The sequence below is a fragment of the Acanthopagrus latus genome, chromosome 17 (genome assembly GCF_904848185.1).
Source record: "Acanthopagrus latus isolate v.2019 chromosome 17, fAcaLat1.1, whole genome shotgun sequence".
NCBI classification, from domain to species: domain Eukaryota; kingdom Metazoa; phylum Chordata; class Actinopteri; order Spariformes; family Sparidae; genus Acanthopagrus; species Acanthopagrus latus.
In genome coordinates, this window is record NC_051055.1 from 27,873,708 (window position 1) to 28,422,559 (window position 548,852).

The 548,852-nt window shown below is 42.0% G+C and overlaps 18 protein-coding genes, 6 long non-coding RNA genes and 1 other non-coding gene across 54 annotated transcripts; 8 read left to right on the forward strand and 17 right to left on the reverse strand.

Moving 5' to 3' along the window:
* Nucleotides 1–13,688: 13,688 nt before the first annotated feature.
* On the forward strand, nucleotides 13,689–15,961 carry LOC119006501. Its single transcript, XR_005070820.1, has 3 exons — nucleotides 13,689–13,921; nucleotides 14,750–14,816; nucleotides 15,657–15,961. It is a non-coding gene; the product is annotated as an uncharacterized LOC119006501 (long non-coding RNA).
* Nucleotides 15,962–57,500: 41,539 nt separating this feature from the next.
* Nucleotides 57,501–82,788, reverse strand: etv1 (ETS variant transcription factor 1). 7 transcript variants are annotated; one of them, XM_037073229.1, is made up of 14 exons: nucleotides 82,654–82,788; nucleotides 80,840–81,522; nucleotides 80,490–80,592; nucleotides 79,914–80,004; nucleotides 79,499–79,546; nucleotides 74,591–74,644; nucleotides 68,374–68,503; nucleotides 67,026–67,214; nucleotides 65,358–65,605; nucleotides 62,233–62,304; nucleotides 62,070–62,138; nucleotides 61,799–61,968; nucleotides 60,173–60,274; nucleotides 57,501–58,750 (listed from the first exon to the last, which is right to left on the reverse strand). In XM_037073229.1, the coding sequence occupies exons 2-14, from the start codon at nucleotides 80,989–80,991 to the stop codon at nucleotides 58,529–58,531; spliced, it is 1,650 nt and encodes a 549-aa protein (XP_036929124.1). In that variant the 5' UTR covers nucleotides 80,992–81,522; nucleotides 82,654–82,788; the 3' UTR covers nucleotides 57,501–58,528. The 7 variants fall into 7 exon arrangements, with proteins under 7 accessions (XP_036929124.1, XP_036929127.1, XP_036929125.1 ...); XM_037073230.1 differs by having other exon boundaries at nucleotides 58,529–58,750; nucleotides 62,233–62,301; XM_037073232.1 differs by lacking the exon at nucleotides 74,591–74,644.
* LOC119005526 lies at nucleotides 82,751–86,061 on the forward strand. Its single transcript, XR_005070531.1, has 2 exons — nucleotides 82,751–82,884; nucleotides 83,677–86,061. It is a non-coding gene; the product is annotated as an uncharacterized LOC119005526 (long non-coding RNA).
* dgkb (diacylglycerol kinase, beta) lies at nucleotides 84,588–179,651 on the reverse strand. 10 transcript variants are annotated; one of them, XM_037073220.1, is made up of 30 exons: nucleotides 174,681–174,819; nucleotides 173,972–174,111; nucleotides 173,742–173,831; nucleotides 172,313–172,595; nucleotides 166,078–166,123; nucleotides 161,634–161,766; nucleotides 157,745–157,884; nucleotides 151,123–151,199; nucleotides 149,627–149,647; nucleotides 148,868–149,015; nucleotides 146,502–146,639; nucleotides 142,076–142,125; nucleotides 139,766–139,840; nucleotides 139,521–139,640; nucleotides 137,687–137,804; nucleotides 136,169–136,257; nucleotides 135,723–135,839; nucleotides 135,348–135,446; nucleotides 134,316–134,417; nucleotides 130,690–130,763; nucleotides 129,214–129,288; nucleotides 125,296–125,381; nucleotides 124,513–124,602; nucleotides 123,164–123,324; nucleotides 115,337–115,401; nucleotides 99,248–99,338; nucleotides 97,912–98,107; nucleotides 91,176–91,296; nucleotides 90,832–90,892; nucleotides 84,588–86,617 (listed from the first exon to the last, which is right to left on the reverse strand). In XM_037073220.1, exons 7-30 carry the CDS (start codon nucleotides 157,812–157,814, stop codon nucleotides 86,510–86,512), a joined length of 2,352 nt encoding a protein of 783 aa, XP_036929115.1. In that variant the 5' UTR covers nucleotides 157,815–157,884; nucleotides 161,634–161,766; nucleotides 166,078–166,123; nucleotides 172,313–172,595; nucleotides 173,742–173,831; nucleotides 173,972–174,111; nucleotides 174,681–174,819; the 3' UTR covers nucleotides 84,588–86,509. The 10 variants fall into 10 exon arrangements, 9 of the variants coding, with proteins under 9 accessions (XP_036929115.1, XP_036929117.1, XP_036929116.1 ...); XM_037073222.1 differs by lacking the exons at nucleotides 173,742–173,831; nucleotides 173,972–174,111; nucleotides 174,681–174,819 and adding an exon at nucleotides 179,533–179,651; XM_037073221.1 differs by lacking the exons at nucleotides 172,313–172,595; nucleotides 173,742–173,831; nucleotides 173,972–174,111; nucleotides 174,681–174,819 and adding an exon at nucleotides 171,520–171,682.
* Nucleotides 179,652–179,785: 134 nt separating this feature from the next.
* Nucleotides 179,786–229,104, reverse strand: agmo (alkylglycerol monooxygenase). Its single transcript, XM_037073236.1, has 13 exons — nucleotides 228,715–229,104; nucleotides 221,735–221,865; nucleotides 220,877–221,028; nucleotides 208,928–209,031; nucleotides 207,636–207,731; nucleotides 205,484–205,550; nucleotides 205,205–205,270; nucleotides 204,552–204,631; nucleotides 203,980–204,114; nucleotides 200,355–200,471; nucleotides 197,094–197,176; nucleotides 196,155–196,260; nucleotides 179,786–180,283 (listed from the first exon to the last, which is right to left on the reverse strand). Exons 1-13 carry the CDS (start codon nucleotides 228,832–228,834, stop codon nucleotides 180,203–180,205), a joined length of 1,338 nt encoding a protein of 445 aa, XP_036929131.1. The 5' UTR covers nucleotides 228,835–229,104; the 3' UTR covers nucleotides 179,786–180,202.
* On the forward strand, nucleotides 200,894–203,971 carry LOC119005525. Its single transcript, XR_005070530.1, has 3 exons — nucleotides 200,894–201,832; nucleotides 202,932–203,028; nucleotides 203,134–203,971. It is a non-coding gene; the product is annotated as an uncharacterized LOC119005525 (long non-coding RNA).
* Nucleotides 229,105–231,924: 2,820 nt separating the features above from the next.
* meox2a (mesenchyme homeobox 2a) lies at nucleotides 231,925–252,501 on the reverse strand. Its single transcript, XM_037074090.1, has 4 exons — nucleotides 252,339–252,501; nucleotides 241,901–251,552; nucleotides 237,077–237,249; nucleotides 231,925–232,897 (listed from the first exon to the last, which is right to left on the reverse strand). Exons 2-4 carry the CDS (start codon nucleotides 242,454–242,456, stop codon nucleotides 232,679–232,681), a joined length of 948 nt encoding a protein of 315 aa, XP_036929985.1. The 5' UTR covers nucleotides 242,457–251,552; nucleotides 252,339–252,501; the 3' UTR covers nucleotides 231,925–232,678.
* On the reverse strand, nucleotides 235,837–235,908 carry trnaw-cca. Its single transcript has one exon. It is a non-coding gene; the product is annotated as a tRNA-Trp (tRNA).
* A 24,023-nt stretch (nucleotides 252,502–276,524) lies between the features above and the next one.
* crppa (CDP-L-ribitol pyrophosphorylase A) lies at nucleotides 276,525–323,281 on the reverse strand. The gene is made up of 10 exons (XM_037075956.1): nucleotides 322,880–323,281; nucleotides 320,307–320,592; nucleotides 315,725–315,874; nucleotides 310,864–310,968; nucleotides 309,417–309,462; nucleotides 307,489–307,586; nucleotides 301,345–301,422; nucleotides 301,069–301,161; nucleotides 296,531–296,662; nucleotides 276,525–277,255 (listed from the first exon to the last, which is right to left on the reverse strand). The coding sequence occupies exons 1-10, from the start codon at nucleotides 323,128–323,130 to the stop codon at nucleotides 277,151–277,153; spliced, it is 1,344 nt and encodes a 447-aa protein (XP_036931851.1). The 5' UTR covers nucleotides 323,131–323,281; the 3' UTR covers nucleotides 276,525–277,150.
* Nucleotides 323,282–324,463: 1,182 nt separating this feature from the next.
* On the reverse strand, nucleotides 324,464–328,235 carry sostdc1a (sclerostin domain containing 1a). The gene is made up of 2 exons (XM_037075961.1): nucleotides 327,877–328,235; nucleotides 324,464–325,518 (listed from the first exon to the last, which is right to left on the reverse strand). The coding sequence occupies exons 1-2, from the start codon at nucleotides 328,082–328,084 to the stop codon at nucleotides 325,073–325,075; spliced, it is 654 nt and encodes a 217-aa protein (XP_036931856.1). The 5' UTR covers nucleotides 328,085–328,235; the 3' UTR covers nucleotides 324,464–325,072.
* Nucleotides 328,067–335,843, forward strand: LOC119006833. Its single transcript, XR_005070899.1, has 7 exons — nucleotides 328,067–328,201; nucleotides 331,249–331,759; nucleotides 333,272–333,492; nucleotides 333,660–333,741; nucleotides 334,318–334,467; nucleotides 334,547–334,636; nucleotides 334,752–335,843. It is a non-coding gene; the product is annotated as an uncharacterized LOC119006833 (long non-coding RNA).
* A 391-nt stretch (nucleotides 335,844–336,234) lies between these two features.
* Nucleotides 336,235–342,913, reverse strand: ankmy2a (ankyrin repeat and MYND domain containing 2a). The gene is made up of 10 exons (XM_037075958.1): nucleotides 342,576–342,913; nucleotides 342,011–342,075; nucleotides 340,586–340,724; nucleotides 340,378–340,476; nucleotides 339,796–339,956; nucleotides 338,602–338,816; nucleotides 338,352–338,487; nucleotides 338,001–338,129; nucleotides 337,646–337,775; nucleotides 336,235–336,981 (listed from the first exon to the last, which is right to left on the reverse strand). Exons 1-10 carry the CDS (start codon nucleotides 342,640–342,642, stop codon nucleotides 336,848–336,850), a joined length of 1,275 nt encoding a protein of 424 aa, XP_036931853.1. The 5' UTR covers nucleotides 342,643–342,913; the 3' UTR covers nucleotides 336,235–336,847.
* Nucleotides 342,914–344,029: 1,116 nt separating this feature from the next.
* Nucleotides 344,030–345,831, forward strand: pkdc (protein kinase-like domain containing). 2 transcript variants are annotated; one of them, XM_037075962.1, is made up of 3 exons: nucleotides 344,030–344,130; nucleotides 344,613–344,996; nucleotides 345,167–345,831. In XM_037075962.1, the coding sequence occupies exons 2-3, from the start codon at nucleotides 344,626–344,628 to the stop codon at nucleotides 345,756–345,758; spliced, it is 963 nt and encodes a 320-aa protein (XP_036931857.1). In that variant the 5' UTR covers nucleotides 344,030–344,130; nucleotides 344,613–344,625; the 3' UTR covers nucleotides 345,759–345,831. The 2 variants fall into 2 exon arrangements, with proteins under 2 accessions (XP_036931857.1, XP_036931858.1); XM_037075963.1 differs by having other exon boundaries at nucleotides 344,120–344,210; nucleotides 344,608–344,996.
* Nucleotides 345,832–350,719: 4,888 nt separating this feature from the next.
* On the forward strand, nucleotides 350,720–358,770 carry herpud2 (HERPUD family member 2). Of its 2 annotated transcripts, none has more exons than XM_037075959.1 (9): nucleotides 350,720–350,867; nucleotides 352,258–352,637; nucleotides 353,228–353,305; nucleotides 354,189–354,296; nucleotides 355,272–355,432; nucleotides 356,008–356,133; nucleotides 356,246–356,590; nucleotides 356,733–356,844; nucleotides 357,914–358,770. In XM_037075959.1, exons 2-9 carry the CDS (start codon nucleotides 352,491–352,493, stop codon nucleotides 358,091–358,093), a joined length of 1,257 nt encoding a protein of 418 aa, XP_036931854.1. In that variant the 5' UTR covers nucleotides 350,720–350,867; nucleotides 352,258–352,490; the 3' UTR covers nucleotides 358,094–358,770. The 2 variants fall into 2 exon arrangements, with proteins under 2 accessions (XP_036931854.1, XP_036931855.1); XM_037075960.1 differs by having other exon boundaries at nucleotides 354,192–354,296.
* A 7,164-nt stretch (nucleotides 358,771–365,934) lies between these two features.
* On the reverse strand, nucleotides 365,935–380,810 carry tbx20 (T-box transcription factor 20). Of its 6 annotated transcripts, none has more exons than XM_037075732.1 (8): nucleotides 380,357–380,810; nucleotides 379,136–379,373; nucleotides 377,817–377,981; nucleotides 376,328–376,436; nucleotides 374,139–374,297; nucleotides 373,227–373,303; nucleotides 370,218–370,330; nucleotides 365,935–369,775 (listed from the first exon to the last, which is right to left on the reverse strand). In XM_037075732.1, exons 1-8 carry the CDS (start codon nucleotides 380,484–380,486, stop codon nucleotides 369,447–369,449), a joined length of 1,320 nt encoding a protein of 439 aa, XP_036931627.1. In that variant the 5' UTR covers nucleotides 380,487–380,810; the 3' UTR covers nucleotides 365,935–369,446. The 6 variants fall into 6 exon arrangements, with proteins under 6 accessions (XP_036931627.1, XP_036931623.1, XP_036931625.1 ...); XM_037075728.1 differs by having other exon boundaries at nucleotides 365,935–369,805; nucleotides 370,218–370,333; XM_037075730.1 differs by having other exon boundaries at nucleotides 374,139–374,306.
* A 16,984-nt stretch (nucleotides 380,811–397,794) lies between these two features.
* On the reverse strand, nucleotides 397,795–400,115 carry LOC119006410. Of its 2 annotated transcripts, none has more exons than XR_005070776.1 (3): nucleotides 400,002–400,115; nucleotides 398,330–398,436; nucleotides 397,795–397,961 (listed from the first exon to the last, which is right to left on the reverse strand). It is a non-coding gene; the product is annotated as an uncharacterized LOC119006410 (long non-coding RNA). The 2 variants fall into 2 exon arrangements; XR_005070777.1 differs by having other exon boundaries at nucleotides 397,795–397,964.
* Nucleotides 400,116–440,686: 40,571 nt separating this feature from the next.
* Nucleotides 440,687–444,360, reverse strand: LOC119005800. Its single transcript, XR_005070588.1, has 2 exons — nucleotides 442,743–444,360; nucleotides 440,687–440,983 (listed from the first exon to the last, which is right to left on the reverse strand). It is a non-coding gene; the product is annotated as an uncharacterized LOC119005800 (long non-coding RNA).
* Nucleotides 444,361–445,887: 1,527 nt separating this feature from the next.
* dpy19l1l (dpy-19-like 1, like (H. sapiens)) lies at nucleotides 445,888–471,596 on the forward strand. The gene is made up of 22 exons (XM_037073761.1): nucleotides 445,888–446,272; nucleotides 446,724–446,748; nucleotides 446,846–446,933; nucleotides 450,801–450,938; nucleotides 451,653–451,773; nucleotides 455,426–455,519; nucleotides 455,782–455,839; nucleotides 456,769–456,860; nucleotides 457,547–457,646; nucleotides 459,801–459,878; nucleotides 462,465–462,551; nucleotides 462,810–462,869; nucleotides 463,492–463,572; nucleotides 463,791–463,892; nucleotides 464,753–464,824; nucleotides 465,858–465,925; nucleotides 466,800–466,824; nucleotides 467,619–467,738; nucleotides 467,859–468,033; nucleotides 468,414–468,513; nucleotides 469,281–469,406; nucleotides 469,589–471,596. The coding sequence occupies exons 1-22, from the start codon at nucleotides 446,050–446,052 to the stop codon at nucleotides 469,758–469,760; spliced, it is 2,205 nt and encodes a 734-aa protein (XP_036929656.1). The 5' UTR covers nucleotides 445,888–446,049; the 3' UTR covers nucleotides 469,761–471,596.
* A 531-nt stretch (nucleotides 471,597–472,127) lies between these two features.
* LOC119005799 (fucolectin-7-like) lies at nucleotides 472,128–480,021 on the reverse strand. The gene is made up of 6 exons (XM_037073766.1): nucleotides 479,873–480,021; nucleotides 477,089–477,153; nucleotides 476,303–476,588; nucleotides 475,530–475,684; nucleotides 474,926–475,205; nucleotides 472,128–473,967 (listed from the first exon to the last, which is right to left on the reverse strand). The coding sequence occupies exons 2-6, from the start codon at nucleotides 477,147–477,149 to the stop codon at nucleotides 473,817–473,819; spliced, it is 933 nt and encodes a 310-aa protein (XP_036929661.1). The 5' UTR covers nucleotides 477,150–477,153; nucleotides 479,873–480,021; the 3' UTR covers nucleotides 472,128–473,816.
* A 1,339-nt stretch (nucleotides 480,022–481,360) lies between these two features.
* LOC119005797 (fucolectin-1-like) lies at nucleotides 481,361–485,811 on the reverse strand. Its single transcript, XM_037073764.1, has 6 exons — nucleotides 485,652–485,811; nucleotides 485,064–485,128; nucleotides 484,315–484,600; nucleotides 483,752–483,906; nucleotides 483,147–483,426; nucleotides 481,361–481,811 (listed from the first exon to the last, which is right to left on the reverse strand). Exons 2-6 carry the CDS (start codon nucleotides 485,125–485,127, stop codon nucleotides 481,661–481,663), a joined length of 936 nt encoding a protein of 311 aa, XP_036929659.1. The 5' UTR covers nucleotide 485,128; nucleotides 485,652–485,811; the 3' UTR covers nucleotides 481,361–481,660.
* Nucleotides 485,812–488,471: 2,660 nt separating this feature from the next.
* On the reverse strand, nucleotides 488,472–492,415 carry LOC119005798 (fucolectin-1-like). Its single transcript, XM_037073765.1, has 6 exons — nucleotides 492,332–492,415; nucleotides 492,150–492,217; nucleotides 490,539–490,821; nucleotides 489,914–490,068; nucleotides 488,853–489,132; nucleotides 488,472–488,710 (listed from the first exon to the last, which is right to left on the reverse strand). The coding sequence occupies exons 2-6, from the start codon at nucleotides 492,211–492,213 to the stop codon at nucleotides 488,560–488,562; spliced, it is 933 nt and encodes a 310-aa protein (XP_036929660.1). The 5' UTR covers nucleotides 492,214–492,217; nucleotides 492,332–492,415; the 3' UTR covers nucleotides 488,472–488,559.
* Nucleotides 492,416–494,383: 1,968 nt separating this feature from the next.
* Nucleotides 494,384–497,137, reverse strand: LOC119005795. Its single transcript, XM_037073762.1, has 6 exons — nucleotides 497,010–497,137; nucleotides 496,844–496,911; nucleotides 496,208–496,502; nucleotides 495,806–495,960; nucleotides 495,441–495,720; nucleotides 494,384–495,298 (listed from the first exon to the last, which is right to left on the reverse strand). Exons 1-6 carry the CDS (start codon nucleotides 497,120–497,122, stop codon nucleotides 495,148–495,150), a joined length of 1,062 nt encoding a protein of 353 aa, XP_036929657.1. The 5' UTR covers nucleotides 497,123–497,137; the 3' UTR covers nucleotides 494,384–495,147.
* Nucleotides 497,138–500,086: 2,949 nt separating this feature from the next.
* On the reverse strand, nucleotides 500,087–502,686 carry LOC119005796. The gene is made up of 6 exons (XM_037073763.1): nucleotides 502,553–502,686; nucleotides 502,394–502,461; nucleotides 501,883–502,177; nucleotides 501,520–501,674; nucleotides 501,022–501,301; nucleotides 500,087–500,823 (listed from the first exon to the last, which is right to left on the reverse strand). Exons 1-6 carry the CDS (start codon nucleotides 502,663–502,665, stop codon nucleotides 500,673–500,675), a joined length of 1,062 nt encoding a protein of 353 aa, XP_036929658.1. The 5' UTR covers nucleotides 502,666–502,686; the 3' UTR covers nucleotides 500,087–500,672.
* A 1,391-nt stretch (nucleotides 502,687–504,077) lies between these two features.
* smarcc1a (SWI/SNF related, matrix associated, actin dependent regulator of chromatin, subfamily c, member 1a) lies at nucleotides 504,078–526,619 on the forward strand. 2 transcript variants are annotated; one of them, XM_037073753.1, is made up of 28 exons: nucleotides 504,078–504,337; nucleotides 506,265–506,384; nucleotides 506,480–506,565; nucleotides 506,855–506,936; nucleotides 507,190–507,282; nucleotides 507,393–507,462; nucleotides 507,754–507,823; nucleotides 507,964–508,039; nucleotides 508,373–508,498; nucleotides 509,628–509,722; nucleotides 510,449–510,579; nucleotides 512,554–512,604; nucleotides 512,725–512,762; nucleotides 513,967–514,088; nucleotides 514,279–514,350; nucleotides 514,493–514,606; nucleotides 515,460–515,613; nucleotides 515,819–515,929; nucleotides 516,112–516,171; nucleotides 516,516–516,774; nucleotides 517,443–517,604; nucleotides 518,888–518,943; nucleotides 519,623–519,779; nucleotides 520,178–520,356; nucleotides 520,636–520,770; nucleotides 523,782–524,112; nucleotides 524,258–524,383; nucleotides 525,249–525,387. In XM_037073753.1, exons 1-28 carry the CDS (start codon nucleotides 504,152–504,154, stop codon nucleotides 525,338–525,340), a joined length of 3,354 nt encoding a protein of 1,117 aa, XP_036929648.1. In that variant the 5' UTR covers nucleotides 504,078–504,151; the 3' UTR covers nucleotides 525,341–525,387. The 2 variants fall into 2 exon arrangements, with proteins under 2 accessions (XP_036929648.1, XP_036929647.1); XM_037073752.1 differs by having other exon boundaries at nucleotides 504,079–504,337; nucleotides 509,604–509,722; nucleotides 525,249–526,619.
* A 6,904-nt stretch (nucleotides 526,620–533,523) lies between these two features.
* On the reverse strand, nucleotides 533,524–540,676 carry LOC119005793 (homeodomain-interacting protein kinase 1-like). Of its 6 annotated transcripts, none has more exons than XM_037073757.1 (16): nucleotides 540,524–540,676; nucleotides 539,692–539,952; nucleotides 539,419–539,610; nucleotides 538,385–538,566; nucleotides 538,161–538,284; nucleotides 537,701–537,817; nucleotides 537,527–537,595; nucleotides 537,210–537,397; nucleotides 536,839–537,117; nucleotides 535,941–536,132; nucleotides 535,724–535,858; nucleotides 535,484–535,642; nucleotides 535,245–535,403; nucleotides 535,005–535,163; nucleotides 534,758–534,923; nucleotides 533,524–534,627 (listed from the first exon to the last, which is right to left on the reverse strand). In XM_037073757.1, exons 1-15 carry the CDS (start codon nucleotides 540,524–540,526, stop codon nucleotides 534,827–534,829), a joined length of 2,316 nt encoding a protein of 771 aa, XP_036929652.1. In that variant the 5' UTR covers nucleotides 540,527–540,676; the 3' UTR covers nucleotides 533,524–534,627; nucleotides 534,758–534,826. The 6 variants fall into 6 exon arrangements, with proteins under 6 accessions (XP_036929652.1, XP_036929651.1, XP_036929655.1 ...); XM_037073756.1 differs by having other exon boundaries at nucleotides 535,941–536,129; nucleotides 536,839–537,138; XM_037073760.1 differs by having other exon boundaries at nucleotides 535,484–535,548; nucleotides 535,789–535,858; nucleotides 536,839–537,138.
* Nucleotides 540,677–548,852: the final 8,176 nt, after the last annotated feature.

Here is a 548,852-nt window from a genome sequence, read left to right on the forward strand (position 1 = left end):
TTTTTTTTTTTTCTTTTTGCGGCTTTCTGTGCGCAGGCATGCCTCTTATCTACTTCACAGTCTCTGCGATGCCTCGAGGTACCCGTCGCACCTCAGACGATGGAGAGGGCTTCACTTTGTCTTGTCAACAACAGGGTGTCAGAACTCGTGACCCAGATTACTCCATTATCTCCAAGAAGGCCTAAAAGCCAACGTCTGAGTCCATCAGGAATCTTATCAGCTGTCCCCCCTGCTGCTGCACCAGAGGCCGGGCTGCCATGTGGACTGGAACAATCAGGTTGCAGGTTTTCTATGAGAACCAGACCCCCAACTCCTACATGGTGCAAAAGCTTCAGGACTGGGGGAGGGGAAAAAGGGGGTGGGGGTGTGTAAGGGTGGGCTGGGTTACGTCCCCTGGCCCTCAGAGTCATAAATCAAAATAAATTAAAGTCAGGCTCCCCCAGCACATCTGGTGCTCTCAGTAACAGGACTCTTCTGAACCAGGACTAACTTGAACCGGCTTGTTAATCCATTACTTAGTTTGTGTGTAAAGTCATTCCTGAGCTCTGAGCAGCTTTCAGACCAGTGATTTACTAAACCGGGTCGATCCATCAGAACTTGTTTTAGCTGCAAACCTTTTGTCAAGACTCTCCTGACGTGATAATCAGTGCAAAAGATAAAAAAGCGATATTCAATCCGGTCGTAGTTTCACACTTATTTTAATATATTAGGTGACATTTCTGCTTTAAAATATCGAGACCTTTGTTGAGATGTTTAGTGACATTATCACAAAATGTTCACAACAATGTTCGAATCCAGAGAAATCTTTAAAAATGTGCTCAAAGTAAAGGTGCATTTCATGAAACTTCTAACTTTTGGGAAAACATCAGTGAGCGAGGAAGTGAGTCACCGAACGTGACTAAACCGAAGGTGAATGAGATGTTAAAACGTTTCCACATACGTGAGCGTTTCTGTGTGAGTCATGAAGATGGCGGAGGCGGTTGGTTCACAACAAAGACAACAACTCCCATGAGCCCACGCTGCTCATGTCTTTGGTTTTGTTTAGACTGAGGAAAGTTCAGCTGCAGGACTTACATACTGAGCTTTTATCCAACATCATCAGTCCAATGCTAAGAACAATTATGCAGTAAGGTTCTTGTACTTAACTTGATTCTGTCACTTTGTTCTTCCGCTCCTTTGCACATTTCACTCCACTACTTTTATCTGATAACTTGATTTATTTGTAGGATTAAATGCTACATCAGAGCCACATTAGCGCTTCTTTAAAGTTGTTTATTTTATTGGCACCGGGATAAGAAACATGCTGAATATTGGATCTGATAATTGGTCAACTAGATTTTAATCAAGTCTTTTTTACAACACTGCTGAAAAGCTTAATCTGTATGTAATGGAGATTTAATCTAATTCCGTGAAGCTAAAATGTAATTAGCACCTACAAGTTACCTAAATTATCCATCTCTCATTCATCTATGGTCTCAATCAGTCATTCTCTGAGCGCTCTGACTCAATATATCTCCAGTTCTGAGAAATGTGTTACGTCTGCTGATTGTATGCCGAAAGAAATCAGAGCGCATGTATATTATGTTCCCCCAATAAAACCTTATATCCTTCAGAGAGCCTGGCCTGGAACAGTTTACAGCACCTGATGGTTATCAGGTTAAAGTACAGAGAGAGAGAGAGAGAGAGAGCTCCCTGCAGCACCTCCACCTCCACCTCTTCTCCCACTCTCTCCATCCCATATGGCAGTAAACTCACTGTACACAGCACGCACTGTCACTGAGCCAGCGCTAAGCCTCTTATCACCTTTTCTCCCACAGTCTCTTTTGTTCCTGCGCCTTTTTACTCCCGGTTAAACCTCGCATGTCAGATTCTCCACTGAATAATCTCCCCCGCTTGGAGCCAATACAGCGTTAACACGTGAAAGGCCTGGGAGAACGAGAGAGAAATACTGTCAGACATGTGTTTTTACATTCATGTAATTCATTATCATTAATTGATCTGTCAGATAATTGGAGTATATTTTTTGCAGTAAAGCGTTTAAATTCCTGATTGTACTTCCGCTGTGACCACTGTGTGAAGTCTGCGGCTCCGTCAGCTGAAGGGTCGTCCTTGTAAATTCATCTGATCTCTTTAGAAAAAGACAGACGAGCCAGTTTAAAGCAGAGTAATCTTCTATCCTTGCATGTAATTAGTGCTGTCCTTCACACAACGTGACCCACATGCATCTGTCACTGCCGTAATGAATTCATTTTCACAGTGTGTGTGTGTTCGTTCACTCCGTGGAGCCCAGGAATACAACACTTTGTGACCAAAATACTCCTCTGGTGACAAATGGTTAAAAAGGCGCTTGTTGTTTGCAGATAAATGTCAGTAACGCAGCCGCAGGGTCGAGTATCAACAACCTGCTCTGCTCCACATTTGGAACTGGCTCCCACATAATCTCAAAATCTGGGAATTCACCAAGAGATGCTTTTTGTTTCTGTATATAAACTCCAGAGTTTGCACGTTTGGACCTGCTGTCGCCATCATCACAGATACAAACGTATCAACACATTTTCTGCAGGAATGACATCAGATACAGTGAATTTATCTTTCTAAACCAAGGATCACTTGATTTTAACTAAATCTTCCCCATGCATGATGTCTGACCTCGCGTATCCTGCGTCGTTGTTGGCAGACTAACAAAACAAAGGAGACTTCACAGTTTCTTGAGAAACAAACACACATGGAATGAGAGTTTTACACGTTCACATTTGGACCTGCTGTCGCCATCATCACCGGATACAGATGTATCACTGGAATTAAGGCTAAAAACTGTAGCTTAGCTTCAGGAATGATGAAAAATCTCTTTCTTAGGCCTTGGATTACATGCTTTTATCAACATCTTCACGTATGCATGATGTCTGACCTCGCGTATCCTGCGTCGTTTGAGGCGTCAGGACAGCGATCTGTGCAGCGTTGTAGGCAGACTAACAAAACAAAGGAGACTTTACAGTTTCCTGGTAAATAAACTCGCATGGAACGAAACCTTTCTCGTAAACTCGTCTGTCCTCCTGCTGCGTTCTCTTCCTCTTATACTCCTGCTGTTATTACATACACTCGCCGTCTATACAGACTTTCACGGTAAAGTTCCCAGACATCCAACAGCTGCAGGTAAAGGGGTTTTTTCTCCTAAAAACCTGCTGAGCTAACCGTTAAATATACCTGTATCACACTGTCTGTGGTTCAGATAGTTTCACATTACATTATAGGGTTAGTGTTTCCTGCAGCGCTGTTGTATCGATTGTGTTTTATTGCTCAGGTATTCATTTTATTGTGTTCAGCTCTTGTAACGTACACTGACTTTTCTGTGAGAGAAAGTCTTTGTGAAGACAGATCGAACCGGTTTCTGACCTGTGAGCGTTTACAGACGTTTCCTCCGAGATTAAAACCTTTGTTCACTCTTACAAACAGGTTACTCAAGTAGACTTTTTTTTCCCGCTTGTTTCTGCATTTAAATTTTCCCACAAACATATTTAGAAAACAGATTTTTTCTTTACTGTGACACAAAAGCACCAGCAGCCATCAGATTAACACCGTAGCTAATTAAAGCCGGATCATCAACATTCAGAACCCAGATTTGACTTCCAATAAAGAAATTAACATTCCTTCTCCAACATGAAGGAGAAAAGGACAATCAAAAAAGATCTAATTCAACACTGATGTGGGTTGTCTCTTTAAATATATTCTGAGAAACCTCAAACCACCCCAAAAAAAAAAGAGGTTTCAAAATCCCTTTGAGCCGTCCTCGCGCTGCAGAAACGAGCGCAGACTGATAAAGTCTCTGCAGTGCAAGCTGAAACCCGACACAAGAGTCCCAAAGTCAGATCTGAGCTCGGAGACTGGAGCCTCATTAGCAATCTATCTTTGTGGCAAAGAAAAAAAAAAAAAGTAACACAAAGTAGCTTTGTCTCAGAGGAGCGTTTGATATGCTGCAGCGGGGCCCCTGAGCTCAGAGACACGGCGACGACTGAAAGCAGAGACTTCAAAAGTCACCAGTGTCCACCTCCACCTGCCTCTGAGACCGCCGGGAGGACAGATGACGCCTTGTTCAGCGTGAGGAGCCATCGGTTCGTTTCAGTGGTGCCCGCAAATCACCATTACTCTGAGCATCTGAGGCCACTACACGCTTTATTTGGAAAAGTTTTATGTAATGACTGGCACGAGACCAAGTTCCGAAGGTTTTTTATCTGCTTGTCAAACACGCTACAGGAACTTCAGTCTGGGGATTTCAGGGGAAGTTTTTCTTTCTTCCAGCTGTGGCTACAGCACATGTCATGCATGTTGACTTTAAAACCAAACTTGAATGGAAGGAAAAGTGAATGACGCAGAAAGAGGAAGTGGAGAGAAGGGGGGAAAGAAGCGATAAAGATAGATTACAGATATGTGTTGCTGTACTGTTGCTAATTAGCAGAACGTTCAACATTTGTTTGTTGCCTTACACTTAAGATACTGCAAGTGTGTTTGTCAGGATATCCCACAAACCCTGCGAGAGAATCACCTGATTGGTGAATTGCGAAAATAGTCTGGTGTCGTGTCCACCAGCTGAAGAAACAATGAAACAGTCAGAGCCTTAAAGGAAGGACCACAGATGAGTTCAAAATTTATTTATAATTAATGTTGCAACTTTATAGATGTTTAGGGACATTTTTCTATAACTCTTTCATCATAAAGTGCTTGATCAGGGTGAGGAAAACCTCATCGTTTGTCTTTAAATACCTGGTTTGGTCGCCACTTAAACGGCTGGAAATGTACCAACAGATTTGAACTTCAGATTAAGTCCTGTGTGTGATTACGTTTTGACTTGCTCTAATGTATGTCATCTAATTTCTGTAAACTGAACTAACGTAATTATCTCTTGCTAAACTGAACCTAAACAGTCCTAAAGTCGTGATATGAAAGCGCACGCAAACAGCAACACACAGCTGAGCTTGTGCAGCCTCCTCAGACGGGGGTGTGTGCTAACGCTTTAGCTTAGCAACAGATACGAAGTCTGTTGTATAAATAACAGGTTATAAACAACATCTGTTCAAATAAACTTGTGATCTCAGGGCTGCCAGTGACTTGGATAGGAGTCCCAGTCAATCTGCTTCAGCTGTCCATACTTTATATTTTTATCTATTTGTAAAAGAACTGCTACCTGTGTTTTTTTCCTTGTTTTGTGTGAAGCAATGACAATAAAAAAAAATCTATTTTATTCTGTTTAACTGTATGCTGCAAATCTCTTTTGCTGTCAAGCCCCAGAAATATTTTCTGGACTACAACATCTCACATGACGCTCCCTCGGCACGTACGTGAGCAGTTTATAAATGAAATGTTCTTTTTTTTTTTAGGTGAATTGTTCCTTTAATCTATGATCCATTTAGATTTAAATTATATTGCACATTGTACCTTTACTGTAAGGCTGCGTTGACTGAGTAGGAGACGAATGCTTGGATTCAATCACTGCCATGTTGTCTCAGATTCAGCAAAGGAAAAAAAAAAAAATCTAAGCTGTCCGACACATTTCAGACTTTCTGTGAGTCAAAAGAAAAAGAAACACGTTCTGCAGCAGCGATCTGAACTTTGTGACTCTCACACAGAGATAAGAACAAACATTGCACCAATCAGAGCAGCATGTGACTTTGTTTCTTGACAACTCGGCTAATGTTCTACAAGTTCAGCAGCTTTTAGCACAATAGCCCCCCCCCCCCCGACAGGGAACGGCCCGTGACGCGTCTGGCACAGCGAGGACCTGTTTAACCACAGCAGGTGTATCCTCGTCCTGCAGGAAGTCTTCGCTGCAGGCCCCTCGAACAAACACGTGGGCAGCAGCAGTTCTGGGAAGGGAAAACCTTGTGATGTACGATCCTTCAACAGCTATTGTCAACATCTGCATTTCAGCGATTCTTTTTCGCGCCCCCCCTCCCTCCAACCCTCCACTGAGTGATGCTGCCTGGAGGATTTCACACAACATGTAGTGGCATGACACAGAATGTGACATTTTTAGGGCTTTCTCTGTATTCCCAGCGCGCTTTAAACCCCAATCTGGGAATGCTGACAGAATATCTCCACTGTTTTGATTCCTTTTGTCCCGTTGCATGTAGGCGTTTTTTTTTTTTTCTGTGAGTGGTGGAGCTGATAAGGCCTCTGCTATTTTCGGAGTCAGGATTTATTTGACATCTACATTTGGGAGCGAAAAGCAACCCCAGAGGACGACTTGTGGACAGACATGAAAAAAAAAACCCTGAAATATGATGAGATGAACTTAATGGAAGCCCAGGAGGAAGTCGCCGGCAGCACAGAGGAGAGGAAAGAGGTTATAAAACACGGAGATAAAAAGGTAATCGAGGCTGTAAATGACTCCAGGATGTCAACATATCACTTCCTGATGGCTGCGGTGAAACGAGGGCACGAGGACGACAAACAACAAGCATCATGTGTGCTCACAGCCTCGAATGTTTGCAGATCTCGACAGTGATGGGAAGAGACGGACAGTGACTGCAGTCAGTGTTTCCATTTCAGGAGGCTTTTGATTCTTCTGCTCACGACACACGTTAGTTTAATAGCAGGCATCTTTCAACATGACTTAAGTCTTATGTCAATATTTTTTGGTACACAGCCCAAAGAAGAGCACACAGGCTGTTGTTATTACACCGCAAGGGACCATTCCTCATCTTCTTCACAACACAGAAGTGCATTTCACCTCCAATAAATTCAGTTCTGCTGCTTTTAGCTAAAGCTGCTTTAATGTGTGGCTTCTAGGAGCACAAGCCATCAAAACCTGACAGCCTGACAGACTCACAACCGACACACATGACCACAGTGTACAGTTGTCATAGCTCGTGTGTTAGCACAACAGCAGGCACAGAGCAGCATTAGCAGTTGTGTGCAGTCGAGCTTTTGCTCCCTCATATTCACTCTCTGTTTCGGTCTGTTCAGAGACCCTGAAGGACCATATTGACCCGAATACAGGACGACCCTGATTGTAAGACGACACGTCTTTTCAAGACTAATCTTCAGAAAAATACTCTGATAACCAAAATTGACTTTGAGGACCGCGGTAAGCTATTCTCTTACTGTTAGCGCTCTTCAGACGGTCTTTTTGGACCTGCCATCTTGAGTTTACGTTTCACGCAGGTGGAGTCTCATCATCACATCGATGATCTCACGTTAAAATCCTCTCCAACAGCAGCAGCATCTCAAAACACAAGAACGACACTTACAGCACAGCAAGCCAGCTCAGCCGGTTTTGATACGATACGTAACTGACTCATGTGATATGATTTAGTTTGGTAAAGTTGGAAATATATTCACAGATTTGAACTTCCCCCGATCAATAACTCATGAGAGAAACATTGTTAAAACACAAACGGCGACTCTTTGCTACCATAGTAAGGTAGATAATGAGCTACAACCATATTTTCATCAAAACAAGCGCTCCTCCGGGCTGGACAGGTAACACTGGTCTCTATGGCAGAGACCGTCTACACAGTGCAACACCGAAAAGAGATACTACAAAAAATATTCAACAACTTCACTATTATTCAGTGTATTGTTACCAAAATCACTCCACACATCAGTGGTCTCCTGATGGTTGTTCTACAACTGTCTGTTTGGAAAAAAATGTCCTTTTCTTGGAAGAAATATTCAATAACTTCACAAAAATTCAGTGTAGCATCACCAAAATCACCTAACCCTAACCCTACTTCAAAAAAACTGTTTTCTAATGTAACATTAATTTGATATTGGCATTAAAAGTGAAGGCCAAATGGTCTTGCCCCTAAAATGACGAAATTCCAACCCTGATAGAAAGAAAAGGAAAGGATACAAAAATCCTGATTCCAGGAGCTCCATATTTTCCACTTTGCTCAGCAGCGAGTCGTTAATGTTGTCCGGATCACGCTGGGCAGGAAGTGTGCTGTTCGTTTATCAGAGCTTTCCTTTTTGCATAAAAACAGCTGGAAACACGGTTTATGAGGAGGAAGCAGAAACTGAAATAATGAGCTGAAAGAGGCGAGAAAAAAATTCAGAGCCGGGTCGTAACTCAGATTTAATTCCATGTTAATATCAGAGACGGTGTGTTTTTAAACGGATGTTTTAGGTGCTTTTCCCTGCAGATGAATGTCACCAGTGCCTCCTTTATTATCCAGGTCAACATATAGTAGCTTAACAAGTTATTCTCACATTTCTTGCACGACTCTTTTAAAGTTATTGCTTGTAAAGTGAGAAGCGTTGCAGCAGCATCTCTGCCCGGTGGCTTCGGTTGCTGCACATGCCTTCATGGATGCTGCCGTTCTATTTTCTGCAGCGAGCGTGTTGAGAGTATGTGGGTTTGTTTAGCTGCCATGCAGTTGCCCTCAGCTGTCCCATCACTCAGCAGGGGAGAGGAGCATACCCCAGTTCCTCCCTCTTTTTTTTTTTTTTTCTCTCCTCTACCCCCAATTTTCTCTTTCACTGGCAGTCGCTCTCAGAGACAAACGCAGGCGAGACAAGGCAACTAGGTCAACCTCCAGCTATTAAACTACTGTGTCCCTGTTGAGACAGCGGGACAAATGGGTCCTGCTTCAACTCAGACACAAACAAAAGGCCTTCACATCCATCGGAGACCTCAGCCCCACTTGCATCCTAATGAGGCGAGAGTGGAGGGAAGTCCGCCTGCTGACCAGGAAACACGATTGCATGAAAGAGAATCCCAGTTGTGATGAGGATGGGAAGACATTTTAATCACCGCCGTCTCTGTTTTTGTGCGTAGGTGCTCTCGGTCAGCCTGTTGGCAGACACGTTCACAGCACACATCAGCGTCGGATCAAATGAAGTTTCCAAGAATTTGCATTTCATAATAGGGATGTCCCTCCTCTCCTGCCGCTGATTGATCGCGAGTGGTCTCCCTAAATGAAAGCCTGAATTATTCAAGCCGCTCGGACAGTATTCATTTCCTGTTCAATCAGAGCGTTTGATGGGTATTTAAGGAAACCACTGAATATCTCAGGGAAGACTAATGGGAAACTATCTTCGAGAAGTATCCCACTAAAAATAGACAGCTATCTTTAAGAGCAGAGGGCGACGAAAGACTTCAACAGTTTCTTTATATATTCCAAGTTTTTGTTCTTGGCTAAAAGGCAAAGAGATCGTCACACTAGCAATTCAGCGAGGATGTAATCTCAACGCTAAAAAAAGCTCGCAACCACCAAGCTAACATGCCGATATATATTGAGTATAATGTTTACAGTGTTCACCATCTCAAACCCTTTCACACTGAGCAGAGACCACATCTGGCCTCAGGCTGCAGTGGGGAAGAGTTCAGCAGTGATGGAAACACCAGAGTGGACACGCTAATTCACACCCCATTTTTTTTTTGACACTGAAGTTCCAGATGAAGGCGTGTAAATACTTCTGCATCCGTCTGAGTTCTCGACGGTCAAACTGGAGAGCGAGTTTGAAAGAGAGACCGAGGTGAAGACATGACACGGTGACAACCGTGACGCTGACACGCTGATTCCAAATGTTCCCTGTTTTCTGCCGAGTTCGTGACGGACAGAGAGGCAAACTCGTTCAACCAAGTGCATTTACTCAAGTACTGTACTGAACTATTCAGTTATTTCCATGTTTTGCTGTTGTATTCTTCTACTCTACATCCTGCATCAGAGAGAAAAATGTGCATTTTCACAATTCATTTGATTTCATCTGCAATAAATCAAAAATAACCAAATTTCAGATAATCAGCAAAATGCCGGATGTCATATCTGATAATGGACCAACCCACAGTATATCCAGTATATACTGTACATGTAAACATATTGTGTTTAAAATGTATTTTTATTTTTTCTTGTGTTACTACTTCAGTATAAAATTACTTTTCACGCAAGTGCTATTTACATGCGTGACTTCCACCTCACCAAAGTTATATTTTAACATTATAACATTACATTTACTGAAGTATACAATGTTTACAATGCTGACTTTTATTAAGTCTAACTACAGTAGCTCTTCTACTGCTGCTAATATCTGGATCTGACGGTCATGTCGTTAGATTTGAAGGTATTTGGTGGTGGAGTACTGGAAAAATGTAAATTGTGACACGATTGCATCAGAGGAAAGGTTAAGGTATCAAATTTATCAGTGTGTGCACCACATTTAATTCATTCACTACGTTTAGAAAGAAAAAATCCCAGAGGATCACCAACCATCCAGTCAGATTCATCCCCAGTGGACCAGAGAGAAAAGCTTCAATCCATGAAAGCCAAACCTCCGTCTTTCTGCTGACGTGCCTGGAACACCCTCTCTGCAAACAAACCTCCATTACTCACTCAATAGTCTCCCGTGATGTCACTGAGCAAACAACACAAAAGCCAGCGGGTTAATAATAAAGCACTTCCTGCACTGCAGCGCCGTGTTGATGCTCTCCGTGGCAGGTGCCGTGAGCTCGCTGCTGCAGGGAGGACAAAAGTGTAACTCTAAACCCAAAATTACAGGCTGTGAAGTGAAGCAACAACGAGCATCGGCGCTCTGTTTGTGTTGCCGGGCGGTCGCACGGGTTCGTCAGAAAGAGGGAAATGCATTACGTGTGTTCATGGGTTCTCATTTCAGGGCTGCGGCCGCAAGTGAAAATGATGAAGCTCAAACACACGGAAGTAAACAGAGAGGTCAGTGATCTGCCTCTGCTCAGATACACTCAGACTATTAGAGTCTTTATCTCTGTTTCCACTTTCAGGTTGATTCAGACATGATGTCGACTGAAATCTCATGTTTCAATCCATTTTTCTTAATCTTCATTTCTCTTTTTTAAAATCTTTAAAATCTTAAATCCTTTTCGTTTAATATCATGTATGAGAAAAGAAGAAAAAACAAGAAACAAACAGACATTTCTTGAATTAAAATCACACAATTTGCTCCGTTTCAGCGTCACACTACCAAGGCTGTGCGGATCCAAACCAACATCTTGCAGCAGTGATAATTCGCAGAGCCACCTGAGGTCTCTGTCAGGGTGACCACAGGTCGTTTTGACTCCAGTGTTGACCACGTCTCTGATGTCACGAACTGGAACTGGTCACATGGAGGTTCTGAGTCATCGGTTTTGGATCTTTATTGACAGAACTGTACATTAAAGGGAAGTTGCGGTATTTTTAACGACTAATAAGTGCAACCAGAATATCTTTAAGTCTAATGTGGTGAATTTAGGAGTCATTTCCAGATCAGAGTTAGTGATTGTTGTGGGGAGTTTAAATCTGTTAGTAATGTGTTTTATGAAGTTAAAATGACTGTTTCTGTAAATGGAGTTTGGTGGATTTGGGCGACACAGCCACTGTTTAGGCCAAAGCAAAAAGGATTTATCTCCCAGAACAGTCACAGGAATTAAATGTTCCAACAATTAACAGATGAGTCACTGGTTTGCAGACGACCACACTTTTATTCTGCTGATCGGGTTGGAATGTCATGCGAACAAAAAGCTTTATCTTTATCTGATCCTTCCCTCAATGTTGTCTGACATTAACAGTAACAATCTGAGCCTGTCTGCGGCTAAAACAAACACGTTTTTTATTCTATCTGTAAGTACTTTAACAGTCAAAGTCTGTTCTTCCTTGACACAAATTTAGCAAACATTTGACCACGTTTATGGTCCTCATCGATCTGCTCAACCAGTTCCAATACTTTTTTTTTTTTAACTTTTGCGTCAGTTTAGCACCACAGCACCAATTTAAATTCCACTGTAAGTGACAGGAAATGTGGAGAGGAAGAGAGAGAGGCTGATGGCAACAAAGGTATCTTGTCAAAATAAAAGCCAGGATGTTTAGATTGGGTGACACAGATTGCATCTTATCGCCCCCGAGGCCGCAGTAATGTCCCAGATTACACTTGTTTATTGTGGCTGACACCGCTCTTCAGAGAACTGTCATTATCTACGTTACAGTGGACTCGTTTAGTGGAAAAGCACAAAGCCTCTAGGTAGCTCCACTGTACTTCTTTATCTCTTCGTTCTTTGGAGGACATCTCAGTACTGTTTGACCTGTTTTGAGTCTTGAACAGGATCCGGTGCACCTGATTTTAGAAGTGACTTTGTGACCAAAATAACGAGGCCTGAGGATGAACTGCTCCACGCTGTTAATGATCCCTCGGTGGTTTGTGTCCCCGCTGAAAAAGAAAAGATGTCTGCCTGCTCAGCAAACCTCCCTCTGAATGATTAACCTGAGAAACAAAACTTATCGCGACACATCGACCAGATCACAGAAGCAACAGAAACAACAGAGTTAGTTAATGTGTTGGGAATGAAACTGCTGTCACCTCTAAATATACTTTTAAACACCGCTATTGTCACACCTGCCAAAAACGGTCATTGTGCGTCATTACACCTGACCGTGCAACAACATAATGACAGCAATTTGTGTCTCTTTCTATAAATGGTGGTGCTGCAAGGGTCAGTGTAGGAAAACGGCTCAGCTGCTATTTTCTCCCCACACTCACTTTGTGAATTTGCAAATTCGTACAAAAATAAATAAATAAATCCAGATAAGTCTTCCAGGGGGTTTATAAAAATATCTAACCCAAAACTGCAAGAACCTCTAATCCTCCCGCTGGGGTAGTTAGAAACATGGCGACAGATGTTCCTGGGCTCACGAGACGCTGTTGAAAAAGCTCATAATTAACTTTATTGGTTATGTTAATTATGTTAAAACAATAACAATGATGAAGACAAATGTGAAATAAAAACCACAGACATTGGTGCGTTTTTATGTAACGTGTTACACAAGCTGCCGTTAGTTCATGCAGCTTTGCAGATAGCGCTGTGGACCGGGAGCTTGGAGCACCGGGGAAATGTTGGGGTTGTTATCGCTGCTTGCAAACGAGCTTTGGAGCTTCAGGAGGAGGAAACTTTGAGGCCCCGGGATGAGAAGGAGGCAGCAGGGAATACTGGCAGGGAGCGGTGAGGGAGCGAGCACCAGAACTGGAGTCGTGCAACAGTCAGCGCACGACTCTGGAGACCTGAGCTGTGCCATCAAACTATCGTCTGTAGAGGAACAAAGTTATATAACGAGACAGGATTCATGCTAACACCAACATGCTAACACTCCCACAAAGACATCGTATGAACATGTTTAGTCCTCTGTGTTGCAGGTCATAATAATCTTATTATTGTACACTGAATGATGCAAATGTTTAAGAGAAACTACAGATAAAGCTGTTCTGAGTCTCATTACTTTTGCAGATTCTTGTCCATAAACTGTGGACCAATTAAAAATGTGACCCGATGAATGCACCAGATGAAAAGTTCAGAAATTAAGTTATCAACAAGGGACCAAAGTGTTCCTTTAATCTTCTTTCTTCTGAAGCTTCAGACCTCTGTGAAGATTATGTAACTGGGTGTGTGTGTAATCTGGCTCTGTGTGTGTGTGTGTGTGTGTGTGTGTGTGTGTGTGTGGGTCAATCCAAATCATGTGAGTGTCACAGCACAACGTTCACACTGTAACTCACAGAGCTAAACACGTCCGCTTTGATCTAAAAGAGGCAAATCCTGAATGTAACATGATTTGTTTTGTGCCCTTAAAAAAAACACACACACACTCTCAGTCCTGGTCCTCTTAGTTCATGTACTTTATCACCATGGAAACACGCTAACCTAAACTGCAGGTCTCGTCTTCCATCTTTGACGGCGCTAACCTTCCCCACAGAGTAACTTTCTCCTCCTCCCTGTGTGACTCAGAGGCTGATGAACTTATCAGTGATCGGTCAAACGTGAGGACTTCCCGTGACCTCCTGAGTAATTGGTTTAAACCGTAAATCCGAAAGCGGTGGCGTGCTCATCTGTAACGACATCCCCCACATTCACTGCTCGACGTGGAGACAGAGAGAAGAGGGGAGTGTGGAGCGTAACACACCGAGGCTGGCACGGAGCAGTTTAAATCAGGTGAGACTCTCGCTGAGAAAACTGTGACCTTTATACCATCAAGTCTTTTTTATCCCCTTTCTTTGCTGAAAAGTGTCAGAATATTCTCACTGTGTGTGACTGAAGATGAGTTATGAATGAGAGAGTTACCGACACTGATCGGTAACTTTTAACCTCCCGCTGATTCTCTCAGGCTCATTTATTAGCAGCTAATCTTACCTACTGTCCTGTAATGACAGGATACTTTGATCAGAACAGTCAAACCTACATGTCAACACTAATACTTTCATATAATTTGTTCCTCTTGATAAACATCATGCTGCAAAAATATCAGAGTTGATGTTTTATTGTTTTAACTTTCAGCTAACAGATGACGATTATAGCCATCAGTTTGAGCGTATAAAGAAAATATCTGGCTGTTTTGATGCTAAATGTGTCGCTTCTGTCTGCCATTTGGTGCTGGACTGGTAAACAATACAATTTTAGCATTTTTTAAAAAATTATATGGCTGGAAATGAGAGTTACGAGCCATTAAAACTAAAATAAATGCGGTGAAAGATGCTAAAACTGGCAGCTGTGGCTCAGGGGTAGAGCCTTGCATGGCAGCTACCGCCATCAGTGTGTCAGTGTATGTATGAATTACTGTAAGTCGATTTTATCCACTGTTAATATGAAAATATTGATTTGGATCAGCAGCTTTAACAGGATACTTCTGGTTGTTCAAACAAAGAAAGCCTCCTGCAGTTTGTTTGTTTCTGTGTATCCGACCAATCCTTTAAAACACCGAAGTCCCACATAAACACAAACTAACAGATTAAATCGGAGGTAAAATTGTTGTTTTTGTTAAAGGAGTCTGGTGGATTTGGACGGTGGTGATACAGTGAAGTAGCTTCAGGTTCCTGCTGGGAAGAAAAAGGTAAAGCAGTGAAAATATATTTAAACTTTTCATTTGGAACATGTCTTCTTTAAAATGTCCAAACCAGAGAAATCTACAAGTGACAGTGAGTTTCATTTGGTTTCCAGTCATCAAGTGAGGAAGGAAGACGCTAGTGAGACTAAACTTAACTCGAGTTAAACTTTAAAACATTACCTCATCCGTGAACACTGAACATGAGTCATGTCAGAGAGGTTTTCATCAGTAATTCGGCAATGAAAAAACTCCCATGATCCTGTGCTTACGTACTGTGAGTTTAACATTTGGCACTCTGGTAGTTATTCACATTTAAAAAAACATCCGAATAGGGTTTTTTGTCCAACTTTGGTGCAGTTGTTGGTTCAAAAACAACACTTTTGGAGACGGAAATATTAAAAAGCCTCTCGTGGTGTGGCCCAATCAATAAAAGGACAATCATTAAAACATGTTTCAACCACCAGGTCGTCTGCAACAGGGCTCCAAACAAGCAACACCATCATCTATATAGTGGAGGCCTTCACATGACCCAGATAATGAAATACCAGTTTTTCATGCTACAAAATAACTGGAGTAATCGGCAATTTGTTTATGCTCGGCTGGGAGATCCACTCGTGTTCAAATCCTTAAATATCCAGGTGTATATTCTGATTTATTTCGGCTACAAGAAGACAGTTTTCTGCTCTTTAATCCACCAGAGAAAGACAAAACTCCCATTATGTGCTGTGAGACTCTTGGACGTTCAACGCCACGCTTATCTTAACGGATGAATTATTAACATTTAGTCACTCGTGCGCAGCAGCATAAAAATCAATCAGTAACAAAAAAATGTGTTTCTCCAAACAGACGAGCACTGCTGCCGTGTGAATCAGTGACAGCGAACACACCTTCTCACCGCTGTGTGTTTACGCCAGGCCCCGGATCAGTTTAATCTGCACTTTAACCACAACTGGGACACTCATGATACCACCCACACTGACAGTGTAAGCACACGGCCAGCGGTCAAACTGTTTGGCATGAATAATGGATCATGGAGCAGGTATGCAAATGCAGATGTGTGTGTTTTCCCAGTTTAGACCCTTTAAACCTGCGAATTCCAAAAAAATGCAGCATTTCAACAGCCAAATATAATCGTTTACCGTTTAATATTACGTCAGAGTAATCATTGGTTTCCTGCCAGTTGCGGCTGGAGAAGCAGAACAACTTGTCCCAACCGATATTTAACGTCATTTAGCTGGTGGTTATTTCTCCACCCGGCCTGCGGCTCTAAAACTGTATTCCAATCGCGTGTGTGAGACTCCAGGCGTGTTTCTACATGTCAGGGAATTTGTTGTTTCTTTTTTTTTTCTACCAATTCTTAAAGACTTAGTGGTTGTGACTGCTGACGTCAGCGCTGTTAACTGCTGTCTGGGCTGGATGGAGGTCTCGTTCTGATCTTAACGACTTTGAAATTAAACTCCGTCTTGATCAGAAACAGCACGACTTCATTTTACGAGCGCAGCGAACGTGTTAAAAACTTAAACTCACAGTCTGGGAACGCGTCATCCTCAGGCACACGTGAAACACATCACGCTGATTGTGAGGGAACGGCCCCCATCAATGATTGTAATGAATATATGCAGACTCAGTGTATATATGTGTTTATGTTATATGTCTTTCTTCTGATTCCCTGCAGAGTTTTCAATCCCTCGCAGTTTCCATATCAGCAGGGGCCACAAACCCCCGACCATTAACTTCATGCATAATTTATCTCTGCGTTAAAGGGACCCAATTATAACGTGTGTGTGTGTGTGTGTGTGTGTGTGTGTGTGTGTGTGTGTGTGTGTTTCACGTCGGGGCTGCAGGACTCGCATTAAACTGCAGTTTTTTTTTTCCACCAAAAGGATACAAATAGAGGCCTTTGAGAGGAATACACTCGGGGATCAGAGATGGCAAAGTCAACAGAGCCACAGTGTGTGTGGGAATTTATAATCCGCCAATTACAGCCCATGCATACATTCAGCTCCCCGGTTGTTTAATACATGAGTGTCTGCAGGGAATTCTCATAATGTGGGAAAAATGAGAAGAGCACGATAAGGAGAGCTAGAGTGTGTGTGTGTGTGTGTGTGTGTGTGTGTGTGTGTGTGTGTGTGTGTGGGGGAGGTAAGTGAAGAGTAGTAGCTGAGCCTCCTGATCCACAGGGGGTTAACAGCACTGTGCGCTGGGGGGATGTTGATAGTCGAGACATTTGTTTTGGTGAGTGCCGGAGAGAGAAGCCGCTCCCTCCAACGCTTCACTGAGTCTCAGCGCTCTCGTCCTCGGAGCAAACGTGTGGAGGGAAGAAGAAGAAGAAGAAGAAGAAGAAGAAGACGAAGAAGAAGAAGAAGACGAAGAAGAAGAAGAAGAAGAAGAAGAAGAAGCTGGTTGGCTAATTTATGTAGAATCAGCCTGGTGGGACTGAGGGTAAATTGCGTCATCAAATGGCAAAAAGTAATCGTCTGGAACTTTTCTGGTTCCCCTGGCTGCATCTGAGGAATAACAACCAGGATGGTTTACTTTAAAGGAACAGTGCAGCCCAAAATAAACTCTTATCTGCAGTGCTTTTTATCCATCTAGATTGCTTTGGTGTGAGTCACTGATTTTTGGTGATATCAGCTGAGGATATGTCGGCCTTCTCTCTGAGATAATGGAATCGAGATGGCACAAACACATTCGGCAGCAGTGTCTTTCTCAGAAATCCTGACCTGTTTACTGCAGATAACCCACAGACGTTCCTGTGAGCAGCGTAGGATCTGTTCTCTTTCTTCCGAACTGCACCCACCAGAAGATTTATTTGTTTTTTACAGCGTGACACGGGGCTGTGTGGCAATCCTGTGCCAGTTGAAACAGCGGTCGTGCGCTTCCTCAGAAATTAGCGCTTAAAGCATCAGCAAGAAGCAACATGCACGTGAAAGGTGGGAGCGCTGCAGGGTCAGTGTGGGGGTGTGACGGGGTCAGAGGTCAGCAGGCATGTCAGCGGCAGCAGGGGAAACAATGGGACGGTTAGCTAACGAGTGCCGTCCAGTGGCATCCTCCCCCAACATGTAGTGTCCAGAAAGTATGTTCACAACACAGTCAATTATCTACACAAACATATTCAAGAGTTAAGTACAGTACAGGCCGACTCTATCACTGTGTGTCTAGCCGAGGAGGACGTCATTATTGTTTACTTCCCACACTGTCTTAATATTTACTTTCCCACATCTCTGCTACATTTTAGAAAGAAGTATTGCACTTTTTAGTCTGCTACATTTATCAGACAGCCACAGTCACAACCTACCTTCTTTTATTCTACATGGAAAAACACAATAAGTATAAAAGATACAAATAAACACTGTTAAAGATTACAGATTAGGGTCTAGTTTGTGTCCTTTATCACATGTTTTAGATGTGTTTTTCTTGCTTTAAAGATATTTATGGGCTTTTTAGCCTTTAATGGAGAAAACAGCTGTGCTTAAACAGGAGAGAGAGGACAGGATAGGGGCAGCAAATGGCAACTTAGCCTGGAATTGATATCAGTTCCTCCAAAGAGACATTTCACCTCTAAACTTAGTTTGTTGTTGCTCACGTAGTTTCATTTTGATATCTGCTGCAGGCTTAAAGAGGCAAAAACATTGAATAATTTACAAAAATCTAAAGTTTGTGTCGCAGATGTTTGTTTTTCATTTACTCAGCACCATTAAATCATCTCACAGTGCTCCTCTCAACCAGCAGCAACAGTGTTACCCTGCTTACATCCTGTTGCATCAGTATGAACATTAATGTAATATAGAATGATGTATCGGTCCCAGTAGAGGCTTTTTTCTGCAGAGCGAGTGGATTTTACCAGCTTCCTGCCTCGTGCGCGCTGGATGATGTTTTCACACACTGACCACATCAGACTTAGTGAAGAAGAAGAAGAATACAGGACTGAGCTCATGGAGACGTGCTGGACTCTCCGCTGATAGTTTGGCTTCGTGGCAGCAGGGTGTGAACGGAGTTGTCAGTGCTGCGAGTGGATTGATTGGTTTGTTGAAGCTTGTGTCAACAAGCTGCTGCCTTTGCCGAGGCGTCCCTGGAGCGAAAACAATGAATCTTACCACCTACACGAGTGCCCCTGACCTCTGACCTTCCTGTGAGGAGAAGTTTCCCCTCGCACAAGCTCAACTCGTGCTCCCCAGCTTGTACTTCTGTTTTACAAGTCGTGCAAAAACACCTTTCTGATGCCAATATGTCTGTGTTTGCACGGTGTGAGTGTCATCATGATTTGTTCTGTTATGATACGAAAGTGCCGAGTAGCCAACGGTTAATTACTATTTATCCGCTTTGTGAGTCTCAGTCAAAATAGTATTTTCAAGCAGTGCAATCATCTGAAGAGTTGTTAAATGTTAATGACAACACCTGTACGATGATTATCATAATGACGGGTTAGAGGAAATCGTGAAAAGATGAATGTAATGAATGATATTCTGTGACTGTGGTCGTCATTATTTCACTATGCTGGATGGTATTTTGTAGATAGGATGTATTTAGAGAAGGATGACTGTAATATGTTGTACACATGGTACCACTGGTGGTTCTGTTGTCATGTGACAGATTAATTAACTGTATGAAGGAGAAACAGGAAGCAGTCACAGACACGATCCTGATGAAGGTACTGGAAGATGGATGGTGAAGCGGGGCGCCTCTTTGTTTGAGGCTTTCAAACCTGAACCAAAAGGTAATTTTCTGTCACTGTATGAAAGACAATAAAGTTTCTTGAATCTTGAATAAAACCTGGTGATGTGTTTTAAAGTAATAATCTCGTAGATTTGAATTTCCATAATCGTCTCTTCGAGAAACAGAACGGCGATCGAGCCCACGGCCCTCTGATGAAAAGCCTGAAAGTCTCTGTCTGTGGCGACACTACCGAGAAAAAAATCACAAGCATGGCAGAGTTATTGACATAGTTTCCATCAGCCAGCAGTGTTTGGATCGCCGCTGACTCACACACACACACACACACACACACACACACACACACACACACACACACACACACACACACACACACACACACACACAGAGTGTGGCGAGTAAACGTTACCATGGCTGAACAAACAAAGAAGAGATTGACGATGTTATGGAGGTGTGGTCCAGGTGACAACTGACCCACGTCACACCGGTGACACTGTTCTGGTCTCTGGGAGGAGCTGATGTTAGCGTTTATTAGCTCAGGTGCTGCCAAAGAGAACAACGTTTGATCTTTAAGATCGTTATTTACATTCGTTTAGATGTTTACAGAGACGTATACGTAGCAGTTATCAAGGGAAGAGGCTGAGAGAACTCTTAAAGCTGCAACATGTAAGAGCTGGCCATTTCTCACAGTCATACTCCAGACACGTAGGAGGCTGAATATCACCATAGTAACCGCTAACTGCACGGCTAACTGAGCCAATTAGCTAACAGCAGCTACAAGCAGATTGTAGTCCAGACAGGCGCTAGCTGGTTGGCAAACTAATTTAAGTAGATTTGACGTCAAAACTCTTATTTCTTCACATTCTTTGGATGATTTCAGTTGTTTCACTAATTTTCTTTTAACTAAATTTCCTACATAATTCTCCTTTAACCTGAGCGTGGCATCGATGCATCCACTATGACTGTGAAAAAGGGTCATTACAGCATTTTCTCCTTTTATAAAATCAAGGCTGTAAGTAAAGAAAGAGTCTGAAACGGACAGATTTACAGGCCCTGGAGGAAAATGTGTGATATGTAAATAAAACTGACCTGACCTCACTTCACTCAGTGTTCCCACTGAGGTGCAATATTTGGTGTTGGGGGAAACCAAATGGAGACACAGTTAGCAACCAGATTTAACTTTTTTTATACTCCAGAACTAATGATGATATACTCAAGTTGTGTATGAAAAGTAATAATGGATGAATTCATGGCGGGTGTATCATGAATTCCTGTTCTCACCATTAAAAACACATAAATAAATCAATTTGCACCAATCATTAATTGTATAAACAGTGTTTATTATGAAGGTGTTTACATGTGACGACCCGTCTGAATAAAAACAATATCTACAGATACAGTTCTGCTTCTAGAGAAGTCGAGCAAACACACGATCTGAAATACAGTTTTATATAAACTTGAATCCAGCTGGTCGAATCTCTATCAATTAATTAAGTAACAGTGAATTAACGTTCCTTTACTGGTGATCTATTAACTGTGAACTCGTCATATGTGATGCATTAGTGAAGCATTACTGAAGTCTATCATTTGCACACTTATTACATGTGTTTTTCATATACTTACATAATAAGCAGGCTTGAAAACTTTCAATATTCCTGTTGTTTTTTCAGCCTTTACACAAAAAGGCCTCAGTTGTGGACTAACAGAAGTAGTTAAATATGGCAGCAGTAAGAGGAACACACATTTACTGATGCTGCAGCAGCACAAACAGGAGAAAATAGCAGCTGTAACATTAATAAGATCAGTAGACAACTTGTTCTTGTCGTATTTGCAGCAGGAGTTTTATTCGTAGCAGCAGCTGCACCTAAAATCTAAAGAGTGTCACCCTGTTTATTTCGTGTATCACAGTGAAATGTCACTGCAACCAGTCGGACACAAACCAACATGCTGTTATTTGCTGCCATCTGGTGTGCGAGTGTGACGAGCTGCTGCTGTTCAGAGTTCAGACTCACCGAGAGCAGCAGGACGAGTCTGAACAGGGTTTTATCGCTGCACCCTGGTGAGTAATAACAGACGAATCAATATGACACTAATATCTGCTCATTTTACTGCTAATGCTGGTTTTACACACACACACACACACACACACACACACACACACACACACACACACACACACACACACACACACACACACACACACACACACACACACACACATCCATCTTATTGTCATGTGATCAACAATGCAGCTGGTTGGTGCTTCATTTCAGTCAAGACACTGTGGTGTTAATGAGGGCTCCAGGGACAGTGAGGCACACACACACACACACACACACACACACACACACACACACAGTTATATTTGCACAAGCAGATAGTGTACAAGTGTGTTTTTTTCTACAAGTGTGGTCACAGTAGATATAAAGACACCAGTGCCCTGTATGCAGTACTGTACATTTACTCCCAGTTATCAGATACTTTTCCCTCTTCTAATATTATTAAAACTGTGACGTTAGGATTAACTCTGTATGTGTTTTATTCTGAATAACACAAATTACAGATGAGGTTTGACAGACTGAACATAAAAATGCAGAAACATTAAAATGAAATAAACTATAAAACAACAAATAAAATCCCAGATTCAGACCTTAAAATCAGATTTTGTCCTTTACACATGAAAACTTTAAAACTCAATCTTTTGTAGGACACATTAAAAATCATAAAGCCATTATATTAAGAGGATTGTCTTTAGATAAAAGGGGGCGTTAAATAGCCAGGAAGCTCCAATTGAGACAAAGGATAAGATAAAAAATCAATGAAATAATCAATTTCACATCTTTCATGACATTCAGTGAATAAAAGGACTGTTCGTCTTAATCGTCTCCTCATCAAACCCTCCAGAGGGAGCTGTTGTAGCTCTGATGAGCACACTCAGCTCCTCGCTGTCCGTCAGTCAACTCCTCAACTTCTACTTTATCTTTTACAAAGTTTACCATCTGTTCATTCTGTCATGTGAACTGACTTCTTGTTTGAAGGAGCTCTGACAAATCTCCTTGCACTAAATTAAAAAGCTCTCACAGAGAAGAGACATTTGAAGGAGATACAGGGATTATTTTTGCTCGGTCAACTGGTTTGGAAATGCATAATTTTTTCAAGCAAGCAAGAAACACCTTGTAGTAATTCTTATTTTTTTAAAAGTATACCTGAAGGGCTGCTCCTGAAACCAGATACCTACATTGCTGAAGACAAGTATAGTGAAAAACGACCTTATATTATTATTATTATAATTATTATATTGGATTTTCCTTCCTCAGTTGGTCCATAAAGAAGACCAAACAACAAACAAACAAAAAAAAAAGACCAAACAATCGTCTTTATCTGCACTAAATTGTGCTCACTCATCCATACCAGACACCTAAACATGCCTCATTTTTAAAATCAGGTTCCACACATTATTCCTTCGAGAAATGTCTAAAAAAAAAACTTTATCTCCCAATGTTAAAGAAAGTGAGAACAAATTCCTGGATTCCGATCAGCACCAAAAGTTACCTGGGTTTATTCTGGGCCAAGATTCAACTGCCATCCAAATTTTGTGGTAATCTGTTCAGTAGTTTTTGTGTAATCTGGGTCACAAACCAACAAACGGACACAGGTGACAACAAAAGCTTCCTCGGTGGAGGTAAAAATCAATTAATAATGCTCAAACATACTTTGACACAAGCAAACCTTCTTAAACTGGAATTAATTTAGCTTTTGTAGTAATAAAACCATCCAAAAACACCAAAACTTTTATAAATAAAATGAAGTTATTCCAGTGAATCAAGAATCATAAAACACGTGGAGCTAGCTGCCTTTAGCTAAGTGTGTCCTACATTATAAAATCAGTGTTTGTTGTACAGCTGATACTCCACCACAGCTTCATGTATATAACCATCAACTGTTCTGTATTTATCAGTGGACTAATCAATTATTTCAGTGTATGATGGGAACACAACACATCAAAAGATCCACCAGAAAACAAACTGTAACTTCATCTTTATTAGCGGCTCGTTTCACAACTGTACATTGTCTTCAGGACTAATTAAAGCCTTCAATCACACCTTCTAAAAACTCGTTTGTCTATAAGCTCCCTGTGATCACACCATCGTTCTTCTGCCTTCTTTTTAACCGTTCATCATTCAGTCCTCGGTGCGTAAAGTAACCCGTGTTGTGCCGCGCTCACCCACCACCACCAGCAGCAACACTTGAGAGCAGCGCCTACGCGGCAGCAGCGCTCACCGCCGCTTTGTCTGCAGAAGCACGCCAGGTCGCCTCAGCCTGTGATTAATTAGCATCGAGTTCGTAACCCCCCTGAATTAGCAGCAGAGCACTCGGGCTAATGAGCTGACTGTGAACCTGGAGGTTACAGTAACCAGCGCAACTCATCTGTCAAGACCCGACGACTGGTGGACTCACACGGGCCTCGGATCAGCTGGACAATGTGTGTGTGTGTGTGTGTGTGTGTGTGTGTGATGTCAGCAAGTCCTGACTGAACTACCTGTACGTGTCTGATCGCCTCATTAACTGGTTCGTTATCAGGCTGAGGTGTCCAAACAAGGCGACGCAGTGAAACCTATGGAAGTGAGTTTACTGGCTTCAGTGTTCGAGAGCTTATTAGTACATTGACATAGATGTTACTGGATCGTAAAACATGAAATGTGCTGTTCGAGTGGATTAATGATTATCTAATGGTTTAGTTCACAGAATGTTGTTCTCTTTTTGTGATCTTGGCTAAGATCATTCTTGATTATGGGACCAGGAAAACATCCTTATCACAGTAGCTTGAGGATGACATTCATTTTTTTCACCAACAGTTGTTTTTAAAGTCAATTTTAAACCATCAAGTTCTTAAAGTTCTCAGAATCATTCACAATTCAATGACAGCTGAGAAAACTCCTCCTGCTGATGAAGACTTTTGATGGCATTTATAAATTGTATTTTATGCTCAGGAAAATGTTTCTCAAGGTTTGCGTGTGTCCAAAAGTCGAGGCCGCACAGCCAGTTAAGAGCAGCAGCTCTCTTTCTGCTGGTGAAATTACAAAAAACAACATGTGGCAGGTAAACATCCACGAATCCACAGTGTTTAAAACCTGCTGCCAGTCGTTTGTTGTTGGTATCAGATTAAAGACGGCCACCATGTTGGATGCAGGTGTTCACAAATGTTCAGCAGGTGAGGGTTTATTAAGTGGACAGCACCGCTTCGCTGGTCATTAACAGATTTACACGCAAACCTTTTCTACACCCTCAGTGTGAAGAGCACAGTCCTCCCACAATGCACCACGCCCGGCTAACACAACAACAACAACAACGGGCCTTCTGGTCGACTGCCTCCGCGCTCTCAGTGAGGTCTGACCCACTTGGCCTGCGTCGGCCTCGCGGGTCCGGTCCAGAGCCGCCAGCTGCTGTTGCCGCGGGTGATGATGAAGATGTTGGCACGGGGCATCGACTCAGGTGCCGTCTCCAAGGGAACCAGCGGGACTGTGACAATCTGATCATCACCGCGGCGACTGACACCTGACTGCACCCCCAACCTGGAGCGGCTAACACCGTCAGCTGTCCCCAACAGGCCCCAGTGACGGAGACGCAGGAGGCTCGCGGACGACACGATGACCCGGTGTGACACATTCGGAGGACGGAGCTGAAACCAATAGAGAGATAACTGATGATCAATATTTAACATCAGATGAAAATTGTTTTTTTTTTCCTTCTTCTTCAACTGTTGGATGAAGATGTGTCACAAAGTTTTTTCCAGGTCAGAACAGAAAATATATTTGCTGTTTAGCTCTCGGGTAGCTCAATCAAGCTAATTAGACTGCAATCAAGGCTTTATCATTATTTAACATTTTGCCTCTTTGATGTTGATGTTTTGGGTTCATCGCTCTGAGCACGACACACACACACACACACACACACACACACACACACACACACACACACACTCCGTCTAAGCTGTGAGTGTTGAGGTGACGTTGCCTCACAGGATCTGCTCCACACAACTCGTGTAAACACAATAAACTTTTTATTTGTTATTAATCCACCTATTTTTTTTTTTTAACAGATAACTGATTTTGTATCGTGATCATAGAAGGTTACAGAAACGCTTCTCTGTGTGAAGAAGAGCGCCGTCCAAAGTGAAATGAATCAGGAAGTCAAAAGTTCAACTGTGTGGTCACCTCACCTCTCGCTCTCCGTTTGTAAGCGTGCCCACTTTGATTTGTCATTGGCTTCTGTGATAACTGGGCTAATTTTAATTGGACGTGGCGCCCATCAGGGCCGCTGCTCATTGGTTTGCCGGCCAGTCGGAGCTCCCCTCCCTTTGACCCCCTTTACTTCCTGTCCCCCAGGACACCATTAGGCGCTGCCAGGTCCGAGCCTGTTCGTTAAAGCTTGTCACGCTGCGCCGCTGCCACACATAACAACAGCCGAGCGAGGGAGAAAATGATTCAAAGCTCCCTCCTTAAAAACTGTAATGCTATATTTATAAGCCAGTATTTATAAACACATTTGCATATATCAAGATGAAAAAGTTGTTTGAATTGGGGGCAATTTGCATTTGGTGAAACATATGGCAGAGCCACGGAAGCCATGGGCCATGCCTTCATTACCCGATCTTCGTTTCATCAGCCCCTTGCTCCCCTGCTGAGCCTCCCCACGGCGGAGCCTTCTGTCCCCGAGGTTTCAGTGACAGGGGACAATATGTCCCCAAGGTGAGGAGCAGGGGGAAAGCCGCACGCACACCGCTCCTCCAATGATTATTTAATCAGACTCTTCACTCTGGATCTGAAAGAGGAGAGAGGTACAAAGTGGCGCTTATTACCCATTTGTTCAACGCAGGGAAAGGAGAGCAGAGAGAGAGAGAGAGAGAGAGGAGAGGAGAGAGGGTTAGAAATGGCAGATCAGTTAACACAGCTGACGAGAGGGATGATACACAGGAGAGGAAAAAAAAAGAAAAAAGAAAAGGAGGTGTGGAGAAAAAAAAGGTTGGACACAAAGGGACAGAGAAGAGAGGATGAGAGATCTGAGGACAGACAATGAAAAGATCCAGTGATGGAACAAATGACTGAATGAAAAGAGTTGCTGTCAGAGTCAGAGAGGAAATATTACATGGATAGAAAACACCTTTTTTGTAGGAACACAGGAAGGTAAATGATAATATTTCAACTTCTTGTCTCAGAAAAACCTCCCAGATATCAAATGAATCACTTGGAACTTGGTTGTGCTTTTAAATATCTTAATTTTCCTTCTTTATACTTTTTTACGTCATTACAGTTCAGAGGGAAACACACTTTTTACACTTTAACAGCTTGTTAATTCACGTAAATAAATCTGTGCAAAAGACATAATCAGCTTTATTAATAACATGGATTTTTAAAGATTAACAGAAAATGAACAGCCATGGCTCTGACAGTGAATCTACTCTTGGCGTTTCAGAAAAGAAGCTTTGAGCCCGAAACAAGTCGACCGACTACGTGATGAACCCTGATCATGAAACATTTGATTCAAAAGAAGAAAAAAAAAGCAAAAACACTGCGTACATTATTATTTAATCAAACTACAGTGAACTTGAGCTGGTTATGAAACATCCTCTGTTCGAGCTACACAAGCAAACGTGACCATCAGCCTGAAGATCTGCCTTTTTCTAACCTTGCAGTCGGAGGAAAGAAGCTCAAAGTTGATTTTGTTTCACCTTCTTCACCTTTTGTCCACAGGGGGCGCCAGAACCAACAACAACAACAATGAAAGTTCCTTGTAGCAGCTTATGAAAACATAATTTTACATAAAAACATTATAATCTTTTTTTAGATTTACATTAACTGTCAAACAAAGTGCTGTATTCACATAAAAACATCAGTAATATATAAACATCTCGCTCTCATAGTTCTGAATAATAAATATTTATCATATTAAGTATTTCTAGTTCTTTACTTCATTATTCTACATTTCTACTTGAGTTAAAATATTAAATGCAGGACTTTTACTTCATTTTTTAAACACAGTGTCACACACAGAGTCAAACAAAAGGTGTGTAGACGTCTGCCGTGGATGTTTGGGGAAATTAACCCTCCCCACTTCCCCTCAAACTGTAAACCAAATACGGAGCAACAAAAGAGCGGAAAGGAGAATAAAAGCCGGGCAGAGTGGATGTGTGTTGAGGTTTGGTTGGGTGGAGGTCGTGCAGGTGAGGGTTCAGCCCGTCTCTCTCTCTCTCTCTCTCTGGCTGCAGCTTGGCGTGTCGCTCACACCAGCTCCACATTTGCATGTGCAAAAAAGCCCAGTGTTGAAGTGCCGCGGCGTCTCCTCCCGCCGCCAGCGTGTGTGGTCGACCAGTGAGCGATTTGTTTAAGTGCTTATGAAAGCGCCTCATCCTCAGGACTGATATGTTGTTTCGACGTGTAACGCGGGGCTTTTTCCAGCCTCCTGGGTTATTTCCAGGAGAGATCTCTGTGCAGGGAGGGGTCAGAAAATGGCACGCAGGTCACAGTTGTCTGTCACGGTTTCTGCCCTCAATGTTTGTCTTTCTATTTCCATACCCTGATTCCATTTGGATGGAGCTGAATTTAGAGCCAGGTGGTTGGTTTTGAAGGTCATTTTTGGGAGTACCTGTCCACAAACGATCACCTGAGAGACTAAAATTAGGCGAAGGCTTAAAGACCCGCTCTGTGGCCGTCTGTCTTTCGTCCGTTTCGCGACATGAATCATTCGATTACACGGTGTTTGAGAGAGGAGCTTATGTGTCATCAAATTAAGAGTAGGTGTTTATGAAAATGTATTTTTACCCCGCAGCTTTTACAAGTCTGTTTTTTTAACCCTGGGGTGATTAAATGTGGACAAAATAAGAGCAGATGGAAAGTCTGCGGTGCTGTTTGTCCACACTGACATGGCTTTCTTTAATATTATCACATCGGAGAGCACACTGGTGTGGCTGGTGACCTTTAGCACGTGCTTTTAGGTAAAATATAATGTCCATACTTCAGGTTTCCTCATGTGTTACGTAGCTCACAGAACACTGAAACAACTCTCTTAAATGACACCACTCGGCACGTTTCTTCAAATTGATTTGAGCAACATATTATTTAACTCTCAAAGGTTTGTCTTTTTAGTCAATGTTTAGATCAGTTTGGCAGCCTTGACCTTATTCCCCTGGTAACACCTGAAGTGTTGATTAATAACTGGAGCGATCGTTTCAGTCCCATCAGGTTCTTACGACAGTTTACAGAACAGTGGACAGTTTCACTAGAGCTACCAGCACATCAGCGTCAAGTATACTTGGTATAAATCTCTTTATTCTCTTACCCTCAGGTCGCCACTTCAACAGTTAAACCATCACATTTATCTGTTGTTCACTGATTAAACCCGTTTCATAAAAGCAGTCCATCCCTGAAGTGTTCATCTTCATGAAAAGGAGCAGAGATTTATTATTTTCAGGGAAACCTTCACCACCAGTGTCCCACCTCAAGACCCAGAGAAACATTTCAGGCAGAATGGCAGTATGGCTGTGTGATGAAAAAATAGTTGTAAATACTCATTTCCATCTCATAAAAGGCACTTTTTTAGAATCCACTGAAGACGTACTTGGATCCAGTAGCCTTTACTGGCCTTGAACATCAAATAAATCACAAGAACACAAAAACATGTTCCAAAAAATAATAGACATCTTCTGCCGTTACCGCGGCCCACGCTGCCATAAATAAAACCCATGAAATCAACTTTATAAACTCAAAAAACCCATCAATCGTATCAAATGTGTCTCAGAGATCACTCCGTGGAGACGGCTGTCACCTGGCAGCGGTGTAATGGCGCCTGGTCGTCTGTAATCGGGCATCTCCCTGAAGAAACGGCGGCATTTGATCTCAGCCGGGGCCGAGACAAAAAAACACTCGTCGGCTGTGTAAACAGATGATTCAAAATACTGGTTTAATTAATCTCCCTTTATGATAATGATTTCATGGGCCAATAAATAGTCATTTTTTGCTTTGTTTTTTTTCCCCTCAGTGTAACCCCAATATTATTTCATGCCGTTTAGCTGCAGCTCAAACGGTGGTGGTGGTGGTGGTGGTGGTGGGGCAAACAGGAAGAGCGCGTCATTAACGGCGTGCGTCGACACGCGGCGACTGGGGGAAAAGTATCCAGTGTGTTAATAAGTAATGACTGCCCGACATCACAGGAACCGTACACTACAACAAAAACAAGTAAAGCACAAGCTTTGATAATGACTGTTAATAATTCAATGTGTGTAATTATCGCTTTACAGGAAAGCACAATGGCGGCGGCTCGCTGTGGGGATGGCGGCGTGGCAATTAAAAAATAAAAATGAGAGAGATCGAGGTCAGCGGATCGAGGGAGGGAGTCGACAAACGCTGACCTCACAGGTGTTGGAACATGAAGGAGGAAAAAAAAAAACTAACTTTGGAGCATCCTTGCAAAAAAATATAAATACTGCTTCATTAAAGGGAAACCCACAACCTGGTGTGTGTGTGTGTGTGTGTGTGTGTGTGTGTGTGTGTGTGTGCGTGTGCGTGTGTGTGTGGTGTATCTGCGACCTGCTACTTCCTCGAATTTGCTTCCCCATTGTCCCCGAGACCTTGATTCGCACTAGCCAAATGCAGAGGTTGCACATTTGCAACTCAAAACTAGCCAGATCAATGGTAAATGTAATCACTCTGTTTGTCATCCCCAGATTTGAATTTCACAATGAGTGTGTGGAGAAGAGGAGGGAGGGAGGGAGGAGGGAGGAGGGAGAGAGAGGAGGGGGTAAAAAGGAAACATGTCTGACTTCTCTCAAAATCAATGTCTTTCAACAGCCCTCCGCTCCTCTTTGACTGGAAAGGGCATTCACACACATTTGGCGGCCATTGTCGGCAGCAAAATGACTAATCATAACATCATTGATGTGCTTAAAAAAAAAAAAAAAAAAAAAAAAAAAAAAAAGACGACTACAGACGACAGAACCATTGACAACCTTTGCTCCCATCCAGAGAGAAAGAGTTAATTTGATCATGATGACACCAGTCTCTTTCAAGCCCCTTTTCAGGCCAGAAGCAGCTGGGGCTGGAAGAGCAAGAGATGGGATGAATCCTCCGCGGTGAGGGGGGAGGAGGTGGGGGAGAAAGGAAAAAAAAAAAAAAAAAAAATGACAAGAAGAGTCGTTATTATGTCTCCATTTTGGGACTGAGAGGGGTTTCTGAATTGCCCTGGATTGCGATCCCGCGCTCGTTCATTCCTATATAGGCTCTCGGTGCGGCAAATGGGCCTTGGGCCAGTGCGAGGCGCTGGAGCTGGAACAAGAATAAGATCACAATTGCATTTAAAGCCCAGAGAGGGAAAGAAGAGGAGGAGAGACAGAAAGAGGGAGCCTATGAGCTCTAATTGCCAGATGGTGAATATTTTCGCTCCCTTTCAACGGCGCATTAATTGCAGGGCTGCCCGGGGGTTGAGACGTACTGATCAGTGTGGCAGAGGATCCTGACCCTGATTATCCCCCCTCAGACTCCCCCCACTGGAGAGACAGTGAGCAGTAAGGGAGGGAGAGTCGGGGGGGGAGAGAGGAGGGGAGGTGAGGGGCTTTGCAACAGTTTACTCACCCAATCATTTGCCTATCAAGCCACCTGGGCCTCGACACTTTTAGGGTCTCAAGTTGGAATGCAGACGATGGTGATGGGTTTTTTTTTTCTTTTTTTTTTTGGTAGGGGGGTGAAGCATGAGGGATGTGATGAGGATAGGTAGGGTGGCGAAGGGAGGGGAGGTTGGACCACCCCCTGTCCTCCTCTTCTCTCCTCCCCGTCACCCACCTTTCCCCCCTCCACCTCCTCCTCCTCCTCCTCCTCCTCAACTCCCAGCCCCTCAGCTCCTCGTTTACATATCTCCAAAAGATGTAATTGAATTAAATAAAGCTTTCCTTCGGGGCAGCTGCCACAGCTGCTGTTTGTGGCATGTCAAAAGGCCCGCCACTTTAAGAGCACTTACATATGCTCCAAATTAGCAGGTCAGATAGGCGGACGCACGATGACAGGGCCGAGGCTGCCAGCGCGACAAGGGGCCCACAGCTGTGAGCAATTCACTGGCAGAGTGGAGGCTCTTTCAGACCCCCTGATTATGAAGGGCAGCGGTGCACGTGCTCATACACACACATATACACGCTGCTAAACAGGCGTGGAGCTGCACGCACATACACACACACACACATGCGCGTGTGCACCGACTCACACAGGGGTCACTGCGGTGTTTCTGAGAGGATGATAGACGCCGATCAGCCACGACATTAACACCACCGACAGGTGAGGAGAATGATGCTGATCATCTCTGTAGGGTGTCGTGATCTGCACGGTCTTAGATTTATACTTGAATTTAGATCATTTCCAATGTCGCACTTGCGTTTGAATGATAAAAAGAGCATCAAAAAGTAAAAAATCAACTTAAAGTTGAGGGTTTAATCCGGAGCAGCCATCGACTGAAAGAGAAAATCTAACTTTTTTGGGTAAGATGAGATTACGTATCATTCCGTCAGACTGGCAGTGTGTCGCTGCTGGATGTTGTTCATAAAGCTCATACAAATCTCACCACAGACTTGGACTCGCGTACGTCCCGCGCTGCAGTTCTCCTACATGACCAGCAGGACAGTCACTGACATCGAGTCTAAACTTTTGCTGAGCGTTAAGATCATTTCCACATCAAAGAACCCTAAACCTGGTTTTCTCCTTCAGGATGTTTCATGAATCAGGCCTCTGGCATCCATGTGTAATATTACCTTAACACAAACCACCCACCCAAACATCTCTGCAGATGAACTACACCACCTGTGAGCAGAACAATGCGTCCTGGTGCACTGTGAAAATGGTTCAGGAGCAGTTTGGAGAACATAAGAAGGTTCAAGGGGTTGGGGGGGCTTTGTTTTCTTATTATTTAGATGTCTTAGATCATAGGTAGTTGTGGTGTACAGGCGCCTGTCAGGGGGAAAGAAAACACGATGATGGCTGAGTTCCATTTAGCTGCTTCAGTGTCAGGGTTCAGTACACGCTGCTTCAGACTGCTCCCCGTCACACACACCCCCAAAAAAAGTTTGAAGCTTCTGGCTTTACTCGCTGAAGTTCAACAATCACAGATTTTTCAAATTGCTTCATAATTTACAGACATGTTTTCTGGGAAAAGGCCACTGAATGAAATGAAAAGTGAGGCTGAGCCGTAGAGAACATCCATGAAACAGAGACGTCTTTATTGTTACTAATAAAGTGTTTTGATCTAAATCATGACAAGTAAAATGTGAGTTTTCTGGATTAGTTTTCAAGTGTTTCCTTTCACAGTGATTGTTGCAGGACTGGTCCAGTTTGTCGTACACAGGGTGAAACTGCACGAGTCCACAAAGTTGAATGAAGTCGAGGTATTTTATATTCAACAGTCTGAATTCTGTGACCCTGCACACACTCGTTATCTTCCCCAGCGATGCCGTCATCTTTGGCTCCACACTTTCTGCCTGAAATACACATTCTTGGTTATAAACTGAGCCTCGAGTCCCCGACTAACAGCTGTGAATGAGACGTTTAACCTCGTCGTCAGCGTTTCATTTCAAACCCAATGTCTTAAAGCCGAACTGTAAATCAGACCGCCGCAAAAATAATAAAACAAAAACAGAAAATATTTGTTCCGTAGCGTTTCTGTTCATTGAGGGCGAGTACGAGACGAGCGGAGGCCTCTTAAAGAATGTCGTCAACACTTTACTTCACTTATGTCTCCGGCGAGACACGCCTGTCATATCGTAATCAACCGTTGTGAACAATCATCTAATGACTTGTCACTCAAGGTCTGCTGGGCAATTATGTTGCATTTGCATGGCAGCGAATGGTGTTTATGACAAATAATCCCTGTCCTAATTGCTTGTCTGTTTTCCTTAAGACGTGTGCTGCTGATAGGATGTGATTAGCTGGAGACTGAAAGCAAAGTTGACACTGATCATACAGGTTATGTTTAGCAGCAGAGGGCGGCCCTTTGTGATTGTCTCTTAGCAATGTTTGGCTTCACGTCGTATCATTTCACAGGAGCTTTCAGAGTCCTTCAAATATTTTAAAGTCCAGATCCAGATTGTATTAATCTGTCCTCTGCAGGACAGTAGAAACCATCCTGCAGCACCGTGGCTCATCTCACCTGATGTCAGCTAGTGAAGTTGGTTCAAACATACAAATAAATAAATCAACAGTGCAGCATTTAAAAGAGAATTGTATGGAAGACCTGGGAGGACTTGTGTGTAATTATTGTTCCGTAATAATAAAACTTGGAAGTTGGAAAAAAAAGATTCAGTGATCGCTGAGAAGGTTTTTAGTTCAAGTTCAAATTAAAAAACAAAACAAGATTTTCTCATTATTTTAAAAAAGAAAAAAAAAAACATGTTTTAACATAAGTTAGTAACTCACGATAATGACAAAATAGTTAGAGCCTGATTTTGATTCACTGAAAAATGTTTTGAGTAACAAGGCAAACAGACGAAACAGAGACTGTTCAGAAGTCAGTGATTTCTTGTTTTTGAGGTTTCACAAAATCCAGATCGAATAAACTTAGTTAATTTCAGCAACAAACAAATGTACATTTTTTGTTTATGCCACTAATCTTTTAGTTTTATTACTACACACAAAATCCGGCAAAAAATTTATTTTCCTTCAAACCATGATATGACATGAAACACAGTTTTCGCGATAACTGCTTTTACTTCTACCGTCTGGTATAATGGTCGAATAAACAGCTTGATTGTGTAGAAAAAAAAAGGTTTACAACCACATTTTATGAAGTCAAGAAACACACGAGTCACTGAATAAAGTTTGTTGCATGAATCTGTGTGCTCCAGTTTTATTCCTGAATGGGTTCCCTGGTACTTGAACGCCTCGCTCGCTCTGAGAGCACCGGATATGTGAAGAGGTTGAGACTCCGTCCTTCATCACAGCCCCCCAAGAACGACCATTTAAAAAAAAAGGGGGGGGGGGGAATGGACGAAATCCAGGAAGTGGTCTGCTGATTTAATTTGTACGGTCCAATTTTAACATTTGGACGGTACAAATGCACGAGTTCTACATACTGAGAAGGACCGGTCCACTTCACTGCCTTCATAATCTATGCTTGTGCACAAAGAGTTTCCGCTGGAGAGGTGGGTTTCTCATTCAGGTCCTTTCTGTGTCAATTCCAACACATTATTTGACTTCAGACTCCAGCAGGAACACCGCACGTCAAACACACTCTGGAATAAATAAATCCCGCGTGACTGTTCGTCTGCGGACACCTTTCGCACCGGGCGCTCCCGAGTTTTCGGATTCGAGGTGCTTTATTGTGTCACGTTGTCCTGTGGCGGCCAGAAAGGCTGTGACTCAGCTGTTTGCACGCAACATTGGAGAATAATGGATGTGAAGGCAACCACCAAAACACGGCCTTTAAAAAATGCATGAGCGCCCCCCACCCCTCAAAAAAAAAAAAAAAAAAAAACCTCCCTCTCCCTCCACAGAATAGAGCTATCACTGGTGCCTGTTATCTCCCTGAACCCCCAGGTAGAAAATGGTAATGATACCACTTAACATCGCTGCACATATGGAGGGAAAATGGAAATGCCAACAGCACCTCAACTATAAAGCAAATCAAATTGAAATATTAATCCGCTGATTAATATAACATTATGAGAGCCCATTCTCTTTGTTGTTTAACAACAAAGGGTTGCAAAATAAGCAACTGCCTAAGAGGTAAGGGGTTTAAAAGAGTCCCACAGAGGTGCTAAAGCCCCTTTCAAACATCATTACTCTGCATAATGTATTCCCTTCCACAGTGCTGAGATTTGATATTGATGTTTACTCATTTATTTTTTAATTAACGTTCGTTGTTAATGAATTCTTTGATGAGAGGCATTTTGTAAATCATTATCCTTGGAAGAGGGAAAAAAAGGGGATGCATCGCTCTTGCCCCTTTATACTCGTGACAGAAGAGAAAATGTTAGGTGTAAGGGGAAAAAAAGTTGCGCGCGAGAAGTGGGGTCATTGTTTAAAGTTTGTTTTTTGATGCGTTGATTTTTTTCTTCTCCTTCCTCCTCCTCCTCCTCCTCCTCCCCGCGCTACCCTCGCCTCCCTTGTTGCTGTTTTTCTGATTGCGTCTTGTATCTACAGGGATGAGCGCGCCGAGCTGACAGGGAGGCTTCTGTGTGTGCGAGAGGGAGCCGGTGTGGATACTTAGCTAATTACGGGAATATAACTCAGGGCTTTCAGAGGAGTCGCTCCAGTGGGGAGGAGGGGAGCGCCGATATCTGCGGAGCCCTTGGTGGAACTCTGTCCTTCCCCTCTTAAATATTGATCGCTGGGGGATCTCTTGGAGGACGCGGAGTGGGCTCAGAGGCTGGGAAAGTTTGTTGGACCGACCGAGTTTTACTCTCTCTCTCACACACACGGAGATACTTTCTCAATCACACAAAGTCCTCCGGAGTGATCTGCTGTCCCTCGTCCGTCTGCAGGGTGAACGACATCCAGTCCTACTGTCAGAACGTCTCCTTCCTTTGTTTACATGCATTTAATGTTGAAGTGATTTGAATCTGTTCATTTTTTGTAAAAAGGAAATATTAAACTATATTAAAGTCCTGTCACAGTTTGTTTTACCTGCCTGTCAAAAACTTCATTATATTGCCCTTTTTGACGTGATTATTATATTTTTGACATCATTCATGGCCTACATGAAGCCATTTTAAATACACAGGTATAAATAATTTTCATTTTTACAGACTGAGTGCCCAAAGCTAGCTTACTAAGCTAACTAAGACGGCTAACGTTACAGCTCAGCTTATAAACGTCTTCCACCAGTACTTTGGTACTTTGGTAGGAAGAAAACAGGTCCTACATGAACCTGTGGACTTTTTCAATCGGGTCACATCTTCTGTTTTTTTTTTCCTAATGTTGTAATTATTTATTTATTTTTGGAGTTGCCATCTTGTTCCATTATGTTCTCGTGAAGGCAGACATCTTTACAGGAGATATTTCCCAAACTTTATAATTAAAAATACCATTTAACATGGAACCCTGTGGAGTTTTTGTGCACTTAAAGCCATTTTCCCATCAGTGCAATGTGAAAATGTGGTGCAGCAACACAGAGAATCTGTTAACTGTGCACGCTGGGTCTGGAGTGATTCATCAGCGATGGTCCATCTTTATCCACGTCCAGCCTCTTTGTGGAAACATTAATAACCACACTTCACGATCACATTTGGTCATTTTGGTTTCCTGAATGAGGCCCGGTAAGTTCCCCCTAGACTCCAAAATGGAGTGTGTATCAGCGACATGACCATCTTCACTGTGTCCTGGCTGTTGGGAGATGATCTCAAGACATAAATTGCTCTTGACTTGGTTGTTGAGGTATACCAAGTATCCAGGTATTGGATGTTTTGAGACCAAACTGATCAGATTTTTTTCCCGCATTTTGAGCTGGACATCAGGTGAAACGAAGGATTTCATTAGCGAACATATTTGCGCTGACATCGAGATCCATCCAAATATTTTTTACGAAACACAAAATCAGTTTTTATCCTTGTCTTGAGGAACAGATATCTTTTCTTTAACCGTGCACATGTTCATACTTGTCACCAAAGAATCACACGGCGATCAGCAACTGGTGGCACCGAAACATAACGACGTGCCAGAGAAACAAAAAAAAAAAAAAAAAAAAAGCTGGTTTTCCAACATGAATAAAATATCTTTGCAAATGTTTAATGCGGAGGAAGATGCATTCCACGTGTTTGCTGGAGCTCGAGGACACACACACAGTGTGTTTTGGTGAGAAACACCAACTGTTTGTTTACAAGAAAACTCCATAGGGTTCCTTTAGAGCTCAGAGAGGAGAGAGAGGTCAGCAGGGAAATGCATCATTTAATAATCATTCCCCAATATTGAGAACAAGACGCAGGGATATGTTGCGGCGCAGTGCTCGGGGACCGCCGGTCTGTGATACTGTAGGCTACTCTCAGTGTGAGGTTTGGACCAGTTGGCCACGGATGAATCTCGAGCCCCCAACCCATCTGGAGCCATCTTGGAGATGAAGCGAAAACCTGGAGCTTGTCCATCTCTTGGCAGGGCCGGTCTCGTCTCTACACATACGAGGCTGATCGTCTCTAATCCCACCAAAGAATTAATTGCTTAATTGGATCAATTAGACGTCCCAATAGGTCTCGACGACGTGCGGTAGGTGCATCAAATAATTATGAATCAATATTTTTTTTTAAAAAAGGACCGTGTGTTTGTTGGATCCAGGTTTCTCGAGTGCGCCTCCGTCACGCGATATTAAAAAACAATCCGAGACTAGTTTCCCATCTTACTTAATATCCATGCGCTCGTGTCACAATCTCATTTCAATCATGCAAGCACTTTTTCAAGTTTTTTTTTTTTTTGCGCGTCACTCGCCGACATTATGCAGTGCTTGTTTTTGAGACAGAAGAACTATTTTCATGACTTATGGCATTTGCAGTATCTCAAAGATCGCACTGCTGTTTTTCTTCCTTCAAGCCAGTTTTAAATGGAGCCAAACTGCACAGCTTTAAAGGCACATTCATCAAAAAGCGAGTGCGAGTGCGCTGCAGATGCTGCCACTTTTTCTTAAAAAAAAAAAAAAAGAAGAAGAAAAAAAAAAAAGATTGCAAGTAGAATTATGGCTTTTCATCAGCCGATAAATTTCACTTGTGATTAATTGCAACACTCACTTTTGGGATCACTTCTGCACAAAAGAGCATTTCTGCTTTGTAAAATTCATATAAAAGAAATGCAAATCAATGGTGTTCTTGGCACCAAACATATGCTGCCACAATGCCAACAAGCCTGCCCCTGACAACCCCAGCTGGGGGCTTGTAAGACTTGCTCTTGGCAAAAGACGTTTTTTCCACCCGCTTTGCAAATGATCACCAATTAATACGAACAGCATCCAATTCTAATTTTGCACCTGGTAAGATTGTGAGCATCTTGTAAAGCTCTTCTAAGCTATGGATCCAAATTACTGGATGTTTTCTCCCCTCCCGTTTTGGGATCACGGCGGAACAAAAAGCCATGGCAAAAGTCCACAACCCACCGAGACCAACATCGGTGGGAGAGCCGTGAAAAACGACAGATTAGCGAGAAAGGTGTCGCGATTCAAAAGAAAGAGGGTTTCAGAGGCAAGAAATGCAAAAACAATATGATCGTAATACAGAAATAAATCTGTAAATATGCCACAGAGACAAAAAAACCCCCAAAAACTCCAGCTTCTCATAAAAATACCTGAAAGTATATTTTGTTTTCTTCGATCCACACAAGTTTCTCTTTAATCGTCTGAAAAGAAGACCCGGTTTTCACGTTCCCTTCGCTCTCAAACTTTCAGAGGTGCAGAAGAAAGAAATTAAGGATGTGTTTATCGCTTTGTAACACAGCAGCATCCATCCATGTGATGAATTCTACATATTTCCCAAAGAAAATGAAACTACAACAATTCAGCGGCGTTTCACGTCACTAATTGCTCATCAGAGTTCTGAGCGTCTCTCCCTCTCTCACTCGGAAAATTGATACTCGCCATACGACTTATGATGGATAGGAAGCTTTAATGAGCTCTTACAAGCAATTAAGTAATCAGGGAACCCTGCTGCTCGGCGCTGGAGCTAGCAAGAGCAGTGACAAACGGAGGCCCATCAGTACCGTAATCAGCACAGGACACAGTCACCGCTGCTCACCACTCCCTAACCAAGGGCAGCAATGGGCAGAGCAGCAGGCTCCCATCTCGTGTTATTGTTTTGTCTGCAAATAGTCTCTGAACTTTGTGACTCTGAGACGTGCTCCAGTTGGAGCCTCAGCAGCGACTACGCCTTCTGCTGAGGAGTTACACAGTCGCCTTTTGTTTGCATGTGACTTTGAAAAGCGACGCCTGAGATATAAAAGGAAAACTAAAAGTAGAAGTCAAGCCCAAACATGGCTCAGGTGAGTGACGTGCACCTCTCAGGTCTGAAGTGTCAAACTGAGCTCCGACTGACCGACACGCCTTTAAACTGGAGGAGCAGTAACGGGCAACAACTCACAGGTGTGGAGGATCGTCAGGCTCGGACAGACACACCTGCTCGTGGGAATGAATGGAGGAAGGAATTAAAAAGATCTATTTAGTGATAAAAACACACATTTGTGAGGTGAAACGCTGGGTTCCCTTTAAAATCTCAGAGGTTTTAGTGACTTTTGACTTCGAGCTGTTCATAATCTGAAGTATATCAGTGAAGAAGGAAATAAAAGTCCTTCGAAAAAATAAATACAAAGTGAGGAAATCAAATCAAATTCAACTGACATTTCCATTTTTTCCAGTATTTTTCACCTCAATGAATCATTCCGTAACATCCCGAACTACTTCTGTACACTTCTCATTTATTTCTTTGTTTGTGCGGTATTGTAACATTATTAAAACTTTTACAGATCAACCCTCTCAAATATACACATAAAAACATATTTCTTATTTTTTTCCTATCTCTGCTTTTAGCCTCTTTATGCTCATTGTTCTGGTTCCCTCAATACAAAACAGACTGTGGGCAGGCTGCTGTGCATTAATATTTTCATTATTGATTTCTTAATCCGTGGCCTGCATACGTTTTGAGACACTTCTTCTGCTACATGTGGTGGGTTGCAAGGTAGCTCCAAAAACACGGTTGACAGCTGCTGCTCTTTACTAGCTGTCCTTGACTGTAGCAAGCTACCGTTAGCTCATAGCTCAGTTTGCTGTGGCACCAGTTGCCCTGGAGTTTGTCCGGGACCTCTGATCATAGGAGGAGTCACCACGGACATCGAAGCTCAACTTAGCTGGATCTGACCGCCTGACAGGAGTTTGAACGACATCTCCAAAATGGAGGTCAGTTTGAAGGCAGGGGATACGGTACAGAGGCGATTTACAAAACTAAGACTTCAGGAACAAGAAGATGGAGGGGAGAGAAAGTGTACAGTTGAATATATTCGGTGTAATAAGGAAAGAAGAGTTTTGAGAGGGTTGATATACGACGTTTGTTTTGGGAATCGCTGGTAATTTGGATGTGTTGGTTCGTGTACGACTTTGACGTGCAAGAACACAACATGTTGTGATTCTGCGCCTCAGAAGTGGTGAATTATTAAACGGTTGCGACAGACGAAGCTTGTTTCGATCTCTTTCATCAGGTTTATTTTAAAACCGTTGCGTACGTCCATCGGTTGCAGTTTGAGCTTCTGTTGTTTTTTTTGTTTTTTTTTTTTCCTACGTGGTAAACAATTCATGTTGTGACGAGGAAAATGAAACCTGACTGCGGGATTCGGCGTTCTCAGCTTCCCCGCTCACCTGGGGCGCCTGAGCTGGTGAGCTCCGCGTTCTCGGCGCCACGTTCTCACCCACCCGAAGCATGTTGGGCGCCCCAGGGCGGCGTGACACGTCTCCCACACTCCCCGACTCCTCTGAATAATTCTGCCCCGACCATACAGGCTCACATTTTTTTTTCCTTGTGTGTTGGGGGGCCTGAGACAAACGCGTTTCACATTGAAAATCAAATATGTTGCTTATTAATAGGACGACTTTGGCGAACGCTACCTGGAGAAATGCCGGAGGGGGGAGCTAGCAGAGAGGGACGCCTACAGTGTGGTGCGCCTTCCCCTCTCTCTTCTGTGCAAAGGGGAAAAACAGCTGAGGGTGCAGATTTCTCATCGCTAAACTGGCACAGTCGACGTAGGTGCACACAAACACACGAGCGTGCACACACACTTTATGGAAATCGAGAGAGCCAGGGTGTGTTAGGCAGCCATGCATGAAAAGCACAGAGCTTCGTGTGTTTATTGAATGTGTGGGAAGCCGGAGAAAATGAAGGGGGAAAAAAAAAAGAAATGAAGAGGACAAAAAGGACTTTTGTTGTTTTCATGGCAACAACGCACACAAACACACACACACACACAAACACGTCATGTCAGTCAGAGCGAGGGCCTGATGTTTGGTGTCATTAATACAGTGCCAGTTATTTTCATTAGCTGCCATCTGGTGCATTATACTCAAACATGGCCTCCTCGGCTGTACAGTTAGCTCGCGTCGTGAGGCTGACTGACAAAAAAAAAAAAAAAAAAAAAGGGCTGCCGACGTCTGCATGTCTCTCTCGGGCTGAGCGTGGAGCGAGCTGCGCCGCCGCGCCGCTAACTTGGCGTCATTTCCTCGGATTCCGTACAGATTGCACCAGCTAATTATGATCTAATAACTGGCAGACTGTCTGTTTCAATATTATTACAGGAAGAGTAGGTTAAATGAATAGCTCATCATCTGCCCCCTGTATCAGTCATGTTGTTTTAATGATCATAATTCCACCATTAAATCTTAATAATATGTCAAGATCATAAGGGAGACATGTCAATTTGGGGCTTCAATGAGAATTAAGCCAAGGATCGCTGAAGTTGAGCCTGTTTTTTTTTCTTTCTTTTTTCTTTTTTCTTTCCTGGGAAGGCTTGATCTCGTTAGCCGTGTCCTCACACACACACACACACACACACACACACACACACACAGCAGAACAGACACAGAGCTGCTTCTGACTCAATCTGATATTCAAGAAATTAATTTCTGTTTCCTGATTGATGTGTTGATGTTTAACAGGAAAGAAGCTGCTGTTAATGTTTTCTAGCTTTGGTATTCTGCACATTATGTTTAATATCTGAACATGTTCTGTCTCATTTAGTCACAATCTCATTTTTTTCCTTTTAAGATGACTTGAAAGACAATCCAATCTTCAGAGCAAATGTTGGCTATGAACATTTCTGCAAACCAGGGATATGTCATATGTGAATTGTTGACATTTTAAGTTTCTATAGGTGACAACTATACAATTAATACCAATTGTATGCAGTGATAATGCTGCGCTTGTGGTCTGGTTAGGTTTAGACAAGAAGACTAACTTATCTGTGAGAAAAAGATCATTTTTGGTTCTGAAACGAACGTGATATTACATATTGATACGATGCAGAAAAGTACAAGGCCAACATTTAAATTAGTGACTCGACTGCCTTGAAATAAGCGGTTGATAAAATATTTGCACCTCCAGTTTCATGTAGCAGCTCTTCTGGAGCTTATTATTATTATTATTATTATTATTATTATTATTATATTTCGCCCAGTTGACATGAAAGTGTAAATGTTTAAATTCTTTTTGTGTAATTTTAATCTAAAATACGTAAAACATTTCTGCATTAAAGTATCTGAAAACAACGAGATTATAGTCTATGTTTAGTTGATTTGTGTTCTGACATTGTCCCAAATGTTTCCAATGAAACAAACCGAAAGAAATCCACAATTTTGTTAAAGATGATGCGTTTCATTTTGTCGTCTGTCGCTGTAACGTCCAGGAGAGAAGTCAGAGAGAGAGAAGGGAAGTTGGTGGATGAGACTAAACCATTAAACATTAACATTAATACAATTTTAACACATTATCTGCCTGAGCTCATCAGATAGATTTTTAGCAGCAAGGTGCATTAGACCTTCATCGTATTGTCTTGGTTGTGTTTAGGAAAAGATTATTGTGCTGGGTTACAGTAACTGTTTCCTATGTGCATACGGCACGTACGTAAAAATAAGTTCTGTTGAGAATATGTCGTGTACTCAAACAGTCGATGAAAAAAGATTTGTTTTTGGCTGGTTTATCGCATCATGTTGGTTTAGAAAAGTTTCACAGCCTTGATCGTTGACACAGACAGAAGCTCAACTCAAGCTACATTTGGTAGATTTCGTAATTTAGAAAGTCTTTTCCAAAGTCCTTATAATAAACAAGGAAACTTCTTTTGTGTTTAAAATGACACTTTTGAAATGAATTCCAACAGGATCCCTTTGCAAGTTTTGGAATAACAAAGGCCACATCTGAAGAACAAATCTTGTCAAGTCACTCCTAAAATGGCGGCGCGTTTGATGCTGCGGGTTCATTTCTTGGAAGACTCTTTGGATCCTCAGTTGAGTCTCAATTACAGCACATTAAACTTTGAAAGGCCTCCAAGGACCCGGAGAACAGGCACTTTTTTGGACGGACTTCTAGAGTCTCCACGAACAAAAAAATTCAGCGCTTTGAGCTACGAACCTGTATTCTAATGACACTTCCCTCAAGGCTTCTTGTTTGTGAGGTAGAGACAGTGACTGCACACAGCTCCCAGCTAAGAATAGCTGCAGGAGAAGGGGAGAAGGCAGCAAAGTGAGGAAAGTGAGGCAACACGAAAGGCAGAGAGAGGGGGAGAGCAGAGGGGGAGAAACAAGAGGAAGTGGGCGACGGAGGAGAAAGGAAAAAAAAAAAAAGAGGGGAGTGCGACTGAGACAATGGCTCTGTCAAGGAGTCAAACGAAGTAAACATCATCAGCGCGATCCGGCGGTGACTCGGTTTGGCTCGGGACTAAACACGACACCGAGACAATCAATCTAAATCAATCAAGTGTGTGAGGGGGTGGCGTGAGTGTGTGTGTGTGTGTGTATGAGTGTGTGTGTGGACAGGCGTGGGTGGCATCGTGGCGGTGACGGGGTGTACCCTGTCCCGAGGTCACTGCCCTCGTCAGAGAGAATGGAAATAGATGTGTATATCTCTGTGTGTGTGTGTGTGTGTGTGTGAATGAGTCTATTGAAGGAAACATGCTGCAGAGTTAATAAGAGAGCATTGTGTGTGTGTGTGTGTGTGTGTGTGTGTGCAGTGTATTGAACAGAGGAAGCTCACACAGGAAGTTCTCTCTACATTGTTACAGATCGTCAGTTCATTCTTGGTGTCGTGTGTCTGCATCCAGTCCAGCATCCGTATGAATTACATCCATCGCGGGATCATCGGGCGCCTCGTGATTTATGTGCGATGCCAACGTCCAGTGCCAACGCAGGAAGTTGTGTGTCCTTTATGTCGAAACGGTTCTGGAGGTCACGGGTGGTGGCGTGTTGTGCGTCTGACTCATGCCAGAGACCTGAGTGTGCATCTTTTTCTGTTTTATTTGCCTAAACGTAACTGTGCAACACAGCGGATTTACACGAGTATAGTAGAACGGGTTTTTATAAGTTTGTCAGATGTAACGTAACGTTTGGTGCTAACTACAAGCAAAACTTACCTCTTGACGCTAACATGCATCCTCCAGTATTTTTGCAAAATGGCCGTTAACATTTAAACATGCTGCTACACACAAGTCAGAACAGTAACAGCACACCAAGCTAACGAACCGATGTAAAATACGTACGGGATAATGCCCGATGAGAAGTTCATAATCAGGAGTTAATGGACGACGTGGACATTATGGCAGAAGCTTCTGCCACTGTTTTAATGTGACGCTCAAACAAGTGGTGGTAAGACGCCTAAAAGGACACGTGTGGATACTATCGGCCCTTCAGTGGCATCAAAACCACATGTTTCTTTAAGGAGGGCTGCAAACATTTCCAGTCGTTTCTGTGGCAACTAAACCTGACTGTTTTTCATGGCGAGTCAGTGGTCGTGTTGACCAGAACAGGTATTTTACACCAAACTGGGATGTTCCTCTAACTCTAACCAACTTGAGGCAGAACATTGTGAAAAGAGAGATAAATAAATTCAGCCTAAACAAACGTAAAGTTACGTTTCTGTTGGTGACTGGGTTTTGTGAAAGTCGAGACCTGTTTACGGCTTTAAGGCACTACAGGTTGTATTAACGACCTCAGGTAGAACTTGGTGGATCTTCTGCATCTGGGATTCTTTGTCTTCCCTGTCGTACTCTCCTGAACCGTCTGTCTGTCTGTAGCCTTGTTTCTAGGAGCGACTGAGCCTCCCTGCTGCTGCATTGGACACCTAAAATAGAGAGCTGGTAAAAATAACAATGTCTCTTCACATGCTCTAATGCCCGTTGATCAATAGTAATTACCTACCTGTGGACCTGGCTAGCGGAGCTCCTTAGGCCCCTGGGGGTTTCGCTACAGACGGCTCACTATCCAGTCGCAGGTAACTCCATAGGACAGACCTTTTAATTGCTTTGTTCACTGCGAGTAATTGAGGGTTGGAGCGCGTTTGCCACGAGGAGTGTGACTTCACTTGGCCTCCTTTTAATTATTCCCGTAACACGAGCCTTCTGCCTTTAATTTTCACTTTGCCGCGCGGCGTCGCGAGGTGCGATTACAACTGGAAGATGTAGGTTTGTTACTGTATACGGCGCGCCGAGCCAGATGCACCACAAACTCAGCCATATGGACAGACAGAGACGTGTTTTGCGAGTGTTTATTCCTCCGTGTGGAAGAAAACACGTGTGCCAGACATTCGGCGCATCTTTTTAGCACAGCAACTGTCCGCGGCGCCGCGCTCTGATTTCATCTCGTCGCTCGCCAGGCCCCCCGAACCAGATACATAGAGCTGTATCAATATAGTTTAATTAGCATACTGATTAATCAACTGGTTAATTAGACAAATTTCCTATAGGCTGATTACGCCTCCCGGACCTCTTGGTGTGAAGACATATAGAGTGCATGAGTAATGTAATTATTCTGACTGCCAGACGAGGCAAGGTGAGGTTTTTTTTTTTCCTTTTTTTTTGTATAATACAAATGTAAAGATGCATCAAAACAACATTAAATACGTATAAATATATAAGGTTGTCTTCAGTAGGAACAGATACACAGAGTTCCTGTTTGGTTCATGGAAATAAACAACACAGTGCTACAAGTCTGCTGATATACACACTAAATATCATCCTGAATTCGTGGTGGTTGAACAAGAATCTGTCCTTTGCTCAACATTTTCTGCCACATCACAACATTTTCCTGCAGAGGTTTCTTGCTTCATGCAGTATCTTTGTGCTGCAGCTCACAGGAGGATTAAACATGAGCCCATCAGCCGCGATGTGATGCAGTCAATGTTTCTGCAGACGACAGATCCATCACAGTCGGTTCGTGTCGTCGGCTGCTCACGTGGGGAGAGTTTGAGAATCTGACAGGATTTCCGTCCGTGTTTGTGGCAATAAAAACGAGTGATTTTAGGGAGACCTCGTAACATTTCCTGCTGTTTTGTAGTAACCACGATCCTTTCCTAACCCTAACCAAGAAGTGTTGGTGCCTAAACCTAACCGGAGTGAAGCTCAGCATCATGTCAACAAAGAAACAGAAAATTCAACCTTAACAAATGTAACTTTTACTTACTTACTTGTCACGTTAATTCTGATGATTTGGTTGTAAACATCCCATCAGACATGTTTTAATTCATCTCTTCGTTTCCACAAAACCTTAATCATCTGTTTATTACTGTTGGACACAAGATGTCTCCCTCTTCACTGACACATCCATCATCAGTGTTTCCGTCCTCACGTCTTTGAATATCTTTAACAAACTATCACAAACTGCCTGAAGGAAACATGTTGCTGTTTTACATAATCATTGACTTGAGGTGGCCGGAGTGTTTCTCTTGTTTTGATATTTCCCTTGAGTTGTTTTTATGTATTCCTCCCTGCACTCGCTGGTAGAAGAGATCTTCTGTCTCTGGGACCTTCCTGACAAAATAAAGGATTGAAAAAAACAAACAAAATCATATTTTTTACCTCTAAATGGAACCAAAATTTAAAGAATGAACATCAAGCTGTATGAAGAAGACTTGGAAGATTTGGAGATTGAGACCATAAACTCGTTAGAAATCTGTTTACTGAGGTAATAAATCAAGTGAGAAGTAGAGTTGTTTTCTCATAAGCTTACATACAACCTGATAATCGTTCTGCAACCAGCGGAAATGTCAGCCCTCTCTTCACTCTTCAGCCTTGGAAGTTTTCGATTGCACTTTTGGCATCGATGCACGATGTCGTCATGAGATAGAACTCATGGCGTGCAGATACGTAGAGAATTTAAATCATTTATTGGGATATCGTGTTTCTTTATGTTCACACACATCATGCAACAAACTTTAATGAAGCGCAAAAATGGAAGTAGGACAAAGCTGGAAACTGGGTAAGCTACGAGGAGGACATTTTTAAAACGTTGTGGCAAAATGCAATATTTTGTGCTCATTTCCCAAACTGTTTGTTTTGACATCAGCCTTATAAAACCTCTCCAACCCTCTCCAGACATCGTTGATCTTCCACTTCTCCTCTTCTTCTACTGCTACTCTAAGCTGGAGATGTCTGCAGTAGGACGGTCAGCAAGGAGAAGACTTCCCTCTCATCTCTACATGGTCGCAGGAAATATAATGTTTCATTTGGACCAGTGAAAGGACCAACACTCGACTCAAAGCGCAGCCCTCCAGGTATTATCCTGATCCATAACCTGTAAAGCTGCCTCAGTATTCAGCCACTTGATCTCGTCCCCGCGCTCTCGGCCTCTGCTCGTCCTGTAACCCAGCGCCCGCTGCAGCGACGCGGAGCGGGGTGCTGCCTCGAGGTGCGATGGGTGCCGGCGCTGGCACCGCCGGGCCCGGGCGGCCGTGCAACAGTATCTGCAGGCTGCCATCCTTCTGTTCGCAGAGCATCTGAAGAAAGCAAACTGCACTGTTGCTCACACTCCCCGATCCCGTTGTTGTCATTGGCCGGCAGCCACCAATAGTGAGCCAACTGAGTTAACAGACACTTCCGCTCGGCACATAAGGAACCATCTGTTTTAAAAAACCAGAAAGAAATAAATAAAGGGCCCGCTCGCTCTGCTGCTTCCTCTCTCCCTCACTTCTACAGTACGCAGAGCCGAGCCTTCATCCTGCACCGCGCTCTTCATCGTTTTCAATCTACAGTCGGCCGCCAAAATCACCGCTGCGCCTTTACTGACTCTCTTCTGGCCTCTCAAATTGTGCCGGCGACGAAACAATTTCTTATTTGATTATTGTTCCTTATTATTATTCCATATTTTTTTCCCCCTCTAAATGACTAAAATTGTCAATTTGTTTTTTTTTCTTCTTCTTCTTCTTCTTCTTCTTCGCCCTCACCGCCGGCTCATCATCAGACGTGCCGTCGCAGCAGTTATCGCGCAAAACTCATTTGTAATTTATTGGACATTAGCAGGGTCAGAATTATATTGAAGCCTGATGTTTGTAACATCTTGAAAATCACGGTTGTGTGCCTCGTCTTGGCTGCTCGCTGCTCCTCAGACGTGCCAGCTTGTAGCTAAATAAATATTGGCTGAGGGGCATTTGAAAAAACATATTGTCCTGGCTCGGCGCTCGCTCCCCCTGCCCTCTGTTGCCAAAACAAGACGACGGGGGTCCAGAGCAGAATCTCTTCTCACATGAGCGGTTTGGTAATGGTCAGCTCGCTGCCTCGGCCCGGCTCGTGCAGCCTTTGTGTCCGTCTGCGCTCGCAGGTCCTCGAGTGTAATGTATTTACTCGGCTCTTCACCGTGCGGCTTTGCGGAGAGGGGATCCTGGAAGCGTGCCCACTTTGCGCTATCACACTACGCCTTTGTTTCTCCTGCAGGTTTTTTTTTTTTTTTTACGAGAAGAAGGGTGTGTTTGTTCTGTGTGTTTTGCAGGTTTTTTTTGTGATAACCAGAGATATCTTTGTCACTTCTATTTATGACGTGTGTTTTTAGATAGGGGGCCTTAAATACGAGCGCTCACCGCAGCGGGCGTTTGTTTTTCAGCTGTTTTTAGCGACTGAACTTCGTCTGCATGTTGACGATTGTTTGCTTATTTTAGTTTTGTATGACTTAACTGCACTTCAGGGCCAAGACGTGATGCTTATATGCAATGACGTGCTGAAAATAAGCAGTTGTGACATTATATTTATATTTGACCTTGTTACGTTTAGATTTATACATTTGATGAAGTCCAAAATCTCATAAATCTTCCCTTTTTACATTTCATCTTTACTACTTTCACCAGCTTTCCTCACATTACTCTTCACTTCTCATCGTGTGAAGGGAAAGAAAAGATGAGAAAGAACTTCTCGAAGAAATAAATCAGCCTCCCGCTCCACCAGTAATCAACAAAGAGTCAAAATACAGAAAAACTGGGGGAAAAAAAGAAGACGGGACGGCACCAGGGTTCGAATAACTTCGAGGAAAAAACACGAGTAAAAACGTGAATGTCTGCTTTCAGTTTAATCGTCGAAACACCCCGTGAACTTCCTCTCCTGGAAGAAAATTAAGGTGTATCGTAACAAGTGCATTATTTAGTAGATTTGACACGGCTGCCACATATTTGCAGAGGAAGAATTAATACGCCCGTGGAAACGAAAGCAAGAAGAAGAAGAAGAAGAAGAAATCCAGTGAAAATAATTAATTATCAGAGCCTATTTCTAGTCGTCTTCTTAAGCCTATTTAAAGGGCATTAGGTATTATGAATGTGAGGTGGTCTAAATTTACCCCCTGTGAGATCCGTCTTCATCGTGACTACATTAGTATACTTTTCCAGGCTCTGCAGGCTCCTCGCTCGCTATTTAAATCACATTGCATGACTCTGAAATCCAGAGACTCGTCCGCTTTCCCCCCCCCCTCCTTTTTTTTTTCCTCCTTCCTTTTCCCTTCGCTCGTCGTCATTTCACACACAGGCTAATCTGTTCGTCAGGTTTACGGCAGCTGCAATCAGATTTACACACCTGAAACACACACACAGGGAAAAAAAAGAAAAAAAAAGATAAACCCGACAGAAGTATTTGCTAAACGGGGCGGTGAAAACGGCGTAAGTGACTCCGAGGAATGAATTATGTATACGCTAAAGAGAACTCATTTGGGAATTAAGGAGGATAAGTAGCAGTCCATTTTGTGCCTGTTAGGGACCCTCTCGGTGCTACAGCGGCTGCATTAGGGAGAGCTAATGGGCCCAGGGAGGGGGCGAGGAGTGCAGGGTGGAGAGAGGTGGAGGGGGTGGAGAGGTTGGAGAGAGAGGGGGGGGGGAGGTAGTTGGGCCCCTTCGCCGCCCAAGGTCTCCGGGCCCCGGTTGACAGATGGTCGGCCACCTCACTGGGTGGCTGTGGCTACAAGGTCTGTCGTGAGGCTGATCCGCGGCGTTGACAGCGCCGCAAAGATCAAACGACATTGTGGAAGGTGAGGAGACGGGTGGCGTGCCAGGCCGGAGCGGGAGACACGGGGGTGAGGGCTCCAACGATTTCGGGGAGTTTTTTTTTTGGGGAGGAAGTTGCCAGAACTGATATTTTTAGACTTAAGTCACTGATAGAAGAGATCCTCCTCCGACTGTTCAGTCGCTGGAAAATCCCCCAAGAGACGACAGAATGTCGGAGGTGTCTGTCTCTGTTTGTTGCTGGTTGGTAAAATGAAATTACAGTATAAAAATAAAGAATGAATCATCGTCTCACACAACATCACTCTATTCTGACTGATCTCTCTTTTCTCTTGTCTGTATTTACACGTCAGGTATTCAAACAATCCAAAAGTAACGCAAAGCAATCCAAGATACATCACCTTCATACTGTGACACCTGGATTACGATAACTGACTGCATTTCAGTAAAAGTGAAAGATATCGTGCTAGATTATAACTTTGTGAAGAGTGAAGTCACCCGTACAAACATACAGTCAATCTGAAATTCAACGTACGTAAGAAGAAAAACTACTTGAGAATATAAAAGTACAAGTAGAAGTCAAAGATGCCGAACAGATTGTTAAATATTTAAAAAAAAAAAAAAAAAAATCTTTTATCTGATTGCTGATAAAATAAAGACGAGCTGCTTCGACTCTGATTCAGAACGTGATCTGCAAAGTAACTAGCAACTACTGAGGCCAAGTAAAGTATCTGGAAGTCATATGTGAGTAAAAGTATTTGATGTTGAATGTACCAAAGTATCAAAAGTACAAGTTAAAGTAAATCAAACATATTTCAACATGTATTAATAAACTGTATATGATGGTTTGATCAGTTATCAGATCTGATATTCAGCATTTTTCTCTGCTGGAAAGTGAATTTAAACATGAAATAACATCGCTGTGTTTTTGTACCTTTGCTGTTAAAAGTCTCCACAAACATCCAGATTTTACTGAAACTAGGTGAAAGTCTTTTATATGAAACGTCTGGTACTTAATCATGTTTATCACTGTGTGTAACTAGTATAAATCCGGTTTGTTCAACCTCCTCTACGACTTTATGTCCTTTGTAAGATTTTATTTAATTCCTGATTTAAAGACGGTCGTCCATGTCAGAGATTCTCCTCCACTGAGGACCTGTTGTGGGTCAAAAAGCAGCTGAAGTGAACAGATTTGTGGCTTTTATGAGCTTTTTAGTGTCTCCTGATGTAAATACATCTTCAGAAAACATTTTTTAAATATTTGCTAATGTAAGCTGTTTGGGATTTATGTGCAGTGATAACATCCTTTTAAAAACATTGTCTTGGTGTTGCATCAGATACAAACAAAGCACGACGGGTGTGTTTCAAATCCTAAAAGTTGTATTACATGAGATCAGGGCTGCAAATAACGATTCATTTCATTGTGGATTCATCTACGGATCATTTTACTCCAATAATAAATAAGTTGTCTTGTCTATAAAATGTGTGAAAGCCGAAGATGACGTCCTCAAATGTCTTGATTTTTTTTTCCTACAACCCCAAAGATATTCAGTTTACTGTCATGTTGGAGGAAAGAAACGAGAAAATATTCACATTTATGAAGTTTTAATTGTGAAAGAATTAATCAAACTTAATAATCGATTATCAAAATAGTTGGTGATTAATTTTGTAGTTGATGGATCGATTGATCGTTGCAGCGAGATGCACATACACGGCATCTAAACAAGTGTTGTTGGCTGTTAGTAAAATGCTCAGAAACTCAAATTACTGCTTATAAATGTGAATTTAACAAAGTCAAAGAATGAGATATTAACTGTAACTGAACACCATCAGCTGCCAGCGTCCAGTTTCCCATCAGGGTGAAGTCGACACTCACGTTTGAAACAGTTTATTACGATCACAGCTTCCATGAGACGCTGATGAAACCTGATGAAAGCTGTCTGCACAAACATCGCTGCTTTTATAAAGTCACAGAAATACTTCACCTACAAGAATATGGAACAAAATCAGCTGCCTGAGGTGAGAGACAGGTGAGTTAGCAGCCGTTCTGTCCTCGTACCTGCAGTTTCATTTATTTAAGTTCACTGAATGTGTGTAAATGTGGCAGAACCAGCCGGATGTGTTGGTATAACTCCGCTCAGTGAAACACTCGTCTCTGCTCCTCCAGACGGCCTCACACAACAACATCTCATCGCTCGTCTAACGTCCCAACATTGTGACAAGCCGAAGACGTGAAAGTGTTTTCGCGAGTGTCTGTGAAACTAAAGACTTGATAAATCCCCATTCAGAAACGAGCGCAGGCATCAATTCCCCACCACCAAGTGCCCCGTGGGCACGAGAGCCCGGGCCCGTCGGGCGATTAGCCCCGTCTTACATTCCCGGTGATCGGATTAGACGATTCCCACAGTCTAGTCTGAAACTACTCCCGACCCGCAGCTCCGGAGAGCATCTCAATATCCAATTTCACAGCTTTCTAAACCTGGATCACGGAGGCTATTTATTACTGTCACAGGCTTTTGTGTTGGGGTGGGGGTGGGGGTGGTGTTTTTGGGGGGGGGCTTTTGTGTTTCATCTGCTCCGGAGCAGGAAGATGATCAACAAGAGAGCAAGAAGTGTAATGAGTGAGGAACCAGTGGCGTCGCCTGAAACCGCCTGAAAAGAAACACGGCAGACCGGTTAAATTAGAGCGCGGCGACGCTTCTCTCAGCAGTCAGCAGCTTCTCCGAGACCTTTGATCCGGACCGAGACACAATTATGACCCGGGTGTGTCCTACAGCGCCGCGTGGTGTGTTCTGTAATTGACAAGAAAGAAATGAAAAACAACAACAACAACAAAAACAAAAACCCACGTTGACTTGTGTCTGGATTTGGGAACTTCTGAAGAAAATGGGGATGTTCTGGGAAGTTTTTTTGATTATAGCTCAGAATTGTGCTCAGGAGTACAGTAAAATAGAGTCCACTGAGTGATTTTGGACAGATGCAGGCTTTGTGCCGGTCGGCTGGTCAAAATAGAGCCTCCTGGATAATAAAACCATTTATAAGGCAGTCTTCAACTGGACCAGGAGCTGTAATAGGGGCCTCCATTATAGAGGCTTTATAATTTCCCTGCTTTTTCCTTTTAGAGCCTCTGTTGTTCCTCTGAATTACCCCTGAATGATTTATGCCCACTGGTCTGGCCACTGATAGACCCTGGCAACACAGATAGAAACACACTTAGGGCTTTTTGGTGTGTAAACACACTGTATTAAAAGCCAACTTGTTTCAAACAGCCAAACACATTTGCCACGGCGGGGGCCGCTCGGTGTCATTTCGCTCGTCAAACACCGCAGTGTCACAGCCAATCAGGGGACTCCACGGGCAACACAAGCCATTTAACCTGAGCAAACACCGAGTGTCACAAAGCCCGAGGATGACTTAAGAGCCTGAGCAAACACAGGCGAGAGCCATCGGGCACGAATCAAGGCGGCCCGGCTGAGGACAAGTCACTCTCGTAATGGGTTTGTGATGACTCAAGATCGAGCGGCCATCTGTTTGTTACAGTGGGGGAGGACCACAATTCACAGTTCAGATACACAGAATATTAGCCGGCGGTGCAGCAGAGGAGGGGAGCATTTGGCCGGTGGCGCAGGAAGTAAAGCATATGTCCATAAATGGAGAATATGCTGATAGCTGAGGCCCTGATCCCCTGAGCTGGGGCCAGATAACAGGATTTGCATGGTGATTTTCAGCCTCAGTGACATCAACATCTTCAAAAAAAGGTGTAAGACGAGTAATCCTGCGAGTGACCCGGAAACGCTGCCCAACAAACAGGTGTAAAAAGAAAAAAAACCAAAAAAAACCTCACCGCTGACATGAGAAAAATGCTCACCACATATTTAAAGCGCCCGAGGCGTTTGCATGGGATTTCAATGATGAGAGTTTGAATAAGCCGCAGCCATTTGTGTCCGGTCTGTAACCGTGAAGTTCATTTGAACAGCAAAAGTCAAACCACATGCAGCCTCGGAGGCCAGAACTGGTTCGTCTGGCACGCGGCCGCGAAACTGTGAAGTCCCACCAACGAACACCCCAAACCCCCCCGACTGACACCTGAGCAGCTCCGGAGAGCAGAGAGGACGAGTGGAAGGAAGAGTAAAAGTACTCAGTGTGCAGCCAGAAGTCTTCCATCTTCATAGTATCAGATTATTATTACTGATGCGTTCACATGTCGGGAGAATATTAAAGCCGCCTGCTGTGGAGCTCATTGACTCGGTTTACTCGCTGCTGGGCGGCTTCATTTACTGTCACACTGTATTTTTATACGCTTGTTAAAAGATTTTCTCAAGTCTTAATCTGCAAAGTAACAAACAACGCAGCTGTTAAATAAATGTAGTGGAGTTAAAGTGTGAATTAGGAAGTCACTTCAGGGGTTTCTGTGTCGCGTCTTCCTTCAGACTGGTGGAGGGGAAAAAGGTCCAAAATACACATTTTGGGTTTTATTTCAGTTCTGATTTGTGTTTTTGGAAAATATATCTTCAAATTAGTCAGTTTTAATTGGATTTCTGAGAATGTGTCAATGTAAATAATCAACTGGAGATGTTTCACGGTGTTATGTATTTGTTACATTCATAATTTTTTGTAAAAACATATGAAATTGAGGAAACGAATTGTTTTTTCTCACTTTTTTCTTTTAAATCGCGTCTCCACTTCAGCAGCACAACATGCATCAAACTTTAAAATGTTGACACTGTCTCTCCTCTAAAGGTTTGTACTGAGGGATTAGTTCACACATCATCCACAACCTGATTTAACAAACATTTCATTCCTTAAATCTTGATGATAATTGATTATTTTTGTATGTCTGCTGACATTAAATTCATATTTGTTGATTGGTGGAAAGAGATATCTTGAATTCCATATTTAATTAAACAAGAATTGTGAACCTGGTGCAGAGATGTTTTCTATTTAAACATGTCAAAAAGCTTGTAATACAAAAAAATATTCTCTTTGTATAAGAAATTAACTGGAGAAGGTTCAGTTACTTTCCATCACTTCCTGAGAGTCTGTAAAATGTTCTGTTTACTTTAATTCCTCGTGTTATTCAGCTCGTTCCAAAAAACCTCCATCCAGACCACATCCTGATCACAAACCCGCTGTTTCACAAGCTTAAATCGACTGAAATCTAAATGCAATTTGGTGTAAAAAACCTTGAGATCAAATCCTTGAAATCACCTAAATTAGTCCCTCAAACATTCAGAGGAGGAAAAAAACAAAACAAAACAGAAGCTCCATTCTCTCAAATGTTTCTCAGATTAGATGTGATTTAAACAAATTAAATACATAAAAAAAAAAGAAAAAAAAAAGACTTCCTTGCGCTGATACAATCTGATTATGTCGTCTCTTACGGTCGGCAGCTTCAGAGGAACATTATGTGTGTACGGTGCTCTTTCACCGGTGAACAGGCAGGTTATTAATACAGATTATTGCCATTTCGGAGGGAAAACCCAAATGAGAAGCGTCGTTCATCACGGCTGCTTTCAGGGGTTTCGCACACGTCGGATTAGATGTTGTTAAATAACCTCGGGGAAGCAATCAGGTGTTTAAAGTTAAGGGCAATTCCCCACTACAGACGATCAATAAAAAAATCTGAGCGAGGGGACTGTAATGGGGTCGGCTTTGTAACCTGCTCTGACAAATTAAGGCAAGTGGTGTTTTTTCATTACTTACACATCCGTTTTCATTTTTCCCATCAGTGGAACCAATTAAACAATGCCCCTTTAAATTAGTCATTGATTTTTTAGCACTAGTGACACTTTACAGAAGGAAATAATAACTTTACGGGAGTGTGTTCCTGTTTTTTTTTGTTTTGTTTTTTTTCATTACTGCCAGTCTTGTTAAGGACAGAAGTAATTCACCTACATGGAGAAAAAAAAAAAAAAGTGGCGTCTTAAATTAGCCATTGATTTTTTCCTCAGGTGTCACTTTGGTTAAATGCTTTGTGGTTGGGAGATTTTCTCTCTCCAACCTGGAAATTGACAACAGCCCATAATCTATTAGTCTTCACACACACACACAGACACAGACACACACACACACACACACACACAGACAGTATAATGCTTCTTTTTCACCTCTAGCATGTAAATTTATGACCTAAAACTCTTTTTTCGTCCAAGAAATTAGTGATGAATGTCAGAAATGCATTTTTATATCATATGCAGACAACAGACGACACCGCCAAGAGAAGAGAGACTGCAGCTCATAACAACAAAATGTTTTTTTTTTTTTATCTCATGATTAATCATTTAAAACATCTGGAAAGTGTTGATAACTTTTGTTTTTCAGAACTATTTTATTATTACAGAATTGTTGCTATTGCCGATTTCCATCCCACACACACGTGAACCTCGACAAACAAAACTCAGACTGACCAGATTCTTTTTTTAATGCTCAAATCGAACAAAAACAAAACAAAAACAAAACGTCAAAAATAATAAAAAACAGAGAGAGAGAGAGAGAGAGAGAGAGAGAGAGAGAGAGAGAGAGAGAGAGAGAAATCCAGGACAGCAGGCCATATCTGACGCACTTCGTTTTCTTTTTTTTTCTCTTGAGACTAGAAAATACACGAACAGTTTGAAGCAGCAACAGAAATGAGCCTGATTATACAATGGAACACTATTCGTTTGTCATAACATGGATTTTTTTTTTTTTTTTTAAATGTTCATCACATTATAAAACTCTAAATATTTCTTATACCTTTTCTTCAGTTTTTTTTCTTTTTTTGTCCAAAAACCCAAAAAAAATGGCAAAGCAACGACTCTTAAAAAGCAAAAAAATATACACCTCATGTTCACCTGGAACAGAACAGAAAGGGGAAAACAAAAATCAGGGAAATATTCAACTTAATGTTTGATTTTTTTGTGTTTTTTTTAAAGCTTTTTATTGTTTAAGCCAATAAAATCACTTCTATTTTTTTATCAGTATTATTATTATTATCATTATTATGTTGATTGATTGGTTGCTGTGTCCACTGAAACTGTACATGAACTGAACACCTGAATGACAAGAATGAACGCCTGCTGCTTTCAGAATACAAAGAAAAGAAACTGCTGTTTTACAGTGGATGAGTTATTTTACAGCGGCCTGCAGCTTTATTGATTATCCTAAAAACACAACCGGCCGTTCACATGTGATGCAGAGAGAAGAGTATCCGTCGAGTGCGTCCCCGCGGAGTGCCAGAGTCTCGTCGAGCACTGAGAGGACGATTCCAGTTTATGTCGTTACAGCAAAAAAAACAAACAAACAAAAACAAAACACACCTACACGATGAGATCTACAGTTTGATTGGACGAGGGCGCGGAGATCGCTGACAGACAGGAGGTGCTGTGCATCAAACTGGTGGTGAGGCGGTTTCTCACCGACGGGAGCTAAACGTCTTCTGCCATCGCGTTGCTTCTTCAAGTCTATAATCGTGTCACTTCACCGTTAAAGTATCGTCACAATACCAGTCGCCATTATTCACTTAAGTGAGCATGAAGGTACAAGTACTGGCTGTTCGAGGACAAACTCAAAAAAAAAAAAAAGGACAAAAGTGATCATCCTTCCAATTTTTGCAGGAAAGTCTAAAGATTCAGTTCGTGTGTGACGGCATGAATTAGCCGTTGAGTCCTGTCTCGCCGAGTGGGGGGAGGGGAGAGGAGAGGGCGCCACATGCTCCAAATCATAACGAAAAACAAGAATGATCTCCACATTAATGTACAAACATAAAACAGCGGTTTTAAAAAGCCAACCACATGGCGAGCCCCTGGCAGGTCAACGCCGCGCCGTTCCTGTCCATAAAGTGCACTCTCCATCCTGCTGTGGACGTCAGAAAGAGCGAAAAAGGAGGATGTGTTTATGTGAGAGAGACGGAGAGAGAGAGGAAGAGAGGGGAAGCTCCGCTGCATGTGTGTGTGTGTGTGTGTGTATGTGTGTGTGTGTGTGTTCAGTCTTATCCCCGGAGCGACTGTGAATTAGAGGACACGACAGTCTCAGGTGTATCGATGGAGGAGGCGGGGGAGGAGTGGAGGTGTGTGTCTGTGTGTGTGAGAGTGTGTGTGTGTGTGTGAGTGTGTGTGTGGTTGTGGGGCTGACGTTAATAAACATAGCCCTCGCTGTAGGGGTGCGGCTGGCAGTACGGCCCCTCCTGTACGTAGGTCATGTTTTCGTCAAAGTGCGACAGCGGCACCGTGTCCTCCTCGTTGATCTGCCGCTCCATGTCCGTCTTCAGCACCGGCCGCTGGTTGTCGGGGAACGCCATGGAGAACAAGGCCTCGGGGTCGCACACAAACTTGTAGACGTATCTCTCGCCGGCCACCTGTGATGGAGGCGAGACAGGACGAGGTGGAGAGAGGAGGGGAAAGTAAACGGGTCAGACATTTTGGTGGAGACGATTTCTTACGCAGGGAGGCACAGAGCTGTGTGAGTCCATGAAGATTAAAACACACAAACTATAATCATCATATATATTTACACAAACATTTACAAGGAGAACATGTGAGATTACAGTAATACTTCTACAGTCGCTCATCTTGACCTATCAGTGGTTGAAAAGCTTGAATATCTGTAGATCCAACTGTCATCACAAGACAACTTCTTATTTCTTAAGGTCATTTTTCCAAACAAATCTCAATTGCAATCTTTTTGAATATGGACAACTTCAAGCTACATAAACAGCTTAAATTCGAGTTTTAAAAACCAGACACAATCATGGCTCCCCAGATGTAAGAAAATGTGTCAAAGGAAAAAAAAACATATTTTGAGCACTAGGTCTTCATCATGTTGGCCTCATCTATATAGTGTCAACGGCCAATCAGCTGTGATCACATGACCCAGATAATGACATGCCAGGTGAATCAGATAGCAGTAATTAAAACCGATGAAATGACACAAAACAGAATAACGACTGCAAAACACTGTAAAAAAAGGAGGGAGTTAAACATCCTCTGATCTGAAACACACACCTGTAAAAAGGTGAGGCAGCACAAACAAACAGTTGTGAGAGGAGTTTTTAAGTGTGTTGGGTTTCTAGAGAAAGATTTTTTTCTTCTTTTTTTGAGAAACGTTATTCAAGTTCACTAACTTTCCCTCCTGAACACTGTAATTCTTCAGCTCCACACACGGAGTTTAACCACACTGCATTCTAACTCTGAGCAGCTGTTCTGTGTGTAAAGACAGATTTTTTAAAAAAAAGGATGAATACACGGACAATCATGTTTTGATGTTGTGTTGTCGGTGTACACTCTTCACTTCACAATGCATCTGACAAAGGAAACTGAGGAGCTGGGAAGAAATTAAATTGTAGATGGAGGCCAAACAGCTTCAGCAGCTTCTCAGACACAAATGTTCCTTTTGTTGCCTGACTGAAGTATTGAATCATTTCCAAGTGGTATAAAACAGCTAAATGTGCTGATTTGTTGTACAGTAACTGTAAAATAACTATAAAAAACGTAGGATCAAGAGGGGCCTCAGAAAACATGATGTTCACTGCCGTTATCTTCGTCAGGTTCACCATGTTTGAGCCGCTCCGCCTCTTTATATAATCTGTCTCGGGAAGCCCCTCCTCTAACACAGCTGCTGTCAATCAAGCTTTGATCGTGCAAATGAGCTCCAAACTTTTCACCTTACAATGTTGAATTGTTATTCCTCATATGTGAATGTAAGTAAAGACGCATTTGAGCAAAGATTTGGATCTCATTTAACGCCGTACATGTTCTTTATTTTCTGTTTCCATTTTTACCTTTTGCATGATTCCCTTCTCGTAGTAGTAGCGCAACGATCGGCTGAGCTTGTCGTAATTCATCGCCGGTCGATTCTTCTGTATCCCCCATCGACGCGCAACCTTAGCACGACACACACAAACAACACAAAGGCAGTCAGTAAACACACACGGAGAGCAGGATGCCAAAACACAAACACACACACACACACACGCTCGACCTGATTTCCTGACAAGACGGTGGCGGCAGCTGAAATGTTAAACAAACTTATTAATCCATATTTTCCTAATAACCGTAATTAGAGTGCGTCCAGCCTGAGCAGACCTGACCAGGGATGTGTTCATTAGGAGCTTGTCACACACCCAGCGGAGGAGGCAGCAGATGTTACAGCACCTGTCTACCAGACCACCCACCACCCGGCCTCGCGGTCCAAACCCACAGCGCTCTGCTCAGCTTCTCCTCTGCTGAGTTTTAGTCTACTTCTCATTTTCCCTCTCTTTTGTTTCATCCATCCATTTTTCCGGGAAACCTCCCCCCCCCAAAAAAAAAACCCCCCCACAATCTCTGTGACCTTCTTTTTTACTTTCTCTGTAACGTGCTACACCTGCCCAGTGAGAAGGCAGAAAGCCGCGAGCTAACGTGCGTCCGCGGCGTCCCAAAGAGAGCTCGTTTGGTCACCTGATGGCATGAATGGGCCCCCCTGTTAGCTGCAGCTGGCCCGAGCCTCCACACACCGTCGGGCAGCGTGGAGCTCTGCCAGACACCCCTCTATCTCCTCCCCCCTGCACCCCCACCCCCTGCATCCTCCTCCATCCCCCAACAGTGAGCAACAGTGACTGAGCCCCACTGTGTGTGATGTGGGCGCACACACAGACGCAGCCTCTGTTTCCATTTCAAAAGGCCCAACCTTCAACATGGGTTATATTTTTAGGAGTATGTCTTGTGAAATATTTAGTGGGGGGCGGACGGCCTAAAGGGTCAACTGGATGGATGTGGCTGAGGACAGAATAAATAAAAAACTATTCAACAAACCTGGCCTCACTGTCTGATCAGAGAATATTATTTCTTTTTCCACTTTAAATTTTGACCTTTGACATCTTCTAACTGTTGCAGCCATTTAATTTTTGCTCACGACCTCCTTAAAATATGTCCTCCAGGTACAGATATGATTGTTACACACTGCTGCCATTATTTTCATTTTCTATTAATCCTGTTGATTATTTTAAACTAGACTGATTTTTCACCCCAAAAATGTGAAAACTGTGAAAAACATCTGTCATTATTTCCCAGAGTTCCTCGAGTTAACACCCTCAAATCTGTTGTTTCATTAAATCAACAGCTCAGCGAGATTTTCAGTTTTCACACGTATGAAACTAAGAAGAGCAGGAAAAAAAAACAACTGACATTTGAGAAACTGGAATCTGTAACGTTTTGGCATTTATCCTCAAAACTGTAGAAGAATTATTGATTAATCAACTAATAATTTAGGCAGCACAGCGAAGAATTCAAGGATTTAGACACATTCATAAGTGAATTGTGGCATGAAATACAATGTGTTCTTGAAGCTGTGCTAAAAAAAAAGACCTAGAAATAAGAAATGTAAAGGAGAATCGTTTTATGAATCTGAAGCTCTGTCTCCCTCTCACCTCCTCGGGCTCGATGAGTTTGAACTCCATGCCGCGGCCGGTCCAGGCGATGAAGTGGGAGTTGGACGGGTCGTCCAGCAGAGCCACCAGGAACTGCCAGAGCTGCAGCGAGCCTCTGCGCTGGTACGACGGGCCCTCGCGGTACAGGCCTGACTCCTGCTTGATGTCACCTGCGGGACACGTTAATGCATGGTGTTTCAACATGACTGCACATGGCACACGGAGCAGGTTTCAAGGTGATGCTTTAACAGGATTCATCGGGAAGACTCACCTTCAACCTTCTCTGGCACCACGCAGGTGTCATCGTAGAAATGCCTCACCACTTTGTCAAACATACAACCTGCCAGAAAATAAAAAAAAAGGAGAATTGTTGGAATATTGAGTGAAAATTCAAAGTGCACCATCACAACATTCACACGAATCATCGCTGGTACCTTCAGTCCTGTTGGTGTGAGCCAGATAGCCGTCTTGCCGTAAGTAGACAGAATGGCAGCTAGGCACTTCTGCTGAAAGCCAGGCAAGAATGGGAGAGTGGGTGTTAAAGGGCCCGAAGGCAGCATTAAAGAACACTATCTCAGTTATCTGAGAGCAGTCAAAGCCTGTTCACTCAATGCACCACTGGCTCTGATTAAAGAATATGCCCTCCGGTGTCGGCATCGCGATGGCTCCCAGCCACAGGCGAGCTCACTACATCACGCTGCTAACACAGGCTGCGAGCGTCTTCACTCAGAGGAAGATTTACTACCAAATGAAAACACGTCTCCCGCGTGAAAACACGAGCTGACATGATGTAAGTTTCGTCACAATGTGACGGGCTCAAGATGAAGCGGTTCAGATCACAACTACACGGACCTGAAGGTGTTCAGTTTGGAGACTTTTTACTCAATCAAGCCGGGAAAAAAAGGCGATGACACAATTATCCACCAAGATTTAGCATCGTTTAAATAAAAATGTGATGGCAGTTGTTTGGTTGTTTATGTTTCATAGTGAATCGGATCAATGAAGCAGACTGGCTTTTAATAAAACCTGAAGGCTGGAATGGAAATTACATTTAGTTTAGCCGATGTTGAAGGCACATTTTACTCATCTCCACTTTAGAAACTAACATTATACTTTCTGCTTCATTACATCTACTTGATCGCTTCAGTTACTTTGTAGAATGTTCAGAAAAAATATAAATCAATTAATAATTTATGGATCAACCTTCTGGACAGCAGATGAAATAACTGAAATTAGCCTCACTGTTTCCAGCTGCAGCATTAGTGACATTAAATAATCAATAATTATAATCCAGTGATATTGAGCACCGTTACTGTTGCTTGAGGTTTTGAAAGCAGCATTTTTACTTCGACAGAATATTCCTACACTGTAGTACTGCTCCTTCTTCTTCAGTGAGGGATTGGAGCTCTTTCAGACACTATTAGAAGTTTTCAGGGGCTTTAAAATTAAATAAGGAAAATATTGATGTGGCCTTTAAATTATCGATGAGGGTTCACTTTGTGTTGTGTCGTCCTGCAGAAGAAAAGTCTCGTCTGGGTTTTCATTTTAAACCCACTCTGGTTTCTGAAGTCGTATTTACTTCCTCTAATTCAAAATGTTTTGTACCTATTATGCGATTAAAGTCATTTAACTACAAATGTTTGATCACATTAATTCTCTGAAAATGACTTTCACTCGTGCACAGAAGCCTGTATTCATCGGTTTGTTTTCACAACACTGCTCACATTGACTCGTCCATTTACGGCGTATGTCAGAACCTCCCACGACACAGACATCACGGCCGCGGCTTGTGATCAAAAGAACAAGCCAAACAGGTTGCAAAGTGAATGTTCAATAAACAGACTGAGGCCCTTCATTTAGGCCCATAAACATTTCTCTGAACTTCATCAAAGTAATGGCTTTGTAGAGGAAATTGCTGCTAATGAAATTACTCGCTCCCCTCCCATCCTTTCCAACAGGCCTGCTCCGGTCAACATGCTCCTCTGTGACCGATAATAAATTCACTCGGATGCTCCGTCTTGGATGTACAGTAGTGGACACAACGCTGATAAGACTGTACACCAAAAATACTCCTTTTTTTATTTTATTCATAAGGTTTACACTGCAATCTGACCTTTATACTGTGTATTACTGACTGTACGTGACAATAAGAAACAGCTTTAGTCAATGAAACAGATAACAAAGCTTAGCTATTTAAAAATGAGTTGATAACAATGTTGATAAATTATTGTTAGTTGCTGATTTTATATCATAAATTAAATATCATTTGGTTTTAAGTGTTTGTCTTTTCATTTGGCCAACTGTGTCCATTTCACAAGGCAAACATGTAAGGGGCAGCATAGCACCGGAGTCACAGGTTAGCTTGTTAGCTCGGTTAGCCATGCAGCTAGCGGTCTGGACTGGGAGCTCGGAGCACAAGTGGAGTGTTAGAGTTTACACTGCAAGCACTGGAGCTTTGGACTGTCTGGAGGTGGAGGTTTCCAGGCCGGGGAAAAGGGGACCAAGCAGGGACTGAACACAGCCTCCAGGACCAACAGAGGCCAGTCCAACGACGGGAACACGGCGATATAAAATGACTAAAAGAAAACAGGAGGGAGAGTGAAGTTCACCTCTGGAGGCCTGAGCTACGTTATCGGACCCTCTGGAGGTTCAGAACTGTATCACGAGACAGGGAGGACCTGAGCTAGCTGATTAGCATGCTAACTTCAGTATGCATCTCTGCAACACAGCAGAAGTTTTTCACATCAGAACTGATATTTCCTACCATTCTGTTGATAGTTTCAGATTTTTTTTTTTTTATATTTTAAAACAGACATTTCTACAAATTGCACCTTAGACCATGAAATGATCGCAGCACTTGTCTTGAGACACACGCTAATAAGCCACAACCTGGCAGCTAATTTGTCAAGACATTAAATGTATCAGCACTGAATCCAGCGTTGTTCATGAGTATTTTTCTGACACTTAAACACATCGATGGTACAGTGAACACAGTTTACTGGCTGCTGTGAGGAAAAAGACAGTCTAATGTAACAGAGACCTGAAGGAGGCCCACAGTGTTTTCCTAGAACTCATTGCCTTGGGAAGAGGCTGCTTTTTCTCCCTGACTGGTCACACAGACTCTCCTCCGGCTCGGCCTCTCCTGGGTCCTCTCTGTCCGCCTTGTGAATGAACACAGCAGTCCGGCGTATGTTCATTCATGTCCTGATGTAGCCTCGGGCTCTGCAGAGGCCGCGGGCTGATGATTAGGTCCCTTTACTCTCCAACTAAAGGGAGCGGACAAGCGTGGGAGGGCGGATTTTGGATTGTGACCAGGCATCCACCCCCCTCTTTTCTATTAGAGCTCCACAGGAAATGGCGACTGGCGCAGACACCCGGCCCAACCAGATCCCCTGCCCTAATAATGGGCAAACTTAATAAACGCCGCCCCCTCCTCACATGTCTTCTCCCATTCCTGAAATGATAACGCTCTGGCTGCTGTCGCTTCATGACTCTTACTTACCAGAGCAGATCAAAGTAACACACAAACACCCATGCAAACGTCGCTGTCGTGTCTCACCTGAGTCGTAGGTGAAGTCTCGCGGCTCCTGTTTGATCATCATGGAGGCAGGGTACGCGTGGGGTAGCGGCGCCCCCATCATGGCCGGGTGCTCGAACAGAGGGTCGGGATACTCCTGCTTGAAGCCTTGAGGAGGGAACGGGATGTTGGGCTCTGACATCTGTCTGTGGTAGATGGGCCGTCCGTCCCGAGCCATAGTCGGCGGGGAGGGGAACGAGTGGCATGGCTCAGAGAGCTGACGTCGAAATCTGCGGAGGATCAGAAAAAAATCAGAGGATTCGTTAACAGACGGACAAAAAGAGACAGGAACTTAATCTTGTTTGCCGAAGAGAAGCCAAGTTAGGACAACGGAATACAAATGACGTGACACTATTTAAGTTATTTAGTTAATCTGATGCATATAAGTCATTAGAATATGTTACTGAATAGTGTAACCTTTCATAAAGGATGAATGAAGACTACGTCAGGTCGCTGAAAAAAGGACTTGACACTGATTTTCTTGATTTTCTGATTAATCTTTTTGTCTAGAAAATATCAGATGCTCATCACAACATCTTCAAATCGCTTTCTTTGTTCATGACAAAGACAAAATTCACTTTTTGATTCACATTAGACAAGAAAAGGTTGAAAATACTCACAAATGAAAAGCTCGAAGTAGAGATTATTTCACATTTGTTCTTGAAATGTCTTAAATGATGAACTGATCATCCAAAAGCTTACATAATTTCCCCAAACACAAGGAAACAAAAGACATTTGAAATATTTGTCTTGTAAGATTAAAAATCAAATCTGTTTGATTGACAGCACACTGAGGCTACAAACCTTCTATCCACCTCTACCGGGAGAATATAATTATGATCTAAGAGGCCAGTTGGCAGTTTATTGATTTTAACACGCTCACAAACCTGATCTGACGAAAGAAAATACACATTTTGCTTGTGAGGCTGAGAAACGCAGCTCTTATCTAGTCGATCTGAGCAATGTAAAGAAGAAAACTACTGCAGCTTTCTGACACTCTGAGACTTTGGACACCAACCTGCCGGTCACGAGATGATTAACAGGTGAAGAAAAGCAGAAAATGCTTTGGATTCTCCACAAAAATAAAAGGCCTGGTTATATTTTTAAACTTTTCTCTTGTGTTGTGAATTACTGGATGATTTTGCCTCCTCCAGCTTCTAAAAATACAAGAGCAGGAAAAAACTGAAAGAAATCCCCTTCTTCATTTCATCTCGTAATAATTACTTCTACAACGGAGGTAATCAGTGATGATGGGACTTTATTTTAAGGGGTTGTTTATTATGTTGAGCTACATCTCAGATTTGTGCTCTCAGCTTGTTCGATCTGGAGCTGCAGCTTATCATTATTTTCACCATCGATCAATAGGTAAAGAAATATTTACATTTAAAAAGCTGGAATCTGAAAATTTTGACCATTTATTCTTAAAAAAAAAATGAGTCAAACTGAATGAATAGTTGGAGATTCATGTGCTAGTTGACAGCTGATGGATTGATCATTGTAGCTCTCGTTGGATCCTCCTCCTGTAACTAAAACTCTGATCTACATCTGCTGCTGTGACCTCATTATAATCAGTTTTTTTGAGTACAACCGCCAGCTAAAAGCCCCACATGTAAATGTGATGTAAATGTAAAAGGCTGCGGGCGTCTCTACCTGTGGTCCATTGAGTAGGCGTTGTCAGGGAGCGGCTGTGAGGACGGTATGTGGGCGTAGGTCCTGTCTGGTTTGGGCGTCGGGGCCGCCGTGGGTGAGGCATGATGGAGGGGGGACACGGGGGTGCTACAAGGGGGCGTCACTGGGCTGGAGGGCTTCATTCCTGCAGGCTGCTTCTGCTCATAGGCACTGCGGTAAACAGAAGGAACAGGTTAAAAGTGGCTCCAGCAGGTTTGATTCCTGAATGTATAAGCTTTCATGATGATTTAGCATGTTTGAGGTTAAATCTCACTGGTTAAGACTTTATTTATACACGTCTGCATCAGATTCTGTTGTTGATTTGCTTTAAGTGTGTTGTTGTCAAATGACACCCAACACATCGGTACATCCAGAACACACGTTGTTAAAATGACCCAGATTCTGCTTAAATACAGAACATTTTATTCATGCAGGGAATGAGATATTCGAGATATTAAAATACATAGTTTCTATAATTGTTATTTTACTTTGAGTAACTTTACTTTCAAACATAAAACAGATTTAAACGTATTTCTACAACATTGTATTCAGATGAATGTTCAACTTTAGATTGTTAAATGTATACTTTTTCAAAGGGAGTTTGGTATGAGTGACCTAAATTCTCTGTATTATTAAAATTATCTTTTGTTTGTCACGTATTCGTCCTTCCACATCATATATCTTTTAAATCATATATTGGCTCAGACACATGCTGACTTGTTTCGATGGATATATTAAGGACCGTCACACCATCTCTTGGCGTACACTGTGGAGATTTTGATGCAAAGTAAAGTCCTGCCAAATGTTTTTCTTTTTTTGTCCTCTATATGCGTCTGAGCAGAAGCCACCAGGTGAGGGAAATGAATCACACATATGATTCACCACTTATGAAACAGAGTTTCAAGACGACTCTCTGCTCACAAGGTCATTATACTCTATACGCCTGCAAGCAGAACTAATGTTGTGTATTACAAATCGAATCACTTCGAAGAATATGCAAAACGGCGCCTTCGATTTACAGTCCCTTAGTTTCTGGTACATCTTATTTGAAATGTTTAAGTGTTTTTTTATTTCTATAAAAAAAAAAAATCTATATTATGTCGGGCTGAAAAATTGAAATAAAGATTTACAGCAATTGATTATTCATAAAAAAAGCACCTGATGTTCATCATGTAACATCACTGATATAAACTGATGATTGGTCAAAGTGTAAAACATAAAAAAATACTTGTATACTCTTTCTATCAATTCACAGTGGCTGCACTTCACAGGGACACTTCAGGTCCTGCGGAAGTTTTAAGTGTTGACTCGGTGTCGTCGCGGCGCCCACCTGATGTTGTACGGGCACTTCTCTCCATACTGGAGCTTGAAGGGCCGCTCCTGACTACAGTTGGAGCTCAGCTCTGAACACGGGCTGTGCAGCTCCCTCTTGATCTTCAGCTGCAGTCCGTGGAAAGCCACTGCACCCAGAGAGGAAGACAGAAAGACGGAGAGAAAGATCATTTAGAAACAGAACGACTGTCAAAGAGCGACTCGTCAGGTATCAAGCAGTATTTACACCATCTGCACTGAAATCCACTCAATAAACTTTGGTTTTTTTTTGGAGCCCGACTCAATTTTTGGGGCTGGTGTGGTCATTAAGATTAAAATCAAAATTCTGTATGCATTGTGATGCCTCAAATGTGGTGATCAAAACCTTTTACATAATGGAGACCAGATAATGTAAAAGGTTTCACAGGTTTCATACAAGGTTTCTTACAATTCATCAATACACCTCATTGTCTTAAACGACATCAGTACAATGAAAAAGTTAGAACTTCACTGTGAGTTTAAGAATCATAAATCACCCTGGGAATATTTTTCCAGCATTATGTTCTGTAAAGACTAAATAGTTCTTATTTTGTAAAGCCCTGATACTGATAAATATATATCTATATATGTTTGGCCAATATCCATCCTCTGTCCTCAGTTAACGTCACGTCCAACAAATCACTTAACAGAAACAACCACATTAATTAATTTGGGGAGGAAATGCTGCTGGTTCTAATTGTTCTTTCTGTGTACTTCTCCGTACTAAACAAAAAGGACAAAACTGTCTAATTCTTCCTCTTCGTCAAACAAATTGCTTGTCCCCAAACTGGAAGACAACCAAACATACAGATACCAAGTACGAGACTTGTACAAACGTGTTCCAGCCCATCGCTGATTAAGAGAATTCACGACGGATACATTAAAGTTAGAAGACAAAACATTCATCCTCCGACAGTTTTGACATCTCAGGCCATCGCTTACACGAACAACTCGCTTCGAATCAAATCTCATTTGTTCGGCCTTTTTTCCTGACAGGGACCCTGTTAGTGAAATATGACAATCATAAAGGCGTGTGTGTGCGGCGAGCTCCTGTAAATGCTCTATCTGCTTTCAGCTGGCTGTCAATACGTTCCAGACGACAACAACAAGGCTCATTGATCTGAAGGGGAGGGGGGCCCCCAGCGCTCTCTACCTATGGCCCCGCAGTGAGCCTGGTGCATCTGAGAGGCTGTTAAGTGCCTGATCAGTCCTGATTAACATCCCATCATCTCAAGTCATGATCAACGCTAATCCAATTGGCTGCGCCTCTGACGAAAACCCAGTCAGTCAGAATGAAGTCAGGCTCAGGTTGCCTCGCTGATCGCCGTCTTCACCGCGGCTGCACACAAAGCAGCGACGAGGTCGTCCCACAGCGCTCTATCAAACACGATGAGAGCGGGCCGGTCGGGGCTGAAGGGGATGATTTTTGACATTTCAGGCTGAGAGACGGCCTTTTAGAAACAGAGAGCGACCAGAAATTATGAATGGAGGCAGACGATTCCATCAACTCCTGGTCCCACTGAAGTACAAACATTTAAACATCTGATGACCCAGAAGATTTAAACGTGAGGTTTCTGGGAATATTTTTCTTTCCTGCACGGAGCTGAGAGAGGAGGATGTTTTTGGGGAGTTTTTCTCACGGCTGACTGACAGCTGCCGTATGAGCAGGGGTCGATCTGCCAACACCCCATCTGACGCACAGCAGAGCCCCTGGGGGACGGGCCACACGGGCCCGGCATGACAAAGCTCAGGGGTTGTTCGCAGCCCTCGCTGGGGGCCTGACCTTTCCGGGTCATCGATCCGAGGTCAAAGAGACACTTCCTGAGGGGAGACCTTTGACGACGCTGGCATGGCAGAACCTCGTTAAAGGCTTACGGAGTCAAAACAAATACCTCAGTTTTGCTTGTCGAGATCACAATCAGTGTCACTTTAATTACCCGTTACAACAAATACACATGTAGCTCTTATTTCAAGTTAACTCCCCACGTCTTACTACATTTCTTTTCTCTATCTTACACTGAAACAACATCAGGTTTATACACTAGGTCAATTCATGCTGAAATGTTTGCGCCATGGCGATAAAAACAACAAAAAAAAAGAAATGCTTTGTTTAACCGTAAGAGTCACAGCAGCCATTAACAGCGGCTTCACGTGGGCTCCAGTGCAGAGGCCTTAAATTAGAAATGGAAATGTCACAATAGATTTCGTCAGTGGGGTGCCAAGGTACACAAATCAATAGCGGGGGCACTGCCTCTGACTAAAACAGAGACTTCCTTTTTTAGTCCAGAATGTCATGCCCATCACCGCTTGATTGCTCTCATTATCTACATATTGATTAACTGAGATGGTAGGGTGTTTAAAAGAAGAAGCAGTTAGAACAATTACTGGGTCTATTTTGAATGCAAATGTTGGTTTTTTTTTGTTTTTTTTTTTTCTTCCAGGGGCCATTAAGTGAAATATTGTGCAATTTTCTTTGGTGTTTGGTGAACAGAATCAACAGAAATCTGTTTAAAGTCACGTTTATGTTTGAACACGTAATTCTTCTCTGTTGCACACGTGAGGAAAGATTCAGTGAACTTGCCACTAATCATTTAATTTTAGCCTCCATTTTTTTTCTGGCAGTCCTTTTCGTTACATTATCAAAGAACGCTTGGCTCCGAACGTTGTGTATTCTCAGGTACAAATTGTGTGTTTTGGCAGAACCGGAGCCTTCGTTTGGCAGATATTTCTCCCGTCCATTCATAAAAAAAAAACAAAACTACAGGGTCTTTTGGCAACAGCGGAAAAAACCTTCCATTCCATTTTCACCTACTGTAGGTGCTCGCCTTCGCTGTTAAATGACGGAGGCTCAGATCTGCTGGTAACGTGTGGCCTCATTTTACACCTCCTCTACTGCTCCGTTTCCTGCTAAGTTATGCTAATGGTAAGCATCTGTGTTGGAGTTTGAGACAAAGAAAAATTCTCCTTCTCCTCCTTCAGCCTGAGGACACTTTCGCTTCGAGGCCGCTCTCATGCTGCTTCCGTGCTGCATGGATGGAGAGTGCGAAGTCGACATTGAGGGAAAAACCGCCATAGTGTTCTCGAGAGGTGATAAATCCGAGGCCATAAAGATATAAAATAACACACACACACAGTCTTTTCCTTTCTTTTCATCCCTCTTCTTCTATCTCGTGTGTTTTTTTTTCACCTTTTCTTTTCTAATTCTATGTCACAAAAGAACCGAATATCAAAAAATATAAAAATGTATAAATACAGTTCATGCTGCTGTTAATTTCACTGAAGTAAACGCAGAACTGAAAGTGTTAAAAATCAATTTACATCAGATAAAGAAGAAAGAGAAAAAATATATTAAATGTATTAAAGCTTTATTCAGGTCAACATTTTCTATATTTAACTGAATATAGTTTCCTAAAAATAAGAATCTGTAGTTAATTAAACTCACTTCAGAATATTTTACAAAAAAAAGTGCCACTGTTGCAACACTAGTTGTGTCTTCTGCTAGTGCTACAAACAGTTAGGCTAACAACTATACAACTCTTTAACATTAACGATGCTACTATCAAAGATATGTTTCAGCTATTGTAATTAAACCTAGTTGCCTTCAGACCGGGTGCAAATTGAATTTAATACAAACTTTACGACCTACCAGTTACACTTATTATAGAGTGAAAGAGCTGGTTTTATTTTCTAACTTCCCTAAGGTCAACACTTAGGATAAATTGTAATTGTAAACATACTAACTTCACAAAAAGAGGTCATTAAATTTGTTTAAAGGATAAACCTGCTGTTAATCCACAACAATATCTAATCCAGTCTGACAACACAGACTGTAAATCTTTGAAAAAGTGGTCACAAATGTGTAATTTGAATCTTAAATAAGGCGACAAAATGTCCTGTAACACCTCTGCACTGTAGTTTCTAGACAGATTAACAGAGAGTTGTGAACAATGGGTCTGTGGGAGCTGTTTTCAGCTGTGGATTTGGGACTGACTCAAACATAAACCACAGCCTCTGTTCATCCTGACAAAAGGACACTAAAGAGTGATGGAACAGAGCTCTGTGATTTATCAGCCTGTGGATTTGCGGTTGGTTTTGGTGTCTTCCTGGTATTTTATGATAAAAAAGGAGAAAATCTAGACAAGTTTGACCCTTAAAGTTAAAAACCGAAGCTGCTTTGTTGCCGTAATGAGACTCACTACTTGTAGTCACCTCCGGTGTTCCTCGCTGCCCTTCTCTGCTCACTCACAACTTCTATCTACATCTCTTTCCACCTCCGTCTCTCTGTCTCACCCGTCCGTCCCCTCCATCTCTCGGCTCGGTGAAACCCATATGGGAGAGCTGCCGGCTGGGATGCCTGCTCGAGCGCCCAACCACGGTGCCCTCACCCTCCCGCCATCTGTTAGTGCCTCTCCAGTCTGCTGCAGGTTTGCCAACAGGACAATTCAGATGGTCAGCAGTCTCCTGCCACCGTGGCCACCCACCCTGGCTACCTCTGAAGGACAACGGGACAGTCTCGGTGACCTCTGGTTCGCTACTGTACACCACGCCGCTCCCTCCATGTTGGATTTTTAGGGTGAGCTAATTCACACCCAGTGGTCGGGGTTTTTAGTTCACTGTTGATACGAAATCAAGCCGGATGAATGGAAAGAATTTGAGAAGGGCGGGGGGAATATTTCAAGGACATACAGGAGGACAAGATAGTTTTTTTCTTTACACCCTCACAACTGAGGTTGACTTAATCTAAGCTTGTCTTTACTCAGTCTGTGGAGCAGGAGTTACAAAAAAATGGCTCAAATAAACTCAAACAGTAAAAGTTGCGAAATCAGAGCAGAACTATTAGATTTAAAGGCACACACAAGGTGAAGATTGTTTTTGGGTTCTCCTCAGCCCTTAGCACCTCTGATTTGGTGTTTCAAGGTGTTTGAAAAAATAGACCCCCCTCTGGTTTTTAATCTAGGAAGCCAACAGGAACCAGATCGAAGATCTCAGGCTGTCGTCTGGCTCACATGAGGTTAAAAGGTCTGTGATCTAGTTTAACGCCAGAACTAATCTCTGCTCAGTCTAACCCACATATTTTATTTGACTGCGAAAATCTTAGAGTCTGCTATAAAACTGAGAGGCTGTTGATGCAGATATGATCTTTTTTCTTTGTTCTAGTTACAGATCCTCACTTCAGCATTTTTTTTTTTTTTTTGTGTCCAAGTTAGTTTCCAGGTTAAAGGGCACCGAGGACGTAGGGAAGACTTGTTTTGTGTCTTTTCTCACAGTTTCATGGGCGTTTTGGCTCATCGGAAAGACATGTGCTCGCAACCGGGTCCCACTGAGCTCCACTCACTCCGTTTCTGTCCCCACCTTGGCACCACTTCCTCCAGAAGTGGACGGTGCCAAGTCTCCAGTCAGTGTGTGCAAACCGCCGCGCACGACCAGGTACGACTAACTACCTCGTCCTTATTACTGCGAGGATCAAAATCAGAGCTGGTCAAGAAATACAATATTTAAAGTGACTATTCTTAGAGACTGTTTTTTTTTGTCTTGCAGGAAAAAGAAAACTGAAGGCAAACAAGCCTTCATGAAGAGGATAAATGTAGTATTTTCTAATATTACACCACCGGATTTAGAAAATCTAACCACACTGGATGGTTTGAGGAAAAAAGGTCATCTAGGAGCATTTTATAAAGATTTTATTTAACAAAAAAAAAGAAAAATCAAAATAGCCATCAGTTGACTGCAGTTTGGCCTTCCTGGATATAAAAATATCACTTCAACCCCGTAAAAAAAAACAAAAAAAAAATCCACCACAATATTTTGATGTTTATGCAAATAAATCACACTGCAATAATAATATGTCAGTGGTGGTGCGAGGTGCGTGAGCAACACAAGGGGCGAGACAGATAGAGAGACATACAGAGAGAGAGAGAGAGCGCGAGAGAGAGAGACCCCCCCACCCATGATGCACCTGTCTGCAGACCCGCAAGACTGCCGCAGCTCTCCAGAGAGCACTTGTGCGAGCAAAGGTGAGGCGACTGAGAGACACGGAAAAACACACACCGCCTCGTGCCCTCTCCCCGAGTACAAACCAGACGAGAGGAGGGGGAAAAAGAAAAACACCACAGATGTTGACACACACACACACACAAACACACATACATGCACAAACACACGAGAGAGAGAAATAAACGACGTGGTCTCTTACTCACAGTTTTCAGTCTGGAAGTCTGGAACGAACTGCTCGTCATTGTCGGGAACTTGAGCTAAAGACACGAGCGGAGAGAGAGGAAGAAGAAGAAGAAAGGGAATGATTGTTTCTGATGTTGATGGACAACGCAGCATTGATCATCACAGCGCTCTACAGTCCAATACCCTCCTCTGGCAAACAGAATCTCCTGGGATATTAGGTCGGCCTATCCCGGCATTGTTTGCCTCCGCTGTCTGTGAAAGAACGCAGCTGCGAAACAATATGTTTTACAGGAAACCAGGGCACGAGGTAGTTTGTGTTTATCTGATGAAAATGTGGAAACTAGGATTTGTCTGTTTTAACATCCTCAGAGTCATGACAAAGAATATCCACCATATTTAGTCATTTTATCTGTTGATGAATCCCAGATTTAAAAAGAAAAACGTGTTCAAAAAATGACAATTAAGGTTATATTTCTATAAAAAAAAAAACATTCAGAGATTTTATGTGACAAAAACTATTTCGCCACGAGGTCCATTTAGCAGCATATCTGGAGCTTTCAACCACATTACACAAACTTTTTCAGGAGATGGAATCATAATTGTTCAAAATGCCGTTTTTATGACCATTGCAAGGATTCATCGCCAGTGTTCACTTAAATCCACATAAATCAAATAATTTTATCTTGATTAATGCAACGATCTTCCTGATTGTGTCTAAAACATGTTGACTTCTGTTCAAATTCTGATTTCAGTGTTTGTGTTAATGATATCTGAATTCTACGGGCTGATAACAGGCCAACAGGAAATGCGACAAAATAATGTACAAAAATAACCTTGAGAGGATTTTGAGCAAAACATTTTCCACAATCTCTAAAAAAGAAGTCGTACAATGAACCGTGTTTTCCCGCCAACACGAGCCTGCGAGGGAGAGAATATTTTGCTTGAGGTGACCGTCTACCTCCTAATTCCACTTCCTGAGGTCGCCTTGTCCATTGACTGCTCCACAGCGTCGCCTCTCGCTAGCCTGCCAGCAGCCAAACACCCATTGTTAACAGTATCTAATTGGCTTCTTCCCTACTGGTGAATCCACCTGTACCTACCGAGTCAGGTCTGTTCCAAAAACCTTCCAACGCTTCACCTGCGCCTCAGAAAAAAAACGCCCCTGCACTCGGGCTTAATGCTAAAATAATGAAGCCTGCTCCGCTCCGGCTCCAATTAAAACACGTACATATTTATATCACACATATTTACACTCGGTGACAGTTCGCCACGTCCCTCAAGTTTCAACTCTCTCTGGCCAAAAAAAAAAAAAAAAAGGAGATTTAAATGTGTCATTAGCACGTCTATTTATACACACAATGGGGTGGATCCTCATTATCACAGCATCAGTAACGTGTCTCGACATGTCTGGAGATCTCGAACAAAAATCACTGATTTTCCATTTTTGCCACTCTTGATATAATCAGGGATGGTGTGTGTGTGTGTGTGTGTGTGTGTGTGTGTGTGTTTTCTCTCTCCAGCCAGAGGTGTGAATTGAGGGGAGAGTAAACAATCAACAGATCATGAGGAGAAATTGCTGCATATTCTCCAACAATGTCAGGCAGGTGAAGAGGACAGCAAACAAAGGGCTCGAGATGAGTTGACTCCAGGTTCTGCTGTCATCAACTCTCTATTGTGTGCAGCTCTTTTAAATGTTTGTCGGCCCGGTTGAAGCGCTGGAAAACAACTTGTGCTACTCTGCTGAAGGCTTTCTTAAAGGGCCATTAGATTAAATTATAGAATAATATATTAAACTAGTGAGAGGGAGAAGTCCTCACGGGGTAAATTATACTTCTAATCGTCTAAGATTTCAGGACTTTTATCTGATTTTTTTCAACAACACAACAAGGAAAAACACTGAAACAAAGGCTGCGAAGAAAACAGCTCTCATCTTGTGATTACAGCACAAACAAAACTTCAGAGAGCCTAACTTGGAGAGGGACAAAAGAGACGATGAGAAATGGAAAAAAAAAAAAGGAAAAGCAGCAGAGTCTCTGTGTCCGAAAAAAAAAAAAAAAAGGAAGTACAGGATGGATGAGTCACCGGCCTCAGTCTGTGAATGAGCCAGCTGATCCCTGCAACAAACTCCTGGGGAGAACGGCAGAGCTGGAAATCTGCCGCCATTCACAAAACAAAAAAAACAAAAAAAAGAAAAGAGAGAGAGAGAGGGAGAGGGAGGGAGGGAGAGGGACAGAAGGAGGAAGACAAAAAAAGGAGTGAGGATGAAAAATGGAGACGTTGTAAAAGAGGCCTGAGCAGGAGAAGACTGTCCGAGGTGTTTCCTGAACCTGCGACAGCTCCGAGTGCGACTTTTAAACAAATTCAACATCCTGCGTGCAGCGATGTCAAACAGACAAACTACAAGACTCTATACGAACAAAAACCCAACGTAGTCTTATACCGAGAAATCTACCATGTGACTTTTTATTTCCTGGCGGGACAGAGAAGACCTGAGTGGAGGTGGAGGTGGAGGTGGAGGGCAGTCGTGGTTTCTAGGTGTCAAACACACGCCTGTCAGCTGACGAACGCCCTCTCAACCATCTCGTTCTCGGGGAGTCGGAAATTCGGTTGCTCTCCCATAATTCCTCCTCTCGTTCCAATTACCTGAACTAATAAATCTTAAGAGAACGGGGAGGTATTCCTTTTCATCTTAATGGACAGGAAGTCATTCATTAAATCTACAAATCTTGAAGCATACCATCATCACGTTGATCCACGACAGGCAGAACTGTAATCTTTAACAGTAATACCTCTTTATCAGCCGCCGCCGTCTCTTTCCTCACTTTGGATACTGAAATATTAAAATCGTGTCTTATTCTTTTTTTTTTTACGCGCCCTGCGGTGAAGCACCGCGCCGACCTCATAATCTAACTGCTGCTCAGAGTTGGCTCGACTACTCCAATATCTGTTTCAAAGCATACTTTACTTTTTTTTTTTTTTTTTTTTTTAAAAAGAAAAAAAGCTCTGGATTTGAACGACGAGCGTTTTCAAATGTGCTGAAGAAGAAAACTGATGGAGCAGATAAATGACGGAGAGTCTTCTTCACCTGTGTGACGGCTGCGAGAGATAAAATTTCTCCAGACACTTTTTCCAGAGGACGTGAAACAATTCAATCCTTGTTCTTACAAAAAAAAAAACTATGTGAGTTGATTCAATCATACGGCACACTGGAGGATTCTACTTTATAACTGGAGTTACGGCTTTACAAACTCACTAATACATTGAGATTGATATCTTTTGGGGGGCAGGTTTGCATGTTACCGTTCTAAATTGTAATTATTAAACATTTTAACTGACTCGTTCTGCGTGAATAAAACAACATACTGCACGTATGTTACGTTTTGCCTTTACGCTGCAGATCTTCACGTCTTCTCATAATTTCTAATCATCCTATTTTAATTGAAGGGACTAAAAATAACCCCGAAAGTAATTTCACACATTAAAACATACATTTTTTCAGAAGTGTTACATTTTGTCACTATTTTGTAGCAATTAACACAAAATTTTACCACTGAATAAATTGTTTTTTTCCTACTCTTATAAATTAATTTTCATGTATCCACACGGTGTAGAGAAGGGGAAGATGTAGTCGAGCATCACTAACGTTACAGAACATTTGAAATTCTTAATTTCCACACCAGTGTTTTGGCCCTTTTGCAGAGAAAATAACAGCAATTTTGTTTCTTTTCTAAATAAATACAAAAAGTGGTTTAAATCGCTCTTTCAAAGCAGTCATGTACAACTTCACACTCTGTCTGGATTTCAGCTTTTACACAGACGGATCAAATCATAAAACTTCTTCCATGAACTCTTAAAAAAAAAAATGTTTTGACCTGAAGCTGAAATATTAACTCCCAGCTTACATGCAAATATTCAGAAGCACGTTTTGCTTCTCAGTGAGATGCAAATACGACAAAGTCAAGCAACAAAAAGAAGCCGAGTGGACCAACATGCACATGCACAGAAGAACAACACGGAACAAAGTCAGGAAGAAGAAAAACAAGATAAAGAACAATATTCACCACTGACCAAAACTTCGGTGCTGCAGACACGATGGAAAGAGGACACTCGCGCTTAAATCCTGAAGCATCACGTCTCAGTTAGACCACAATGAGCACGTCTTGCCATCAGAGACAAAAATATATTTTAAGAAAAATGTAGAGATTGATGAATATATAATTAAAAAAAACAAACAAAAAAAAAACAGTCGATGTGAGAGGCTGATTCTGCTGGTTTAGAAGTCTGCGATTAAGAAAAAAAAAATTATAGATCCATTCTCTCTTTTTTCTTTCTTTCTTTTCTTTTTTTTTGCTGCCAAGAAATGAAATTGAAGAAGACAAGGTGATGGTACAGCTGGAGAAGATAGAGAGGTGTGCTGAGAGGAGGCAGAGAGAGGCAGAGAGAGGGAGAGAGAGAGAGAGAGGAGAGAGAGAGAGAGAGAGAGAGAGAGAGAGAGAGAGAGAGAGAGAGAGAGAGAGAGAGAGAGAGAGAGAGAGAGAGAGAGAGAGGCTACAGCAGAGCTCTGGTATAGAGGTGGAGGTGGTGGCGGCGGCGGCTGGCGTGCAGCGCGTTAGCTCCTGCCAAAAGCAGAAGAGACAGTGAGCGTCGGAGAGCCTTCTCCTGGTAATTTGTGATGACACTCTCTGGGTAGAGCCTCCTCGGTCTCCCTCAAGACCCCTCGCTCACAGTCTCTAATGTATGCATGACACACAAGGTGCCTCTTCCACACAGGCTTTTAATTGGACTGCGACGCTAGGCAAGTAACTCCAGGCAGCTCTTTTTCTCCCCCCCCCCACCTCCTCCTCTCCTCTCCTCTCCTCTTACAACCTATCCATTTTTACCCATCGCTCTCCTCCTTTTTTTTTTTGCTCAAGATTTGAAACACTCACCTTCTGCCAGCCAAGTCTCCTGCAGCTGACTGAGGTCCTGGAAGAGCTCTGGAGGAGGAGGTGGAGGTGGTGAGGAGGGGAGAGAACCAAAGCAGAGAACAAGGTTTGAAGGCAGTTTTTTTTAAAAAAAAGAAAAAAAGAAAGAAACAGAGTCAAAGCTCAGGAGAAGTATCAGAAACAACTGACTTCATTACGGAGGGCTGATATGCTGGCGGAGGCTCGGTGGGCACGTGTGCAGCTAATAACAAGTCAATTTGTGTCTCTGACCGCTGACAGAGGCTTGTGAGAACCATCACAGGCCGCTGTGTTGTAATTGAGATTCTGTACTTAGCAGCACAGGTGGCCACAAACCAATTGAATTTTGCTAAATGTTTAGGAGCCGTGAAATTAACTTCTCCCGCTGCCCTCTGCCTACCTTCAGTGTCCAGAGCCAGGTCAGACTTAATGAATTTTCTCTTTCTGTCATGTGCCGGCCTCTGGCAGCTCGTTGTCTTCTCCTGCGGCTTCTGCAAAATAACACACACAAAAAAAAGAGGACACAAATCAATTCCTTTTTTTCGCCGGAGTCAAGTGATTGTGTTGTTGGCTGCAGCACACGTGCAACTGAAAGAGCCTCAATGAGCCACTCATGGATGCCTCTGACACTTGTAAAAGCCTGAACCCGGTGCAGAGGGACCCCTGTGCTCCACTCATCAAGATAGAATGAAAATGTAGTAGCACGGTGCAGGACCAAGCATGTAGGTGTGTTCAGGAGTGGGCACCTTGTGTAGCTGCTTATCTTTGATGATTAAATGCAACTTAAATGGTCCCTGAGGGGGAGAATGAGTGTTTGGCAGCAGCAGCAGCAGCAGCAGCAGCAGCAGAGAGAAAGGCAGAGAGGAGATCAGAGCAAATAAAAAAAAGAAGTATCAGAGAGAAGAAGAGACAATAAAAAGATGTTATAGATGATGTGGAAGATGTGAGTCTGTGATCTGATTTTGGCTTCACTCACTTTGGAGTTACAATAAGGCACCTGCTGGTCGTGAAATCCATCCATTCTGCGCCGCTGTGGCTTTAAAAGATGAGCGATCTGCAGAGTCTCCTGTCCGGTCACCCTTCAGATACAGAAAAAAGGAGGAAAGAAGGAAGGACGTGAATCTCTCATACAGATCAGGAACCTTCTCCTGCGATATTACAGACAAACACATCCGGCGACGCTGCAAAAGTTAAGTTGCCAAATCTGCAAACGTCGTGCGTAAAGACGCGGAGCGCGCAGCGAAATGTTTTTTTTTTTTTCTTTCTCCCACCACTGTTGCAGAATTAAACTTGTGACGGAGGGTGTGTATGAAAGCGTGCAGTTACCTAGCGACCTCGCTTTTATTCATCCGCTTGCAGAGTGCCACGGAGCGGCTCGCAGGATCTCCACAGTCCCGGCTGCTCGCCTGCGCTTCTCCCCCCTGCTCGCTGCGTTGCTTTCTAGCGAGGCTTGGCATCGCCTCCCCGGGGCCTCCCATGGAAACAAGCCGCGCTCCCGCTCTCCTATTGGTTGTCAATGTCTTTCACCGGATCAGATTGCTGGCAGTCAATCACGCTGCACGGCTGCAGGCGGTGAAGCAACCGGAGAAGGAGTCGATGCGCTCTGGCGTTTAAAGTTTGGATTTATGTTTATTAGCAGAAATCTTGTGCGTAATTTGGAGCTTTTTGGAGTTCAGACTTGCAAAAAACACACACATGCAAACTGCACCCGCACACACACACACACACACACACACACACACACACACACACACACACACACACACACACACACACACACACACACACACACACAGTCACTCCTCTCCCGGTCAAGTTTGTGTCCATGGTAACTGTGTTTTGAAGAGCCTCCAGAGGGACTCGCTGCTGCGCCAGCTCTCCCCTCTCTCCTGTAAGGGATACATTGTTGGGAGTGCCGAGGACCCGCAGAAGGCGCTGACCTGGAAGTGAAGCACAGGTCACCGGGCAGAACTGAGGACAGCTTCCAAAAAAACCCACACCAAACACTGCTGTGAAAAGAAAAACACATGACAGATTGAGTTAAAAGAGAAGCATCTCAGCCTGAAGCTGTTTTTCCTGCAGCTTCCTTTAGCAGTCATTTGCTTGAACACTGTTGGAAGCTTAAAAAACACAAATTCAGTTGGTTATCAGTATTGAATATAATCTATAATACATGTATATTAAAATACAAATATAAATTGAACAACATGTGAACACAAGACTAGGAGTTTAGCTATGTTAGCTATGAGACAGTAGAGCTAGATCAGTAATGTTAGCTAGCTAGTCAGCTAAGCTAACAGATACAAGCTAGACAGCATTCTCTTTCCTTAAACAAGCTTAAAACAACAATCAGGAAGATGTTATATTTCTTATAATGTATGAATCAACATACTTTACAAATATAGTATATAATACATTTATATTAAAACAAAAAATTCAATTAAACAACATATGAACACAAGGCTAGGAGTTTAGCCATGTTCGCTATGAGACAGTAGGGCTAGTTCACTCATGTTAACTAGCTAGTCAGCTAAGCTAACACAGACACTAGCTAGACAGCATTCTCTCTACACTCGTTCCTTAAACAAGCTTAAAAAACAGTCAGGAAGAATTTATATTTCTTATAATGTATGAATCAACATACTATACAAATATAGACTATAATACAATTATGTTAAAACAAAAAATTCAGTTAAACAACATATGAACACAAGGCTAGGAGTTTAGCCATGTTAGCTATGAGACAGTAAATCTAGTTCACTAATATTAGCTTGCTAGTCAGCTAATGTATAATGTATAATGAATGCATAAATCAACATACTGTACAAATATAGTCTAAATAATTTATACTAAAATAACCAATCTCTCTCTCTCTCTCTCTCTCTCTCTCTCTCTCTATATATATATATATATATATATATATATATATATATGTGAATACAAGGCTAGCAGTTACGTTAGCACAGGGATGGCAAAGCTAGTCTACTAATGTTACTGGCTAATAGTAACTTTACTCTGCTAGTCAGCTAAGCTGATGCAGATACTAGCTAGACAGCATTTTTTGACATTGATTCCTTATTTCAGCTGCAGACTTCATATTGTTAGTTGTTACACTTATACATGTTATAAACTTTACTTACCTCATACTGCGTCATCCCACTGTTGTTGAAGTTACACAGGAATATCCTTTGGCTAAATATATGACTGTTGATTCTTTACGCAGTTATTAACATAAACACTAAGAAGCCTGTGGTTAAGTCAGCTAAATGTTATATTTCATTTTATTTATTTTGGATTAACTTAATTTATAATTCATTTATATCAAAATAAAATAGCAGTGGAACAACGTGTGAACACGGCCTGTGGTTTGGGTAAGTAAGCAGGCTAACGTTTATGTGGAAACGTTAGCTGGCTACTCAGTTAAGCTACCGTAATGTATCTAGACAGCTATGTCTGCTTAAAACTGTTTGCCAGCAGTCTTCAAGTTAGTTTCTTTCTTTAAATTTATTACACTTATTATTACTAAATGTATACTTTACTTACATAATACTGTCATTAAGGTTACACAGGCCTTTGTCTTCAGGCTACATGTATGATTTACTGCATGTCTTTCCTTCTCGGAGGGGTGATACCATCTCTGTTGCTCTTCTGGAGGTTTATTTATTTATTTATTTATGTATGGTCAAAGTGTTAATCTGATTAACTATCTTTGTCTGCATTGAGGATGTCAAATCAGGAGTGACACTTTTTTATTGTATATATTTCTTTGAAAATGTGTCATGTTGAGTTACATGAATAAATTTGACCTGATTTGTCTATTAATATCTTTATTTCTTACTTTGTATTATTTTACTTAACCCATCAAGTTTCAGCACCAGCAGAAACCTTCAAGAAAAGTCAAAAGCCATCAGACAAAATAAGACATGTGGCAGGAATTTCTGATAAACACTGTGAAAAGTCTGCATGTAATCATACAGACTTGTATAGTCAGCTTTAGGAGAGGGACACAAAAATAAAATAACAAAACAAATACATTTAAACATTTCAAATGAAAAACTTTATTTTATGTTCTGTAATCTAACTGAACGCAATTACGTAAACGTAACTGGCTGTGAAATAAATGTGAATAGATTGTAAAATCATGTTTTGTTTGTTTTTTACAGTACATCAATCAATATAAAGATTTCCCCGATACAGGACAGATCTCAGATAAACCCCCTGAAAAAGGAACCTTTACCTTCGCATTAAACACTTGACTGAAGGACGGACATATCGGGAGGCAGCAGTGGTCACGCTGATGCCATCTTGGATCCAGGCAGGGTTCCATTACCAGGCAGGTGAAGTGGATGTGAAGTGAAGTACCATGTCACTCCTGCTGAACCCCCCCGAGGAAGAAGGAACGCGGTTCAAGTGTAGGCGTCCACCCATCTGACACCGAGACACGCAGTAAACCAAGTGCCACTCAGGACAAACAGGACCGACTTTCTTTCTTTCTCACCAGAATCCCTGAAGAGTCGACTGTGCAGAAGTCCGACAGTGTTTTCCATGAAAGTCGAACTGAAACTGATGGAAGTCTTTGTTAAGAAATCTATGATAATGTCTGTTTTGTACATATTTATTGAAAACTGTGATTAGGATCTTGTAATTCCTTGTAAGGCGCCTCTTCAGTGTTGAGGTCAACAGGCCATCGATCATTAGGAATGAATAATTTGATTGGTGCAGAAGAAAACTGATCATTATCACTTCACATCCACCAGCTGATGGGGGCGGTGGTGTTGTCAGCTGTTGCGTAGTCCTAATTTATAACGGATAATTAACATTCTGGTCATTTTCCATGAATAAGATGGGTGACTACGTGACGTAGAGTATAAAAGTTACACTTCTTCTCTTTGACTAAGTAAGATCCCTAATCTGTCGACTACAGCAGCTCTTGTTTTCTAACTCTTGGATAAAACAGGATGACTGAATATACACAAAAAGCTGCAGTATTATTATAGTTTTTATATTTCTTCACCATGTTTTGTGTGTCGGGGGGGTCAATGGTCAAATGCACACAGAACACCAGAACAACACATCAAACAACAAAAGCTTTTTTTTTTATTATTATTTCCATCATCACTTTTTTTTTTTTTCCGAGTCAACACTTGGCAGGCAATAATTTGTTTTAGGCGGAACGACACGGTGTGAGTTCTAGAGTGAAGCAGTAAGCGGAAAAATAAATAATACTGTGTACAAAAATACAACCTTCACTGTACAAACGCTGCAGAGTACAAAGCAAAGAGATGGAGACAGAGCAGACCTCGGTCTCCTCTGGAGGTATGGCACTTTTAAATTTTTTTTTTTTTTAATTTTAAAAGACTGTTTAAAGACTTTTTAAAGACTTTAAGAGCCTGTAATTCTTCCTTGGAACAAAAAACAAACCAAAAAAACAAAAGCAGAAGCGCAGTTCTGTTAAAAACAACACATTCAGGTGTGTGTCGCACCGGTGGGTCCGTAACAAACCCCCTGAAATCTGAAGTCATGTTTGTGTTTATCTTTAGTGAGACGCGATAAGACAAATACAGAATAATGTCTTTTATTTGTATAAGCTAATAATAATAATAATAAGTTAAAGGTGCACTACAGTTTTTTTTCCCCAGACGGTGTCTGCACACGTGAGTGGTTGTAAAATGCCTCTGAGAACTGTAATCACTGGATGGCATTGATTTTCAGTATTGATTCTTTAAATCAAGCCGGTACAATATATATGTCAATAGTCATTTTGTATTTAGACTTTAATTGGTTAATGTACGCTCGTATGCGCGGCGGACTGTAAACACTCAACAGTAGACATCAGGGCAAAAAATCAATGACTCGGAGGAGCTGCACGGTCATCGTACCAACAAACACGTTACGCTCTTTTTTTTTGTTTTTTTTTGTTTTGTTGCCCTTTACACTTCAGAGTTACCTGAGAACCTGAAAAAAAAACACAGGATCCCACACAAACGCAGCCATTTTTTCATAGATAAAGTAACGATATGCTTTAAAACCGTGCGAAAAAAAGTTGCAGTTGTCAAAAAACCCAAAAACGATCAATTTTCCACAATGTGTCAAAACAGATCTGAGGCCACTCATGCAAACAAGAAAGTGTGCACGCGGTTGGTAAAACTGTCCGGACGTCTCTCTCGTGCGACGTGAAACAAAGAGTGTCATGCATTTTTCATGAAGACCGTTAAATCATTCCTTCATCTTTTTTTTTTTTTTCCTCCGACGGAGCAGCAACACGGCAGATCAAAACATGACAAGGATGACTTTGCAGGAACCGTTTTATAAAAAAAAGAAAGCAAGCAAAAAAGCTTATTTCTCTGTCTTCTTCTTTTTTTTTTTTTTTTACGCCACTTGAAGCCATTCATGAGTCAAGCGCTGAGCAAAGACACTTCACTTCTTACTAAACACTTTGGGGGGAGGAAAAAAGATCAGCCGCTGACTCCAGATATGTCAGCTTCAACAGCAGCAACCTCGCTCAGTGTCCATCATGCATCAGGGGTATGCAAATGCAAAAAAAAAAACCTGTTTAAAAAACATCAATAGCAGCAAAATATGAATAAATAAATAAATAAATACATCATATCACCAAAAAAAAAAACACATTCATCTGTGGGTTTTTTTGTCCACATGGCACGGATCACAACAGCAGAAATAAAAACAGGCTTTTTAGAAAAATCAAGCTTCCCGAAATAGCTTCAGTATTTTTGGAGCTGGACTAAAAACTACACGCCGTCGGTCAAAGCGTCGGCTCTACGCACGCCTCCTTCCCGATTAATTGAGCGGCTTCTTCTCGGTGACGTCTCCACATGCTGCAGGCGATGCTCACTGAACCTACAGATCGCTACCGTACGCTGGGCTATCAAACAGGCGTCAAAAGACCCTCTTCGCTAATGGGGGCCGAGAGATGATCCACTTGTGACCGCCGCAACTCTTTCGGGAGCTCGTGATGACTCCCGAGGTCTGGACGGATCAGTCTTTGCTCTCGGTGCGCGTTCGTCGGATGAAGGACGAGAAGAAGCTGCGGCCCTGCTGCGGTCCCATCAACATGGGCGCCTGGTTCTTGTGGACGATCTCGATCTGGTGTTAGGAAAAGAAGCAGAGATCAGATTTAGCCTGGTGTTGCATCACAAAGACACATGTTAGAAAAGCCTGTTGAGGGTCCATAAAGCAAAACTCTCGCCAAAATGCAACCTAAGCTTTTTTTTGTGAATGTATATGAGTCAAACCGTTGTGTAAAAGCATAATTACGACCAAAGAGGCACTTTTAAGATTTAGATGTAGTATCACCAGGGTCTCTACACATGGACAACTCATGTTAGCAGTAGCTTGTTCCTCTCGCCGCCGTCCTGCCAGTGGAGAAGTGTCGATCTCTGAATGTGACATAACCTGGAGGACAGTTAAGGTGGAACTTATGTCTTCCAGCAACAACTATCCACGCGATGTCTCACGTGACTTTCCCATTTTTTGATTTTAGTATTATTTCTCATATGAGGCTCCTTCTTCAGCTTCAAGGTCAATATTGTTTTTTGCTAACGACAAAACAACAAATTATCTGAGCATTTATATGGAACTAAGCTTGAGGAGCGTTCCGCCTTAACTGTCCTCCAGGTTACGTCACATTCAGAGATCGCTATTTCTCCACTGCCAGGACGGCGGCGAGCTGAACAAGCTACTGCTAACGTGAGTTGTTCAAAAACTTTCTTTTTAGTAAACTCTGTGTACACAAACAATGTTGTCAGTGCTGGTGTTCATGTGTAGAGACCCTGGTGATGCTACCAGCAAAGTTTCATGTTGTGTCGAGACTTCTTACTGTTTTAAAAATAGAGCTTGTGATGCTGTCGTAAAAGTGCCCGTAGCACTCCCATTGAAAATGAGTTTGACCTGAAAATGAAAATCTGGTAAATCTTATAAGTGCCTCTTTTGTCATAATTATGCTTTAGAAGGTTTGACTCATTTACATTGACAAAAAAACCCTAGGTTGCATTTTGAAAAACCCTAGGTTGCATTTTGGCGCGAGTTTTCCTTTAATGTGGCAAAACATTAACAATCCTCAGCGTTCACATCTCTGATAATGAATGTTAACGTGCACTCTGGTGCATTATGGGAAAGAATCAGATTTATGGGGGAGTATTATCTGACAATATCCTGTTTCCCCCCAACAAGGATGCCATTTTCTGGTTGAAGGTTGAAATTGCAGATCAATGGGACAACAAATATCAACCATCAAGGGGCTGTCGTATTAACATCACACTTCATTATACTGAACGCAGTAATGGGGAGAGGAAATGTTACCATCTGCATTAAAGGGACCACGTTCACTTCAAAAGGAGCGCTGCCATTTATTGTACTTGCACTCTGACTCGGCAGCAATTAACCAGCTTTTGTCGGCTTTCTGCCATCATCGTTAAACGTGACTGAATGTTTCTGATGTACGTTACAAAATACTCCAAAATAATAACATTTATAAGGGAAGATCTGAGAGAATACATGAAATAAATGTGGTGAGTAATTGAACTCTGTTTTTAAAAGATGCAGCATTTTTTTTTAAAGTATTTATAAGCATCAACAGCTCCAGTTACAGAGCGACGCGCCTCTTAAATAATTATGAACAATTAGATCAAATTAATTACAGGACAAAAATCCTCCAACGTAAGAAAACTGAGGATTAACTTCTAAGTAACACTTTTAAAAAAGTGACATTTTACCAGAATCTCTTCAGAAAAAACAGTAAAATCTTCAGTTTGCACCATTTAATTCAGACCTCGTTATCAAAGAAACTGTGACGCGTGTCATATGTCGCATCAAAATGCAAATGGTTTGATGGTGTCGAATATGTTATGCACGCAGAGGAACTGAGATGCATTTGCATAGCTGTTGTTGTTAATAATTAGTGGGTTAACATCCCAACAACTGTGATGTTTTTATAAGCATTTAACAGGTCAACTCATTCAAATTCAGCTCCAACATACAGTTACCAATAACACGCCGTGGAAATCATTGCAGCACAATCGTGTTTTATCAGATCCTAACTTTGCTCCGTCGAGTTGTGCCGGCAGACACGAGAGCTCTTTCCGGGGCTACTCGTTTGGTCACGCGCCGGGCTTTTTAGCGATCCATATGTAAATCTCAGCAGCTCCCCATCTGCAGTGGTGTTGTAATTAAAGCTAAACACAAGCGTAATCAACGCAAACTGAAGAGTTTCATTATCAGAAATGAGGAACTTGGACGGAGGGCGACACTCGTCAGAGTGCATGTCTGAGACGTAAGACGGCAAGCAAATTAGAAGAAGTATGACTTGCAACATTAAGTATTTGTTATCATGAATTACAGCAAAAGAAAACACAAAACAAGGATCTGTAGGAGACAGAAACTCAACTAGATGCCATCTGTCTTTTAATTTGAAACCAGTGCTTTAAGACATCAAAAATCCCTTATTGTGCAATTGAATATATGTTGTCTTGTTGTTTTTTTCCTTTGTTTTTTAATTCTTAAGATCCATCTGCCCAGGAACTGCAGACAAAAGTAAGTGACTGGGGTAAAATCTGGAAATAACATATTGAAAGTTTTACAGTTATTGTGCTTTGTCCCAGAAAAACAAGTAAAATCAGGTGAGATCAAGTTTGAAATCCATCACAAAAGGGTTTGTTGGAACGCTGATCAGGAACAGCTGGAGAGAATTCACAAAGCTCAAAGGTCTTACTGATAATATAGATTTTTTTAAATAATACACTTAAAGAGTTTGTACAATGGAGGAGAACAATAGTATCTCTTTTCTTGAAAGACATTATTATGACTCTGAAATAATCATTTTAAAATGTTTGTCAGGTCAGAAACGATTGTTTTGTTTTTGTCTGGAAGAATTATGATGGTTGTTTCCGGCTCCTGACAACTTGGTCTGTCAGGAAATAGTAGAAACCATCGCTGTCACGTAGCATCTGTGTTTCATCAGCTAACATTAGGGTGGTCGGGAATACTGAGCGCATACTGTCGAGTTCAGCCATTGTTACGTTATAATGTTAGCAACTTAGCTAAGGCACAGACCGGCAACCGCTTCAGGGCTCAGATGATTCAAGCAGCAGCAGTGTTGTGATGAGAAGTTAATTCCTAATACAAGACATTTGTAATAACAACATCAGAGTGTGTAATACGGTCGGACAACATCTCTGTTATTCTGACTTTAAGTCTAAAGGACCCAAAACCCCCAGAGAGGAGCAGCAGAGGCCCGGGAGAACAGAATCGGTGTGTTTACCCACAAAGCTACAGCTCATAAACAGAGCAGTTTATGAGCCAGATCTGCTGTGTGAGTCACTAAAGTCACAATTAATCACTTCTGGACAAATTAAACATGAAAATCAAGTTCTGACCGAGGACAGTTTTTTTTTATTTTTATCATATTCCTATTTTTTGATCTCTGCATAAAATCAAAAGTACAATGTTATCTATTTTTCGGCATCGGATTCATTTTGATTTTGGATTCTCGACTGAATATCAAAAGCACGGATGATGCACAGGTTCAAAATGGGGAAACTTTGCTGCAATTTCACTTAATTCCAAAGGAAACGCTGCAGTCAGACGACCTGCTCAAAGAAACTGGCTCAATATTCCTCCAACTGGAAGTCAGTAGAGAGCCATCAAGATGATTCGCTCCGTCACGTTGAAGACACTTTTAAGGAAACAACTTCTGAATTTGGAAGCCGCCGTCCCATTTGTGAGCCAGCAGAGCTAACAGGCAGCTAACGCTCAGTTAGCAAACTCTTTATTGTCTCTCTTAAATAACAAAAGTTGTCAGCCGTCGTCGAGTTGTCACCTCGCCGCGGTGATGTGCAGTAGATGTACACTCGGATCAGTACATTGACACGTCGCTCTTATATGTGCAACAGATCGCACGTCGGATGACACCCAACTTGAGCGATGGGTGTCACCAAAGGTGCTACAGAATGTTCAACCGGAGAGGCTGAGCGAAAACATCTTCTCGCTCCGGTGTGAATTTACTCTTTAAGCTCCTGTTAATCATCGGCTCCAATTTAAACGATTCCCTGACGCATATTGTCTCCGTCTTCAAACTCACCGTCTCATCAACAGTTAAGACACATCGTTCCAATAATGTCATTCTGCTGCAGCTCATGCACTATATGCAACGTTACCTCTGTATAAATAAGTATTTGATTTGGGTTTTTTTACCCTAACATATGCCACCACTTAAATATTTTGATTGATGGTCGCCAGTCTGCGTGAACCACCTGCATGCGTTACAGAATGAGGCGACGCAGTGGACACATTTAATGACTTACTGTGCAGGGCGTCTGCATCCACGGTTCCCCATCAATCTGCATCGGGAGGGATTTACTGGTTCTGTCAGTGGAAAGGACACGGGACAATTACACTTTGTGAAAACGTTTGTTACGGCAAATTTAAATCCTAAAAGGTTGCAACAGGAGACCCAGTGTTCGACTCACAGGAAGTGAAAACCATTTCATATCTGAATACTTTGTTTCTGTCACACAATTTAGCCTCAAACAGACAAAACATTGTTGATTTTTGACTTGATAATCGAAGCTAACAGAATCTTGCGAAGGTGCCAACAAACAAACGACGATAGTGACTTAATTGGTCGACTCGAACGCTGAACGCTGACCTGATGGTCACGGAGGAACACTGCGCCAGGCGTCTTCCAGCGCTCTTCAGCCCGGTGTAGATCTGACCCATCTCCATGGCTCCTTCCAGCCCCACCACCTCCAGGAGCTGGTCAGACAAGTCTGAAACACACAGAAACACACAGAAACATCTTCAACACATGCAGCTTAATCAACCAGAGCTGCTGCAAATTGAAAATTCTCTTCTCTTTCTTACTGTTAAGATGGAAAAGCAGAACTACTTCAGTCTGTTTTAAGCTGCAAATAATGTTCAGTAAATGTTTAATAAATACAATGTTTATGGTTATTGTTGCCCTTAAATGTTGCTGGTGTTATCATGAAACCAAGATCCTTTCACAGGGAGTGAGAGGAATAATAAGAGATGAAGGGAAAGCTGAGGAAGGGAAGAAGAGAGAGGAAGAAAGTCATGAAAAGCACATGACGTGATGCTCCTGACTTCACAGACAGAAAAAAAAGAAAAGAGGCAACAAGAACAACAAGCTACAAACAGAACAGCTATTAATTAGATTGCACCGGCAATGCAAAGCAATCTTGAGATAATATAATTATTAATTTCTCTTCTGTTTTGCAGTTATGAGCATTGATTTTGCCCCTGCTGGAAGCCCAGTGTCACGCAGGGCCCATCTGTTTTCAGCGGCCCGCTCTGCCTCCGACTCTCCACCGACTCGTCCCTCCACAAATTAAGAAGCTGCTGCCTCGCTGCTGGGAGCAACGCAGACACTAATTGAAACTAAGACCCATTTTTAGGCACTCGGTGCGTGCGAGCGCGTTAGCTCGCTGTCACCGCCGCTGCTCCGTCGCTGTCGTGTTTATCCGAGTTTCCTGAAGGAGTGTCGCAGGTAATGTTGCTGCTGTCGTGAGGTGTTGTTGTTGCTGCCGAGCTGCGGTGTCCAGCTGTCACCATGGTGATGGACATGCGTCTGGCCCGATCTCTGTGCCGGACTGTGAGTGCAGTGCTTTCCAGGGTCGGCGTGGAAGAGCGTGTGTACACACCCAGCAGGTTGACCTCCTGACACCGGGCTTTAAAGCGGCTCCCCCCGGCTGTGACTTCTCACGCTAATGCAAAAGTCTCACACAGGCCCGCGCTGACACGTATGATGAACAGCGTCACCACGGCGATAGGGATTCCTTGTTGCCCAGGGCTACAAAGATCCAGTTTACCCAAGAGTGCCTACCGCCTGAACAACGATAGAGCCTCTCTGTCAAATATAACAAGGTCAGTACTCTGTACAGCCATTGGATGTTTAATAAGAACACAACTCAATATATTTGACCTGCATAACCGTTCACTTCTAGATGACCTGGGGGATTTTTTTTTTACCAAACCTCAGAATTCAGACTCAGAATTCATGAGAAGTGAAGACAGGGCTCATGCAAACACACTTTCTACAGTTGTTATGGCTTGCAGAGATGATTCAAAACACTTTGATTTCTGAGACACACAGAAGAGAAGAAGTTGTCCCTGGGAACTGTTGGGAAAAGGGCAGACACTTTCAAAACATACCTGGCAGGTGACTGGATGAACCACTTGTCCATCACAAGCTAACTTCAATTAGATCAACAAACCAGCGGAGCCAGTCAGAAGAGTGATAACATCTTTACCATCAAGAAAAGTCTTCTGATGCTGTAACAGCCTCAGTGCTGAACTCTTAAGGAGCCACTAATGCCAGCAGTTGCCTTTTCTAGCTGGTTGTTACACCTAAACTACACCTGTAGCTGCCAGTCACTCCTTCACTGGAGCTGACTGGTCCAAAAAACTGGTTCAGACACAAGTCTGCATGATCTCTGTGTGAAATGTTTGACACTTAGCACAATACATCTTTATGCTTTCTGGCTATAATTTCCCCACAATGGTCCAAGAGTCACAAAACTGTCATCTGAGCAACCTGAGATCCCGATGATTCAGTCCTCTAGGTCAACAGCCAGTATCACCGGGCTTCCAGATATTTGTACTGACACATAACGCACATCCAGGCCAACATTTCCTTTTCCTTGTGAGGTTTCTCCTGCAAAACAATCTCAGTGGAACTTGTTTTATGTGTGGGGCGGCGAGCCATGGCATTAAACTGGCCTAATCCTGCTAAAGAAAAGCTAACAGCTGCTAGCTCGGTTAAGTTTGTACCATTAGCAGCCAGGTTAGCGTTAGAGTGACGTGCCGACTTGTTGTTGTTGGAGTCTACAGTCAGAGTCAGACTGACCTGGAACTGACAGTTATCAGCGTGATGTCACGGTGATTCAATCTTCAGAGATGATTGAGAGGTCGGATTTTATCGTGTATGATCCATTGTTTTTCTCATGAATTACCGACTATTATTTCTTAACACCATCTACCTGGAACAATAATCAGAAGTGGACTGTGCCAAATATAGAAGAACCCATCATGTTTACTTCCCAGAGATAAACTGGGAGGACAAATGAAGTCACCGAGCTGTTGACGCAAGACGGAGGTTGAATTATTAACAGACATGATGAGCAGCCTGTGGCCAAATATAAACTGAGACCAACCCTCACCCAACCTCCACTCGACACCATGCGCCTCGCTCGGGTGATGAAGGCAATATTTGACTGGTATAAACACACAACACACACGGAGAGGCACTAAAGGTGACAACGCGGAGCGGATAAGACAGTCGTGTGAATGAATGTCCATATGGGAGATTCACAAAAGCAGTTTTCCCCGTCAGAGCGCGGGATGAGAGACGACGTCCTTGTCGCTGTCAGACGACGACCTGTCGAGGCCGCCGGCTGCACACTGACACATGTGGAGCAACAGGGTGAGAGCGGAGGAATAAAAGAGAGACAGTGAGGGAGGCCGATCAGCTGAAAGTAAAACTAAAGAGGGATGGCGGGAGGAGGAGGAGGAGGGTGCGAGGAGGCTGATCCTCCAATGAAAGCTTCATGGGGCTTGTCACGGGGCATCAGTCCCAAACGTCAAACCCTTCCACCCACGCATGGACGCCATCCCCACCACCCTCCTCCTCCTCCTCCCTCCCTCCTCCTCCTCCTCCTCCCTCCCCTAGAAAAACCTCAGTCCCATTTTAAATAATTCACTCCGCAGCCATTCCCTTCCACCTGAGGGGCTTGTCTCCTGGCGTCACCAGCGGGACGATTTAACAGCTCCCGAAAGGTCAGAGTTTTTTTATCCCGTAGCCGCCCTCCACCTACCCGTCCACAAACACACACACACACACACACACACACACAAAATAATCCCTGCCAACAGTTTGATCTGTGCGTTGTGCTCGGCGGTGCTCCCTCTGGGTTAATGCACTCCTGTGTTTACCTCTAAATACGCAGTCCTCTTGATCTGACAAGTTAGGGCTGCTCACCTTGAGGGCACCTTCCACAAGGGCAATCCATTCACGCACACACACACACACACACACACACACACACAGGTGCACGCCCACATACACACATCGATAAACATGCACAAAATGGGGCGCAAACACGCAGAGACGTAGCGGCGCACACTCCCCACTCAAACTAAGTGCCTTCCCGGGATGGCCCTTCTTTTTTTTTTTTTTTTTTGTCCAACCTCAAACACCAAACTGATTGATTTTTATTCAGGGATTAATGGAGTGTTCATCGCGGCGAGGTTGGGCTTTGAATTGATCAGCTATTCACCGTCTGCCCTCTGCAGCACACCGCACCGCCGTCTGACAGTCACATCGTCACATTAGCGAAGTTTTTCGCATGCCAGATACACAAAAGAACTTGTTAGAAGATTGTTTTGTTCGAGCTGATTAGTTCAGGACTGAGCTGTTTCCTCTTCCTCCGACTCCCTTGCTGCCCTTGCTGTAATTTACAATCATTTAATTTTGTTTTCTCAGGTTCTCACTTTAAAAAAAAAAAAAAAATCACAAGTAGCGTGAATGCTGCGACTGTAACGTTGGGACTAATTTGCCATGTTTTTAACAAGCTTTAACATCAGTGTTCTCCGAGGGTGCGACTGAACTGCTGCTGAAACAAACAAAATTGGAATCACATCATGGTAAAAAAAAAACAAAAAACCAGAAGCTCCATCGACAGCTTCACAGAGATCTGTCTTCTCCACCAGTCATGTTTTGACCCGATGAAGTCTCAGAAGGGATCACCGGCAGCCACGTCTGGAGATCCTCACCGACTCGCCATGTTTCAAGCCCGACACTGATTGTAACATCCACTTCATCCCCGAGTACAAACGCACCTTCTCACCGAGAAACCTACAAACATACTGTGCATCACCTGAGCGGGCAGGAGTCAGACATGATGGGGAATGAAACACAAAGGAAACAAACAAATCCAGGATTCGTGGTGATGGCGAGGAAAAAAACATATCTGCGTTAACGTTTTCAGACATATATATATTTTTCATTCTCTTGTAATTCAGAGAGTCTTATTCAATGGTGCTGATTATAGTTTTGCATTCAAAATTAAAAAAGTAAACATTTCTAACATGTCAACTTTCCACGAGCACTACAAAAACAGCCATGTTGGAGCTTAATTACAATTTCTTCTATGAAATATCTCAGACTAAAGAGAATTTAGTTAATCAGTAGTGAAATATGTTGAACCCTTTAATCAATCTCAACTTTACAGCGGTATTGACGGCACTGTCCACATACTGTATAACAAGATCAATACTCTACAGGTACATTATTATCTCTGCAAAGGCTGCAACTAACAATTATTTACTGGATTTATTACCTCCGCCAAGGAGCTTATGTTTTTGCCCGTGTCTGTTTGAGGGCTGGTTCATTGGTTCGACAGCAGGATGATACAAAAACCACTGAACTGATATCCACCAAACTTGGATGGAGGACGGATCTCCACCCAGAACAGACAGTGCTGACTCTTGGTGCAGAATCGGATGAATAGATGGATCCAGGTCATTTTTTTTGTTTCCACACAACATTGTTGTTAATTTCTCAGGGAATAATCTTGATCTTGATGAAAACAAAACAGCCAAATTTAGGTGGCTGTTGTCTAAGATCAAGGATAATTTGATGTTGGTCCTGCTAAAAATTTGGATCTTGCAGGTTTAAAATATGTTTCATTTGATATTGGACAAGGCTTTATTGAATTAAAGGGGACTGCCGGAGCTTGATGGAGGTGTGCATTCAACTCAGTGCCATTCTAGTTGATGAGCTGTTTGATCTACATAATCTCAGAAAATGGGTAAAAAATAAAACAAAAACTGAACAATATTCAGTTTATTGTCATAGAGGAGAGAAGAAAATAGAAAATATTCACACTTAAAAAATCAGAGGATGTGAACCTATTTTTTACCCAGTTAAACAATGATTAAAACAGTGATTAATTTTTGCACCTCTAATGTCAGTGAGGCAAAACTTAGAGGAGCAAAATGCTAACAAGCTCACATTTTACCATGTTCAGTTCAGTCAGCATGCTAACATTTGTAATTAAAAAGAAATACAGTGTAAAGTTGAAGCTTCTGGGAAAAAAAAAAACATTAGATTTGTTAGTGATCTGCTGGAAGAGCTGGAGAAAGAAATAAAGTTGAAGAAAACCTTGAATATATATAAATTCATGGTAATATATCCAATGTCATAATCCAGAACCTTTACTATCAGTTTAACGTTTGCCCACTGTGGTTTTATCACGTTTACATTTTGGATTTAAACACTTCTTGCACCGCGACTTTCTCTTTTCTCGTCCTGATGAGTCCTTCAAACAGACTCACACCGCTTCACCACAGAGCAGCTGACTCATTCTGCTCCGTTCATTCATATATTCTCATTGACGGGCTTCCTTTTGACGTAAATGGATTCAGGGGTATGCCCAACACCCCCCTCAGTCCGCTCCCATTAACTGAGCCTGTCCACCGGAGCCTACACAGACCATTAATACACAAGTGACAGTTCCAAACACTGACATGATTGTACCTCCTTTTTTGCAAACAAAACCTGCTGGCTATGATTCACCTTGTCATCGGTGAAATATTCATGCGCTCGGGAAAAGTTTGGTCCCAAGTTTAGTCTTTGATCTATCTGATAGGAGCAAGGACACGGACTGTCTGTGTGTGTTCGGGCGCCAACTGGTATTTTCTTTTTAAAGCTGTCGATGACTCACCATTTTTTTAACTGTATGTCACATATTAAAAAACACATCTTCAAAGGTTCTGTGCTCAAAATAAGACTCTTGACGTGCTGATGTTCGGCGTGTAAGCATGCTAACATTTGCAAATTAGCAGTAAACATAAAGTGTGAATGAGGATCATCAGGCCGTCTGGTGGATTGTGAGATATTCCACCAGATAAGAAAAACTATGACCTGTCGGTGGCGCCGGATAAAAAGTCCTGGGATCACCAAAGTCACAAGGATTCAACCTCTGGGGACCCTGAATGTCTGCACAACATTTGAAGCAATCGATACGGTAGATTCTGAGATATTTTACAGGATAAGTAAGTTTGACCCACTGGTGGTGCCAGATAAAAATCCCTGGCATCACCAATAGTCACAAGGATTCATCCTCTGAGCACCATGAATGTCAGGACAGAATCTCATGGGAATCAATGAGACAGGGAGATACTGAAGTGTGTATGGAATTGGTGGACTGACCACCACTGCCATTACACCCACAACACATCTTGCAATGGTAAATCTCATGATGACATATTGGTGTTTTCCAGTCAGATATGTGCTTTAGTGGTTTAGCTCACTGCAGACGACCATTAAATAATCACAAACTTATGATTTCAGGTGTCAACGTTACCTTGAACGGCAAACGTGAGCTCTTTGGGGTCGAGCACCGGCGTCCTCTTGTCTTGGCTCTTTTTGCCTCCCTTGCGGTTGCCCCTCCTCTTCTTGCTCTCGCCCCAAAGGTTGGAGCCGCCGTGCATGCTGGGAATGTTGAGGATGGCGATGCCTTCCAGGGAGATGCTGCTGAGGTCCAGAGTAACACCATCGCACTTTTGGAAAAGAGAGATGAAAATGAGTTGCCTACCTTCATGAGTTGAACTTAGAGGTTTCAGTTGAGCAAAACCGCAATCAACAAAGAAACCTTTGCAGTGGACATTTGAAAAAGAAGTAGTTTTATATTTAAATGTTCCTCAGAGATGTTTCTCAATGTAAGACTTAGTGTTGCCCCCATTAAAATGGCTGTTCCCTCAGGTAACTCTCTGTCGTCGGCTGTGTCAAACAGCCAATCAAACGTCACGATTCAGTCAGGATTCAAAATGACCAAATCCAAGATGTGATGTTTGTTTCATCCCTGGAAGGAGGATGGAGTCGGTTTCAAGACTAAATAAACACTATATTGTATATAAATTTGGATGCACAGCATTTGGTAAGCAGCACCAATTTGAACGCTAATAGTCGTCGAGTAGTAAGAAGATCTGAGCTTGTAAAATGTTTAGAAATCAAAGCAGAAACAGTCGAGACAGGTGAGCAACAATGACCATCTTTCCCTGAACCTCTTTTTTTTTTTCTGAACCTCTCAGCCTAAACATTTTCTCTTTGTCTCCCTGAGTTTGTTTCTAGAATCACCTTCTGTTAAGCCAACAGCTTCATGTATATACACATCATATAATAATGGCTTTCTTAACCAGTGCGGCTCTTCATACCTGCTCCCCTCCACCACTTCTGCTACCTAACCAGCACTAATTAATAAAGACCTCTGCACTGCGTGGATAGCTCTAAGCAAGGGGGGAAGATAACCTGTATAGACGGCATCTTCATTATCACTCAATATCACACACAGCAGGGTCACGTAGGGCTAATTACCTGTGTGTTGAACTGAGGTTCAGTGAGAAGCTGGTGGGAAGGTGCACAGATAGCCTTCACACATCAACACTTTGTCTGCTTCAATCTGAAACTAGTACACATTTGTGCTATTTATGGAACGAGGGCTGACCAGAATATTTTCAGGAGGCAACATTAAGTCTTTCCTCAGTATTTGTTCACTTGGTTTAATCAAATACTTGTAATAATACAGACACCGTACAACAGATTGGGATTCGCATTAAAGTATTCACTATAAGAGTGAATGCAGTGACTCGCTGTGTTTTTCTATAGGGCTCAAAACAAAGACGATATGTGGTTTGATTTACCTCAACCTCCAGAAAGTCGTGGAGCTTCTTACATGTGGCCGAAAAGGTCTCCGAAGTGCCGAACTCAAAGTACCACAGCTTATTCTTTGTTCTGAAAGAAACAAGACAGAACGGAAACTGCAAAGGGACCGAAAAAAAAAGAGGAAACATGGGAGTGTTTCTTCTCACGTCAAAATCTTGAAGCCTGTGAGCTCATAGCATCTCTTCTTCTTCTTGTCTCCTCTGTCTACAGTCACGTCTATGCTGAGCTCATGAAAAAGAAAAAGCTGCCGCTCTGTAAAGGTGAGCTTGTGTTTGATTCGTGCACTGGAGAGGAAAAAAAAAAAAAAAAAAAGGGGAATCTTTCTAAACTCCACAGGAAATATACCTCTTGTGTTTACCGCTGACCAAAATCACACTGTCATTAATCTCCAGAGAACGCATAATGTGGCTCATTAATCACGTATCGAAGCACAATGATGGATCTAAAGCCAGTTAAGGAGGCATCTGAGGGGGCACATGGGGTGGTCAGAGGGTTCCCGTGCCCAACATTAAGGCCCAGTGAGGGGCGTGAGAGGGTAATCTACCTGCCCCAGCAATTAACAGAGGACTGGGGTGCTGCTCCCCGGGCTTCCTACAGCACACACTCCCATTGTTGAGGCTGATGATCAATGACCTCGCAGGGGTGAGTCACCATCTGTCCACACACTGCTATGCTATTTTAAATTCGCTCATGATTACACGCATGCAGACCAACAGGACTTCCAACGGGGAGAAAACTGTTTTACAGTCGTGAGCGTTGACTGCAGATCTCACACAAACCTTCTCACGCTGCTCAACAGAGGTAAACTTTGCAATGTTACGCTAACGTTAGCAGAGATGAGCTTTTCTGTCAGACCTCATCAGAATAACAACCATACAGGTTGGAGCAGCCTTTTACCACACATATTTACATTTCTTGTTAAGTGGCGACCTCTAGTGGCCACAGTGATTATAACGGCAGCAAAGGAGGAAATCAGACAAAGTAGAATAAAATGAATAAAGAAATAAGCACAGGACTTTTACCCAAGAGAGACTGCTGTTCTTGTCCGATGTAAAATCAAAAGTCAGCGTTGGAAACAGAGTTATTTACGTAATGCTAAGTATGTTTATAACTGTAGTTAAGTAAGTAACATGGTTATTTTAACCCAAACACCAATTCTTGCCATCCCAACCAGACAGCGAGCATCAACGAAGGTCTGATACGACGGTCGCCGATGAGCTTTACCGATCTTGTTACTTTAGTAATGGCAATACTCCCATTCGTTCATTTAGGTATGAGGATGCGGATCTCTCTAGAAGAAACACCCGATCTGCAAAGTCCAAACAGTCAACACGAAACGCTGTAGTGCATCATTGAGTCCAAATCAGTTTCAATCAGACATCACCCTATGGGGGCCAATCACATACACAAGCAATCAGACCGGCTGATCAGCAGTATTGCTGTTCAAGCTATTTACATTAAATTCATAAAACAACACTATAAATATAGCATCAGCAGGAGACAACTTTAATCTCACGATGGAGGTTTTTCATGTTTTGTTATAGGTGCTAACTGACACGACAGGTCAGCAAAACTTTCATAAAAAATACATGATACATGTAATTGCTTCGAGTTTCTGTATAATGTTTCTTGGGTGTCTCCAACAACAGCATGTTGCCAAGAGACTGCAACACCAGGGGAGGAGAAACATTCTGCAAACATTTAGTGGAGAGTGAAGAAGACTTAACTCCCAAGCTGAGAGCTGATACTCTGTCTAAGCCAGCAGGTAGGCTAGCCTCAGAGCTACGCTAACAGGGCAGCGATGGACAGCACCCTCGAACAGTGATAAAATAAAAGCAGAGAAATTAGCAGAATAGTTAATTAAAATACAAAAATCAAAGCGGCACGAAGTGTCGACAGCGGCTGCAAATCATCAAAAGTGCATCATGGGAAGCAGTGTCTGGGCCTTAAAGCAGCGTCAGATCACAATAGCCTTTTCATCTTTCCAAGAAACAACAGACAACAACGCACAATTCATCACGAGGCTTCAAGGACAGAAGAGAAAAAACAAAAACCTACAACAGTGCTGACATGCAGAACTGAACACGGTAAAAAATGACTTTCTCTTAGCTGGAATCAAAGCGCTACAAGAGGGACGTATTAGTATAAGAAGAGTAACAATCACTGAATTATTGATTTCCTCATTAGGACTTTTGTCAGGACCATTTAGCCACTTTATAAATGAGCTTTCATTAGGGTACTTGCAAGGTAGCCCAACTCACAGTTGATTTATAATGTGCAACATGGTCAATAGAAGAGGGATGGGAGCAGAGGGAGGAGGGGGGGAAGAGGCGGGAGGACGACGGGGCCACGCTGAGAGGCTTTCCACAACAACACATCCCACATTCTCATCGTCACCATCATCCGTCTGTATGCTCTGTCGTCTCAACACATGAACACAGGCGTAGGCAATTTTGCAAATAAACAAATGAAGGCGGCTGATTTGAAAAGCACATTCAAAGCTCGCGGTTGGTGAGTGATGGAGACGCTGGAGCCAGATACAGTTCAGGTAATGTTTTGGACTCTGTTGTTGCTTTGTCGAGGCTGGATTTGATGCTTTTTTGGTCTGTTTGGCAACCTTGATTATCTGAAGTTGAAAAGCAAGTTTTAAAAATGACACAAGTACATGAAAAGACAATGGAAAGAACTCAGGTCCTTTGGGTCGGTGGGTCGAGGCCAACCAGCGACCAAAGGTGTTAGTGTTTGACAAGTTTGGAATGATGCTCAGCAATCAACTTTCTTATAAATTGGACCTTCAACTCGAGAGAAAATGTTAAATTGCATCTGATGCAAAATTGGGTGATTGTGGGTAAAGTCAAACTGTCAAAACTCTACAAATATTTTTTTTTTTAATTGCATTGATTTGTAAAGCATCTTAAAGAGGAAGTGCACCAATTTCACACATTGTAGCCTCATGAAAGTTTTCACCACTGCAACATCACCCACTGGTTTATGGTCTGCTGTTCTGAAGAAACCAAAAGCGAATTCTGGTTTATCGTCTATTTCACTTTAGATGGGACCATTATTTAAAAAAAATGAACATCATGCTGCGTTCAAGAAAACCTGAAACTAGCAAAACTGTGGTCATTTTTCTCATACGCTTACATACATTCAGACCTCTTTTCGCAACCAGTGGACTGCAGACCTTTAAAATTTAACTCTGTTGCCTGGTATCATCTCTGCTTGATGCTAGCAGCTCGGAGCAACATTAGGTGCTAGCATAACACACTGACAAGAAGAAGAAGAGGGAGAATACTTCATTAATAATAAAGATAATTTTGGTTTTTGCTGCGTAACGAGCCTTAAAAACTTGTAAAGAGAATCCAGCTGCTCTTGCACTAGGATACATAAATTTGCCACGGTGGATGTTACTGAAGTGGTCAGTCATGGTTACTTAAGATGTTGCTGCCACTCCTTTCCTTTCATAAAGGGTGGTGCAGTGTATCCTGTCCTGAAGGAGATAAGACAGGAAGCAGCATTTAGCATTTGGAGACTCCTAACAGATCTCATCATGGCTGCCAATCACATATTAGGAAGCTTCCTCGGCAGCCACAGTGGATTCAGTGATCCAAGCTGCCAACTTCACATTAAAAAGCTGTGTTAACCCGCTGACTCTCATTTCATCTTACAGCGCGGCTGCATCTTCTACAAAGTCACATCTTAAACACAGACCTCTGGAGCCTCTTAGTTTTTACAGAAGAGCAGGATCGAGATTCACTCGGTTCGGCTGGGAATGAAGACAACTAAGCGCCCCGTAAGAACAGATACTGTAAGAGATAACGTCTGACCATCCTGTCGATTCCCACCACTTAACCTAACAAGCGCACCATGGCAACAAATCACCTCATGTCCCCGTTCATTAGGTAATTAGGAGCATCTCATTGGCTGGATCGGATTGTCATTCGTTATCTGCCGACCGATGCTAAACAGCGGACTCCTCTGACAGACTGACTGTGAGGAGCGTCTTCAACAGTGGCCAGCTTGTCCCAGGATTAATAGGGAGTCGGTTTGAGTAAGATGATACTCTCAAGGTAGATTAGGAGGACTTGACTTTATGGTAAGTGCAATAAAAGTGAACATAAAGTGCCCATTTCCTTAAACTGTTGGCTGACTTTAAGCTCCTGCATCCTTCCAGAGCATCTTCGAGGCTCATTCATTATATTTCCTGTGGGAGCAAGTTGTGATTTCAGGGGGAAAAAAAACAAAGAAGAGCGACAAACTGTATGTAGCAGGTTTGTAATTCTCCGAGTAGCCGCAAAGCCTCTGCTGTGATTGTACCTGCAGTGCGTCGATGCAAAGTGTACAGCAATGATTACTTTAGCGGTGTGCATGTGAGATCGGCTGTAGTAGTCACAGCTGGCATACCAAAAGAAAAACAGCGGCTCGTGTTTCCAGAGCCGCTGAGGTGTCGTCGATTTGCACAAACAAATCACGAAGCAAAGCTGAACGAAGAGGACGTACACAAACCGTGCGGCCGCGAGGGCGAAAAGACAACAACACGAGGCACTTTAGACAAACATCTGACACCAAGAGAAATAATGTATAAACCACACTGAGCAGAGCAAAAGGCAGACGAATGAAGCTCAAACGGCCTGAATCTGAACAACACGCTCACGTTCATCAACCCCTCCTCTGGTTGGTCACCGTATTAAAGGGTGTCAGAGGCGATAAGCTTCATGTAGCGTTGCTGTCCGGAGGCCACAGCACCTTTAGATGCACTTTCTACCGGCCACACTGAACGAGAGGCACACAGCCATTGATTTTTGTTCCCCTCTGACACTTAATCTAACCCGCGATGATCTACGACCTTATTTTCACACTAATTTCTTCTTGATCAGAGGTGATAAATATTGCATTGACATAACCAACTCTTTGTGCATTGCATCAATGCACTGTTTTGTTTAACATGACGCCGCCCGGAGCGCTCCGACTCCGACTGGCAGCTTGAGAAACGACCTGAGTCGCATCGTCTTGCCTTCAGAGACGCAGTGAGCGCTTTGAAAAATGTATTTCTTTCTGTTGCGCTGCACTGATTCATAGGTGAAGTTTGTTTTTGTTTTGTTTTTTTAGCCAGCACTACTGATGCTAGTATAAAATATCCAACATCTTGAAAACAAACACACAAACTGAACTGCTGATGTGATCTAATGCTGAACTGACAAGCTTCACACCTCAAATACCTTCATTTTAATTCTAATTTTGCAAGTGGAAAGTGTTAGAGGCAGAAATAAAGTCCCTGGCTGATTTAAGCTCAACCAGCTGAGCCAGACAACCACAGTTTTTTATTGTTTATAATGTTGACTGACTACTGTAAAACCAGCTGGTCACCTCCAGGGTTGAAAAATGAAGCAAACATGGAACTGCAACAAAACTGCAGTTCCCTGAACGGCCACTTGAGGCCGCCTCCAAAAGCGAGTCAATCCCATTATGCCATGTTTAAAGCCTGGTTCAAGGCTTTTTTTCCCAGTTTATAATAACTGTAAGGAGAGTGAATTTCAACTAATTATAAAATTAAATTATATTAAGGCTCAAAGTTATGGATAATCAAAAGCGTGTCATTCAGCTCTCAACCATGTTTTGTTGTCATTTGGAGAATTAAATAACATTGCTTGCTGTGCAGTTCATTGTGCTAACAGATCAGAAAGAACAGATGAAGGCCGGCCGACAGCTGCTGACCTGTGGGCAGAACCTGGAGGTTCTGGAGGAATAAACACCCAGTCGCCGGATTCTGCTCTGATTCTGGAGCCTTTTAACGTCAGGAGAAGATCTCATCACATTTCAGAGACAGGTGGTTTTATCTTCACTCTCGCTGCTTAACCTGTTTGCAGCAATGAGCCACGGAGGAGCCAAAATCCACTACAATTAACTGTTAATCCCTTTTATTTGACTGCTAAATGAAGGGGACATGGTTTTTTAGTTAATTTATGTACAAAGCGTTGAGTTTAGTCACAGGCCTGCGGTTTTCTGGCTGTTTGGGGAGAAACCCATCAAGCTCCTGCAAGTAACTCGAATAGACACAAATGATACAGAATGAGCCATTAACAGAGGGCTAACACAGTGAACTTGTTCGACTTAGCCGGCTTTGTAGCAGTTCACCTCATCCTGCTCACGTCAGCTCCACCCACGCTCCACCTCTTTGTCCACTGTTGGATTAGCCGAGAGTTAGGCGGAGTCAGTCACTGCCTAACAGGGCGACAGCTGGAGACTCTCACATAAGGATTCACAAACGTCTCTTCAGAAACTTATGAATGACGTCACAGTGGCTCAAATCAATGTAGTCCCACTGTGTCACTGCAGCTGGAGACATGATCTCTTTCCCCTCTGCTTCACTATCATGCCAGAAAAATATCCTAAATGTCTATATTTATTGACAGTCGACATGAAATGAATCTCAGAGTAAGCCTTCGTTAGATATAGCTTAAGTTTCCATCCATATCCACTCATAGTCGGGGCCACTCTGCAGTCACTAGTCGACACAAAGATTCAAGATGCAAAACGAGGATGAGGCGACATGCTGTGTGCAGTAATTAAAAGTGTAAAGCACAGGCATAAATTATCTCTCACCACATCGATCATAAATGAGCCGCAAACACGTATTCAGACATCCTGCAAAACACAAACACTGCGGCAAACGTTTCTAGTGCTCCTGTTTTTACATTCCAACTCAGATACTGCAGTTTAATCACCTTGTGTGTTCACTGCAGGCGCGCTGTGTTGGATTACCTTCCACTGACTGAGACGTGTGTTGTGAAAGTGTCGCTCATTAACAGCTACAATAAGTCCTGTAGAAATGAAACGCGTGGCCTTGTTTGTGACACTGTTCCTCATAGAACCATTCATCGGACATAAATGCAACAAAGCAATTCTCTTAATCAACTATTTCGTATTGGTGATGAAACTTCAGGTGTTTATCATCTAAGGTCTGACACCTCAGGTGACACGTCAACAGGTGCAAGTTTGATTTCAGTCTTCAGTGCAATCGAGTCAATCATCATTCTCAGTTCGCTTTTTGAGAGCTTCTTAAAATGAACCCAGTGGTTTTCAGTTATGAATGTTAAGGCTGGTATAACCGAGATTAATCCAAAAAAGAAAGACTCAAGCACGAATCAAGGAGCAGAAAACTAAACTAAGCATAAGCTAGAAATGCAGACAGCAAACACAAGGAGAAAACCGTTGAACTGATATTTAAATTCACTGTTAATGTCTATTTCTTTCAGGTAAACGATGTTAACACGTTTACACTGTTAGCTGACAAGCTGAGGACGTTTGTGTCATTGGTTGTGTTGAAGGAGGATCAATCAAACCTGAGCAATCCTGACATCAACCTTTTTAAGCTGTTTAATGTGATTCAGCTAATTAGCTTTTAGGATAATCCATGACTCAACTGCAGTGGATGATTGTTATTTAAAGTTAATCCACGACTTTTCTGCTGTGGTTGTTTGTTCGGTGCAACGCAAGAGAGTTACGTTTCTCTAAGAGTCTCCTCTGACTGTCCAGCTGTTAAACTCAATGTCTGAGAAGCTCTGAGTCGGTAAAAACGTTGACGGACTGATTTAAAATGACTTCAGTCAGTTTCTAACACCAGATTAAGCCTCTTGGCTAAAACACAGGTTGACGTATATCTTCTTTGTGGAGGTCGTTGGGGCAAAAAACAGCCTGAAAGGAAGAGCTGCAAACACAATCAGGACTAGATTAAATACTTCCAGCTCCACTGAACATCTTTTTTTAATGTACAGAACAGCTCTTAAATGTGCCGCCCCAACTGAAACCAAACTAATGGCTTTAAGGAGCAACTTTCCCAACTGATGTAGCTTTTAAAATGTAAAAATATCAAGAAACCAAACAAAAAATGGCTCCATCCAGCTTAATACAAGTCTACAGAAGCCCCAAGATCACTCAGTAATTTGAAAACAAGACAATATTTACACCCACACCCACTTCAGAAAAACTACAACCTAAAAAAGGGCATCTGAAGCATTTACGTTTTTTTTTTTTCATCCCAGTTTAGCAGAATGCTGCAGCAGTTTTGCTGTGAGGCTCCACAAATATTTTGCGGATTACAAAACTTCTCCATCAACATGTGGATGAATGGATAATAACTGAATCTTCATTGTTTGGGAGGTACTGGTCCTTTAAGTCTTCTAGTTAAAAAATGTGATTGGCTGCATGCAAACAATTTCCAGTATACAGTCAGCGAGTTAATACATGAGACCAATTAAACAAAATGCAGAAAAGTCACAATGATCAGGAAAAATAATATAAATCTTCAGTTTGTTAGTCACCAATGCAAACTTGTAAATTAATGACATCATTTTGTCACTTGAGTTATGTGTTTGTGTTCTGTGTGTGTGTGTGTGTGTGTGTGTGTGTGTGTGTGTGTGTGTGTGTGTGAGTGTGCTCCCACTGAGCTGGGGACAGGGCCACAGGTGAGATCCCTCTAAATTACACACAAGTGGTCATTAATTATAGATGACACTTTGGTCACATAAACGATTTCATCCTCAAATGAGGTCCGAGGGCGGCCGCTGCTGAGGTCCACCGCGTGTGTGTGTGTGTAAATGAGTGTGTGTGCATGTGTAAATTAGAGCACCATCACCTGTGGCCCTATTCCCAGCTCAGCGGGGACACACACGCATGCACACATGTCCATGCGTACACACACATCAGCGCGGGTGTGTTGATGGGCGCGTGTGTTTGGTGAATCCGGCGGCCCCATCCAGCACATCGCGGCGCTTTGATGAACATACTCATTATGCTAAAGAGTGCGCCATGCCCGGGCTTCCCTGCGCCTTCAGGAAAGGTTAACTCGGGATGGTTACACAGCACAGCGAGAGCCTGTGGGCGCACGGGGGCAGAGCGGCTCTGGAGGAGCGCGCTGACGGTGTTAGATGTCTCAGGACCAAAAATAGATCTGGGTATGCAGAGCAAATATCATGGGAACATCAAGGCGCCATCAACTGGTGCCACGGGATAAACAAACATGGCAGGTGAAGCCACCGCGGCTTTCACGCTGCAGCTCAAAGGTCCCGAATCAGATGTTTTCTCCTCACAGATCTCATGTTGTCTGACTGCGCAAAAAAACAAAACTGCGTGGAGGTCAAAGTTTTCATGCCACAAAACTGGATTCTGAGAGTGAAAATAGTGTAAATGTTACTGATGCTTTATTTCGGCTGCACTTTAAATTAGCTTTCTTTGATTAGCGACAGGAGCCTGAAATGTGTTCATGTCTTTACAGTTATTGTTTAAAATAACTTAACGACGCGCAGAAACGTTCTTAACACAGAAAAATAAGCGAATCCAGGCAGACGGCAGAGTCTCTGTGGATACAAAACACCACAACACACTTCTAGTGCGTCACACGTGATGACTAAGAGGTTTTATTTTCATATAATAGACTGTAATTGTTAATCTTGATAAATGAAGGAATTAGATGAATGAAGTAAGCCAGAAGATTTGCAAGTGAACAAGTGAATCTGAAAACTACAGAGTGACCCGTCTTTTCATAACCTTACCATCTTTATTTGCTTAATCGCAGCCATAACTTAATCACAGCTTGATTCCCTATAACCACAGTCACATCGTAACTATTTCTTCTCTAAATATGTTCTGGTTTATTGGCAGTGGAGAGGAACCAGGAGAATGAGGAACATTTGACGTTCATCTTTCCACATGTGCAGATATTACAGAGAGCAAGAAGGAACGTCAGGCATCAGATATTAAAGAACAGTATCTGAGAGCTTCCAGGGGATTTTGAGGTCTAATCCATTATTGATGTTCCTGTCTAGCTGTAGCATTGTTTAAACACATTATGCTGCTGTAGCGCCACCTAGCGGACGAAAGGCATCAAATTATGGAGGATTGTCGCAGATTAAATGCACAGTATGTGATTTTTTGGCTGCTTGTGGTCTCTGATTTACTGTAGAACAAACACAAGACGTAGTTTGACGATGTGAAGTGGGATTACCAGAGATTTCGTCTTCCTTGCTGAACAAAAATCACCCTGACGTCACTCAGTGAGAAGTGTTTGTGGAGGACATGATGTATTAAAGTGTATTCATGTTACATTAAGTCAGGTTTGCTCCGTCCTCGCTCTCTGAGGTATCACCTGATGTTCTCCCAGAAGGCATAGCAACAGAAACACACAGTTACCTTTGTACAAACTGACAGATTTCTTTGCGTCATTGTCGGCAACATTTGGGATCAATACAACTCAACGGGACATATAACAGAGGTCTAACATGGACATTTTTTTATATGCCCACTTCACCCAAGATTAAACAAAATAAAATATGATTGTAAAAAGCAAATAACTTTCAATCTTGAACCAGGAAAAACATCTTGGTTCAGGAGGTGAAGGTATACGGTGATGCTCTCTGATCGAGACCAGCACACAAAAACATCCCTAAAAAAACAAAACAAAACTGAATTTTCCACTGAATTTTAAGAAAAATACATCAAAGATCCTGCTGAATAACAAACAGACCCGAAGAAGTGGGAAATAAAGTAAAACAGCTGACTTGATTGTTTTGGAGAATCGTGTCACTGCTTTGCTAGAGAAATTGAAATGCAAATAAAGAAATGACATCTTTATATAGTTATCATAACCTGAAACATTTCTCAAAAACACTTAGAGATCAGCAGAAATGTTTAGTGTCGTCTGAGCTACAGTCAGGTCCATCGAACTGAGAGGAAATAAAAGATAAACACTATGTGAGAGTGAAAGTGAAACCACACAGCACAAAGTTCCTCGCCTCCACCTCTCTTTTCTAGTTTCTTCCACAACCCATCCTTTCCCCTCAGAGTCAGAGATTAGCGTGTAATTACATGGGAGATCAGCAAAAAAAAAAAAAAAAAAAAACGAGGGGGAAAAAGGGGAGTAGTATATTTTAACAAGGCGGCCGAGGAGGAGTGGCGATGGGGGAGGAGGTGGCGCAGCCCTCGTCACGGGCCGACTGATTGTCTGCTTTTAATCCTCAACCTCATTATCACCTCCAGGTCCGGCAGTGGCAGTAAATGAATCTATCTGCCGAGTGTCAAATCTTCACACCTTCACCCTGGTAATCACCCCAAGGTGCAAATACAGAAGACGGATAGAAGCGGAGAGACGAGGACGGGAGGGAGAGCGAACGTATGACCCCTGCAAATCACCGACAACATCCAGTCATTTCATAATTAGGCAGAGCGTCGCGCTGTTGTTCTGTTGGTAATTAAAGCTAATTAAATAGTCACATTCTTTAAGGTCAACGCGCTGACAGAACGTATAGATTTGGGACATATGGGAAGTGAAGGGCCATTACTGCCGTCACATTAAAAAACCTCATGATTCAACATCTGACATTTTTCTTTCTCTTTGTCTGTGTTGTGCTGAAGCTTCACGTGTTTGTTCCTTCATTTATTTTGACTTTCAAAACCTCCGAGAGCAAAAGCAAGGTCAAAAAATATATAATAAGCAGCAGAAATATATGGAATTAAGCAGGTTTTAATCCACATTTCAGAAGATGTATGCAATTTGTTTGCATAATGATCACTATCAGACAGAGACTGTCTGATTGTTTTTATTTTTCAGTCTATAATAAAATAACTGTACTTTCATTTACTTTTAAATTAAACTGTAGTCTGAAAAATTATTATTTATCCAGAAATTAACTCATTTCTGAAAAAAAATATTTTGAAATCTAAACTTTTTGTGCCCCAAATCGACCGTTGATTTATTTAATATTTTGTTAACGATCCATTGTTAACTCACTTACATCATAACATGTTCGACAAAACTGAAACACATCGACAATAATGCCTCCTGCATCACCTGGACAACAACGTCTACAATGAAACCGCAAATAATTACTAAAAAAATACAAACTACTAATACGGCTTGATTATAATCTGAGACAAAAGCACGTGTCATTCCAGAAAATAAATCACCCAGATGCTAAAAAAATAGTGACATAAAAAACAAAAACAAAACAAATAAGAAGAATAATACTAGAAAATAATACTAAAGGGAACGAACAACAAAGTAAAAGTAAATTACCTCTTAACGAAATCTTATTTTTGGATTAATCCACTGAGCTTCTTTCATCATAAACAATCTGATACATATAAAGAAAAAAATCTGTCTAAGGTTTTTCACATCAGTCCAATTATTCACTAAATCTTCTTTAACTGCCACTCAGGACAGCAGACAGAATCCACGGTATGTAACTGTACCACATATTAACTGCAGGCAGCTCAGATTTGGTCTTTTTTAAAAATAATATACATTTACTCACAAGTTTCCCCCCTCGAGGCTTTTACCTCTGTTCTTCTCTGCTGAGATGCCGCCTTAAAAAAGTTTTAATTACAGCACAAGACCAAAAACTATGTGTGAAAGACGCTGAGAGTTGAATTTACGTAATATTGTCTTCACACTACTTTAGAAAATAAACCTCATTCTGTCTTGGAAACATGTAACAATGACATGCTTGCATTTTCACGTTGACAGATTTATGATAAGATAAATAAAGTACAGGAGTAACTCGTTATATAAGACGTCAGGAAACAGAAGAAGTGAAAGTAGTGTAACTGTCTCTTTAAAAACAAACTAATATTTCTGTTTGATATCAAACGCGAAGATAAAAAACATTTTGAATATCCGATTACCACACAATCGATTCTTTAACATGACTGAAGGATTTTCTTCTTGTGAATTTAATGGAAAAGAATCTTTTTTATGCTTCTCTGTTATTTGATTTGTATATTTGCAGGTTTTCTGTAAACATGTATGTGCACAGTGGTCTCATCATAATCATTATCACCAATTCAATTATAGTTTTCAAGGCTTCTCATGACACTAAGAGCTTGAATACTGTGCGAAACTTCACGTCTGTTGAACAGAAAGCATCTCGTACGGTCATTTATAGAAGTGAGCGTCCCCGAGCTTGAAGCTTGTTAGCGGTTTCTCATTATTTCTTTCATTCATTCCAGACAAAAACAGACTTATTGCAGACTGGATGAGAGTGAAATAAAGTCTTTTCCCCGAGACGTACGACACGTCGCTCCCATTGTCGCTCAAGTTCCTGAGAAAAGAGCTTCCAGCGGCAGGAAAATGACTCCCGTGATGAGTCGCAATATACTTCCAATGGACACGAGCCCTTTGGACAAATCCAACAAAATCTGTGCTACCTTGAAAAACTATAATCATGCATTATTGAATCGGCAAAGGATAGTGTGTAATAGAGAGATCCTAAACCCATTCCCCCTCCTGAATTATTAATTGAATTCAAATAACAGACAGAATAATTTTCTTAAAATATCTCAATCATTTTTCACAAAGGCCTTTAAAGAAGGAGTAAAAAAACAACAGAGATGCGGTCGGAGCGTCCTGGAGGAGCGTCGGTCCGGAGCGTGACACCGGCGACCAACGTCACGACATGTCACAGACGTAATAACACGGTGAGAACAACCAAATGCCTCCTTTTTGTTTTTCCTTCTTGTTGGCATTTCACCAACATGGCGGCTCATCTCCCTCGTAAACCGTCGGTGACCATTACCCAACAGGCCTGCGTTCGTATGAAAACCGCTTCCACTTCCTGGAAGCGCGTTCGAGCAGCGAGCAGCAGAAGGATAGCTGGCTAAATGTTGTACTAAGGCCGGGGTAAAATATGATAATGAGTACAAATGGGATTATTAGGAGGCTGCGTGTCATCAGTCTGACTGATCCATGATGTCAAACTAGCCAAGCAAATTCAATTAGGCCTGCAATTACTCCCTGGCGCTAGTGGAGACGTATTGGAGACGTTAAATATTGATGGAAACATAGATGCCACATTTGTTCGTCTTGCGAAAAGGTGAACGCATCTCCTCGAGGTAATCACGCACGCTAAATATGAAGCCGGTTCCATCCGTCACGCCGAGCGCCACGGCGGAAACAGCTGTCCGCCGTCAGGACGGGGAAACACAGAAGCTTCTGCAAATACACTGCAGGTCTGTGATTTAACTTCTCAGCAGTTTCTTTAAAAAAAAAATAGGAGATTCATTCCCGTCATTGTTGGTTTAAAAATGTAAAGAGGGGATATTAAAGCGACAGTACCATCCAAAATCAAAAATACATATTTCTTGTACTTCCTCAGATAATATCAGGCTCTCAAAGTAACATAATGACTGATGCTAAGATACAGCAGCTCAGTCGTCTCTGTTCCTCAGCATCAGCTTCAGTCTGAACGAGGCTTCTTGAAGTTTTCTCCTCCTGCTCTGCACTCGGGTTAAGTTATGCGTCAATAACTCCTGTGACTGTGGTCTCTTGTTTTCACAATCGCCTGAAAATAATGGGACACCTCCATGTAGTGTGTGCGTTATTACAGGTCTTGTGTGAATTGTGTTATTATTATCAGGCTCAGGTAAAACAAGTACTGAACGGTCTTTTCCTCAGATGCTACAGTGCGGAGTGTGTTGAATGTTGACCTGCGATTAATCAACAGATTCACAGTGACTGTCGGATAACTTCACTAGTTTGGAACTGTGTCATTTTACGTCTGCTTACTATGTTGACAGCACAGTTCCAGCTTGTAATTGGTCGTGGATGACGTGTAACATTTACAGGATTCCTCCACTGACCACTAGAGGGAGCTCCACCGTTTGAGAATATCGGGGTCTTGGTTGTTTTGTTGTTGTGACTTGCTGAGTTTTGGAGGTTTCAGCAGATGAAGATGTCTGCCTTCACTCAAATATAATGGGACTAGATGCCACTTGAGCCAAAAAATCTCTCTTTTCAGAAATCATTTTTGTGAGCAGTTTCAAGTAGGAACTATTTTCTTTCTGTGTGCAGAAGGAAACATCTGCTCATAGACGAGAGGCTGAGAAGGACACCATTAATGTTTACATCCTGCACTGGAACACACACAAATCTCTCGTCCAGTGTTGAGTTTTTAAAATGGATTTTTTTGTCCCTCTGACCACAAGAACATCTAGTTCCATTATATCAGAGAGAAAGCTGACGTCTCTACAGCTGATATCTCCAAAAATGCTAAACTCACACCCCAATGATCGAAATGGATAAACAGCAGATAAGAGGAAAGTATGTTTTATGATTTTGGGGTGAAATGTCCCTTTACTGTTAAAAGATCCTGAAGATTACTCTGAAAAAGTCGTCTTCATCTGGACCAAAACCAGAACAGACACTCTGCTTTAAAATCAACCGTGTGTCTGTGTTGTAAAAACTCAACATGTTCGACTTGAACCGTTAAAATCTGCATGTTTTATCACAAACTTGTGTTGTCGAGGTGTCGGAGCAGGTGATTAGACACTGCAGGTAGATAACTGATAATAATTTGGCCCCCGTGAAGTCAATTTGTCATTTTGTTTCTCATTGGCATAATATCTGCAAAAGACACATGTAGAATAATGAGTACAGATGGGACGCTGGATGTTATCTTTGCTACGCCCATTGAAAAGCACACATGAGCAGTTTCAGAGGGGACTGAATAGATTTACAGAATTTATTTTATTTTATTTCAAAACTCATCCAAAGATACCTTTAAAGCAGGATTGTTTTAGCTGGATGTTGTAAACTAATATGAAAATCTAAATTGTCGGAACATTATTTGTTGTTACTAAAGAGTAATGCACATGTTTGCAACTACAAGGTCCTCATAAAAATTGCTGATACCAAAATAAATGAGATGTAAGCGTTCAGTAAAGATCTCAGCGGGTAAAATAATTTGCGTGAAAATCCCGTTATAATGATTCAGTCGCAGCCCGACACCTCTGGAAAACCACAGCACAACATGTGAACACTTCTTCTATCAGGATTAATGTTAATAAAGTGTAGCAGAGACACATTTAGAGACTCCAGATGTTCTGGTTTTAGCACATTTTGGCTCCAGCTGTGCTACAGTTGTAGATTTCTAAATTTTGCAGCCAGTAAAACTTTTTGCATCTGAGTACAAACGTCTTTGGCCTTAAATCTGTGGAGTCTCAGCTTTTCTGTGGCGTTTAAATGAAATCCTATGATCAGTAGTTCCCGTTAGTGGGCCGGCGGGAGACAAACTTACCTGCTGTTAAACTTCTCGGGATGTTTCTCCCTCATGACATGGAACCGATGTGCAATGGAGGCGTCCTGAAAGACAGAATGGAGTTGTTTAACTCAGGTGATACAAACAGTGTTGAGAGTTTTTATTTAGTCATGTCAATATTAGTTTGTAGAACAGAGAGCAAAGTGATTCTTGTCTCTTCAAACCTCTGAATGTCTTCTTCCTCTTTTTCGGCACGAAGAGGAATAAATAAAACTTCAGCGCTCCTGTTTTTAGTTTACAAATATGACGATACGCGACCGAACCGAACTGTTACTTTAAAATATTGCCTCTACATCCGAGACAACTTCATCCTCATCGAAATAACTTTCCCAACTTCTCGATCGGTGCCGTAACACCTCGCTCGTCCCTCGTGTGCGCAACCGCAAAAGAAGAAAGGAAGAAGCTGTGCGAGTGGAGGTGGAGGTGGAGGTGGAGGAGGAGGTGGAGGTGGAGGTGGCGGCGGGGTTTGAGCCGGGGATGGAGAAGGTATTGACAGAAGCTCTGATGAACAGCACGCTGCCTCCACACAGGCTAATTAATTAAACACACATTGTGAGTAATCACAGCTCCCAGCTAACGTACAGAATGCTCCCGACACCCCGGCAACCAAGTTGTTTTCTCTCCTCCTCCTCCTCCTCCACCTCTCTCTCTCTCTTTATCTATATGTCACTCTCGACCTTCCTCTCACCCTCTCTCACCCTCCCCCCTCTCTCCCACCCGTGGCTCCCCCTGTGGCCTGGGGCAATAAGTGGAGGCTCACTGGAGCTCGTGGTGTCAAGGCGATACAGTTCATGTTACATATGTTAGCGTGGTGTGACTGATAGAGACGCTTCACTGGTATATTAACACCATCTCATCTCAGTAAAGTAGGACTGTTATCTGTATCAAAGCGCCAACTTACAGTATTAACAGTATATAAAGTGAATAAAACTTTTTGCGTGGTAGCGCCTCCAAATTGCGTCACGTTTTTGTTCTTTAAAATGTCTTTTTTACTGTCACCATGAGTGTTGTGGGTTGAGAGCAGCGGACTTTAAAGACGATCGTGACCCACAGCGGCTTTCAAGCATCCCGACCGACCGACCGACTGGACCCAGCGAGGAAACGAGTTGTAATAAGAGTCGTGTTAATCCAGCTCAGTTTAAAGCTGCTCCTGGTTATTGTCCTGTCGTTTGTAAAGGAAACGGACAAAATGTGATTCACGCTGGTCAAACAATTTGAAATCAGGCACTGTTGTTCCCACAGAAACCACCAGAACCGGAGAGCTGGACTCTGTGTTTGAAACATCGATGCTCGAGGTTCACACGACTACATTATCGTCACCGTATTGTTGCTGCTGCTTACATATATGTATATTTGTATAATAATAACTGTACATATGTTTCTGTAATTTGTGTAGCATGAACTCACAAATAAATTGTTTTGTAGCTTGGTTGGTTATTCGCTCTAAACAGCCAGATTGTGTCGGGGCGTTTGGGTTTAAGTCGACCTCTGACTGAACTCAGCACTCACCAGAGACTCTGGTTCTCCTTCTTATTTCCCCCTCTCCTCTGTGTAACGCCACGTTGACGAAGTAAAGTACATTTCACACATATGTATCTAAATGACGTGAACATTTCCAGGTCACATGTGACATTGTTTTGTTTTCACGCGGTTTTAGCGTTTTAGCGGGATTTGTATTCAATTTAAAAAATGATACCTTCAACAAACGGCCGGTGTTCATCAGCCTGTCTGTATGTGATAACTTCTGAAAGAGGCATTTAATAAACACAAATAACTTAACTTACAAATAAATGAACTTGCTGAATGAGTATGAGGTCAGCTGTGTCGCACAGTCTGCAGTGGACCTGGAGAACAGATTTTAAAGTCTCTGGCGACGAGCTGCACGGGGACGAACAGCGCTGAGATTTCCTTTAATTTACACTTCTAAGTCCGTGTCAGCAGAAAAATGCTGGCAAGGCCTTTGTGGAAAAAAAAAAACAGAGCAAACTCCTGACAAACTTGTCTTGGCTCAGGAAAACATCTCAAGAAAAGAGTGGGGAGAAAAGTTGCTGTAAACTTTCTGAGGCTTGTTCCTCTCTCCCCCCTCCTCTTTTCCACTGAAGCAATCTGTTTTGACCCGCTCCCGTTTTGAGTGGCACTATTGAAACAGCTCGTACAGGGAGGACCCCCTGCTAGCTCTCTGTACAGAAATTTAGGAGAAGCCAAAAGAGAGAGAAAAAAAAAAAAAAAAAAAATCAATGGAGCCTCTCTTGATGTCTCTTCAAGACGCTGTAAGCACAAGACCAAAAGAATTCTTCAAGATCCCCGCAGACTCACCTCACGCTTCCAACGCGAGCCAGAAAGGTGCGATGATGGATATATCTGAGAGAGTGTAACTTGATTTTCTTACAAACAGGACAATAGCTGCAAACAAGAGAGCAAAAGCGAGGAAAGGTTGTCTCCCCTTTGGTTTGGGCTCTATTATCTGAGATTTGTACAAGTGGAGCTGCGGCTTTTGCAACAGTAAACAGCGATTTCAAGCAACCAGGAGCGGATAAAGGCCTTTTTGTCACCCTGCAGTCCGCTTCAAGGTGCGTCGGTGCAGCGGCCTAACACCGACCGTGTAACAGAAACCAGCGCCGCAAAGACGGAAATATGTGGAAATATTGACATTTTAGGGACATTTGTTCAATAGGGATTCAGTCAAAACAAGGCAGATATGTAAAAATACAGATGAAATCATTAAATTAATAAGTCTTCATCCACATATAAATCAATAACCTTGACTTATTTTCTTTGTTTTTCATTACATCGTGCTTGGATTCATTCATTTGAACAAGTGCGCTTCAAACTTTTTGGTTTATAACCTTCTTAAAATTGAGCTTGTGTGCGGACAAAAAAAAATATTCTTTTAACTCCTCAGATTGTCTCATTTAAAGGATTTCTAGCAGCCCTTTGCACGTATTTTAATTAATTTATACATTTGAGAAAGTCATAAAAAATATGTTTCTCATTTTTTACCAATTCAAATATTTTGTGACTAGATGATATTTGCATATTTATCTTAGGATCTCTTTGGGTTCCTTGATTTTTTAAAGCAATAACACAAAATGATTAAGATCATCATGTTAAGATTTAAAGTGAACTATACAATATTTTGTCTTGAATAACCACAATTTTCTCCCAAATTCTCCTCTATGTGGTGATCAAACATCCCAATGACTGTCACAAATCTTTGTCCAATCATGCAGCTGATTCAACGGCTGAGAATGAACTCTGAACGCGGTTGAAATGTCCTCAAACTGCTCCACAAAATATGAATTAAACAACAAGAATATCTACTGAATGAACCTTGTGGTGAGGCTGTTTACTCAGTTGCTACACTATATTTCTAAAAACACATCAAAAACGTATCTCTCATCTGGAGCCTGATCTGAGACCCACGAAACCAGAATAAAACGCCACAAGACGGACGCCATCAACACGTTTCGGACACGTTCACATCTGGCGGCGGTGGGACGTCGTCAGCTCACTCACTCTCTTTCTCTCCCCCTAGCTGCCCTCAAATAATTACCAATGTAAAAATCTGGCACCCAAATTAATACAGGACATGTGTAATGTCCTCTCATAGCTCAAAGTTTAGTCCAATTATGAGTGGGCCCCAGCGGTTTGATGTGCCTTTCACCACGGGGGAGAGTAATGGCTGTGACAGGAGCGCCGGGGTCATTAGGGCGACTGACTGCATTATGGTAGTGGAGCGCGCTCAGTGATTAGTTCTGTCTCTCACCCCTGGCCCTGATTGAGATCATTACACTTCACGTCACTTCCACATCCTCCCAAAGGGATGGCGTCATTAATTCTCAACCCAACTGGGCCGTGGCAGAAGGTTTAGGTCGGAGAAATTTACCAAAAAAAAAAAAAAAAAAGATCTTTTTCGAGAAGAATCACCTGGAAAATGAAGTTGTGCCGAGAGTATTTCGGTCCGTCCTGTACGAGCGGCTGACAGTCGGACAGATCTGAATCTAAAAGGACTTCAGACAACGTTGGCGAGGTGACGCTCGGGCCTCCACGGCGGCTGCTACTGCTGATCTTTTTATTTCGAACAATGTCATTACAGAAACAATCTGCTCTTCATCTGCATAATCTCTAAAGGTAATTATTAGCTTGACTTGTCGCACAATCTTCATTGTAATTTCTATTTTTTTACGGAAAGCAAAACCGATGCAAAAATGTGTCACAAAATATTATATCACACTCAAATCCATAGAGAGCTCAAAGTCGTCTTAATCCCCCACAAACAACTTCATTTGTCATCATCACGCCTGCTGGGTGCTAATCCCACCACCACACACAGAAGGAGTTATAATGACTTTATGAGCCGGCCAGGACGAAGATGTTGTCTTTTCATGCTCTCACTGCAACAAGGAATCAACTAGTTTCACTTGAGCGTGATCATCTCTCGGGTGCTTTCGCTTCAGCTAACAGCCTGAATTGAAGAGTTTTATAAAGATAGATGTGATGTGTGAGAAGCTGCAGCACTTGTTGGGAATCTTTGCCCTCCTGAGTGACTGAAATGAAAAGTATCTCTGAAATAAAAGCATTTTCCGACATGGAGAGAATCAATCACACCAGATCTCGACCCACCTTTTACAAAACTCTGCAACCAGACACGGATGGAGATGTAAAGATTCGTGCTCCTGTTCTGGCTTTTCACCCTGATTGCATCTTTTCTAAAACTTCAAGTATCCGTGTTTGTTTTGTTTTTCTAACAAGCTTTACTGATGGTTTTTCTGATTTTCTAGTTGCCCCAAAGTCCCAATTAAATGATCCCCTCAGAGTTTTTATTGTAAACAAACAAATGCATGTTTACTTTCTCACCAGATTAACTGTGTGTGGAGCCTTGAGCTGTAATAAATGCGGCAAACACATTTCGCTCCTCATAACACTTTTGCAAAGCTGATTTTTTTAAAAGGATGATTCTGCACCTGCAGAGTTTATATTCATGAAAACAATAAACAGAATGTGTTCATTCGCTAATTTCCTTTTGATATGTAGCGATTGGAAACAATACAAATACAAACGTATCTACAAATCTGTAGACGATGGCCAGTATTTAGAGGTGGCTCCAAAAACACACGGGGGGGCAGCTTCTCACCAGAATAATCGACTCTCTAACTGCTGCTCATCGCTAGCAATCCTTGGCTGTAGCTAGCTACCGCTAATTAGCTCATGGCTCAGTTAGCCGTGAAGCCTCAGATCACAGGAGGATTCAGGAGGATCTGGCCGCCTGACAGTAAAAACATCTGGACACTGGCCTGGTACTGAAACACTGAGGTCACAGGTGATACAGGACAGAGGTGATTTACAGCAGCTCTGAGCAAGACTACGACTACAGGGACCAGAAAACACAGCAGGTGGAGATCAGGGAGGCGTTCAGAGCTGGAATATTTTCACATCTTACTTTGTGAACTAAGGATTTCTTTCAACTCTGGGAAAAGAAATGATTTTTATCTTGTTTGTGTTGAGTTTGAATGGAGTGTGTTTCATGATGAGGTGTCTACAGGTGTCAGGCTATTATCCTGCCGATGTTTTGTCGCCTGAACCTGGAATTACACTTCTGTTCGAACCATGTATTTAAAAAAACAAAGCTTTAAAAAACCTGAGCATGAAGGGACCTTGTCAGTCACACAATCTATAAATGGATTCCTGACTGGGCCGACCAAACACAGGCGTCGGGGAGGAGGAGGGCCACAGACTTTGCACAAGGAGGTGCAAAATGACCACAGCAGACACAAAATGACCAGACGATTATGCAATATGTCCTCAAAGAGACACAAAACGAGAGAAAGACGCAGAATAACCATGAAGTCTGTGTGTTGTGCTCCTAGCTGGTGGTGCAGGGCAGCAAACACAACATATATTATGGACTAAACATCCACCCAAATATTAAAATACCTTCAAAATGTCTCCTCAAATATACTGATACCAAGTAAAACAAACAACTGCTGTGTTACAACAATCAATTTCCCCCCCAGCCGACTCTGTGTCCGGTGATTCATGATCCATCCATGACACCATCAACACATGTAGGAAACACGCTCCTCTCTAACAACAACCCCGACTGGGGAACACAAAATCAGCCCGAGCAGACGGATCACACACTCGTTGGGCCTTCACACGGTTCCTCTGCAGCCGCTGCAGCCTCGACATCCAGCAACATCCACTGAAACTCCATTAAGAAGAGTTACAATCTGCCTGTGCGTAGGAATATGGACGTTGTACGGTCGAGGAGATGTAGTGCCGAAAAGAAAGACTGTTTACTACATCTTTACTACATCTACATCCACTGCAGGTATCACACTGACTAGTACCTCATACGAGCCCACATCAAAATACCTGAACTATTCCTTTAATGCATGACTATTACATCTACTGTTTTTTTTTTTCCTGGCTGAGCTGAGACATTATTGCTTTATTTATCTTTCCTCAATGCAGCAAATGAGGTGAAAACTTGTCATATATTCAGAGATGAGAGACTATTTAAAAATAAAAATAGTTTTTTTCTGAAAGCATCGCACTTTATATGCTGAAGAGAAATGCAGGCCTTTATTACACTTGGGTTTAATGCTGGATTTATAATTAAACATCCGTATTTCTTAAATTAGCTTTCAAGCGCCGACTCCTTTCCACTGTTCAATAAACTTTCTCTATCGTAAGTCATTTTTGCACGTTCTCAAACTGCTATTTAAGTAAAGTTGACTTGACGGTGTTGTCCAGGAGAAGCTCTGACCCACACACAGCTACACAACAACTCCACTGAATCCACATTAAAAACATGGTTTGTTAAAAAAATAAGAAAAGATGAAGACACATGTGTTTACGTGTCTTTTTGACATTTACACTGGGAAATGAATGCGGATGAAACATCGGGATGAATGTTCAGAGATTTATTCCACAGTGGAACCACTCCGCCCCCCCACCACCGTACACAATACACATCACCATATGTTGAGCACTGCAGACAGATTACAGCCACTGTTCTCCTCTATCACAATGTTAACAAGACCTGTCCTCTAATATCCTCTAACATCGTCATTAGGGGGCCCGGGCTGGAGGTGTTATTCAACTAACATTTGTGAGGCCATGCATCACTTACGTCCCCGCCGCAGTCCGTACGAACCTCACAACACCGAGTGGCTCCCTCCTCTACCACCTGCAAATGTCAATTACCATATTTCCCCCCTGACATTTATCAGTAATGGCTAACATGAGCTACGTGAAATAAGTGTCATTATGTTGGAGATGGACGGGAGGAGGGAGGGGGGGCGCTGACACACGACGAGGCTTGTTTATAAATCAGAGACGGTTCAGGTTTAAGCACATCTCAATAAAGGCCTCGCACCGACGTGGTTCACAACAAATAAATTGACTGATTACTGCGGCCGCCGTGTATTGTTTTTGGTTTTTTTTTTTATTTTTCAACCTTTAATAACAGAACCAAGAATTACACACAGGAGGGATGTTTTTAACAGTTCCTCTGTGGCTCCCGCCTCTGTTGTGTTTGGGTTTGCGTTTGGGTTTTTAAGCTGTTTACTGGCACCTTTTCTGTTCTGTGACTGAGACTCTTTGTCACCACCAGCAAATTTAACTTCGGTGTGGAAGAGATTTGTAAAGGTGCCATTCGAGCTGCATCGCTCTCGTCACTCACCGTTCCACGTGACGCCAGCCCGCGTTTAAACAAAGACGCTCGGCCCGTTTTAACATTTTTTTTTGCATTTCTCCGAACCACGAAAATGCATTCAAAACACCAGCCGACGTCCGACTCACCACTCCGATGGAGAAGTAGTTGTTGACGATGCTGTAAGGCACCGGGTCGCCTCGCTCATCCTTATCTGTGGGCGTGACATCGATCTTCCAGCGATCCAGCATCAGCTCAGAACTGTTCTCGATGTCCCGCATTATCTTCAGGAGGCTCTCGCCCTCGTAACCTCGGGAAGAGAAAGAAAACAAACATGAGATGCGTTGAAGTGGGTGTAGAACAGATTCTGATTCTTGAACGATGATCAACATGTGAGAGAAAACTGCCTCTGACTTCTGGGTTTATTGATTCACTGCTTGTTAAATATCAGATTGATTATTTACTTCTACTGATGCACAACCGACGACTGATACACGCTCTGCGTTTTGCTCTGATCACAGAAGAATCTGTCCCGTCACTTCTCAGGTGCGACTCTGTTTCACAGGAGAGTTTAATGATGCGACCAACATATTTGTACATTTTCTACCCCGACGAGACAAAATGATAACGTGAAATATTAGTAATATCTGACAATAGTGGGTTTAAAAAACTGATCTGTTAAAATGTGCAACATATATTTTCAGTTTTGGTCTCAAACCTCTCGAAGTGATTCAACTATAAGTCAATCAACAGAAACAATTATGTACAGCCAATACATACAACAACAAATAACACTTATGCAAGAATTCCAAACATTTTCTGTTTGCAGCGTCTCGTAAGTGAGAAGGTTTGCAGCTTTTTCTCTTTTTCACATGATCTATAACTGAACATCTTCAGGTTTGTGTCAGAAAAAGTCGCCATGGATGGTGAGAAACTGTGAAAAATCACTATTTCCTGACATTTTATGGATATGAATTTCATTGATTTAACCCTGCTGATCATAGCTAGAACACTTTTTCTTTTTTGCAACAAAAAGCTGAAGTTTCTGTCTTCTGCATCATCATGTTATCTGTTTGTGGCGACGTCATCGCGTTGGTGTAATTCGAAAAAGTGAGATGGATCCGTGAAGTGACACCAGAGGAGCAGAGGTCACATCCAGAATCATATTTAGACTTTTATCAGTTATTCTGGTTAATTGACTTCAATAACACTTTATCTCAGATTGTACAGATTTAAGACAGATAAAGAATCTGAAGACTTTCATCACAATAAGCAGAAATGCCAGAGTACATGTAGTAACTGACAGCCCAGTCATCGATAATGAAGCTAATTGTTAAGCAGTCTATTATTATTATTACTCCTTGAGCTTTCTTAATTCGTATAATCATGCTGATTACACTGGGTTATATCACAGTGTACTTATACATTTAACCATGAATGTGACGAGGTGAAGCGAGGCCATGCGTTTCCCTGCAATGTGTCTGTTTTCTGTCAGTACCTCCTCCCCATCGCAGACACCGTGCCAGGTCGTTGCCCGTGCCAAGAGGAAGTATGCACACGGGGGGGTTCCGGTCCAGGTTGGCCTTATCTGGAGCAGCGGGGACAAATATCACAACATGGCGCAAAACAAGGAAACAAAACTCACCGCAGAAAGAAAAACTTGCAAAGAAAAAGCATCAAATCCATTTTGCAGCCCTGCTTGTAAAACTACAAGTCAATATGACTGCTGAGTTGTGCAGTCTATTTCAAGAGACACATTTTGCCTGACAGTTATTACCTCTCTTTGTTTTGATTGATAAAAAATTGAGGCAATTTTTGAGAGCCAGAACAAGTAACACGTCTCGGAGAGCAAATAGAGGAGGCCAGGTGATTCTTTTTTTTTTTTTTTTTTTTCCTTTAAATGATGACCAGTATGTTGTTTTTCCAACTCACTCACGTAATCATCCCATTTTACCACCCCTGAATACGCAGACTCGGATATAATTAAAGTGTTTACAGTGTATACAAACCATAAAATACACCCTTCACCATCTCAGGCAGAACAACAAGAGTGGTGCCGCCTCGAAAACTAATAAAAAACAAATGCAATTCTGCCAGAAAAAATGAAATAAAGTATTTAAGTTTTACTCTGTTCTACGCGGTCCGACATGAACGAGTGAATAAAGCGGAGCAGCAGGAGGTTTCAGAGTGTGGAATAATTGATTCTACGGAGGGTGAACGGGGACAAACTTCCCTGATAATGTCAGATATTACATTAAAAAATGTACAGCGTGCTGTGTACCTATGAAGTCCAGGATCCAGCCCACGGTGCCGTCGCCTCCGCAGGCCAGAACTCTGAAATCAGGAACGTCTCTGAAGAAGTTGAGCCTGTAGGGAACAAACACAGTCGGCTCTGCTCGTCAGAACTCACATTCACTTTGTATTTTATTGTTTATTAGATATTTGAGGGCAGTTTATCTGCACACAAATACTTTACGCTTGCTTTAAACGCTCTGCTGAACAACTTAATGTTCAGTTCTTTATTGTGAGGTTGAAACTTGCTCATTCTACACTGCTGGAAACTAACCGAGGTGCGTTTTGAGGTACTTGTACTTCACTTGAGTATTACCGTTTTCTGTTTTTTTAATACTTGTACTGCATTTAAGAGGGAAATATTCTACTTTACATTTCAATTTGAAGATTTAACTTTCAAAAACATTTGCTAATCTTATAAAAGTCCATGCAATGAACTGGTTTATAAATTTTTTGTTTAAATTTAAGTTATACAAAGCTTAGAGAGTTAACTAAATTAAATAACAGAGCTGAGAGCATTAATTGATTAGTCATTTATTCGCTATTTTGATAATCAATTAATCGCTTTGTGACTGATTTCAGCTTCCTGAATGTGAATATTTACTGGTTTCTTTCCTCCAGTCAGACAATGTTGCTCTTATAAGATCTGATAATTGATAATCGATCAGTTTGAGTAATTTTTCTTAATGTCAAAATTCTCAACTTGAGCTCATTAAATATGAATATTTTCTGATTTCCTTACTCTTTTTGGACTTCCCTTGAATATACAAGACATCTGCGGACATCTCTGGGAAAAGCTGTGACAGTTTTCACAGTTTTCTGACATTTTTAAAAGACGATTAATCAAGAAAATAATCTACAGATTAATCAACAATGAGAATGTTGAAGAGTTCCTGACTCCCTTTAATGTCTCATGTCTCTTTTGAAAAATGATTTTAAAACCAGAGCTTGTTTGCTCTTCAGAGAGATGAAGGGTAGCTGAGACATGTGCTGTGATCATGAGCAGCATATTTTTGAGCTCCCCCGCCTCTAATCCCACAAAATAACACATGTCGCATTGACAATTACTCATTCAGCGAGCTAGCCTGCCTGTTGGAGGGCTAATTGGATCATGACAGGCAATGTTCAGTCCAACTTCTTCCGTTCCTTCACAATAACAAAGCCCTAACTGAATGAGCCAGCCTCCGAGCCTCGTATGGCGGGTAAATGATTCGCTCAATTACTCTCCAACTGGGACCGCAAACCTTATTAGACGCAAAACAGACGGCCGCAAACATGAAAGGCAACTTTGGGGATATTTAAATACCAAGAAACAAACACTTCATTTGCCGTAATTGCATTAGCGAGGCAGCTAATTGACAGCAGTGCGCGCTGCTACCTCGGCCTGCAGTGTCCGATGGTGACCGCTCACCCCGCTAATGTGTGCGGCGGTGCGCACACTTGACAAAATATTAACAAGGTTACGGCGGGGCAAGGTCATCTGGGAAGATGTCAGCTGTGGGGAGGAGCTCTGGGTTCAGCAGAGGGGACATTTAAACTACTAGTCAATCCACAGAAACATGAATCTACTACTAATACAAACTACAAAAACTAATACTTGTGCAAGAATTCATTTTCTGTTTGCAGCTTCTCAAAACTGAGGAGGTGTCCAGCTTTTTCTCTTCATCACGATCATTAACTGAACATCTTCAGGTTTGTGTCGGATAAAAGTCACCATGGACGGTGAGGAACTGTGAAAATCACTATTTTTTCTGACATTTTCTGGACATGAATTCATTTTGTTGAAGGTAGAGTTTCACTGATTTAACCCTGCCGATCATAGCTGGATGACTTTTTCATTTTGAAGCAAAAAGCTAAGTTTCTGTCTTCCGTTTGTGGCGACGTCATCGCATTAGTGCGATTCAAAAAAGTGTGATGGAGCAGTGAATTGGTTGTGGCGGGGCAAGGTCATCTGGGAAGATGTCAGCTGTGGGGAGGAGGAGCTCTGGGATGCAGGTGATGCTGGAGGCCACGTGCAGGAACATCAATAAAAAAAAAAAAAAGAACAGCGGACACAAGGTCAGATCCCCAAAAAACTTCTGGAGCTGCGTCTGCACAATCTGTGAGGTGTCCTCTACTCGGGTAGCCCAAACCTGCGTGTGCCGCTGTGTATTTATTTTTTATAAGCCCCCAAAGATTCTGTTTTCAGGTCTAATCAAAGCCAAACAAGGTGGCAGCACGGCGGCGAGGCATTCCTGTATGTTTCAACGGCAAAGTGAAGGAGCCTCGTGCATGTAAATGATCCAGTCATCGTCTTAATCACAGGTGTGAACCATAGGAAACCCTCCGGCGGGCGCACCTGCAGCCCGCGGTGAGCCCCTCGTCTGTATGCGTGATCACATGTGGTATGGCGACAGCGTCACCTCTTCTCCATCCGCCAGTCATCTGTGTCGCCGGCTCGCCGCTCACATATGCATACGGAGCCGCCGCTCGTCTGAGGCTACAGCATGATGCCGTCGTCTCCAGGATTCGTTATGTGTGAACTCACCTCATTTGTGTCTGAGCTGCGTGAGGGAAGTGACTGAAGGCTCTAATACTAAAGAGCCGTCCTGCATGTGATGGCGGCTATTATAGGAGAACAACAACAGCCTGTTTGTAAACAGAAGATCATTAGACAAGACTGTACCTGCCTGTCTGTCTATCTGTCTGTCTGTCTGTCTGTCTGTCTGCCTGTCTGTCTGTCTGTCTGTCTGTCTGTCTGTCTGTCTGTCTCTCTATCTGTCTGCCTGCCTGTCTGTCTACCTGTCTGTCTGTCTGTCTGTCTGTCTGCCTGTCTGTCTGTCTGTCTGTCTGTCTGTCTGTCTGTCTGCCCGCCTGTCTGTCTGTCTGCCTGTCTGTCTGTCTGCCTGCCTGTCTGCCTGTCTGTCTGCCTGCCTGTCTCTCTGCCTGCCTGCCTGCCTGCCTGCCTGCCTGCCTGTCTGTCTGTCTGTCTGTCTGTCTGTCTGTCTGCCTGCCTGCCTGCCTGCCTGCCTGTCTGTCTGTCTGCCTGTCTTTCTTTTGATTTTAACAACAATCAACATCATAATTAAGAATCAAAATGTCTAAAAAGGCTGTAAAGTGGAACTTGATGTGGGTCAGATCACGTATTCAAACGAAATATCCAGTTTTAAAGATTCATTTATCATTTCTAAACAAAACATTTCTCATTCTGCTGCATAAAAATGTTACAATTATGTAAAAAGTATTTATTTGCAGTGGATTTCTTCACTGTCTTGTTCATTTGATATTATTTGAATAGAAAAATAGTTTGAAAATTATGTGAAAAATTATAAAAATTAATATACAGTTTTGATCCCTTTATGCACGTTTCAGTTATTTGCAGTGAGCAGTAATGTTTTATATTAAGGTCTGAGTTAATAAGTGCATATTTAAGGGGTCACTGATTTGTAATGCTCTTAAAAAAGACTTATAAGGTTTTTTTTTACATAATAATATCTATGTAAGTATTTATAACTATCACCAACGTCCTACTGAGCTTATAAATATCTTATAATCTAATAATAAAGTGTTTAATGTGCTGTTATAATGATTTACATAGTCATATTAATGTTAATTAACATCCTTTAAGGATTTTCAACAGGCTCATATCTTAACTAACGCTTGTTAAAAAGAGTTAATATTCATTTGACTTTACATCTGCTGTATTGGTAAATTTGGGAGATGCTCAGTTCATTTGTCTCTTTCAGACTGCTGAAGCCTGCTTACATCACCGATACCACAACTTTAAAACGCGTTTCACACAGACTGACTGCTGAAGTGTTTGTCCACCATCACTTGAAATGGAATCACAGTATAAATACCAAGATGATACCAATCTGGGCGCCCGACTATCGTTTTATGACAACAGTGAACACGATGACCAACTCACCCCGGCATGGGTCCGTTCTTGGCCAGGTTGTAAACTTGTCTCGGGTTCAGAAGATACTGGAACTTTCTGTAAATCCTGCAGGAGTGAAAACAAAGAGAGGAAACATCAGAAACATCGAGACAACAAACAGAACATTTGACTCAAGTATCACAGATCAACGTTGATGAATTAAACTGTTGGCATTTTACGTTTCTGCAAACCGCGGTTATGTTAGGATGTGTCGAGCTGAGGCGAGGAGCAACGAACTTTACTGCTGTTCATGAGTAGATCTCTCTGTTATCTGTCCTTGTTTGACATCTTAACACAAATATCTGAACTTCCTCTTCCTTACATTTTCAAAACAGCCTTGTTACTTTAGTTTGAATGAATTTAAGGGGAATTATGGATTAATTTAAATCTGTGTCACTGCATGCTGCTAATGCACGGCAGATGAAGCGAGACGAAACAACAATAAAAGACGTAACAAGATACATTTCAGGCTTCTTTGCACAGGAAATGTCCTCCAGAGGGACACTTTTCACTCCTATACTTTGAGTACATTTCAAAGTCTGTACTTTCTTGCTTATACCTGATTTCAGAAGTTCACTAAGTATTTCTACTTTTACCGAAGCCTTTTTTTTACACAAGTACCTGTACTGTGCTGTCGAACCAGAGACGAATGTCACATCCTCACAAATGTTGAAGTGCTGAGTCAAGATTTCAACACTTGGACGTGACCACTGAATATATCAAATGAGATGTCAGCACAATTTCAACTTGTTTTTGTGTCTCCATGATCGTTTTCTAACCCTAGCCAACGTTTTTTTTTTTTGTGTCTCCACCTACCCAGAGCCTGAGCACAGCTTTCTCACAACATAAAATTTAAATCTGAAAATAAAGAAACTTGAAGAAAATGGAAACGTAAAGAAATTGTAAAGTTAAAACCGTCTTTGCAGAAACACTTCTGAGGCCTTAAAAGGTGAACTGAGCGTCGACGTCCAATCAGAGCGTGACGAGGCAGCGGACTGGGCAGCGGGGTGGGACATACCCAAAGTCCCCTTGAGGAGAAAACCATTAGAAAGACTAATTCATTTTAATTCCAATTTCATTATATCAACTGGCTGAAGTCATATTTTGATCTCATAATTTAAACAAATGAGGGGCTGGCGTAATAAGGAGTGAATGAATATGTTTCAGTAATAACCCAATTAGCCCTGGGTTAAAGAAAGGGGGACCAGCCAGGGACGTGACAGCCGCGGGGGGGAGAGGGTGTCGGTGTGTGAGCAGGAGGGGTGGCGGTGTGATGTGACGGGCGAAGGTGGCGGCGGCGGCGGCGGCTGGAGTTTTAAGGTGAACGTTGCCGTGTTTTTATTTGACTAAGTAAGCCCAAAGCTCTCGGCAGCCAGAGGCCACGCCGCTGCCTTCCCCCCTCTGCGGCTGGAGGAGCGGCGGCTTCAGAGGCCTCTTGTAGCATGTTGAGACAGATTGTGTACTTACCTCTCTCCCTGCTTCCCTCCACTCTTCGGATTGACAAACACGAGCAGAGGATGAGTGCCCTCTATTGTTGTGATCTGAATGGGAGATGTCAAAACAAACCGTCGGTGTTTGGAGACCGCAGGATGCTTCACAGGAATTCACTTTCAAGCCCATATCCCTCAGACACTTTCTGGACTGGATATACAGCAACTTCCAAGTCGTGCCCGTCATCATCTGGTTCATTTTTATAGTTTCGCTGCAGATGTGCACAAGTGGCACAAGCTTCCCTGCGGAGAAGTGCCGGGCGCTCGCCAGCGCTTTACCTGAGTCCAAATCTAATCTTGTGTTAATTATAATATCTAATTATAAAGGAGAGCAGTGATGAAGTCACAAAAAAATCTTCTTTTAAGGCAAAATAAATCACGTAAATGTTCCCTTTTAAGTTCATTTTTTTGGAGCCAGATGATGTACTGTGGTACGTTCACCGGCGAGGCTGCAGATTGGAAACAGATCTCATCAAACGACCAGAACCAGCACCGTGTTCGTCCCTACTCAAGTCAAAAACATGTAATCTAATCTGAATACTTTTAAGATCACACTGCTGCACCTTTGACTGGAAAACATGACTCAGCTATAACATCTCAAAACACATTTATCAGCTGGTGATTAATGGCACAAATATATGTGTTTTACAACACGTTGGATTTGTTTCTTCTGTGTGTGTCTTCAGATTTCAACTTGTTTTTGACATAAACTCAGTTTTTTGATAGAGCCTCTTGTTTTTGCAACATCCTCTGGAATAAACGGCTATTTTTGTCTCTGATAACTCTGGATTTCTTTTCCTCCTGCTGCCCGATACTCTCCGACAACTGAGATTTTCTTGAGTCATCTTAAATTTGGATGTTTTTTATAGAATATCTTGGCAAAAAAGAAAAATCTAGGATGTGTTACGCTATCATTCAAAAGAAGTCACTGCACATTTGCTCTGATATGAAGGGTTTTCTGTGTTCTGGTGCAGGCCCGGGTCCAAACAGCCATGAACACACAGTACAGCACAGTAAAACAAACCATCTATCTCTTCGCCGATCAATACCCTCAACCTGATAACTCATGACTCACAATTCAGTCGTAACAGTTATTTGTCACCACTTCCTAATTGGCAGGGCAGTTTGTTTTCGTGTGTGACGTGGGGGAGGATTTTTCTCTGAGCGGTGGTGAAACTGTGGCCAGAGCGACAGAACCTGCGGTGCCGGCGGCCGAAACGCGCCACACAAACAAGCTCTGATCCGGCGGGCCTCAGTTTGAGTCGGTTAGCCTGCGACGACTCGCCCCGTGCTCTCCCTGACACAGATGAAGCGCTTAACTCCCCCTGTCTGCTAACCCAGCAGGCCGAGGGTGAATTAATGAGCTCCCTGTCCAGTCCGGAGTGATCCATTACTTCCTGTAATTATAAATAATAATCTTGATTATTATGCTGGCGAGGGGCAGAGATGGATGTGCCTGGGATATGATTCATCATATTTCTCTCCCAGCCTCGCACAGACGAGCAGTCGCCACAGACAGCGGCAGGTTTCCATCGCCGGCGTGCTGGCTGACAGATATTAGAGAGGACCGGGCTCTGCTGTATGATACTGATTACCAGCAGGGCCCGGGGAGCCCGGTCATACGTCCCGAGACCGACTGCAGAGGCTCATTTACAAACAATGTGAACGGGGCTGATATGTGGATATTCTCCTGAGATAACTGCTGTGGCTGCTGGTTTACAGACACAGTGACTGGACATGTAGAGGACATCAGCTCTGTTTCTGTTGTTAATCACTCTCAACGTGATCTGTTTTCTGTTCAGCATCATTTAACACGTCACCGCCTCAGATCTGACAGGCAGATACAGTATTCTACTCCAAGTATGAAGCAAAAATCTGTTTTTTTTTTTTTTTTAACGACAGCACTGTAAAACAAACTCCTGGGTGAGTCAGTACATCATTTAAAGGTGCATTATGTAGTTTTAGTGAAGATGTTTTAATGAAAAGCAAATGATCTTCATTCGTCTTTCTACAGCGAAACACATTCTCTATGTTCCCATGACTGAATAAACAAACTGACCTTAAACGACAACACAGTTTCATACTGTTTTACTTTGTTTACATGTGGCGGACCCTGCCACCTTTCTATCTTCAAACAGTGTTCTGTGAGCAGCTCGTTTCTTCAGTTATGGAAATGATAAATATTACTGATTTCGTATTATTACCTCTTTAATATTGTAACTATTCAAATTCTGAGTTTGTATTCCTTCTCCAAAACTACAAAGTGCACTTTTAGAAAATATTTTAAAACCCCGCCTAAAAACAGTAAAGTAGAACTTCGATAAAAATATACAAAAAGTACCAAAAGAACTTGCTGCAGAATTGTACATTTCAGAACAATATCATATTATTAGATTATAAATATGATTATTAGCCTGGCTGATTATCAGGATCAATATTCAGCATGTTTCCTGTTCTTGATATTTGTGGTTTTTTTTGCCTTTGATTGCCAACAAAATAAAGTAGTTAAAAAATATCAAACTCTGTCTCTGATGCAGCTTCCTCCCTCAATGTCCCGCCCACAACACCGTCTGATTGGTTACATGACAAGTATTAGCCAATGAACACCAAATAATATGAATCTGCAAAGTAAGTAGTAACTAAAGTTATCAAATAAAAGTGTTAAATAAGAAAAAGTACTAGTAACTAGTAACTACTAGTAAAGTAGTATTTTTTTTTTTACATCGAATGTAAATTAGTTCCAAAACTCTGTCGTCGGTTCGCTTCATTCACAGTAATCATCATAAAATACATCAGTCGACCCCTAATTAAAAATATTGACGCCTTAATGTGTTAATCACTTAATTACTGCTGGTGGCTGAATTTCCCCTGAGATCGATAAAGTCTCAACCTGTAATAATACATCTTTATTTATCTTTTATTTTAAATCATTATCAGGGCTATTATGTAAAAGTAGGGGAGGATAAAAGTTTAAATATTTGCTTCTAAAAAGTAAAACTGCCTCAGTTTCCACCGCTGGTTGTGTTTTATATGTTTTGTACCAAAAGATACAAAAAGTTTTTGGAACTGTTGGAAGTAAATCATCAAGAAAGTTTGACTGGCGGCATCGTGAAGGACAAACACGCCTGTCAAAGAACAACAAGTGTCTAAAATCATGATGTAAAGATCCCGACAGACTCAGACCTTCATGTTAAATAGTTTAAATCCTTCTTGTTTTATCAGAAAAATCTGTTTTATCACTTTGCTCAAAGCCTTTGTCACTTTCACCTCACCGTTACCTCGCTGCTCTGCGGCCCGTTTGATTGGTTTGTTTGCTTGTTTCAGCGTGTTAAAACACTTTAAAACACCAAAGTAACACAACAACACAAACAGCCCTCGAGGATCACACTGCCGCCATCACAGACTGATTACAAAACTGTTCGTACCTTGTAGCTGCTTAGAACACAAAAGATATTTTCAAAAATGACCCTTTAATCACTTTCGCTTTGGATTTCACAACATGAGTGTTTTAATACAAACATCTGGTGACACATCGAGTCACATCGATACAACGAGTTACTGATAACGGCGAGATGAAAGGGGATTGACCTGTATTCGACTCACCTGCAGTCCCTGGCCGTCCACCGTGACCGAGTTGGCTCTCTGCATCTTCCCTCGGCCCGACTGGCTCGACCGCGAGTCTTTCCTCAGCGTCGACTGCCTTTCCTGGGGTCAAAGGTCAAACAGAGAGATCGTTGGAGGATCCAGAAAATGAGGTTTCAGGCCAAAATAAGGAGATTTCAGCCATCAGGAAAATGTGACTTCATCTCTCACAAAGTGATTCATCAGACAAATTTAACTAAAAGTCAGTGTACTATGATATATTCACAGATTTTTTTGAAGACACACAAAACTTCATATAATTGTTGTGAGAGTCTTGACTTTGGCTTTTTTTTAAAAAAAAATCCTTCATATCGACAAAAACTAACAAATAAATACATTATTTAGTGTCTTTCCAACCAAATGAATGAATGAAAACAAAACAATTCTGTTTTATTGGGCCATAATTTCCCCAGTCAATCCAGAAAGTTATCTGGAAATTATTATTTAATCTGGTGCTGAGTACTTTCATTAATGTACTCAATTATCAATGAACAAATCATTGTCAAATCATTTCAGAGGAATTTACCTGTTTTGCTTGAATAAAAAAAAATACATATTTCTGAGCCGCTATAACCCAGTGAAGACATTACCTACGAGTGAATGTGCCAAAACATGGCATCTAAGGGAGCTACAGAGCAAAAAACTGGCTGTGACAGAGGTTTTCATGCTGCCTTTTCGTCTGTTGTTAACAAAAAAAAACAGAATTAACCTTTACGATACCAGACAACCTTTATTACGGAAGTCAAGATGAGAGTCAACAAGACAGCGGGTAATCTATGTTTTAGAGATACTTAATGAGCAATTTTTAGGTGCAGTCTTTTCCCCCCTGAAATGGACTTTTTCCCATTCTGGAAATAATTTGCCACAGAAAAACAAAGATTTGCCATTTCAGAGCTCGCTGGGAGAACACAGGCTGATGATTACATCCTCAGATAACACAGCGTCGAGCTCGCTCAGCCACGTGGGCCGGGCTGACCCGGCGAGCAGTCTTACCAGGATGATGGGGCAGATTGAGTTGGGCGGCAGGATGTGATCCTTCAGGGGTCCGCAGTCACACTCGGGTTTCACATGGGAGGCGCACTTGTTATGGAGCTGGAGGAGGAGGAGGTGGCGGTCGTTATTAACAGCTGCGTTTGTATCACAAACAGTTGCATGTTGCAAGTGCACATTTTATTTGCATCACATGTGTCGCTGGTTTTACTCTCTATTAACTTGCAACCACAAACAAGTGTTTTCTGGGTGTAAATTGGTGGAATGACTTGCGAGGTATCAGAGGTGCTAGAACGAAAAAAAAAAAAAACCCTAAAATACAAGAAGCAGTGGGGATATAATGAGGAGGTGGCTGCCTCTCCTCGGGTGGCGGCTTACCGTGATTTGACACCACACACAGTGGAGCCCAGTCAGGCCCTGGTAACACTTAACGGTTTTGTGACACTTGTCACACTTGGTGGGGCAGTTCCCTTCCACCCAGAAATGATGCATTACCTGCGGAGAGACGGAGAGGCGGCGTACAAGGGGGGAGAAAGACGTGATGAAAGAAACGTGGTGCAGAAAAAACAAGATGTATACAAAGGCACAAGTGACACGACAATTAAAGAAAGGGAAAGAAAACAAGAGGAGGAAAAGAAACAGACAGAAGCAAAACAAATGATGCCGTCTGTGTCTTTAAACCACCTCATTCTGGTAATTAGCAATGCTTAGTAGCAGATTGAGTTGTTTTAATTCCATTAGAAGAAGAGAAGCCCTCATCCTAAGCTCCGCGGAGCATCGCTGATCCAGGCGTGCCGCCTGGTAAACACTCCAATTGGACGCACCTCTGTGTTTTTCTTGGACTTGACATAGGTTTTGATGCAGGACGGCGGAGCGCGGGCCACGCAGCGCTCGTGGACGGTGTACTTGCAGACTGGGAGGGGGGAGAAAGAAAAACACAATTTAGGACTTTCAACAAGGAAAAGATTGAACACAGAGGGGAAGAAAAAAACAAGACTTTAACGCAGTTGTGAGTGAGACACACGAGGGTTTGAGTTACGCGTCTGTGAACGCTGTATGGAAGGTGTCTGGTGCCAATACGAGGGTGAGAGTCTGGTGCAAAACATCCATCAGGGAGAAACACAAGCTATTTTTATAGAAAAAAACCATAGAATACAGGTTTTTTTAGGCTGCTGTGGAGCCACTTGGTTCCAATCTTTCTCATTATTTTCCGTTTTCAACATCAGGGATCAGACGTGCTGACAGTTTCCTTTGCTGGCGGAGTGAAAAGAAAAACTGAGCTATTTCTGGAATATTGATTGTGCAAAATAAATCAGAATTGAAACAATTTCCATTATTCAGTATTGATATGTTCTTAAACTAAAACACTGTTGTAAAAAGTACCCAAATGTCTTACTTTCACTTGGTTGAAGGGAAAAGTCACACATACAAACAGAACTTTAAGTCTTGAAATGTTGTGTATTTAATACTTAACTAACAAAAGTACAAGTTAAAGTAAATAACTAAAATAACTACATGTATGTATATATACTGTATACTATGGGTCGACTGATTACAGCCTGGTTTATTGGATCCAACATTCATTTAAGTACATTTTTCTTTAAAACAAAATCTGATAGGTGATAAATAAATTAATTAAAAAATGCAGTTGTTTGGCTCTAATGCAGCAAGTAACAAGTTACTGAAGTTATCCAGAGTAAAAGTATAAAGGAGCTCAATATGGGAGTACAAGTACCATCAAAGCTGTACTTCTACTATACTTGTGTAAATGTACTTCATTCTGTCACTGGTATCAATATACGCTCGTGCCTCCTTATCGTGATGAGCTGCTGGCAGATGAAGCTTCACAATGTTCAGCTTCACTGGGAAAAAATACAAATATAAAAATATGGAAATCTCATCGTCATTTTGGAAGATGTTCATTTAAAGTGGCTGCATCTATCCAACTTGGTTAAACTGATATTATCCTGCCTCCCTTCTCACGACACACTCTTCTGTTCTGTTCTGTTCTGTTAATTTGATCTTGTGCTGCCAAAAATATCCATAAACTTGATTCTGAATATTTGAAATGATTTCAACACTCATCGTTCGCAGTATCGACCCACAGGAACCTGCTGCGTTCTGTCCTCTCCAACAAAAATCAGTATTGTATGAAATGTATAGATTATAATGCTGTGACAACACTAATTTGATCAGAGAGATTACAGATTACAGATTACAGATTAGGCCCCTAACATCAGCGCTGGAGCACGTGGACATGCAGCGCTGGCCTCTCTGGTGCATCGTCTCTCTGCACAGATCGATTCACGTGTCGAAGCCTTGATGGTAAGTGAATTACTCACATGAGCAGCAGAGTCCCTGCTTCCCCAGTCCGATCAGCATGTTGAGACACAGGTTGCAGTAGGCCGGCTTGTTGAAGTGCTTCAGCCTCCACACGTGCTGCCCGTCATCTTTGACATTCTGCGGCGAGAGGAACGAACAAACCAAACGACGATCAACTTATCTTATATTCTGATCCACCGGCTGATCATTTCTCCGGTTTCCTTTGTCGTTTAGTTTAATTGGTTCATATTTCAACCAAAGCATTTTCATTTTTTTTGTTTGTACTTCACTTCAGAAGTTAATATTCATTCATAAAAAAAATAAATAAATAAAAAAAATGACACTTGGTGGAGATTACTGCCGAAGTTGGTCAAACAGTTCCATCTAGTGGAGAAACGAGGAACTGACGGCGCTCTCATTGGTTCACACAGCAGATGCAGGTGTACACATGTGAGAGGAAGCACTCAGGAAACCACCGCAGAGTGTGTGAGCTGGTAAAGGTTTGATTATGAATCACAGTCTCTAATCTACAGATTACCTACAGCAGCATATCTCAGAGTCGTCTCAGCGTCTACATTTGAATATTTGGGGGTTTTTTTGGCACCAATTTGCAGCTCAAATGTTAAACACTAGATGTAAAGAACTCGCGTGTGATCAGCATAAATCATCAGATAAGTAATAATGTCTGAGGAGAGGCTGTAAGTTAATTTACACATTGATTCAGGGTGCAAGAGAAGACTTTTATTATTTCATCGGAGCTGTTTGGACTAATGGACCAGAAACATTTTCGACTCGTTAAAAATATCAGTTCTGGACTAATGACATGTGGCAAGTTATTAAAAGTTGTCTTATTAAAAGAAAATTCATCTGTTTCCCTTCTGACGTCAGTCCAGATGTTTCAGGGAATCGAACTTCAGCTCAGTAACTGTCACACACACTATGATGAACATCAGCTCAGTTGTCAGAGTAAAATGTGAGAACGTATCACGTCTGTATTTCTACAATGTGTCATATCACATATTCATTAAACGTTAATGACAAGACTTTTATATCGGGAGGTAAAGGGGATGGTGGTGGGGTGACAGGCGAGAAGGGACTCCAGATCGAGGCTGTTTCAACATTTGTAAGAGTGAAACCACTGGATACCTTTAATGCGATGGTGAGACATCTCTGGCCGTGTTTGTGGCGACCAAAACAGGTATTTTTGAGCCAAAACGTGATCTTTTCTGAACTCTAACCAAGAAGTTTTTGTAAATTAATCGAACCAGATCATAAGCAAAGAGAAAAGAACCTAAACAAATGTTGCAGCACACGGAAATGTTTTAACACAGCCATGATTTGCAGAAAAATGCACATTACCGACATATATTCTCACAAAGGGGTGGTCCAAAATGAATATTCTTTAGAAGAATAACTCCTTTATGAGTTTTGACACTATCTGGCAATACTTTAGAGGAAACCTGGAGGCTATCATTATCTTTTATCTTGTGGGAACACTCTTTATAGAGACAACAAAAGACTCAGAAGGTGTGTTACTCCAAAAAATACACATTTACTGTGAAGTTTGTTGGCTCTTAATTTGCTTTCCTGCAGAGTGGTGTTCATCAGAAGACCTTCAGCCTCTTGGTATCGAGTATGAACATGTAGTAAATGGTGTCAAACAGTCCAGGTTCAGTTGAGTTTAGTTAGTTACATCAGTGAAGTGCATTTTGGGTCTTTTATTGCATTTTGGGAACAGTGTTTTTCAGTGTTTTTGGAATAATCGGCTTCCAGGACAATGAGACATTATTTCTCGGAGCGTTAGCAAGCGACAAGCATCACTGGAAAACACAAGCGACGTCTGTGTGGACTCACCGTCTCCAGGCCCAGCAGGACCAGCAGCGGGATGGTGGTCATGCCTCCTTGGATCCACTCCTCCAGCGAAACTGTGCCGTCGTGATCGTAGTCGATCTCCCGCATCATATCCTGGAGGATCTACATCACAGAGGAAAGAGGTCAGTCAGGATCTAATGAAGGTTAACAAATCAGGGCCATCAGTTCACAGGCCACAAGTGTTTTTTTAATGTATACTGTTTTATGTTATGTTGTCTTTTCCTCACTGGTTTCAGCTCGGTCACGTCCCACTCCAGGTACTCGGCTACGTGCATCATCTGGGAGATAATGTGCTCCAGCTCCTGCGGTGAGAGCGCAGACAGTCATTACAGGCACAGAAACACTGTATTTACCTTTTCTGCACATTGCAGCCTTACAAGTGGATGTCACTAAGCGTCTGTGGTGTGAATAGACTGATAAACAGCGTCTAATAGCAGGGTTGGGAATGTCATTCTCCCGCACAGAGGAGTTTGCAGAGAGGGAAAACAAAAGGCAGCGTGGGAAGAGCTGCGAGGGTTGATGCTTTAATTACAGTGGTTGGTTTTTTTGTGTGTGTGTGTGTGTGTTTTTTTGTGAGGCATTATTATCCGCTGCGACACAGAATCACTACGATGCACTCTGGACTTCTTTTAATATGTTGCGTATCAGTGAGAGCGGGAATCTGGAGTTACGAGCTGATGTTTTATTCTCTATAAATTCTGCGGAACAATGTGGGTCGGACTAAATTAACATCTCTTTTCTCTCCTCTGCTCTCCGTCCTCTCTTCATTCGCTCCCTCTCCTCCCTCTCCCGCTCCATAATGGGATACTAATAATGGGATACGTTACAAAAAAAAAAAAAAACCCACCGCCCACCACACCCGCGCCCTCTTAACCCTCTAATTCCACCCACTAACTCCCTCCTACGCACTTTCTATACATACACACATAAAGACTGGTGCTCTTTCATTGATAAATAAACACACACAACTCTCCTCGCTCGTTAATTCTTATTTTCTGTCCCCCACCCATTTAAATACTCGACTCAAGGATAAAAAGACAGATCGATATTTCATCTGTAATCTTATGATCTGAAAACTAACTGCTAAATAAATGTAGTGGAGTAAACGATGTCTGATCATGAAGGTTAGTTTAATGTGAGTACACAAACACAGAGCTGGAATGTGCGGTTTGTTAATCATTTAGTCTACAGAAAAATAATCGGTGACTTTGGTGACCAATCAGTAATTTAAAGGGCAACTCCGCCGATTTGACACATTGAAAGTGTGTTTACAGGTCTCAGGACGAACATGGAAGAGAACGTTTATATGTGAAAGAAGTATCATCAAGCCTTCTGTGGCTCCAGGCGAAGCTGCATGGTCTCCAAGTGATGTCATGCAGTCGCTAAACTGCATTGTGGGTAATGTAGGAGCAAGGTTTTTAAAAAGGAAGCAGAATATGTGGGATAAAAAGGCGATTATGCGATTATTAATCCAACAGTGTTAAAGGACTGCAAAAAAAAAAAACCCAAAAAAAACAAAACAAAAAAAACAACAACTGGTGCCTACATTACCCACAATGCAATCGATATTACTGCAGGTCATGTATCAGATCACATTCAGCTTCCTCTGGAGCCACAAAAGGCTTCATACTACCTTTATGTAAAGTAAATTATTAATTATAATTATTACCTCAACTGAGGAGGATGTTTTCTGTGTCCATTTGTTTGTGTGCTGGTCGGTTTGTCAGCAGGATTACACACACTTACTTTAACATTACAATACATGTTTCAACATTTTTGGAATAATATATAATTCCTGAAGAAAAATAACTGCAGTACTACTTGTTTCTTTGAGTAATGTGTCTTTATCATGCAGGTTTGTTTGTTTTTATGTTTTTTTTATCAGTTGCAAGTACACAAATATAGTCTGCGGTCAACTAGTTGATTGAGTTTTGATGATCAATCAGTTTAATCATTTAAATAATATTTATATTTTACTGACAGATGTGATAATGAGCTGATGACATCACTTTGGGCTTTAGCAAACTGTCACATGCGTTTTTCAAAAGGATTAATTGATTTGCCAAGAATATAATCCTCAGTTTGATCAATAACGAGTATGGTTGTCAGTCAGCACCGACACAGTGAGACACAAACTGCAGTTCTGATGTGTGATGATACCTGGAACCTGTTCTGTCTTTTAAAGTCATCATGGAGTGGAAGATTTCAGAAACAGGACTGAGAACATCCTGGTACTGAACACTGGTACATTCACTGTCTTGATAGAATGTGTTGCTTGTTTGCTTTTACGTAAAAATGTATGTTGTTTGTTTTTAGTTTGTTCTTTGTTCCTTGTCCCCATGTTTTTTATGTCTGTAGTAAAAAAGTATATTGAATCTTGATGGTAATATCCCTGTTAAGATAAAAAAAAAAATAAACAAATACAAATAAACAGCTCAACACCAACGTGTTAGGAGACGTCATCGGTTTTAATTTGTCACTTCTGCACGATGAACATGAGGTGAAAGTTGATCTTTTCGGGGTGGAGAGATATTTACCGAGCTGTCCAACGACCCGTTTCCATCCGTGTCATAGAGGCGAAACATAACTGTGGAGACAAAAACAAAATGTCAAGCCCCTGCACTCTGCAGCCTCTAATCCAACCTTTGAAGTGAACATTAAAAGCCGTTATTGGCAGTCGTCACTCGCTGCTCTATGCAACAGATCTTCCCCCTCTCAGTCGGTGTCACTGCACGAGGATACAAAGCGAAACCCTGAATCCCAGCAGTGGTAAACATCTGAATGCAGCAACTTTAAGTGTCCCCCAATTACCACTCAAGATTGTCACCATGGAAACAGACGGCTCCCACATCCCGGCTGTGATTGGCTCTTCCTGTTGCATCGCGTTGATGCGTAAACACCCGCGAGTCTGAGCGTAACAGAATCGTGACATCATCAACAACAACAACAACAACACCACAACGCGACCTGGCTGCAGATCATTTCCATATTAATGGCTGTACTTAAAGGTGCTCCGAGCCACCGCTGCACCCACTCCGCCTCCGCCTGCGCGTGGTCGAGGTGCAGTAGGAGGGTGGGGTGCTGACATCATGAGGACTTGACGTCAGACGGCGGTCCGTCAGGCCACTAACGAGGAGCTAATTGCCCGTTTCCTGAGGGGGTGTGACCTTTTGGGGGGTGTGGAGGGAGGGGGAGGTGACGCTGGAGTCTGGTGCTGGGTGCTGGGTGGAGGCTGATGGTGTTACAAGGAGGTGATTGTGGTCACCAAGAGAGGCCTCCAAACGGTAATAAAGTGCAAAAGATGATGAGAAGTGTTGTTAAATTCTGTCTGCAGTACAAATGTGTCGAACGGAGGAAAGTTCTCCGTGACTGGAGGGAAAATAAGCTTCCAGAAACGTTTCTGTGAGGAAGATATTTACAGTTTCCATCACAGAGACACCACAATAAAGTAATAAGTGAAGTTATACTGAATCAAACTGAAATGGTTCAATCATTCTGATTCTGTTAAATTAGTCCAATGTTGCAGTTTTAGGATTAAAGCTCTAACATAATCAAGAGAGCAGTACCATCTGATCAGAAGTTGTTTTTAGGACGAGATATTCTGTGTTAGAGTTCATTTTCAGCCAGTTGCCCAAAATAAGATGTTGGCATTTTACGTTTCAGCAAACAGCTGATGTGTTAAATCTGTAATTTTTTCCATGTATCATCACATTACGTTCAGATTAAATGTATATGTGCTGACCTTCTCATCAACAGGTGGAGGTGGTGGTGTGTCACTGAGGCTGCCAAGCAAGAGACAAAAGTTCATTTTTCATTTTTTTTTTTGACCATTTGGACGTTTTTCAGCCATGAAGGATCATATTCACAGCTGGAGGCCACAGAGCAGCCCCACCAGAGAGCTTATTCAGAACACATTTATAAACTTAATCACACTGAGATGGCTTAAGACTGACACGTCTCTGTCTTGGGTGACTTCAATTCATCTTAAATCATATCTTAACGTCATTTAGGAATAAAAATACACAAAATAATTTTGTGTCTCTATTCCATTTTCTGTTTTAACCTACAACAGGGATATTTTAAAAGTGCTTAGTCATGCTGTTGTCTGTGTGATTATATATTTAAAACCTCTCTTATTTTGTTATCATACTTCTGTATCATTAACAATATCATTACTGTATTCTGTGTGATTCATTTTGTTTTATTTTATTCTGAACTCAGGTCTCACTTGTATATGAAATACTGATCTCAATGTGACTTCCTGATTAAATAAAGTTTTATTATGAGAGTTAACATTAAAAAAAAACATCTGACAATTTAGGGGGAATTCTACGACATTGTGGTGTTTTAAGCTGCACTGAAGTCCGAGCAGTTCTCATCCGAACCAGCAGAGGGAGCCATCCGACCCTGAAATAACAGCAGTCAGGATCACGGCGCTGGAGCGAGATCGCTCAGTAAGGCGTCATCCACAGTTAAATCCACGATGTGCCCGCACAGAGGCAGCATCAGTTGAATTATTTAGTCATCTCTGTGCTTAATGAGCGCTTCTCTGCTCAATAATTCAGCACATGGATGAGAATTACAGCAACACAGCAAAAAAAAAAAAAGAAAGAAAGAAAGAATCTCATGTCCAATTAAGCAACGCAGCCTGTGAATAAATGATGTGATAAACGCTGTTCGGGGACGCCGGGAAGACGTGTCAATAAACTTGAGATCTCGATGCATCAAACATCCCGTTTGGAGGAGCTTTACGGGAGCAGCGCCGACCATTTCCAAACAAAGACACGGAGACTGAATCTCACTTGATAGTCAGTCAAATCTATAAACTCCATTATTATCACCAGAGGGGGGTAAGAACAACACAACAAGAGGGACACGGTTTGATTGAACGGGCTTATTAACTGCCGAATACACCAGGAAAAAACCTTCAAACTGTCTTGTTTTTAAAAAAGTTAAATGCTGAGGGGAAAATAAAAGACACGAAAAGACACCGAGAGAAGAAAATACGGAGCAGAACCAGAGATCCACTGCACCGTCTTCGGTGTCACCGTATAGAAAACTCAACATCTGGACCATAAATACTCGGTTCTGTGCTTCGGGCTGATGTCACGTCAGCCTCACAGCCAAGACTTTTATTTGGATGATCATTTCTTTCAGCCTGAAGAGACGAAGAGACTGAAGTAATCTCTCCGGTCGAGATAAACCACAGTTCTTCAGTGCAAATAGACGATAAAATGAATAAACGGCGACTCATTGATTTTTCGATCAGTCAATGTCCTTTTCATTCTGTTGGCTTTTCAAATGGTTCCTCTATGACAGGAGATATAACTCAGATTTATTGAACTTCAGACTTTGACAAAAGGTGCTGAGAAACCTGGTGGTTCCATCAGACGGCTCATTGTTCTGTCTTTTCTTCTCGGGGTGGATCTCGAGGATAATGATCGGGTAAGATTTGGATCGGACTCAAACGTAGACATCCCCTAACTATCGTTTCTTCTCACTGTGTGTGGACTCGGTTCAGCAGCTCTCGGTTTCTTTCATTGCCAGACTTTTATGTCAGTGATTTGCACAGTAAACATTACAGAAGGTGAAACCATATCTGTCTGCTTTGTCAGGGAATTTACTACTTTGAATTCACTGTCGCTGCCCTGAATAAGAACAACTCTGTTTACATAAAGAGGCAACAAGTCCTCATACGTAACTCGTCAGATATGGCAGCTTGGTCAGCAGCCTTAACCCCCAAACTGAAGCCTCATATACACTCCAATTACATACGAAACTAGACACATCCATTTCAAACAATATCACCTGCATACTTGCATGAGCATCCTTCACATCATCATCATGGATGTGAAGCAATACGACCACTAGAGGGCGCCACTCAGAGTCAAATCACTTCCCCAGGGACCTCAACGTTTCTGTCACCGACATCTAACTCTCATTTCATTTCTCGTCCAGTCTCCTCCCAGATGCTCTGTAGCAGGTAGGTTGTAGATTCTGCCATTTTTAAACCGTCTTCCTCTTCACTGCTGCACTGCCCTCTAAGAGTCGGACATACTGTTCGCTCCGCCTGTGTCCGTAAGCTTTCAGAAGATATTCAGAAAGACGGATAAAATGAGCAGAAGGCTCCGTCCACATCAGTATGCATCTCTGACTCCGAGCATGAATGAGCTTTAAGAAGCTCCACCAACCCCTCCAGCATCAGTTCTGAACAGACAAGTTAGACTTTCAAAATAAATCTTGCAGACAAACAGCAACCATATGTGACATTTCATGACGTTTGGACAGTTATCATCATCATCATCAAATCAAAATGACACGGAAGAAGTTTGCCTTGGTTGAGGTCCACTGTCCTAAATAAACCTAAATGTTTTCTGTCTATTCAGTTAGTGAAGCCATTTTCAACATCCAAGTCAAATGAGCTCTTTAAGTAGAAAGAAAAGCAGCTTGTGAAAGAAAACAACCCTCCCTCAGAGGAATAAATGCGTTCAGAACGCAGCTCCAGTCTGCATATTTGACTTTTTTTCCTAAAACAGGGAGAGACCAGGAGGCAGCTCTTAGATCACATTAGATTCGATTACCTCGACAGCTGAAGGCTACAGTTGTTATTTAAAGCCTCAGAGATCAGGCTACTTTCTGTGGCATGACGTCGCATTTTTTCCACAAAGCGGCAGAGCAAAGATCTGTGGCATTAGCTTTGTCCTCTCTCACCCTTTAACTTTCTCCCCGGGCTTCAGTCAGACGTGACTTCCCACCCACCGAGGTTAAACTCCGGCGATGACATTAAATCTGCCTCCCGGTTTCCTGCTTCTGTACTCTGTCCTTTTATTTGTGTATTCTTGTATCAGGACTTCATCCGCTCTCTACACACCAACCCTTTCAGATGCTTGTTGTCTCAACAGAGGAAACCGTAAAAAAAAAAAAAAAAAAAAAAAAAGTTGTGTGATTCGGAGCGACACTCACACTCGAGCTTGTCCTCGGGACGGCCGCCCTCCAGCAGCGACAGGTAACACACGATGTCCTTCAGCTGCACCGCGTCCAGAGGCTGGGGCAGCGCCGGCGTCTTCAGAGGGGTGGAGTTGCCTTTGATCAGCTTCAGCCCTGCGGGGAGACGGAGAAGGAAAGGTCAAAACATCCTCCACAGTGCCTCTAATGTTAGCCACACAGCCGGCCGGGCTGGGAGGCCTGACATTAGTCATACAGTCGTATCGATCAGTGGTGGGTGGCGTGCACTTCACCACGAGGCAAACAAACAGTTTAAGCCGTAGCAAACACTTTGTTTTCAGAGGCTGTGTTCTTGCTCCGGGTGTGAGTATTTCCTTGACTCTTGGATGCATCGCGGTGTGGACGTGGAGTGACAGGAGCATAATTGGGAGCTGGCAGCCTCCACAGCATTTGTATCCTAACTTGGAGGATTGTTGATCGTTCTCTTGCACCGAGTCGTGGGCGAACACTCGGCTCACGTTACTTTTATTTGTCGAGAGACGAAGCGGAGATCAACAGCGACCCAATATTTTGAGATATTTTGGATTTCATGAAGTTATTGGCAAGCGAGAGCTGGACAGGACACATGCTGCGTGTGAAATCTGCCACAAAACAAAGAAATGCTTTGGTATTATGAGAAATTTGAGGAACAACATTATCTTGGTCTTCACCCTGGATTACACTTCATTTACAGTTCCACAAATCTCACGTTAAGTAATTGGTAATTACCAGCTAATGACTCTAAAACAGGTTTTTAGATTTGTAATTCCTCTGGCACAGGAGCCTCCTGCTGAATCTACAGATTTATGGATGAACTCGTTCGCTTTTTACTGTAAATGTACTTCATTACTGCTCAATCCTCAAGTGGACTCTTTCAATTTCCAGCCTCTGAACGCTGCCTCGAACTGGGGAACATTTTGTTTTACCCGATGATAAATCTTTTGATTCTGCTGTTCAGTGACAGGACGATCTCTGCTGAAGAGAACACAGGCCAAAAAAAAAAGCTTCCATTTCATTATTTCCACCAAACCAACTCTGGTTTTCTGGAAATTACCATCTTTCATGTTCACACGCTACGTGCTCAGCTGTAGCTCATTAAGCCTGCAGCAGATATTAACATAATGAGCAAAACTACACATCATTCTTGTGTTGGCAAGAAACCCTAGTCCTTAAGACGAGCTGGAAGTATTGATACAGTCACTGTTTGATGATATTGCCATTCAACTGAGTGTTATAAATCCCCTGCACACATGTAATAACACACATATAAAGATTCAAATAGATTATAGAAACTACTGGACCAGGACTGGCTTCCGAATTATTTGTGTTGATGTCACATATCACAATAATGAGAGGTATGATAATCTTGTGTTCGGGTCTCGCTAATGTTCTAATTTTCCAAACCATCTGCTCTCCATGTTGAGACGCGAGTGCTGATTATACGAGGCTGCCAGTCAGATCGAAGCCTTCAACACTCACGTGAGAGACGTGTGAGTTCGCTCAGAAAGCTTCTACGTTTGTTTCTCCATTCGAGTTTTTCTTTCAACTCACCAGAGGTTTCCCTCCAGCCGGCGGGCACCTTATTTAGTAATGTGGTCATTTCTTTTACTCCACTTAAAGCAGACGATACCAATTACCTCACTTAAAACTTCATGAATCCACTATTCCTCGTCCTGTCTCGTGTTAAATGTAACCAGACACATTTCAGACATTTTAACAGCAAACAGTGAAATCGAGCTAATTGTCTTATTGATGCTTCTCGTGTCTCACACAGTTAGGACAAGCTGTCAGACATCTGATGGGTCACTGTCAGAGTGTCAAAGTGGACAAAGACACAAAACACCAAATTACAGGTTGGATACCTGCGTTAAATTACATGGATATAAAGCCTCAACTATTCACCTGACACATCAGGCAGTCCAGGACTAACAGCGGTCTGACGTGTTCTGTGATCCATTTTTATATCACTAACTCATTACCGCAACTAGAATGAGATATTAGTATGAAAGCTGTAAACAAATAAAAGCTTTGCCAAAACAATTGGCAGCCTCGACACTACAATTTACATTGTGGGCCACCGGGCTGGACTTGGCAGGGAACCTGTTACCATCTGAAGGCACCGAACAGAAAAAGAAACAGCTCTGCTTTTACACAACAAGGGAAAGAAAAGCTGTGAAACTTTCTGGATGCTGCAGAGTAAAATCACTGCAGAGATTCATGTAAGTAACACGAGACGAATTAGCTGCAACTGAAGCAGCGGCGGTTTCTGAATATCAGCAACACCAACACGCTGTTTATATCTCGAGGGGGTTTTGTTGAGGTTAAGATTTCCTTTCTACACTCACCAGAGACTCTGGGCTTGTCAGAAGATGAGGGACTGGGTTTGGGTCCCTTGTTGCTAAACGACATGAAGAGGTGCTGACAGAACTCCTCGGGGAGTTCGCTCTCCAGGAACGTCTGCATGAAAACCTTGAAGCCCTCAAAGTCGATCTCCTAAAAACCAGGACAGAAAAAAAAAGAAAGGGGGTTGTCAGAGCCGAGCCGCGGCCTTCAAGGAAACACGGACGAGTTTCAATCTGAAGAGAGGATGTTGGCGTGTTTCACATTTGTCCGGGATCACTTGCAGTATTCATGTTACAGATTTCTGCACTCAGGAAGAGACGCTTGAAGTTGTTGTGCAGGCGAGGTCGGGGAAAATCTTTTATAGAGCAGCGTTAATGCAGTATTCAGTGTTTGTGCTTTGGTCTTTCTCTGCTTTTAGCTTTCAAACATTCAGGCTCACAGCTTCATCCATTTTTTCATTAAGCGTTTGTTTGTGTCTCAACCGAATGATATAAATGATCTCGTACATTTTACTCATTAACTCGGTTGTTGCCAGTTCAAGCAAAAAGACATTCTAGGGTGAGTAATATTTCCCTGGAAATGGTTTGCGTGATGCCCTCTAGAAAGCACCTTTAATTTCCTTTCTTTTATTGCTCCGCCGCTGCTGCTGGAGAGAGAGTTTAGTCATTTAGCGAGAAATCGTGTGAGCGCTCGGCAAAACACACAAACAATAAATACGAGAGAGGGAGAGAGAGAGAGAGAGAGAGAGAGGATGAGATTACCTGGGCGAGGATCTCCTGCTTCTGAAGCCGCCGCAGCAATGAAGGAAGAAGGAAAGAAAGCAGCATGATTAAGGATGTATCGTGCAGTTATTACATTAAGAAACCTGCTTAATTTCAGTTTAACTCAGGCATTACCACAAAGACTTCCAGAGCGTCTAGTGCTGTTTATTAAAGGGACAGTTCCACTCAAAATATATGCCAAGAAGATATAAAATGTCTCTTCCCAGGAATCAGAAATTGAGAGCTGGTTACTGAATAGATCATCCACAGAACTTATTGTGAGCAGTTTCATGTAGGAACCATTTTTCTTTTCATGTCACTGTGAAGAAGGAAGCGTGGACGAGAGGCTGGCTAACTATTACTCCTTTCACAATTATCTGTGTATTTTTATTTGTGATCTCCTGACTTCTACTTTTCTGTGAGGAGAAAAACCAACAGTAGGCAAACTCACTTCCTGCCAATGTGAAGAGCTGATTGCCTATTCTAAGCGGGTTTACCAGAGTTTTAAGAAAAAAAAGCTGTGTATACAGACTCATTTTTGGAGTAAAAGTGGTATACACAAACTAAACCAGCTGAGATGGCTAAAGTTGTAGCTAATGTTAATTGTGGGCGTAGATTTTTAAAAAGAAAGAAAATAATCCCATCATGAAACTGCTCACAACAAGGGCAGTAAAATAATCTTGAGTAACCGGGTCATGATTTCTAGAAAGAGACACCTACTGTTGAGTTTTTCAGAAGGTTTTTCTTTTTTCAGAGCAACAAAAGCAAATGCCATCGAGTTCAGTTAAATTCAAGAAGAGGTGGACATTTGATGTCTCAAAAACACTAAAACTCACGCAAAAACACTGTCTAGTCTAGCAGGTAAGAGGAGAACAATCCCCTAATCTGCATGCACAACAGATCTGTAATGAGTACTGGTAATTAAGACTGACTTATTCATTGGAAACTCTCGCCAAAATGTTCTCCCTTCACTTTTACCTCACCCAGTTTCTATCATGTGTGTTTGTGTGTCTTTGTGCACCTGTGAGTTAGTGTGGCGAAGACTAGTGCAGGAAGTGAAACAAGTAATTACTCTCCAGACCCCATTAAAACTCCCACGCAGCTGTCAAAGCTAAATACCAAAAAAATTCCAGCCCTTGAAAGTCTGTTATCGCGGTGATATAACTGGATAAATGTTTCAGCGGCAAACAAACTCTTTCAGCTACTTTTCACGCGACGATGGCAGCTCGTGTGTCGAAATACTCTTTGATTAACGTGAACAAAGCAGAATGCGGCAGCTCGGAGACGCGTGCAGAGGAAACGTTCTGCAAGGAATTATCATTACATAATGAGAAAAAAAAACGAGTGCCGAAATAAAGGAACAAGGACACACGGTGATGAGCAAACACAAGACATATTCATTGTTCAGTTTTTGTCTGTATGCATGTAGACGTGTCGCATACGGGGGCCAGCTGGATTATAAACTATAAACTCTGCTATATATAAACTGTACATACCTCCTCTGGGTTGTATTTAGCCAGGACACCATCTCCGTGGAACTCCTGCAACACATCCTTCAGCTTCTTGGTGGAGTCTGAGGAAACAACGCGGAGGTACGGTATACATTTAATACTAAACACTCATTTATATCACAGGTTTGATTTACAGGCACACTCGGCAAAGACAGCATGTGTGGGGATTAAACAGTCTGAGCGACGAATGTGTCTTGTTCAACGCAGATTATTTCTCAAGGTGATGGAAACAAGTCTGGACTGAGCGGTCAAACAAGCAGCAGTCGTGTTTACGGATCTGAATTCTTTGGACTTATTTGTCAGCGCCGCTAAGAGCTGAAGAGGCGTTCAGTACGATGATCGATCAGATCATAAATTTGGCGTTTGGATGCAGCATTGTGAGGTCTGCAGGGAGACGCACCCCCATTTGTGAGTCAGAGCTGTGATAAAGTATAGCCTACGCTACCACGGCCATGTCAGCATCCGAGGTGAACGCTTAAAATCTGCCGTACTGTAATTAATCTTGCAAACTTTTTGTCATTTTACTGATATTCTGAACTTATGGAGGCTTGTAAGTGTAGCTACATACTACACCTGCTAGCAGCACATGTTAGTTAATGGGTAAACTTGTGGCAAACACTTGAATGAAAAAAATCAAATCACTTATATATTTTTAAGAAGTTTGCATTGCTTTTGTTCGAGGAGAAGATTAGCATCAAGCTAATGGCAGCTAACAGAGTGCATGGTTAGCCTAGCTTGACGACTGAGAGCGCTGACTCTGTCCTAAGTGGAATGAAAAACACCGATCGACAACTCTAAAGGACAAAAATTTTAAGTACTGCATCTCAGACCAGAAAAGTAAAAACACAATTTTGTGGTTTTAGGCGAGTTACATGTAGGATTTACTTTTCGGAGCAGCCGTGATTTCCAGCAGACTTGTTGCCTCGCTCAGGTTGCCAGGTTTGGTACCAATGTGCTTGTACAAAGACCAAAACCACCAACTAAATTTAGCAATACAGCTACAGCTGTAGAGAAGTAATGTTAGCCTCCTGCCCAGAGGGACAGACTGTTGTTAGAGTAACAGCAACCAGAGCTAGGCTAGCATTTTCCTTCTACTTCTAGTATTTATGCGAACCATCGCTAACTCCATCCTGACAGTGCAGTATTTAGCCTGACTGTATGTGCTTTCACTTTTTTCTGTAACATAATATGGAAATGCTTAAAAAGAAGAGACAGAGGACAGACACGGAGGGAACATTACCTCCTCGGCGAAGTTAATAGCATCACCACACAATGGTGCATTTTATTCACCTGTTTTAAGAAACCTGGGGACTAAGTTACGGCCAAAAATAAACTCGATCTGAATGAGATCTGGTGTGATAGTCACGGCATGCTGCAGAGCCTTTATGAGCCCCACTGCTAAATCAATTTGCTGCGCCACAGATACCACGTTGTAATGTTACAGAAGTTAATTAGAGGAACCATTTTCTCACAGGCTCTGGAGGGCCCGGCTCATCTCTGAGCACGAGCCGGTCTCTGCTCATCACAAATTACATTAAGATGGCTGTTAAAGTTAGCACTCCATATTAGCTCTCTCTTACCTCATACGCAGGTTTTTATTAGCACACGTGGCTCCTTGGGTCCTCAATTTAATGAAATTATGCCTGCCTCTCCAGCAGTTCTGAGAAAGTTTGGACTAAAAAGTCTAAGCTGCCATTATCTGAGCGGAGCAGCCAGAGAGCCTGAAGGTAAAGCTGCTGTTCAAGAACCTGCGCAGCGTGTCACTGATTGATAGTCAGCAGGAGTATTAAGGTTTCAGCCCTGCAGGTAAGACGGGAAAGTTTAGCTGCAGTCAAACATATTAAAACTATGATATAAATGTTACAGTACGTGTCAGCCTGAGGAACACTGATTTTAACTTTTTAGAAATATCCCAAAAACATCAGACGTTACTGCCTCCGTCTTGTTCTGTCTGTAGTTCCAAGACCTTGAAGACCAAGCCATCTTCATTCATTAAGACTAACTTATGTTACCTTTACGAATGAACGTTCATTTTAAACAATGTAACCATCACTGCGTGGATGTAAAGCTATAAAACCACCAGAGGGCGCCACTCAGAGTCACATCAGAGTCGGTCTCCTCAAAAAATTCCACAATTTCTAAAATGTCTCAAGTGAACTATTGGCTAAACTACTACACTTCCCTCCAGATGACAACAGGTTTCACTGCTCTGTTGTTCCGTATCCGTAACCTTTCAGAAAATGCACCAAAATGAAGATGAAACAAATTTCCAATGTGTCTCTAACATTGAGCATCGACGAGCCTTCTGGGAAAAAAGCTATACAGTGTGATCAGCTCAGGTCGGCTTATTACGAACCATATTGACGTTTGTTGTTAGGCAGCGACGTCTAGCAGCCGTAGTAAATATGACAGAAGTAGAGGAGGAAGTCAGGCGAAGTAGTATAAAAATAGATAATAAAAGCAACATAGGGAGGATGGAGGAGACAAACGAGCACATGACTTTCATTGTCATTCCCGCGAATTACATAGTAAAGATGTAGCATGGGGAGCATTTGCTAATTGGGAAGATTCAGCATTTGCTCGACGTCTCGCCAACGAAACTTCTTTTTGTCGGGCAAGACGTACGTGTGCTATCAGGGGGGAGATCGCAGTTTGTGTCCAGTGTGATGGTGAGTTATTTCAGCTTATTAATGTAGTTACGATCATATAGATAAAGTAAATGTTTTCCTAAACCTAACCACACCATGAAAGGTACACCACAACAGTCACATTGTTTTGGGGATGGTGATGTAATAAATGTGGTTTCGTATGTTGATTTGGAATCATTTTCACCCAACCTATTGAGACATTTACGTACGAGGATGTTTTGAAGTAGACATCAGCTAAAACATAAAGTCAACATCCTGTAGATCCTGCAGAGCAAACAGCTTTTAGTGCTGAATAACGGCTGATACTCGGCTTCTTCTCCGATGTGCAGTTGAGCTTCCATTAACAGCTTTTTGTTGGTTGTGACATTTTGTCGCCTCCCGCACTAATGGCTTTGGATCTTTGATTTTCCTCTGGATGCATTTTACCAGCAGTGACTAGAAATAAATGCCACGTCGGGCCGAGAGTGTGTCATCATTATTGACCATCTTCATTAGAAACGCCGTCTCCACAAAAACCATTACGGAGGGGAGTGATTACGTATCCACTGATTGCTTGTCACATTTAACAGGCACTGTGAATTGCAATATATTTCCCTCTGACGATGATTTAACCATCGTTTGGCACACACAAACCTGAGGACGAGACTCATTTTACGTGTTTTTTCTATACGTAAACACAATGAAGATCTTCTTCACCTTGAAATGTAAAAGAATTTTCCTCCCTGCTACGTTCTGCGCATCCACAATTACATCATATGAAGACAAACTCTAATTGTTGGTGAGTCAGATCCTCGGTGCCTGACTGGGCACACAGCTATTAAAATGTTATGAGAGTGTGCATGGCTCACTTTAATGAGAAGAAAGGGAGTAATACAGTAGTAGGGGGAGATGAAGGGAGAGATGAGGAGGGAAGGTGATGCCCATTGTTGCGGCTCAGAGAATGGGATATTTTATAACCTGTAGCTGCTCGGTGCACAAAGACTCACCCTGAGCTCGTTGAAACATGATTATCCAAATCTGTCTAGCGTGCACACACGCCTGCACGCAGACGTGAACACACACCGCGACTCTTTACGAGACTCTCTCCCGCTTCTTTGCTTTTATTCATTACGCTCTCTGCCTCCTATTCCCACTCAATCCTCATTTCAAGCTGCATTGTTGAGCCTCGAGCCTCTTTAAAAACATTTTTCTTCGTTGAATTCAACAAACACCTCGGCCACCAAAAATATGTGAAACTAGAACCAGAACCCGACTCGCTCGCATGGAGAGCAGGAGAGTTCTTTTAGAGGAGGGAATGATGTCAGCGAGCACGGAGCAATTAAAGGGAGAAATGTCATAACCAAGTGAAACGCTGGTACAAGGGATCCTGGGTGAAAAGCATTAATTATTAAGATTCATACTCGCTGCTGTGAATGGCAAATAATAACCCTTCCACTGGTTGAATTCCTAAAAGATCTCGTGTTTGACACTTAAAATGGCTCTAAAAATATATCCGACACGCACAGTTGATACGAGAAGCACTTAGGAGTTGGACACATCCCGAGTCTATTTCTTGTCCGTAGTTAATTCCATTGTTTGTCTTCCTACAAACGATTTACTGTGACTTTCAAAGTCAGTCCAAAACCATGCGTGGGTGGTGCACAACATTTGCAAGTTAGCCTGCCAGGTATCGTCATATTTTCCATCCCTGGTACCATTTCAAATGATGAAATGTGTCAACATCTTAGAGCGTAACATAAACTCCAGGCATCCAGAGCACAGTCTGGTGAGCAGGGAGCCATTTGTTGTGTTTCGAATGAATCATTCAGAGCTAAAACGGCACCACGCAGATTAAATGCTCGGGCAGCTCGGGCTTCCTGCATCAGCAAGACGAACGGTCGGCAATCACAATGTCAGAATTTTATCATCAAAGCGAGGGTTGTTTGAGATTAACCGCGGTGATTTGAGTCGTGCGGCGGCTTCGCAGCAGACAGAGATGCTCTCTTGTTATTGTTAACTCGATGGTTCGATGCTATCAGAGATCATTTGTCTCGGTGCGCAGGGACTTGAATGTGTGAGGAGGATTACTGAAGATGTGAAAGCAGAAATCCAGCCCTTGACAACTTTCCAAAAACTCGATTTGATGAAGCGAGAAGATGTCCTCGAGTCGAAACACGTAATGCTTTTGGGAACTTACGGAGACTTCACACGAACAAGGAAATGAGGAGAGGAGAATATATTGTTTTGCTTTCCAACCCATCTTATTCAGAGGAGTGTCGTCTCAGTGCATTCTTTGATGGTACTTGTACAAAAAGTGTTTAACCTGTTAGCTTAGCACAAGACAGCTAATCTTCACTGAAAGATGCACCCTCCAACACCTACAGAATTAACTTATTTCCATGTTCTAGCTCGTTAGCAGTCAAGCTAGCCACCAAAATATGTCCAGTGTTATGATGAAGATAGAACTCTCAATACTAATTAAAACATTTCTGCACTTACTAAACTGAATATGGCTACTTAGTAGTTAGTTACCTTTGACGCTGTTATGCTAGCAATCACCTGCCTGCAGTCTTTGCTAACGATGCCCTGAAACTACTCTACATCAATACTGAACACATAAAGACGTCTTTGCAGTTGTAATTTAGTTTAAGCTAATACGTATATCCAAGGATTTGAAGATATCCCCAGAGGAACCGGCAGCTGCTGCTCACTGTACTCTTTGCAAACTATCTTTGGCTGTAGCTAGCTGCTGTTAGCCAAATAGCTAATACCATGGAGCTAATGGCCCTATTAGTTGACTAGAGTCTGCCTGGACCACGACCTCAGATCATGGAGTCAATCAACTGGGCTCAACAGCATCAAAATGAACAAGCACGGGACAATCTGTTTCCAAACATGGCGATGGTAAAAAACTCCCAAATCCAAATGTTTTAGATTTTTTTATCTGCCCAACTTGATGTAATAATGTAAGCCCTAAGAATAACTATGCCAAAAATGTGTGACTGTCAGTTATGAACTTATCAGCTCTACATGTGCAAGATTTGTTATGTTAGTGGATGTAATGCAAAAAACACATTACATCACAACATCTTACTTTTTCACTCAAGATTTGCTTGTTCGAATGTCCCAACTTTGATTCACCAAACCATCTTGCGGCACAAACATGTCAATTCCTTGTTTCAGCCTGATGAATGCCGTTCGTAAGACGTGATTGTCACCAATAACAAATGCACTTAAATTAAGATTTCATTTAGAAAACTGTCACCCAAGAGAAGAATGTATTTTAACTTTTACACTTGGAGCCTGAAGTCCTGCTGTCAAAAACTGACAGAAACTTTACTCTAGTATTGCATTTTAAATTCTTGCTAAGTGATTGTATTTTTTAAAAAATCAAGGAAACCAATAATAGTCTAATAATTTGAAGGTGTTCAGAGTTTTTAGCGTGGACAGCTTACGTTTAATAATCTCTGTCAGGAGTCTCCACACAGTTAGAAGTCAGAAATAAAGAATAAAACTGTGGGTTTGTCTTTACAAGTGACTCCTCTCGCTTTACACATAATCATTTAATTCACTGATATTACAAAAATGTAACTAATAATGTAGATATCCAGTCACAAACCAGAAGAAGCATTAAATATGCTAATGCTATCTAAGCTGTCGCTGGCGTAGTTTATTAGAGGGGGGAAAGAGGACCAATTTTAAGTTGAAGACATCACTGAAATTTAGATTTGCTATTATGAGATGCAACGGTATAAATTTATAAATTAAATTAAAGGTTACACAATGTTCACAGCACATCACCTGTTGACTTGGAGCCTAATCAGCTCCAACAGCTGCCCGACTGTCATGTCAGCTGGGAAATGATTGTTCTCGAGAAAAAAAAACATAACAGGAACAAATTGGAACAGACACACAAACACCTTCAAAAAGTACCTTTCATCACAGTCAGACACAGACACACAGCAGCTTCTTCTACTCACACTGAGTGTATTCTTGCAGCAGGGCGAATTCAGCTGGGGTCAGCGTGACCCATTTGTCTTGGCTGCTCATTGTGGTGAGTCCTGGTCCCTCCGTCCACCGAGCATTCCCTGGGCAGCAACACACAGCGGGGCGTCACACGCTGGGAAAAAAAACCAACAACACCACACATCAGATCACCTGCAACGCTAACAGCCACGGACGCCTCTTTTCACTAAACAGCAGCAAAAATGTCCAAATATGCGGGTAGCTTGGAAACAGAGCTGCAGAGGATCAAATGATTGTTTCTGCATTATAACATGTAGAAATACAGTAGATATATCAAAACATACAGAAATGTCAAACTGGCGTTTTGTCTTCGTTGCTGTAAAAATGATGTTCTGAATGTGTCATGTTTCATGTTCTCCTGCCCGCTCCTCTTTCTGCAGCTGTCATCTCAAGCCCGACAGCCAAAATGTCCCTTTTGTCTCATGATTGCCATGTTTTTCAGCCTTGTCGCAAGGACTTGACATTTCAGGCATTGACATTCATGTTTGCCAGCCGGTGTTGGATGAAGCCAGAGTACATAATCCACCGCTAATCGAAACTGATGGAGACCTTTATATAGATAGAAGCAAATGTTAATGCCAGGGTTGGTACGCTATTCTAGAGAAGAAATTTGTTGGGAAAATTAAAGGCTCCGTCAAAACCCTGAAATTCAGTCATTTCATTTGGCCTGTACGAAATAACTGGGACGGGCTACGTACGTGCAGTCTTTGGGTGTGACCGGACGCTTCCACAAGGCTATGCAGATTAATTAGTGAAGCTATTAGCAAGCTAGCAGCACAACAGTGGCAGGGAAAGTTCAGCCAAAGTTTTCCAATAGTAATATGCTAGCTCGACAGCAGTGAGGTAGTTGGATACGGCAGCAATTCCAACAATCTGCTGTGCGCTGAGTAAACTGTCGATTAGCAGCTAACTCAGTAGCACAAAGCACACAGTCCCCGAGCCAAAGCAACAGACTCCCCCGGCTAATGTTAGCACAAAGCACACACCTACTGCTACATAGTAACTGCCCTGCTGGCTAGCCTTTTCACAATTAGCTACATTAGTGACAGCTATTTTGCTGCTGTAATTATGTGATTATACGATTTAACTGAGTTGATCATTATGTGTTAACTGGAATAAATAAAGCCAAGAGATGTGTTGAACGTAGTGAACCAGCAGCTGACACGTCTCTGCAGGATGGTCGGTGTCTGAAAGACAGTGGACTTTATTTAAACTATTTCCTTTGCATTAAATTTACTGACTTCTGACTTCTAAATGTATTTTGTATCTATATTTTGATGTTCAGATGTCTATTTAACATTATTATTTGTAAACAAAATACATTATTTTAAGTGTTGCTTTGATTTCTTTTGTTAAAATAAAGTCACAGATTGTCACAATGTGAATTAAACAGGATTAGTGAGCTGGTTCTCCCCAGAAAAACGGCCATATAGGTTTAAAATGAAAGCAGCCTGGTACGACATACACTATATTTACATGTGGTGTGAGGCTGCGACATCTAGCGGCTGTAGTAATTATTATAACTGAAAAATTGGATTGGGAGGAGGTCTGGGATGGACAGTGCCGTTTTGTGTCCAGTATGAAACCAGAAGTCAGAGGTGAGAACTATTAATTTACTCAGCTAGTCACGTACACGTAGCGTACATGACTTAACATACTGACTGACTGAGGTCATTAGGTACCTTTAAAATGGAAGTGACAGAATTGACACAGTGATTTTAAAGTGAAACTCTCACCAAAATGCAACCTAGGGTCTTTTTGTGAATGTACCCAAGTCAAATGTTCGTTTAAAAGCATATTCACCATGTAAACGCCAATTTTAAGATTTACCGTGTTTTCGTTTTTCGTTATTTTCACAGCTAGCTGAGCAAGCAACTGCTAACGTGAGTTGTTCAAAAACGTTCTTTTCAGTAAACTCTCTGTACACAAACAGTGTTCTCAATGCTGGAGACCCTGGTGATGCTACAAGCAAAGTTTAACGATGTGTCGAGCCTTCTTAGTGTTTTAAAAATAGAGACTGACTGATAATCAACCTCTTCAGTTCAGTCTAGGTTTGAGGATGCGTTGGGATTCGTGCGACTCTTTATTCGCCAACATAAGGCCACATTAGAAATGTCTCTGCATCGTCTTGAAAAGCGGAGATGTCACCCGTCACATTTGCTCACCTGGAAAATCCAGATTATTAGATATTTGTGAATGATGTGTTTCATAGTTGTCTACTCACACCTACTGCCTGCTCAGCCGTGGGCTTTGGAGTGAGGCATCATGAAATGTTTGCAACAAGTGGAAGAGAAGTGGAAGGGTCTTTGTGTGAGACCTCATTTGGGCTTTAAAAGCATTCAAAGCTGCGTCGGTGCTGCTTTTTTACGTGACCTTGCATCAGCCCGACTGGTTGCTATGATCACAAACACGATGGAGTTCAAGCTCAAACAAGCCTTTGTGGGCTGGTGCTGATATTTTTTTTGAACCGAGTCCAATATCTAGTGTTTCATTGGAGGTGAATTAGGAGCCATGAGTGATTAAGAGATGTTACCAGAGGCAGAATACAGAAAAAAATGATTAAAATGAATCATCCAAGCGTGAAGAAAGAGAAAGAAATTAAATACATTTCAGGTTTAATATGTTTGTGTTACGTAACTGTGGTGAAGGAGGAACGTCCATCACATCAGAAGGTGGATTAACATGCCTCGCTGATATTTTCCATCTGATAAAAGCCGGCTGAAATTTTTTATTGTCAACTCGATTTATCAGTTCAGCACAAATACGTGTGACTGTTCGAGCCACAATCAGCGCTCTGCTGTTTGCTTTCCCTCCTTGTTTGCTTCGAAACGATTGTGCGTGTAATTGTATGTTTGTGTAGGTGTCACTCAGGCATCTCTCGGCGTGTGTGTGTGTGTGTGTGTGTCACGTTGGCCTACAATTATTGGGAAAATTGAACCCTCGGATCAACAAGTGTTCGTGTGCATTCATGTGGAGGACGATCGTATGTGTTCCTGTGCATGTGTGTGTTTAAATAAAATCCATTGATGTGCCTTTAAGTGAGATATAAATGTGTCTGATATTGTTTGGACTCTGTGTGTGTGTGTGTGTGTGTGTGTGTGTGTGTGTGTGTGTGTGTGTGTGTGCATCCATGGGTGAAGACATGCTCATATCCCTCCATCCTCCCCCTCTGCAGGACAAGGCACAGAAACAAGATGTAAATGACTCCAAGAAAGCGTTGTTACTATCAGACACACAAAGAAGGGAAACACAACAGTCTGCACAATGTGCAGCCACCAGTGTTTCTGTGTTCGCACGCTGGGCTGCGTGGGAATCAACCTCCCTCGCATAAACTTTGATCTGCCGCTGGAGCTGAGACCAGGAAAAAAAAAAAAAAAAGCTCAGCAACGTCTTGTTTAATGTTTCGCACCGACAGCAGAATCTTGTTATTTATCTTAAATCTCCAGTGAGTGTAATTCCACCACAGTGCTACTATCTGTAATATACTGACGTGTGCAGTGTGTGCCTGCTGTGCACTGCACTGCAATCATCCTCTCGCTCTCCCCGCTGTTGCCTAACTGCAGCGCATTCTTACAAAACCCCCCTCAGCCGGTGTTCCTCTGAACAACCACAATCCATTCAGTTGTTATCAGATCAGCCTCGATTGTCCCCCCTGGTGATGCAGAAAGGACATTCAGCGGTGGTGACAGACGATCTGTAGCTGAAGACACCACGATGCAATGACACACAAGATACAGAAGGTAGGTAGGTAGGTAGGTAGGTAGGTAGGTAGGTAGGTAGGTAGCGGACAACACTGCGACACACAGCACCGTGAATGAGATGTGATATCAACACGCCGCTCACCTGCTGCAGAGCTGGAGTCAAACACTAGGAGAGGAGGAGGAACGAGGGAGGAGTCCCTCCGGCCAGATGTTTCCAGACGAAGCTCCTCAGTCACATTCCCGCCGTCTTCTTCTCCTCTCGAGTCCTCTGTCCACTGCGAGGCAAAGAGTGGGTGTTGTGTAATTAGATGGAGTGCGAGAGTGTGTGTCTGTGGATGAAAGAGAGGGGAAGCAGCAGCAGCAGTTCTCTCAGCTGCATGTCAGTCAGTGTACGAGTGTGTGGATGGTGTTTGTTTTTCTCTGGCGGTGTCTGGTCGGAGCAGCATCGCTGGGGATGTAGAGTGGAGAGAGAGAGAGGGGGAAAGAGAGAGAGAGAGAGAGGGGGAGAGAGAGAGAGGAGAGAGGGGGAGAACACCAGCGCTGCTCTGCCTGCAATGATCAGTTTCCATACTCCCGCTCGCTCACGTCACATCCCTGCGTCCCTCCCCTCAGTCGCTCTGGTCCTCACCTTCCCCTCCCTCCCCTGAAAACACCCCGAGGTGTTATGCTCTCCTGCTTTTCTCTACGTCTTTCTCGTCTCTCTCTCTTTCTCCCTCCACTCTCTTCTCTCCTCTCCTCTCCCCTCCACCTTCCTTCAAGCCATCTCCACTCTGGTCACCGTGGCACGCATCAGCCAAACCACATTAGCATTCAACACGACAGGCGGTAAGTGTGCAGCAACCTGTGGGATATCTTTCTCCAAAGGGCTGAGAGGAGAGAAGGCGGGGAAAAAAAAAAGAGGAAAATGAAGACACTTTGGGAGGAGAGAGAGGAGAGGAGGTTGAAGCTCAGAGAGAGAAGGAAATGTGAGAAATGGGGACTAATAGAGAGAGGGAGGATAAAAAATACGGACAGAAGGAACTGGAAAATGTTTAGGTAACTCAAACATGTGGGGAACGAATCAAGAACTAATGAATCGTTAAGGAGTAATCCCTGATTAAATGTGATGTAAGGATGAGATACTGAAGAACAGACTGGGAGATACTATAGTAATGAATCATTAGGTAATGATTAGATCATAAATATCTGACCTGACTTGAGTAGTTACTAAGTAGATTAATTAATTACTGATCACTTAAATATTAGTTACGCTAATCATTATCACATCATGATCTACTACAGTTCTTGAATCACAGCTTCTCATTAATTCTCAAGTAGTTCCTGATTAATTCCTGAAACACTCCTTCTTCCAGTTTTTTATATAGTTTTCTGGTGACACAAGCACCTTTTAGATAGAAAAGGCAGCACATTTGCAGCAAGGTGAAGGCTTCAGTGTGCCGCGTTTGTCTTTCTAAAACGGAGATGTAATATTCCTTCTTTTCCAAAAAAGCTGGCACTTGGCCGCCACTGGGGTAGACGTAAACTTGTGACGTGATGTGAAGCACGAAGTTGGGCGTGAACAGTGAAGCAGGTCGAATTTGTCTTCAAAATAAGAGCTTTACATTGCACCCCATTGGAGTTCTTTGCGGAGGGCTTTTAATTTGAAAGTAGCGACGGTTAGTAGCTTGCTGCTACAACAACAAGTGGACAACGAAGACAGCTACAGAGACCGAGGAGACGCTGCATCTCCTGGATCTCAGCGGCTGTCCAGTTGCTCATCTTGACGTCCACGGATGAAGTGATGGACTGACTGCTGTGATCAGCTGTTTCCTGGTTTTAAAACTCCCCGGCTGTGGGTCGCACAACAGTGCAGGTCATCGACACCTCCGCCCATCTCACGCAGTTGCCGGCACATCGACGGCTCAGATTTACATAGAAATGGAGATGGAAAAAAAGTTTAAAAGGCATCAAATTGGTGGACCATTTATCGCCTTCTTTCTAAATCCGCGGACCTAGCCGCAAAAAGGACGGCCAGATTGGCGGCTTGCTACCCTGTATGAAAACAGCTACAGATACACAGGCTAACACAAGGAGAGTGCGCCCTCAATAATATAATAACCAAACAACGGATACATTAAAACTTTACGCTTCAACTTTATGTTTTAATCCTCAGTTTTAAGGAGAGGTTTGGGGATAAAGAACACTTGGTTATGTTTAGGAAAATAACAGATTTAGATTTTCTTTGGGAATATTAAATAAAGCATCGGAAATATGATTAGTGTTTAAAATCATGGTAACAGTTAACAAAAACATGTAGGTTACTCGCAGGTCAATCTCGAGTCTCACACACTCCCCCAACCTCACACCCTCTCATTCTACCCTGGTACATAAAAGGCACATTACTTTCTGCATCGGACATAAATTCTGAGGTGAGGAATTGTCCAATATGGTCGTAAGTCCTCAGGATGCCGGGGGAGAGGAGGTGTCATGACTAGTGTTTTTTTTCAAAATATATGTTCCCCTCTGTGGGAACTACATTAGCTTGACAGGAAAAACACATTTTTTTTCCCTCCTTCCTTTATATTTATATTTATTCTTTACTTTATATGTCAAAGTAGTCACAACACAATGAATCTCAAAGGGATTAAATAACCTTTTATTTTGCATAATTAGGTTTTTTGGAATAAAAGCAGCAAAAATGTGTTTCATCCTTCATTAATATTCCAAATAGCATCATTGACATTTCAGGCGTTTGGCCGACACTCTCATCCAGAGAGATGCATGATTAGCTCACGTGTCGAGATGAGCTCACTTTCTTAGGTGGCCTCGCTGGAGGCGATCGATAGTAATGAAGTCAGAGGTTAGAGCCCCAGCATCAACACATGAGCTGCAGGAAATCTTTACAGTTAGTACAGAACGATCACGCAGATGAAGACAGAGCACGGAAAACAAAGGAGAATATGAGAAGCTAACAGCGTTTAGAAAATTCGTCCGTCGTGTTTGTTACAGGTGAACACTCGGTTTCTCCTCACAGATCACATTAGCATTAAATAGATCAATACAGCAGAAAGCTGATCAATAGAAACAGTGAATATTTATAGCTGAGCGGTGTAAACTTATATGACCCCATATGTACCTTAACATGACCTATAGATATGAACACAGGCTGCAGGTGCTGAGTCCTGTGGACATATCTGAGGTTTGCAGCGATAATATGAATAATATAACAGCCCGACAGTGGATCAGATGACAACATGTGATGTAAAATTAGTCCCTCATCTCTCAGCATCAACCACATCTGCAGAAGCACTTTGTAGCATCGTTTCAACGACTAACTGAAAACCCACTGCAGACTACCTGACTGCCAGCAAACAGCAGACGGCTACAGTGAGCCGCTATCGCTTGTGAGTACAGTGGAGCATTTAGCAGAGGCAGATATTTCCCTCAGGAGCTGTTCGACACCACACCAGAGCAGCGAGGTGGCCAAAAAAACACGACTCCAGATGAATGATAACGTCGCTCTGTGTCTGCTGGATGTGTGAAGAAGCAACTGTTTACTACCGCGCTCACATTACAGCTTTATAAGGCAGTAATATGTCAGTGATGCTCTTACAGCTCATTGCTTTTCCATCCAAACAACACATAAGTAAGTTTGAAAACAATGCTCATATTTATTTGAATTGAATCCAAATGTTCTGCAGGAGACAGTGTGAAAGAGTCCAGAGGCTGCTGCACACTCATCGCTCTGAGGTAGTTAACCGCTGACAGTCACATGTGACGGCCGTGTCGATACTGCAGCTGCCTCTGCCTCGCTGACACAAATGTAAAGTACCACATGACCTACACAGACGGCCGCGGGGGGAAGCACTAAAACACAAACGTTATTGGCACCCTGGTCAGCCACCACCCACACGCCGCACATATCTGGGTCACTGTTCAGCGATCTTTCATGAAACTCAATACATGCTGAGGCTCGCGGGTCAGATTAAATTGTGCTGTCTGAAGGCAGAAAGCCACTTAAAGGTAGAGCGATGTAAAGATTTTCTGAAGATGGACTGGTTTATTAAATTAACATGTTAGGTTGGGTTCAGGAAGCAGCAAATTTACAACTCAATAACGCTGTCATCTGTGAACATGAGACATTCATACTGTACAGCAGCTCCACTAGAGTAGCCAGAGGTTCATATCACATCTGTGCAAAATGTTTCATATCATTTTTACGTTACATGTTTATAACTTGATGTTCGGTTCAGAATGTGTAGAGGATGGTCGTGGAGTTCCAGTTTCAGGAGTTTCAAGTCAGTGGCTCAACAATTTGTGAAGCGTGACACCGCCGGATATTTTTTAGGAGGCCTCTGGATAATTTCCAGTCATGTTTGTGGTGAATAAAACAAGCGTTTTCTGCCAAACCATGATGTTTTTTTAACCCCTAACCAAGAGATTTTTGTGAGCCTGATCTAAAAGGAACACAAGCACAGCTTTGAGACGAGACAGAGATGGAAAGTCGAACTTAAAGAAAAATAAATTTGGAACTTAACCTTTTCACTTTACTGTGGTTTTGCTAAACTTTGCCAACACTTATTCTGGTGATTCAGTTGATTACTTACCTTGGAAACAGGGTCAGCTTAACCATGACAAGTGATCAAACTCCATCTGCTGAGGGAATAAGGGAAAACGAAATATGTTATTATGATTATTTGCTGCTTCTCCTTTTCATTTATTGCAGATGAGTCTTCAGGTTTTAGACTGTTTGTTAAACAAAGTAACCAAATTGAAGACATTTTTTCACATTTTTCATGAATAATTCATCTATAATAAAAATAATCAACAGGTAATCATTGAAGGCAATAATTAGTTGCAGCCTTAAATGTCTGAAATGTTTGTGCGAGTAAATGTATTTCCTACAATTTGAATACTGTCTGAAATGTGTTCAGTGCTGCACATTAAGTGATATCCCTCTGTATCAACATCTGTTGTGTTTAAGATGCAGATGTCACAAAAGATGTGCGTCACACGAGCCTGTCGCTGCTGAACGCATCAGACCTGCATCATCATGAGACCTCATGAGGTCATTATGCATGTGGGTCAGGCGTGCAGCAGACAGCCTCCCTGGAAACCGACTGCATCACACCCGGCATCAATGAAAATTCAAATTCGACCCCCTTTTGTCTCCGTAGATGGTCTGAAACGTATGGCTGGCTGTCTCGTGCTGATTCCCTTTGCATGAATGTTTTCAGATTTGAGCTTTTCTTATATTTGTTTTCCTGCTAAGCGACATTAAGCTGAAGGAAATAAGAAGGAAGAATCAGACTCAGACGTCGGGTACGTATGTGCATGATGGGTCACAATTAACGCAGTTCAGCCCAAGAAAAAACAAGTCAAGAATCATAATCATAAAACAGGAGAGAACAAAAACCCAGAGATGGAACTGGATCCAAAGACAATGATAACTCTTGAAAACCATCTATGTAACCTTTCTCACAAATTAGAATAACTACAAGGAATCATAGATTCGATGAAGAGAAAGATTATTGCTTTGTTAGAGAAACTCTCCTCACACTTTCCTGCAGCTGTTCTTCATGTTTTGCTGCCTGCATTAATGTCGTACTCTAACATTAAGAGTCGAGCGGCGGCGGAGCTAAAAGCATCACTTAGAGGCCTCAGCAGATTTGTGGTCAAGCTGAACTCTGGAATAATGTGTTCGCCTGATAGCCGGGTTAATTATTTTATCATCTGCAGGCTGTGTGTTTTACTGCTGGTGGCTCGAGATGGAAGAAGTTATTTGTCAACACTGGACCGGAAACTGTGAAAGTAGTCTCCACTCATAACTGGAGGGAATAAACTGTCCATTACCTGTAGCTGATGGTCGTATTGTTTGTACTGTGAGAATAAAGGCAGTAGGGACTGTAACTCTGTAATTACTGTGTCATACGTGTCATCAGTGTTTATGGTCTCAGTCTCTAGTTTCAAGTCTTCTTCGACACAGCGTGACATTCAGCTCTGTAAATTTTAATCCCAGTTAAAAGTAAAACAGAGGATAAAGCAGAGAATGATTTAGGACGTGGCTAACTTATGATTGACGAGTCGCTACGAGGGCAACATGTCCTCAGATCCAATCAGCGCCACCCTCTGGTCCAAATATGGTCACTTTTGGCTTCAGAAAACCAAGATGGCGACGGCTCCAGGCTGCAGAAATGGTAGTCCACAAACCAATGGGTGATGTCACAGCGTCAGAGATTATAACTTCAGAAAATCATTAATATATGGTGGCAACGTTTTTCTGCATCATGAATCAAACTGAAAACCCACTTTGACGATTAAACCCTGTACTTTAGTATATGTGATATGTTTCATTTTCGTACATTATTATTGTGAGAGTCCAGCCCCAGGCACGCTGCAGCTGAACAGGCCTGTCGTACAGTGTCGACACCCTCAGCGTCACACACACAGCTGATACTTATGCACCGATGATTACAGTGTATGTTGCAGCCGGGAGCTTCTGCTGAGAGCAGATGGCTGTAGAAGAAATATACAACTATGCAAATCAACATTACAACTGCTGAGACCCAATCAGATCAGAGGAGAGCTGGCAGCTCCGCCACCTCCGCGACCCCCCCACACCACCCCCCATCGACTGTGACAGCAGACTGAGGCACATATATCAATTCTACCCCACTTCTGGCCCTCTGTGCTATAAATAGCAAGCTGAGTGTGAAGCGTCGAGCAGCACACCACATATCATAATGAAGCCCATTATGTAAGGTCCTGTCCTGCGTGACCACACGAGCCGACCCGGGGTCTTCCTGCCAGGTAACAGACAGCTGGGTCTCCTTCTCTGGGTTCACATCCCCAGGCAACAAGCAGAAGAGCAGCAAGAGAGAGGAGCGACCGACAGCGATGCACAAACGCTTGATATGAGCCTGTGGGCATCTGCCATTTTCAGGAAATGTCTCGCTATGTCAGAGGGGTACTGATCATTGAAGAGGGGTTCGGTCCAGACTGCACAAAGAACATGAAGTAGCTTCTTTTTTTTTTCCTTAACTCGGTGCATGTGTTTGACACATGAACACGATCAATTTGCTTTACTCAACACTGGAAACGTGATCCATCCCATGTGGCTTTGATCAGGCTGATAACACTTATCTTTAGTCTGTGCACTTTTTAAATATTAAAGTCACACTGACACGATATTTATTTGATCTTGTCTTCTGCAGCATAAACATCACATCTGTCCATCACATCTGTCCATCACATCCTTACATGACATGTCCTGTGTTCCCTTTACTTTCATTCATCAGTTTGCAAAGCAGAAGGAAGCATGTTTTGTCTTTTGTTTTGGCTCAATGGACGGGGCTAAACACACACAAACAGTATTGAAAAGACATAATTATCAACTTATATGATGTACTTATTAATCTGTGCCCCTTAATCTATTATTGTGTTCCTATTTCAATGTATTTCTTTGCTTTTATTGAATGAAAAATTCTCTTTTGTCGTCACTGAATTTCCTGGTATTTTATTTCATCTCTGTGATCTTTAAACATGTGCATATTTTAATGGATGGTTGTCAATAAAGTTGGAAAAAAATTGCCATAGTCCCCATGAGGCCAGTCAGAAGTGTGAAATTAGAGCGGTAGCAGATTTCAAATGCCTTGTTGTTATGTTCGAGACGTGAGTGTGCAACACCCACAACTGAACCAGAATTTTTAAGTTGTATTGATTAAAGCTGCCGATTGTGTTCTTCTTGTTCCCTCAACGCTGCAATCGTTCGCCTCCACTTGGAAATAAAATGAAAGCAAGCTTTAACGATGAGCTGACATCAATCCAATAGCCCAAATGCAAAAAACAAAAGGCCGAGAAGTCCGAGGAACGACAAAACAAAAGAGAATTACAACTCTGAAGACAAACCAGAAGTCACGGAGATCAAAGTGGGAACACTGAGGACACACGAGGACCGGAGAACAGGCACAGGAACACCAGGAGGAAACAGGCGAACAAAAGAAGAGTGAAGGGAAAACAGAAACAGAACTGACTCACAGGTGTGCACTGATGGGTGAGGATGGGAACGCAAACAAAGGCAGGAAGTGGAAAGTAAAACGCAACACTACAAAATAAAACAGGAAGCAACAGACCAAGAAACCGCCAAACCATGACTGAACTAACAGTTCGTATCCATCGTCATCATCTTCCTCTGCTTCAGACGGTCGAGCCTACGGGCCAACACAGTCCACCAGGTGATAGACAGCACCAAAATACTGTATAATGATAGACTTTACTTCCTATGTGACAGTGTTTGTGCGGTCATGTGTGTGTCGTGGGACGGTTGGTGCAGAGCGTTCAAACTGGATTATCAGAGCGTGAGTCACTGGAACGCTCGGTGGCACCGAGGGAGCGAATCACATTCGTTCTATTTACCATCTGCCACGTAATGAGGAAAAGAAACGAGAAGGCGCCACAGACACAAACGAGATGTTTCGGCTCATGTGTGAAGTTTTTAATGTTTGCGCAGAGATAAGCACACAGTGACTGTTGATAAATAACTAAGTCTGCAAATGTTTTTTTTTATTGCTTTCTGTCTTTGCTGACAAACACTCGCTGCTATGTTGTTTCTGCACTGCTCGTCAGGGATCGCCTGTCAATCAAACAGAGTGGGCGGGACTGATGTGCCTCAACTCTGGGTCATCTGTTGATGCAGACTGAGTTAGTGTGATTTTCTTTCCATTATCTGGTGGCTGCATGTGCTCTTGTTTAAGGCACGACTGAGATGCCTGGACTTCTCAGACTGGTGGACTAGAAATATGTTGTATTGGATGTAATCAAAATGCTTTTTAGTATCGCAGTGTCGAGGCTTTTCTATCAGGTGATTCTCCTGCCTCGCAGTCTCACAAACTCTTAGATTTGAAGTGATGACAGTGAACACATCACAGGACACGAAACGGGAAAGTCTGGAATGGGTCGGTCTCAAAGTCCAGACAGAAGATACTTGGATTTACACTCAGACTGGGTCAAAGATGGTGCAGAATATCCTCCTCGTCCACAGACTGGACCGCTGTCAGTGCTGACCACATGTTATATTAAAGCTCTGCAGCTAACTAAAACAATAAGTTCATTATTAGCTTCAAGACAAAATCTCTGAATAAAATAGCTGTTAAGGACAAGGGTTAAAGGTCCCATATCATAAAAAAAACATGTTTTTTCTGGTCTCTACATATATCAGCTGGTCCTCCCTGAGCCTGCCAACTCCCAGAATTAGAAAACAAATGATTCCTGCATCTCTGCAGCCCATCCACCGGTAACACGGAGCTCCTACAGGCTGTTCACATTCAGCTCCTGTCGTTACATAACGAAAGGAGTCATTATCATAGACAAGCCTCCTCTGAGCGGTGACAGGAGATATCTGAGAGGAGGCGTTCATCACCGAGGTGAAGTTCGGTTTGTCCAGCAGTGTTTCACAATGTCGTCGCTCAGAGCAAGACACGCATATAGCTCTGTTGTTGCTTGTAAAAATCAACATAAGTGCCGATATTCTGTCCCAGCTACAGAACAACAGAAGAGACAGTGGTTGTGTTACATATTCTAAGACAAAGTGCGTTCGATTCGTGTTAGCTTGTGTGTGTGTGCTAACCGCTTCACGCTGGCTTTGCCTTGACACTGACCCACTTAAATGATCAGTCCAAACCATACCGGACCCAGCAAACTGCACCCGAGCCACCGAAAAGTGTCGCTGCGGTTTAGTAGTGTTTACAGTTGCTTACGACTCTGGTGAAGTTAGCTGGAAACTGGCTAACTAGTTAGCTCCGCTTCGGTCCGCTATGCAATGGCTTTTGAAGCAAGTTTAATGTTAATAATATTACGATGGAGCTTGGTTGTTACAGTAAAAAGTCTGGAAACATGTGCAGACTGGAGACCGAGACGATGCGAACAGTGTCCAAGAGTTTGGAGACTGTGTTGGAGACAAACACAGCTTTCGCTAGCTGTTAGCCGTTAGCTTCACGGTAGTAACTGTAACAACACATACGAACAAACTAACATTATACAGACACACTAACCATTCTGAAACGTCCTGCTGCAGCTGCAGAGTCTGTACTTCTTCAGGAGACTCTCCTTCTGGGTCTGGTTCCGGGTCAAACTGGTTCGGTTGAACGAGAAATTCTCCGCCAGCCATAGATACATATATACATCCACCGTAAACATTAGCATGCTACTGCTAACGCAAGGGGCTTCCCCTCCCTGAGAGTGACGTAGCAGCAAGGGCTCTCCAAGTGGGCGTGGACAGACGGAGCTCATTAGCATTTAAAGGTGCAGGCACAGAGACAGACTGCTCTGAATAGAGTTCTGTAGAGCGACTTTTAGACAGCTGAAATTCAGGACAGCTGTGTGAAACTGAACACAATATAAAATGGGACCTTTAAAGACTCACATTAAAGAAAGACTGCACAATTTTGGAATAAAACCTTATTTGTTTAGTTAATTTAAATCTGTGCACTCTCATTTCTGTAGGCTAAATATGTAGATTAGCTGGTTAGCTTAGCTTATTTTAGCTTAGCATAAATGGGTTAAAGGTATACAGCAGTTTCAGTGGTGCTGGTAGCTGGATTTTTTTGTTATTATGAGATGGGCTTTTTGGGCTGTTTCCTCCTGCTTCTAGTCTGTATGCTATCTAAAAAACAGATACATATCCAACCAGATAACTGGACTGTTTACTAAAAAAAAAAACAATCAGAGACAGAATTAGAACATGTCTAGAGGTGAATTTATGATTAAATTTTCCTATAATATCCATCAGTGTTAAACCATTTGTATGAGGAATCCATCAGTCACGCCCTGCACACTCCCCGTCACCTGTTTGACTCCCATCAGAATGTCGCTGTGCTGATAGCAGGTGTGTTAAGGAGCAGAAAAAGTCTCGCTGCCTCTCCTCAGGTACACGAGCAGGCGGTAGCACATCGGAGGTGACGTTAGTGGAGTTGTCTGGTGCATTCGGGCGTTCACAGCTTTTCCTGACCACTGCTGATGTGATTCCTCCTCGACCCAGTGAGCAGAGCACATTTTTACGCCGACGCGAACGCCGTGATGATATCGAACTGGCACGCCATTATCTTCATTCACATCTCGAGCCGAGCAGCTGAGGAGGGAAAACAGGAGAGGAATGTTTCCATTCGTTGAAAATGAAATGGTTCCATTCATTAATTATTGAATGTTTTATGGTGTTTTTGTTCTATCGTTTGACGTTTGTGTATCTATTCGCGGATCCTGCTCTCTGACAGCTTGTTCCTCTTTGTCATATAGCTTTATCATCCTAATACTATTAACAGAACTACATCATGTCTGCTGCTCTGTGCTCACTGAACACTAACAGTAGTAAACTCACAATGACAGTGCTAAAATGCTGCTGATCACCAGGTACAATCATAGTTCAGAGTGTTAGCCTGCTCATTCCATTTATATTTTGTGCTGAACTACAGTGTAAATATGCAAAATACACTCACACAATGTTCAGAAAGGAAAAATGATGACGCCCACTTTTATTATTAATGTGAAACTCTTGCCGAAATGTAACCTAGGTTTTATTTGTGAATGTATATTAGTCAAACCTTTGTGTAAAAGCATAATTACAATGAAAGAGGTACTTTTAAGATTTACCGTATTTTTGTTTTCGGGTCAAAATAATTTTCAGTTGAAGTGCTACAGGGACGTTTGTGATAGCATCAAATGCTCTATTTTCAAAACACCTTAACTGTCTTCCAGGTTACGTCACATTTGTAAATCGACACTTCTCAGCTGGCAGGATGGCGGGGAGTGAAACAAGCTATTGCTAACGTGAGTTGTTCAAAAACCTTCTTTTTAGTAAACTCTGTATAACAAACAATGTTCCCAATGCTGGTGTTCATGTGACGAGACCCTGGTGATACTACCAGCAAAGTTTCATGTTGTGTCGAGCCTTCGTATTGTTATAAAGACAGAGATTTTGATGCTATCGCTAATTTGCCCGTAGCACTCCCATTGAAAATGTGTTTGACCCGAAAACCAAAAAAAATACAGTGAATCTTAAAAGTGCCTCTTTCATCGTAATTATGCTTTTTACACAAAGGTTTGACTCATATACATTCACACAAAAAAACCTAGGTTGCATTTTGGCAAGAGTTTCAGTTTGAATAGAAGAATACAACTTTAGACATCTAAATTTTCTCCTACCAAAAAAAATAAAATAATACAAGCTAAAACAAATATTCAGTCATCCAAACTTGAGAGAAACAGAGTGAAAACTCACCGAAACTGTCTTGGTTTTGTCGTTCCACTGTTCCAACAATCAAAAACTCTGGTTGGATTTAGGGTCCATTAGTCGGTTCTGAGTCATTCACTGGAGGCAGACGTAGGTGAGCTCAGCAAAATCACTAAAATCACCCAATAAAACCCGACCAGTGATGGACTGTCTGCCACATTTCATGACCATCCATCTATTAGCTGTTGGAGACATTTTACTCAGAACTACAAATAAACCTCATGGTGACGCTGGAAGGAAAAGTCAGGGAACCATCACAGTCGGCAGGATTCATCCTCTTGGATCTATGAATGTCTGCAGAACATGTAGGGTGTCGATCAATCCGGTAAAAGTTGAGATATTGATACTGAACTTTGACCTGATAGAGACACGACAGGAAAAGTCTCACAGGGCTGTAAATATGTCAGTGAGCCACAGTTGACATTTTTCCTTAATTACCGATGACGCACATCTTATTCCCACACACATCTGGTAGAAATACACCAAATGTGTATCAATCCACAGCTGAAAATAGTCCCTATCAAATAACAATAAAGCGTTTTCCCTCCTGTTTGAGTAACATAGAGAGAGCAGCTGTCAGGAAATCATTTAACTAAAGAAGGAACACATCAGCTTGATGCTGAGTGTCACTACAAGTTTAATTTACTGCAAGTATCACAGCTGTAATCAGAGGAAATGTGGAGATAAAATGGTTTTCAAAATGTATTTTCTGTTTATCCGAGTATTATCATCAATAATTCATTACAATATAATCGTGCATTCCGTCTCCATCAGTCTGATTATTAATGAAATGCTGTCAAACTCAACCATTTTGATTTATACCACAAATAATTCAGAGGCTGTTTAAAAAAAAAGAAAAAAAAAAAGAATCTGCTGAGACTCTGCCGAGGATGAAATGACTGTTGGTTTGTTTCTGCTTCCTCTTACATTAGAGCGAGATCTAATTCTCATCGACTGTGTCATTGATCGCTTTTTCTTGAGCGACATTTCCTCGTTCCATTAGGCCGGGCCGCGGGCAGAATTCCCTCACTGCCTATTAGAAGGATTTCATGTAAAGGTTGAAGGCCACATCCTTCTACACCGGGATCAATACGTCAGCCTCTCGTCCTGCTGCTGGATCGCTTCAATAACCCGACGGATCGTTAAAAAAGCAGAGAGCACCGAGAATAGAAACTGTAACACACCTTGGTTAATATGTTATATTGAACAGACTGTAGAAACTGACGTGAAACATTAGGATTTAACTGCACATTATATAGTAATATGAGACCTGAACAGTTTGAGTTGCTTTTCTGTTAAGTGTCGTCTTTTAGAAACTGCAGCGTGACTGTAGCATCATCACAGCTCCGATCAGACACACTGAAGGAAATTCATACTAAAAAAACCCTGTCATTTTGATTTAGTTTTGCACAGAAGGACAATAGTTTAACTCGCTAACAAAATGTGTTTCTACGACTCATCCAAGATCAACTTGACTTAACTAATATAAGACAAACTTTCCGTCTTCAGCAGGTCCTGTAAATGTGAAAACAGCCTTCTTGTCTCAAAGTATCCGACTGTAGGAGTAACAAGCTTAATCAACGTGTGGGTCGGGAGCTCGACAACAGTTACAGGTCTGTAGGATTTACTGGACTGTACTTTCATACACTGAGTAGCTGGTTTTGAGTACCTCTGAAGGCCTCGTGGCTCTGTGTCCTCTCAAGCTTCAACCCAAGCGAAAAGCTCTTAGGAATGATCCTGTGTTGCCTACATCTCAAGTTGAAGCTAGTTGAATGGATTTGGGAATGTTTGGTAAAACACAACTGGTTTCAAGGACATATTTCCCAGTTATATGTATGTGAAAACTGGAATTCTACCCAAATTCCCTGGTCATATTTACAACTTTGGAATGGCTAAATGTTTTTTATTGTATGAACACACTAATTACAACTGCGCACATGAAAGTGATCAACAGTTTTAGTTTTTCAGTCACGTTATGACACATTAACTTGCTCCTCTACTGATTCTCCAAACTGTGAGTAAAGATTAGATCATCTCTGAATCACAGCGAGCAGATTTCTGCTTCTGCTGTGTTCCGACTAGAAGCCATGACGAGAATCAGGCTCCGGCCTGTAAGAGCCACTAACAGTCTCGTCATTTGGCTACGCGTCCTCCTCACTTTACCTGCTTTTAATGCTGGTTGAAAGTCAAATGTATGAACTGGACTGTCGAGGCTCGTGACATAAAAAGGACCGTGACAAATAGAAAGGAAACAGGACATAAAAAGTGCAACAGGAATCATTTACGACCAGCGAACAGAAAGAAAGTTGGGACAAATGGAAGCTCGAACTGTCGCCAGGCAAACAAAAAACATCAGCTTCTGTTTGTTCATTAGCAAAGTACAGCTAATGACAAAAGCACTGCTGCTGTGCGTTGCATTCATTTCAGTCATTAGAGTCACAGCTGAGAGGAGATGAATGATGTTCTCTGTTATTTTGTCTCGATGCAGAAAATAAACAACGATTTCAACTGGATGGCAAAATGTAAAGGACACAACCATGTGTGTCACGTTTATAATCCGAGCTCGGCTACGTTCAGTGTTAGTGAGGTACAGAAGTCATAAACTGTTTTACAATTGCAGCGTAACCGTCAGACTCAAATCGTGAGGCGACCCGAATGAAACCGTGTCCGACCTTCACTTTATTTTTCACGAAACTAGTGTTCAGCGCTCTCCTCAGTTTTGGGCAGCAGTTGCTAGCTGACCTCTGCTGTTTACTGTGGTGAACTTGGGAGTTTCTCTAATAAAAACAGAAGGTAGATTCGCCAGCAGCCCAATCAGTGATGTCACAGCGGGTGGGGATCCGTGACATCACTGACTGAGACGTGAACAGTGTGAAGCCTCAGAGACCAGCAGCAGCTTTCTGCCCTTCTCCTGCAGGTTTTAGTGGAGTTTAAATGCCCCACGATGGTCTGACTGCACACCAAACACCTTTTAGCTTCTCCTTTTTCAGGATCCTGCTTTGCATTTGTGGTACTTTCCCTATTTTAACAGCACACACTCACATCCAAATTGGCTCATTCTGCAGACAGATGTCGACTGCATCTGTGAGGTGAATACATTTAATACTCTGTGTGGTGTTTCAGCGAAACCCACCGCGAGCGCTCGGCACATATGTACAGTGGAGCGACGCCATCTGCAGACCTGTTAATATGACACATCATGAATACTCGCGCAGCTGCCTCCACTCCTTCAGCTCGCACAGAATCCCCCCGTCATTTACATAATCTGCAATCTGGGATGTTTGTCATAATGATCACCACACGACTTCACGCGGATATAAATATTTCAGAAGGGAACGTACACACACGCTCGCCTCAGAGTGGAAGTTATGTAATTTAGCAGCGAGATGATGAGAACGTGTGTGTAATTTGCAGCTTCCTGATAGTTCCTTCAACTCATCTTCAGTATATTTACTGTAAATCAACACACAGTTTCTTATTATGTGGTTGTGTAAGACGTAGATGTTTTTTCAGTTGCAATATTAAGATTGTGACATGTCTGGTGTGCTTAATAAGTAGATGTTTTTGTATCAGCACTCATATGAAAAGCCCAACTTTAAAGCGAAGCTTTCGTCAAAATGCAACCTAGGATTTTTGCGTTTGTACCCGAGCCAAACCTTCGTGTAAAAGCATAATTACGACCAAAGAGGCACTTTTAAGATTTACCGTATTTTCGTTTTCAATGGGAGTGCTACGAACACTTTTACGCTAGCATCAAAATCTCTATCTTTAAAACACTAAGAAGACTCGACACAACATGAAACTTTGCTGGTCGTATCACCAGGGTCTCTACACATGAACACCAGCATTCAGAACATTGTTTGTGTACACAGAGTTTACTGAAAAGAACCCATTTTCTCACGTTAGCAGTAGCTTGTTCCACTCGCCGCCGTTCTGCCAGTGGAGAAGTGTGAATCTCCGAATGTTACGTAACCTGGAGGACAGTTAAGGTGAAACGCACAGATAATTCGTTGTTTTGTCGTTAGCAAAAAACAATATTGACCTTGAAGCTGAAGGAAGGAGCCTCACTTAAGAAACAATACTAAAATTAAAAAAAAAAACAGGAAAGTCACATGAGATCTTGTGTGGATAGTTGTTGCTGGAAGACAGTAGTTCCACCTTAACTGTCCTCCAGGTTACGTCACATTCTGACATCGATATTTCTCCACTGGCAGGACGGCGGCGAGCGGAACAAGCAACTGCTAACGTGAGCTGTTCAAAAACGTTCTTTTTAGTAACTCTGTGTAAAAATAGCAATTTATATTTCCCGCCACTACAAGTTCTTTACTTGATAACTTGAGTTCCTGGTTACTTTGCAGACTGCACACTGTGTCCTGTGCATATTTTAAATTAATGTATCTTAATAAATAAATAAATAAAAGAAGAGTTATTCAGATCATCAGATAAATGAATAGCAGATCTTATAATCAGTTGACAGCAGGTGAGATTCTGTTTCGACGACACAGTTTTAATCAAATATACAGCTATTCAACAAATAAAGAAGTATTTAGGTGACATTTATTTCCCAATACAGAGTCTAATTCCATATCCTTCCAGGGAACACCATGTTTCCCTTTTATATTCATATTATGGCACATCGAACCCTCTGATGACAGCCGGTGCGAAGGACGAGGAGGAAAATGGTCGTCTCGTCTGAGCAGCTCACCTCATTTGTAATTGTAATTTAATGGCGTGTCTGGTTTATAAATGTGTGAGTGTTGCTGCTTATATCAAACAAACGTTAACACACATTTTGTAGGAAATATAGCTGCTTGTCAAATTGTATTTTTTTTTTAATTATTTAAATTATTTGTTTCATCAGGAAGTCTCAGTGAGATCAAGATGTGCGTTTACAAGAAAAGACGTAGCTGAGTTAACAGCCGCAAAGTCACAACATGATAAAATGCGATAAATAAAACACGATATGACAGAAAGACAATAAAACAGGAGAGCAGTAATCAAACATGGTGACCTCACAAGAAAAACGTGTCCTTCACCACAGTCTTAATGATAGCATTATATTCATCAGTAGATAGAAATGTTCCTAATTTCAGATTTCTTCAAGAGATTAATCCACCACTAAGGCTCGCTGTGTGAAAATGCACTTTTACCTAAATCTGTCAAAACTCCAGAAACATTTAAAAGCAGCCACTGAAACTCACAGAGCTCAGACAGAGACGGGTACATTGTGCCCTGGCAACAAAACCACAATCTGTACATAAATATAAATGTATTACCAGATAACATCAGATACTTTCAGACTTTTGCTAACGTACCATTTTTCACATTTGCTGCAAACCTACTACAATGCTAATTTGCACCTCATGTAAATACTGTAAACATCATTTATTTTATTTAGTCTGTTACGTTCTGTCTGATTTGTTTTGTGTCTGTGTAACTAACAGGCTGACTTGTGTACTTAACGTTTAACTTGCTTGTCTGTGTAAAGTTATATATTATTTTGTATTAATTGCTTCCTGTAGGTGACTGATCTTTACTTTCACTCAGGTTTGACTTTTGGGTAATTTTACACACATTTTACATTGTTTTTTAAAAAGTCAGGAAGAGGATATTTTGTAGTAATGTGCACATGCTAAAGTGTGTGTAGACTTACTTATATATCAAAATGTATAATTAATATTGAATGTTTCTCTTCATGTCGAGCACTTTTTAAACCTCACTTCAATCCTCATTTGTTCAAACTCTGATGTTCTTGCTCTTGCAGTCGTCACTTTGATACCTGATCTGTCGTTCTTCGCTGACCTTCGGTACTTTAACAAACATCTTAGCGTCTCTCAGATATGATGATGTGCAGGTTTTGTTGAACACAGGTGTCGTTGACTCACAGGAGATCCCTGACAGGAGATAACAGCACCATCTGCTGTGGACTGTTTGTCACTCCCACACAAAATCTGGAGGCTCTGACTCGCTGCTCATCCTCCGGGGGTTCATTTCGTTTTGGTTTTAGAAACATGAACAATGGGAGACATGTAGAGCAAGAATTACAAATGTTTTATTGCAATGAGAAAAGCAATATACTGTACAGTGTCGTGCAAGTGAAATTAACAGGAGCAGCATTTGTTTTTATAAGAGGTATATGTTGCATAGAAGAGGAAATAAAAGACATCAGAGTTGATTATTAAGTTGATTAGCAGTGTAGAATCTGTTACTGAAGACACAAAGTACAAGAGATGTTTAAAAACGGAGACATTCATCAGAAGATATGTGTTGTTTTGATAAAACCTGAGCACCTTTAGCGTTTTATGGCTAATTCACATGACAACTGTTCAGTTATAAAACAGACGAGGCATTGAGAGTGTTTGAGGTTATTAAAAAGTGTTAGAAAGGAATTACGTCATTAATCACGACTTGATGAAGATAATATTCGGTCCGTGCCGTCTCGTGTCGACTCAGACGGTTTTCTTCTTGATGCTGAGCAGCTGAGAGACGCTCTGCAGACCCCAGAACAGCAGAGAGAGGGAGACAAAGGCCTGGACAACACAGACACACAGACGGGGGTGAAGATCAGATCAGATCAGAGGCGTCAGAGTGTATTTCCCTTCAAAATGACGGCTGTGACGCTCCGAAGATAAACTGACTGAGCTGAGGCGAAGACACGAAGCTTCATCACGCTAAAGTGTCTAAAAGTGACGACAGCCACGAGAGGTTGATGCTGGTTCGTCAAAGTGTTCGTGAGGCGACAGCTTGAGTTTGATGGAAGACGTGAAATAAAAAGGTTGACGCGTTGAATTTACAATTTTTAAAAAACTTATTTTTCATTACACATCAGATATCTGCCTGCACGATTATCTTCAGCATCAATTAATCTGTCAAATGTCAGAAAATAGCGAGAAAGAAATACATATATTATTTATTTTGATGGATTTAAATCAGCTTACAGCCCAAAATACAATTATCTATAGGTTATGATCACAGCAGATTATAATACAGACAAATATTCATATTTTAGATGCTCGAACAGGAACAATTTGGGAGTTTTTGTAAAAGAAAATGACAATTGATTATCAAAATAATCAAAAACATAGCTACACAAAACTAGCCTTTGACAGCCTCATAAACCTTACTTTCTCTTTTCATATTTTTGATTATAATTATTCAAGAATATAATTTAATAAAGCTGTCCCTGCCTTTAGGAGCAAGGTTTGGATTAAATAGATGTGAATGTTAGTCGACACGTCAACAGTCAAATGTCTGAACTCGTTCTAACGTTCTCTGGAGAACAGCATCAACTAAACTGTAGCACTGATTACAATCAAACTGGATTGAGGACCACGACAAAAACGAGGAAAAATGGGACGTAAAAAGCGTGACGGGTAACATTTACGACCAGCGAACAGAAAGACAAACACCGAAAGTGAACACTCGTAATTGAAAGAAAACAGCGAGGGGCGCTGGAGAAAGTGGGCTCAGAGGTTAAGCAGCAGGTCTTCTCCCCTGGCGCTCTCACGACGGGGTCACCCGGGTCACCGTCATGGCCGACCTCGCCGCTCAGAAGAGGGGAGGGGAGAAAAAAAAAAAACAAAACCCGGGCCCTCGCCTCCGCCCCCTCGCTGCTGCGTTCTGGCCCATAAACTGCATCCTACATCACAACCCGAGCCAAAACCAGACCGCTGTCCATCACAGGCAAAACGGCATGATGGGAAAAAAAGCAACGTTTCCTCGCGGACACGGCAGCTGTTTTCCTCCGAGAGCGAGCGAGCGAGCGAGAGAGAGAGAGAGACTACCTGAGAACTGCCTCCCCGCCGAGAGACAATAAAAGCATCGCGATCGACCAAGAAAAGGAGGAGAAACGATTTAGTGAGAACGTAAAGAGCTTCAGAACGAGCTGCTCCTGCTTTTCCCCTTTTTTAGTCTCCGTCCAAATATCATTTACAAATCTGGAGCTTTGAATTTCACATCCACCAAACAAATCATGACATGTAACCAAGTACATTTACACACATCCTGTGTACTTTTAAGTACTTTTTAATGGTACGCAACATGTTTCAGGGGAAATTACTCGACTTCCTTCGACATCTATCAGCCAGCTACAGTGATCAGTTACGTTTCAGATTAAGATTGCTCATAAAGATTGATGTGTTTATAAAATACGATGCATTCATCAGCGTATGAAGCATTTAAAATCAGCTGCACTCCCACAGCTCCAACATCAGCAAAGATAATATTATAATAACCAATAATAAGAGGAAGACGAGATTAAGAGGATATTAAGACCACTTCCACCTTTAAAACTTTAAATACACTTGACTGATAATAAAACTTCTGGACTTTTACTCAAGTCAAACATTTATCCAAGATATTTAATTGTGATAAAGTACTTTTACAGTGTTTTAACGGCACTTTTACTTCAGTAAAGTATCTGAAAACTGCTCCTTCTCCTTCACACATTCAGAAAATAACAAAGAACAACAAAATCAACTACTTTCTTATAATATCACCAAGATTTACAAACAAACTTCAATTTATTCTGCCAGATTCTGTGGTTAACACCTGACGCCTGCGACAGGTGTGTCAGAGGGCTCAACTAAAAGCATCTTGCACAGCGTGTGGCTTCTTCATTTTATTCAACACGGTCTAAATGACCCATTTCCATCAGAACAGGCCCGTATAGGCGAACACATACACACATGCTGCCGGTTTCATCAGAGCCACACGAGGCCGATCGATCGGTGAATGAAAACACTCGAGAGAACCCGTCTCAGAACATTTTACACCAGAGTCCAGTTCTGAGCTTCAGTGGAAACTCTAGTTTATCTTTATTTCCTGCTCCTAATCCACATTTATCTTTTGTATTTAATAAACTAAAGATTTTACACTCAAACTGTATGAAAAGTCTAAAACAGTAATCAATTAATTAAAAAAAAAAACCCACATTATTAATACCCCAAAGTTATGAGTTTTTCCACCGTGAGTACTTTAAATGTTCTGCAAATAATACGTCATTTTATTTAAATAATATTTTTAAAGCAGGAATTTCCAGCGGTATATTTTAAAAGTGTGGTGATGCTTCTTTTACTTAAAATAAATAGTTTTCTCGGAATAGATTTGAAGATTATAAAGACACAAAGACGTGATCATTAATAGAAATGTCACTGTTCGTCAAAAGAGGATCCATCATGTGTTCACTAATCTAAACAAAAATAAACGTTGTTTAAGGGAAAAAATCTGTATTAAATGAATAAAAAGCAAATTAAGAATAAAGGTCAAAGTAAAAGTCACGCTGACATTTTAGCTTCTGCGTCACAACAAATCCAATTAATACGATTTAAACGTGACGGCTGAGAGTCTAAACTCCACGCGGGAGAAAAACAGACGAGGTACAAATAGACGAGGTCGCTTCGTGTCCATCTCGCAGACGGATTGGGATCGAGAAGCTCGGCAGAACCTCGCACGACACATTTCACTCAAACGGACCGAAACATGACAGCGGCTTCTATCAAAGCCGCATGTCGAAGCCAAAAGTTAGGAAGGGCACCCATTGGTCTGTTCTGTTCCCATCTCTCTCGCCCGACTTCGCCCCTCTGTGCTACATTTTTTTTAATGGACTCTGTAGGAAATCCATGTGGGACAGATTACATAGTGGAAGGAAGCGAGTTTGATCGTCTACAAATAAGCACGACGGCCAGACGGCAGCAGGCTCCCAAAGTAGAGATCTCAGCAAATCCGCTCACACTCACTTTGTTTTCCTGCAGAAGGTACTTTGTTAAGAGCAGTAATACGAAAAGCTGCAAAACATGTGGTTTCTGTAGGCTGGGCCTTAAAACTGCAGGTCCGTCTTCTTAAAAAGGACGTTATCTATGTGCCCTGCGCTGTAAATGTCACATTAATGTCTGTAATGGCAAAATGTGAGGCACAGAATCGTCCAGAGTGGATTTAACCCCTTCAAAATGTTTTTTTTTTTTTGTCCCAGCAGTGGGCAGAAGCCAGGTACGTTTGGTTAAATGCATGTTATAATTATGCTTAGTACAAATAAAAACAATTAAATCAACTGCAAGGAAAGTTTTTCACATTTGTGGGATTTGCCTCTGTGTTTTAGTGCCAAACAACAACCACAGGAAGTAGAAAAAACAAGAGCAAAGATAAAAAAAATAAATTTTAAAAAAGCATGTATTTATATTGAACCGTATAAAAAGCAGGATCTGCACACCTGCCTCAGTTTACTGTCAGGTGGTTCTTGGATAAAGACAAGTGGTTTTATTGTTTGCACAGCGGCCACAAAGACAGCTGGGCTGTTTGTGTTTTCCTCAGAGTCACAACGACCAACAACGCAGGAAATATGAGTTTATTCATTCTTTTAGTGTCTGATTGAGTTTTGTAGGGAACAAATCTCAACGCTGACAGTGTCTTTATTCAACAGTTTGCGTTTGTTGATGAGGTTTCATCTCCGGCCACAAGAAGTAAAGGATTCATTCAGGCCCCGTTCGTGTATTCAGGTAGCTTCAGTTCGCTACTCAGCTGCACTTCTGCTCCATCTGTGCTGCGAGTGATTAATAACGTGGATGTTTGTGCTCTACTCAGTTTAAAACATCTGGTACTGACAGTCTACACAGTGACTGTGTGACATAACATTTATTCTAGGAGGAAGTGCACGTTTGTCTTGCACAAAAAAAGACCCGACAACACGTGACGTTTTAATTATGTTGAGAAATACGTTCTGCGGTGTGACGTGTACGAGAGCGGATGGATTTACACAGCAAACTTTCATTAAATGGACGTAAAGGTTTGGACATCAGGTGTGCGGCCCCCTCTGATAAAAACATATAGTCTGTAGCTTCTGCTGCTGGGAGGCAAAATAAAAGATGCCTGCAGGGAAACTGAAAGTGAACTTGGTTTTCAGGTGTTTCTGAACACAGTGCCATCATGAGCAGCACCTGTGAGGCAGAATCAGGTCGTGATTTAAGGTTTTAGTCACCTTAAATTTTTTTTTCATCCTCCGACTTCCCTATGAAGGAAGTAGTGAAGGCAACCCCGTGAAACATACTCTTAACTTGAGTAAATGTTTGGATTTCTCTGGTCTTCAGCATTGTTGGAAACATTTGGGATAATGTAAGACGGTTGATTTTAATGCAGAATTCTTTTAGATAATTAAGTTTGTAGCCTAAATCTGTGACTCTACATTACACTCCAGAACTTATTTCTGAAGTTTCTCCTGATAAAAACAAAATTACAGTGTTACTTTTTGAAATAAACTTTCAATTTAGACATTCAGTGGGAATTACATGAGCTGCGGCCTCTCGGGAACAACGCTGTCATATTCACATCCCAAATTACTGGTTTAAATAGCTGTTGCATCTGAAAAGTGTCCCGTTATTGATGAAATATGGTGTTGACAAGAATAAATGTCCTGAAAACATCTGCAGCTCCACCACCGAAGATCTCCGGAGAGCAGCGGTGGTCTGCTCTGCTGATCGATGCTGACCATCCAGCAGATGCATTAAACACCTCGGGGGTGGATCTGGTTGCCCCTGGCGACCGTCTCCCAGCCTCCAGCGGGTTAACCTGGCAGAGCCCCTCGCTGTTCTCCGACTGCAGCTGCGCTCGTGATTGAAATGAAAACAAGGCAGAATGGCTGCTGTCAGCCGCGTGATATACGACCTGTAATGGGATGTTTCCAGAGCTCGCGCTCCATATGGCTGCCTACAGTCCACCGGACCTGGACTGAACTGTGTCGGAAAATACTTCTGAGCGTTTTGTTTTGGGCTGGCCGCGGAGCCCGAGTGGGTGGAGTTCGCTGCAGCCGGACGTTGATAGATTGGAGAAAATAAACCCCAGAAAATGCCTGTTAATACAGTTTCATCCCTCAACATCTCACAGAGTCATTTTTCTTGTGTTTCGACCAGTTTTTCCTTTAACTTTTTGTTTTTTTTTCGCAAGGAAATCAACAAAGATTTTTCATGTACGGAGTTTGAATTTGGTCTAAAAGTATTTTTCCTGAAGTATTTTCCAGGAAAAAAAAATCAGCGAAAGATAAAAAGACATTTTAAGTTTTAAGCTTGAAGGACGAGTAAAAGGATGCCAGAACATGACATGCACACATATATCAACACCTACACACACACAGAGGACTTCCAGTCTGTTCGTTATGAGCACATATACCGTCTCTGGGCTCGGCTTGTTGGAGCAGACTCAGGAAGGATACGCTGAGCAGGTTAATGTCCCACCAGAGAGTCGGTGCAGCGCTGGATCTGTAGCACAGCCATGAGAAATATCACCGACACACTCCCACGCAGGCACACACACACACACACACACACACACTGCAGCCAGGCTAAACATGTGAGAGAGCAACAAAACACAAAGCGGTCTGATGATACGCCGGTTTAGAACGATACGGTTGTTTAGATGTTTTCCTTTTCACATTTGGGGTTTATGCTCGTTTAGCATGTGTCCGCTCTGAGGTCACATGTCGGGTCAACAGTGACACATCAAGACCATCATGCCACATTAAAAACACGAGACAAATCCGCCTCAAATCTGTTGAATTCCCTTCAGCCGCGATAAAAGAAATCTTCACCTCAACATTAACTTCATCTCAATGGAGGGCCACGATCCTAACGGCAGTGTTGGGTAAGTTGCCTCTAAGACAAAATTAAAATCATTTGGAAAGTTTCTTTGCAGAGTTATGTGTTACGCAACATTTGGACGTGAGGATGCATTTGCTTTTGTAAAATCAAGTCCCTTTTTGTGTTTTCATGGAGAAGAAGATCAAGATAAATGAGGTGCATCTTCACCTCGACTCCTTCCATCAACCCACTCACTTTTATAAAAATCACAACAGCCTCTGGTTTAGTTAAACTTTCCTACTGTTGAGTTTGAAGCCAACAGTTCTTGAAGCTGTTCTGTGTTCCTGCCACGTGAGCGGGAAGAATCCAAAAGAGTCAGTAATCAAAGTCTCCAATTAGTAACGCAACACAAGGCAGCAATCAGCTCATCAACGAGAAAAAAGCTCCAAGGTGTTAGCACAGCAACAAACACACCAAATAAAAGATCTGCTGCCCAATTAATGTTTATTTGAGTAAGACAATGAAACGCAAAGTCAGGATCAGATAAACACATTTAAAAAGGCCCAAAAGACCAGCTCCAAAGATCATAACTCAACACACAAGGCTGAGGAGGCAGACAGAAACTGAACTTCAAGATTAAAAAAAAGGCAGGTCAGGATCTCTGAGAGGACGAAAAAGGTCTCGAGCTGTCAAGTAGAATATAAAGTTGACAGGATATGACCAACAAGAGGCCAACAAGAAGCGAGGCCACGAGGACGTTACCTCAGGAGCTCTTACTGTGGCTGCACAGATAAGTAAAATGATTTCTGTGCCCGGGAGCAGCTGAAGGTCTGTGTCATATATAAAACGAGAGCTTCCTGCGACAGATCACTTCAGAAACTCTAAAAGCTTTGGGAGGATCAGGATCAGTCGAGCTCCTGAGCAGTCAGGTAGAGCGCTTAGCAGGATCAACAACCCACGTGCCATCTTCTCCCTGCCGGCAGCGCTCCTGTCGGTAACAATTAGCCTCCGCTTTTCCTTCTTGTTCTTATCGCCTTTGAAAACATGTTGGCCGTCTGATTTTCTTGTGTGTTTGTACAAGGAGGAGGAAGAGGAAGTGATTGAGGTGGGGCAGGGGGACCACAGACCAACAGAGCAATCATCGACTGGGAGACGAGTGCTGTGGACGGAGACGCTTCAGATGCTGAGCCGACCAAAAAATGTGTAATTGCGGACGCTTGTGCAAGCTTGTGGAGTCCGTTCCTTGAACAATGAAGCGGACCTTTAAAAAGAGGTTTGAAGATGTGTTTTAAGCGGCAGAGATGGCCAAACAGAAGTCTGGAGTTTCTGTTTCCCTGGAGCAGCTGACGGTGTCTCCAAGGATGAAGCATCAGCGCCAGGAAAACACAATCGATACTCTGGAAGAGCATCGGCAAGAATCGAGTGTAAACCCACCGTGAGGTCACCCGACTGTTCTGACGCTTGGACCACATTTGGAGGAACAGGGTGGAGCTGGGGAGGAAATCCTGACTGGATCTGACAGAGAACCCCATGACGCGCCATAGTGGTGACTTGTCAATCACACGGTAGCCAAAACCTGAAGCATACCCTGTTTTATCCCCTACGTTACTCTCAGTGGGATCATAATTTATGAAATGAACATCCTGACATGTTGAAGAAGACTTGAAACTACAGACTGAGTCAATAAACTGTTTACTGAGGTGTTAAATCAAGTGAGAAGTAGGGTCATTTTCTCATAAGCTTACATTCAATCAGACTTCTATTTGAAACCAGCAGACCAGGGAATGCACACAGAGTTCGAATAACATCCACCAAAAATCTAATCTCTAGAGCTAAACAACAAAACACTGTCCCATCAGGGATTCAACGATAAACAACAAGGACAGGAATTCAGTTTAACCCCAACCCATCACAAAGTTTTGTTTCTTAAAACAGTCACAACCATCTTCATCTTCATAAACAAACAAATACAGAATCTCTGACAAAGAAAATAAATCCAACATCTGCAACACTGTCGGAGTTACACCCACAAGAAGGAGGCGGAAAAGAGAAAACACTGTGAATCACAGATTCACCTTTTGATTTTGATTATCACAATTGAGAGCTCATTCTAATCGATTTACAATTTAGAATCTAATTCTGGACACGCCTAGTAAATACACAGCATTTATAGAGAAACTTCTGCCCAAAGTGCTTCAAACTTTGCCTTTTTCATTCACACATTTTCACAAAACAATGGACGCAGTTTAGGTTCAGTGTCTTGCACAGAGACATCTCAACATGTGAAGAAGGGTCGGACAGCAACACTTCTCATTGAACCCTGAGATTAAATCATGCATCAGTATATCTAAGGTCTGCTTGATGCATCCGCCTCCTCTCTCAACAAACATGTCAGTGTATATAACATTAACCGGTGCAGCTCTGCAGCTCGGCAGCAGGGAGTCAGCTCGTTCTGGATCCGTCTGCGACGGTGGCTATTCCCAATTTTGCAATCTTAGATCTGAAGTCCGTCCAACAAACTCGTAACCCCCCAACTGCTCACAGATCCTGGCAGCTGGAGACACTTTCCAGCTCACTTCGGTTCAAGATACTGCAGCTCGAGCTATTGTGAAGAAAGGACCACGAAGAATGTGATTTTACTACAATATCAGACGTGTGATTGTTAGCCAGTATGCCAATGAGCGTGGCGGAGAGAGAGGTTAATAAACTGCGTGGAGAGTGATGAAAGCTCGCACTCCCATAAAGATTGCTAAATTAATATGCTAAGCCTTCGTTCAGAACTACTCTGACAGGTTTTCTACGGTAAAACTCTTTGAGTTATTTATATTTGAGCTTTATGAAAAGCCTTTTATCATTTGTTATGTTTTGAATTTGCGAGCCGACGTCTTTGGAAATTGGGGTTACACTTCTGTGAAATCGGCTTTATGTGAAGGGAGCGGGGAGGAATACCAGAGCAGCCAATCGTCAGGTTCAATCAGGTTCACATGCTGGCTCCGAGGCCGCATCATAAACTGGACCACTGTTGTGTTTCACCCATGAATTAAAGCACAAATAGGAAGACAAATTCAAAAGAAAGTCGACGCTGGCCACAGAAACGCACCCGAGGAAAAGCCAAACTAAATACTGCAGGAGAACCCCCGAGGGGCCAGTTGCTGTTAGATTTCCATAGCTTTACCTGGCAAGTGGTTTGACAACATAAACCAAGCGGTTACTCTTTGACGGGCACGATCCCCTGCACATTGAGTGATAATATTTCACACTGCGTACGGTCGACCACCCCGCTGTTTACTCCAACGGAACAGTCCTAACGCAGCACTTCGCTTTCAAATCCCTCCATTTTCTCCCTGGGAGGAGATTTCCTCCCCCCCCCCCTTTCCATTCCTGCGAGCTCTCAGATGATGTCATGCTCACCGAGTTTCCACTGCTCCAAACAATCCTGTTAACCTCAGCGCTGCTTCTTGCTACCACACATTCCTGCCTCGAAAAGAAAAAATAAAAAATAAAAGAGAGAGAAAAAGGCGACCGCTGACCTCTCGCACCTGAGATCTGGCGGGTGGAAACGACACTGTCAGATAACGCCGACCTCTCACCGGTTGGGGTCTTATCTGACCGGGAAAGCGGGAAAGACGGGGTGTGATCTGAAATTTTTGCAGACGAGTCGGGTGATGTGTTGAAGATAAAGCCTCTCTGTGCCTTTGTGTGTGACATGAACTTCATAATATTGTTCTGACCTCTTCTTTTTGGCCAGGGAGCATTTATCTTTCCTCTGCGAGTCTCACAGTAAAAAAAAAAAAAAAAAAAAAAAAAAAAAAAAACTTTTTGAGATCGGAAAACACTATCAGCACCGAGATGAAAAGATGGAAAATCCAGCAGGGTGTGAAAACTATTTAGATGATTTTTTAATATTTTGGATTGGGCTGGATTACGTAGATTTAGATTTCCTTCTCGAGTGTCAAACTCGCATGAGCCAACGCGTCGCTCTCCTGAACTCTGTCTGAGGACACATCTCAGTCATGTTGTAAAATGGAAGCAAAGTAGACAACCCAAAAAACCTCTTAAGCTTTTAATAATCTCAGTGATTTTTTTTTTTTTTTTTTTGCTAAGTTCCATAACTACACAAAGGAAAAAGTGAAAACCGACGATTGGAAAAATACAAGAAAAAAAAAGGGACCACGAGTAAAGTTTTGTTTCTGCTGGAAAGTTTGATCTCGAATGGTTTCTGTCAGACGGGCGACCTCGTGAAGAGAGACAGGTGTATTTTTACGACCTCTCCTCTTAAATTACTGTGACTTCACCAGCAGTTAGTGGCCGCTCTGAGAGACGAGCTGCTTAATTACTCTGGGATGTACAGAGTCTCTGTGCCTTCAGGGCCTCGCTCAGTAATAACACGACCATGTGTTACATCATTACCGTCCAAACTCAGCACGCAGGAAGTGTATTTCACACACACAACAGACGTGAGGTGGACCGAATAATGCAGCCCTGTGATAAAACTACCATTCTGAGATCAATTTGTTGTTCAGTCATTTCTGCTGCCCAGAGTCTCTAAATCAAATCCATAGCAAAAAACTTTGATTGATGATGTCATGAAGGAATCATGGGAGTTGTATCTAAAGTTACTCCTGCAGAAATGTTCGTGGGTGACGTTTATAATACAGTTTTATTCATGTTGTGTTGAGTCTTGTTAGCCGACGTCCCTCCTCACCCTCTAGGCCCTTTAGATCAGAAAGGTGGCACATTTGCAGCAATGTGCCGCCTTGTCTTTCTGAAAGGGAGGTGGAATATTCCTTCTTTTCCAAAAGCTACCACTTTGGCCGCCACTGGGGTAGACGTAAACATGTGGTGTGACGTGAAGCTCGAAGTTGGGCAGTGAATAGTGACAATGAATTTGTCTTCAAAATAAGAGCTTTATATTGCACCCCATTGGAGTTTAGAACTGCGAGGGGCTTTTAATTTGAAAGTAGTGACCGTTAGCAGCTTGCAGCTACAACAACAAGCGGACAGCGACGACAGCTACAGAGATCGAGGAGACGCTGCAGCTCCTGGATCTCAGCGGCTGTCCAGTTGCTCATCTTGACGTCCACAGATGAAGCAACGGAGGTGGAAAAAAGTGTACCCTCTGAGACGTCAGATTGGTGGACCAAAACAGACCCCCAGTATACCGCCTTCTGTCTAAATCTGTGGACCTAGCTGCAAAAAGGACGGCCAAATTGGCAGCTTGCTACCCAGAAAAAAAAAATGGCTTCTGTCTCTCTCCCAGAAGTCTTAGCGACAGGCAACCGAACAAAACACACCATTACCTTGAGAAAAATTCAGGATTTCTCCAGGTTTGAACACTGTTGGGAACATTTGGGACAATCTCAGTGCACAACTCAAAATATCTCATCCTTTAAATTACACTTTCCCCAGAAATAGCAGCAGGACCGCCTCTTTATGAAGTTCTCTGTCCTGATTGGATAAAGTGTGCAGGGATGGCAGAAAACGATTTCTGTTGGAATATAGAGCGGTTCAACATTTGTGTTAAGGAGAAAAATTATTGCTTGCAGCAGCTTTAACAGAAGCTGAATGGAGGAAGCGACTTCCACAACAATCACGTCGAGGAGCGCTAATGTTGTCCGCTGAGTGCCATCCTGTAAAAGAAGCTCGAGTGTGGCTAACAGTAGCATATTAACACAGTCTGCAGGCTGTCTGGTGAAATGAGCTGACTTAACTAGTCGGCTGGTACAAACTATGACTAGTGCTAAATAGAGCTTTAACTCAGGCGGCAGAGCATGAACGGTATACTGTATGTTGTCGAGCAGTCAGCAGACTGGAAAAGTGCTTCATACATGGAGTCCATTTAACTTTTACGGTGGGTTTATACAGTAAGCAGCAGTGTGAAGCAGCAGAAGCAGCCAAACAATGTCGTGTTGATTAGCATTAAATGTTTGGTTCACAAGTTTGTTTTATCCAGTCTGTTCATATATACAGTAAGTCTCGTTCACACATCTTCAATAACCAACTCATCCTTATCAAATGTGTGTAAGTTATAACAGGAAATCATCAGAGTTATCTGCATCAGGAAGCTAGAATCTGTGCATTCAACTCTCCCCAACGACACAAACAACTTCAAAACCTCTACACACACACACACACACAAGTACAGATGCTGATATAGGTTGACAACACACACACACACGCACACACACAGCCACCAGCCTCCTCTGAACCGGCGGGCTCTTCACAGACGAGGGTTTTTGGGCGGCGAGTGGGCGGCTGGGAGCGAGAGGCAGCCCTGGTTTACAGGTCAAGCCTGCAGCTTTACAAGGGAAATCTCCAGAGCCACTATAAATACCACTGTGAGCTTTAAGGGTGCAGTATATCACACCACTGGGTTTGAAGGACCACAAACCGACCTAGTTTTTGTAGTTTTTTTTTGTAGTCCCCCCCTCCTTTTTCTCCCTAACTGTACAGTCGCATGAGCCTGAATACAATTAAATGTGAATTTCCCCTCCTCCATTTCAAGTGACTGTTAATTGATTGGCCCGACTTCAAAACACGCCCTCCCTCCATCACCCTCTGCAACAAAGAGCTGGCCGTTCACCTCACGCGTCAGACTCATATATCATTAAAGTACCTTAAAGTTTCATGGTGGGTTTTTTTTTTTTTCTTTTCTTCCTTTGCTGTAGTTCTGAGCAAAGAGCACAAATACGTCAGGAACCAATTCAAGTAAATTTGTGAGGTTTTTTTTTTCAACGAGCCCCACCTGCAAGCGAGACATTTATTCGGCTCAAACTGATGTACTGCGACTTGAAATGAGGCCTAATGATTCGTTTAAAGGAGGCGGCTGCGTAAAACTTACAGTGCTGTCGAGGTGACACAGCCGTGCAGCATGTGCAGCATAAATCAAGGCTTTCTTTTTTGCTCTGAAGCTGATTGGATATGCTCTTCATATCAGACATTATAATTCATTTGGTTTTTATCCCACTTTTTACGGTGGGAAAAAAGGAAGAAAAAAAAAAAAGGTGGGAAAAGCCTCGAGTTGTCTTTTGAAACACCTGAGCGGAGCAGATGTGGAGTCAGAGGACAATAAAAGCGGCGATCCAGCGCTCACGTGCAAATCTCATCAGCCAGCTCTAGTTAGCGGCAGACGGCACTAATTGGTTCCAGAAGTGTTGCTCTCGTTCACACTGGCTGAGATGGGCGAGCGGCGAGGGCGGGGAGAAAGAGAGAGAAAGAGTGGGGGAGTAAAAAAAAGAGGCAGTCGAGGGGAGGGAGGGCAAGTAATGAGAGGTCAGCCGCCATCTACAGTCGGGCTGCCAGAGCCAGAGAGGCTCGCCAATTTTATGGTCAATTGGGCGACGCATCTGGACTCATAGATCACAGGGCCGCGGGGCTGGACTTAGCACCCAGCTCACACACACCAAACAGACCACACAACACACACAATCACAGCCAAACGGGCTACACACACACACACACACACACACACACACACACACACACACACACACACACACACACACACACACACACACACACACACACACACACCAGGGAAACATGACGCCGTCAAGGAGACGTATGAGGATTTTTACATACACGGTTCCTCCAGTTTTCCCAGAGAATAATTCTACAATTTAAAAATGTAGGTTTGTTAAACTCTCCGCTATTATATGGCAGCAGTGATTAATTAACTAGCTGAGTGGTCAAACTAATCACCAACTATTTTGATGATGGAACAGTAATAGTAAACTGTATATCTCTGGGCTTCGGACAAAACAAAGAAGTCGTTTTTTGCTTTGGGAAACACTTTTTCATCTATTTCTGACATTTAATAGACCAAACAGCTAATCAATGTATTCAGCAAATAACCAACAGTTTAAACAACAATAAAAATACTTGTTAGTTTCAGCCATAATGGAGATTCTCGGGTGTCTGTACTCATACAGTCGTTAACAGCTGTTGTAAAACTTGTGAACATTCATTAGATTTTCACGCTCCAAGATTAATTACAGGTTTCAACATATTTCTCTACTGATTAACTTAACTCTCTCGGGTCTTGGGTATTTTCTAGCATAAATTGTGATTGTGAGTTGAAACAGGCTGTTCTGAAGAGTTTGTGGAGAGTTGCCATTTTCATAATCACCAAAGAAGAAATAATCTACAGCGTCTGATTCCAGCCTCTTAAATGTGAATATTTTCTGGTTTGTTTACTCGTCTCTGACAGGAAACTGAATATCTATGACATCAGGACGTCATCTTGGGCTTTTGAAAACACTGATTTGACCTTTTTTCACCATGTTATAAACCAACAAACTGATAAATAGGGAAAATAAACAGATTGTTATCTGTGTATATCAATATATACGTGAAAACTCTTCCTCCTTGTCATCAACTCTCCACAGTAACAAACAGCCGGTATAGTTTTTTCAATGCGCTCTCAAAGTAGAAGGCAAATGGTACATGCTCATGAGCTACTAGAGGCTAATTAGCCGTTGTTTGATGATGTGCTGACTTTGTGTTCATTGCGTTAAACTGTTATAAAATGTGGAGACAGTTTCCGAGTTGCACACACTGTATTTTGGATGCAAATTGGTTTTCTGGTTCACGCTCAACAATGTTTTAATGGAGGGAAGCAAAGAGGGGAGGCCAAACTCAGCGTCAAGCCAAATGAACAAACAATTTCCACAGTATGTCATTATATGAGAAATTACAGGGAGGAATTGTATTAATTGGGTTGAAAGCAGTTTTAAATGGAAGCTCAGATCGTGATCTCACTTCAGGGCTATATTTAGAAAGACTGTCTGGCTATTGGATAGTATAAAGTAAAGTTTTGAAATGAAGAGAAACAATTAATAATCCTAAATAAAGATCACGTGATCAACAGCTCGAGTGAGATTCTTTAGTCTGCTGCTTATTCTGAGGTCAGGAACGAACTCCAAAAAGGATGAGAATAATAGAAATATACGATTTCATGACAACTGATCACACTCCGTCTGTTGATGAGACTGTTTGACCAAATCCTGAATTCCCTGAACATCACATTGGTTTCAGAAGGAGGAATTATCCCAAACTGTATGCGAGTCACACTCACGACCGCAGCTTTGTTGATTATTATTATGCTTTTTGTTGCTGTAGCGCTGTAACACATTTCTCTCATACGTGCACTCTATTAATCAATCACAAACCTTGGCTTTTGTTTCAGCCGTCAATATCAGCAGCTGAAATAACAACTCTGCTGTCGCTGATTATTGTTAATTCCACAAGTTGGCCAAATTACAGATTCAACTCCTGGCTGTTGTCTAGTTAGCGCGTAATTGTTTATACTCAGTCAAAGATGGTTTCCTTGAGAAGAGGCACCACTCTTTTCAGACATTTTGATAACTGACAAAACACAGAATAAACAAATCTACAGGAAACTGAACCTTACCAAAACCCACACTTACAAGGTGAGGATAATCAGAAATGAATGCACATGAGAATGATGTGTTTCAGAAAACTTGGGCATTGGTTGTCTGGTGTTTTTCCTGCGGTTGGTTCGTAAACATCCAGAGAAGGTACGGCAGATTGTGAGCAGTAGTTGCCCCAGTAAACACACCCACCACTTTGGCTGCCACAGCTGCAGCGTCTCTGTGGACGTTCGTTAGAGCTAGACACTTTTTAAGCCAAGAGGAGAACGAGGGACCCCAAGAAGGGAAAGCAGCAGACCGGGAGGATGAAGAGGTCGGTGTGTTTACCTGGGAACTACAGCTCACACACGGCTGTACAGGAACTGCAGGGAAAACAGACCAGTGCTGCTGTGTAAGATAACACAGAGGTTAACTGAGGTGGGGTCTGTAATACCGTGTGGTCTCACCTCAGTGGGCACAGCCAGAGAAGGCAGCAGGGGCTTCATATAGCCAAACCTCAGCATCGTTACCATGACGACACAGCGTAGCATCTCCAGGAAAGCAGCTGTCGGCCTGAACATGAAAACAAAACAACACAACACTGACGTTTCAGGACGTTTCAGCTCGACTCCTTCACTCTTACTGACCTCCTGGCAGTTCACCTCCAGGATGAATGTTGCTGAGATGATGTTAGTAAAGTTTTTCACAAAGATCTGCTACACGTCAGACACGGCAGCATTGTTTACTCCGCAACCTTTTTGTTACAAGCTTGTAAATATCTCAGAGATTTATTCAGTTTCACTTTTTTACCTGTGAAATTCAAGTGAATCTGTCCTGATTTTCACAATAAGCTGCACATTTTGGGATAAAAGTCAAGAAAAGAGGACATTTGTGTCTATCAGACAGGAAAACAACTAACATAACTTGATAAATACATATATTGCATGAAAAATTGTGACAATTGCCTCAGAATGTCCTTTAATATTGTCATGGCAGCAGTTCAAAACCAGAAGAATCAATCAGGTTTGTTGATATATGTTTGTTCTTCTTCTTCTTTCCTGTCAACCACATTTTGATGCTTTCAATTGATAACTTGGTAACCACTGAAAACTGCTATATGATTCATAATACTTTTTATTTACGCTCAAGGAACATATTAAAACATATAAAAACATCTCTACAGCACCACAGTAGCTCATTACGATGCTGTTTTGTCTCACATATTACATTTATCCAAAAAAACATTTGGTTATTGCTCTTATATTTATGATTTGCTCATATTGTGAAGATCTGTGCAGCCCTACTTGTTAGTAAACTCTGTCTACTTACAAGTTTTGCCACTGTCTCTTTAAATATCCAAACGCCCCCACAAAAATCAATACATGAACAGATGTCTGTGCTCGTACCTCTGATCCATGATGTAGCCCAGGGCGGTGAGAGTGAGCAGAATGTAGCCGGTCATCCCCAGAATGGTTAACTGTGACAGCATCTGGGATCAACGTACGTGCCATGAGAAATGCGGTCGGGAAGAAATACATTAGAATCTAAACCTTAAATTAATATCATGGCTGGTTAAGTTACGATCACAGGAGACCTTACTGGGAGAGCAGTCATAAACCGCACTGCCGTTGGACTGTTTACTTGGCACTGCCAACCAAAACATGTCTGACCTTGAGAATAAGTGTGCTGGCACACACAGCATCCTGCAGCAAACGCAATCTGCCTCTTACTTTACACTGACAGGCCCAGTTTACACAGACGCTCTAATCATCCCAGATGGGTCTTGACAGGGGGACTTGACCACAGTGGAAGAGACTTCAGTTTGAATCCCGATAGCCCCCTCGACGGAGCCAAAACAACCAACATCGGGGCAGAAATCCCATGCAGATTCTCTGTGACCTTTTCTGAAGGGGACACACAAACCAGAACCACACAAACACACAAAAGTACATGATGTACGAGCTAATTCGTGTTCTCTAACCTACGGCCTTGGCTGAGGGCAGCAGCTGGAAGCACGGTGTCTCCTGAGGATGTCGCGGGCTGTCAGCTTAGGTTTATATTTCTCCGACACTCAATACAGAGCCTCACAGCCAACTCTCGCTGACTGCTCCCATACTGTACGGACCCAGAAGGCCATATATAGCAAACATAAAATCAACCCATCAACAGGATGCAGTCAAACCGTATGTCTTCATGTTTATCCAATGCTCGTAATCCATAAAGGAACTATATTATCTGAGCCCTCGCATGGGAACAAGGAGGGATGATACGATTATGTTTTCCGTGAATCAAAACGGAGGGAACTCTGGCCTCCGTCCATCTACCAGAGAGAGTCATCCAAGACTGTCAAAGCATATTTAAGTTGAATGATCATCTTTGTATTACAGTTCAAAGGCTAAAGACACAGTTATTTTTAGCAACAGGTGTAATGAGTGGAGAATTATTTTGGTATCAAAGGTTATGTGAACTTATCTGTGTTTAATAACCCTGCTGGCTCTGCTGACGAGACGTTACGCCCCCACCGGAGAGAAAAACCCTCCGCCAATCCCTCGGCGTCATCAGGTGGGGTCGCGTTTACAGAACTCATTTAAAAAAAAATTTTTTAAAAAGGAGGAAATGTTCAGTGACTCATTCATCGTGCTAATTTTGAATGTGATCAGGTGTTCACGCTGCAGCAATAACAAGCGGAGGACAGAAACGAAAGTTAACATCTGGTGGCAGCCGACTGATTGCGTTATTCTGTTGTCCCCTGAGACGGAGCAGATTAACTCATTATTCAGGCCATTACTGCAGCTGTTATGATGATGAAGTTCATAAGAGCTCGTTGGACAGTTTCCACCGAGAGAAATACAGCAGAAAAGTTACCTCAGTGAGTGACAAAGACGACACATATCCTGCTGTAAAAGCCTGATTCTATAAAGAGGTGGGAGGCCGTGATTCTTCTCACTTTGCATGTTGGCTGGCATCAAATTCAGAATTAGTGCATCTTTACCACAACGTAAGTTTATCAGTGTGATGATTAAATATCTTGTATTTGCACTGTACTGTATTTTTGTTCTGCACAGTACCCTAGCTTTTCTGGAACAGGCTTTGCAACAACAGTTTATGCAGAATTCAAATGCATGGATGGAAACTGCATTCCTTCCTTTCTTTCTTAAAATATACACGGGAACGGGTTTGTCGAAAAAGATCAGCTGGCTTTATTTAGGATTATGATTAAGTCCAATCACACATGTGTCACATCTGTGCCATATTTTGCAGCTTCCTGGCGTTGGCAGTAGATGCTGGTGTTGATTTTAGACAAATAAGCTCGAATATGGTCATTTTGTGGAATTACATAAAGCAGTTTTCACATGCGAACTCGACAAGCTAGACTTTCTGGCTTGCGGTTGTTTGCCTCAGTGGACCAGTCGTGTTGCTAAAGAGAATTTAACCTCCGACCTTCTGGATATGAAATATCATAATGTCATCATTTTATTCTATCAGACATTTGTGTAAAATGTAAGAATTCTTGTGTGTTGCGATGGTCACAGTGATCTTTGACACCAGATTCAAATCGGTGCATTCTTGAGTTGATTTCGAAGCGTTCATGAGATTTCACGTCCACAAGGATTCGATGGACAACCAGAAAACATAACGCCTCTGTCCTCAGCTAGTAACCGTTTAGCAAACCTATAATGAAAACGTACACGCTGGCCCCGCTGATGATGTAATTGAAGAGCAGCTTCACGTGTTTGAAGTAACCGTGTTTTCAGGGCTCGGAAATTAACGCACAGCCCATAAATTGTCCGGCAGCGTACCATCAATTGTCAGGCTAAATAAGCGCCTAAGCGAACATGTGGGTATAAATACATAACAGTGACATGATTTATTGTTGGGCCAGAGAGCTCACTTTGTTATTTTCCCTCCAAGTCCTGATTGCTGCATCCTGAAGGCTATTTGGGTTGGGAAATGGTTGACTCGACAATTAAGGCGTTTGTGTTCACTGCTGGACCACCAGCTGGCGTTTCATTCGACGAGAGGGAGGGGAAGCCTCGACCCTGGAGGGGAGATGTGTGTGTGTGTGTGTGTGTGTGTGTGTGTGTGTGTGTTTGAGGGGAGGACCACAACTGAAGGAGCACCACGGAGGTAGCCATCACTAAAAGACAGACCATTTTATTTGGGAGTTTGAAGGCACTGGGCGTGACAGCACTTTCTGGCTAACCAAAACTATGCCGAGGGAAAAAAGGCTTCCAAAGATAACTGCTGAGGAGACCTGGTGCCTTTTTTTTTCTCTCTGCAACAGGAGGAGGAAGGGGGTCTTTTGGCTCCTCCAGTGGAAAATAATAGACAAAGGTTGTTCTAAAGGGGAACGCCGATCAGTCATTCTGTCATGATGCTAGACCGAGCTAGTCTTTTCCTGCCGGCTAAGTAGAGGACTCAGCTCCACCGTGGACCAGCCACAACACACTGCATAACTGAGTGAAATAATGTTGGCAAACAAACACACGGCACTCGGCCTTAAATTAAGAGCCCTGGACCACCGTGTCATACTTTATATGGGGGATTACAGCAGCCTAAACAGCCCAGTAGCCAGTGTGTGATCAGACGGTCACTGTCAGGAACACGAAGCCTCTTCCTTCCTTCAGAGTTACAGTTATGGTTTCCTTCACGTGACGGATACGTACCATCTTGCGTTCAAACACGTCGTGGTAAATGGCCAGCACCAGCAGGAAGTGTACCACCACGTAAACTTGTAAATGCAGCGGCCAGCTGGGATCATGAGGCACTTCCTCTCCGGTGACCTGCACATGGAAAATAAAACAAAGTTTAATTCCCCGATCCCTAATTATTTTCTTGCGAGTGGAGTCGTATTCTGGACAGATTCTCACACCGGGCAGCACTGTGACGTAACGGATGTTCAGATACTTCACAGTGAAACTGCAGTTTAAGCTTCTACAATAACTATGTGCTGATAATCGATGTGATATCTGACTATCTGAGCTGAAGTCAACCTAAAAAAAAACCTTCCTGTCCAATATAGGCTGATATATTTATATTGAAGATAATGCAGAAGGATGCTTAGTGTCATTTTGAATGATTACATACTGAGTTACATTTACTGTCTCAGTACACTGATCTTCTTACAGATTTATTTATAACAGTTTGTTGATTGTAGGTTGATGTAAGACACACAACTCTGGCTGAAGTGTAGAAGTGTAGAAGAAGTTTTACAGTGACTGTTACAGTTGTGTGTACTGTTTTGTATTATTATAAAGGATGAGGAGAGAGACGGCCTCTCTTCTAGAAAAGAAATATTGTGTCAGTCTTGTTGTTTTGATCATCTGCATCATCGAGACAAACGACTGATGTTCAGTTGCCATGACAACGTCCATCCATCCATTTTTTCCATCCATTATATATGTTTGTATTTAATTAGCTGCCTCTCCACAGTCTTTCCCAGTGACCCCTTTGAGTTGCTCTGGTTTGGAGTCATAAACTATAAATTTGCCTATCAAGGACATTTTAGATCACTGTGGTCTTTCAAATCAAGTTCAACCTTTAACTTTAAGAGACACTAAGAGAATAATACAGGCAGCATCAGGACATGAATTGGGAAAAAGTATCTAATTTGAATGACAAAAACCACTGAAAACAAAAGCGAGTCAGTGAATGTTTTGGCCTTTAAAAAAGAAAAAAAAATACCATAATTTCACTCATAAAACTCATGAAGTGAAATCTTGGGGCCTCTCTGACGACCTTTCGACCTCTCGTGCGTTTATTTTCTTCATGGCCAAAAAGACCATTTGTTATTTTGGTCTCCAACAGGCTGAATTTCAAAAGCGGTGGAAATTAATTTGCTCTGTTCCATCTGCAGAGTCATCCAGGATTTATTGGGTGCAGCGGTTTCCCCCAAACACAGAGGAACATATGAGTCCTTCTCGCAAGAATTCCCTGAGTCATTTGACCTGTTTTTCGTTTCAGTGTGCTTCTCGACGATAACTAATCGGGCCTGAGGGCTTCACCATGAAACTGCAACCTTTTTGGGAATGAAGTGCACAAATCTGGCCAATCACGGATGCCGGTCTCATTCAGGGGGGTTTCCCAGGATCCCAGGAACCAAACCACCACATGTGGGTTCCCCCCGCATCCCATCCCCGACCCTGTAGGTATTCCAGCGCGCTGCTCTGCTTTTTCTCAGAGAGCTGAAACACGTTGAACTCTGCCTCCTCCCTCACTCCCCTTCTCTTTCCTTTCTTTACCTCGGTGGCAGATATCAACACGCAGCCGTCTGACACGAAGCCTTTCAAGATATTTCGGTTTCACTCCGGTTCTGTCTGCGTTTAGAATCACCCCGCTGGGTTTTAAGGGGCCAATTTAATTGTAAAGCCAAAGGGGAGTTGTTTTTTTTTTTAAGTGTGAAGCATGAGGGAACTAAATATGTGACACCATCAGCGTTATTTCAAAGCTAACCGCCGGGGCATTCAACTGGAGCCGCTGTTTCTTTCTGCACACACACACACACACACACACACACACACACACACACACACACACACACACACACATGAACGTTTACACTCGACTGCATGCGGTTTTAATCCCGCAGACTGCGTTTAAAGACGGTGAAAATGAACTTATTGTGTTCCCTCTACAAAGGCTTTGCAGCTTTTATTTGAAGTGGCAGTTTCTTGTAAAACTTGTAGAATATGTGAATCCTTCAATAAGGAATGCTCTGAGTCATTTCGGCTTTTGTGTTTCGTTTTTTTTTTTTTTTTTGCGTGTGTCAAAGTGACGGGTAATGAAGCCTGAGGGCTTTATTGTGAAAATGTGCCTCCTGTAGCAGTGTTCATTCTGTCAGCGAGTCCTGAGTCTAAATGTCCATTGGTTTTAGTTATTTATCATATTCAGACGCCTTATATTTGTTTTTTTGTCAAGCTGTAGTTTACTAGAAGTCTGAGAAGTCGCATCGTAGTCAAAGAAACCAATCTACTACGAGAGCACCAATATTATTCTGTCATTTTAGACAAACTTATTTATGCTCAACAACAAAATAAGCGACACTTCTGCACATTTTGCTGCCATCTGTACCAGGATGAAGACAAACACCTCAGACTGTTACCACGCAGGCAACAAAGGTTTATTTCTCTCAAACTCTGAGCACAAATTTGATATAATCCATGTTAGTGAAAGCCTCTACTGATGCTACAAAGTGCACAAAGTGTCTTGTGGAAGGTCATCTGCCTACTAACTGTCCTCACCAGGTACGTGACCCGACAGCAGTTCATCATTGGAACCGGCCTGTGGTATCGTTGGAGTCTGACACTGTGTAGAAGTGGATGAATCCCGTCAGTGTACCAGGTAGACGACAGACAGCAGACGATGCGTGAGTGAGCAGTTTGCTCATGTCAGCGTGGCCAATACTAGCGATGTAGTTCTGATATACGTTTGACAAAACAAACACAGGTGTGTGATAATGCACGGCCCCATGCTGCAGAGACCTGAACACCATCCCTGGAAGCTGAAACCTCACAGCTCTCTACAGCCTCCGTACTCACCAGATGACAACGTGTTCCACTTCCTGCCAGTATCCACTAAGTTACGGGAGCGGACCAACGTCCCAGAGGCCACAGAGATCAACTCTACAAAGGAGACGTGTCACTCTGCATGAGGTAACGTTGGTCACACCCATCTGTGGCCTCTCGTCATGTGAGGTCCACATTTCATGTCTAATTAATGCCGGTCCAAAGCACACCTGTGCACCAATCACGGTCTTTGATCAGCAGCTTTATATCCCACACCTGTCAGGTGTAGGAGTAACTCAGCAAAGAAGAAGTGCTCATTCATTTTACATGGATTTTATGGAAATTGGCACCTAAAAACTGAGAGAAGAAACCTTTTTTTGTTCAGTGTAAATTTCATTTTATTATCTGATGGAAGTTGATTGAGGATGCAGCTTTACAGAAAGTGTTTGGTCCAGTGGTCTGATCGCCTGATTTTAAGGAATTAATCCAGACATGAATCATGAAGCATTTCTTCTCACACACACAAAAACACACTTCAAGTGTCCTTTGGCCTGATACCTGAACTTTCAGTTTAAAAAACCCATAATCTCCTCTTTACTGTCAGCAAAAATAGAGAGGTTATTTTTCATCCACAATATTTGCTGTTGCTGTAGTCACAGCTAGTGTTTAATGATGTCACTGCTTGTCATTGTCGGGAAACTGATGAGTGAATAAAATCATAGTTTTCATACAATCCTTCAGGAATAATGAAAAGCAGGATTTTCTTCTTTTTTTTTTCTGCACTGACCTTGGGGTTGTTGCTGTGGTCACCGAGCCGAGGTTTACCCGGTTTCCAACTTGGACCTTTGAAGAAAGTCGACAGTTTGTTGTTGATTTTCTTGTAGTACTTGGACTTTCTCCACAAATAAAAATAGTAGTGTAACTGAAAGAGAGAGAGAGAGAGAGAAAAAAAACAAAACACACACAGTCAAGTCAAGTCGACGTTACAATCAAACGGCACATTTATCCGATCAGTGTTAACTAAGCCGTGGCTGTGCTAACTGACGCCGAGTGGAAATGTTTCTGCTCTAACAGAACGGGACTTGGCTCACGCTGTGTTCAGCCAAAAGGTGAGGGCAGCAAAAATAATCCGACCATCCACCTCCTGACATTTCATTTCACTGGCCTCCTTCTCCTCAGCTGGGCACTTTGTTTACACTAAGGTAATAATGTTAGGGTTACAAAATGGCCACTCAGCCAGCGAGAGAAACATGAGCTCACGCCTCATCGCCTGCAGAAGGTGTTTATACTCTGACAGATGGATGGATGGATGGATGGAGGCGGCTGACTCGCTGGAGCTTCACCACTGACAGCACTCACCTGAACACGGAGGATTTCAAAGGTTCTGATGGGAAACACCAGGCCGTAGATGACTTTGTCCGACTCCAGAGCGAAGGTATCTGAGAAAGACAGTTTTTAACAGACACCCGGAGCCACAATAACAAGATGTAAACACAACAGTGTCACTGACTGACACATACAGCAGCATCGTCATTCTCCTGGAGTCTATATATTCTAACAGTCACTTTTCTCTTGGTTCTGCTTTGAGCCCACAAACTCCAGAGGAAAATATCTGTCTGTTCAGCTAATCGAGACGTATACATTTGTTCAACTTTTGGTGAAATAAATACTCCAGTGATGCTTGAAATCTAAAATCTGTTACAGATCAGAAAGCAAGTCGGGACCAACCTCAAACCTTCAAACCATCTGAATTACAGATAGAAAGGGAGGTCGCAACAGAGACTTCTGGGTAACGTAAACAAAATTTAGCTGCAAAACCTTAAATTTTGTTCGTTGCAAAATTGCTGAGTCGCGTGTGAAAGTTAGAGGAAAACCTACAGTTTACAGTGACTGTTAGCTGGACTGTTAGCATGCTAATACTGGCACCAGAACAGTCAGAGTATAAAGTTTGCATTAACTATGTGGAAGCATTGAGGGACAATAAAAGTAAGTAACTGATGACTTTTTCTTACCAAACAATCGATCCCAGATGATCAAAATTCCTCCATAATTCTTGTCGATGCAGTAAAGATTCCTCCCTGTTGAGATAATAATCTGTGAGACGACCTTACAGATTATTTATGTTCATGTTTTTTTTTTCCCTCACAGCAGTCGTTACGTCGACGTGCACAAAAATAATCTGACCGGCAAAATCAAACAGACTAGTTTCCCGTTGCTCTTCCTCTTCCTGTCGATGTTTTATCTCAGGCACGATAAAAACAAAAGAGCGAGCAGAATGAATCTCAGCTCACCGTGATGAACTCTGTGGTGTTTTGGGGTGTTGAAGATCCACTCCAGAGGTCCGAGGTCGTTGATCAGCTGAAATAAATAGAAAAATAAAGTATATTTATACCAAATATCCTCCATTGAGAATGTGCTCAGTAGATTTCATCACATCATCACTGTTTGATTTGGATATTTATTGTTTAAATGCTCATTATTTTTCTTCTTTGACACAAAGTCAGAGGGTTTCAAAAACAGGGATTCATTGACTGGGAATCATAACTGTCAGTACAACATTTTGTGACTTCTGATTTTGATAAGAAGTGGAAACTCTGACCTTGTTTAGAGATTTAGTTTTAAAAGAGGTGGCTAGAAATTGCCATCACAAGTCCAGGAGGCCAAGATGATGTTTTCAAATTACTTGATTTATAAGAGCAACAGTTCAAAATCTCAAGAAATTCAGTTTACTGTAATTAACAAGATGGAAAAAAAACACAAATCCTCATATTTGAAAAGCAAATGTTTGAGATTTCAGCTTGAAAAAACAACTATCGAAAGATAAACTGTCTGTCGACTGAATAATCATTTTAGCGCTCGACCACTCATACATTTCCTTCTGATGGGACATAAAACAAAAGGATTCCCATGAATAACTGTTCTCATACGTTCACATTCGTGTTTGTTTTCCTGATAAAAGAGCTCAAATGACTTCAGCTGCTCATTGAAGAACCATATTTATGGGCTGGTGGCTCGGTGACCAGTGGGGATCAGGAGGGAGAGCCGGGAGCAGAGACGATAATGGTGACGTTTAAAGCCATTAACACACACACATGCACAGAGAATCACACAGCGAATGCATCATACGGTAAATTCTGTGCATAAAACCATCGACCATGAAGCGTTTTCTCTTCTTAGATATCAAACAGATGCACCAGTGAGACATTAAACATTACAGAGGTCACAGAGCGCGTTTCACACAGTTCATGTTTCTCTTTGGCTGCAACGCTCAGATATTTTTGATGTTTCGCATCAATACGACAGACCTCTCTCTCTCTCTCTCTCTCTCTCTCTCTCTCTCTCTCTCAGTCTGGAGAAATGTGCACGGCTGGACAGAATTTCTCAGTGATTCATTATTTCCATGTAATGGCTGCGTCTGGCAGCCGAGCGTGAGAGTTTCATCTTGAATGAAAAGGGTCTCCCACCACTTCACTCCGGCTCTGAGGCTCGAGCGCTGCAGCGCCAATAAATTACATGACATCAAAAAAAAAAAAAAAAAAGGGCCATAAAGGAGGCATAAATTACATCCCTTCAGAAAATTGTGACTATTACGACTGTTTTCACTAATAGTGCACTAAAAGATGGAAGGCGTTCCAAATCCATTCATTCCCTCTCAAGATTGTTGGGATTGTAAAAATGATACTCGCAGTCACTTTAAAGGCGGACAGAGTGGTCATGCTTCTGTTTGGAATATTTCATAAAATCTCATTATTTTTTATTGAACGCAGGTTTCACTGCAGCTCTGAGTCTACAAAGGCTCGACTTAGCAGACGGATTAGTATTGGCACGGGGAGAAAGATAACTTTACAGACTTTCTTCAGTCACATTAGCTTTTTAACTGCTCAGCAACGGTGAATGAAGCAGTAAATTCATACACAGCTACATGTTGACTGATTATACATTATATTTACGTATTTAATCAAGGTGACATACTGTAGATGTTACACAGTACATCTCATGTTTGTAGATTAGCGTCCTCATCAGTGAAACGACCACGTAAGTTGATTGTGAATGCAGTTCATCGCGACCCATTACTGATGTTTGTTGTGAGGCTGTCACCTCTAGTGGCCGTTGTGATAATTACAGCAGCAAAGAAGGAAGTCAGGTGAGCATAAAGCGCAGTTACGTCCACATGGAGAGGAGGCCGGTGAGGACGGCCGGGTTAAAGAAACTCAGGACTGTGTAACCAAACCCAAAAAAGCTAAATTGCTGGACACAGTTATCAATTCCCAGAGTCAGATCCAGCCCACCAGAACAGACTGAACTGTGGGCCAGTTCTGGTCTATAAGGTTTCACTCAGGGCTTCTGCGATCTAGGAAACTCCAACATTTAGATCATGGTATGTGTCCTGTTTCAGTGTTTCAACATCAACTGGTCAACAGCCTGTGTTTAGATAATATTTACCTCTGTGTGGATCCAGAACTGGTACAGAAGGTTTAACTGTATGTGAACAGCGAAGATGGCAGGAGGTGCAACCAGAGCCAGGGGCATGTAGAAGATCTGAGGAGGAGACAAATGAGAAATGTTTTCTACTCAAAGTCCTCTTGTATCAACATATCACGTAATGTAAGAACACATCGAGCCATTTTATGTGCAGCTGATCTTAAAAAAGCAGATTTGAAAATCAAACTACATCCTGTGTACACGTGCTGTGGTTGAGCTCAGGTTGAACCTCGCTGTGTGAATTCTCAGGATTAGAAATGATTAGAGCTCCTGACTCAAACAAAATGGGGGCTGAAGTTTTTTAGTTTTTTTTTTTAGCAAACATTGCTCGAGGAGGAGTAAACAGAGGGAATCGTTGGGGACTATTTTTAGCTCCAGACTTGGCGCTCTACTGAGTGTGTCGGCGTTATGTGGGTCAAAATACAGTGTGTGTGTGTGTTCATGGTGATAGAGGAACGTGTGACCCGGCGGCTCATCGATGAGCTTTTAGTAGTTTTGGTAAAAAATGGAGCGTTAAACACAAATCAGCCTTTTGTTATATGGATGATAACTAGTCATTGAGAGTCATTAATCATTCCAAGTAACACATGAGTTTTGTTGACATTCTAATTGTCCAGAGGATTTGAAGCAAACTTAAAATGTTGTGAACAATTTCTTCAAAAAAAGGAATATTTGACGACAAGGCGATGAACCAAAAACACATCCAGCTGTCCTACAGAACACGGACATTCCTGAGCAGCCATTTCTCCGACTGCTTTTACTTTATAATCTTAGTAAGTATAGACGCAACTGACAACCAAGTTCCTTCAGCTTCCTTAACGTCCGTGTTGTAGCTGCAGTTAGGTAAACTTAAATACTCCCCGAAAAATAAGAAAAAGATGAAAAACCAAAAAGTTGTTTTGCCATCTGCGAGGGAAGGTGGGAATTAACCTGCAAATGGGAATCTTAAGGGAATCTCTGAGAAGACACTGATTGTGGGGATGACTTCTTCTTCTTGTTCTTCTTCTGCTTCTTGTGCTTCTTCAGATGTTCACGCAAGTTTTCTACATCAGAACTTTTTTGGAAAAATGTGTTTTCATCTCCCATTTAAGTGCGTTAACCATCTCAAATGAGCCGAAAAACTTCAAACTTGTTATTGGGGAGCCTTTTTTTTTTTCAAATTATGTTGTTTCAATCAACCTTCTAATGCACAAAATGCTCAAAACAATATGTTGATGGAAAAACAGCGACGTAAAGAGAGAATAATATCTTACCCATGAGGTGAACTGCTGGGTGAGGGACTGTCTGAGGGCCGTGGTGAGGTTGTAGTACTCTGAACTGTGGTGGACCTGGTGAGCAGCCCAGAGGACGGACACCTCTGGAGGAGATTACAAAGACAAAGATCCGACATTAAACGGGAGCCCGACGGTCCAAATGTCACACGAGAGTTATCACTACTATCCTCCCGCTCATTAATGTGTTACAGCTGTGTCACGGCCTCGAACCCTCGCACACATTCAGCCGCCTTCATATCACCGCAAGTGATTTATCTCAAAAAAATCAGCCCTGCTCCTTCCCCAGATGAGTAACTGGACACTTTCACCCCCAGAAGGAGTCACTGCGCTCCTGGCCAGCCGCGATGAAAAGCCGAGGCCTGAGCGTAGCAGGCCGTTGGGGGTGTGTGGGGGGAGGTTTTTGGGCTATTATGACGGCGGGGGTATTCGGCTGCAGCTGGTTAGCTTCCAGCCTGATGTCCCAGTGCTCCAGTTTACATTCCTCTGCTGTGTTGTGATACTTGCTACATTAATATCTGTGTTACACTTCATTTTAACATCCAAAGGGAACATGCTTGTTAAGTTTCACTGGATCTCCGGGCCGTTTTCCGGACCACCCCGTCTGGTCTGTGCTTTTTGGCACCTCTCGTCCACTCTGGCTTCTGCAGCCGCTCATGAGAGAACAGTAACCTTCAAATATTGCAGAACCACAAAGGCTCATATAGACTATGTATAGCAATGTATTTGTTGTAATAAAAGAAGCCCAGGTTATTAGATGAGGTTTAAGGTTTATGAGGCAGCCTTGATGCGTGACAGGATTTGTGATTAAGGGACTCATTATCGAAAAATTAAACTTAAATAGAAAGAGATATTAAGAACGAAAGGAGAATGTGGTCACGTGTGGGCGGTTCAGAAGCTGAAATGTCGTGGTCAGGATCACACTTTACATGTTTGAATGTGTGTGTCCCTGCGAACAGCCTTATTTAAAGTCGATGACGATCGCAAATCTATTTTACCGACATGTTAACGGACACGCAGCGGCAGCTACAGGTGTGGTCAAGGTGTGACCACCAGTGAGAGAGGTGACTGTTTGAAAACAAAAATGGCGGCTCCTCCATAGGTAAGCTTAGCAACTTTAGCGTCAGCTTTAATAGAACAGGAGAGTATTTCTTTGTCTCTCGATTGACTTTAGACAGCGATCATCCAATCACCTGTCAAGTACTTTTTGAAGAAGTGTGCCTCTTTTCAAAAAAACGTCCATCACCCATCTTTCCAAACGCCTTCCTCGATGGACGTCGGGGTAAAGACGCTGGAGAGATGTCAGTACAGTATACATGAAGCTACAGCCAGCAGCTGGTTAGCTTAGCTTAGCACAAAGACTTAAAACAGGGGGAAACAGCTAGCCTCTCTCTGCCCAAGAGTAATGAAAACACAATACATCTAGTTTGTTTAATCAGAACAAAAACCCAGGAGTAAAAACAATAATGTAATATTTTACAGGGGTTATGTGGCTGAATATTTTGGGTCCAGTACCGTCCAACCAGTGAAAACTGTGAGCTGTTTTTTTCCTGTTCTGAGCAACTTAAGCAACAAGATATAACGTCTTAACCAGTGAGCTCATTTTGTCACCTTTGGACCTCAGACACAGTGTAATAAAACATCAACAGAGCCGCCCTGACATGAATCATCAGTTAGCGGATCTTCAGCCTCGGGTATGTCACATAGATTTAGATAGAAGAACAAGATACCAGATGGAACGATGGCGGCAATTCAAGCCAATGACAATTGCTCATCTAGCGCACACGCCAAAAACGTTATCTGGCTTCCTTGTTAACTTCCTGAAGAAGACTTTGAATCGAGTGATTGATACCGTAAACTCATTAGTAAAGTGTTTACTGCGGTAATAAATCGAGTGAGAAGTGGGGTCATTTTTTTCATAAGCTTACATACAATGACTACTTTTTCAAACCAGAGAAAGAAAGCAAGTCGAGACACATTGCTAAGCTAAGCTAACTGGATGTAGCTTCATATTTACATAGGAGCGGTATCTACAGCCCCATTTATGTTCCAAACCATTTCTCAAAACTATTCCTTTATTTACATTCCTTTAAAGTTGTGAACTTTTTTTACAGAGTAACAGTGGTCAAGCACATAAATCCAGGTGTGCGTACTCACCTACACACACACACACACACACACACACACACAGCTTTGCCCAGTGTGGGATTTACTCCTTTCTATTTTGAGAACATCATTCATTCAAACTCTCTTTAATAAACTTGTGAATTGTATCAAGGCGAGCAGTCGTAAAAACCCCGAAGGGTCGCGAGTCGGCTGCACCTGAACAAACACGCGGCAGAGAGCTGAAGGTGTGTGCGGCGCGAGCAGAGGAGCACCGCGATCTGTCCCGACTCACATCCAATCACTGAAGCTGAGGTGGAATTCCTCAAGAGTTTGAGGTCAAACGTTTGGTTTGGGAGGAGGGAACGCTGAGGAGAAAACTACCGCTCCAGAGCAATACTCCACACCTCGCTCATTCAACAGGGTTATTGCTGGATTTCGGCAGGTGTGAGGGAATAAATGTCACGGGGAATGTTTTTGGAAGCGTCACACACAGTGTTAAATGGTGGATTTTGGACTGAGTCAAAATGGAAGCAACAGGGTTAGATTTTATTTCAAACTTTATTTGTCCTTTCAATGTGATGGACAGTCTGCAGACAAGGCATGAGTGTGAGGGGAGGGAGAGGGAAAAGAAAAAGAAAAGAAAAAAGAAAAGCGTGTACAGCAGTCAAGCGCAGGAATTATGACGTTTCCTCCTCCCTGCACCGCGGGGGATTCAGAGATGAACTGTCCTGCTAAGAGACATATTGAGAGGATAATCCAGCCTTTGTTTAATTCCAGCAACCTTTCGCTTTTTTTTCCCCTCCTCGCTGGAATCGTGCTTGGCAGGGTCCAGGACCAAGGGCGGCTAAGATTGATGCTCGTTGTCACTGATAGGAAGTAGGAACCGCTAGGCTTCACTGCAAGCCCATGTCCTCATCTCTCCGACTCGGCGGGACGCCGCATAGTTTGGCAGGGCCTATTCAGGAGGGAAGCCCCGTTAATGGTGAGAACCAATGCCACAGAGCCCGCGTTCCCAGCAAGAGCAGAGAAACGCTGAGGACGGCGCTTCCATCTGGCCTCCAGCGAGCCTTCGACTCACGCTTCCTCAGGAATAATAGGGACGAGTGCTCGCTAATCAGCTGGCAGACAGTTATTACAGCTTTCTCACTATAAAAGTGACAACGCCGATCGTTTAGTCAAACCTTCTACAACACCGTGTTTATGTTTATCTAATAAGAACCTCTAGTGGCCGTCTGAATTATGACCGTAGAGTTCTGGAGCACGAATAGCAAAAAACTTTCAAAGAAGAGGTCCGGACACAGATTGTTTCTGGCATCCGATTTCCTACAAATTCACCTTTTTTGTGCCTTAACTTGAATAAATTTTAACCACAACCAGGGCTGAGGTTGAAGCGTTGTGACAGTATATAGTTTTAGACAATTATTATCATATTAGTATCAGTTACAATGACCCTTGGTGGGATAAAATTAGACAGGGGTTTTTAGCGTTAATACTTCGTTATAAGTTCACAAAATATTATTTCCTGACTGACATGAAACTTGATACAAACGCTGAATATAAAAGACGGATCAGAAAGCGGCACTCACCGACCTCGGATGACAAACGACCCGTTCATTGCCTATTTAGAGTGAATTGTTGCTTATATGACACCCCCCCTCCCCCCCAAAAAAAATACTGGCCGCCACGCTTTCATTAAAACCATGCAACGGGACACCTCAAACACACGCTGCCACTGTAAACAGTGTGCAGCCCTGTCGGAGTGGCACAGTGCGCTCTGGGCACGGCGTCTCTGGAGAGGAGGAGCGCCAGCAGCAGTCAGTGTTTCATTAAGAGCTGAAGTGGCCTCGCTAAAGTGTAGGAACTGTGGAGTGATGGGTGGATTAATGGAAATAATTCAACAGACATGAGCAGAGAAGAATGAGCTGTCTGTATGTTAAACGTTGGCTAACAGCTAGCTCAACCTCTGCGTTGCTAAAACTTCCTTTCACGTTGTTACCGTCTTCCTCTTTCTTGTCAACGTGTGCACGTCTGATTCATCTTCAAGTTCGATGACGACACTTTCACTGACGCTAGTTTGGAAAAGACAAAGACATCAGCAAAGCAACTCAATCCATGAAACAGTCAGCGCAGAAAAAATTGCTGTGTTTCTTAAGACATTACAGTTGAGGCTGAATATGACAACAGGAACATGTTTGCCGACTTGACACGTCTCCAGAACGCAAATCAACCACCACTTGTCTACCCGGAAAACATTACTTAAATCAAACAGCACTATTTTTCCTCCAGACGGAGTGTTACAGCCACTGTTTCTAGGAAGAAATGCAACAGCTGACCTTTTTAAAAGTCATTTTTTCCTTTTACCTTCACTGGTCTTGAACGGAGGCAAACATCGAAAAGACAAATAATCTAAAAATATCTGCATGATCACATGTCGCTCGGGTAATTTCCTGCACCAAGTGAAATCCAGTACAAGCATGATAATACACTTTCCATTGTACATTGCCTTCTGCAACACCAAATCTGTGCAACGAACACTAAGTAAAATAAGCCCAACCAGACTGTGAGAAGAGGCCTGGCAGCGGGGTGACGTCATCCTACAATTTCGCCGCTGAATTATATCGAGACACGTAATCAAGGCCTATAAGTCATAATCAGTCATGTTACGTGACTGAGTTACACTTTAACAGAGTCTGTTTACGTCCAGCTCAGCCCTGTCAGGAGCCGTGCTTATATAACCGGAGTCGTATAAACGTCCTATTGAGCTCCATAAATTCAGCTCCGGTCGAAGCCTGCAGTTAAGTGCCAATAATTACCAAACTGTACCTGATAATGCCGCGATAAAAAAGAAAGCACGACGGATGAAAAAAAGAACAATAATCAGCGTTGAGGGAGGACATAATCGACTCTCTTTAACCACCAAACAACCTTGTGAAATGCTTTTTTAGAGTCACATCAATCAGCTGCCTGATCATCACCCTCAGCGACAAACTGCTGGCGTGAAAACGCGCACGGCCCCTCTGAGTGGTGGGCCGCCCTGTCAATCACGGGGGTAATGGCCTGTGAACAGCCCTCCAGTGTTTGGATTGGAGGGCTCTTGGATGGGGTGCCAACCCAAACAGCGAGCGTCGGACTCGGCAGGGACAGTCGGCCAACTCCCTCAATGCCTGCTGCCATACTTCATGCTGTCCACACAGCTCAGTCACACACACTAAACTAAACACACTAACGCTGGTCAGGCCCACTTACAGCTCTCTCAGACTGGGTGTAAAGAAAAAAAAACTTGAGGTAGAAAAGAGAAGGGCGAGGTAAAATGGCTTTTGTAGTACATTTCAGTTAAGATTCTGTAAAGTTGTTTTTGTGCAGTAATCAGTGAGGTTCGGTCCCCCGGAAACACTCCACTGTGACGAAATTTAGAGAGTGTTTATTGACGAGAGATTAGGACCCGCCTCAGAGTGCAGGATGAGTCATCAACAAATTTAAAGTTTTTGCAGTAAGTTGCACAAAATTACCTTTTTTTTGCCATTATTTTGTCTGGTGCTGGTGCATAGGTTAAAAAAGGAACAAAACAAGTGATAACTTTTAAAGATTGATTCTGGCTTCACTTTAAGCTAAAGTCATAAATGTGTAAAAAAAAAAAAAAAAAAAAATGGTGGAGACAGTGTAGTAGATAGTGGTGAAGTGTTATTGCGGTTGTGGTGGGAACTACAAGCATCCACGTTTTAAGTAATCCACATGTGAGGCATTACCTCTCATGATCATCCTTCATAGTCACACTTCATCCCTCCGATGGGTGGAGGTTTGCGCTCGGCAGCGTCGATCTCCTCGTCCGTCAGCGCTGTTGACAGAGGGAAGTCTGTCCGTGCAGCGAGGGGAGCGCACGAGGGCAGCAGACAGCCGGACCGCGGCCTCTGCTGAGCTCAGCGACCCGCTCGATGATCATAACACACTTTTCTTTTCCACACTTTGCGTACAGGCCCTGTGGACGATTTCCCTTTGTGATGTCGGGGTTCAATCACACCCGTCTCTCTCTCTCTCTCTCTCTTTCGTCGCAGCAGACAGAGAGTGAGAGCACGCTGACCTATAGATCACTGTTGATGTTATCGCTGCCTCCCATGAGGCCTTTCACTCCTGCTGCCGCGAGCGAGACCCCCACATCCTGACCAAACCAGACCCACAGAACCAGCAAAACCAAGAGGGGGCCCTGGATTCTTTTGTGGGCCCTGCAACCTGCGCCGGGGCCAGGAACTCGCCGTCACGGTGAAGATTTATGGAGCCTGGGGGCAGGTTAGCCCCTCCACCGCCTCCGCCCTGCCACACAGCCAGGAGGAGCTCCCCTTTAAACAATAACATCCACATCGGCCGCGTCTCCTCGGGGACGGAGGACAGCGGAGGAGTGCTGAGCACATCTGTTTGTCTTAACAACTGCTGCTGTCTGCAAGGCCGAGGGGGCGGGAGGGGTGTGGACACACCGGCACACAGATACAGAGGATGTAGCAAGGTGGGAAAAAAAAAACAGAAAAAGGTCTGCTGACTCCAGGGAGCGGACGGGAATCTCAAACATGAACCTGATCAGCAGAACTGAAGCTGATGAACTCTTTCGTGCATCAGATTTGAGCTGGCTGAATAAAATCCAACCTCAAACATCATCAGCGACCGTGAAACCGATTTTTCTCCGGATAACCATGAAGCGATCGGTTTACACTCAGGATCAATGCCTCACTCCCCTGATTCAACAGGAAATGCAGCACATTTAGGAAGTAATTAAACTTTTTCTCTGAGCTATAAGCGTAACACAGAGCAGCAGCAGCAGCAGGCGATGTGGTGAGACGACTGCACAGTAACTCCATTACCTCACATATAATCAGAGTACAGACAGCTGACTGTCTGATTAATGGCTGCAGCTCGGCTGGCATGCCTGGATATAGATGTTGCCCAAGAGCAGAGCGGCTATTAGTGGCGCTCCCGATACGAGGTTAGAATAAACAAAATCAACAAGCCTGTCAACAACACGGCCGCATCCGAACCACGTCGGCCTTCCACTCACCCAGAAGGCATCTGGGCCCAGACGGGTTCAGAATTAGATTGTAGGTTTGGAACATATATAGTCTGTCTGAGGGTGAAAGAGGAGCAGAGGGGAGAGCAGCTGACCAGGTCACCAGGTTATTGACCCTCCGTGTTTATAACGAGTGGATTCAGAAGCTGTTAATACATAAACCGCTGGAGAGGATCACGTATTACTTCAGAGGCTGAAGGAGGCACTGCTTCTACAACATTTAAAAGGGAAATAAACTGTCAGAATGTAAATACAACAGACGTTTAAGAAGGAAGGACGCAGTACAACTACAGCGACAGTATATTTAGAGGCAGCTGTGGCCCAGGAGGTAAAGTGGGTCGCCCAGTTACCGGGAGGTTGCTGGTTCGAAGCTGGCCTGCTGTGTTGTAAAGCGCTCTGAGCGGTCTGTAGACTGGAAATGAGCTATAGAAATGCCATATATTGATTCAGGGACGTGCGTCTGTGATAAGAGTTCAAGTAAATATTGATTTCAGGAGATAAAAAGCTACATGTGTGCACAAGGGTCATTCATGTTTGACATCCAACATCCAAACCAAATCAATCACAACCCACAAACAGCTTCTCTCTCCAGTTCACTGCTTACTGACTTTGTTACGTTAAAAGAGAGTTTGACTACGACTCATTTCTTCAACTCGTCCATTTTACTTTTCACTCCCGCCCTCCACCTGAAGACAACCCATCAGTTATTGATCAAACACTTATAATGTTGCTAGATGGTGTTCGGAGGGAGTTAAAGCCTATTACAACTTCTCTATCAGCGTTGTGGTGTTACGTTATTTAAGAGCATAAAGTGACAGAGCTGACGTATCTCAGGTGAGGCTGAGGAGTAAAGGCCTTCGTACACAGACTCCATACAACCTCATGTTATGTGGATCATGTTTACACACTGAGCTCCCTCATCAGCCGCTGAGACTCTCTTGCTATCGTCTTGTTTTCAGGAGAAGTGTGACGACCACAAACTCATCTTCACTGCCTGACGACTCCATTTGGTCTCGTACTGCAAACTTTCGCAATGAAGAGTAAAATACACGCATCAGACTGCAACACAGCCACAACCCTCATCCAGACCTGCAGGCTGCAGACGAGGCGGCTCACTTTCCTTTTTCAATCTGCTGCTATCTTCAGGAATCGCAGCATCTGGCGAGAGCCGTGCCAAGGAAGTAATATATCCCCGGTCAAGATGGCATCAGACGGCCTTTCAAACTACTTTCCACTTAATTATCTTCTTGCCGTCCTTTCATGTGGAAGTCATGAGAGCACAACTATGAAAAAACAGCCATAAAACTGCTCAAACTGCAAATGATACTTGACGCTGAGGCTAATAAGGGCTCGTATTTCCCAGCAGAGATGTCACTTCTGCCTCTTTTTGCAGATTTTCTATTGTAATCTTTCCCTTGTTATGCAATATTAAGATTTACAGCTCGCATGTCTTGACACAATGGGATTATCGATGCCGTTTTCAGGCGAAAAAAAAAAAACGGCAAGATTGTAAATCTGCTCTAAGATATGGGCGCAATAAAACGCGACAGGCCCTCCTAAAGCAGCATTACATGACAATTTGACACTCATTAAACTGCTGAAAAATACTTTCTAACCGCGTCCTACATCTGTCGAATTCCTCAGTGCTTCATTACAGGCATCGTCCGTCCCACACGTTGGAGTATTTTGGTTGGACCTTGCCGTGGAAAGAGCCTCAGGTCAGCGTCTGGTCGACCGAGATGACCTCGGCTGACCAGAGTGAGGACTGCGGACCGTGCCGGCTCTGTCCTGCGGTCGGTGAGGACTTTGGTAACAAGGGGAAAAGCTTATATCCTGAGCGAGCACCGCGGGCGCTCAGCACCAGACAATTATCTGTGACCCTGCAATGTTCCATAATAACAACCTCAACAGGCTGAAAGAAGAGGAAATGAAAGTAAAGTGGAAAGTTTTTTTTTGTTTTTTTTTTAGACGCAGAAATGATTCTGCAGTTCAAAAAAAAAAAAAAAAGAATTCCAACCAAATGAAGCGAGCAGATACGTGATCCTTCAGACGTCACTCCTTCAGCATCGTCAGACAATGAGGGCAACGACGGGAACACACACATCATTAAAAACCTCTTTCATGTTTCACTGAGTATGACTCAGCAGACGTATTACCACTGCGATTCTTGAAAATAAGGTCTCACACACACACACACACACACACACACACACACACACACACGGGTCGTCAACCCCAGAGTCTGGCGTTTGTTTACGTCATCATTCAGGCCCAAACACCGGAGGATTACTTGGTATTTTTCACGAGCTGAACCACTCGTACTGAGGTATCGGTTAAGTTTTATTCTGTCATTAAACGACCTCAGTGTAACAGAGTTTTCCACATGTTCGCTGAGAAATCGAGCAAACAGAAAGTTAAAGCATTAGCAGTACAAAACAAAACACTCTGACATGATTCATTTGTACTCCAGCTCATACAGCCACACAAAACACAGTTGTTTTGAACTAAATCATGGTGAGTCTGTGAAGGCAGGAAGCTTCTGAACATCACCTGTCTGTCATTATTCAAGCAGCCAGTTCTTTCACTTCCTATTTGTGATCGCTTCAGAAAGCAACTTCCATGCAGACCAAAGTAAATTTATCTTAAAGGAGACTTATTCTGCTCATGCTAAGGATCATCACAGTTTTATTTTGGGATTTCTACTAGAACAGGTTTACATGCTTTAATGCTCAGAAACACATCAGGTTCCTCATCCTGTCTGAAACACTCTGTTTCAGCTCCTGTCTCTTTAAGACCCCTCCTCCAGAACACCGAAGTCTACTCTGATTGGTCAGTTCACACCCAAGCAGCCCATTCATAAGTGCCGAACTAGCAGCTAGGCATAAATTATGCAAATGTAGGACATGGTGATGTAGTGTGATGTCACAAAGTCACTACTTTAAAGTGAGGCTACTGACGAGACGTTTCAGGTGACAAAAAAAAACAACAGATCATTTAATTTTAACCATAAACTTGTTGATTTTTATTCCTTTTTTAATTTGAATACTTTCTTTACTTCTCCATGACAGTAAACTGATAATATCTGAGGTCAGAGGATTCACTGTACAGTTTCTAAAGCCCACTGAGGAGATGTGATTGGGATTTCGGCCTATATAAATAAAACTGACCTGCCTTGACTTGCCTGTGAAGGGCACACAGCAGCAGTATTGATTTTTGTTATGCCAGTGCCCCACTACCACAGTGATACCTTCACTGTCCTTTGGTCTTTTTACATAAACTCACGTAAACACCCCATAAAAACTGAGAAATCTGAAATCTCCTGCAGAAGTCTTGCTTGTTTGTCACTAAAGAAGACTGTAAGTTTGCTGCTTACCTTTAGTTTAACCTTTATATTACTGTACTGTAATTATTTATTTATGGCTTCAGAGTGCCTGCTTCCTGCTTCCTGAGGCAAAGAGCTCAGTCACCTCAAAATCATGTCGGGCAGCTCTTGGCCAGCCGCAGCCGTCGGTTTTAAAAACACAGCTTCTGTTTAGTCAGATTCTAACCGATCCGACACAGCGGCAGTGGACTTTTATCCAGAGGTATGTGGACCAGACGGCGGGCAGCTTGATGCGCCACTGACACAAATAAACATCAGCGCTGGCCACAAATAAATACCTCTGTTCCGGTGTGCCGTGTGGCAGCCGAGCATCTGGCACGTGCATCAGCGAGCCAACACACATGGAAAGATTGTGGAGCCACTGCAGAAACACTGCGTCCGGGATATATGTGTTTTTGTTTTTTTTTTATTTCTGGTTTTTATAGTGATGCTGCAGGACGTTTGCTGCCTCAGAGCCACGACTATATGCAGCTTGCTGCCGCGAGAGCTCAGGGTTAAGACCACAGCCCTCTGGAGACCTCGGCCTCTCACATCTGCACGACTCTGAACCAGCTGGATGTAACTCAGAAATAATTGCTTCCTCCACGACGTCCAGGAAAGCATGATGTGTGTTGCTATCTTCACGACTCCTCCCTGCAGGGATGGCAACTAAATCAACATTTTACACCCATTTATCAGCAACTGGCTTTGTAGTTTTTGGGCTTTTTTGCTTGTGTTATCTCGAGGGATGCTTGAAAGAGAAACGGGGAGAGATCGTTCATCTGGTGCTGGCTGGCAGTCGAGTTCGTGTTATCTAATATTTACTATATCCAACGCTGAGAACACAAACACAACACTTGATGCTCCACAATCCTCATCTTCAGCATGAGCAAAAACTCACAGAGTGCATATCTGAAGCACTGATGAGATGGAAGCAGCTTATTTAACCACATTTTCAATAAAGTATAACAGTTTGAAACATGCTGAGTGTGTGTGTGACGAGCGGAGAGGAGGATTATCCTGCAGCCATAGTCTGAAAAGGTTCTAAATGGTATTTTAATACTTTTTTTTTCCAGAGGCCACAATTCAAATCCACTTAATCTAAATCTGTTTAAACACCACGAATCCAAGCTGACCACAGCCACTTCTTTCTCTTTAAGCCCACTGAGCGGCCGGCGTTTCCCACTGGAATGATTTAAGGTGAGTGCCTCTGTGAAAACAGCTTCTTCTGAACAAGCTGCGTTCACTATCACATCAGAGGACGTGTTCGCAAGTCATCCGCAGGGCAGAAAACACAGATGAGCAGCAAAACTACTGCCAGCAAAACAAGAATTGTGTGAAAATATTCCAGTAAAACTAATCCAGCCACATCCTTGTTTCTGGGCTGTGTGGACGGTGTGAGTTCTGGTACCGTGAGCGAAGCGATGGACCCAGTAGTAGCAGAAGTCCACTCCCAGGAAGGTGAACCACCAGGTCCAGGCCGAGTCCCAGGGCAGCTCCACCAGGCGGAACCGGTCCCACACATACATGTAAGCAGACAGCTCGCAGCCTCTCATCACCAGCCTGAGGGACGGACAGAGATCCGCGTCAGATCACAGCTCATTCGTTTCAATTCACTCGTTCATCTGCCTCCAAATGTAAATCTCTTTTCTAGAGTCAGACATTTAAAGAAACTACATATAAAAGGAAATCTTAAAACACCAACTTCTACTACTTCATACAACCAAGATGCCAAAAAGTTGAAGAAAAGATGAAGAACAACAACAACAACAAGGAGGACAGAGGAAGAATAAGATGAAGAAGAAGAACAAATACAACAACAACAAAAACACGAAGAAGAAGAGGAACAACAACAACAACAAATAGAAGAAGAACAAGAAGAAGAAGAAGAAGGAAAGGTGGAGGAGGAGAATAATATGCAATGTACAACGTGATGAAACTGGTACTCTGCATTTAACCCGTCCTGAGGGAGCAGCGGGCCGCTACAGAACCGAACCAGTACCTTGTTCATGTCCTGACTGGAGACTCGATCTAACCTGCATGTTGTGATGGTGGTTGAACTTCGCTGCCCCCAACAGAACAGAGCAACATTTCACTGTTTCTGATCTACATGGACCATGTGGGTGCCATTATGTTTCATTAAAGACAGGAAAAGAAGCCATGACATTGACAGAAAAACGTCTGATAGAAACCTAAAATAAAGCAGAACCATATTTTCACGTCTTTATTAAATCAAACAGTCTGAGCTGCCTGAACACCGAACACTCACGTGGGGAGTCTGGAGATCATCCCAGCAGAGATGGAGGTGATACCGTCACTGATGGTGACCACTGAGGCTCCCGTCTTCAGCATGCCCACCACCAGCTCCACCACCATCAGCCCCACAAAGAAAGGAGTGGCCTGCACACACACACACACACACACACAGAATCATGATTCAGCACTGTTACAAACTGTGAAAACACGACAGTTTCAAGTCCACTGTTGCTGTTAGCCGTTGTGTCGAGCTTGAATATTTGTCTTGGCCGACGAGCTGAAAGCTTGCAGGACTTTCATGTCTGCTGATCCGTGGTGTTTGTTTCAGCGAGCGCGGCTGGAGCGACGGCTCTAAAGCTACAAGTGTACTGGCAGGTCGGAGATCACAAACATTTGTCTGCTCTGGAGGTACAAATGATCTCACTGGCTGAAATAAACATCAGCACTTTAGGAAAAAAAAAAAACCCCACATGCTTTCATTTTTTAGGGTTGTCAGGTGGAAGCCAAGCTAAATAAAACAAGGAATTAGAGATCTTAATTTGAATGTATATTGTTCATGATGTTCATTGATAATGTAGGAAACATTAAGCTAGTTAGCCTGAGTAGCCATAACGACATGTAGCTAGCAGGTCAGGTGAGCTACAGTGAATTCTGATGTTCGTTGGCGTCCAACATGAGCTCTGTCATGTGAGTTACGCGGTTGCAGAGAATGAATGGATGCATTCATGTGCCGTGAAAATTGAGATGAAAGGAACTTAGAGCTCGTCCTGAACGTCCTGCTCGTCAGTGAAGCCTCTTCTGACGTAAGACCAGTGGCGGTTCTAGACCAGTTTTAATCGGTTTTCTGTTAGAGGGGAAAAAAGACAAATGGCTCATTCAGACACGGGATGAATGAGACTGAAAACCTTGTTTAGAACTTGGGCTGTAAACAAAGGGGGGTCCATGATCATATGCAATCTTGTGACTGTTACAGTTGTGTGTATTGTTTTGTATTATTACAAAGGATGAGGACAGACCGCCTCTCTTCAGTCGTCATCTGTGTGCTGCTGAGGTGTGACAATAAAGAACTTCGAGAAAAGAAAAACTGTGTCAAACTTGATATTTTGACCAACTCTCATCTGCACTCGACAAGCGACTGATGTTTAGTTGCCACGACACCAGCTAGCAGACCATCTCACAATAATTAAGTCAAAAAAGGTAATTAAAGATTACATTTTCTCAATCTATGTCTTAATAAGAATACCTATAATACTAATACTAACAATAATAACATGATGGCCTGAACATAAACTGTGGTTCAGCCTCATGAAAACATTTAATATAATGGATAAACTATCCGCAAGTTGCTTCAGAATTTTTTGTGATTAAAACTGACACCTAAACTTGCTAAATTCTTAAAATGAAAAGCTGAAAAGTGTAAAAACCTGCAGCAGGTGCAGCTCTCGCTGGTCCACAGTACACAGGACCAGTAAACGCAATGTTTTTAAAGGACTAATCCAAAGAAAATAAATAAAAACTCTACTCTCACACTCTGCCACTAGCCAAGAAAAGTTGTATTTCATTGTCACTGTATCATAATAATTATATCATATCTGAATAAAAATTTGATTTCATGCCTTCAAATGCTGCATAAACGTTTCCCCACTGTATTGAAACCAGTGTTGAATATCTATTTTACAAGGTATTGAATCAAAGTTTGAAATATCGCATCATCATGAGTGCTGAGTGTATTTTCAGGTTGCTACAAGGTGCAACTGTCAGTTTTAACTTGCTGCACACGCAACAGTATTTATGCAGGTTTGTTTCTCTGACCTTTACTCACATAGAAGGACAATTTCTAACACAGTTGCTCATCTGGTTCAACCAGGAACGCTTCATGTCCGTCCAAGCTTTGGAGGCATTTCAACTACATCTGTAGAAAATGGACAGGACTTCTGTTACTCTAACTTGTTGCACTTTGAACATTTAAAGGTGCAATTAACGCGTTTTTGGGGCTCCATTTTAAACCGAATACTACAGAAAGGAAGAAATCAAAACTGTTGTTTTTTTTTATGTGTGTATAAAAGTTTGACCTCCAATCCGACACCACAGCAGCAGAAAAGTTTTCCACTCTGTTATTTGATATAAGTCAGTGAGTAAAGTTAAGAAATTCCTCTTCATCATAAATATTTGCTTCAGTTTTTTTTTGTTTGTTTTTTTCCGTGCTACCAAGTTGAAACACATGCTGCTGCAATCTGGCTGACAAATGTGTGATCCAAGCAAGACAAACAAACACGGGATGTTTTTGCTTGTAATTAGCAGCTTCTTTTGCACAGGATGCCACACGATCCTCTTTTCTTTGTCTTAAACAACAGAGAAAAATGACAACATCCTACTTCCCGAACATCGGCGAAGAATGGACTGCATTTAGTAACTCGCTATGACTAAATAAATGGTGAACGCCAGCCAAACAGTCAGTGACAGGCCTCAAATCTAACTGTGCTGGAAACATGTAATAACCTCTTAATGGGTCTGTCAAACATGGAAGCAATTAGCGAGGGACGTAGTTAGCAAACAGGGTCACGACTGCGACTTTGGCGGCGTGTCAGACCTGCTGGTTAGTTTTAGCTTGAAGGCGCTTCAGTGACCAAGTGACTGCAGCCGAAAGTGGGACACATGGACCCGCCAAGAGCGAGGAATGAAGGGCGTGACGAGCCCGCAGAGGAGCACATCTGCAGGTGGGAAGAGGGGGGGAAGTGTGTGTGTGTGTGTGTGTGTGTGTGTGCATATCCACATGTGAACGCTTCCACTTTAGCATGCAGGTGTGTGATGTGAGTGTGTGTGAAGCCAGAGCGCCACCAGGGACCTGCGATCACACGCAACGCTCCAACATCTGGCAGCAGACTGCAGAGCTGCAGCTAACAAATGGGCTCGCAGCGCCGGCAAGACCTCCTCCGAACCCCTCTGAGAGGGAGATTATCATCCTGGACGCCGGCCTGAAGCCTCCCCTTCTTTATTCTCTCCTGTCTAGCAGATAGTTTTACCTCCGCAGCCCGACGCTCTTGACAGCTCGGGACAGAATTATTCATTCAGCAGGGCATGTTGATTCTCATGCTGCGCAAAAAAAAGAAAAGAAGAAGAAGGCGAGGGGAAAAAGCTCGTCCTCTGTTTGGGTTTTGGCTTTTTCATCACTGTCTCCAATTTTTTTTTCCTTATTTCAATCCCTTTAGTTTAGTCTGGTGATATATGTTTTTAAAAGGACAAGTTCACCCAAAAATGTAAGTGCATTTCTGGAGCCTCTCAGCAAAGTAGGGTTGCAGCATTCTCCTAAACAACAGAAGAAGATGGAGATTACTTTTAAAATAATGATAAAAAAAAGCCAAATTCTTAACATTAGCTGCTCAGCTAAAAGTGTTAGCATGCACCCTGTCTAAAGTAGCTTGACTGAGCGTTGAGGGCGTAAAAAACATCTTTTCAGATCAATTTGGGATCTCAGGGATCAGAAACTTACATCAGATGACCTGTGTGGAGCCATCGAAAGGCTTTTAGTTTAGTTTTTACAACTGTAAAAGCATAAAAAGAGCCACAAGGTTGTAACAAGGTGAGCTCTGTCTGTCGTCAGCGGTCAGTGACAGGTGAGTGATTTTAACAGGTACAGAAGTGATGTAGTGAACGCAGCTCAAACCATAATGTTTACTACTAAACCAAACCAAGTCTCTGTCCTGCCAAACACAAACCAGGTGTGTTTTTTTTTGTTTTTTTTATTAACCTTAACAAAGTAGATTTTTAGGAAAATGTCATCAAACTGCCGGAGTATAAACGAAGTGTCGCTACATGTGTCACTGTGGGGAAACGCTGAATGTTTCTAGGATATGCAGAGAATCAACCTCTTTAGTTTCAACCTAAATGTTTCCTGCAGAAGCTCCATTTTGAAAAGACATCACTGACACTCCAGTGTTAGTGTGCCCACTTCATTAAAAAAAAAACGTGCGTGCTTGGGCTTTTGGCATATGAGTTTAAAATCAAACTTTTAGTGTAAATAAGGTCTTAAATGTGGGATCTCGGAGCTTCCAGAGACCGAGCTGCATCTCTGTGTTGCTCTGAAGCTCAACAAATGTTTTGTGGACTATGAAACGTCATCTGACTTTCCATCAACATGAGAGTGAGATTTAGTTTTCTGGTGAACTGCTCCTTTACGTCTCTTCACTGAAAACTTCCTTTTCCTGTGGGTTTTTTTTTTTTTTTGTATCTTCTTGCAAATAAACAAAAATCAAACTACAAAAAGCCTTTTCCTCTCCTCTCCAGCATTCTTTCTCATCCTGCGAGGTCTGTTTGTTGTGGCATCTAATAATATTATTGTATTTTCATCTGAATCCGTCATTTCAGGGAACATTAACATTTGTGGACCAGATGTCTGCATTTTCCCAAACAAGCCCTTTTTTTTTTTTTTCCTTTATAAGGTCACAGATGACTGATGTTGGCTGAAAACATGCCGGGCTTACAATACACTTTTATCACCGCTGTCTGAGGAAAATATATCGTGTTTGCGTTTTACGTCACCGAATGAGCTGAGAAGAAGAAGAAGAACCTGGAAACAAACCCGCAGAGCCGTAATTCCAAACAAGTCCAAAATTAGAAGACTGTGTTTTGTTTTTTTTCTAATTAATTTGGCCTGTTGGGATCAGAGAACAACAAGTTGTGCAGAATAATTAATGACACATCACAAACTGTAAACACACACACACACACACACACACACACACACATCATGCCTATCGCCATCGAGCCCTGCAGCTATAACAAATGTGTTTAATCACAGTTGGTAGTGGATTATAAGGACTCCTGCTGTGGAGGGTAATTGTTCTCCTCCCCTGATGTGCCCCATAAAAGACCTCATAACAAACACGCGCCGTTAAAAACCTGCACCAGACATTCGCCGCCATAAAGACCCGACTGAGACGCTGTAAACTGACAGTAAGACAGCAGAAGAAAACCCCAAACTTTTATTTATTTATTTTTTATATATAAAAAGGTGCATTACGTAGAAGTCTGACAATTGGATCTGACACCAGTCGGGAGTCTGAATCTGACCCCAGACGACAGGAGACAGACTTCAGCTGTGGCTGTTAAAACGCACCTCACCACTGAAGGATTCGCAGCCTCAGTTTTACCGTTTTCTGACTGATTTGTAAATGTTTTATTAGCGCGTGACGTAATGAGACTGTGTGTGACTGAGCTGTCCTGCTGTGGATATATTGGATTGTTCTTTTTTAGGGCCTTAAAATAAAATTTCACATCTTCTTGAGCTTTTTTGTTCTACTTTTTGTGAGAAAAGTTGATTTTTTTTAAATCTCTGTCTCAACTCCCGACGCATCGGGGTGACAGCGGACTATTGGCACTTTCACAAAACATCAACACTGTGAGATCTTTGATAATTAATCATCAGTAATGTTGATATAATGACTAAAGACAAGTATTAGAAGAAGGTAATCCGCCTGGTGAAGACAGAAATTATATCACTTCACTGTCACGTCATCATAAAACAGCACCGCCATCGAAGCTGACGCACAGTCTCACATCAGAACTATAAAGTACTGACACGTCGCCCCACCCTGAACACATCAGCCGCACCGTCACTGACTCAGATTAATTTCATTATATACCAACATTTTGTTTGGCTTGATTACATATTGACACTGAGACACTGTCCTTTGAGAGGTGAGATGCTGATGAGTGCACTGTCGGATAATTTGTTGACATTTCTTCTTCTGTTGTGGTTTTAGGAGCGAACCTCCCTCAGCCGTCTCTGCTTCGAGCTTCTCCGGTGTGAGTTTTAGCTGCTTTTCTCTTTACGTAATCGTAAACTCAATGTATTTGGGTTTTGGGCAGCTGGTCAGACAAAACAAGTAATCGGAGACGTTCCACTCAGGTTCTGGGAAACTTTCTTTTTTTCTGACAATTCAAAGACCAGAACTGGTAACTATTTAACCAATCACCAATCAGTTAGTTCATCTACAGAGTCAATTTCTCCAATGACTGATTCGTTTTGACTGTAAAATGTCAGAAAACGTGCTAAAGATTTGAATTTAAATGGCTTTTGTTTGTGCAAAAATCCAAAGATGTTCAGCTGGACGTCACATATGACAAACAAAAGACACGATCTTCAACACCTGAGCTGCTCAGATTAGAGCTGGACCAGTTTTTCCAGGTTTGCTGGACGTTACGCAAACTTATCTAACCTCTTTCCCCTCGACTCAAAGTGTTTCAGATATGAAGTGTTTATCTTTATCAAGTGTTCATAGATAACGAGATAATCATCTAGCACGTCCATATATTATGATCTTATTTTGAATTAATCTGCAGAGACAGCAAAGGTCAGGCTGGTTGTTTTCAGGGCAGGGCGATGACTCAATACTATGAAGTGCCGGAAGTTAAAATTATGTGATTTCAGTAAAACACTCTCATTATAAACTTCTGTAAAAATCAGTAATAACAGTCTCCAGTATTTCTCTTAATATAAAACCGGTTAAATATGTTCACATCCATTCGACTGCAGCTTAAACAAGTTAATTCTCCACATGTTTTGTTTGAAAAATAGCAAGAGATAAAGCAACATTATGTAGAAATCAGCATGTCGCGCCTCTCCTCACAGTTTCTGAGTGCAACACCACTGTGGTAAACACAGATCAGATGTTTTGTTGAGGTGAAGGTGAAGGTGACCCGACTCGCTCTCTCATCTCACACCTCAACATGTTTCTGCAGCCGCTATTAAAAGTTACGTAACGCTGCTTTAAACCTGTAATATTACATATTATAATAACTGCAGCAGCTGAAGCTTGTTTTCATGTTAAACTTGTAAGCTGATAAGTTGTGTGTGTGTGTGTGTGTGTGTGTGTGTGTGTGTGTGTGTGTTCTGAGCTCTTCTTCCAGGTGACAGCAGAGCTCACCTGAGGGGAGCTTCACCTCTTACGCTTCATCATCATCATCGTCGCGTCTGTGTGAGGCTGCACCCACCTGCTGCACGTACGGAGGAACATCCTCCACCTTCTCAAACGATGACTCGTTCGGTGACAGCATGGAGAACATGGCCCGGAACCCTCTGGACACCGAGCCCAGCTCCATCGCTTCAGCCATCGACGCGCCGCGTGCTGCAGGTGAGCTCCTGTGTACCTGTGCAGGTGTCCGGCTCAAACTGAATCCTCTGCTCGCTGTGTGACCCGCTTGTTTTTTTGTTTTGACCCTGAGGGAACTTTAAGTGGGTCACTTATGAAACCCGGGACCGAGACGAGCAGAGGAGGGAAGTTCTGTCCTGCAGGGAACCGAGCCGGAGTGAACCCACCACAGCAGCAGGACCGGGTCACAGTGACGACTCACCTGAACGCACTCCTGCGTTTATCAGAGGGCGGGTTTACTTTGACCGCTCGCATTCACGAGGTCTCGCGTGCAGTGTCCCTGGATCTCGCGAGAGTTCGTTTTACAGCCTGTTGTTCAGCCCGCAGAGCCTCCTGACACCCGCAGTCAGGCCATCCGTCCGTTCATATGATCAATACTCACACAACATGATCAATATTCACACAACATGATCAATACCCACACAGTCAGCTCTGTGTGTGACGTTCACGTGCAGTTCAGAGGCGAGAGGCGCTCAGCAGGGCCGCAGCTAGGATTTAGAGTTGCAAGTTCCCCAGGCCCCGTGAACACACCACGGGATTTCTCATTTTACTCACCAAACATATCACTATTTTTTATTAATCAGCCTAAAATGATCAATATTTTAGTTGTATTTATTCCTTTATCTCACAATTTAAAGACTGAAAACCCTCTCAACACTGTTAGAAATACAATTTTGTTCAGAAAATATGATTTTAGTTGCTTAAAAGAGTCAAATCAGACACCAAACATGTCTGTTTTTAGTTATTAGCCTTAAATGTTCAATATTTATGCTTTAATTACTTTTTAACCCTTTATCCACCAATATGAAGATTAAAAAAGCCTTTCTACACTGCTAGAAATACAATTTTGTTCACAGAATGTGATTTTAGTTGATTAAAAGAGATCAGACATGTCTGTATTTGTATTCATTTGTTTAAAATGTTGAATATTTATGTTTTTTCCCAACCTAAACACTGAATGTTGTGTGTTTTTAGTTGCCTAGTGGCAAAATTCAAAGACAAAAGCTAGTTTTTTCTGTGCTCTCTGGCACAATAAGCAGACAGAACTCTGTGTTCATGATAGAGTCACAACGGTAACAACTTATTTGCCGCACAGCTCAGAAAATATCAGTTTCAAGCTATTAAACACCTATTACATTACTTTTATCAGGTACAATGTACGTTAACGGAATGAAAACAGAACACGTTTCTACGTTTTTATAGAATTTCTCCAAATGTCAAGTCCTGACAGACATGAAACTTGATATCCGAGAACAATAATATGGTAGAAAATACTGCAAATAAGCAAACAGACACGGTATGATAATCAGTAGCTTTCATACTGCAGTACACCTGAAAAATGCTGCGTCTCTAGTCCTTAATTACAGCCAGAGGTTTTAAAGGTTTGTCAGGTCAGATGAAGAAGAAAAGATGAGGAGGAAGAAGACAACAGAGAAAAAGGAAAGTACTAGTACTGATCCTGCAGAGGGGAAATTCTGGAAATATATGCAATATATGATTTAAGTCTCGCTAAAACATGACTGAAAAGACCCTGAGAATTTTCACTCCAGCTGTCAGTGAGGTGTTGTTTCAGCTTTAGCACCAGCAACTCACATTAATAATTAACAGCTCACCTACTGAGTGCAGACAAAGAGTCGGGGGTCCTTAGTCCTTCTGTCCGATGGTTGTTAATTAGTGGCCATTCGTGGAGATAGTGGGTGGAACACTGAACAGGTCAGGACCTTCAGATTAAACCTGTCTGAACATGAACATGGAGCCATGTGGTTGTAGATTAGCTGAAGCAGATACGAGGCCTGATGGTGGGATTCAAGGACAGTTTACAGGTGGAGGAAGTCACGGGTATGAAAGAAATGTCAGCTCAGTGGATTTACGATGGCACAGCCTGCTGGGACAATGATGACATCAACATAATGCTCACTTTTCGTCATGCTGATGGCGACGTTTCTACTTCATGTTTCAGCAGCTTCGCAGCAAAACAGTGTTGCAGCGTTTTTGAACACAACTGACATACAGGGGGATCGTTTTAAAAGCCTAAAATTGATATTAAAAGATGTCATGTTCAACCTTTTATAAGCCAAAGTCTTCACAGTTGCTCCGAAGCTAAAAGTGTTAGCGCTCATCCCATCTGGAGTCAATGCACAGGCTAGACTGCACGTCAAGGGTGTAAATAATGTCTGTTCAAATCAATTTAGGATCTCAGAGCTTCTGGAGACTTGGATTATGCCGGACGAGCCACGTCCTGTTTTTCATCCCCGTCTGCTTCAGTTGTTTAAATAAAATGCTGCGACACTGTTTCACTGTGAAGCTCCAGAAATGTTCTGTGGTCTTCAAAAACTTCATCCAGCTTTCCTTTGGCGATGAGTTGAGAGGATAATGAATTCATTTACCTCTAAAGCAGGACAGATGTCTCTATCATAACATGTGAAATTAAAGGCACATATTGAAGATTTAAGGATAAATGTGTTTGTTTCTGTTAGGCAAACAATAATCAGGAGTTGGGTTTTGGTTTGGTTGCTGCTGGTGAAGTTGGGAGACCATGTTTGGAGATGAGTTCGCTGCGTGTCACACATAGTTTTGACTTTGTACACAAGTTAGACTGTTAAGGCCGAGCAGAGAGCGTCCTCCATATATGCGGGTTTCTTTGGGGTGAAGGCAGGGGGAAAAAAAAAAAACCCTCCAAACCCTCCACATGCTGTGTGAGGTTCCTCCTCAACAAATTAGAATGCACAATCACAATGTGGTGAAAGATGAGATCAAGTCTTGAAATTATTTTCAACTGGATTTTGTAACAGAATCTGATCCTTTGTGGGTTCGGTCTCTCCGAGTCTTGGCGGGAGTCCCGACCCTGCCCCGAGGCAAAGGTGAATTTAGCATGCGCCCCCATCACCAGCTTTCCTCACTCTCTGCGATGTTTAATTCATCACGGCTTCGTTTCAAGACACACACACACACACACACACACACACACACACAGCAGCCTGGATTCAAGTGGATGGATGGCTGCATGGATGGAAAAAGACTTATTGAATCATATGGGATTCCTTTTTTTTTTTTTTTTTTTTACCACTGGTTAAATTTTATTCAATCTGCAATTCTCCCTGAAAGGATTTAATAAAACACTTATTTCAGGATCCAGATTTGCTTACAAAATGTCATCTCCAGGCAGAAAAGACCGAAAAAAAAAACAAAAAAAAAAACTGTCAGTGTTTATTACTGCGTGAGCTGAATAGTGTGGGTATAAAATTATTGTTAAGGTAAGACATTACTGAGAAGTATTTACACATCACTTATGTTAGCAAGGCAAATCAGATTTCCTGGCACGTGATTTGATCAATAACTCAATTACATTGTAATTTACATTTTACACAGTTTCAACTGACTGAAGCGCAGACTGACGTTCAACAGTGCAAATCAAAACCTTCGTCTGCTTCTTTTTTTTAAGGCACACAATATGGAATGTTTACAACAGTTTGACTTAATACGATTTTCCAAAATGTTCTGCAATATTGTGTCGCCAAAACATCACATTTTAAATTCTAATCTTATTCCCCTTTCTTGGGCGTATATCAAGGACATTTTTAACCAATATGTCAACATCCTCCTTTATGTGCTCACTTCTTGAAATTTCCATTTTTGCCTGCGTGATGACTGCATTACATAACATTCCTCTGTACATTTGTACACTTATTTAGCATCGTTGTATGACGATGGCGAATCAGCAAACAGCAGTCCTTCTAAGGACGGTCCTGAGGCAGGGCCTGTACTCTACGGGTGGGGGGTCGGGGTCGGGGTCGGGTGTGAGTGCATCATAAGTGAGCGTGGTCGGAGCTCTGGTCGCTGTCCTGACTGTCCTCATTGGCTAAGGAGTCCGTCGAGTGGTGGAGCGCCGCGATGCCAGAGAACTCTGACGGCAGCAACGTCCCCTTTTTCACATTCACCAGTTCCTTCTCTCGAGCTGCCGCCCCCTGCTGGCCGCCTTTCACTCTTTTCCACTTCATCCTCCTGTTTTGGAACCACACCTTCACCTTTCGGGAGGGGGGGAGGGGAAGCAAACAGCAAACGTCAAATTAATGAGAGAGCAAACAGTCACAAAAATAATAAAAAAGCAATTGGGAAAGCCGTCCTGCTTGACACCAACTTCTTCTAGAGGTTTGGCTGCTGTTTCTCCAGCAGTAATTACGTGTGGATGTTGTGTTCCATCTGCCGCTTGGCGTCTGCCGGTTTTTCCCTGACTCAACAGCCACGGCCGTATTTACGTCCCTCAGATTGATGATTAAGCTGTTGCTTAAAACGGTTTACACGTCAACTAGCAGCAGAGGCCCTCTGAGTGTCGACACATGCACCCGAAGAGAGGGGGAGGAGAGGGGGGGAGGCTCGCTCCTGTCACGCAGGGTGGGGTGGGTTTATTTTTGGGGAGTGTCATTCCGAGGGGACCGAGCGGTCACATGGTCAGGAAGTTAGTTGACAGCACAAACGTTTGTCTTAAACGTCAGGGGCGTACGCCGTGCTGAGTATCACATCGGATTCTTTACAAGCCTGGAGGCCTTTTCTGAGAGCAGGAGAGGGGAGAGAGAGTCCAGCTTATATGAGCTCGACTCTGATGTCAAAGCAGACATGTGATCCTCAAGGCTTACGTGCACAGACCCACCAGCACTGTACCTGTTCTGCTAACTCACAGTTAGATCAGGACACATCGCATCCCAGACTCCTGAGTTCAGTGTCCATTTGAGAGCGTACAAACAATTTCCCTCAGAAGGCCAAAAAATGAAAGTTAAAGTTGGACAACAGGCCAAAACAAAAACACCCACTGTGGTGTTGATGAAGGTTCTCAGTCATCCAGGTTGTGGTAAGTGTTAAATCGTAGGCAGCTGGATTTGTTTCAGTCTCTTGACTTCTAAAAGGAAGTTCCCTGAATTGACCGACTTCCTGCACAAAGCGTCAAGATTATTAGAAATTAGGGGTCCTTCATATTTAAAGTAATTAAAAACAGTTTTTTATCTGGTGGGCCGACTCTGACCTCCACTCTGGACCGCCCTGAGTTAGAAGAAAAGCTGATCCACTGATTTAAAAAGCCTCGTTCAGGAGTCACTGATCTCAACTCCTTTTGCTTTAACAGCATAAAACATAACAAGAAACACACAACTGATAATCAACTACATGTTTAAAGGGTAACTCCACCAATTTCCTACATTAAACTGTATTTACAGGTCTCAATGTAAGTATAATGTAACTTAGCCACTGAGTGACATCACTGGAAGACATTTATCAGATTACAAGCAGCTTCGTCTGGAGCCATAAAACGCTTTATACTACATTTTCCACACATGCACAGTGATGGAAATATAATAAAGTACATTTACTCAAGTAATGTACCTAGGTATAATTTTGAGGTATTTGATTACATGCTGTATCAGAGCCAAAGTGGCACAGCTTTGGTCAAACTGATTTTATTGGCAAAATACCAAAACGAAATTGTTTAAAATGTCTTTTAAATGCTGTTAAAATAGTTGTTACGTGCAATTTAGAGAACTTTTAAACCAAATATGGCCTGTTTTTGATCCTGAATGTTTAATTCAGTAGGTTTTTTTTTTTCCTTTCCCATGCTGCTGCTAAAAACTCCTAACATGTAAGAAGTTCGGCCGTGCAGCTCCACTCCTGCCATCTTTGAAAAAACTCCAGGTTTCACGGCCTACAAAGACATAAAACATCCATCAAACTTCTCCAAACAGCTCATGCAGCATAAATCACGCGCCCTGGCCAGCTGTTTGTATTGCCAATATTTACCTCACTATCTCCTGCTGTATATTTTCCCTGACAAAACTGAGGTCACACGCAACTCATGCTGCATGAGCTGAAGAAAATTTCATGCACATTTTATGCGGCTTCGAGCCACGAAAAGATTAATTGCATCAGTCTGGAAGAAGGATTCAGTGGAATTACAATGGCAAACTGTGTGCTCGGTGGCCCTGCGGAGCTGAGCCAAGTTTTTCCTGACGTGGTGGTATTTAGGAGTATTCCTTCACAGTTTTTTTTTTTTTAACACCTTCGTAATATGAAGAAAAAGCAGAAGGGCTACTTATACGATTTATGGCGCATTTATCACTTTTCTTGTCACAGTTTCCAGTCGCTTCCACATCGAGGGGTAAAGTCTAAAGTCTAAATGCGACTGTGCAGGTTTACTGCTCGCATTACTCTGACAGGCCTCTAACAGGCACACGCAGACATTTTTATTCACTGAGAGATTTCCTTAGATGGACACTTTTATCTGAAGCCTGACGCAGCGATGCGGGTGCAGACTGGACATTTTTAGCATGGTTGGCTCAATGGGGAATTGAGCTACTAACCCTGACATCATTACTGACATTCTTAGCAATAATCATGTGATCTCATGATATTGGATTTTGAATTAGAAATAAATAAATATATAGATATTTATACATTTTTTACTGCTTTAAAGCCTCAAAATATCATGATAATACTTTAAAACCACATCACCGGCCCTGTTTTACAGAGGAATGGATCGATACTCAGCTGTGGATCCATTAACGACCATATGCGAGACCGTGAGAGACATTATTGCGACTCATACTGTTGTTTGTTGTTAAACGGTGATCTTTTTATTTCCCTAGACATTATAACAGCGGTCGTGTAGTTATTTTAAAATGAACCACAATGATTTCTTAAACCTAACCCAACTGTTTTCTTGACTAAACCCAGCCAACTGTGACTGCAGAGTATGACAAAGGTCCTTTTGGCTCCACCTGTTACTAGTATGCTGCAACGGTTGGCTGTCACGTGGTTTTGGGAACAGTGACAGACGTCTGTTGATATAAATATCAGGCTCTTTACGTATGAGAATGCGTTGACTTATGACAAGCTGCGGTCAGATGTTTATGCGATGTATTTACTGAATCAGAATTCCTTTATTAGTCCTGCAAGCGTGGGAAATTTATGAAAAGTAGTTTGACCCTGACGTGATTTGAACACGCAACCTTCTGATCTGGAGTCAGACGCGCTACCGTTGCGCCACAGAGTCGAAGTGGAAAAGAGCAGCTTTAGTTTCAGAGATACTGCTGAACCTTTTTCTCATGGGGGTTTATTTTAATATGTGATTGCAGGAAAAAGCAGGTGTATCTAGTAACATGGCTCTGTTCCATTTAGGCTCCACAGTGAGCTGGACCACTGAACCAGCATGCACGATTAGAAGCAGGGCCCTGGCACTAAATGGGACGGAGCCTTTGCTGATGTTATTACTTCCATGTGCTCAAACCAAAATGTCCACAATCAGAAACATCTAGTAGAGTTATTATCTGTAAGGTTGGAAGCACTTGGCCATCATGATACATTTTAGTTCAGCATGACATAAGATACATAAATCCTTAAAAACACATAATATATAAGGCTCACGCATGTTTTTCTTTAGAAGACTTAAAGGAACAGTTCATTCAATCATTATCTACTCGTCCGCATGCAGATAGAAAGTCAGGAGAAGCTTCGTCGTCGACAAAACATTTCTGAAGCTTCACAACAAAACAGTGTTGAAGCACTTTCCTAAACACCTGAACTGAAGTGGCAAGTTAAGACTGACTGACACTACATTTGGATTTTTGGGAGAACCGTTCCTTTAAGTTGTGATTTACATCGGAGGCATCACCTGAAACTTTATCCTCGCTTCTCACTCGTCTGTTCTTTTCATTCAATCTACACTGTATCACACCGCAAACTATCACTGGCAAGGTGTCAACTAAGTGTGACTTATAGCTTCCAAACGGGTGTCAGAGAACAACAGGCTGTACGACGTTTGCTTCCCCCAACCATTTGTCTCCTGTTATTTATTTCATGTGTCTGCGTTTTACAACGAGCGGCCCACGCTCTGAGACCAATTTATGCTTGCAGGGGTAGCGTAGGAGAGGAAGTGACTTGCTAGACAGCACTTCCTTCAACCCGTATCCCTGCCTTGACTGTGGCCTGCTTGAAAGAATAGACAGGAACATCTGGAATATGATAGTCCCGTCACACAGCCACATCTGGAGCACAATAGCCCCTCGCACCGAAGTTACAAAAACACAGTAGCGAGCCGAGGAGCCTCGCCGTCGTCCCAAGGCCGAGTCTGTTTTCACAACATGGCATTAATGTGCTAATGGGGGGGGTTCAGTAATGTCGGAGCCCAAGGGGAAACAATCTGTGGCGGGTGGGGAACGTACTTGTCTTTCAGTGAGGTCGAGGTTGACGGCGATCTCGTAGCGCCTTAGTCTGGTTAGGTAGTTGTGGTGGGCGAACTCGGCCTCCAGCTCTCGGATCTGCTCCTTGGTGAACGCCGTCCTCTCCTTCCTGGGTTTGCTGCTCACGTCTGACTTGTAATTCCCGTCCTGGGACTCTGAAACCAAACACCACACAGGTTTCTGTTCCACTCAGGGCAGATTTATATGCAACAAAAATAAAAAAATAAAGCGAACGTTATGTGGCAGGTGCAGGTCGGTGGGGGGAAGAAAAGAGGCGAGGTAAGAGAAACAATGGGAGCTGTCAATCACACTTTATTGTTCAGTCATTGTTTATGAAGACTTTAAGTGGCTGGAAGGACTCACGGGCGGCTACACATGTGCGTCTGACTGTGGCAGCTGTGCTGTTACAATAGGCTGGCGCTTATACTGCCAACATGGGTTTAATTTGTCCTGAAGGAATCTGCTGCCACAACTAGAACCCGACCCAGACTGGATTTTTGAGACCTCACCTGAAAGAAGTGAGTAAAAAAATTCCGACTTTGATATATCGGCCGAGACACACAGAGAGTTTTCGTGATCATCCCTCGAATGTGGTGATCAAACACAGAGGCAGGATGGTTTTGCATTTTAACAGCAGACTTAGTCGTCTAAATGAGATTTGTGCGCTGGAACAGTAAACTCCACAGGGGATTTAATAATCATAAAAGACCCTCATGCATCTACTCCTACATTTTAATATGAAAAAAGAGAAAGTTTTCAGATGTTATACTGTTATATCTGTGATTATATAGCTGTTGCTTTAATCTTATTTTTTAAGTATGGATATGGTTGTGCAGGATACAGAACATTTATTTTCTGGTTTCTGTTTTACTTTAGTTTTACATTACAGTCCCCATTTTCTGATTAACACGTTCTCTGCAGATTTCAAACTACCAGTAACTGAAACTAAATGAGTGAATTTCCTGCAATCATTGAATGAACATGGTAAACATTTCTAAATACTGGAAAGTTGCAGGCAAAGGTTCTCAAAACATAATTTTCACAAAACTTTAACTGTTAACTAAAAATGTCACAGACAGCAGAAGATAGAGGATGTGATGTGAATATTACACTTCAATTAGAATACAGCAAAACAAAAAAAAATACACGTGAGAGCAAGCTCTTGCAAAAATGTGGGATAAACACGTGAAAGAATTAAAAAATGAAAAACCCCAGGATGTCGTCTCCACTTCAGCTCATCACTCTGGAAAAAAAAAATCCCTTTGTTTTGTTATTTCCACAAGCTTTCTGAAGAAAAACACGTACGGTTAATTCACCCTCCAAAACTTTCCTATTGTGCGCAGCCTTTGTGGTTTCTCTGTTGGACACGCTTCAGTTGCACGTTGCACTTGAAGGCAGCAGTGATTGCATGCTAATTCATCTGCGGTCCTGTTCTGCCGTGTGTGTTAATCCAGCGGGCCTGCGTCAAGCCAAACTGTAAATAGTCCTGCAGCCCGGAGCCAGACTCGCAAACGTTTGCGAAGCCTGAAGCAACGACTATCTCTTCACCCAACACTTCCACCCAGAGGGACTCCTGGTGGTTCTGGGGTTTTTTTTTTGTGTAAGAAAAAGGATCGTCCTTCTAATTAAGTTTTTTCAGATTAAAATAGCTCCCTTGAGAGTCTAAAGAGAAGATGAAACTGAAACTGCTCTACAAAAGTTATATTTGTATGTCGCTCACACAGTTTCAGAGCCAAGGACAAACAGATATATAAACTGCAAGAATTCCCACATGAATTTTATGAAATGAAACAGATCATTGCTTGACCCGCAGCCTGGGTCCAGCTCCCCCTTGACCTTGCCGTTCCCTCCCTGTAATTTCAGGCCGAGTGCTCCAAACAGTGTGCGGCTGATTGAAGCCGGCCTTCAGTCGTATTTATCCGCTCTCTCTCTGGTAAACACAGACATTGTGTAAGGAGAAATAAAAGAATAACACAGCCAGCTGGTTTAGACCAGCAGGCCTGGAGTTAAAACGAGCGGCGGGCTTTTATGACACAGCCACTACACCACAGCAATTAGGTCCCCGCTGTAACTTTCATCTCTCCACAAAAAAGGAGGAATAATATGAGGAAAAAACACGCACCCAGACAGGACGGGCACGTCGTTTAGGGCTCCCAAATGAACTGAGCTCGGTGCAGGAGGGAACCCTCCAACAATATTGTCTTATACCCTGCAGCAAAAAAATATAGATTTTCTGATTTATTCTCTCATGACAGACAAATTGCGTGTTTGTTGAACTCAGATGCACGAACACATCCGCAGTGTTTTTCTACAGCTTTCTCCACGGGGGAAGTCTGCCAGCGAGAAGCCTTCGGGCACCTCACTCTTCGGTTTTTTTTTTTTACAACACCGCCGCAGCAAAATAAGACTTCAAGCACCTTTTATTGTTCCACACAGAAAATCTAGTAACTTTTTCAACAACGACCACTCCCATGACAGCACGAGCCTATGCAAATATAACCCAGACACTCAGCAAAGTGCACCGAGTGACACTCTATAGGACTTAAACTCTGCAGCTCAGCCGCAAAAAAATGAAGAAACCAGACACCCGAAAATACCAAGGAGCTGGCTCATCTCATTAGCCCACCCTGCGGCCTTCCTAGAGGAAACAATCACAAGCGAGTGTTAAGACACCGAAAGTTGAGATGCTTCAAACTAGCATGGAAATGAGCTCTCAGGTTTTGTTGTTGATTCTGTATCTAAATTCAGGTTTCTGTGTCCAGATGGTGAAACCTAATCGGGGCTCTATCTCATGCAACTGGCAGCGGTGTAATATTTAGACAGCTGATTGAGTCAGCAGCCTAGTTAGGCCCAATAATCAGCGTGATTGGTGTAAGCGTGGAGAGAATGCACAGCACATGTAATGAGTATGCAGTAACTATTGTTACAGGGGAAGTGGGATTTGGAAGCAAGAGGCTCGGTTTCCAAATGATTTCACAAAGGAGGAAAGGAAACAGGAGGTGGTGCGTTTAACTTTGGATTAAAACTAACAGTTGTAACATTTTGCATGTGGACACAGGATATAATAGAACTATCAAACCAAAGAAATACACCTTTTAGCCTCTTGAGAAACTGTTTGTGATATAATTTTGTTTTATTCTATGTTCAGGACAGACCTATGACCTTCTGGAGTTCCTGTGAATTCTTCCTGCTCTTTCCACTATTTGGTTTTATATCCTACAAACACGTTTCCAGAGCAGATGCACAGTGAGGATTCCTGTGACATTTTGCACACTTCAGTTCTGTTAACTACGCAGCAGGAGGGACTCTGACGTCCTCTGAGGTGACCACCAGCATCCTGAGCGAAAAATGATCGCGCACGGGGATATCAGTGGAGTCCTCGGGCGCAGGTGATACGCCGTGCATACAAAGAGGCCTTTAAAAGGGTGCAAGATCCGTGCCGACGACCCGCAATCCTCAAATGGACAGAGAGAACGGCGAGCACACTTTCCCTGGAAAACTTAAACGCTCTCACTAATATCATGTTCCGTACGAGAACTCCTGCGACCCGAGCTGGCGGTTTGTCATGCAGTGATTGATTATTGTGGGGACTGCAGGTTGGAAATGTCCTGCAGGTTATCAGAGAGGTGTTACTTATCTGGTTGCAGCCTCTAAAGAGGGATTTCATCATCATTATGCAAAGCAATTCAGGTTTTCTTCCAATCAAATCTGTCTTTTTCTATTTACTTTTTTTCTTGAGTATATTATAATTAATGTACAGGTTATTTAAAGACTGTGTACCTGTCTCAAGACAATTTGAAGCCTTTAAAACAGCTTTACATTTCACAGATTATCTCCAAAAACTTGACAAACTTACAAAGGATTTCTAAGACTTCAAGGTTGGAACACCTGAAACAGCCTTAAAGTCACAAATTTTACAAAGTCACACATTTCCTTAAAACAAAAAAGTGTCCTTAAAGCTCACGGCGCAGGTGAACTGTACAGAACATCCACTTGATTATATAAATATAAATCAATTTACTAGATTTTTGTAACAAGTTAAAATGGCAGAAACAAGCTGTGGAGTTAAAATCATTTAAAATCCATATAAAAGTTGGCTAAAAATAAATCAATGCTGCATCCAACTATTAAATCTAAACTTGAATCCTTTCATTCTATTTTAACTGGCAGATTTAGACGAGAAAATAAGCTGAAAAGCCTGCAGGTCTGTCGGGGTGTTTAGTGTGGCGCGAGGCGCCGCTGTAGTCTTTTACAATCCGTGACATTAATTCTTTACTGTGTGCCTCATTTTCTGCCCTCTGAAGAGTGTCGCAACAAACCAGATGTGATTTTTAAAACAAAACATGGCAGCAGTCAGATGTGCCCACACAGCTCCGATGTGGCCTTTGCTCCACACTTCAGCCTCCCGGCGCGTCAGCCGACACCTTCGAACGGCTTTTCTGACGTTTTTTTGTTTTTCTATCAGAGCTGCAGAAAATCTCAACAGTTACGTGTTGAAAGATTTATAACGACAAGTACAGATGTTTGTGTTATTCTTGAGCTCTGCTTGGAATTTCTTAAAATGCTGATATTTAGGCTGTGCGAGGATGTTTAACTAACAATATGACTGCACAAAGAGAACCTGGAAATTCCCTCCAAAGAATTTTAAGTCTTTAGTTACGCAATGTCTCACAAACACCTTATTTATTCAAAATATTTGAAGAAGAAATAGGTGAGGAATCAAATCTCTGCTGTTAGACTTGTTCCAGATTTTCTGCCCTGGCTTAAAGAACTGAAATAATAAACTCTGATCTCGGCTCCTCTTACCTGAACTGTCACTTTTCCTCTTGCCGTTCCTCTTCTCGGCCTCAGCAGGTGACAGAGTCTGTCTGCCAAAATCAGCAGGCACACAGGAGGCCCCTGTAGGGGTGCTGCCGCTGCCCAGACTGGGGGTGCTGGCGCACATACTTGGCCCACCAGGGTGGCCCAGGTCTGGGGGTGTGGGCCCGTTGTCATGGGATGAGTGGGAGTGCGGGTGGCAAAGGTTGTGGCGTGTGTTACTGCCAGGTGACGGCATCTGTGGGATATGCCAAGATGTGTGGTGCTGAGGCGGGTGGTGATGCTGCTGGGAGGGCAGGTGGCCGCGGTGAGGGTGGTGGTGGTGGTGCTGCCCGGGAAAGAGGCCGTCGTCCACCGGGTAGCTGGAGATGATGCAGGGCGACGGTGAGGAGGTGGAGGAAGAGGAGGACGAGGAGGCCAGGTCAGGGTAGGAGACGTGGTCCGAGCGTCCGTGCAGAGTCAGGGGGGACTGGGTGAATGCGGGATGCAGGGCCTGCGCCGGGGCGTGGGGGCTCCGCAGGCAGCCAAAGAGTGTGTGATCCATGGTGTGCAAACACACACAGCCCTCCAGGAAAGGCAAGAAGGGCGAGTAAAAAAGGATAAAGTTACTAAATCAAGCAAAAGCAAAAAGATCACAAGCACATATCCAAGATGCTTCTCTTTTTCCCCTCGGCTATCCCAGAACTTTTTCCTTCTGTTAAAAAAAATAAAAAAACTCAGATACTCTCGAATAGTCACAGCAGAAAGTAAAGTGTGTTTTGAAATGGGTGTCCTGTGATAATCCGGAGCATGCGGCCAGTTGCCAGGCTGTACAGGATAAACAGTTAGCCCAGGATAAGCTGCAGCAGAGCCTCTCAGATGTCAGGAGGAAGAGGGGACTGGAGCTCGAGGCTGGGAGCAGAAGGAGGTTCCTAGGAACTGCAGAACGAGGGGAGCCGGCGGAGGGGATGTTATAAATAGGGTGTAACGTGAGAGGGAGGCTGGGTCACAGACTGCATACGCGCTACTGACCACATACATATGATCACCCTCCAAAAAGCACAGCACAATAAATCTGTACTATTAAAATGGCTGAGCCTCAGGAAAGAGAGCAATTTATTTTGGACTTGGATGTGACCTCCGGTGGCCATCTTTTTCTTTCCTGCGAGAAAACAGCCTTAATGGTTCATGGGTGGGGCCTGGGGGAGAGGGGCTGGGGGGGCTGAGGGAGTGTGGAAGGATAGGGGGGAGAGGTGTCAGGGGTTAACTGTGCGTGTCACCCTGTCTTTGTCAGCTTTGACCCTTTAAAATACTGTTAGTGTTCTGGAAGCTTGTTGCTTCCATCCGAGCTCTGAGGGTTTCCTTCGCCCTTCATTTTGTCTGTTTGTGTAACACAGAAATCCTGTTGAGTCTCCACTACTTTTAAAAGGCATATTAGAAAGTTTTATTCCAAAGTAATAATGTTCATTGCAATGCAAGAGCATCCATTCTGCAATAAGGGTTCAATTTTGTCATGCAAGTACGCTGCCTGCTACCCAAAAAAAAAAAAAAAAAAACCCCTCCCAGGGTTCATTTTAATTTAGTGTAACCGGTCATTTTATTGGAGTGTTTATCTTATTTTGAAATGAAACACCTCACATCATCAAATCAACAGAAGTAGATACAGGTTTGACCTTCAATACGAGGTCATGGAGTTCAAATCTGGGCTAATCTAAAAGGATAATCAACTAAAGTATTGTTTAATCAAACTGAACCTTTAATATTTTTTATCATTATTTATGAACAGCACATGCAAGCAGAGAGTTCTATCCCTGGCTCATAGGCATCGACAGCAACCAGAAATGAATTCCCGGAAATGTTTCCTGAGTTTGTATAAGATGAAATATTTCATCCACCTCTAACCTCGAAATACATCAAACACTCAAATCTCACACCGTCAGCGCTCTCATCAGAGTGTCGCTAAATCATTAAGGCTGTAAAAGTGTCATTTTCAAGACGTGAAGGAAGAATAAACGCCAGCAAACAGACGGGAGTGAAAGAAAAAAATGATTGATATTATTATTACGAGCTGTAACAAGGTTCAAATAAAACTGAAACAGATTTAAAAAATGTGCTTCAACTGATAAAACTACAAAATATGAGCGACGAGATAAGATAAGATAATCCTTTAGTCATCTACAGAGGGGATAAGATATAATAAGCTCCGATTAAAACAAAAATGTAAAGAGAATAATTAAATATACATAAAATAATAAAAATACTTCATAATAAAATTATATTTGTTTTTATCCGACCAGCGATAAAATAAATTAATTTTAAAACGTGCTGCTTTAGATCTGATGCAGCATGAAACTTACGAAGTAACTAGCAACTGGAGTTATAAAATACATGCGGTGGAGTAAAAAGTACAATATTTGCCTCCGAAACGTCGTGTAGCTGGAGTATACAGTAGCAGAGAAATGGAAATACTCAAGTAAAGTACAAATACCTCAAAGTTAAACTAAAGTACAGAACTCTGTTTTAGAGAATTGTTTGCATTCAGTCACTGGTGCTGATGATCAGTCTGAGGCAAAATGACAAAGTGGTGTTTAATGTTGATTTAACGGAAAAATTATGAGGAAAATTATACAAATCTGGTTCAAATCAAGGCAATTAAAATATTTCAGCTGAATAATTGATACAGATTATTAAGATTTATAAACAAATCTGTCATATATCTTATTTATAGAAAGATAAATAATCACCGTATAAATGTTTGTTTACTTCAAATGTTTAAAATTCACAGCAGCTATGTGACCGTCTCTAATACAGTCTATTATAATTTAAAATATAAACATTTCACATTAAAGTCTATAAAAAACAAATCAGAAATATAAGAGTTGTTCGGGTTGTTGGAGAGTCGTCGTGGCTCGCACAGGTTTTACACATCAGTCACAATAACGCCTCACTCTGGGGATCCGGCTGGACGACCCGGGCAGTGCCACAGGCGCTGCAGGCCGCCTGAGAAAGGAAATTAATTCCTCTTTGAGAGAAAATTACTTTAACAGATAGCACGGCGGAGGCTGGCTGTAACTTTGCCGCTGTCGCCCCCCACCCCCAGTCCCTCCACAGCCTCCGAAGGCAGCAGAGGCAGCGCAGCGGAGGAAAAGGCACCTTAGGTGAGTGAGTGTCAAACTCTTCTACTGTTTACATTACAAATTAAGGCTATTAGCAGGTTAGCCCAGGCGATATATATTTGCTCAGGGCCTCGAGCAGGTATTAGTTCACACGTGTTTCCAATCCTGTCGCCGGTCTCACAGCAGTGATGGCCTCTGGCGTGGGTGTTTTCAGTCGGTCCTAGTGTTCGCCCCTCGTGGGCCGTTTGAGGCAAAAAATCTCCCACTGTGTGTGAATGAGTCTGTGTGTGTGTGTGTGTGTGTGTGTGTGTGTGTGTGTGTGTGTGTGTGTGTGTGTGTGTGTGTGTGTGTGTGTGTGTGTGTGTCACACATCAGGTCAATATTGGATATTTTTGTTTTCGTTTTTGTCCACTTCAGATCAGATTAAGGTTAACACATAACATTTTCTTTACACATTCTTTTAATTCAATCTGCGATTTTTTTCAGTTTCTCATAGTCGATCTGCATTTGTTTTCCCTACGACTGAATAAAAACGGGTTTCCTTAAGAGCTGCTAAACCCAAAATAAATGTCGACAGTTTAGGTTCAGTGAAGAGTTTTAGTGTCCGATGATGGTGTAAATGCTGTTTCAGATGCTTTTCCAGTCTGGACTGAATACAGTCCAGGGGTTTTCCACACGATAATAAGGCCTGGGCGCAGCACTCAAGACGTTTTGGGCAACACCTAAGCCAAAATCGACATGAAGAGCATCAAACAGACTAAATGACAGAACTAATGCTTGTAGTTAGTCCTCTATAGCGAGCTTAATTCTTCATTAAGCTTTTTCTAAAATCTGCTCTTGCTTTTCCACCTTTTTGTGCACAGATATGGCGATAAAAAATTGTCTAAAATGATGCAAAAATAGAATTTTCTTTTTCAAAAAAACTTAGTTTTTCTCACGGGACAGCAACTAAACCAGCTGCAAAGTATGTGCGCTTAAATTGTCCAAAAGCCTCGAGAAGACATCACTAATGCAGCAATAAACTTTTATTTGGACCTGAAAATGACCTAACCTGAAAATATTGCACAAAACTGCACGAATCAATGATTGTAAAACCACCTGTACCTGCATCCAAAAGCTCATGTTTTTTGTGACTTTGCATGTGATGACATGTGAAATGGAGACGGGAACATAAAGAGGTTAAGAGGTTAAAACGGTGAGTAGGATCTGATGATCGAGACGCCATCGCAGGGCGGTGAGGTCAGAGCAGCAGCTTTCCTTCACAGTAGACAGAAACCGAAGGTAGACCTGCTGCACAACCTGTGGCTGTCAGTCAGGCCGGCAGGAAGGATTACAGCGAACACAGCTCAGCGCCACCGTCACCAAACAAACATGCAACCACCACTTCAGACCTTTTAAAGTTTACGCGGCCATTTGTGGCATGATGTGGGTTCGACTTTCACTAGAAAATAAACCTCTCTCCTTGATAAACTTTCATTTTGCTGCAGTGATAAACTCTGGCTTTATAGAGAGTTAATCAAAAGATAATATCACAGAAAATGAGTGCGGCCTCGTTATAAATGTGCCGTGGGTGTCTTTAAAAGCTCCTAAAACAACTTTAAATCTCCCAAATTGTGCATTTATAAGCAGAATAAAATAGTAGATTGCATGTGAGCAGATACACGTGTGTTTTTATAAATGTATTCATTAATGACTGAAACTCATCTAGACACCTGTGAGTGGAGGCTGAGGATAAATAACCATAATAGATAATTAAAGACATTAAAGTAAAACAGCTGTATTTATATAAAGTAATTCTTCATGTGTGGGGAGTCATAATGTGGACAAATACTGAGGTAAATTTCTAGGTAACAAACAATTTATCACTTTATGAATCACTTGATAAACAGTTGTGAAGGTGTGTAAACATCAGTTTAACTTAATAGACCGTCAATAAAGCACTGAATTGTTTAATAACAGTGAAATAACTATTAACTAAAGTGTAACTAACTATAAATTTACTATTCTTATATGATGGTTATTATAAAGTGTTGCCCAAAATCATAAATAGCCCTTATTGCTGTGTTTGATTATGTTAAAGTGTGTTACAAACCATTTATTAAATGTATGTATACAGTTTATAAATGCTAACTGGGGTAGTTACAGTAACGAGTTGCCAGTGTGATAATTATAAATATCACAAAAATACAACTACATACAGTGTACACACGTATAATTCACTTTATCGCACTTTTGGTATTTACTGTCATAAAGTTGTTTTTGATAATTAAGTACATTTACTTTATCAGATACTTACTCAAGCACTAATTATATGTGTCAGTTTTGTGTGTGTATTATTTCAGCAGCATATCTTTACTTGTACTTGAGTTTACGACAACTGTCTGATTCCACAAGAAAAATAGTGCAGCCTTGACATTAATGAGTCACATGAGTCCTCTAAAGCTCCTAAAACATGAAAAAAAACAGCAACACTACTTCAAATCCATCTAAATTGCATTTATAAGCAGAATTCATAGATTTAATACATGTTAGATGACACACTAGAACGTATGTGAGCAGTTAATGTATTTATCAACAACTACAACTCAGTAAAACAGTTATCGTATCATTAATTACTTCATTACAGAAGTTGTAATTGTGAACTACACATTAAAAGACACATAAATGTCCTAATAGCTGCTTACAACTGCTTTACCCTTAATTTAATGTGTATATACATTATTTTATGGAAGTTAAACAGGAGATTAAAGTGACATTTTGCCCAAAAAGTATTTAAAACAAAAAATGTATATATTTGATAAATAAATAGAAGTATTAGTTGCATTAGATTTTCAGACAGACTGGATTGAACTGAATAACATTTCATCCTTTAAGTTGATTTCTTTGCCAATCTCACTGCACTTTAACTTTAACGGCCCCCGATGTGTTATATGCTTTATTGCAGAAAGCTTTGATGTAGCTCGCAGCCGTCTCGGCTATAATACGAGCGTTTAAAAAGACCCAGTGTGTGTGTAATGATTATTAGACGTTTTCCTCCTTTTTTTTTTTTTTTTTTTTTTTCTCTCTCTCTGGCTAATATGGAAACATTTCAGAGCGTATAACACTCAGTGAGCCTCTCTTGATATATAAAGCCTGCAGCCAAGCACAGTAAGATCAGAATTGATGTGTTTTCAAACAGCAGTAAAGCCAATTTATCCTCAATAAGACTGTTAGTAATAGCAAATGTCATCCTGGTAAATAAACCTGCAGGATTTCTGGCATTTTAAAGCAAAGATTTCTGACCTGGATGGAAATGTCTGAGTCTCTTCAGATATAATATTTCCATGCTTTGAAAAAAAAAAAATCTGCTCTCATAAAAAACGATAGCTGGCATGAAAGTTGGAATGAATTTAAAAAGGATATAATTTAAAGATCATTGCCTACGAGTACGGGAAGTGTTTGAGGACAAAATTATTTCTGTAAATTGCTTTTCCGAAAACAAATAAAAATTTCACCAACAAATTTGGAGTGTTTCAGAAGAAAAGCAGCAAAAGTGAAGCCACCGACTGACTCATTAACACTTGCAAAAAATTGTGATTCTTCATGAACTTGCATATCTGGACGTGCGCACGAGGTTCAGAGATGAATTACATGTTTCCCTGTTTTCATCCTGTGGCTAATAACAGAGTGGCGACAGTGACGGCGCTGCAGTGTTGAGATGAACATCTGCCGGCGGCGAGGGAACTGTCGTCGCTGCTCGTTTCCTCTCAGACTTCAGCCGCAGATTTACAGCGGTTGTCAGGAATATTGTCCGTACGGACGATGGCGGGATGTCAGTGATATACGACGAAGTGGGACAGTAAATGTTGTCTCCATTTACAGCTCGATTACATGAAGAGAACAGCAGCCTTCTCAGGGACTGACAGCATGAAGGGATAAAGGAAAAATGTTGACAGCTTCGATGGTGTCTGTTATTTTTTTAAATCACGTCACGGAGGCTGCGACAGACAAAACCATTTTTTATTTACTCATCTGCAGACTCAACAGTTTGCTGTTTGTTGAAATTGTGAGAGAACTGTCATTCTTTGAAGTTGTAGCTTATTTTGTTAAAAAACTGCAACTTTTCACTTTTGCTGAAATCAAAACTACCATTTTCTTCAGTCACACTTTGCTTCACTGAGCTGTTTAAGTGTTGCCAATCTTTAAGTGAAATCATTTCTAATTTATCAACGAAAATTACTGCCGTTGTGGGAAATCTTTGTTGTACCAGTTTGAGTAATTTACTATGTGTTAAGCTAAATTAAAGCATCATCTGGCTGCTACGGATAGATGAAAATAGACGACCCTTCTTTCAGCGTGCGGCCTGCGGGCCAGTGGCGGCCTCCCAGGAATATTAGGCTATGTCCTGCATTTATTTCTGTCATGCCAATCATGGCATGTTCTCTTAAAATATAAAACGTTTTGACTGTGTTATTTTTCTCCATTTCCCTGGAAATACATTGGGTCTGACTAATAACTGCAAAATAAACAGTCATATCCGTAGACTTCTGTATGTAATGAAACCGTATTTATTGCCCAGGCGAGAATGCTGACCGTGAGTAATGACCTCGCAACGGAGATGATTAGTCCCAGTTGAGTCAGCTAGATAACTTGACCTCACGTTGCTGCTTTGTCGAGATCCATTTTGGGAGTTAATTTGTTTACTTGTTAGACTGAGCAGCGAACTCACCACTTCAAAACATCTCCCGACCGAAACTACGTGGACTAACAGACTATTTGCGGACTTTGTGGTTCAAAGTGGAATTATGAGCCACCTCGATACTGTGCTAAGTTCAGTAAAGATCTTCTGCTGTACAGTCCAAAGACATCTTTGACATCAGCACAATGTCAACTCTGCTGTTTCTCAGCACTCTATATTTCCCCTTCTGATGTGGAAATTAGTTCGAAAGGCCACCATGGAAAAAAAACACTGTAGGTTTAAGGGAAAATGGATTACCTCTAACTTCTTTGGACCTTGTGAGATGGATAAAGTGATCAGTCTTGTCAGCAAACAGGTGAATTTGCTTCTCAAGGAGTTTAATGTTAAACCAGTCGAAACCAATTGAGACCAAACACAAATCCTACATCACGTTCATAGGTTTTCCCTCCCTAAAAAAGTCAGCAAAACTTCAAGAACCCCTGATCTAATAAATTCAGATCAAATATGCATGACGAGCCAAAAATACGGTGACGTTCTAGGATGTAAGAGCTCTCATCTAACACTGATAATATCTTTATGAACGTATATGTTTTTACGGTCTGATTTCCTGCTCTAACACAGTCACATTGTGTGAGCCGTGCAGCTCTTAGGTGGCCGCTCTCTGTGTCTGTAATGGCCGCGGTGAGATCATCATCTATAATGGGGGGCGGTTGGAGCTGCCTGGTGTGATGGTTCCCCTCCGCCTCCAGCTTAAAGGCACTGGAGCCTGAGTAGACGTGTGTGATGCTGTGCAGGGCCTCGCACCGAGTCAGACCACACCTCAAACGGCTCGGGGTCGCCACACTAAAACCTCCATTTAGATCTGGACTTGGTACAACCGCCAAAACCAAAAGCGGCACCGGCTCCAGCCAGCCACAGTGCTAAGCCCGTTTCCTCCCAGACTAAATTTGTAAACGCCCTCCTTCATCTCACTTCCCCCCCCACAAGCCTCGCCATCCTGAAGGCAGTTGGGAGTGGGTGCCAGGCGGGGGAAACAACGCCAGACTTCTCAATCTGTGAACGGGGCCATTAGTGATTTTTATTTGTTCAATTGGATCGCCCGCCCACCAACCATCCAACCGAACCCACCCTGCACGCTACACTTCCTGCTGCACAACACTAAAGCACATAATGTTGCAGACTCAGGCCGCTGGCTGTGGAGGAGCTTTGGCCATATTGCATCACTCCAGCGTCTCTCTGATGGTCCGGCTTCAACATGCTGTTTCAATAAGGCGAATCATTCAGAAGAGTGAAGTCAACCTTTTATGATTTTACGGCTTCCTTCTCTCTTTAGGTTCCTGAGAGTTTCTGGATGATTCCCAGAGCATTTATTCCATTGAGTTACTGTACGGGGGAGCGGCCTGGTTTCTGACTAATGTTAAGTCAATGTGTCGGGACTGGTGAATCTCATTAACACTTAATTCAAACTCAACGCCATCGGTTTGATTTCTTCGAAGCACCGTCACGTAGTTATACCGCGCTAGGTCGGTGACTCGCAACCACGTGTCTCAGGGCTTTAATTATAAATGTATAATGAGAGGGACACATCCAATATTTATTAATGTCCTCTCCAATGTACTGATACAAAAAAAATTTGTTCTGCTACACCCCAAAATGAGGTGAAGATGTTTGGTGTGATCTCTGCACTTATCTGGATGATGATGATGATGATGATGATGACGAATACATGTGGCGTGAAACTGTCCTCTTGACGGGTGAGACGCTTCTCTGCACACTTGCTGAATGTCCTCCACTCTCCCGTTTCACATCTTCTGTTCTGTTCTTTTTTGTCCATCTGTATCTTTCCAATATAAGGTGACCAGACGTCCTGAAAAATATGGCACAGTGTCGAATTCGGAATCATGAATTTTGTCCTACATTTTCCAGAGAATTGAACAAAACAAGAACTGTGTAGCTGGACCCTAATAAAACATGAAATACTGATCGTTACACACTTTTTTGGAGTCACCCTGCAGCCAGTTTTGCATTCAGTCCAGAAGTTTGTATCCTACATAAATAATGGCTGTTGTTTTGTTTGAAATCTGTACAGTAGTATCACACTTTAATAAACAGCTACTAATGACTTATTCACTGTCTGGCTGATATACAACACAGTCGTTGTGCTTTTGCTTCTTCTCTAATGACAGAGAGCTGAATTCATTAATAAAAATCATTTTCGGGTTGAGTTTTGACTCTAAATCATTTCTGCTACATGAAATATGAATATCCAGAACTAATATCACTCAGAAATACAAATAATGAATCATTAATTTATTTTAACCACAATCAGATAACAAAAAGTGAAAGGTCCTCTAAGTGATTTTAAGTACAGTTTGTATTAGATACTTTAAGACTTTTACTCAAGTAGTATTTTCTATGGGCCACTTTCACTTTCAACAAAGTTATATTTTAACACAGTATCTTAATTTTTACTTTTTAAAACACATATTAAACTCTGGCAGTAGCTGGCCACAGGGCTCAACTCTAAATAGTCTTTAGTAAGTTACAGGTCTCATTGTAGAACATAACATTTGGAAGGCAGCGAGCTAACTGCTCTGTGACTCAGCTGCGTTAGCTTAGCATAGCACGGCAGTTAAAACAGCTAAACACTCACCGGAGAAATTAATATGAACTCATCCTCGACAGAACTCCGACCAGTCACTGCTTTTAACTCTGGGAAACGAGTTAAATCAAGAGAATTGATTTAAATTCACCTTTTTATACACATTTACATCTTTACTCTGCCTGGTTCGTTTAGCTTCGCTCTTCCGGCGCTTCTCTTCTTTCAGGCCGGGAAGCGTTGCTGCCGTTTTCCGCTCTGCAGCGCCACCACTGACCCCTGCTGGACGAACTGAGTTACTGCATGTCAGAAAAACAAAAAATTAATTCCCCTGATTATTAGACAATTTTGAGTAATTTACATAGTCAGTGATGGAATGTGTGGAACTAAACACATTTACTCATGAACTACAGTACTTATCCTCGGGTATTTCAATTTCATACTACTTTATAATTCTACTCCGCGACATTTGGAGCCAAATTTTTACTTTAGTTACCAGTTACGTTGATGACTGTATGTTGTATCAGAGAGGAAACAACACATTTTTACATAAATTTTACTTTATTTCATATTTATAATCTGCAATCAGATTAAAAAGCTAAATAAATAAAAGAAAAAAAACACTGATTCTGATCATCAGAAAGATGCTGAATGTAAAATCTGATAATTCAGGTTGATAACACCAACATCAAGTCAACAGTTAATACATATGTGAAAACATATTTTTAATCTACTTTCACTCTTACTTTTAAAAATTAAGTACATTTATTGCCTGAGAATTGGCTTTAATTCTTGAATACATTAAATATCAGATACTTGGGTGACTTTTTAATTTTTACACCGTATCTTTATTTTTACTCAAGTATGACTTCTGGGTAATTTTTACAACCTTTTCAGCGGATATGATTTTAGGAAATTTTGTGTAATGTCGCCCAGTCTCCATTTTCTGTCAACATAAAGAAGAAATTGGGCAAATAAACGTATCTCACAAGTCATAAACATGATATTGTACGTGTAAGTAAAATGTGCACTGACAACAGTCTTGGACTTCAGCATTATTAAACATTTTTTACTGTCATGTTTTGTCAGCACTGTAAGGTCAGAGAAAGAGTGCGGTCTGGCTGCTTCATTACAGAAAAAAAATCATCCACGGTGACTCTGACCAACAAACACGATCTTTTCAGTAACCTTAACCAGAGTGCCTTTGTTGCCTGAAACCACACATGAGACTCAGGATGTGAACCCCAGACTCTGGTGTCAGAGAGTCCACCACCCACCCCGACCTCCTCCCTGTGGTTCAGAGATGAGGCTTCATTCCCTCATAAAAAAAAAAAAAAAACTTCTCTCTGAGTTTTATCCAGCCTGGAATTATCTCATCACAGCTGACAAAAACAATTTGCTAAACTACAAACATCATTTTCCAGAAGACAGAGTTGGGATTTTCTCTGCCTACACGTCGGTTCAGGCTCCGTCAGAGAGCACACCTGGAGGAGTTGTGTTGTGCGATAACGTGGAGGCTGCAGTTTGTTATTCTGCGGTGCGGTTTCTCTTACACTCCCACAGTTCACCTCCGCAGGTGTTTCCACTTATTTTAAAGGCTGCGTGGGAGTGACTGTGTTTGATCAAACCTCCATCGCTCTCCTGTCGCTGCACCTGTTCACGCTGCAGGAACTGAACCTTTGTCACTCTTATTAGTTCGTGTTTCTCACCTGAGCGTCAGCCTGACCAGATGTCTGAGCAGACAGAATGACTGGAAACACCTGCGTGGGTCTGCAGAGCGTTTCATTTAATTTGTTATTCATTTTTATTGAGCACTTTGATTATAATTACATATAATATGAGTGTTTCATTCGTGATTCATTCATGGTGCTCTGGTTTCTGTCCACTGCACAGAATATCAGAGGAAAACTATGAAAACAAGAAGCAACAAAGACAAATCTGACAGTATTTATTCTTAGGAAAAGGTGTTTAAGATAAAGAAGTATCTCCTTGACCCAGAATATTCAGTCTGCCTGTTGGATCGACATACAACAACATTTTAATGACAGCTGATTAAAGCATTAGATTTAATTAATGACAGTTAAATTATTAATTTCTTGCAAAAGCAAAAAAACAAGGTTAAGTTTTTGGAGGTATATTAGTTTGTAGTGTATTGTTGCTGTCCTCCTCTCATCTAATGGGTGGATGGGCTTTTATTTTGTTGAATTACTTTTATTTTGGTGTATTTTGGATCAGTTTGTTCTGCAGTTGATCGGTCGGATCGCAAAGTTTGTGATGAACAACCGTCAGCTACAAGTCGATGTTCTAAATACGAAATCTTACGTCTCAAATTAAAGAAATGCTCAACTGTTCACAGTGTTTTTATTTATAAGCAGCTGTATCATCCCGCTGCAGACTCAGTGATCCTGCTGCTGCTGCTGGATCTCTCCACACTGCGACCCGCGGACCTGAGGGTGCAGCCACCACCCGTCTGAGGTCACAGTCTAAAGAAGAGTGAACTCTACTGGTGGGCGGTGAAAGAGGAGGTGTGATTGTATATATATATATATATATATATATATATATATGTGTGTGTGTGTTCCACAGGGTTCGATTTCAGGTCCAGTTCTTTTCACAATTTAATGTATAATAATAAAGCCGTGCACATTCATAGACGGACGCTACACTCGTGATTCCTGCAACATTCCTGTAACTCTTTCCCCCAAGTTACACTCAGTGATCTTAAACTTGTTTCGAATGCAGAGAAAATGTTTATTAGTTCGTGTAGTTCTCTAAAACGAGAGATGATGGTGGCAACATTAGTATTACAGTCAACAAAACACAACAGAGTGCAGCGGCAGGGAGCTGTGAGGAGCTGTAATATGTTCCTTTCACTTCTTCTACTCTTTGTTTTGAAGTGTTTTACTTCCTGCTCCGATCCAGCGGCCTCCCTCCTCCCCTCAGTTTACATCCCACACAGTTTTCTACTGGAGGCATGTTTGAATTTCAGAACTGTTTGCTTGACATTTATCTGCCTGCAAATAAATAGCGTGTCTCTCCAGCAGCTCTGGAGTCAAGGGTTATTGCTGCTCGGTGTCAGTCATATTTAGCTCTTGCCCAACAGGAATCCAGTGACCTCTGCATATTTGGCACTCAGCGGGGTCATCGGCTGAGCCTCCGGGGAGCCGTTCTGCTCTCCGTCTCCTCTCACGCTGGGAAGTGGAGTTCCCAAGCATTTCCCCCGACTGTGGTCCAGAACAATCCCATGTCGTCGCCCAATCAGGAGACCGGCTTCGGCCGCCCGCTCCGTGTGGACATGACGCATGGCGTGGACAATAGGAGGATACAGAGGCACGCTGTATGGGTGCAAATACCCCGCTTTTGTCATGACGACAGGGTTAGATAGGTTGTTATACGGTGTAGTGTCGATTTCCTGAATTTTATTTAGTGACACCTTCATCCAGCTGTTGTTAAAAATGACGACCCGCGCTGCAGAAACAGAATACGGCACCCTGTCCCTGATAATGTATAAAATGTGTTGCCTGTGGATCAGATCCACATGAGAGTCACGCCACAGAACTGACCGGAGCCCAGAGTTTTTCTGTTGCCTGTGTGTCGTGACATCTGTTGAAATCATAGCCCTTTTTTTTTTTTTTTTTTTCGTTTTTTTTCAGCAGGACCCTGTTCCCCCCGTCCTGTTTGCAGTTGCCGTGGCGACGGGGCCGTGTGCAGCAGGGTTTGGTCCAAGCTCGCTGGGACTGAAGAGGAGGCGGCGGTTTGGACGGGATGGGCTGCATTCAGTTCCAGGGCTTTCCAGAACCTCCCAGGGGCTTCATTAAAACAAAAGGAGGAGGAGGAGGAGGAGGAGGTGGGACTTCCTGTTGGAATGTTACAGGCCAACCGTGACCCCATAGGAACTGCAGCTTTTAATGTGGACAGAAGGTCTCGCAGCCACACTGTAGTAATATCACGAGTGTCTGTTACTGAGGCTCTTCATCAGGCGGCACTGAGAGCCTCTGTTGTTTATTCAGAGCCACATATTGCAACACAGACCTGCTGTCAAGTGATCCTGCGGTCAGGAAACCCACCAGGACCTCTACTGGTGACCCCCATACATGCAGCGTATCCCTGAAGGAGTCACGTGTGACCGGGAGCCTCAGGTAACGCTCTCTCGTGAATGAACGAGGAGCGAGCAAACCGATCACAAGTCTCATCTGGGGATGTGGTTCAGTGACGTGGTTCTCTTCTTCAGTCCGGGCCAGCTCACCTTGCGAGGCAGCTGCTAGGATCATGCTGATCTTGCCAGACTTTGAGCTAAATTTGTGTCCCTCTGCTGTTTAGGGATGGGTGGTGGTATAGTGGATTATTAGAGCTTGCCAAAACAATGAGCTGAAAGGAGCTAAACTGCTGCTGAGAGGAGCTGTCAGGATACTGTAAGTTTGTTTTCACTGTGATGTGTTCGCGTCAGCTGATTTAAAGATTGAGGAGACATGAGGACAAACAATCTACTGCCGAGATGAATGCAGTGAGTGTGCGCGCTGAAGACTTCCTCCGGCTGAGCTGGCTAGCTTCCGGTTTAGCTCTCTTGCTAGCTTGAATGAGGAGAAAACGATATTAGTGCAACTCTTCCAGACGTTCTAACTGTCATCAAATCGAATAGATCAAATTCTGATGGAGCTGTGACACTCAAAAATCTTAGAAAGCTTGTGGGAAAAAGTCTTTTAGGGCCAATATGCATCACGTGACGTTGTTATTACACAGTTTGGCCACTAGATTCAAAGTCTTGCCTAAAAAAAATAACGATGTCACTGAATCTTGCTTGACTGTGGTGTCAGCTGTATTGAAGTCTATGAGAGATTCATGGTGAATCACAGTAAATCCCAACAAAACCACATCGTAGTACGACCTCTGAAGCAGAAACACGTCCAGAGAATGACTGAACTCACTCACAGAGGTCATCATCAGTTATTTAATGACCCGTCCTTCTTTTGCAGCTTCCTTTGGAGGTTTTTGTTGTGGACGAACAAAGACACCTTCTTTTTGACCTCAGGTGTCCACGTTTGATGTCACAGTGACACTGCAGCTGCTATTTCCTCATTATCAACAAATGGAGGGGTTGCAACATGGAGCCTGACAACATGAGCGGCTCGTGGGGGCGTTGGAAAGCATCTCGATACTGTTTAGTTCCAAAACAGAGACGAAGCCAGAAAAAGCCGAAGCCAACACCTAAAAAAAAAAAAAAAAAAAGCCTAATCCATGAGTCTGCTCTGATGATTAACAATCAGATCAACTCCCTGCAGATGCTCTGGAGTTGGATGTTACCAAAGTGAGCTGAGCGCACGAAGAAGAGAACAACACCTGAGCTCAGACGGACGCTTTAATCCAGCTCATCACGCGGCAGGAAACAATCAGGATGCTGAAACAACAGACTCGCTCAGGAACCGGCGTGGGACGACTTGGACCGGAGACCGTCGTCCATGAAAATAATTTACGTTTCCATTTGTAGGTGTTTAAGACTCTCACTCGTCTCCTGCAGCAGGGAGAGTTAGTGTGTGAATTAGACCTGATCACGTCTCCGTGACCAGAGAACAAACGTCAGGAGAGAGGAAAGTGACGGGAAAAGAAGAAATGTTATATTGATAATATTGAATTTTAGCCACAGAGTTGTCACACTTTGGATTATAACCCAGTTTTCATGAGGTTAACTCTGCAGCGAGGTCATGACGGGGCATTTTCTAAGAGAGATTTATTGTACAACTCTGATTTCTACAAACTCTGTTAAAAAATTATGGCACGTTTGCACAAAGAGAGCAGAATTATTGCGTTCCCGTGATGTTTTTCTTCATTATTAGCGTTCTTGCGAGCCGAGTGAATAAATAAACTCTTTGTTTCAAATTACAATCTGTGTCTCTGCGGCACATTTCTCAGCTGTTTGCCAACCACACAAACAACATCTGGAGCTGTTTGTTTTTTTAGTTTTTTTTTTATTGTTCATCAATTAAAAGATCTTTGCAGGCAATTTGTCCCGAAGCCCCCACGACACTGTGCAAACACCGAGTACTGTAAATCAAACGTACAGGAGGAGGAACCTCAGATACACCGGGAGGTTTAATAGCAGCTCATTAAGGCAGTTTTTCTTTTTTTTTTTTATGATACATTGTGTGCACGGTGATAAACCGTCAGTGCAAAAGGAAGAAAGTGATTCTAATAATATTTTACAACCCAGTATGTCTTTGTTAAACAAACCCTGGATATCTTAATTACAAAATCAGATGACAGCGAGCGCACATGTCGGCTCTCTTTTGTTTAAAGCGAAGATTAATAACCGTCAACATCTTTTCTTACTGTTACATTTGAACATTAATTAAACATTTTTACAAGACAGAACAAACAGTCCAAAAAGGAAAAAATGATTCTTTTGGGTTGATTTTTTTAGTCGTTCCATTAAATAAGAAACTCTAAATGTGACTGTTCAGGGAGTTAAAGGTTGACAGACTTGTTGTTTTGACTTGAGAGGCGACATTTAAAGTGTTAAACTTTCTTCACAGCAGACATCTTCTGTGTCACGGGGAGCCGAACGCACAACCTGAACCCTGAAACTGAAGCAGCTGACTGGAACTTTATTAATCATCTTATTTACACCTGTGTTTTCCTGCAGTGGCTAAACTTCCTCTTTTTTTTTTTTTTTTTTGCAGGTTTCTTAATCAAACCAATCAAAACCAAAGACTGCTTAGTTGATGTCATGCAGTGCGGTTGTATCACGGGAGTCTTCATCGTTAAACAGTCACCGTTTTCCAATTAAAGTCCGTCTAGGTGACTCAGGGAGACGTTCAGGGACGAGGTAATGTTTCAAAGTGTTACGTACTTCCCTTCTCGCTCCCTGATGGATCAACTGATGTTTCCCTGGAAGTCGCAAAATAAAAAGCAGTGAAATTATTGATTTGGGTTCAAATGTTTGTTGGAAATATCATTACATCATCGTTTTTTGACGTTTTTAATACGGAAATGTCACATTTGATATATTAAAAATGAGACTTTTGGGTTAAAAAAGATTATTTTCTCATATGAACAGTATTTACTTTGGTCGTTCTGCAGATCGGCTCCTTTTATTGTTTAAAAAACATACATTTTTGTTTGATTCATGGACCAACTTCTGTCTCTTTCTTGCTCTTTGCATTCAGGGTTATCCAAACTTTTTTTTTTTTTTTTTTTTTCCATGCAGTGACCAAAACTGGACTGAAGTGAACTTAATGTTGGGCCACTGGCCAAAAAACAAACTTCTATTGTATTGTGTTGTATTGTTTTACAGGCAAAACGGGACCAAGTTCCAGTAATTGATTGACTGTCTGCGCAAAATGTCACGTCTGCTCTGCTCAGATTATGAAAAATAATCCATAATTAGGGATTTTATATATTCAAAGTGCATTTATACCTACAAAATACAATAGAAGACACCTGGAAGCATGAGCGGTCAGACGATTAGACGTTACCACACTTATCTGAAAGAGAAAAACAAAGTTGAGCGCTAAAGTTGACGTCCAGACTGTTTTCTGCAGACGTCCACCTCTTCTCCTGCTTCAGTTTGACCCTGTCACACTCACCACAGCTGTTCACACACACACAGTTTTGCTTCAGGTAGTCTGATTTAAACTCACGTTGGCTTCTGAACAACCTGTGTGATCGTGTTTCCCTCCGCACCAGACTCTGTTTCCAAAATCACCGAAATAAGACCCAAATTTGCGACAAACCAAAACGATCTCTTTAGACAATCCATTTGGGAAAATTGCTTGAAATTTGCATCTCCGCAGCGCCTGAGAGCAGATCGAGCTTTAATCCCGACATTAGGAGGCATTAAAAAGTGCAGACGTTGGTGTAAATACTGATGTTCTGTGATCACGCGGCTCCATTTTCCTTCCTAATGAAGTGTGTTACACAAGCGGGCCGTGTTTATCTTCCACCTGATTGATCCTTTATAAGGCGCTGATTACAACCGACTAATTGCACACACACACACACACACACACACACAGACAAAAAACTCATAGGAACACTCACAGAGCACATGAGTAAGAAGAACAAGAGGACACACGAGGACAAACACACAATCATGCACACAATAATAAGTGAAAATGTATGAATTAACACATGTTCACATCATGTCCACACACACACACACACACACACACACACACACACACACACACACACTCTCTCTCTCAGGCGTGGGTATAAATACACAGATTGTCTGCCTCATTCTCACACCCACACAAACACTCACACACACACAGATTCCTGGATTCCAGCTCGTGTCGGCTGTGTTTACATGCCGCCATCACTTCGTGGTCTGGCGTGAGGCATCGAAAGTGATCAGAAACCCGGACCAACAAAAAAGACGGGCCAAGCCGGAGAGTAAATAAGTAATAAATCTATCCCACATCAGCGGAACGTCTCACTGTAAACACGCTCTTAAAAACCAGTGTGTTGTGGCGTCCCGTGTGGACGGGAAGATGGCTGACATTCCTGCCGCTCTCCACAAGAAAGAGCGGGGCGATAGAAAAAGAGCCGCGAGTTTACAGGGTTTTGGCCGGTTTCTCGCGGAGCATCTGGTGGCTTTAATCACAACAAAGCACAATTAGTCAACGTCAGAGAGACGGAGAGGAGGAGGCGGGATGGAGGCCGCGGCGCAGGACGAAGAAACGTGTGAGAAAGACAGAAGGAGGAAGAGCAGCGGTGTCGAGCCGGAGCGTGCGTCAGGATGAAAATGTGCTTCCCTCGAACAATGAAACTAATATGTAGGAAATCTGCTCAGTAAGTGACAGTAAGTTCAATATCCAGGACCGCCATGGGTCGGCAGAATCAACGGGTGAGTGTGGTCAAAATAATAATAAGACCAGAAACATGGTGTTGAATCTGAGGAGACACTTTAATGTTTGATTTAAGTTTTTCCTCCATTGTGTTGAAATCAGGAGGGACTGAAGTGTGTCATGTGTCTGCTTTGTTTTCTTATTTTGAATGTGATTCAAACAGATTAGGAAATATTAAACTGGATGAAGTTGGACCAGAAATAAAATATGCTGCGTATCAAAGCTGCATTCCTTGTTTTTCACACTTGGGGGCAGCAGAAGCAAGTTGAAATGATCTAAAAAATGTAATGTTAGCGGTCAATGTTTCTGCAAACCACAGATATCGTACGTCCACGATTCACATTTGTACCAAACGTAGCAGGCAACCGAACAGTCGAGTAACACCAGAGCCTCTTTTCAGATCACATGGGGATATTTTGAACTGGGTTTGAAGCGGACTATCTCCTTCACCACTGTTGTTTTCTGAACTCTAACCAAGTGGTTTCTGAACCTAACCAGAGTATAAACACACACCTGTGAGAAGAGAGAAATGGAAAATTCCACTTTTAGTCAACATTCGGTTGAACTCGTCTTTTGCGGTATAACATTTTGTGCTGAATTCGGCCACGTACACATTTATTTAGCAACATTTCTGCATTAAATTGTCTAAAAATAACTCGACTTGTGTACTTTATTTTGTTTTCCAACAATGTTCAAACCCAGAGGACTCCACCAGCCAACAGTGATGCTCATTCGGTCGCCGTGTCCGTCTGTCTTCCCTGAAAAGAGTCGGAGAGCGAGGAAGGAGGTCGGAGAACGAGACCAAATAGAACGAGAATAAAACTGAGTCACGCAGAAAGATTCCAGCAGTTGTTTGACAGTGAAGTGATCTCACACGGCTGACATGTTGGTTCTGTTTGTTCTGTTGTGTTTTGTTTCGACTGAGTGACCTCTGGGGACGGACAATTCGTACCGTGTCTTCAGTCATCTCTTGGAAATGTGTAGGCATTGAGTGTAATCATTTATTTGGTTAATTATTAGACATGAATGTTCCCATGTGTACAAAGACACTCCTTGTTTCTTTCTCCTTTTGTTTAGCTCTGTTTTTGGTCTCCACCAACTCCTGAGGGAAACATCTGACTCTTCAGCTGATAAACGCTCGGCTGTGTTCACCGGACACATGAGAAGTGTGTCTGTTCGCTGTTTTTGTTCTGAGTAGGTGTTGGACTGAGGCTACGTCAGAAAAAAGAAGAAGAAAAAGAAGAAGGAGGAGGAGACGAAGAAAAGGAAGGAGAAGAAAAGGAGGAAGAAGAACAAGATGAAGCCGTACTATCAATTTCTTTACAGACACATTCAGTGTATAGTTGATGACAGCTCGAGATCGCAGGCTTGAAAATAAAAACCATGAGCTAAAAAGCAAAATATAGAATGTAACTAAGTACATTTACTGACGTTTCGAAATACTTGATCTGTGCTCCTTTATACTTTGCAAGTAAAATATTGTACTTTTTACTCACTACATTAATGTGGTAACATAATAATCATTTATCTGTACTTGTATTCAAATAAAAAACATTCTGACAATCGTACAAAAAAAATGCTGAATATCAGATTCGACAGTCAAAATTCACTTCACATCGTTCATCTCCTCGTGATGATTCCCCTGTAAAACTTTACAAAATAAGAACCTTGAAGTCGTTTGTATTCATATTATATTCCTGAACTTTTGGACCGAGAGAGACATTTATAAAAACCGCTCACTTGTTTTCTTTATTTCGTTTCACGGCCTCTTAACTTTAACACTCCATTTTGCGGTCTGAACATTTTTGTGTTCAGTGTTAAATATATTTTGTCCGTCTCCTCTGAAATCCAGAGGATCAACAAGTTCACTTTGTGCCTCGAGTGTAACAAATAAATGTTGCCTCCTCGTGTCCCCGCGGCAGATTCTGGAGGTCACACAACGGCACAGCGATCGTTTTACTGGTCAACATCAGGTCCGTTTAATAGAGACGGAAAGAAGCTGGGATTTCTGGGGGAGTTTTGAAACTGATCCCTGGCTCCCTTGTAAAAGTTGCACACTTTAACTGGACGCATGCGAGGAGGTGAAATTGATCGTAGCAGAGTGGGTGTGAAATATACGCACAGCTCTCGGCCACCTGGAGGTACGTGTGTGTGTGTGTGTGTGTGTGTGTGTGTGTGTGTGTGTGTGTGTGTGTGTGTGTGTGTGACATCTAAGACACCAGGCAGGTCCCACGCACCGCTGCGAGCTGGAGGTAAAGCGAGGAGCAAGAACCCCAATAACTTCTACGGCTCAAATTAGCTGTGCTTTTTAAAAAGCGGCCTCCCACGCAGCCATCACCACGTTCACCGCCGAAGACCCTAATTATCAGCTCGAGAGCCGCGAGTTCACTCCGACGACTGAACCTCGTATGTCATGGACAGACAGACGGCCACGCCTCCCTCTTAAGAACGGGAACACTATCATAAAAAGGCCTTGATGACATAAAACAAAGCGATTGGCTTTGACATGGGAGGAGATTTCTGCTCATTTGGGGTTTTTCAAAAAAGGGGAACATTTTAGAATTGATCCTGTGCTTTATGGCCTGCTTCCCCCTCTGCGCTAGGTCGCTGGATTTATTTCTGCGTCTGCACAGCAGGACATAAATCATCCTCGGACTCTCTTTCTTCTGCTCCCTCTTTCGTTTTTCCTCTGAAGCGAGGGATGTGGCTGTCTGCAGGACAGAGTCCGGCTCTCTCCCCTCCGGAAGAATTAGGCCCGCAGACATTACCACATTGTATTTTGCGGTGCATAGTTTTTCAAAAAGGGGGAACAAGTCCTGGCTCCGCCACAGTCCCTCTCCTGCGGGCCCCTCGGGCCTCTTTCCCTCACTCTCTAATTAGATTAACCGGGTCCCCAATCTGGCAACCCAGGGCTCCAATCTGGCAATCCAGCTACCTTTGCGGCAGCGCAATATCTGGTCTTAAGAGGAGGAAATGACCTAAATGTTGGTCAGCATGGTATTCTGTTACGCTCAATGGTGTGCTGACAAAACGACTTCGGTAATGAAGACGTTCAAGGCGAAGCAGCGAGGAGGGAGAGGATTTACAGCCCGGCTCTATGAAAAGTGCTGGGCCAACCGAAGGCTTGTGGTCGGGGCAGCCATTTTGGGAGGAGAACTGGCAGCTGAGGGAGCCGTCGCAGGTCGGGTCAGTTCCAAAACAGCCAATTAGGCGCTCCGGGGCTGTTGCATATCAATAAATATCACCCGAGCATGGCGCTACTTGGAGGCCCACGGTTAATTTGCAATGAAAAAAAGCAAAAGTGGATCTCTCAGTCAGGACGAATGCTGAAGTCACTAAAATATTACCGGGCCACTTTCTGTCTCTCTGTCGAGTCTTCGCGTGTTTCAGCATCTTCAAGTGTCTGAGCAGAAGGCTGTAAAATATCACAGGAAGTCGTCAAAGCCCACTGATGAAGCCGAGCTCGGAGCCAAAGGTTTGAACAAGTTTAGGAGCCAGCGCGCCTTACAGGACACCGTATTTCTGTCAGTACCGGCGCTCAGCCGACTGCCAGCGAGATGATTAAGAAATATAAAGAAAACACAGAGTGAGTCTGTGCATGAAAGAGGAGGGAAAGAAGCAGTTAAACCTCAACGAGGACGGTCAAACGGTGCACAGCTTCCCGCAGCGAAACACATGTGCAGACAAGACTAATCCAGCCGTGCACTAAATTCCACAGCCAGCCATCTAGATGGGACGTGACAGTATAAAACAGAGGAGGACGTCTGGAGATTTCACTGACAGGAAGTGAGCGCTGTGAATGATTCGGCCTCGTAAATCACGTTGCAGGGGGAGAGACGCGGGGAGCCTCCAGAACGCCGTCTTTTTCATGCAAAACTGATGAGTTGATCCCTCAAAGGGTGCTGCTGTGTGTGTGTGTGTGTGTGTGTGTGTGTGTGTGTTTGTGTGTGTGGAGCTCCCACGCTATTACACAAATCAAGATGTTATGGCAGGTCGCGATGACTAACTTGCTGTTGTTGTGTTTGAGGTTTTTTCGTTGCGGAGAAAAATAGTTACAATCCTTCACCGTGGTCCGGAGGGAGCTGAGGCTGCGAGTCGGGGAGAGACATGTTCATGGGAAAGATCAGCTGGGGATTTGTCTCCACGGTGTACTTAGTGTACTTAGTGTGTGTGTGTGTGTGTGTGTGTGTGTGTGTGTGTGTGTGTAAGAAAGAAGAGGCAGCCGAGTTTGAGCCTGTAATATTCGGAGTAATTCAGATAAATGTTTTGGCATCCGCGTTCACGCTGAGCTTCCGTTTTCTGCCCCCGTCAGCAGATTCTTCCCAGAAATCTTCCGTCCGAGGAAGAAAGTTTCGTGTTGAGAGAGTTTTTAAAAACAAAACAAAGACCTAATATGATTGCGAGGCGACTTCCTCGGGGGGCGTTGGTGACCGAGCGGCAGCAGTAGTCGCACACAGATGGTCACTAAACTCTCGTGTCTGTTGTGATTCTGGTTGTCTTGGTGGTTTGACAGTTTGTGGGAATCTTGGATTAATGAGCTGCTGTGTGTGATCATGGACACACCTCCTGCACAGCTGCAGACCATCTTTGCAATTACGTGTGTGAAGGGAACTGACTTCTCACTTTGGTATTGTTGTTCGGGGAGTTGAATGCTCGGCGCCGCACAAAGAGAAGAAGCATGTAACGTGCATGTCGTCTTCTAACTCACCTCGTTTTGTTTTCTCAGCCCCCCTAAAAAACACTCACGACACCGTCCACATGTTTTTTTTCTCAAACTGAGCTTTTTCTGTGTGTTTCAGCCATTTGTACACACGAAACTGACCTTTTTTTGGGAAACAAGACAGTGACCACTTCTGGGATTTTTGAATAGAAAAGTCTGTAACACCAGAGAAGGCGTTTGTATGACGCATACTGCATCCCGGCCAAACCGGGAAATCGACATTTGAGGCCATGTCTACACGTAAAACGACTCAACACGCTGTAGTTCATGTTCCAGGCCTATAGGTGGTGCTTGAAATTCACCAAAAACAGAGAAGAAGAAGCAGAGCATGCACATAAAGCTGTGTACAAACAACCAGAAGAAGGTGAAAATGGCAAGTCGGTTGTCCATAATCTATTTTCTTCTGCGGCAAGAACACAAGCATGTAGTCCGCCATTGTTGTTGTTGTTGTTGTGAGACGTGGCGAGGTTAAGAGGTCGAAGGCTAGAGGTCGAGGGGCGGGGCGATGGCGTCATCGATATGCAAAGTATGCAGATTCGCCGTCCACACGAGAGCGCAAGGGCGGCATTTTCGAAGGAGACCAGGTTTCAAAAAAGTGCGTTTGCAGGATCCATGTGGACGATCGGCCAAATCGATGCAAAACACAAAAGCGTTTCCATGTGGACGGACCCTGACAGGAGTGAAGATGAGGACTTCACACTGATACCCAGGATTGACAAGGAAGGTGAGTTTATTCTAACGTTACATGTCACCGTGTTGGTGTTGTGAAGTGTAGAAGTGTAACCTGGTGGATCTATACATGCAGTTTTCACGTCCCACTGACAACTGAAAGTGACGTTCTGGCTCTCCACCTCGTCCACTCAGGTCCTGTTAGCCCAGAATAACTGTCTGGGGGCGCTGCCAAGATGGCTGCCAGGTGGAAAGTCTCGCCTAACGGGACTCTAAATGGGACCATAATTCACTAAATGAGCAACATGCTGTTTAGAAGAAGACTTGGAACAAGTGACTGAGACCATAACCGTGTTAGGAAATGCCCCCTGATGTTGGGTTTCAGTCTCGGAAAGTTGAACCAACTCGGACTACGATACCCAAGATGGCTGTGAGAGCTGAGGGACAAAATGTGTATCTGTCTTATTTGTGTCTCAGTATTTAACACAATACTGTCCAACTTCTATCTGTGGACATGTTGTGTTGTTATTAACTGGGATCTATCGACTTCCAAGTACACTTAGCTTCTAATACTTCCATACTTTTCCAAGGATCCAAGATGGCGTCGCCCACAGATCGTGGAGCCCTGTGTTTCTCCAGATGTCAGCACACTTTTCCTGGAGTAAAAGATGTGAGTACGTCTCCCACCGCTGCTGATCACGTGACATCCTGCAGGTGGAGCACTGAGTCTGATGGAGTTAACGCCTCTGCAGCTCCACCGCTGATGGAGAACCGCTAATCAGACGCGTATTAACGCAGAGAAGATCATAACTTCACCGTGTGTTTGCCTGGGTGTGAGCCGTGACGGATGGACGTCCTGTCTCTTGATCGAGCGTCGCCGGAGGAGTTGAGGAGTAAAAAAAAAAAAGAAAATCGAAAGCAGCCGGGATGGATGGATGCGGAGAGAAGAGGAGAGCCGGAGAGCTCTGCTGATATTTCAGCGTCTGTATCAGGAACAGAGCTGCAACATGGCTGTCAGCATGATGGAGGTCCTGCAGAGGAGGAGGAGGAGGAGGAGGAGGAGGAGGAGGGCTGAAGTCGCCCCGGACCAACGGCCAGATCCACAGCTGCTTCCAACTAACGTCAGGACTCCGCTCGCAGCTTCAGCTCCGTTCAATTAACTTTACTGGCACCAAAGTAAAGACGAGCGTTCCACAAGTCAAGATAAGAAATCAGAGTCTGTCTACTAAATGTCTTCCTGCCTCATCAGACCTTTTGTCTTTCTGTTCCTCTTTTCACTTCTGTCTCTCTTCTTTCTGTTCCTTCTTTAATGTTTTACGCTATCGTTGTTTTTCAGATTTTTCTATCTTATATTTTCTTCTTTTCTTCTGTCTTCCTTCCGTCTTTTGTTTCTTTCCATCTTTGTGTCCTTCCTGCTGTTTTCATGATCATTTCCTTCCCTTCGTCTCTACTGTTTGTCTCTTTTGTTCTCTTGCTCTCTGTCTTTCTTTTCTTCCATTCTCAATTCCTTGGTTCCTTCTTCCCATTTCCTTTCTTCCTTCCTTCCTTCCTTCCTTCCCAGTTTTTATGATTCTGTGATTCCTTTCTTCTTCTCTTCATCTTCTCCTTTTCTCTTCTTCTTCTTGCATCCTTCTTCTCCTCTTCTTCACTTCATCTTCATCTTCTTCTTCTTCTCTTCTTCTTGCATCCTTTTCCTTCACCTCAGTTTCTCTCTGTTTCTGATCCTTCCTTTCTTCCTTCCTTACATCCTTCCCATATATTTCTTCCCGACTCATTTTCTTCCTTGTGTCTTTCCATCTTTCCGTCCTCACTTTGTTGAGTTTCCATCCTCTCCTCCCTCCACAGTAACTATGAATAAGTGTTTCTCATCTTCCCCATAATAACGCGAACACTTAAACTCTCCACACTGTCCCGTGTTGTTTCAGGACATCCTCATTTATAAAGTCCATTACAGTGAAAACAGAAGAAGAAGACGGAGAAGACACAGACGCTCATCGACCGATGACTCATTCCCTCCCGTTCTCACCGGTGATGATGGAGCACCCATTAACCCGGCCGCCTCCGAACACAAATAATCAGCTCTGATGTACCGGCGTGTCCTCCCACCGACATAATTGTAGAAAATTGTTGGACCTAAATTGGACCAATTCACCCTCTTACTAAACTCTGTCTTCCATCTGATCCGCCCCTCTGGCACCGGTAATGTAGACAAGGTTTGGATCCGAGTCCTGCTGAGTGAACGAGATTATACGACCAGAGAGAGACACTGACTCTGCAGACAGACGGACGGACGGAGTAGAGACGGAAAAACTGTGATGAAGTACATTATTCAGGTGGATTTAAAGGGTAAATCTGGTGTTTTTTGCCCGAGCTGTATATTTATATAAATATAGGGTCTAAATCACCAATTGGTGAAGAAAAAAATGATAGAAAAACATACTGGAACTGGTCCAGAAGACGTCCTCAGCTGTTACGTTGCTCCATTCAAAGCCACCAGACTCCATTCAAGAAAACAGTCGTTTTAGGAGTTCTGTAGGCCAATCACTGCCTCGATCCACTAAAATCCTTCCTGCTGAATTTGGGGCTTCAACTCATTACACATCGGAGGAAAATCAGTTGTTACTTGTGCTGAGATTTCGACCTTTCTCCTGACATTTGTCACCTGATCTGGCAGAATTAAAGTCCAGCAGAACACTTTGAATTGTAGATTTTTTAAACTGCATTTCACTCTGAATATTTAAACAATGAGTGCAAGACTCTTACAGTGGTGTATGATATTAATGGCACGATAAAGGATTAGAAACATCAACACCGGCAGAAAAAGGCTAACTTCTGCCCAAATGGTCACCTTGATGGTTCGAATCTCACCTCTGAATTTAAGCACACCTGGATTTATTTACAGCTGTTTCTGTGGCGACATAGCTGGTTGTTTTTCACCGGACGCTGGATCGTCTCAGGTATTTCAAGACAATCTATGATGCTTCTGTCAGTGGTTTCCATGTGTAAACCTAAACACAGCAAAAATTCAAACCAAACAGCAGAAATTGGTAAAGAAATGTTGCGTTTTTATCTTGTCTGTGGTTCTACACATTTATTCTGCCGTCAGGTTCGAACACACGTGTGCGATATTTCCAGATTTCTCATTACGGTGAATCCTCCAGGCTTCCTCCGATCACTCCGGCTCTTTCTGTCTGGATCTGAGTTCTCGCTGCAGCTCATTACCTCTGTGGCAAAGAGAAACTTTTTATCCTCGATTACTGAATGAAACCTTGCCCTCATCTGCGGCAGAGCGTCACAACATCGCCTCTCAACACCAGGTCGCCCGCCGCACGGCTGTGGTCGACCGCAGCACCACCGTGGGGCCCGTCCACATGTGCCGAGGCGGCGGCCGGGCAGATGAAGCTTCGCGCTGGCGGAGGTTGTTTCAGTCGCGGCTGTCAGCGAGAGATCCCACGTCCTGCTGAGTCTCATTTATAAAGCCGAGCCTCAGCTGTGTGTGGACCAGTGACAGCTCAGGAGGGGAGAAATGTGGAATTCATCTGGCCCTCAGGAGCACTCGGCTCAGGGGGCCACAGGAAGTATGTGGGAGTTGGTACGAGGGGCCGGAGAAGGCAGAACAATAAGAAACGTTAACGGAGCTGTTTGGTGTTTGAACAGCAGCAAACACGACCGGATCAATTCGAGTTGTTTTTCCAACTGTGTCATGTTTTCCCAAGGACTCTGTTGCCTTCAAGTGCTGTGGGAAATCCTATAACTCTACAGTAAAAGCACAATAAACTCCTTGATTTTCTTATTGTTGCCAAAAGTACAAAATAATCCCCAAATATCCCTTCGGCTGACTTCCTGGTGTTTTTAAAACCTGAGTGGCCACATCAACAAATAAAACTAAAGGTATATATCAGAAGCATTAAATGATAATGTTTCTCAGTTTTTAAATAATCGTATTGTTTTATTTAGACACACAATCATTTCTGTCTAATAAATGTCCTAATTATTTATCATAAAACCTGTTTTATATTGAAAAACATGTAAATTCAATAATGAGAAGAAGGGGAAATATAGATATTACGGTCTGTTGTACATTTTATAACGTTACTGCTACCTGTCCAGCAGACAGCAGGACACTTTGTGTTTCTTCAGCGAGTCACGCTCCTGTGATTTTTCTTGTAAAAGTAAGTATGATTGTTTAGCCTTTATCAGATTGTGGTTTTCAAACTTCTCGCAGTACAAATTGTTTGGCAGGAAACAGGAAACATCAACCACTCGCTCTTCTTCTTCTTCTTCTTCTTCTTCTTCTTCTTCTTCGTCTTCCAACCTGGTCATTTTCCGGCAGCCACACGAAATGCAAGACTGCCAGGTTTGTCTGCTCGGGGCTCCTGTAAACATGGCGGTGCAACATGGCGCCCTGCGTGGACGGAGACCTGCTCCCTACGTACATATAAACGGCTCATTCTAAGGTAATGAAAACACAACAACTCTTATTTTCAGATGATCACAAACTAATTCAAACATTCTTCTGAGTATTACACTCCCATTTCTGCCGAGTAGGTTTTCATAGATGCCACTTAATAAAGGACAAACATTGTCACTGGGCTGAAACGTAGCTTCCTTTCTCGCATCAGTGTTCTGGAGACCGTATCCTCCTTGAGAGCAGCTTGTTTGTTTGTAGGGAAATATATCAAATACATATTTACACAGTTTTTCTTCCCACCAAACTACATAATGCACCTTTAACAGAAGTCGTTTTTAAAGTTTTAAACTGGAAATATAACTCATAACAGCACATCTTTAATCACAGTAGACTACTTGTAGAGTAAATGAGCTTCGTTGCGACGTTGATAACACCTGCTCCAGCTGATTTCATGCACTTGGGATCTGATCGATGTTGACTTCACGCTGCAGCTGCACAAATCTTCACACACAGCAGAATATGACCCACAAAAATCATGGTGAAAATTCACAGGGAGCACCTGAAGGCAGCACAGATCCTTATCTGATCAGCGGAGTCACTCATCATATCACAGACCACTGAGGTTTCTGCACTTCCCAGAAGTTTAGGGGCTTTTTTTCTCTCTCGATGGCATCATGGCTGCAGAAGCAGCGTGTGTCATTAAATTTCCCCTCTGTTGGATTTTCCCTCAACCTCCTCCAGACCACCGAAATCACAGCTTAACCTCCCCGAAATTCAGTGTAAACTCACGTCTCCGCGCGCTGACATCACTCCCAACATGTTTACTCTGAGCTCTGATCTCACAGCGGTCGCCTCAGCATCCATCTGCTGCTGCAGCTCAGTCTCAATCCGACTTCTGTTGCAGAACGTCACACAGACAACTTCTGTGCATTTGTTTGGATTTGGTGGTCAGACTGTCGAGCGTTTGCTTGCAAAATCCACCGTGAAATTCAGGGTTTGATCTCCACCAGATGGCACCACCGTCCACGAGCTCAGGTGCCACTGGGCCAAGAGGGATTTTTCAGTTTGCGTTACATTTTTGTTGGCGTTGGTGGGAATCCACGGAAATCCAGCAGCGACAGTGTTAAACTACAGCAACACAAACGGACGCTGAAGTCCAAAAGACATCAGAGTGAGTTTCATCATGTTGGTTTCGGGCTGCAGCAGCCAGACGTTGTGGCTTCGCAGTGACTTCATGAGGTCAAATTCCTGAACACCTTCCCTCCCGTATTATTGTCCTTGGCGTTGGTCCTCACGGAGCTTCCTGACCCGTCCAAAAGCCCTCATATTCTTAGTCTGCTCTTTTGACCCCCTCGCTCTGTTTGTTTGGTCTCCAGGAAGAAGAAGTGCTTTCTTGTGGTTTCTCTCTCTGCGAGCTCCGACGTGAGGCACCGCTGGCCGCGACGGGACGAGGCGCTTTTATTGCGATCCAGATTTCGGGGATCCTTTTCGGCCAGGAGGAACTTCGGGCACAGGAATCTAAATTTACGGTTGTCACATTCATTTCAAAACCAGGGCACGCTTACAGAAATACCCAGAAAAAAAAACCTGCAGTGAGTGCGGTTGGATGGAAAAGCACACAGATGTCGCTGTGAGCCGGAGCGGGATCGAGCTCCGGGTGCTCAAAGTGCTGCGAGTCTGTGTTTTGTAACTTTATACTGCGACTCCTCGACATCACAGAGGCAAATGTTGTACTGTTTACATTCGTCTGACAACTTAAATTACAAGCTGCCATTCTTTTTATGTGTTTTTTGGCCTTATTGATAGGAGAGGCGACAGGAAAAGGCCCACAGGTCAGACTCAGAGGCCCGATCCACCAGCAGAGCTACTGTGCTGCTGCTCTGATCACTATTTTCCAAACTCTTCCTGTCCAGCGAGAGAATGTGAATATGCTGGGATTACCCTGGGATACCTAACAGACATAAATATATAGCACACAGTTCAGATTCAGTAAATCATCCTCATCAGTGTGTCCACATGATTCCACACTTCCTTAAAAAGAACAACTTCCGGTTGTTCGCTGAGCATCACGGACGCTGACCAGGCACTTCTACCACAACAAGGCCGTTCATCTGACGGCCTGAAACCTTTTCAGAGGCGTGTGGTTCTCACCAGCCTGATCGACAGGTAATGCATGCTTCTTAATCTCACTGCGCTTGTGGTCTGGTTAGGTGACGGCAGGAAACCCACTTGCGGAAGGTGAGAAGAAGATCGTGTTTTGGTTTAAAAGTGGTTGCGGCTGGAAATTCTCTCGACGTCTCGTTAAAAACACATTTCAGAAAGTGATCGCTCTCCCGCCAACACCACCATCCTCTCCTCAGCTCGTGTACATGCAGTCTGACGATGATATAATACTGTAAAGATATTAAAATGATGCGTACGAGATGTACACATTTTATCGTATCGTTGGTTTGCAGAAATGTAAAAAAATTACACAGATTAGTTTAAATGAACTGAAACGCAACATTTAAATTAACCTCAGATTTAAAACACTGACAGAGAACTTTTGACTGCACAGTCAGCACTGTTACTTTATATAGTTTAATTAAATGTTGCTGACAACTCTTACAGTACGTACTTTTACTTTACTGAGTGTTTGAACGCAGGACTTTCACTTGCGTTTCACGTTGTGTCATTAAAACGATCTGAACACTGAATATTAAGGCTGTAATCAAAGTTTTAGCATCTGGGTCACAGCAGCTACAACAGCTTTCACACCAGAGCAGATAACATGGAGCCAATTACAGAAGACAGCAGGAAGGAGAGGAGGGAGTTTTATTCATGATGACTCAGAAGGCTGAACTGAAGTCTGGACTTAAATACAGACTGAACTAAGGAGGAGACGAGGTGCAGGTGGAGAGAGGTGGACGAACACAGGTGAGAGTCCAATAACAGAAAAACACAAAGAGCAGAGCCGGCTGATCAGATGTGAGACAGGTGTGGAGGGAAAGTACAAGAAAACAGGAAGGAAACAGAGCGAAAGACTCTAGAAAACAAATAAAACAAATACAAGAAGACAGAATCAACACGAGCGACAACAACCACTGCAAAATCCAAAGCATCAGGTCTACATGCCGACCACCTGTCTCACCTGTCGACACTCCCGAGCTGAGAGGAAAAAACACAAGACGAGACTGAAAACCTGTTGATTCACTGAAAAATCGTAACCTTGTTCCAGTTTTTGTTTCTTTTTACATCCTTTTCTGGGAATAAGCAACACAATGACTTTATATATTTTACATCATTCCTCTTTCTGTGAATGTCGTCTGTCTTTTAATGTGAAGCAGCAATTTAACACTCAAAATAAACTTACTAAGCAAATATATTCAAAATAAATTCAAACAGATACGCCTGATTGGCCTTTTGTTCCTTTGCTTCACTTCCTACAAAAAGTATTTAAAGTTAAGTATTAAATGCTGTTTTTGCACCACAGAAAGTTTCTTATTCTGCAGGTTTGAGCTCCAAACTTATGAAGTCCTTGTTTAGACCAGTGCAGTGAGGCCCCCTAGTGGAGAAACACTGTCCAACACTCACCTGACACAGGACTCATTCACCATGTTGTCCACCAGGTGTCGCTGCATGCCAAGGAATCCATCATGTGACCATCTTCACCAGACACACACACCTGATGACTGGACCCAGCAGGTTAAAAACACTGATGATGTTTCTTCATCCAGACTTGTTAATGTCCTCCACTCTCCTCTCAGAACATCCACTCCGAGTTATGATCAGCAGCTTCTTACATTTGATTATTTTATGGCAAATAAAAGTGTATTTGTTCAAAGTGCTGGTTACTTTATACACCTCAGGCTGTTGTGCACCCATGGAAATTGAAATAAGTTTCACAGTTATGATGGTTTCAGATCAATGACAAATCAAAGAATGAGACATCTTTGAACTGACCATACTGGGGTGGGCACGGACTGAAAGTTTCAAACAAAAAACTAAAAACATGTGACTATAAAGAGAAAAGAACCAGCAACATATGATCAATAAATCCCATGAAAAGAAGACAATGAAAACACTGTCGTTTATTTTTTGACTCGATCACGCCATCCTGCTGCTACAAACTCTTCTCTGAAGCGCCAAACGTGAAAATAGACGCGAACAAATTCACTTTGCAGTCCTGTTGGTTCACATTCGTCCAGCTGTTTCAGGACATTACTGAAACTTTTGATTTTTAAATGATTCTTTGTTTGTGACTTGAAGTTTTGAAGATGTTTTGCTTTGTAGGGACGACAGACAGAAGAGGAAAGTAAGTCGACACACCCAGAGGTGCCGTCAGGACACACAACACATCCAGATGGGAAACAAATTAAAAAGAAAACATCCTGATGAAAGGAATAAAGAAAAAAAAAAAACACAACAGATGCAGTATTAGTCGCTTCCAGCTCTCACGGTGTGTTACAGTCTCAGGAGGAATCCCTGAAACACAAGCGTGAGCTGTGAGGAGTTGATCACAGGACTCAGAGGACGGAGCTCCTCTCGCCTCGGGCGGCTCTCCATCAACAGTCGGAATTCCACCGAGCTGCAGAGGACGAGAGAGACGCAGGAAACTGGAGATGCCCTGGAAGTGTGAGAGGCTTCCACGGAGCGCCGAGGCCTTTGTGGCCGTCTGAGGAATGTTCCGGCATCAACGCTTTTAAAGGCTCTTTGATGTTGGCCGTTGTTTTTCCCTCCTTCCTGTGACGAATACGTGATCCTGCGGACGGCTGCAGGCACCTGGATGAACACACTCACGCTCGGTTAATGACGTCGTGTTGTGCATCAGCAGAGACGGCGACCTCACACGGTACTTTTACTCAACTTAAGTGCTGAAACATAGTTTTCTACTTCTACAGAGGAAACATGTTGCACTTTGTACTCCACTCCAGCCCTCTGACAGCTGAGATCTTTAGTTTAACTTTAAACTTTGCTGGTTTCAGCCTCCTAAACGTGAGGATTTGCTTCTGTTTTTGTCCTTTATGACATGAAATAAAGAGTCTTTGGGTTTTGGACTGTTGGCTGGACCAAAGAAACAATTTGAAGACGTCTATTTTTACAAACGTTTTTGACATTTTTGACAACAAAAGATCAATCAGTGATGAAAATAATCATTAGTTGCATCCTTACATGACATAAATATCCCTGTTGTTGGTGCAGTTTGAGTACGATTTGAACACGATTTCAACAAAAAAGCAAATGCAAATCCAAGAAGATTCCTTTAAGCACATGTTGCTTGATACAGAAGGACGTGAGTTTAAATCTGAGTGTTTCACAGGTCAGGTAACATCAACAATCTTGGCAAGTGACTGTAATATCTGCCCGTTGTATAGACGTAATCAGATTGATCAGCTGTGCAGGTGACAGGTGAGTGTTCAGGTGATCTGAGGAGAAAACTGAAGCGTGACTGGTAAATGATGAAAATGATGACTTTCGTAAACAACTAAATGTTTTTATTAGACTGACACAGAAACCTAATTTTAACCTAAATCTTTTTTTTGTGACCTTAAACTATTAAATCATTCTGTAAACAAACATGTTTAGGATTTCAAAATAAAACTCAAAAGAACATGAAAGATTATGAAAAAAAAACATCTTTATTGTGCCACATTTATCGTTTTAAACAGGCAGCAGTGATGAGGTACAAAAATATGCGCACCCTCTATCCAGAGGTAAGAGCAGTGGTTATGACACGATGCAGCAGTTTAAGTTAACAGACCGTCGACGGCATGAATTCAGATACGGGATTGTTTTTAATTTTGTTTGTTTGCGATGTAACTTCCTCTTTTCATTTACCTCCGGAGAACATCGGAAAAAAAAAAACAAAAAAACCCAAAAAACCCGCTGGTCACTTTACAGAAGCATAATTTAGAGGAAGACCGCTGCAGAAAGCCACTGAGTTTGAAAGATGTGTGTGAGGGTTCAATTAACGCTGCATTGTGGGAAGGGTAGTACTCACAGAGGCTGACCAACACTTTGGACTAAAATCAGGATATTTCAGCCTCTCCAGCTTCGATTTCACCAATTCTCGTTTCAAGTCGGCCTCTTGAAAGTCCCTGGACTTGGAAATTGGGAATACCCCTCTGACTCTGCTGTAATTGATAAAGAGATGGATCTAAAAGCAGGATAAACACCATTGTCTCATCCCTGCAGTGCTCATGAGTCACACTGAGGGGATTTTCTGTGGATGCTTGTTTCCCCCTCACGCCTGCAGAAGCTGTCCCACCAGGGCGGGGCTCCTCTCCCGGATCAGGGCTGACGTGATCTCGGCCACCTTCAGCACTGACCTCTCCCAACGCTCGGTGTCCTGAGAGAAGAAGAGAAGAAGAGGAGGAGGAGGAGGAGGAGGAGGAGGAGGAGAGAGGGTGGTGGTGGCTTGTTAAAGAACATAAAATTAGAGACAGACACGCTAGCGACATGCCACCTCGCTCATTAGCTCAGTAGTAAGACCCTGCAGTAACAATCGAAGACGTCGACACACACAGACTCACATTTGTTCGTGTTTATCTTCCCTCTGGAGAGTCACGACTCCGTTTGAGTCATCCGAATGTTTGTACACCAGCGTTTTTTAAAGTTTATGGGGCCGCCAGCAGCATTCAGTTAGCGCTAGCAGCCGGTTCAAACTAGCGGGGGGAACAAATCCAAACCATACGCACGCCGTTCAGAAACAGAGCTGTCAGGAAGGAGTTACAACATCCATCAGTGATTTGACAAACGGTAAAGAGGAAGTCGGGAGGGATCCAAATTTAGCATCAGCTGTCACTTTCTTGACGAGGCTCGTGAAAAAAAAAAAAAAAAATCCTGGATTCTGAACGCTCGTCATGAGAGAGAAATCCTGTTTCTGTTTTTCCCGCTGGAGTCAGCTTTGAGGTCACATACGCTGAATTCACCACATTTCATTTGATTGTAAGGATCACATGATCTATCGGAGGATTTTCGTGACTATCGAGTTATTTTATGGCTCGCTCAATCGACAGACGGAAGCAATTTTCCAGCGGGGGTGGGCGAGGGTTGGGAGGGGGATGCCACAGAATCAAGGCACTTTCTTTTTTTTCACAGATTTGTGTTAATGTCGAGTCCTCTGAAGCTTGTGAACCAATAAGGCCCACTTTGAGATTTATGGTGCATGATATTGGACAGATCTACGCTAAACCACACGCAAGACTAAAAGGAGACCATACATTCTCTCCAGGCCGACTTCACTGTTGTGGTTGTTTAGCCTTCGTGATTCCTCTCCTCTGTATCTCTTTCTTCTTCTTTTTTTTTTCTTCCTCCTCTGCAGGCCGCCTGCACAATGCACTTTTAATGGTTTTCACTCCCCTGACTCTGTTCCCTGGGCTACAGCGACTCCCTTCTTTGATTTAGTTTCTCGATGAGGCCTAACAATGACCTGTTTTCCATCTTTCAAAGCGGCAGCAGTTCAAGGAGCTTTACTTTGTTTTAACCACAGGCCGGTTGCTCACGGAGATTTATGCTTCATGCTCTACCTGGACTTTTTCATAGATGGACTTTAATAAGGCTTTACTAATCGCTTTTGATGTAGCAGCATGCACAATGGAGAAAATATGAAAAAGATTTTAATTTCTTTGAAACTTTTAAAGATAAAGCATCGACCACTGCCAACACAAAAATGATGTATACCACAACAGAAAGACGAAAGGCCTGGGACTGATTTCGGTTTCTGCAATGAGCAAAAAGTTTAACAAACATTAACTCCGTATTCAAGTTCAAGTCTGTTTTACGCATTGGATCTTATTTTCACTGGTTTGGTTATTTAATTGTTGTGCTTAGCTTTTAGTTCTTGTACAGGACACATGCAGTTCACAATGATAACAGTGGCAGATCATCAAAATCATGAGGTAGTCTTGACTGGTCCTGGATTTGAGACTGAGGAAGACGAAGCAGACTTCTCATTTCGAGCCATCGACGATTGATTGTTCCCGGCTGAAATGGCGGCTGTCCTTCGTAGCTAGCTAGCTGATTAGAGGTGCCATGTGTGAGAACGTTTGATTTTTGAGTCTCATTCCCAACTTGTCAAAAGCAAAGACACTCTGCCATCCCAACGTCACTTTTTGATGTTCTGAGTCTTAAATTTGCACTTGATGGCTACATACATGCTATCGTGCTAAAATCTGAGGCTAAAGTTGCACGTTCCAGGCAAAAAATGTCTTCGAACATAACCATGTTTGGCAGTTTACTGAAGTTTGTGTCAGTGTTTTTACTTTTAAAATGATGAGAGTAACAACTTTAAGAATGAGGATTTAAATGTAGATAGTTGCTGATGTGCTCTGCGGCCTTGGAAGAAATGCTAAGTTACTTTTGTGAGCAGCAGGATTGTTGGACAGATATTCTGACAGTTGCAGACGAAACACTATTTCATCCATTCCTTACAATTTTCCTCTTGCATCTTTGGTTTAGCCAAAGCGATAAAAAAAAAAAAAAAGACTTTCAAAATGAAGAGTATCTTTCACGACGACCCCGGGCACACTGCCTGAAACCTGACAGGCCGGTAATGTCTCGCTGCAGCTGAGCTATGATTGCTGTCCAGGGAAGGTTTCGTAAAAGGAGACAAAGCTTGAAAGTTGAAAAAGAAAATGGAAATTCAATTGTTCAGAGGATCAGGAACAGTTCAGACAAAATTATCGACCAGTCTGGACGCGGAAAACGAAACTGATTGCTCCCAAAATGAGTAATTTATCTTTATCACATCAAAAGTGTTCAACACAACTGTAAGTACGGTAGTAAAACTTTTGGCAACTGTCGACTCAGAAAACTTGTTTTTCGGGATGTTTCCTCACTTTACAGCAGAGTCTCTCTCTCTTTGACTTGTCACAGCAGCACAGGTGCAACTACTGTGATGAAATTAACAACGGCTCTGATCCATTCAGGTGTTGCAGTCCAACATGACAGTGAGCCAGGATGGACAACAACAGAGGCCTGGGACTGAACCACCTAGATGGAATGCAGCCTTTATTAACATTATTAGTTCCACTTCTCCTTTTCCTGCTATGAGACGTCAAAACGTCAATTCTGGCGCGGACAATGTTATCAGAGGAGAGAAGAATGACGCCAAAACGTACGAAAAATTTGATCCAAGTTGTAATAAATTGTGATAATTATCCTTTTAAACAGGATTGGATCTGACTTGTATTATTTCCCTGAAATAACACCAACCAATCTGACACTTTCTCCTCTGGCTCCGGTGCCGATTCTATCAGCCAGCTCTCGAAAGGCAGATTTACTTTTTAGTGTAACAAAATGATTTAAGAAGACTAAAGAAGGCTTTTCATAAAGCTTTTAATGTCCAAACTTCCACTGAGAGGAACATTAAAACATATTAAAATTATACCCTGCTAAAAAGACAAAACAAGGATGATTTGTGATCTGGAACATCCAATTTAGCATATCTTCAGATCTGACTTCCAGGCGCATTCATCATCACAACTATGTGTCGGCAGTTTATCACACTTGGAGCTGAGTGTTAAGAGCACCAGGAGAAAAATAAGCCTTCTCTCGCTCTGTCCTTTGTCGAAGTTCACCGGCCAGAATCCTCACAGCACCGATTGTGCAGCGACTGGACGGGAATGTGACGAGGTGTGAGAGTGATGAGCGTGGAATTGGGCCTGACCGTGGTTAATGGGAGCGAGAGACCCCGAGATCCAGAACTCCCGGAGCACTCGTCCCTAATCAGAACCAGCGGAGGGGGGGCAGGAGGGGGGGGGGGGTCGGATGACATGGATTTTCCACACCGACCTGCTGAAGAGGGAACTGAAGCGCTGGTGCACATATCAGCGACTCTGGCTTCTCGTTGATTAAAGCAACACAGGAAATGACAACAACAACAACAAAAAAAATGATGGAATCAAAATATGACAGCTTTGAATGGGCTCCAGAGGCATTCAGTGTCAGCATCTACAAGCTTTTCTTAATATGCTTTTAGATTTACAACTGGCTTGTGGAATCAAAGGATTCGGAGTGAATGAAGGCTTTTCCTGTTTTCTCTTTATGTCGTACCCAAGTCATTGTTCTGTGGTTTAATCAATAGTTGTAGAGGCGATGAGGAGATGAGCCAGTACATCTGAAAGCAGTCAACAATCGAACCTGATAGCACAACGTTGTACGCACATCCTCGGGAACGCATTCGTCAGCGATCGCTCGAGAGCTACAAGCGAAAAGAAGAATCTGATTGCGTCTTATCATTGTTTACACTGAAAGCAATCAGATCAAAGCATTCCTCCGATCGTTATCTAAAGACAATCACCTCTTCACACGGAAAGTATTTGAGACGTTACATGTGTTTGGGAGAGCTGAAATGCCAACAGGGATGATAGATGTGATGAGCACGATCGTTGGCTGATTACCACCCAAGTGCATTGATGAGATGCATGGGAAAGTCATGAGAACTTTGGGGGGGGGGAAATATTGAAGACAGCTACAGCCATTAAACCACAGCTAATGACTCTATTACAGATGTCTGTTTTCTTATACGCAGAACAAAAAACACACATGAAAATAAGAGAAAGCAAAAAAAAAAAAAAAAGGCAAGTCGAGATCACCAAGGAGGATCAAAGTTTTAAGCCCGTCTAAGCCCGAGCGCTGAATTATTTCCACTCCAGATACGTGCCGCCTTTGAAATATGAATCGGGCTTCGTAAAAAACAGCGTTATTAAATCAAGTAGTTGCTTGCACAGTGGAACACAAATACGACTTGAGCTCTTCATTGACTCGTGGCACAGCTTTAAGTAGTCACAACTGCCACTCAGGCTGCAAGTGTGGTCGAGGAAAAAAGCACGACAACAGGGTAGAATTACTCAACAGCAACAAACTCCAGAGGCATTTGCATATCTAACTGCTCTCAGGCTGAAATATATATGAGTTGAGTGTGAGCAGCATGCAAACTGATTGATCGCCGCTCAGGGAAGAGCCGCAGTGGATGTTTCCTGACAGACGAGAGCTGGTACCCCTCCTGACCCGGGCGCTGCTGCCGTTCAGCTCGTGTCTCCTCTTTCCACCGAGGACCGTCCCGGATGAATAAAGAGGTTTTTTGCTAACGAGCGGCTCGCTGGCTCACTCATTGTTCTGGGCACGCAAACATCCAAGAGAGGGGGATACATGTGTCGGGTCGCACAAGACAGCAGCACGCATACGAAACACATGCACAGACCGAGGAGACACTTCATAACGCTGATGTGCTCGTACGTGTGCGCCCTCACACAGAAACACAAAGAGGTGGAATGTGATCCTGGTGGGATTTGCATGTCTCCAGATCTTCATCATCATAACAGCATGTGTCCTCCAGCGTCAGCTAAGAAGGTTTTCCACAGCTCTGTCCCAGCGTCTCCTCCAGCAGAATATAGAGATGGAGGAACTGGAAAGCGAGCGCTTGAGGCCGAACATATCTCACTGTGGACGTGCCGAGACAGACAGAACTGGGCTCTTATCTATAAAAATAGATTTATACTTCATCTCCGACGGCGCGCTTAGGTTCAATTTTATAAGACGCTGAGCCTAAGAAACCTTGTTTAGGCAGGTTTTAGGAATCCAATTTGGAGCCTACTCACCTGTGATTTATAAATCTCTAATGAACTTAAATTGACAGCACCTTCCTTGTCATCTCCCCTCAGGAACTACCATGGACCAAAAGTGGACGAGGAAATTGACGTCTTGAAGAGTCCAGCAACACGTATTATTCAGAGGACTAAATAGTGGATGTGTTGCTGATTTATGTCGTTCATAAAGCTCATGCGAAGTTCAACGCAGGCTTGGACTTGTTGGGTGGCGACCTCCAGTGGCTGTGGATATTATTACAGCAGCAAAGGAGGAAGTCAGACGAAACACCGAGCGCATATATGGTGGAGAACGGGGTGGATGTTTGGATCAAACAAGCACAAGACTTTCACCCAGGAGACTGCTGTTTGTGTCTTGTGTGAAAGCAGAAGTCAAGTACATCATGCCATGAAGTTACATAACATAGATATTTAGATATAAATAAAGATATTTCAACCCAAACCACAATCGTTGCCTAAACCTAAACATGTAGTTTTCTTGCCTAAACTTGACCAAACTGCAAGTGTACGATGGAGGTCAACCACACCTCTCTTACTGCCAACTCTATCTCTTCAGTCAAGTCTAGACTTTACTGAGAGATCATTCCCACGTCAAATTAAGCTTTCATAGATAACTACTTACAAGTAGTTTTCTGCTTAAATCATACTTGAGCTCATACTTATTTGTGTATATACTGAGTGTCTATTTGGACAGACACCAGATAAAAGCTAAAGTGAAGGAGTAACTGAGTCTTTCAGAGAAAAAAAACGTGAGAAGACCAGTCTGATTCATGGCACTATTAAAGCTAAAAGCTGCTTCTCACCTGTTTATAGGGTGGAATTTGTCTCCATAGGCTCCAAAGACAGAAAACTCCCTCTTGAGCCAAAACTCTAAGTGCAGTCAGCGGGAGTATATTTCACTTGTTTCATTTTAAAAGCAAGTTTTTACGAGATTCACTTCACTATTATTGTACGTGAAGGAACCTCACTTTCCACTTCATAATGATTAACTGCCACAAATCCTCACTTAAAGGATTTCTCAGCCAAAAGTATCATCATTTATTCACATTAGTGGAAGGACTATCACCAGTTAATGTATGCCATATTGAACGGGGACGCGTCACATTTACATTCTGAAGCACTTCTTTTCCACGGACAGCAGAGCGACGTCTGCTACATCGATTACTGACACATCCAAAGCCCTTGGTGGCCTGGATGGCATTTATAAAGTTTTCTCCTGACAGATTTCACATTTAAAAATAGAGACTGTTTCGCAAACAATATATGAACTGGTGTCGAGGGGAAAATACCACTGGATAGGAGTCATGGATGGAGAGAGTTCTGGGGACTTTAGGGGTGTTCAGTTTTTCGTTTTTTACCTCATCCACCAAGAACCTAAAGTCAAGTCCAACAGACGAGTCAACTGACGACGTCAAGTGACAACATTGTTTTAATGTATAAACAATACGATGTATAATCGTTTGGCTGGGCAGTCACTAAAAGAGAAAATGTCCTCAATCAGTCCCATATGTACGAATGCACAAACACATGCAACAGCCTTGTTATTCCAAACTGCGGCCACAAGTTTATGGAATGGAACTTCAATCATTAGCCTCTATTTTTGCTTACTGTTTAAAGGGAGGATTTTTTGACAAGCCGTGAGGCGACAGGTCTTTGAAACACAGAGCAAAACGGGGGGGAGGGAGGGGGACGCATCGACGGACCACACAATAAGCAATCCTCAAACTCTCTCTACTCTTAAATGCCACAGTTGCAATCAACCTTTCCATCTGAGAGCGGCGCGCAGCAGCACTCCTGCCACACAAGACGAGCCTGAAACCTTTGAAGCTCAAAGGTTTCAGGCAATTAGGACCTTTAACAGTGACAATTTGTATGCTTCTGTCATTTTCCTGAGATCCCCCAGCCCCGAGGACTGCTGCTGCTGCTGCTGCCGCCGCTGCCGCTGAGGGCTTTCACTTCTGTTCCCTTCATGAAATGCCAAGAGCGCAGGGTCCTAATTGAAAAACAGCTTATGGAAAATCTTGGCGCAGAGCCCGAGCCAAAAGAACTGGAAAGAGTTGTTAGAGTCACACCAGCTACCATAACCAAGGTGGCCAAGAACATTTAGAAAGTTTTTACGGCTTCTTTTCATCATCCTAACTTTTTACTGTCACTGTATTTCTGCCTGTGACTTGAGCGTGCTATGCTTCTGGTAGATGGAGCATCCACTTGAGGGCAGTATCATTACTTGCATTAAAGCCAGACAGCCTTCTCCACTCCGGGAGTCTTAAAAGCTAAAAACCACCACCTAACATGAACTGCACCGAGCATTCTGCTCTTTAATAGATGAAGTAATTTCTCAGAAAAACTCTCCCCGAATGACCTGTGTGTTCAATCCCAGAGATACAATACTGCTAAAAACACCCGGAGCTTTGGTCTGAGAGGGGATAGTGTTTCAGGGCTTCTGACAGCTCGTCCCTGAGTGGGTATTGTGGTCCTGCTGCCCTCACTCCCCTTCTTGAATCATTGAAGACAGGCAGTAGCTTGGGGCTGAACTCTGAAGAGAAAAAGGGGGCAACAGGTCCAGTTACTGGCAAGTCCAGGAGTCTGATTAGAGCCCCAAATTTTACACCGCTGCAGTTCTATGGAGACTCATTTGATACGATGAAGAATGGTGGCAGAATGACTCAAATCCTACAGGGGGGAAAATGGACCATTAACGAATGAAAGTCTTGCGTTTAAATCTTTTACTCCTTAACAACCAGTGTCACTCTTTTATTTTCCCTAAAGCAGCTCAAAGGTTGGAAAAATAAAGGTTGTTATTTCACTCTGTCTCACAGCATCGTATAGATTCTTTACAGGCTCGTTCCACCGAGGGGAAATATTCAAATCCACCGCTCTGTGTTTTTATGGCTGGAAATATATTTTCGGTGTCTCGTGCATCATTTTATAAACATTTTAGCCACAGTTCAGTCTGACAAATTCGGGTTGTCCACTAAAATTTGAAATAAAGATCTGTGGGTTTGCGAATAATACTTGGCCTCGCAGCATGAGTTCGTAATGACTGAGGCACCAGCAGGCAGAAGTAAACAAGCAACGAGCAGCAAAATATACTCAAATATCACAAGTACAAGTAATGACCGTGGAGAACGCTGATTAAGCTTTCGTGTTCGGTGAAAACCCTTATTTGTTTCTAGTTTAGGGGGATTTTCATCTTGTCAGATCAGTTCAAGAAGGAGAGAATTAACATGGGAAAGAGGAAAGAATACCCCAGAATTTTACTTCACTGTGTTGTACTGCAGCATTTCTTAGTATTTATTTTAAGTATTAAAGCACCCATTGTTGCACACATGTTAATGTTGAAATCCTATTTATTTCTAGTATAGGAGACTCATGTGATGCAGTAAAGACTGGTGAAGACATCAAAAAGTTAAAGTAGTAATACGATAAGGTTAAACAACCTATAACCAGTAAAATGTTTTTGGATTTTATACACATTTTCCAGTTCAGCCTGACTTTCAAATGTCTCCCCATTTCCTGTCACTATCAAAAAAGGCAAAAAAGCCCCCAAAATACATAGTCAAAGTGAGAAGAAGAAGAGGTAAGCAAGTATTAGCTGGTAAACTGATATCACAAAACCTAATTGTGATGCAGCGACGGTTCAACTTAAGCTTTCGTGGTCTACAATCACTCAAGAGAGAAGAGAAGGAAAAACAAATAAAGAAAGAACATAAGAAATATGAAATCTAGAAATCCCAAATATGAAGAATGGAACCTTTAGTTTTGTTTTGCAGCTCAGTGAAAACCTTTGTTTCTTGTCTTGGAGATTAATGTGCTTTTAAATCATTTAAATAAAGGAAAATAAAACAAGGAAATTTCATCATCAGAATGAAATAAAATAAGTAAAGAAACAAACCAAAGAATCAATTTTTCTCCCTTCTACCTCAAAAGAAGCGCAGGGCATCATTGTCATCGCTAAACCACATCCAACTGAGTTATGTCTCATTTACACGCAATAAACACATTATCAAGAGGAAAGGCAACACTGAACGTGGTTATTGTTAGCGCCCACAGCTGTCAAGCTAGTATGTAAATATTGGCAAGTTTTGGAAGCACTTTCTTTGGCATTCTTGTGCGACTAAAACACTGAAAGCTTCAGTGAATATATCTGACAAAAGATGACCCTACTCTTACAGGACTTCAGTAAACCTACTTGTTTTCCATCTATAATAATGAGCCAGATATAAACCAAGAACCAGCAGAAGACAAAGGGACAGAGGATCCATGATTTGCTGAGATGTAATCAATGAAATACGACCAACAGCCATGCCAGAGTTTACTCAGACACTTGAATGTACATTAAAGTCAGCAGAGATGAGTGATCCAGTCAGTTTGAATATTTACTGCTGAGTCTTGGATCTAAACAATCTTCACATTTTATATCAGACTTGTACTTAAACTTCAGCCATGAACACACAAATCTGCTTGGATCCAATCGGAAAGACTGAGAGCTGAAGCTGACAAAGATGACAGTGACTTTAGCATCATTTCATACTTCTAACAGATTAAATGTCTCCAGGGAAAGTGTTTTATTGAATTTAGCCATGGTATTTAGTGTTGTTGCCTGAGTGTCTGTGTTTTAGATACCCGTGTCGGTCCCACTCTGCCTCACTTCATCTGAAAGGGATTGTAATGTAGGAAAATGAATAAGTCAGTATCCCACCCTACTGCTCTGCCGCTGTGAGTTCCCTCAAACTTTCCAGCCTTAGAAAAAGCAAAACTTTTGTATTGATAACTCCCTTTCATACCTCATTGAGAGAACAATCACTGCCACACAACCCTTTCACGGTACACTGGTTAAGCTCTTTCAACACAGGTTTCCAAAATATCCTGTCTAGGGGCGTCCATTGGGCAAACACGGCAGTTTGTTAGTCACGTCTAATGTACGACTTCTCTTTCTGTGTACCCTCGTCAGAGAAGGTAAACCCTGCTAAGAATGGGACATCGAGGGGGTCTGTAGTTCCCCTCAGTGAGAACTTTTTCAACGAGCTCTGCTGAGAGACGACTTTGTTTGAATTCAACTCACCGAAAGACATACCTCAAAACAGTAAGCAGAAGAATGGCTCTTTAGTTGAGGAGGTATGAAAGCATGAAGGCATGGGTGGGATTTATGAACTGGGACATACCAAATCCCACATGCGGTGAGAGAGCCCCAAGAGCACACACACCCTCCACAGATGCCTCATTTACTTATCACACTGTATCACTTACACCAAAAACCAAGGAAGCCAAATACAGTCCGTATCCCAGGCCATCTGAGGTCAGGCGCAGGTGCAGGGATATTCCACAAAACAAGACATTTATTACAGCCTGGTTTTCAGCAGCACACATCCTGGCCAAGGCTTAGTGCCCTCACTTCCATCCTCAACACAAGCATGAGATTGTAATCGCAGCAGGCTATAAGCCAAACATACAAACATAGGTGAAACACTGTATTTTCGTACTGCTGTCATAATATCGGCGCACCGCAGACTAAACATCAGGGGGATACAGCCGGCCCATGTGGACTGACAGATGGAGTGTGAGAACAAGAGGGGACGGCTGCGAGAAACTGTGAAGGAAAATCATTTTCACATGACTGTGAGATTCATTTGAGGGCATTAAAGACAAGACCAGACTCAAGTTCTTGAATCCTACCTTGAAATCCGGTTATTTATAACTATAAAACTCCAATTGGGGTTTCCATCAGAGCAGGAAATTAGATTTTAGCATTGAGGCCTAAATCCCTCAACTCACCAGCCGGTTTTTCTGTTATACCAGCCGAGTGAACCCTCAGGACAACGGGAACTCAGATGGTCATTACCTCCACTTAAGTTATGCTTTTAGTCTGATTCAGTCCTGTGTAGTTTTCCAAAATTTAGTGGAATGCTAGGCCATGAGCCAACAAACAATCTTGATTTATAGTTGTGCGTTAAGTGGCTTCACTGCAGCTCCAGCAGCTCCAGTACTTGTGTAGACTCTGAAGATGTGAGTTAAACTATAGCTAACGTTCGCTTCCTCTCAAACGTAACCATCCTAACTACCAAATGCAGCCAACTGGTATCTTCATGGCTGTGGCTCATGAGGTAGAGCAGGTCGTACAGTAATTGAAAGGTCAGTGCTTCGATATTTCCCCCAGTCTCACGATGGAGTGGTCTTCAGCGAGATACTGAACCCCAAATTGCTCCCGGTGGCTGTTCCTGTCGTGTGAATGGCTGGCCAGAGATATAACCCGGGTGCTTTAAAGAGGAAGGACTGTATCGCTCCTGATGAGCGGGTTGACACCTTGCACTGAAGCCTCTGCCATCGGTGTATAACTGTGTCTGAATGGGTGAATGTGACAAGTGTTGTATGGCACATTGAGTAATTGGGAGACTAGTTGAACCCCTTGCACCATTTTTAAAATCAAGCAATATTTTTATGGTTTGGTGAGGATTTGGATCAAATATCTCGATAATGTGATCATGGTATATTTGTGTTTGTAGCCTTTGACCCATGAACATTTTCATCGACTGAGATTTGGTAGACAACATATTTTTGGTGAGTTCACAAATTCTTCAAAAAAAAAAAAAAATCAAATGTGAGCTCTTCTGCAAAAGGTCATTTCAACTGGCTTTTGGGTGGTGCTAAAGCAACATGACAGATTCAGTTGGTTTTATCTGGGTCAGGGCTCTGAATCATTTGCAAATTGTGCACACGCCACAATTATATAAAACTGAAAACATTTCTGTAAAGGATTTTTCCACAATGTGTGTGTTGACATACATGTAGATCCAAATGTGGATTTAAAATGTTTCCATAATTAAGTAATTTAGATTTTTTTGTTTGTCCTTGGCAGAGCCGCATGCCCTCTGAGTGCTCTCTACTTCACAAACGTGACTGTAGGAGCAGATGAGTTCATCATCCTCAGCTACACTTTTACCAGCATTTCGGGGCATCTGGTGTTATTCTGGTGTGAATACACTGCGTGCTATTCCGCAGCTATTTTCCACCGCACCCAACCAGACGAGCATGTTTACCGAGAGGTCCCAGCAAATAAAAGCAAAAGCAGAGCAGGAAGGTGAGCGCCGCAAAAACAATCTTTGATGAGGCCTGTTAAATGAAAGCATAATCCCTGGAAGAAAACTCAAACCAGGACTACTGTGGGTGGTCAGAAACAGCTCAAAACCAAGTGGCAAAACAAACACGCGTATGTTTTGCTCTTACACTGAGTGATTGAATGTTTACAAACTAATTGTGTATAGCTGGCTTACATTAATCTTCCATAAGATCCTACGGTCTGTTTGTAACACTAATTCTCTCCTGGAATGTCATTTCTAAATTGTCTGTAAGAGCTTGCGTCAAGTCACATCAGCCCAAACAGCGCGCTCGCTGGTCTTTTTAATCTAAGAAATCAAAGCTGAGTAAACACCGCTTTGGTATGTCTAATTCCTTGAGCCAAACTCCAGCGGTCAAGTTTCACACATACCGACACACATCTGGAGCACTCTTGGCATGGAAGATCAAGCTTGATATCCTGCACATGTTGCGGCAGTGTGAGTCTCTCCCAAGGCTCTGACCCCAACACTCTACAAATACATCACTGAGGAGGGGAGCGATCCGCGGGCTTCTGTCTGTATGGAGATGTCAAGATTCCACCGAGGTAGCCAAGCACTCTCATCCACATTTCCAGGGGGATCTTAGATAAAGTTTAAAGACATAATTGTCAGAACAAAGACAAGTACTTAGGCAAACAGCAGGGGAAAACTATGTGAAAGGGCAGGGTGGATATTGGACTTCTATTCCAGTGCAGTGGATCGAGAGGAGGACTCGCCAAATCTGCTGGTTCTCCCAGAGATCTTGGAATAACCAAAAACAGCTTTATGAAATGCCACGTCATTTCTTATCTGTGCTGCTTCCTGAAATGTCAAATTCAGTTTAGAAGCCAAGCTCAGCTGAATGAGGATGAGATCCATCCATCCATCCATGAGATACAGGATATCTCATCCTCATTCAGTTGAGCATAGCTTCTAAACTGAACTTAATATCAGTGTCTCCTCATGTCTATCGACTTAGAGGAGCCAAAGGGGATGATGAATGCTTTTTTACTAATCACATCTGTCTCGTAACGGAGACAGTTCGTCATTTTTTAAAACAGGGATGAGTACATCCAACAGGGTCCAACACTCCTCACTCACCACAGAAAAATATAACACCAGTCACTTATTCATCCGAGAACAATTGTTGGATTAACTCAGATAGAGGTCGGGAGTGTGCTGAGACAGCAGAGACGGCAGCCATCCCTGATCTCCCATGACCCTGCCAGGGTGCGAATGCATAGGTGTCACAGCAAAAGCCTGAGTTGCTTGTGTAGGGTTTCACCTGTCTGCCTCGTTGGACCTGAGCAGGTATCGGCTGTATGTCGCCTGACAGATGTAGTGTGAGGAAAAAAGTGCAGACGAAGACCGCTGGAGAAACCATTTTCCCTTGGCGCTTCATTTAGAAAATTCTCCTGGAGTGCGTAATTCATTTTCAGGGAATTAACTAAAAGACCAGGTTTCATCTATGGAACTTTGCGGTAAAAACCTGATTGTTTATGACTCTGTAAACTTTGGCTCACTACGAGACTTTTTTTTTTTTTTAGACATGCTAATTCTGGTTCTAGGGATGCCAAAACGTTGGTTCGAACTGAAATATCTCAACAATTATTCTATGGATTGTCTTCGTTGCGGCGGTACTGCACAGATAACTCAGATAAACATGTCTGCCGAAGCCTTTTGCACAAACTTCCCGCCCGTGTTTCATTTCATGCCATGCTGTGCCTCCTCATTAAGACCACTTATTGATTCAGCATGAACGACTGTTGGATTTAGCCTGAGAAGAGTCCTGAGTGTGCTGGAACCACAGAGATGACATTCTTCATCGATTTCCCTTGACCCCGGCGAAGGTACAACTCCACGAGTGTCACAGCAAGAGCTTCACTGGGTCGTGTACGGTTTCACCTGTCTGCCTTTCAGACCTAGATCTGAACAGGTAGAGGAGAATAGACCTATAGAGTCCTCTTCTTTTCTTCCTCCCTCCCCTCCCTCCACTCCTTTCTCTCCCTCTCTTTTCTTCCCGACCGGCTAATCTCTTCTCAGGTTTAGGATTCCCGGTCCGGGCTCTTTGAGGAGGAGGAAATATGGGGTTGGGTAAACATCAGGGCTCTCACTGCAGGGATTACAACACCCATATATCACCGTGACAACTCCCTTTTCAGCGGATGACAAGTCGCCAGGACCCTGTACGAGGAGGGATCCAATGACACTTCCTATCGCCGCTGCAGACACTGATAGCATATACCGTCACCGTTTTCACAACATCGTGTCAGTTTATGAGGATCCGGTTTCTGTATACTCTCAGCCAGCATCTTTAGATTCGGTTTGAGGTTTTCACACATTATCGCACCTGATGTTTGGCTTGTGGGCATCTTAAGAGGGCTAACAACACAAAACGGAAAAAGACTCTAGAGAAGTGCTTTGATCACATGTCCTTTCACAGAGACGGCTGTTCATTGTCTGTGACTCCATTTCACTCTCTCCTCTTGACGAAGCGAAGTGGCATGCATGGCGACGCACTGCTGGACGCATTGTGCCTCGGCGATTGGGTGTTACTTTGAATAATGTGAAACCGCAGTCAGGCCTCGTTAGAGAAAGTCCGCTTTCAATCCAAAAAGACATCACTGAGGGTCGATGAGGTGGATCATTTTCCCAACCTCTCTGGGACAAATTCAATTCCATGTGCTCATGCATTTTAACCGTCAGGTTAAAATTCAATTATCCAAATGGCCGTACTTTTCCGACGAAGTGGGTGCGTCCAATAATTCCTCAGTGTGATACAAAACGAGAGGCCAGGGACACTAATGTTCTCCACAGTTGTTCTTCTCACTGGTGTGCAGTGACAACAACCAGCTATGTCAGAGCAGAGAATGAAATCATTTAGGGAGGAACAAAGGGGACTCAGAGTTTATTGTGGATTATCTTTAACAAGGTTTCATATAAAGAAATTTGGAAAAAATAAAGAAAGCATTGATGTCATCACTTGTTTTGCTGCTGATGGCAAATTGAAGGCATCAGAAATTTGGCTTCAGATTAAAACTTGAGTTGTCATCTAACTTCAGAAACTTCAGATATCGAATCACATTAAGACTCTTGCCTGAATAAATACACAAGGAGGCAAAGGAATAGGATGGGCTTTGGTGCTGAAAATGTACTCTTAAAATGTTTACAGGATTCAAAATATTTCCAGTGACTGCAGCCAGACTGAAAAATCCAAGTACTGTATACAAGCATCCCGGTCGCGCCCCTTCAGTGTGACGTCCACAGATTGCAATAAAATGTATAACTGGCTGACAGGACACAACCTCAACCATCAGTTTTTCAGTGTATTTAACTTGTTAACTTTTTCACAATGACTATGATTCTTACCTAACATTAACCAAATGGTGTTAGTTGTGCAACCACACTGCCACATAATGCAACACACTGAACCTATAAACAGTGCAACTGCTTTGAAAGTGAAATAACAGCATTTTGGATCTGAACTGGGACATTTTCCCCACAAGGTATAGTTTTGTTCTATTATTTCCAAACTGTATTGCACCCTGGATGGCCAAGTGCCAAGGCTTCTTTGCAGGAACTCCATGCTGCAGGCTGTTCCACATATTCACACCTTGGAAGCTGCCCAGTAAAACCACAGTCTGACCCGTTGGCTACCAAGCAGCTCCACTGGAGCAGTTTTGGGTTAAGTACCTTCCTCAAGGGCACCTTAGCTGTGGTAATGAGGGAGTACATCTACAGTACAGTAGTAATTTGTACATACAGTAACAGACACAGTTCAGATGTTCACAGATTAAGGTTCAGGATTGTACATTGTGTTTATGTTTCACCAGCAGACTTTGTTGCTGGTGAGAAATACCTCAGCAATTAAACCTTTCAAACAATATTCATACAAATGCACCTTAGAAAAATAACTACTCGTTATCACAGTGGCTGGCTGTGGTGGAGGTTGTGACAGTATCAGGTTCAAAAGCTGTTTAGCAGACTGACTGTCAGCACAAGTCTTTTCCACGAGTAGTTCACAGTTGTGCTTAGGTCAGTTTGTGAAGAGACTCAGTTGTGAAGTTTACATTATGTTATGTTTTACTCCCGTATTCTTTAAGTGTGCAATAGTGCAGCTAAAATCGACATTTTAGGAGCAGCCCATAAACTCTCCATAAGTCAGGTACCAGAACATTGTGCTGATGTGGACTACTAAGCTGCATGTATCCAAACTGATAGAGACATTGTCAAGGTTCGGTGGAGCCCAAAACCACAGACACAAAGAAAGGAAACATTTTGATCAGCACACACAAACTTGCATTCAAATGGATAAACAGTTCTTTTAATCTAAACAGCTAAACATCTTTTTATCGGAGCAGAATTAATTTGAACTGAAAGAATGTTTATTGATACAAATTGCACTGTCAAAAGTCACAGGAAGAACATCTGTATAAAACTGTGGACGGCAGCATAAATAATGTTTTCAGCGTGCTTCCCCCCTATTATGAGACTTCCAAACAGGACACCAACACTTGACCTTTATTTGCAGGGAACAGAAAATGTAATCCAGGCCGTTTTATTGTGGGGAAAACACAGCGGGATGGCCTTCATGTGACCAAGCTGAAAATCATCCTCTGGATGTTGAAAATATTACATTTTTATGGCAAACAATCCTGATTTGTGCCTCGTATTCAGTTACATAATTGGTCATACAATCAAAGTGCAATTGTAGATGTTTATGAGTTTCACTGGGCAGTTGTTTCATGTTTTAGTTAAGGCAACAAACACTGAGCAAAAAAAACAAGATAGAAGAGAAAAATAATTTGCAAGCACTACAAGCCACCCACACAGACTTAATGCATCGTCCAATAATCCAGCTGATTCATTGCCTGAAAACGTTCACTATGTGTGCATTATTGCCTGCTGTCAGATCTCCAAAGAAATAAAACAAACTGAGAATTTGTGCACAATATTCATATAGTCTGTGCAGCCAGCAGAGGAAGTGTTGGCAGGCAAATACGTATAAGGCCATCTGGGAAGAATTATTTTTATTATAACAAAGAGCTAACAATGATTTATATTTTCTGTATTCTGCTGTTCCACTATCTCATAACGAAGAGTATTTTATCATGGTGAAACACGCATTATCTCCGTCCACTCCCTTCTGAGGAGTTGAAGCAGGATGACTAATTAACAGCATTAGTCTCCATAATTCAGGGGAAAACCATGATGTCCAACATCCGATAGCTGAATCAAACTCATATGTGGGCCAGCAGCAAATAGCATGCCTCACCATCGAGAAAACTAAGCATCTCGTTTTAATTAGGCGGGCCTCGTGACGTCAAGGACCGACGAATGATGCCGAGTCTTTGGCCACAGAAGACCGGGCCCCTTTCTTCAGCTCATCGTTTTCTTTTTGCAGGAGTGAATAAGCCCAACCTGCGCAAACATCCCCCCGCCGGAGGCACAGACAAATGATTTGTGAAGAGATGCGGCTGCCAAGAAACCTCATTTATCACACTGCTGCAGCCAGTCATCGACATAAATCATGATGGATGTCATGTTTAAGGCCAACAATGCCATGAATATTCAACATTTGTCTTAGGTTTCCCTGCACATCTGGGCCAAGAGTTGTGATTGGACTTGACAGCTTTGGTAGCATGAATCCTTACGTTTGTCATTGTGCTGGATGAATAATTCCACTTTATATAATCCTGTGATTACTGAGGAGTCAGTTATGGATTTCAGGTCAACCACATCCACTCTGATGACTCCAGTGCACACTTGGCGGGCCTCACAGTGGAGTCCCATGACAAAGCTTAACCCTGAAGGTTCGGCTTACGCATGCGGCGGTTGACCAGGGATGTGGACTAGAGTCACTGTGATCTGGAGTCAACTTGAGTCAGTGTTTCGATGACTTGCAACTTGACTTGACAGAATAAAATGACTTGAAACTCGTCTTGGATTTGGAAGTGAACGACTCGTGACTTGACTTGACTTGAGATACGACGGGTCAAATGACTTCTCTGTGTTCATTTTATGCTTCTAGTTTAGTTTTTTAGGTCTAATCTAGAGTGACTGTTAGTATTTTACAGTCTTAAAGCGATGGGGGGGGAGATATTTTCTTTGCTGGAGAAGAAATGTAGAATCTCACGGTCACTTATCCTCTGTAGCCATTCTTTGCTGCAGGATTAACTTAACACTGGAGCTGTGATAGCTTAAGTGGTTGGTGTGTTTACTGGGACAACTACAGCTCAAAATCTGTTGCACCAGCTTCACTGCTTGCTGATTGTGTTTTACAAATTAACAGTGAGAAAACCACAAGCACAACCCACTAACACCAGAGAGATAAAATCAGTGAAGACAGAGAGGAAATTGTGAATAAAAAAAAGGATAGGTCAGCCTGCTAGTATGGCAATTTTCTAAATATTTGTGTGATTTAATCTGTGTGGGGTGACTTGATTTGGGACTTGACATATCTTAACTAATGACTTGCCTTGATCTGACCTGCCCAACAACAACAACAACAACAACAAAATACTTGCTTGAGACTTGGACCAAATGTCTGGTCACATGTCTGCTTTAGACCTAAAGCACCTCTGCATCCTGTCAGTCCTCTGACACTGTGGAGGGTGAAAAGTTGACATCCTCTCTGAATCACACATCTATTCCTACTTGCACATAAAAAAGAGGAAAGGAACAGCCTGTCTAAAAGTGTGCACAAACTCGCACATAAAGATGTGTGATAGAAGACAGCAACCTTGCCTGAAGCATAAAAGCAAGACAAGGCGTTGGAAGGAGACACTTGAAAGACATTTCCCATTCTGTTTTGTTTGGCCTCTTTCAAACATGCATTCACAGCACAGGAACTCTGCGCTCTCCTTTTAGGAAGACATAAAATATAAACATGAAGAAGACAAAGTAAGACCAAGAGCTTACCTTTGACTGATGAACCTGGATGCCGTAGAGGAGAACATTTCGGAGCTTGGCTGCGGAGGCCAGGTCCATGATGGCTGCTGGCTCTGCCACTGTCCCACTGATGGACGGCTCATCTGAAGCTCTCAAATGCACCTATCAAAACAAAGGCCACCGCACCCAATCAGAAAAGCTTGCCAATAGTGAGGATCTCTTACCAGAACAGCAATCATACCCCTTTTTTAGAGCAATTATAGCTCATTGTTCAAGCAGTCGTTTAAACATGTTGCAACTCTATAGGCCTGTTTGTTTAAAGCTGCGTTCAGAGAAGATGAGCTCTGCTCTGCTGAAAGTAAACAGAGGCTGCTTGATACACAGTCCTGTCTGAGGATATTATGCCTCTATAATTCGGTTGTTAATCTTTAGGCCCTCTGGGGTTTATTTTCTCCAATTAGAGCCGCATAATCCAGAAACATTGGTTCATGTTACCATGTCATCCTTAAAATGATCTAAAGCTCAGTTGATTCCACAACTGACCTGCTGACAGAAACTTAACTCGAGATTTATTCTGTGCAATTATTTTGTCATACATCCTTGAAAACTGCAGCAGTAAGACGCATTAGTCGGGAGAATCGTTTCAAATGTGTCAAGACATCTGCTCTAAACATGTAATTATTACACTTACTCTTGAATATCAATCAGACGAGATCTGTCAACAGATGAAGTTCAATCATAAGACTGATTGTTCAGCACATTTGCAGGTGTTAAACCTCCGGGCCACTAGTTCATGTGAGTTTATTGAAACACTGATGCCACAGGAGCAAAAATAAAATAAAGACAAAGATTTCTGACACCTAACAACACCAGACATGAGGTTGTATTATCAATGACAAGAGGTTCATTCGTTGCTCAAGGCCTCGTTTTCACGGACGGTTTGAAACAGTGACCTCCATCAAACGGTCTGCTTCTCCACCCTCGAGGCCATCACCTACACTTCAAACCCTATTATTCCTCCACTGATCGCTACCATGTGATCAAACCTGTGATTAATAACGGGCGTACGTGTGCAAACCAATAACAACCCCCGGCCAAACAAAGGTGGGGATAAACTCTGGTGCCTCATCACTTAGAGCCGTGAAACTCAGCGGCGGCTTCATGTTTCTGGTAGTCACAACTTCCCAGTTCAGACACATTCAAACGTGACCATGAAATCAGGATTGTCACGGAAGGGGAACCGTGTGATCTGTTACACTCGCAGTTTGTTCTGTTTTTTTTTAAAAGAATTGCATTTAACTTTGGCGAAGTATGTCGTTTGATATAATCTGCATCATGTATTGTAGAAATTTATGGCGCTGTACCAAAGGATCATCAGTTTTAGAGATTTACTTTCATTGGTTAAGGTTTTGGTTTAAAAACACAGAATATAAGCAGGAATTGAAACATCAGTCTGTAAAATGACGGACAACTAACAGTCCAACATTCCAGAGTGTTCAGTTTAAAAAGAGACAAAACAAATCCTCAAGTATGAAATCATTATGACAAGTCAAATTCAAAGTGTTGCTGATTTATTTCACATTTATAAAATAATCATTTGATTAAGTATTTGAGCTCTTGTAATTACAGTTACAAGAGTTAATACATTTTAAAACAGAAGAGAAAAACTGTAGAAGTGGTCCAATCACGCTGTTCATCTAATCCACGTTCTTGACGTCAAACCTTAAACCTTCCTTTGGTTTGACATCAGGGACGTTGTTTCGCTATAATCGGATGTTCAATGTGTTTCCCACACATACACTTGGCTGGACCACCCACGTATATCAACACCCAACAGAGTATATCTGAAGTTCTATTTAAGCATTTTACAGATGAGAACGACTTCATCTGTGATCGATTAACTAGTGGACAACCCGCCCTCGCTCTTCCCCTCCAGTCTACTGTCTATCACACATGCTCTGCTGACAGAGAGAGAGACATTTTTTTGCATTACATCCCTCCTGTAAATAAAGATAAACTTGTGGTTGAACCTGATTGTTGCGATGTTGTCTTGTTCACGTTGCTTTTGATCTGCTACACACTTACCAAGCTTCCTGCACAAGCAGCCGACCTGCTGTTATGATAATGAAATTGCTGGTGAAAATATCCTGAACGTGAGGTGTGTTTTATAAAAATGTACCGCTGAATAAATGAACAGATAATGCTGGTGACAGAATGTGAAGAACAAGGAGAGAGACAACAGTAAGGAGAGGAGAGCCAGCAGAACATAATACAGTTGTAAAACAACAGAATGAAACAAAATAAAACAGATTATGTAAGGAGATAACATTGATAAGTAATTAACAGGAAACAAAAGAAAGAAAAATTGTGGAGTAGAATAGAGCAGAAACATGTTGACTGTAGGAATTGTGTGAACTGGCAGAAAGTCCACTCCTTTAAAACCAGGTTTCTGTGTGTGTGTGTGTGTGTTCCAATCTTTATTGAAAACCTAGCACAACTCACACAAATACGAGCAGGGGCTTTAGTGAAGTAATGCTGCGTGACATCACAGTGATTGAGACCTGTCGGCCTCCGTGAGTTTATTTCGTTTTGTATTATCTGGAAATGTTTTGGCACTTTTTTCCGGGTACTTGTTGAGGAGGTCAATTTTCCAAATTAAAAGAGGATAAACAGGACCTTTTTGCAAATATTCAAAAGTTTCTTGGTTCAGATTGGATCTGTTTGTTTTATATTCGTCCTGCTGAGTTCTCAGGTCAGTGATACTCTGTTAGATGTTGGTGTTTGAAGCCGGTGTATAAGCGAGGCCGAGCTGCAGCGCTCTCCTGGGAGGTGTAGGGTTTCCAAACAGCTACAGAGTTCATCAAGGTACCCGAGGTGGACTACAGGTGACGTTTTTTTAAAAGCAGAAGAAAAGGGGAAAAATTGGCTCGGCCTATAGTACATGTAACTTAAAGAAACTGAATCTGTCCTGTGCCAGATGTCTGTTTTATAAAACATGAAGAGAAAAGTTCATTCATAGTGTGAGAAATGATACAGACATATTAAACACACAGACCTACACAAGCTCTTTATACACTTATTGACTTCTAGGTGTTCAAGGAGAATCCAAGAGTTTCACAGATGCTTTTGTTCTGGCGTGACGAAGACAGTCGACAGTTTGTTGACTTACAGCTTTGGTGAAAGGTCGGTGTACCTACAACCAATTAAGCATTGGTTTGAATAAGTAATGAGTGTGACATTTGCTCTTATTAACCTGGAGGGGGGGGTTCGGTTGAAACACACATCACAGATTGGAAAGCAGGTTTTCCTGGTTCGGTTGGCGTCATTGCTGAGCTTAATTCTGGTACTGATCCATTTGTCCAGGTTAAAGACTGTTTTTATAATCAAGAAATGAGTTTTACTCCCTGTAACTTTTAACGTCAGAGTTGCTGTGCAGCTGATACTTGATAGCTCTCTGAGTCCAAACATCTACGCTTCCAGTCTTCTTCGGTGGTGAGCTGCCAACTCAGAGCAAGGAATGGAAACAGGAGTGTAGGGAGTGTGGGACAAACTTGGATGTCCAATCTCAGGTGGCTTGTTGGCCACTCTGACACAGATTGTGGTCCAGTTTGAAATATCTCAAGAACTCTCGGATGGATAGCCATGAAATTTTGTCTAGACATTCATGATCTCCAGATGACGTATCCTACAGACTTTGATCCCCTGACTTTTCATCTCAAGCCACTGTTAGGTTCACTTCTGTGGTTTTGAGCAAAACCAAAAAGATTTGGTGTATTTGCCATGACATTTGGAACAAATATTCATGTTTTGGTTCAGGATGAATTGTAATAACTTTGTTAATCCCTAACCCCACCCCAAATTAAAATTACGTATTTTTTCTCTTACTTAGATTGTTTTGATGTGAGTTGCTGAAGTTTGGAGATATTGCCATACATGTGTCTGCTTTCTCTTGAACATAACTGAACTGCAAACTGTGGGAACTACTAAATCATTTTTTTAGTTTTGGGTATTGATCTCAATATTGATCTGGGGAAAATGACACAGTTGGCTAGCTTGCTAGTCTTGTTGTTAAACGGTGTATTCACGCACAACATTAGCTCTCTGGCTAACAGCTGAGTTTCTATGAGCTGAGCTTAATGATGTTCAAGAGAGTAACTAAACCTTCATGTGTTGCCAGGGGAGCTAATGTTTGTGGAATTACTTAACATTTGGATCTCAAAATGCATGAAAATATAAATCAATAGACTTTTCTTTTCTTTAGCAAGTGACCATGGTGTAAGCAGGATAATGCTCAATTAGCAGTTACTGCTTCAGGCAACATAAGTAAGAACAGAAAACAATTATGATGGAAAGTAAAGTGCTGCTGTATATGAGGTATATATATATGACTGGCTGCAGTCATGGTGTTGCCTACGACCAATACATCCAAAACTTGGCATCTCACTTGCTAGTACCAAAACCCTTCATACTCCAGTACTCCAAACTACTGACTAAGTTTGTGAACACGACATGTGCATCCTTGGCCTCTCTTGTAAAACAATGTCTGCAGTATCCTTGTGCGAACTCACCCAAATGATAACCGGCGGATGGAGTAGAGCCCGATTCACTGCTTCCAAATCCTTCAGCAAGTCCTCCACTTCAGACAGGCCAGAACGATTGACCTGGGGACAAAGGAAATCAAAACCTTTTGAGCATAGATGGAATTTTTCCCCACGATGAGCAGCGAGATAAGAAGTGTGCTCCAAGCTTTTAATCTAACATCTACACACTCCTACAGCCAGACCAGATCATGAATATTTACATGGACATTTTTCAGAAAAGTCGTTGCTAAAACAGGAACTCACAGAAATCTGAATGAAGTTCCACTCCTTCAGTAGATATCCGGTGTTTTCTCCCATCAGATCCTGGATGACATCCAGCTCCTGTAAGACAGAGATAGCCTGATGTTAAATATTCAGTTCTGCTTGTTAAAGGATCCTGAGTGATAACGCTTAAAAGCAAGTGCTGCAGTACCAGGGTCCTAATGCATCTGATGCTGAGTGACTGATTGACTCCAGTGCTCAGAGGTCAAGAGCCTTCTGGTTTTTGTTTCAGCCACTTCTTCAATTATTAGTGTGAGAGAACAAACCACCTGTTTTCCTGCTGCGAAAGATTTTATGATTAGAAGGATGACCAAAAAAAAAACAACTAAAAACTTGGGGAGTACGTATTTGAGTGGCTTAATTCCACTGACTGTTTTCAGAAGCTTGTTATAACAAATGGAAGGGATCTTTTTTTTTTTTTAAAGAAATAATTTCTGGGCTTATATGCCTCAACTGGCAGGAAAATTCTGACATATGCAAAAGCTGGGGACAGCGATCAGACACAAGCCAACTTAAATTTCATTACACTGCAAATTGAGTCAAAGGCCAAATACAGCCAAGAATCGTAAAAGCTTTTTTGCTCAAAGAACCGGGACACTTATGTCCTGATCTTTCCATTCAGTTTCGGCCTTGGCGTACGAGTGTGATGAGGCAATACGATAGCTCACCGTGTCCACCATGTCCGTTTCACATTCATGTTTGTTGTTATGCCTGTAATTACAGCCTGGTACTACGATTTCACACACATAGGAAATATACACAGAAATAAACATCCAGTCTGGCACTGAGATACAGTTGTTCTACCCATTAAAATAACAGAAAGTAATTGGAAATGTGAAATGGATATGGGAAACACATGTTGGAGGGTTAATTGCTCTTGAAAGATAACTGCCCATGGCTTCAGGAGGAAAATCATTTCAGGTCGAAATGTAGATTAGCAGGGTTTGGAAAAACTGGCATGATCTAAACCAGGTTGGGCATGAAATCCCAGAGCAGGAATGTTTACTTAAATTTGGGGATGGCCTGGAGAACCAAGAATCCACAGAGGCTCGATGACCAAACCGCTCTGAGGACACTGGGAAAACAAAGTTTAAGGGCTCAGTACAGGAGTGAGTGACCCACTTTAATGAATTAAATATCCTAAACATGTTAAGGAAAAGACTAAATGTCAACAATTCAAATGAGGACTGGTCTTATTCAAACAACACAGTTTAAATATTAAAAATCAAATAAATTAAGTGACACTTTAAGCCCTAAACCTGCAGTAGCTTTTACATTTACTCTTAGTTACTTTATATTGTTTATTTCACTAATATTCATTACTCTTAATGTCTTAAACTGGGCCCAGTGTGTGACTCAGACCGGGGGAAAGCCACTGTAGTAATCTCTGGCACAAGAATTTCCTTCGGGATTAATAAAGTTCCATCTTATCTTAGAATTTAATTATCCAGGGTTACATCTGGGGCAGTGAAATTGAGCTGTAACACAAAATTAGAGGATAAAGTTAAAGGATCGCCAGCGTTCGGAGGCTTCATCGTCTGGGAGCTCTGAATTTGGGAGGATATTTTAACCATAGTGATGTGAACAGACCAAACGACAGACCAGCGTTACCATCCTACAAATGGGCGATAAACACTTTAATGTTAGGATGTCAGTTTCTTGGCAGACAAGAGCAGCAGGGAAAGACTTTAACAACAGGGGAGAGAAAGATTAGAGGAATCATGGGCCAAAAGGGGAAATCATCATATCTGGTTGTATTAACTTTATTTAATATTTGAGACCGTTTTGACATCAAGATGGGAAACTAACATGAGCTACAGCAACACTTACCACTGGTGCACATTCACCTCATTTAAAGGTCAAGTCTGTACCCTTAAAAAAAGCATCCGGTGAGTAAACTTTTGTAAATTGTGAGCACAAATCAGAACGCATGACTTATCATCAGTGGCTGACAGACAAAAAAGCTCTTTGCCGTGGTGTTACTCCTTGCTGTCTAAACGAAGGCCCACTTACAGGTGGAGGTTAATCATTAAAAACCCTCTTTAAGCTGATAAATGAGTCTGTAAATGTGGACCATCTTTGATCTGGCCCGGATATGAAAATGTTATCATACATCAACATAAAAGGATTAGCGATAAGGAAAGGGAACACAGGGGAGGTGAGTTGGCCGCGTTCTTAAATGAAACACTTCTTTTCTCGTTTATGTACTTTAAGCTAAACCCAGACAAGTAAATGTTTTATGAGCACCTTTGTTCCAAATTCACCGAAGCCAAATGTTTGAATAATTGATGGCTTGTAGTTATGTAACACAAGGTTAAAGCAGGATATAGGCTGACTGCACAAAACGGTTCGACGTGAAGGAACTCGTAGAGAGGAAATCGAGGTTTTCATCTCTACACAGGTATTTATATCTTTCAAAGAAGAACATATTGGTATGTGTGAGTAGTAGCAGACATGTTGACAACATTTACTCTTTCAAAGAACTACCTGATCACAATTATAATCTATATTATAAAGGAGCACTTCTGGTAGCAGCCGATCAACAGTGAATGACAATTTTACCCCTTTGCATTCAGACAAAATCCAGTAAGTGGTGGAAAGTTTTCTGTTCAGTGTGAAAAGGCTAAATGGGATCATTTATGGTACTGATTTTTTGTTCCATCAAAAGCATTTATTTTAAGCATTTACCAAGAAAATATCTAAAAACATATTTCATCTGGACCACTGACCAATGACATTCAATGATTTCAATGATTGAAGAGGTAAAACACTAATTATATTGTCTTTGTACTGTTCTCACTGCACGGTTGTGATGAAAAGGGAGATCGTAGGTACAAGTGGCCGATCTGGGTTTTCTCCGCAGGATGGCTGGGGTCTCCCTTAGAGGGTGAGAAGCTCAGCCATCCGGGAGGGACTCAGAGTAGAGCCGCTGCTCCTTTGCATGGAAAGGAGCCAGTTGTGGTGGTTTGGGCATCTGATGAGGATGCCACCAGGGTGCCTTCCTAGGGAGGTGTTCCTGGCCCATCTAACTGGGAGGAGACCTAGGTGTAGACCCAGGACCAAGTGGAGGGATTCCTTTCTGGCCTGGGAGCGTCCGGGGATTCCCCAGCCAGAATTAGACAAAGTGGCCGGGGAAAGGGAAGTCTGGGGCTCGCTGCTGAAGCTGCTGCCCCCATGACCCGACTTCGGATAAGCGGTTTACAATGGATGGATGGATGCATGTACTGTTTTCATCTTTAATGGTTTTTGTACTTAATGTAATGTGATGCCAGTTGCATGTTTCAAACAAGTTGTGACAGGAGCAACAAAAGACACATTTTGTGAAACACGTGATTATATGAAGGACAGGCTTAATAACACTTTGTAAATCTGTTCCTTGCAAATTTGCAACTGAATTTGCTTGTTTTTTTTTCAAGTGTTACGTTGCAGCCCAACATGCTGGAATCAGAAGTACTTCCTCTGGAAATGTGGTGATGTCAGGAGACTCAATTTTATCTAAATTTCCTATCAATTGACAGTTTTTCCTTCTACTTTGTAAGCTTGTGTTTAAAAACGGTATCAAATGGATCTCTCAGATAACAACATCCTGCTGAGAGCAACCACACAAACACATTCTGACTGCGAGAGTCGGCCTCTTACTCACACATGCTGCCAAATCCTCCACCTGGACACAAACACACACTGCGCCACACTGTCAGTTTTCAGCTGAGCTTGGGCAGCCCATCCATGCTTATCCCTGTATTAGATTCAGGTAATGGCACCGGGACAAAGGTAATTCTTCATCTTCCGCTTCCTCCCCTCGCCTTTCATCTCCCCCCTCCAGTCCTCCTCCCTCCCAACTCCCTGAAAAGGACGTATCTGGTTCCGAACATGCGCACCGGAAAAACACGGCCCCACCAGCCACCTGAGCATAGACGGGAATGGCTCCAATCAGCCGATCCAAGAAGACTGATACCGAGCCCAATCCGTCTTTGGGGCCCGGTCCAGCACCAGACAGCGAGATCCGCCCGTTTGACACCAGCTGATGAAGGACTTGGAGCGAGTTTAAAGGAGGATGGACCATTTGGATCACGGTGGAACATGGAAAGACGTAATGCGGTGTGCTCTGCCGCCCCCTTCCACTGTCAGCAGCTACATTCAGGGAATATATATATGTATACACATCAGGATGATCCGAGACACATGTTTCTTTACATGAAGCCATGTGTGGGCAATTTGTCAGCCTGGGTGTCTGCTCTCAAGAAGAGTAATAGGCGGTGGGAATAAAATATAAGCATGTGAAGGGGATGGACACAATGTGATAAGCACCAGCACAATCTTATGTGATCCATCTTCACTTGTTTTCACTACATCAGGAGGGAGCACCAAGCCCCTTTCAGTCAAGGGTGAAGATATAGGTATAAGGTATAATACGTATCATTTCTGACTTAAAACGACGAGATCTTTGCTGCTTTTTTTGTTGCGCTGTGTTCTTACGTTATCCCAAAACTTTCCAACATTTTTTAACTCAGAGAAATCTGTTATTTCATTCAGCATAATGGTGAGTTTCATTTTGTCGCCTGTTGCTAAAACCTCTGGGGGAAACATCAGGTGAGGCGTCAGAGAGTGATGAAGAACTTCAGCAGACGTGAATACAACTTTAAAAAAACTAAATATATCACGTCGTCTCTGAAGTTTTCTGCCTGAGTCACGTCAGGCCACAAAACACTTGCTGCTGCTTGGAAGGCTTCACTTTCTGTGAACTCAAGCATTCAACAAGCATATCGATATTTTTATCTCCTCTATTCTCTTTTCTCTGAGCTTTAGCTGCTGGACAATAGCTGGAACAGGACGCTGTTTTACAGAAATAAGATCAAGCTGTAGTGGTGGGAGGGGGGTGTGATTTTGAGAAGTGAGCGTCTCCCCCCGTACCAAAGTCAAAACACAGCCTTGTGGTATGAAAATGGTTCTCATACCACTCTTTCAGCTTAATCCACTTGAGACGCTCTTTTTGTATAATCCTGTAAGTATTCGATTCTCAAAACAAAGACTGTCTGTCGAGCGCTCCTTTGACAAAACAAAAACAGAAGCTACACAAAGGCAGCATTTGTCAAAGGCTGTTAAACTGAATTAACACTGAACAAGCATTCATCATATTATGTTGTCCTCCCTCAGACGAACAAGTTCTTCCCTTCCAGGTCACCTTGACTGTTAACTTGTTTGTCTCAAATTGAGATCGCATTTTGCATTGTGAGCCTCATAACTTGATGTTCGCTTTCTTGCTTTAAAGCTTTGCACAAAAGCTTTTTCTTTCTGACAAACCCAAAACCTGCAGTTGCATGTCCACGTGTAGTCACAGAGCTTATTTCCGTAACATCGGTTCTTCTTTCTTCTTTTCACAGACACACTGAAGGTTGCCTGAGTTGGTGGTTACGTGGCTCGCTCAAGGGAAACCCAACAGTTGTTAAAGTAAAGGAGAGGACTCCACATATGGAACCTCTGCGTGGTCTGCGCTGTCTGACTGAATATCTCAGACTGTCACTCATTTACTCTTTTGCATATGGATGCTGTTTTCCATTGTCTATTAGAAGCAATTTTACAAATTAACTGGAGGATGTTTGCAGCATGGGAATCTGATGAGCCCAAAAAAGATTAAAAGTGAAAGAGAGGAACATGAACTGTGGCCTGAAACTGGGAGCTTGTCAAGTCGGAGGGAGCGGAGGCGATAGCAGGATGAGGAGGACGACGAAGAAGAGGAGGAGGAGGGGAGGAGGAGGAGGTAAGAACTCATCACTAAACACTCGATTAATCAAGCCAGCTCCCCCGGTACAGGAAATATGACTGCCATCTGCTCTCCTGCATGCAGGGGAGTGAGAGGTGGAGGTCGGGGATGGAGGGAGATAATGAGGAGGAGGAAAGTTGCAGAGAGTGGATGTCTCAGACAGGCTCCATTAGAGGTCTGACCGCAGATGGCAAGTCTCACCACAGGGCCACCCAAGTGGAGCTCACATCGAGTTTGAAGGGGGATTGGAGGTATGGGGATGGAGAGATAGCGGAAAATAAAAATGGAAAACTCATGGGGATGTTCAGTATTGCTGTCGTCAACACAACCAGCATTTTAATTAGCTGTGACTGCCCCGGTCTTACCATGTGGAGACCTTCGGCAGCCTTCTGGAGGCCATCAGCCAGCGTCGCAGCATGTGCAGATCCACCTGTGATGATACAGGCCGACTGCGACAGAGTCTCTGAAAGAGAAAGACGCGACTGGTTGAAAACTCCAGTGAGAGAATTCAATTTGCGTGAGCACAAACTGGCAAAACTTGGCAATAATTCTGCTGCCATCATTAGAGGTGCACAGGAGGAGCTATACGCGAATATGAACAGAATACACTCTGCACCCAAGTGCTGTTACAAAGACGTTTGTCATATAGCAACCATGCCTCATTCTGCTCCACCTTGGTTTCGTCCTCCCATCACCTGTTTGTCTATTTTGTAATTGTCAGGTGATGCCAAGATGGTAACCACAGCTTCACTATGGCTCCTCAGGAACCTATGCAGGACATCACAGAGACTATATCAGTGTCCTGCACCTGTTTTGGCTGACAACTCACCTCAATGGAAAATAATTTAGACGCCAGTAGTCGGTAGAAGTAACTGGACCCCAACAAGACGCACCAGATGGTTTGTTACACAGAACCATCTGGGAAGTTGCCCTTAGAAACTGTTTGGAAAAGGGATGTGCATTCTCAAAGAATAGTTTGCAGGTGATTCGACAAAACAATTGTCTATCGCCATTTATCACGGGGCAAACTTCAAACAATCACATCAACAGTTGGAGAACACTACCACCTGTGGAGCCAGTCAGTAAATCAAAATCTTGCAGAAGAAGAGCGAAAGCATCTTTTCGATCAAGAAAAGCCTTCAGTGCCCTTCTTTGCTCTTCTTTCCATGAAAAATACTCTCCAGTTCAGATAAAATTGATGCGGCAGCAACATCAATGCTGACCTCTTTCACCACCGCCGCTGTTGTTTTCAAATGAAAAATCACTTCTCTCACTGGTCATCACATTTAAAAAACATGCCAGTGGCTGCCAACAGTTCTTCATGCGACTATGATTTGTTCAAACCACCGTGAGTTCAGCCACAAAAGCATAGTTTGAGGCCTGGCAAGACGGATTCGCGAGATCACAGGATCATTTGACCGCGCCAATCCAGCTGCCTTGTAAGGTAAGCCAGAACCAGGGCACCAGAAATAGCTACTCCTCCTTTGCAAGTCCTCAATAAATTCATAAGTTCATGGTCAATAACATTAAGTTAAAATGACAACATCAACTCATCATAGCCACGTCTGCAAAAGAAAACCTGACGTCGTCACTTGAAAGGGCCTCTTCTTGAAAAATTGATTCATAAGTGTCCACACAAACACACACCTTTAACCAGGATACACACATGTGAGCCTGCACACACATACACACACAGTGCTGTTTATGTACTGTAAGTATATTTGAGCACACAGAAACACAAACACACACAAACTGAAACACTTGACAGTTTGTCGTACTGACAGATGTGAGAACATTCTTCCACGTCCGCTGTTTTTTTTTAAAAAAAAAAAAACACACACACACACACACACACAATGAATTCATTCACATCAGAGGCTCTGGGAATAATCACTGTGCACCTTATGTCATCATCAAACAGGTAATTGTTGGTCCAGGTGCTGGTGGGGTGAAATATAGGGCCATGTTTATTCCCATGTCTCTGACTGTGATAGTCTCCCTTGTCCTGACTTGCTCTCCATAGTATTCAGACTGCTGTTCCAACCAAGCTGAACAATGCTACAAAGAATTTCTGCCTCTGTCGACAGTGAGGAGCCATTTTGGTTCATTCTCTTCAAATCTGACTCTAACAACAACAAAGTGAGACGCAAAACTCTCAAACTGCCCAATTCTGAGCATTTAACCTGCCTGAGAAGACTTTCCTGTCTACACGTCTGCATGGACCCTTTATGTGTGTAAATGATATATTATACACAGTACATACAGGAAATAATGTGTGGAGAAGGTGACTCACCTTTGATAATGGACTCTGCAGCAGCCAGATCTCTTTTGTAGGTTACCTGAAGGCAAAATAAATTAAAGGATCAGTTCCGCCCTCAAAATAACTCTTTATCTAAAGAGCAGCTAGTTTTTTTTATAATCTTTGCTTTTTTTGAGACCATTACAGTGTTCAAGCCTCTTCAAGCCTCAAGAAATATTCGAATGAAAGAACGTGGTAGCGAGATTCTCCTGCAAGACCTGAAGTTATGACCGGGGGTACAAGGGTCTGAACTGAGTTACTAGTGTCAATAAAAGTCCATACTCTGGGGGCTGAAGTGTCCATCAGACCAGAAACTATCTTAGCTGAGTTTGCAGTTGTGTTTTTTTCCTACATGTGAAAATTGCGTCTGAATTGCAGCCATAGTTTTCTTTTTAATCCATTTTCAGACAAATTTCACTTTTCTTAATGGTCCCTGCAGAAGTAGTGAGGGAGACGCAGAAAGTAGCAACTACTGTTGTGAAAGACAAATCTTATTTTCAAGATTGGTTTAGTTGTTTAGTCTATAAAATATCAAAACATTGTGAAAAATGCTCATCACAATTCCTCAGAGCTCAGAGTGAATCAAAGTCTTCAGATCGATTATTTAGTTAGACCAACAGTACAAACCCAAAGACTTTTCATTTACTATCATAAATGAAAAAGAGAAGCAGCACATCTCTGCTTGATAAATGAACACTGCTTTGACTGCTTTTCTTTTGATCAACTAATTGAATAAAATGATCAATGCTTGCAGCGGTAAACTAGTAGAGGAGAGCACAAGGGTGATGCTTAGTTCCTGATTCAGATGTTTAGGCTCCATAGTTACTGGAATCACTTTGTCAAAAGGGAGGAAAGGAAAAACCATAACTAACAATTCCTTTGACAACCCATCTGTGGAGCAAGGCCATGGCTTTAAATTCATCGCAAGCAAAATGTTATTTTAGAGTCATTCAGAGTATCCACGGCAATGTTTCTGAAACGACAAGTTGGTCTTCAGATATTGTGAAAAATGTCTTCGTCCAAGGCTTTGAACACAACAAACATAATTGTGTCCACGTTTGTTATATTGAGTTGGACACAGAAAACTCCAAACCTCAGCACATGAAACCAAAACTATCTTCATGAATAGATAACATTCAGTTCTAACAACAAAAAAAGATGTCTTTCTGTAAATCTGATCCACTAAATGTTGAAGGCAAGAAGTTCTATAATCTGATAGAACGTTAAACACAGAACATTCACAATTAAACTAATTTCTACATGCTAATCTTGAACGTCACATCCAATATATAACCGCCTCCCCTTTTGCCAGCACCCCTCACTTCCAATTCATGAGTTTTCTTTGTGCCCATATGATAAAAATAAAAAGAGGGCATACAGCGGCGCTCGCCAATGTGTCACCAAATCCACAAATCCCAAATCGGGCCCCTGGCGAGCTCACCTTCCACAGTGTTGGCGGACCCTGGATGAGCTTGGCGTTGGTGCCACAGTACTGCAGAGCCAGATGAAGACACTCGGTGCCAAACTCAAAGTCTGACTCAGTGCACTGCAGAGGGGACACAACAGGGAGAAGAGGCTGAAGTGTCGACAACAGTCAGTGGGACTGTGGCACACAGTCGGTGTTGGATCTGCACCAACTGGATGCTCTGTTACATTCTCATACGTACTGTCAAATATATGATGTATTAATGCATAACATACTGTTTATTTAATAATACATTTTTAAATGGTTTAAGGTCAAATTGCACAGTTGTATAGACATTTGAAGTATCTTGGAAAGATTGACGCCACCTTTTGCTCACTGCTACATTAATGGATGGAAAAAAAACATTTAGCTGATTTTTCAGTTGCAGATTTACTTGAAATGTGTTTAGAATTTGTGTTATATTGGACTGAAACACAGCTAATGGGGCTTTGAGCTAAATGCACACATCTGCATGCTACTATGCTCACAAAGACGATGCTAACAGCAGGTTTATCATTTGCCATTCTAACGTTTGTTAATGATCAATAATCCCAAAGTACAGCTGAGATGGCACCAGAGGAAAAGTTAAAAGATTGCAAAAGTTGTCACAATTCATCCTGAAGAGACTAAGAATGTCTGTACCAAAGTTCCTGACAATCCTTCCAAAAGTTCCTGAGACATTTTCCTCAAATACTACTACTCAAGAACAAAATTGTAGCTGAATGTTTAGAGACAGCAGGAGTTTATGGTTAACGTCCCTTTCTTTTGTTTGAATGTGCTTCTAACATTTCAATCGGTCGACTAGATTATGAGATATCTTGCATGCAAAATTGTATATTTTGATCTGAGGGTGATCATGGTGCGTCCACAACATAGAGGGTTCATCCTCTGAGGACCATGAACGTGTATGGTTAATTTCACATCTGTCTGTATTTTAGGTTTTAAAATGTGTTATGTAAAAGTGGTACATTTTCAGTATTCAGAGGGAAAAAGAAAAACAGCGTCTGATTTGGCACTTGTTCGAGGAGGCTCTTCTTCTGTCCAGGCATTCCTAAGATAATTTGTTTCTGTGCAACATATGGTCGCATCCTTGAGAGATGAAATTCTCGTTCAAATTTGCAGCCCGGAGTTTCAACCGAAGAAAAACAGGCTCATAACATGATGCTGCCGTCACCACATTTTTCATCAGACACTTCAGAGGAATCTGTTTTCTTTGGCTGATGGACTGTTGGCCCTGTAACACTCTTATCTATCTGTATTAAGAACATTTGTTTCATCAGCTCAGCAGACTTTTTCCCACACTGTTCTGTGAGACGTGGTGTTTTTGTGTATGACTGTCAGTGCTACAGAAACGGTTCTTGGATATGTGAGGTTATAATGTTGCTTTATGTTTACTTCATTTAAAAACATCATCTGATTGAGTACAAATTGTTATAGTTTAGATTCCTGTCGTCTCATTATATTCCACTGGAATTTGTTTTGGATGACCAACAAAACTTCAACTTTCTCTTTAACATTTTTCATAATAAACGCTTAAACAGAAACTAGCAACTTTTACATAACTGCCTGTTTTCACCAGCAGAGATCTGACATTGTTTGTTCTAGTACATTATTTTCCATGGTTTGTCAAAAAACAGATCCAAGGCTCATTAGAAGGTAAACATGTGGTTCCAGAATATTTCACTGGAAGGAAGCGCTACACATGCAATTGTGATGTTTTTATAGACTGAAAACTGCTTTAAAAAATGTGTTGTACACAAAAACATGCGTGACTTGGACTGAAAATGTTACGAAATGGGTCAGGAGCAGGTCTGTCAGAATCAGCAGGATGTCACGCTCGAAAGGAAGAAATAAATATGAAGGGAATAAATAAGAAAACAGCTCTGTCGGGAGAAATGCTCAAATCAGGAATACTGAGCCAAGTGAAATCAGAGAGATTGTGTTTGTTAGTAAAGAAGAAAACTAGACCTGAATTGAGGTTCAGAATCCTGTTTGGCTGATTGCAGGCAGCACAAAAACATGAACATGTTAACAAATTTACATCCATCTAATATGGAGAAACATGAGGATCCATTTGTACTCTTGTGTCAGGCTTTCTCATTAGTGAGAATATGGTATTTATACTCTTTAAGCTCAGTTTCTCCACCAGCTTCTCATAAAGGAGAAGCCTTTTAGCTGCCAAATGCTCCACTATGTCCACCAGCTAGTTGCTAACTTTGTCTGTCTGCTGTGTTTTTTGCAGATAGTGTGCAGACTTTTTTTAATGAGAACAATTTGGAGAGAAAAACCTGCCTGCCGCTCCTGGTGAAAACGCTCATGAGAGATGTATAACTAAAACAGCATAGGACCCGAAAACCAAGACAATGAAGTGACGGCCGCAAAAAATGCTCCATGGAGCTGCAGGGAACTACTCTGTTGTACTTTACACATAGCCAGTCTTCTTTGTTAATATGCAACCATTAATTACAGATACTTTAAACTAAGGTGTCTAAAATCTTGTGTGTGTGTGTGTGTTTATGTCTTTGTTGCTGTCATCACTCTTCCTGAAATAATGATCCCATACTTTACTGTACCAGGTAACACTTTGCTGGGAAAGCTCAGTTTGTGTAGATCACATGGAAGTTTGGATCGAGGCGATGAGCTCATTTGGTTTAAAAGGCCACAGACACGACAAAGACCAATCCATGCTACCTGAGATAATACCTAGGTAATATTTTATCAAGCTATAAAAGAGAGGGGGTCTTTTATTCCAGAGACCCTGGAACAGAAGAGAGAGAAATTACAGCAGAAATACGCTTTCGGTCTTGAGGTAATTTAACCTTTAGCATTTTCTCCCCCGTACAAAAGCTTTCACTTGGGGACTGGATAAAGTGTCTCCCCCTTTGTCTTTTCAGCCCTAAGTTCTTCTCCTCTCAATGGATGTCAAGATACAAATGTGCAGCTTTCACAGATTTTTCATGAGCATGTCCTACAGTCCTAACCTGACACTTCCCCTTATCTTTTGAAAGATTGAAGAGGAGGAGAAAAAAACGACACACTCTCCAACGACCTTAAAACCTCTCATTTTCTCCAGCGACCTCCCCAGTTCGTCTCGATTTTTGCAACTCGACTGGTTTGACATTGTGGCACAAATGTGAGCTCATTTGCTGAAAAGGCCAACGGCAAAGCCAACAGAGCTCTCAGAGCAATTCGAAGATCCATATGTGCCAGGAATAAAAATAACTGCACACATACGGGGCTCCAATTGGAGGCATACTTCAGCCCTTAGCTCAAAGTTTTTCTGCGTCCTTCGAAAGACGTGGCGGATCGGAAGAACCGTCTAACTGAGTCAAGGTTGTAATAGCAAACTAAAAGTGTCTGAAAATAAATAAGGTCAACTTCTGCGGCTCAGGTTTCGCATTAAGTTGCCTTGGATTAGCCTGCCAAGTCTTTGCTTTAAGGGAAGAATCAACACATTTACGGCTGATGTCAGCGGATGAATCCTTTCCATTTTTCAGGTAGACATATTAAAACGCACTCAACTGCTCAGACTATTAATCCAAATCCACCTAAATGTGCCATGTAATTTCAGCGCTTTTTCACCCGTTTTCCTACTGCGCCTTTGTTCATTTTTGTTCCACAGACTAATCTGCTGCAGTGTGGCTGAAAATATTATTAATGTGTCATTTCTTTCCCAGACGCAGCCGAGGCCGAGTGAAAATGATAGCGCTCCGCGCCACAAGCTCTTCAGAGTGAAAGCCTGCAGGTTCTGGCACATCAGCAGAACAATGAAGAGCTGTGAAGGCCTGATATGATGTATGAGAATCATAAAGGCCGCCGTCATCTAAGTGCTGTAATTTTTCAAGCATAAATCTCAATCTGTCAAAAGATTTGAGAGATTTTTTTTTTTATGCAATTATTTGACACCAGGAGTGAGCAGCACACGCCTGCAGGATCCTGCGATATTATGACTTGTTTTACACACTGACTTTTAGTTTCATGCACTTCGGGTTAATCCAGGATTGCTGCTTGACCTTTTCAGTAACACAGAATGATCTAGTAATTACTGAAAGTTTTAAAGGAGCAACACTCTTCCAATGATGGTATAAAAAAAAAAGAATAATATATGGTAGGTGTAACTCCATAACGAATGAAGCAATTAAGTCTCTGCTATAAGATTAGTGAAGATAAAGTTTAAGTTTCTTTACCTTCTCATTTGTCTCCCTTATTAGTTTGCTGTTTCTGTCACTTTAAATTTTAATTTTCTTACTTTTTAGTTTTGTTGATATCTAACTTTCAAACTTAATTTCAATCAGTAAATAAAGTGACAATGCTTATCTGAGACCTGATGAGAAACAGAGAGAGATCTTGCCTAAAGAACAAAATCCGTCATGTGCAAATGTGCAAACAGATTGTGTTTGTGATTAACTGCATGTGAGAAAACAGGACAAAGACTAATCAATATGTGATTGCAAGGGAATGACTGCCAGAAGAGGGACAAGCTGCAGTGGAACTTTTCAGTGGCCAAAAAACCCATTTAAACCTGCTCACATCTGGCTTTTGTGTGCAATGTGAATGTATATTACGGGGATTTACTCCAGGCTGTAGTCACATGTTTTTATTGCCTCCGGCTCAGCTGTGATGTGAACACAGATTGCAGGTGAACACGCTGATTTACTCTCCCCTTTCAGGCACCATGTGTCTAATTCAGAATATCATGAAGATTTTTTAAAACAAGCTTTTTTTTCTTTAGACACAACATTCAGACAAAAACCCCAAAGCTGCTCCCTTTTAAATTGAGGAACGCCATCTTGTTTGTTAAATAGGTTAATGAAGGTAAACAAAGAACAGACTCTACCCTCTGATAGGCTTGATAGATGACATCATATGTGAATCCCTGAGGCATCTCGCTGGCTCGGTACTTGGCCCGCTCTAGAGAGTGATCCAGGTAGCCTTCTGACGTGGTGGCTATCACGGTGGAAACAAGAGGTCGGATGGCTCCTGCTGCCTGGACAACAAAGAAAAAGAGGATTTAGTCTAGTTAACCTGGGCTACTATACCCCTAGACAAGTTTAATAATGAGTGAAATTAGTCTCAAAGTTATTTTTTTCAAGTTACACCTGTTATTTTAGTAGATTTTTTACGTAAGTGAATGCAAAAAAACAGATTTCACAAAAAGATATACCTCATAGTTTACAATCAGATTTATAAGTATATATATATATATATATATATATATATATATATATAAAAAAAAAGAACAAAACGTCTAGACAGTAATACTCTTAACAGGACGGGGATCAAATGGCTGAACAAGTACGAGTATTTTCCGAACACCTTTACCGGGCACACACCCCAGTTTCTACTCTGAATGTGACGAATACTGCCGTTCATTTTTCATTTTTGTGAGACGACATTTAGAGGTGGAATCATAGGAATTATCTAAATACCAGTGAACAGACACACAGAGCAGCATGAGATGAGGTGATGATCATGCACTGAATGTATTTCAAGATGCATACATTTGAGCAAACGCTCAGGACTACACAGATGCACAGTTACAGAGAGGAACAGAAAAGAAAACAAAAAAAGATATCAGAGAGTTCCCGGTAAACTTTGATATCAAAATTTTTAATATACAGAGTCATTTGTACTGTCGGTTAGAGAACTGGTGATGCTCCTCTTTGCTTTTGATGAATGAAACTGATCAACAATTTTAATAATCGAATCATCAAATTTAGTAATTTTTAAGAAATAAGTCATAATTCTCTTATTCGAGTTTCTTAGATGTGAATATTTTCTAATCTCTTTCCTCCTCTGTGACAGTAAACAGAAAGTCTTTCGGTTGTGGACAAAAAAAAAAGTCCAAATTATTTTTTTCTTTGTCAAATTCTCTCGTGGCTGTTCAGCCATAACTCCACATTTCTAAGAGAGAATATTTCCCTGATCACACTTGGAGTCAGCAGCCACATCAGTAACAATAAATCCATCTTAACCAGAACATCTGCAGCACGCACTGCTCATACCTCCTCCCTCGCAAACTCAAAATAATCAAAATTTCAAGAGATAATATTTTCATCCCACTGCAGCTATGACTGTGGGCCGTTTGCAGGAGCAGACAGTCGGCGAGCGTGCGCAGGAGAAACTAATAAATGAAAGGAAAGCAAACATGTGTTCTGCGTGTTACACATGCTGTTAAAATCAAAATTAATCTGCTGATCCTCAGCGGTGACGGGCGTTCTGCCATGAGCGTGGATACTGGCTAGATAATGAGGACCAGACCGCCTGCTGTGAAAGTTCCTCACACAGACACACACACACTCAGAAACACATCATCAATGTTGGCCTCACGTCAGAGAGCTCGTGCTTTTTACACAACCTGTGTGACCTGCATTCAACAGAGCCTCCTCTCAGAGTCTCAGCCATGAATAATTACGAGACCGATCTTCAACCGGCCAAAATGTTTTCCATCTAGCACTGATGAAATAAACTCCCAACACTGAGAGCGATGGGCCTGCCACTCTGATAAACACTTTGTGAGAAGATGGAAAGGTAAAGGTCTCAGCTTCAGGTGCACTCAAAAGAACTGTTTGTCTTCTTTTGCTCTGAACACCACTGGAAAAACTCCACTTCGTTGTATTTCAATGTGTAGTTTGTTTATGTTCACACCACACGCTGAAAAAGGAACCACAGGGCGCACAAACAGACGTGACATGTCGCTTTATCCCACCAGGTGAAAGGTTTGATTCCTGGGCCTGCAGCTAACTGTGATGGAGTTGTTTACACTCGGAGCTGTAATTGACCTTCTCTGGTTTTCAGCTAAACTCACTTGAAGAGATGAAGTATGAGCTACAGTCGAGATTTAATTAACTTCACGACGATGTCCAAGAATGAAGAACTGCTGGCATTTTAGGGCCGTTTCCTTTATTTGGGAAAGGACACATTCTGCCTTCATGTGCTACTGGAAACACTGACAATCCAAAGAGGCCACACATCTTTAAGTTACAGTTTCCAATCAGAACTTTATGATAACTTCCTGCATTGGGACATCTACAGTATTGAACTTTTAATGTTTTCTCATGAGAAAATGACTATTTGCATTCAAATTAACGGATGCAGCGAGTTCTGACAGAATGCTTCTGACAAATGGTTCATTTTGATGGTGAAGACATATGTTTATATCCTCTCTCTCTCTCTCTCTCTCTCTCTCTCTCTCTCTCTCTCTCTCTCTCTCTCTCTCTCTCTCTCTCTCTCTCTCTCTCTCTCTCTCTCTCTCTCTCTCTCTCTCTCTCTCTCTCTCTCTCTCTATATATATATGATCTATATGTATATATACACACACATATATATATATATATATATACACACATACATATATATACACACACATATACATATATATATATACACACATATATATATACACATATATATATATATATATATATATATATATATATATATATATATATATATATATATATATATATATATATATATATATATATATATATATATATATATGTGTATATATATATATATATATATATATATACAGTCGTCCTCAAAATTATTCATACCCTTGTTAATTTTGTGATTTTTTTATTTTTGCGATGAAACTAATGCATTTTTGTCACGTTTGTTTATGAATTATATGTGACCAACAAGTGAAAGAACGACAACAATACACAATTCAAGAAACTCTTAAATTCATGGGTATTTTATTGTCGGATTACCAAAAAATGCCATGTTCAAAATTATTCATACCCCTGGCAATATCTCAACAAAAATGTCCCAAATGTGTTCATCTTTGTCCCAAAGTTATTTCATGATGTCTCATTGGAATGAATACCTTTTTTGTTGACCAAATGTTAAACAAGGTTAAAAAAATAGCATCTTTCCAGAAGAGTATAAATAGTGGGAAAGTGTTCAGGTCATTGTTAATCTCTGGTCATCATGGTAAAGAAGAAGGAGCTCAGTGAGGACCTGCGTCAGCATCTTGTGCAGGCCCACAGTGAAGGAAAGGGTTACAAGGCCATTTCCAAGCAGTATGGTGTCCCTGTCTCAACCGTCCAGAGCATCATCAACAAGCACAAGAGGTTCAACACTGTCAAAAACCTCAGTGGGCGTGGCCGAAAGTGTAAGGTGTCCCCCAAACTTGCCAGGAGAATCTGCCGAGAGGTCAACACCAACCCACGGACCACAACCAAGGCCCTAATTCAAACCCTTGAGCAGACAGGGACAAAGGTGTCACGGTCCACCATTGAGCGAGTTTTGCACAGAGGAGGTCTCCATGGACGTAAACCTCGGAAGACGCCGCTGCTCAGGAAAAAACATCTGGTAGCTCGCCTGGCCTTTTGTAGAGGTCATCTGAAGCAAGATCCCAGCTTTTGGTCAACCATCCTGTGGTCTGATGAGACAAAACTGGAGTTATTTGGCCATATGGATACCCAGTATGTCTGGAGGAAGAAAGGAGAAGCCTATAGACCAAAGAACACTGTGCCCACTGTCAAGTATGGTGGTGGAAGCATAATGCTGTGGGGATGTTTCTCTTCCAGTGGCACAGGCAATCTCGTCAAGGTCCAAGGTATCATGAAAAAGGAGGATTATATCAGGATACTTGATGAAAATGTCAAGGAATCTGCTGAAAAACTCAAGCTTGGCCAAAACTGGATGTACCAGCAAGACAATGATCCTAAACACACCGCCAAGGTAGTCAAGAAATGGTTCAAGGACAATGACATCAGTGTCCTGGAATGGCCAAGTCAAAGTCCTGACCTCAATCCAATTGAGAATTTGTGGCATCACTTGAAGACCAGAGTGATGGCGAGGAAACCAACCAACCTGACCCAGCTTGAGGCATTCGCCAAGGAAGAGTGGGCCAACATCCCACAGGAGACGTGCAAGAAGCTTGTGGACACGTACAAGAATCGTCTGGAAGCAGTCATAAAGAATAAAGGCTATGCCATTGACTATTAAATAAAGACGATGGACTAGGGTATGAATAATTTTGAACATGGCATTTTTTTTGGACTCCGTTAATAAAATACCCCAGAAATGATTTTTTAAAATTATTTTATATTGTTGTCATTCTTTCAATTGTTGGTCACATAAAGCTAAAACACAAATTTGAAAACAAGCATTTATTTCATCACTAAATGAAAAAATCACAAGAATCAGCAAGGGTATGAATAATTTTGAGGACGACTGTATATATATACACATATATACATACATATATATATACACATATATACATACATATATACACATATATACATACATATACACACCTATGATGATTAACCATTTAATGCACTGTCTGCATGTTTTAAATTATAGGACAACTACTTTATTAATCGATAAATCCGTTTGAGAGTTTCTATGAAAAAAAAGTCTAAATTATCTGATTATCTTAAAACAGCTGGGCTCATACTGACCCCATGTTCCTTGGCAGCCATGGCTATCTTGTACAGAAAGTCCTCCTCCACAAACGGCCGGACGGCATCGTGGATGATGACCACCTTTGGTCTGTCTGCTGCGGGACTCTGCTCCTCTCCATCACCTTCGCCCAGAGCCAGCACTCCGTTACATATCGACCTGTGGCGAGTCGAACCGCCTGGCACCACTCGGACCTTCCTGTGCTGGAAGCGCTGGATGATGTCCGTCATCAGGTCCATGTTTTCTTTGGCAACAACCACAACAATGCACTGGATCCATGACACCCTGCAAGAAAACACTGTCCTTTCAGCAAATTCTGTTTGGTAACATGAGAAGTCAGATAAGCAGAAACATAACACTTGGCACTAATCTATGAATTATTGATTCTTGTTTGAACATTAGGATGTTGAAAAATGCCTTTTAAAAAGATCCCAGAGCTGAACGTTACGACTTCAGATTGTGTGAATTGGCCAACCGACAGTCCAAAACCAAAGATATGTTGTTCACAAAGACAAAGAAAATACAGACAAGCACCGAGTTCTCACGTTTCAGAGGAAAAACAGAAAAAAAGTACAATAAAAATGCCCAAGTGTTAAAATACAAGTTTACTAACTGTTTCTCAACACTTTCAGTATCTCTGCTGAGCTAACTGTAGCTGCCTAACTATCGAAAAGAAAGCAAACAAGAATGTTTCCCATAATGTTTAACTATTCCTTTGACTAATCATCAACAAATTGGTCAAACTGCTGCTGAATATTTGTTGATTTGACTACTAATCTCTTCAGCATTTTAGGAAATAATTGCTTGGATTTTGGATCCAGCACGGACGACCTTTGACCCTCCTCCACTGGGAGCCTCTGTGGACTGACTGGGGCCACACAGGCAGCTTCTCCTCCTTCTCTCCGGTACCCAGGATGTTGCTGCACTCATTTCCTGACAACACGTAAACACTGACAACAAGCTGGGAGGAGACGCATCTGATTATAAACACCGGTTGTTATTCTATTGTCGTAACGGAGGTCAGGCGGTGATCACAACAGCATGTAAACATCCACCTTCTCCTCACTGATTTGAAGGCTTGAGATCTGAAGTCGTTATCGCTGTCTGTCCTCCAGTGATGGAGGAAAAAGTATCAAGACCTTTAGCAACACCAAAATGGCCGAACAGCTGCATTTAATATATGGGGGATACGGCACTAAAATATATATATATTTGAGGGTATTTCTGCAGTTATGACATTCTTGACAACGTGACAAAATAATGTAAAATATTGTTAGACAGCTGTTGAGCTTTCTTTGCAAGATTTTGGTTCCTCTTGGACGCAATCCGGCGCTTCTTGCTTGAAGTGGTGAAATCCATTTGTTGTGTTTCTGTATTTTCTTTCCAAATTACTGCACAGAAGGAAGCAAGAGGCTAGCTGGCTAATGATATGGTGCCGCTGGGTAGAAAGCAAATAGTTTGTACATGAATCTGCACACAACAAGGTCTGTGGTTTATCTCAAGTAACCAGCTCATGATTTGTGAAAAGAGACATTACTGTTGAATTTTTCAAATGTATATTTCTGTTCATTTAGTTTTATTATACAGAGTGAATCACAGTGTCTGTTAACAATACCCCAGCATCACATATTATCTCACACACAATGTCTTTTTTCATTGTGTTATTCATCTAATTCATCTAAAATGCATGTTGATAGTTTCAGATCTAATTAATAACAACACCCTCACTAATAAAAGATTACAGACATAATTTAAGGGTTGAAGACATCTTGAGTTAAACTGGCAGTCTGACATGTTGCTGTTGTAGCAACACAATACGTCAAATAAACACAACAGAAGCACCTGATAAGTCGAGTCATGTTACAGTTAACGTATGTACGGCTGAAAATGATGACAGAAATAAATAAGTTTGCAGATTTCACACAATTCCATAATGTACGAACAACAGTCAATAATCAAATGTCAGTTTTCTACCAGGAAGTGACTGTGATGTCTATAGGAGACAGCTGACATCTCAAAAACTCTGCAATTCACACCAAAAAAATCTAGATAGGTAAATAAAACCACACGTAAAAGGGAAAATATGTTGTTTTGATTTTGGTTTGAAGTGTCTCTTTAATCTGAATGTGCAAAAGTACCAAGTGTGGTAACTAATTAAAGGTATTAGATTAATGTAGAGGAGGATGTGAAGGACTGGGGGGGTTCTCTTTTAGTTATAGTGGAGTATGAGTTTAAAAGAGCAGGTAAGTATCTCAAAATGTTTTGGGGTTTTTTTGCTTTTGTTTTTGTTTTTTTTAAGTGCAGTACTTGAGTAAATGTACTTAGTTACTTTCTGACACTGGAGTAGATTCAATATTTTGGAAAGAGTGTTAAAATGACAATATTCAAATAGTACTTAACAATGTAATAACTTTACAGTACGAGCTGCCTGCACAGACCCACACCTGCCGTCAGAGGAGGTGACGTCCTGACAGAGACGTTGGTTTCCTCTCTACCTGTAACGTACCTGGACACGTCCCACAAACAGGGATTATCACATCTTTAATCCTGTTTTATTTCAGTCTTTTCCTACCTCTCGAAAGCCTGGATAGTGTAGCTTATGAGCGGCCGACCCAGAAACGAGCAGAACTGTTTAGGTGTCTGCAGCCCGGTTCTCTCCCCGGTGCCGCCGGCAGGAAGAACCACAGACACCGGGAAGTCCACGCTGCGCTCGGCCGGCTTGTGTTCGCTCTTCCCGGCCTCACCGGTTGGGAAAATCCCTGGATGAGCGGGCCTGTCCGGCCCACAGTGATCTCCCTGCATGTCGGTGTTGTTAACCTCCATCAGTTCGTGGGTGGAGGTCACGACAGGTCATTCCCAGAACTGTCCATTTACAAGTTCGTGGGCGGGGTGGGGACGCGGCGGCAGCGTGGATGGAGGTTTGAGAAACAGCGCCATCAAGTCCGGACAGTAAAATGGCGGACTTCCGGTGAACGCTTCCAAAATAAAAGCCCCCAACTGTAGGTCGGTTTTCACCAAAGTGCATAAAATGAGATATAGATTTAAATTTAAGCACTTCAACCTTCACTTCAGTTTATAAATGTCTGAGTTCATTAGTGGGGAGAAACTGTAAAGATGCGTCACCATAAAAGTTTTTAAAAAAAAACTAAAACCGAAAGCCAACACAACCAATAAACGTTGGCCAGTATCAGTAAAAAGTCAGATTATTTAGAATGTATCTATTACATTCACTCTTAATTTATTTTGTTTGTAAGATCTTCATAGGCACTACACAAATATATTGGAGTAAACTAAGCCTACAGAATTATGTGAAAGTTCTTTAATTTGGACAAAGTCAACAAAAACAATGTAATCAATCAGGCCGATGGAGACTGTGAGTCGTGGTGGAAAGCTCCAATAAATAGAAATACCAGTTCCTCAGACTGTATTGTCCTGAAAAATGGAAAAGGTAATATTCTTCTGCACTGACTGCCACAACTCAGCAATCTAAGAGTAGAAAACTGGATATTTTGAAATCATCAATAGAAGTGGAACTGATTTGAACTTTTTTTAAATAAGAAAAAGTAGGATTTTATACTCAGTTACATTTTAGCTGATTTTAATGTAGTTACTTGGTTTTAGGTTAGACTAAGCTTTAATTTTGAAGGTACAATTTAAATCGTTTCCTGTCAAATTCAAGTTGGTGCTTGACAGATGTTTTGGAGAATCAGCAGCAGCTGGACCACAGATCCTGGATCAGATTACACAACAGAAATAAGTCTGCATCTTTGTGAAGTCAATGAGTTAGAGTCCAAATAACATCAAAATGATTTTAAAACAGTTTTACTTAAGTAGAAGTGCTCATTTCATATCACAGTCTGTTAGAAAAATATTATAATTTCCTGCACTTACACATCTATGACTTATTTCAAATGAAGAACCTAATTTTTATGACTCTTACAGTCATTCATTTTGTAGAAATTGTGATAATTTCATTCCAACTTCCATCTGTTTATCCACACGTTATAAAATATTGGTGAATTTTCAATAAGTCAAGCTCACATCAGGACTTCAGTACTGGCCTGATTTAAGTATTAATGCCTTTTAATGTTTTAAACGTCACTCTCATGAGTCACCTGTAGTGTCAAATATGTTCAAGTGTCCACTGACAACAATACATGTGATAAAAAGTGAATATTTATTTCATATAAAGTTATTACAAGACATATTGATGAAAAAGATTTTTCCAGATTTCACCCACATGCTGACGCCTCTTAAACAAAAAACGTATTATCATATTATATGTCGGCACAGAAAATATATTACATCATACATCATAAATCTTACGTAGTAGCATTTTATACACATGGCCATACTTCAACAGGCGGGTAAGAATTTGATAAATGTACAAGTATTTACAGGATTTATGGAGATGTTTGTCGTTGTTGTACTGGTGTCGGGGTTTGCCTGCAGATCTCCATCTGCTTATTAAATGAGTATAGGAACACATGCACATGGCTACATCAGGGACAATGTGAGTTGACTCCAGGAAGCTCTGCAGACTGTTCAGATTGTCTTAAACCACATGGATTCAAATGTCGAGAGAAAAAGTTCCCCAGCATGCCCATTTGGAGTTCTCCGTCATAGTGAGGAACCAGCTTCACCTAAATCAAGTCCCGGTCACACTGAGAGATAATCCACAGCTCTGGACGTGATGTCCCAAAATCACCGAGACAAAACTCCTGCAGGGTTCATGTGGATTCAGAGTCTGGGTGCCTGCCGGCTCTCAGGGTTCAGTCTCGTGCCAGTTCTCACTCAACCGGTTCTTCCCCATCCTCCTCTTGCTCTTGGACTTGTGCTTGTGCAGGAGCTGCGGCGGCGTCAGCGCCGGCTCCTCGAACTTGTTGCCCGATTCGTTGTGCTTGCTGGAGTACCTCTTGCACTTGCAGGAGGTGACCACAGTGATTTTGTACGTTCTCGTGCTGCCGTCCTGGCACTGCAGCTGGATGCGTTGGGTGCGTGTCTTGTCGGTGACGCAGCGCCAGTCCTGGTTGCCGCCTCGGCGACCCCACAGCTTCCTGGTGTAGGCGCCGCCGATCCAGTTTTGAAGCATCTGAGCTGGGAGACACTCACCGGTGCACACCAACTCCTTGATGGGGTTGATGCTGGTGCAGTGGCCGTCGGAGATGTACTTCGTGGACCGCAGCTCTCTGCATCCGATCTGGCTTCGTTCTGTGGAAAGAGACAAGAAGAGCCATGAGGAAGAAGAATCTGACAGTTCAGGGCTGCAACTATTGATTGTTTTCTCGATTAATCGATTTATTGTTTGGTCAGTAAATGGTGAAAAATATTAATCACTGATTCTGAAAGTCAAGATGACGTCTTTAAATGTCTTGTTTTGTCAGCATCCTGTCATAAACTGTCATGAAGGAATGAAAAAAAGTACATTTTTTACAGTTGAGAAGCTGGAATCTGCCCTTTTTTTGCCTCAAAATGTTCCTCAAATGAATTAATGGATCATCAGTTAATCGCCGCATTGTTATTATTATTATTTTCTTGTTACTAATTAGTCCTTTTGTCAATAAAATGTTCAAAGTAAGAAGTCAAAAGAGCCTGTTAATGTTAAACTCCTCAAATATCTTGTTTTCCCAAGGGTCAAAAAACACCAAACATCTTTTAGATTTTTACTTGAAATGTTGAATTAAATTGACTAACACAGCTAATAGATTTGTAAAAACTGGTTTAGATTCTGTTTTTATTGATCGATTGATCGACTGATTGCTGCAGCTCTGATGTCAGATTTAATTCTCTGAGAGATTTGAATTAAAACGTCCTTTTCAGACTAATTGAGACAACAAAATTACACATGACAGTGACTCAATAAAGGTGAACATGTGGTAATGACTCTGTACATTACACTAGTTATGAGCCACTTTGTAGCCTCAGGTAACACGAAAGGAGCACAATAGCTTCCTGACCTTTCTACTTCAAAAAAAAAAAGTTGTATAATTACGACATGTGAAGATGAAAACTGTCTTTTTCATCAGGAGGATTACGTCTGTGCAGCGGCTGCGACCGTCACATGATTCTGCTGCAGGCTACAAACAAACTCTGTAACCGGAGATCCGGTCCATTCACACTCCTCAGCGACACCCCTCTCCCTGCGCCTCTGTCAGTTTGATGAATGAACAGGACCGAGGCTCTCCCCTCTTTCTCTCCCTCTCTTACTCCCCCAGCCTCCCTCCCTCCATCCTCCCCCCTCCTTCACGGTCCAGCTGCTGAGAGACTTCCACAATCAGAGGCTTCCTGTTTACAGGAGAACACCTCCATTCAGACGGGCGGCTACACGGTACGTCTCATCCCCGCCTGGACGACGGCCAGCCAGGTGTGTGTTACGCTGAGTGCTGCCACAGATCACGATGGAAAGAGGATCAATCACAAAGTAGTTTGATAAACATTTGGCTGGTTCCAGGTTCTAAAACGTGAGCGTTCGCTGCTTTTTCTTTGTTATTTAGGAGAACAAATTAAAAAGTCTCAGAGTTCTGGTCTCCTGGTTTATTGAAATAAAAAGCATGTTTGAAGCTTTTTTTCAACTGTTTAAAGCAACATTATGTAGAAAATGGCGCCTCCCACAGTTTCCAAGTGCAACTCCACTGTTGTAAATACAAATTCCAGGTTTGTTAACTACAAACAAAACTCATTACAACACAACAATGAAGTTACACAGAGCAGAAACAAGAGGGATGGAGGGCGGAGACGCCATCCACCCTGTTACAAGACACTGAGCCATCAACATGACTTTGAAGCTGTTATTATAAAGTACAGAAGTTACATAATGTTGATTTAAATGTGAAGATCTGCTGCGTGTTGTGTTTTGGACTGATGGTCAGACAAAGGAAGCGATGTGAAGACGTCACTTTGGGATCTGGACTGAAAATGATCCGCAGATGGATCTACTACAGTGATGATGACGACATGAGACACTTCTTATAACATTCCAGCAACTTTACATCATTACTTTTATTTGTTTACTTAGATACAAATGCAAATAGCAGCGGCATGATAATTCTAAAGAGCTTTTCCTCAAATCTTTAGTTTGTGCAGGTGTGTGTGTGTGTGTGTGTTAATGATGATGGGATTAAGTGCCTGATTAGATTAGAGATGCAAATGTGAGAGACCGACACTCTTTATCCAGCAGCAGGTACACTTAAATGAAGAAAAGTGAGGAAGTTAAATAAAGTAATCAAAACTTGGAAACTAGAGAAGGAAGAGCCTTTCATTCTGTTCTCTCTTGTCTGTTATTAAAGCTCCATAGGCGACAAAAACTACTGATAGTGCAGAATTAAACTACAGTCATCCATCACCAAACCATTTAAAGTTAGTGTTCAAACATTAGGACCGTTTGATAACTATGTATTTGTTTTAAAACAGCAGAAAATACAATAAAACACTTTATAACTGAGCTTCTTTACAGCACAGTAACACAGCTGTGACATTAATCCATCTCTCCCCACTCAATAATAATAATAATAATAATAATAATAATAATAATAATAATAATAATAATAATAATAATAATAAAGCACTCACCTCCTCTCTCGTGCGCCCCGCCGCTCGCGCCTCCTCTCCCGCCGTTCCGCGCGCGGTTCAGCGTCACGTTGCTCTGGACCTCCGGAACCGGCGCGCTCACGTGCGAGAACAGCAGCTCCGTGGCGTCGTTCTTCAGGGCCTGGCAGCTCCTCAGCAGGACGCACAGGACCACCAGGGAGTGCCACGACTCGTACGCGCTCAGGTGCATGGCTGCGGAACGTGGAGGTGTAGGTCCGGCTGGAGGAAGACTGGTGCTGGGTGAGGAGCGTGTGGGTCCCGGGGTTTTATACAGCCGGCACCGCCTCGAGCTCTGGCAGCTACTCAGGTGCGTCTCTGTAGGGAGGCTCTGATTGGTCGTCACGGATGCGCGCTCGGAGGATAAAACCCCGCCTACGGCTTTTATTTTGAAGGGATTCAAAATGTTGGATGCTGGAGAGGTTGATGAGGAGGGTGATGATGATGATGATGATGATGATGAGGGTGATGATGGGATTACATGCCTGAGTCGTGGCTCATCGACATCTGGTTGTTTGTTCTGTTCAGCCGACAACATTCTGATGACATAATGTGTTTATAAGACATAAAATCAGATTTATCACGGATATCTTGGACTTATTTCCACTGTTTCCACTCTAACAGACACACAGGCAACCATTTAATACACCTAACATAAATAAATACTATGTAATAACTTGTAAGTAGAAGATTTAATCATCTGAACAATCAATTACAATGTCAGGCAAACACAAAGTTGTATTAAGTCACCTCATCACCATCAACAGCACATTAATTCTGATTAAATGTGTAGAAAATCATAATTACCGAACCTGAATGTCTTTAAAGTTGAGTTCAGTTTCATATTCATTTAGTGATGCAGCAGCTTCTACATTTTAAATGAGACAAAAACAGTGTTTTGCACTTTTTAAGTCTGAACCTTTACATGATAAAACTATAAAACCGGAGGAAACGATGTGATCTAATTTGATCACATCGTTTCCTCCAGTTTTATTGTTGCATAAAGATATTTCATCACCTGGGAAACTACAACTGAACACACCTTTTGTTCTTTATTAATACAGTTTGTCATTATTACACCTCCTCAGTAATTTGTCGTACCATTTGGTCTTCACCTTCACGAGGCCTCTTGACCTTACCATCTTTATCTTTAGATACTAAGTCAAGTTTACTTGCACACAAACTCAGATGAGCCGTGAATTCCCACAAACGTTCCTCTGAAACGGTTAAAAGTCTGTTGTGTTGCCCTGTGCATCAGACGAATCGCAGAAATGACTGCTAACATCACTTGACCCTGATCTGATCGGATCCACAGCTGCTGGTTTATTAACCACCAGTCTTCAGAAGTGATGGAGCATTAATCACTACATGTGTACGCCGGCTGGTGTTTTACCTTCTGGTTTGGATGTTCTCCACGCCGTGACTTGCCTTTTTCTCTCGGGCACACGCTTAATTCAAGAATGAAAGCTGATATTGTCTTGTGTTGTAATTTGCTGTCTGTCGACGGCATCCTCCCCGCGCCTCACCTCTCAATCCCCCTGTCAGTTCCACGTCTAACGATCCGAGTGCCCAGACTAACTGGAGTCTTTGTGTCCGCTGCACAAAACAAGCGCAGATATAATTACTTTTGTGGGCAACATTCAATCCCGGCTTGTCTTACTGATTTGAAAAGAGGCGTCGTGCAGAGACACTAATTGTTGCTCATGAGGATGAAAGTCGATACGCGGATCACTTGTTGGTTTTTATTATCACACGAGCACATTTTTAAGGGCTGTGGTCCCTTTTTCTTTATTCAGGGTGAAGAGAGAAGTGAAGGCCTGAGGATGTTTTCTTTCTTCTCTCGAGTGAAAAGGTTATCATTATTAATCAGTGGTGGAGGAGGAGGAGGGAACACACAGACGGGGCAAAACCACGAAGACTCGAGGAGAAAAAGTGCACAAATGTTTGCAAAAAATGTATTTGAGAAGCACCAGTTGTGGTCGTTGTCAGGATTTCAAATCTGGAGGTAAAGTAAGAAAGAAGAGGGAGACCTGACGAAAGAATCAAAAAGAGAAATAAATGTGGATGCACCTGTCAACTTGTATTTATATGAGACTATTTTTTAATGGTTTGGGCCCTAAAATTTCCAGTGAAGGGAAATCTTAATGTGACTGCAATGTTATTTTCATTATTTGTGTTTGGCTCTGCGGACAAATTCAGGTCGTTATAGAAATATTTTTCCCAGTTTGGTTTGGAAGAAGAACTTGGCACAGTTGTGACCTCAACCCCATCCAGCAGCACCGACTGAAAGCCAGATCTTATCGCTGAACACCATCGAACGTTTGGCCATATACCCATATTTTGGAACTGTTTCATACACATTTGCTAAATGCCTCAATCTTTTTGTTTTTACGTGGAGCGAATGCAGCTTGCATCAAAGGAAATGGTGGACAATTTAGCTAACTTTACCCTACAGAGTGAAACAAAACCAGGCTCTGCTTGTCGATTTTGCTGAAGAAATTACAACTGTGACTGGCAGATTATATCAGCTAACGTTGTGAGCTAGCTGGAAACCCTATTTAAGCTAACGTTAGCTTAATGCCTTGGTTTAAAACGCTGTTCCCAGCAGACTGTTTAAAGTTTCAAGCCAAAACAAAAATCTTGTAACAGCAGTCTCCATTGCTAGCCTACATATTGTACATGGTTTGACAGTGAAAGATTGAAGCTAAAGCTACATGACCCAGGCAAAACGTTAGCATCCACATCAGATGATCCATGCAGAAGGATGTTATTATATAGCATACTAGAGCTAACTAGCCAGCAAATCAATTTTACTTGTTTATTCCAATAGTATGCTTTTACTTTTAATGTTGAAAGAGAAAAGGTTATGTATGTGTTTGGCAGGTAACGTAGCTGAGGCGTTAGCTTAAACTCTGTTAGCATCCAGTATTCATGGTGTCCACATAGCAGTGAAATATGACAGCTGTTAATATGCCTGTCAAGACAAAACATTTTATTTTCTTCCTTTTTTTAAAACCCTACAAACTAATGTAGTAACTTAATAATGATTTTTGGCCTTGGTTAGTTTGGCTGTTGTTAGCAGTAAGCTAGTTATCCAGACAGGCTAACGAAATGAGCTTACATTGAAGTGTAAAAACAGTTTAATCAATTAATTTGTTTGTGTGTTTTGGATATAAAGTGAAAAACAAACATCCCCTTTTAACAATGTGGAGTACAAACACGTACATTTAGTAAATCTGATCTGTTTCTGATGCTATTTCAGCGAAGTAGCCCGATGAGTAAATTGCCATCTTAGCATGGGAAGTGTTAAAACTGTACTTGTGCCTTCCTGACTCAGGTTTTAAATCTCCTCCGCAGGTGAACCCAGTCTGTCATTAAACTTCACACTCGGCGTCTGTTATTGTTTCCTCTCTTTTGTTCCTCCTGGAACAGAAGACACCAGAGGCTCATTCACTGCACTTCCGAGGGGAAAATAAAGGACAACATGGCCGGCTCTCCTCAGAAGACTATTTACACTTCGACGCCCCTCTGAGCTTCTTATGGGACCAGCTTGGATGAATGCTGCACAGTGAATACGATAGGCCTCCCTGCTGGCTTTTGTTGCCTTCTGCTATGTAAAGAAACAGAAAGCCGAGAGCCGACTCCCTTCTCGGAGCAGCACTGAAACTCTGCGGCAGGAATCCGCTCGCCCTCGAACCCTCATGGGAAATGAAAAGGTGGCCGGTGTTAATAGCATATTGACAAGCAGCATGGCAGGAGTGTGTGCATGATCAGGAAGCGCCCACATGCAGCAATGGGAGGTGTGTCGAGGGCGACCGGAGGGGAACAAAAGCAACGCACAACACCGGAACAAAGCCAAGGAAGAGAGGTCATTGTGGCAGCAGGGTTTGGCAAAGATCCCAAAAGAAGACATACAATGGACGAAGAGCTGCGTGTCATTCATTTCTGTTATTCCCAGAGATTATATGACCATTAATAGCACTTGTTTTCTAACTAGTAGTATTGTTACAGGCTCTCACAGGCTTTGTTTATGAAGCCACAGCTTTTCCACCACACCTTGAAATCTTCATTAGCACACAGAACCGGCTCAGGTGTCACTGTACGACTTAAGTCTTGAAACAATTTACTTTCAATCAAGACGAGATATTAGTAAAGTATAAGTTAAAGCTGAATGTTTCTTCATGCTGCAACTTTTCATTAGTTTAGGCTGAATTTCCTAATTTCTCTCTCGTCACGACGCTGCGATTGTGCTCTGGCAAGGAAAACAGCACAGTGTGGTTTATAGATGGTCCAACTTCTGGTGAAAAACTCAAAATATCCCCAAGCCTCCTTAAAGAAACACACATCTGCTTCTGACGTGACAAAAACGGATGTAAATACCACCAAATGTATTTAAAGATATCCACTCGAGTTGACAATCAAAAGCTTCTCTCTCAAAAAACTTGTGTCAGTGCAGAATTTATTCACTATCAATAATCAGGATCCACAGCGGAACACAAAAAGAGATGGTGGCATTTTCTTTTCTCTACAACAACCTAATGCATTTTCCATCCAAAGAAACCAGTCAGGAGGTAATTAGCCTAGCTTAGCATAAAAATGGAGGTAAAGAATAAAGCTGGTTAGTTAACTAAAATCTGCCTCTCAGCACTTCTAAAGCTTAATCAACACATAGTTCTAATCCATAAACAGAAACGTGAAAATGACAATTTGCTGTTTTAGACTGAATCATGTGCCACATCCACAGCTGATAAACAACGTGTGACATGTATGGATAAATTGTTTTATCAGGAAATTGTTACAGTCCTTCAAAAATCAGAGTTATATTTACATTTCTGTCAGTGTTCAGATTTAACAATGAAGAAACACAGTGGTTGTTAAAGAAGCAACTCATCTGAACTTCGGAGAAAAGTCGGACTAGCTGTTTTGTCCTTGTTCCAGCTAAGCTAAGCTAAGCTAGGCTAAGCTAAGCTAAGCTAAGCTAAGCTAGTTGCTGCACTGTTGTATCTCCTTACAGAAATGAGAGTTTCATCTTCTCATCTCACTCTGGGGAAAAAGTCCAATTTATGTTTATTCCTCAAAACTATTTTCATCTGCAAACTGACCAGTAACAAGGAACTGGCTGTAATTAATTGAACATCATCAGGAACCTTTGTGTGAATAAACCTGAGAACTAAAACTGAATTCTGGTGAAACACTGTCCTCTGCTGGATGTTTGACCTCACTGCAGGTGAATAATGCAGATACTGAACCTCTAATCTGAACCAAATCAACAGAAAAATACTGTAAATCCACCAAAGTCCTGAAACACAAACCAACATAATAATAACAACTTTGTTTTTCAAATAAGTGAAGAACTGTGTTTTGTTTGTTGTGATTTCAGGTCTCCAGGCAACAGGTGTGGCTGCAGTGACAGGTGAAACACAATGGAGGTGGACGGCTTGATCTCCAACGCTGATACTTTAAAAACCCCAAAGACACATAATCTGTCTGGTTTAACTTTATTTTTCTTCTCTCACACTGAAAACAGAACATACGGGACTCTCTTCAGCAGTGTGGAATAACAAGAGACGCTGATGTTTGTGAGCTTCGCCTTGACAAAAAGTAAGCAAAACACCTTAATAACTCCACAGATGAGAGGAAATCTAAACCGATATGAACATTTTTGCTATTTTCTGAACAGGGAACTCACCAGCGTCCCCGACTTATCAAAATTTCACACAAGTTTACAAGTTTAAAATGCAAATTAATTCTTATTTTGAATCTTTCAGATCAGAGAGCTCAGCTGTCATTCCCTCAACTGCTGCCTCACTGAACTTCACCTCCACAATAACAACATCAAGTCAGTCTCAGGTGATTTTTTATTTGTTTTCTGAATGTGAAGATAATATAAAGAGCCCCTTCAGTCCTGCGGAGTGTGTGTGATGACAGATGTAATTAAAGAGAAAGCATCATGTATAAACATAAAGTGTGTATTAAATTATGAAGGATACTTGGACCAGTATATAACAATATTTTTAAGATATTTGATGCTTTTATTATTGAAAGAGAAGAAGTGGAAAAATAAAACAAAGTTCATTAATTTGTGTTTATTAGATAAATAATGTCATATTTTGGCTTATTCAGTCTTGATCCTTGATTAAAGCTATTAAAGGACTTAAAATGTTTGTCTTTTTGTGGAAGGACTAAAGTTTCTGACGCACTTTAAGGCGAACACACGTATTATAGATGTTGTTACAGCTTCTACTTTACAGATTTCAGTAGAAGAGATAAAGCACTTAAAGGATGAGTTCACCCCAAAATATAAAAATTCAGTCTATAAACTGAAGTAAAACATTTTGAGCTTCATGAAAAACAGCATTGCGGCATTCTTCTGCACAACTGAAGCAGATAAACAACCAAATATAAAAAGTAAAAGGTTTTCCACAGTAATCTAATCTAAGTCCACCCAGGTCCTTCACACAGGGGCCCTGAATCACCTGACCTGCCTCCGACTTCTTCTCCTCCACAACAACCAGATCAGAGGTCTGCAGGACACCATGCATGAACTCAGGAGGATGCAGCAGCTTCAGACTGCGAGTGAGTCCGCCGACATCCACAAGATCACACAGCCGACTGAGAATATGTCGGATTCTTCTGAAGAAATTCTTCCTTGCAGCTTTCTTCCTCAATCCCTTCTCCCACGAGCCTGGGTATCGACCCCATGTCATCCACTGCCTACCTTCTATCCAGGTACTAGACAGAAAAGGTGAGACATACAGACCTTCACAGGGACGTGTGTGTGTGTGTGATGTATCCTGACAAATGCTACTTGTGTGACTTGTGTATTTGAATTTGTCAGCATCTCTCTGCTGTGTTGTCAGAGGTGCTGTCAGCAGAGAGGAGGAGCTGCCTCCAGATGTTCAGCCGTGATCGTCACCGTGTCCTCCAGTCTGTGGCCTTCAGCAGACGGGCAACATGACCGTCCACCAGCTGAGAGGATGTTTGTTATCCATCTTAGCAAAAAAGTCCAGTTGTGTTCAAATATGTGTTTGTTTTTATTTCAAAACACTGAATTACTTTTTAATGACCTGTCAGAGTACGATTTATTGACCTGCTTATTCAACTAATCGATACAGGGGGAACTTCAAAGAGAGATGCAATTAATCTGATATCTGATAAAGCGGTGAGGTGAGCAACTCAAACTCTCCAGGATCTCTGCTCTGATGGATGATGAGGAGCAGGAGAGTCAGATGAAGAAGAAGAAGAGGAAGAGGACTAAGGCTCTGGGTAACGACACGATCAGAGCCACAGAGGAGGAGCTGAGAGCTGAAGACGTCCAGCAGTGCCGTCCTGCTGGATGATACACAGCAGCCCTCAGGAGCTCTGATCAGACGTGGCCAAACACCTGGGCTACCTGAACCTTCAACATCTGGAACCAGATGAAGGAAGATGGTGTCCTGCACTCCTGTGATTCATCCAGAACTCCTCCTGTCTGAAGATCTGACCAGTGTGAGTCATGGAGAGAGACAGAAGCCTCCGACTGGACTGTGATCGTTTAGTCCTCGGCTCTGACGGTTGTCAGTGTGGTAGCAGAGGCTGCTGTGAGAAAGGGAGATATAAGCTCACAGTCCACATTGTGGGGAACATGGCTGTATAAAGGTGAAGGCACAACATGCTCTCTACCCGGTCCAGACACTATCCAGAGGATCAGAGTTCATCCAGACTGGAAACTACCACTGAAGAAAGTCAGGTGAAGTTGGAAGTCGTAGGACAGAAAACACACACAACATTTCTGGAGCTTCAAAGCAAGACAGTGTTGCAGCATTCAAGTAAAAAGAACCAACCGAAAGTAATATAATATGGCTCTTTTCAGCTTGTCCAGCATGATCATGACCCATTCACTACTGCGATGTCAACGAGTGAGAAAACTGTCATTCCCTTCATCCTGGATCTGACCCAGAAGTCACTCCTCACTCCAGGTTTCGTAGTTTTTCCTGCTGACAAACCAACAAAACAAAAACACACTCACAGAGAAACATAACTGTCTGAGTGAAGGTGATTAAAGTAATCGTTAGCTGCAGCTGTGATAGAAAAATGAATCAATATGCTGAATGGGCACTTTGATGAAGTTGGTCTTTATTTAATGTGATTCAGCTCAAGTTGTCTGACAGATTGAAAATGATCAGCTGGACCTGCTGTTCAACTCAAACGTCTCTGTCCGATCAGGCTGCACAATAAACGAAACAATATCAAAACCAAAACTGAAATGTTTTCCAAAACAAAAATGTGTGTGTGTGTCCTGGACATGGTGTTATTGTGCTGCGTTCAACAAAAGAGAAAAAACAACCTTTCATCTCGTTACAGTTTGTAAAATCCTGAGTGTTTAACATCATCTTTTCATGATACACTTATAATAAATTCATGTTCATGTTTGTTTATATTTAAAAAATATACATTTTTGGTCATTATTGTGCAGCCATGCTTTCCACTCGCCCCCTGCCACAAGTTCATCAGTACAAAACAAACGTCCCAATAACGAGTCAAGTATATTGCAAGCAAACAAACGACAGCTCTGATTGGCTACACAGTCACTTCCCTCCCGCTCGGCTTGCTACAGTTTCTTAAGGCAGAATTACGTTCCATCGTCGATGTGAACCGTTAGCTCATCTCATCCGTTACCCACAATTCCTCCCAGTGACCTCTACCACAAACACATCAGCCTACGCAATTTATTTTTTCACATTCACATACGACAATATCATCTGAAAAAATTAACGTATTTTTTAAAAAAAAAGACAAAAACATGAGCGTGGTAGCAAGAACCTCCCTCCAACGCTTTAGTGTCTCCCTGCCTCTGTGACGGTCTCGCGTCGGTAATAAATATGTTTTTTTTTCCTCCGGCTGGACACAGTCCATGTCTGGCTTTCAGTCTCACTGCCGGTCTGCTCTGTCTGTGGTCTGCAGATCCTGGTGTTGTTCAGTTGTCAGCAGCTGTGACGGGAGTGGAGTTAGATGTTTCTGCTGCAGAGTCTGAAGGAGCGACGTCACTGTTGGACTCCACTGAGAGCTCCTGCAAGGAGGCTGCCGCCTCCTGCACAGCGTCACTCTCCTCTGAAACACAGAGAATATGTGGTGAGTTCCAGCCGTGCTTTTATACTGAAAAGACCTCCGAGGACGAGGTGTTACCCAACCATTACTGTAAATAAATATATGTGACTTAATAAATTATATAACAAAAAAGGTCAAGTTGTTTTTAGACATTTCAATGTAAGATTTTGCTTAATATATCTTTTTTTATCACTTTATTTCCTCTTGGCAAAGTGCAACCTGGACAAGAAACAGATCTGTTTGAAGAAACTTTCATGTCATTTTAAATCAAATATCTATTCACTCCTATTAACATCCCAAAGCCTCTGAGCAAAGCACCTTTGACTGATTGATCGACTGATTTTTCAAGAGCAGTCTTAATAAAATATTTATGGTAAGAGAAAGTGCAGGCAGAAATCAGAGGAAAACAAATAGCAGAGGTGACTGAATGACTGTGCTGTTATCTTTAATAAAGTATATTTACATTGATTTTTAAGATTAAATTCAGATATCTGCTGGTGAAATTACCTTTTTGTGGAATCTACTCGTCTCTGAGCTTTATTTATTTATTTTTTTTTTATAAATCAATATCATAAAGTAACATTCTCTGGATGTTAATGTGATGAGGGATCACTGTGTTGTGGTTTTTATTCAGGCTCATATTTACTCCCCAAGATGGATGATGTACCTTTGCTCTGCTGCATCCTCAGTTTGGCTGTTTCTGCCTCCTGCTTCTCTCTCTGCTCCTGCAGACTCTTACAGACTTTCTTGTGAGTGAACCAGTGCATCTTCTGGCAGGCTTGGTCACAGTAGATCACCTGGTGACGGGAAAGATTTTACTTTTACTTTCTTGACCGTGTAACTGAATAAAAAAGGCACAAACAAAGAAGAAAGAAAATATCGAGGGTTTAAGAAGCCTTCAAACACGAAGTTCCAGTTTGGATCCAGTTGTTGATCTTTGTTGCATCTCTCATTTCCTGTCACCTACTCCACTATCACTTCACACAGATTTATTCATTTAGTCTAAAAAACAATGAACTCACCATTTTACAGACGGAGCATCTCTTCTCGGCTCCCTTCTCTCCACAGGAGGTGCAAAACTCTGCGTCCATGAAGCCGACCTGACCCGTGATGGCCTGAGTCAGCACGGACAGAGCTGTGGGGTCGTTGCCCTGTGATGGTGGAAGAAAACGGGACATGAAAACAGATTTCAAGCACTAAAACACAAACCAAAGAGGCTGACATTCAGATTGGAATCATTCAAATACAATGTTTAAGTGATTCTGCTCAATTTCGGTCCATGTCATCAAACTGAGAGCTTTAATTTTCAGGTCTCCAGTGATGTTTAAAGAAAAAGCTAAATATTTGTCTCTGAACATTTTCTCTTGACTCACAATCTCCACAGGAGCGATACTCCGCACCAGCTGCTGCAGCAGAGTGGCGTCACAGTAAGGAAACTTGCGGATGCACTCTCTGATAAACTTCTCCTGAAACACGGGGAAGCCATCGCTGTCTCGACCTTTCAGCAGACTGCAGGACAGGGCGATCAGAGAGAATTCACGTTTTAGGAAATTTAAGTCAGAGCTACAACAATACGCCTCCAACAGTCCACATGTCCTCAATTCAAATCCCAGATGACCTCACCTCTTGATGAGGCCGTCCAGTTTGTCCTCTCGGTCTTTGAGGAAGGAGGCACACTTTCTCAGCACACAGCTTATGTAATGCATCTTCATGGCGAGCACTTCGTTCATGTCCTGCTGCTTAATGCACTTCTCACAGATGAGCTCCATCACCCGCCGGCACTTCTCCAAAGCCTCGGCCTCCGCCAGCAGGGGGTTCTCCTTCACCAGCATCACCATCTGTAGAACACAAACGATACTTCTGGAGTCACATCTGACACAAAAATCTACTCCTTCAAAATAAAAACATATACTGGATCTATTGTCATGTTCTTTGTTGTATTTTACATGAATGTTATCTTACATTATCCAGTTCTGTTGTTGACTATGCCTGCAACAAATTATTATTTTGATTACTGTTTAATCTGCCCATTGTTTTCAGAATGAATTGTGTATAAAATTTCAAGAAATTGTGGAAAAACTGCTCTAAGTGACATTTTTAAATTGCTTATTTTGTCCCTACAAACAAAAACTTTTAATTTAGCGTTATGTAATGACAGAGAAAAGCAACACATCCTCAAATTTATGAAGCAAGAATCAACAAATTCTAGCTTGTTCACTGAACAAAGTAGCTGATCATCAAAAGGAATTTTCTTTTAATCGACCTTAAATCGATAATGCATCATTCTTCTGCACTGCTAGCTGGGAATTCATGGCCAAGTTTGTGAAAGGACTGCCAGGTAAACGTAAAGCAGAAGATGAAGCTACACCAAATGTCACAACTACCAAAACATGTTTTTATCAACAAAAATGCAGCCCTGGAGAAAATGTTCAGGAACCACTGAGTTAGCTTCTGAAGATGAATGTAGGACAAGACAATGACATAAAAAGATTTTAAAAAATAGCCAACACTTTTTAGCCATACCATCTATCATATCACAAAGTGTTTTGAAGTGCTGCATTTTTGGCACAGAAACAACCTTATTTCCTGCGTCCTTGCAGGAACATGATCCAAGAGGCCCAGGAGCACGCTGCTCTTCAATCTAAGTAATCACTGCAGCGGCTGATTAGTTCTCTGATTGATTGTTTCCTCGCAACATGGAGGAATATAATCAGTGACTAAAGGGTGGCCGGATGAAGGAGCCGCAGGATGGACTCAGTCTGAACACACATTTTCAAAACAATCGACTCGTCTTTTTCCTGTCCAGCTGTGTCGTACCTTGACGGGGTTCAGGTTGGTGCTCATGATGACTTTGTGAAGAGGTCCGGCCAGTTTGGGCGGCAGCTTGGGTTCCTTCTCCAGACCCTGAGGCCTGGTGTAATAATCTAGTCTGGCACGGGAGAAGAAGTTGTTGATCACAGTGACACAGTCGTGTTGCCCTGAGGAGGGAGAAGAGGAGGCATGAGTATAATTTTTGTCACATGTTGGTGTTCAGTCAGAGCAAGTTTCATGCTATCTTAGTCCAACACAGCTCACTGACAAATCTGTGTGGGAGATATTGGAAGAATTCCTCTACTCTGTTGTGCTGCTGAAAAATATTTGTACTAAAAAAATAAAGAATAGAAAAAGGGGAAAAACTAAACTGAAAATTTATTCATCTTCACTTCTGTGGAAAAAACAGAAACTACAATGAGGACAGTCTACATGGTAATGCTACTAGTGATCAAAATAAATGTGTTTAATGTTCTAAACTGACAAACAAGTGGTGTGTGTGATCCCTCGTCTTTGTGTGTGCGATGATACAACACTTAACAACACTTGACTGTTGTGTCAATGAGCGCACGTCACATCCAGACGTACCAACAAAGGCGGCCATCTGTGCAGCAGTCCTCCCAACAGAATTAACCACGTCTGTCTCTGCCCCCGCGTCCAGCATCATCCACGTGATATCAGTCTTTCCTACAGCCACAGAGGACAAAGAGTCACAACACATTCAGGAAGAGACTCTCCAAAGTAATTATATTACAGTGTCATCACCAGCATTTCACCGACTATAATAACAGCTTACCTGACAGGCCAGCAAACATCAGCGCTGTGTATCCATGCTCATGTTGATTGCAGTTCACATCTGCTCCGTGTTGTAGCAGCAACCTGCACATGTCAGCTTTACCTTTGTAAGCAGCGTGCATGAGAGGGGTCATCCCGTACTGTGGACAGGATTGAACAAAGAAAAAAAGACAATTTACACAAACAGTTTCACATTTACATAAACAAATACTCACACAGCGTCGATTACAAAACAAAGCATCTGTTTCAAACACCTGATGCTGACAGGTGGACAACAAAGAATGAGCGACAGCAGGGAGGACATGAAGGAGCTTCTCCAGAGCCCTTCAGTGGAGCGACTCAAGTCCTCTTGTCACACATATGTCAGCGAACAAAGAAGGAGCTTTCATAACAGATCTCAGGTCGCATTTCTACTACATAACTAATTAACAGTTGAGCTGAAATTCACCTAAATGTACATGAATTTGTGCCTCATTGAGTTCATCATCATATTTACATTTTACACTATTGCATTTATGATTACATTCAAGTTAGAGATGCAAGCTACTGTCGACCGAAGCAGGAAGAATATGAAAATGTTTTAGTCTAAAATCTGATCTTAAATCTTTGTTTTTCTGATAACGACCAAATTAACCAGGAGATATGACACACTGTCAGTTGAACTGATTCTACTTCTTTACTTAAGTAAAAGCAACACAGTACACACTCTGAAATGTACTAAAGTATAAATGTAAAAGTATCCCTCTGAAGGACATTTCTACCAGCCACTTCTGTGCAAAATAAACTGAACCTTTATTGCAACACATCTTTTCTCGCAGTCGAGTCTCCTTTTCTGTCGGTTTCATCTTGTTACGTTTGCACAGACAGACTGAAACCAATCTTATGACGTTGGGAGGGCGCGTGCAAAATAAAATGAATTGAAGTAACTAACCTGTTAAAATTTAAGGAGATAAAAAGTACAGATACTTGAGTTAAAATGTTGGGAGTTAAAGTCAAAAGTTGTCAGAAAAATAAATACTTTAGTTAAGACACCCAAAAAATCAACTTATGTACAATAACAAAGGCTTTGTACTTAGTTACTTCTTACTGCTGCCATCTTTATTTGGTTGAAAAAAGAGGTCCAACCTTTTAATCTTGATTAGAAATCAGGACAATGTTGAAACAATGTTTTTGATGCTGCTGGCTTTGAGGACTGTGAGCAATTCTGCAATATTACCAACTATATGATTGATGTGCCTCAAAATGAATCATTAATGAACAAGCCTTATTAGATCAGATCAGAATTAGATATACAATTAAAAACTCATAAGCCCATTGAGGTTTTTTCACCATATTGATCCTGTGAAAAGAAATAAACTAAAACTTAACAAACCAACTGGCATCAACCAGCTTTAAGAGTTTACTCCTGTCAGAAAAGCTCTGTTACCTCATCCAGACAGTTGACTCGCACATCCTTACAGCCCAGCAGCCTTGAGGCCTCTTGAACATTTCCTAAGTACAATAAAAACAATATTAATACAGCATTATAAAAACATAACCACACTTTATTAACTCCTTCTGTAGCTCTAGAGAATAAACCACCTGTTTTCTGAGATTTTGTCATTCTAAGTCTAATATAATACACACTCTTCTGACTCCACAATGTAAACAATCCCACATACACACCTTTTAAAATGCATGTCATCCTGACCTGCCAGTTCCCTCAGGTGAGCATGTATTTGACAGTTAGCCATCAGAGGTAAGCTACTCACTTACACACTATTAGCTGTCAGCTAACGTTAGCTTGTACCAAGCCCAGCAATGCGAACTCACATTTAAGTTAACTGCCATGATTTGACAAGGTGGTGACCGAGTAGTAAATGCAGGAGGCTGACATTATTTCCTTATTCATGTAACTAATAATAAAAACATAACAACTTATAACAAGAGCTAGCTAGCTAACCCCTGTGTGAGGTGTTCCAGAGGGATTAGCGTGAGGCGAAGAGGCTTACCTGCCGTGATAACCTCAAATAACTCTTTTTCACTTGAAGACAAGTCTCCCTTCTTCGGAGCAGACATGTTGGTGACTAATAGTGTGAAATTAGACTATAAGGGCACAAATAAAGCGAGGAGATCTTCAGTAAATCGTTCCTTTCCGCGACTCTGACAATCTGCTGATGCTCGGACATGAAGGCTAGCTCTAATCGAGCTGTCATCTGGAATGTACCACTGCGTTCCGTGAGGAGGGGGGCTCGTAGGTCACAACCAAAAATATATACCGATGACTTGAAGACATTTTACAAACTAATCAAATGGGGATATGCTGATAAATATATGCGAGATGTATCGCAGTAAAGCTAACTATTTATAGCCAAGACACTATTTTTAAACAAGCACAATGTTCAGTTACCCCCTGTTCTTTCGCTCAAATAATCCGTTGGCCGGAAGTCTAGAAAGTTCGTGCAGGATGCTGCAAAGTGAGCCACATGTGGAGCCTGACAGCTGACCTCCGGTCAGCCTGACTGACTTTGGTCCTCTTGTATTTTTATGAGCAGATGATTATGTTTTATCTGCATCTCACATTAAAGTGATGACACAGTCAACTTTCTAATCTCACTTTAATATACAATAAATGAGACGGCTAATCTTACAAAGTAAGAACATTTACCCAGCACACAGTATAAATACACAGCACACAGTATGATGTAGTATCATGTATATTATAGTCTCTTTCTGGTGGGTGAACTAATACATGTCATCTCAGAGGACATTGCATTTAACTTTATTATTTGAAACGATTGACAAGTTTTAGTTTTGTGTTATAATGTGAATTTATATAGAGATAATATCATTTTTGACGGGAGTAGGATGTAAGGAAAAAACGCGAGTGAGTGCACCGTGGAAATAATTTAAGTGAAATGGGAAAAACTGCTTCTCTGATTCTTCTCTCTTTTCCCATCATAGCTGGAGAAAATTAGTCTCTTCTCCTTCACTCAGACTCTGATGGATCTGAGAAACAGAAGGAAAGATTCATCAAATCAAAGCTTCAACCTACAATAGCATATTTAGTCGCTTAGTAGCAACAGAAATAAGATGAGAACAGTCAAGTGTTGTCTTGCTGGATTCCTTTATATTGTTAAGTGCTTGCAGTTTTAATTATGTACATCATACAAGACACCCACAATCTGTCAAGTCTAATATTTTTATTACCCACATTGCACCAATAGACTTCACAATCTGCACTGAGCAACATCCTCTGTCCCTAATGAAAAAACCCACAGAAGAGGTTTGTGTGTACTGAACAGACCAACTAAATCACAGAATTTACAGATTAGAATGACAAAATATCTGATATATGTAGGTTATTAAATATATGTGAAGAACGCAGAAGCAGGACAATCAGAAAGGACAAAGTCTGTTGATACACTCCGGTCCAGCAGGTGGCAGCAGTGTTTATTTGACCTCCTTTTATTTCATGTCTGCAGCTTTAAACACCTCAAAGGGAGCTGCAGTGGAGAATACTTCCTGGTGTCTGGCCATTGAGACGCATCTGACATGAAACTGAAGGTAAAATAAAGCAAAAACAGTTTGTTGTGAGTGATTTAGCAGCTGTGAAACAGTTCCTGTTACACACTGCCTTCATACACTGTGGCTCAAAATGTTGAGTTTTTGGTGTCTGGGTGCTCGAGTTTGATCTGTTGTGAATTTAATGTATTCTCATTTTTGTGGAAAGTATTCAGACTCTCAACCTACTGAAGTAAAAGTACCATAATGAGAATACTACAATACAAGGATAAGTCCTATATTCACAAGCATTTATCTTAAGTAAAAGTATGTAACTACAGTATTTTGTAAGCATGTAAAGTAAAAGTACTCTCTGTGATGATGCGAGAACACTTGATTTTCTTTAATGTAGTGAAGTATAAAGTTGCATGAAATGGAAATATAAGTACCACAAATTTCTACTTCAGTACTAAAGTGAAGTTACACTCTGCTGGCTGCTCCTTAGTTTAAGAAACACACTGTGCTTCCTCTTGTCTTTGGTTCAGCTCTGACTGGAAAATGAAGCAGGAGTACCAGGATCTCGTCCTGCAGGCGTGCGGCGCTTCATCTCTGCGTGTCGGCGCAAAGATCCAGACTCTGTGGAGCGGCTACGGCGAGATCGTCAGGCTGCACCTGGAGGGCTGCCACCGGCCGTCTGTGGTCGTCAAACATGTCAAGTTCCCAGAGGAGGCCGAGCACCCCGGAGGCTGGAACACGGACCGCTCACACATGCGCAAAGTCAGATCCTACCAGGTGGAAACACACTGGTACCAGAACTATTCCACCAATCAGAGCTGTCGGATCCCTGCCTGCCTCGCTGCCTGTTCCCATGGAGACGAGATGCTGATCGTGCTGGAGGACCTGGACGCGGTTGGCTACGATCAGAGAAGGTGAGTCATCTGCTAACCCACAGCATCAGTATTGTACAACTCAGGAATGAGACTCAAAAATCTACTTTCTTACGAATTTGACCCGCTAGACAAAAATGAGACGATGATGATGATGAGAGAATAAAGAACTCTCATGCTGGTTAAATCAATCTGATTGTTTTTTCTTGTAGGACCAGTGTGAAGGACAGAGAAATAAAGGCTTGTCTCTGCTGGCTCGCCCACTTCCATGCTCTCTTCCTGGATGTGGCCCCAGAGGGCCTGTGGCCTGTTGGTACCTACTGGCACCTGGAGACCCGTCCAGACGAGCTGGAGGCCATGGACGATGCCGCGCTCAAAGCGGCAGCCGCAGACATTGACAAGATACTCAACGAATGTCGATTCAAGACCATCGTTCACGGAGACGCCAAGCTGGCAAACTTCTGTTTTTCCCCGAGCGGACAGGACGTAGCAGCTGTGGACTTCCAGTACGTCGGTGGAGGCTGTGGGATGAAAGACGTTGTGTATTTCTTAGGAAGCTGCATGGAGGAGAAGCAGTGTGAGAAGAGGGTGCCGGGCCTGCTGGACTCTTATTTTGCAGAGCTAAAGGTAGCTGTGAAAAAAGACGTGGACTTTGCTGCCTTAGAGAAAGAGTGGAGGGAGATGTTTGCATTCGCCTGGACAGATTTTCATCGTTTTCTGCTGGGATGGATGCCGGGACACTGGAAGATCAACCGCTACAGTAAACAGCTAACCAAAGAGGTCTTGCGCAAACTGAAACAGTAACAACCAGAGAACTGAGAACCTCTGTGCAGAGCTGATAAACCATCACTGGATAAATAAAAGATGATGAAAAATGCTCTGGCTTTTTCTTTCCCATTCTACAGCTCTTTGAACTGAAAAAACATTATAATTTCTTTCCAGTTTTGAAGTTTAAATCACACACACATCGAAACTGTTTGACATATTGACCCTGTAGATACCGACAGGATCTGACAACTGTAATTTAAAAAAAAGAATGTGAATGCAGAATGCGTCACAATTTCTTCATAACTATGTAAAAATAATTTGATCCTACAGATATTTAAAGGGTCAAGTGTAAAAATGAGAGAGAAATGCTGAATTATTTCTTGTTACTCCATTCAATTACTGTTATTACAAACTATATTACAGTTATGACAGTAAAATAGTTTGTCAGTAAAGTACAGTATTACATTCCTGTCGTGGCCAATCAGAGTGTGATGACAGTCTTTGATGAAGGGCTAAGAGAGGTGAGGAGTGACACCTGGGTGCGACTCGTTCCCATTCTGGTTCTGTCCATGATGCCGAGTGACCAGCAGGTGTCACCCTTCAACTATGCTACCTGCATCAGGACCATAGCCTGACGCCTGTAGGTGGAAACCCAAACCCTTTAGTTGTCCTGTTGTAATTATTAATATAAATATTTATTTCATATTAATGTCAATATTAACTCCATAAATATTTATCTTTTTTGTTGTTTTCTGTTTGAAGCTAGAATGGAGGCAGGGTCCGCCAAATATAAACACATTAAGTCAGTATAAAAAAATGTGTTGTTCTTGAAGGTCATTTTGTTTATTCAGTCATGAAAATACAAGATATTTCTTTATTGATTCCCAGAGTGTAAATTTAAATATCGCAGCAGCACAAAGACAACGAAGCAAGTAGAAAAAGTGAGTGTAAATACAAATTGAAATAGGATAGTAAAGATAAAAATAAATTTACAATATCGCACAGTCTGTGAAAGAGAGCAGGACAAAATGGCCGACAGCCATGGAAATTAGATTGACCCTTAGTCTTCACTCATTAACTACAAAATACTTACTAAACAAAGATGGGGAACATTCATATTTGAGAGGAGTTTCTGCCTTGATGAATGAAAGAATGTTTGTGAGTTTGCTTAATTAAAGAAAATACCTCCTGCTCGAATTAAAAACACCAAAACTTTTATTGCCAAAATGTAACATTGTGAGTGACAGGAGATTCTGAATGAACTGATGTAGATCGGGAATGATGGAGGAACAACAGTGAGTTAAGAAATCTGGTCCTGTTTGTTCTCCTCCAGACATTTAGGCTGGAATTGAACATGGCAGCTTCTGAGCGTCAGTGGCGCTCTTGTGTTTGAAGTCTATACAGCCGAGTGTGTGAGTCTGTTTGTGAGCCGCACAACATTTCCTACTGATCTGATAGAAAACATTTGACAACACCAGGCTTGTAAAATGAGTTTGACTCATTTAATGCTTCATCACAGACGGACAGAAACCAAAGCAGTCTGTTTTGTTGAGGATGTTCAGGAGTCTCACAGTCTGAGGACAGAAGCTACGTCAGCGGTTACTTCTGGTTCTTTTAGTCTTTTTCAGTATTCTCTGAGCTCTGAGCAGACACCTCACCTCTCCTCTGTCACTGATGCTCTGTGGATGGATGGATCACCCGCTGCAGAGGCTTCTTGTCCTGGGCCGAGCACCAACCAGACAACATGTCAGTCCACAAAACTTGATTAATGGAAATCAGGATTCAGTTCAGGAAACCGTCGTCCAACTCGTCCTCAGCAGCCTGTTCCTCTGCCCACACTTTCAGCTCCTGGCTGCTCTCGTTCTGGAGAAACAAACAGTGACCATCAGTACTCTGCAGATCAGCCATGATTGATCCCCCTCGTAAAGTAAAGGTGAAAGATACTCACACTTTCCCTTCAGGCTCCTGTGGCGGCTCGTCTCTGTTGGCGTCCATCACCTGCACGTGTCTTTGTGCAGGTTTTGTGGGGATTTTATGGAAGTTTTTAGTGCGTTTGTGTTAGTTTGTAGAGTTTTGTGGAGTTTTTTGTGTGTATTTATTATTTACTTGTTTTTATATTTTATGTGTCATCATGAAGTTTTTTGATTTTTGTTTGAAGTTTTGTGTTTATTTGTAGAGGTTCTGAGTGTATCTGTATAAAGCATTTAACATGTTTACACTGAGAGCCACAACATTAGAACCAGTGACAGGCGAAATAAATAACATGGATCATTGTGTTCCAATGCCATGTTCGGCTGTGAACACCATGAGTACTAGCATTCATGTGGACGTCTCTTTGACAAACACCAGTCACCCAAACACAGCTGCAGACCGAATACACCCCATCATGGCAGCAGTTAGTTAGTTAATTAGTTTTTTGTTTTTTTTTCAAAACAAACAGAAAAAGAGGGAGAGAGACTAGTGTCCCAACAGTGACACTGTAGTGGCTTCTGCCAACCCAAACTGTCGGTATTCAACGACCTGTGAATGAGACTCAAATGTCCTCCAGAATCATTTACTGATCATAGAGTATTAATGAGCAGCAACTGACAAATCTCACACTTTCTGCCTTTAATTTTTGCACCTCCACTGCACTGACCTTGTTGGACCAGGTGTCTCTCTCCTTCTGCACTGTAAAATCTACTATAATCGGATTTAATCTGTGATTTTTAAAGGTAAACCAAAAGTAAACCAAATGTATTAAGACCTGAGAACATTTAGTGCTTTATACACAAGTGATATGATTTTTTTATTAATCTTTTGACACACAGGGAATCAGTGCAGTGATTTAATAGCACATGAAACCAGAACTGAGACAAACGCACTGAATACATTTGTTGCAGCTACAATGAGGCTGCATATTGTGTGTTAAACTACTTTAGCTGCTCAAAATGACTTTCTAGATGCTGACATACTAACATACTGAGACATTAAGAAACACAACACATGGAGCCTGTTGGCTAACTCTGCTGTACTTTGATATTCGGCTTTAACAACGCTAGTATGAACAAGTTAACATTAAACAGCACGATAATGGCGTCATGCTAACACTCTCCAACTGACACACACCTTAGCTAACATGCAAACCTGTAAAAACACGACGATTAAATGACTCAGACGAATTTATAAGCTGGTTATATTGTCAGTACCCGGTTCATGTGTCCTTACCCATTAATAAAGGCAACTAAGTGTTACCCAAACCATGCAGTGCATCTCCAACAACTTTAAAGCCAGCTAGCTAACATAACATAACCACTCACTGACCAGCAAACTTTGGCTAATCATATATGTCGTTCTAAAGAATACATACATTTCAAAAACGTTTCATGCCGATTTTACCGAAATGATCTACTTGTTTTGAGATAGTGACCAAAGTTTAATCAACTGTGCAAAACAGAGAAAAAACGGCCAAAATCACAATGGAGTTTGGTGCAGAAGCAAAACATAATGTCCATCGCCAATTTAATTAGATTAATTAGAGGATTATGTTCCAGCCGAATTTACCTCAGCACTACAGTTAAATGGGAGGTCTTCACCTTCATGATCAGAGTTATTTCAGAAACATTTGAGAGGAAAACAAACCTCACAGACATGAGAGGGAGGCTGGCTCCCTTTTAAACCCGCACATAGGTCGAATTTACTAGACAATGCAGGATGTGTGGAGCTCCCTGATATATGAAGGAACATTACTTGGGCTAATTACCTGAGATCAAGAAGTAATAACTGATCTGTACAGCTCCCACACAGATATGAATACACCTGTACTGAGCAGGTAACTGGACACATAAAGCAGATTCGTACAGATCAGTTTACTCACCTTGTTTGTGTCCTCAGAGAAGAGCAGCTCCAACCAGAGTGAAGATCCCTCAGCAATTAATATACACATGTTAAGTTTTGGAGGGAAATTCTCTAACTTCGCGCGGGAAACGAGCGAGCTCCGCCCCTTTTGGCGCGCACCACCTGGATTCGTCATAAAATCTGTGGGGGGGGAAGACTCATTTTGTGTGATTTGCTATGATCCAACCAGACATTATTTTCTCTTGCTGACCATCTTATGTTCCTCACTCCAGTCCAGTAGGTGGTGGTAAATGCACTGAAAAGCTGGTTGCCAAGCGCCAATAAAAGCCAATAGAAGAAGAAGAAGATCCAACCAGAGAATCTGTTTGTCACAGTATAGCTCAATTGGTGGAGAAGGTGCCACATGATCAGAGGCGTTTCCTGTGACCTGGGTTTGACTCTGTTTTAGGGTTCCTTTACTTTGTCCTCTACCCTGTAATGTCTGAATTTCCTTGTCAAAAGTGGCTAAAATAAAAGCACGTTTGTTATTATTCCAGTGCTAACGGAATGTAATCAAGTTACATTACTTTGTAATCAGGTGAATTCAGGTAATATGGACACATCAGCTCAAGTGTTATTGATTTCCGGTCTGTACGTTTACCATAAAATTAATGAAATTAAATGTGAATGATGACTTCATGTGATGTCACCGGAAGGGGCGGGGCACTTGTACATATTATGAATCTATTTCCTACCCTATTTATGATATTGTTTGTTAACCATTATTATTGTTTATTTTTAAATTGGTCTGTCCTTATGACAGGCTGCTGTGACACACACGGATATCCCCGTTTGCAGGACCAATAAAGGACTGTCAGGATCTGGTTATTATGGAAACAGATTCAATAGTTAACTGTCATGTATCATCATACTAACAGCGTTACATACATTGGCAGCTGTAAACACTCATAAAAACATTATAAAAATACACCCTGTGGTTTGGTGCCGACCTGTTTACTGAACATATAAGGAGTAGTTAATGTTTATAATCATCAGAGAACGTTACAGACGTTGTTTTTGGTTCCTATCTGTTTCCTGAATGTATCCGTACGTGTGTGAACATGTAAATGAGAGACATTAACTTATAGCACTGTGGTTGAAACACCCTCCGGACCGCTTGTTGTGTTTCCCCCCGATCAGCTGTTGTCAGGAGGATGACGTCGCTTCCGGTCTCACCCGACATTACAACAACAAGGCAGGCGAGCGGAGCCGAGCCGAGCTGAACCGAGCAGAGGGGCAAAGAGACGACGGTGCCGCCAGAGGAAACAGGTACGAGAGAGAAAAAAAAACCTCTTTTGACGCATTTATCTCACATCGGGTTCACGCAGTCAGACGCTTCCGTGTGCTGTCATGGCGGAAACGGTTTGTCCGGCGGACCGAGTTCAAACCAAGCTACAGCGGAGCTAACGTTAGCATCAAGCTAGCTCCGTTACCCTGGTTTCATCACAAGGGTCAGAATAAAGCAGAGCTGCTCCGCCTGACCTGAGTTATAAAAGCCGGTTTTGTGAGTGTGTGTGATGGTCTGTGAACACGAGGGTTTTACTGGTGAACTGTAAATTCAGCTAACTTGGTTGTAAGTCACCTGGTGGAGCTCGACTCGTGATGGTTTACAGCTAGTTCAGTTGTTTTGACAGTTGACTGTGAAGATGGCGCAACGTGGCAGGTGTCAGGAAGTGACAGGACTCAATCTGAGCTGCACACTTTCTCTTTTGAGGCTTAAATATTTTCTTCTTTTTAAAACACATGATTATAACAAGCTAAATGTTCCTGGTGATGTTCTGTTATCCTGGATTTTTCCTTTTAAGTGAATGAACAAATCCCAACAACAGGCTGATCCTCCCAGCAAATCCATCGTGTGTGAAGCTCATATCTGTTATACTAAAAATTAGTGCTTTATACAAGGATGTTAATCATTAATGAGGAATCAATTAATTGCTGTTTTTTTAACTGATAAAAAAAATGTATTAACCGACAACCAGAGATTGAAAAGAAAGCCTGTCAAAATAACTTGCTTATCAGATGATGTTATGGGTCAGTTATATACTAGTATCAGTTAATATTGTGTCCAATGTGGGCTGATGTGAAAACCTCTTTCCAGATTCACACAGAAAAAAGGTTGTTTTAGTTCAAAAGTTTGATGTTAACTGTAAAAATGTCCAGCCACCATTATAAAATCTTCATCACAAATGTCTGAAAAATTGAAAAAAAATTGATGATTGCAAAAAATTGTGTTGCACCAGAATATTCTCCTTGCTAATATTGCCATCCATATTCAAACTGTTATGTCAGTAATATAGTATATGATGGTCCTTATTAGGATCTAGTACTTGATGTTATTAAAATAAGAAGAATGGAAAAATATCATAAACACTTCTCTTCTTCCACATTGTGTCAAAGTGACTCAGTATAACAATTCAGCAGCAACACAAACTGCAGCCTCTAAAGACACAAGAGGCAACTGAGTCTACAGTTATTAATCATTTCAGCTATAAATAATGCAGATGTTCAAAGTAACATTCAGTCATACTGGTGTAATATATAAATAATAGTAATAGCTAAGCAGCCATATAAGATATAATGTAATTTAACTGGATGATCCAGTGGATTGAGAACGTCTTTCTCATCAGAGACACTCAGACTCCTCCTGTCTTTTCACCAGAAATCCTACAACTGAAGAATTCCTATCAACATAGTTGGAGTCAGTGACTTCCCCCACAGATGAGGCTGATGTTGTAGCGGGGGACCCACATCCCCCCCCACAGTCAGACCAGGGACTGTTTTAGGTGTGTTGCTGAGTCCAGGATGGAGAGGATTTGAGGACACGCTCTCCTCAGGTGACTCCTGAGTTGTGACACCGATTCTTCAGAGCCCAGCCTGCTAGTAATATGAGCCATGGACTCTGGGGCACTTGATAGTCCTGTAACCCTGGTCATTAAGGCCCCCAACCAGAAGTATGAAGACCAGACCATCAACTGCTTCCTCAACTGGACCGTGGAGAGGCTGAAGAGTCACATCTCTAACGTGTACCCCAGCAAGCCGGTAAGTTGTGCTCAAGTTTGGTGGGTTTCTTGTTTTGGCAAATTTGTGGCTCTAACTGGTGTCTGCCCCGGCTTAAATACACTTAATGGACCAGGAAGGATTCCTAAAGTGTTATGATGATGTTTAGATGGACATGAGGTCCTCTCTAAAGCTTTTCATGCTTTAGCTCACATCACATGATCTTCATGAGCACATGGAGCCTCTCGGTCACTTTGGTTTAAAAGCTGCAGAGGTTAAAAGTTCCCTCTTGACCTTGAAAACTGTTGAAACACTTGTTGATGTTTGAGGTTAATTTTAGCTCTGAGGCCCAGGTTTGCTTTTTGTGGGGGCTGTTCAGAGTCAGTTACTGTTTATGTTGCAGTGCATATCTGAGGAAAATGCCACAAGGCAACTCTGAAATGTTAATAAAAGAAATAGTATTTATATCATCGGTTTATCTGGTGACACTGTAGAGAGAGCCTATTTGGATGCGGTAGTTGGGCCAGCCAGTGACCTACATCCACTCACCTGTTGCTGTTGGTGTGTTTTTAATGAATAGATAAAGCACATGTACTCTGCTTGACACCGTCTGAACCCTGTTTGTGTCGTAGCTGTCTAAAGACCAGCGGCTGGTGTACTCAGGACGGCTCCTTCAAGACCACCTGCAGCTCAGAGATGTGCTCAGAAAGGTAAGATTCTCTGTGTGTATGTGCACAGAACTGTTACGCATCGATTTGTCAGTTTGGTAAAAATAATTGCCTTTAAATCCTTATATAATGAGCAGCAACATATTTATGTTATACTGTATGTTGCACATGTCTAAAGGCTACTGTATTTATGCCTGTTGGTGGATTTAAGAAGACAGAGTACTCACGGCTCCACTGATCAGGGTGTTATATATAATACACAATTAGAAAACACTGAAATTAATTCATTAAAAAGAAATATAATATTTTTCATCTTTGTTATCTTGTGGTTGTTTTGTTGTAACAAACTTAACTATCTTTCTTTTTTTTTTTTTTTTTGTCCAACCAACTCTCCAAAACCAACAAACTTAATTATGACGTTTAAAAATCATGTTTGACAAAGAAAAGCATCAAGCCTTCACATTTGAGAGTCGGGGGCAAATCTTTGACAGCCCAAACTTTTTTCAAGATTTGCCTGTTTGCTGTGTGTTGGACCACCTGTGTGTGTGTGTGTGTGTGTGTGTGTGTGTGTGTGTGTGTGTGTGTGTGTGTTGGAAGGGGACTGAAACAGGCTGCCTGGGAAACAAAAGCTGATCTGATGTGATCTAACAACAAAGCCTCGGCATTGTGTTTGAATTCTGGCCGATTCCACACTAATCCTTCCCCCCGTCTCTCTCTCTCTCTCTCTCTCTCTCTCTCTCTCTCTCTCTCTCTCTCTCTCTCTCTCTCTCTCTCTCTCTCTCTCTCTGTGTCTCTCTGTTTCTTGTTTTGTCTCTCTGCTCTGTTGCTGCCTTCACCTCCTCCTCCTCCTCCTCCTCCTCCTTCTCTTCTCTCTCTCTCTTCCTCCCACGTCCTCGGCTGGTGTTGTGACCTCGTCCACCCGCAGCAGGATGAATACCACATGATGCACCTAGTGTGTACCTCTCACAGCCCCCCAGCCTCGCCCATCCCTCGCAGCCCCTCCATGGCCAACTCCTCAGCTTCGGACTCCAGCGTGAGTAGACCGACACACACACCGCTCTCATAACCTCCTCCTCCTCCTCCTCCTCCTCCTCCTCCTCCTGTGTGTGCATGTGGCAGGTTTATTGTTAGGATACACAAAAGGCTGTAAACACACCCAGGCTACAAGTTTATGCTTAGTCACAGTGAAGATTTCCACTCCAGGGATTTACTGCTTTATATGTTGTGTAAACAGCTAAATCCTAAAGATGACACACTAGAGTCGAGGTGTGAGTGTTTTGGTCTTCTCCCCACTGAAACTACCTTTTGATATAAAGTTTATCATCATGATATTGTGAGACACTTGTTGGTGAACAGCTGCTGCTGTTGAGGTGTTTAGATTCACCCAGTTTTGACTGTTGCGAGTGTTTGTTCACCACAAACAGCCACAGAAACAGCTGCACAGATATGAGCCAGACAGACGGACCAATCAGATTGATATTCTGTCAGATTCTGGGTGATACAGTTACAGTTATTGTGATTATATCTGTCAGTGTTTATGCCAGTGTCGCCCTAACTTTTACCCTTGGAGGGTCAAAATTGAAACTTAACACCTGTTTTATTTTGTTATTGAGGCGGGCCTTCAAGAACTCCTGGGTCAAGTCTCACTCTGCTTGACGTGTTCAGATCATGAAAAACAATTAGTAGTTAGAAATCCTACATATTTACCCAAAAAAACATACAAAACCTGGTCCGAACTTTCACACTCAAGGCAGCCCTCAATTGGGCTCTTAGTAAGTAGACATAGTATGTGCTGAACATAAAGAGTAATTTCAGCCTTCAGCTCAAATTGCAGCACAAGCAGCATCATGTTTGTTTGCTTCCACGTGTGTCGTTCCCTCTGCCTTTGTATTCAGTCACATTCCTTCAGAAACAGTCAAACACACTTCAGAAAAGAAAGTTATTCATTGTTTTCGCTGTACTAAATATTTAAATATGCTGATTAACATGTTCACATGTCGTCACGCAGAGTTCAGACAGTGCCGGCGCCGCCTCCTCTGCCAACACACCGAGTCAGGACAGTCAGCCAGCCGCCTCCTCCTCGTCTGTCCCAGGAAGTTATGACGGTTTGCGGTATCGCGGCGGCTTCCCCCCGTACGACCCTCAGGGCCCACCTGGTGTTCCTCAGTGGTAAGCAAGTCTCTGACAACGCAGTATAACTGATATACAACTTTTCTACATGGAGGTTTTAGTCCTGCTGTTAACTGCAAAACCACAACATTTGTCCCAGAGCGGGAAAACAAAACTCTGCCTATGATTGAGAGAATCTTGTAGTATTTTGATTGTAAAAAATGAGCTCTGTGTGTTGTCAAACAACTGCTTTACTAGAAGTCTTTAGTACAGACATCTCATTTGTTACATAAATGCAACCCTCTTAAAATGTACATTACAATTCCATCTGAACCGTATAATCTAATGTAATCCAATCAATCAGTCCTGCAGTAAATCAGACCTTTTTAAGAGGCTTAAATCAGTTTTTGTTGAGACTGCGAAACAGTCGCTGATTCAACACTATTGTCTGCTTGTGGTTTGTGTTTGATTGAATTACGCTGAAAGCAGAAGTGCAGAATAAGTTTGCGGTTTGTGATTGTGATGTTGCAAACGCTCAAGCACAGCGCCAAGATGATAAGAAGATGTTACACAATCTTTCAGAACACTTCCAGAGTAACACATGTATGATAATGAACGTGACTTTCTCCCCACAGGCCAGATGGAGCCCAGGTTCCTCTGCACGGCGGCCTCCCTGCCAACATGCCCCCCCACCCCATGTACATGCCCATGCAGATGCTGTGGTGGCAGCAGATGTATGCTCGTCACTATTACATGCAATAGTAAGTTGAAGAAATGTGTCTGTAAACCATCAGCACAGATTTGATCTTTTACCTTCATAATGAGTCGGTTAAACTTTGAGTCACTGCATTTTTTTCTCCTCCCTCTCATCAGTCAAGCAGCAGTAGCAGCCTCTCAGCCTCCCAGCGCTGCCTCCCCTCCTTCCTCTCCCTCCCCCTCCTCACCACATCCGCCCGCCCAGCCCAACGAAGCTGTGCAGCCCCCTTTAGGGGGTCCAAACCCGGACCCCAACCCTCTACCAGAGAACCAGCCGGCCAACCCTAACATCCAGATGAATGCGCAGGGCGGCGCCGTGATGAACGATGATGAGCTGAACCGCGACTGGCTGGACTGGTTGTACACGGTGTCTCGCGCCGGCGTCCTGCTCAGCATCGTGTACTTCTACTCCTCCTTCAGCCGCTTCGTCATGGTGGTCGGCGCCATGCTGCTTGTCTACCTGTGAGTGAACGCTGCGCAACACTGAAAAAACACGTATTTACAGATAGACGTATAACATTTCTCACATATACGTCACCTGACAAAAGCTTTTAACTCAAGTCCAACAGAAAGCTTACGTTTGTATTGTGTGTTTTATTTCCAGGCATCAGGCTGGATGGTTCCCCTTCAGGCCGGATCAGCAGAACCTTCGAGGAGGAGAAAGAGCCGGAGCTCCTCAGGGGGAAGCAGAGAGACACCAGGACATACAGGAAATCGTGAGTGGAAGAATGTCCCTCAGCCTCCTTAGCCTCCATTTTGTACTCAGCTCTCAGCGTGAGACCATCAACACCAACTCCTCTGCGTGTGTGTGTGTGTGTGTCTGCAACAAATCATATCGAAGTTCCTCCCCCTTACTCTCAGTTGGACGCTGTCGACCAGTCTATGCCAGGAAGGCCACGATAATTACAGTAATCACATAATTCACGGTCACAGTTGCACAAGCGTGTTTCTGGAGGAAGGTGCAAAAACATTCAGCAGTCCTTCACTCTGTTCTGTTCTGCTTGAAGCCACACAGCAGCAGTTAAATCTGACTTTTGTTTTTGTCTGCATCACGTTCTGTCCACTGCACAGATTCATACCGCGCAGGGAATGTTTCAGAAGCATTCTGCCTGCCAGGTTTTGTGTTTTGTTTTTGTTTGAGAGATGACATGCAGCGGCCACAGGTCAGATTCGAGATGAGGTACACGCTCTTTAAACTGAGCTACCAGGGCGCCCTCGCTCAGAATTTGTTGATTTGGTAATTTTTCCTTGATTTGTGCGCATCTTTGTGGTTAAGTAGGCTGCGTTTGTCATTGTTTCTTGTTTGACTGACCGGCTTCCTGATGCTGTTTCTTCCTGCACGGACCAGTCGGTGCAGTTTAACAAGGCTGCCAGCAGAAAATAGACTTACTGCGTATGTTGATGCTGAGAGAATTGCCTTGTAGAATCAAGCAGTTGACTTCTGACTTCTTCTTCTGTCTTTATGGAGACTTTAAGCTACATCATGCTGAAAGAAATGGAAAAAAGAGCTGAGACCGGAACACACGTTTTATTTTCCTGCATCAGACCTCATTTTCTGTCCCTCTGTTGTGTCTTCCTCTTCGCCTCTGCCATTAAATTTTGCAGCTGTTAGAACAGTCGGAGAACAGAAGTTATTCAGATCTCTAAGGTACTCAAGGAATCAATTTCAGCTGCCAAACTGAGCTGCATTGTTATTCATTTTTCAGATGATGGATACTTGAATATGAAATAGTCTAAAGTCTTGATTATATCCTGTCTCTCTAACAATGACTGTGTGTGTCTCAGGAGCGTCTGATGGATGAGGGGATAGAGGATGATGACAGTGGTGAGGAAGGAGGTGGAGGCTCTGAGGACCAGGCAGCCGCTGCTCTCCCTGAGCCCAGCTTCCTCACCACCGCGTGGTCCTTCATCAGCACCTTCTTCACCTCGCTCATCCCCGAGGGACGACCCCACCCGGCCAACTAGATGGACCCCACCCTTTCTGGCCTACCTCTTAAATAACCCCCCCCCCCCCCCATCCTCCTCCTGCCATCAGGTACACAAGTATCACAATTCCCCCCTTCATCTTCACTGTCCTGAATAACCCCCTTTACCCTGGAAGCACCCCGGCCAGTCGGCAACAAACCTCCTAGAAGCTGCCAACAAAAGGACTGATATATAAAACAGGCTCCTCTGAAGTTTAAGAGCAGAAGCAGTAAGTTCTGCAGGCGGGTGGGAGAATAAAACTGACATATAGAAAGTAAATACGACGCTTCAGCAGTGAAAGTTTTTTTGTTTTGTTTTGTTTTCTTTCATCGATCGTGGATTCATTGAGACGTCTTGATGGTCAGAGACACCAGAGGGAGCTGTCTTCCATTTTAAGAAGTGATGAGGTCCCAGTGAGGGATGTGACACAGACACACAGGAAAAAGTGAAAATCAGGAAACGACGGGGAGACGTTGGTCCTGAACAAATCATGAGAAAACGCATCCCTGAAGACATTTTCATGTATGCACACGATGTGCATAGTAACATTGCAGCTATTGAAGCACATTGTTTTCTCCCACTTTGTGTATTTGAACATTATCTATTTACACATGTAAGTATATGCATCTTTAATTCCTGAATATAAGCTTTTTTTGAATAAAAACCTTGCTGCGGTTCGACTTGTCTGGTTCACTTCCTGTGGTCTCCTCTGACATCCTGCAGGTGGCAGCATTCACACACTGATGTTAAAGTAGTTTCAGTTTGCTTGTATAGGACTAAGATTTAAATTGTCTTGAATGTATTTCTGTAAGTATATAATAATATAGTAATATCTGTAGCATGTTTACACTTTATTTCTGCTTGTAGATAAACCCAAATTATTTATATTTCCTCGTCCTTAAGTATTTTACGTCCCATTTTATTATTTTCATATCATTTCCAGTCCTCAGCAGTCAATGAAAATGTGATTACTTAAAATGTTCCTTGGCCGGTGATTATAATAATACTAACAGTGAAGAGAGTAATTAACAAAAAGCAACAGAATGCTCCATATAAGCCAACAAATTAGAAATTAATAGAGCAAATTATAAGAAAAAGGGAAAAAAAATAAAGATAAAAGTGGAAAATAAAAGATGATACCAACTGTTGCTGTATTAACTCCTGTTATTATGTTTAATTATGTTGCACAATACAGTATAAGAACAACTTTGCATCTAGTTACATTATCTATAGATGCACACAGTAAGGGAGGCCCCAGGTGGGAGTTGAACCCAGGACCTTTGTGCTGTGGTGTATGAGTGCCCACACTTTATACAGATATGCATTCTTAAAAACATTTACATCTTTGAGGCCTTTGTTGTTTCAGAAATTAGCAGCCTGGCTTTTAAGGATCGCAGCCAGTCGGACCAGACTGAAACAGTTCAGCGACTCATGTACGGGTTGCCAGGTTTGTATCATTCATGGTCCCCAGAGAGGGAATCTTGTTGAAGTCAAGTCCCTAACTTGTACACGTACCTGCTAACCAATGATGTTCCCAACAGCCACATAAACATTACCCGCTAAACATTAGCATGTTAGCTCTACAGCCTGTCAGAGCTGCTACGCATTGTGTATAACCTCTCAGTGTTGTTAGAAATTAAGCGCTGTGTCTTAATTGCCACTGTGCAGCTCCAGTGGAGCAAATGATGGTAAGTGCCTTGCTCAAGGGCAGCTGATTTGGCCCCCTGAAATGTGTTGACTTCTGCATGCGTCTACACATCGTAGTGACCTTCAGCAGAAGGAGTCACCGTGATGTTCAGACTTCATGGTGTAGTTTTAACACCAGGTCGTCCTTGAGTTTTAAAGAGAACCTCAGCGGGAGTTTGTGTTTTGTCCCGGCTGGATGCTGGAGTGAAACCCTCTCCGGCTAACGTCTCTCTGACACTCTCCTCACAGATAGAGAGGTGAGCAGGGAAGCAGCTCAGACAGCGATGCACTTCAGAGAGTCCTCCAAAACCCCCTAATCAAATGACCATGGATTTTTGTGTAGTTGCTCGTACAGGGCCCAATTAATTATGCATGACAGCGGCTTGACGGCCATTTGATTTCGTTACAACGCGCTCCCTCCGAGCCGCCGATCCAATCAGGTTAGGACCCCCCCCCCCCCTCCTCCTCCTCTCTCTGCAGGTCTGGGTTTGACTCCCCCCTTATCGCAGGGGCGGATTTCTTTAAGAGGGTGTTTGGGGTCTTGTAGGACATTTCATCATCATAATAAGTCCTCGTTGTTATTCAGCCGGCTCCCTCCCCTGTTTCCCTGCTATCAGGCCTCGTTGTCTTTGGGGAGGCAGCAGTTGGGCTGGACACATGCCACAGAGATACACCGAGTTTATTAAGTGAACACGGAGAAGATGGGGGTGAGAGATAAAGAGAGAGAGTGTGTGTGAGACACCAGACGGTGATACTCTGGAGCACCTACTTTCACTCAGACTACCCCGACTGAGCATGTGCTGCAAACTAAACTAAGGAGGGGACGAGGTGCAGGTGGAGAAACAGGTGAGGTTAATGAGAGGAAACAAGAGTCCAGTATGGCTCTGGTGTTGTGGACTCAGGCAGGTGTCAGAGGCAATATCACACAACATGTTAAGTGGATTTCTTTCTCTATCTGACACTGAAAGGAAAAGTTTTATCTTTCAGCCCACCCCACCGTGTAACCCTCCATACTGTCAAACAACACAGAGCAGATATGATTAACATGATTATCTTGTGATTCAATTGATTCCCAAAAGTAGCTGCGTCCGCATCGAACCCAGTGCAGCGAATGCAGAGCAGCAGCTCGGGGCTCAAATGTGATGTTTTGAGTCACAGTGCAGGAAGTTCGCAGCCGCACAGTATCACTGCCGAGTATGATTTTAATAATATATACTCATAAATCTCTTGAGCTCAGTTTAAACAGCAGAGGAACAAGTTGCAGTACCACGAAAAAATCTCTTTACTAGAAAAATTTATTAAAAATGCTGCTGTAATCAAGATTTCTGTGCTAACAGGTAACACACGTTTTAGCCTCTTTTAGCTTAGTGTTTTGTTTTCTTCACTGCTCTTATCTGCCTTGTTTGCAGCAGCTGCAGGCGGCCATTTTTAAGATAGTAACAAAGAATAAACCCACCGTGCACAACCTGCTCAGCAGACGGACAAAGTTATTGATTAGCTGAGTCAGATATCAACCTCGGGAGTTGGTGGAGACCAAAAACAGAGTTACAATTAGAGCCAGTACTGGACTTTCATTCATCAGGTGGGAGAAAACTCATCATTTTAGGCAACTGTTGCTTTTAATAAACATACATTTATGTTGACGGCGTGTTTACAGCTCACTGCACTGCCCTCCTGTGGCCAAATTCAAGCTACAGTCGCTGCAAGTGACATTTATATTAAAATAAGTGTTGAATAGATATTCCAACAGTATTCTCTGTTAACTTTGTCTCTCTGTCCCCTGCTCAAGACATGTTCTGGTATCCCTGCTCACTTTATCCAATCAGGGCAGAGAACTGTTTGCTCTACATGACGTAGAGAGGACGGAGGGATGCTAACTACAAAACGAACAGGAAATCAGCTAACGCGACAGCAACGTTTACAAGTATTAAAGTAAAAGTAGGCCTAGTTTATCTGAAGAGAGGTCTCTGTCAGAGAGTTACAGCATCATCTCAGATTTATTACTCTGTTCTTTACAGTTCAACATCTGCTGCTCCACTTTTGTTATGACATGTCATCTCATGATATAAACCAAAAATGAAGCAAAAACAACAAACCACCGAGTTCAAGATGGAGCACGACACAAGCCAAGGTACAGAAACAAAACTGTGCTTGTCACACGACTCATCCTGACACACCTGCAGCTGACTGACATCGACCTCGTTTAGTTACACCTGCATCAGTTATCCACCCACACAATATTCATACAGTAAACTGAAAATGGCTCCTTCAAAGTTGGGAATCATATTTTATAAAAGGTTCCCGTGTTAACCGACGGCACCGTTTTGGGCTCCCACGTCCACAAATCACTGCAAGCAGCCTGAGTGTGTTTTGTATTCCAGCCATTTGCGGTCAGGAAGAGAAATAAGTTGGAGCTCTGTCAGGAAGTCCTGTCGTCTCTTTTTGTCCTCGGACAACTTTGCTTTCAGGGTGTATTTCCTCTAAAACGATTTCCCAACAGGTTTCACATTTCAGCACAACCTCCCGTGTGTGTCTGCGTCCTTTGTCCTCCCCGAAGCACTCTGTGGCCTGTTCGTTAAAAGCGCTTTTATCGCTAAATTTGACTTGGCACGTCTTGTCAGGAGAGATTGCGGCTGATGAGTCTCTCGACCTGCAGATAAAACATCCATTAAGTGGTTTTTGTCTGGGGCCCGTTCTGTGCTCTTACCCTATTAGCATATTGTTAGCCATTTGCGAGATGGTGCAGCAATGGATCCACGCTGTCGTTGTGCAGCCAGTCACCACGCCATAAAGAACCACCTCTCACTCTGCTGCCGCGCTAAATGTCATCTCCGACATTGTAATGCTCGCCGGCTGTCCTCCGCCAGACGATTCAAATGACCGCTAAAAGCCAGAGGGAAGGGGAAAAAAAGGGCCAAAATGCAAAATTGATGGAAATGACATTAGATTCAGCTCATGCTCCTCACTGTGTAAATTATGCCGCAAAATGGACTCTCTGGCCCGACTGTTGGCTCCAATTTGTTGGGCCATACCTCACGGTGGCTTGTCTTGCCCTTCCCCTCTCCCTTTAATCCAATCAGAGCCACACTGGATGTTATTTATTTGTTTATTTATTTATTTTTGAAGGATGTAACCGATTCTTATCAGGGCCGAAGTGGGGCCTTCTTCCTGGTGAAACGGTGACTAACGTCCAGCCATCGATCCGTCAGTTCGTCTGCGGTGGCGGGTGATGCTTCTGGTGATAGACTGTGTGTGTGTGTGTGAGTGTGTGTGTGTGTGTGTGTGTGTGTGTGTGTGTGTTTATATGTATGAGTGTGTGCACTTTGTGTACAGGAGTCAATAGTGCAGTGTGTTTTTCAGTCCATAGATTGTGATTGAACATGTACACATGAACACTCACCAGGCTAAAGGAAACATTATTCTGAATCTGATTTAATCCCTGACATTGTTTTTATTTTATTTTTTCAGTGATGAATGAAGATTTCTGACCCGATCAAACTTCTACATCAACTGCCGTAAATGTCGATGCTCATATTCTTCCGCTACGCCCATAAAAGTGTCGGCAAAATGCCTAAAATGTAAATCTTTAACATTTTAGCTGCTTCCACTCAAAGACGCTGTTCCTGCGTTTCAGTTCCAGGTCGATTAGTGTTACAGAACATTGTGATATATGACCAGATTTAATATTTAATATTTATATAACAAACTGCTCAATATTTCTGAGTGGACATTTTTGGTCTAATCCGTCTCATTGAGTGTATTTTTGCATTTTTCTCATTTCTGACAGGCTCACAGTCTCTTTTTATTTAACCTTTGCATACTTTTTTTCTGCATGAAACATCTTCAGTTAAATAAGAATAAAGCTCTTGTCATTCCATATGTTTTTTCTCTTATTGTCATTAAGTATTAATGACGTCATCTTTGGAAGAAAACAGATCATTTTCTCATGATACTGGGTTAAATACCTTGTTTTTGAGATGGAAAAACAAAAGCGCAGACAGAAAATGAACTCACGATCTTGAGATAACAGAATAACATAGAAAGTATACGGCATACTCGATTCTGATTGGCTGCAGGGTGTTCACCGTTCAATATTAAAGCGTACATCTAAAATGAGTGGCTTCAACATCAGCTGCCATTTGTTGGGGACTACTTTCAAGGGCGGATGAATACATATTAGCCAACCGTAGACACAGTCTGGCATCATGGTGACCCGCCTTTGTTTAAATATCATTGTTATTCTATATAAACTGATAAAATATAAATATTAACTGTATTAATGACTCAGCAGACATGTCATCCTGCACTCAGCATTAATGTGACTCATGTCTTCTGTCCTGTGTAAATAATTGATGGCTCGGTTCGGAGTGTGTGACATCACCTCCGTCGGTTCAGGAGGGTCTCGTGGTTGTCGATGCCCGTCGGGACCCTGAGGTCCCTCCTCTGAAACAAACTGCCTTCATCTCCACACGTCATCCGTTATTTTATTTTCTCTGTTCAGGTGTGCAGGTCAGTGTGACACCAGGACCGGAGCAGCTAAATGGAATTCAGCCATGAATATTTTATAACCCACACCAGTGCTCTGGATGTTTGATTATATATGCAACTACAGATTATTTTCATTATCAATCAATTTGTGGATTATTTTCAAAATGAACTGATTCATTGTTTGGTTTATAAAATGTCGTAATCACGATCCAGCCAACAGTCCAAAACCCAAAGACAGAAGAGCAGCAGATCGTCACTGGAACCAGGAGACATTTTTTTAAACTTTTCTTCCGATCTACTCATCAATTAATCGACTAAATGCTGACGTTTCAGGCTGTCTTGGGTTCATAAACATGCTCACGTAGACTTGATGGAAACCACTCGTTCATCAGATCATAAAGGCTTTTTATCCTGCAGATTAAATCTATTTGAAAAACATTAAAATCTGGTGATCTCCTCCAGGATCAGAAGCATTTGTATGAAGATCAGTGTTGAGTTAATAAACATGTCTGGTTGCAGGAATCAGTTCCAAATCTGACTTATCACAGAGAGTTTTATAACCTTTAATGGCCGTCACAGATTTGTGACTTCTTATTTCAACAATTAAGTTATTTTTTTATTTCTATTTTTACATTTGAATAACTCTGAATGTCTAATGAAAGACTGAACCCCTCTAGTCAAGTTTCACCTCCCTGTCTGATCCAGATTCTGTCAGACTTTTGCAGGATTATATGGATACATTTTCTTTATTAGACTTCCAGTGACTAGAAAACAATGAACACAACGATTTTTAAATGAATCTGATAAAACTTGTCATTATCATATTATCAAGTTACTTCTGGTGGCTTCTTTAAAACTGTTTCAGATGTTGACAGGCCCAAGCGTATGTGGTGTAGCTGACTCACTGTGTTGGTGTTGCTATATTTTTTTGCTGAATGTCAGAATCCCTCTGGACTGACTGCAGTGGATTCAGATCACCTGCTGCAGGCTGCAGGTGTTGAGACCGAGTCCTCTACCAGCCAATCAGGGTGTGACGACGCTCATTTGTGACGGCTTCAGAGATGTGGGGAGTAACACGCAGCGCGGTCATACGAACAGACTGTTGGCCAGAAAAGCTGCTCTTTTGAAGCCCGGTTGAGATTTCTTTACTGCCCTTGTTTCTTTCTACAATCTGTTGCATGTTTTAGTTGAACCCTCTGATAGTCCAGCTCCTTTAAACACCGTCAGTTTTTTCTCTTCTCATTTCATTGGAGACTTTACAGGTGGTAAAAGAAGAAATATGACCTCAAGAAGCATTTTTTAAAATTGTTTTCCCAAGCATAAGTGACTGTTGGCATTCCCCCACAGAAACATATATTTTTAGTTGGTATTTTTATGTGGTTTGGACCAGGTTTATTGATATTTTACTTGTAAAGTTTGTCTGAAATACGGACTTGGAACAAGCCAAAACAAGGGTGTAATGACACAGCTGACCACTAGGAGGTGCTGTAGGACCAACAGAAACAGTTTGTGACGTTGAACTCATTTTCTCTTTAATGTTTAATTCCATAAACTTTTCAACTAGAAGATCAAGAACTCTGTAAAGGGTCTAAAACATTCTTGCATGTGAGAATAATAAATTATAGAGCTATCACTCAGAGATACAAAATAACCTGAATCCATGTCTGTTTCAATTGTTTTTACATGATTTCATGGTTTAATTTATTTCTGACAATCTGTGATTCATTGAGAGAGAAAAGTGTACATAATGTCAGTCAGTGAAAAAAAAACAAAAACAAAAACAAAGAAAGTTTGGGTGGTGATATATATTTCTCAAGGTTTACAAATAACTTTTTTTTTTTTTTTTTAAATGCGGCATAGTACATTACACAGTATTTCCAGAGAGCAAAATAAATATATTGCACTTAAAAATCATCAAAACACAATCTCGTTCGGTGTCGTTTTCATATCATGGCATACAAACGAAAAGGTTTCTTTAAAAAGAGATTATTTTCAGTGGTGAGTCGGGACTGTGCATCAAAAAGAAAAGAGAAAGTGTTTCGTATTTACATGGTTTGAAATAAACATTCAGTTCCTCTGTACAAACCTTTCAAACCAGCTCAGGCTGCACGTCAGTGAAGGACAAAGAAACAAACACTTTCTGACTTTTCCTCAATAAAAACAGATGAGATCAAATAAACTGCTCGCACATTAGTGACATGCAAGGCGTCAGAACAATTATGTCCATTTTTTCGCTGCAACAAGATTAAAGATGATGTGAAAGTCAAACCGGGACATTTACAGTGTTTGTGAGCTCACTGTTATTCTAATGTGTTACTCACACCTGAACTGACGCGAAACCTCAAAACTGAAGCACCAAGACACTGCTGGAATATCTAACGATGAGTTTCTTTGGATATTGTCAATTATTGAGTCCTTTCAGATTTTCCCTGTGGTGAGAAGCTGTTTTCAGTATCATCCAACTTGTTTTAAAAATCACATTACTGTATAAAAAAAATCAACAGAACTGCACAGAACGCTGCACTGAAATCAAGAAAGCAACACTTGAATTTAGGCCGTTAACTGTTCTGTGTAGATAAATCCAACACTACTGTCGACTAAACTGCTCATTTTAAAGTTTGGTAAGAAGCTTTTAAATCTATTTGGTCAATAAATTACAACTGAAACAATCAGCCAATCCAAAGAAAACTAATCAACAGTTAATTTGTGAAACAATCAATCGTTTCAGTTTCAGTTATTTTTCAAACAATGCCAACATTTCCAGCTTCTCAAGAATCAGAATATACTGCTTTTCTTTCTGATATATGACAGTAAGCATATTTTGGGGGTTTGAGATGACTGAAAGAAAAAAAGAAGCATTTTAATTTGTCACGTTTAGCTCTTTTATATTATCTTGTGTATTTATTTATTTTTTTAACACTTTATAGACAAAATTTTATTTGATGAGAATAACACTGTTTGTTGGTAGACAAACTATTTAATGTAGTGTTTTAAACGTGTCTTGGCATTTCTGTTCAGCAATTTTGTTGTGAGTTATCAGCAGACATGTACAAATAAACTGCTGCAACTAACAGTTTTTGTCATGACAGATTCATCTGCTGATTATTGTCATGATTAACAGATTAATCATTAACAAAATCCTGAGACTTTTCATCAACCGTCATAAATAACAAAGAAAAGCAGAAAGTTTCTCACAATGAAGAAGCAGGAACCAGTAAATGTCTGAAACGATCAATTATCAGAAATATTTTTGGAATAGCTTTCTTTTGATTGACTCACTGATTAAAAATTGAAAACTTTGGCAGCTCTCTCTGCAGTGAGCGCTATTGTTTAGGACTCAACTACACACAAAAATACTTAAATACTTTCCTGTGGAGCTCCTGGACTGAAACTCAGTCTTCAGTATGAAATGTTTTCTGAACAACAGCATTAATTGTCCCTCCAAGTAGCACCGTCTATTTCTTCATAAATCTTAAATAAGTTACTGACTTGCTCACCAGCGAGTTGCCACTTTAATGCACCTCTACTGTTACCGAGTCGACTCCAGCAGCTCCGAGCTTGTTTTAAACGAGACAGCAGAGAGCCATTATTTCCAGGTGTGGACGCCCTGTCGACACGCTCCGATGCAGCCATGAATCAGCTCACTAACACCTGCTAAAGACCAACCGCTAACAGGCTGCAGGCAACAGACGGTGACTGGGAACAGCGAGGAGGCTGCCGTGTGTTTACAATGAAAAATATGAAATGTTTCTCTGTGTTCTGACAGTTTGTTTCAGACAGAATTATGAGGGTTGAATGTATGTTCAGTGAATAAAAATATGATTTCAACTCATCACATTTTGCCATTTAATTCCTCTTAGTTAAGGCTCGGTCACACCAGAGAGTAACGCGTGAAATCCATCTACGCGTCTTTGCAAATAATGGGCAGCGTTGGAAGCTTTGTGACCTCTTCGCAGGGTTAATAATGAACTACAGTCAAAATAACCCTCAGAGATTCTTTGTATTTTCTCCACTGGCAGTGTTTTCTCAGGAATTTAAACCATTTCATTCAAAAGACGTATATGTTCCATCACTTCCTGTCTCGTAACGGTCTGTAATCCATTCTTTATGAGCAGTTTACACATTAAGTTAAACGCGTATCACAAAATAACTTCCTCCATTTTGTATTCTCTGGCTCTCTGTTTTCTCAGATATCAGCACAGTTTAGACGGTTTGCTTTTGTTCAACGGTGGAAATTTGGATGGGAAAGCTCACCAGAGTGTAACTATGGACATAAATATGAAAACTGACTTCACCCTCATGAGTAAATCCACAGATTCCTTTAGAAACGTACTTATTTCGATGCAACAGCTGGTGTGACCGAACCTTTAAAGTATGCGGGGAGCCTTCACTCCTGTCGCAGGTCAGCTTCCTCGTCCATATCGTTCCATATAAAGTTTACCCAGTGTGTTTGTCTACTGCGGTCAGCATGCGTCCTATGATTTTTTTTTTTTTTTTTTTTTTTGCACTCTACAATGAGAATTTTCCTATGAGTAAATGTTGCCTTTCTCATCTTTGTACAATTCATTTTTGACATTATTTTCAACACAGCGTGATGTCTGAACCGTACATATGTCTGGCTTTCTAGAAAACAGGAGAGCTGAGGTGGACGCTCCACCGCTCAGACTGAGCCTCCGTGTCCAACGTACTGTAGCATCAGATGAATCTCTCCAGAAAGGATCGTTTAGGTTGCATTGTTGAAGGGTCATTGAGGTGGAGACCCTGTAAGCCAGTAGGGAGTGTTCAGCCTTCAGAGCGTCTGCTACCTATTTTTGACATGAGTTTACGTTGAGGATTTGAGGATCCACATTCTGTTCTTCAAGGGCCAAGACCAAACATGCTCCTTTTGTCGTCTTGCATCAGGTTTTTATAGTTTTTTCAATGAGGTTGCAAGTGTTTGTAAAATGTCAGGAAAGTGTTTGTAGAGACCACAGGACCTGCTGATGTGTCCTGCTGTGGTGCCCTCTGTCTTTCTTTTCTGGATCATCAGCTTTGCCTCACGCTGCAGGTGAACTATTTACAAAGTCCATGGGGAGAGATACAAACAGGATGAGGAGTGATGAGCCGGAGTGGAGAAACAACTGGTTGATTGAGGATGAGTGTCAGAGCGAGGATCGGCCGTCTCCTCACCAGGACGGAGTCATACAAAGGGCGTCATGACCGTGGAGGAGTGGCGGAGTCCCTGGATGGCGGCGTAGGGCCCCTGCTGGAAGTAGTGGTGGTAACGCGGCATGTGGAAGGAAGGGAAGGACGGCCCGCTGCCCTGCATGGTTCCAGCCAGAGCGGTGGGCGTCAGCGGCATGCCCAGCCGGCTGTAGGGAGGCAGGGAGCCCTGGATCGGGTGAGGCAGGGAGGCGGTGCCGCTGCCCATGGCCGACAGGGACTGTGGGTGCTGGAAGCCCGAGAAGCCTGAAGTGGTGGTGACCCAGGAGCTCAGGGAGAGGTTGTCTGAGGCGGTGAACGCCGAGCCTGCAGGAGACACGATGTTGAGGTAAACATCTAGAGGATGCAAAGCAGTAAATATTTATTGTTCTAGGTGTCGACAAATCCAATCAAAAGACCAAAACAAACTTCCTCTGTTGTCCAAAAACACACACTGTAGTTTATTTTGAGTCAGTCCTGCAAACACCATCTGCTTGAAATACTCAAGAAAATAGACAGCTGTTGAGAAATGAGCCTTTTTAAAAACCAAATATATTTGAAGCCTGTAGTGAGGCACTGCTTCAATAGGAACTGCTAGACACAAAGTATTGAATGATGCACAAACAGATTGCCGGTTTTGGTCTTTTCATTGGATTCTTTGACAGTAACAAAACTACAGAACAACACCACACTTATCCTACATTAAGTTCTTATTTAAGTCATTTAATATGTGCAGACAGAAGCTGTTGTAAGTGTAACAGCCGCTCACCTCTGGTGTGTGCCGGGTGTCCGTCCTCGCTCAGGTTCTCGTCGTCTCCAGCGTAGGTTCGGATCGGCGACCGGGCGTACGAGTGCTTGTGGATCAGATTCTCAACACTTTCCCTGCAGCAAAAGTCGAAGAGAGAGCCCCAACATAAATCTCTTTGTTTCCATTTTAGATGTTTATCTTGTTGAGCTGCATCCCAAGATAATAACCTGATATTCACATGAATGTAATCTTTTTATATGCTGAATAAATGCATCTATATTTACACACAACTTCCTAAACTTGTATTTCATGCCATTTTCATGCCATGTTCCATTGAAATGCTGTGACTTTTACTTTTTCATTGATTTACCCATGAAAGCCTTGTTGAGATCTACCTGTATGTCACACAATCAAAGTTTAACTTATGAAAAACAAAAACACTTTTTGGTTACTGTTTTTACTTTATCTGTTGACAGAACTCGTGACTCTCTCTTTGTTTAGATAAATCTATATGCATTTATCCATAATTTTAAACACATTTTCATCATTCATAGTTCCAAAAATGTGTTTTAAAATTTCAAATCAAACTTTAAATAACAACGAATAAGCAATTATTATTACTTAACATAAACAAATGTTAATACTATATTGAAAAACATTCAATATTTAACAACATTTTGTTTTGAACACAGTTGTCAGCTTGAGTTTTTAAAGAGTCCCACAGGTCTACTTATTAGAAACCTCACGCATCAGTATAAATATTTCTATTTTTTTTCCACACACACATCTTTGTCGTCGTAGAATCAGATGAGTCACAGATTTCAGTGTAGCACCAGGATATTGTTGTGTTTACTCACTGTATCTCGGGGTGCATATCTACTTTGCATTCATGTAGTATTTTCATTTAAATAAAAAAGTGTTTGTGTTTGCTTTGTTGTCTTCATGTTTGTGTTGACTGTGCATGTAGATTTTGGCCTGCGTGTGTTTTTGTGTGTGTGTATGTTCACTATCCCCCAAAGTGCATTAGCTCATTTGAGTCTTGTCAGATCGCACTTCTCAAACACAGTGACACAAATTGTTGGGGGGAGTAGTGACTGTGTGTGTGTGTGTGTGTGTGTGTCTGTGTGTGTGTGGGTGGGTGGGTGTGTGTGTGGGTGGACAGGCAAGTGGTCTGCATCATGAGAGCCATGCGTCCACATTAGCAGCCCCCCCTCTGCAGCCTCCGCCCCTCCAATTAGGTTAGGAAAGTGCAATATCTGTCAGCAGAGGAGTACAAATGTGTGTGTTTTTATCAGCGTCGGGCCCCTCCGGCACTGAGGCCACAGCGAACTCCCACAATGCACGGCAGGGCAAGAGGGGGGGCGGGACATGCTGGTTTCAATCAGTCACTGCAGCCAATTGAATTACAGTGTGTTTTAGTGCAGTGGCCGACTCCAGACTAATGTGATTTCTGCAGCTCCCCGAAGATCAATTGATCAGGTCTAATTCACAGCCCTCAAAAAGAGAGAGACAGAGGAGGAGGAGGAGGAGGAGGAGGAGGAGGAGGAGGAGGAGGGTGTCTGGCTGTGATTCGACCGTCTCTGGTTTGGGATGTTTGAGGGAAATGGACAGATGGTTTGATTTCGGCTGAAGTGCTGGAATCGGGAATTACGAGAAGTGTGTGTTTTGGCAGCATCGATATAAATCGTTTGGATGGTTGGGGTTACTGTAAATGTGTGTGTGTGTGCGCGCACGCACGCGGGCGCGTGTGTGAGAGATGCACTAAATACTACATAAACAGAGAGCATATAATACAGAATAAACTGTGGTGAAAAAGAAAGGAAAGAAACATACAAAGACTGAAATGACAGGAAGGAAGGAAGAGAAGTGAAGAATGAAGGTTAAACGAAAAGTCAGACAAATTAAAGGAATAAAGAGAAGTGAAAGATAAGAAGGAAAGGGTGAAAGACAAGGATGACTGGATTGAAGACAGGTAAACAGGTGAGGGAGGAGAAGAAGGACCGGCTAAAATGACAGGAAAGGAAAGACAGAATGAAAGAAAAATGGACGAGAAATAGAAGATGATACAAAGAAAAACAAATGAAATATATAGTGAAGGAAAGAAAAAGAAAGAGATAATGACAAGTAGAGACAAGATGGCAAAGAAAGGAAAATGATAATGGCAAAAAATGACGAGAAAAATTTAATGAATAAGAAAGTAGCAGGGAAGATGTGAAGGGAGAAAAGGTGGAAAAAGACAAGAATCAACAGGAGAGCTGTGAAGAAGAAAAAAGAAAGGAAGGAATTAAAGAGAAATGGAAACGCAACAATGCAAGAAATTACGACAAAGGGAAATACAGAAAGACAACAGGACAAAAGAAGGTATAAAAGAAGGGAAAATGTAAAAGACAGAATGACAGCAGAGAGAGAAAAAAAACTGAAAGTAGCAATCATAGAACTAATGACAGAAGAGGAAAATAAGCAAGTCAGAAAAATATGGAAAGAGTAATACAACAAGGGAAGAATGGAAGACGAATAGAAATACAGGGTGAAAGAAAAGGACAAGACAGAAAATTAACACAAAAAGGAATTAAATGAGAGAAAGAAAAGAAAACAAATGAGGAAAGAACAAACCAGGGTGAAGAGAAAGGAAGAAAAAGCGAGAGAAAATAATTATATGCAAGGACAAGAGGGAAAGGCAGAAAAAGAAAGGAAAAAGGAAACCACAAACAAAGACTAGGACGAAAAAAGGAAGGAAAGAAATACTATGGATACAAAAAAGAAGAAGAAAAAAACAACAAAGGAACAGAACGAAAGAAAAAAAGGGAGAATTCCGATGATAAAGCTTCTTACATGAGATTATCTATTTTGTGCTGACGGACAGAAACACACTCTGTATTTGCTAATGAGCAGCAGGATATCTGTAACACGTACACACACACACACACACACACACACACACACACACACACACACACACACACACACACACACTCCCTCCTCATGTTATCGACGATAAACAAACAGTGCAGGACCCAGAATCCCCTGTACCTCTCCATGTCTGTGAGCCGTGACGAGTCCCTGAAACCTTTGGCAAACGGGTTGCTGTCGATCTTCAGTTTGGTGATCTGTACAAAAAAAATAAACAGAGTGAGGGAGAGTCAGGACTGTAAATGTTTCACTCATATTTCCATCTGATTTTACATTTGCTCCCTCGTCCATTCAGTCTGTCTCAATGTGTCGCTTCCTGCATCTTCCTCTCTTCTCTGTGGTGTTGCTACAAACACAACAGAGCTCAGGCTTTAAAGCTTTTCATATTTATTAGAGCAGATGTCCCGATCAAGTTTTCTTTGATCCTGATCTGATCCGAATCCTTTAATATCAAGTTTCTGCAGATACCAATCCGATCTTGTATTAATATTTACTTAGTGACAGACGTCTCTCCCTGTCCAGGCGGTCAGTAGGTGGAACTAGGTTCCCACAGAACTTGATCATTTTCAACTCAAACTGAAACCGCCTCAGAGAGGGATCAGTCATGAATGATCTGGTTCTCGTCACTGAGTTTGATGATGATTATATTGTATCGCTGATTGTATTTTGTGCTGTTGGGTATTCTGTTCCGTATCAAATATAATGTCATCATTATTCGCTGTTCTGGAGCTTTCACAACATATCACCCAATCTTCCTCAAGTCAAAGAATCATTTTTATTTCAACGTTTAAGCCCACGGGGACAAGATGTCCTCAAAGTGCTTCTTATTCATGTCAGCTGGGCAAACTCCATTTGCTGATGAAGATGATACAATCAGAAGCTCCAGGACAGCCACTAAAACAGAGTTTCAGGCTATTCTGTTGTTTTAAAACTTCCTGGAACAGCAGTGTTTAGCAGTTAATCCACAGAAGATGAAGAAAAGACACGAGGCCTTTAAAGCCTGTTGGTCAGTGTCAGCCATCACCCACTCACCAGCTGGTTCTGATAAGCAGTGACGGCAGTGAAGACGGTCTCGACGAAGACAAAGGTGCGGAACTCCTCAGACTTGAGGTTGAGCAGTGAGGCGGTGTGGTCCTTCTTCTTGATGATGTGGACCCTTGGCTGGTACTTGTGCATGGAGTTGAGGATGATCTGTGGAGCCAGCATCAACGATAAACAATGATAGAGGTAAATCTACAGGTTTAACTGGCAGGATGAAATGACACATAGTCTAAACAGCGTAAATACATCAGGCTCATGCTCAGGTCCAGTCTGTTTGAATAAGATTCATGGTTGCAAATTCAAGATGGTAGAAAAGGGTGATGAAGCAAATGTCAAGGTCATCCTGTTTGCATGTTTAATGAGGTAAGTTCCTCATAATAAAAACTATTCAAATAAGGTGAACTGTGGCGCAATTTGTGCATTTCATAGAAATATTACAAACTCCAACCCTGTAGTTTTTCAGCCAAAATGGACAAGAAGTCCTTAAAGTGCTCCCAAATAATGTTCACTCATCAATATCATCATGTGATCTGATCCAAAGCTTCAGAACAACTACTACATGGACCTTGGACTGAAACTGTTTTCTTTATTTGATTTAAAAAAAATAAATGTTTAAGAAGTTGCTCCAGGACTTTATCATTATGTATTTCAGCAACAAAAAGGATAAACAATTGTATAAATAAGTGAGGAAATGTTTGTTTGAATTTGAAATTCGAGACCTTTGACACTGAGCACAGCATAATGAGTCATCGTTTGGCCTTTGCTCCGGACTCTTTGCAGCTTTGCATATATTTTGAAATTAAAATATCCAAACAAATATCCAACATTTCCAACCGACTCACCGCCCTGACTGAAGGGGAGGGTAAGGACGAGAAAGACGGTGGATAAAAAATGAGAGGTGAATAAAATATAAACTGACAGAGGGACAAGAGTGTTGTGTGAAGAGATAAAATAATTAAACGACAGAAAAAATAATAAGACAGACAGACAAGTGTGAACAGATAACACTGTTGACACTGCAGCAGCTCAAGGTGAGAGTCTGCCTCTATGATCGTCTGGCTGCGACCCAGGAAACATTTTATATTTATCTTTCTCAACCACTGACTCAGGACATGAAATATCAAAACAAATATCCGATGTCTTTACAGGTCTATAAGCTAATTTAAATTCATGTTTGATACAGAAGGATGCACCATGTACGCTACTGTTTGTTTTTTTTATGTTCTGTTTTTGTTATGACAATAATAATATTGTCTTTGAATTAAGGAAAATATCTCATTTATCTTAATTTCAAAATCCATTCTCACTGTTTTTTTCTGAATGGTTCATATACTATTGGATATTTTGGGTATATGTATTTATTTTTTTATTGCTTTCAGGTTACCTCTGTTTTCAAATGTGCAGCTATACTGTAAAAATGTGTTTCATTTCTGTTATTCATTTATAGCATTGGATTGGTATAAAGTATTATTATTATTATTGTTATTATTATGAAAGGTAAATATTGTATATAGTGTTATTATTATTACCTCTATCAGGCTATTTTTGGACACACACACACACACACACACACACACACACACACACACACACACACACACCCTTCAAGATAATAATTACACTGTTTCCCAGGCTGTGTCTTCGCCTACTGTTGGCCTATTAATGGATAAACGTCAGTAAATGTTTTTTTAAGGTTGTGAAATGTTTGTCAGTTCCCTGCTTGTGCTTGCATGAATCCTTCGGTGAAAAGAGGATTAAAAGAGCAATTTGCTCTCGTCAGGTGAGTCATTTTATTGTCACTCGGGCCTTTAAACCTGACAGAGAAAGGAGCTTCTTCATGGGAATGATGTGATCCAGAAAAAAAAATGTAGCAGCTTACTTTCAGTTGCAGTTTTACTGTATATGGCTATTTAAAATGTTAGCAGGGTATCATTATATGTATTTCTGATATATAATAAGATAAACTACTTTTATCTAACTTATGAGGGAAATATGAATAAACTGTGAGTCTGTTTTTGAGGCTAACTGAGATGCAGTTAGCTTAACTGTAACGTTGAGTTAGCTTAATTTCCCAACGGTTAAGCCTTTCTAAACACGACTCATAATGTATGTTAAAAATAACGTGATGTTTTTTTTTCTCTGGAATTAAAACAGGATTAAAGTTAGTAACAAGTGCTCACATGTCCGTGTTGGTCCAGTTCGTTGTTTGTCAGTTTGACTTTCTCGAAGGAGACCATTTGCTTCATGAGCTGCTCTCCGGTGAACGGGGAGTCCGGGTGGACGTACAGCCTGCGGGAGGAAGAGAAGAAGAAGAAGAGCGGCGGGTTATATCCTCTGCTCTGATTGGCTGAGAGACGGACGAAGATAACGCTGGATGGCCAATCAACGCTCTGCTGCGGGGAAAAATTACATGTCGCTTAGCAACCGCGTACTATCTTCTCTTCTACCTTAACGGGTGAATATTGAGGCGAGAAACGGTTAATTTAGATGTTTTTAAAGGTTTTTAGTTTGTTTTTTTTAAAGTTCGAGGAGCAAAACAAAAACAGGTAAAAATCAAGAGAGATATTTTTTTTCTAAAGTAAATTATTTTCCAACCCAAAAAAATCGTAGTTATGTACATCATTTTGTATTTACTTATTCATCAGTGCGGAAACATAATCTACATTCAAGCACGAGAATTGTGTAATTCTGAAGCATCTCTTATGTTAAGAATTGATGCAAGTGCAGGAAGGGCCTTAATTAGTTAATAATACACAATATTTTGTTTCCATAACTGAATAAACAAGCTATATAAGGTTCCCACCGTCTGAATCTAGAAAGTTGGCAGGGTCCGCCACACATAAACAAAGTAAAACAGTATGGAATTGTGTTGTCCTTCAATGTCGGCTTGTTTATTCAGATTTCATTAAAACGAAGGTAATTTCTTAATTTAGTTAGTTTAGGGAATAAAAAAAAATCATCCAATAAAGATCACAGCGCACCTTTAATATGATATAAGCCCACCCTGAAACGGAAACAGTCTCCACGGTGTTATTATCCAACTTGAAGTATCATTTTGGTGGAGAATTATTTATCTATTTGGATTTATTGAGTCTAAAAATCTCGTAAAACCCTCAGATTCACAGAAAAAAGGGACATGACCCAATTATCATCGAAAATAAAGCTGCTCTCTTCTTAAACTGACATCTTTATAACATCCATCAGCTGGATGAATGTTCCCAGATGCTTCCTGCTAGAGATTCAATTATTTCATCAGTTCTCAGTTGAGGTGGTGGCCTCGTGTGGCTCTTTGCTCTGCAGTGTGTCTTCACCATGTTGTTGATGACTTTATTAAAAACAAAGACAGAAGAAGAAAGAAAATGTCACGACGGTTACTGATGTGAAGGTGAGACTCGTCCATGTGTCAGCGCTGCAGGTTATCAACACAAACACCTGGAGCCAGGTAATCCAGCTGCTGAATGGAGCATGTCTGACAGGTGATATAAACAAAATTCAGGCGTGTACAGTCAGGTCCTGACATCATACACAGCCGCCATGCTGACATTAAAATAAAATCATCCATCAAAAGTGTTTTTCAGATATAATTCACTCAAAAACATTCATCTTCAAAGCCAGATGTCAGAGTCAAATAAAGGTTAGATATTCCAAATAAATACTGCGGGTGTGTACCTGGCGGGCAGAGGAGGGTCGGCCTTCCCGGCCACCAGCCAGGAGGAGCGGTGGTACGCGTACCGGTACCGTTTGTTATCCACCGGGACGATGTCCATCAGAACGATGTACTTCGAGTCCTGGTCCACTCCGGAGAACGAGACCCGGATGGTGGGAAACATCCTCCTGATCACAGAACAGAAAGGTCACATTTATCCTGCTGATGACGTCATCTTACATGGGACTCATAATAAGAACAAGGCTGTAATGAAAATAAAATAAAAGACCTGTTGTTGTTTTGTTTGTGTTACATTATCATTTAAATTTGTATTTAATATTCTAATAAACACCAAAAATCAGTTATTTTGTCACAATAATGTGTTGGAAATTATTTTGATCACACTTTCTGCAAAACTGCCTGTAAAATCAAATAACAAAATGCATTATCTTAATATAACTCTCTGTATGTTTTTTTGTTTTAAATAAAATGTCATCTTTCATAAACATTGTTTTTATTCAGTTACTGGATTATTTGCATTTAATTTCCTGGTTTAATTTCGTTATTTTTAAAGCTGATATTAAAACAGAGAATTACTTATTGATATCATTTTATTGTGTTGCTTTAACTATAGTCACATAAGTTTTTACTGACGTCTGAAAATGCTTGTCATGTGTTTTTATTTATTATTTTCAGTTTATTAAAATTGCAAACCCCCTTCATGCTGCTCAAACTGTGTGACCTCATTGTGTTCGTGCATCAGACCAACGTGTGCAGAAATGTATAAAATCACAATATCGTGGTTTTAACTTACAGTATGTGGAGACATATCAATATTAAACGTTTAATTTAATATGGATTTTATTTTTTTTAATAGCATATTTATTTGAAGTGCACATGAAGCCACTGTGGTGTCGGTGTATGTGGCTTTAGACATTACTTTTACTGTTTTCAAAGGGCTGTAAAATCAGTAACACATTCGGATTCAACATGATATCAGACGACAGCACGTTTATGTGACTCTTCATTCAATCAGGTGAGTCTGCAGGTTTCTCAGTGGACAATCCCAGAGAGCTGCAGAGCATCTGAATTCTTCATTTTTATAATTTTAGGCTATTTTTGAAGGCTTGACACAAAACAACAGGACAGTAAATCTTTTCCTTTAACGAATAAACATTTTGCCTTTTATAGTAACATTAATTATTTCTGTAACTCAATAATCCTATTTATCTAATTTAGCATTTTATTTTATTTTCATATTATCATTGCTGTTGTTATTTTTTGTATTACTGTTGATAATAAAAGTAAAATAATAAAGAATAAAACGCAGTGGACTCTTCACCTTCCGGACTTGGTGATGATCATCTCGGTGCCGAGCTCGTGGAACTTGTCCCACAGCTCTTTGGTCTCCAGGCTGCACGAGATCTTCGCCATCTCCTCGCTAGGGATGCCGGGATTGGTGGGGATGAGCGGCTCCGTGCACACCGCCGGCGCGCTCCCGCTGAAGTCCCCGTGTCCGTCCAGGGAGGACAGGTCGGCCAGAGACTGCTGGCTGCACGACGACTTCTCCACGAATTGTTCTTTAGTTTCATGCAAACAGAGAAAGAAACAGACAGAAGAGAGAGGAGGATTCACATTGTGTCTTCATCTCGTATTTTATTTATCATAAACTTTATTATTACTGGAAATTAGAACTAGTTTAAAGTCTCCAGGGTGGTGGAAAATAAAAGGGACGAATATTGTAGCTCTATATTTAATAAATCTCTAAAAAAGTGACTTCACTCAAATTATAATTAAATACAAGACCATTTTTCTTTTTCTTTTATCTGTCTGTATTTAACATGGTGCATAGTTTACAAAAAAGATTTTTATTTTATTCCATATAATGTTTGACGAATACAAACTTTAAATAATAACTTTACTGACAAAACACACAGGCTACAAACTATTAATATTTTGCAAAATAATCGCTCATCATGGGTTATTATTCATGTGTCTGTGTAGCTTCAAATGACGCACGATTTCATATAATACATAATGTACAATATACAAAATACAAAACAAAATAATTTCAGTGGGGTGAAATCAACTGTCACTATTTACCTTATGTGAAATGTAATAAAAAACTGATATAATGTGTCATATAAATCACATTTCTCTTATTTCAAGTCATAATTGATAATAAAAAAAAACTCAATTTTAAACAACATTCGTGTAAATGTAAATGTTTAAATACATCTGTAACATCATGAGGATGTTTCAGCACTTTTCTGTCGCCTGTGTTACATTTTTATATACATGTAAATATAATAAAGTCTTAAATGTTCGCTTTTTACCTCCAGTTCATTCTAATTTATGTATTTTCCTATTTATTTCCTATTTTCTCAGCTCGGATTTATTTTCCTCTCTGCTGTGTCTCCGCCTTCCTTAAATCCTTCATTTTCTTTATGGAATTCTGCGCAAAACAACAACTTTAACAGCTGTAATTCTAACGCATAAACTCACCTAATAATCTCAGTAATAAGTTTTTCTATCTTAACTCCCCTCCTCCTCCATCTCTTACCGAGAGGCTTGATGGTGTTCTCCTCCGCCTCCTTCTCCTTGCTGGGCTTCCCGCTGGACATCAGGGCGGCTATGGAGAACGCGTTCGCCCGGGATGAGAGCTGCGGCTTCGGGGAGGACGTGTACTCCATGTCGGTGCAAAAGGCTCGGACCCGAAAATATTCCCCTTTAAATAAGAACAAAAGAAAAAAAAAAAAAGAAAAATCCTCCAGAAAAGCTCAACTCCGCCTGTTTTTCAGCTCCCAGCGGAGGAGAAAAAGGGAAGAAAAAAAAGGCGCACGGAGAAATACGCACGGTTCGTCCTGGGTTTCGCTCTTTACGCGCACTCTGCTCGGACGGACGGATGAATTCTCGCCTCCTTCGGTTACACTTGCCGACTTGTTCCTCTTGTCGGATGCATGTCGGAGGACCGACTTCCACTGACTTTGTCCTGCGGGTGTCAGATCTGAGGCCGGCTTGCTGTTTGGGAAGCTTCAGTCCGATTCACCCTCCCCTTATAATTCCAGCCTGCCCTCCAATCACTGGCTCTGCCTCCACGTCACACTCCCACACTGTCCCACAAGCAGCTCTGATACCGAGCAGCCAATTACAAAACCTGGAGCTGTCAGAGGACGGGGGCTTTTTTTTTAATGCCAGAGACCCCGGAGAGAGAGAGAGAGCGCATGTGGTTACAGAGGACTATGGGAGATTTTTTCTGGGGGTGATGACAGTGTGAACACATACTCTGGAAGAATGTGATTCTTTGCTCTAATTGCACAAAATTAAAGAAGAGAAATAAAATGTGAAATTCACTTTATGTATTGGAGCCCCTCTGCTGGACCCCTGGTGGGGCCCCAGACCAGATGATGGGGGGGACTCACAAACCCCAGAGTGCCAACAGTGGAGAGGTTTGCCCAAGATGGTGCTGTTTGATAATTAATGGCAGCAGAAGGCGATGACACGCTCATATTCACACACATTTTGATTTTGTGCAGACTCAATATCACAAAAAAACAAAAAACAAAAACAAAACACAAATTCCCCCCTGTCAGTATCATCAGACCAGGTGGGAGAAACTCAGAGTTGCTTTAAATTGGATTTTTTTAAGTTGTTAATTTCTGCAGAAGATTTTTATGTCCAAAAATATGTTAAAACCAGCATCCAGAAAACAGTATAAACATTCTATTTTCTGATGCTGACATTCTTTTATTGTTTACAACACAGTGTTAGGACTGTAAAGGTATCAGGTTATTATTTAGGTTTCAACTTACATTATAAGATATATACCATAAATAACAGTGAGGGGTATATAAATACCCAAAAATACAGAGCAGGGCTGCACAAACAGGCCAACATAATGTCATATTCTACTGAAATTATACAAATTAATCAAAAATATAAATGTAAAATATCAATCACTATGTATGTTTCTTCAATTATTATGTATTAAAATTTTCTTTGAATATGTAGGATCCATGATTATTATTATTATCATTTTAATTGTTATTATTAATATTCTAATCTGAACACAGTCGCCATAAAGACACTTTTTCAGGACGTCAGTGGGTTTTATCGAAGCCCACAGAGGCAAAATAAACAAAGGGGACAAAACAAATGTGATCAGACAGAAAACAGATAGCAGATAGATTTTTTTTGGGCACCACCAGTTAAAGTTATGCACCACTCACATTCAGCTCCTGCATCACGGAGGCCCTTCACACGACCTTCAGGAGTTTCTCTGAACAAAAGGAGAACTTGCAAGAAGTCTTTTATTCCCACTGAAATATGCATTTTCTCTTTTAATGTCGCTTTGCACACCTGCTTTTATGATTCATGGAACTGCTGTGTGATTTTATGAGCATCTCATGGATGTGAACGTTGTTTTAACCCAAACCAAAGGTAATATTTTTGAATCTTGAATCCAAAATCATATGTTCAAGTGTCACGAGGCAGTGAAGTGTGATTATCAGGTCGAGTGCTGAATAAACAGCTGGATATGAATGCTGTACTCACTTTAAGGTCAGACATGAATGTGCTGCAGTGCAGATGTTCACAGTACGGACGATATTTATTCCATATGTTAGCTTTTAGCCTAGCCACCAGTCAGCTGACGTCACATCAGCCAGTGTTTGCAGCTGTTTGAGTCTGAGTCAGTGAGAAGCTGGTGATTCATCTGATAGTTGGGAGTGAAGAAGAAGGAAACAAGATGACAATGAGCAGACAGACAGACAGACAGACAGACAGACAGACAGACAGACAGACAGACAGACAGATGTTTGCATCAGGATTCACCTTCTGTTTAACGTGAGCAGACTGAGAACAAACGCTCCCACTGAGTCTCCGTCCACTCTGTTTTTTGGCCTCATTATGTGATTTCAAAGTGTGTGAGACCCTCAGCAACTGTGAGAAATGCCTTTACAACACACACACACACACACACACACACACACACACACACACACACACACACACACACACACACACACACACACACACACAGGAACCTTATTGAGTGCAGGAGCAGCAGTCTTGGGTTAATCCGTTCTGTGACACACACCAGTGAGCACCTAATCTTTAGCACACACACACACACACACACACACACACACACACACACACACACACACACACACACACACACACACACACACACACAGCTCTCATGTGACAACAGGAAATGCACATTATTTTTCATGAGGCCTTCCAGTAACAGTAATTGCTCTTACAGCAAAGTGGCTTGAAGAGAAAAGTCGCCATTTTACGTTTCATATCGACGTTTCTACAGTAAGTTTCATGTCACGTTCACATGACATGGATACGATCCGGCTTCACGAGACGTCGAGACATTGTGGATATATCTGATGAGACGTCGGGATGATTTCCAGCCTTATTTGCGAGGACAAAACTGCTTTGTTAACGAGAAGTCAAGCTATTTTGTAGTCACGATTGTGGCGATTAACCAGATATCTTTGAAGAGATTTCTGGACATTTTTCAAGCCGTGTTCATGTTGACAAATCTGAATATAATTGCTGAGATGCTGGGAAATCTTCCAGTTGTGTTTGTGGCCCAAAAAGCAAGCAAATTTGACAAGATGCCAGTAAAGTTTCCAGCTGTGTTTGTGGCAAAGAAAGCATCAGGATCAAAACACGATGTTTTCCTAACCGTGTGGCTTTTGTGCCAAAACCTCACCAGAATATAAGCGCAGCATTGTCACAACATTAATTTAAAGTTTGTAATTAAGAAATGTGAAGTTTCAACACATCTGTTGTCTGCAGTAACGTACATTATCAATATTTATCCTGGTGATTGGATTAGCACTCTATTAGTTGGTTTTAAATGGCGACAACAGACCGGCCTGCTCTCTACACTGAAGGGCTTCCAGGCTCACACTTCCTGCTGTTATCGTCTTATTACTGTCTTCAGTCGCTCGTTCAGTTTTATATCAAAGGAGAAAAGCTTTCAGAGCAGATTACAGGAATCTTTTTGTTTTTATTTCCCGTGCTTTTCACTTGATAGGGACTGAATCCGGTCCAGACGCCACGTAAAGAAAGTCTTCATCCAGACAAAATGTTTTTCTTTCTCAACACGAAGTCAGAGGGACTTTCACCGCAGAGCAACGTTTATTTTATCTTCTAAAATACGAGCAGCACCTGAAGGCAACACGCCTCCAAAACGCTGACTTCAGATTTATTCCAAAGGTGTGTGTGTGTGTGTGTGTGTGTGTGTGTGTGTGTGTGTGTGTGTGTGTGTGTGTGTTTACATCCTCAATGTCACTCTCCCTCTCTCTCCACAGAGCCAGGGATCCGCGGAGCAGCTAAACCCATTAGGAGACTCCTGAATGCAAATCCGCTGCTGCAGATATTTAATAAGAGGACCTGCGCTGGCAAATTAGATTACCTCGCAATTGCCAGTGGATAATGTGCTAAAAGCTTTCCCACTTAAGCGTTACTCCTTACTGAATATTATTCACACTTTGAGGGGCCGGTGCAGCCCTTAAAGAAACAGGACTTGGAGGTGGAGAGGAGAAAAAAAAAAAAAAAAAAAAAAAGCAGATGGTGTTTGCTTTTCACAGCTGAATACAGGATGAGTCACTGAAGAAAAAAACGGGAAATTCAGGAGTAATGGTTGACTAACGGTGGTTCAAAGCCAAGTGACTCAAAGACAGGGGGAGATTCTTTTTAACAACCACTTGAATTTGACCCATATTCAAGTTTAACCTTCTGGAGGTTTGTTTACAACCTTTGAAACTGTCTTAACTCCACGTACATGTTGTCTTGGAGCACAAAATCAGCTACAGTCTGACTTTTAAAGCTCATTATTTCATTTCTGCCTCCCAAATCAAAGCTAATTTAAAGACGTTGTGGCATCATGGGAGTTCTGACTACGTGACAACATGTTACAGTCTCGTCCATCAGCTTCCTTCCTCTCTGACGTATCATCTGATGTTTCCTCCTGAATTTATAATCGCAGGCGACCAAATAAAACCCATCGCTACCTTGAACAGATGTACAGATTTCTACATTTAGGATGTTATATTAGTACACGACTGAATGAAATATACAACAAGTTGTTTGGATATTTTAATGTGAAAATGCTACATATCATATCTTTAACAAACGGAACCAAAATACAAAACAAAGTGACTTTAAAACTGAACAAATCTCTAATTATAGAACAGATCAAGGTTCTAAAATCTTGTTTCACACATAAATACAAGAGAACATGTAAAAAAATGAAACTATAATAGTGTTTTTAAAAGTCAAGGGATTTTATTCCAACTTGTTAACAGGCCGTTTTTTAATTCAGAAGCTTTCAAATCATTTGAGATAATAATAATATAAATATTTTCATAAATCATCAAGACTTTAAACTGTTTCTCCAAATAATATCTGGATACATTTGTGTTATTATGACTAAAACATGCACAGTGTGTTCAACAACAAACAGACATGTGAGCTAATGTTGATTACCAACTTATCAAATTAATAACATTTTTTTCTTTTACTAATATTTGTAGCACAGACATTTTTTCATTTGTTTGTGCGAGTGTCTCAGAGACGACAGCAGACAACATAAAACTGTCCCCTAATTTATCTTTATGCAAAAGACGATTAAAAACAAAAGATGATTAATTGCACAAAATCTAAACAATATTTTTGAAAGGAGCGTGATCAGTTTTAAATAACAAATAAATAGTTTAACTTGAACTCTGATACTCTTAATGTCTCTTGATACTACGGTATGTTTACAGTATATAATGTCCAGAAAATAGAAGAAGAAAATTCTGCTGGTTCATCAACAACTGAAACTAAACAGTCACAAACGTGAATGAAGTTGTAGTTTAAACACAGCAAACATTTGATTGGTCTTTACATTTATAGAGTGGTGTGATGAGTGTGATGACGTCTTTTTATAGGCTGAAGAATTTTGTTTTGTATTTTATGTTTTTGTTTTTTTTTTGTTTATGATTGTAAATTGAATTTGAGGAGTAAGAAGCAAATGTTAGGCTGTAAACAGGCACATAACTTAAACATCACCACTGCTAATTGTCTTACTACACAGTTACTAAACAGGTTTTCTATAAACTGATCAATGTACTAAAGTTGGAGTTTGCAACTAACTGTAAAGACGGACAAGTGAGTAAATGAGTCTACGTGTGCACTGTGACTACGTCTGTACTCTCATTTCAAAATCAGAATCAGAAATTTCTTTATATGTCTGGAAAATGGGGAAATCTGTGCGTTACAGCAGCCAAAGGACAGTTCAACATAACAGTAATGATAGTAAAAAATAAATAACATAATAAAAAGGCAAGAAGAAAAGCTAAAGTATAACTAGAAATAGAATTGTGAACACATAATATGTAGAAATATAAACAGTGTGGGCAGTGTATTGTTATTAATAGACAGTAAATAATTTAGCAACTTGTTAGCTACCGCCATTTTTAAGACATGTAGACGCTTTCTAATTAAAATGTGGGACATTCAGTGATGTATTTTGTGTTGTAGAACAAAACGTTTATATATTTTAAGCCTTATTTCAGACATTTAACCAAAAACCCATCTTAAAGACGAGGGAACTGGAAGGTTTAAAAGATGCAAATTGATTTCTGGGTTTTAAGACTCCTTGCTACGGCACTGTATGAAAAAAAATCAGAGGATAAGACTTTTAAATTCGTGCCTGTGGACCATGTTTGGTGTTAAGACACTTCCATCCGCTAGTGTGGCTAAAATCCAGCGTGAAGGAGCGTCCGTGGCCCCGTCGGCCCTGCAGGTGAACGCTGGCATGTAATATGCAGAAGTATCTGTGATAATGGGGGATTTACATTGACAAAACAAACCTATGCACATATATTAAATGTATTCCTGTAGGCAAATAGTCGCCCCTGCTGCCTGCTCTGTAATCTGGTAAAAAATCGTCAGCGAGGTGAAAGGGTCGGGTCACAACAACAGCCATTTTCATTACTGTGGCTCAAATGTCCCAGGATGCAATTCAATCACGGGGCGATTATTTTTCCTCAGATTCCACTCTGAGGGGAATTGGCTGTCGTTTAGTTGCTGACCTTTTCGCGCCGCGGGCCGTTCATCCCCAGGAATAATTGTTGGGATGGTTTCGTCGTCATATCCCTGAGTGCTGCCGCTCTCCCGGTGTGGTGAGCCGTCACATATCCTGTTATCTCCCACCGCTCAGAAACACTGATGTGTGGCAGGAGAGGCAGCGACACACACAGACACACACACACACACACACACACACACACACACACACACACACACACACACACACTGCAGAGTGCGGCTCTATTGTGACAAGTCATTTAATCCACTCAAATTAAAAATAGATTCTGTTTTCTCTTAACTATAGTGGAAACAGAGGAGATCGTTCCAGATGTTTCCAGTGTCAATAGGGATTAGTTCAGACCCGGTTCTGGTCCCATATTCAGCAAAAACACAGGTGTGATGTGGAAACTCGAAGCCTCCAGCGCTCAAACACTGAGGACCGACTTCACTCTGGAGTCCAGAGGTTCAACTTGAGAAAGGCAAAATAATTATACTTGCATATATTTTTTAGTGATGAGGAGAAATTTGTGCTATTTTGAGATTTTAATGTGGAAGTTATACGTTAAAAAAACATGTTGGACACAAAAAAGAACGTTTCTGTACGTCTTAATAGATGTTAAAGGTGCACTACGTAGTTTTTGTGGAGGAAATTATAATCAGAAGAGAGAGATCTTTACTGACAGTCTAAACAAAATAAAAACACACTCTTTGTTTCCATGACTGAATAAACAAATTGACCTACTTTGTATTTATGTGGCGGACCCTGCCACCTCTCTAGCTTCAAACAGAATTCCGGGGACATTATTGAAAAGGTTCATTTATGAAAAAATAGTATAATAATATATCATTACCTCATTCATATTGTCAATATTAAAATTACTTTTTTCTCCACAACTACACAGAGTGTCCCTTTAAGTAAAAATATCAAAATCAAAACATTATTTAAGCATTAAATGTGATCATTATGTGGACTGTCCTGTTTCAGAATAAAATAATAATAATGTCATATTACCAGATTATTGATTAATTAATGTGTTCATTGATACAAAACCGCAGCTGGTAAATACATTATAAATCATAATTTTTTAGTTGATTTATATGTTAAATGTTTTCAATGTACGTTTCTGCACACTTTACATTTCTTTATGTCTCAGCTTTCGATTTCATGTTGTAACAACACCGTGCATGTCGTCTGGTTACCAAAACCAAACAAAAAACACATAATAGATTAGTTAGGAAAAGATCTTTTTGCTTAAAATACCTGGTTCACTCGCCACAAACACAACTGGAAATTGTTCCGACTTCTCTCTAAAGGGACAATATCACACTTAGTGTGAAAAGTTGAAACACTATCTTGAACAGTGGTCTCTGGCTTGTGGTTGATGCACCACCATCTTCTCGACCTTCTGACATGAAAGTAAGACGCTTTTGTTTGCAGAAATGTTAACTGCTAACAATTTATTCAGGTGAGTTTGCTGAAATGAACTTAAATGAAGCTTTTGAATAAATGTGAGTGACAACAACGATACTTATATTTTTATCAAACATTTTTTTCTCGTGTTCTTCACACTTTTCTTTTAGCCACACAACTCAAATTTTAAAGCAGTTTCTCGTATGGATTCGTATCATTAACAGGCTCCGCTTCTGATTAAATGTATGCCGATAACAAAAAAATAACTACGTGCGGAGAATCAGTGGAGATGTTTTCAGAAACAGATCGTATCAGATCACGTAAGAGCCGACGGAGCAGAGCTTTGATCTGAAGCACGTCCTCACCAGCGTGGACTCTTATTCACCTGCTGTTGACTGCAAGCGAGTCAGCCCTCCACACACACACACACACACACACACACACACACACACACACACACTCCCCTCCTCCCCTCCAGATCTTGAGGCATGCAGTGGTCGGTCTGTTGCCTCCGTTCATATGACTAATTAGACCAGCTTCACACTGCGCCGTTCCTTTTGATGCTGATCCCTGGTGCTAATTGCTGCGTCAGTCCCGGGCCACAGTCAGGTTAAGTTCAAATGCAGGGCCGCCGTCTCCACCCCCCCCCCCCCCCAAAAAAAACCCTCACCACACCCCCGTCCCCCTCGACTCATCTCCACCTCCACTCAACAAACAGGAATGTCACAAAACATCTCTTAAAAGCGGCGCTGGGTGCACTCAGTGTGATGTTTAGCATCATCTGGCAGCATTTGAAGGCAACTTGATTATCATTATCAGACATTGTGTGTCAAACAAAGCAACTGTCAGAGCGTCTTAAACTTTAAACTGTGAAGAAGCGGCCTGTGTCTCTGAAACCGACATCACGTCACAATTCAGGCGTGGTTTGAACTTTTCCCCTCCAGCTCTGATTCATCGTCTGGACACGTTTTTTTTTCATCCTATTTTCCCTTTTCTTTTTTTTGGCTGTTAAAACACCTGCAACCACATTTACTTTGGTCACGACGTTTCACTTGATTTCAGTCACTGAGCTCTGAGGACGCGCTGACATCGCTTCAGTCAGGCCCATCATGGTCATTTCAGAGGCCAGTCTAACAACATTTTGCTGTGTTGCCGTTGTTCTTGGTTGGTTCTTGTTTTTGTCATGTGATAGTCTGACAGTGGTGCTGCACAATTTCTACATAATCTTACTTTAACCCAAACCTTCTTTTTTCTCAAGCTAACCAGATATTTTTGTTGCCTAAAAGTGCGACAGAAAAGGGAAAAAACAGCAAAATATGATAATTAAACTTGATAATAACAAGTCAACAGAATAACGACATCTCCTGGTCGTCCAGCTGCATTGATCATGTGCATCTCGTATTTCTGGTGTCATGGGTTTCATTGTGAGTATTTCTACTGTTTACTTCACGATCACGGCGACAAACGACCACAATAACTCTCTGGAGTTGTAAAACCCTGTCGCAGAGATTATAAACACTCTGTGGTGTTTGCCGTCTGACACGATCTGGACTTTGTGGATTGTGTTAATTTCTCTTAAGTACCTGGAACAATGCGCCTCCACCAACACAGACCCTCGTGTTTGTTTAACACGGGACTGTTTTCAGGCTGAAACCGCGCTGCTAAAAAGCCAAAGATCACAGCGTCACTGAGACTAAATGTTCATGAATGAATACAGAAAATGTTCACGTGCTTCTTATATTTTTAGTTCCTTGTTTGCTGTTCAACATATCGTGAAACACTGAGCTGTAGCTGCAGGATCAAGTCTGTGACTTTTCGGATTATTGGAGCAGGTTTTCCTTAACGTCCCTCCTTCCCCCCCCCCGTAACTCACCCCTCCTTCCCCCTTTAAACTCTGTTTTGCCCAAACTCAATGGGATTACACTGGGCCTTGGTGAAGGATAGGTCAAATGAAAAGAGAGAGGGAGGAGGGGTGGAGGGGTGAGGATGTGATGGATCAGGGGACTGATGAGCCACAAACACTGTGATGCTGTGAGATGGATGGAGGGTTTCGGGAGAGCGCTAAGAGAGGAGCTGTCGTTTAACTCTTAAAGTGTTTTCACTCTTCAGATGGTCTTTATGTTTCAAGGATCACATCACAGCTCACTGTTTTAAAAAAAGCACAAGATTTCAGCCCAATCTCTGACTTTTCCATGCAGCCGTTGATCTCATGTGATATTTTGATTAAGGGACATGATTTATTCTAACAGAAAGTAGAATAAAGCCGTAAAGTGAACACATCTTTTAAGAATAACATCTTTATTTTTTTTTTTTATCTCCGTATACTTTAACCACGCTGTCTGTCTCAGCTCCTGGAAGTGTTTCCTCGCCGCCCCTCACCCAGCCATCCGCCCCGTCTGTCTCTACACGACATATCGGACATTCAGCTGGTCAAACAAGTGTTGGATCTTTAAATGGGAATGTTTGACTCCACGCCGCTGCTGAATAATTTAGGAGCTCGGTGGTTAAAAGAGGCGGATTGATGCACATCTACAGGCTCTCTGCTGCGCATCCTGAGAGAGAGCGCGACAGACACGGACGGCGAGAGGCTAATCACACGCTTACCGCGACACCCAAACCCTTTTTGCAGCATAGCACGGACAACCAGAAGATTTTAGCAGCAGGGGTGGGGGTGGGGGTGGTGCTAAAAGCTAACAGTCTGACTTTAGACATACACCCCTCCAACCCTGCACCTCAGCCTCCTCGTACAGCTCTTTAAGAAGGAGTGCTGTAATTGTGTTGTGACTCTGCAGACCGGATCGACCCTCTTGACCCCCCCGGGGAGGCTGTTCCTGAGATGTGCCAAGAGTCACATCTCTAAATATGGCCAGAACGAGGCGGGGGGAGTCACCTCGGCATGTTAGACTGTGGACTTCACCTCCGTGTCCTTCTATTAGTTTGACCTCAACTTCAGAACTCCACACTTCAGCTCCACAGATTTTCACTTTGGCGAGAGGAGAGAGAAGGAGGTCCGGCCCGCGGGAAGCTTCACACCGAGGCTGGAGAGGCACAATCGAAAAGTCAAGGTCATCGCACAAAGTTGTGGAAAGTAGTTTTTTTTTTTTTTTTTTTTCAATGTTAGGCTTTTGCTTTCTTTGCACCTTCAAGGTTGAACATTTGCCCCTGAATATGTGAAAATGACAGCAGCATCTTTGCTCATTCAAATGACCTGCGAGGGGAAAAGAAACATGCACAAAGAAAAAAAAGAAAAAATCCACAAAAGTTCAAATATATTATGATCCTCATATTAAGAGATACAGATGAATTTGTATGCTTTTCCAAATGTTATGTTGTGTCACCTCCAGGAAAATGTCAGTCGTACTATGATTATTGACACTTCCTCTGACAATGTGTTTCAGTTTGTGCACAAAAACACAAAAAGCAGCAAAAAAAACAGGTCAAACTTTCACATTTTAACACATAAAAAGTTGGAGCATCGTTACAAAGTGCAAATGAAACAACTTCAGCAAATAAATCATGATGTACTCGCAGCATGTGACCTGAACATCCACTCGTGTGTGTGAAGCCATGAGGAGACACTCGGCTTCCTCCAGTTATTACATTAAGCAAACAAAAGTGCAATTTTTCATCCACAACAGTAGACAATTTTCTTTTGCAGACTTTTCTAAAAATTTCAGCTAGATTTGGAGATCACCCCGCCTTAGTTCCTCCTAGTTTCAGAGGTCATCAGTGTTGTTCAAACATAAAATGTGAATGGCAGATTAAACATGTACGACTCCAAAGTCAGAAATGAAGTTTCTGAAGAATAAAGAGTTCTGCACATTAAACAGCTGTGAGAGGAATTCTGATGCGGATCCATTAAAGCTCATGAGAGAAAGATCAGTTCGAACGATAACTTGTCTTTATATTTGAATATTTGAATAAAACACGGCGCTGGTTTATTCTGTTTTTCCTGCAACACGTGAAATGCAAACATCTAAACTGATGAATCAAGTTTGCAAACAGTCGCTTTATGCCATTTAAATGTCCTCATGAAGATTTAAGTGGTTTCACGGGATCACTCAGAATTTGTGTGTATCTCTGTGCATTGTTGTCGCATGCATCCATGTGTGTGTGTGTGTGTGTGTGTGTGTGTGTGTGTCAGTGGGGGTAGCTGTGGGGCTGCAGGCCGGATCTGAAGAGCAGAGGGATGCAGGGTGCTAACAGCCGGCGCTGCGAGGGGAGGCAAAGGCGCCGCAATGTGCAAAGAGCCCCTGTTAGTAGAACCGACTCCAACCTTTACTCACTTAAAGACCCCGACAACCCCGAGCACCCGCCCTCACCCTCCACCCCCTCTGCTCCTCACCCTCCACCCCCTCTGCTCCTCACCCTCCACCCCCTTCTGCTCCTCACCCTCCACCCCCTCTGCTCCTCCCCCTCCACCCCCTTCTGGTCCTCACCCTCCACCCCCTCTGCTCCTCACCCTCCACCCCCTCTGCTCCTCACCCTCCACCCCCTCTGCTCCTCACCCTCCACCCCCTTCTGCTCCTCACCCTCCACCCCCTCTGCTCCTCACCCTCCACCCCCTTCTGCTCCTCACCCTCCACCCCCTCTGCTCCTCACCCTCCACCCCCTTCTGCTCCTCACCCTCCACCCCCTCTGCTCCTCACCCTCCACCCCCTCTGCTCCTCACCCTCCCTGTCCAGTCTCTCCTCGGGGTCTGCAAGGTCGCTCAGAAGACGTTTTTTTCCCCCCTTTTACACATCAATTAGCTGCTCATGATTTCATCCTTACATAATATCTCAACGCACAAATTGTTCAAGTTTGACTTTCTGAAAATGTCTAATTTAATTTAAGAGGTCCAACCGAGTGTTAAACAGCTGATCCTGGCAACTTTGTAGAGTGATGGTTCACTTGAAAACAACACCAACACTCACCTGGTGCTCCGAGTTCCCCCTGCAGGTGTAGTTTGCTAATATGACCACTACAGTTAGCCGTCACTCTGGGGAAATGCTGCCCATCTGGCCTATTCTTCAAAATGCACCTATAAGATGAACTCCAGGTATTTGTTTCCAGCCATGACTTTAACATCAAAACCATTTTCAAGAAGACATCGGGACAATATGGTTATAAAAGTATTTTTAATGGCATGTCAGACTATTTCCAGCCGTGTCTGTGGCGACACATGTTCGGAAATAAAATGAAAATTAAAAAAAAATCTTACATGAACTGCAGGCATAAACATCCAAATCCAACGACTCTCACACACACTCGTATGGACTTCCTGTGGGACAGAAACAGCGATCTATAAGCCGTAATCTTGCCGGTCTCATGGCCCGCGTTCGTCTCGGCTGCTGGACGGGCTGAACGCTGCTCGGAGTGGGATTAGCATCGCCGCTAAAATAACACAGAGAAAAACTGGGAGGAAAGCCAAACGGGCCTGGAGAAAAGGTCCATTGTTGCCCAAGTGTTGTTATTGCCTGGAATTATCTGCGCTTAGTTACACCATAATGCACACACACACACACACACACACACCAGCACATGCACAAACCCACGTCGACACAAACATGAGCCACGTAGTGTTATTCTTGTGGCTTTCACACACAGTTCCCATGCAGTTGTTGGTGATCCAGACACCTGCCTCCTTTGTGGTTTCATACATGAACTGATGACAAGTGATCACCTCCTCCGCCGCCGCCGCCTCCCCATCAATATTATCGATCGGCCTGTGTTTAATCCTCGTGTTTATCCGCCGCAGGTACATAATGGCTGAATTCCTGATGTGTGAAGGCATGAAGAGCCCCTCAAAGCGTCCTCTCGCCTCCGGCAGCCGATACGTCAGAGTTTTTGCGACGCTGGTCAGGATGTGATGTGATCCGCTTTCAGTATTTGACCCCATTAAAATGGCTGTCGCGGGTCGGAGTTCAAAAAGGGGATTATGGCTTCTTGCCAATGACCCGTTTGAACCCTAAAGGGTGCCACAAGCGCTGATTAGGGAATATTATCAAGATGACGTGGCTGAGACACAACAGGGAGAGACAGCAGAGGTATGAGCTCCCGTATGTCTGAAGAACTACTGGATGGATCGATGTGAAATACTGGTTTGGGACTCCGGTGAAGTTTCGTTCAGTATCTTCTGATGTTCATCAACAGCTGTCATGGCGACATAGGTGTTCAGATTTCCATTTTTGCATCTTCGTCACACTTCTTGTGCATGTTGGCTTAAAAGCTGGACTTAAAAGTTCCATCTACAGCTGGAGATTGTGTTATTCATCCAGGAAAATGACTAAATTCACCTTGTGGTCGTCTCGCTTTCTCAACTGCTGATTGCGAGACGAAGAATGAACCTCAGACTTCACACCGACCCGGATAAAAAAAATCCTTAAAACTCCTTCAAAAGAAATTTAAATATGAAAAAAATCATAATCAGAATAAAATGCAGAACTGGAAGATAACACATTATTCCTATAACTGGGTGTCATACGGTTATTAAAGTGCATGAATAAGAAACCACAGTAGATATTATATTTCATGCATATTCAAAGGTAAAGTCTGAGGTGAATACTGCATTTATATTCTGTCTCTTTTCTCTTTTAAAATGTTCATTGCTGGTATGGAGAGAAACCTGAGAAAAGTAGCAAACTGAATGTGATCATTAAACAAAAACAGTTAGAGTAAAACTAAAAAGCAGTGTGACATCATGTGGGAAATATCAACTCATCTCTAATTTCCAGGCTGATGTATGAATGTTCTCCTCTCATGGGATTTCCAGTTAATCTGATGTCAGAGGGCAGTTTCATGTTTACGGTAAAAGATGCAGAACAGAAATGTTTTTTTTCATTAAAAACCTTGATTATGATCGTAATTATGATCTCTGGAAGCTGGGATGGAGACATTGTGAGTGTTGAGGGAGACATGAGGGGAAGCTGATGGTCGGGTGGTGCTGGTGGTGGTGGGATGGGGAGCCTCTTCCTCGTGCCTCCAGTCGAGCAGAAAATCTCAGCAAATTAGTTACCGCGACGACGGCTGGTCGGGGAGCTTTCATCCAGCGCAGCAGGGGAGCCGCCATGGGACGGGGATAAGAAACACCCCCTCATAACAACATCTTCCCTCACCCATCTTCACCCCCTCCTCCTGCCCCCCCCCCCGGCTCCTCTCGAGTCACCGTCCAACCATCCATTACCGTCTCCTGGCCTCGGCGGCCTGTTTGGCTGTTAAACGGCTCTGCAGCATTAGCACCCCGGAAAAGGTGTCACATAAACACCGAGCAGCCGCTAAGAACTGCTGCAGGCCCCCCGAGAGCCGGGACCTGAATCTGTGTGTGTGTGTGTGTACAAGTCCACAAAGAACTGATCCACACTGAAACACAAACAAGGTGAACTTGAGATAATAAACACAACAGGAGGAACATCAAAATGTTTGTTTTTATTTCCAATATTTAGTTCTAAAAAGATCGATCCCACTCACCACTTCAACAAACTGAAAATGTTTCTGTCTGACACGATGAACCAGAGGTCAACGAGTTCACCTCTCCTTTAAAGATACAGGACAGAGGAAACATCACCAGGAGGATTTGACACAGACGAGTTTAAACTGTGGCACATTTCAACATCGAGGCACGAAAAGGTTCAACATACATCATAAACTCAGCGGTCAGTTTATTAGGCGCACCTACACAGGGTGTTGTCCTGCAGGTTTAAAATATCAACGATCACAATGTCCCGTGGGAAATATGCAAAATAAATAAACCAACAGCTTCTTAAATAACTCTTCCAGGACAACTTAAATATAAACGTATGCGACAGAGGAGTTTCGTCTCCGCTGTGAAGACTTCATGAGATTTGACGGAGCGTTTAGTGCGAGCCGGTCTCCACTAACATCACTGTGATACTGTGAGGGCAGAAAAGAGTGACGTTTTCATGTGAACCGGCACAAGAAAATAAAAAATATATATATAAAAATAAAGGTATTATCAAAGATAAAGTGCTGCTGCTGAAAAAAAAATATTGCATCAGACCATAATGAACATTTCTGACACGCCCAGTAGTTTTATTATTGACCCTGTGAGTGTGAACATATTGAAAAGCATTGTTTGTCTGAATCTACCATCGTGACAGAAGAAGGCATATTTTAAGTACAGAGAGACTTATTGTTCTCTGAAATTAGGTAGAAAAATAATGTTCATATATCAGAAATCTGACACAATTAGTTTAAAAAATACCTGCTTATCGGATGTCTGCAAAAGAACCCCAAAACAATATCGTGCCTCATTTCTGTTTTGGACCTGTATGTTGGATCTAATCGGGTCTAATTAGTCTCACAGTACAGTGGTGCACGTGCACGCTCAATACACACTGCAGTGTACATGCATGTACACACACTCTGTGTCCAAACCCTCCAGAGAAACACACTGAGGACTGAGTGATGCCCAGCGGACACACTGCTGCTAAAATCTACGGAAGAATGAACGTAAACAGCATCACCTCTGATTGGTCACCCATCCACACACACACACACACACACACACACACACACACACACACCGTAAGTGTCTGATGACACATACACACTGTCACACATCCCTGCAGCCCAACTCCCGACACAAATAAAAATTGTGTCCATTTTGTCACATCCAGCGTCTCTCTGAGCCGAGGAATGAAAATCAATCATAGGAATCGTGTTTTATCAGGTTTTAAAACGCAGACGATTGATTTCACTCCGCTACCAAAGATACAGAGCCTGGTGAGCGTAAGACGGGAGACGTCTTCATGAATCAATCCTTTAAATTCTTCAGTAAATTCTTTAAACTCAAACTTCAAACGTGAAAATGGAAACAAATCACCAGAAGTCGTTTTTTTTTCCCTTCCAGAAATGAAGTGTTGATAGTTCTGTCGTTGCCTCGCTGTCGGTTCTTCTTCTCCGCTCTGAGAACGAAGGCTGAGGAAAGATGGAGTGATGATAGATAGACGTGGTCGGGGACTTCTGTTTCTCTGTGAACTTTGACCCCCGGCCCGGCCTCCCTGTCTGCAGCGACCGGCACCACGATGGATGATGGACGCTGTCTCACACACACACACACACACACACACACACACACACACACACACACACACACACCAGCAACAGATTCATGCAAACGCAGAGACGCAGATATAAACACACACTTGGCTTCGTGGTCCGGTCTGTGAGGCTGCTGGTAGCAGAGAGGTCAGGTCTAAGGTCAGGTGTGTGTGTGTGCTGCAGGATTAGCTCCCAGACAGACCGCCTGCCCCTGAACCTCCAGGCCTCCCACTGTGACCTGCTGACCCTCCTGCACAGAACCCTGGACCCTGATAAACCCTCAGATGCTGTTTTTTTCCTCCAGCCCTAGATTCGACTTTTCCATCACTAGCTTCACTGAGTTGAGCTGAGCTGCGACACTAATATACCTGCACCGGAGCCGAGCCGAGCCGGACCTGTCCTGCCTCCAAGCGGGCTGCAGCAGGCCAATAATCAGTCCCCGTCTCACCGTCAAACAAGTGTGTGCTGCAAATCGATGCTCAACTCACGTCCATGCAGGAAACCTGAGAGAAAGACGTTCAGCTCTCTGTAGCATCTCTTCAGTCTCTCTCGTCCTGTGTTTTGCTCTTTCTTCGTGTTCACTTTCAGCTGTTTCAGGTGACTTTTTCGGTTTCTGCTGGTGAAAACGCAACATTTCCTGTTAGGCTGCTTCACAATAAAAGCTTTGAAATGACTGAATAATGGGGGGCTTTTATTGTGAAGAAGTTACAGGAGTTGAAACGTGTTTGTAACTGAATGAACAGAGTCACATTGTTAGCGGTGATCTTTCGATAGTGCTGCAGACAAGAGTGTGTCTGGGTGTTAGAAGTGAAAGGCCACAAATGTGTGCAGGTACTTGTGAATCAGTGTGTGTGTGTGTGTGTGTGTGTGTGTGTGTGTGTGTCGGGTCAGTAGATAGATAAACTATCTCACAGACCCTAATAGGAGCTCTACAGTCCATTAGCGAGCCACAATTAGAGAACAGCTTAAATTAGTGAAGACCTGGGACACAACACGCCTCTTCTTCTTTATCAGCACTCCGCTCGGGTCATCACCGTCCAACACCATCAGCTCCGTGCAGACTGCAGGTTACAGGAGGAGCTGAGGAGCTGAGCAGAGGCCAAAATAATCCCAAGGGTGAGGGTGTGTCGAGTATTTAGGACAGGCAGAGATGGAAGACAGGATTGTGGAGTGTGAGCAGATTCTCAACTGAAAAATTTGAAGGAAATATCAACTAAAAACATCATTAATCAACATGAAAATAAAAGTTACGTGGTCCTGATATTAAGTATTGGAGTATTTGTAGCCGTCTTGTTAGCGGCTCAGTCAGGATCTGGTCTTGGTCTTTTGAAGGACTCGGCTCCCCTGGTCGTCTTATCTGAGAGTGGTATGTAACGCTAACAGTGACGGCCTGCTGTCTTCTCACCCTTTCCCAGGGAGGAGGGGTGGTGTGTGTGTGTGTGTGTGTGTGTGTGTGTGTGTGTGTGTGTGTGTGTGTGTGTGTGTTTATGACTATGAGAGGGAAAGTGTCCGAGCATGTAACAGTGTGAGTCGACCAAAGTGAATCTGCTCTGGTACAACAAGTGAGTCTGATGCAGAAAGTCCATATGTGTTTGTCTTCAGTGTGTGTGTGTGTGTGTGTGTGTGTGTGTGTGTGTGTGTGTGGTGCTCTGGTCTGGTCCATACTGGGAGGACTGGGATGGTGTTGACAGTGCTTTGCTCTCTCCATATTTGTACATGGTTAGTGTGTCAAGATGCAGCCAAGGAGCTGACAGATAAGGAGAGACGTCTGGGTGGTGTGTGTGTGTGTGTGTGCGTGTGTGTGTGTGTGTGTGTGTGTGTGTGTTCACATAAGCGAGGTGTGACTTACATTATTTACCTGCTATGTAACACGACCCCTGAAACCAGAGCTCTGAACATTTATGTTCGTCTTTCTATAAAAACCTGATACATAAACTACTTCCTGTTCATCAGCCAATGAAACGACAGCGCTGCGGATCGTCACGGTGACCTGTCAGCCCTGATTTCATTAACAGGCTGGATGAGAGACATGAGGCGACACAGAGACAGCAGAACATGACAGGGCGGAGGAAAACAGACAGGGAAAGTACTCAGATTACTTTTGGGAACTAAAAGGAGATTTAACTAAATCTTTTCGTAACGTCATTTTTGTGTGTTTACTTTATATTTCCAAAACGTACCTGCCTGGAATGAGGTGAGGCTGATTATCCCTCCTCACCTGCGCTGCCTCTCCCTCATCGGCCCAGCCCTGTTCCCAGTGTTTTCCAGCCAATCAGCTCCTTCCCTGCTCTGTATCTCCTGCTCACCTGTGTTTCTCTGCTTCACCCCACCTGCACCTCATCCCCTCGTTACTGTAGTCTGAGTCTGCTGTTGTTTGTTTCCTGTGATTCATCCTGGGGAAAAAAAAGTTCTTTAAAATCATCAACCTGATTGATTATCTGATTAAATTATAAGCATTTTTCCAATTACCTGAATCAGTGTTTGGTTTATTGGCTGTAGTGAAGTTAAAATAGAATATTTGTCTCCAAAATGTAGCAGAAGTTAGAGGTGAAATGAAGTTTAAAGTAGCAGAAAATACCTTCACTGCTACTATACAACCAATGCTGTTACCTTCTCTCGCTGCTTTCCATCGCACCACTTAAATTAATCTCACCTGGTGAAGTCCAGTCTGACAGTTTATGGTGTTTTGTGACCTTCAGCTTCAACCTGAGCAGAACTTTTATTTGCCAGAACCTCTGAAATGTTCAGTTCTGTTAGAAAAGACAAGCAGCGATATGTTTATTTGGCTTAATTTGGTTTAATCAAAGCATCTGATGTCTGGTGACCTCATGCAGTGACATCACAGCTCCAGGTCCAATCATCTCACGACCAAACACACCTGTGTCGATGACGAGACGCACTGCTCTTTAAAAAGAACCAAGGAAGTTGAAATTTGAATTTGAATCGGACCTCACAGAGGCGGTCAGACACTCGCTCACACAGTTTTCGGTTAGTAATCAGCGTTTTACTGGAAACTGGTCGTAAATGGCGGAGATGGATCCTGGTTAACTTATTTACCCATCAGGCTCTGCTTCCTTAAAGCCGCGACGTTTTCTTTTTTTCCTCCCTCTCTCTCTTTTTAAAAGCTTTTCAGAGTGATAAGACTCCAGTTCTCCCTCCCGCGGGACGGATGATGCTGTTGTCACGGCAACCACAGGACGGTCCACCATCTCCACCAGACACACACACACTTACACATATACACACATACACACACACAGAGACACACACTTCCACTTTTAACATTCAGTGATGTCATCAGAGGCGCGGAGACAGACGGGGGCCGCGGCACGACACAAACATACACACAGTCAACACACACACACTTATCAGGAGACGTGGAGGACAGCAGTGTGTTTTGGGGAGGAGGAGGAGGAGGTGGAGGAGGAGGTGGAGGAGGAGGTGGAGCCGTGGAGGACAGGAGGAGCTGATAAGGGGGTCCTGGGACTGTGAGTTGGGGGATCAGAGGGGGGATGTCGGCCTCGTTACAGGACGGACAGTCAGCTGGTTCCTCAAGTCCTCTTCTTTAATTCTCATTAAAGGAACATTACGTAGTTTTGGGAACTAAATCTTGATCAGAAGAGAAAGATCTTCACTGACTGATGACAAACTGACCTTATGACCAAATTTTCCTCTGAGAGCAGCTTGTTTATTCAGAGCTTTTTTTATTATTGCACCAAAAACTACATCGTGCCCCTTTTAAAATGTTTTAAAATGTCTCAAATTGATGTGAAACAACCTTAATTTTTGGCTGAAATCGAACAGGTGACTCTTTTCCAGACCTCTCCTTGGTGGAACGAAGCTCTTCAGATGCTAATTGTGGTGAACGCTGAGTCGGGGGTCTGCAGAGGTCCGTTATCAGCTCGTCTCTGTGTGACAGAACTGTGTAACGCCTGTGAACAGCAGTTCCTGTGACAGACCCGCTGAAGGAGATCTGCTGTTTATCTCACTGATAGGCCAGACTCCAGGAGAAAAAGTGTTGAGAACAACAGCATCTTATTCTGTCATTTACACACACACACACACACACACACACACACACACACACACACACACACACACACACACACACACACACACACAGAGTGAGTGATGTCACATGTGATGAGCAACAAGGAGGCTGCTGATTGAAAGCAGCACATCGTGGTGTCAGTGTCCATCCAGGAAACAACGGGGGGGACAAAAAGGAAAGCTGTAAGGAAAATATTCAACATTCATCGAAGTTTCATGATCCACTTTTTTCTTCAGTTTTTCAGTTTTATCCACAAACTTTGGTAATAGCGAACTAGCTCGTTGCTACGTCTTCTTCTTCATCTTGTTGCTGTTTTTGTCCGGTTGCAACCAGTGTTAACATTCATTACTGCTGTCTACTAAGACAAAGCAAGAATGGACATTAAAGGGTGATTAAATATTTTTATAATTAATATCATGCTCCTTGGTTATATAAAAATGGATGCTGCTGCTCAGTTAATAATCCATGATACCTTCCCTTTTTTGGACTTTTGGAGCCGACATGATCAAACACCGATCTCAACCGCTCCACTGACAAAAATGTATTTCGCCAAAAAACTTCAGCCATTTAAAATGCTGATGTGAGTACTGAGACTTGAAGCATCAGGCCACGGCACCAGCTAAAGGAGTAAATGAAGTGTAAAATGGGTCATGAGGTCAAAACAATGGAAGAGGGAAGAAGGAGGGACGGAGGAGAGGAAGTGAGGAGCGAAGGGGGAGAGTAGAGACAGTAGGAACTCCGTCTGTCTCGGCTCTGGAGGTGGAAACAGGGTTGTGTGTTTTTCCCACACTGGTGATTGAGCTATCTGTGTCGGTCCCAGTCATCCTGGCACTGCCGCCTCCACCTCCTCCTCCTCCTCCTCCTCTTCCTCCACCTCCTCCTCCACCTCCACCCGGCATGGCTTTACAGGCTGTCCTCAGGAGGAGCCAGCCAATAAAGATAAGCTTGACGGAGGAGCCAGCCAATAAAAGATAAGCTCGCGAGGAGCCAGCCAATAAAAGATAAGACCTGCGGCATGTCTGTGACTTCCTCACTGATCTTCCTTCAGTAGATACAAGGCTCCGCGCCGATACAGCCGGCGTCTCGCTGGCATCCAACAAAAACCGCTAACATAGTGGCTTTAAAACACAGAACAGGACTTCTACTGAGGCCGTGCGTCAATACAGACTCTTCGTTTTGAAGCGACGGGTCTCACTTTTGTTGTTTCGGCCATCGTTCCGATCAGTTACCGCAACATCTTGTTCATAATGGAGTCCATTAGTGTTTCAGCCATCAGACGGACCGTCAGACACATTTACCGTTTAATCACGCAGACACGTTATTTAAACCGTCCTAAACATTTGATATATACGGCAGAGAAGCTGCACAATCTGCTGAAGTTTTACGTCCTAGAATTTCAATGAGGTGTTCTCACTTTCAGTTTCACTTCATCAGCACAACTTGTTTCCTCGCAGACCGCGTGTCCACATCATGCACAGATGTCTCGACCACCGCTGCTATATTTTATTATCTAGTTTTTTAGCCATGAGCTTCAGCTGACACTTGGACAATGAGCCCAATAATGTCCCCGCAGTCGGAGCTCCAGATGTCAGCGCCACAGCGAGGAGGAAGAAGAAAAAGAGCGACGACGACAGTGCAGCGATGGCGTCACACATGGCTGAAGCCGTGCTAGCAGCTTCGTAAAGCTGTCGTCGAGAGGCGGAGCCAATTGTCCGTTACCTGCAGTGTTGGTTTGACGTGTTTCGAGTCCACATGTCAACGTCCCCCCCCAAAAAATATCTGCAGCAGATGTCACTTCTGAGAACTTCTTGCACCGCCGGCCATCTGCGTTTGAGTGTGTGCAAATGAGAATCACTTTTTTTTAAATCCCGCTTTTACTGATTTTCCTCTGCGACTGTCTCCTCATCACTTCATCTGCTCAGATCAGGATCCAGATCTCCCACATTTCCACTTTTATTTTCCTCTTAAATATCAGTCATGCTGAGCTGAGACGATCAACAGGATATGAAAGATAAACCTGACTAAAACACCTTTATTTTCACTGGTTTTTCTCCATCATTTTTAACCTTTATTTACTCCCTCTGTGCTCGTGCGTCTCCTCTGATCTTGAGGCCCGTCGCAGGAATCCCGCAGCACGTTTGATAATCCGACAAACGTTTCATAAAGAACGTTTTTTTTTACCGCCTGCTTCATTGTTTTTCTAATGGCCACTAATGGGAGGTATACACGGGACATTGGCACATGAAGACAGAGGAGACGTCTTTGAGGCAGCAGAGATAAAGTGTAAGACCTGCTCTGTCTCACACACACACACACACACACACACACACACCTCCCTCCACCCTGACAGCACCCTCGGCGAGCCCCCCTGTTCTCCAGTCGCTAATGACGGACAGCTGAAGGCACACTCCCGGGGCGCCAATCAAATTTGCAGGGCTGTAATTGGATTACGGCGGGCAGGGGGGAGGGCTTTTATCTCTCCCTCTCTCTCCCTCTCTTGTTGGTGCTCTTGTCTGCGGCTGAATGATGGACAAAAGAGCGGCCTGTCAACGTCAACTCCGGGCTGACAGAGGATGTGTGTGTTGGTGTGTGTTGGTGTGTGTTGGTGTGTGTGTGTGTGTTGCTGATTGTCGGGAGGTTTGGAGCCAGCCAGCTTCGACGGCTGCTGAGTGTATTGAAGGGACTTTTTTTTAGATATATATATATATATATATACTTTTATACGTCTATCTGTGTGTGTCGATCTGTTTGTAGGCATGTGTGAGAGACAGTGTGTGTGTGTGTGTGTGTGTTTGTGTGTTGGCTCGAAGCAGGCAAAGAGCTAAGCATCACTTAGCTCATTGCCTCGTCTCCGTTGCCTTTTCACCGGAGCTCAACACCAGAGCGACACAAAGGCAGCTGTCCGCCGGCCAAGAGTCCTGAAGGAAACGAGAGGATGACAAATCACAGACACAATAAAGCTAACAGCCGCTGTGGAGGCTGCGCTGAGTGAGGATGCTGCTGAAGAGGCAGGTGGGCCTCGCTCCAGAAAATTTATATTTTGCTGCTCCGATTGTTTAGAGAGCAACAAATCAGGGAAAGACGAGAGGAAGGCCTGCAGAGAATACTCAGTTTGATAAAGTGCGTATCAAGACGTTTCAGTTAAAACAGGCGAAGACTTTTGATCAAGCAAAACATCTGCGAAACACTCTTACAGATGTTCTTTCAGTGGTTATTTCTGAAATATCTGCAGGTGAAATGCACATTGAAGTCTGTGATTCTTCAACCAGACGAACCAAAAGAAGAAAACAGCGTGGATGCTGTTTATTTACGTACATTTACCGTAAAGTTTTTGGCAAAGTTCATTCACAAACTGCTTCACAGTAAATGAAATAACCAGAAACATTTGCAATAAAACAAGATCAAGAAGAGCCAAAACTATTGCTGAAAAAAATCTGCGAAAGTGAAGATTTAATATAATATATATTTAATATAATATATATTTTGCTATTAATCTCATATTATAATAAAGTCCGTCTGTATCTTCAGCTCACTAACTAAGTAAAGTCTAACTAAATTAGATTTACTGAAACTCTGTGTTTACATGTCTGACCAAAAAATAACCTTAAAGTGCAAATAAAAATAAATAAAACACACAAAGACACAAAGAGTGACTTGGCTTAAGTTACCAAACATCTCTTCTTGTCAGGAACTTTGTGCTTTGATGGATATTCAACTGAAAAAAATTACACTATTATAATCTGTAAATCAAAAATACTGCAGAAGAAATCCACAGTGGTGCTTCCCAGAAAACTGAGCAGAGTTAAACATTTTGATTTACTCTGTATGAAGGGAAACTTGTCCCAAATCCTTCTAGTGAGGTCAAAACATACTGAAGGAATCCTGGATAGAGTTCCAATAAAATAAAGCACATCTGACTCGTATTTTAACGTCTGAATGTTCAAATAATAGCAAAAAAAAAGCAAAAAAACATGTGATATAGGCGTGTCTGTCATGAATTAAAAATGCATTTCATGTGTGCTGTGTTGTAAAAGACATTTCCCGCAAAATATGATTTAATTCTGTAGCACTGGGTTGTTTGACGGACTGAAATCTGAACCGTCAGTGACGAACGCTCAGGTTCAGACTCTGAATACAAACTCTCAAATACCTGTGTTGAAGTTTAGAAAACATTCTGATCTCTCTCCATCCACTGGTCCAAACTTCTTCTTTCACCAACACCGACACTTCGTTCTAAATAATGTTTTCTTTTAAAAACCGTCTCTCTGGTTTCACAGCAGACGAGCTGATCAGCGTAATGGCTCGATTAACTCACCACTGCCGACACACAGACGCAGCCTGAGGCTCCTCAGACGCCTCTCAGCGTGTGTGTGTGTGTGTGTGTGTACTACTGTCAACATGACAGTGATGATGACGTCTGAACAACACACACACACACACACACACACACATGCAGTGTATTAACAAGACATGCATGGACAGAAACACGCAAAGACACAAAGTCACCTGCTGCCTGGATTACGTCTCCCTGTCACCTGGAAGACTGTGGGAGGGCCTGCAGTGTGTGTGCGTGTGTGTGTGCGCGTGTGTGTGTGAGTGTCTGTGTGTGTGTGTGTGTGTGTGTGTGTGTGTGTGTGTGTGTGTGTGTGTGTGACATGTTCACAGTTTCGCTTCTTGCTGAAATATTCAAAGTTTTTCAGTAATCTTTCCTCCAAGAAATCACCTGAACAATCATAACCAATGACTATGATCAAGAATTTCAAAGCGTGTAATAAATAAATGAATATAAATACGAATATATAAATAATTTCCATTGTCCATAAAAGGAACATTTAACCCTCTGGACACCAACACGGTCCCTTCACCATCACGTATTCAAACAAACATCAGATCAACATCCGGTCTGGTTATCAGTTAACTGACAGATCATCTCGGCACTAATAATGTGGATCTGGTCTCTGAAACGTCGGGTGACTGGCGGCAGACACGCTCGTCACCCGTCGTGCTGTCAGTGTCCGTGTGGGAACGTTTCTGGAAAAGCGAGCTCCTATCAGCGCTTTCACACCGGGGGGTCCTGTCACCTTCCTCAGCCGACACCAGCGCCGCAGCCAAGAGCCCGAGAGCGTCACGGTGTGAAACAGACCTGCTAACTCATGTCGCTGGTTGATTGAAGGCTCCGGCCTCTGGAAACAAGTCTTCATTTTTCTCAGGAATCGCTGCCAGAAGGCTGTGAAGCAAACTACTCGATGGAAGGAAACGCTCAGTGCTTCTGTTGTCGATACTAAAACCATAACCACGTCGCTCGCTGATCATTTTGCCCTCTCGAGGACGCAACATGACGAGTGACGAGGAGGTGATTAACACTTTTCTGTTGGCAGACTGAGCTGTTGGTGCTGGGAACGTCTGAAACTGTGTCGTGCTGTGTTTCCTAATCGTGTCTTCTCATTGTTCAGGATTATTTGTGCAGGTGGCTGAACATAAAGAGACATAAAGACACGTTTAAACTTACTTCTAAACTTACCTACTTGTGTGTTTATTGTTATTTTGACAGTATTTTATCTCATTCATATTCTAAGATCCAGATTTTATTGCATTTACTTTGTATTCTTATGGTAAAGATCTTTGTAACTGTGTTTTTGAAAGGTGCTGTATAAATTATTAGGTGTGTGTGTGTGTGTATTTACATTCACAGTAGTTGCACCCACTTAACACCCGACCATAAATCCAGCATAAGGCCAAACGTGGGCCTCCAGCTCAGACCAGCCTCACAATACGCGGTACGTAGCTGAAGTTCGCTAGTAAACGACTTCCAACCCTTTAATTTGTCTTCGCTCTGCAGTAAGATGTCACAGCTCGAGTATTTTAGTCTCCAGACTCTGTGGACGTCGTGCAGTAAAGCTGTAAATCTCTTTAAAACTTCCTCTCACTGTGTTTCTCCAGCAGAAGTGCTCCGGGTTTATGTCTTTAAGTAGGACTGAAGTCAGAAGGTACACAGATGTGTGTGTCTGCACACAAATACTTTCATGTTCTTTGTTCAGATCTCTCTTTTAATTGAGGTGTCTATATGTTTCACAGATTAAAGGTTACATGAGCTGTAGACCACTGAATATAGTTGTACAAGCTGAAGCAATCTAACAGCTTAAAACTATATTATACTTTGTTATTTTTAAAGTAAAGTCACTTTGTCAGATTTTACAGTGTAAGTATTATTGTGCATATACCCAGAATTTAACCCAGTATGTTGGAATTACATGATCTGGGACTGAAACTGAAAGCCAAAGTCTTCCCTCGTTTTGACTGTGTGAGCAGATTTAAGTTAAATATTCAACGTGTTATATATGTTATGTTTTATTAGGAGACAATGTGTGTAAATACAGAAAGATCTTGATTTATTTATGGGATTTTCTTCAGTAATTTTGTTTTAGAACTGGAGAAAATATATATATTAAAAAAATGTGTTTATTTTGTGGAGACACAGAAATCGTGTGTTTGCTTAAAATTTGTATTAAAACAAAGCTACATAAATATTAGCTTAAATATACATTTATCCAAAAAGTGCTTAGTTATCACACTAAATGGCCCATTTTACAATAATGTACATTACGTAACTGTGTAATAATGTGTAAATGTTGCAGCAGGTGAGGTGATCTATGAATCTACATCATCTATTTGGTGATTCAATATTTTTCAAAATCTGAATCTGTGAAGAAACTTATGACTTATGATATAAAATAAATGTAATGAAGTTCAAGGTTGATATTAATAGTTAGATGGGAGCGTAAGAAGGAACACAGGTTCTGAAATGGAGGTAAATTGATTACGATTGATTACTTTTTGATAATTGAATATACTTTGTAACGCGTTTCATTTTATGATGATTATTTGTCGAATAATTTAACTTTTTGTTTTGTTTTCACATGTCTGAATTAAATGTGCATTCAGTCATTCATAAGGTAGATAGTTGTATAAAATGGAAGGTAAAGGACGATTACCTAAAACTTGAGCAGTAAATAAACTTCGACTAAATACTTCTCGTGTGTTTGTTGACTAAAGTAAAAACGTGTAAACGAGAGAAAACGATGACGAAACTTAACTTAACGTTCATCTTTAGATTCAGTAGAATCAAGTTGTCAGAGCAACAACTAGGTCGGAATCAGAGGGAGAACAGAGTGTGTACCTGTCTGTGTTTAGGTGTTTGTGTGTCTTTGTGTTATTTTTCTGTGTGTGTGTGTGTGTGTGTGTGTGTGTGTGTGTGTGTGTGACCGCAGACAGGGCGTCTGGATGTTGCTGAGAACTTCCAGAGCCCCGGCAGCAGAGTGCCTGTCCCTCAACCACGCCGGCTCTGAAACACACTCGAGACAAGTTAATCCTCCAGAGCTTCGGCTTTATCTGCACCCACCCAGCAGCCCCCCGACCGCTTCGCTCCCTCCACCGCTGCCTCCTCGCTCACACGTTGCCTCCTCCCTCCTCCTCCTCCTCCCTCCTCCTCCCGCCCTCGCGTGATCGATCGCGTACTTTGCTAGCACTCGTTCAGCGCTCCCATTTGTTTCCTCGCAGATTATAAACGCCTCCATTCCTCAAACTGTCCACATCCACTTCTTGCAGCAAAACGTCTTGATGTGGTTAACGGAGAGTTTTTTTCACCGGGACGTCGTTCAGCCGACACGTAAACATACAGGACGCCAACTGTACCATCACAGTTCGGTGTTTGGCTGTGCTAACTTGAAGCAGGCACTTGAACTGTCGGATTATTTTTCAGTGATTATCGATCCAGATAAATCAAATTCTGATGGTGAAACGAGTCATTTTGCAGAGTGATGCTGCTTCTTTTGCAATGTAATCTTATGGGAAAATGTATTTTCGGGCCAGTGTGCATCATGTGAAGTTAAAAATGATGCGCTTTGGCCACTATTTCAGATTGACTTCAGAGCCCGCTGATGTATCCTGGGGGGCTTTTTTGTGGCCTTGTTTCCTCTCATCCACCACGTAGTTCATCACACAGTAGATTCGTTCTGTTTCCTGGGATAAAGAAATCATGGTTTGGGTTAGAAGAGCTCCACAGGGGATGAAGTCCATCACCCTTATTCTGAGATAACTGGTTCTCACGTACTTATATGTATTTTTATGCAATAAGGAAATTAACACATACATTTGCTCAGACCTGGACCTGAACATTAATAGACCGGAGCTACAACCCTCTGAACACCCAGTAAACCCCGAACCATGTGGTTCACCGTGAGGACCAGCAGCTCGACCGTCGTGACCTTTGCTGCATTTCAACATGGAAGAAAAAGCATCAGACAGAATTTGCAAGACATTTGAAATAATGGTTTCTACCACCAAGAACAAAACTGTGGGTAAGTAACCAGATGCCAGCAATGCGAGCGGGGAAGTACTCGCAAAAAAAAAAAAATGGCTCAAGATACTCTGAATCTGAATTTCTTGTGACTTTCACCAGTGACGTTGAGTCTGAGTTGTGTGATGTCAGGCATCGAAAACTTTGTACTTGACCTTTGTGCCTCAGTGAAGCTGTAAGTTCAGCCTCTGTGAGACTTCACAGCAGCACTGATGGTGGTTTTGCTGAAAAAATTTTTTGGTCTGATGTCACATTTCCTCGACTCTCTCATGAGTTTAAAGCTGCATTAAACAAACAATAATTCATCTAACGTCTGCTGCCCGGCGTCTCTCAGTCAAAACGATGAAAATGAAAGTCTTAGTTTGATGATGCTGTGAAGTAGAACAGCATCATGGGAGTCGTCGTTCATTGTTGAACAACCAGCAGTACCGAGGAAAATCTACCTGATGTGAATGTTCAAGGATGATGTTGTGAATTAAAGTTTTATTCAGGTTTAATTTCGTCATGTTGGCTGACTTCCTTCCTCACGTTCTGACTGTCTCCAGGAAGTTACAGCGACAGGCAACCAAATAAAACGTTACGATGAATAAAACTAGAATTTCTCTGTGTTTGAAATCAGAGATTGTATAAAACACAAGGCTGTTGTCATTTTTAGACATTTTCATTGCAGAAGTTTACCTCCATCTTAAAGATTCCAGGTTTGCTGCGGCCACATTTTCCTTATTTCCCACCAGACGGTTCATCGCTGAAGAACAAACCATGCCTTTTTTTCTAAACTCACTTTCGGCAGATAAGTGCTCTCCCCTCGGCTGACGACAGCGCATCGAAAGAAGGATGGCCGGATTAGTGGCTTGGCCCTCGTGCCTGCCCGCGGCTCGTCCAAAGACAGGTCACGGGACCCGGTGACCTCTCGTTCTGCAGAGAGCGCCGTCTGTCAGCTCAGACCGGGCCGGGGATGCAGAGCTCAGTGTCGGGCTCTCTCAGGCCGACCCAGAGCTGGATGCCTGAGGATTAAAGTGTGTGCTGAGAGGGAAGATCTGTTTTGTTTCTCTAATGCGCTAAGTACTTCTGAGGAGCATGAAAAATGTGGGTTTCACGATGTTCCTAAGTGTTGGGGTGTGAATGTGTGCGAGCCCGTTTGTCGGGATGTGTGCTTGTGTGTGTGTGTGTGTGTTTTTCTGAGAAGGTGGTTCGACTGTACGAGCACCTGAGCATCCTGTCAGTAATAAATACAGCGAGGCTTAAGTGTGCGTAAACACGTCGGCAGTACCAGACTGTGAAACGCTCTCCTGCGGACGGAGGGAGCCGAGAACAGCGAGCGAGTTTAGAGCCACGTATATCTGTCGTCCTGATGTTTTATACGCGTGAGAGAACCACAATCATAAAACTGATACTCAGCTCCACTTACACATGATTATATCAAGTTCTGAGTCTCAGGTTTGGCTTCACGTTGCTCCTGTGAAGCTCCTCTGTTGTCGGTTATATCACAGAAATACAAAAATCTATTAAATTATCAGGTTCTGCTTAATTTACATGAATTTTGAGAGCACCAAAAAATGTCTTTAAATCCAAAAAAAAAAGTGCCTTTATCAAACTGTGTAATGTAAATGTTTTCAAAGCATCTCACTGACAGTTTGTACATTTTTTGGCTCAATATATAAAAAATACTCATCTTGTTTATATTTCTATCTATAAAACTGATGATACTTTTAGCGCATATATTGTATAATAGTCACTTTTTCCTTGGGAATTCAAACTACCATTCAAACATGGGAAGAAATGAAATGTTTGATCCGTTATAATCTGTCCAAAAAACAAAAATTGTCCATATATAAGCAACTGGATGATGTCTTGTACTTCAGAAGCTACAAAATGTTTTTCCAGTTTTATCCATGTTAGAAATAAATGAATGACCTCATGTGTTGCAGATAATTTCCATTTTCTGTCAAAGAATGAATTTAAAAAGTGCAACAGATACGTTTTACATCTATCCAACACATCAGCGCTGTTCTGAAGCCATGTGAACGCGGCCCGATGTGAGTTTTCCAGTCACAAAGAGATGCTGAGAAATGACGTAATGGCATCATAGTGAAAGAAATGTTCTGTAATAACGACCGAACATATCCTGATGATGATGCTCAAACTCAAGTCGCAGCAGAGAACAGCTTGTGTCTGACGGTTGCAGTCGACTCATCCCGCGCTCGTTTATTCAGAATTAACAATAACTCTCATCTGAAATAATCTACTAATGATCTAATGTGTTTGCTCGCTGAAGCAGAATCATCCCGTTCCCTGTTTGTGCTTCTCAGTTGCAGCTCCGTCTCCGATCCTTCCCCCTCGGGGCTGATACCAAAGGCCGTCGACCCATTCAGGGCATTTACCGTTTTTAAGGTGCAAAGTGGGCTCCCATTCTCACCCAAATCCTCCCAAAGCTCCTCTCTCTTTTCCCGGGCCGGGTCCGCGGAGAGGCAGGCCAGTCTCCACAGGTGCAGCCTGGGAGAAGATGACAGCCTCTCTTCAGGAGGGCTTAGCTCCTCTTGTGTGGCTTTGAGGCTCTCAGGCGGTGGATTCCCCGCGGGCCATGGTTGCAGTTACACCCTCAACAACACAGCCGCTGTTGTGCTGCAGACCGCGCCGCTCAGATCCAAAGACGGGAGAATCAACAAGCAATTTGTGCTACGGCAGACATGTTTGCGGTCTTTGAAGTGAGTGGATGATCAGGCGTCCTCTCCAAGCGTCTGTTAACACCCCGCCGACGCACGTTTGTTCAGTGAGGAGGTGCGAACACCGAGGCAAAACCTGAGAGATCAAAGATTTAAAAAAAAAAACGGCTGTCAAGTGGTTTGAAGTCGTGGCTTGTCGGTGACCTCACCGAACAGAGGCATTAATGCGCACTTAGCCACGTCCTGGAACATTAACACACTCTTTTAGAAATCTTTTAGGTGCAACACACTCGGGTTCACTTTGGAAATGAATCGCTCCCTGATTATTTGGATCCAGTCTGCAGTGAAGGATGAAGGCGTGTGCCAGAGGGGATTTAAAAGACCTCCTGTTCTTTCAACACTTCCAGGGGAATTCCAGTATTTTTAAACCTTGGCCCCATATTTAAATGTATTAATGTGTAAATGATTCATTCTTACCTAAAGTTTAGGAATCGGTCCAGCAGATCGGCTCATCTCCCCACAAGACGGCTGCAACTCTTCAACCATTAAAGTCACATCCACTAAGAAAAGCTTGTTTTTGCCACTGACGGGCTGAAAATGATTTCCATGAAGGTAGAACTTTCTTCTCAAATTGTGAGATTCTTTTTTAAATCAGAAACACAACTCTCGCTCGAGGTGAAGTCCTGCAAGAGGATCGTCGTCACAGAAAGATGAAGGTTACCGAGAGAGTCACTTCCGGTCATGGCTGAATTTTTAACTGTTTTTTGACGCTCTAGATGAGGCAGCAGCTGTCTCTGTAGGATTTGTTTCTATGATTTTGTAAGATGCAGCGTTGTCTGTGAAACAAACACACTTTTAATCGACGTGACTTTAATGGTTGGAAGGATTCACACCGCAGCCACTGCAGTTTTGTGGTGGTGGCCGACTGAGACGATCTGCTGAACCGAAACCAAAACTTTAGATAAACACCAAAATATATAAATATAGGGCCCAGGTTTAAAAAAAACACCAGTAGTCAGTTGGCTTCACTAGGTTTCAAACTCAATATAGATTGTCTAAAACGTAAGTAGATGAATGTAAAATTCAACAAGTGGGTGAACAAACTGTACGACGCTGAGCCTCCACCCTCCAGTTCTCAGGAGTTTGAAAAAGCTCAACTTGTCAAGTTCCTGAAGTTTCCAACCGGACGTTTGCTGCATTGAGAAAAAGTCTAAACTGTCTCCATCACGTAACTCTGGAGGCAGGGTGGTCCGAGCCGCGAGGAACAGGAACTCAACATCTCCTCATTCGCTCGTAAAAGCTGACACAAGCAAAACAGCCGCTCCTAAGGGACGGCATCCTACTTCCCGTGGCATGAATGAGCGAAAGTGTGAGAGGGCGTACGTGTTGTTTGCCGGGCAGTTTTTAACAGCGAGCGGTTGTTGTGTTTGACGCCTGGTGTTTTGTTTAGGAAGAGAAAGCTCTCCGCCTCCGAGCCGTGTGTTGGCGCTGATGGCAGTGACCGTTTTAAGAGCTTTTGTCCCGAACTTGACAGCTCGTCATCCATCTGGACCGAAAACCCACAGACAGTTTTGAAAATAAAAAATAAAAAATCCACACGCCTGAGTCACTGCCGGCTCCGACAGGAAGCATTAACGACCAACATCCTGTTAAATGAAACCAAAGATAGGAAACTGGCCTGTCCAAACACAGCAGGTGAGAAGTGAAAGCAGCTTTTTACTCTTCACAGCTGCTGGTTTGTTGCTGCATATTCTCATCATACTGTATTCATAATGTCAGCTTTGGTTTGTTTGCTTACAAAAGCCTGACACTTACAACTGGTAATTAACCATGAAATCACCCACTTCTACCTGCACACAGAAGACACCACCTCAGCCATGTCAAGTGACAACTCTTCAACTGTGCATCAAAGAAAGATTTAGGGAACTTTTGTTTCAATATTTGTGTTATCTAACCTACTGTACGAGATGCTATTCGCCTTGTAGCATTAGCTAACGTCAGTCTGCATTGCATGCACCAACTTTTTAGTTCTCTATGGTTTGCTCACTTGTTTTGGTGAGCTAATAACGTTATTAATGCATTTAACGTTATTTACGGTGATCCAAGGATGGAGATCAGAGCAGACAGAGGAAGAGGAGAGAAGGATCAGGACAGGTTTATGAAAGTAAAGAGGAATTAAGTCACATCAATCATATAAAACTATACGTGACACTCGTAATACAAACACGTCTGTCTCGTCTAATCAGTTAACAATCAGGTTTCTAAACTGCAGGCAGGGAACGGAGGAGCATCTTTTAAATAAACCTGCAGGCAGAAGTGAGCTCACTGACTCCTGTAATATATCAGATTAACCCTCCGAACCTCCCGAGCATGTGATCAGAGTAAACGCTCCTCGTCCCTTCCTGTAGTTTTGGATGCACACATGCATCTGCTCACAGCTGCTGAAGGTAAATCCATCCCTGGATCAGCGTCAGGAAACTAAATACTGAATGCTGAATCCTGAATGTTGTATTCATATCCCACATTTTCATCATTCCATTATGACGACCGCGCTCACTCCTCAGCTTCACGTGTCGTGTCCGTTATCTGTCTGACATTTACTCTCAGTTACTTTGTGTGCATATTTGTGATAGCGCTGTATGTCTCTGAGCTGAGCACCGTATCACCTCTACGGGAGCCTGCTGGCCCAATCAGCGACCAACTGAAGTATTTACTGAGATTTTAAACGAGCTTCTAACATACTTCAGCAACCCAGCTCTCACATCATCATGACACATTTTAAGTCTTGTTGGAAAACAAAAGAACTGAACGTGTTTTTGTGTTTTGTGTTTCTTCCCCGAGGCAGCAGAGGAATGTCTCCGTGTGTGGCAGGGGGATAACGAACAACGTGAGGAATGCTAACAGACCGCTGGGCTTTATTTGGTGCGGCTCCGGCTCTTATCTGCTTCAGCCTCACACGACCGGCCTCGTTCTCCGTATCGACCAATCGCGGTCCGGTCTGAGCTGCAGGGAGCCAATCAGGACGGAGGCAGAGCAAAACAACGTCAGTCTTCTGTCCTGTGAATTGGAAATCGCATGTAGACAATAATATGTTCGGAAGAATGCAGCCTGTGATAAGATGAGACAATCGACATTTTGAAATATTGCAGGACACATCGGTGTGCAGATGTTTGTTCCAGTGTGATAAGTTGTTAAACCTGCATGTAAAGAGAATATTACGACCGGAGATCCAACCATGTGCGACGTCTGTAACCCGAAAACCTTCAGATATTACAATATTGCTCCAAACACGGACACATGAAGAGGATTATTTGTTGTTTATTAGTAACGATTACTTTATCTACGTGTTTTTGTGATGGGGGAAGTGTTGGTAAAGGTCATTTTTATGCCTTTGAGCCGCACCATGGCTGAAAATATGATGTTGAAGACATGTTTTCCATTCTTTCGAAAGCAATATCTCAGAAACACTAGGAGGGAATTTCTGCAAACTCACTATGAAATTGGAAAATTGTCTCCATATATCACCTAAGCACCAATATCAGGCCTGACAGTGGCACAGAAACTGTTTTGTGGGTATTTTAATGATATTTAAGACTTTGTTACTTCCTTGAAAATCATAAATGTTGACGACTCATCCTGCACACTGGAATCTATATTACAAAAGACTTTCTTTATTTTATGATGCTGCCATCGATGTAAACATATTGCCCAAGGTGTGTTAGCTAGAGACTGGACCTGACAGATGACTGTACAAGAACACGACTTTATAACTTTATTCATTCAACTTTTTCCTCCGTCTGCTCTGCCAGGAGAAGCTCTGGACAGAAATCTTTACGTGCTGATGACCAGCAGCTTCTTACTGAACCCCTCCAGACTCAGGTCGTTAAAGAAATCACGTAACTATGGTGAAAACTAATAGTCCTCCGTTAGCTGTTTCATGGGAACTTTAAATTTGGCACAAATGTCCAGTTGGACTGCAGGCAGCAATGATTAGATTTTGGTCGGTCAAAGGTCAAAGTCACTGCGACGTCACGTCCATCCCATTCTCCCACACACACAGCTCAAGATCCCCTTCAGGCTTTTTCTTCAAATTTGGCTCTAATGTCCGTTCGGGTTCAAGGATTGACTGATAAGTATTTGGTGGACAAGGGTCACTGTGTCACCACAAAACACGTTGTTCATATCTCAGAAATCTGTACGCTAATTATGATAAAATATCACACAAACATCCAACAGGATAAAACGATAAAATCAAAAAGTCAACTTCAATGTGACAAAATATCCTGCAGAAACTTAACAATTTAGATTTAACCTGTGCAGCTGCATTGAAGAAGTGTCTTCTTCGTAGTGTCTCATATCATCTACACTGAGAAAATGAAAAAGGGTGAGTGCATGACCGCTGAACTGAACTGGAGCCACCAGGAAACAGTAAAAGTTTGTTTGTATTTCTTGATAAACTTGAGAAAAGTTGTTTGTTCTTGTGCCTGAACAAACCACAGAACAAGAGGTTTCGTTCTGTCGAGTTATCTGTCAGAATTCAACGTCTGCAGTTCTTGTTTTTAAGGTCTTTCATGTTCCTGACAGTCACCCAGTGAAGCCAAACCTGTTCCCCCTATTTCCCCCCCGGTCACCAGAAACGGCAACTGATGACATCATCAGATAGGGCCGAGCTAATCTGGTCTCGATGTCGGTCAGCGGCGGTGGCGGCAGCGTGGTGTGATGCGATGCATCAGACGTGGAGCCACAGAGCTGCTTGGCTGCTCTGGATCTGGCTCTGTGGGGCCACGGCAGTGTTTATGGAGCCGGGCTGGAGATTAGCATGACTGCACCACACACACACGCACACACACACACACACACACACACACACACAGTCTGTCTCTCTCTGGGTTTCCACTGCTCGCCATGAACACTCGCTGCTCCCCTCCTCTTTTTTCAGGGGGTCCCCTTATCGTCGGCCTGGAGACTGGAGCAGTGACACTATCTGCACATGTGGGGAGGATGTGTGTGTGTGTGTGTGTGTGTGTGTGTGTGTGTGTGTGTGTGTGTGTGTGAGCGGCAGAGAAAGAGAGAGAGAGATTGAAGTGCTAGCGGCTGACTTGAAAAGGGTCAGAGCGTCCGATACGGCTGTCGCCAGCGCCGTCATGCCTTGGAAACTCCAACGCAGCCCAACAAGGCATCACGGGAGGAGTCGACGGCGGCCTTATCGCAGCACACGGCCAATATTACACTAACGCTGCTGAAACATGTGGACACCGGCTGATGACCTCACGTTGGTGAGATGTGTGTCAGCTTTTCAGGAACACGGAAACATTTTTGGGCTTCAAACTTTGCCTCAGAAAGTTTCTCAGATTTATTGCGTTTGGCGTCAAAATTGGCAAAAAAATCTGAGAGGAGTTCACATGACAGAGATACGAAGGTCAAAGCAGAGCCTCAGTCGACATGTTTACAGTCACAAGGGGTTATGTACATATACAGTACATGACCACCAGCGCCTGTGTGTGTGTGTGTGTGTGTGTGTGTGTATGTGTGTGATAAGGAGCAGGGTGATGGCGCCATGTTGATCCTCCTCTCAACAGCGCTGCAGTAGTTCCCATGCTGTCCACATCCTTTAATGAGTGCACGTGTGTGTTCTCCGAGGATTTATGTGTTTGTCATTTTTAGTGTTTTGATGCTTTTCAGCATCATATTAAAAAAAAAAAAATGCTTGTTTTTTGATTTGACTGTCCAGGAGCATAATAAACAAGTTCTTTAACAGAGGGAACATAAAACAAGTGAGATAGACAAGTAAAAATGATCATTATTTAATAATTCATAAAAACAAAAATATAGCTAACATAATAACCAAGCCAAGTGCTTTTCTCATGGAGAGAAAAAAGTTTAATACTATTAAAGCTTGATTGATTGATTGACTGATTGATTGTTGCATCTGTATCATAAATAATCCTAGTTGGAAATTATTGACCACATTTTCAAAAGCAGTCACATAAAATAAGCTGCTGGCTCAAAAAGTTGCCAGAATAAAATGTTTTATGGTTTTCTGCGTTTTTCATGAGTTAATATTTCTACAATATGTGTCACGTTCACATTATATATCAGCTGACATTCAAGTCGGGAGAAGAAGGGGACGGCGGTGGTGCTACAGCTCGCCGAGACCGAGATCAACCTCAAGTCGTCAAATAATAAAGCTTTTTGTTGGCATTGATGACGTCGAGATGAAACTCAACAATACGCAGGAACAATTCCAGGAAGTGACGTTTTGCTGCTTGACGCCAAAACAAGATCTTTCCTGAACTCCAATCAGTTGTGTTTTCTTGCCTAAACCTAACCAGAGAAAAAAAGTGTTGATATCACATAAACATGACGACCAAACCTAAAGAATCATCGGTGGTTTGCAGATGTATATTCCCAATGTTTATTCTGGCAACGTGATTGGACAGGCAGGTCCTGGTAGATGTTGTTTGAGCTGCTCTTTATGTTCTCTCAGGACCTCCCACAAGACCTGTTTGAGGCTTGTAAAATAACATTTATGTACAATTTTATAATGGACGAGCTTACCTCTTGCATCCTGTGAAGCATGGCTGACGTGTTTCAACATATTGTGTGTGCATGCAAGGCTGTATGTGTGTGTGTGTGTGTGTGTGTGTGTGTGTGGAGGACCGAGTCAAAAGATGCCTGGCCTTATCTGTAAGTGTGTGTGTCGTCTCCAGAGAGGGGCATTCTGATACTATTGTTAGTTAAATCTAATCTGTGTGTGTTGTGTTGTATTGGGTTGGGGGGGTGGAGGGGTGGTGTGTGTGTTTATGTGTGTGTGTGTGTGTGTGTGTGTGTGTGATGTTGGTTTGGAGGACATTGTGCTGAGCTCGGGTCTTCAGCAGCCTCTTTCTCCATTAATGCTCCATTAGCCAAATTAGAGGCCTAATTGGGGAGGCGAGGAGAGCTCTGCACTCTTAAAGGCAGCGTGTGTGTGCGTGTGTGCGTGTGTGTGTGTGTGTGCACACATGGGGGGTCATTTACTGTAAAAGCTGACATTTAAAGGGACGTTTCATTTCAGGCAGGACGGCTGTTATCGGGCCTGAATGGGAAAAGGTGCAACTCTGGATGAGAAATGTCGGCTCCTCGGCTGAGTGATGGACGGGTCGGAGCTCTGACGACAGTCGCTGATGCTAAAACTTCCCCGAGCCTTAAAGGGCCGGTGGGGCCTCAAATTTGATTAGCGGGTTATTAGCTAATTAGCTAGCTACTTAGTGAGCTTGCTGCCCTGGAGGCCCGGCGGTGGTGGGGAGCTAAACTGGAGGTGACACGAGCGAGGTGCGCTTCATTGTGTGAGTGAGGGTTTGTAGAGAAGGAGGTGTGTTTGGTGAGAGCGTGCAGAGATGAGTAAAGATGGAAAGATTATTTTTCCATTAGGTGAATTTCTAAAAAGCATGCAAACAGAAAACATGACTACTGGTTCCGTTATTCTTTAATTTTGTGTTTCTAGAGGAGATGACATGAAGCAGTGGCTCACTTAATTTGAACTAAATGAGCGCCACTTGTTCAGGAGCAGGTACACAGTGATATGTGATCATTAGCATGATATACGTATGATATGTACCTTTCCCTCATCTTAAAGTCAAAGAGTTTTTGGAATGTATTTTCGGTTAAATGCCAAAAATAGTATCTTAATCCTCTGGTATTTTGTTACCAAAGACTTAAGATATCTACATCTTTTGTTCTACGACATAAAATACTTCCTTGAATTTCCCACAATTTAATTATGAAACGATTTCGACTGCTAACAAGTGTCTAAACGAGACTACGGAAGTTGTCATGGACATAAAACATCATCATGTTAAACACAGAGACTCATCTACACATTAGTTCATCTTTACAGGTCGACTTTAGGTGCAACTGATTCTAATTTTAACTTCATAACCTGCAGATTGATCAGTTCATAGAAAACATTTCAAGTAATTTGGTTTAAGTTGTGCCACAACATTTCCGTATTTACAGTGTTGAAAGGAGAATTTGTTCCTGACTCGGACCTTTCATGAATAAAAACCTTCTGATTGCTAAATGAGTTCAATTAACTTCAATCTGCCATAATCTATCCTCATTAGAGGTTCTTGCAACAGGCCAAATCTTCTTGAATAATTTACTCTCTTAAGTGGATATTTGGTTCTTTGACCTTCTGATAAATGCATCTGTGTGTCTACATCATATTGTGTGCATGCCTGTGTGTGTGTGTGTGTGTGTGTGCGTGTGTGTGTGTTGATAAGAAAGGCAACAATAACGCCTCGATCTGTGTGAAACTTCCCAGACCCGGGCTCGTTGCTGAAAGTGCTCTAAAGTAGTTGGCAGAAACAGCCGCGCCGTGATAAACTGTAAATGACTGAGAGTTAGCTTAACCTAATCCCCAGCGTGTAGGAGGCCTGCAGGTCGCTCCAGCAGCCTCACAGGTCTGTGTGTCCTGAGATCTCCACACCTCTGCGCTTATCAAAGACTCGTATATCACACGGCGTCTGAAAGCTCCACTCGCAGGCCTGGCTCCGCAAACACCGCTCACACGAAGAGCGGCGGCGTGTTGCGGAGGTGGAGGGACGTTAACGGGCTGAAAAAGAAGCTGCGGTGGCAAAAGCAACATTTATGATTCATGTAAAAACACATCTTCAATTAGAAAATGGTATCTAAGCAGGAGTTTAATGGAGGTGTGATCCTGTTGTCAGAGATAAAAGTCTTCAAATCAACAACTTTGCGCATCAGTGTTTCCCCCGTTTAGCTTTGAGGGAGCAGATATTTGACTTTTGGGGATATAAATGTGTTGAGTTTTTGTGCCATAAAGATAATCAGCTTTAGGACGACTGTGAGGCTCTCACCAAGTCGAGCTCTCTCTCTGCTCAGTGTGTTGAATCGCAGCCTTGTTTACTGAGAAAACAGGGCAGCATCCAGGTATTGTGCCTCAGGATCAGCACCGAGGCCGGAGGGAAGAACAGATGGTGGTGTGAGCTTTGTCTGAGAGACGGACGGCCGAGTGTGTGTGGTCGCACAACAAAAAACCTGTATGTAAAGTTTAAGGTTTGTCTTTTCCTGGCTATTGTATAAAGGTGATGGTGCAACATGGAGGTCGAGCTCCGTCTGTAAATATTACGGTTGTTCTGAAACCGATACCAGTGCGGGAAATGCCTCCACACAAGTCTGCACAGATCCAATACCACATTATTAAACATCCACAACATCAAGACAGGGTGAGTAGAAAACAGCTATTTTAGTTTAGTATCATTTAGTATCTGAGATTATTGCTTCCATTTCCACCACAGTCTGAAGGGATTCCCCCTTCATACCGCCACCTCCGCTCTTAATCACTGACGCTGCAGAGGCTCATGGGTGATTATCCACAGGCACATCTCCACCTTCACTCCTCGGAGCGTCAGGACGTGTCTGAGGATGACTGATCAATAATTTTAATGGCCGTTGTAAGTCTTTATTGAGGATGTCTCAGGGGAGAATGGAGGCATGTGATGATCGATCACGATGTAATGCTGATGTGACAACAAGCACAACGATGTTCTGATCAGTTCTGACCTTTTAAAAACTTTATTTTAAAGTATAACTTTAAATCTTTTTGGTTTTGCACCCACATTAACTTGAATACTCTTGAAACAAGTCGACCACAGCAGTTTGGGAACTCAACTCTCAACATCCTTTATAAAGTCAATGTTCTCGGCTGTGGTTTGCCCTTGGCCGAGCCGCTGTCCCCTGGAAACCCTGTCGATTTCCAGAAGAACCGAAGCCTCGTGGGTAACTGGGTTACCGAGCCTGTAATTTGTAAGTAATAGAAGTTGTCCTGGATGAGGGCACGTAGATATGGTCCAGGAAATGTTTTTTAAACGCGGGAGGCAGCGGGAAGGATCCGGAGAGGCCGCTCCACTTCAATCCTGGTAAACGGGGACAAACAGGATTAAGTTGGAGGTAGCGGGTTGGGGAGAGGGCGAGCTTGCCGCGGGACTTTCAACAGCTCTGACTGGAATCTGCCAAAGAGCCGAGGAAGAATGGTCAAACACCAGTCATTCTTTTAGTCGGCCTCGGTCCGCCGTACGGCAGCAGTTAATTCTCATTGGTGGAAATGTGCAGCGAGGGCAAAGAAGATATTGTTTCTACCTGCAGTCGTTTATTTCAATTACTTCTGTATAAACCTGAATGTGGCAGCTCAGTTACATCATGAGACGTTAAGAAGGCTCTGGATATGCAGATTAAAACAGAATGTGACTCGTGCAGGACGGTGACCTCCTGCGCAGAACAGCAACGCATTTTTTTTTTTTTTGCTTTGCTGTGAAGCAGGCCTGTTTCGCTGGGTAGTTTAAACAGCTAATGCTAGCTGTCAGGTTGTGACTTTTTGGCCTCACTGCTGGTGCATATCACATAATCTGCAGGGAAGTGAATGCTTTCCTCACGTTGCCATGGAATTTAGAGATACAACTACTTGAGTCACTTCAGTCAGTAGATGTTTAAACTTCTCACCACCTCGGATAATCTCTCCTTCCTATTGTCCTGTGCTCATGTATCGCTTGGCTACACTGCCCAACGACGACGGGCGCACGTGAATGGATCGTACCTTTAACGCTTCAGACATCTTGCAGAAATGCGTATGAGATGAACGCAGAGTAAAGACAGAAGGCTGTGTCCCTTGCCATGGTGTGGGCATAAATAAAGCTGTAGCCACCTCTCGTGGGTGTAGTAATTATTACAAGAGCAAAGGAGGAAGTCAGGCAACAGTACGAGAACAACAGTGTTCACAGATACACAAGGGTGGATGTTTCGGCACATATCTGCTGCTTGAACCCAACCGAACTGTGACTCTTATACAGCGTTTTAAAACCAAGAGATAACACAGGTTTGGTGCTCTGGCTGTTGCTGTTACTCTCTAACGGTTATACACAATATGTTGTTTTGGTAGTCACTGGTAATCGACCTATTCTAGCGTATGTGTCGTCACTACCACTGCTGCTAACCCCTAAGCTGTATGGTGGCCACCACGTCAGACTGAAGGTGCACTGGGCAGCTTCCAGATCGGGAGTGAAGCAGCTGTGGAAAGAGCATTTTTACTTGGCAAACCTCTCCTGCACAAAAATTTAAAGATCCCCCCCAATCCATCATCAGCTCTCTGTCTCCAGGCTCATTTCATTTCATCCTCTGAGAAACAGAAATTTCTCCTTCCGTCAGACTGTTGAAGAAAACGTCCCGTCTCTCAGCCGTGTCCGACTGCGGTACGGTTATAGCAACATTTCACTCCAGGGGCTTGTAATTGAATAACTCCCTCCCTTATAAAAGCAATTGTACGGTTATTATCTTCTTAGGGCCCCATTTGTGTGGAGTGGCACTTAGAAGCAGGATAGTCGGAGGGACTAATCTCATATTTGGATTTTCTTAGTCATCAGATTCGCCAATGTCATTGCTGCTGCTGCTGCTGCTCATTCCAGCCGGTGTGATGATGATGGGTCCGCTGTGACCTCCTGACTGATGAGTATGTGTGTGTGTGTGTGTGTGTGTGTGTGTGTGTGTGTGAGTATCCCTGTGCTTCAGTATTGGTGGGCCTTGGCTCATCAATGAGGTCACTATCGGGTGTGTGCGTGGCGACGCTGTCAGTGTGTGAGGTCATTTAGCACATTCTCGGGGTTTGCAGTGGCGGGGGACCGGCGAGATGTTTGAGGGGGGAGGTGAATATGGACGAGATTGATGGACTGCCAGGAGGAATTATTTTCCTGAGCTGATCAATGTCGGCCAGTTAAAACCTTGTGATTTGATTAGTAGACCACTTAGCTAATCTCCCTCTTTGATTCCATGTTAAGCACATGCAAAAAGGGAACACTTTCCTGAAGTTACGCCAAAGATAATAATGGTGCCAATGGACTTATAGCAAAAACGGGAGGTTGGCTTTTTCACGATAATCATTTTATTTTTGACGTTCTCGTCGAGACAGATGTTTGGATCGTTGTGACATCACTACAGTGAAGTGAGACAGGGCAAGAAAACACACAGGTTGTAAACAAGCTGGTTGTTTATCTCAGCTGGTTCTTAGCTTGTTTTTAGTATCACAAATGTGCAGAAAGGCATCCTTTTGCCAGTTTATATTACTGTACAATACATATCTTGGGTAATAATGCAATGTGAAGACCTGTAATGGGCAAAATGACATCAGATTTATCAATAATTGAATTCTAATTAGCTGCTGCCTTGAGTTAAACCACTTTAGTTGTAGGTTAAACCAAAATTAGTGCTCCTGAAATGTCAGTAATTGTCCCTCATTGTGCAAAAAAACACCAGTGCATAAGTCAGGCAGGTACAGCAGGTCAGTGTTGAAGCGTTAAGTTTGACTGTGAGCTGTGATGGATGTTTGCAACAGACAGCTGGGGCTGTAATTTTCCGTTTGACCAAAAATAATAAGCGGCAATTTGGTCTTTGACACCAGAGACGATGTTGGTCGGATGGTCGACCACCTTGGTGCAGACTGAAATATCTCAACAACTGTAAGAAGGATTGGAATGAAATTTGGTACAGACATCGATTATTTCAAGAGGATGAATCCTAGTGACTTTGACGATCCTCTGAGATTTCCCCTAGCGCCACCATGAGGTTGAAATTTTTGGCTTTCAGTGAAATGTATTTCAGCTCTTTGATGGATTGATCTGATGTTTGGAGTTTTTGCCTGGTGCCATCCATCAGCCTCAGCTGTAGAGCCGGCGAATGCCAACATGCGAAACACATTAGAGCCAAATCGGTTCATCCATTAGTCGTCCACTTTTAAATTAATTGCCATCCATTTCCAGCTTCTTAAATGTGAATAATTTCTGGTTTCTCTCCTCCTCTGTGACAGTAAACTGAATATCTTTTGGTTGTGGACAAAACAGGAAAATCGTGTCAATATCCGTATACGTGATACAGTAAAATCCTCATTGGCAGCTAAATTGTTCTCTTACTCTTTCGCTCCTGAACATTAATCTGAAGCTCAATTCTGAGGCTGTTCTGTAAATAGTTTTCTAATGAATAGAAAAAACAGCAACTCCTAATCAACCCATGCAATTTAAGGATTAAGTTACCAAGGTCGTGTTCAGCACCACCCACTTTCGGTTTAAAGCCAGCCCACGCGTACGGATACATATACAGATAATTTAGCTAGCTAATCCCCAGTTTAATCCCCAGTTTATTTGCAACTGTGATCTTTTCCAAACTGTAATCATGCAGTTTTAGTTGCCTAACACTTGGCTCTGGACCATGTCTCTTCTGCGCCAGGTGACTTTGTCATGTTTTTCTTAGAAATACGCAGGATGCAGACGCCGTATATATTTCAGATTCAGCTGGTTTCTATTCGCTGAAGCTGGAGCTGCACCAATTACACTTTGGCTGCCAGCTCATTCTGCTTCTCCTGCTCTTCCTGTGGGGTGAGAGCTGTCAGAGGGCAAGCTAGACGATGGGTGTCAGACTAAATAAACGCCGGGCAGCTTATTATGCCAGCTTATTTGTGTGGTGTTAACAGTCTGACTGCAGAAGCCTCCACCACACCCCTCCACGATGATGAACCGCGGCCAGAGGCGAGCAGAGGAGCGCCGGTTGTTCCCACAAACTGAAGGATTTACAGGTAAAATATACATCCTGGATTAAAAAAACACACAGTTGTGTCTGATGTGGGCACATTCAGGCCGACACACAGTGAAAGAGGCTCACGTGGGTTCCAGCCAGTATTGATCTTTTAACATAGGATTATACAGTCTGGCTCTATAGGCTTAGCGGCCTTTAATTCCCTCACAGAATAGATAGACTGACTTTGGCTCTATACATATCTGGATCAATGCAAATCTACTTTCGCCCCAGCGGTTCAATTTTAAGCGAATTCCATTAGCCATAAGTAAAAGTTTTCTTGGGTAATGTGATTATAGAGGAGAGGAGGAGGAGGAGGAGGAGGAGGAGGAGGGGGCGCTCCTCACCGATAGAGTCTCTCTGAAAGCGGTGAAACGTTTCTTTTTTTCCTCCTTCCTCTCTTCTTCTTCTTCTTCGTCTTCGATCTCGCTCTGCACGTGCTCTCTTTGTCTTTTTCTCCGGCGTGACCTGCGGCGGTGGACGAGGAAGTGACGATAACGCCGAGAGACGAACCGGTTAGGATGCAAGGACACACACACGGGACACACACGTACCATCATGGAGGGATTCTAGGGTTTTTTTGAGAACTAAAACTGATTTTTCTTTCTACTTCCTGTAATACTGACACAATGGACACAAAAATTCAGTTGATGAATGACGGACAATGAATAAAACAATAATTCAAAAACTGAAAATTGATCGCTGATAAATCCTTAGCAAAATAAAAAAAAAACTTTTGTTTTTGGAGGGTTTTTTTTTTTTTAGATCAAAATAAGTAATTTGAAGGTTTGTCCTTGTGTTTTGGGGAAATTAATAATTATAATTAATGCATTTTTTCTATATGGGGCTTTTCATGATACGCAGACATTTAAAATTATGACAGTATAAAAGGAAAGACAATAAAAACAAATGGAAAAAGGAAACTAATATCTTTAGGTTTTACTGACTTTTGCTTCATTGTGTGTGTATATATATATATATATATATATATATATATATATATATATATATATATAAATATACACACAATGAATATAAATTAGTTGCTTATTGGCATAAATATAAGTAGAGTTAATACAAATAGGCACGATAATAAGCAAATGTAATGGTTAATAAGTGTATCCTGAATTATGAGGTGTTTCATATTTTTGGTCAAAGTGTTTCTTGGAACCTTGAAGAAAAACGTTCGGCCCAAAATTTCAAGGAACTTCATAGCTAAAAATTGTTGTAGCAGTGTCCGAGTCGATGGAGACAATCTGAGTCCCCAAAGATCCCAAATTAATTTGAAAAGACTTTTTTTTTTTTTTACACCAGTTTTTTAAACTGAAATCTTCTCCGTAGCTGCAGAGCTAAGAGTGTTAGCATGCACGTCGTCTGAAGTGGAAGCAGAACTGTGCGCCGATAACGTGTTTTCAAATCAATTCAGGATCTCAGGACTTGGATTATGTTTCATGAGGTGTATGGAGACATTTTATATTTGTTCTTTTTCTGTAGTTTATGAGGTTTTAAAACAAGTCCCCATCTACTTCAGCTTCAACTGTTTGGGAGAATACTGCTGTGAAGCTCTAGAAATATTGTTGGCTTTGAATCTTAATCTTACATGAGCAGATACTGACTGAATATTCGAATTTGAGTGGACTTTTTATTATTATTTGACTGAGAAAGTTTATGTATTGAATGATGTTTGATTGGACTACTTCTCTCTTTTATTTATGTCCATATATTTGTATTTTTCTCCTCTTTTTGGACCCAAAATATAATAAATATAATCATATAGAAACAAACATTAGTCATTTATGAAAACAGACTTAATGAATCCCAAGGTGAAAATATAAATGATAGTGTTTTTAGGCAGGTCTGATCAGAACTTGAGTCGTTATCTGATCTCAAATAAAAACCTAATATCATCCGACTACATCAGTCTAATTCTGTTACACACACACACACACACACAATAACACACACAGCAGTGGATGAGACAGTAACAAGACAGCTGACGTCCTCTGATTGGACCTAATGCATCTGGGGACATAGACACACAACAAATAAAACAACACACACACACGCAAATAATTCAAAAACATTGTCCTGAGTAGTAAATGTAATCACAGTGACACGACTGTTTGTGTCTCACGACCATTCAAAGAGCTCCCAGCAGGCCTACCACAACAACAAGCAGCGCTAATATTAGAACAACAGGCCGTGATTCCCTCCTCACTTCCACTCTCGTCCTCCTAACGTGATTTCCTTTTCTTTACAGTAATGCGTTTGGTGGCGGAGGGTTGGAGGGGCGGCCGCACGCCGCACGCCGCACAGCAGCAGCAGCTGTCTGTAAATGGACGGCGGATGTCTTTGTTGTGTTGACGGGCAGGAAGAAGAGGTCGCTGTCTGTCAGTCACCGGCTTTGTTTTTTTTGACGTCAGTTAAAGTGCTCGGCCTGCTGCTGGCTGATTGTTGAGTTCTGGTCCCGGCACAAAAATTCTGTCAATTACAGGAGAAGTGACTTTACGTGTCCATATGGTTCGTATTGACTTCAGCAGCAGGGACGCAAATTAACATGTTTTTTTTTTGTGTGTGAGCGAAGGTGGTTTTATGCTGGCGAGCAGACGTAGACACGCGGACACCTGGCTGCACTGACACGCGTCACGTTACTGTTGATGTTTTAAATGTTTAGTCAAATGGGGACCAGTTGCCTGGTCGACCCAGTGACTCCAGGAAGTAAACTGGTCCCAGCCGAGGAATAGATCGAGCCCCAACCCCTCGTGTTGTTTATCAGTTCAACTTTTCTTCAGATTCAGAAAGTATAAAGAAGATAGAAGTAGGTCAACCTGGAGCAGCAACAACCTGCACACTGATGTTAGTAACAATCTGATTGTAAAGATTAACGATCAGTCTCGAGAGCCTTTTTTTTCTGCAGAATGATTATTTTTACTATTTGTACCTTGGGTTACGTATAATTTAAAGGCACCGAATGTCATTTCTGCCACTAGGTGTCTCTCAAGATGTAGTTTGATGACATCGAAGGAGCGTGGGATCATGGGAGCTGACTGAGATAACGTCACGTTTGCCGACTTCCTTCCTCACTTTTGAAACATCATCTGGTGTTTACTTGGAAGTTTTGGCCAGTAGCGACCAGATGAAATGCACCGTTACGTAGAGTAAAATTCGGATTTCTCTTGTCTGGACATTGTTGGAAACAATCTGGCATAATTTAAGAAAACAGCTTGAAATTCAAATGCAGGAATGTTCCATATTATATCTTATGTTGGGGTTTCCACGCAAGCTTTTACTCATATTGGGGTGTTTTTATTTAAGTATCATTATATTGGTATTTAAGTAAGGTGTCTGTGTACGCCTTGCACCAATAATGGACCAAGAACTTTATTTTCTTGTATTTATTTTTTTGTTTTTCTTCATGTTATTCAAATATTGATAATATAATGTTCATATTTTTTATGCCTCATGTGCATTAATCAAATGTTTCTATTGTTTATGGTTTGTATTGTCTTATTCTCAGCCTGTCAGTCGTCTGTAGAGCACTTTGAATGTAACTGGTGTCATAAAAGGTGCATTTCACATGAAGTTTGATTGATTTTGATCAAATGAAAATAGAAAAAATGAGACGGCTCAGCCAAATTCTGAATCATCTGGACCGCCTGAGTAAAACAAAGGGGCAGTGACGACTTTGAAACGTGTTAATTGTGTGTGTCAGACCTATTTTCCTCTTCCCTCTCTTGTTGTTACATCTCTTCTTCTTCTTCTTCTTCTTCTTCTTCTTCTCCTCGCTCCCTCAGTATTCATCTGATGAGGCATTGAGCTGAAGCACCGCAGTAAAAACCCGTCTAACAAGCTGCTGACAGGGCGCTGAATCAGGGGCAGAAGCACAGAAAACCGTGGAGATGGATTTAAGTATGCCCCTCGTCATTAGCTTCAACATAATCAAATCATTTTACTCATTCAGAAGTTCTCGGGAGGCCTGGCCCGGGATGACGAACGCTGTCGAGAGGCTTCAGTCTCCCCTCAGTGTCGCTCTGCCAGGAGAGCTGCCTGCTGTCTGTCCGGCTGCTGCTGCTGCTGCTGCTGCTGCCAAACAAGGTCACTTAACAGCTTTTAATTGTTCGTGTCCGTCTCCAGACGCTCGGAAAAATGTGTTGGCACCCCTCTGAACGATGGAGAAGTGAGTTTTAGTGAGTTTAGTGCCAACTGCAGGTGAGACGTGAAGATATAGAGAGACAACACCATGCAAATCATGACATGGTGCAGATATTTTTATTTAATTTTCTTTTTTTACATTTTCCTCTAATAATTTAACTTTGCATCTCTGTGTTTTAATATTAATCTTTTATGTTTCTCAACAATTTAAGTCATCTCTCCCCTTTAATTGGACATTTTTCTTTGAGTTTAACAACAAACGATGGAGTTAAATCATCTGAAGTCGGTTGTAGCATCACAAGGCATCAGAGAATTTCTACATCTTTGGTTAAAAGGATCCAGAAAACAGAAGAAATGTGTTTTAAATGTGTGTTTTGTCCCTGACGCTCCTCTCTTGTGTCTCTGCAGCACTTCGTCCTCTCTGAGCAGAAGGTCAGGACGCTTCTCATGCTGTTATCTCCCCCTAGAGGTCGGAGGAGGAATAACACAATGTATGTTTAACAATAATAATCTTGTTTTTCATCTCGGAGCAGACAGTTCTGGATGAGCTGCAGACGAAACAGAACAAAGACACACATTAAAAATGTGAATAAAACCTGAGGAGTGAGGGACGGTCAAGGCACAACTTTGGGAGGAATTTTGTTTTTAGATTCGCTTTTCTGTATGTTTAGTGCAGGGAGATAAATCTGGACACACCCGTCAGTCCATTTCCACTGGTACAGAAATATTACACATGTCAACTTCATATACAGTTGTGGTGGATGGTTGAAAACCAATTTGACAGATCAACTAAAAACGTCAATCAAGTGTCACAAAATTCACATTCTCAAGTCACCGTTTGCATAAAACAAAACAATATTTTAAATATTTTACTCCTCTGCAGCCAACTGAAGAATAACAGTTTGCCACTAAAGATCTTTGACTTCAAGATAATCATGATGTAATATAAATTTCACATATGTTTAATGTGTATAAATGTCCTTTATATTGGTTTGGACCTGCTCACTAAAGCCATCTTTCCTCAATCCTGATTAAAAAAAAGGTTATTTTTTTACGGAGATTCCAATAAAAGACACATTTCTGTAGATAAAAAGCAAATCAGCCTCCTGAAACATTTATTAATGTTCTTCAACACAATCAGAACTTTAACATCTCCTCACTCATGTCGACCCATAACTGAGATAATACGTTGAATGCAGGTTCTGAGTCTACGCGAGTGTGTGTGTGTGCATCAATCTCTGGGTCTCGTTGTTGGTGTTTGTTTGTGTTTGGTGTGAGGCCCCGGGGGCCCGGGGGCCCGGGGGCCCGGGGGCCCGGTCCAGCTCAGTGACAGACGTGCTCGGCTCTTTAACGCCCCCCCGCCCACCTTCCCTCGGACTCTCTGAGAGATATATTGTTCCCTGGAACTTTTTGGTTCCCATGAATCCGAGCTGTGTGTCCCGAGCTGGCAGGAGAAGAGCCGCCCGCCACATCAATTCATCAACACCGCCGGCCGCCCGTATCACATGTGCTGTCTCGTCCAAGTGTGCCAGAGGTGTGTGTGTGTGTGTGTGTGTGTGTGTGTGTGTGTGTGTGGATGGTAGCACACAGCTCTTTTGTCTGTAATCTGTCTCCTTGTGACCTTTTCATGTTCCGTCCCTCCGTTTATCTGTTTATAACGCCGTCAAATCAAACGTATAACAGAAAGACGAGCCCTCACAGAATTCATGTTTTTTTTTACTCACATATACTTTTTTTAAAAACTGTTTTCAAACCACACGTGTGTCTATAGATCATCTTGTTACGTGAAGGTGAGGAAAAGTTACGTGAAAGTCAAACTTTCCAACCTTTTTTTTCTACCATGAATCATTCTTACGTCGATGCTTTCGGCCTGTATTTCCTCAAAATATCTTTACTTTTACTCAAACACGAGTTGGCGTCTGTCCCAGGGAAATTCAGACGTTCCTGGAAAAAGCAAAGCAAATATTTGACAAGATAACTCATTTTTAAAAGCCTTTGTTTCATGTGGGACCTCGCAGCTCAACCGTGTGACTCATCCTGCTGCCATCAAGACCAAAAATAAAACAAAAAAAAAACCTCCCAGTGATTCCGATAAACATCTGCGCTGATAAACTGATGAACCAACACATCATTCGTCTTACTGAACCACAAGTCAGCGAATTCTTCACCACTATGCTTTTGTAATCTCCAGAAGTTCCCCTCATCATTTATTTTGAGCTAAAAGCAGCAGCAGCGATGGCAGCGTTTGATTTTTAGCCCATTTTCCAGATTAGAATCCAAACCAATAAAAACAGAGTCTGGCTTCTTTCTCTTTCTTTCTTCTTTAAATCTCATTTTTTATCAGAATTAAAGCCTGAAACTTTTATCTCATCTGCGTAATTTGTCGCAATTTTCCGTTGAATTAATTGTTAACGTCGCGGTCGACCGTATTAGGGCCCAATTTGTGTTGCAGCACGCGGCGGCGGTCGTCACTTATTCTCTCCAACCTGCCTTAATTTATTCATTAAATTGTTCACTGTTGCTGTGCTGGCTGTAAAGAAATTAATTATGAGAAGACAAAGAGTTATTTCTCTGTGTGTGAGCCTTGCCTCTTATTATAGTGTAATGATGTTATATTATTTAGTGTGAGTCATGAGGTTTACATCACAGTTGTTAATTAATTAAAGTTAAGCCAGGCATGTTGGACTAAAAACTGATTTAAACATCTAAATGTAAGTTTTTTGTATCAAAATGTAATTGTTAAATTATTATATACAGACTAAGTCGTAAAAAAAAAGGTATTTTTAGTCTTTGTCCCCAGTCGTGCTCATAAAAATTATTAAAAATCAAATGTTTGTGTGTCAAATGATGCATGAAAGTGCTTCTGTAGCATAAATCTCACATTTTTCCTGAGTATATATTGATTAAAGTAATTAAAGCTTTGCAATCGAATCAATTTTTTCATCTTTTTCAAGTGTTACTCATCATTTTTAACTTAATGGTTCTTTGTCAGCTGTAGAAGCCGTATGTATGTTGAATTAGTCTCCGTATGAATATGTTAATACTGCTGCCTGCCGCCTGCGCAGTGATGATTTGTCAAGTTGCTTTCTTAACTAAAGATGAGAGTCAATGAGGTCAATCATTTCTCCACCAGCGCCTCGACCCGGCCGATCTCTCTTCGTTAGAACCTCGAGCCATCCGTCACGAGGGGCAGGAAAAAAAAAAAAAAAAAAAAGACTCCAAATTCTCGACAGTTTTTCAGCTTACACTCAAAACAATCATCAGAGAAGATAAATATGCACAGCCATCGTAAAAATGGCCTCTATTCCGGGAACGGCCGACCTAATCCGTTCCGCTCCATCATCCCTCGAATTGACATGGAGGGAGTGGGGGAAGGGAGGGGGGAGGAGGCTCGGTCCGGCGGTCGTGGACCAACCGTGTAGGCCCGGGAGCCTCGCCGCGGCCAGCGTCGTGGCTCGGTGTCCTCATGTCTTCCTGGACGCCGAGGGAGGCCACAGCTGCTCGTCAGGGCTCCTCGTGCCTCCATTCTGTCAGTATCGGCAGCCGAAACTAAATAAAGATGTTTACTGACAGCCTAATGAACGGATGGGCCCTGGTGATTTAACCTTGATGAATGGTCCGCCCAGGTGTTTTCAATAACGACAATAAGCACTGCAAGCCACAGGCCCACTGATACTGGTATAATGCATTATTAGGCCATTAGAGGCAGGCCAAGAGAGACCACTTATGCACTGGCCTATCAATAATGCGGTGTCCCAGTCCACATTTGGGCCCGGGGAATTAGTCATACTGATATTCTATTTAATAAAAAAATCACAAGACGACGCATAAAGAATCTCATTACATTTTAACAGGGTTACAGTAACCCGGGAGGACTGAGAGTTTAATTTTCATAAGAGCATCCATTCCTCAATTATGTCAAGCAGAGAAAATGTAAATGGCAAATGGAATCCTAACAATATCTAACCAGCAGCGCATTGGCAGGAGAGCAAGGAGGGTGTGTGTGTGTGTGTGTGTGTGTGTGTGTGTGTGTGTGTGTGTGTGTGTGTGTGTGTGTGTGTGCATAGTTTCTCATCATGCAAAGAACAAGAGAGAGAAGCCCACAATTTGTCAGTCTTCTGTATGAGTGTATGTGTTTGTGAGTGTGTGAGTGTGTGTGTGTTTGTGTTAACCCATTCCCACCCAGTAAAACACACACACACACACTCACAAACACACAGTGAGGTGTGTGTGTGAGCTCTGCGGTGAAACAAACTTGACAACTCAAACCAGTTTCAGCGTTCCCGTCTCTGCCCAGAACTCCGTCAGGACGCTCCTCGTTGTGATCGTGCAGCTGATGACTTGTGATAATTGATCAGTTCGGACGATGATCTGCTGATTTGAAGACGATGGTGACAGATGCGAACGCCCGAACGACCAGTTTTTGACAGGTTTGTAATTAAAGTCTGGATAATTAACTTTGCTACACAGGGATGGATTGTGGCTTTTGTCAATCACACAGTAGCCCTGAAACAAAGTCTGATTTATCCTCTGTTTCACTCTTAATCACCATGATTTACAAAATGTACATATAAGAAGACTGTTTCCTCATAAGCTTAAATACAATCAGACATCTTTTTGCAACCAGTGGAGTAATCCAAGTCTCCGGAAGCCGCAAGATGCCAAATTAAGTTGAGAAGACGTAACTTACAAATCTTTATTGTAGTGTAAATAACATCGCTTCAAATCAGTGTGGGATCTGAGGGCTGTCAGGGAATTGAATTACACCAGATTCACCGTTTTCTGCTTGATCCTTCGTTTTTTACCTTTTAAAACAAGTCGCCTTTTTTATTTCAGTTGTTGAAACTGAACTGAACTGAAATGAGCAGATAATGACTGAATTTGACTTTTTTGCTCATTCCTTTAAAATGCAAACGCTGAAAAAAGTAATGTTTGATTGATTGGGCAGCCATTTTTTCCATGCGTCCATACTTTCACTGTACAGAACATGTTTCATCGGGGCAGAACTTAGTCGGTACCTGCAGATAAACACACACACACACACACTCACAAGTGGATCTGTATATTGCCGGGGCTTGAACACACAACTCGCTGCACGTCTCATCACAAACCTCCACAGCCGGCTGCTGAAAGGTGTCACTCTGCGCTCCGGCACGCCGTCTCTCTCCGACACACAGCTCGCCGACTGTCAGTAGCAGTATCGGCATGTAGCTATAAGCGCCTGGGGGCCGGAGCTGAGGGCCCCTGCAATAATAAACTGCTAATTGAAGGACTGCAGTGAGCGAGAGAGGTGTTAGCGGGGCGCCCAGCCGCTGAAAGATCACCGCAGCACGCCGGCCAGCGAGGCGCTGAAAGAGCCTATTACACCTCGCCTCAGTACCTGGACTCTGTGTTAATGAAAAAACGCACAGTCGCACACTTCTGCCTGGAAGAAATATACGTCTGTACGTCTGAGCTGGTCTGTTGGACACACATACAGATGGACAGACAGGCAGGAACTGTGGCAGTGTTTCTCTACAGTGTACACAACAAAACTCTTGTCATGTAGAATGACCTGAGATCTTGATGTTAACCTCTGTGGACGTTGTGATGGATATGAATATGTTCTTGTACTACGTGAACAAACTTGAGTTACTGCGGTCCAAAGTCGTTTCATTTGTGACGTCATAGAGACTCTCCGCCCAACAGCGACGTCACCTGTCGTTTCAGCAGCAGGTGTCCCGACAGATGTTTATATTCAAGTGACAAGAAGCTCTACCAGATGTGGTGACTTTAATAGGAGCGACAGGATGAAGTCAGCTGATGTTACAGAGCTCGCTGTGGACGGATGAGCCTCTTACAGGAGACGTCAACGAGACTTGTTCTGACTGATCGTGATCTTTCTCTAAAATTAAAGAGCTGTTTTCTGTCCTCAACCATAAGTGTTGTCACATTATAAAACATCATTCATTTGTACCATGTGCACAATGGAGACTGAACGCACCAAAATCACAAGTTTCAGAAATGAGAAATCAGTTCTGTCTGTTGGAGCCAAATGTTGAGTTTTTAAATGTACTGCTGCCGACTGAAACTAATATTTATGAGAACAATAATCTAAAGAAAGGTACATCTTTCTATATGGATATTTACATAATGAAGCAGATAGATGTTTCTTCTCTCTCGTCTCCTTTTCTTCTTTTTCGTCGCGTACGTTCTTGTCATCTCACATTGGGTCTTATGTCACTTATAACTTCAAAACCAAACTTTTGATCTGGTGCCCTGTGAAACCAGAAGGGAACACTGACCTATTATTTTAGTTTAAAGTATTTTTTTGTACCAAACTGCGACTGAAACCTCAATGAGTCTAAAGGTAGATGTGAGGTCAAATACACAAATTATTGAAAAACAACATCTACAAACTCTTCAGAAATGTCACTGCCACGTCTGACGAAAACACAACGCACCCCGGGTCAAGTTTTCAGTGAGACCCAGGTCTTAGTGAAGGGTTAACTCAGACTTATAAGAACAATCCAATCCATTTTTTTTCTTCTCAGAAAGTGGAATTTCCAACATTTAATGCATCATTAAAACGTTCCTGCTCTTTAAGTCTTCTGCCAGCGAGCTAAAAACAAAACAAACCACGGTATAACACGGTGGTGAAGTGGCCAAAATGTCAGACGGTTTCTCTCCCACATCTCAGGGAGAAAGTAGAGTAAAACTCAAAGAAATGCCCTCAAACACCTCCACTGCTTCTCCCCCGGTCGGCCTCCGTCTCCCCCCCCTGAGAATGAAGTGGAGGGGCCCCACGAGAAACAGCCCCTTATGCGGCGTGCATGAAGCCATGCAGAACGCTCATAATCTTTTAATACTTGCACAGGCAGGAAAGATTAAACCGTCAGGGTGTTGACAAATGACAGAAGAACCTCGCCGAGTGTGTAGGTCACAGCGGTCGACTCGCACACACACTCACACACACACACACACACACACACACACACACACACACACACACACACACACACACACACTTTCGAGCAGGGTCTTCCCACCTCTCTCCCTCTCTCTGAAACAGTCAGGCCTCTCTTCACCTTCATTAAAGCAATTGGCTTTTCCAGGTTGCTTCCCCAATACTTGATCAGGTACGTCTGTAGCAGAGGATTAGTCGGAGGATTAGTCAAAAATCGCTGTGGTAATGAGAGAGAGAGAGAAAAACAGAGAGAGAGAGAGGGCACATACTGGAAGAGGAGGGAGGGTGAAGTCGGGAGAAGTAAACACAGACGGAGGCAGACGAAGCCATTAGGATGAGACGGACAGACGCAGAGAGAGAACAGGTGATTTATTCACATCACTCGTTCAGGCTCCTGTGAGGAGACGTTAAAAACTGTGTGTAGAAACATCTTTATGTTACTTTATTGTAGTTTATCAATTAAATCTCATCTCTGTAATCACAGTGTTGTCAGAGCAGGTTTAAAGTGAGTTATAGCTTCACTTTGCACAACTGTAGTTATAGTGCGAGATTCTCATCGTGCCGTCTTTGGACAGAAATTTGAAGACATATGGATATTGTATCATTATCGTCAATATGTTCTCACTTTCTTAAAGCTGCTATTTGTAAGGAAAGTTGATCTTTGAGTCTCATTTCCTAACCATTAGATAATCTCAGACGACTCGTCCTACAAATCCTAAAGCATCATTTCTTTGATGAGTTTATCAACGTTTCTTACAAATACAAACAAACGATGCTCTGGTTACACTTTCAAACAGTTCACATATAACACATTATAGCTCGTACTGTTATCATTGTTGTCTAACGGTCTCACTTAGGTTGGATTGTTGGAAAAGATAAGCTTTAAGTTAAATAACTACATTCAGTCTCGTCACATAACTTACCAAAGTGATGTAATTCATGTCAGGTAAAGTTGACTTCAGTAAATCATTCCTGTAGCATTAACTTACTTAACAGAACTTGACATCAGGGTGCTATCAAAAAATATCTTAATATTTGATTTTGTTGCCCTGTTAGCATTTCATGAAGGAGACTGATGAGCTTTCAAAATACTGAGATTTATATCTTGTATCACAGTATTGCCATATTGCTCAGCTCCTCTAGATACACAAGCAATACATGAATAAAGTAAGTGAATTAGAAATACAGGTCAGTAATTACAAACACATGCAAACGAGCAAACAAACCCAATCTGTGTGAATATCTAGTGGTTATTTAAACGCAGAATTTCACAGTGTTTGGATGAATCTAACTCAGCATCATTTAACTGATCTGTTTCTCTCATCGTCTTCCAACATTTATCGTGTTTCCATAATATCTGCACGTCTCTTCCTTGAAAATGGCGGCTGATAAACTTTAAAGATTAAGCACATTTAGACATAGAAACCTAGAATCCTAATTTTCCTGGCATGTTTTTTTCTTTGGTAAAGAAGCTGCTCCCTGCATTTCAAAAGAAAAAGCTCAACATGTCTCTCTAGTCTATCTCTCTCACACACACAGAAACACATGAATACAGTGTGTTTGGCAGACGGTCCCACATTGTTCACTGGTCGCCGTCTCCATTAGCCTGAAGGTCCCAGCTGTGGAGGTTAGTGGTGGCCGTGCTGAGGGAGAGCAGGGCCCCTCTGGCATTGTGTAGGGTCTGAAAAGGAGGTCACTGATTTGGGCTAATTATATTACATAGACCCTACTCAGGGCTGGTTAGGTCTGCATTTATGTGTCTGTCTGTGTGTGCATATATCCCTGAATGTGCTTTATACATCTGTGTTTGTGAGCACCAGACCCTGAGACTGATGACATGTTAGGAAAGAAAGCACATTTTAGACTTTATTTTAGGGCTGACAATAAAGTAAAGGGAAGTTTCGGACTTTTGGCGAGGGGCTTTGTGTCAGTGAGGGGCAGAAAGTGTGTGTGAGGAGGTGAGAGAGCAAACAAAAGAAACACAAACCTGCACACTAACACTGCTAACATGTAGCTAGCCTGCGCAGCTCCACCGACATCACCTGTGTGTCTCGCTCTCTGCTGCAGTTAATCCTCAGTGTGTTCGCCTGCTGACTCTGTTGCCGCTCTGCTTCATTTGTCGGCACAGCCGGCGCGGAGCAAAGCCCGTCATATGACTGCATGCTCTGCACATCGGCCTAATCATATGGAAGAGATGATCACAGGGCAGGAAATCGCAGCACAGGGCCAAAGGAAACAATCTTTCTGCACTGACTTAAGCCAATCATGTCCTCTCTCTCAACTCGCCACTTGGCCTCTCGCCTGCCCTCCGTCCCTCTCTGCTCGTTCACTGTGCCGTGTGTGCCGCCTTAAACTTAAAACATCACCAGTCCTTGAATTCATCTTCACCTTTTCTAGGCTATTTATTTTTTTTAATTATTATTACCTGCTTTGATATGTTTATTTTTTAAGAACACCAGTAGAAACACTGAATGGATTTAATTTATTTGGTTGTGGACATTAAATATCCATTAAAGTCTTCTTTTAAAGTGTGCAGGACTGAGAAAATTAACATGTTATTGTTTTGTATCTCTAAATTAAGTTACTGAAGAAATATTACATTAAAGTACAATTATATTATCTTTCAATCTGGGTCTTTTCCTCAAACTTTTTACCTTTTTGATCGTGGTCATTATACTCCCCACCAAGAGATTCACTTTTTGTTTTTAACTTACCACAAAACCACGTTAAGGTTAATTAAATTTTCCAGACATCTTGTCAAAAATATCACAATGTCACACTTGCAAATATTGAAACGCTGCCTCAAATGTTGAATGTTGATATGCTTGTCTGGGGTTTGCAGGAACCAAAATGCCGACATTTATTCTGGTGAATTTGCTGGATTTATGTCTCGTTTAAGTTTATTTTGAGGGCTACAGGAGGTGAATCATGCTGCTTGATGAAATACAAGACGAATCACCGAAAGATGCAGCTTGGAAAATATTTCTGATCCCATTTGAATTGTCCAATAAACTACACACGTGAAGTTTGTCAGCCTAAAAGATATTTTTTTTAAAGCTTGTCGTAAAGATAGTGAAACATCATTCAGATTACTTCTTTTCGCTCATTACACATCAACATGGCTGCACCTCTGAGCAGAAAAAGCATTTTAAAAAGGTGAAATATCACAACAAATCTGGACATGACAGGACCAGCTGCGAGGTTTCTGTGAATTTGACTGTTGAACATATTTTCAGTCTTAGACTTGATAAATGTATCTCAACTCAAATGTGATCAAAAGATGATTCTGTAGTAAACGTATTAAAATAAAGTCACATGATGGTCCATCATGAGGGCCGTGACTTTGCCTCCCTAACTTGTAAGAAATGAGTTGCAGGAGCTTCTGAAAGTATTAAGCATCTGAGCTTGATTAAAAACATAGTCATGGAAATCTCTGCAGATTAACCGTCGGCTCAACAACAATAAATCTTATCAAAGGTGAACGGCACTGACTCGCTGATTTGAGTTTTGATAATCATCTGATACATCAACTAAAACACTGAGCCGGCTCGCCAGCTTTTTTTTTTTTTTTTTTTTTTTCATTTAATGAATTGAAGCAGCGTCTGTGATGTGTATCAGACCCGGTCCGGCCCGACGTCTCCTCCTCGCCTTATCTCTCCATCAGCAGGTGAACCGGCCGACAGCTTTGTCCCGGGAAGCGAGGGATTCATACGCTCGGAGGTCAAGGTGCGCTGGTAATCCGGGCAGCTGTGTTACCAGGATTAAGACGAGGCCAGGGCCTTCGTCCTGTCCACCTAAAACAGGTGTTACCATGACGATGACCTGAGGGGGAGCACTACAGCTGCAGCACCTGCTGGAGTTAGAGACACACAAAACATCCAGTACAGTTCACTTATTGCACACACACAGGTACACAAAGATACTCACAATCAACCACACAATCACACTAACTGTATCCCTCTGTCACTGCACTGATGAGACACTCCACAGCTTAAAGATATTAAAGTAAAAGCAGTTGGATTTCTTCAAATTTTCAGTTCTAAATTCTCTCTGTCACACACACACACACACACACACACACACACACACACACACACACACACACACACACACACACACACACACACACAGGTCCTGGCCGTGACAGCCGCTCTCGTCTGCGGCCTGACTGATGTGGTGCTGTGGCCCCGGGGCCCCTGGAGAGCGCTAATTGAATTGGTTTCCAGAGAATACTAATGGGCCTTAATGTTGAGATAACTGATACTCAAACAACGAGTGATCATTGACAGCATGTGTTTCTGCTCCCTGATAAACATGTCACAGCTACACGGCAAGATGGTCCGGCCCGTAAATTAAATCCTCCTGGCCCATCCCATGTCTGACACACACACACACACACACACACACACACACACACACACACACACACACACACACACACACACACACAGTATTACAGACAATGTTTGTAGGTCAGGCTTTGCACAAAGACAAACTATTCGTTAGAATTATAATAATTGAATAGATACATTCTGTCAGATGAGCCTGTTTGAAGCTGTAAGACATGATGTTTAGTTTAATTTTAATCAAAGATTATGTTTTTCCTTTGTGTGGTTTATGATGCTGCATTATTTTAGGAAGATATTTACTTTAGATGATGGAGCAAACCAGACCGCTACAGAGTTTAACGTAGTAAATAATAAAATAACAGACAACAATCTTAAGATATTCAAAGTCTAATGATTTCTCTGTGGGACAGAATATATTCCCTATTCAATAATTATTTGATTACTATTATTTTATTAACTATTATGTTTGTCCTACAATCCTTAACCTGCACCTAACTTAACTTTAACACTAAAAAGCAAGTGTCGGGGTTCTCACACTTTCTTGAATGTTAAATTCAAGGACTCTCCAGGACCAGTTCCCTAAAATTCAAAGACCCAATATGTGTAACTTAAACAATATGATATGAGGTGTGTGCAGTGCGCCATTTACATTTATGCACATTTATATTCAACTTTGTAGTTAAATGTCGAACAGTTGCCACAGACAAAAACAATAGCCAACATGATATAAATTAAACTAACGCAGACAGCTGAGTGTAGCCTAATTTCTAACATTATGTTCAAAAAATTATATCAAAATAACTCTTGCTTGCATAAAATGTTAAATTCAAGCACCTTCAGTGACCCGTGTCTGTTTTCAGAAACTGCAGTGGTTGATATTTTCCTCAAATTCACAAACCCGTGGGAGCCGCTACATCTTCAAACACTGAGGTCAAAAACCAAATATCAGTGGTATTTTACTAAAGAGAAGTAATGTGCACACACACACACACACACACACACACACACACACACACACACACACACACACACACACACACACACACACACACAGGATTGTGCCCGTTGCTCCACTGTAACAACGAGGAGGTAAGTTCAACAAAAAGGGATTCATACTTTTGCAATTTTGTAATTACTAACCATTGTGTTTCATGATTGATCTCTCCCTCTCTCTCAGACACACACACACACACACACACACACACACACACACACACACACACACACACACACACAGCCATCTTCCCACTGTCCCTTAGTTACTTTGGCATCGATGGGTTCCCTTGCTGTCCGTGCCAGCAGCCTCCTCCTCCTCCTCCTCCTCCTCCTCCTCCTCTTCTGTTCCCTCACTTCCTCGCAGCCATCTGGGAGATGTTTGTGCAGCGGAGACGACCTCGTTGCTCTGAAAGCTCGGCCCATAAACTGTTTCACACCTCAGCCTTGCTCTCTGACAGGACACACACTATATTTTGGAGTCCGCTGCTTTAGATAAATAAATGATAATACTTGCATTACAACGGATAGAGACCTGGTTTAATTGTTTAATTTGTTCGATCCAGCTGTGTTTAATTAGCAGCGGGTCCCTCGAGGAACACTCCCTGTGAAGCGTATTGGATAGATGGTGTCGTCAACCCTCAGCCACAACACTGACTCAGCCAAAGAAACCCTGGCTCTACCCACACACTCTCGCCCGGCCGGTGCCTCTGCCATGTTGTGTTTGGTGTAAAAACAATTCCACTGCAATCGAAAGGCTGAGCTAACTGTTTTCAATAGCTTGTCCTTCATCACCCGTCCCGTCCGGCGACACCTCTGGGCTTCTGACAGACCTGACGACAACTCAGCCTCAGTTATTGTATATAGGCCGGACCCGCAAGCCATAAATCGGCTGGGAGTTTGAGAAAATACCACCATGAGGGCGAGAGGAGGAGCAAGAGGGGCTTTTGGTGGGTTGGAAACGGGGGCTGATGATGAGAGATGTGGCACGCGGGGAAAGGTTTTTATCCCATGCGATGTCCACATGTGCCGGTGGGTTTTTTTTTTCGACAGACCAAAATGGGGACGGCACACACGCACGGCGCTCCAACAACAACTGCTGTAGGGTGGTGTAACAATAAGCATCCTGTCAGATGTGCGTGGGCAGAAAGTCTGTGCGAACGAGGCAGTTAGATTACACCAGATCTGGAACCGACAGTGAGAATCAGATTGGGGCAGTGGAGCCAGGCGGCCATGATTAACAAGATGTTTGTTAAAGGTCCAACTTCACAGAAAGTCGATTGCTGAGTTTCATTCCCAGCTCGTCAAACACTGAGGCTGTGGGCTGATGGCTGACCGAAAAATTTGAACGTATCCATGAAGACGTAAAGAGACAGACAGGGAGACTGGAATGTGGAGAAGAAGCGTGTTAGTGTCTCTGCCTGGATTTTTTTATTTTCTCTCTTTGTTGCTGCTCGGGACGCTTTACCAACCCAACATGTGTCTGTTCAACGTCCTGGGAATGAAACTCAACAATCAGCTGTCTTTGTTATGTGTTCAGGAACAGCTGGGACAGATCCCACTGTTTATACCTTTAACTTGAATAATCTTTGAATTATATTAATGAGACATGAGCTCCATTTATCTTTGACCACAAACATCCTTCAGAGAGAGACTTTTTACTCTGATACTCTGAGTACATTTCAGAGTCTGTACTCTTTTACTTCTACTTGAATAAAGAATGTGAGGACCTTTACCCCCTCTGTTCCTTTTCCTTGTTTTACATGTAGCTGGTCAGATCTCTGCACAGACACGTTCTCTGGTGAATCCCACATCAGCTTTTGGCTCCTGGTACTGACCCACAGGGATAAAACAAACACACTGTCTCCCTGAACTTCTCATCCCTCCTTGGTTCTCCCCCCCCCCCACACACCTCCAGAACCAGCCAGAACACCCTGAGCGGGAATCAGCCTGTGACTCCCCCGAACGGGAGTTTGTTTGTGGAGTTTGAGGAGAGCTGTCATGATGTTACCACCAGATGGCACATGTTTTTTTCCCTCCCCTGTCCTTCTCCAAGCATAACAGATGAGATCAACTCATCTTTCCTGATGTTCCTGTTTCTGTCGCCAGATCGAGCACCGTGCCATCCAGTTAGGAACTATGGCACCCGCGTGCGTCATCTGCTACTCTCTTCATATAACAGAAATCTCACTTGTCATCATTTTAAGAAAACACAATTTTCCTCGTTCCCTTTACAACTGATATATCTGCAGAATCTCTCCAGTCCACAGAGGATGACATCAAGGCTGCAGCTGTAGCTGGTATCAATGAAATAAATTCACTGAAACAGAATGAGAACATATACGAGAATATGAAGGAAGAGATCAGAATAAAACTAAATCATGAAGCCCATTTGATCTTTTTAATAATTTTACTGACTAAACCTCTAATGCTGGAGCGTAAAATGTTGAATTGTGGGTTTAGAGTGCAATTCTATTATGGTCCTTCAGTGACATCTACTGGTGTAAAAATGCTGGTGGAAGTTTTTATGACACAAACATCTGACAAATGTTCCCACTCATGGTAAAGCTGTGTATCTTTAAATGTAGTTGGTACGATTTCTTTAGCCTTCACTTTGACTTTGTTGTTTGTATGCCGATCTGCTACCTGCCATATGTTGTTGTTGTACATCTGTGTGTTGATGTTGTATTTCGTGAACAAAGTTGGTTAATAGAAATATGTGTGAGGCAGTGATTCCTGATTCCTGAGGTATTACTGTGTCACTGTGAGGGTTTAATTATGAAATAGACCACTAACCCATAATGAGTAACATAATGAGTGACTCAAAGCTCTGATAAGCTAACTTTGTTGAGAAGAAGAACAAGATAAGAATAAGAAGAGGAGGGGGAGGAAGAGAAAAGAAGAAGATGAGGATTAAGAAAAAAGAGAAAGTAAGAAGAGGAAGAAGAAGAAAATAATAAGAACAAGAAGAGAAGGAGCAAGAGTAGGTGAAAAGGAGAAGAGAAGAAAGAAAGGAAGAAAAGAAAAGAAGAAGATGAGGAGAAAAGAAGAAGAGAAGAAGACAACGTGAGGAAGAAGACTAGGAAGAAGAACAGAAAAAGAAAATAAGAAGAAGAAAGTAAGAAGAGGGAGAAGAAGAGGAAGGAGGAGGAAGAGGAGCAGAAAAGAACAACAACAATAAAGAGAAGCAGATGAAGAAGAAGAAAAAGAAGAACAACAACAACCACAACAACAAAGAGAAGAAGAAGAAAAACAACAACAACGAAGAAGAAGAAGAAGAAGAAGAAGAAGAAGACGAAGAAGAAGAAGAAGAAGACTATATGGTACCCGCCACCCGTCGTTGCCATGGTGACCGTCAGAAGCTCTTTGTAGTAGCGCATGACGTCCAGCAGGGGGCGGAGCCTGATCAGGTTTCTCCGAGCGTCTGGAGCGAGGACCCAGTGCAGGCATCGCTCAGGTAGTAAAGGGGCAGATCCGAGGACCAGATACGAGCAACTGTGGGGCTGCCGAGCTCGCACACACCCTCGGGTTTTCTCCACGGCTCCCCGCTGCCGAGCGTCGGCTCTTCCTGGAAACCATGGTGGCTAAAAACAGAAAACAGACCGGGAAGAGTCCAGCGACCCAGACTGACCGCGACAAGAGCCCGCTTGTTTCGCCCCCTGGCAAAAGTAACGTTCGGCGACCAGGCAGGGAGAGCAAAGCTTTCAACAGCTCCCATTCAAACGGGCTCTCGGGCATCAGACACAAGCTCGGGCTAACTCCCTCCGCGGTCGCGAAGATGGGAATCACTCTTCTGCTCGGTAAGTTAGGAGCGTTAGCCTGCTAGCTTCTCGACGGACCCCTAGCTAACGGCTGCTAACGACACGCACACCAGTAGCATTAGCGGATCCGCTAAATTAAGTTATCTCCGCCGCTGATCAGTTAGCTAGCGTTAGCTCACCTTAATGCTAGCCCACCAGTGTTAGCCACCTATTGTTGCTAATCATCAAAAATCGCATTAAACTGTCTGTGTTGTTCTCTGCTTAAGTGACATGTCAGTTTCTCACGTGTTTACAGCGTTTTTTTTAAAAACTTAAAGCCAGTATCTGTGATAGTTTCTCTTCAAAATGCAACACCCATGTTATTTACCCAAGTCTCCATCCATCATAGTTAAAGTGGCTCTGTGTGTGTAGTGTGGTTCTGCACGTCATTGCAGTTTGTCAACCATAAAGTTGGATTTGTTGTAGCAGCACTTTTCTCTTCTGCCCACAGCTGCTCTCACAGGGTATCTCCACTGGTACGTGTCTCTGTCCGCATGTTATTACTCATACATTACTGCTGTGTTTACTTGTTGATGCAGCTCTTGGCTCACATATCTCTCCTTCTGTGATCAGGCATCATCTCTCGCAGCTGTTCGAGAATGACAGACACTTCTCTCACCTGTCTAATCTGGAGAAGGAAATGGCTTTTCGGACAGAGATGGTAAATACTTTTTATTTTTCATTTAGGGATGCAGTGATAACACGGTTTGGAAGCTGATGCCACTGTTTCCTCATGTCTCCTGGAGCTGATAGTCGTGTTTGAGGTGCAAGAAGCTCAAGGCTTGTTTTCAAAGGAAGATCATAATTCTGTCAGTCTCACTTTCATTTTCATTTTCATTCATACGTTTATCATCTCAGTTTGTTTCACACAAAAAAAATCCCTAATCTCAAATTTCCAAGCTCTTAATGTCTTTTTTTGAACAACCAACAGTCCAAAACCCAGAGATTCATTTCAGTCATACAAAATGGAGAGAAGCATCTTGTATTTCACCATTATTTTTTCCTAATAGATGATTCAGAGGAGTAATCAGCTGTCAAAATAATTGCATATCGATCGCTTGTAGAGAAGAAAATGTATTCTGAATTAAGGTTCAGTATTGACCTCTGTTTTATGGGTACCGTCTGAATTACGCTGGTACTGGCAAGACCCAGTTCACATTAAATCAAACGGAGCCAGATTTCGCTATGCATTTCAAAGACGTGGTTGAGAGAGTAAGAGAAATACCCCTTTCACACTGGACAGAAAATCCTCTTTCACTCGCTAACATCTGGCTTTTGTCCTGAATGGATACAATCTGCATTCACTCCAGGTTCAGATGACTCTATAGTAGTCACTGGTGATATCAGCTCCAGCTCTGATGAAAACACAGCCTTTTCATCTGCCAGTCAGTGCTGACTTTCAAAGAGAGACTGAGTTAACATACATTAGAGACGTGACCACCGTCAGGGGCTTCTGAGCTCGTTTGCTGCCAGAGGTTAAAAAGGAACAACGTGTCTCACTTCTTAGCAACTTCCGTTATCATTTATCTGCAAACCTTTTTAAAAACAAGTTTGATGTCCTCTTGATGTAGTCTGATGAGGTATATGAACTACTGCTTTCCACTATTCCCTGTTTTACTGGCACGTTCCTGATGACGAATGTGACACAAAGGGGGAAAATAGACCAAACCAAAGAGTCACTCGGCTGTTTTTTAAAAAACCTGCATATGCGTGGCTAATTTTGTTGTGAAAGTGGTGAGAGAGAGAGATAATTTCACCACCACCGCTTGGTTAAGTCACAGGAAGTGGCTGTGTGGTTACACTTTTCTAAACTCCTAAACTGCATCCTTCTAAACCCAGACAGTGAATGCTACAGTATTTGTGGTGCGACACTCTGAAAACCAATCAACCAAGTATGTACAGTGCCAATGTATTTAAGAACAGTAAAGCAAAGAAGATTGTTCTGGAAATCAGCCTGGGTATAAACAAGAAGCAGTGTGGGAAAAGCTGCTTGGGCTTAAGGAAATAACGACAGGCACCTTTCACTGTCTCACTAATGATCGAGTGATTCAGACAATGATGGCGAGATTAATGGTGATGAAACACACTGTGATTTGCAGCCCTCATCATCACAAAGGTGCTGTCACATTAGCTTCCTGTCCAACGCTCAGCCTTGAAAAACGACGTCACGTCACAGTTCTAATGTAGGTGAATAAATATCAGGCAGAGCGATCACGAACTGAAGAGTCGGTGTGAGCGATGCTGCGGTTTGCACTCTGGTATTATGTTATTGTACAAAACAAACAAGGTGATGGCACAGCGGTAGGATAATGACTTTGACATTTTCCAAACACTGCACATCTGCATTTCTGTTTGACAACTGATTAACCCTGGACAAAGCGTTGTACAGTTCACACAAAGAAATGCACGCATGAATGTGCTTTACAGGCTTCAGTTGAAACCAGTAAGGGAGATGGAGTGAATATTCTCAATGTAGAAGTGATAAGAGACTGTACCTTAGCTCCAGGAAGTCAGCATTTATTCTCAGAAAATTGGACTTCAGAACTGACATTTGTTATTCTAACAGTATACAAAATGTAGACACCTTTCTTATTCCTGCGGTGTCTTGTTTTATTACTTTGGTGTCGTTGTTCTCGTAAAAGCAGCCACATGACGTAACATATGTTTACACGTCCCCATCAGTATAGCAGAGTAAAAGTTGCAGATATTTATCATGCAGCTCCGTCTTCATGCCTTCTCCAGAGAGGACGCTGAAGGTGACAGTGTAATCACATGCAGACAGAATATTTTTCTTCCCTCGCCCCCTGCTGCGTGCTGCCAAATGGGCTGTGAGCCGTTACCATCTGCTGAGGGTGCATAACTCATACCGTGTTTCTTCTGTCTGGGTTGTATGTTGTAGAGTTATATTTGGTGTCAGTCTGCTGTCTCCTTCTATCTGTTTCATGCTGTTAGCTCTCTGTTTGAGGCTGTATTCAGACCAAATCAGGCGTTGCAGCGATTAACGCGGCGTTGCGTGAGTGCCGTTACATGGTCCATTTGTCTGAACGCATCCACTGCAGTAAAAAAGTCTAAAAAAAAGTACAATAGTGTTCATTTTGCACCTTTCTGGTGTTATTTTGCTGCTTCTTTCTTAAATCCAAGGAACGTTTCCTCATTAGTTTGTGGACAAATCTTGGATATGTGAAATGCTTTGTGGAGAAATCATCTGTTGTTTCAGGATGATTGGTGGTTCTGTTTCTTCTTTTAATACCGTAACAATTCCCACTTACAGTATATTGATGTATATTTATGAACTGGTGGAGCTGTGTGGCTCTGCTGTGGCAGCATAAACTTCTAGTGGCATGTTATCAGTACTGTTGAGGAGCCTGTCTGATCAACGAAGGTGATAGCATGAGGTGAACTACACGTACGGTCGAGGTGCTACTGTAAATGCACTGCTAGGGTCCCTTTTATTAGTTCAGTTAGTGCAACACCTGGCCTGAGTCATGCCCACCACTCATACTGCACAGACTGTTTAACTCACTTTCAGGTGATTTTTGTATCTAAAGCATCTTGTTCTGTGAATTATGACAGTCTCAATATCATTTCTCATCCACATCTCTCCTTCCTCCAAATGTTGCCAGCTGAATGTAAGGTCAGAAAAAAATCTATTACTCCCAAAATCTAAACTGCTGCCTAATCACTGAGTCATGGCTTACCCCTGATGACTTCCCTCAGGCTACCGTACTCTCATCAACCAATGTTACATGCATTAGGTGTTATTTCATCTTTAAAATCTTTGGCTTTTGTGATAGATGGCATCTTGGAAGCCAGTTTTAAGTGTCATCAGTGTGGATTTTTATCAGTGAATTTGCTCGGAAATCTGACAATTTTCTCATTCTCTGAGATTTCTAAGCCCACCTTTGCTGTCCCTCTGCTGCCAGGACCTGTGGTTTTTATAAATTTACTTGAATCTTTTGGTCTCCAACCATCTGTGATTGGTAAACGCAATGCACCATCTAATGTGAGCGCAAAGCACTTGTCTCTCAGCTACCCTTAACTGTGTTGCACCATACTATAAAACCTGAAAGTCTTTGGCTTCACTGGGGCTTAGTAATAATAAAAATAACAGTAGAGAATAAAGGGGAGCTTGCAGAAAGGGAGAGTGAAGGTAGAAGCTGGATACACTGCAGATCTCATTTCAAATAACCAAGGATCTCTTAGTTAAATACCAGCTGGCTGTCAAACATGCCAGGTCTCAATATTTCCTGATGTTATTACCCAGAACTGCCATAAACCCCTGGACACCTTTTAGTATTTTAAACTCCTGCACCAGCATTTTGTTTGGTTTCCCCTGTGGTCTGCACCCCTGCAGCCTGAACACACTACCCGCCATGAATGAATGAGAGAATACAGACTGTTTGTCTCCCTTTGTCTTTTTTGTTCGTCCTCTCCCTGCCACTCGTTTCTCTCTCTAACTACTGTCCTATTTTTGAGTTTTTCTGCATGAATTATTTCACCAAGCGTATGCATCTTCCTCTGGTTCCAGGGTTTGTACTATTCCTACTACAAGACCATTATCGAGGCTCCCTCTTTCCTGACTGGCCTCCACATGGTCATGAATGATCGGCTGACAGAGTACCCCCTGGTCATCAACACTCTGAAGAGATTCAACCTTTATCCAGAGGTAACGTTGATTTGGCCGCCCGTTCTTATGATTTGCAGCATGGCAGCATGACCCATCTCAGAGTTGGCATTTTGTTGCTTTTGTCAGACTTCATGATTGTCAAAAAACAGACACAAGTTCCTATCACAGGACACATCAGAGCACTATTTTTTTTTCTTTTATTATTATTATTCCTGCAGTAGATTAAAGATTTATATCTTGCAAACAGAGAATGAAAGATCTGGTGTGTGTTGAATCTTTATCAGCGGAAGTTCTTCAGCATTGCAGGAATAAATAACATCATTTTTGAATAGTTTGAAGTGTGACGTGTAGCAGTCAAAGCACCAGGACACGTTGTTTTAGGTTTTTCACTGCTCAGTTTTGTGGAACATCTTGGAGTTAGTACCTCCACCTTATAAGATGAGATCAGAATGAAGTCTTAAACTGGTTTCTCTAACTCATTTTCTGTTTTCATTTCCTCTATTATCCAAAGCTAGTTCAGTTGTATGAGCCACTGTACTGTTTATCCATTTACACAAAACAGTGCAGGAAGGATCAACATTTTTCTGCTCCGGGAAGCTCAGTCTCATACTTTACAAAAAACAAAAACAAAGTAATGAAATTCTGCAGTCTGAGTCCTGTTTGTCTGTCCTCCGATGAGATAACAGAACAGAAAGGCCTTTCAAACAGGTTTAAATAGGCTTTGTGCTGATTCTGTCTGTCTCCGCTCCCCAGGTGGTCCTGGCCAGCTGGTACCGCATTTACACAGGCGTGATGGGCTACTTCGGTATTCCCACAAAGATGTGCTGGTCCATTAACAGAGGAGAGGGACTCACTCCTGTGGACAGCTGTGAAGGTACAGACTGTCGCCTCGGCGCTCCACTGTGATCTGCAAATACGCTCATTTGTGAACACACTCCTACACAGGCAGAAGGTTGAATGACTACATTACACAGGCAGATAGTTTCACTGGAGCGACCTAGAGCTACGCTAACGTTTAAAATACTCACACCGTCTCACGCTGAATTGACTGGGTGACTCATTTCCTCGCAGACTTTGATGATTTTCTTCCCTCGTGGACGGATGTCAAAATAGCCTCATGGGGAGTTGGCAGTCAAAAGAATATGCATACATTTAACAGAGGGAGAGCAGTGATTCAGATTCTCTCACCTTCAGCTGAAACACCAATAAAACAAATTGCTTTTGCTCAACAGATGACTGACAAATTAGTGCTTTTACATCTAATTCTAGGGTAAATTTTACACATACAGATCAAACAGAGAATAACATGGTAATAATCTTATCAATCAGTACTGCAGTTAAGGATTATTTCTGATTAATCTTCTAAATACTTGTGCGTATTAAAAGATGAATCTTTCTTTCTGTCAAACATTTTGAAAAATCAAACGTTTCCACAACCAAAGATAAAGTGCTTAAGTTGCGAGTTTTGTCTGACGAGTAGTGCAACATTCGCATTGAATTCACAAACAAGCAGCCAGTTAGCTTAGCTAAGGATCAGAAAGTGTTGAATTATTTCTTCAACAAATTACTTTACTCTCATACAAGAGAAAGCAAAGCAGCCAGTTATCACATTTGAGAAATTAGGCAATGTGTGCATTTCTGTAAGAAGTCTTGAAAATGAAAGTGGTTGCTGATTAGTGCTCATAACTCACTTTAGCACTACTAGTAATAAATATAAAGGCTCCTAAAATCATGCCAGACATCTCAAGCAGAGGTGTGATGGTAAGGATCTCAACTGCAGCAAAACAAATTGTTGAAACAGCAGCTACAGCACAGCAAAGGAAACATGATTATCAACACGGATCCCCCCAGGGAAAGAAAAATGCTTTTAACCTATTACACACAAATGGGTATCTGAGATTTGTTTGCAGGAACGTTTCCACGAAGGCGAAATCTGCTGACAGTAAACAAGCACAAAACCATTGTCAGCTTTCCTTTGTGGAGCCGTAATCTGTGTGTTTCTGTCAGTCTCATTAGAGAAGCGAGGCACCCCAGGGTCGATGTACACAGCCTGTTTTCACAGTGTTTACATAAACCTGACGCAAGCTGCCTTGCATAACTGCTTACAGAAAGGGGGAACATTTGCTGTAATTGTCAGCGAGCGCATTATTTTTGTGAGTCGCAGAATGACACATTAGAGATAGAGCGCAGAGTCTATATTAAATTTTCACACTGAGCTGCTGCTGGAACAAGATCCTCTTTTCTGTTTGTCCTGTGTTTTACTGTCACGTCGTGATGAAACAGCTCTCAGTAATTTCAACACGCGTCCAAGTGCCTTGTTATTATGACAGCCTGGTCAATCTGTTCTGTGTACCTGCTGCAAGCACAACGTGTCTTAGTCGAAATTAGTCCCGTTATTATTCAGTGTAACGCGTTTAAATGAGGTCAACACATAAGCTGGTCAACAGAATGTGTTCTCTAAATGTTCCCCGGGTTTCAATATGCAGTTCTGCTGTGGTGGAATACAGATCTGACCTTTCTGTAGATCTTTATCGTCTTCCCATGCAAACAAACATTTCATCTTCTTTTCTGCCCTGCCCTGTAAGAACAACCTTTAGTCTGATCCAAACTGATTTTGCAGACTTTTCATGGCCGATTACAATTACTATGAATCAAGGAGAAAGAGGCTGTTCCTCAGTCTGCCAGTCTGGCATTTGTGGGTTCTGTATCTCCTCTTTAATGGCTCACAGACTTCCGGAGGTACTGCTAGTTATTCAGCTACTACAGCCTGGGCAGCTCAGACTCGGTGATGTGCTGTGCTGTGCAGATCAGCCTCTTCAGCACCTTAAGCGTCCTTACCTGTACAGCTGCTGTACCAGGCAATAAGGCTGCCTGTCAACAGGCTCTTTATAATGCCCCCGGTAGAAGCTGTGGGTGGGACACTGAGTGAGACCAAAGAGTGGGGACTACAGACAGAAGAGGGCTGCTGCATCAGATCTAAAATAGCACATTTTTTATTTGTTTTATCTGAAATCGATGAGAAGAAAAGGTCAGGTTGATAACCGACGTTTCACAAGAATGTTATACCTTTATTGAAAGCCGACTGTGGAGAAGTAGCAGGAAATGAAGGAAAGGGAGAATATGGTTAGTGTTTTGAACCAGTAGATTAAGTTTGATTGTATCCTCCGTTTTTTTATCTCCTTTTGTTTCACAATATAAAATCTCTAGTTTCACACGTACTGAAGTCTCTATCATAGCCAACAGCCTCTGTTGGCCATAAACTGCCTATTTGTCTGCTTGGCAGGGCACAACACACAAAAGACAACTAATTGCCAACTATTTACATAATAAATTAATCATTTCTGCGCTTTCCAAGAAACACATTTGCTGGTTCCAGCTTCTTATATGTGAGGATTTTCTGCTTGTCTTTGTCATTCATGATAGTAAATGAAGAGTCTGTGGGGTTTTGGACTGTTGGTTGAACAACAAGAAGCAATTTCAAGACGTCACTTTGGGCTCTGGGAAACTTTCACAAGCATCTTTTACAATTCTTGACATTTTTTTGACCAGTGATTAAAAGTAGTGAACGATAGTTTCAGCCGTACTTCCATCGACTAAAGTGTATAAGACAGCAGACAAGTTTGGTCACTTCAGTAGTGGGAGTTCACCAGTAACTGTAAAAAGAATAGTTATTCAAATTATGCTAAATTGTGTATATGAACATGCAAAATGTAGTTGTCAAGTGTTAATGTGCAGTATTGTAACAACTATTGTTGTTTAATTGTATTAGAATTAGAATTGTATTTAATTGTAATTGACTTAGAGGTCAAACAAAACACACAGGTTACAGAATCTTTAAACACTGAGCAATTTGGAAAAAGGAGGCACATTAAGTGACCTAACAACATGTTTACCTTACATAGTATATATTGTTTTAGATGGAATGCTGAAATCAGAAATGGGATTACATGGCTGAAAATAAAAACAGGCCACAGAAAGCCTGCAGCAGGAGATTAAAGTGTGTTGCAGAGCAGGATGAATTCTACCTGTACCTGTGCTAACTTCTAGACTGCTACAAAAACTGGATTAGGGCACAGGTGTGTTCAGACTCTGTACTGGTTAGTACTGCTTGGTGTTAAACTAACGGCTGTGTCTTGTATTTTGTAGCTGTGTAGTCTTTACAATTTGGGAAATTAGTGACTTGATAAGTGACCTCAGAGCCAAATAATAACAATATTTTTGATTAATTGCGTCTGAATGCGAAACACACTGGCATGTAGGAATATGAAGGAGTTTACCACTAATACTGGGCATGTGTGAGCTGTGTTACTTTGGATACACATCATACGCCTGCTGTCTTGAGTGATTGTCTGTTTGAAAGCATTGCACATTTACCAAACTTCACGACAGACAGACAAGCAAAAAATACATGAAGTATCCACTGTCCTAAAACCAGATCAGATACAGCTTCTTTCCTCAGGCTCTGACACTCAGCAGTTCATCCTCAGCACTCATTACTTCGTCTCTGTTGTTGTTGTGGATGTTAGGGATGGGCGACCCGGCGTATTTCTACGTGTCCTGCGTGTTCCTGCTGAACGGCGCCATGATGAGCCTGTTCTTCATTTACGGTGCCTACCTGAGGTAAGTCCAGTCTTGCCTGGGGCTTTTTCCTGCCATGCTCAGATGGGCATCAGAGAAGAGAGGATGAACTTTTTTATGGTCCATTTCATCCCTCAGCAGTTAGCTGTCAGGCCTGGAGAGAAAAAAAACAGCTTTATGGTTTCTCTCTGCTGTCAAATATAGATGTGAAGCACCAGATTGACGATGACCTTTCTGAAACGGTTCTGTGCTCACTGACTCTCTAAACGTGCGTCCCTCACTTCTTTCCATTGTTCCTGTGCAGCGGCAGTCGACTGGGCGGCGTGGTTACCACAATGTGTTTTTTCTTCAATCACGGCGAGGTGAGTGCGCCGCCCTTATGATCAATGTCAGCGGAGTTAAACGTTTGTTGCTTGGTACTATAAGTCTCTTAAGGTGTAAGCTTCTGAAATGTGTAAAACTTAAAAAGAAGAAGCTCTCAGAAAAGCAGAATATGGTTAAAAGGGACTCATTTCAGCCCCTCAAAGGAGCTTAGAGTTGCTTTTGGCTGGCATTCAAAAAGCTTAGTCCCTCCACCTACCTCCTTTTCTCCTCCTTTTCAGTTTCCTTCAGAACAAATAAGAAGTCTCTATTTTTCCAGATCAATAAAGCACCATTTCAGTCTCAGGCTCTCTCACACACACACACACACGCACACACACACACACACACACACACACACAGGTGCTCTCCACTTCCCAGCATTTTCTTTCCCATGAGTGCAGTGATATTGTATCTTTGTGTGGGTGTTTTTTATGGGAGGAAGCAGTGGGCCGGTAATGTGGCTGCTTGTTCTGAGGTGACAAACATGTGTGAGATTGTAGAGTAAAGTGTGTTATTATGTATAAATAGCGGTGTGGGATTTTATCAAGCGATAGAGACGGGTTCCCCTTTTATACACAGAGAGCATGCTAGCAAGGGAAATGAAAACCAAGGATGTCTCAATTCTTTTGGCCGCGATCTCAGTCCTTTAATACAAAACATCTGTCGATACAGAGTCGAGTCCGTTACTCATATTCCTTAAATGACACACTAGTTAAGTTTTGACATAGACATTTGCCAGATGTCTCATGCTTAGTGTCTGCAGTCGTGTACACAAGCAATGTTTGTCTTGTACGTATAAATGCAGGATTTAATAAATCTTATAAATCGAGTTATTTTTAAGCTGTGGACGAACAAAGTGCTTGTAAATTACTTAGTTTTGATTTGCTTTTTATTGTGTGTATGTGTGTGTTTGTTTTTTGTGTATCAGAGCACTCGTGTGATGTGGACTCCACCCCTGAGGGAGAGCTTTGCCTACCCCTTCTTAGTCCTGCAGATGCTCCTCCTTACCTACATCCTCAGGTAAACTCATTACCAGCCTCACTGTCTCAGAATCACATTGAACACCTGCAGCTTTTAATGGTGCATCAGTTTGGTTTTCACTCCCCTGAGTTTCTGATGTTTTTGGTGGCAGAAAAACATTAAAAAAAAAAGCTGTAGAAAAACATCAGATTTTCATCTCATTTTAACACCCTGTGGGATACGTGAACAGAAGTAACACATGATTAAAAAGCTGTTTTCTTCTGACGATATTAGCCACAGACTAACTGTTTCTCCTGCGTGTTATATTCTCTGCTGAAGCAAAGCTGGCGTCTGTTGTCTGCTGAATTGTGCACTGAAGCAGGCAGCCTGGTGAGCTAATGTACTTGTCACACAGACTAGAAATCTTCTCATTGCACATCAACCAGCGGACGCCACCTTGTGTTGTGTGAGTGCAGCCAGTAAAATGTAACTTCTTCTCCCAGCTGCTTTAAAAGGAGAATGAACTCCGTGTCGTATTTCTGAGGCTCGCTGGGTACATAACCCGCTCTTTGTTGTACACTCGGAGTGAAATTGAATGTGTGTGTTTGTGTGTTTGTGTGTGTGTGTGTGTGTGTGTTTTCAGCCGTCTTAATGCATCTTCTCTTTATCTTCTGTACACCCACACTCTCTCACCACTCTATTTCTTTTTTTTTTTCCCCCTTCCTCTGTCTCTCTTCTCTCCCCAGGACACGGAACCCGAGCAGGACAGCCATGGTCGCTCTAGGCGTCTCCAATTTGTGCTTCATGCTGCCTTGGCAGTTCGCCCAGTTTGTGCTGCTCACTCAGGTAAATAGAGAGCAAGAGAAACACTGAGAAAGAATTGGGACGTATAAGGGGCAGAGAGATTAGGGAGAAAATAAAGACTCAGAGAGAACAGAGGATTCTAGCAAGGAAGGTGCGAGACTGAGAGAAGGGGACCGAGATACTGAAATCACAAAAGTACCTAATTTATTCATGAATCTCTCATTACATGCAGTATGAAAATATGCATATAAAACCCTCTGAATATTTGATGGGAATAGTTGAGACTGTGAGGAGAATAGATTGTTTCAGTGACAGGGGAGTTGGGAGTGTGGGCTGGTGGTTTGAACCAGGACTACAGAGCAAACAGGTCACTGCCGGCAGCTTCTGTGCTCAGGAACAGTTTAGCCCACGCTGTCGGCGGCCCCCACAGGCCACAGCTGCCTTCTGTATGGGGATTTTAACATGAAACCGGTTATTTAACAACCATAATTCCTTTGTTTTGTATTTTGTAAGCTGCTAATTGAACCTGTTCGCCTCACCCACTGTATGAGTAACTCAACCTGAAGCCGAATAATGCACGTCCACCCGCACTGCTCGCTCTTCAGTGTGGATGAATATACTGAATAGAGTAAAGTAGATATTATTACAAGAAAGTATTTGCTAGTATTAATCCTAGAATATTATAATACATCTTATCCTTATTAATATTACAATGTGTGTTTAATTATTATCAATTTATGAAGTTAATATGGGAAAAAATTAATAAAAGACATCTTAATTCTCTGATTAAGCCAGCAATAGACACGTTTCCTGCTTTAACTTATCATTATAAAGTTAATGTTGATTGCACAGTGCGATGGCTATGGAATAATGACACCATGAGTGTTTTTACGATGCAATTTCCGTCTGCCAGCATGCACGAAATCTCCTGGGAAAATGAAGCCTGACCGGCGATCCGATTGTCTGTTTCCACATAAGATTCATCGTTTAGATTCAGAATGAGGAAAGTGAATGATTAACTGCTAAATGTGGTGTTGTTTTGTTTTTATTTTCACTCTGAGTTGTGAAATGCATCATTTAAATGCAAATGTAGTCAGTTACAGTGTAATGGATTTTTTAATGATATCTTGGGGGCTGCAATTAATGTCTTTGTCAGATGGCAGTAATGGAGAGATAAGAGGAAATGATGAGGAGAAAAAACTGGAGACTCTCCTCCAGCCAGCCTGCTTAGTTACAGACCCCGACGTGACGTGACTACCAAGTCACTCAAGTATGATGATGTCCGTGACATAACAACGTTGTCTGCTGGACATGCACTATAAATGTGCTGTGAATATTAAGTATGTATTTAGAGTCAAAGGCGAGCCAAGTTAAGCTGTAAAACACCTTTCAGCAACAAATCCAAAGTGCTGTCCATCGCAGACCCAGACGCACCAAACCAACAGCAAAGAATCGCAGCGATGACGACTGACCACTGTCTGTGTGTCAGCCAAAAAGTGGCATTCAGTAAGGGAAACCAGAAGCAGACATACAAACTGCAGTTATATGATAAAGCAGCATTTTTTCCCCCCTCCACTCTCGCCAGTATAGCCTCTTCCAATCGAGAATCTATCTGGTAAAAAGTTGCAAATGGCAACTGACAACGAAGTGGAGAGGAGAAATTTCTCTCACCAGTTACCAGCTGGTTCTACCTCCTCAGGTGTTTGAAAAGCTGCCAACAGCGCGAGACACTCTCCAAAAAAACTAAGACGCTCAGGCTAACAGAAACAGACATTCATACAAGATATACAAGCAACGGAAGAAATTTATATCATATAATGTACAGGCCAAGTGTTGGGGTCAGTTTTACATCTGATTAATCCAAACAGCTTTCTATTGAGATCAACAAAGCATTCAGTCTATCTACCTCTATCTGTGTGGGTCAGTTTTTTCAGCCCACACAGGTTTAAATTTCCTGAAAGTGTAGGATGATAAAAAGAAAAAACAGTTCATGAACATTAAAATCCTGCATCTTTTTCGGCAGCAGCCTGACAAGAAATTATTTGGCATTTCAGAAGAGAAAACATGGACGAACTCTCTTGTTATAGATGGGAAGTGACAAACTGGCCCCTAAACTCCAAATATTAAGTGTTTATTGTTGGAGTCTTCTGGAGTGTATTGTCAAGGTTGTCTATTATTTTGTTCTTTTTTTTTCAGGTGGCGTCTCTGTTTGCTTCTTACATCCTGGGATACCTCGCGGCCTCCAAGATGCAGTCCATCCTGGTCACTCACATGGTACGTCAGATGACCTTTTTCAAAATCCCACATCAGTTAATCATTAGTTTTCTGTTTCCTAACAGTGGCATCGCTCACAAAATGTAGTTTGGCTTTCAGCGTGTGTGGGTGATTCATGTGTTGTTCCCAGCATAAGCAAAAGTCTCCAGCGTCTGTCCTCTGAGCTGTAATGTGCTCTGCCTCGGTCTTGCTTATCTCGCTCAGCTTCCTCGGCCGGAAGAATTTCATGATCCGCGAGGCCGACACCAACAGAGACAGGGATGACTTTTTTTTTTTTCCTTTAGCAATGATGATGCTACTCAGTGTGCACGAATGCCTTTTCAGCATGAAAGAGGGAGGATATGTGGGCAACTTGGTTCAGCCTGCCAAGGACAGAAGTATATCTGTGTTGATGTGAGGATGTGTAAAGATGTTTGTGCTGGGGTGTGTGTTATTCTGGCCGGTCGTCCCTCTCCTCCACATTCTTTCTCCCTAATCCCCTCAGCATGCCAGGCTGTTAGCCAGGGACTGTGTGCTTTGCTGATAAGGAGAGGGCCCTTTGTGGTGAGATGGTGGAGATTTGTGTCAGAAGAAGGCATATGGCTCTGCATAATTTAGCGAGCTTGGCCACGATGACTTTGGCTTTGTGCGAGAAAAGAAATCCGGGCACACCACCAGGCGTGTGTGTCCTCGATGACCTACAGCGTTGTTAATGAGCCTGAGCAGTGTCACTTGTTATGGAGCAAACATACTGTTGGACTGCAACAAACAGACATTTTCAGTGTCAATTCATCTGTCAGTTATTTCTATGATGATGTGTTTTTTCTTTAAAATTGCACATCCACACATCTAAAACAGCAAAATTAAATGTACACTGATACAAAGTGAGGATACATTAATCCACTGCTGTCACTTCTGATCCGAATCCTGTACCGGAATTTGGATTTCTGCCGACACTGCGCACAGATCCAATACCAGTATTTAATTAATGAGCTGCATACCTCGCTGTGTGGAAGAGACTGGGGTCATTCTTTTATGTATATCAGTCTTAACTTAAACTGCTGATAGTCAGTCAGGTTTTTTGGTTATGAAGTAAATGTTAATTTAACATCTTAATATTGAGAAACACTGTTTTTTATAACACTGTAGTACAAGGCACATATCTTTACATTGATATTTCTACTAATATTTCATCATGTATTCTAGTTTTTATGCACATCTCTTAGTTCCTCAAATATTTTATTCCTCCCAACTCTCCTTTTTTTACTTCCCCCATTTACATCTTCTTATAATCCATCTATAGTATGATATTTCTATTCTAGAAGAAGCTGTAAAGTACCCAATTTCCCCCTCGGGGATCAATAATGTATTTCTGATTCTGATAAATGGCTACAGAATAATGACACAATTGGAGTCTTGGTTGGCTCCCTGTAAACTTTTAAATGCTTTCACAATTCAATTCTTTCTGCCAGCGGGACTAAAATCTCCACAGAAAATGAAGGCTGACTGTTGATCCAATCATGCTGTCAGCCTGGAACTGAATGCATGAGCAAAACTCATGTTTTGTCCTGTGCTGATGCTAGCTGCCACTCTAGCATCGAGCATAAAACAGAAACAATCCAGTTGTCTTTGCAACAGCAGTGCCAACACTAAGAAATATAAGGAGGGGCAGGATTTGCTTGCTGAATGATTAACTGACTTGCACTGTTTCAGCACTACAAACATGCATTTTCCAATTGGTTGAGGTTCCCAGTGGCAATTATGGCTGCAGCTAAAGATTATTTTGTTATATTATCACGATTAATTGTAAAATCTGTAAAATAGCAACAGAATTGTGTGGAAATTCTAATCACAATTTTCTAAAATTGTCAATTGTAGCAGGAAGACGCGAAGACATTTCCTGTCATAAATGACAAAGAAAGGCAGAAAATCCTCTTGTGTAAGAAGCTGGAACCAGCAAGTGTTTGATGTTTTTGTTTGAGAATTGACTGAAAGAATACAGTGATTGTTGTTTTTATATCTATCTACCAATCGATTATATGAAGAAAGAAAAAATTGCAGCTCTTCTGCCACCTGTTGTGCTGGAAGTGCCTGTGTTTGGGAACACAGCCTGACTGTCTACATAATGCAGAGTGGTGCATTATTTCCCTCTTCACTGCGGGATTAAGCATCAAGAGTTCATTCAATAGGATTATATTGTGCCTGCGGCTGTGTATTCAAAGTTTATTGCATTAGTTTAAATCTCCTTGGAGTGTTTTCAACAACTCTGTCACACAGAAGGTCTTATTATCGACTTTTAATACAATCTACTCCAGACCACCCGCCCACCACTGAGAGAGGAGATGTTATTTTTTGCAGGCTGCAGTGAATATGGAGCTGAGTTGTTTTTTTATGTGACCACTGGAAACCCACAGAAGTTGGCTTTGCCTCTGAGCTCACTGCCAAGCTCGCATGTTTGGCATTATTTCTAATTACACTGACAGATCACGCGCCTCAAGCCGCTGGAAAACACTTAACTGTAGCTTGATGTGCCGCGCTGCACAGTCCGCAGGCGCGTAAATACCTCAGGATTGTGACGAATGACGCCTCCCTGTTCTCCTCCTGCAGATCACACTCGGCGTCTGCTTCATCCTGATGTTTGGCAACTCCATGCTGCTCACGTCCTTCTACGCCTCCTCACTCGTCTCCATCTGGGTGAGCTGGACCTTGGAGTCCCAAGTACTGTGTGTGCAGTCATTTAATGCTCTGAGATTTATTGGGTCGGTCAAGATAGGTTCAGTTTGATCAATGGATCCAGTTGCTCTGAAATAACAGATACATTTGTCAGAGTAAATGTGGAGTAAATGGATTCGCAAACGGGAAATGGACTGAAAATGAGATGATGTATACTGTATGTTAGTGTTTTATCATGTTGTGTGGATTTTGAAGTCTGTTCTGGTCATTTTTCTGTAGGTAATCATTGCATTGAGGCATCGATTTGCTCAAGTCTTCAGACCTGGAATTGTTATCTGGGTATGTAGAATTGTATTTATTGTTGTGTTCACAGGGTAATCAGGGTAAACACAGGGTACTTTTTCCATCACTGACAGCTATGCCATTATCTGATTTTCACATCTGGATTAATAAAGATCAACTGATCATTGGATTTATTCTCTGACAATTTTCATTCACATTTTGAAATTCTTCTATAAAATCAGTTTCACTTTGTCCTGGTGGCTTTCTGTAGGTTAAGGTTAAGGTTATTCTGTGAAAATTCAGAGCTCAACAAAAATACCACCGAATCGTTGATCTTGCTTTTGATTTCACTGATCGTGATTAAAAGGTGATTTAGATCAATTTTACCATGTTCTCATTTTAGAAACCGACTTCTCAGAATAAACACAGTGCAATCAGTTCATTTGCCAGCGTTCTTTTCAATTAAAAATAAAAATAAATAAGCTTAAAGAGGTCAAAGAAAGGAACTGGCTGAATTTATTTGGCTACTGTGTCCATTCAGCATCGCAGCCTGCATAGCTCGACCCCACATCACTTTGAGCTGTGATTGTAATTACAGGTTGCAGTCTGAGTTGTGTGTGTGTTTACGCGTGTGTGTACTTGTCAGCCTTCTCAGTGTGTATCTCTTCTCCCTCCTCAGGTCATGCAGGGTTTGGCTTGGGTCGGGTCCACAGTTTTGCTCAAATTCATGCTGTCCACAATCCTCTGTGCCTCAGATGATGTAAGATGTTCTCACTGTACTTTGTGAAATTAAGGTAGCTGGAAAAACAGAAAAACAGAAATGCTCCTCATATGGTAGTAATAATATTTTTGATGATTACAAAGAGTTGCTACATTTCATAGTTAAAAGTGAAACTTATCTACCAAGGTTCAGACTGGATTATACATTTTGCAGATTTGAAATACAAAATGTATGTATAATTTCTTTGTCTCTCCCAGGCTCACATCAGTGGATTGATCAAGTCGAAGTTCACGAGCTACAAGGACTTCCACACTCTGATGTACACGTGTGCTGCTGAATTTGACTTCATTGAGTTAGAGGTTAGTTCTGTTTTGACTCAAATCTGCCTCTCCGATCAGAGTTACCGTTCATCTTTGTGAGTTTGTGTGGCTGAGTTGCCACATCGCCAAACATTCGCTTTCAAAATGTCCCTCAATCGCCTTGTTTATTTGTATAATCAGATCCTCATTAGTAGCGACTGGGGTAGCCACTGTTCTTCACAGTCTCCTGGGGGGGCCTGAGACAATATCAGACATTAAAAAAGAAAAAAAAAGTTGCCTGCTGTTTTTGTATCAGAGTGGCCGGGATTTTCTCACAGCAGGTCTCACAGTAGGCGAAGAGGGAAGCAGATCTGTGCTCTGAATCTCACAGAAGATAGAAACCAGACAGCAGAACTTGGCGGTTTATTCTCAGCTGTGCTAGACACCCTCCTGGTTTTGTGTTGTAGTTTTGTGTTTACATGCTCAGAATATTTAGCGTTTTTGCATAAAGTATAATACTCCGACTGAATATTGACTTGTTAGTCAGAATACACGATGAAAATGTATATTCCAGTAATATGTTCCTGTGAACATGCATCCATGAATATTCATATAAACGGGCAGTCTCCCTCTTACGGCATTGTGATATTTGTGCATATGATGGTGCTTTTATAATGTTTAAAAGGTGTGTTTCTCCTGCGGACCAGAATCATGGGCTTTGCTTTTGTGCATGCGTCTCTCTGCCCCAGTAAACTATAGACAGGCAGTCAAATGGTCTCAAACTTCTCAATCAGAATTATGCAGTTTACATGACCGTATCAAATTCTTCATATTTTCATACTGTGAATAGTAGTGGGATGTTATTGAGCATGTTAACGCAGTCTTATATTGAATTGTTTCTTACCTCTCCACACCCTCAGACTCCTCTACGTTACCTGAAAACATTACTTCTGCCCATCAACATGCTGGTGGTCGCTCTCATCGCTGGCAGGGTAAGTCCTCTGTACTTCAGAGATGGACGACTCCTTTGGTTTGGTTTCAAAGCAGAAAAAAAAAAAATCTGACCAAATAAAACAAGCATGTTAATTACAAGAAAGTCTGGCTGCAAAGCGTGAAGACGACATTAATGAGAGCAAAGATCTGTGTGTGGTTAAATCTCAGCCAGTAGGTTCATTAGCTGCTGTTTGGAGGAGGAATGTTGGGAACAATGTGGAAAGAATGGAAAACCAGTGCGACTCTTGCACACTTTCATTAAATACATTAACGCAGCAGCTTGGTTTCCATACGCTCATTCTGAATTTGATGCCTGCAGCACACAAAGTGAGATGAATCACAGCATCATAACTTTTTTTGAATCGGGGTCGTACTTCACTGTATTACCACTGCCAGCTGCAACAAACAGAAGGGGATCAGTAATTATTCTACATACGTATATAAAGAAAAACAATTGAAGAAGATTAGTAACACATCTCATTATAAACAGAATGTAATAAAAACCTCAGAAGAGGAAAATGCAGCGCAGATTAACGACTCCTGTGCTTTTTCAAAGTCTTCAGAGCCTCTAGACGCTGGCTGACATCAGCAGGAAGACGAACTCTGTCTGTCATATGTATGATTCTACTGCGGTGGTGAACAGGTGCAATATACACTTAGAGACTTAGCTGAAACTGTGAGTTTGTGATAGTTACAGTTGTCTTATTTTTTCTGCATGGGAAGGTTAGTTGACATTTACACATGTACATTTAAAGTTTGAGAAAAGCAGAACAGGGACGTTTATTCCTGATTCCTGCAACAAGAAACATCACAGGGGGGGAAACATCAGAGAAAATAACTATTTAAGGAACTGCTCTTTATGTAGTCTAATCTCATAATGCCTTGCCCACGCTGAGCTAAGAATACATGAGTCGATTTGACAAAGCATGGTATGTACAAGCTGAGCAAGCTGTTAAGATGATGTTCTCGTGCAATGCACTGTGTGTTGGAAATATGACATTTGCGGAAATGTAAAAAATGTCTCCTTTTCAGACGGTCCAGGATATAGTCCGGTTCCTGAGGGATGGAGGGCAGACTGCCGATGCTGATGAAGCTGCAGGGTGAGCGTCCTGAGGCCTCCTCGCCGGCCTTGTTGCTGATGTTACTTTATATACTTAGTAGTAGTAGTAGTATAGTTCATCATGTTTTTAGGGGTGTAAAATGCACGCACATGAATGGGAAATCGTTTTTAACATTAAAAATGCAAAGTACATTGACACACTGGCCTCTGGATTGATTCAAATATACTATAAACCAGTCGATGGCCCAGTCCTACTGTTAATATCTGTTAACCAAAGCATTACTGCTAATTCTACATAGTGTCTTCATCTCATTTAAGGTTAAAGGTCAAAGCGAGACTCCTGCGTTGATGCAAGACCTTTGCATTTCTTTACCACGTTAGCATACCGTTGGTTGCAAAAGGAAACCCAGAACATGTCCAACAATGCCGGCACAGTTTACAGTGCACCATCCATTCTAGAATCTACAGTTTAAAAGATGTTGCATGCATTTTCTAAGAAAGCAGAAACTTGTCCTACCTTTCCTAAAGCCTGTCAATCAGCACTCGAGTACATTGATAGCACGGCAAAATGTCACCTGGTGAGACAGCATGGTGAAGACCATACGAAAGCTGGGGTGTGATGGTATCCACAAGTATTGCCACTTTTATAGAATTGGCTTGCTTTAATTCATGATGGAAATGTTAAGAAATGTACCAGATTGCACTGTATTGCATCGAATCAAATGAAATAGTCCCGTATTAAAAACATATCTTTCCTGAGTTGTATTGAAGCTCGTGCATCTAGATGCTTTTCAGACTGATTATGTGGCAAGAGATGCTCACCCATGAATTTCTTCATATTTCAAGCGACTGCACTTCAGTCTGTCCCAACTCAAAAGCTCAGTGTATATATTTCTGTCTGTTCTGTGTTGCAGGTCAGAAAGTGCCGGCAAAGGAGAGGTGAGACTTTTCACATCCTTTTATGTTAATCAGTGTGTGCGCAAGCATTATGTTGGTAACACCTCAGTGTCGATCTTTTTAAAGCGTCGTTCCTTTTTTTGTTAGATTTGATTAGATCCGTCCAGTGCTCAGTTACCATGTCCCTAAGTGATTTTCATCCCTTTTCTCATTACTAAGAAATGAAAGGCAGCTTCCCTTCTGCTCTGAAATCACACTGTGCTGCCTTTTGTCAGCTTTCTCCCAGCTGCTTCGTGTCATTTTCTGTAATATCCTTCCCGGGGCTGGAAACCACTCAGATGTTCATCCACCGGCCCACAGTGTGTGTGGAAGTTTCCAGAGTTTCTCAGATAATTGCTTTAATGTTTGGCTGTGTGGCTCAGTGAGTCGCTCTGCAGAGACCCACGGCTGCTCTCAGTCCTCACAGGGACACGTGTGTTACCAGATCAAAGCAACATGAAAATGTCATTATGCAGACGGTATAATGATTAGTTTGAATTGGAGGGGAGCTCCTTATAAAATGATCATAATTTGACTGACGGAAGCTTTTTATTATCAATCAAAAGTGTCACTTGAACATTTTTTCATGCCCAGCACACTGTTATCTATAGTCCAAAAATCACTGGGACACTGTGTAAAACATCAATAAAACTGGATTGAGTTTGGTCTGAGTCTGCTGTTTGTCTGTGTTGGACAAACATTAGATAGTTCTCAGTTCCCGGATATGATCTTTGCTTGTTTTATTTGCAGCTGTGTCAGTTTTGCTTATCAGCCTGTGTAAACGTGTCCCTGTGCAGCTGGTGTACCACAGTCTGCAGCTGGTGGCGTTTACCGTCCTGGCCGTCCTCATCATGCGCCTGAAGCTCTTCCTGACGCCACACATGTGCATCATGGCGTCGCTCGTCTGCTCTAAACAGGTCTGACTCTCCCCAGAAGTTAAGGCATCAATTCAAAAACAACAATATATCCCTGTTTCTCCTCTGCTTGTGTAGATTGAGCATTACACACACATCCTGATATTTCTCTCTCTATATCAGTTGTTTGGCTGGATCGGGGAGAAGTCTAAACACCAGATTGTGGTGTTTGCACTCATGGCGATCATGGCTGTACAGGGAGTGGCCAACCTTCAGGCCCAGTGGGCGATCATTGGAGAGTTCAGCAACCTGCCGCAGGAGGAGCTGCTGGACTGGATCCAGGAAAACACCCTGCCCGGTGGGTTAAGACGCTGCTGTTTCTGTTCTGGGGAACATTACCTGTGAAACAGCGTATCGCAGGTTACTGTGACAAGACGAGTTACAGTAATTGAATTTATTGAAGTACTTCAGTTGTGTACAGTCTGGAGGTAAAAGGAAACGATAGAGGATAAGAACAAAGTAGAGAAACAGTATTTGGATTTTGGGACGGGTTACATTCACTTCAGGATAGCAGTAAAAACAAAAGCTTGTCTCAAAATGTCTTAAAAATCAGCAGATGAAAAAAGAGAACTCTGTTTTTAACACGTATTTTCTGTGGCTGTAGAATAAAGCTTAGATACCAACCACATCACGATGCAGAATAAAGATGTTTCATGGTTTTGTGTGTGATTGATGCAGATTCTGTGTTTGCCGGGGCCATGCCCACCATGGCCAGCGTGAAGCTCTCCACAGGTCGGCCCATCGTCAACCACCCCCACTATGAAGACGCTGGTCTGAGGTCAGTGGAAACCATGGCAACACAGCTGCTCTTGTGCTCAGATGAGAGCGGCACAGAGAAACAATTTGTTCAACTAAGCATTCATGTTTGGCTGGAGGCAGTTTCCAGTTGTGTTCAGAGTGCTGTATCCTGGGAAATATACATCTTGTAAAGTGTAATGTAAAGGTGATGTTGTGTGTTTGTACAACTCAGCAAGCTGACAGGAGGACACACTGACACACAGGTGTGGAGAGAGAAATGGAAACATGTTTCTGACAGCTGCATCTCATGTGAAATTTGTGTGAAATCTACATGACGATATGTAAATCTTGTCTCTTTTTGAAACACACAACAGAATGTGTCCTGTTAAACACTGAGTGTATCCTCAAATCAAGGCAACAGATGTTTTTAATTTAACCCCTTAAATTGATCCGAAGTTGCTGTATTTAGTATTTATTACAAAGATATTTCCAAAACAGCCTGGACAAGTTTTTTCATAAACTTGAGTGAATAAAATTCAAATTTTCCTGGATGGATTTTGATCCATTTTACTCAGATTATATGTATAAGAAGTACATAATCTGTACCTGATACTCACTCAGCTCCTGAGGAAACAAGAAACAAACTCCTGTGATGACTGATTTTCTGAGCCGGAGAGATTAGATGCCATCCAAATATTTACAAGTTCAAAGTTCTGCATTAAAAAAAAACAACTGTGACTTGTGATGACTGCATAAAATAAAGTCCACTTTATTCTTTCTAACAGTGCTGCATTTTGTTCCTCGCAGGGAGAGAACCAAGCTGGTGTACTCCATGTACAGCCGCATGTCTGGAGAAACAGTAAAGAGGAATCTGATGAAGCTGGGAGTGGATTTCTTCGTCTTAGAGGATTCTTGGTGCACCAGGCGAACCAGGTACCTTGACGTCATAAGAGCCCTCTTTCTTTACATATTTTTCACATTGTGATTGTTGGCATTTATCTGATGTTTTAAGCCTGAGAGAATTTTGATTTAGTTTAAAATACCTGACAAAATGTTTGATTCCTGATTTCTGATTTCTCTCTCCATCTTTTTTCCTCCCCTGTCTCTTTGCCCAGGCCCGGGTGCAGCATGCCAGAGATCTGGGACATAGAGGACCCCCAAAATGTCGGTAAAATCCCCCTCTGCACCCACATGTCCAGGAACTCACGACCTCACTTCACCACAGTCTTTTCCAATGACATTTACAAAGTTCTCAAAATCCCCAAAGCGACCAAAGATCTCAGATAACATCATGGGACGTACTTTTTTCAACAACCAACTTGTTTTTCCTCCGCTTCTTTTTTTTTAAAATACATTTTGGTCGTTCACTGCCGTTGCTGCTTTTTACTTGTTACTTCCTCAAACTCCCCCCACAGTTCCACTTTTTTGCAGTGCTCTGACTCCCCGAGCGGTGGCTGTTAATAGGTTGGATGAGTCTCTCGGTGCCCTCACAGTTTTCAGTATTTGACTTCACTTTTTGCTGCATCATCCAGCGATGTTTCCACTACGCTTTAGTCGGTGCCCAATTGAGCACCTGACGGTCTCGTTGCTCTTTATTCAGTTTCTTGAATTAGTTCTGTTACACAGAATCTTTGTTCTAGGAAGCGCTGTCCGCACAGAGATGCTGTTCAAACATCAGTGTTGTTTTCTACTGTAAAGAATTTATTTTCTTTGACTTGCGCTGAAGAAGTAATTTTTGTCTGGCGGGACCAATCGATGATGTCCACATACTGTGAAGCAATACCCTTTGCAAACTTGACAAAAGCTGACTTCTTCTATTGTTATGCACAGTGTTGATCCCTGAAAAGACTTTTCAGTAGTACACTATTTTTATAATTTATTTGTGTGAGTATTTTTATGCAAACCTAAAGGTGTTATAACTTTTTCTTTAGAAGCGAAAAGTATTTTAAGAGTCTTCGGAATTGCAGGGAAAATTCTGTTCTTGTGTTTGAAAGCTTTTAAAAATCTTTTTCTTTTTTTTGCCTTCACTCAAGAGGATTTTTAGCAAAATTTCACACAGTAGAAACGTTTTTTGTTCTTTATTCATTTATAAACTGATGGGAAGAGATTTTTTTTTATCACAAAACAGAAAAAAAACAAAACAACAAGGTTTCCCCTAAATGTGCCCTGTTACAACGTTTTTGTAAAACACATGTTTTGTAAAATACCAGTGTACAGTACAGCCTTTAAAAGGTACTTCTTTGTTTCCTGGATGATTGTTTATTGCCAAAGTAAATCTTGTCATTAAAGCTGCGTATTTGAGGTGCTGTAGCACATGAAAGACGTGTTTTAGTGATTGAGAACCGTCAGTTTGTGAGTTCTGTAACAGCCAATCTAAACTACTTGTAGCAGTGGAGTTCATGTACTTGGTAGCAGTCCTCGATTACGTCTCGTAATCTTCACATACAATTTTGACAACAAGCGAGTAAGTGTATTTCCCAAAATATCAGACTGTTCCTATGAGAGGGAAGAGTTGATGTGTTGGATGAGCGGCAACAGGAGAAATGAACATTATCACTTCTTCCTCCCTGATGTCTCGTCTTCCTCCAGCAACAGCATGAATTTCAAACCTTGCAGACAAATGGGTTGCATTTTCACTCCTCCAACATGACGACATCCTTGACAATAGTTACATACTTAACTAATATTCGGGTTTTGTTTATAGAAAGGCTGCAAGCTTCTCTCAGCTTTAATGTTTTTGTTGTGTGTGCGACAGGTTGAAATCATTTCAGTACAGCACACCTTGTTGCAGCTGATTTCGTTGACTGTGAACCAGAGTGAGATTTTAAACCAAACAAATGTACATTTAGAATTCAAAAAGTCCCACTATGGTGAGATTAAAAGTGTCAAAGCAAGCAGTTGACAAAATCATGAACTACACAGTTAATCTGTCCGTTCGAGGTTTCACGGTGTAGACGTTGGCGTGTAAGTCAAGTGCCCGTTCTGAGGGACTGTGGCCGAAACTTTGACATAAATAGGTTATTGCTGTCGAAGGCATTGCTGTGTGTTTCGGACGTCTTTTATAATATTTGTCTATTTTGTCTGTATTTTGAAAAAAAAATAAAATAAAAGTACTTGCCGTCAGCACCATTGTTTTTTATTTTAATTTGTTATTTTTCCTTAAATGTTTCTCTGAAAATGAGAAATCGGGGTTATTTTCACTGCTTAGTCTACACGCTGTCTGGTTTAAGTATACTTACTTTTGTCATTTGTTCAATGTCAGCTTACGTTATACTACAGACCTGCTGGTAAAGAGTGTGTAGGTTGGATTTGGTTAAATTAAGGTCTGCCCAAAAAGTCACGAGATTTGATACTCGGCACCCCTTTGAAGTGACTAAAGTTGTCTTTAAAGAGTTTTCCTCATGACAAAAATGTTCGTCATGCCTTGAAATGGCTTAGATGCAACACTACACCTCTGCCTTTTATTTAGTATGAGCAAAACAGTCCCTGCCTTTGCACCCAACTCCGACACATTTAAAAGGTTAAAAAGATTAAAAAAAAATGTATTGGGGTTCAAAAGTCACAACATTTAGCAAGACAGTGTATAAGCTGGCAGCTAGCAGTGCTTGAGAAAAGGCATTTCTTTTGTTATCAAGTATGATCCAGACCAACATGTAAGGCTTTTGTAATTATTTATTTTTACTTCAGCAAGGATAACATAATATGCAGCAGCACAATTTCAAGTTCAGTATTAAAAAGACATTTCAAAACAGCATTGGACATCAAAGCGTGTATCAAATCCTTAATATAGCTGATATATAGCTTAGCTAATTTCACACACGGTAACTGCAGATTGTTGTCGGCTGACGTTAACACAGTGGCGGGAGTTCAAGACCCAGTTTGGAACTCAGCAGTGGTGCCTGCTGGGATCCTTGTGATCAGACCGCACCTGGTAGTGTAAGCAGAAATCACTTAATTATTTGGTGAAGAAACATATTCATGTTGACCATTGTCATGTGGATGCAAGATCGCAATCCAATTGACTGTCCCTGGGATGTGTAGCAAGACGTCTGATCCATGCAGGCCACACCTTGGACCAGACTTTGCTCTGACCTATTGAGGCAACAAAACATGACCTCTGGGTATGTGATGTAGTCTGGAACCAGGGCGTTGGTGGCCAGTCCTGTGGGTTGCAGGGTGAGGCCCCCATAAATCAGAGTTGTTCAAGCATGTCCCACAAATGTTGGATCTGATTGGGATGTGGAGGATTTGAAAACTAGATCAATGCCTTGAACCTTTGTGTCAGGGTGCATCGTACTTCTGGGCAGTGTATTGTCATCAGGGAGTACCGTGGCAATGAGGAGGTTCACAAATCACGTGGTATTGTTACAAACTGATAACTAGCCTGGTTTTTAGACCAACTTCCACTCAAATAATTGCATTCAAGCAAACATAACTTCACTGTGGTAAAAGGACAATTATGTAATTGTCAAAAAGCGGACAATATCCATTGAAACAGTTTTATGAACAACTCAGAAATCATGCCATCAACATGTTGATGTTCTCAGTACACAGATCTTCAAACTCAATCTTCGTTCTGACCTCAACGTCACACCTGTTGTCACGCTATGTGGGGTCGAGGTGAAGTCTGAACAGATGAGTCTTGAGTGTTTTGTGGAAGATGGAGAGTGATTCTGCTGTCCTGACATTGGTTGGGAGTTCATTCCATCACTGAGGAGCCAAAACAGAAGAGTCACGACTTTGCTGAGCGGGTTTTGGTGGCTCTCAGTGATTGGAGGTACCAGCCGGCCAGCTGATGTAGAAGAGCAAAGCGCTATTGACGACCTTGAAGGCCAGCACCATCGTCTTGAATCGGATGCGGGCCCCAACAGGAAGCCAGTTTCACCACAAAAGAATCTACCAGACCACATTGACACCACTGTTAAACTAAATGCATGTTCAGTTGCAATGTGTTAAACCTAAGATTTGGAGAAAAAAAAAAGAAAAAGAAAAAGAAAATTGACTTTTTAATGATTTAATCGTATTTCAGCATTTATGACATTCAGAGCAGATAGTGAAAATACCTCAGAAGTTTAATGTTTCAAAATAAGAGTAAAGGACAGCATTAGAAATGTTTCATAAAAAATCCATAATATGTGTCCATGTATATAGTGTCCATAACGTGTAACCCCATAATGCACTATCACTATCTACTACTACTAATCACTATCAGATGAAGAGATACATTCACTTGCTGCACACATGTTTCTTCTGACAATATTGAATCTCAAGCTGTGATTCCAGTAGGTATGAGTACATTTAACAGCAAACTGTTACTGTTCAGCATTTCAAAGGTCTTCAGACCTAATCCAGCCTCGAGCCGTACACCTCCACCTCACACAGACTCAGGAACTCTTCTCTTCCCGGGATGACGATGTTAACGTAGCGCCCGTCCAGGCCAGGACACTGGAATTCAGCGGTAGCTCCTGCTTCAATACTTTGGATCACAGTACACCTGGCAGATAGATAATAAAGAGTAGGGGTGGGCAATCTGGTCAAAATACAATATCATGATCTATTTAATCACAATGTTTTTTCTCAATTTTTAAAAGCCCAGTAGGTGACAGTGTTGGGACCCTCACCACATGTTTCTGACAGTGAAGCGACCTGCATGTAGACCAAAGCTCAGCTGTGGCCTCCTGACACTAACAATGCCTGGTAAGCAACGGAAAGTACACCAGTATGTGCAGTAGGTGGCGCCTGATCGTCACCGTTTTAATAATTAATATAAATATTTTTTCATTTCTAATAACCACACCTGCCCTACAGTCGACACTAACAGTGGGGCCCCGTGTGAGGCGATCTTAAGCTTTATTGCATTATTTACACACAATGATTCAGAATTAATAATCCCAATACTAGTCAGACTTGAAATGGCTGATGAATTTCTCCATTTGCAAAATGACAATATAATATAGCATTAAAAATGTATTTTATCTAATCTTAGCATTGCTGCTAACAGCTCCCGTTTAATCTTATACAATACATCACCCAAAGAAAAGCCACACGAAGTAGTTCTTCCAGATTGTCATCAAACTCACTACATCATTCTATCAGTTGTGAATTCAGCAACTATTATACGTAAAGATATTTCTTTATTTGTGTGTGCTCCAGTGACGTAGGTGTATATAACCATGTAATTGCATCACTGAAGACGAATGGTAATGCTGAATGTGAACAGCCTTTTTGACACAGTGCTGCTATGGGTAAAATACAAATGTCAGTATGGTTAAATGCTGAAGTTTAAAAGTCTGTGTTGGTCTTATTTCAGCAGCATCATATTTAGTGTTGCTCCAGGACCAGTATTGCAAACGATTAACCAGAAATAAATGGTTTTACCAAAATAGTTTACCATTTTACCATCTGCTGGCATGACTAAAAATACTGATAGGAGCGGTCGTGCTGTAACTTACCTGGCGTTGCTGTTGCCATTGTTGTCAAGAGAATCTCCAATTCGGATCTCGGCTCCATTGAGGCGTTCTGGGTTTGATTTCATGTTGGTTATCTTCACGGTAAACACTTTATAGGATTTGCGCAGATCCAGTCGCCACCAGGGGCCGACGTCGTTGCTCGTGTGACTGCAGGAGCCGTCCCCCCACTTGTTGTTCTGACTTAAGTCTATGGCGTTATTCGCAAAGCCAAATTCAAACAACGACGACTGTGTGGCTTTTCCCTGGAGGGCCAGGTTCTCTCCTGCCAGGAAACAAAAAAAAAAAAAAAAACACACAAAAATTACCATTAAAGCTGGACATATATGAAAGCAACATATTCATAGTTTAAGTAAATGCTCTACTAGATCTTTATTTTTGGAATATTTAGTTAAATTATTCCTGTGAGTCTTTTATTTAATTTGTACTCATAATTCAGGATGCAGGACACAATTCTTATTGAAGTTTGTTTAATGCAAATGTAGCTTCTAAGAACGGTATGATTTTCATTTTGGTTTATACCACATTTCATAGATGAGATGACAGTTATTGCTACTGTTCACATTCATGTTATAGCTCAAATTCTCACCGGTTGGGGAACGGTACCCATAGATTTCCACTTCACAGACTGTAATGATCCTTCTTGAACCAGGTATAACCAAAGTCACGTAACGTCCCTCCACCCGATCAGTGAAAGTCTGACTGAACGTTTTAGCTCTACCGATGTCAGCAATCGTTGCAACCCTAACAGAGAGAGAAAGACAGAGAAAGCAGCCTTCTGTTAATTGGTAACATGAGGATTAAAGAAACAGGCTTGTCGAGTTGTTTTTTTTTTTTTTAATAATTTTTCAAGAACCTATCTGGGATTCCTGCAGGTACCACTAGAGGCAGCGTACGTGTCACCAGTGGTTATCATACCACAGTTTGAGAACATTGTTTCAGAAATACTAACTTTATCTAGATGTATGACATGAACAACGCGACATTCTGTTGAGGACGGTGAATCAGTTATTTGCACTGTTAAGGCCACAAACCCAGAGACTTGAAGCTTTTATGCTGTTTCCACAAATAATTTGAAAAATGGTTTTACCATCTGTTTAAAACTGTGCACTTAAAGATGTTTTCATAATATCAAAACACTGCAGAATTCATTTTTTTTAAATAATAATATTACTTTATTAATTATTCTACAGTAATTATACTATAGTTTTCTTTCTCTTAAAATACTTTAACTGTTCCAATGAGAATCTCTATTGATGAATAAGAAGCAGGAAGGAGGGAAAAATGAGCAAGATGCTCTTGACAAACAAAAGATTTTAGAAAATGCTAAAAACACTTTTGTTATTTTTCATAACAACTCACACTGGGTTTTCAAAACCATCCCTTTCCACAGAGTTGCCTATGTGGACTTCCAGTCCATTGATCCTTTCTGGACAGCAGTCGTCTCTGTTGACGATGGTGATGGAGGTGATGATGTAGGACTCCAGCAGGTCCACTCTCCACCAGGGGTTTTTCATTTCAGTCGTGTGTGAGCACGATCCAGAACCATAATTAGATTCATGGTTTCCATCGATAGCATTGTAGGCCGCCCCAAATGCGTCTCCATAACGCGCTGATTGGGTTGCTTTTCCACGCAAAGCCACATTTTCTATGAATAAGATACATAAGAGATACTTATAATCTTTATTTGTCACACGGTCTGAGCTGCAGCAGTCAATTCATCCACATGATAGAGAAGCGCTGTTTAATCGTGATGCCTAGTGTTACTTAACTCACAATATTAAGAGATTTTATAAAGAAGTCTGGGGAATTTCTCTTCCTCTTTATCTCCCTGCTGATGTCGACTGCTTTGACCTTCATTAAGCTGGTGTTCAGGTTTGCTTTGCTTTGCAATTAATACAAATAACATGAATGTCACACATTCCATCAAACTAAAACCATATCAAAAGTTCTGTGCATTTATCAGGGGAGTTATAGAGGTTTTTCTACCCAGTATTACTTGATTTGGTTCTGTGTATTGCTGTGAAAGAAAATAACTTGACTCTTTGCACTACAATTCCAGATAAATAATACATGTCAGATATTATTTAGAAATGCATTTAGTTCTGTTTTACGGTGAAGACGTCACATACTCTCAGATATACTTACGATATTTTCCAGCTGAGCACGTCTCCAGGAGGAGCAGCACCACAAAAACGCTGAAATTCATTGTTCTGGATGAGACAAAGAGTTATTAATAGACCATATCTGAAAAATATACACTTCCTTTTTTTTATACGGTTGAAATGTATGTCATTAGAATCTCAGCCCAATCAGCAGGATATAATGTTCGCACTTAACATTTCTACGTAATACAGATATACCCAGACGAGGTGGAGGGGACGATGGTGGCGTCATTACAGCCAACAAACAAATCAGCCCATCTCTGTTGGGACATTTCCAGTAGTTTTTGTGGCTACATACACAGGAAATCGGATCATCTCATCTGTGATGGTGGCGACCAAAACAGGTATTTGAAGACAAGCTGTCATGCCTCCCTAACTCTTGCCAAATCATGATAGAAAATAGAAAATTAAACTTAAACAAGCTGTAAAGAAATGTTAGTTTTTATAGCATTTAGTTTTCAAAGTTAGTAAGTCTTCAGTAAGGCTTAAAATTCAAACTATTATGGCTATTATTTACTTCCTTTTTCTGCAGCGGTAAATACAGTAGGGCTGCACAGTGGCCCAGTGGCTAGCACTGCTGCCTCACAGCTAGAAGATCGCCGGTTCGCGTCCCGGTTGGGACGCCTGGGATCTTTCTGTGTGGAGTTTGTATGTTCTCCCTGTGCAAGCGTGGGTTTTCACCGGGTACTCCGGCTTCCTCCCACAGTCCAAAAACATACTGAGGTTAATTGATCATTCTAAATTGTCCGTAGGTGTGAATGAGAGTGTGTGAGAGTGTTCGTCTCTATGTGTGGCCCTGCGATGGACTGGCGACCTGTCCAGGGTGTCCCCTGCCTTCGCCCTAAGTCAGCTGGGATAGGCTCCCCCCGCGACCCTGCAGAGGATTAAGCGGCGTACATATAATGTGTACAGATGATGGATGGATGGTAAATACAGTATATAGAATATTTAGTGTATTCACATATGTACAGTGAAGAGCAGCACAAGAGAGAAGAAGACAGACAGATACTGGTTTCTAATGGTTTCTGTCTAATAAACCTTGCATTGGATTAGTCACTGTTTCGTTGTACTATCTAACAATCAATATGTAGTAAATGTGCGTTAAATTGTGTTGATGATATAACCCGTTAGAACTCAAAGTGGTCTTATGATGAGGTCTTATGATGTCTGAAAAGGGTTTTAAAATATGTCTCAGAAGTTACTAGATTTAATTTCAGGATTCCTGCATGTACCCTGATTTAACCTCCATGTGATTTAAATAGAAAACAGTGCCAGACTTTCTCTGTGAGCTTTTGAGCAGATATGCAGATATTGTGTAAATTATGGCCACCCTTGACATTAAAATTGCAGCGCACTGCTGTACGTCCACTGAATGATCATAATGCTGACATTTTCAAAGGAAAGTTACCAAATAGACAGGAAACACATGAAAAAAACACAGTAACTGTCAATCCTGAAAATGCTTAGTTTTAATTTTTTATCTTACGCAATGCACACACTCCCGTAAACTTCTCTGTTTTCGGCCAGATTCACTATTGGGGGATTTCCACATTTCAAATGCTCCACTTCTCTGTTTTCATCTCTCTGATAACCCTTAAACACATCCAGTTCTCTCCAGTTTTATCAAAACAATACAGTCAATTAATTTAATCAGAAAGGTCCATCCCATTTCACTGGAGGATTTGGGTGAAACTTCCAGGTTTATACATCACAGCACATCCAGCAGAATAAGAAATTACTCTGCTAACTCATCAAATGGTCAGGTGAAACACTAGATACTCTCGGCAAGCCAGCGTGAGATGAGCAGTATTAACCAAGAAAATCTGCAGCTGGCTGGTCAGGGAGGACTGCAGCAGCCGACGAGTGTATTGTGTTTACTGGGGAAACTACTGGTCACAATCCCCATATGTTTATGAAAATGCTTAGAAAATGCATAGAAGCCGTAAAATTGTTAACTACATTAAAATTATTGACAGTCCTGATATGAAAATTGCAAATAGTAAAGCTATTGTAGATGTGATCACAATTTATTTCCCAGCGTTGTAAATGTGGTTGAATTATTTTCCCACCTGTGGAAAACAAAGAAAGATTATGTAAGATATGTCTGTTATGTAATTGTAATTGTTTGTGTGTTTGCTTCTTTACTTCAGACCCACAGATCTGACCTGCACATCTGAGCTATTTGTATATGTTGCTCTATTTCTACTGCTCAAACAGTCAGCAGAAAAATCTTAGATCAAGATCTACAGCAGTAGAACCGGAACAAGTACTTCCTGACAGAAGTGCATTGAATCACTGATGTAGAGACTTATTTTATAATCGGTATCTCCCCATACAGGAATGACTTCGTGCACACAAGCAAGTTGGAGCAAGAGAATAATTGAGAGTGTAATCATGATAATAAATATCATAGATAATATGTATTCATGGACATAAAGACATTCTAAAACTTGTGGAAAGAAAAAAAGACAAGACATTGAAATCTATTCTTATCTAAAAAAAAGACCTGTCTGCATGAGAAAATCAGCTATATAGTTTTCAAACTTAAGTCCTCAGTCGTAGTTACATTTCAAAATTAGGTGGAGTATTTCAAATGAAGATCATTTACTTTTTTTTCTGCAGAGGTGCATTACATTGCATCTACTTCCTGTATAAAAAATCTGGTAAAGCAAAATATTCTCAGTGAAAAGCAGAACAAGGGAAGAAGAAGATAAATAAACTGATGTACGAAGACGACATGATGCAACGGAGAAATTAAAAGTGTTACCTGGAGTCCTCACAGAGTCTGATGAGTCAATGAAAAAAGCTTCCAAACCCCTAAAAACATCAACACTTTGTGCTCTTTACGTAAATCTCTTTCTTCACTCTACAGCAGCTGAACCAATCATCTTCTCGTTATCATCTTCAGCACTGTCCTGCGACATCACAATGATTTGCTCACTTCCCTTCTTGTGAATCAGATTTTGGAGGTTATCCAAGAGGCTTCCAAGACAAATATTACACAATACACTTTCTACATTCACTTGACTACTTCACTAGGCGTTTGTGTCGTGTTTGCGGAGCTATTTAACATTTAATCTCTGTGGGAAATAATTTACTTTAAACTCCACTACATCAGTGTATTAAGTCTGATACATTATTATAAAGGATCATTCACCCAAAATTGAAAATTCAGTCATTATCCGTTGTGGATGATGTTTTGTAGTCCACAAAACATTTCTAAAGCTTCACAACAAAACAGCGTTGCAGCATTCTCCTAAACAACTGAAGCTGATAGGGACTAAAAAAAACAAAAACAACCCAAAAACAGCAAGATGTAAGAGATCCCAAATATTTTTGGAAAGGCGTTTGCGCTTGTGCGCCCACTTCAGACAGACGCTTTTATTTTAGCTGAGATAACAGCTTTTAAAAGATGTAAATAATATCTGTTCAAATAAAATTAGGATCATAATTTCAACACATTAATTGGAGGAAAATATCCAACCACATCACATCATGGTGGCTATTATTGTCTATATTGGCTGTCTTGATGTACTAGGATGCCATGTGGAGGCTTTATTCTTGACGACTGGCAGCTCGTGTGCCAATAGTTTTTTTCTGACCTTATGCTGGATTAACCCATTTTTGGCCACTAGGGTGCAAAAACACCTCAAATCATGACAAGACATGTTGAATCAAAGGAAAGACTTGAGGGGGTCACATCACAGATGTAGCCAACCAAATGCATATTTAGGCGATAATTCCCTTATTTCTTCTAAAATTTTGAATATGGAAGTAATGAGGAATCTGAAAACTTGTAGTAAACCAACTTCCATTCAAAATAGCTTCACTGTAGACGGTTATTATGCCAAGACAATTATGTGATCTTCAACAAGTTGCTCGTATCCATTGGAACAGTTTTTAGAATAAAAACTCAGCAGTTGGGTTTTACCAGCCACGGTACTATCAACGTGTTCATGTTTTCTGTACACACATATTCAAAACTCAGTCTTCATTCCGATCTCAACTTCACACCTGTAAAGTGTTCTTACTGCATCTTGCACAGTTGCGACACATTTGCGTTCCAAAAAACTGTCCGCAAACATCTGGCAAAAGACTCAAAACTGACCCTGAGTTAGTTTCGCCACAAAAGTATCTCCAAGACCCCATGTGCCTCGATGAAACCACCGTTAAACCAAACGTACTGTTTAAACTTTGAATTTGAAAAAAAAACATTTTGATTCAGACCAATAACAATACAATGGAAAAGAAAAAGTGATTTTTAATGATTTAATTGTATTTCAGTAGTGATGACATTCAGAGTTTTATCCTTATAGTGAAACCTCAGTGGTTTAATGTTTCAAAATACAAGTAAACAACAGCATTAAAAAGGTTTTATAAAAAATGTAAAAAAACATGTCAGCCCACAATACAATCACTGTCAGATGAAGAGATACATTCACTTGCTGCAGACATGTTTCTTCTGACAATATTGAATCTCAAGCTGCGATTCCAGAAAGTATGAGTACATTTAACAGCAAACTGTTACTGTTCAGCATTTCAAAGGTCTTCAGACCTAATCCAGCCTCGAGCCGTACACCTCCACCTCACACAGACTCAGGAACTCTTCTCTTCCTGGGATGACGATGTTAACGTAGCGCCCGTCCAGGCCAGGACACTGGAATTCAGCGGTAGCTCCTGCTTCAATACTTTGGATCACATCACACCTGGCAGACAAAAGCAGAGATCACTTGAATAAAAAAAGGTCATGAGGCGGTTATAAAATCATACTTCAGACTATGGGTAGGCAATCTGGTCAAAATATAATGTCATGATCTGTTAAATAACGATCTATTTTCTCAATTTTTCAATGCCCAGTAGATGATAGTGTTTGGACCTTCACCACATGGTTCTGACTGCAGAGCGACCTGCAGCAGCCTCCTTCCACTAACAAAGCTCAGTAATCAAAGGAAAAAGCACCGACATTAATATCCAGTAGGTGGCGCCTGATTGTCACAGTTTTAATGATTTGATCATCACTTTACTTTTAATAATTACTACCAATAATTATTAATTTATAATAACCACACCTGCCCTACCATGAACACCAACAATGGTGCCCCGTGTGAGGCCGGCTTTATTGCAATATTTATGCACAATAATTCAGAATTATTAATCCTAATAATAGTCACTTGAAATTGCTGATGAAATTCTCCATTTGTAAAATTGCAATATAATGATATAATGCTATATAATATAGTATTATTAAATGTTATTTTTGGCACTGCATTGCTGCTAACTTCTCCCATTTAATCTTATACATTACATCATTTCCTTTATGGCCTGCCTGCTTCTGTGTCTGTGTTGTACTTCCCAACAGCTGTTTGACTGATTGCACCATTTACAACAAATTTGCTAAATAATATAACCTTTTGACAGTTAACATGTCAGATTTTACAAATTTGATAAACAGTAACTGATAAAGGCTCCGTCTTTGATGCCCAAGGAGAAGGTCCCCAGACTCCTTTTAAAAAATGCTCAATTTTGAGACTGGTTGCATTCGGAGAAACTGTACAGACTTTGTGAAAAGCTGTCTACGACAAATTCTTGAATATTTGGGCCAACTTGAGAATTCAGCAACTGTTTTACATAAAGATATTTCTTTCTTCTATTTTCTGTCTTTGTGTGTGCTCCAGTGATTTAGGTGTTAATTTGCACATAGAGTGGGAAAGTGAGATCCGATCACAAGTAATCACGCTAAAAACGCACGTCAAGGCGCATTTAACACTGGGAGTGGTACGAAGGGCTTGAAGCTGTTCACTTGTAATTGCATCAATGGAGACGAATGGTAATGCCAAATGTGAACAGCCTTTATGACACGGTGCTGCTTTGGGTAAAATGTGAAAGTCGGCATACTTAAATGCTGAAGTTCAAAAGGCTGTGTGCTCCAGGACCAGTCTTGCAAACGATTAACCAGAAAGAAACTGTTTTACCAGGATAGTTTACCATTTTATCATCTGCTGGCTAAACATACTGATAAGAGTGCTTGTGCTGTAACCTACATGGTGTTGTTGTTGCCATTGTTGTCAATGGAATCTCCAATTCGGATCTCGGCTCCATTGAGGCGTTCTGGGTTTGATTTCATGTTGGTTATCTTCACGGAAAACACTTTATAAGATTTGCGCAGATCCAGTCGCCACCAGGGGCCGACGTCGTTGCTCGTGTGACTGCAGGAGTCGTCCCCCCACTCGCTGTTCTGACTTGAGTCGATGGCGTTATTCGCAAAGCCAAATTGAAACAATGACGACTGTGTGGCTTTTCCCTGGAGGGCCAGGTTCTCTCCTGCGAGAGGGAAAAAAAAAAACACAAAAATGACCATTAAAAGCTGAAAGCAAAATCACAACATATTCATTAAATGCACTACTAGATCTTTATTTTTGGAATGTTTAGTCACATTTTTTCTGTGACTCTGATTTAATTTGTTGTCATAATTCAGGATACAGGACGCAATTCTTTCTTAAGTTTATTTCATTGCAAATGTAGCTTCTAAGAACGATTTAACGTGAAAAACTACGATATGATTTTCATTTTGGTTTGTACCACACTTTATCGATGAGATGACAGTTACTGCTACCGTTCACATTCATGTTATAGCTCAAATTCTCACCGGTTGGGGAACGGTACCCATAGATTTCCACTTCACAGACTGTAATGATCCTTCTTGAACCAGGTATAACCAAAGTCACGTAACGTCCCTCCGCCCAATCAGTGAAAGTCTGACTGAACATTTTAGCTCTACCGATGTCAGCAATCCTTGCAACCCTAACAGAGAGAGAAAGACAGAGAAAGCAGCACGTGAATCACATTTCTGTTCACTTCTGTTAAAAGGTAAGGTAAGGATTAAATAAACAAATGTGTTACTGAGATGTAATTTAGAATTAGTTTTCTTTCCTGTAATATTGTGCTTCAGCCTGATGCTTAGTCACATTCATACACATCACACATGATTAGTTATGAGCTGAATTCAAACTGTGATAACAAAAAAGTTGATAAAATAAATGGTTCAAAAGAATCCAAGCCAATAAGGCTAAACAATAAGTCAAGCTATGCTACTGTACTTTAATGTTGATCATAAAGGTGGTACATGGAGAGCCTAATATTTTATGAGGTGTTACAGGGTTCAAAAGTTTGGAGAACATGCGGAAAAATGTAACTTTCATATTAACTCACACTGGGTTTTCAAAACCATCCCTTTCCACAGAGTTGCCTATGTGGACTTCCAGTCCATTGATCCGTTCTTTACAGCAGTCGTCTCTGTTGACGATGGTGATGGAGGTGATGATGTAGGACTCCAGCAGGTCCACTCTCCACCAGGGGTTTCTCATTTCAGTCGTGTGTGAGCACGATCCAGCACGGTTATCAGATTCACGGTTTCCATCGATTGCATTGTAGGCCGCCCCAAAATCATTTCCGTAACGTGCCGATTGGGTCGCCACTCCGCGCAAGGCCACATTTTCTATGAATGAGATACATAACAAATACTTAACATGTTTATTGCACCCTAATAATTAATAATTAATAATTAATAACAGATGGTGTGTCATCAATGCAACCTAGTGAATGACGTAATTATGCTTTTACGCGAAGGTTTGACTCATATACATTCACAAAAAAAGCCTCGGTTGCATTTTGGCGAGAGTTTCGCTTTAAGTTTCTCCAAACTCAACAACTCACAATATTAATAGATTTTATAAAGAAGTCTGGAGAATTTCCCTTCCTCTTTATACTTTATTTCCCTGCTGATGTTGACTGTAGTTGATGTGAGCTGGTGTTCACATTTGCTTTGCTTCGCTGATTCTTTGCACTACAACTCCAGATTTATAATATACATAACATCAAAAAATTAAACAGCCAGAAAGTTGTTTAGAAATGCACGTGACTGCATTTAATGATGTCACATACTCTCAGATCATACTCACGATATTTTCCAGCTGAGCATGTCCCCAGGAGGAGCAGCACCATGAAAACACTGAAATTCATCATTCTGGATGAGACAAATAAGAGTCATTAATAGACCATATCTGAAAAATGTACACTTCCTTTTCCTTTTTACTGTTGAAATGTATGTCATTAGAATCTCAGCCCAGTTAGCAGGATATAATGTTAGCACATAACACTTCCAAATAATACAGATTCACCCAAGGTTGACAGTTATTAGTGTAGATCGGTAGGTTGAGGGGACGATGGTGGTGTAATTACAGCCAAATGGGCAACTGCAGTTCATTTCTGTTGAGACATTTCCAGTGGATTTTGTGGCTTTATTCTCAGGAAATTAGATCATCTCATCTGTGATTGTGGTGTCCAAAACAGGTATTTAAAGCCAAATTGTTGTGAATTCCAAACTCTCACAAAGTGGTGTTATCAGCCTAAACCTAAATAGGGTACAGAGTTGTTACAGAACAGAAATGGGAGAAGAAACCTAAACAAAATGTAAAGAAATGTTTGGTTTCACAGACAAATTGATGTACTAAGGCAGTCTGATGCAAAAGAGAACTTAAATGTGTTACCTGGAGTTGATTCTGATGATTCAGTGAAAAAAAGCTTCCAAACCCCTAAAAACATCAACACTTTGTGCTCTTTACGTAAATCTCTTTCTTCACTCTACAGCAGATGAACCAATCATCTTTTCACTTTCATCCTCAGCACTGTCCTTTGACATCGCAATGGTTTACTCACTTCCCTTCTTGTGAATCAGATTTGGGAGGTTTTCCAAGTAGCTGCCAAGAAGTAAGACAGACATTACAAAATAAACTGTCTAAATTAACTTGATAAAATCGTCATGATAAAGACTAATGACTAAGGTGTTTGTGTTGTGTTTGCAGTGCTGTTTAACATCTCAGCTGGAAATATTTTACTTTTCTCTGCACTTTATTTGTCTCTTTACGATTGTACATACAATACATGTGCTCAACTCAGAAAGTAAGATACACACAGACTGGATGATCTGTTCATGCAATGTCATTATCCATGCCAGATTAAAGTTGTTTGACGTTTCGTAGCCCGCAAAACATTTCTGGAGCTTCACAATAAAACAACATTGCCGACTTCTCCAAAACAACTGAAGTTGATAGGGACTCGAGTAACACGGCTCTGAACAGCTTGTCCGGCTCAATCCAAGTCTCCAGAAGACCGAAATCCAATATATGTTTGAAAAGACGGTTGTGAGCTTGTGCACCCACTTCAGATGAGTCACTTCCTAACACTTTTAACTTAACGGCTACAGTGAAGATTGCTGAAAACTCAGTAACTCACACCAAAGCAATCTAGAAAGATAAATAGCACCACAAGCATGTACTTTTGAGTTTAGGGTGAACTGTCCCTTTAACCACAGCATTTCTCTAAGTGCTTTGAGCAGATGTGCAGTTGTTGGTACAAATGGTGGCCGTCCTCGACAATAAAACTGCATTGCACCACCGTTCATCCAGTGAGTTATCATAATTCTGACCTTGTTCCATGGAAAGTTACCAAATGGACAGGAAAAAACTTGACGCAACACGTACAAACTTGTTTCTTGTCAGATTCACTTGAATTTTTGGTGTTTCCACATTTCAAATGCTCCACTTCTCTATTTTCTCTCTCTAATAACCCACAGACACACCCTTCTCTCTACAAATGTTTCACTATCTGTATGAATATTAAGATGTTCTGGCATTGAATACATGTTCATATATTCCTCTTTTTATGAGCCATTATAGGACAGGATGTGTGAATGTAACTTTGGTAAAGAGGAAGCGATAACTCACTCAGCAGGTAATTATTAGAGTATTATTATTGCCTCTGCCAAGAGGGTTATGTTTTCACACATGTCCAGATTTTTGGTTGTTGGTTGGTTTACCTACAAGGTAACATACAAACTACAGCTAGTTTACTCCCTCGAAAGAACATGTGAGATGGTCAAATAGCTCCGGAAAGCCCCACAGCTTTCTGGCGTCAGAAGTTGAGGGCTGTGTCTGACCATTACAGTAACTTTCCGAAGCAAACAGTTCACTTTATGCTGTGGAGGTGGGAAAAAAAACAAAGCAGTCTAATGTTCAGTATATTGTGCACTGAGTGGTGGTTGGCCAGAGCTATATTTGAGGTGTCGCTAACATTGTTTTAACAAGCAGACCACAGTTTGCAGTTTAGTGCCCAGGACTAAACCCCAGAACTATGGAAGCCCTAAATGGTCATGGGTCGAATATGTTATTTTCTCTGTTTTCCCGATATGAGTTAATTTATTTATTTATTTTGAGATAACAAGTTATTTATGTCATTATCACGGAATTAAAAAGTTCTTATCCTGAGATAAAGATAAATAAATCCACTATCACAACGAAAAAACAAAAGGTTGTCCCTCATATCGTAATGTTTTGTATTGTAATGTATGTAGTGTTATGTGATTTATTTGATCAGCATTTTATTTCCAGCATATGTGGCATCTTGACAAGTGCAGCAGCTGATTTAGGATGAAAATGTCAGACCCTTTAATGGCAAAAGTTCATAAAAAGTTCATATGATTTGCTACACAGAGCAATGTGTGTCTGTTAAGGTCCACATTCAGGAATTTTATGAAGTAGTTCTCTCATGTTCAGTTATCTCAGGAAAACATCATCTGTTATTCCGTGAAAATGTACAGCAAGCTTGAGATAAAAAGAAGAACATGGAACTAAGGTAGGTAGTTATAAAATGTCAAAGGTGGAAAAGAATGAGAACCATGAAGATGAAGAATATAATTCAATATTTATCCATAAAGTTACAGTGATGATAATGGAATGTAAGAGAGAGAAACATCTCACAACAACAGAAATACTCACACACACATATACCATCACAACATTGTGGTCATGTAAGTTTAATGAAATGCACACATTGATACATAAAAACATCTTTCTAAGCCTTGTAACACAGATATTTTGACATGCGACATAAAGAAAAGGAGAGATCATCTAACATGTGCCATTCTCTCCATATATAAACAATATTCTTCTCGATTGAAAGCTGTTTGTGATCAATAACATGACATAATAACATTTGAATGTCAAACTTCTTGCTTCTAAAGTATTTTTTTTCACACTCAAATATAATTTTTATTCACACTTTTTTTGTGACCTGGAAAACCAATAACGATGATGATATTCCAACTGTCCAGTCAAACCTGTTATTTGCTGTTCAGTGACGACTTTTATCATCTTACACAGAATCAACATTTATCAACTTTAATATTCAGGAAGATAATGAGCCTTAATTTACGTGAGGGTTGGAGATACTGTACAGGAGGGATGCATGAATCCATGTGACGTGAATCTGTTTATCAGCTAACATTTGAAATATAAAATGTCATTGTTATGAAAAAAAAAAAAGTGATGCTCATGAACATGAGCCTGTACACGAACATCAGATAAACATCATTGTTATGAATTGTGAACTTCCTCAGACCTAATCCAGTCTGGAGCCATAGACCTCCACCTCACACAGGATCAGGTACTCAGCTCTTCCAGGGATGACTATGGTCACATAGCGGCCGTCCATCCCGCCACACTGGAAGTTTTGGGTCAAACCTCCAGGGATGCTTGAGATCAACGCACACCTGGCAGGAGAAGAAATCACTCTATTAACTCATCAAATGGTCAGGTAAAGGCAGATGGAATGCCACATTTAGTGACTGAATGTTATCAATAACGCCTTTTAATTATAGTTGAATTATCATGAGCAATTTAACTGTAAACTACCTGGGATTGTTGATGCCGTTGTTGTCAAGAGAATCTCCAATCCGGATCTCAGCTCCATTAAGTCTTTGGGGGGATTCTTGGCGGTTGGTGACGCTGACAGAAAACACTTTGTGTGTTTTGCCCAAGTCCAGCCTCCACCAGGCGTTGAAGTTGTGGCCTGTGTGAGTACACGAACCCTGACTCCAGGCGCTGGCCCGATTCCCATCGATGGCATTATTTGCAATGCCTGTAGAATGAAGTGTGGACTGCGTGGCTTTTCCTTGGAGTGCCAGGTTGTCTCCTGCACAAAGGGCACAATTTCAAACATCAGCACTGAGAGTTTTCATTGATGCAAAGTGTACTGAACTTGTATTTTTCTTGTAATTGTGATGTTGTTTAGGCTGTACCCATGAAAAATATTCAGCTTTTTTCCAAAATTGCATAATTATGATGACATGTCAATTTTTTACATGTCAGGTTTCAGCTGAAAAACAGTCAAATGTTTGTGCAGAATTGTAAGGGATTGGTGATCACAACTTTCTGGAGGGACAATACATTGTTGCCCTTTTTCCAGTAGTGAGAAGAAAGTGGAGTTGTTATTTGACGTTTTCAGACCGGAGGGAGCTTTTCACAATTCCAGGAACGCCCCCCCTTCTATTGTATTCGCACCACAGGAGCTCTGAACCATCGTAGTTCTTAGAACTCCATTTTGATGGATTTTTTTTTAGGTCCAACGTTAGAATAACTTTAGAATACTTTCTCAGCACCAGATGAACTATGAGTGACGTAAGTATGTGAATTGGTTGATCTAAGGATACTGTGCAGGCAGCTGCCATTTAAAAAAAAAAAAAAAAACAGTCAGTACTGCGAGCAACACTCAACACAAAAAGAGACTTCAGTGCTCTTATCCCCCCAACAAAAACATACACTTTGCAAAGGGATATATTAGCTTCAGGAAGTGCATTTTGATCATTTTCTTCATGTGATCAAACCTTTGGGGTGACCACAGCTGTTTGGAAAATGAGGCTGTGGCATCACTGAGAAAACCACATCTTGGCTTTGGCCTAATATTTTGTTCTCACCAGTTGGGGCACGGTAGCCATAGACTTCCACTTCGCAGAGCATAAGGACCTTTCTTGAACCAGGCAAAGACACAATCACGTAACGTCCCTCAACACGACTGGTTAAAGTGATTTTCAATGATCTGCCTGCTGGGATATGGGGAATTACAGCAACCCTGAGAGAGAGAGAGAGGAAACAGTGGATGAATTTATTCAATACTGCAGTATTTGAAGGTATAAAGCAATGTAAAGAAATAATACCAACACTACCAACTAACTCCATGTGTCATTAAATAAAAACATCAGTCATTCAGTCGCATATAAAGGAAATCAGTGGTATGGCACATCTATGTAGGGTCGTCTTTAAGCTAATAGAGTATATGATATGATGCATCGTGATCAGGGTGGAGAGGTGGGGGGCCTGCAGCAACATGAAAATTAGACTCTCCTCCGACCATCTCTCAAACATCACCAGCAGCAAAGTATTTTAAAATGGGAATCGCTGGCCTTAAAACTTCTGACTTCAAGGCAAGAACCAATCAGCTCCCTTGACAACCGTCACTCACGCAATTAACTAAACACATATGCAACCAATCACAGATATGCTAATATGTTTACTAACAAGTCATCAGTCACATTCTCTTACACTGGGTTTGTGACACCATCGTCTTGTAAAGAGTTGCCGATGTGAATCTCTGCTCCATTGATCCTTTCTGCACAGCAGTCTCCTCTGTTGGTGATGATGATGGAGGTGACGATGTAGGACTCCAGCAGGTCCACTCTCCACCAGGGGTTGGTCTCTTCAGCAGTATGGGTGCATGATCCAGCATGATAATTAGATTCACGGTGTCCATCTATGGCATTGCTGGCAGATCCAATTGGGTGTCCTCTGGACGACTGACTTGCTTTTCCACGCAATGCCACATTTGCTATGAAGAAAGTTAAAGATACATCAGATATAATTAGACAGTTGAAATACCTCTAAATGTACGAGGCAGAAAAGTTGCTGAATTATCAAACCTGCGACATCTGATTTTTTTTTGTTGTTGTTGTTTGTTTTTTTGGCTACTTTGGTGGCAGCACAAGCAACATGTGGACACACCATCTTTCAAGTTGATATGACAAACTGTTAGAAAACAGTTTCCAGCAGTTGCAGAGCACCTTTAGCATTCATTTGGAGTTTGGCGTTTTTGAATCTGAGTCCAAGTCTTTAAGCTCTGTTTTGGTCTCTACTAACTCTACTAAGCTCAAACAATAAAGCTGTACATACACACACGTATTAAATTTACTCCTCCCCACTCCACTTCAGCACTCCAAGACACGCGCTCTCTCTCTCACACAGAGTTTCTTCTAGCATTTTCTTTTTCTTTGTGAGGATCAGGCAAAATGCCCTCATAAGTAAAATGTCCTCACAAGAAAGGTGGGATGTTAAGGGTTAGTCCACACAAGTATAGCAATACAAACACACACACACACACACACACACTGCACAATGACGGCCATACTGCAAAACAGGTTGATCTCCTTGACTGAATTGCAAAAACAACTTTTTTGATTTTGACCAATCATGTGATGACCTTACAGTGAATTTTTGGGTTAGCAGTTGAAATTGAAGACCATGCAGATGTCTGCTGTTCTTAGATAATTGTGGAAATAAATCTACTCAGTTCACTCAAGCAACTTTAATATTTATTATCACTCCACATTTTTTTTCCTATTATTTCTCCATTTGATCGAACCAGAATTATTTACTGTAAGAGCAAATCCCTTCCAGACATCCGCTTTGAATAATAATGCATATTTTCATTTTTATTTTATTTTTTTTCAGTTGAGTGCACCAGCACTCATTTTAGATGATCACAATGATACATTTAAACTTCACACATTATGTAAATGATTTTAAACAGGAATAAAGCCAGGAATGCATGTTTTTCTTCATTTAAATGACATGTGATTTGCAATAATGTCACTTGTTTAAAACGTAACCTGCTAAATCTCAGGCGCACCAGTTCGACCAAAGAAACGCTGTTTACTCACATTTGACAGAATTTTGTGTGACCAAAATAGTTGCACACCAGAGCCCTGCATTCACTCGTTCTGCCTCGCTGAAGCATCCAGAACTTGTGTCTAAAACATTTCATGCCCAATACTCATACTTGACTAAAAGCTCTTTAACAGCATACATGCCCTAGAGTTTCTACATCACACTTGTGTAAGTTTAAGAAAGAAATCACAGATACAGTCACATCATACTTACGATAGGCGTTCACCGAGCAAGTCCCCAGAAGCAGCTGCAAAAGCAGAACTGAACTGTGTTTCATTGTTCTGGTTCAGATGGAAAAGAAAGTCATTAACAGATGTTAACTGAACAAATTAGACGCATTAGAACTGTAATAACAGTGTTAAATGTCATTGTACAGCAAGCAGACAAGCACATACCCTGACTTGAAGGATAAGCTTAGACGATATGGAGTTTACGTGGTGATGAATGTGATTTGATGTGAAACACACGGGGATATTTATGTGTACGTTATCATCTAATGTTCTGTCGTTTGTTGATGATTTACCACATTTGACCTCATCTTTTCCCTTATAAGGCTCATATCCAGTCAGGTCAAGCAGCATTTGATGTTTCCTCCTCCAGCACATTTCATTCTACTCGTGTCCCGGTGTTAATCTATATCATAGCTTCTAAACTCGAACTGAACTGTGAGCTTTGAAACTGCAGTCAAACAGTCGGTACTTTATTGCCACATTAACAAGGCCATCTGACAAGGATTCATTGTTGTGTGAGCAACAACAGGGGACGGGACAACACGTGTGAAAGATAAAGCATAGATGCAAGAATGCAAGAGCAGCATTCTGGCACCAAGAGGTTAAAAAAACTTAATACAAAGAGGAATTCTGCATTTTGTTGTTTTCCGTATGCTTGGATAGAATTTTCTGGCCCAACATCTGATTTTTACGCTCAGAGAGGAATTGAGTTATGCACATTTTTGTCTAACGGCTTCAGAAAACAGAAAACCAAAGATTTATTTGTTGTTTTTGTTTTCAGGGACAATGCAGGTTATTCATTATTTATTCTTGTGACCCCTCAAATGGTCAAAAGTCAGCCTTTCTCTCTTTTTAAAATTTGCCACAACGTGGTTTTTTTTTCCCAGTCCAATTGATATTAAGATAAGTAAATTCAAATATTTGATGCTTTGGCTCTGAAGCTGTAATCTGCTCAATTCAGAAAATTATTTCAATGAAATGTACAATATTTTCCCAATGTAGTGAAGCGGAAGTATAACGCAGTATAAAATGGAAACGGTCAAGTAAAGTACAAGTACTTCAAAATTGTACTAAAGTGCAGTACTTGAATATATGTTATATTCCATCACTGATGGTAAGAGTCACACAAAGTGAAGCTAATCGAATGACCTCTCGGTTTTACCTGACTCATTAGAAACAACATATAAGAATAAGCATATTTCTCTGAATATCAAACTCTTCATTGTTAGCAAGCAGTAAATACACTCTGTACTGTTTATAAAATATTAATATCAACAACAGCAGAACAATTTAGGGAGATAACTTTTTACCAACTGGTTTTATAGTACTGTTAATTTCAACAAACCTGACATGATAATCTGTACTCAGCATCCAAATAGTTATCAATGAGGAAGACAAACATCACACAATACACATCATAGTAATAAAGTGACTAAGGTACTTGTACTTCCATTGTTAAAGTAAAAGTTTTTGCCATGCCAATTGATAGTCGGAAATATTTTACTTTTTATTCCACAACATATCTATGTATAGGATTTTACATGCAACTCATGTGATCAACTTATTAAGTACGAAACATTGGTATAGACTAATGGACTCTCTTCCAGAAATGAAAATTCAGTCATTTGTCATGCAGATGGACTGTCAGGTGAAGTTTCATAGTCCACAAAACATTTCTGGAACTTCACAACAAAACAGCGCTGCAGCATTTTCCTGAACAGCTGAAGCAGATGGGGACTTGTTTTAAAACATGAAAAAAGGAAAATGGCCCCATACAATTAAAGTCCGCCACAGCCCCGAAATTTCAAATATTTTTTTAAAAGACGTTGTACACCAACTTCAGACGGTGTTCGTTTGAAAGCTTTTACCATAGCAGCTACAGTGAAGTTTGTAGCTTGAAAAGGGACATCAAGAACAGCTTTTCAAAAGAGAAACTGGGATCTCAGGGCTTTCAGTGACTTGACTATGGCCCATTTAAGGTTTCTCCATTTCTAAAGGGGTTTAACGCCCACTTAAGGAGCCGTTCACTGACTGCAGGCGTGCCAACATTAAGCTGTGGTAAACTTGGCTGTCAAAGACTGGACACACTTCAGCTTTTATATTTCATTTTTGACCAGGTGTTTTTACTCATACTAGACATGTTGCCCTGACTTGTTAAAGGGCTGACGTCTCGCTCTTTCTCTTCCCGTCTATACTGCAAAGATGAAGTATACAAAGTTTAGCCAAGTTTGATTTATTGTGAATTGGTACTCTGCAGTATCAATATAATTCAATCTTTACCCATAAAGTTACAGAGTGATGATAATGGAATGTAAGAGAGAGAGAAACATCTCACAACAACAGAAATACTCACACACACACACACCGTCACAACATTATAGTCATGTAGATTAAATGAAAAACACATATTGGTACCTAAAAACATATTACTAAGCCTTGTAACACATATTTTACATAGCTTTGTACGTATACATATATACATACATTACACATTTAGATATTTTGACATGTGACATAAAGAAAAGGAAGATCATCTAACATGTGCCATTCTCTCCATATATAAACAATATCTGGTTTTCCATTGAAACAATAGTGAGAATGCTTCTCGAATGACAGGTATTCGTGATCGATAACAAGACATGATGAATATCAAATTTCTAAAATCATTTTTTTCACACTCAAATCTAATTTTTATTCACACTTTTTTTGCGACCTGGAAAACCAATAATGATGATGATATTCCAACTGTCCAGGCAAACCTGTTATTTGCCGTTCAGTGACGACTTTTATCATCTTACACAGAATCAACATTTATCAACATTAATATTAAGGAAGATGATACGCCTGAATTTACGTGAGGCTAAAGCTAAACATCTGCAATATAAACTGTCATTGTTATAAAAAATTGATGCTCACGAACATGAGCCTGTACACGAACATCAGATAAACATCATTGTTATGAATTATGAACTTCCTCAGACCTAATCCAGTCTGGAGCCGTAGACCTCCACCTCACACAGGCTCAGGTACTCAGTTCTTCCAGGGATGACTATGGTCACATAGCGGCCGTCCATCCCGCCACACTGGAAGTTTTGGGTCAAACCTCCAGGGATGCTTGAGATCAACGCACACCTGGCAGGAGAAGAAATCACTCTATTAACTCATCATATAGTCAGGTAAAGGCAGATGGAATGCCACATTTAGTGACTGAATGTTATCAATAACGCCTTTAAATTATAGTTGAATTATCATGAGCAAGTTAACTGTAAACTACCTGGGATTGTTGATGCCGTTGTTGTCAAGAGAATCTCCAATCCGGATCTCAGCTCCATTAAGTCTTTGGGGGGATTCTTGGCGGTTGGTGACGCTGACAGAAAACACTTTGTGTGTTTTGCCCAAGTCCAGCCTCCACCAGGCGTTGAAGTTGTGGCCTGTGTGAGTACACGAACCCTGACTCCAGGCGCTGGCCCGATTCCCATCGATGGCATTATTTGCAATGCCTGTAGAATGAAGTGTGGACTGCGTGGCTTTTCCTTGGAGTGCCAGGTTGTCTCCTGCACAAAGGGCACAATTTCATACATCAGCACTGAGAGTTTTCATTGATGCAAAGGGTCCCCAGTCTTTTAATTTAATTCTCACCAGTTGGGGCACGGTAACCATAGACTTCCACTTCGCAGAGCGTAAGGACCCTTCCTGAACCAGGCAAAGACACAATCACATAACGTCCCTCCACACGACTGCTTAGAGTGATTTTCAATGATCTGCCTGCTGGGATATTGGAAATTACAGCAACCCTAGGATAGAGAGAGAGAGAAAACAATGGACGAATTTGTTCAATACTGCAGTATTTGAGGGTACAAAGCAATGTAAAGAAATAATACCAGCACTACCAACAAACTGCACGTCATCACATTAAAAGCTTCAGTCATTTAGTCACATATAAAGGAAATCAGTGGTATCGCACATCTCTGTAGGATCGTCTTTAAGCTAGTAGAACATATGATGAGATGCATTGTTTACTAATAAGTCACATTCTCTTACACTCGGTTTGAGGCACCATTGTCTTTTAAAGAGTTGCCGATGTGAATCTCTGCTCCGTTGATTCTTTCTGCACAGCAGTCTCCTCTGTTGGTGATGGTGATGGAGGTGATGATGTAGGACTCCAGCAGGTCCACTCTCCACCAGGGGTTGGTCTGTGCGTTAGTATGGGTGCATGATCCGGCATGATAATCAGATTCACGGTTTCCATCTATAGCATTGTAGGCAGCTCCAAAAACTGCAAACTCTCCGCTGTAGCGTTGTGACTGAGTTGCTTTGCCACGCAAAGCCACATTTTCTGTCAAAGAAATACATATGATCATTTTTGGTTTGTATTATACCTGAACCTGACCATCTTAGTAAACACATAGTGATCCTACAAGGAATTGTTGAGTTTGGGGTTGAAGCTGAAGGAGAAGCATACAGCTCTTAAAGGTCAGCTTAGTAACAAAATGGATTTTTGAGTTTCATTACCAACCTGCCAAATACTGACACATAGGATTTGGTTTGGAATGAGAATCAAAAATCAACTTTCTTACAAAGTTGACCTTGAGCTAAAACTGTAAACACATCTACTCAGTACAACATTTCTTTAATATTTCCTAACGAAGCTCACAGCTTCAGTCAGATCATACTTACGATAGGTGCTCGCCCAGCATGTCCCCAGCAGCAGCTGCAAAATCAGAACTGAACTGGGTTTCATTGTTCTGGTTGAGATGGAAAAACAAGTCAGATAATAAGTAATAAATAATATCCACACTGTATATTTAATATTAAACATGACTGTTCAAATAAAACCACATACCTGGTCTGGAAAGACAAACTCAGAAGAAGTTGAGAAGCTGAGGTTTCTGCTGTGTTGATGGGTGTGATTTGATGTGGACCACATGGGGGATATTTATGTGTGGATCTTATCATGGCACATGTAGGTGTTGTTATCGATGATTTACAACAGCTGACTGTTTTTGTTTGTTTTTTTAGATAAGACTCATTACAGCTCTATGGCAGGTCAGGGTTCAGCAACTTATAAGATGTTATAAAAATTGTTTCTTTGATTTTGTCTGGTGCTGGCTCTGTATCCAAGACATCAACAACTAAACATGAATTGTAGTGTGCTTGTTAAAAGATCAAAACATACAACCCTGATGACAGGACACAGAACAACACATGTGGAAGCAAACAACACAGTACACAGAAATGAATTCCCCTGAGAAAGTGTGAAGTTAATCAAATATGTAGTAGTACTTTAAGTAAAGGAATATCCAGCTGCTTTATATATGTGTTTTCAAAATCATCATCACTGAATAAGCTAAATTATGTCAACTGTGTCACGTGCACTTGCTGTTGGTTATAAATTTCCATAGAAATGCAGCTTTACTTCCTGGTCAGATAAACAAAGACAGAAGAGGAGAGGGTGTAAACTTGCTTCACCTTCTGGCCTGTGGCACGTGCAGTTGTTGTTCATAATCAATTTCTGTAGAAATGCCTTTGGACTTCCTGGTCAGATAAACAAAGAGATAAATCAATTAAAGTAGTGTATTGCAGTATTGCTGATATGCTGCCAGGTGCCAATTTGAGTAGATAATGTTTTACACTTTGCATTCTCATGAGTGTTGATGCTGAAAAGTAAAACAATATAGTATGTAAAGTGTGCAGTTGTTATTTTAGGAATCGTCCTTTGTGTCACTAAATACTTTAATAGGGTCAAATTAAAGGAGTGTTGATATAATCTGTGATCTATTGTATTATGTGTGTTTATTCTTTTGAATGTCTTCACATCTTCATGTTTCTGTTAACACATTAAACCCAAAACAAGACAAAACATATCAAAATCTCTCCAATAAGCACAAATTAAATGTTTTTGTTAAATGTCATATTGTTGATAATCAAGCCCAGCTCTCACTGATGGGCAGGTGTTTGATTGACAGGTGAGATGCATTGCTCTCAATGAAAATGTTGAGACTGCAATACCAGCTTAAATGCTGCAATGATACTTTATTTTAAGTTTAAATACATGTACTTAATGAGAAATAGTTTATATTAAAGGTTAGATTGATTACATTAAATTCCGTGCACTTTAACTTGATTTTTTATTCATGTTGAGGGCATTTAGCAGAGTCTTTTATCCAAAGCAACTTACAATAATTTCATCGGTCACAAGAAAGAATCCACAACATATTACCATCGATAAAGTAAGAAAGAAAAAATAGAAACAGTTTTCATGTCCTCTGAGCATTGATTCAAGTGCCTTTCTTTTACAAGTTCATGTACATTTTTTTTTTTTTTTTTTGAGTCAAGTGAGTCTTGAGTCTTTTGCGGAAGATGGTGAGAGACTCTGGTTTCCTGACATTGGTTGGGAGTTTGCAGTTCTGTTGATGGCCTTGAAGGCCAGTACAATCGTCTTGAATCGGTTGCGGGCCGCAACAGGAAGCCAGTGGAGGTCTTTATTTTGTCGCAGAGGCTTGGAGTCCAACCAAGGGCGAGTTGGAGTAGTCCAGGTGGGAGATGACCTGTGCTTGGACCAGGGGTTGCGTTGCGTCCTTTGTGAGGAAAGACGTCCTCGACAGTGACTGACAGATGCATGCGAGGGGGATGAAAAGGGGTTCAGTTTTACTAAGGATGATCTTGAGGCGATGCACAGTTGTCCATGCAGAGATGTCTGTCAGACATTCTGAGATGCTCGTTACAACGTGGGTGTTGGAATAAGGCCTGAAAAGAGGAAGGAGCTGATCAGGGTGATGAGAAATGGAACGATGTCATGTGAGAAATCTTGGAGAAGGGAGGAGGGAATCGGGTCAAGGGAACAGGTGTGTGAACATCTTCAGAGGAGAGAGAGCTGAAGCAGGTAAGGCCATCAGAGGGTTGGGGAAGGTGTTTTCTCAGGGGATATAGTAGAGTAAATAGAGTAAATGTGGGGCTGATATCTTTAACGTTCTTGGTAAAGTAAGTTGCAAAGTCATAAACAGTGAGGGAGAAGGGAGGGGAGGGGTAGGAGAGTTGAGGAGGGACGAGAACAAGGAGAATAGCTTCCTGGGGTTGGAGGCAGAGGAGTTGATCATTGACAGGTAGAACGCAGATCTGGCTGCTGATACAGTTGAGGGGAAGTCAGAGAGGAGGAAGTGGTAGTGAGCAAGATCATCAGGATGACGTGATTTTTTTTCCATTTTCTCTCTGCTGCTTGACAAGGTCAAGTTGGTTTCACGACCTGGGGAATTTTATATATTTAATTGATGAGTAATGGTTTTATTAAAGGTTCTATTGTGTTTAATTCCCTTTAAATTGTATTTGAATTTGTATTTGTATTTAATTGATCACTATTAGTTTTCTACTAATGTTTCTAACATCTGACACCACAGTCTGGCCCCAAATCAAGATTCGGTGACCCAATGACCCTTCCTTCTTTTTCAGGTTACTTGAGCCTTTGCAGGAAGTCAGAGAAACACTTGCATCCTGTAAGATCAGATTCTGATTCAAGAGGAATGTTATCAGATCCATGCATCACTTTGTCAGTGTTAATTAGGAAACTATAACCTATTAAGATGCGACATCATGTAAGTAAACCTGTACTTCGCTACTTTAGTCGTTCAATAAGAAACATGACCCTCCTCAATTTTATTGAGTGCTGCAGGAATAATGGATTTCCCAAGTCTCACTCGAAAGTTAGCATCTCCTCTTACAAAGAGCTTGTTGGAGTTTTCCATTGGAGGATGGATTATTTCAGAAAGTTATGAATATATTTACAATCTTTTATTTATTGATTCATGTCCTTTTCTTTTTCTGTGCTTCTCAAGCTTTATTCTCAAATTCATACAAAGTCACACATACACACACAAATAAATATATATATATATACAAACAATGTTTCTTGTTCTGTCAATAACATGCTTTTACTTAGTCTGTTTAATCACCCGAGCAGCACAAAGAGCTCTCAAGGAGCAATGCAACAAAAAACTTACAATAAGGAAAAACTGAATCTGAAGTACTCGAAGCATTTACCCTCTGAACAACTTTATTCCTAAAATGCAGCATGCAGCGACACAATTGACAGCTTTTCTGCCTCTTCTGCTCCCCTTCTCTCCTGGCAGGAGGATGCTGCAGGTGTGATGAGCTACAGAACATGTGAACACTTAATAAAACACAGTGGGAACGCTGACTAGTCATTGGTCACTACTTGCTGGTTATAAAGGTGGAATAAAGTTTAAAAAATGTATTTTGCTCAGAAGATGTGGAGGCCAATATTGGATTTGAATTCATCGATGGATGCAAAACAACTCCAGCTGTCAGCTTGTTTTGGAGTTATTCTGCCCCCTAGTGGTAAAAGATTTAGTAATGCAGCTTTAACATGATAATATTACTTCTGTCTCTAATGATGGTAATTTAATAACTGAAGCAACATGAGCCTGTACAAGAATACCAGCTAAGCATATGTAATAAGAAGAATTGTTATCAATTTTGAACTTCCTCAGAGCTAATCCAGCCTGGAGCCGTAAACCTCCACCTCACACAGTATCAGGTGAGCTGTTCTTCCAGGAATGACTATGTTAACGTAGCGTCCGTCCATCCCGTGACACTCAAAGTTTCCAGTGAAACCTCCGGTGAGGCCTGAGATCACAGCACACCTAGCAGAAAAAACAAATTAGTCTGTTAGCATCTAATTGTCAGTTTAATAAATGGATTCTCAAGGAAAGATTTAATTTTTGTTTCAAGGAAGTTATACCACACAAGTTTAAATGTGTTGTTCCAGACAAAACAAATGACAGGTACAGTAATCGCAAACCTTTCATTAAAGTAGTATTTAATTCATAAGTGTAAACTACCTGGGATTGTTGTTCCCATTGTTATCAAGGGAATTTCCAATTCGGATCTCTGCTCCATTAAGTCGTAATTCAGATTCTCTGTAGGAGGTTACGTTAACAGAAAACACTTTATGGGTTTTGCCCAGGTCCACTCTCCACCAGGGGTTGAAGTCATTCCCTGTGTGAATACAAGAAGCCTGGGCCCAGGCGCTGGCACGATTCCCATCTATGGCGTGATAAGCATGACCAAAAGAATGCAGCGACGACTGTGTGGCTTTTCCCTGGACTGCCAGGTTGTCTCCTGTACAAAGGACACCAGCAGTTAGCAGAAGCAAATGTGTGAATTGTTTTGAAAGTTGAAAGTTGAACCCAAATATCCAAACATATCATTTTACAAACATATTGACTGTATATGGAATGTTAAAGTTAAGACAATTAAGGCTCAAATATATACCAATATACCAAATATTCATATATTCAGCTTAATATTTAATTATGTAATATAACTGAAGTTCTCACCAGTCGGGGAACGGTAGCCATAAACTTCCACTTCGCAGAGTGTAAGGAGCCTTCCTGAACCAGGCAGAGCCACCATCACATAACGTCCCTCCACATGACTGGTGAAAGTGATTTTCAAAGACCTGCCTGCTGGAATTTGAGAAATTACAGCAACCCTGTAGGAGAGAGAGGAAACAGTGCATGGATTTGTTTAATGTATAAAGTAAGAACACTTGGCCACGATGCCAACATATTAAATTCAAAACTTCAGACAATCTTTAACCAAGAAAATACATTTTTTTGTTAAGAATTAAATATGATTCCGGTGGTTTACACAAGCCATAGTTACCATAAATTTACTATTAAGTCATTACGTTCACTTACACTGGGTTTGAAAAACCATCATCTCTTATAGAGTTGCCGATGTAAATCTCTGCTCCGTTGATTCTTTCTGCACAGCAGTCTCTTCTGTTGGTGATGATGATGGAGGTGATGATGTAGGACTCCAGCAGGTCCAATTTCCACCAGGGGTTGGTCTGTGTAATAGTAGCGGTGCATGATCCAGCATAATAATCAGATTCACGGTTTCCATCTATAGCATTGTAGGCAGCTCCAAAGGGTGCAGACCCTCCATTAACAAGATGTGACTGAGTTGCTTTGCCACGCAAAGCCACATTTTCTGTCAAAGAAATACATATGATCATGTTTTATTCGTATTGTACCTGAACCTGACCATCTTAGTAAACACATAGTGATCCTACAAGAAATTATTGAGACTCAAAAATCAACTTTCTTAAAAAGTTGACCTTGAACTAAAACTGTACACATCTAGTCAGTACAACATTTCTTTAATATTTCCTAACGAAGCTCACAGCTTCAGTCAGATCATACTTACGATAGGTGCTCGCCCAGCATGTCCCCAGCAGCAGCTGCAAAATCAGAACTGAACTGGGTTTCATTGTTCTGGTTGAGATGGAAAAACAAGTCAAATAATAAATAATATCAAGACTGTGTATTTAATGTTAAATATGACTATTCAACTGAAACCACATACCTGGTCTGGAAAGACAAACTCAGAAGAAGTTGAGAAGCTGAGGTTTCTGCTGTGTTGATGGGTGTGATTTGATGTGGACCACATGGGGGATATTTATCTGTGGATCTTATCATGGCACGTGTAGTTGTTGTTAATCGATGATTTACTACAGCTGACTATTTTTTTTAAATTTTTTTTTAGATAAGACTCATTACAGCTCTATGGCAGGTCAGGGTTCAGCAACTTTAGAAGATGTTATAAAAATTGTTTCTTTGATTTTGTCTGGTGCCGGCTCTGTATCCAAGACTATATTGCCACATGAACAACTCAAAGTGTATTGTAGTGTGCTTGTTAAAAGATCAAAACATACAACCCTGATGACAGGACACAGAACAACACATGTGGAAGCAAACAACACAGTGCACAGAAAAGAATTCCACTGAGAAAGTGTGAAGTTAATCATACAAAGTATGTACTGTAAGTAAAGGCATATCCAATCCCCTTTCTAAAAAATGGAGTTGTGTTTACAATATCAGCTTAAATGATGCAATGATTTTAAGGTTAAATACAAATAATTCATGAGTAATAGTTTATATTGAAGGTTACATTGTATTTAATTTCCATGCGTTGAAACCTTATTGATAACATGAATATATTTAAGTGTAATGAGTGATGAGTAATGGTTTTATTTTAAAGATACATTTGATCTAATTCCCATTAAATTGTATTCAAATGGAAAGTCAGTGTATTTAACTGATCACTGTAAGTTTTCAACTAATGTTTGATACATCCACCCCTCATATGCTTTTCTGTGCATTACAAGCTGTGTCGTCAGTTTCTGTACAAATGCAGTTGGACTTCCTGGTCAGACAAGCAAAGAGATAATACAAAAAAATGATACAATAAAAGTAGACAATAGCAGTATCGCTGACATGCTGCCAGGTTCTGGTTTGATTAGATAATGTTGTGCACTTTGTATTCTCACAAGTGTTGATGCTGAAAAGTAAAAGAAAGTGCAAGTGCAGTGCGCAGATGTTCTTGTGTCTCTAAATACTTCAACAGGCTAAATTAAATTATTTCATGAATATGCTTTTACCTCAATAGTGGCTAAATGGGATCTAAATGAATACATTAAAATAAGAAATAAAAAATACTGTGCACAATCTATGAAAATACTTTTATGTGAAAAGATTCATATGCAAACATCAAAACAGAGAAAAAAAAACTTTGGTAACAAACACAGGTGCATTTTTTAAAAAAGCCAAGTAAACAAACTATAAAATAGTATCTGGTTTAAAAAAACAAAAAAAACAAAACAAAACAAAAAACACTAACTAAATAAATAAATAAATAAATAAAGCGAGGATCCTCTGAAGGGGAGGAGGGATATTAAAAGTTTTGTCTTTATGACCGTCATAAACAACAAGAACAAGTAATGTGAAAGGAACAAACAGAGCAAAAATAACTTAGTTGCCTACATTTCCCAGAAGTCCTTTTAGTCCCGAGACTCGCGAGACTTGAAAAGTGTGAACACGTTTGCGGCTGCGCAATATCATTCGAAAACTTGCACGGTGAGCGATACAGCGGAGGAGAAAGACAACGCAGCGAACAAAACACACAATGGCGACGGCGGCGACAACGGCAGGCGGAACGGGCTCCGGTGGACCGGCCACCGGCCCGGTGGGCAGCGGAACCGCAGTGGGACGTAAAAAGGATGGCGGTCCGTCCTCGAAATTTTGGGAGAGTTCAGAAACGGTGTCCCAGTTTGAGACGGTGCGGCTGTGGATCGGAAAGCACTACAAGAAGGTAAGCTAGCAGCGTTGCTTCTCCATTGATTCCTATGACGGCCCGCGTCCCGCTGGCACAATGGAGGGCTGCTATCGTGGCTAACTGTTAGCTGCCGCCGCCGATCGAAGCTACATACGGCTACAGTTTAGGGTGTTTAGACAAACGTTTACATCTCTGTGCGACTTATAAGTCAAACGCAGATGCTCGTGTTCGTGCTAACAGCAACAACACAGACGAACTGTAATTTCACCCTGGTGGAGTTGTTAGCTAGCTTCATGTTAGCGGGCTAACTGACCGCTCAGTGTCGCCAGTCTTTACACGTTCAGGGGGGGAAATGTTTACAAACGAGCCGCAGATGGACGTTGCTGCAGCTGTAGTTGGTCAGCTCGTGTTAGCAACGTTTACTTAATTCAATAAAAAATCGCGTTAAACTACAGTTACCTTATCAGCTCATTATCAGGCCCCGGGTAGCTAACCCAAATGTTGGTCACGGGATACCATGCAGTCAGACAACTTATATTAGGGAAATTTAACACTTTTAGCATTTTTTATTCTCGCTTAAATTACATTCAGGTCGGGCAATAATCATCAGATCACTGCGTTCAGTGTTCGGTGCTGAAGAGTGAGCGGGTGAGTTTTGTCAACACAGCAGCAGCAGCAGCATACCAGACTGTGCAGGCTCCGCTCGCCCACCAAGTTAGCCAAACAAAGAATTGTCCTCCTGTCTCTTCATGCCACCATTCAAACCCACGAACACTCTTCAGCTGGTTGTACTGAAGAAATTAGACGTGAATTCAATGAAAAGAACCTGGGTGAAGAATTTGTAAAATGTAATTTCAGAGACAAAGTTGGGGTTTTTAAACTGAAGCTACTCGTGTAAATGTAACCTCTGCACAAAGGCTAACCCAGATGCTTGGCTGGAGTTTGTTTACATTCAGCCTTTGAACCCAAAACAGCAGAGCTGGTTCTGCATTAAGGCTTGAAGTGGGTCTCCTTGACTCTGTCCTCGTTATAAATAGACCATGTCTTGTGTGAGCTTTTCCCCCTTTTCTTTAGTTTGGCTTGTCCTATTTATCCATTGCCAGACTGTACATCATTACTCCTCCTGGTTAACTCTGTAGCTGAGTGTCAGACAGGGCTGGGTGATATGGCCTTACATTGATTTTGAAATATTTATTGGCTACATCACAATACTATAAATTGCAATATTTTGAAATCTCCTCAAAAGCACTACAGACATGCATGTATGGTCAATCAAAATTTTGTCACACCCGCATCATGGCAAGTGCAATTTCCATGGCGCAAGAGATGTCATTTTCTATTGGGTGAACAATAAATGTGTGGAAAAAGTATTTTGATGCCTCAGAGATGCCCTGGCCTACAAATCTTTTTCTCCAGATGAGAAAAAAAAAAGGTATGGTTGTTTAGCACAGACATCCACAAATGGTCCATTATTACTTTTTTTGTGAATTGTGATGCACGAATGATCACACACATCATGAAATATATTGCAATTGTATGTTGTATGGTCTGTTAACATCATCCGAGTGTGTGTATTTATTTATTTATTTATTTACCCTATTGTGCCCCTACTAACCAGAGAAAAGAAAGTCCTAAATGTGCTAGATTTGTTAGATGTAAGAACTATGACAGTAAACACCTTCCATCCTTTTAAGAAGACCCTGATTTACCTGTAGACCCCAGGCAATGAAAGTGTGAGGACAAGACTGTAGAAACGTAGCGACCGGTCACCTGATTGTGAGCACGCAGCTTTCAGTGTTGTGTTTACAAACCACAACCATCAAATCCTACTCATTAATGCCTTTGATTGTTGAGGTTAGCTGTGCTTTTTGCAGCAATTTTGTGCTGCTCCCGGTGTGTGTTTTATATCTGCTTCCCTAGTATGTGTTAATAAACATTTTTTTCCATTTCTTTGCGGTCCCAGTATGTCCAGAATGACTCCCCCTCCAGTAAATCCTTGGCGGGTCTGGTGGTCCAACTGCTGCAGTTCCAGGAGGATGCATTTGGACGCAGGGTCAACAATCCTGCTCTTACAAAGCTACCTGTAAGTACAGCACACTCACATTTTTTTGTGCTGCGAAAACCATGTTTGAAGGTGGCTGAAACATCATGTCCTCATTGTTGTTTTTGTGTGTTCAGGCCAAGTGTTTCCTGGATTTTAAGGCAGGGGGTGCCCTGTGTCACATCTTGGGATCAGTCTACAAGTTCAAGAGCGAGCAGGGGTGGTAAGTTGACTTGTTTAATCCTCAGTAGAAGACTGGTGCTGACCCAGACTCACATTGGAAACCAGTTGCTTTCATGACAAAGAATCTTGTACTCTTGCTTTCACACATTCACATTCTTGTTTTCATCCTCACAAAGCTCTGCAACAATATTTGCTTCCCCCAAAGCTCTGAAATTGTGCATTTGAAACATAATAAAATAATCATCATGGTTTTGTATTTTGATGCTGAGGCACTAGGCTGGATGGTTGCAACTCCATCTCACTGTATGTTCTTTGTCAAACACTCCTAGGCGCAGGTTTGACCTGCAGAATCCTTCCAGGATGGACAGGAACGTTGAAATGTTCCTAAACGTGGAGAAGAATTTGGTTCAGGTATGACCCAAACTTTCCTGACACAAGCTGGTGCTGATGAACAGCTCAGTGTCCCTAATTGAAATGCTTGCTGCAGACTGTAGATGTTCCTCATGTATTTATTTGAATGAACTGCAGTATTTGTTTGTCTTGTAACTTCCTTATAATTTGAACCAAACTAAGCTGCACTGATTGATGAGTCAGCAGTGATTCTTTATTTTTTTTCTTTCTTGGTGGATAATATTGTTTCTGATTCTAACTTATGTACTTTCAGAATAACTGCTTGACTCGACCCATCGTCTTCCTGTCGCCAGACATCGAGCAGAAACAAGCCAGTAAGCTCAAAGACATCATCAAAAGGCACCAGGTGAGCCTGAACTCGCATCGAACTGGCCGATAAAGGTTTTCAGCAAAGCCGAGATGGTTCTCTCTAACATCAAACTCTGTTGTTTGTCTTTTCCACTCTGTCTTCTCCAGGGCTCTATCACTGATGATAAGTCAAAGGCCACTCACCACATTTATCCCTCTCCATCCCAACAGGAGGAAGGTAGAGTAGAATTGTGTATATTTTTTACAGATATAGTCATTTGTTTGCCACGTGGGGATAATCTCTGAAACCAAAAACTGTTTATTTTTGATACAAATTATGAGGAAAGTAAAACTGAGAAAACCCTAAAGACAAACATTTCCTATTATGATACCAAATATCATATGTGATAAGCAAATAATAAGTAAACTCGTAGTAGTATATATGTTCATATCATGCTCAGTATTGTGAATGTTTTATTGGTTTATGTTTGAACTGTATATGTTTGTATTGGTCTGTGTGTTTACATAGAAGAGTGGCTTCGTCCTGTCATGAGGAAAGACAAGCAGGTGCTGGTGCACTGGGGTCTCTCCCCAGACAGGTGAGCAGAGAGCACAAACATGCCACCTTAACACTCATGATCCAGTTATGATCCTTTCCATACAACAGAATCTTTCTCAGGCTAGTTTTTGTTTTGGAAAAGCATGTCAGCACATCTTAATTGTACTTTTTTTTGGTTAGCTATGATACTTGGGTGTCAGCCAGCGAGGTGGACGGGGATGTGGAGGACCCACCCAGCACTGACAGACCATGGAAGGTGAGCAACGACGGGAACACAAGGAGAGAAGGAACCTTTCCAATTTCAACCCCTTTAACACATTTAGATTTGTCTTTTTGAGCCAGGCAATGCTTTAGTTGCACTTGGACTGTTTAAAAGAACAGTTCATGCTTGTTATAAGTTAAATGACCTCTAACTTCTGGGGCCTTTGTCGCACAGAAACCCATTTTCTCATTAAACATTTGGCAGTGAGTCCATTCTATTGGGAAATTATGAAGGAATATGAGGGCGGCAGTGTGACGAGATGATTAGATTCTAGTTGGACGATCGTGGCGAACAACATGCCTCAACCTCTGTCCTCTTCCCTCTCAGGTCCATGCCAAGTGGGTTTTAGACACTGATGCCTTCAATGAGTGGATGAATGAAGAAGACTACGAGGTGGATGAGAACAAGAAGCCAGTCAGCTTCCGTCAGAAAATCTTCCCCAAGGAGGAGGAGGTAGATATTTGTGCAGTGTGTTTTTCCAGTGCCAACATTTTTCTCACTCTCAGAAAAGTCCTGCGTCTGAAAGTATGTTTTATAGATCAAGTCAGTCTTAAGTAAGACTTGTTCAGATTGGCTGTATAGACCTGGTTAAATGCTGATAAATACGTCTGAATGCTCACTTGTGTATGAGTGTATGTTTCTGCTGCCAGTTTGTTTTGTTGCATGTGGCTGTGCTCCGTGGATTGTGCTTTGTCTGCGTTTGGCTTTTGTCTGTTTGTTGCGCATCCTTTCCAAACCTTTCCTCACTCTTTGTGTCCTTCTAATGTTTTTCAGGGTTTCTGTCCAGTGTAAGAAAATTATGATTAATAATTTTGAGGATTTAGGAATCAGAATCAAAGCAGGTCAACTAAAGTAGGTTTACTAGCCACAAAAGATTAGATTCACGGCCCAGAAGTTTACAAATAATTGTGACTAAAAACTGACAAAGCCATCTCTAGAATATTATCTAGAATAATACTGTAGCCTAATATTTATCTGCAACTTTGCAGAAAACAACCCTGCAAAATTCAAATACTGATTTAGGTTTTGAATGAGCTACAGCCTTACTAAAACTCCATATGTTTTTGTTTTGGCCTTGTCACTGACACCTCATGGAAAATACCTTCATGTGTTCTACTAACATTAAACTAACTGGCACTGCAACTGTTTTAAAGCTCCCACTAAGTGTTGGTCGAGCAAATCAGCAACCTGTTTGAATCAGCGGTTGTTTTAGTAACATTTGGCTAAAAACAACAATATTTGATCAAAAAAGTTTAGAACATTTAGGCAGTGATCTGTCTGATAAAGATAATTTATGCCAGATAAAACTTTCACCCGCAGTGCACAAATCAGGAAGTGAAGGTCATGGTGAAAGACAAACTATTTTGATCAAGGACAGTGTGCAGGAACCCTGGTCGTCTCCTCCACCACCACGGCATCCTCCCCCCCCCCTTCCTGTCGTCGTTCTCCCAACGCTTCCCCTCCTTGTGTGTGCAACCGTTCCATCCTCTCATTCTGCTGCTCTTTCTCTCATCCTCCATCCCTCGCTCCCTGCGCTGCACGGGGTTTGTCTGATCAGTCTTCCCGTACACCCGATCGCAAGGAGCGCAAGGCCAACTCCACCGGCAAGAAGAGGAGGCGCTCGCCCTCGCCGCCCAGCACTCCCGCCGAATCCCGCAAGAAGGGAGGAAAGAAGGGGTAAGACGGCAGATTTTTGATAGTCATTTTTAGAGCCAGAGGAAACGTGAAGAGTTAAAAGTAAAAGAAAGACTGAGTAAATGTTACAGTTAGGAATTTTCAGCCTTACACCAATTATGGTGCTGCTGTTTATATTTTTCGCATAGTCAGCAAAACGTCCCAAAACCATAAATGAGCTCTCTCAACTTTCTCCCCTGCTTGTGGCTCCAAGCCCATTTGTTCCTACTGAAAATGTAACGTTGCAAGAACAAGGCAATGAGCATATAAGTACTTATTTCCTCTTTAAGAGCCTCATTGTTCTCTTAAAACAGCTGGGTACTGTTTTTGGCAAATGCTTGTCTGGGGGACTATTTGAAGCAGCGGATTTATACACATTTGGTGCTCTAGTGAGTATTTACAGCAGCTTTGAATAGTTTTTGATTTGAGCTTTTCATGGGAAGAAATCTCGATTATCTCCAGACTTGCCCTTTAGAACGTCACCAAAGATGTCTCTGAACTGGGAACTGAAAATAACATGAGACGATATCATAATAATTATTTTGCCCTCGAGTCATGTGACAGCTAAAGAAGACATTCTTTTGGGAAGCTGTCTGAAATGTGTTTACATGTTTGATCTTGTGGCTATTTTTAGTGGCTATATAAGGATTTATACGGAATTCTCCGTAGATGTTTGTTGTTGATTTTCAGTGGCCTTTAACTGGCTTCTAATTCTTTCTTTATCGTCAGGAACCCTGGGCTTCACTGGAAGCGACGGGGCCACAGAGGTGAAGAGGAGGACACAGAGGAAGACATGACCAAGGACATGGACGACTCCTCAGCCGGTGCCAGCATGGAGGAGGGCAGCATGTCTAAGAATTGTACGTGCCGAGCTGGACGCTCCCTTTTGATTCCAAAACATGATCGCTCTGAATATCCATGTTGAGGCTGCAATTCAGTTAAAGAAGAGCTGTGCTGGTTATTTTCCTGACGATCACAGTCCGGCTCCACTGTGATCTGTACAGGATCAGATGTGATGTGCAGGCCAAGACCAAAGTAGTTACTGATAACTTTTATTATCGATCGTCTTGTTGGAAAAACAATTTTTATCTAGGAGATGGTAAAAGAAGAAATGTCACTTGTTTCTTTAGAGGTTAATGAACAGTAATGACAAAACAGAGAAAGGCAATGATTTAATGATTTATTGTAGTTGATTTGTTTTCCGTCTGCTGTTACATTGCTTCAGCACTTGTGGTCGGTGCACCAGTGTAATTACTTGGCACCAAGTTGGCAGAAATATTGTTCCAAGTTTAGATTTCCCCAGTGTCATTCATGCTGGGTCGGGCAGAACGCCTGAGGGCAAACACTTTGTAGTGGAACATTAGTAACGTCAGAGAATGTTATTTTCAGATTTATCATCCAGCAGCCTGTCATGAGTTCAGCCTGTTGAAAACATGTGTATAGCTGCTGTATCAGACCACTGAGGAGCAGATGTTGTGCTGTAGAGAAGGGGAAGAAAAAAAGAGGAGGTTGTGCACACATTGACATTTTCAAGCTTCTTAAAAGTGCAGTTTTGATGATGTTATTCAGCCAGACATGATTGTAACTTTGCCTAATGGAGATTTGGGCCGCTTGCAAATTTCAGTGCACGCATCTTCTATGAGCTTTGCAGCAGGACTGTTTCTCTCATAAGTGCGAGATTATCTTTACTAATGTCATGTTGTGGTTGTGTGTTTCTGTCTAGCAGAAAAACTGTTTTCGTGGCTTACTTTACATGCACACAATATTTCATTTTTTGCGCTTAATCTCGAAAAGAAAATATTCCAACAAGGTTTTTTTTTTCAACATGACAAATGAAAATTAACACTCCACTAATATTCCAGTTTGCAGCTGTGCACACTCACATCTGCCTCATCTGTCACACTCCTTTTTCTAACTGCAGTCACGTTGCTCCTGTGCTGTTCCCTCGTTGTCACCCGTCTGCAAGTTTAGCAAAACTGTTTTCTTCAAGCAATCCTTTTTTAGCGGCCTACTGTTTATAGCGCTCAGAGTTGACCGTACACCGTAAACGAGCAAGATTATGTGCGTTGGAAACTGTTGTTAAAAGCCCCAATTGAGGTGCATTTTCCAAAAATGACTATCCAGGCGTAATATACTGTTTACATGACCTGTATCAGCCTATCTGTGTGTTAAGATGCCATTACTTAAACAAAATCATCCACTACTTTCACTGTTGAAATTGGCAGAAAACAGCATTCAACAGAATTGACTGATATTACCAAAAGCTTGACTGCACCTTTTAGATAATATTCAGTGACATTTTGAGGTCTGTTTTTTTTGTTTTTCTGCTTTTCTCTGGGTGGTTACTGTCCACCTGGGTTGGCTGACAAGCAAATCTCATGAAAAAAAATCCACTCTCTCCCACACACACACACACACACACACACACACACACACACACACACACACACCATATCCCAGTCAGAAAAGTAGGAAAACAACCCGAGGATGTATTTTATAACAACCAGAGATGAATGCAGTCTTTTCCCGAATCTACTTGAAGATTCACTTTAAAACCAAACACACAGTCCTGACTGAAGATGCTCTTTTTTAGACCAAGTCCCATCTGGGATGTCCCACTTTTACAAAAATCCCCCAACACACACACACACACACACTCACACACATACTCCTTCACACTCTATCTATTTTGGTGTCCTCTGTTGCAAAGCAGAGTGCTGGTTAATGCCTTCATGCCCACGGCTGAATTAAACAGTCTTTGAATTTTTCTTTTTTTTCCTTTGAAGCAGTCCCCCTTTTTCTCATCCTTTTCTCCTTTTTTCTTCCATGTGCAGCAAAGAAAGACAATGAGAATACTCCAGTGAAAGGAGGAAATGGAGACATGGGTGTGTATCTTCAGCTGTATTGACCTGTTTATTTGTGTGTGAATTCCATTGACCAATTTGGAAGAATAATCAATAGTCAACCAGTCGCTCAATTAAAATCTGTTTTAATGTTTTTTCCAGATGACATGGAGGATGACTCTGTGCTGTCTGGTGGAAAGGTAAGATCACTGATGACTCAGACTTCTCTGTGTTAATCAAACCAAATGCTGTTGGTGTGTAGAAGTGAGAAAGTGGGAACCTGTGCTGAAGGCTTCCCAGTATGTCTGCAGCTACCAGTAATCATTGTCATGTAGCTGCAAATTTAATAGTTTAGTAGTCAATTATTAAGTTAATCACAACCGTTTTGCCAATTAGTTACTCGGTTTGAGTCATTTTTTAAGAAAAATCTAAATTCTCCAGATTCCAGCTTGCTCATTATGAATATTTATTGGTTTCTTTACTCCTCTACGATGGTGGACTGATTGTTTTTGGCTTGTTGACAAAACAAGACATTTGAGGATGGCATCTCAGTAATATAAATTTTTCTCCATTTTCTGACATTTTATAGACCAAATAAGCAATGGATTTATAATTATTTTGCCTAAAAGATGTCGAATGTGATGAGAGATGTTGTCTGAGCTGACGTCATTGGCACAACCCATCTGACATGGACCCACCCCCTCTAGGACTTTGGCAGATAAACCTTAAAAAAGAACGAAGGCCACATACTTCACAACCCTGTAGTCGTAGAAAATGTGAAGTTTTTATTGGTTGAAAGAAAATGTAGAATTTCAGCACACTGGAGGTGGCATTTTTGTCATAAATAATAATTAGTACCTAGAAGAATAGAAAAAAGAAAAGTCACAGTAACCAATCCAACTTTATTTGTTAAGCACTTTAAATCAACCAAAGTTGACCAAAGTGCTGCACAGAAGAATAAATAAGACATGAATAAAAGTAACCCCCCCCAGAAATTATATTTGTTCAATTTGTTAAAGACTAGACAACATTTAATAGAAAAAATTGATTTACATGAATTAAATCTTGTCTTTTTATATTATTGCATCTACCAGACCTCCTCCTTCAGCCTCCCCGGGTCTGTTATCAGAAAGCCCTTTGACACAGAACACAGAAACACTTTCCTCTGCACCTCGCGCCCGTGTAATGAAATGTGAAAATACCTTTTCCATCGAGAAATCTTATTGCAAGATCATCATTTGAGCTTTCAGCGGAACACAGTTCTGATGAGATTCTGGCGAAAGTTTTGAAGAAATTGGATCTTTAAAGTTCTTTATTGGCTTCACTTTGGAGCCCCCCAAAACTCTTCACAAAGAATCTGTCTTCAATAGGTTGACCTGTCTGACTCTTTGTCTCCTTCTGCAGGATGACGAGGAGCAGGGCAAAGCTGAAATCAACCGACTGATAGATGCTGGCGAGGACAACGTGACTGAACAGACTCACCACATCATCATCCCCAGCTACAGCGCTTGGTTCGACTACAACTGGTAAGAGCTGGATGACGAGGATTTAAACATTACTGCTACTACTACACAAATTACAGTATATTTTGATTGACTGAGACGAATACCATGTTCATGCGCACATTTTAAGAAGTGTACCAAGGCTTCTGAGGAACTGCTAAGTTGGAATCTTTTTATTAAAATCACTGATTTGCAATTTTCCTTTTTGTTCTAGCATCCATGAGATTGAGAGAAGAGCGCTGCCCGAATTCTTCAACGGAAAGAACAAGTCCAAAACTCCTGAGATGTGAGCGTCTTTACACGAACACACATTTACAATCCACATAAAACTACCAGACACAAAACACTTATACGACGAGTTTCTCTAAACCCTTAGTGATATTGACTGTCGCACTAATCTTGTGTGTTTCTTCTCAACCCTTCGACAGATACCTGGCCTACCGTAACTTCATGATCGACACTTATCGGCTAAACCCTCAGGAGTACCTCACCTCCACCTCCTGTCGCCGGAACTTGACCGGGGATGTTTGTGCTATCATGAGGTGAGACAAGTTGATTTATTTTCAGGGTTCACATTTAACAAAATATTTAAAATACGGACACAAACGGCTGCAAATTCCCTCCCTGTTTCACCCTCGTGTAAGCTGAAGAAGTGCTTAATCACCAGGTGTAAGTTGTAGTCAGAAACAAAACTAATGAGGCTAATTGATCATCAGTGGTGATGATATTGTTATATCAAATCTAAAGCCAACCATGGTGTAGTATCCATAGAGTTCAGGCTGCCAAATGTAGAAAGATCTATAGAAATATGTGTATGTAATCTTTTAAAGAGGGATTCATTTGTCCATCTCCAAAATCCATCTGGGTTTGTAAAAGTCTACAAATCCAGTGGTTTTATTTCCTGATAACTGTCAACTTGTCAGGGGCCTGTGGTACAGCAACAGTTTTTTTTATCCTGGTGTTGAAACAAACAGAAACAACAAACATCCTGTGGGGACAAAACTCAGTTGTCACAAAGTTTGCCTTCTCAAATATCTCCCAAACAAATCAATACAGACCTCTGAAAAAAGAATAGAAGCGTCTCTAACACCGTCTCTAGTTACCTGTCAGTTCAGTTGATCGTCTTTTTGCACACAGCAGACGTGCCTGTAGGAGCAGACGCAGGCTACCAGTAAGCTAACTGTCGTCCTTGTAGTTTGTCTACAAACACACACAAGCTGCTGCGGGTTGAGAGGAAAAACAGCTGAGTGAATCAATGAGTCATGACGCCCTGAATCGATTCTGCTGCAGACTACAAACACAAACTATTTCATGAATCAGTTTTAAATAAATCAGAGAAAAGCTAAAACAGAGTAAAGTTCATGTGTATTAAATGTGACTGCTGTCTGTCTTCAGGGTTCATGCGTTCTTGGAGCAGTGGGGTTTGGTGAACTACCAGGTTGACGCTGACAGTCGCCCGTTGCCCATGGGCCCCCCACCCACACCTCACTTCACCGTTCTGGCTGACACACCATCCGGCCTCATGCCCCTGAACCACCGACCCCCGCCGGTAAGACCGACAAAAACGTACAAGACAGAGTGAATGATGCATAGGTGAATCGAGTTTGTACAAATATCGACAGGGAAGTGAGGAACACAAATGAAAATCACAGCTGTACTTTGATGTAGCATCTGGTTTGGACTGAATTCCAGCCTGTCTCCACCGTTGGAATGATAAACTCCAAATGATCATGTGTTGTATTTGATCCCTCCAGATTCCCCCTCCGCAGCAAATGCCGGGCTTCATAGACAAAAGCAAAGAGAAGTCCATCGACTTGCAGAACTTCGGCCTTCGCACTGACTTCTACAACAGGAAAAACCCCAAGGTCAGCACGCAGCTCGGTCGACATCCTGTAATATGTTTTGCATGTTATTTCTGTTAGTGAGAGGATTTCCTAGGCTTTCTGAAATGATAAATGCAAGTTAAACAGTTAAAAACATATAAAATATAATCTAATTCTATTTTTAATGTTCCTATTTTAATGTGATTGGTTCTGGTTGCCTACAGGGTAAAGCTCCCACCTCCACCAGGGAATGGACCGAGCAGGAGACTCTACTGCTGCTGGAGGTGAGTCTCACATTAGTGAAGACAGAAACCTGTAAAATTACTCTGGGTTGTGTGTTTGGATATATTTTGGATATTGAGCAGTGAAACTGATAAATGCTGATAGAAACATAAAATAGTTGTCCTCAGTCCCCCTTATTTCCTCGTTCTGTTCTCTTCTGCCCTTCCTGATTTGAATTAGTCTCATTTCCACAGTACATTACCTCCCTCTCTCCCTCCAGCTCATCATCTTCTGCCTTTTGACCCTTTAATCTGTGCTTCTGTCCTCCCACTCCTTGGCTGCTGTTACGATCCTGCATGACTCCACAATATATGATGTATATTAATTTCCCTCACTTCTCCCCCAGGCGCTGGAGATGTTCAAAGATGACTGGAACAAAGTGTCTGAGCACATAGGGTCACGCACTCAGGACGAGTGTATCCTGCACTTCCTGCGGTTGCCCATTGAGGATCCATACCTGGAGAACACTGAGACGACCCTGGGCCCCCTGGCCTACCAGCCTATACCCTTCAGCCAGTCTGGAAACCCCGTCATGAGCACTGTAGCCTTCCTGGCCTCTGTGGTCGACCCCAGAGTGGCATCAGCTGCTGCCAGGGCAGCCTTAGGTGAGAACTGACGAAGGGAAGATGAAACTGCAGCATCTCATCTTTGAAATCCATTTGTAATGATGCAAATATGAGATTTTCCATCAAATGGGCTTTGGGTTTTTTTGTCAGTAAATATTAAGGTAAAAAGAAATTCTTACACTTGTAACTACATAAGAAACTTGCAACAGGGAACAAGTCCTGTGATGAAATTGATAGATATATGATGTACATTGAAAACTATTTTGACAGTGATCACTTTCATGACTTAAACTAAATTCAGTTTCGTAGATTTTATGAAATAAAACTATTTTATAGTCATACTATTCCATCCAACACAACTCTTATTATATCCCTGCACAGCCTAATGTGTGCAGCAGCTTGGCAGCCAAATTAGAAGATTCACGTAATAGATGGAAAAGTTTACAAAACACTTCAAACTGTCATTAGCTATTGACTTAAAAACTCTATTTGAAACTGAAGTAAATCCAGTGTTTTTTAGATATTTGTAGTAATTTATCAATCTCAAGAGATACAGAGCATGGAAGCAAGAATGAATGTGTCAGTAATTCATTCATGTCAATATTGTCTGTTACAGATTAATGTCAGTTTACACATTACATATAAAAAAATGAGATTAATCTCAGTTTTGAATTGTGAGGCAATAAACGTCCTCTCTCTTTTTGCAGAGGAGTTCTCCCGTGTGCGTGAGGAGGTGCCGGCTGAGCTGGTGGAGGCTCACGTGAAGAAAGTGCAGGAGGCGGCCAGGAGCACGGGGAAGGTGGACCCAGCGTTCGGCCTGGAGAGCAGTGGCATCGCTGGTACCGCCCCAGAGGAGCCAGAGAAGACCGGTGAGTAGTGCATGACGAGGGGTAGAACCAGGAGATAGACACTGTAATGTTGCCTTTGGTTTTAAATTAATCTAATTCACAGATTATGATGGTTTCTGTGTATTGTGACATCTTCAGCCACTAGAGGGCAGCAGATAGTAGCAGCACTGCAAGCTATTGGGCAGGCAGCGGCAAATTTGATGGAGATTACTGCTGTGCCTGAGAGAGAAAGTGTGTGAGAGCATATGTTCACAGAGGAGTGGCATGTGCTCACCTCCTTTTGTTCCCCCTCCTTCTTTGAATAAAAATGGTGCATCTTCACCTGAATCGATCAGTCTTTCTGTACATTTGAAGGTCACCCAGATATCAGATTTGACCAGCAGGGGGTGAGCGCTACATAATTGTTGGTGTGTGTCCGTGTGTGCATACTGCCGTGGTAACCAGTGGATTAAAACAACAGTGGCAGATGGGGCAGGGGAGTGGGAGGAGGGGGAGCAGAAAACTGGGTCATCACTCTCTCGTATGTTTATCTCCGTCTCTCTCTCTCTCTTTTGCTCTTTGCTTTCTTGAAACATTTCTCTCTCTTTTTGCTTTTTGCTCATTTCTTCCTACCTTCCTTCCCCACCCACACACACTCTCTCCCACTTATCACCAATCATTTGTTATACCTGAGTTAATGCCCTCTAGAGCCACGGTTGCAATCAATAAGCTTAAATGCGTTCAGCCCCTTGCCCTGCCCGAAGCTCTCGACCGACACACACATCACACAATCAATATTCAAACCCTCAACACACGCTCAAGTGCACCCGTGACATGGTTTAACACTCAAGCGTTCACGTGTATTCAGCCAGATGCATGCATGTGTGTGTGTTTGGTCATTTGTGAGTGTGTGCGAGTGCTCTCACACACCTCATACCAACCCTGTGGGCCTGCTCACTTAAAATGCTTTTGACCTTAACTTCCTGTCCTGACTTTCTCCCCTCCAACACTCATATTTGATGGTTTCGCCTCAGAGAATCTGGAAATGTATTTTATTCCAAACAGGGTGAGATGTCACTGGTGCCCGAATGTTTTGAATTTGTTCAGTCAGTTCATGTCATGCGTCAACGTGATCGCACCGTGTTTCATGCTTGGTGTTCTTGTTTTTTGGATTTAGGGAGGTTAGCGTTGGCATAAACAATTCATTGGGAAATTAACAGTTGAAGTGAAAATTTAGGCTGCAACAGAACTTCTGCCACCATGTTTATCAGTTTTAGTTTGTGACATGATGCTAATTTATCTAACACACTCGTCGTCCCTTGCAGAAACCCCAGAGGCAGAGAAGATGGACACGGACACAGACTCTCAGCAGGCCGATAAGGTAAAATCAACTTTTTAAACATCATCTCGTAGTCATTATCTAAGTCTGCTGAGGTAAAAGCTACCTACTTTTTGTGAACAGACTTCCCATTATTATGTATTTCTGTATTTTAATACTAATTCAACACTTTTTCTCACTCACTTTTTATGTTAAAGTTAATTTTTTCCACTCATCTACTTAGTTCGGAAAGGCCCACCGGCTGAATGTAATGGCATTTTTTTTTCTCACATTGTCTCTGCTCTGTTGAGCAGCAAGTTGGTTGATGGCTTCCTCATTTAGCATCCATTAACCAGAGTCAGACACTTTGTCCAAATCACTGCGATTGTCCCCAAAAAGTGGAGAGGGTCACAATGCGCAACCCATTATTCCATTTTGCCCTGAGCATCACAGTGTTTACCGGCTATTGCTGCAGCAGTGGTCCCTTTTTTAAAACGATGATTGTTTGATTGATTACAAGCAGCCATATTTCCATTTGTGTACATTGCAGCCTTTGTAAAACATGACCAAAAAAAAGACCAATCAATTTGAGTTAATTTTACCACTCATGCAGTCCTCAAAAGTAAACCTCAGATGAAATTATCTTTGACCCCATAGCAGACTTGTAACCAATGGCTTCAGTACTTTCCGCTGCAGTGACACAGGCCACTTATCGTTGATTGTCTGCGTCCTCATCTTTCAGGCGGAGTCGAAGGACGAGGCGGAGAAACCCAGTGAGTCTGCAGAAAAGAGCAGCGACAAGACTGAGGCCGCAGACAAGGTGAAGAAGGAGGGAGGAGAGGCGTCAGAGCGCGAGGACGACAACGAAGATGGAGTGGAGGCCAAGTCCTCTCCAGCAGGTAACACTGAGGTTTAATGATGAAATATAAGAGAATGTCCAGCCACACTTTAGTTTGTAAGATCACAACTACAGCACACTTTTAGCAATCAGCTCCTTATTAAGGCTGCAGCAGATAATTATTTTAATTGTTGATGGATCTGCATATTATTTTCATCAATTAACTGGCTTGTTAGGAAACTAGCAGCTACAATTGACAAAATGAAAGAAGATGACACAAAGCCAGTGTCAATCAGTAAAATGATTAATTGACATATTGCCTCAGTGCATTGAGTTGTAGAAGACGCTACGTAGAAATTATTCCCATATTTTCAAAATGCTTATTTTTCTCTTATGCAATTATGCAGATTTTTATTGAACACTCCACAGTTGTTAAATGTCTTTCTCCGTCCTTGTCAGACAAAGACAAGGAGGATGCCATGGAGACATCGTCCTCGGAGCAGGAGAAGGAGAAGGAGGAGAAGGCAACTACGGAGGAGGGAGAGGAGAAGAGGAAGAAACTGGAGCATGACATTGAAGAGGGTAACATTGCCACCGCGGCCGCTGCTGCCCTGGCATCTGCTGCCACCAAGGCCAAGGTGAGACTGCATGAGTGCTGACACAGCAAGTACACACTTCAGCGAGTGTGATCATCCAGATTTTCATCTTGGCTGTCATTTTGAAAAGTTTGCTGAAAGTCATGGTGTCTCATCCTGTAAGTTTTACTGTAATATTGTGTATTACGGCGTCAGTAATCACATTCTGGTCACAAAAAATCAGCTGAATGATCTTAACTAATCCTGAGTACATGATATCTTCATAACGCAGCTGTTGCTGTTCAGATATTTATCGTTTGTCTTTCTTCTCCATCCTCTCAGCATCTGGCGGCGGTGGAGGAGAGAAAGATCAAGTCCCTGGTGGCTCTGCTGGTGGAGACCCAGATGAAGAAGCTGGAGATCAAACTGAGGCACTTCGAGGAACTTGAGACCATCATGGACCGAGAGAAAGAGGCCGTAAGTTTAAAAATAAGCATCCGTGCTTTTTGCTTGTTGAAGTGTTATTGGCCAGCGGTGACTCTTCACAACTGCATTAGCTTGGACACTTTACTTACCTCCACACACTCAGTAAGGGCTTTCAGCTGCGGTTATTAATATTGAAGGAGATCTGTGAACAGAAGCTGATGCTGCACGTTAAAGTCACACCCACGCATTCAAGTGTAAATGTGAACAAATACATATAGACTTCTACTGGATCTGAATCCTTCTAAATCCTTTACGGAATCATATTGCTTTTACCTGAGAATATTTGACAGAAGCTAAAGCATAAATAACTAGAATGCAAAAGTCTCACCTTTTGGCCATGATAAAATCAGAAACATAAGTTAGGAAATGTTAATTAAGTGGTGACGTTTTCCCAAAAAACAGGCTACTGCTGCTCTCTCTCTTTCTGTCTCATCTGTTGAGCCGAGAAGGAGGGTACAGTTTTGAATGTTGAGTCGACAAGTCCTGCAAATGTGCCTTTTTTAAATTTGTATGCAGGACAGTAGAATAACAGGTGAGGGTAACTTCTTGCTCCTGGTCCTCCTCTTTCAGTTGAGATTATTAAGATTCACAACAGAGCTGAAAGATTCCCCTAAAATTAATTGACAAAGTCATCGCCATCATTTTTGTAGAGATGAGAGTGTATCCTACTTGAAATGGCGCCGCGGACGGCTGCCTCGGTGTGTTGGTTGTTTTGTTTTGTTTTTTGTGCGTAAACTCTGTTTTTTGCGATGGTACCCGGAGCTCTTTCACCAGAGAAGAGCTCATGCACTTAATAGTCATTTGATGCGTGCACCAACATCACCACAACAAATTCCTCGTATGTGTAAAATCGTACTTGTCAATAAAGCTTTTTCTGATTCTGATTCAGATTCGGAATCCACACTGTCTCGTTTAACTACAAAACACACTGTTCGCTTTTCACACAAGTGTTTCAGAAGCATCCGTTCCCCCAGTCACAAGACACATTTTTCCACTCAGCCAAGGTTGAATCTAGCCGTGCAGATGCTTTTGGTTTTACACATCCACTTTCTGAGATATTCACCCCACACATCTGCCATGACCCCGTTACAAAACACTGAGCTCGGACTTTGTCTGGCTTTTTTCTGCAAGTTGCTGTTAAAAGGTCGTTTTTTTACTGTTATGACCAACTCAAATCAAGATAAACTCGGCTCCATTGTTTTATGGTATCTCAAATCCTAAACACAACGAATAACAGTGAATAGCTGATGAATGTTTAGCACTTTAGTGAACGGTCGATTTCATGCTGTAGGGTTCTCAGAGTTAAACCAAAACAAACATATCTTCAGTGGTTCATTTATTGCCCAGACAGGTTGCCTGCAAATTAATATTGTATGAGGTTTCGTGGCTGAGCATCACCAGGACACCCCGCTGGCACCATATTGTTTGTTTCCGACTGCTAAATGTACAAATGTATGTCTGGAAGACTTCACATAGAGGATCCAGGAAACTGCGGACTACTCAGGAGCTCAAACACCCAATATTGACCGTCTAAATTCTGATTCCCACGTGAAACCGATCCAAACCAAACCAAAGTTAATGTCATAGGTCTGAATTGAATGTAGTTATAATTCAGGTTTTTTGTCATCCAAATCTGACCCTGTGTCACACAGTCCTTCTCTGGTTACCGAGTTAAAATAAGTAGCCAGTAAATATTTGGAGTTCATCAGCCAGCGTTGGCCACTGAACAAGTTGCTTCCCACTTGGTCCAAACCCTCCACACAGACTGGAGAGGAGACACAGAGTTACTTCTCTGTGAAGGAGTTTAATTGCGAATAAAACATTTTCCAAAGGAAAGCGGCTGTCAGGCAAGTGTAACTGTTACCTTCCTCTACAAAGCGTATGAATAGCCCTCAGCTCTGTGTGTGGTTGTGTGCGCACCCTGCCGTTGGACAATCCCTGGAGACGCCAGTGAGAGTGTAAAACTGTGTTTTCGTGGTGGAGGCATCAGGAACGTAGCCCAGTTTCACAGCTGTAAATAGTGCATGAAAAGGCCCCTGGTTTACATAAGCCGTCTAAAGACTGGAGAGAAATCAAACCCCTGCTGCTGCTATAGGCTGTAAAACACTGTTCTCCGGTAAAAAAGACAAAGATCCACACAGTACAGAAAGACACAGAAGACGGTTTAACACACCGTCTTCTCTGCAGACATGCAGGCAGGCAGCCGCTGAAGTGTAAGAAATGTGCTGCACTTTTCTTCCGCTTGTAGAATATTCTCATCTAGTCTCAAAACATGCTCATTCTCCTGTAAGGATCCCCTTTTTGGTGTCATAAGACATGTATTTCTACTTGGCCCTAGTTGAATGAAGCCCTGCAGACACTTCTGGGTTTTTGACCACTTTTGGAGTTACGTAACACCATTACAAAACCCTGGAAATGGTAAACAACAAGGTCCTGAGGAGGTGTCCAGAGTGACCAGGACAGAGAGTTTTTCAATGCTGCATAAATTTAAATTAATTCACCTTCATCATTTTTTCTGGTGTGTTGGGATATCTCATACTAGGCACACGACATCAAAACTATCGGCTTGTGTTGCAAAATAAAATAAACTGGTTCTTGATGATGCAGTAACTGAATAAAACATCAGCACTTTCAAATTTAATTGTTAAGTCACTTTAAATGTAACATTCATGTAATGTACTTTCAGGGCTTGACGGCATTAAATGTCTTCCTTGACAATATGGCCATTTTTTTCAATATTGATTCATCCGTCAGTTCTTGTCATGTTGAAATCGATTTAGTAATTTCTTCTATAAATGTTTCATAAAAAGTTGAAATAATGTTGATTGTCTAAAGATCCCGGTTGACCCTCTGTTGGCTCCTGAGATCCAGTTTTCTACAACACCTTTGCCTTCGCCCAACAACCATCAGCGGGTAGCTGACTCATTCTTGGTGTTAATTATTATAATTAATCTCAGAAATTAATCGTCTTTTCTTGGCGTTTCCTCCATCTCGCTGTGCAGTTGGAGCTTCAGCGGCAGCAGCTGCTCACCGAGCGTCAGGCCTTCCACATGGAGCAGCTCAAATACGCAGAGATGAAGGCGAGGCAGCAGATGGAGCAGCAAGCTGCCGCTGCAGCCGCCGCTGCCGCCCATGCTCAAGGACAGGGTCAGGCCCCTGGATCTGGACCCCACTCTGGAGCCCCTCCACCAGGCATGCACCCTGGAGGGCCCCAGCCACACCACGGAGCACCAGTTCCCCACCACGGAGGGCCTCCACCCGGTGGTGCCATGCACCCCGTTTACCCCCCGATGGGTCACCACCCCATGGCCCCTCACCACCCAGGACAGACAGGTGAATTTGTAAAGTGATGATGTAGTGTTTGTTTTACCACTTTCTGTTGTTCTGTCTGACTCTGACAGCAGACGAGCTTCAGCCCGTCTTTTCCACTAAATCTTCACATGACTGATTTTTCCCCACTTTCCTTTCTTCACTACAGGACCGATGGGACCAGGACAGCCGATCCCTGGACGCATGATGCCCGGCCCACCCTCAGCTGGCCCCCCTCCTGGCGGCATGCCTCCCATGATGCCCCCACGCCACCCTGGAGCTCCCAACGGCATGTGTGAGTACAAATCTCCTTCTGCCTCACATCCCCTTCATGTTTGTGTTGTGTGTGTTTACATGTATAATATTTATGCTTGTGTAAATCATATTTGGGGTTTTATTTTTGGTGTTGTGTCAGTTATTAAATTCACCCACACCAGTCCCCTGTAAAAATGTGGTGACGTTTTTAGAAGGACACTTTTACATCACCACCAATAAGTCAAAGAAAAAAAAAACAACGGTTTCTGGGAATCCAAATACGACTGTGACCTCAGAGCTGACAGCTGGTATTTACTCTGAATGTCAGCTGCAGCTAAACGTTTAGGTCACTGCTGCTTATTAACATCACATCACACGTCTGCAGCCAATCAGCTACTGAAATCTGGCAGCTGCATCATGACTTCTCTTTAGAAAAAGCAAACAGTTACAAAGGGTGAATTATTTTCCATACATTTTATTTTGAGAGACGTTGTTTCCTTGTTCTGACTGATGGGAGAACATCAGACAGGCGTCACTCGTTCTATATTTTTCTTCTTAAATGTAAAACTTGCTTCTGTCTTGATCATTTTCAATATAAATAATTGACAAGAAGCAACATTGATCCCGGTCTACCTGCTGAGGGCAGTGTCCCTATAACATCTACTGTAATTATAAAGCAAAACGGGGTGCACAGAAAAAAAAAATACTGATCAATACTTATCAGATAATAGGCAAAGAAAACAGACGAGTGTGGATATTCTGCATTACTGTATGTGGTAGAACTTGTTTCTGCTCTTTTCTGTCTTGTTGAGATTTACATACAGCAGAACTATGCGTGGGTCCAAACCCTCAGGTTGGAAATCACCATCAAAAACCTCTAAAATCTCCATCTTTCCTCTTTCCAGATCCCGGCCCACCACCTGCACAGCCTGAGGCGGTACCTCCAGTTCCTGTGGCTCCTCCGGCGGCTCCGAGTGCTCGAGTGCCTGACAACTAAGACTTACACAACACACACACATACACACAACACACATTCACACAAACACACACACACATAAAACTAACTCTATCTCTGAAGCTCAGCTCCCCTTTGTTTGATGGCCTTTTCCCCTCCAAACTCAAAACTATCAGAAATGTCATCACAGGAAACACACACACACACACACACACACACACACACACACACACACACAGACTTCCTCTCAGGGCACAGCGGCAAGGGTCGTGTAGTAATAAACACTGTTTTCTGCTCTGTTGGGCCAGATGGAAGCTGGAGAGAGTGACTGTGTACAGAAAACACAACACGTAAAAAAAAACCCTCCTCCCGTCTCACCTTTTTTCTCCCCCGAACCCGTTTGAAACGACACTGTAACCCCCCTCAGTTTCTTTTTAAAACACACACACACACACACAGGCACGCACATGCACACAAACACACCTCCTCTTGTCTTGCGCCTCTTTCTCCAAACCAAACACTAGGGGGAGCTAGTGAGACTAGAGGGCAGGTCAGACAAGGGGTAGTGTGTGTGTTTCTGTGTGTGTGCTGCGATTGAACACACACACGAGGCAAGCAGATTATTCAGATGATATCAATAAAACACACACACGCACACACAGAGGGGACCCAGCCTGCCCTCGCTCTTATCTTGTCGAGTATCTACCTCTCGCTCCTCTCTGAATGATACACTGTAGTTCTGTGTGTGCGTGTGTGTGAATATGTGAGTGTGTGTGTGTGTGTGTGTGTGTGTTCAAGATGGATGATTATTTTTTATGGCCGTTCACTCTGACCACAGAATAACCTAGAGGCTTCCATGTAATCATTGCTTTGCAATTTGAGACTTTTGCATTAATGTCTTTATTTGACTCAAAGAAATCCAACAGAGGTGAAACAAATTGGAGAGATGAGGCCAAATTAAAACTTTAAACTCTTTAAGAAGACTCGTGTCTCTTACAGAAACAAAAAAAAAAAAATAGACCCTGAAGTTTTAAAAAATGTCTGAAGAGATATGTCTTCATCCCTTGACCCTAACAACAGCAGCAGCCACTGGAAATAATGTGACATTACATGATGGAATGTTAAGACAAAAAAAATGAATTCAAAGAAAAATACATGTTCTTGTTTTTTTTACTGTGTTGTCAACAAATCCCATAAAAAGACCAAAACTAACAATTAGTCTCCAATTAATTTATGACTCCCCTGTGCTGTGGCTTTCAGCACCAATCACAGGGAAAATTAAAATGTTTTATTCTTTGACAGATTTTCAAAAACTCAGTAATTTCCTGAGCAGGTCGTCGCTGCAGCCTCTAATAGACGTCAATCAAGCCGGAGTAAACAATGCATTTGTTGAGCTATATTTAGCAGCGGATTAATCAACATTTGGTGCTCTAGTGAGTATTTCCACCAGGGATTGAGTCAAAATACATAACCGTGTGTCACTGAGTGCAACGGTGAGGCTCGCTGATGTGTTTTTAATAGTTTTGTTGGTCTTTTTAATGGGATTAGTTGACAATAAGGAAAATATACTCAACAATAAGCAGACTTGGCTGTTATACTTGATGCAAAAGTCCCAAATGTGATTACATGAGCGAAGACGGACACACGCCTAAACACACCATCACCTTCTGCCCCACACCAACCACAGCACTCTGACACACACACACAGAAATGTAAGCTAAGCTGACGCTCACACTGGAGGCTGCGTGCACACACCGACCTGGCCAGACCCTGCCGCAAAGCACTGGACAAACACACACACACATGCATACATACAACCATATAATCTCCTGCTGACCTTCACACAGCCTTTACAGAGAGGGAGACGCTGTGATGCGGCTCGACTGAAACGTGACATCATGAACGACGCTCTTCCTCGTCGCCGGTGGGCTTCTAGACGTTTTTAGGTGCTGATACTGTAGCGAATAAACCCCGCCCCCCTTCTATCCTCCTCTGCTCACTGATTCCTAACGCTTACTGCTGCCTACCTCGCTAACCCCACCTCACACACACACACACACACACACACGTACGTTGATGCTTTTTAGCCACTAGCCACGGGAAAAACTAAGCAATATCCTCATTCCTGTGTATCAACCTGCTCGTGGTCAGTACACTGAAGAATACCGCGCAACCACCATCACGAGTTCACAGTTTAGTCCTCAAATCCTGTGATGTGTCAGTAAATCAAAGAGTGCATTAACAAGGGAAGCAACCACCATGATATTTATTTACACAGCTGAAATGAAGAGTCAGCGATCAGTCAATGGAGGCTGCTTAAATTACTGAATATTCTCTAGTTCCAGTTCCCTCAATCTTAATGGTTTTCTTTGTCTTATATGACAGTAAACTTGATATCTTTGGCGGAGACGTGTAAACATCCCACTTTGAGCTTCCGGGCTTTATGAGATGCACATTTTCACATCTCCTGACATTTTGTTAATAACGATATTAATTGTTCAGTAAATAATCTGCCCTATTTGATCGTACAACTAATTAATTGTTAAGACAACAAAATGACAGAAATTTCTGGCTAGATGTCTTAATTGCTGTTTTTGTCCAATCAGAAAGCGGCAAATCTAGAGAAGTAAGGCTGGAACGAGCAGATATTTGGTTTTATTATTTTGATATTGATCATCTTGATTTTCTGGTGATTAACACATTGGGATTGAAAGTTAATTCTTGACCAGTTTGATAATCTGTCTCAGATCCATTAGCAGCCTTTCTGGAGCTTTCCATTCAATTACACAGGATTCCTCAACAGTTGTGGAAGCTCAGAGTTTAATTTTCTTTCAGTCTCACCACACCATCCATCAGGAGCTTCTGAGCAGCTTTGGGACGTAGTTCAATTGACCTCAGCAGTTAATCTTCCCAGTTATCATGAAATGGGCACTTTCAGGTTTCTTCTTTGTTAAAAGTGAGGGGGGCTCATGTGACACGATCTTTGCTCCCCCCTGCTTTCTTCCCAGGTTAGAAATGAAATACAAAGTCGATGTGGCCCTAAAGTCCTTAAAATGCTCAGAAAAAGAGTTTTGAGCAGCTGCAGTTCCGTGACATTTTCTGAGGAATACTGTGATGGAACCAAAAGCTTCAGAATGGCTAATGAACAACCTTGTCCCCAACTAATGCAAATGTAAAAAGAAACCATTTAAATTATTTTCATATTTCCGTTAAACACGAGTATGTTGACCCAAATTACAGGTAAATTATTCTGACAGTTAAAAAAGAAAGTAATCTGAACTCTCCTCCGAGCCCCGACTCACTCTCTTCATTGCCTCAGATACTAAACCAATGTGACACTTGTCATCCTGCATCTTTCTACAGTCGACACACAGGTTGAAAATAAGCTCAAATAAGGTTGTTCTTTAATGTGAAGTCTTAACTCAAACGACTCCTCTCCCCCCCTTCGCTAGCACTGTTAGTATCTCTGCTACCTCTTCCTCGTTTCATCCGCTAGCTACCTCTTCTTAGAAATCTTCCTCTCGCTATCTGCTACCTCTCTGTGCACCCCGTTGCTACCTCTCGTTCCCATTTCCTTTTCAACTTTTACTTTTCTTCCTGCCCACATGACTGCTGCATCACTGACTGTTTTGCCCTCCTTCTCCCAGTCTGTCGGAAGAAGAAAACACACAAACACACGGACAGTCATTCGCTCTCACTCTCTCGTTCGTCGCGCCCTCCCTCGCCATTCAACATCTGACCAGGCTTGTTATGTAATATCACTTAAATATGACAAGAATTCCCCTCACATATATTATCTTTAATCGCTACTTTTTTGTGTTAATGGTAATGTATTTTTAAGGAGAAGTTTTGTGTAGATGGAAGTTATCTCTGTTCTTTGGAAGTTTGTAGCATTTTGTTTTTTTTTTCTTTTTTTTATTTTATATGGGGTCTGTTGTTACTTGGACCTAGACACTGTCGAATAAACTGTGTTTTGTATGAAGTTGATGTCCCGATGTATTTATTTATTTTTAAATAACCGTCTTTTCATAGACGTGTTTGACAGAAATGGCCACCAGAGAGAAAAAATAAGCAAACTCCAAGTGGTAACAAACCAGTCAAATACCTACAGGACTGTATGCGGTCAGTTTGTCCGAGTATTTAGTAATTAAAGGTTGATCCAGTAACCTCAGGGCGCATTTTTGTCCACGCTGTGATAAAATGAAAGCATTCTCTACAAAGTTTTTAAGAATATTTTAAATTGTTCACCGTTTACATAGATGTTTCCTCGCTGACTTTCATCTACTTAATACCTTTATAAAAAAACATGGACCAGCAGTAGATGCATCCATAGTGTCACAGTTGGTTAAAAACAGAGTAACTTTGAAGCAGTAGAAGGATCAAATTAAAGTTTACAATGTCGTCTTCACTACCTGCTGCTGTTTGATTATCCTCTATCTGAGACATTAAACGTAGCTCCCGCTGCCTGAGCGCCATTTAACTAGATTTCCCTGCCAGCACGACCAAGTGGAGCACAGCTACTCATAGAGGGCAGCCTTAATCCTTAAACAGTCATGCTTAATCATCCTTTCTAAACAGTCGGTGGAAGCTTGCACATTAAAGGGTAACTCCACCAATTTTCCACACTACAGTGTGTTTACAGGTCTTGGGGAGTAGCACTTCAAATGTGAAAACTGATGAACTGCATCCAGTGATGTTACTCGGTAACATTGTGGGTAATGTAGTCACCTGTTTTTTGAAAAGTAGTCCACTGGTCTAGCATTGCACTTTTGTTGCACACATTGTGCTTCCTTTTTTTTTTAAACCAGGTGCCTAAATTACCCACAATGCATCGTGGCCAGTGAGTCTGTTACTGCATTTATCATCTTCCTCTGAAGCCACGATAGGCTTCATACTAAATGTTTCACATATGCAGTTGTGCTCTCCAAGACCTGTAAACACTCTTTAATATGTGTTGTGTGTAAATATGTGAAATCTGTTGTTACCCTTTAAATCAAACACTGGTTCGTTATAATTTTAGGTTACGGCATCATGTGTTTGTCCCACCAGTGTCCATTATTTTAGAGCACGATTCCTGTATAGATTAACTATATTTATCACATTTTTAAATGAGGAACACTTGTAATATTTAAAATCAGTTAGGTAAGCCTATCTGTCCACACCACTCCCTCCCAAAATAATTCAGAAAGATGAACAAAGGATTTGTAATGTTTGTTTTTCAGACAAACTGCAGCTCCAGGAGGAGAAACTGGATTATCCGTTCCTGTTTCCGTCTTGCCTTTGTGTCGGGATTAGGGACGGTGCTGCAAAACATCTGCACATAAATATGTTCGACAGTGTGTAAACTACAGTTTGTAGTGACATCACAGGCTTATAAAGCTCCCGTGGAAAGATTAACTCAGATATTCATATGTTTTAGCTGAAGTGGTGAAACTAATTTAACATAATAAAAACTCTAAAATGAACACTGCAAGTCACACTGTACCCCTGTAATCAGTGGTTACAGAATGATTTGGGGCTGAGTCTGCAAATTTAATTTAGGTCATTAGATTTACGCTCTGTGTTTCTACATCCAGCGTCCTACAAAATGACCGGAAACATGGACTTTGAGGAGGGAAGAAGATGTTCTTGGTGTGGTTGTTTTGCTGCATTGCTCTCTGCTGGATGTGTTTGTGTATGTGTGTGAGTGAATACATGAAGTGGAAATGATGCGAAACAACACGAGTCCTGTTTAAAACCTAATCCTGGCCAGCTAGCACTGTAATCTGGCGAGAGGGGGAGATTTCTCCAGCCAGCAGATTGACCATGAGGATGTTATTGAGAGGGATGAGTGGACCAGAGGGTGATTATTTCCACTGAGTGATGGGAAGAGGGGGGATGGGAAAGGGCTTCTTCTAATTTTTTTTGTCAGATGATGGGGCAAGAGTACATATTCGTCAAATATTTTGTTGGAAAAATGAAACTCCCAAGTCTCCATATGATCCCAAATTGGCTTTTTAAAATTTTAAAGTTAATTAAGTTGTGGCTTAATTGAACTGTATGAACATCATTGAGAGTGTGAAGTAGGAGGAGCCATTTAATAAATGAAATGGCAAAGCCTTATACTCAATTAATAATTTTATTTGCAATTTGAGGTAACAGTTAAAATAACAATAACAACATAATACAAGTGCAAAAATGAGTAATGCCTTCACACCCTTATTTCCCTAATCAATAATTAATCGGTTGTCTTGTCATGAGCTGTGAAATAGTATACTATTGGTACGTTCCTCATTACTGTTTGCATTGTTGTTTCAATGTAAGTAACAAAATTAGCGGGTCCACCCATTTTTTTAAATGCTGACATTGCTGACACGGGGCAACAGTGAGGTGCACTCTGGATAAATCGCCAGTTCATCACAGGGCTGATGTATAGGGACAACTACCCACACCTATAGACAATTTAGAGTAACTGATCAAACTAACATGTTTTTTTTTTTTTTTTTTTTTTTTTGCTCATCTTTGGCTTGAAGCTTGAATACCCAGAGAGAGAGAACCCACAAAGCTCAGGTGCAGACACAGCAGTGTACACCCTAGATAATGTAGCACCCCGTTGCCAAAAACCACAGGTTCCAACGCCCTTTAAGGCGGATATAGACAGACAGTGTACGATTGCAAATGTCAATCGTTTATTCAGCAAAGGCGTCTCCACGCCAAAAGGTTCCCATTCCCTTTTACAGTCTGGTACAGAACACATGGGACTGATACAAAATAAATGCTACTTAAATCAAAACAGCAAACAACAAAAATAAATGTAACCAAGGCGGTGGTTCACTAACTACAAACTAAACCAAATCAAACATCATTAATCTTACTACAAAACAACATAACATGTTAAGAAGAAAAAGACAATAGAAAATCTAACTGATATGCTTTCAGCGCAGCCTCAGTTTGGAGAAGCAGAGAGCCGCTCCAGCCCAGACGCTCAGCTTTGTACTGCAGTGAACGAGGACCAGAGAAAAAGTGAAATAAACCACCTAAAACAAGGCTCACCTTAAAAAATCTGTAACAGTTCAAGTTAACGGAAAAGTCATACCGCTTTACATCACCGTCAGACCGGCCTTTCTTTTGGCACTACATTTTGTCAACCTTACAACCTCCGTATCCCTCCGTATTGGGCCAGTTTGCTAATGCGTAGCGATACGGAGATTCTACGGTTGAGAAAATGTAGTGCCAAAAGAAAGGCCGGTCTGACGGCGATGTAAAGTGGTGTGAATTTTCTCTATACAACGTACACTTGAACTGTTATCGGTGATCGGTGATTACGGTAGGGAACAGACCGACTATAGATATGTACTTTATATGACCCCACTTCAAAAAAACCCGAACTATCCCTTTAAACCCACCCACTATATACAGTGGCCCTGAAATGTAAATCACGACGGCAGATCAGAAAACGCAATAACAAATTAGAAAACACAATGGCAAATCAGAAAATACAACAAAACAGAGAACAAAACGCCAAATGACTAAACACAACAAATCAAAAAACACTACAAAACATAAAACAAAACACCAAATGAATAAACACAACAACAAAACAGAAAACACATCAACAAATTAGAAAACACAACAGTAAATCAGAAAACATAATGACAAACCAGAGAAACACAACAGCAAAACAGAAAACACAACAGCATTAACCAAACTGGAAAAGGTAGGTACACAACAACAAAACAAAGGACAGACCAGTCCAATCAGTGACGATTCATGTTGCACGAGGGTACCTTCTTTTTCCGGTTTCGTATTTGCTGTTGTGTTTTCCGTTTTGTGTGTTGTTGTGTTTCATGATTTGCCATTGTGTTTTCTGTTTTGTTGTTGGGTTTTCTGATTTACCGTTGTGTTTTCTGATTTGCTGTTGTGTTTCGTGATTTGTTGTTGTGTTTTCTGTTTTGTTGTTGTGTTTAGTAATTTGGCGTTGTGTTTTCTGTTTTGTTGTTGTGTTTAGTAATTTGGCGTTGTGTTTTCTGTTTTGCTGTTGTGTTTAGTAATTTGGCGTTGTGTTTTCTGATTTGCTGTTGTGTTTCGTGATTTGTTGTTGTGTTTTCTGTTTTGTTGTTGTGTTTAATAATTTCTTGCGTTTTCTGTTTTGTTGTGTTTAGTAATTTTGCGTTTTGTTTTCTGTTTTGATGTTGTGTTTTCTGATTTGCCATTGTAATGTGTAATTCAGGACCACTGTAACTGTATGCAGATTGCAGACAGACTTCCCCTCACCACTTTGGGCAGTCATGCTACAACAAGATCTAGATACCTAGATAAGCCGCCAGTTCATCACAGGGTTGACATATAGGGACTAACAACTATTTACACCTGTGGACAATTTAGAGTAACCGATCAGCCTTTCTTCTTTTTGCAAATCTTTGCATTATGGGAGGAAGCCAGAGTACCTGGAGAGAACCCAACAGACATGATGCACATACAGGGGGATACACCCTAGATAAGTTGCCAGTTCATCACAGGGCTGACATATAGAGCCAAACAACTATAGCTATGGACATTTTAGAGTAACCTATCAGCCTCACTTTTTTTGCAAATCTTTGCATTGTGGGAGGAAGCCAGAGTACCTGGAGAGAACCCAAAAGGCATGATGTAGACACGGCGGGGTAGACCCTAGATAAGTCACCAGTTCATCGCAGGGCTGACATATAGAGGCAAACAACTATTCACACCTAGGGAGTAACCAGTCCACCTATCTTTTCTTTGAATGTCTCTGCATTGTGGGAGGAAACTGGAGTATCCAGAGAAAACCCAACAGACATGGTGCAGACACCTTGGTGTATAACCTACATAAGCTGCCAGTTCATCACAGGACTGACACAGAGACAAAGAACTACTCACACCTACGGACAATTTAGATCAACCAGTCAGCCTGCCTTTTTTTTCGTTAGTCTTTGGATAATGGGAGGAACCCGGAGTACTTGGAGAATACAATTAAGTGGAATTGAATGTTAAATGCCCAGGCTCTAAAGCCCAAGTGATTTGACACCTCCCTCAAGCAGGCAAGCAAAAACTCCCAGCCTAACCCTTTAACAGGAAAGACTGGAAGAAACCTTGGGAAGGATCATACAAGAGGGAACTCCCTTCCAGAGATAGTTTGGTATCGGATGGACAAAGAAACTGGTGCTTCCTGGTAGCATCTAAAAACTATGCTAGGTTGTTTCATCTATGTTCCACTTGTGCCGGCATTACTTCTTGTATACTTAACTGAAGTCACCCTCGGCCCTGGATCCATTGAATTTAACCCTTGTTGCTTCTTTCGTTGGTGCTCCTCCAGGGCTTTGCTGGCACTGCTTTTAAGAGGAGACACTACAGGTGAATAGGGTAGAATTTTTAACTAATACATATCATCATGATACTTAAAGACTATGGGAAGCTGCAGTCTTTTTCACTATGGTTTCATTATAGCCTCACGAGACAAACCTTCAGTAGGAGCCTCTTTTGAGCCAACTGCTTCCTCGTTGGCTATGTCAATGTCCCACATCTTCTGCCCTATTCTATTATGACCTCATTGGACCAAGCCTCTTTTGAGTCATGAAGGGGGCTAATCTTCATCTTCTTCCTCTCTGGTGAATCAGGTTTTGGAGCACTGCATAGATGAAAATGGAATTAATCTCTTGAACCTCAACAGTAAAATTGAATCAGTATGGACAAGTTAAATAGTACCTACCTCTCTCCAGTGTCTGAGGCTATGTAAGAGTCCCACTTCCTCTTCTTTCCATGTTTCATTATGGCCTCACTGGACAAAGATTCAGTTGGAGCCTCTTTTGAGTCATGAAGGAGGCTAATCTTTATCTTCTTCCTCTCTGGAGAATCAGGTTTTGGAGCACTGCATAGATGAAATGGGGTTTAATCTCTTGAACTTCAACAGTAAAATTGAATCAGTATGGATAAGTTGAATAGTACCTACATTTTTCTAGTGTCTGAAGCTATGTAAGAGTCCCACTTCCTCTTCTTTCTATGTTTCATTATGGCCTCACTGGACAAAGATTCAGTTGGAGCCTCTTTTGAGTCATGCAGAAGGCTAATCTTTATCTTCTTCCTCTCTGGAGAATCAGGTTTTGGAGCACTGCATAGATGAAATGGAATTAATCTCTTGAACCTCAACAGTAAAATTGAATCAGTATGGATAAGTTGAATAGTACCTACATTTTTCTAGTGTCTGAGGCTATGTAAGAGTCCCACTTCCTCTTCTTTCTATGTTTCATTATGGCCTCACTGGACAAAGATTCAGTTGGAGCCTCTTTTGAGTCATGCAGAAGGCTAATCTTTATCTTCTTCCTCTCTGGAGAATCAGGTTTTGGAGCACTGCATAGATGAAATGGGGTTTAATCTCTTGAACTTCAACAGTAAAATTGAATCAGTATGGACAAGTTAAATAGTACCTACCTCTTCCCAGTGTCTGAGACTATATAAGAGTCCCACTTCTTCTCCCTTATGCGTTTCATTATGGCCTCTGTAGGGGCCTCATGATGGAGGCTCATCTTCATCCTTTTCCTCTCTGGTGAACCAGTTTGTGAGGCTCTGCACAGATGAAATGTGTTTGAATCTCTTGAGCTTCAACAACAAAATCTATTTAATCTGAGAGAAGTTTAAAAATACTCACCTGCTGCACCTGTCTGTAACTGTAAAAGTGACTGATGTCTGTGTTCCTCTGTGGACTAGTTGGACTTGAGGTGCACTGGCTGAAGCCTGTATGGAGACATCACTCATCTTTGTTCTCTTCCGTCTTGCTGTCCTTTGGAACTCCCATTTCCTCTTCATCTTCCTCTCCACTGGCAGGTTACCTTCTGGGCTACTGCATAAAACCAAAAACTGTTAAAACTGAATATCTCTAATTTTAACAGCAATGACATGTGATGTATACAAGTGTACACCAATCAGCCACAACATTAAAACCACTTTTAAGTGATAAACATTGATTGTCTTGTTACAATGCAGTGTTCTGCTGGGAAAGTCTAAGTCTTGGCATTCATGTGGATGCTACTGGACACACACCACTCCCAGGAACACTTGACCAAGTACACCCCTTCATGGCAGCTGCACTCCCAATGGCAGTAACCCTCCAGCAAAACGCTGTGCCCTGATACACCTAAAGGACTGCTCAGGAAATGGCCTGAGAGCCAGGGTGTTGACCTAACCTCAAAAAGTCCTCTTTTCCAAATCTCATTAAGCACTTAATGGACATGCTGGAACAAGTCTGATTGAAGTAGGCCCAACATAAAAATGCACAGGACACCCCCAGAAGTCTGGTTTCCAAGCCCTGATGGTTCAGAGCCAAGTTGAATCCACGGCCTCCAAGGATCAGACGTTTTCGGCAATGTCCCATGCATCCTTCATTGAATTGAGATCTGGGGAATTTGAAGGCTGGCTCAACACCACGTTCCTGGCCAGTTCCATCAGTGAGTGCCAACATTATGACTTGGGTGAACTTGGTCTGAAGCCATGTTTGGATTGGTGGGTGCAGTAGTATGGTCAGTACAGGAATGTCATACAGCACTCACCTTTCACCACTTGCGTATGAAGTTTCAGAAGAGTCTTTCAACCATTTGCCTGGTGGCATCTTCTCCTTATCACCAAGGGCTTTTCCTTGGTCCTCATGGATGGAGAAATGGGAGAAATCCGATGCAATCCCCAGTACGACGGAACTGTCTTGGTAGATATCCCAACTTGGACGGTCCTGGAGAGAGATGTTTGGTTCCAGGCTGGCAGAAAATGTGGTACTGGTATTGCTCAGACTCTGTCTCTGACAGACTTTCATCATTTCAAAGCTGGATTTCACGCTGGAAGAAAAAAAATAGTAACTAAATCAACAAGCTACAGTCATTTATCGACACTTCTGTCTCTATACGCAGTGTTTTTAGTTTGAACTTACTAGGAGCTGTTGGGATAGCTGTCTGCAAGGTTGTTCATCGAAATAAAGGGATCCTCAAAAAGCTCGCTGGGTAATATCCTTTTACTGAAATCTAGATGAAGCATCTTCTTCAGCAATTCTGTGAAGTTCTCTATGTCTACCATTTCTGCCCTGTTGTCCTCGTCTGACAGATGACAGGATGGCCTCAACTAAATCAGAATAAATCACAAAGATCATTCAAATCTCTATTCATCTTCATGGCGCATGGTAATTTATTTGTGACAAAAGTTTGCATCTTTTAGAACTGAAAATCTGAAATGCCAAGTGGGGCTTCTTACCATCAAGAGGTCATGCAGGGAGTTGAAAAGGCTCTTGGTGCAAACGCCTTGTCCAAATTCTGATGGTGTCTAAAGAGAAAAATAATATTTGACAAAAGATGGTAAGACAAAGACTGATGGAATGACAGAGATCAAATGAAAGAAATTCTGGGAAAAAACACTGAAAGTTCCTACTTTTAATCTCCAGCGGTTTCGATGACCTCTCTTTTTACAAAAATACCTCCTGGTGTTGTATCCCTCACGCAGCAGACGCTGTGGTATCCGACCGTGAGTGCGCTCCATGTGTCGTAACTGTTGTCAAAAACAATGTCGGTTACACATGGTCAATACTGATAATGAAATACTTCCAAAAAGCTCACTCGTTAATACATTTAATGCTGTTCTTGACAAGATTAAAGAATGTTTTTTCCACTTCTTTTCACCCCTACAGTACCGGGTATTTTAAACCAAGACAAAAGCTTGTCCTAACCCAACCAGAACATAATTATAACAATGTCGATAAGACACAAAATTAGAGTGAAAGAAATGTTAAGTTAAAGAACTAGCCATGTTACACAGACAGGTACATTTTCCAACCATTATTCTGGCGATTGGGTTGTAATGAAATATTTGCTGCTGGTTTTAAAGCACAAACCATGTCATACGAAGTGTTGACAGGATACAGCACATGGCCCAAGAACAGTTCTGCAACAATGCAGCCCAGAGACCACATGTCAATAGCTGATGTGAGGGGAAGTCCTAGGATGACCTCTGGAGATCTCAAAGAGGAAAAAGAAATACAAATACATTAATTTGTTATTACCTTTGCAAACAAAATTACATCCAAAGCCTGAATATGCCATGTGACCAGTTACTTACCTGTAACAGAGTGCCTGCCTATAAAAGCCTCCTTCCAACTCCGAGGCTGGCATGGCACAGCCAAAGTCGATAATTTTAATCTTGAGTGGCTGGTTTACATGGTCCACCAACATGATGTTGTCTGGCTTGAGATCCGTGTGGACAATGCCTGTGCTCTCCAGGAACTGAAGAGTTGTGGCCATCTAAAGTCATAAATAAATCATCAAAATAAGGTCAGTCACAGTGCCTCGTATCAGTTGATACTTCTAGACTTGAGCTTTGCCAAGTTTTGAAGATATTTGAGGCTGAGTGAGCCGTGTAAGCACCAAGCTCAGTGTCGTTTTAGGACATATCACTTATTTAGGCCTACATTCAATATAACAGAAATAGAAATGTCTTACGATTTAATGCATTGGAATACAGTCCAATATGATAGCAACACCTGTGCAGTGTTGGGAACTACATTAAGACAGAAGTTTAACTACATTTGGCTCGCTGTTTGTTCAACAATGTTCATATTTGTGATTGAAGTAATCAAGTTACATTTTTTTGTGCAGTTAACTATTGAAAATACAAGCAATTCTGTGCCATAAAAGGAAAGAAATTATTTGTATTACCATTGCTTCCCTACTAAATTCAAAGCTTACATTCCTTGTATTTCTGTGTAAATTCAATATCATGAATATTAGGTCTTAAAAGACATTAAATTACAAAGTTACCAAGTTTATTTGTCCATAATTTGCGCAGCAATACCTTATGATATATGACTACCTATATAAGATTATGTGATTGTTTTTCACTTTACAGATGTGTATAATTCATTTTCAAAATGTACTTTACACAAGTATGAGGTTAAAGTGATTCCAGCATGTTTTTAGTGAAACAATATTTAGATGATTTTCGAGATAGTATATTGTGAATTGTAATCATGTTGGGCAGGGTAATTGTGACATGACATTGTTATATTGCCCCCTGGCTAGTGCCCCTGGCCTCCTGAAGGCCTTTCAAATGAACCTCTTGTGGTGCAACTCTAATGTAAGGAAATGCCACATTACCTGATGCAGAATCGGACGGATTTCTTTCAGACTGAAACATGGGGATGGTCTCTTCAATCGGAAATCCCACAGACTCATATCGAGCATTTCGAACTCGAGACAGACGTGCTCTCTGGCCACGAATACATTATCGCATCGGACAAAGTTGTATCTGTTTGAGTCGAAACTGCTCAGATGTTGAAGGATGGCCAGCTGCAGGGAACATATGAGATGTTAGATTTAAAATACATTTTTGAGGATCGCACGGAGGAAATGACAGACTTTCCACTCTACCTCATTCTGCGCCTCGATATCCAAGCCTTTCTTCATTATCTTTACAGCAACTGTTTCTCCGGTGCTTGCCTTTATGCACTTGGCAACTTGTCCAAAAAAGCCCTCCCCCAAAAAAGACTGTATCAGGTATTCAGTCGAGGACGAGGAGATGATGTGTCGTTTGATATTGACCTCCTTAACTGGAGAGAAAGACAAGGCGGGATTGGCCTCATCTTTCTCATCAGATGAAGTACGAAGATTGTGTTCCCTGTAATTTATAGCCTATAGGAGAAGGAAAGAATGACAGACACAACAAGTCACATTAAAACAGGACACCAGCAACAGAAGTATGAAGAGTTCAAATGCAGGGAAGATGTTGATTCAGTGAAGTTAGACGATGCTGATTTGAAGAGTTAAGTTTTTGAGAGAAACAGAGAAGTGAAAACCAATCAAAAAGTCACTGTTTGCTTAATATATTCTTTATTAAAATGTCATTGCTTGTTTTCTATTAACTACATTTTATCCAAGCATACATTTACCATTCATCAATGATGGTTATTGTATTATGTGTTGCATAAGAGATGGTCGTATTTCTTTTGCTTGTTTTCCAAAAAATACAGTTTAACTTAATCTTTAATCAGACTAAATACATGTGTAATGAGACTATGAACACAAAGTCATGTAGGATAATAAACAAAACAACTAGCTGAATGTTTCCTGCTCAGTTATTTACTTAAATGTATCGATTTATTAGTGAATAAATGCAGTTCAGCAGACTTTTCTGCGACCAGATTTGAAAACGGTGAACGCTGATAAAAGATAAGAGTGAAACATACTAATTTAATCAACATACCATGTGTCAGGTTTATGCTGTTTGTGTATCCTGAAGCTGAAATGTCAAAGTTGGTTCTGAAGATCACTTAAAAAAAAAACCGAAGTACTTTTTGGGGTCAGCTGATCCCGGAGAGCTGCTTTGATCCGACAGCATCACGTTCTGCACGTTTCACAGTTTGAATTATTGTTTACATTTGAACAATAACAACAAAATGTATCTGGAACATTGTTGTCCAATCACTGACCACATGTCTGTCCTGTTGCTGTTTGATGGCCTGATAATGAGCTGGAAGAGAATCACCAGCTTCAAATCTACATCCACAAACAACATTTTAGGATGTTTCTCCTTAAAAGCATTTATTTGTATTGATTATTTTTAGTCTTTATTTAACATACATGATCACCCCAACCCTTAAATTATCTCCCCACTGCAGAGTCCTCTTTAATATTCAACATCACAAATACCTGACTACACAAGAAATGCACATTTCAGTCAGATCTGTATACGTACATGTACATTTGTCAGTGTTTTACGCTGTATTACAGCAGAGTTCATTACACTGATATTTAGATACATTATTTATACTCATGATTTATTCAGTAGCCTCACTAAGTATGTTTACTCTAAGTGCTGCATTAAAGACCATTTTGTAAAAAAAAAAGTCTATTCTATGCTTCTTTATACTTCTTCCTCTTAGAGGTAAATATTGTACTTTTTCCTTGAATATATTTATTTGATAGCTTTTATTTCTTTATTGTAAGATCTAACCCTGGAGCGTGATGACTATATGGTTGTTCCATTAAATTATCTTACATGGTTCATTTACAGTTTGAGGCCCAAGGAGATCACAAAACAAATCACATATTGGGGGAAAATAAAGACGAATTTGTGAATCCTCTCTCGTTAATGATTTCAAGACACTCGCTGTGGGGACCTCATCCCCACGTTAAATTATCTAACTATATGTAATCAGGTGCGTAGTGATTGTATCGGCAAATTTATTTCATCATTTTCACGTTGCTCTTTTAGACGACAGTGTATTTTTTTAACCTTGTCGCACACTGTACCGCTGGAGGAGTCAGACAAAGGACAATGAAGAGACAAAGGCTCTGAGGAGGTGCAAAGGGAGGAGGAGGAGGAGGAGGAGGAGGACAAAGAGGAAGGCAGGGTTCGAGCGAAGAGAAAGAGAGAGAGATGTCTTTGCAGGGTTTCCTTCACCCCACCAGCCCATGTGGTGCTTTGTGAACCTCTGGCCTACTTTAGCCTTCTCCATTTTTTATGACACACACTCACACTAACTTGGCGCACACACACTTTCATAAGCACATGAACGCTGGAATCACTGCCGTCACCTACGCACACGCTGCAGCCATTTTTATGCGCTCGTGAGCCTGCAGACACAGCAGTTAAATGTCAACTGAGAGAACATGCATGACCACACACAACCTGGAGACTATAAAATGATGGTTGCAATGTGTTGACATATTAAAACAGTATTTCACAGTCAGCTGTCTGTGCAGGTGTATTTTGTGATATTTATACATGTATAAATATTATTCATGTTGTGCGCCTCCTCTGCTTTTTTTTTACCTGTATTGGCAGCAACATGGGAAAATCAGCTGCGAGGTGCTGACAGCTGAGATATTTTCCGACTTGGCAAACAGAATATTACAAGCGTATTTCAAACAAGTGACATTTCTGCAGAGCTACCGTGCTGGCATGAAAGTGAAATAAAATAAAGTACATTTAAAACATCTTTTACAGTCACACAGTCGACTCACCTAATTAAAAAAAAGGGAGCTTTAAACTCTGTAATCTTCTTCAAACAATTTCCTCCAAAGAAGAAGCACTAATGAGCACTAGTGAGATTAAAGGAACAGGTCACCAAAAACATTTTTAATTCAGTCATTATCTCCTCAGCTACATCCTGATGGAAGTCAGGTGAATTATTGTAGTCCGAAAAAAAACCTTTCTGGACCTTTCAGAACTAAAATGGCTCCATACAGGTCATCCAGTTTAGTGTCCAGAAGTCCTGATTGATCTCTGGGATTGACTGAAAAGGAGTATTTTACACCCTCAGTACATGTATTTATTATGTTTCTATTTTTTCCTGGTTGTTTTTTTTTATGTTTTAAAACAAATCCCCAGCTTATTCAGTTATTTAGGTGATTTCTGAAATGCTATTTTTCGGTGCAGCTCCAGAAAATCACAGAATTTTGATTTTTGGGTGAACCGTTCCTTTAAACCTCGATCGCGAGCTTTTCTTGAGGAACATGTTGCTCATCACTCATCATGCAAATGTTTTAAAGAGAAAGATTTCCCTCTCCGTCAGTGTTGATTAAATGTATATACGTTCTTGTGCTTGTAAACGATCTTGAAAGTTTAAAAGGTCAAAGTCGGCACCAACAGAAGCTCCTCTTTCCCACAGAAAACACTGCTCCTGAAATGCCTCGTCAGACGCCCCGCCTTTAATTCTGTGACTTTGTGACATCACACTATGTCACAGAGTCACACATTTTCAGACAGATGGGGGGGAGAACAGAGCTGCTGCACCGGACAGTATGACAGAACTGATGTGTGTTTTTGAGCATTACACCATGTAAACCCGTTCTAGTAGTGACCCAAAATAAAATCATGAACCTTGAAAATGAGCAGAATATGTCTCCTTCAAGGTTTGTCAGCCTGAATGAACACAAAACAAACCGTGTTGAGTCTGTTAACGGTTTAATTTTACTGCTGTTTTCATCTGAGATGATGCGACACCGTGGAAACTGTAGCTATGGTTACCGTCGCTGTAACTCCTCATGAGAAGATCTCTGTGACATCACTGGCTGGCTGCAGTTTTTAAGTTTTTCCTGCTGCAGTTTTTTTGCAGACTGTAAAAACAAAACTTGGACCCGAGCCGTTTCCAAGCAACACACTTGGTATCAAACCGTCTGTGCGGTGGAGCAGGTGGTTAGGGGTTACGATTCACAGCCAGCCGACCGACCGACCGACCCGCCAGACAGAACTCTGGGCGCCACGAGCTCATCAACTGTAGCCATGACACCATCGCTATAGCAACAGCCTCCTCCAACAAAAAGGGCAAGGACCTGCGGCGGTTTGAACACACACACACATACACAGATACATGATGAGAAATCAAACATGAACACACACATATGCTAACCTCATCAGCTGACTTTGGAACATGGATTATGAGCTGCTGCATGTTTTAAAGATGATCTGTGTGCTTATAAATGATCGATAACTTTGGTTTTTATCACATCGCCTCTTTTAAACTCTCTCATGTGCACTGTCCCTGTTAAATAAACCAGAAAGTTAAAAAAAGGATTCTTTCTTTGTGTCTAAAATCTTTTTGACTGCTCTTATATAGAATCCTCCATTACGTGACTATAATATTTGGGTGGAGGAAATGGCTGAAGCAGGAGTGAGCGTGAGCTTGGCGTCTGTGCGGTGGGCGGTTTAAGACATCTTCAGCCTGCAGCTCCACGGTGTCACACTTCGTCTCCATCTTCCTGTAACTTGTCAGACTCAAGTGTGGACAGGCTCAGCTGCGCTTTGAGCCGAATGCTAACATTAGCATACGTACATACACACATGGATACGAGTCAGCAATGATCTCAGTCTCCTGTATAAATCAGGGGTGGACTGTCGATGGTGGAGGTCATTTTGGTTCCTTGTGACCCGTCGTACGACCAAAATGCCACAGTTTGATTTATATTCCATCTGAGGGGTCCAGGTAGAGTCTCATTTTATGGGTGTGGGTCTGGAGGTTGTGTGTCTGACAAGGAAAAGAAAAAATAACACATATATAATCTTTGTTGGCAGCATGATGTAAGAACCCCCCACATTTTCACGTCAAGTTCGCTATCTAAACCTGTAAATCTGTGGCATGAAGTAATATTCATCGCTTCTAATTCTGTCATTCATTCTTTTGCCTCTTTCCTTTTGAGTATCAGGTACACCACCGCCATGTTTGTCAGCCTCTTGATGGTGATTGATGCTGTGAGATCCCAGTTAGTGACAGAACATTTGACGCAGCAGATTTTACAGCCCTTCTCCTTTAAAACTTTATGCAGGAGACAAGTATTCTTCTGTCGAGGGCGTCTGAAGTGTGTTTAAATCTCTCTGTCAGTCTCTAACTCGCTGAGGAGGACGAGGCGTTACAGTACAGCCGACTACACAGTGTCAGAAACAGATATGATTCCTAAAAATCACTCTTTAGCTCCTAAATGCTCCACTGTGTTCGACAGCTATTTAATAATTTAGTCTGTTTAACAGGTTTTTCATTGAAAACAGCTGTCAGTTGTGGGCAAAATGAAAGAAAGAGGGAGGTGAGCCGCAGGTCCTACCACTAAATCTCCTCTGGTCCTGAGGTCTTCTGACTATCCTCTCATCCCTTTATTTTCCAGCTAGGTCTCTTTTCCTGTGAATGAATTCATGCACGTCTGCTTTGGGAAGGTTTTCCATCAGTCTTTATTGGACTTTGGACCAGTGAAAGCCTCTAATTGGTGGCTCTGCCTTTCAGGGGGGGCTCGCCAAAAGTGATTAACAATTCATCCTCTGAGAACTCTTTCAATTCTGTGGTAATATTTTCACTTTCAACCGAATTAACCAACATTCCTGCCTCCGTGATCAGCTGGTGTGGGTTAATATGAAGAACTGAGAGTCGAGGAGATGAGGTCAAATCTGGTGAGAGTGTCACAAAGAGGGCGACGGGAGGGGGGGTGGTCGAGATCTGACTGATAAAATATAGAGAAAGAAAAGTGAGAGACGCAGAGAACGGTTGAGCTGTAACATGTAAGCCTCATCAGTTGTGGCAGAATCAGTGCAGATGTGGGAGGCCGGAGGGAGCGGCCATGTTAATTATGAAACATACTGGGGAAGAGTGTGTGTTCTTATACACACACACACACACACACACACACACACACATGGATGACACAGACATGCTCAGTTTCAACACCAGCTCACATGTGAACACATCAAACCTCCTCATGTGCTCTGGTGTGATGAAACAGGACCGTGAGAGCAGATTAATTTGTATTTGTCGTCCCAAAAACGTAATATATAAAACCCACTGCAGCTCCGCTTTGTTCATTTATTTACACTCAAATGTAGCTGAGGGAACTGAAGGATTCAGGCCTGCACTCAATGCAACATATGAAGCTTTTTTCTTGCAAATGCATCTTAACTTCTGTAGCATTTAAGGGCAGAGAAATGACACAGAATGGCCCTTTTCAACCTGGGCAGGAAGTGAAGGTGAGGAGATAAATCAGACACACCTGTGAGCTGGTGGGAGGGACAAAAACAAGCATGGAGGAGGACAGGAGGGAGAGTGAGAGTGGCTGAAGGATGACATAACTAGAAGTTTAACTGTCTGGACACCTTTGCTTTTTTAAAGATAAAAACAATGATGTACATAAAAGTGAGCAGACGGGCAGGTGTTCCGAGATCCGGCTGGATATCCTGAACCGTCCTGGGTTAAAAGGCGCCGCTGGAAATGTGCCGAATCCTGCAGCCGGTTTGGATCAGATGGATGCAGCTGTGGACGTCCTCGTCTTTGTTGATCCACCAAGTTGAGATAAGTCTCCTTTTCTGCTTTCTCCTCCCAAATTCAATTCATTTCCCTCTAAACTGACATGCGAATGATCAGGATTCATTATGTGGCGTATTAAATTAAACTGGCTCAGTGGAGCTGGAAGATGGTTGTTAGTTAGCGGAGCAGTGAGATGAATTCAGACGAGGCGCCGAAGAAACGTGGATGAAGTCGCATCCTCGTTACTGTTGTGGAGAATCAATAAACAACAGATCGTCCACAGGCTTGTATAGACAAACAGGAGAGACGGTGAAGGTCAAACTTCTCACATCACATCACAATCTGCTCACATATGGCCAAGAAAAAAATGATTCAAACAAATTGCAACATAGTCCTGAAAAGGGACGTTTGATTTTCACACCAGTACGATACAGTGGATAAAACTACTGCCATGTGTTGCTTATATCAATATTTTGAATCGACAGGTTTAGGGCTGTGATTATTCTCTAACCTGACGGTTTCCACAGAACCATCTGAAAAGACTCTGTTAGAAACTGCAATTTAAAAAAAAAAAAAAAACTACTTGGCAGCTGATTAGTTGGGAACCCTCCGTCTTCCGACTTCAACTAATCAAATCCACAGTAGGAGAGCGCTACCACCAGCTGAGCTGCTTCGTAAATCAAACTCTCAACAAGGCCCGTCAAAGGAAGACAGAAAACATCTTTCAAAACCTTTCAGTGCTGTTCTTTCCTCGTCTTTCATTGAAATATACTCTCCAGTTTTGAGATAACTGATGCTAACGGCAGCTACGCTAACGTCTTGAGGAGCCACCATTGCTGTTTGGAAGGAATAGTTACTTCCCTCGCTGGTTGTCGCGTCTTAACCACTTCATAGTAGTTTGGTAAGATGGATTTGTGAGACGGCGTGATCTGCGTTGCAAGTTCAGTTATTCTCCTGTCTCCTGTCCATCTCTTACTTTGGATGTTTGGGGAAAACTTGACCTACGAAATCAATCCAAAGAATGATTTTATGCGCTCAGTAATAATGAGATCAGCAGTGATTCATGAAATTTACACCATGAAGTCTTCATTTATCCACGTCCCACTAAGTGATGCAGGCCGACATACTGATTTAACATCCAGACTCATCTCATCGTTCGCTTTACTGAGCAAATAATGACAAATTTCCACTCATGTTGCTCGCCGCTGTCAGCTTCATTCATATCGTTTGAATATGAGAGACCGAGACACTGAGAGATCAAACAATACGATATCCATACCTAAGTGTAGAGACATCTGACGTCAGCAGCACGGCGGCGGACTGTGAAAGTGACGAGCTGTCTTGTAAGTTAAAGGTCACAGTTTGAGCGCATGTGTCAAGTTAAAGTGCCCTTGTGGAAAACCACTCAACCCTTTTTCTTACTCGCTGGCTGTCAGATATTCTCAGTAGGAGCATCAGCAAAATGCAAATTGGCCAGTTTTTGTAGACTCTGTGGCAGCTGCTCTGTCTTCAGTCTGAGTGGTGGTTTTTTTTTTTTTTTTTGGTTCTGCTCTGGAAACCAGTCCAGGGCAGCAGCAGCTCAGGGGCTTGAGAGTCAGACGTAGGAGTGGGAATCCTCAAAAGCTGGCATGTGATGTGGACGGCTCAGGACAGGAAGGCTCACTGGTGTCTGTCTATCGAATGATGTCTGCGATGTGGATGCTCAGAGACCAAAGACAACCCAGAATATGAGCCGGCCATTTACGTTCATGCAAATGTTGAGACCTAATATTTGGTATACGTTTTAGTTTTTCAATGTTACCTTGTGACAACGCTGTGCTTCTGGTCTGGTCGGGTTTATGCAGAAGAAACACTTGATTTTGTTTTGGAAAGGATCATGTTTTGGTTTGAATTACCTGGTTTTGTTGCCATAAACGGTCAAGATGTCAAAAATATCTGTTCCTGTGGCCCGTTACATGGATGTCCTCATCAGAAAAATGAAAGATGCTTATTATGACCTATATTTAGGTTTGTCATCAGTCAGCAACCTCTAGTGGATGTAGTATTACAGCTTCAAAGGAGGTAGTGAGGAAGCATTAGGTAAGTAAGTAGTTAAGTAGTTTTCTGGCCTGAAACCCGACCAAACTGCAACCACACCACGAAGGTACGATACACCTGTTGCCATGCAGTTTTGGGACCAGAGATGGCAGGTGACTATAGCTCAGGCGGTAGAGCAGATTGTGTATGAATATGGGTGAAACTGACAACTGTTGTAAAGCAGCTCTGAGCGGTCAGTCGACTGGAAAAACGCTGTAGAAATACAAGTCCATTGCCCATTTATGTTGTTTGGGTTGATGGTGGATATTAGGATGTGTTGTAGATGGAAAATGTCTCAATGTTGCCTTGAAATTATTTCCAGTAGTTTCAAGTTTTAGAAATTTTTGAACAGCAGTCTCTGGAGTGGCAGCCATCAGGTGTCACGCCAACACCAGAGGTATTACTGTGAGCATAAAAGGTAAAGTGCCCAAAAAAGTCAACACCCACTCGACATGCGACAGCATGTTTATCCTGCATCTATCCGTCTGTAGTAGCAGGATAAATAAATGATGAGCAGTTTCAATCAAACCAAAGCAGACGCTAAAACGTTTATTGTTGTCCAAGATTCAGGCACAATAAGAGACCATTTCACGTTGTTGATTCAAGTCCAGTTAATACCAAAGATAATGAGGTTTAAAGTAACTGAATACTGTAATTGTTAAGCTGCAGCTAAGGAAGAAACAGTTTTGAAAACTTGTGTATCTGAATAAATTCTAGCGTAGGTCTGGC

Bases quoted from the DNA above. Each gene is read 5' to 3' on its own strand.
- etv1 (XM_037073229.1), bottom strand. From the start codon at position 80,991: ATGGGAGGCCCCGGGGAGGCGATGCCAAGCCTCGCTAGAAAGCAACGC. The intron at 65,606-67,025 runs GTAGAGACGCCC...GATCCTCCGCAG, and splicing joins GCCTACTCAATGGACCACAG to ATTTCGACGTCAGCTCTCTG. The intron at 62,139-62,232 runs GTACCAGCGATG...ATTTTCTGGCAG, and splicing joins TCACACCAACAGGACTGAAG to GTTGTATGTTTGACAAAGTG.
- dgkb (XM_037073222.1), bottom strand. From the start codon at position 157,814: ATGAGCAGCCAAGACAAATGGGTCACGCTGACCCCAGCTGAATTCGCC. The intron at 129,289-130,689 runs GTAAGTACACAA...TCACTCCTGCAG, and splicing joins GGAGGGAAGCAGGGAGAGAG to GATTTACAGAAAGTTCCAGT. The intron at 125,382-129,213 runs GTGAGTTGGTCA...TGTTCCCTACAG, and splicing joins AAGAACGGACCCATGCCGGG to GCTCAACTTCTTCAGAGACG.
- agmo (XM_037073236.1), bottom strand. From the start codon at position 228,834: ATGGCTGAAGCGATGGAGCTGGGCTCGGTGTCCAGAGGGTTCCGGGCC. The intron at 197,177-200,354 runs GTACGTATCCGT...CGTTGATCCCAG, and splicing joins ACGTGTTTGAACGCAAGATG to ATGCTGTCACAGTTAACCAT. The intron at 180,284-196,154 runs GTGAGACCACAC...TGTGTTGTCCAG, and splicing joins CTCTGGCTGTGCCCACTGAG to GCCTTTGTCTCCCTCTCTCT.
- meox2a (XM_037074090.1), bottom strand. From the start codon at position 242,456: ATGGATCACACACTCTTTGGCTGCCTGCGGAGCCCCCACGCCCCGGCG. The intron at 237,250-241,900 runs GTAAGAGGAGCC...GTTTGGTTTCAG, and splicing joins GAGGAAAAGTGACAGTTCAG to AGTCCCAGGACGGGAATTAC. The intron at 232,898-237,076 runs GTACGTTCCCCA...CCCTCCCGAAAG, and splicing joins TCGACCTCACTGAAAGACAA to GTGAAGGTGTGGTTCCAAAA.
- crppa (XM_037075956.1), bottom strand. From the start codon at position 323,130: ATGGAGGTTAACAACACCGACATGCAGGGAGATCACTGTGGGCCGGAC. The intron at 301,162-301,344 runs GTGAGTTCCTGT...CTTTGTCCCCAG, and splicing joins GGAACTTCATTCAGATTTCT to GTCAATCGTTCTGGCCTGTC. The intron at 277,256-296,530 runs GTAAGCTCTTGG...TTCTTCTCTCAG, and splicing joins TCCAGGTTCATCAGTCAAAG to GACACCGAGCGTTGGGAGAG.
- sostdc1a (XM_037075961.1), bottom strand. From the start codon at position 328,084: ATGCACCTGAGCGCGTACGAGTCGTGGCACTCCCTGGTGGTCCTGTGC. The intron at 325,519-327,876 runs GTGAGTGCTTTA...CTCTTTCCACAG, and splicing joins CGGGGCGCACGAGAGAGGAG to AACGAAGCCAGATCGGATGC.
- ankmy2a (XM_037075958.1), bottom strand. From the start codon at position 342,642: ATGTCTGCTCCGAAGAAGGGAGACTTGTCTTCAAGTGAAAAAGAGTTA. The intron at 338,488-338,601 runs GTGAGGTCATCT...CCTGTCCTGCAG, and splicing joins CTGGACGGCCTCATCAAGAG to TCTGCTGAAAGGTCGAGACA. The intron at 338,130-338,351 runs GTGAGTCAAGAG...CCACCATCACAG, and splicing joins GTATCGCTCCTGTGGAGATT to GGCAACGACCCCACAGCTCT.
- pkdc (XM_037075962.1), top strand. From the start codon at position 344,626: ATGAAGCAGGAGTACCAGGATCTCGTCCTGCAGGCGTGCGGCGCTTCA. The intron at 344,997-345,166 runs GTGAGTCATCTG...TTTTTCTTGTAG, and splicing joins GTTGGCTACGATCAGAGAAG to GACCAGTGTGAAGGACAGAG.
- herpud2 (XM_037075959.1), top strand. From the start codon at position 352,491: ATGGACTCTGGGGCACTTGATAGTCCTGTAACCCTGGTCATTAAGGCC. The intron at 352,638-353,227 runs GTAAGTTGTGCT...TTTGTGTCGTAG, and splicing joins ACGTGTACCCCAGCAAGCCG to CTGTCTAAAGACCAGCGGCT. The intron at 356,134-356,245 runs GTAAGTTGAAGA...CCCTCTCATCAG, and splicing joins CGTCACTATTACATGCAATA to TCAAGCAGCAGTAGCAGCCT.
- tbx20 (XM_037075726.1), bottom strand. From the start codon at position 380,486: ATGGAGTACACGTCCTCCCCGAAGCCGCAGCTCTCATCCCGGGCGAAC. The intron at 373,304-374,138 runs GTGAGTGGGTGA...TTTTTTGTACAG, and splicing joins CTGCTTATCAGAACCAGCTG to ATCACCAAACTGAAGATCGA. The intron at 369,806-370,217 runs GTGAGCGGCTGT...TGCATCCTCTAG, and splicing joins ACACCCGGCACACACCAGAG to ATGTTTACCTCAACATCGTG.
- dpy19l1l (XM_037073761.1), top strand. From the start codon at position 446,050: ATGGTGGCTAAAAACAGAAAACAGACCGGGAAGAGTCCAGCGACCCAG. The intron at 455,520-455,781 runs GTAAGTCCAGTC...GTTCCTGTGCAG, and splicing joins ATTTACGGTGCCTACCTGAG to CGGCAGTCGACTGGGCGGCG. The intron at 464,825-465,857 runs GTAAGTCCTCTG...TCTCCTTTTCAG, and splicing joins TCGCTCTCATCGCTGGCAGG to ACGGTCCAGGATATAGTCCG.
- LOC119005799 (XM_037073766.1), bottom strand. From the start codon at position 477,149: ATGAATTTCAGCGTTTTTGTGGTGCTGCTCCTCCTGGAGACGTGCTCA. The intron at 476,589-477,088 runs GTAAGTATATCT...TCTTATTCATAG, and splicing joins GTGCTCAGCTGGAAAATATC to AAAATGTGGCTTTGCGTGGA. The intron at 475,206-475,529 runs GTGAGAATTTGA...GTTTCCTGGCAG, and splicing joins TGGGTACCGTTCCCCAACCG to GAGAGAACCTGGCCCTCCAG.
- LOC119005797 (XM_037073764.1), bottom strand. From the start codon at position 485,127: ATGATGAATTTCAGTGTTTTCATGGTGCTGCTCCTCCTGGGGACATGC. The intron at 484,601-485,063 runs GTGAGTATGATC...TCTCATTCATAG, and splicing joins ATGCTCAGCTGGAAAATATC to AAAATGTGGCCTTGCGCGGA. The intron at 483,907-484,314 runs GTGAGTTAATAT...TCTCTCTGTTAG, and splicing joins GATGGTTTTGAAAACCCAGT to GGTTGCAAGGATTGCTGACA.
- LOC119005798 (XM_037073765.1), bottom strand. From the start codon at position 492,213: ATGAAACACAGTTCAGTTCTGCTTTTGCAGCTGCTTCTGGGGACTTGC. The intron at 490,069-490,538 runs GTAAGAGAATGT...TCTCTCTCTCAG, and splicing joins GATGGTGTCACAAACCCAGT to GGTTGCTGTAATTCCCCATA. The intron at 488,711-488,852 runs GTAGTTTACAGT...TTCTCCTGCCAG, and splicing joins AACGGCATCAACAATCCCAG to GTGTGCGTTGATCTCAAGCA.
- LOC119005795 (XM_037073762.1), bottom strand. From the start codon at position 497,122: ATGATAAGATCCACACATAAATATCCCCCATGTGGTCCACATCAAATC. The intron at 496,503-496,843 runs GTAAGTATGATC...TTTCTTTGACAG, and splicing joins ATGCTGGGCGAGCACCTATC to AAAATGTGGCTTTGCGTGGC. The intron at 495,721-495,805 runs GTGAGAATTAAA...CCCTTTGTGCAG, and splicing joins TGGTTACCGTGCCCCAACTG to GAGACAACCTGGCACTCCAA.
- LOC119005796 (XM_037073763.1), bottom strand. From the start codon at position 502,665: ATGATAAGATCCACAGATAAATATCCCCCATGTGGTCCACATCAAATC. The intron at 502,462-502,552 runs GTATGTGGTTTC...CATCTCAACCAG, and splicing joins AGTTTGTCTTTCCAGACCAG to AACAATGAAACCCAGTTCAG. The intron at 502,178-502,393 runs GTAAGTATGATC...TTTCTTTGACAG, and splicing joins ATGCTGGGCGAGCACCTATC to AAAATGTGGCTTTGCGTGGC.
- smarcc1a (XM_037073752.1), top strand. From the start codon at position 504,152: ATGGCGACGGCGGCGACAACGGCAGGCGGAACGGGCTCCGGTGGACCG. The intron at 506,937-507,189 runs GTATGACCCAAA...ATGTACTTTCAG, and splicing joins TGGAGAAGAATTTGGTTCAG to AATAACTGCTTGACTCGACC. The intron at 510,580-512,553 runs GTACGTGCCGAG...TTCCATGTGCAG, and splicing joins GGGCAGCATGTCTAAGAATT to CAAAGAAAGACAATGAGAAT.
- LOC119005793 (XM_037073755.1), bottom strand. The intron at 537,818-538,160 runs GTTTGTGCTTTA...TTTTGACAACAG, and splicing joins TCAACACTTCGTATGACATG to TTACGACACATGGAGCGCAC. The intron at 536,133-536,838 runs GTGAGTGCTGTA...GGTTTTATGCAG, and splicing joins TCATACGCAAGTGGTGAAAG to TAGCCCAGAAGGTAACCTGC.